Here is a 576716-nt window from a genome sequence, read left to right as displayed (position 1 = left end):
GGTATTTTTAATTTTTGAATCTTCATTGCTAGTATATAGAAACAGTGCTTGTATGTAGATCCTGTATCGGGAAAACTCACTGAGCTCATTTATTGGCTCTCAGGGTTTTTACAGATCTCATCAGATTTTCTACAGAAGGGATCATGTCATTGTGAAAAAAGACAGTTTTACTTTTTCCAATATGGATGCTTTTTATTTATTCTCTTTTGCTTTCTCACAATGGCTAGAATCTTTAATATTGAGAGTAGGCATCCTTGCTTTGTTCCTGATTTTAGGGGAAAATGATTTAGTTTAACATCATTAAGTTTGATGCTAGTTAGGGGATTTTAAGTAAATGTCCTCTGTCAGGGTGAAGAATATTTCCTTCTATTCTTCATTACCAGAGAGTTTTTTTTTTTTTTTAAACCAAGAATAAAAGTTAGAGGGCAGCCCGGGTGGCTCAGCGGTTCAGCGCTGCCTTCAGTCCAGAGTGTGATCCTGGGGTCCCGGAATCAAGTCCCGCCTCAGGCTCGCATGGAGCTTGTTTCTTCCTCTGCCTGTGTCTCTGCCTCTCTCTCTGAGTCTCTCATGAATAAATAAATAAAATCTTAAGAAAAAAAAGAATGGAAGTTAGGTTTTCTCATATGATTGTCCACATCTATGGAGATAATCACATATAATTTATATGTTTATAGATATATATTTTTTAATGTGTCAGCCAGGTAAGTTACATTGATGGATTTTTCTATTCAGATGAATTAGCTGTGTGCCACTGGCCTACACTGGTGGATTTTCAAACGTCAAAACGATCTTGCATTCTTGGGATAAACTTTACTTGGTCAAAATGTATTAATTATCCTTTTCACATACATTGGATTCCATTTGTAAAAATTTTGCTTAGGGTTTTTGTTATCCCTGTTTATTACATAAAAATACTGATCTGCAATTTCTTTGTAATATCTTTGGCTTTGTATCAGAGTTATCTCTGGACTCATGGAATGAGTTGGGACATTTACCCTCGTTTTCAATCTCTGGAAGAGTTTGTGAAGAATTTGTAAATAATTAGAATTCACCAGTGCTGCCCTCTGAGAATGGAGTTGTCTTTGTGGGAAATCTTTCAACTACTAATTCAATTTCTTTAATAGATATAGGGCTATTTGGGTCTTATCGTTCTTCCTCGGCAAGCTCTGGCAGTTTGTATCTTTTAAGAAATTTGTCATTTGATCTAAGTTATCAAATTATCAAATTTATTGGTGTAAATTTGTTCATGATATTATCCTTTTAACACCTATGGAATCTCTAGTAATGTCATTTTTCTCATTCTTGATAATGGTAACTTTTGTACTGCATTCTTTCCTAATCGTTCCAACGGGCTTTAGTTTCATTGATGTTTATCTATTGTTTTAGGTTTTTATTTTCTTAATTTTCATTCTGATTTTTATTGCCCTTCTCCTGCCTACCTTGGAATTAATTTACTCTTTCTCTAACTACTGAAAGTAGAAGCTGAGGTCATTAATTGGAGATCTTGCTTATTTTCTCACTCCTCACTCACCCTCCACCCAATGCCAGCAACTATCAGTTTGTTTTCTGTATTTAAGAGTCCATTTTTTGGCTTCTTTGCTCATTTGTTTTGCTTTTAAGATTTCACATGTAAGTGAAATAATATGGTGTTTATCTTCTTCAGTCTGACTTAAGGTCCATCCTTAAGTGGAAAATGTTAAGTTGTGTAAATGGCATGATCTCATTCTTTTTTATGACTGGGTAACATTTCATTATATATAAATGCCACATCTTCTTTATGCATTCATTTATTGATGGACACTTAGGTTGCTTCCCTATCTTGGCTATTATAAATAATTCTATAAATATTGGGGTGCATATATCTTTTGTGTGTTTTTTTAGATTTTATTTATTTATTCATGAGAGACAGAGAGAGAGAGAGGTAGAGACACAGGCAGAGGGAGAAGCAGGCTCCATGCAGAGAGCCCGATGGTGGGACTTGATTCCGGGTCTCCAGGATCACTCCTCAGGCTGAAGGCGGCGCCAAACCACTGGGTCACCAGGGCTGCCCTGCATATATCTTTTTGAATTGATGTTTTTGCTTTCTCTGGATAAATATCAAATAGTGAGATTACTGGATCATATAGTATTTTTAATTTTCTGAGGAAACTCCAAAAAAGAGTGGCTATGGTGACTATTACCAATTTACATTCCAACAATGTATGAAGGTTCCTTTTTCTCCACATCCTTATGAATGCTTATTATCTTCTTGATTCTAGCCATTCTGACGGGTGTAAGGTGTAGACCTCTCTTTGGTTTGGATTTGCATTTCTCTGATGGTGAGTGATGCTGAGCCCAGTTTCATGTGCTTGTTGGTTAACTATAGGTCTTCTTTGAAAAGTCTGTTGAGGTCCTCTGCCCATTTTTTAATTGGATTGTTTTTGATGTTGAGTTGTAAGAGTTCTTGATATATTTTAGATATTAACTCTTTATCAGATATATTATTTGCAAATATTTTCCCTAATAGGTTGCCTTTTTGCTTTACTGATTTATTTTGGTATAATCTCAAGCAAAAATAAACTATTGTGTTTCCCTTGCCCGAGAAGAGAGAGATCTAGAAAACTGTTGTTAAGGCTGATGTCAAAGAGCTTACTGCCTAGTGTTCTTCTAGGAGGTTTATGGTTAGAGATCTTTCTTATTTTCTAATACGACCATTTATTGCTTATAAATTTCCCAAGTCTTGGTTTGTAGGCATCTACCCAATTTTGATGTTGTGTTTTTTATTTCCATATAATTTCTCATTTCCCTTTTGATTATTTTTTGACTCACATGTTATTTTAAAATATTTTGTTCTGCTTCTATATATTTGGAGACTTTTCCCTTAGATTTTTCTATTTCTAATTTAACTATATTATGGTTAGAGAAGTTACTTTGTATGATTTGAATTAGAAAATTTTATTTTATCACCTTGAATATGGTCTGTCTTGGTACATTTTCCATGTGCACCTGCAAGGAATGTGTATTCTGTTTTTGTTAGATAGGGTGTTTTATTTTTTTATTTTATTTTTTTAAAGATTTTATTTATTCCTAAGAGAGACACAGAGAGAGAGGCAGATACATAGGCAGAGGGAGAAGCAGGTTCCGTGCAGGGAGCCTGATGTGGGACTTGATCCCAGGACTCCAGGATCATACCCTGAGCCAAAAGTAGACGCTCAACCACTGAGCCACCTAGGCGTTCCAAGATAGGGTGTTTTAGAAATGTCAAATAGAACCGGTTGGTTGACAGTGTTGCTTAAGTGCTGAACATCTTTACTCATTTTCTGGTTTAATGTTCTACCAATCAATTAGTGAGAGAAGGGTATTGAACTCTTTTTTTAAAAAATTGACATATGGGACGCCTGGGTGGCTCAGTGGTTGAGCGTCTGCTTTTGGCCCAGGGCGTGATCCTGGAGTCCTGGGATCGAGTCCCATGTCAGGCTCCCTGCATGGAGCCTGCTTCTCCCTCTGCCTGTGTCTCTGTCGCTCTATTTCTCATGAATAAATAAATAAAATGTTTTTTAAAAATTGATATATAATTGACACATAACATTGTATTAGTTTCAGATGTACAATGTAGTAATTGCATACATGTGGGATCCCTGGGTGGCGCAGCGATTTGGCGCCTGCCTTTGGCCCAGGGCACGATCCTGGAGACCGGGGATCAAATCCCACATCGGGCTCCTGGTGCATGGAGCCTGCTTCTCCCTCTACCTATGTCTCTGCCTCTCTCTCTCTCTCTCTCTCTCTCTGTCTGTGACTATCATAAAAAATAAAAAATAAAAAAATGCATACATGCATATACTGCAGAATGATCACCACAATAAATCTAGTCAACATTCATTGCCACTCATAATTACATTTTTTTTTTTCTTGTGATGAGAACTTTTAATACCTACTTTCTTAGGGGGCACCTGGGTGGCTCAGTTGGTTGTTAGCCAACTTTTGATTTCGGCTCAGATCATGATCTCAGAGTCCTGAGATGGAGCCCCACCTTGGGTCCACACTCAGCTCATAGTGGAGTCTGCTTGTCCCCCTCCCTCTGCTCCTACCCTCCCCACCTCTACACTCCCCCCCCCCACCCCAGTTGCATGTGCTTGCTCTCTCTCTGTCTCAAACAAATAAATAAAATATGTAAAACAAAAAAGATTTTACTCTTTTAGCAGTTTTCAAATATACAGTACACTATTATTAACTATAGTCACCACACTATACATTACATTCCTGGTACTTATGTATTCTATAACTGGAAGTTTGTACCTTTGGTCACCTTCACCCATTTTGTCCACACCCCAGCCTCTGCTTATTAGCTGTAATTATATGTTATTTTAGCAATTGCCTTAGGGCTTCTAGACTGTGATGAGGTATTGTTGTATCTTATCTTCAAGTAATATTATACTACTTCTCTATATGTAATATTATTAGAACCTTAAAATAATATGCTTCCATTTCCCACTTTCTGATCTTTATGGTATTGTCCTACATTTTACTTTTTTACATATGATATAAACCCAACACCACATTATTACTATTATTTAAATGGTCAATTATCTTTTAAAGAGATTTAAATAATACTAAATTTTATATATTTTACACATTAAATATTATACATTTTCCCAGGTAGTTACTACTTAATTCTTTTTTTTGTTCATTTTTTTAAAAGATTTTATTTATTTATTCATGAGAGACACAGAGGGAGAGGTAGAGACACAAGCAGAGGGAGAAGCAGGCTCCACGCAGGGACCCCAACATGGGCCTCGATTCCGGGTCTCCAGGATCAGGCCCTGGGCCGAAGCTGGTGCTAAACCACTGAGCCACCCAGGATGCCCCTTGTTCGTCTTTTTTATTCCTTTTATAGATCTGGATTTCTGGGTTTTGTTTGTTTTCTGCTAGAAGGACTTCTGTTAACATTTATTATAGTATTAGTGTGTCTAAACACGTCTTTACTCTGGCTGGCTCAGTCAGAAGGGCATGGGACTCTTGATCTTGGGGGTTGTGAGTTCGAGCTCTACACTGAGTATAGAGCTTGCTAAAATAAATAACTTTATTTTAAAAAATAAGGCTGTCTTTATTTTGCCTTTGTTTTAGAAAGAGATTTTTTTTGTGTGTGTATAGATTTCTAGGCTGGGTTTTTTCTTTCTGTAAATGTGCTGCTCCACTGACTCCTCAGTTGTGTTATATCCATTGAGGAATCTGCTATTAATCTTATCTTTGTTCTTGTTTTATATATCTTTTCCTGTGGATACTTTTAAGTTTTTTCCTGTTTTTTTTTTTTTTGTTGTTGTTGTTTTTTTTTTAGCAATTTCATTATGATGTACTTTGGTACATTTTTGTCACGTTTCTTGTGTTTGGGTTTCTTTAGACTTCTTGGTCCTGTGGGTTTAATATATACTCTTTACAAAATGAGGAAATCCTTAGTTTTTAAATAGTAACAAATATTTAATTGTAACAAATATTTCCATGCTCATCCATGAAATAGAATTATGTATTTTATGGTAAGAAGTATCAATAACCTGAAAATATATCAGCAATTCAGATACTGTTTTATATGTTACTTAACATTTTTGGCTTGTGCATATTTTATATCTTAAAAGCTTTGAATAATTTTAATCTAGGATATATGGCTTCATAACAAATTTTATGAATAGACTAGCTCATATGAGCTAGGTTTTTTTTTTTAATTGTATGCTCCAGTGTACAATATCAGTTTCATAAAATAAGTCCATGTGCAACTGGTAATGTGGGGTGGGGAACAAAAATTTTCTTATTGATTTTTTTAATAGTTGCAAAATATCAACATCATTATATTTTCTGTTTTATGATAGCAGTAACACCAAAATTGATGCCTAGAAATACACTTGATAAGACCTATGCAGTACTTTTGTGAAGAAAACCATAAATCTCCCTGGAATATAGGAAGTGTGATTAAATAGACCTATCTTACTCTTGGATGAGAAGATCTGGTATTATATAAATATCAGTTTTTTAATTGGTAAACTAATACAGTATCAAACGAAATCATAATAGGCTTGTTTTTTAGAATGCCAAAATGATTCTAAAGTCCACCTGGAAATATAAACATAGGGAAACAGAGTGATTCTGAGCAATAAAAGTAGACTACTTACTTCCACAAGGTAAGAAAATACTGTAAATCAAGAGTAATTAAGACAATGTGGCAATAGACTTGTTACATGTGGGAACTTTATTCTTGCGTCATTCTTCTGTCAAAATCAATTACAGACAAAGATTTAAATGTAAAAAAACTATAAAAAGACTGAAGAAAACATGAGTAAGAGTGGGAAAAGCCTTTCTGCAAATGACATAAAGCATAGAATGAAAAATCTGACTAAAGCAAAACCTAAACAGACAGGAACAAATCTTACTTCAACAAAAACAAAAATACACTATAAACAGTAAAAAAAAAAAAAAAATTAAACTATTTGTCCATGATGGAAGTTGCAAATATTTTCCCCAATCTATTTTTTTTGTTTTATGAAATATTTTTATATATTTATGAAATATATTTATAAAAATAGGTATGAAAAAGTCCATAAGATAAATGGGCACAGAAGGAAAAGAGACGATTCAAAGAAAAAATACAAATGACTGCAGAGCAGAAGGGCTCAACCTCACTAACAAGTTCAAATTAGGCAAGAAAAAGAAGGTATTTTATTTTTGCTTTATCGGATTTATGGAAATGACAGATTTGCAGTATCTGATATATAGGAGTATATTAATTATGATAAGGCTACACTGCTGTACCAGAGATCAAACATTAGTAATGTGGCTTAAGACAGATGCTCATTTCTGTTCTATTTAATGCTCCCTCTGTGAATGGTCCAGATCAACGTGGACGGCTTTGCAAGTGGGAACCTTGCCCTGGGCCCCGGGACTCAGCCTCCTTCATGGGCTGAGTCTTACTTGGGTCCTACCTAACTGGGACAGACATTCCCTGTGCAGATGGGGCTGCTTCTCTCACTTGGCATCTGGGCCCCTTGCTTATGCTTCTCTCTCCGGGCAGTGGTGGAAGGCAGGGCGCCCTGCAGAAAAAGAGAGCATGGTCTGCACTTGCTGTGACGATGGCCTAAAGAGCTCAAGCAAAGGCCCTGCTGGAAAACATGTTGTTCTATATTTACGCCATAAAATTCTGAATGGCAAATTTAACCCGCCCGGAAAATGAATTATGGTTCATATTTTCCTGCAAACTCTGGCTAAGACTCGCATTTGTCCTCATCATCCATAAAGCATAGTAACAGTGTTAAAGTTCCTGGAAGTCACTGAATGATGCACTCCCAGGAGTAATAATGTGCCAGCATTAAAATCTGTGGTGGTACTAGAGGACTGCATAGACAAAATAACCTGTATTGTTTCCATACAAATTCCCAGAGCTGTGGGATTTAAAGTAGTAACACTGTCACTACTTCTTTTTCCAGGTGGGATATGCTATTAGCCAGGAAGGATGCATTTGACAATAAAGATGATTTTGGGACTTCAACAGGAAAACATGGCACACTTATTGACCAGTAAACCTTTAAATATTTCCCAATGTTCTAATTTTTCAGCACAAGTCACTATACCTTACATGGGTTGATGAATTTTGTAATATACATTTTAAAATTTAACTGTTACATGTATCAGAAAGAAGTAAAGTGGTTTTTAAAAATATTTTTTAAGACTATTTATTCATGAGCGACACTGAGAGAGAGGCAGAGACACAGGCAGACCAAGAAGCAGGCTCCCTGCAGGAAGCCTGACTCAATCCCAGGACCGGGTTCAGGCCCTGAGCCAAAGGCATATGCTCAACCACTGAGCCACTCAGGTGCCCCCACCTTTTTTTTATTTTTTAGAGACTATGAGGAATTACATCAAAGTTTGACAATCATTGTGTCTAAGTGTTGGCTTCATAAGAGACTTTGTCATATGTTCTATTATGTCACATTAAGTTGGAAAAAAAAAAAACTTGGCCATGTTCACATAGCTAGTTAAGTAGTGGAAACAAATTCTCTGAGTCCAAAGCCCAAACTTTTTATTTTTCTTTTTCTTTTCCTTTTCTTTTCTTTTCTTTTCTTTTCTTTTCTTTTCTTTTCTTTTCTTTTCTTTTCCTTTTTTCTTCTTTTCAGATAAAAGCCTTAAAAAATAAGCAGTGTAAGTTATATGATTCAAAAGCTACAAACAGGACATATGGTGAAAAATAAATCTTCTTTCCAACCCTGTTGCTTTCTGAAGAAGTAACCACCATTTCTTTCTATCCTTAAAGAGATGGAAAATATAATGTGTGTCTGTGTATTTGTTTCTTTGTAAGTGTCCATGGTAAATTCCCTCCCCCTCCCTCCCCCCAGGATTTTGCTGTTTTCCTTAATGCAGCCTGGGGCTCTGATCATATCAGTACATAAAAAGCAGCCTCTTTCTTTCAACAACTGTACAATATTCTTTTATTTTAAAGATTTTTATTTATTCATGAGAGACACAGGCAAAGTGAGAACCAGGCTCTCTGTGAGGAGACCAATGGGGGGACTCGATTTCAGGACCCCAGGATCCGGACCTGAGCTGAAGGCAGATGTTCAACTACTGAGCCACCCAGGTGTCCCACAATATTCTTTTAAGTGGTTGGTTGCATCCTAATTTATTAACCTGTTCTTTTTTTTTTTTAATTTTTTTTTTTTATTTATGATAGTCACAGAGAGAGAGAGAGAGAGAGAGAGAGAGAGGCAGAGACATAGGCAGAGGGAGAAGCAGGCTCCATGCACCGGGAGCCCGACGTGGGATTTGATCCCGGGTCTCCAGGATCGTGCCCTGGGCCAAAGGCAGGCGCCAAACCGCTGCGCCACCCAGGGATCCTTATTAACCTGTTCTTAATCAATGGCTATATCAAGCAGTACTGAGCTTCATGCTCTCGAACAGGCTTGGACCTACAAGTGGAGAATAGGGCAGGATTCGTTCCTGTGGGTGCACCTGCTAGGTCAGAAGGGACCTTCCTCGGAACAGATCTCTACACCGCTCACCACGGAGGCGACACCAGTTTGGCAGGGTCACGGACCGAGCAGGTGCCTCTTTCCCCGCAGGCTTGCCTGCTTCTGGAGCTTGGCCCTTCCCTGTGCTCTGCAGTGGCCACACTGCTGCCCCCACCCCCCCCGCCCCGGTCCCCAGCACTGGCATTGTACTGGGCTCGCAAGTGTAGACAAGTCACTCTAATCTCTCCGAATCCTCTTCTTCGGTGGAGCTCCTATTCATTTTCTGTAGGCTCTATCAAAATTAAAGGAGATCCGTGAAAGACCACGCATTACACAAATGGGAAGCAGAATCAGTATTTTTATATATTCTGTGTATAAATAGCTCTTGTGCTTTACTGTCACTTCTCTGCTACTATTTTTAGCACAGCAACTGTTCAGGCTTTATTATGCATCTACCTGCTTTCTGTGTATCTTTCTCACATGCCCTTGTTTCCTTCCCCCAAATTCGATGGTCAAATGAGTCACCCAGGATTTAAGTTCTCATTGTGTTACTCTCCTGCAATAACCAAAAAAAAAAAAAAAAAGACCATGTAATTAAGAAAATTCTGTGCCTTATTCTGTTATTTAGCCCCACTCTATACCTTGCTAAGCCATTTTCCACCGCTGCCTTTGCCCGCTGTTGCTGTTATATGTAAAATTCCTTTCTTTCAAATGTTCCTGCCTGCACACAGCGATATATCTATCATGTGGGAGGTTATATTGGCACAGCCAATTGGCCTAATCAGTGTGTACTTCAGCATTCTGAACAGAAAGCCCACCCCAGAGAGGCAGCTATCAAAAGTGCATCTACTATCAGTATATTGATTAAAACCAGACAGATGCTTCGTTAATTAGCACAGAGTGTCAAAATTGGGTTTTTATTACATTGATAGCTTGTAATTAACATGATGAATGTTACCATTGGGCCCTCACTGAGGAAGGTATTCAAGATATGTATTAATAGCTTAGCTAAAATGCTCAGATACTCCCAATTATTTCAAGAACCTGGGTATAAGGATCCAGCAAATTCTAGATGTTTTCCTCTAGAGGTGATTCCCAAAGCTTGAATTCCCCCCTCCTCCTCCAACAGACTTATGACTGGCAATCGGTCTAAGGATTTCTTGTTGTTTGTCCATTTAAAGGAATTATTGCCACATCTGATACAAGTGAACCTTTCATGCAAAACATGATCAAATCACCCAAAATGGTAAACAGCTAGATATAACTTCACTATACTTAGAAAACACAAGAATAGTTTTGTGTTTACTTGTACCAAATGCTTAACAAATGTCTATGGAATAACAAAATAATAAAATACTTTCAAATATCTATGATTGGCAGAATTATCTAAGACTTATTTTCATCGTATCCTGTAAACAGGGTTGTGGGGGGGAGTAGCTAACTTTCATCCGTGGTTTTCTTTGTTTGTTTTGTTTTTTTGTGAGTAAACTGATAGAAGTTTATTAAGCAAAGGTATAGAGAAAGCTTTCAGAAGTGAGAAGGGTCCCGACAGGATTGCCCTTTTTAAAAAAAATTTATTTATTTATTCATGAAAGACAGAAAGAGAAAGAGGCAGGGGGCAGGCGGCATGCGGGGAGCCCGACATGGGACTCGATCCCAGGACCCCGGGATCACGACCTGAGCCAAAGGCAGACGCTCAACTGCTGAGCCACCCTGGGGTCCCGTCATCTGTGTTAAATTCAGTTTTTTTTTTCCCAAACAAAATTTGTAAGAGTGATACGTGATCAAATTGTCTTGGATCAGCTGGAAATAACTGGACATATATTTTTAATGACATGAATGTCTCTCCACTTCCATAAACTGCCTGTGATATCTCGCCTGCATGTTCTGCTTGCCCCTCGGGAAGGCCCACTGTCAACATCCAAATTCTGTGTTTTCATGAAGCCTTCCCGTTTCTCAGATCCCATGCCCTCTCAATTCCAATAGTGTTCAATCCACGTGCCATTTACTGCACTGCAAAGTGTCTTTGTGGTACAGTTTTTTAAATTTTTTAAACATTTATCCATTTATGTGACAGCGGGAATGAGAGTGTGTGAGTGGGGGAAGGAGCAGAGGAAGAGAAGCAGATGCCCCAGGAAGCAGAGTCAGATGCAGGGCTTGATCTCAGGACCCTGACACCATGACCCTAGCTGAAATTCAGGGTCAGATGCTTACCAGACTGAGCCACCTGGGCGTCCTTGTGGTACAATTTTTTTTTTTTAAGATTTTTTTTAAGAGAGAGCAGGGCAGAGACACAGGCAGAGGGAGAAGCAGGCTCCCTGCAGGGAGCCCGATGTGGGACTCGATCCCAGGACCCCGGGATCATGCCCTGCGCCCAAGGCAGACGCTCAAATGAGCCACTCAGGCGTCCCACTTTGTGGCACAATTTAAAGCATCTTCATAGACCAAGTTTCTTTTACAATTATTTTCTTATTTATATTTATTTTCAGCTTTTATTTTTTTACCTTTTGACCTCCTTCAACCATTCCTCCCATCCCCTACCCCCCACCTCTAGCTACCACCTGTCCATTCTCTATATCCATGAGGCTGCTTTTTGTTTGTTTAGATTCCACGTGTAAGAGAAATCACATGGTATTTGTCTTTCTTGGTCTTATTTCACTTAGCATAATGCCCTCAAGTTCCATTCATGTTGTTGTAAATGGCAAGATTTTATTCTTTTTAAAGGCTAAATATTCCATTGTGTAGGGATGCCTGGGTGGCTCAGCGGTTGAGCATCTGCCTTTGGCTCAGGGCGTGATCCCAGGGTCCTGGGATTGGGCACCCTGCAGGGAGCCTGCTTCTCCCTCTGCCTGTGTCTCTGCCTCACTCTGTGTGTCTCTCATGAGTAAATAAATCTTTAAAAAAAATTCCATTGTGTATATATACAATTTCTTTATCCATTCATCTATTGATGGACACTGAGGTTGTTTTAATATCTTGGCTATTGTAAACAATCTACCATGAATATGGGGGTAGAGACATCTTTTTGAGTGTTTTCATTTTCTCTGGATAAATACCCAAAAGTGGAATTGTTGGATAATATGGCAGTTCTATTTTTTTTTTTTTTTTGAGAAACAATTCTACATTCCCATCAACCATGCACAAGGGTTCTGTCTTCCATATTCTTGTCAACACTTTAGTATTTCTTGTCTTTTTGATAATAGCTATTTAATAGGTGTGAGGTGATTTCTCATTGGGGTTTTGGTTTGCATTTCCCTGATGATGAATGATGTTTGTCGTATTTTCATATCTATTTACAACTTCAACCCATTTTTTAATCCTATTATTTTGGTGTTGCGTTGAATGAGTTCTATATATCTTTTGGATACTAACCCCTAATCAGATAAATGCTTTGTAAATACTTTTCCCATTCAGTATGCTGCCTTTTCGTTTTACTTATGGTTTGCTACCTAGAGGACTTTTAGTTTGAGGTAGTTATATTTGCTTATTTCTTGTTTTTGCTTTTGGTGTCAAATTCAAAATATCACCACCAACCCTTATGCTTATGTTTTTCGAGGTGTGGGGAGAGTTTTATGGTTTCAGGTTTTTTCATTCAAGTCTTTATTGTGAGTTAATTTTTGTGTATGGTGTAAGAAAGTCCAGTTCCCAGCACCATTTATTGAAGAGACTGTCCTTTCTCCATCATATATTCTTGCCTCTGTCATAAATTGACAGTAGATGAGTGGGCTTACTTCTGAGGTCTCTATTCTGTTCCATTGATTTATATGGGTTTTTTGGTTTTTGGGGTTTTTGTTTGTTTTTGGTCAATGTCCTACTGTTTTTGATTACTATAGCTTTGTGATATAGTTTGAAATCAGGAAGCATGATGTCTTCAACTTTGTGTTTAAGATTGCTCTGGCTACTGAGCATCTTTTGTGGTTCCATAAAGTGTTTTAGGATTGTTCTAATTTTGTAGAAAATGCCGTCGAATTTTGATAGGGATTGCATTGAATAAAGAATGTTTGGGCAGCCCCAGTGGCTCAGCGGTTTAGCGCCGCCTTCAGCCCAGAGTGTGATCCTGGAGACCCGGGATCCAGTCCCACATCAGGCTCCCTGCATGGAGCCTGCTTCTCCCTCTGCCTGTGTCTCTGCCTCTGTGTGTGTGTGTGTGTGTGTGTGTGTGTCTCATGAATAAATAAATAAAATCTTAAAAAAAAAAAAAAAGAATGTTAGGGGTAATAGGGTCATTTTGCAATGCTAATTCTTTTACAATTAACAATGCTAATTCTTCTAACACATGAACATGGAATATTTTCCATTTTTGTATGTGTGTCATCTTCAATTTCTTTCATTAATGTTTCATCATGGTTTTCAGTCTCTTACCTCCTGGGTTAAATTTATTCCTAGATATTTTATTCTTTTTGGAACAATTACGAATGGGATTATTGTCTTACTTTCTCTTTCTGATAGTTCATTAGTAATGTATAAAATACAACAGATTTTTGTGTATTGACTTTATATCCTGCAACTTTACTGAATTTGCAGTTTTTAGGGTTTTATATATATATATATATATATATAATGTCATATGCAAATGGTTAGCTTCTTCCTTTCCAATTTATATGCCTCTGTTCATTTTTCTTGCTTAATTACTCTAGTTAGGACTTCTAGCACCATAATAAAATAAAAGTAAATAAAAGTGGTTAGAGCAGGCATCCCAATCTTGTTCCTGATTTTTACAGAGAAAAGTCAGATTTTCACCATTGAGCATGATGTTAGTTCTAGGCCTGTGTTACATTGAGGTGCGTTCCCTCTATACATGCTTGAGAGTTTTTATCATAAGTGGATGTTGAATTTTGTTAAATGCGTTCTATGCATCTCTTCGGATGATCATATGAGTTTTATCTTTCATTTTGTTAATGTAGTATATGACATCAAGTGATTTGCAGATGCAAAGGTTTGCCAACCTTTCATCTCCGGAATAAACCCCCTTGATCATGGTGTATGATCCTTTTAATGTATTGTTGAATTTGATGTATTAATATTTTTTTAAAGAATTTACTTATTGGAGAGAGCAGAGCGAGCGAGAGAGAGAGCACGTGCATGAGTGGGGGTGAAGGGCAGAGGGAGAGGGAGAAGCAGACTCCCCGCTGAGCAGGGAGCCCAATGTGGGGCTCCTGGGATCATGACCTGAGCTGAAGGAAGATGCTTAAGCAGCTGAGCCACCCAACTCCCCGATGTGTTCATATTTTGTTGAGGGTTTTTGCATCTGTCTTCACAGGGATATTGGCCCATAATTTTCCTTTCTTGTGGTATCCTGGTCTGGTATTGGGATCTGTGTAATCCTAGCCTCCTAAAATGAGTTTGGAAGCAGTCTCTCTGCTATTTTGGGGGGAGAGTTTTTAAAGGATTGGTATGAATTCTTTGAATGTTTGATAGAATTCACTGGGAAATTATTTCATTCTGGACTTCTGTGTGTTAGGTTTTTGATTCCTGATTCAGCTTCCTTACTAGTAATTGGTCTATTCAGATTTTCTATTTGTTCACAATTCATTCTCAGATGTTTTTAGGAACTTAGACATTTGTCCTGTGTTGTCTAATGTTTCTGCAAACATTTGCACATAAAAGTTCCTCATGGTCCTTTGTGCTTCTGTGGTACCAGTTGTAACATTGCTTTCATTTCTGATTTTCTTTTTTTAAAATTACATATAGTTGACATGCAATATAACATTAGTTTTAGGTGTACAACATAGTGATTTGGCAAGTTTATACATTATGCCATGGTCACCAGGAGCATAGCCACCATCTGTCACCACAGAATGCTATCACAGTATCTGACTCTGTTCCTATGCTGTGCCTTTTATCCCTATCACCCCATGACTTATTCCCCCATAACCGGAAGCCTGTATCTCCCACTCCCTTACACACCATTTGTATTTATAGATCTGATTCTGCTTTTTTGTTTGTTCATTTGGTTTGTTTTTTAGATTCCATATATATGAATGAAGTCATATAGTATCTGTGTTTCTCTGTCTTATTTCTCTGTTAGATCCATGTTGTCGCAAATAGCATGATCTCATTCTTTTTTGCAGCTGCACAATATTCCATTGTATGTGCATTTGCTTGCATATGAATATATATATAAAATAATTTTTATCCATTTATCACTGGACATGTAGGTTGCTTCCATATGTTAGCTCTTGTAAATAATGCTGCAATAAATATAGGGGTATGTATGGCTTTGGATTAGTGGGGTTTTTTTCCCTTTGGGTAAATATCCAGTGGTAGAAATTTTTGGATATGTTTTTTAATTTGGATCATATCTATTTTTAATTTGTCGAGAAACTTTCATAGTGTTTTCCACAGTGGCTCTAACCAATTTAGCTTCCCATCAAAAGTATATAAAGATTCCTTTTTCTCCCCTCGTCAGCACTTGTTACTGCTTGTGTTTTATTTTAACCTTTCTGACAGACAGAAGGCAATACCTCGTTGTGGTTTTGATTTGCATTTTCCCGATGATGAGTGATATTGAATATCTTTTCATGTGTTGGTTGGCCTCTGGATGTCTTCTTTGGAGGAATGTCTGCTCAGGTGCTCTGCCCATTTTTAAATTGTATTGTTTGTTGTTTTGGTGTTGTAGAAGATCTTTATATATTTTAGATGTTAATCTTTTATTGGATATAGCACTTGCAAATATTTTTTCCCCATTCAGTAGGTTGCCTTTTTGTTTTGTTAATTGTTTGCTTCACTGTGCAAAAGCCTTTTATTTTGATATGGTCCAAATGGTTTATTTTTACTTTGGTTTCCCTTGCCTTAAGAGATATATCTAGAAAAATGTTGCTATAGCCAATGTCAGAAAAATTACTGCCTGTGTTACCTTGTAGGAGTTTTATAGTCTCAGGTCTTGCATTTAGGTCTTCAATCCATTTTTAGTATATTTTATTGTAGGGTGTCAGAAAGTGGTCCAGTTTCTTTCTATTCTTTTTTCTTTCCTTTCTTTCCTTTCTTCCACATGCAGCTGTCCAGTTTTCCCAGCACTATTTATTGAAGAGACTGTCTTTTCCTCATTGCATATTCTTTCCTCCTTTGGTATAGACTAATTGACCATATAATTGTGGGTTTACTTCTGGGTTCTCTATTCTGGTCCATTGGTCAATGTGTATGTTTTTTTGTGCCAGGACCATACTGTTTTGATGACTACAGTTTTATAGCATATTTGATTGAATTCGTCTGTGATTCCATCTGAGACTTTTTCATTATTGATTCAATTCCATTACTAGTAATCGGTTGTTTTGGATTTTCTATTTCTTCCTGATTCAGTTTTGGAAAATTATGTTGCTAGGACTTTATCCATTTAGTCTAGGTTGTCCAGTTTGTTGGCATATAATCTTTAATGCATTCTTTTATAATCCTATGTATTTGTGATGTCATTTGTTTTGGATTTTATTTATTTGGGTTTTTTTTTTTGATGAGTCAGGCTAAGGGTTTATCAATTTTATTTATCTTTTCAAAGAACCAGCTCTTGGTTTAATTTTTTAAAAAAATTTTTGTCTCTATGTCATTTATGTCATATGCTCTGATATTTGTTATTTTCTTTCTTCTACAAACCTTGGGATTGCTTATTCTTTTTCTAGTTCCTTTAGGTGTAGAGTTAGATGGTGTATTTGAGCTTTTTCTTGTTTCTTGATGTAGGCCTATATTGCTATATATTTCCCTCTTAGAATCACTTTTTCAAATCTTTGAGACCCTTCTGTTTTCATTTGTCTCCGTGTCTTTTTCAATTTCTTCTTTGACTCATTTACCATTGATTACTTAATATCACCTTGTTGAGCTTCCACATATTTGACTTTTTTTAGGTGTGTGTGTGTGTGTGTGTGTGAGAGAGAGAGAGAGAGAGAAAGGGAGGGGAGAGACGGACAGACAGAGACAGAGATTGGTTTCTAGTATCATGCAGTTGTGGTCAGAAAACATGCATGGTATAATTCCATTCTTCTTAAGTTGATTGAGGTTTGTTTAGTGGCCTAACATGTTATCTGTCTGGAGAATATTTAGTGTGCACTTGAAAAGAATATATATTCTGTTGTTTGGGGATGGATGTTTCTGTATATGTCTGTTACATCCATGTGGTCCAATGTGTCATTCAAAGATACTCTTTTTTTTACAGATATTTTTTCTACCTGGATGATCTATCCATTGATGTAAATGGGGTGTTAAAGTCACCTATTATTATTATATTACCATTAATTTTCTCTTTATGTCCGTTTAATATTTGCCTTATCTATTTAGGTGCTGCAGTGTTGAGTGTATAGATATTTATGATTCTTATATCCTCTTGGGTTGATTCATAATTATGTAATATCCTTCTTTGTCTTTTTCTTTGCTCTTTGTTTTAAAGTCAATTTTGTCTGATAAAAGTATTGCTATTCTGGCTTTTGTTTTCCCCCTCACTTAGGTTTGCATTAAATGTTTTCCTCCCTTTACTTTCAGTCTGAATAGCTCTTTAGGTCTGAGGTGAATCTCTTATAAACAGCATTTTTTAAAAATCCATTCTGCCATCCTTTATCTTTCGATTGGAGCATTTAGTCCATTTACATTTAAGGCAATTGATAGGCATGTACTTATTTCCATTTTGTTATTTCATTTATTTCTGCTGTAATCTTTGTATATCCTCTTTTTTTCTAACTTGAAGCTTAATTTTTTCTTTGAGTTCCTTGAGGTATAAAAGTTGTTTATTGGGTCTCCTTATTTCTTAGGTAGGCCTTTATTGCTGTGAACTTCCCTATTAGAACTGTTTTTGCTTCCTGTTTTCATTTGTCTAAAGGTATTTTTTAAATTTCTCTTTCAATTTTTTCTTTATCTCATTTGTTCATTATCATATTGTTTAATCTCTGCATGTTTGTGGATTTTTCTGGTTTTCTTCATGCAATTGATTGCTAGTTTCATAACATTGTGGCAAGAAATGATGCTTGATATTTCAGTCCTCTAAACCTTATTGTTCTGTTTTGTAACACATAATGTATCCTTGGGGGATGGTCCATGTGTACTTGAGAAGATTGTATATTCTCTTGCTTTTGGATGAAATGTTCTGTATATATTTATTAAATCTATTTGATCTAATGTGTTGTTGAAGGTCAATATTTCCTTATTGGTTTCCTATCTGGATGATTTTTACATTGATGTAAGTCAGTACTAAAGTCCCAGGTATTGTATTACTATCTATTTCTCCATCTATCTATCTGCTCCTATGTTGGGTACACAAATATTTACTGATGTTATATTCTCTTGTTGAACTGAGTGTTTAATCATTATGCAATGCCCTTCTTTTTCTTCTTAGTACAGTCTTTTTTTGTTTCAAAGTCTGTTTTTTTCTAATGCAAATACAGCTACCCCAGGTCTTTTTTGTTTCCATTTGCATGGAATATATTTTTCCATTTCTTAACTTCCAGTCTGTGTGTATCTTTACATCTAAAGTGCGTAGTTTGCAGGCAGCATAGAGATGGGTCCTGTTGTTGTTCTTTAATCCATTTGGTCACTCTATCTACTAAGTGTAGAATTTAGTCCACTTATATTTAAAGTAATTAGTGATAGGTATGTACTTATTTCCATTTTGTTATGTTTTCTGGCTCTTTTGTAGTTCCTCTGTTCCTTTCTTCTCTTGTTCTTTTCTTGTGGTGTTGATTAATTTTCTGTAGTGGTATGTTTAGATTCTTTTCTATCTTTTATGTATATATTGTAGATTTTTGCTTTGTGGTTACCTATGGCTTACGTATAACAACCTAAATCTCTATCAGTCTATTTTAAGTTGCTAATGCTTAACTTGGCATACATTCGATGAGCTCTCTCTCCCACATTTTTTTTTTTAAGATTTTATTTATTTATTCATGAGAGACAGAAAGAGGCAGAGACACAGGCAGAGGGAGAAGCAGGCTCCCTTTGGCGAGCCCAATGTGGGACTTGACCTCAGAACTCTGGATCACATCCTGAGTCCAAGGCAGACACTCAACCGCTGAGCCACCTAGGTGTCCCCCACATTTTGTTTTTTAACATCACATTTTATATCTTTTTATCTTGCATATCCCTTAACTAATTATGGTAAGCAGTTATTTTTACTGTTTTTGTCTTAACCTTCATACTAGTTTCAAGTGATGAATTAAACTTTTACTCTATATTTACTTTTCCAGTGAAATTTATTCTTTTATATATTGTTATTAATTAGCACCCTTTCTTTTAGCTTTTAAAGAAGTCCCTTAACATTTCTTGTAAGGCTGATTTAATGGTGATGAAAGCCTTTAGCTTTACTTGTCTGGAAAATTCTCCTTGTCTGGAAAATTCCTTCTCTCTCTTTCAATTCTGAATGATAACTTCGCTGAGTAGTGTATTTTGGGATTTTTTTTTTCCTTTCAGTTTTAAATATATCATGCCACTCTATTCTGGCCTACAAAATTTCTGCTGAAAGAAATCTGCTGATAGTCTTATGAGGGTTTTCCTTGTACAATAACAACTTATTTTTTCTTCTGGTTTTTAAGATTCTCTCATCTTTAACTTTTAGCATCTTAATTATGTGTCTTAGTGTGGGTCTCTTCGAGTTCACCTTATTTGGAACTCTGAGTTTCCTGGATCTGGATGTTTGTTTCCTTCCCCAGGTTAGGGAAATTTCCAGCTATTGTCTTTTCATATAAGACTTCAGCCCCTCTCTCTCTTCTTTCTGGGATTCCTATAATAGGAACATTAATCCATTTGATGTTGCCCTATAAGTCCCTTATGCTATCTTTCCTCTTTTCATTCATTCTTCTTTGTGCTGCTCAGGTTGGGTGAGTTCTGCTTTGTCTTTGAATTCATGTATCCCTTCTTTTGCTTCATGTAATCTATTAAATGCCTCTAGTGTATATTTTAGTTCAGTTATTGTATTCTTCAACTCTGCGACTTCTGTTTGGTGCTTTCTCATGTTGTCCATTCTTTGTTAAAGTTCTCACTGTGTTTATCCATTCTTCCCAGTTTGGGCATTTTACAATCATTACTTTGACCTCTTTAACAGGTAAATTACTTACTGTCATTTCATTGTTTTTTTTTTCTCTGCTGAGTTTTTATCTTGTTCTTTAATTTGCAATATACTTTTTTGCTGCTTCATTTTGCTTGGCTCTCTGTTGGTTTCTATGCATTAGATGAAGCAGCCACCTCTCCTAGTCTTGAAGAAGTGAATTCATGTAGGAGATAAACCCTGTTGTTCAATCCTGCCCTAGCTCTTGTCTTTCAAATATTTGTGCTTGTAAGCAGCCTATTATATTTTTAGTAGCTCCCAGTAGCTGAGTATGTGCCAAGACTTGTGAGTATCCCAGAGAAGAGGCTCTCTCAGCACCTGGATTCAGGCCGATTGGAAGCCAGACCCTCAGGCAGCAGCTTTCAGAAGTGTGCAAATATATAGTGCTCAAGACCACACACATAAGACCCATTGGCCACCAAAGCCAGGCAATTGGGAGGTATTTGCAAAAATGGGGACTCCAGAAATGTGTACAAGCTCTTCTCTGGGAGATCCTGCCAAGCCGAAGTAAGGCAGAAGGAGAGCACCAACATGGCATCTAACAGCATATGTTCCTTGAGAGCAGCTCCATAGGCCACTAGATGTGTGTCAAACCTGAAACCTGCTCCTTAGGCCCAAAGCTCCAGGACAAGCAAAGAGGTCTTCACAGAGACTGGAAGTGTGCCTCAGTCTACTGTCTTTGCAGTATCCTAGGGGGTAGTAGCCTGCCAAAAACTGATTGTTAGTCTCACAGTACCCAAAAACACAAGCTTCCCTGGCTATCAGACTGAAAACCAGGGTACCAGACACATGTAAAGCTCCGTTCTGGGAGACACAGTGCTCTAGAATGCGGCAGAGGGAGAGTGCAAAGAAAGTGCCCACTTTTGCAGGTCTTTGGAAAGGATTACAGCCTCTAGATGCATGTTTTATTAGAAGCCTGTCCCTCACCTGCACCCCGATGTTTATAGCAGCAATGTCCACAATAGCCAAACTGTGGAAGGAGCCTCGGTGTCCATCGAAAGATGAATGGATAAAGATGTGGTTTATGTATACAATGGAATATTACTCAGCCACTAGAAATGACAAATACCCACCATTTGCTTCAAGGTGGATGGAACTGGAGGGTATTATGCTGAGTGAAGTAAGTCAATCGGAGAAGGACAGTGTATGTTCTCATTCATTTGGGGAATATAAATAATAGTGAAAGGGAATATAAGGGAAGGGAGAAGAAATGTGTGGGAAATATCAGAAAGGGAGACAGAACATAAAGACTCCTAACTCTGGGAAACGAACTAGGGGTGGTGGAAGGGGAGGAGGGTGGGGGGTGGGGGTGAATGGGTGACGGGCATTGAGGGGGGGCACTTGACGGGATGAGCACTGGGCGTTATTCTGTATGTTGGCAGATTGAACACCAATAAAAAATAAATTTATTAAAAATAAAGTCTAGGCATAGTCAGTGGTGTCTGAGCTGGGATCTGGGGCAGGTGAGTTCAAGCACACACACCCTTTCAGAGCTATTTCTCAGACTGATAGTCTGGTGGATTTGGGGATTATGAGCCCCATTGGTTTGTAAAACTAGATGGGGACTGGTCTTTTCAGGTGCATGTTTGAAAATTTGGGGCACCTGATGGGTTTGAGTTCTTATCACTAGTGGTGGGCGGCGGGAGGAGGGCCCTCTGGATTTGGAGTGGCGTCTCCTCCTGATTGTGGGTCACTGTGCCTGGGGGGGGGAGGGGTTGACAAGCTTGTGTCCCAACCTGTACTACCTGCATTGATGTGGTTTTCTTCTCGTTTGTCTGTTGGGTTAGGTATCTCTCAGCCAGGCTCAGGTTATTCTACGACACTGTTCCATATGTAGCTGTAGCCACCGTATGTCTGTGGGTAGAGGGGAGTTCAAGATCGTCCTACATCATCTTCTTGAATAAATCCCTACCCTAAATTCTTTCAGAGTGGAATCATACATGGGGCGTATTTTTATTCCTCAAACTACATAAGATAGTGCTTTGCTTGTAATACATGTAAATAAGAATTGAATATACAGGTAATGGAATATGCTCTAATCCATCAGCGTTGGGAGAAAGAGCATTCGTTCATGATACCATTACACTGTGTGTACTAATAAGCACTCTTCTAGGCTCTGGGGTGATAGCACTCAACACAATGAAGCTTCTGCCTTCAGAGAACTCAGGTTCTAGTAGAGAAAAGAAACAAACACAATACACAAGTGGTGAGAAATGCTATGAAGAAAGGAGAGAGCAAGAGAATAGCAGTGGCTTGGGGCTGCTGTTTAGAGGGAGTGGCGTGTAGCCATCTTCAAGGCTGTGGTAACTGGATCTTTAGGTGCGATGGGAAACTTGACAGATCTTTTCTCTGAAAACGCGGTCAATAGGCCATAGGGTTATCTTCTTGGGGTCTGTGGCGACTCCTGCTGGTCTCCCGGTAGTCACTCTCCCCTTTTTTGTTTAACAGAGTGGCTGGAGTTTAGGTAACTCAGGATGACATAGTCAAGTCTCATACAGGCTGTGGCACTCAGTTCAGGACAAGAGTTAAAGTAACTTGGGCCTCTTACGTAACAGTACTTCTAAGGCGGTGGTAGCCATGTCTTCCTCTTTCTTGTCCCTTTCTCTCCTCTTCATCATTTGGATACAAATGTTGGCAAGAGCTGAAGCAGCCATCCTGGCCCATGAGAGAACCCAGTTTGAGAACGGCAGAGCAGCAAAAATATGAACTGGGTGAAGAATCCCAGGGTGTTTAATGCTCTTTTAAGAAAGGAATACATTTCTATCTTACATAAGCTGTATCTGGGTTTTTTTGTGACTGCAGAACTTGTACCCTAATCCAGGGGCATATCAGAACACCAAGTATTAGCCATAACGAAGTAGATTACACAACCAGGAATGTTGATGGTATAGCTTCCACCAATCTAAAAGGCAAGGTATCCTGATTAAAATAGCAGTATGGTATGCCGGGGAAAAATGTTTCTTTATTTCCACCTCTGCTGTTTACTGATAGCACTGTTAAGACTTTCAAGTTTTTACTAAGTTTCTATTAATCGATAGTACAGGGGTTGCTGGGTGGAAACACTTTGAAAGTATAGTACAGCTTATAAACAAATTCTTACTCAACCTAATTTACAAAATAGGTGCTGGCCTCATCACTCAAATGATTCCTTTCATGAATTAAGACAGTGGAAAGAGGAGGCTGATTTAAGCCACTTGGAAGATTGTTTCCAAATTGAACAGCTAATATTTGCAAACGAAGAAAGGAACATATCACAGAGATCACTGGGACTAAATTAAGATTTTAAACAAATTTAAAATTATCCTGTTTCAACCCACTCCTTAAGGAGTATTGGGCATGATAAGAGCAGAGGTTGAGGGACAGGGTAGGGTGCCAAGGGGTCTTGAACCCTTGGGCCTGGACACCGAATGTGTAAGCATGCTCTTGAGAGGCAAAAGAAAATGAACAGATGGATGATCAGAAAGGTAAGGCAGGATTTGCAGCAGAACACCCTTCATGTTTCTGATCTGCCCCCAAACCGCCACCCCACATCTTGTCCGGGTCTCTCAGATGAAGCCGGAGCCCATAGAACCAGAGCCCAGCCTCACCAAATCCTCTTATAGTAGCCCAGCTCATTGTCTTTGGAAGAGTGGGGCTTTTTTTTTTTTTTTTTTTTTTGAGCCAGCTTTTTTAAAAACTCCAATCATCAATAACTTACTTTGGAGCAGTGAGTGAATAGCTCAACAAAAAAATGTCAGAAATATAAATTTCCACTGGGAATAAAAAAGCCCAAATTATCAGTAGAGTCAAATCTCCCAAATTTGCAAACTGTATTGATTACAAGTTTTCCAAAACCTATGGTGTGACTATAAAGAGATGAGCTACTCTAAAGATACTTATACCAATTCATCTAATTAACGAAGTCAAATTTCATGAAGGTGTATGACAATTTTATCTGTTGAGAGGCTCACTCAAAACCTACAGGTGTCTGTCCTTGGAACAATGGACACAAATGAAAAAACTCTAACTTCATTTAAAAGGGAATTCTCATACCTTGATGTATAAAATATAGTATATTACATTTTTTAAATATTTAAAATGCAAGGAGTGCCTGGATGGCACAGTTGGTTATGGTCTGACTCTTGGTTTTAGGTCATGAGCTCATGGTTATAAAACTGAGCACCCCCCCAAGCACAAAGTCATCTTGGGATTCTCTCCTTCTCCCTCCACCCCTTCCCACTTGTGCTCGCTCTTTCTCTCAAATGTAAGAAATTTAAAATACAAAACTGCAATAAAGCTGGAAAAAAAATAAGGACACATTAATAAAGCATCCACTAGGATGCCAGGTGCCCTAGTAAGAGGCCCCTGACCTCCTATGCTCCCTTCCACAACTCTGTAAATGAAGTATTACCCTCATTTTACAATGAGGAAACTGAGGCAAGAGAAGAGCTTACTGTATGAAGACAAAAAGAATACTGTGAATGTTTTTAGCAAAAAATGTCTATATTCATGTTGTAACTTGGCTTCCTCAGATGGCTTCAAACTTTTTCACTGTGTTCAGTGCTGTTAGACTGTACTTCCCTTGCAGGCAAATGTGAAACAAAATTTTCTATGCTTTTGACCACGGGCAGGCTGGCAAGGCACACTGAAGAGAGTTGTTCTTCAGTAAGTGTGAAAACTAGAATGACTCTTAATAATGTTGAAAGTGTAAAAACCATTATTTAAGATAACATACACCAAAAGAATATGAAAATATGCATTTATTACCAACAAAGTAGCATTTCCCACAGATTTTTTTCCCCAGTTACACACACACAGACACACACTATAGCAGGACAAAATTACATTTTTCACATACTAAAGATCCGTACTCCAAAGAAAGTAAGCGAATGTCCAAAAGACAATAAGAAAGCAGCAAAAAAAAAAAAAAAAAAAAAAAAAAAAAAAAAAACTTCAAACACTACAAATCTGAATAGAGACACTCTCCTTAGGCAAATGATGAGGATTTTTCGCATTAAAGATACCTGTCACCTTCAGGTTTTAAATATTTTATTCATCAAATCAGACTTGGTGTTTTTACATTTTTTGTGTAATTAGAAATCAACTTTTGCAGAAAATATATGAAGTTTTAAGTGGCTGAGTATATATAATGTGCTACACTTCTTATTCTCTTATGTTAAAATGATACATAATTTTTCCTTTACAGCTCAAAATCCAATGTAAAACCAAGTATTAACTTTGTCCAGTAGAGAAATATAAAATGCTTACAAACAAGTTATGGAAATAATTACTGCCATATGTAAACGGAAATGTACTTGATCGTTCCCCCCCTCCCCCCCAAACACACTCATCTTCAAGCTCCTTTTTCACACTGATAATCATTTTGCAGAAGTAAGATGACTGGCACTAATTCAGACAAAAAACTAATGACAGTAAGCACATATTAGTAAAGATATTTTGGTGGAAAACAAAGTATTAAACAACAAATATTTGGTAACAAGATCCACCTACTAGTAGGTTACCAAGTTTTTCAACTTTTACGTGAGTTGTTACACTAGTAAAAAATGTTATTTTAAAATATTTTCATAATACATGCATTAGGCTAAGAGTAGAAGGCTCTCTTAAAATTTTCTCAAGAAAAAAAATACCTTTTTAAAGAGAAAATATCCAGGTGAGAGGATATAGACTAGGGTTCATTATTTTTTTAACCTAATAATACAAATTTCCATGGCTAGTGATGAATATACGAAACAAACTGAATGCAATTCTTCAATTTATTCAAGCTACCAACTAAAAAATAATTTTGTCATTACTGGCATTGATCCAATTCAACTGTTCAGAGACATGTTCTTGGATTAGTCCAATGGATTTATTTTTTTAGTTTTGGCACTATTAGTGTAACTCAGAGGAACAAATGATTCTCATCTAATTCATTCTTGCTCCAAAAAAAACCAGTTTAAACTAGACTTTTTAAGACAATTGGGTAGGGTCAACACTGTAAGGAAGGACCTAAAAGTTCAGGTTCTAGAAGTATTGTGTTTTAAAACAAATCAATATTTCCCTCACTCTTGAAATAACACTGAAAAGTTTCAAATATAAATTGTAGAAACCAGTATATGAAATCTTAAGAAAAAATCCTACTAAAAATAATTATAAAAATGCTTTTAGAAATTGAAGATGTAAAATACAATTGACTTTAAATTAAAAAAACTAAACAAAACAAAACACCAAACCCACACACACTTTTCCAGGTTATTCTTTAAAAACCCTTATCACTTGATTTTTTCCTGTCAATCTTTTGGTTGCACATTGCATCATCTAGTGGCCACCTTGTGGCATTTCAAAGACTTTCCCCTACCATTTCTAAAGCCCAGTACATATTTCCCTTGAGATACTGATACAATTATAATGTCGTTTTGTAAAAAAATTTTTTAAAGGCCCATAAAATTCCATTTCCTGGTGAGATAAGGTAATCCTTCTTAATAGGAAGAAATAGATTTGTCATAAATAATTATTATACATTAGTCTAGACATTTCCATATTGATTCTCTTTTTAAATTAAATATTATACTGGGAGGACTTTAGCTGTAGAGTCCTCTTTAGACTCTGAAAGTAATTAAAGTGACTCTGGAATTAAAGCTCGGGATCACCAGGTCACCCACACTTCCTGTGCTGGGTCACCCCTTCCCCTGTACCTGTGATGTGAAACAGTGAATACCTTTTACCATGGGAACCCAATGACTCATAGGCAGAGAGCCAAGAACTTGAGCTCAACAGAAACTGAAGACTTAATTTCTACTGTCAGATGAGGCCCCCATAGAAAGAGTGACTATGGTCTCCATCCATCAACCCATTTGTATTTAACAGCAGGTTTCCAAAAATGACCCATCTCTTAGTCTTAACGAATCTTTTATTCAGGTGAGCCATACTGATAAACAGGATTTAACCAAAAATGCTCCGTTTCTGCTCTTTACTTTTATTGAGAAGGTTGAGTGAATGTGATACGGCGCCGCCGCCTTTGGAAAGCCTTTAAATTCCATCTGTTAGGTTCCAACATATGAGGACCATTGTAGACAAACAATACGGTCATCTTCTCAGAATAAGGAAGATTCTGCAGGAGCTGTAAGTGTTAGAACAGATGGTCCCACAATGCCATACGTTAAGAGACACAGTTTGCCAACCTTACATGTGTCAAGTCAAATGTTATTTCTAGTATGAAGTTCTCAATTCAATAAGATACCTGGCCAGACTACGATCCTTACTTGAGCTAGCACCTGGCCTAAAGAATCATCAACAAATGCCTTGTCAGCATTCCCAGGCCAAGTATGCTTCTACAACTTCTAGGCTGACCCTGGTAGTATGTCCTTCAGAATTTTCCTAGGATCCATACTTTAACTCATTTATCCACATATACTTCACAAGCAACTTGTATGGCCCATGAAAGATTGGTAGCCTGAAAAGTGTGTGACAGAGGGGTGGATTCATACACCAGGGTGTTTGGTAAACAATAGCGTGGTAAACATTCTGACTATTCCAGAGAGTAACAGGAAAAAAACAGATTATTCTATTCTATGAAAATGTGCATTTAAGGTGGGCTCTCCGATGAAATTTTTCATGACTACTTAATTTAAAAGGGAAATCTGATGATAAACACACCTTTGAGTGTATTGGTCTTACAAATTAGTTCTTGCACAAGATGTAACAAAAGAAAATTTCCTGCATAATGGTTCTAGCTTATGGAAAATTCTCCATAAGGATAATTAAGATCTGCCCTGCACCAGGGGACTGCTGTTGGGCAAATACAGAAGGGCAGGGCATCCTTGGGTCTTTGAGGAAATGAGGAGGGCCAGACTTCTAGGGTTATATTCTCCTGCCCCCCCCCCGCCCCTTTTTTAAAGTACTAAAAGAAGAGCCTCTCTAGATAAAAAGTGCCAAAAGCAGGGAGGAAATTTTGGTTCTAGAACATAATTCTATGCCTCCTACGTTTCTTTTTCCAATAATAAGGTTTCTGATTAAGTATGTCACTGGAACTTGTCCCCTTTATATAAATATTACTGAAATATTTTTAGTTCTGTTTTGGGGGAGTGTTTCTGCTCATTTATGGATCGGGCCATAATCTGCTCCATGATTAGACCACAGGGGACTTCTGAGTACAGAGCATGTGCAGATGTCTTATTACCCACCTTTGGTGTAATAAAGAAGTATTGAGATGTATTTTCTTTACAAGCAGTATTTACAACCATTTCAAACACTCTCCGTTCATTGATCGGGTCCATTCCCTAAACAATGACAACAATAATGATTACATTTCAATCTATTATAAGCTACACTAAAGCCCAAGTAAAAGAATAAGCACCACACCTGATTGATTTCATCAACTACTCTAAATGGACATCGATTAAGCTCCTGGAGCGCCATCAAGTACAACATGGTGGAAACACTTCTTTCACCTCCACTCTGATGGTGTGGGGTTAATTCGTGCAGCTGCGTACTGCTGCGAAATTTGACTCGAATTCGAATTCCATATTTATCATAGTCTTCCTGTAGAACAGTAAAAAGTTGTTGAAAGGTTACAGTTTTCTCCAGCAATTTTATAGTATTTGATGATAGACTGAATAAATCCATTAGAAGAGTTAGTTCCTTAAAGATCTCTAACAGCTTCGTAGACAGCAACTACTTCTTTGATACTTTATTTGTAAAAAAGGGAGGATCAGAATACTGCTTTACAGAGTAACTGGGAGGATGAAACGAGATAACGGACTTCTAAGTGCTTCGGCACAGAGCCCAGCACGTGCACAGTATATTATGAATTACATTTGTTACTACACTGTCTCTTAATTGTGTAACAAACCTAAAAAGTCTGTGGATGGCCTCACTATGGCAAAATCTATCTTAATAGAACTGAAAAGTGAAATAATGTTGACTATCCTTATGTCTCACTTCAAGCAGGTGAAGGAGTCATAGGGCAAAGTTCCTAAAGCACTACCTTGCTTTGTATCTATGTACAGAACGTACATGCAAGATTGCACACATGCTTGAAAGAAAATGATCTTTTATGGTCTTCATTTCTATCCTACGGAAAAAAACTTATTAGGGAAAATTTTCAACATACACAAAACTAGACACTAAAATAAGCTCAGTAAAATTACCAACTAGCCTCACTATTTTCCAATGATCTTAAAGCAAAGTCCACATTCACTTTACACATTTCTGATTCAAAATTATCTTACACCTACCATTTTGTAGTGCATTGTTCTAGTTTAAGGAATTAGTAACAAGTTTCCAAATATTTTCATTCCTGTGTACTCTTAAAATCTTGAATAAAAGAGGAAACCACTGATATTATACTGTATTTCAGTTACATTTGCCAATCTCTAAAGGACTCTTCTAATGAGGAGAATGGTAGATTTATATAGCAATTCATTCACAGCTGAATAACCATTACCTATCTGGATATAAAAAAGAATTTTAGTAAGGCTATAGTGACTTGTCTCATGTTGCAAAAAAAACAAAACAAAACAAAACAAAAAAAAACCCTGATGGACTCCCATAGGTGGTGTTTTCCTTCTCAAAGATTGGAGAGAGAGAATGAGCAAAGTAAGAGAGAGCTTAAGAGAGGGAAGGGTAGAGGGGGAGAGAGAAGCAGACTCCCTACTGAGTAGGGAACCCAACACAGGGCTTGATCCCAGAACCCTGGGATCATGACCTGAGCCAAAGGCAGATGCTTAACTGGTTTATTCAGGGTGCCTAGGTGGCTCGATTTTGTAGTTAGCAAATTTTCACAGGTATAACTCTAGAATAAACAAATAATTTACACAGACTTTTAGCATATAATTAAAATTACTTGCCAAGAAACATTTCAAATGCAATATTACCTCATTTTCTGTATGTAGATCAACTTCACCAGCACATTGCATGGAACTGAAAAAATTGCTGAATTTTTCATTAATTTTTTCTACGAGTTCTTTTAAAGGATTAAGCCACCTTTCTTTTACCTGCAAGCAAATCAATTCAACATAAAAGGGCAATTTAAAAGAAGTATTACTACGTTCTGACAGAAAATTGTCCATAAAACAAAGATCAATTTAGTCATGAGACCATACATGGCAGTTGTTCTTAGAAACATGTCATTTCAGTTTGCATTATTCTACATTCCCATATGATAAGCACGTGACAGAAAGAAAAGTTAAAGGTTAATGACCTGTGAAATGTTTTCCCTGTATTTATCCAGTTCAACCTTCTTTATCTTTAGTTCCTCAGTTAATTGCTCTATTTCTTCTTCTCTTTTTGTGTGTTCTTCAACAACCTGGCAGAGAAAAAATTATTTAAGAATCTGCCAAAGGATAACATTACAGGAAATTCTGCATCAATTAAAATACTAACTGAAAATATGCCAATTGTTGCATTGTTTGTACGCAATTTATGTTCTTCTACTAAACGTGTTTTTTTATCCTTGAAAAAATAGACACTGCAGTATTTCAGGTTAGCCCAATGATTCTTTTTATAAAGGAAAGGCACAGAACAGTGTGTTCCTTAGGAAGAGTCTATTTAAAATTCTAATAGATTCAGAATCTGGCATTTAAAGCACATTGTTCCTGCTGTCTGGCTTATTATTACCAAGAGCTCTAGTACAGAGTGGGAGGCGAGTGCTGGAAGGAGGTGTGCGTGCGCGTGCGTGGTGGGTGTGAGGAAGGGGGCAGTGGTGCTTGCGGGAGGCAACAGGGCAAGTAGCATACTGTAGGATTCAGTCCCGTGAAGCAAGAAGCTCTTGATCTTTCTTCAGTTAATAAAGCGTCAATTTCATCCAATGTGTTTGGAAGATCCTGGAAAGCCTAAAGAGGGAAAAAAAAAACAAAGGTCTGTTATTACAAGCAGTCCAGCAGAAGCAGTTCTGTTTGAACAGTTAAGTGTTCTGCTGAGTAAGTATCTACTATGTGTTCAACAGCATGCTAGCATACAAGGAATCAGAGGAATTCAACAGGGGTTTTTGCCTTCAAAAAGCTTCCACTTTATACACTTAGTAACACTGGTAACACCTTAAGGCCGAGTGTTGGTGCTGAGTATTAAAGTTCTATCCTACAGCTACAGGGAGTTACGGGGGAGGAAGGGATACCAGTTCATGCTGGAGAAACTACAGAGAGTTAAGGGAAAGAAGAGGCCTCAATTTCATCTTGGGGCCTGCAAGCAAGTAGCTGGGGAAAAGCGAGGCAGAGGGAGAGGAGTGTGGAGAACAGAAAGAGCGCTGCATACCATGGGGGGTGAGGAGTTGTGTCCATTTGGAATGGTGGGTACTTGCTGAATTGGTAGAATGGGTCCAGAATATGTGGGGCATTGAAAGAGAGCAAGAAGTTAGAACTTTATACTGTACTTATGAAGAACGACAAAAGCATCTTAAGAATCCAATTACTTCGATGGTAGAATTTCACCACAGCATGGCTGACCCTCCAACAACGCAGGGTTAGGGGACCGCCCCCTCGCCCCCACCCGCCGTGTAGTCAGAAATACACATCTAACTCCCAGTAGTCCACTGCTGCCTGCAGGCCTCAGCGATAATATCAACAGTGAGATAACACGTACTTCGTAGGTTACGGGTTTTATATACTGTACACTTATGGTGAACTTGACAAAAGGAAATATTAAGAAAAACACAAGAGAAAATACATTTAGTGCTGTATTTATTGAAAGAAATTGCCCTGTGGTCTGGGGCAATTTCTAGAAGTGGCCCCGTGCAGTTCAGCCCATGTTGTTCGAGGGTCAACCGTACTACCTTCTGAGCCCTGACAGAGAAGTCGGCACAGGCGCTTTCCTGTCTGAGGGGGAACCTGCAACGCTCAGACAAAAGATGCTCATACAAAATGCATCTTGACACTCTGAAAAAGGTCCTGAAGTATTACATTAATCTAATACTTCAATCTTAAGGTCTTTTAACTATTTCTGAAAGCCTAGAGAAGTTGAATTGCTCTCTCTAGTCAGCATCTGCTGCTGCTCTGACGTGACTGCTGAGCTTTCAGCCTGTGCTGCGCACGTGCATGGGTCTTCACAGGCTCCCTAACAGGCGTCTTCAGGTGGAGATGGTCCAACAGAAAGATTCCTGTCACCCACTCTACCCACCAATGGGGGCAAACCTAGTTCTCCTTCAGTCAATGGCAGAACATAGGGGGTGGTTCTCCCTCTTGCCCTTCTCCTGAAATCCATTAGCCAGTCCTGCTGTCACGAAAAGATCCTCAGGTCGGCAAACTTCCCTTTCCAGTGCTCCTACCCTGCTCCATGCCACTTTTCCCTTTGGCCTGGCCCGAAGCAATCCTCTTCTAAATGGCCTCCTTGCTTTCATTCTTGGGTCCCTCCTCGAGTCTCCGCCTGGCAGGCAGAGGGGGCTCCTACATGCCCACACCAGTCCCATCACTCCTCTCTCTGATCTTCTGGTGGGTTCTGTCTCCACGTACAATCCAAACTCCTTCCATGGGCTTAAGGGGCTGCATGATCTGACTCCTGCCTGCCTTTGGGCCTGGATCATAAGGTCTTAGCCAGACTGAGATTGCTTCCTTCATGTGAAACCTGCCCTTGTGTACTTCTACCTCAGGGACTTTGTATGGAGCTGTTTTCTCTGCCTGGAAAACTTTACCCTCCAACTCTTACTTGACTAATTTCTTTTCTGCATTCAGGAATCCTCTATAATAGTATCTTCCCAAAGGAGGCTTCCTGACACTATCCTCTTACCTTGTTTCTTCTTAGCACCTCTTGATAGCCAACATTATCTGCTTTTTAATTCATTTATCTGCTCCACCCTCCAGACTAGAATATAAATTTCAGTAGAGAAGTATGTGTTTTGTTCAATGCCTGATACATCAGTAATGTTTTTAATATGTGAATTATCTTCTAATTTTCTTTCAAAAACAATACAACTTATCAAGAGTAGACTAATCCTACGCGCTGAAAAAAAAATTGGTACAGATCTTGTGCTACTATTTATTTTATGATGATTCCATGTACTCTAGAGAAGTTCTAATATATTTTTAGAAATAGCCACCACTCAGTTCGTCTTTTCTATGTACCTACTACATCCCTATTATGTGCCTAAATAGAACCATTTTCTATGGTGTAGTTGATCTAACAGAGTAAGATCTTTGAGGATTTGAAAATCATAATCCAAATGGTTCCCCCCACCCACCATTTCATTAGGTATTGAAAGAGATGGGACATGAACTACTGAAATAGGGAAATACACATTATCTATTCAAATTAAGATAAAATACCTTATCTAAAAATTCATTTTCTACTTTTAATTTGACATTGTTTTGAGAGTTGGTATGATCCCCACTCGTCAGATAACAGAGCCACGGGGCCACATAATTAGTGGTGGAACGTGGACTAGAGGGCAACAACTCCTTGTACTAACTGAACAATATGTCAGCACAGAAAACAAAGGGAAGGAGGAAAGGCTCTTTTCTCCTTTTCTCACCAGATGTTAGCCCTAAAGATTCAGGTCCCGCTTAAACCTAAATATGTTAACTTCCAGAAAAACCTTTTCAGTTTGCCTTTTTCTAAACATCCCTTCTATTTACTATTTCTTATATGCCAATTACCAATGCTACATTTCCATAAAGAACTACACCCCATCCCCTGACCCTACGTCTTAAAGGGAGTTTGGAGAAAAAAAGCCTCTTATTGGAAGAATGAATGTTACAGAACTGAGAACTATGCAAGGGGATAGCTGTGCTTTAATAACTTTAGGACTAAGCGAAGATGGAGGGATGCCCAGGTTTGAATACAGGAAAGAAAATCCACTATGCACAATGACTTTACATACATATTCAGTTTAAAAATGGGGGGGTGGGATCCCACAATTCCTTATGGCACGTTGTGTTTCTCAGGGCCCATTACAATGCCTAACACACTTGAAGCGGATAAAGAAGGTGCGCAGCATGTGACCTTGCAGCCTTATACACTTGTTATACTTACTGTCTGGTATTCTTGAGGAACTGTCTGCTCTGCACCCAGGTTACATACTTGCCTAGCTCTCTTCATCAGCTCCTTGCATTTCTGCAATAATCTCTGTCGACTTTCATCCAGCTCAATGAAATGTTGCTATTGCAAGAAAAAGAATTGACCATTTTTATGCTATCATTAGATCAGTGAGCTACTTGCTCAAATGAGCAATTCACAAGCATGCTTTGGGGACATTGTGGATTCAGTCCCAGAGTACCTCAATGAAGCAGCCATCACACGAAAGCAAGTCAAATGAATGTTTTAGTTTCCTAGCACATGTAAAAGTTACATTTACCAAAATGTGGTCTAATTGTGCAAGGGCATTATATCTTAAAAAAAAAAAAAAAAGTACATACATTACTTAAAATATACTTTATTGCTAAAAAATGCTGACCACTATGTGAGCTTTCAGCAAAGCGACTCATTGATCACAGGTCACCGTAACTGATACAATAATGATAAAATATACAACATCTGAAGTTTAGTGAAGTGAAGAATACAGAACGAGGTAGGCCTGTAGATCAATGACTGAATACAGGGAAGCAAAAGCATCTAAAAAACCATACCTCAAAAATCATGACAGCTATTATTAGGAAGATTAAGTTTGAACTTAAATTTTAAAATATACCAGCATATCCTATGGCTATGTTCTGCGCCATAGTTCTCTGAAGAGCTCTGAAATTTAAATTTGCTTTTTTCTTCAACAGTTTAAGCTATATATAATTATACTCTAATACAATTTGAAATACACAGTCTGTAGGCTTCCTGTCTGAACACTCAGCATCTGAATGTAAAGAGAACCTGTAAATAGTGTTTGGTAACTGTCCCACTGCCTTTCATATAGTTATCATTTATTCATGGACCCACTCATTCCTTCACCAGATAATTACTGAGAATCCATGGAATGTCAGGATTTTATTAGGCACTCAACACAGAAAGTTGAAAAAGGAGAAAAGACAAAATTATTATCATTAAAGAAACAGCTCTATTTATTGAAAGCTTATGTGCTGTATGCTTCACACAGGACGCCCTTATTTCTCACAATACTGTACAATGCTATTATTCCCCATTTTGCATATTAAAAAAATAAAGCATCTTGTCCAACCTCACAAACTCAGTTGCAGGCTGTCAGGATTCACAACCATGCCTGCTTCTAGAACTCATGCTCTCCTTCTTAAGCACCATGGATGGCCCTTGGACAGGGCTGGACAGATGAAAGCAACGCCTGGTGGGGGAGGGTACAGGAAGGCCAGAGGGGTCACAGAAGCTATGGCAGGTGAATGGTCTTCAAGAACAAGTAAGAAAGAGATTACTAGGGAGGCTACAAGTAGCAGAACAGATTCCCAGCATTAGCATCCTAATTACAAATGTAAGGGCAGGGAAGCCTCCCTGGAGGCTTATTTAGGGAACAAGTAATCTACCATAGTTGGAGGAGAGGTAAGATTGTACAAAATCAGAGTGATAAGGTAGGCAAGAGCCAGATGACAAGTTTCATTTGTAATGAGGAGGGCATCATGGAATGCCTTCTGTGGGCCAAGCTTGTTATATGTTAAGTCCTCTAATCCTCATTGCAATCTTAGAGAAATGTATTATCTTCTTCATACATGGCTTAGAGGTATTAAGAAACTTCCTCAAAGTTATAAAAATACCAAGTGAACAGGTTCCTAAGAAAACAGGTCCAGCTTACTCTTTCCACTAAACCTCAAACTTCAGTCTGCACCAGAGAGGTGCGGGAGGGGATGGTGAAGATGATTAAAACAGTATTGATGCCCAGCCACAAGGCAGATGTATTTACTCATTAAGATCTCCTAGGGCAGAGGCCTGCACATGTGTATTAACAAGATCCTCAGGTGATTTTTATGCATACAAGTTTGATAGCAGGGATCCCTGGGTGGCGCAGTGGTTTGGCGCCTGCCTTTGGCTCAGGGCACGATCCTGGAGACCCGGGATCGAATCCCACGTTGGGCTCCTGGTGCATGGAGCCTGCTTCTCCCTCTGCCTGTGTCTCTGCCTCTCTCTCTCTCTCTCTCTCTATCGTAAATAAAAAAATAAAAGATAAAAAAAAAAAAAAAAACAAGTTTGATAGCAAATGCGCTAAACTAAGAAAAAAGTAAAGGAATTCCTGGACTGAACTGAAAATGCAAAGCCAGCCCAATACTCATCACTTGCTATTATGGTTCTCTAAGCCTGAGACAAATAGAGGAAAATGTTAAAGATTCCCCATCACCTCTGCTTCGCTCTCAGGGCCAATCACACAGAGGCAACTGTAAGGGCCAGAAAGAGACCAGAGGCAACTTTAAGTGCCAGAAAGAGACCACACACTTCTAGACTCTTCCATTTCTGCTTCATACTCCTCTGGGCCTTGCCAAACAAAGCACCAGAATGTTATGGCAAAGAAATACGTGTGGGCCTCTGGGCTTGGGAGGACCTCACTGAACAGTTGCCTTCCAATGAATGGCATCGATCTAATTAAATCTTTATCAGAGAAAACTGTTCTTTCTGTATGTATGTGTTTGTGACACACTTCTTTAAACGGTGCTGGTTTTCTACCTACTCTAAACCATAATTCGTATTATTGAGTCTTTTTGGCCCGGGGTAGGGGAGGGGTGGGTAACGATAGGAAAGAAAGAGAGCCTACCATTACCTAAGATAATGTTCTATAGTCACGCTAATGAAAAAGGCTTTGTTAACAATTCTGCTTAGAGTCTAGCCTTTAACAGTTAACAGACAACAGAAACTCTTCATCTGTGGGAGACCAAGAGAGGAAAAGGCAAACTGACAAACTGTGCCCCACCGACATCTCAGAAAGGACTATTCTATGAGTATATATTCCGAAAGAATAAGTATCCTTTTTTCTGAAATTCTGAGCACATTCAATGGTCCTGAAAGGTGTATAGTGACATTGAACATGGAAAAGCTTCTCTAAGAGGGCCCTCTAGTGATAGAAAGCAGAACTACTCACAGAATTTCTTAATATAATTGCATGTTTTATGTAAAATTAACACAGTAAATATTTAACAATTAGTCAAATGACAATGATTTTCTGTATGAAAGGAATGTGAGCTTTTACTAAAACAGTAGTTGTAAATAAAAGCATTACTTCAATTTTCCTTTAAAACAAGCCTCAAATTTCATACCAATAGATTTCAAGTTCACATGTTAACTTTATTTTAGTACATACACATATTTTAGAAATATGAAAAGTAATCTTTTAATATCAACTTGAAATTTAAAGATAGTGGTCTTGACTTTTTACTATTCAAAATAACAAATTCTAATAGTGAGCCATTAACAAATGGCAAGAATACTGTTTACTTGTTAAATGACCCTCCTTCTCCCCAAATCTATTTCCCTTAAATAAACAAAAGGTTCCTGAAATTGTTTTGCGGGACAGAGGGAAGCAGGCAGCTAGAGAAGAGAACGTTAGATGGAAGCACAGAATTTCTAAATTTAGTGTGAGGATAAACACAAACAATTTCTAATTCTTGTAACTAATGTTAATTCTGATATAAACCTATACTTCTGAAGGAAACCCTGGTTTCATGCTAGGCAGTGCACTAAGCATTCTGATATATATTAAATAGAATTATCACATCACAATACCCATTCTCAGGCAGATAGATGTTTTAATACCTATGACCAGAGATAGACAAGAGACACTGAGTGGGATCAGGAAAGCAGCACACGACTTAAAAACCTCAACCAAGTAACAGGTATATTCATCTGTATCCACCTTTATATTCAGGTTTACATGTTTATTAACTTGTCCTAAAAATACTTCAGGCACAGTTAACAAACTAACACTTACAACTACCTGCCTTTCTCTGAGGATATGTTAGGGGCCTGGAATCCTCTTGCCCTCTTTGCCTTCCAGTCTGAGGACACATCAGAATCCATGGTAGTTAATCATCCTTAAGTTCCCTCATGGATACAACCCCCACTGACACAAGTCAGTCCTCTCTAGTTAACTTGTTTCCATGATCAGCGTCAAGGACAAAAATGGGGAAGTGATAGTAATGGTTCCTTAGTGCAACCTGCCATGTGTTCAAAGGGACAAGTAGGGGGAAAAACACTATTTTTTCCTTGTTTCAAACGAAGTAGGAGAGCAAGAAAGAATAGTAAGAGCATCTGTGGGTAAAGGACAGCAACCAGAAGAAATAAGAACAAAAGAAAGTGAACGATGACAGGTGTATTCTGTATAATTTCATTCGTCCTTGATTATTTCAAAAGTGTAGTTAGGGACGATGGTCAGTCAGCAACAAACACTTACTGAGTACACTGTGCAGGAAATAAAAGAACTTTCCAAAAGGGATGCATAAAACAATTTTCAGATCAACTAGTGAAAAAAAGAAACAGAATGGTACCAAACACTGCTGAGGAAATGCAAAATATAGTCAGGGAGTATCAGGTAAGATCATTATGGGAAAACCTGTCAAGGGCTGTACGCACACAAGTCTTTGCTAGTGGTTAAGAGGCTGAGAAGTGAGTGGCTATTTCCAGGTAACAAAATCTAAAGGGACAAGCAGCTAACCACAGATTATTTCTTTGGACAGTGTAAGGTGGCCGTCTTTATAAAAAATTAGTGATTCAAAAACTGAAAACAAACCTTTCTCCCTTCACTCTGTTCTAATATTCCTGCTGCTACTAACAAAATGGATCACAGGGGAATAGTTGTCAGTTTACACCAAATCTTAGTATGTCTATGTGAACAAAAGCTGCTGGAAGAGCAGCTCTACGTCAAGAGTGGGCTGAAGTTTGGGAGAATATTTACCCCAAAGCCTGTCAACATGCACAAACCTACAGTCTTCTTAAGCTTATTAATGTTTATTCAAAAATACAAGTTCAGGCACAGAGATCCAGTACTGTATCATGTGACTGGACTTACTCCATATAGTACAGGCATGATGGGTCAATTTCTCCATGAACTCTTTTCTGTAATAGCACTTCCTACACTCCATAACCAGGTTCACAGGCTCACTCAGTGACACAACTGTAGCATGGGCTCTATAATTATTCACCAACAAAACACACGAGGGCAAAGGGCTTCACTCACACCCCGTGAAATAAACCCAGATGAGGCCCTCTGGGGAGCTAGCTCTGTACCCAGCCCCCACAGCTCCTATCAGGGCTGTTTCCACTGAAAGATACTACTATAGTTTACTATTACACAACAGGAAAGTTTCTGAAAAGTCAGGTACAATGTGACTCGTGTATAGACCCTGCCAGAGTACAGCAGACTCAGAGAAGAATGGATGACAAAGGGTACAAGGGGACTTCAAATACAGGACAAGCTTTAAAAATATACAATTATGGCCAGATGTTACATTTGTTAGGGGTAAGGACATGTGGAAGCTACATTACTCCTCCTACTCGAATGTACCTTTAAAATTTCATACTTGAAAATACTGCAAAAAAACTTTAGTAAAACAAATGATAAACTCCGAAGTTTTGGGCAGCCCTGGTGGCTCAGCGGTTTAGTGCCACCTTCAGCTCAGGGCGTAATCCTGGAGACCCGGGATCGAGTCCCAGGCCTGCATGGAGCCTGCTTCTCCCTCTGTCCCTCTCTCCCTCTCCCTCTGTCTCTCGTGAATAAATAAAATCTTAGAAAAAAAAAAAAAAACTAAGTTTTTAAAGAGTTTTTTCAGCTTTGCAGTGTAACTGGTGAATAAGCTGCACGTAAAGTATACAACTTGGTAAGTTCTGATGATCTTATACAACAGTGAAACTATCATCCCCAGTGTAACAAACATATCACTTTCAACTCTACATACTCCTCCTTGACCTACCCCACTGTATCCTCCCCCAGGCAACTGCTGATTTATGTCTGTCACTAGGCATTCTACTAGAATTCTAGAATGTCACTCGGCATTCCGTAGAATTTCATATAAAGGGAATCAGAGGGTTTTTTTGGTCTGTCTTCTATCACCAGCATAGCTGAGATCCATCATGCTGTGTGTCTCAGTAATTCATTCCTTTCATTCCTTTTATTGGCTGAGTAATATCCTGTTGTGTGGATATACCATAATTTGTGGCTTAACCACGGCTGGACATTTATTTCCAGTCTCTACCTATTACAATATTGCCACACATTCTGTGCCGGTCTTTCATGGACAGTGAAATGTGCCTTTCATTTGGGTAAATACCAGGAAAGGAATGGCTGGATCAAAATATACAGCAGGCATATTTTTTAGCATTTAAGAATCTCTCTAATGGTTTTCCAAAGTGGTTGCACACTTGAAATCTCTAGTACCAGTATATACGTGAGCTCCAGCTGCTCTACATCCTCACCATCACTTTGGTACAAAGTTTGTCATGCTAGTGGGTCTCTGATAGCTCAATATAACTTTAATTCACACCTCCCTACAATAAAGTTCAGCATCTTTTCATATGCTTATTTGCTGTCTATTGTATTTTCTTTAGTGAAGATCACATTAAAATCTTTTGCCCGTCTTCTGACTGGGTTGTCTTCTTTGTGTCAATAGTTGTTTAAGAGTTCTTTCTGTGGTATCTGTAGGGTCAGCAAACTTTTTCTATACAAGGCCAGCAGGTAAGTATTTTACGTGTGGAGGGCCGCAAACTATCCTGTATTTCTTTTTTAATCCTTTGAAAATGGAAAAAGCATTAGCCTGCAGAGACTTTATACAAGCAGTCGTTAGGCTCGATAAGGGCCCCAGGAAGAGCCCTTCATCTTGATACAAGTCCTTCGTCAGGTGTTAGGTGCTGCAAATATATTGTCCCCGCCAGTCTCCAGCCTGCTTTTTTTTAACAGCATCTATTGAAAAGTTAATTTTGTTGAAGTAAAACTTCTGATTCCTTTTGCCTTATAGTTCATGCTTTTTGTGTTTCAATTTCCCCAAAACCAAGATCACTAAGAATTTCTTATCTTTCCTGCAAAAAGCTTTTAGCTTTAGTTCTTACATTTAAGTCTATGATCCATTTATATATGGTATGAGGTAAGGGTTGTGGCTCATTTTTTGTACACCACTCTTCAATTGTTCTAGCACTATTTGTTAGACTATTCTTTCTCCATTGAATTGCCTCAGCTATCTATGCCAAAAAAACAATTGACTATGTATGTGTGAATCTATTTCTGGGTTCCCTATTCTGTTCCACAGAGCCATATAGGTCTATTTTTACACCAATACAATAATGTCTTCATTACTGCAGCTTTATAATAAGTCTTAAAATTAGGAAGGGTGAGTCATCGAACTTGTTCTTTTTCAAAGTTCTTCTAAGTCTACTGCATTTTCGAATAAGCTTGTCAATTTCTAAAACCCTTGCTGGGAATTTTATTGAATATATATATTTGGGAGAGAACTGACAACAAATCCTGAACCTTTGATCCATGAACATAATCATTGTCTCCATTTATGTAAGTCTTATTTTAATTTCAGTAAAACTTTGTAGTTTCTTATAAATATATCCTTAAGCACTTCCTATTTTTGAAGCTATTGTACATGGCATTTTTTAAAATTTGGTGTGGAGCCAACTCAGGGTTTGCACTCAAGAACCCAAGCTAACGCCTGAGATGAGATTAAGAGTCAGATGCTTAGTAAGGCACCCCGCAGAGTATTTTTAAACTTTCAAATGCCAATTGTTCACTGCTAGTAGACGGAGCCACATCTGATCCTGAAACCTTGCTGAATGCACAGATTCTTTAAGATTTTCCACAGAAATCTGTTGGTCTGAAGTAGACAAGTTTTTGTTTTTTCTTCACTGCACTGGCTAGATACTCTTGTACAATGTGGAACACAACTGATTAGTGAGCATTTTCCTTGTTTCCAATCAGTAGGGGAAAGCTTTCATTCCTTCATCAAGGAGTATATGAGCTAATGGTTTTGGGTAAATGCCTTTTATCAGATGTATAAAATTTCCTTGTATTCCTAGATACACGAAGTTTTTATCATTAAAGGGGTGCTACACTTCAGCAAATGTTTTTCCTCTGTGTATACTTAAGATGATCATCTGATCATCTGGTTTTTCTGTAGTCATTCACATGATTACACTGATGAATTTTCAAACATTAGATCAACCTTTGGGATACACACTGGGATAATAAACTCACTTGGTTAGGATGTTTTACTCTTTTATATAGCACTGGACTTCAGTTACTAACTTTTTAAAAGAACTATGGAAAAAAAAAAAAAGAATTATGAGACATACTGGTCTGTAGAGTTGCTGGTTTGGATATTAGGAATACTAGCCTCATACAATGTGTGAAGAAGTAACCCTCACCCCACCCCCCCACACCTTTTGAAGACTCTAGGTAGAACCTCTATTAATTCTTCCTTTTCAGGCTTGGTGAAATTCACCAGTGAAGCCTCTGGATCTGGAGTTTTCCTTGTGGGAAGGTTTTTAAGTACAAATTTAATTTCTTTAGTAAATATGGGGCTAATCTAATTAGGTCTTCCTTCAGGGACTTTTGATATGTTGTGGCTTTTCAAAAGTGTGCCCATTTCTTCTAAATTGTCAGGTTTACTGCCAGAAAGTTGTTGACCATATTCTCCTAATACTCTTTTACCATGTGTAAGACCTGCAGTGCTATGCTCTATTTCCTACTGGGTTCCTCTTCCCTAAAGTGTGGCCTAAAAACTCTCCTGGCAGTAAGCTAAGGCAATCACAGGGATCACCTTGCACTGTTTTCCCTCTTCTCAAAAATCACCATCCTGTGCTGCCTGTTGTGTCTGAAAATCACTACTTCATATATTTTGTTCCATCTTTTAGTGGCTTAAAGTGAGATAATACTTATGACCCCTATTATTTCATGATGGTCAAGAATGGAAACTTTTTATTTTTTATTATGGAAAACTTCAAACATACACAAAGTAGAATATAATAAACCTTCATGTACCTATCATCTACAATTCTAGATCCTCATGAATAAATAAAATCTTTAAAAAAATTTAAAAACCCATACTACAGCTATTAGAAAATGTTTAGTTACATAACCTGTGTATATGAATTTACTTTTTAACTGTAGGTTTCACCAAAATCAAAATATAATTAAATACTTCTGATGACAATTTATCATCTAAATTGAGATCTAATTATAAAATAGAGTACTCTGAAGACTTGAAACTCGTAGTTTTACAACAGTGGTTCTGAAATGGGAGCAGTCTTGTTCCCCAGGGTACATCTGGCAACATTGTCACAACTGCAGTGGGGAGGGGTATACTGCTGGTATCTAGCAAGTAAAGGCCAGAAATACTGCATTCTACAATGCACAGCACAGCGCCCACAAGAATTCTCCAGTGTAAAATGTTGACAGTGCTGATGTCGACACACCCTTGTTCCAGAGGCTTAATCAGACTGAATTTTTTTCACAAAATAATTTCATGTTATGTCTGTGGGAATACATATAAATATCTGGTTATTTTTTGGTGATGTTAGCAGCTAATGTGATCCACTGATTCATTAGCAGCTGCAAAGTGGTGATATTCTAATACTAAAATTCCCTCTGCATTTATTATCTGAAATGCTCCTGTAAAGAGGAACTTCTCTTATATTTGTTTATCCTAAGTAATAGTTCACATAGGAAATTCTGGATTGTAGAATTCTTTGCCATTTTTCAAAATAATGAGCTCGTTCTCCAATATCCTCCAAAGGTGACCAATATTACTATTTTTAAGTATATTTATAATTCCATAAATATAGAGACTTTTGAATAGGTATTTTGGATTTTTGATTTAAAAAAAAATCCCTTGGGCTTATCATCCTCTTATTTAAACCTTTCTCGATCTCTTCTCTTAGATGTACCCCTCACATTCTGCACCATATTGGAACTTGGAAATAATCTTTTTTTAAAAGATGAGTTACACATCCTTTTATACTTAGTGACAAGATTGATGTTTGGCCTTAGTTGTTTTTTTTTGTTTTGTTTTGTTTTTTTAACATTTTATTCATTCATGAGAGGCAGAGAGACACAGACAGACAGAGACAGAGGGAGAAGTAGGCTCCCTGTGGGGAGCCCAATGTGGGACTCGATCTCAGGACCCTGGGAACACAACTTGAGCCAAAGGCAGATGCTCGACCACTGAGCCACCCAGGTGCCCCAGTTCTGCCATTTTATGTCATATTTATTTTTGTGGCAAATACACATAAGTAAAATAATCTTTAATGATCTGTTTTATCTCCCTCCCCTTTTCTTTGTGTATCTTTTGGTATTTAGGAAAGTTTACACAAATACTTTATATAATGTCCTATGTCCTTTATATTTTATTTGGAATAGTGTCTTTTGGTTCCCACTATAAATATTGAAATTCTCCCTTATTTCTGTCTCCCAAAGCACCCACTCTGAAGTATTATCCTTTTATTTCCTGATAATACCTATCGGACAGTCAGGAAGTATATTCTATTTTACTTCTGTTGTCTCTCTTCTCCCATTTTTAGTGCTGCGTGTTAGCTACAGGGTCAGCCTTCTAACCATGTACTACCAAGTTTACTGTCTCCTTAGTGTACCACACGGTTCTAGTTTCAGTAAGCAGCATTCTTCTGCAAAGTAGTTTAGTCTGGTTCACAGGACCTGGACCACCACAGCACCATCCGGCTTTCTAGGACCTGCAGTCACCTCCCACTTTCAGCTGTTCTCAAACTGATCTGAGCTTTCCACAGTTAGTGGGGCCTCCCTTTAGAGAGGAGAACCTGTTGGTGACCTCCATTTTTGGGTTCTCTGAGCTCTCCCTCTGTTTACCACATACTTACCGATAACACACTAGTTGTACCGCTGTTGCCGCTGACTTAATCTTACCCACTGATATGCTGGAGGTTCATATGTGTCATGTAATAAAGAATTGGGCTTTTGTCCCTGGTTTTTGGGAAGGAAACTCTAAACCCTAGGAATCTTCTGAGTGATAGGAATGTCTATTATTCATGAGCCCGCCCCCTTGGATCATACCTACGTTCAAGCTTAGAAGAGGACCTAAGAGCTTGAGGGGACTCAAGAGACAATGCCAAAAGGCAAATTATGTGATCAGAATGTCGGGGCATTGAGTCCTATGATTATCGTGACTTACTCTTGAGCCTTCAGGGGAGAGGGGGAGAGCCTGAAGGGCAGGCTTGTTGAGTCTGTGCCCTTAACCTGAACAGTCTAATGCTAACACTGGGTGGTCAGTGGGAGAGTATACTGCAGTACAACAACAGGGGAGCTCTGAAACTTAGTTTTGTTGTATACATTATCCATGAGTTTGTGGTCATTATCCTAGTTGCTCTTCTATTTTTAAGAAAGGATTTGGAAGACTTAAAAACTATGCCACTGTCACCACTTCTTTTGCCAGTTCGCCCTTGCGATTTTCGTTAACTTTAGAGCATCCCGTTTCACCCCCTGCACACTATTTTAATATTATTTCACAGATCGATATTAACGGAAGTTTAAACCACCAAAACTGTACACCTAGGTCAGAATTAGTGTTGATTATAACTCATCTGCGGTTTATTTTATGATATGTACAAGCTGCAATAAAAGCTACTAGATGCTACCTGTTAATAGTGTGACTGTAATTTAGATGGGCTAAGGGAACACAGAGGAGACTTTGTCGAGTGACTACATAAGACTCTAATTATTACCATACCTCCCCCATCAAGTAACATAAAATACATAGTACACTGTTTCAAAGATGCTTCCTCATCAGCAAAATGCATTAATTCATAAACTAAAGAGCACATAACAAAATGCATATTCTAAGTGCTAGATACAGGTTTTCAAACCAGGTCTAAGGCTAGAACCACCCTATCATAAAAAATAAAAGCAAAAACCGTACCTCTGTTATACGAAGTTGTGATGAAGCAGCCATGTAATCTGATTCTAATTTGTTCTTCTCAGAGATCACTGTAGTATTTTGAAGAATTAAATCAACTTTTTGTATATGCAAAGAAGTACAAATCTAGGAACAAAAAAGCCCTAAAATTTTAATTTGTTTTACAACTAAGAAAAAGTTTTTTAAAAAAGTATAAACCATGAGAAAAAGGAACATTTTTTTTAATGTGACTGATACCTCAAATAGTTCTTTTTACAACTACTTCTTACAAGAGAATTTTTAAATGTTTTTCTGTGCTTAATTGCATCATCTGGAATAAAATAATTTAGCTTAATGACGGCTTTTTTTTTTTTTTAAAGATTTTTTTTTTAATTTTTATTTATTTATGATAGTCACAGAGAGAGAGAGAGAGAGGCAGAGACACAGGCAGAGGGAGAAGCAGGCTCCATGCACCAGGAGCCCGACGTGGGATTCGATCCCGGGTCTCCAGGATCGCGCCCTGGGCCAAAGGCAGGCGCCAAACCGCTGCGCCACCCAGGGATCCCTTAATGACGGCTTTTAACTAATTTATTAACCTATAAGGAGAAATGTCAAACAAAGCAAGTTAAAATTGATAGTAAAAATCTTAGAAGAGGTTTTTTTTTTTTTTTTTTTTAAATTTATTTATGATAGTCACAGAGAGAGAGAGAGAGACAGGCAGAGACACAGGCAGAGGGAGAAGCAGGCTCCATGCACCGGGAGCCCGACGTGGGATTTGATCCCGGGTCTCCAGGATCGCGCCCTGGGCCAAAGGCAGGCGCCAAACCGCTGCACCACCCAGGGATCCCCTTAGAAGAGTTTTTAAGAAAATGCCTTACCTTTACAAAGTTTGTTAATTCAGTAACAAGTTTTGCTTTTTGAACATTTATTTCTTTGATTTTGGTACTTGCTTTTCGCTCTTCTTCTTCAAGGTTGCAAGTATCCTGTTCCATCAGCTTTAAACTGCATAAAACAATGATGCAGAAATCAGAGTTAACACAGGGACTGAGCAAAAATCCTTAGGTCTCCTGCTATTTCATGGGCTTTCTAGCAATGCTACTTCCCCTACAGGGCTATGATGAAAATTTTAAAAAGGTAAAACATGTAACACACTTGGTACAGTGCCTGGCCCTTAACCAGCTGATGATTAATTACTACCATTGTTGTTAATGTTGTTTACATACAGTCTCTTACTTAAAGTAGTTTAACTGAGGAGATCTGATTAAGATGTAAAATACATACTGAAAAGACAATAAACCCTAAAAACTGACACTCTGCTAGTCAAGGTGAAGAAACTAAGAATCAGAAGTTACTCTAAGATCATGTATAGCATGTGGTTAAGACATGTTTGACATCCAAGTTCTTTCCACTGCACCATGTTACCTCTTTTCCACTGGAAACAATAATAAATAAGTTCAGCAGATGTTGTAGAGAGGGGCCTGACCAGTACATGGAAGAGAGTAGGGGGATGCCAGGGAGGTAAGGCAAAATGGGTCGAGTGAAAGGAGACTGTATAAATTAAAAGTCAATCTCAAGGAATGCAGTGTTGTAACTAGAGGCAATTAATTATAGGTATGAGACAGCAGGCTGGTGATGGGTACGAAAGGCCATCTCACTACAAAAATCCACACTACCTATGAAAAGTTTTTAAGACAGTGGGTCCAGCAGAACAGTTGAACATGAAAGGTTAAGTGACTTGTAGATGATGAAAGAGAGGAATGAGGCCAGAGGTGAAAGTTGAAAAGAGATTTGAGAGACGAAAAACCTCCTGGGCAGCCAGACTAAATACTATCTTGCTTTAAGTAATCAAGGTACACTATTACTTTTTCACTGAGTTAATGGACAACTGTTTGCTTAAAAACAAAACCCCCAAAGCCCCAAACCAACAAACAAAACCAAAACGGCACCAATTCTCTTAACATATTTCAATACAATTCAGTTTACCAATGTGTTTAAAAACATACTACATTAGGGCAAGGTAAACAGATAACCTTAAGGCCATGAGTGGTTATTTATTACCAAAGGTTGACAATGCTATTAATATTTAAATCTTTATAGAAAACAACATAAAAGAAAAAATCACAACAAAAAGGTCTGAGGCCATGAGAAAAACCTTTGAACCGGAAGTCACGTTCCCTGCCCCTAGAATAAACATAAATTTTATCTCCACTTATATATCCCCATTTCTACAAAATATCCAAACGCAATAAAACATATCAGTTCTAAGAATGGTTGCCTACCAGTTTTCCTTTAGGAAAAGACTTAAGACTATTCATGTCCTTGTACAGAATTCTGTGGAATGTGTGAGCATGAAGGCTAAGCAGACATAATTCCAATTTAACAAGGGAGATTACAATTGAGGGAGTGAGTTAAATCCCTAGGTGCCCATTCTCTTTTGTCAAAATCAGCATGTTCTCCTCCTCTCCTATTACTCTCTTTAGAGTCGAGAAGAGAATGCACAGCTTAATGGCTAATAGTCTGGATTGTTCATCTCACTGCCTGTACCCTCTTCTCTCCTCTCCCAGCAATCCAAATTCAGTGGATGTATTATTCTGGATATATGTCTGGGTCAGTGGCTCTCAAGAGGTGTTGCAGAATCCTGTGGGGATCCCTGAAACCATTTCAGGGGAATCATGAACCTTTTTCACTGTCGGAAGAAGACCTCAACTGCCCCATTCACTGAAGTGATGTTTAGCACTAATGGGCAAAAGCAATGGTGAATAAAAACGCTAGTGCTCTGGAATGAATCTAGGTAATGGCACCAAAGGGGACTCAGAGTCATGAGATTCTTCACTGCCATGTACTTAAAAATTTCAAACATACCAAATTCAATTAATATTTTTGATGATAGAAAAATTAACTGTATTAAATCATGAATCTTATTTCATTTTTTACCTAAGTATAATTGACATATTATATTAGTTTCAGGGGCACAACATAATGATTTGGTGGTTGTATCGATCCTGAAATGATCACCACAAAAAATCTAGTTAACATCTGTCACTATACAATTATAAAAGATTTTTCTGGCAAAGAAAACTTTTAAGATCTACTCTCAGCAACTTGCAAATAATGCATTACAGTGTTATTAACTATAGTCATATGCCATACATTACATTCCCATGAGCTTTTATTTTATATTGGAAGTTTGTACTTCTCAATCACCTTCACCTATTTTACCAAACCCCCGACACTCCTCCCTACCCCCAGCAATCACCAACCTGTTCTCTGTATCTATGCATTTCTGTTCCTTTTTCAGATTGCACTAAAAGTGAAATCATACGACATCTGACTTATTTCACTTAGCGTAATACCCTCAAGTTCCATTCATGTTGTCACAAAAGATTTCATCCTTTTTAATGGCTAAATAGTGCAGTGTGTGCACATACATGCGTCCTGTTTCCATGTGTATCTCACTTCTTTCCCCATTCATGGACAACCTAGGATGCTTCCATGACTTGGCTCTTGTAAATAATCCTGCAATGAACATGAGAGCGCAGATATCTTTTCAAATCTGAGCTTTCATTTTCTTTGAATCAATATCCAGAAGTGGAATTACTGGATCTTGTGGTAGTTCTTTTTTTGTTTTTGTTTATTTTTTTTTGAGGAACCTCCATACTGTGTTCTATAGTGGCTACACCAATTTACGTTCCCACTAAGAGTGGAAAGGATTCCCCTGTCTCTGCGTCCTCGCCAACATGTGGTATCTCTTGTCCTGTCCTGTGATAATAGCCATTCTGACAGGTGTGAGGTGGTAGTCTCATTGTTTTTATTTAAATTTCCTTGATAATTAATGATATTGAGCACACTCTCAGGTGCCTACTGACCATCTGTAGGTCTTCTTTGAAAAAAAAAAGTCTTTCAGATCCTCTGCCCATTTGTTAATCAAATGGTCTTTGTTTTGGAGTTTGTTTTATTTGGCTACTGAGCTGTAGTTTTTTACATTTTGGATACTAAACCCTTAACGAATATGTGATTTGCAAATATCTTCTCCCAATCCATAGGTTGCCTTCTTGGTGTGGTGGTTCCCTTTACTGTGTGAAAGCCTTTTAGTTTGATGTAGTCCCATTTGTTTATATCGCCAAGGTCTTTGAAGCCAGTTTCAAAGAAATTACTGCCAATACCCATGTTAAGGAACTTACTGCCTATTTTCTTCCAGGAATTTATTAATTTCTGGTCTTACATTAGTCTTTAATCCATTTTGAGTTGATTTTTCTTGTGGTGTAAGCTAGTGATCCAGTTTTCCCAGAACCATTTATTGAAGAGACTATCCTTTCCTCATTGTTTATTCTTCCCTCTTTTGTCACAAAGTAATTGACCAGAGACGAATACAGGGGTTTATTTAGGGGCTCTCTATTCTGTTCCATTGATGTACACATCTGTTTTTAGGTCAATACTGTTTTAATGAATACAGTTTTGTGATATAGTTTGAAATCAGGGAGCATGATGCCTTCAGCTTTATTGTCCTTTCTCAAGACTGCTTTGGCTATTTGATATCTTTAATGGTCCCCAAATTTTTAGGATTCTTCTAATACTAAAAAATGCCATTGGAATTTGGAAATGGATAGGAATTCCACTGAATCTATAGACTGCCATGGGTAACACACTTTAAAGATATTGGTTCTTCCAATCCATGAGCACAGAAAATCTTTCATTTGGGTCATATTCCATTTCCTTCTCAATGTGTTAGTTTTTGGTATACAGGTCCTTTCACTTCCTTGGTTAAATTTCTTCCTAAGCCTTTTCTTTTTGGTGTGATTGTAAATGGGACTGTTCTCTTGAATTCATCTTGAAAATGCAACAGATTTTTGTGTGCTGATTTTGAACCCTGCAAGTTTCTTCTGGTGGAGTATTCACGGTATTCTATGTAAAATCAGGTCATCCACAAATAGTGCTGGTTTTACTTTTTTTCGATTTAGATGCCTTTTCTTTCTTGCCTAATTGCTCTGGTCAGAAATTCTATTTTCTAATACTGTGCTGAATGAAAGTGGGGAGAATGGGCATCTGGGTCTTGATCCTGATGTTAAAAGAAAGGATTTCACAGCTTTTTACTGTTGAGTATGTTGTGGATTTATCATAAATGGTCTTTATTATATTGAAGTATGTTGCCTCTATGCCCAACTTTGTTTAGAGTTTTTACAAAAAATGGATGTTGTGGGCAGCCCGGGTGGCTCAGCGGTTTAGCGCTGCCATCAGCCCAGGGTGTGATCCTGGAGACCTGGAATTAAGTCCCACGTCAGGCTCCCTGTGTGGAGTCTGCTTCTTCCTCTGCCTGTGTCTGTGGGTCTCTCATGAATAAATAAATAAAATCTTTAAAAAAAAAATGGATGTTGTATTTTGTCAAATGCTTTTTCTGCATTTATTGAGATGCAGTAGGACTTTTATTTTTTGGCTTTCTCTTTTATCCAGACATATACATAGTATTTACAGTATGTGTACATAGAAAATTTGTACCCACACAACATTCTGACAATTACTATTCCATCATCCTCTGAAAAGGAAAGGGGCTCGGGAAGGGGTCTGAGTCTACTAGACTACCCCCATAGCATCACTGCAAGCAAAGCCCTGACAGGACAGTGACATGTCCTGTAATACCTATAAAAAAAGTACAGAACCACTAAGTTACTAATACTGTTAGTGCCTTTCTGATTAGTGACCATGTTTCATAGATAAGCTTACTATCTGGCAATACACTTTTTCCTGTCAAAAAATATTTGGCCACATTCAACACTGTCAAGAGTTGGGTATGGACCCATGACCATCTCCCACTGACTGGTGTTTAATGTATTTCTGTAGTACTAGGCAGCATTTCCCCTAATTCCACAAACTAGAACATTCAGTACTGCTTCTTGTGAAACCACTAGGCCTTCTCCTAGCTTCAGATCATCTGAGCAACTCTTCATGGCCAACCCCTTCCTCCCTCCCTTAAGGCCAGAGGAGGCATATGTGCTACCATGGTTAAACCTTAGAAGAACAGATCAATTTGTCCTGTGCTGACTCAGATGCTGCTGTTGCTGAGGTGGGTGTTGGTGGTGATGGGACTGAAGGATGTGCCCTGCTGTAGTGGAAATGCAGCAGGGGTAAGCTGGTTTCAAGGCTGCTCCATAGAAATCCTTCAAGTCTGTAAAAACTGCTGCAGTAGTTGGGTCAGCGGAGTCTAAGAGGGTTGCTGAATTAAACTAAGCTGCCCTTCCTTGGAACGCTGCTGCTGCTGCGTGATGGACAAAGTCTGTGATTGCTGTTGTTGTGTAGCAAAAGTAGGGCAGGTAGCCGCCACCTAACCCATAAGCATAGTGCTAAATACCACGACCACCCCCAAGCTACAAGAGCAGTTATTAACTTAATCACACAGCACATGCTGCTGACCTTGAAAAGATTCTTCTCTGTCCCAAACCAGTGGGGTGACTGCAGCCCTCTGGGTACGGTTTTGTGGCACTGTTTTGTGGGTGGAATCTGGACCATGTTTTCTGCTATGAAATCATCACAGTGTCATACAGTGGGGCTGTTAGCATGCTCTGTGTCCAACTGGAAAGAGGTGTTTATTGACTCTGCCAGCTCAGTACGTTCTGTTGACTCTGATTTGATGGACTTCGTTGGGTATGCTGTAGTATCATATGTTGAGTGTGCCAATGTGTCCAGTACCATTTCACTTTGATTTTGGTTAGTTTGAACAACTTGGTCCTTAATATTTATAGGATGTTTGATGAATTTCCAGAAGAAACTTGAACAGAATCTAAATTCAACCCAGGGGTAGACTGTTGTAAAAACATCTACAGCCCTCAACCATGGACCATTTAAAGTTGTTCTTGAATTTTTCTTAGTTCTTCTTGTGGCTGATGGATATTTGCCTCTGTCTTCCATGTCTGTTGCTCCAACTGGTCTTTCAGTTGCTGCATGGCTCATAATTGAGCTAAAAATTGAAACTGAGACATGCCTTAAGGAACTTGCATATTTGCAACTTGAGATATCACTGGCCATATCAATGACTGAACAGACTGGGAACTTATGGACTAACTCAACAATGACCCTCTTTGCCATCATCTTTTCATTAAGATGGTATATGCTGCTATCTGGGAGGAGTGCAAGTCTCTGCTGATGTTGAGGGAACGGTCTGAGACTGCCAGGTGAAACGATTTTCTTGAACTCTGGGAGGAAGCAGGAGGAGGTGGGCTGTGATCAAACCCTTCCAATGCTTCCTTGAGGCCTGTTATCTATACAATTATCAGACCGAGAATCTTGGCTTTTGTTAGCAGTTGTCTCAGAGACTCTTCAACGCCAAGTACTCTTCATATTTCAGCCCTAACTTATGCATAATTTAGCATGGTAGGAGTACAAACAATAAACTCTGGCTTGGAATTCCACTAAAGATAAACGATACAATGAGTTTGAAGCCAAATCCACTGTGGTCCTTTAATTAGGAACCTATAATGACGTGATCTGCCTTTCCCATACTGCATTAAGAGCTCATGACATTTTTGCCAAATATTCTAGACCATGCACATGACATTCACACCCTGATGTTCACAGAACTTCAAAGGCAAATGTTCTATCATAGGTAGTTCCTTGTGACCTAGCAATAAAATTGTGAATGATGGCCAGATATCTAGAGCTCATTAAGGTCTTCAACAGTACACATCCTTGATGAACTAAAGTTTAGCTTATCTGACAATAGCTACAATACAATTTCGATCACCTTAAGGCCTCTATGTGCCTTGTATAGTTCCTTCTAAACCATTCTCTAATGATTTGAAATCTCCTATAAATTACACGTATTCATAGATATGTGACTCCTATGGGTCTACTGTTCCTCAAAGCATATGACAACAAGATTCTGATTTTAAATACTCAAGTGTTAATGAATCATTTTTCAGCAGATGGATAGAGAGTATTTTTAAAAACTAGTGAATGTTCCCTCTCTGGGATAAAATACTTTGATCCATGAGATTAAATGGTAAATATTAAGGTAATGAAGTTATATTCTCTCAGATACAAATAATATGCTTCCATCAGTCATGATGGCTTAAAAACAAAAAGCAAAAGCCTTGAACATTGTGTAAATTCTTCATTATTGAGGAATGTAGGGTTTTCCAGTCCTGTCAAATGTCATTGTCATATGACTGATTTGTTTTCAGTAAAAAAAAAAATCAGTGCTCTTCTACAGAACAGATTTCCTCTTACATGGAACTCTCTGGGCTTCCTGGATCTGGATGTCTTTTCCTTCCTGAGATTAGGGAAGTTGTGTTATTTTTCAAGTATGTTTTCTGCTTTCTCTTTCTGTGGTTCATATAATGTGAAAGTTATTTTGCTTGATATTGTCCTGTTGGTCCCTTACGCTATTTTTACTTCTTAAAATTCTGTTTGAGGGGTGCATCAGCGGCTCATTTAGTTAGGTGTCGAACTCTTGATTTTTGGCTCATGATCTCAGGGTTGTGAGACTGAGCCCCACATTGGGCTCTGCACTGATCATGAAGCCAACTTAAGATTCTCTCTCTCCCTCTGTCCTTCACCCCTGCTCGCACACATGCGCTCTTAGTTTTTTTTTCTCTATTGTCTTCCACATTACTGATATTTCTTGTGCCTCATTAGTCTGTTGTTAGAACCCCTCCAGAGTATTTTTCAATTCACTTACTGTATTCTTCAGCTCTGTGAAATCTCTGTGGTACTTTCTTACACTTCTCTTTATTGAAGTTCTTACTAGGTTCATTTCTCTTCCAAGTTCAATTAGCATTTTTATGACCATCAACTCTGATTTCTTAAGTAAATTATCACCATTTCATTAACAGTTCTTTTCTGATTTTTATCTTGTTCTTTCATTTGGAACACATTCTTGTTCATTTTGCTTGACTGTATTGATTTCTAAGCAGCAGATGAAACAAACTTCAGCAAGTCATGAAGTGGCCTCAAAGAGGTGAGCCCTGCTGTTTAAGCCTCTTCTAACTCTTTGTCATCTAAGAAGCCTGATTTATATTCTTGATAGGTCCCAGTTGTTGAGGGAGTGCCAAGTCCTGTGAGTGTTCCAGAGGGAAGGATCTCAGTCTATCCCTAGTTTCAGGCAGAAACTAGAATATAAGCTAGGACCCTCAGGCAGCAGCTTTTAACGTATGCAAATATATAAACAGTCCTACGGGACTCCCATAAACCTCACTGATCTACAGACCAGGCAATCTAGAGATTTAGGACACCTAGGTCGGAAAAAATCAGGGCTCTAGACGAGTGTGTGAGCTTTAGCAAGGACAACAGAGTACAAAGATGGAAACTCCTGGACCATGTTCCCTGAGAACAATTGCATAGCCTCTAGATATGTGGTGATCCTGAAGCCTCTGAGGATGAAGTTTTGGACCAGTAAATAGATCTTTTTCACAGGAAAATGTTTGAGACTGCTGTCTATGCAGTATCCTGGGGAGAGCAGTCTGCTAAGAACTCTGTTTCTCAGAGAGTTTCAGACCCTTGGGTGCCTAGCTCTGTCGAGGATTTCGGGGTGCCATACACCCACTAGTGCTGGCAGGTCAGAGTGAGAGTGCAAAAGTGGTCCCCAACAATGGCCCCTGTCCCAGGAGGGATTCCCATTAGGCTCCTGGCCCTTGGGCAGATACTTTAGGATTAGCAAGAGAATCTCCTCCACATACGGTCTAAGCACTTTTCTACACTGTTGCAGCTAATCAGGGGACAGGAAAACTCACAACAACTTAAGATTCCCCAACCTTTACCCTACAGACCACAATTTTGTTTTGAATACCAGGACTACAATTTGAGGGAAATTATCACAAAACATGTTTGTGGGAACTGCATTGTCATGGCAGGGTCCAGGCACACCTAAGAGATACTGCAGATTTGGTTCCAGACCACTGCAATTAAGTGAGTCCAAAGAATTTTGTGGTTTCCCAGTGCGTCTAAAAGTCGTGTTGACACCATACCATAGCCCATTAAGTATGCCACAGCATTATGTCTGAAAAATACTTCACTGTTAAAAAAAGCTAACCATTATCTGAGCTTTCAGAGTCCTAATCACAGATCACCACACATACACATCGTGAGAATCACTAAAATGTGACACAGAGGCAAAGTGAGCAAATGCTATTCGAAAAATGGTGCCAACAGACTTGACAGAAGGCTGCACAAACCGTTAATCTAAAATAAAAAACGTCTTTGTCACTAATAACATCCTCGTAGTGCTCTGTACCTCCCCACACACCCTTGCCCAAATAGGCTGAATGATACCTTCCTAGTTTGGAACTAATTTTTTGTTCCAGTTGTCTCTTCTTGGTTTTCCTTTCAAGAAGCTCCTTCTTCTTTTGTCTAAGTTCATTGTCTTTGTGTTCTAGATGTTTGTTTCGCTCACATAGGGCAATCAACCCTGCTTCCACTGCTTGCAATTTTCTATTAATTTCCTATGAAATATTAAAGATTGTTATTTTAAAAATAGTTCTAGTTAAAGTATTATAAATCCAGTTAATTTTTTTTTTTAATACTCAAAGTAACTGACCTTCAGCTGTTCTTCCAAGTGTCGTCTTTGCTCTAGATCCACAGTGACTGTGAGAAACTGGGCTACTTTTAGCGATGTGTTACTAGAAATAACTTTGTTCGAATAGAAGGAAGTTTTCACCACATACTTTTCTTCTGCTGTATACATTTGTTTTAACCGGGTTTCTTGTATTACCTGTCATATAAGCCAAACAAGGTCAAACTGTTAGGGTACATCTAATAGTCATTAAAACATTTTTAAAAGGACTAAAACTCTGGAAAATGCAGATCAAGTGAATTTGAAAAGATCAAAACAGATATACCTTTTTTTTTTTTTTTTTTTTAACTTCACCAGTAACATCTCTAAAAAGGTGGGTGATAGATACATCTTAGGGTATTATTTTGGAAAATACTAAGGAAGAGAGAAGGAATAAAACCCAAACAGCTACAGCAAAGGTGGCAATACTTCTACCTGACTATATAATCTCTCTCAAGTAAGTCTACTTTTGGAGTTTTGGTGAATTTACAGTAGAGATGCCAGGAACCAGCTGCCCAGAACACAAAACTGTGGTAGCTCAACTAAGTCATTTATTCTCACCTTCCCTCAGTTATAATTCCTGTATATTTGGAAGAATACCTAATGGACACACTTGAAATTTTTCAAAAAAAAAATTTTTTTTTTTACATTTTTTGGAAAGCTTGTCTCTCAAGAGCTTAATAAACTAAAGCACATCCTAAACACAGTAACATTACTCTATGTATTGCTGCATATTCATGAATAACAGGCTATCGTGATACAGTTTTTTTCCAATCTCTGAAGCTTCACTATCAATACTCTTATGGCTTGTTTCTATCTGGAAGTTTATAGTCAAGTGAAGAGATAAGACACATTTGAGCACACTTAAGTTTAACAGGGTATAACCTGGTATCCACAAATTGCTGAATAATTTGAAATAAAGAGAAAGCTAAAAGGCTACTCAAGTTCTAATAAATTTAAACAGAGATGGCAAGGGCAGGGCACTCGCAGCAAAAAGGTCATCATGGCCTAAGGTGGCAGAACAACCAAAGAGGAGAGTCCTAGAAATTAATGAGAACAATTCCATAAATGTTCCTATATATATAGATGGTCTTGTCCTCTTTTCTAAAGGATAGAAGAGTGGTATACCCACATGGAGAGCCCTAATATTCATTTCCTCAAATGTTCTCCATAATGTAATTTTTATTCAAACACACAGGCAACTTACTAACTTAGTGGTTTATTGTTTTTGTTGTTGTTGTTTGTTTGCAAAATGGGTTGGTAATAAGCCCTCATTTCTATCTTCTGTCCATAAAGTTTAATAAAGAGTCCCTAAGTTACAAATGAATTGTCCCAGGGATACTGGGACACTAGGTATAAGATTTTAAAACACATTTTCTAATGAAATCAATATAATCAATAGTAGTTGGGTCTCTAACTGGGTCCTTAGATGCTTACAAGCAAAAAACACAACCTGGTGTTATGGAGATACTTGTTTTGGATGAAGAGATTTCTTTCCTGCTTCTGCCTGTGATAGAAGCAACAAATGTAATCCGAAGTCTTGGAGATTTATATGAGAAGGTGAAAACTCCAAGCAGAATTAGCAAAATATAAGAACTACAAGTATGTGTGCTATGCTAGCCAAGAAGGGAGATCCTATGAAGGGAGGTCAATCATATAGCAGATAATCTTAAATGGCAGCTTTAAGAAAGGAAGGGCTTATCGAAACAGTTCTGTACACCAGCCTACCACCCTAACGTATAATTTATCTGAAAAATAATCTAGAAGAATTTAAATGATTAAACTTTTTGGAATCCATTCTATAATTTTATGCATGCAACTTTTTATGCAATTACCATATATTCAACAGTCCCTGCCAGCTCCCAAACCAGAAGGAGGGCAATATGGTAAAAGCCAAAAAAAGTAATTAATATAATGTCTGAACATAGGTTTGTCAAGCAAAATAGAATGAGGTAAGAGTGCCAGGTGTGTCTTTTCAGGCTTCAACATTTTATTCAATAAATACAGATATAAAAGCATTTACTCTAGATAACTCCATATCATATGTGCCATAACATAATAGTCAACAGTCACTATTTTGTGTTATATTAAAAATGTAAAATACAAAGAATATCTGTGTGGTTAAAAACAACAGTGACCTACTTCTTTAAATTTCTCATAATTTTTTATTTTTATGCTAAGAAGTTTTAACAAAATGAGATTCTGGTAATGATTTCAGTATTTCTTACCCGTTCAATTCTTTCTCTGGTCCTTTCAGTTCCTACAGGAACTTCATGAATATGATAATGGCAGCAAAGGAAGCTCATGACAGGATCAGGTGCATCAAATAATTCTCGCAAATAAGAGAAAAATCCATATGGTCTGAAACAGAAAGCACTCACTAGATTTTTCTTCTTAAAAGAAAATCATTTACAGAAATCTGATAGTTTTCATGTGGCAAATAAACAAAATATAAATTAATGATGGTATGGCAAAAATTTATATTTTAAAATCAATATTAAGTGATTAATGTTGAGACTTCTTCCCTTGTCAGAAAAGTTTAATATATTTATGATTAAAACTATTAATCTTTTTTGTTTCTTCCATTGCTTTTATATTTAGAATGTTTACTTACACCCAGAATTAAGATATTTATTTATTAACTGTTTTATAATTGCAAATTTTCCATTTAGTCCTTCTGGAGATTACTTCTGCATTATGAAGTGATGACCGGTTTGACTTTCCCAATACCTAACCAACTATCTTAGTATCTTTTATGAAACAGTCCAGTATTATTCCACTGATCTGAAACATCACCAGTAAATATTCCATGGTTTGTCTGTTCCTAGTTTCCTTCTTTTAAACTTAAGCAGAGATCCTAAAAGGGAATGATACAGCCTATAAGATACTTATGTAAGAGAGATATTTAAGAGCTAAATGGTTTTTCAATATTCAAAGTAACAGATTAATTCTAAAAATATTTTTGAGACTTACTTTAGTTCATTCAGAGATCTTGAAGGTGCTTTGTCTGCGTATGAACTCTTGGGAGCAATGACAGCATTTACTCTCAATTTTTTATTGTCACGAATCTGAATATAAGGGAAAAAACATTTTACTTAGCATACACTATCAAAATGATTTTTAAAGTTACATTCCTACTGTATAAGATGATCAACTGTATATTTAATGGTACTTTCGAGAAAATGTTTTAGTGTGATAAGGACATTATAATTACATGTTTGTAGAGAAAGAATTTCAGTGAAAATAGAGCACATTTAAGAGTTAAGGAAGCTCTTCCAAAAAACGAGAGGAAATGCAAGACATTTCCCACATCATTTTATGATTCCAGCATAATCTTGATACCAAAACCTGACAAAAAACACTATCCCTCATTAATACATATGCAGAAGTCCTTTACAAAATATTAGTATACAGAATACAGCAATATGTAAACAGCACACATAACCAAGTAGAGTTTCTCAGAGAAATGCGAGATTGATATATTTCAGAAACCAATCTAGGGCACCTGGGTGGCTCAGTGGTTGAGCATCTGCCTTTGGCTCAAGTCGTGATTCCAGGGTCCTGCAATTAAGTCCCCTCCCAACAGGGAGCCTGCCTCTCTCTCTCTCTCTCTCTCTCTCATGAATAAACAAATAATCTTTAAAAAAATCTAATTTATGTCCACAGAATAGAGTACAAAAGCCAAACAATCATTCCAGTAGATGCGGAAAAATATGATAAATTCTCAGCAAACTAGGAACAGAAGGCAACTTCATCTATGGTAACTATATAGCAGACACAATACTTCTTACACGATAAGATGCTAATGGTATTCTATAGTAGATATTACAGGAGGCAGTTATATACAATAAATTTCACAATGTAAAACGAACAGTCAGACATGTGGGAAGTAGTTTTGGTCCTGAAGCTATGGAAAGTTACTTATCACAGCACACACACAAAAACAAAGGTCAAAATTTCAGGATCTCCTGTCACATTATCCATATAGGATTCAAATCTCTAGCACAGAAGAAGCATGAGTTTTTTACTTAAAAAAAAAAAAAAAAAAAAAGGTACCCAGTGTAGGCTAAGCAGACCATTTCCAACAGAAAGCATCTAACTGCACCTGACTGAATGCCCTCTGCAACATGCCATTTATCAGACTTGTAATGCAAGTAACCTACTTCTTCAGACCAAAAACTCATTGGCTAAGCTTAAATAATCCTAAACTACACAAATGTCTAACTTTCTGGAGTCCATTCTGTAATTTTATACATGCAACTTTATGCAATTACCATATATTCAACATTTCCTGCCAACTCCCAAACCAGAAGGAGGGCAATATGGTAAAAGCCAAAAAAAGTAGGGATTCTTTCCAATCACTAGTGTACCACAGAAACAGAGGACCTCACTTGAGGTGATTCAGAGTCCTGTCCTCATTTACACTTGTTAGCCAAGATTTAAAGCAAAATCTAAACCTAATCTTTAGGGCTTTTAAAAGAAGGTGGCATATGCAAAAGGAAAGAAATCTTACTGATAGTAACAACAGCTAACAATATATATTTTATAGATAATCACATACAATAAAAATAATTGCAAACAAGCACTGTTTTGTATACTTTTTTACTTATTAACAGATTTAATCCTTACAACCACCTTTTGAAGTAGATAATATATCTACATTTTACAGATAAAGAAATTATGGCACAAAACATTTAGGAAACTTGCCCAATTTAGTAGCAAAGCCAGAATTCAAATCTTGGCAGCCTATCTATAGAGTCTGTGCTCTGAACTAAGCCACATTGCCTTTTAGTGGCTTAGATTCTCTGTGGTGTTTCTGTAGCCAGATATAGAATTCTCATTCTTTCTGAAGAGGTTTTATATAAAAGCAACAACATATTGATTCCCATGCTCCCTATCAGGAAATGTATTGGAATGAACTTGGCTTTTCTTTAAGACCAAAGGCCCATCATTATGGGTTTTTTTCCCTCTTAAAACAGTATGAATTATTCTTACTAACTCCAAATAACTTCAAAACATGTTACAGATGTAATTATGAGCTGCTTCTTTTCTTGCAAAACAAATTCATTCCCCAATAATGACATATATAAAAAAGAAATTTGCAAAATTGAATGATTTTACACAAGAGTTACTGCTGGCATAATTAGTTGCTATTTTTTGCTTTAGTTTGAACTTAAAAACTTACGGACCAGAAAATAAGCACTAGGTGAGTCAAAGTATGTTGATTACTTGCCTCTTTGAGGAAAATCTCCATATCTTCTTGACTCTCAAATACAAAAGCTCTCAAGTCATTTGATGAAATATGATTTTCAATATACTTGGCATTTTTATTATCCTTCATATTGATCTAAAAAAAAGAAAATATAAGTTAATTCTCATGAAATTCAAACTGATTACTAGGACATAATTTTACTTTGATTTGTTTAGTCAAATTAAATTTAATACTTGAGGGGAAAAAAAAAATACTTGAGGGGGGAAAAAGATTTTGGTATGAATACTCAACACTTTAAAACCTCTACTAAATTTAGCACCCAGAAACATCTAATAATACATAGTAAAACAAAAGCCAAGACTTGAATAAGTACCTAATGCATATTAATTTTGATTCTAGCTAAAAAAATAACTACAGTCCTTTCTAGTCAACTCATTGAAAATATCTGAAATAGGCTTAGACTGTAATCTAAGGACAAAAATATTAAGTTTGGGGATAGATGAGAAATGTTTATTAATCTTCAAGAGGAAGTCATACTATACCTGGCAATAACAATCAGTACAAAAACACAAACAAAACTTTATGAAACTAATGAAAAGACACTTGGTATGAATTAATTTTAACAGTGGTTTCAAGAGAAATCCTAGGCTTGTACCACTAAAGCATAAGCTTTAGGATTTACCTTTTAAGTATTAACAAACCAGGCACTTCTGCATGTGAGGCTCAATGCTATGGAAAAACACTAAGATAAGTGAAGACAGGTTGTTTTAAGACTCTTTGCAGATAATAAGTATGCTGAAAAGTAGAGCACAATAGAGTTCTATAACAGAAGTGTCTATAAAGTACTGTCTTGTGGAATTTTGGCGGGGAGGGGGGGAGATGGATTTACCTTCAGCACATGGAAATCAGCTTTCTTGAAAAAATAAAGATTTATGAAAGAGAAGGAAGGTATTTGTGTACCATATATATAAAATACAACATATCAGTTTAGAGCTAAAACTCTGGGGTTGGACAGATGTTGCTTCAAATCACGTACCACTTAACTCTCTCAGTTTTAATTCTTTTCCAAAATGGGTACAGTAAAATAGTATCTCAGGAATAAATGTGGATTAAGAGAGTGCACAAAGAAATTTAGTACAGGGACGCCTGGGTGGCTCAGCGGTTGAGCATCTGCCTTTGGCTCAAGGCATGATCCCAGAGTCCTGGGATCCAGTCCCACATCAGGCTCTCCGCGGGGAGCCTGCTTCTCCCTCTGCCTGTGTCTCTGCCTCTCTCTCTGTTGTCTCTCATGAATAAATAAGATCTTAAAAAAAAAAAATTAGTACAATGCCTATCACATAAACATCAGAAACTACTACTACCTATTTAAAAAAAAACCACCACAAAACATCAGCACAAAATATGGGAACAGATACACAAGCAAACAAAACATAAAATACCTGGACATTAAACACTATAGAAATTTAGCTTCTCTCATTTCACAATTTCATTTTGGTACCAAATTTGGTACTTTCATTAGAAGCAGCAGTACAAATTAAAGAAAATGTTAAGTGAGTGTTAGCTACAACTTATAGAAAGAGTAAAGTAACCCCAACGTGACTGCAGGAAGTCACCTTTTTAAAATAGTTGTGGATAAGGCAGCCAAGACTGAGCTCTCATTATCACTCTCCTTTTTCAAAAAGACTCTTTTCTGGGGTCTCAATCTCGTGTAAGTTGGTTACATGGTCATTCAACTCTTCGAAGAATTTCACCTGCTCATTTAGATAATGAATCTGAAAAAAGCCTCAAGAGTAGGGGGTCATTCCTGTCCCTGCCCACTTTGTGCACTTCCAGTAGTAACTGAGTTATTCCCCACCCCACCCCACCCCCCGTAATATGCAAACTGCATTGCACTCAGTCTGGCTTCCTGACATCCTGAAGGAAGGAAGATTTCACCACTTTGCTGGTTCTGCAGCTTCATCAGCTACTTAGCATGCTCTTCCTTGTGAGACTGGTAAAGAAAATATTTGGCAAAGTTCAAGGTCACTTCTTCACAACACAGCAGAGAGGTGGACAGAGGAGACGTAGCACTCCAAGGTGATCAGGCAGTTGATGGCATGCATGGTTCAGTTTTTTAACCAAATCTTTCTATACATCCTATCCTATAACCTATTGTATAATTCATTAATAGGTCATAAATATCCTCTTATATTAAGACCTAGAGTGACATTTTTTTTAAGATTTTATTTATTCATAGAGATGCAGAGAGAGAGAGAGAGAGAGAGAGAGAGAGGCAGGCAGAGACACAGGCAGAGGGAGAAGCAAGCTCCATGCAGAGAGCCTGACTTGGGACTTGATCCCAGGACTCCAGGATCATGCCCTGGGCTGCAGGCGGCACTAAACCGCTGCACCACCGGGGCTGCCCTAGAGTGACATTTTTAATGGCTGCATAGTATTCCATCCAATGAATGTAGAATACTTTATATAACCAATCAATATATTTGGAAATTCTGTTCTTTGCACCCCACTATCATTGTGCTGTTATGAACACTGCTGTGAGGAGCAGAACCATAAACACATCTCTGTACACTTCTCTCATTGTATATTGGAATGGTTAGACATAACTCATGGAAATGGATTGCTAGTTGCCAAGTCATATGGCTAAAATTTTAAGTTTAAAGATTGCTAACTTGCCTACATGGGTGACATTTCAACTAGCTATTGAAAGGTTAGTTAAGTATGTGTGCATCAGGGTAGGGAAGGGGGTGGGAGATGAGGAAACATAGTTGGAAGAAGGTATGAAAGGTAAAGGGTTACCCCAGAAAGGATAAAAAAGCAAGAGTATATATCTTTTTATCTCAAAGATTCAAATGCAATTTGAATGTAAATATACACCAGTTAGTAATCCCTCTCGGTGACAAGCTACTATTAGGAGATCAAATGAAAAAAAGATGGCAAATTCACTTAAGTTGTGAATTAAAATTTTGAGGTTGACATTTTAATTAAAATCTGTTGACAATTACTTGCATTATAATTTATTATGTTAAGGATCAAAATATTTTCTTATATTTTCTTTCAGTCCTTACCAGATTAATCAAAACAATAATGTCTGCATCCAAAATAGATATTCCCTTCTTGATCTGGCAAAAATACTCTACTAATACATACCTGAGCAAGAAGAGAATACAGTATTATGCATATTAATTTTGCTAATATAATCTAAGATATAAAAAAGACAACTACATGAAATGATCTTAAAGAATAACACAAACATGAATTACAGAAAATAGAAGTTTTCACGAATCCTGCAAGGCTCTATAGTACATTCTTTTCTAAAGAAAAAAAAAAAAACACTAAGAACAATCCTTAAGTCATTTCTGGGTAAGTTTTAGGTTTATATTATACCGAAATATATCATTTCCAAGGAATGTGGTTTTTACTTTATTTTCTCTTTCCATGGCCACATTTCATTAAATGATTTATTAAATACAGATTATTTATTAAATACAGCTATTCTTAATGACTTATCAAAAAGAGCCATCTATCAAAGGTTTATAAGGTCAAGAGACTGCTGGTTGCATTCTCAGAATCCTTGGAATGCTCTATTTGTAGGTGATTTTCTCCTCTATCTTCTGTCAATTCCTCCAATCAACACATTTATAGCAGTTCTTAGCTTGTGGGCAGCATTTAATCTCTTGCCTGCTATAACCTAAGAATAACAACTGCCAGAAGGAACTAGCTAAGCAAACTCATTTTATACATGATTCTTGGTCGATAAGCTAACAGTTTCATAATCTTTCTAGACAAAGCTCAAAGATTTATTGGTCAAAAATCAGGTATGGATTCAGCAGCATACCAAGAGCCACAAGTTTGATAATGGAAAACCAGGGTTTTGATAACACTAAGAATTCTTAAAACAACAAAAAACCATGATGACTACAATAATAAAACTAACAGATGCTACCAAGATGAACAAAATTTCTTACCGTGAGCATTATAGGCTCACATACTCTTTGCTTAAATTTGTCCCGGTTATTTCTCAGCCACAAAACAGCATCGTATGTATCACGGTATCTTTGTCTCAACTTATCTTCCTTCTGATTCATAAGATTGTCAAACCGTACAATATTATCACCTACACCTAAAAAAGGAAGACAAAAGTATTATTTCTCTGAAAATTTTAATCAGTTAAATAATTCACTGGTAATATAAAAGGGTGTCTTAGATCTGAAAGTTAGCAACACCCTCAGCAACTACCCCCCACAGTGAGAAAGCAACACCCTGGACAAAAAAATGGTTACCAAATTTCCAAACATTTGAGAGAAAATATGATCTTTAAGTTACAAAAGTAAGCAAGCAGGTCACGTAAAAACCAGTAAGAAAACACTACATTTCCTAACATGAGACAACTGCAATAGGCCGTCAAAATTCTGAGCGAAAAATTATTTTAAACCTAGAGTCATATATACAACAAATCTATGAAACAAGGTATTTTGAGGGATGCAGAGACTCTGAAATTAATCCCCAAACAGCTCTCCTTAGGAGGTTACCCAAAGATGTATAAGGGAGTAATGTAAGAAAAACAAATTATGTATGAAAACATTAATATAACAAACCCCATGGAATTCAGGAATAGCTTTATCCAATGCAGAAAAGTATCTCGACAAATCCCAGATGACAGCCACATATGTGGCTTTGAAAACAATCCATTTAGATGGAAGGAGGGGGAGGGGCAAGGCTCTAAAACTCAAGAGAATGCCTAATCATTTTTTTCTTTTTAAGGAAATGCTAAAGCAAATTTTTTTTTTTTTAAAGGTAAATTAGGGCAGTCTCGGTGGCTCTGCGGTTTAGTGGCGCCTTCAGCCCAGGGTGTGATCCTGGAGACCCGGGATCAAGTCCCATGTCAGGCTCCCTTCATGGAGTCTGCTTCTCCCTCTACCTGTGTCTCTGCCTCTGTCTTTCTCTGTGTCTCTCATGAATACATAAATAAAATCTTTAAAAAAAATGTTTTTAAGTAAATTAAAACATTTGAAGAAAGCTATCAATGAAAGGAAATCAGATCATAATGCACTACCTGGCTCTGCTGTGAACAAGTTACATACACTGCTGTAATAATACTTAATATTTCTAGCTTTTAGAATTAACCCATAAACAGATCATATAAAATTTGAAATGGTTCTCAAAAAAATGCTTTCAGCCTTGAAAATATAAAAGTGAGTACAAATTAGAGGTCTCAGAACGTCTGAAGTATTTTTAGCTTACAAAGTGTGCATTCTAGCAATACCGACACTGTTTTGATGGTCCATAGGAAAGAAAAGCAAAGATGAAATTGGACAGGTTTCAAGAGACAAAAGCTAATGGAAGGGTTTTTTTGTTTTTAAAGATTTTACTTATTTATTCAGGAGAGATGGGGGCAGGGGGAGGGGGCTGGGTAGAGACAGAGAGAGAAGCAAGCTCCTCCAAGGAGCCCAATGTTGGACTCAATCCTAAGACTCCAGGACCATGCCCTGGGCCAAAGGCAGGCGCTCAACTGCTGAACCACCCAGGGGGTCCCATGATAGAAGATTCTGAAGACAAATGAAGAGCTTAAATCTGATCTGATAAATAACAGTGAGTGACTTTGTGAAGAAAATAAAGAAAAGCATTTTTAGAGAATTAAATCAACTATCATAATCTGACACAGCAATGGTTAGCCAGTGCCAAAGCATGGTATATGCTACCTATAGGTGATTAAAGGTGTAACTTGGAAAAACCAAGCTGAGCTTCCTCAACAAAGGGATTTGAGCTGCTAAAGACATGGTACCACGGGAAGAAGAAAGCCCATCAACAGAAATAGATCTCCATTTTATAAACACCTCTTCACTCTAAGTTTCATAAACTTACTCTTTCTCTCCTTCTCTAGGCTTTCCTTCTCTCCTCGCTTATCAATCACCTCGCCTTCACATAATGCCTTTTCATCTTGAACTCGTCTCAAATCATTTGTAATGGCATCGATCTGGGGCTGAAGATTCTCACAGTTTTCTGCAGTCTTCAGTTCATTCTGCAAATCTTCTATCATCTTCCTGGTGTTACTTATCCTCCTTTGCCGATCGTGTTCTTCATTCTGTTTTACCGTTAATGCCTGCTGAAGTTCCTCAATCTGATAAAACAAAGATAGAATGGTATGGAGATTGTTTTTTCTGTTTTGTAAGGCTTTTATAGTTAGTACAGTATCTAAAATACAAACAACCTAAGAACATGGGTGTTTCCCCTCACTAAAAGGTATTGTGCTGTGATTATAGTGTTACTCCTATCAGAACACTTGTTACCTTTGTTTTATTTGTTCATAATATATCCTAAGTACCGAACACAGTGCTTAGCATATAATTAGCACTTATAAAATATTTGCTCGACAAACAAAATGTGTATAAAGCCAATTCGCAGATTTCTCAATACTGACAGTAAGTACATTTATACTATACACCAGAAGACCACAATTAAAATAGCATTTACATGGTAGAGATGACAAAGATTACATACATCACTCCTGAGAGAGTGAGAAAGCGAAAGAACACGAGCAGGGGGAAGACAGAAGCAGGTTCCCCGCTGAGCAGAAAGCCTGATATGGGGCTCAATCCCAGAACCCTGAAATCATGAGCTGAACTGAAGGCAGACACTTAACTGATTAAGTCATCCAGGTGCCCATCAAAACTATTAACAAAATTATTCACTAATACTTGAAATTAATATTTTAAGATTTTAATCCTCTATCTGTATGTTTAGATATGTTGACATTTTCAAAGTAAATTATTTTTAAAAAACCAAGATTATAGAGGTCAGTGGATTTTTACCAAGATCATACAAGGTCTACCTAAGAATTAAGACTTAAAGACACACATGCATACACATGCAAAAATACACATGTATACAACCCTATTTTTTTTACAAAAATAGAATTCTGTAATGGTCCTATCTACTCCCTTTCTCCCTCCCCATTATAAAAGTAGGAACAAATTCATCACAGAAAACATGAAAAATACAAACTTTTAATAAAAATCTATACTGCCCTTAAACATTTATATTTTCATACCTACTTATATCTTTCCATATAGAACGTACATGTTTTACTAAATGGCATCACTAAATATGTATTAAGAGCAGTTTCTCATCTCTCCCATGTTGCAGGCAAAACAAAATTTTGTTATCTATGTAATGTCAAGTAGATGTAACACATTTTGTCCCATTCCTTACTGTTGGACATTTGGGTTGCTATCAATTTTTCCTTTCTAAAAATTTAACTTTGTGTCAAGAAAATGAACTGAAATATCCAAAATCCCCTCTCCTATACCAAACATACAAATGACAGAAATATTTTTAAAATTAAGGTATGTATCTGTGGCTGAAAATTAACAATGTTCAATGGACCTAAAAGAAGGAAGGAGATAAGATGCCACAGCATCCAACCAGGAAACCCTGAAGTCCAAGGCAATGAGAATAAAAAGGTGTAGAATTAAGAATCACCAAACACATGAGGAAGTCTAGCTCCATGAAAAAAGGACAAGAAATTCAGGAAACAAAGCCTGTGCACTCCCAGCAAAACAGAGACCCACCAAGCTACCAAATCTCACTGGGCTACTGACAACTGGGAAGCAGCCCAATGGTCCCTGTCCTTATAGGTTAAGTTTTTCTGAATTCTAATTCATGTGCAGCTCTCATCCAAGAAACTTCCATGACTAATCCCATTTTACTCAGGTTTTAGCTCAAACACTGTAGGTCCAAACTCCTAGATAATCCATCATCTTCAATTTCCATGAGTGTTCTCTCTCATTCTGACACTTAGCTGTTACTGAAAGACACTTCTCCCTAAAGTCTTCTCACGGTGACTTCCTGCCACAATCCTTCAAATAGCTTCAGAACCAAGGGGTGGGGAGGAAGTTAAACTCATTAATCCCTACTTTACTATTTCCTCTATTAACTGAGCCCCCACTTAATTTTCCTTGAAGACCATGGTATAAGGCTTTACCTCTGTTGCTGTGCTAATAACTACATCCCTCAAAATCCTTCCTCACTCTATTCATTGATGATTTTAGCCTGCCACTCATTGTTCTACTCTCCATCATGATGCCCATCATTCTGGGGCTTCAACATATGTCCAGAAAAATCAATCTAATAACTCTTTGGCCTCTGAGCTCCTGGACTACTTCAACCATCTTTTCCTAAACCCCTCCTCAGCTACCTTCTCCTACTGTTATACTTCAGATCACATAAAACACCAAAAATCATATACCTGAAAACCATTTCTATAATCCTATTCTTTCAGTCTCCTTTACTTCCATTTTACTGTGGTATTCAAATTATTCTTGGACTCCAGAGGGTCCTGCAATCCAGTGATTCCACTATCTTTTCACAATCCATCATCCCTCTTCATTTCTTTTTTTTTTCTTTTTAACCTGCTGAAATTCTATACCCCAGCACAAGACTCTGGACCCTCCTCCATTCCTATGTCACATCAGCCAGGAAAGAAAGCAGTCTTTATTAAATCTAACTATATACCTCCTATGTATCTGTATCCAAGCAGCTGAACTAATTGAAGAAACTCTACAAAAACACTTCTTAACTTTGAATTTATGGCCACAAAAACTTAAATAGGAACTCAAAAACTACCAGACAAACCTCTTATATTCTCTACCAAATGTGTGCTCATTCTAAAATGAGTTCACATCTTGGCCTCCTCCTTTCCTCAATCCTTTATTATTACAGGCCCTCTACTCAGCTAATCACTTTGCCTCACACTTCATTAATAGCATAAAATCAGTACTATGATCAAAGGACTTACTCTTCCTGCTTTAAAAGCCATCACCCTTGTCTCCATCTGTACTCACTCCATTTTATCTTGTATAATGTAGGAGAGTCCTTTTAGTGACCTAAATCTAACCAAGGCTACTCCAAGCAGTGTTTCTCTAATCACTAACAGTGAGGGCCATTTTTAAAAAATTCCGAGCCACTCAAAAGTCAACTTTTATCAATCACAATAAATTACTAACAACCATTTTGGAAAATAGCTTGTCAATCCTTCAGAAGTGAAATGTACACCTATGATATTCTACTCCTAGGAAATTATCAAAGAAAAATGAAAGCACATATATATACAAAAACTTATACAAGAACACTCGTAGCAGCTTTACTGGGAATAGCCCCAAACCAGAAACAACCTTAATGTCCATCAATAGGTAAGCAGAAAAACTGTGGTCTCAAAGGAAAAAATACATTAAATAAAAATACAACATATCAAACTTCATGGACATAGCTAAAGCAGTGATGAAAAGATGTACTTTACAGCATTAAATACATACACAATGAGAAAATGGCTCCAATCAATAATCAGATTCCACCACAAGAACCCAGAAAAAGAGAAAAATAAACCCACATCAAGCAGAAAAAAGGAAATAAAGATATGAGCAGACATTAATAAAGCTAAAAAGGGAAAAACAGAAAATCTATGAAACAAAGAGCTGGTTCTTTGAAAAAAGCAAAAAAAAATTAAGCCTCTAGAAAGAGTTGCCCCCCCCCCAACCCAAAAAATAAAAGAGAAGACACAAAGTACCAATATCAGGAATCAAAAGGGATATCATTGTATCACTACAGACAACAAAAGGATAGTAAGAAACTTTATGCATACAATTTGACAACTTAGACTCAAAGGACCAATTCCTCAAAAAACATTATCCCAACTCAATAAATATGATACAGATTATCTGAATAGCTCTCTATAAAATTCATAATTTTAAAACTGCTCAAAAAAAAAAACATTTTTAAAACTGCTCAAAGAAGAAATCTCAAATACCCAGTGTCATTTGAGAATTATTTGGAATACTTCAAGAAAAATTAACATCAATTCTACGCTATCTCTTCCAAAACAAAAAAATTTTGAAGAGGGAATACTTACCAATTCTTTTTATAAAGCTAGTTGGTATTCTGAAACCAGAAAGACAGTACAGAAACAAAACTACAGAACAATATCCCTCACAAATATATATAGGCATGAAAAATTCTTTTGACTATTAACAGAATCCAATGATATAAAAAAAATCAGTCAAGGTAATGCAACATATTAATATGCTAAAGATGAACACAGACACTATCATATCTATAGATGCAAAAAAAGAAAAAAAGAACTTAACAAAATCCAACAATCAATGACACTCTCAGAAACACAGGAATAGAGTGAAACCTCCCAAACTTGATTTAAAAAAATATATACAAAACCTACAGCTAACAACATACTCAACTGCTTTCCTCCTAAGACCAGGAACAAGATAAGAATGTCCACTGTTGCCATTCTTATCCAACATGGTGCTGGAAATTATAGCTAGTACAGCAAGGCGAGAAAGGAAATAAAAGGCATTCAAATCGGAAAAGAAAAAATAAAGCTGTCCTCATTTGTAGATGACATGCTTGCCTATGCAGAAAATCCCAAGGTCTCTGCTTCTTAGAGAGAGGGGGGAAAGCAGGAATACTTAGGTGTAATCTCGCAAAAACACGGAGGACATGTGTGCTGGAAACTACCAAATGCTCACCGAAGAAATAAGATGTAAATATATGGAGACATACCATGTTCAAAGATTGGAAGACTCAATGCAGTAAAGATTTCAATTCTCCCCAAATACACATTTAATGCAATTCCTATTAAAATATCAGAAACATTTTTCTATAGATAAAGAAAATATTTGATGTCATCAAGAAGGGCAAGATCAAACTCTGAAAATCCTCTCTTCCATAAAAGCAATGAAAACACAAATTATCAAAATTAACCTTTTGGGAACTCTGGAATTTAATCAATGGCTTCTAATAATCTGGAGACTATTCAAGAAAAATGTCAATCTAGGTAAAAACAGCAAGCTTTGTGGGATTTTGAACATACCCCATTTCGTTCCTCATTTCCAGGGCAGCCCTGAAAATCAACAGCCCACAATCACACTGAAATCAGCAACCTACTGACCAATGGAGAAGTCAGAACGTTAGAAAGGTTTCTAGTTCTTATTCTAAGAAAACTGCTATTCTGTGATCTGCTTGCTGGAAATACTTACAAGGCTTATCTTTATTTGTTAAGACTCTACAGCTTGTAGCCTTTTCCCTGAAGGCATTTGTCAAAAACAATCAGTGGCAAGTATTTAAAACCACAGCTGTTTCATGAGAATAACAGTTGTGGAGAACAATAAGCTAACCAAAAAAATTTTTAAAGCTGGAGAATGAGATACCTGTAGGAGACCTGGGAAGCTCCTGGGAATCTAGAAGCCTACATGTATGAGTAGACAGTGTACCTGCCTAGGACTGTACACATGCTCAAGACTGGAAGGACCCTGAAGCAATCACAGAGGCTCTGTGCTCACAAAGAATGTTTCACCTTGTGCAAATAGGAAATGAAACCCAAAAGACAGCTGTAAACTAGCACTGATTATTAATCAAAGTTTGTAACAATTCAGAGACCACTTACTGAACCTTGGTACACAGTAAAAACACTACCCTGTGTGAAGGTGTGACCCAACATGCATAAAGATATCCTCAACAAAGACGGGAGATGTCCTCATTGTAGTCATTTAAAGAACTATCTGACCAGTATGCTAACTAAGCAGAGACTTCAGTAGTCACATACAACAAAAAAATACAAATTTCAAACAATTGGTTAGGAAAGTAACTACACAAAAAGCCTGGGGAGGGAAGGACAACCAATTTCAAAATTGCCACATCATGCTACTTACATGGCCACTTTCAACAAAAATTATAACACATTCAACAAAAACAAAGTATGGGTCATACACTGGGGGAAAAAAAGCCAATAAAAAATATCCCTGAGGAAGCTCAGAAATAGACTTACAAAGTAGAGACTTTAAAATAGCTATTTTAAAAATGTTCAACTAAAGAAAACCATGTCTAAAGAACTAAAAGAAAGGAAGAGAGAACAATGTCTCTTTGAACAGAGAATATCAACAGAGGAAGAAATTATAAAAAAGAGCCAACTAGAAATATGGAGTTGAAACATACAATAACCAAAATAAAAGATTCACTAGTGAGGCTAAACAGATTTGAACGCAGAACAAAGGAAACTTGAATATTGGTTACTTGAGATTATCCAGTCTAATGAAAGGGGGGAAAAAATGAACAAAATGTGTATCCAAATATATCACTGTATATAAAACTATACAGAATAGGAGTCTCAGGGGAAGAGATAAGAGGCAGAATCAATATCTGAGAAAATTAATAACCCCAAACTTCCCAACTTTGATCTAAAATATTAATCTGCACATCCCAGAAGCTAAATAACTTTCCAATAGGACAAATTTAAGGAGAGTCATGTTGAAAAACATCATAGTTAACTGTTGAAAGCAAGAAAAAAAACTTATCACATACAAAGGACCCCCAACAAGATAAAAGCTGACTCCTCATCAGAAACCAAGGAGGCAGGATTCCAAGGTGGCTCAGTGGTTTAGCACCTGCCTTCGGCCCAGGGTGTGATCCTGGAGCCCTGGGATCAAGTACCACATCAGGCTCCCTGCATGGAGCCTGCTTCTGCTTCTCCCTCTGCCTTTCTCTTCCTCTCTCTCATGAATAAATAAAATCTTAAAAAAAAAAAAAAGAAAAAGAAAAAGAAACCAAGGAGGTTAGAAGGCAGTGGAATGTCATATTCAAAATGCTGGGAAGAAAAGAAAAAAATTCCCTATCGAGTAAAACTGTCCTTCGATAACTAAAGACATTGCCAGAGAAACAAGAACTAGAAAATTCATCATTAGCAGACCTACCCTACAAGAAATCCTAAAGTAAGTCTTCTTTCATGCCAAAATGAAAGGATGCTAGGCAATAACTTGAAATCTATATAAAGAAAAAAAAGCATATAAAGCATATAAAGAGCATCAGTAAAGGTAGCTACAGAGTTAATAAAAAAAAATCGTAAAATCTCTTTATATCTTTTTTTCTTTTATCAGATTTAAAAGACAACTGTTATGTTATTAATTAAAAAAAAAAAAAAAAAACATGTATTTTCTTAGTCCCTAGTTCTTGGCTTGGAGTTCTTAAAACCCTTGGGATTTCCTGAGTGACAGGAGCATCTTTTGAAATTCATACCAAGCACAGACCACTTTTGACCATGCCTGATTTTGTGCTAGTAAGATGACTCTTGGAAGGGCCCCTAGATAGCTTCAGAATGAATGGAGTCTGGTTGCCAGAAGAATCAACACATGATTAGAGGGCTAGAGCTTTCAGCACCACTCCCTGACCTCAAGGAGAGGAAAAGAACTGGAGACTGAGTTCATTTACCAATGGCCAATAATTTAATCAGCCATGCCTACATAATGAATCTTCAATAAAAAAAATTCTAAATGATAAAGTCCTGGAGCTTCTGGCTTGATGAAGAGGTCAATATCCTGGAAGGGTGATGCACCTAGAAGAGGGAATGAAAGCTCTGAACACTACCCCCTTACCTCATCTTATGCATCTCTTCCATTTGGGTGTTAATGAGTTGCATCCTTTATAATAAACTGGCAATTCTCAAGTATTATATTTTCCTGAGTCCTGCAAATCATTGTAGCAAATATCAAACCTGAAGAGGGGCTATGGGAACCCCTGAATTTGTAGCCAAGCATGCAGAAGTGAGAGGATCAGATCCCACACCAGGCAATCCAGGCAGTGAGGGCCTGCACTGGGAAGATGAATCCCGGTAACATGGCCCTTGACAAATCAGCAAGACTTAAATCTGCAAGAGCCAGATGGCAATAAGAAACTCCGTAGCTGCCCTTAAAGAACAAAAAATTAACTGCACAAGACATGGCATAGAAGCAGCAGTCTGAAAAGCACCTGGGGTATAAGGGAAGGGATTTATTGACTAATCTTAGAATGTGTGAATAATGGGCAGGGATCTTCAGGAGACTTCTCCAGGAACCAAGGTGCTGGCAGATGCCACTTCTCTTCTACTCCACCAGCTTAGCCAGATACTTGCAGAAGCCAGAGCTAATGTCCCACCCCCACCCCATGTATATCCTGCTAGCATTAGGTGCTCCACCCAAGCATTCCCCTGAGGACCTACTCATCCAAACCACTGTTCCTGGCACACCACACCCTGTATGAAGCCCCAGAAGGAACCAGTACCACTTCAAAATGACTCCTGCCCTGGGAGCTGGGAGGGGGGGGGAAGATAACCTCACACACTGGCACACCTATAGTTCAGCAGCCCAGACTCTTGGCGGCTGTGCAGGGAGCAAGCTATGCCCTTTGAGAGGATAACTGCAGACTCCTAGACAGATGGCCAGCCCTGCCCACTAGCAAGCCTGAAGCAACCTCAAACAGGCCTCTCAACAGCAGAGACCACACCCTGCCTAGTGCACCCACAGCACCTATTTTGGTCATTGCAGTCGGCTAAGCTGAAGGCAACAGTGGCTCAGCCACAAGAGCAGGACATATGCAGCCCACACAGGACACCCCTGGAGACCAGAGAGGGCAAGCACTACCGGATACCACAGAATCTCTTCCACAAAAGACCACGACTTTCATAACTAGATGTAGCTGATCGACACAGAAACAAACATAGAGTCAGACAAAATGAGAGGATAATATGTCCCAAATGAAAGAACAATACAAAAATCACAGAAAAGAGCTAAATGAAATGGAAGTAAGCAATATACCTAATAAAGATTCAAATAGAGAAATTGGGACTTCATAAAAGCATAGATGATCTCAATGAAAACTTCAGCAGAGATAGAAAATATAAGAATCAGAGCAGAAGAATTTAATAACAGAAATAAATATACTAAGGGAATCAACAGGAGATTAGAGGATACAGAAGATCTGGAAGATAGGGTAATGGAGAGCAATCAAGCAGAATATCAAAAAGAAAAATATATAAAAAAACAAGAACAGGTTAAGGGAACTCTGCGACATCATCAAGCATAACATTCACATTATGGGGATTCCAGAAAAGGAAGAGAGAGAAGAGGCAGAAAACTTAAAAAAAAAAAGAAAAAAAAAAAAAGAAAAGAAAAGAAAAAGAAAAAGAAAAAGAAAAAGAAAAAGAAAAAGAAAAAAGAAAAAAAAAAACTAGCTGAAAAATGTCCTAATATGGGGAAGGAAACAGACATCCAAGTCTATAAGGCACAGAGAGAGCCTCTAACAAGATGAACCCAAGGACCATACCAAGGTACATAATTTATTTTTATGAGGAGAATTTTTAAAGGAGCAAAAGACAACAGTTATACACTAAAAGAAACTCCATAAGGCTATCAGCTGATTTTTCAGCAAAAACTTTGCAGGCCTAAAGGGAGTGTCACTGATAGATTCAAAGTGCTGAAAAGACAAGACCCACAACCAAGAATACTCTAGCCAACAAGGTAAATCATTTAGAATACAAGACAAAGTGTTTCCCAGGCAAACAAGTTAAATGAGTTCATCACTAAATTTAAAGGAGGTTCTTTAAGTGCAAAGACGAAGCCATAACTAGAAGGAAATTATGAAAGGAAAAAAAAGCTCAAAGGTAAAAGTAACCAGGTATTAAAGGTAGATCAGTCACTTATAAAAGCCAGTTTTTAAAACACAGAAGTAGTAAAATAAATTATACCTACAAAATTTAGTCAAGGGATACACAAAAAGATACAAAGTACGACATCACATACATAAAATGTGGAGGGGGAAGTATAAATGTAGTACTTATTTTAGGATGTGTTCAAACTTAAGCAACTTAATAGAGATTTGCTCCACACATAAGATGTTATATATGAGCCCAGTGGCAACCACAAATCAAAAACCTAAAATAGATAAAAAATAATGCAGAAAGGAATACAGGCATAACACTAAAATCTTTCAACCGCTGGGTAAGAGAGCAAGAGAAGAAAAAAATGAAGAACTACAAAAAAGAACCAGAAAACAAAATGGCAATAAGTACACATCAATAATTACTTCAAATGTAAATGGATTAAATGTTCTAATCAAAAGACTTAGAATGATTAAATGGATTAAAAACCAAAAACAAACCAAGACCCATATATATGATGACTTCAAGAGACTCACCTCAGACCTCAAGATACACAGACTGAAGTGAAGGAATCCTAAAGGATATTCCATGCAATGAAGCAGGAAAACAAAACAAAACAAAAAAACCCAAAAAGAATAGCAATAGATATACAAGACAAAATAAACAACACAATAGACTGAAGCTAGAGACAAAGAAGAGCACTACATGATGATAAAGAGATCAGTCCAACAAGATATATCAACTGTAAATATGGATGTGCCCGACAAAGGAGCACCTAAATTCATAAAGTAAGTATTAACAGACAAAATAAGAACTTGACAATAAAATAATAGAAGACTTTAACACCTCACTTACATCAATGGATAGATCACTCAGACCAAAAGAAAAAAAAAGTTCAAAAAACAGTGGTCTGGATCATTTACAAATGGATCTAACAAACATACACAAAATATTACATCCCCTGGGACGCCTGGGTAGCTCAGTGGTTGAGCGTCTGCCTTCGGCTCAGGGCGTGATCCCAGGGTCTGGGGATCAAGTCCCACATCGGGCTCCCCGCAGGGAGCCTGCTTCTCCCTCTGCCTATGTCTCTGCCACTCTCCCTGTGCCTCTCACAAATAAATACATAGAATCTTAAAAAAAAAAAAAAAAAAATTACATCCCAAAAACAGAAGACACATTCTTCTCAAGTGCACATGGAATATCCTCCAGAATAGATCACATCAGGCCACAAAAGAGGTCTCAACAAGTTTACGAAGACTGAAATCATATCAAGCACCTTCTCTGACCACAATGATATAAAATGATATAAAATTTTCATAAATGAAAATGAAAACACAATGGGCCAAAATCTCTGGAACACAGTAAAAGCAGTTCTAAGAGGGAATTTTATAGAAATACTGGTCTATCCCCACAAATGAAAATCTCAAACCTAACCTTACACTCATAGGAGCTGGAAAAGGAGCAAAGCAAGCCCAAAACTTGCTAAAGGAAGGAAATAATAAAGATTAAAACATAAATAAATGAAATATAGACTGAAAGAAAAAGATAAAAGAAATCAAGAGCTGTTTCTTTGAAAAGATAAACAAAACTGATAAACCTTTAGCCAAACTCAAAGAAAAAAAGGGAGAGGACTCAAATAAATACAATCCAAAATGAAGGAAAAGAAGTAACTGATATTATAGAAATACAAGAGAAAATACTATGAAAAATTATCATCCAACAAATTGGGCAACCTAGGAAAAAATGGATAAATTCCTAGAAAATAGCATCTCCCAAAACTGAATTAGGAAGAAACAAAAAACATAAACAGACCAAATACTAGTGATAAAATTGAATCACTACTCAAAAATCTCCCAACAGGTCCAAGTCCCTGCTCCCCTGTGTCGGGTATACTTGGACCCAAGCTTGAGCATTGGTGTCGGCTCCTTGGTGGTTTCTCCGATTCGCAATCTTGGGCACGACACTTGACAGTATGCTTCTATGATCTCTTCTTTGTTGTATTTTTTTTTATTGAATTAGGTTGCAAGTGACTATTATGGTTCTCTACTTGATTTTAGTGCTTTGTCCCAATTAAGTCTGCCTTGCCTTTTTTTTTTTTTTTTTTTTTTTTTTGAGTATAAGCATCATTCTAATATCCTTTTCTATCATATTGCTTGGCTCAATTTTGGGTAGAGAGAAACTACTTGTTGCTTGGGTCATTGTACTTAGAAGCACTAACAACAACAAAAAAGTCATGTGTATTTGTTTCTTTCTTTGTAAACATGAGATTGCTACTGTTGGGGAAATTACAGACTAGAAAGTTTATACTTGAATGAGAATGCAGAGGAAAATCATAATGATCTCTCAGAGAAAACAACATATAATAAAAATTTCATTTAAACTACACACACACACGGGGCTTCTGGGTGGTTCAGTGGTTGAGCATCTGCCTTCAGCTCAGGTCGTGATTCTGGGTTCCTGGGACTGACTCCTATATTGGGCTCCCCACAGGGAGCCTGCTTATCCCCTTGCCTATATCTGTCTCTCATGAACAAAATCTTTAAAAAAAATAATAATAAAGCACTCACACACACGAGTTTTATATGTAATTTTAAGGGATTCATTATCATCTTGAGGCCCATGCATGATTTTTTATTGGGCCTTGGGTCTCAGAATATAAACAATAGGAATCTGGATTGGACAGACTGCTGTCTCTGACTTGCTAAATGAATATACGCTTACATGGTTTTGTACGTATGAGTGAATTTCTCTTGAAAGACACAGAGGTAGACTTGGGCAAAAGAAAAAAATATTCCCTGTTCTTGGTAAGATGATGCACCATCATGAAGTTTTCAGTATTCCCTAAATTATAATTTTAATTCAAGTCAATAAAAATACCAGCAAATAGTTTATGGATTTGACAAAAAAAAAAAAAAAAAAAATTCTCCCAGCAAACAAGTCCAGGGCCAGATAGCTTCACAGTAATTGTACTAGACATTTAAAGAAAAGGTAATGTCTATTCTTCTCAAACTATTCCAAAAATTGAAACAGAAAATTTCCAAATTCTACAAGACCAGCAATTACAGTAATACCAAAACCAGACAAAAAGACTACCAAAAAACAAAAAAACTACAGGTAAGTATCTGAGGAATATAGATATAAAATCCTCAACAAAGTATTAATCCAAATTCAAGAGTACATTAAAAGGATCATTCACCATGACCAAGTGCAAGTTATTCCAGGGATGCAAGAATGGTTCAATACTCACAATCAACAGGATACATCATATTAACAAGAAGGATAAAAATCCTATCACCATCTCAATACATGCAGAAAAAGCATGTGACAAAATACAACAACCATTCATGTTTAGAGAGAAACACATCTCAACATAATAAAGGCTATATATGAAAATCTCACATCTAACATCTACTCAATGCACTGAAAGCTTTTCCTCTAAGATCAAGAATAAGAAAGACATTCACTATCACCACTTTTATTCAACATAATACTGAAAATCCTCACTGCAGCAATCAGACATGAAAAATAAATAAAAGACAGCCAAACTGGTAAAAGTAGTAAAATTGTCACTATTTGCAGATGGTATGCAATATATGAAAAGCCCTAAAGTCTCCACCAAAAAACTGTTAGAATAAGTGAATTCAGTAAAGTTGCAGAATACAAAATGGATCTAAACAAATCTGTCGCATTTCTACACACTAATAATAAAGTAGCAAAAAAGAGGAATTAAGAAAGCAATGCCATCTATAACTGCACCCTAAAATATAAAATACCTAGGAATAAATTTAACCAAGGAGGTAAAAGCCTTATACTCTGAAAACTACAAGCCATCAATGGAAGAAACCAAAAGTGATATAAACAAATGGGAAGATATACCATCCTCATGGAAGAATATCATTAAAATGTTTATACTATCCCAGTCTAAGATTCAATGCAATCCTTATCAAAATACCAAGAGCATTTTTCACAAAACTAGGATAATCCCAAAATGTGTACAGAAACACACAAGTTAATGAATCATCAAAGAAATTTTGAGAAAGAAAAACAGTGGAGGTATATCAATCCCAGATTTCAGGATATACTCCAAAGCAATAATAATCAAATCAGTATAGTACCAGTCAAAAAATAGGTACATAGATCATTGGAACAGTACAGAGAGCCTGGAAATTAAACCCACACCTATATAGTCAATCTACAACAAAGGAAGCAAGAATATACAAAAAGAAAAAGAATCTTTTCAATAAATGTTGAAAAAACTCAATAGCTACATGCTAAAGAATGAAACTGGACCAGTTTCTATTTCTCCAGCTTAAAATGCACAAAGATAAACTAAAAATGGATTAAAGACCTAAATGTGAGACATAACTCCTACGAGGTAACATAAGCAGTTATGTCTTTGACATTGCCCTTACCAACATATTTATGGCTGTCTCTTCAGCCAAGAGACTAAAGGAAAAAAATAAACTATTGGGCCAACTGGTATACCAAATACAACTACTGGTACACCAACATCAAGTTTTTGCACAGTGAAGGAAGCTGTCAACAAACAAAACAGCAACCTGGTAAATAAAAGAAGATATTTGCAAGTGATAGATAAGAGGTTAATACCCAAAATATATAAAGATCTTATGCAACTCAACACCAAACAAAAGCAAACAAAAAACCCAACATCATTAAAACACAGGCAGAAAATCTAAATAGACATTTTCCCAAAGCAGACATACAGACAGCCAACAGACATAAAAAGATGCTCAGGGTGCCAGGGTGGCTCAGTTGGTTAAGTGTCCAACCCTTGATTTCAGCTCAGGTCATGATCTCAGAGTCAGGAGATCAAGGCCCGCATCAGGCTCCATGCTCAGCACCACATCTGCTGGAGATTCTCTCCCTCTGCCCCCATGTAGATACACATACCTACATAAATACATATATACATGGACTCTTAAGTAAAAAAACAAAGTGGTGGTTGCCAGAGGGAAGGTGGATGGGGGATGGGTTAAATAAAGGGGATTATGAGATCAAAAACTTCCAGTTATAAAATAAACCACAGAAATGAGAAGTACAACATAAGGAAAACAGTCAATAATACTGGAATAACAGTGTGTAATACATGGTGACTATACTTATCATAGTAAGCAATGAATAATGCACAGAATTGAGTCAATGTCATATACCTGAAACTAACATAATGTTGTATGTTAATATTTACTTCAATAAAAAAAGAAAGCCCATGATCCACAAGAAACATTTTAGATTCAAAGACACAAATAGGTTTAAAGTAAAGAATGGAACTTTATAGAGTCAAACAGAACTCGTTTCCACTCTCCTAAGAATCCTCATTTTCAGTAAAAGGTACCACTAATCCATCCAATTGTGAAGTCAAAAGATTAGATGGGATCCTCAATTCTTCCACAATTCCATCTATCTACTCCCCGAGCAAATTTTGTGGTTCAGTTTTCTAAACTTGCCTGTCCACGACTATCATATGAGGAGAAGCAAGCCTTCTCACTTGCCTTGCCTACTTCAGTGGCCTTATAATGGAACTCTCTACTTTTTTGTCCCATACAATTCACTCTCCGTAAGGCAATCCTGAGTGCTTTTAAAACATATGAAGTACTATTTCTCCAGCTTAAAAACTTCAAAAGCTTTCTCTGTCATTGCATTTAGAATCAAATTCAATTTCCTTTCTTTTTTAAGGATCTAATATGGTCTATGCCTAGCTCTCATATCTGCTGCTTTTTAGGAATATAAGACCTCATGGGACACAGAGGAAAGATAGTCAAAGTGTTGGAAAAAAAACAATTTAGAGTTTATAATTTAAGATTCAGCCATATTAACATTCCACAATGAATGCAAAAAACTTATTTTCCAACATACAAGAACTCAGAAAGTTCATCACGCAAAGAGTGTCTCTGAAACATCCTTGCAAAATATCCAGCAAGAAAAAAAAAGTCTACCTCCTAAAGGCAGAAATAAGATAAAACAAGTCATATGATTAAAAAAAAAAAAAAAAGAAAAAAAACAATAGGGCATCCCCGGTGACTCAGCGGTTTAGCGCTGCCTTCGGCCCCGGGTGTGATCCTGGAGACCAGGGATCGAGTCCCAGGTCAGGTTCCCTGCATGGAGCCTGCTTCTCTCTCTGCCTGTGTCTCTGCCTCTCTCTCTCTGTGTCTGTCATGAATAAATAAAATCTTTACAAAAAAAATAATAAAACAAATTAAGTCTAAATAAGCACAGACTGTAAAAAATAACATTTTAAATAACTGGTAAGTATCATTTCTGAGGGTACAGACATGGAATAGAAAAAGAGAAAGTATCTTAACTAAACAGAAGAATAAAAATGCTGACTTTTTAATTTTTTAAAGATTTTTATTTATTCATGAGACACACAAAGAGAGGCAGAGACACAGGCAGAGGGAGAAGTAGGCTCCCCACAGGGAATCCAATGTGGGACTCGATCCCAGGATCGTGGGGTCACACCCTGAGCTAAAGGCAGACACTCAACCACTGAGCCACCCAGCCAACCCCAAAATGCTAACTTTTAAAAAATATGTTATTTAAAACTTTAAAAGTAGTCAGGAGAATAGGTTTAGAATATATAACTCCATGGGAGAAAAATGGAATAAAAAAAAAAAATCTAGGGATCCCTGGGTGGCGCAGCGGTTTGGCGCCTGCCTTTGGCCCAGGGCGCGATCCTGGAGACCCGGGATCGAATCCCACGTCGGGCTCCCAGTGCATGGAGCCTGCTTCTCCCTCTGCCTGTGTCTCTGCCTCTCTCTCTCTCTCTCTCTCTGTGTGTGACTATCATTAAAAAAAAAAAAAAAAAATCTATCAATACCAACAGAAAGGAGAAAGTGGAGCAGGCAGGAGAAATCCAACAAAAAGCATAGTGAGTAGAAACCAACCATAAATGGACTGGTGAAACTCCCTGGATGACAAAGTGTCATAATACCACAATGAGGAAAACTGCAGAACAAAACCCAGTACATACTACTCACAGCAGAAAAAAATTAATCAAAACATGATGCAGAAATAATAAAACAATATAGCTTTAAAACCTAGAAAACGAAACCTAATATAATCATTAGGAAAAATAGACAATTCTATATTCATAGAAGAGGGTATTTCACTTTAAAAATGGATAAAAATGTACATAGGGCATTGACATAAGTATAGTAAACCTGTTGTAACACATATATATTTATACATATAAATAGACTGAATACATTCTTTTTGAATATATACAGAACATGTACAAAACCAAATATAAAAGTCCAAAAAGATCTCAAAATATCTAGAAGTCATAAAGCCCATGTTTATTAACCATATAGGAACAGAATTAGAACTCTACATTAAGGTTTTAAAATTCCATATCCATAGAAATTAAAATAGTAAGAACTTCTATATAAGCTTAAATGAATGAAAATGTTAAATTGAAAATATGAAATCTGAAGTAGAAAAGCAATAAAAGCACTTAACCACATATATGAGATGTAGCCAAATGATAACCAAAAAATTATTTATGCCCTAAAATGTATTTATTAAAAGTTAGGGATATGTAGGTGACTCAGTGGTTTAGTGTCTGCCTCCGGCTCAGGGCGTGAACCTAACTTAATCCCGGGATTAAGTCCGGCATCAGGCTCCCCTTGAGAAGCCTGCTTCTCCCTCTGCCTGTGTCTCTGCCACTGCTCATAAATAAGTATTTTTTTTTTAAGTTAATAAAAGTTAAAAGTGAAATAATTTATAAAGTGACAAGCCCTGGTAAATACACCAAGAACAAAATAGAAAATACTGGTCCAAGTAGTATTAAAGTACTTAAAAAGTCAGCATCACATACTGAAAAACCAGTTAAGGATGAAATAAAAATAAAATTTTAGGCCAATCTCATATGGTGCAAAAAACTGTAAATACAAGATCTTCCAGCTGAATCCAGCAATGTACCTGTAATATCAGGTACGATTTGCAACAGAAACAAAGATGATTCAAATTTACACAACTTAGCAATCCGTATTCATCCCTGTTTAGGATTTTAAAAAGGAAATCTTTATGTCTTTTCCCTCCTAAACTCCAACAAAGTATTAGAAATGGAGTACAAAGCTTCACTCCCATAGGGACAGAAGGAACAAGGGAGGAGACAGCAAGAGCATTCAAAAGAGGAAAGATAGCAGAAGGACCACTGATAATAGTACCCTATTGGAGGAGCCACAGTGTGAAAGGTGATGAGGAGAAAAAGGAAAGAAAGGAGGACTCTTTCAAAACAAAAGAACAATTCTGGAGCCTCTCAACAACCAGGAGATATCAAGGAGAAAAGAACTCATACACAACAGGACTGCCCCCTCCCTGCCTCCCGCCCAGTGCCCCGCACCCCTCCACACAGATGCCCTAAGCACTTCACACTGATGGCTGAGCCTCTGCCATGAGAATCTGAGGTTTATCCTGGAGAAATTAAATCAGAGGTGCCTGGAATCTGAAGATAAGGCTACAGAAAAATGGGTGGGGCTGAAAAACCAGAAGATAAACATAATGCTTCAACCACTGGGAATGTTTCAAGTTATGCGTCTATCCCAAAGACAGGTAAGTCAAACTCAGGTATCTGAACGGTTCTGAAGAACAAAACTCTCTCTACACATGGTTGAGCCCACTTTCCTGCATAGTCATCTTAAAACAATTCTGCCATCAAGCCCCAACCTGCACAAAGAATTTGTTACCAGCTTTTTAATGTCCAACTCTTAACATCAACAGAATAGATCTCTTAAAATTTAATTTCTGAGATAACTAAATCCAATTTTACCATGAGTCCATTAAAAACCTACAGCCACTCAGTTACAAAGATCACAGTGCTATCTAGGAGTTGTGAGAATTCTTCCTCATTACCGTCTGTGCAACTGCTCTACTTCTGAATCTTAGTAGCCCTCACAGACCAAGGAGGGAATGAGGAGGACCTTAGACACTTTCCAAACAAAAGGTTGTCCCATAATTCAGGCCTGAACACAAAAGTAAGGTGAAATTAGCACAATAAAAATTTCAATACAAAAATCTTACCTGTTTATCTTTCCTTTCTATAATATCTTGCTTTTGTTTACATTTTTGAGAGGTCTCCTTAATATCTGTTGCCTAGAAGATCGAACCACAAGGAGGGGAATTTAGTTAAAATCTCAAGCAAGCCAATTATGTGGCCCCACCCATCCAAATTAATTTAATTCACAATGCTTTTTCATTTCTTTCAAACATTTCTTTCAAATTCATGTTAACACCAAAAATCTATAAAAGGTTATTCAATGATATTTAAAAATAGCCATAGGGCAGCCCCAGTGGCTCAGCGGTTTAGCGCTGCTTTCAGCCCAAGGTGTGATCCTGGAGACCCAGGATCGAATCCCACGTTGGGCTCCCTGCATGGAGTCTGCTTCTCCCTCTGCCTGTCTCTCTGCCTCTCTCTGTGTGTGTCTTTCATCAATAAATAAATAAAATCTTTATTTTTTACTTACTTTTATTTTTTTTAATAAATAAAAAGTCATAGCAATATGCACATGTTTATCTCTGCATTTATTAACTCATGATTTTCATCTGATCCTAAAAGCAATCCTACCAGGATAGTAGGGTCCATAGTTTAAACTGTCCTCAAAAATCTTGGTACTCCAAAATCTCCCTAAAGTTAAAAGGCACAACCATAAAAATTTTTGAGTTAAAATTTTTTTTCAAAAGATTTATTTTTTTCATGAGAGACACAAGAGAGAGGCAAAGACATAGAGAAGCAGGCTCCCTACAGGGAACTTGATATGGGACTCGATCCCAGTACCCCGGGATCACGACCTGAGCTGAAGGCAGATGCTCAACCACTGAGCCACCCAACTCAGGAGTCCCTGAGTTTAAAATGTTTAAATATATTTTTTAATAAATGGAATTTTCCATATGCCATTATACCATTTATTCTAAGAAACACCAAGTTTTCTATGATAAATTCACAAAAGATGTTCAATGTTTCTACGAATACTACTCTGAGTCTTCTTGTCATTAAAACAATCACATTTCCATTTTCTCTTTTGTAGGCTGGAGTTTCCACAAAGGAGCTACCCACCAGCAGTGACAGTACCCTGAAAAGCCCTGCAGTGGTAGAATCAAGCTTAAAAAGGAACAAAAGCTTCAAGCAAATCCACAAAATAACAGTAGATCTACAAAATAGTTATTGTACTTGCTCAAATACAGAAGATCCAAAACCGAGCTGGGAAAATACCTTCTCTTTGATTCGAGCCTCCAAAGTGTGCCGCTGCCTCTCAATTTCTTCAATTCGACGTGTCATGGGGATCTGCCCTTCCTTCAGTTTTCTCACCTCTTCCTTCACTCGGTCACGAGCTAGTTTTACTTCTTCATACTCCTGACGAACGTTTTCATATTCCTTGCAATTAATTCAAGAAATAAAAGTTAATGCAGTAGTAGGTGGAACTAATAACCCATACGCTAAAATCAAGGTGCAAACAGAAACCAAATCTATGAAAAGACTGGGCATCCTTTTGGCAAGTCTACTCATGTGAAATCTGCTGCCTGAAATAACTTCAGTAGCAGTGAATACCAACACTGATTTACTAAGAAGCTCAACACTCCCTGAGTATTTACCTCTATTATTGGGCTGGACCCTCACTTCCATCCCTTCCTGGTTCTGAAGCTTGTATACGAATTGCTACTAGTCTCTCTAGTCTCTCAATGAAGAAGGGAGAGCAGAAGGTATAAATAAACTCAGTTACAAAAAAAATAAAATAAAATAAAAAAACTCAGTTATGAAAAGTAAAAATGAACAAAGGAAAAACAGATCAAAGGAAAACAAAAATGCGAGTAAAAATGTCTGTCATGTTACAGGAATTAGTAAATATTTGCTAAAAAAGAAAAGTAAGTGGAGTGCCCAGAGAGCATATAGTTAAGAATGTATGGGCTGAAGAAAAGAAAGATTACAGAGTAAATTTAAAAAATGGGGGAAAAAAAAAAAGATTGAAATCAATCTCAGAAATAAAAGGATAAACAAAAAGACTTAAAGGAAAAACAAAGTAGGTTTAAAAGTAATAACGGGCAAATATAGTCAAAACAAGCTGAAGAAAGCAAAAAGTTTAATATTGGAATTATGGGACAGGATAGGGTGAAGGGGTGAGGAAGAAATGCCATAAATACAGCTACATATTTTTCGAATCAATTAACAATTACCTCCATCCTAACCCTGGAACAAACATCTTAAAACTTCCCGATTTTATTCCACCTGTCATAAAGAAATGCACTGAGGGAACAGACTCTTTAGCCCAAACTGTGGTCATACATAATAACTGTACAGCACAGTGATTAAAAGACATTAGCCTCAATAAACTTAAGAAGCATGAGTAAAGAAGTAGTCCTCAGCCTTCCGCTCCACCTGTACCTGAAGTTATTGGTGGCATAGGCCAAGAAAATTCTCTGTAACTTGAGGGCACTCAAAGATTTCATTTTTATGTGCGAACATTTTTAGATCGCTAATGTCTTACATAATCTGTTGAGGACTCAAATCTGGGAGATTAGGAACACAATCAACTTATCTGTTACACAATAGTAACAGTACACAGCTCTATCATAACACAAATTTTATTATAGTATATAAGGCAAAAATACCGAATTTGAATACAGAGCAATTATTGCCTTCTTTATGGCTTGTCTGCTAGTTAAAGCATCACTATTCTTGCCTCTAATAATTAAGACTTACCACCCATGGCCTTTTAGCTTCAAGCATCTCAATCAAATCTAAATGTCGCTTACGTTCATAGAACCTCTCCACATCTTGTTTGTATCTTTCATTTCTCTGAATCATTTTCTCTAGATATTCAGTTTTCTCTTTGCACGAGGTCTAAAACAAATATTTAACAATCAGTTTAACTGAAGACAAGAGGTCAAATCCTTTAATGATTAAAAAATGTACAATGCTAGCAAAATTTCACCATAAAGAACTTCACAGGAGTTCTTAAGGACTGCATAAAACTAACATGCATATCTGAGCTCTGATCTAGGCTCTGCAATTTATTCATTGTGTGACTGTGAGCAAGACCCCCCATACCTCTGAGCCCAGTCTCTTCCTGCCTCAAGAGAAGACATGTATCTGCCCTACTCACCTGGAGGGTAGAAGAAATGTACCTATTCTAAATGCAAGTTCACCGAAAGCTGTAATGTGACATACAAATGAATAGTTTTATTATGATTCGTATGTCCTGAATGTTCATGACTTAGGGACTTAAAAAGGAGAGGGCAGCTAAAATTTAGCCCTTAGACCACGAGGTACCAATTGCAAAGACGTACTCAGAACCTAGTAGGATAATGTGTTTGTGTTCCTTCAGAGGATGGTAGTAATTTCAGAGTATTTCAGAGTACAGTGGTCCCGTCACCTTATTTGTGGGGAAAGTAATCCAAAACCACAGATATAATGCCATTACACAGATGTAATGCCTGAAACCACAGATAGTACCAAACTCTCTATGATAAAGCTTAATTTATAAATCAGACACAATGAGACTAGCAAAAAACAAAACAATTATAATAAACTGTCATAAGTGTTATGCAAATGCAATCGTTCTCAAAATACATCATCCTACTGTTGTCACCCTTCTTCTTGTGGTGATGTGAAAGGGAAGAATGCCACGTGATAAGATGAAGTGAGGCACCGTGATATAACATCAGACTACTGTTGACCTGGTGACGATACGTCAGGAAGATTATCTGCTTCTGGACCGTGGATGACCATGGGCAATTGAAATGGCAGGTAAATGAAAATGTGAATAAGGGGGAGGACTACTGTATCTGACTGTTCCATGGAGGCAAAGGTAAAACAACTGCCAGAGTATCTAAAGCATGATAAAATAACTACTCCTTTGGTCACAGACTCTGAAAAAGTATAATAAATATTAAATTATAGTAATATGCATATTATTAAGTATGAACAGTTATAATTTAAGAGAAACCATTTGTTTATAACAGATCTTATTACGAAAATTTACTGAATTTATTTTAGTGGTTGACACATGGAAAATGCTTCATTAAACCAAACACCCTTTTAAGTGATAGGCCATAAATGGACATTTTAATGTTTATTAAAGGCGAAAATAAAAACACTGCAACTAAACACAAAGCTCTCTTACAAAGTCTACCCTCCTGCAACTGAAAAAAATATGAGAACTGGTTCAAGAGACACTACATCAAAAGCTACAAGATAACTGCTATACTACTACAAAGCCTTGTACCATCCTGGCACATGGCAGGTGTTTAAGAAACACTGAATAAATAAAGGAATAATACTGAAACTTCCTGCGAAAAATAAATACTTTAAAATATTATTGATTCCTTAGAAATTCAATCAATGACATGTTACTTGATGAAATGGTAGTCAGATTTTTCAAATCAATTTCTCACTTTGTTACCTAGTTTAATTAATGTCAGCAATACAACCCTAGGTGGGAAAAAAAAAAAATCACAAATAGATGAAGTCACCCGATGAATCAAAGCTACTCTTACACTACCACATTGTAAAAGAAAGGAATCAGTGAGGGACAATAAAAATGAGTTGTCTCTTTATAAATACCTCTAGTTGTTTTTCTTTCTCCCTGAAGTTTTTGAGTTCACAATGGTATCTGTGCATTTCTGGAGGACCAATAGACTTCTCAGTAGCTTCAAGGAGTTCAATTTTACTCAGTTTAGCAAATTCTCCAACTTTATCCTAGAGCATAAAACTTAAATATCAGCAACTATTATCATTTTTCTTAAAAATTTGTTTAGACAGAGACAGAGAGGGAGGAGAGAAACTTAAGTCTTAGCTAAGTGCTCAGCAAAGAGACCGACACAGAGCTCAACTTCACAATCCTGAGGATCATGACCTGAGCCAAAACCAAGAGTCGGACACTTAACTGACTGAGCCTCGCAAGTGCCCCACAACTATTATCACTTATAAATATCTTCAAAACCTATTTTCACTCAGTGATCACACTTGTTAAGATGAAACTCATTTAAAAGAAAAAAACTCCTGTAAGATGTGCTAATAGAAACTCTGTCCTTCATATTTTACTCTTTAAAATGGTAAAGATAAACTTAGGGTATGAACTGTCATCTTTCTGAGAACTTTTAAAAAATTTCTATGTCAACATTTCTAGGGTGAAGTGTTTACATACATATAACAGATAGCTTGTGAATAAAATCAGTTCACTGGATTGAATGATCATTATCTACCACACATTAGCTAGAATGTTAGAAGTTAAGAGAAAGGACATTTTTAAACATCTAGTTCTGAAGCTATCAGACAGCTAACAATGCTTCCAAATTTAAAATTTTTATTTAATTTGGACATACGTAATCAAGTCATTGTTTCTGAATTGAAAAAAATGAACTATACTGCAGTCACTAGACAGCACTCAAAAACAAATGTAACATTTAAAGTGCGTTTTCAGGATACTTTTACTAAACAAACTTAAAATATAACAAAGTTTTAGAAGACACACCTATAGATTTAGGAGTTTCAGTATATCAAGCATTTTATTACAAAAAACACGATTAAGAAGTTGTTTATTAACAAAATTTTAAGGGCATACAAATTGTAGACCATGGCCATCCAAGCTACTCTACTCTACTTAAAAACAATACAACTTTATTTCCTTTACAATATTCTGTAGACTTTTTATTAATTAATTGAAATCTTCCAAATTACTATAAGATTATAATATGAGATGAGATGCTCTATTTACAAAGAACTGTTAGAAAGTACTAACATTATAAGGCTTACTTTAAATAGCTTCCTTTACAATACCCCTTGAAAAGTATTTACATTGTCCTACAGCATGAAGAGGAATTTTCCCATCTGTACATTTCATTCTCTCATACCTGAGGTAGAAATTGGCAAAGATTGCCCACTTGAATGTTTAAGGCTGCAACTTGCTCTTCTACTACTTTCTGGGTTGTAGATTTTTTGTTGATGAACCAAGATGACTGATTTTTTGCCACATCAATCTCACGGGTGATTATAAGGTTTCCAGAAGTTCTAAATCTGGTTAAAAAATAATTTTTAAAAATCTTTATATTCAAAGTACACATATTTTAGAAATACAATTTCCAAAATTCTCTTACAACAAAGTTTGCCAGACAGTATTATTATAATTTTTATTCTTTTTGATATTTTGGCCCCTCCAAAGAAGGAAACCTTGATATTTCATTGGTAATGATACATAACTGACCACATGGAAGTTACCACTTATTTAACATCACAATTAAACTGTTAAAATAAAGCAAAACCAATACTAATTTCCAAACACTGACAGAGGATTTACATATCTGGAGTTATTTATCCTTTAATTATTATTCTCCAATCACATGCGTTGACTGCAATTCAAAATGGTTTGGTATATTAAAGCATATAAAATTAAATGCTGAAACTTCCTCTACTTGGAAAATACATGAATGGAAACCAATTCTTGCATAAGCAGTTCCAGACATCATAACTAGCTTGGTCATACAGGTGGCCCATGCCTTCCTTGTCTTGTACTCCACTCTGAACTCAGAGAGGACTAAAACATACAGCCTTAAGGGAACATTAAGCAATACAGAATCCGAAAGAAGGGTATTTACTTATTTCTTGCTTTTAGAAGTACTACTGCTCCACACCTCCCATCCATCTTCTTCACTGGGAATCAGCAGCATGTGGTAGAAAGATAAATTATTGGTATTCAATGGCTAATGACAATGATAATCTATAAATGTTGTGTATATAGACTATAACGTAATCAGTACACTCCAAACATTAAGATTTTAGAACTTAAAGTATTTTTCATTTCCAGAATGACTAATGAACTACCCTTTTTGATCTTCTTGCTGGAAACTACAAATAATGAAATACTGAAATATGTTCATAAATACATTTATGAGTTAACATGAAAGTAAGTAAATCTGGCCTAGATCCTAGGGCAGGTACAGATCCAGAAGTTGAAAAACGAAACCCGCTTTTGCCCTGGAAGCATCTGTTCCACCAAATAACCTGACACATCCATTTTCAGAATCTCCTGGGAGAGGGGTTGCAGACAGGGCCCAAAGCTACCTATGGTAGAGAGTCTAATAAAAACCATCCCCAAAAGACCATACCCTCAATATACGGGTAAACTAGAACTACTCCATCATCACCATCACCACCACCACTACCACCACCAGCACCGACATGTCTCCAACTGCGGCTTGCAATGCAAAACAATTTCTCCTAAAGACAGTTATTAACCACAAGCCAGTTTCAAACACATTAGTATCTTGAAGTTAGTTACATGACATACCTAAGGTTCAAAAATGCACAAACTGAGAACTGTGTATATTTCAATCCTGGATTCAAAGTATCCAATGGTCTGCTGCAGAAGTCAATAAAAATTTCCTCAGCAGAAATCTACCTTTACCCTCAAAGAATTAACACAAAGTTCAAAGAGAAAGGGGCAGCTCACTAGAAATACACATATGAAAACAAACCATCAAGATCAAGAACAGAAATAACAAAAAAGAATCACTCAAATTAATGGGCAAGTACAGAATAAGTATATTCACTATATTTCAAGAAATAGCAGATTCAAAATATTTACTTATTCTGATCTGAAAACGAACCAAAGAGAAATGGATCTTGAATGCAGCACAGACATAAAAAGATGAAAAATATGAAGGATGTTAACAGACATGAATGAATGGGAATCCTTGGGTGGCTCAGCGGTTTTGCGCCTGCCTTTAGCCCAGGGTGTGATCCTGGAGTCCCAGGATCGAGTCCTACATTGGGCTCCCTGCATGGAGTCTGCATCTCACTCTGCCTGTGTCTCTGAGTCTCTCATGAATAAATACAAATCTTAAAAAACAAAAAAAAAAGACATGGATGACTAAAAGATCCTAACATCTGTCTAACAAGAGTTTCAGAAGGGAGGGAGACAGATGGGTCAGTAACAATATAGGAAGAGGTAATAGATAATTTTCCAAACCATAAATTTAAGAAGCTCATTAAATGTCAAACAAAATAAATAAAAAATAAATCAACATCGAAATATATATGAAACTATAAAACACCAAAAACTGAGATGGGATTTCAAAAGCCACTGGAACTACATGAAACTAATTGGGAAAAAAAGTCTTATAAGAAAAAAAAGAATATCAAAGAAACTAAGATTAGATTTACATTTGAAGATTATGGAATTATACTTTGCATCTGTTGAGAAAAGACCTATCAATATAGACTTTTATATCCAGCCAATACATCTTTCTAGATTTAGAGTAGAAGAACATCATTTTCAGACAAAAACTGAGTATGCTACTAGAAGATTCTCATTAAAGAAAACTTTAAAAAATATCTTCTGGCAGAAAGAGATCCTAGAGGAAATAAAAATGCAGCAAAGAATAAAAAGGCAAACCAAAAAAAAAAAAAAAAAAGGGGTAATTCTAAACAAACAATAACAGTATAAATTAATAATAGTTACTGTATCTTAAAGAGTTTAAAAGACAAGGTAAAATTAAAATAGTTCAAAAAGTTATTCAAGGGGTTCCCTGGGTTGCTCAGTGGTTTAGCACCTGCCTTCCGGCCAGGGCGTGATCCTGGAATTCCAGGAGTTCCACATCAGGCTCCCTGCATGGAGCCTGCTTCTCCCTCTGCCTGTCTCTTTGCCTGTCTCTTTCTTTCTCTCATGAATAAATAAAATCTTAAAAAAAAAAAAAAAAGTTATTCAAATAAAAGTACTCTAAGGTCTTTAATCAACAGAAAGATACAGACATTTCAGTCTAGACTCAAATTCAAGTATTTACATTATAAATTCCAACAACCACTAAAACAAAAATGATAATTTCCAAAACAGTAGAGAAAAATTAAAACAAAAATCTAGACAATGGCAAGAGAGAAGAAATACTGAAAAGAAATCCAGGTGAACAAATAAAAAGCACGGAGTAAGACAGTAAAATAAGCCTCAACATGTAAGTCATTCAATAAACATAATGGATCATATGCACTATTTAAAAGGTGATATAAACAAGGCCCAGCTATAATTTTCCAATGAGATACAAAAAGGTATAAAAAATTGGAAATAAATGAATAAAAAAAAGATAACCTGGAAAATACTTTAAAAAGAAAGCTACCAACTACAGTAATAGCAAATTAAAATACATTCTAAGGGAAATGCATCAAAAGATAAAGAAGTCAGTACCTAACAACAGAAAGTTCAACTCACTAGATAGAACAATTTGAATCTTAGCTGCAACTAATAACGTCCTGAGAATACATAAAGCAAAAACTGATAGGACAAGGGTCACTGACAAATCTACAGAGAGGGACATGTAATACACCTTTTGCAATAATTAAAGAATCAATCAAATGGTTGAAATCAGCAAAATAATCAGCTTTAACAATATGATTAATCAGCTTGAACTGAATAGAAAACACTGAACATATAAGAGCAGAATACTCATTCTTTCAACTCAATAGTTAACAATTATGAAAGCTCACTACAAAGAGGATGCCTTGATAAATTTCAAAGGTTTGGTAACATGACTCTCTCTATATATATATCTACTATGTATATAAGTATGTATTATGCTGTATATAATACTATGTATTATACTATATATCACTATAAGGTCATATATAGTAAAACATACAATAATGTACACTGCTATATATTATACTACTTCTCACTAAGGTCATATACACAATAAAATGTACAATATATACAATATATAGTAATATTACACATGGTTCTATATATAATATACATAACACAGTAGTAAACATACTAACATTGTGCAATTTTATATATTCATAATATACGTATTTTTTACCACAGTACTACTAGCAAAGTGGAAATCAATATTAAAATATAACAAGAAAATCACTACAAATTTTGAAACAACTTCTGATTTTGAACTCAAAGAAAATGAAGAAAATAGAATTGAAAAATAGGAAAATGCTATATACCAAAATTTGGGAGACAGACCTAAAGCAATATTGAGAGAGAAATTTTAACCTTAACTGTTTATATTAGGAAAACAAAAGACTAAAAATTTGCACTAAGAAATCCATTTTAAGAAATTAAAGACCATAAAAAAAAAGTTTCACGAAGAATTAGTAAAGTATAGAAAATAATGAAACAGAAAACCATGATATAGCACAGAAACAACAATGCAGAAGTCAATTCACTGAAAAATACTAATAAAAGTGATAAACCAATTTTTTTCACATCAAGGGGAAAACAACCAAGGAGGCTAATAACACTACTACACAAGATAGCTTCTACCACTCCTCTGCTCAAATCCTGATGGGTTCACAGCTTACTCAAAAATTTAAAGTTCTTACACTGGCCTACAAGCCCCTATCAACCAGATCCTTGGTATTTTCAGACCTCATCTCTTATTATTCTCTTGTTCAGTGCAATGGAGTCAACTGGGTAGCATTTCCATCTTAGCATCTGTAGATGCTGAAATGCTGTTTCCCCAAATACCTCCAAGTTCAACACCTTATCTCCTTCAAGTCTTTATTCAAGTATTGACCTCTGAGTGAGAGCTTTCCCGATCACCCTATTTAATACTGTTAACTCCACTCTGGCACGCCCTGCCTATCCTCCTTTCCTACTCAATTTTCTACTTCACTAATCACCATCTAATCTAATATGTATTTTACCTATGTATTTATCTTTCCCTCCCCTCATGCCCCTAACCATAAATTAGAAAGATGCTCTGTCTCTCCTCTCCCTCAAAGAATTCGTACTCAAGAAATATCTGAAAATGATGGCATAAATTTATGCCAGAATTATGTTATCCATTATTCCATTCAACAAATATGTGACCAGTTAACAGATTTATTCAACATCAATAACAATTTCAACTAATGATGAGTCATTCTGTGTTTCATATTCCCAAACAAGTGACCACAGTATTACTAGGCAAACTTCCCCTGTGACAGACCTGGTAACAGAACTCTGGTTCATGGTCACTGGTTAGATTATAACAGCTAGTAGCTATTACACACCAAAAAGTGTACCTCTTTAGATAACTAAGAAAACAACTGGGACTTGGTGATTCCAAGCAGAAAATCAGGAGTGCTAACACCTGCAGCCACCCATACAAGACTATGAAACTTAAATATTAATACTCCCTCTGTGTTTTGTAAATATTCCTGGCTTAGTATATTTGTTTCAGTTGTAAAAGATAAGAAACCACTGTGATCCATCAACGGTAACAAGGCTAACACAGGAGTATCCTTGGCAATTTTTAAAAAATGAGATGTAATTCATATATCATACAAACCCCATCATTTTATATATACCAATTAATGCATTTTTATTATGGTAAAATGTACATGACATAAAATTTACCATTTTAACCATTTTTAGGTATACAGGTGAGGGAATATGTGAATTAATAGTTTTTAGCATACTGACGAGGTTCTGCAACCATCACTACCAGCTAATTCCAAATTATTTTCAGCACCCCAAAAAAAGAGCCCATATCTGTTAAGCAGTCACTCGCCACTCTCTCTTCCCCTCATTCCAAAGCAACCAGTAATCTATTTTCAGTGTCTACGGATTTGCCTATTCTGGACATTCCACAGAAGTGGAATCACACAGTATGCAGTATTTGTGTCTGGCTTCTTTCACAAAGCATGTTTTCCCAGTTCACCCTTGTTGGAGGATCGATCTTCCTTTCTATAGCTGAATCTGATGTCACTATGAACATACCACATTTTCTTTAGCCTTTTATCAGATGATAGACATCTGGAGTGTTTATAATTTCTCGCTATTAAAATTAGGAAAAAGTTAATTATGTGCAAATGAATAAACATTCTCTAAAATAGTAACTGAATCAAAGATTATTTAAAATCTGATATATACTGCCAAATAAGACATACTGCTAACATTCCTACAGCACATGACAGGATTCCCTTCTTTATACCATCACATCACTAAATTTTATTTAAAATTTTTTCTAAACCGGGCAGCCCCAGTAGCTCAGCGATTTAGTGCCACCTTCACCCCGGGGCCGGATCCTGGAGACCCAAGGATCGAGTCTCACGTCAGGCTCCCTGCATGGAGCCTGCTTCTCTCTCTGCCTGTGTGTGTGTGTGTGTGTGTGTGTGTGTGTGTCTCAATCTCTCTGTCATGAATAAATAAATTTAAAAAAAAATTTTTTTAATTTTTTTTCTAAACTAAAAGGAAAAAAAATCCTCATTTTGATTTCCTTCAAAATTGACGAGTTACAACTAATGAGTTGTATCCTTTTTATACATATTGGCAATTTATTTTACTTGGCATTAAAATTCTCTGCTTATTTTCTAAGAGTTGTTTGTAATTTTTGCTGACTTGCATGAGACACTGGTATTTTGGTAATTTTAAGACATGTACATGTTATTTGTGCCGAGAATGTTTTCTCCCGTCTGTTACTCACTCATTTTTAACTATGGTACCATTATTTTCAGCTGGATTTGTAAGTAATCTAAATTTCCTATCTTCCTTTTTATGTTTATTTGGTATCCTATTCTTCTTGGAATAGCCTTTCCTTTTCCTAAGATTTAAAAAATAATATAATTTTCTATTATTTTCAAAGTTACATATATTTTCACTCAGTCATTAACACGTTTAGATATATAAGTAGGATGTTTGATAAAGCTCTAAATGTTCTTTGAAAAATTAATAGCCAATTAGTTTATCTCAATTTGAGTAATTCATAGCCTATGCTTAAACTGCCACCTTTACAATAAATTCTCTTACACGTTTAGATCTCCCTACATTTTCCATTCTGCTCCTCTAATTTTCTGTACTAATACCATTATCAACAGCTTCATAGTAAGTACACTTTAACATCTGGTACACAAACGACTTATTCATGATTCTGCTTTTTCAAAATCTTCTTGGGTTCTCCAGCACATTTATTCTCCCAGATGAACTTTAGAATCAACTTGCAAACTTACCTGTTGATACTCTAGTTGGAACTGTATCAAATTTATACATTAATAAGAAAGGATTGGCATGTTCATAATGACATTAGCTTTATGTTTCCAGGAACAAAGTATGCTTTCCCTGTTATTCAGGTCTCGGTTTTACATCTTTCAGTAAAATAGTACCATATTTTTTTAATAAATTGAGTATAATCTTGTTTTCTTTTACCTCTATGTGTGCCTATTTCTCATCACTACATAAATAAAACGTTCTTCCACAGTTTTTGGGTAGAAAGATCATTTCCCATATCCTATAAAACGAGGAAGCTATCAGATGATCTTTAAAAGCTACGTAAGCTCAAAAATTCCATGACTTTCTATAAACACTCCAAAACACAACGCTCACTAAAAACCAACTAACCAATGAGCATATCTGTGTTTAAAAGACTAACAGTATATATACCAAGGATAGTTAACTGGTTTCATCTTGAATACTCTTACCCATCAGAAATAGCTGCCGAGAGGTAACTTCTTTAAGAATTCTACTGAAAGAAAAGTCTTACAACTTAGGTTTTAATAGAAACATAAGAAAATTACTTGTCTGGATAAAACATTCTTTAAATATTATTTATAATATTCTAATTATAAATATTCATGACATAATGCCACAATATTACTCTTTTCTAAAGTTATCATGAAAGCATGAACATAAGTCATACAGGAAAAAGTGGTTTCAGCACTTTTAACACTTACAATTCAATTTCAACCATTCCCTTGGAACATCCTCTCTTCACAAAAAAGCCAACCTAGAACAAAAAAGACAAAGTGCATGAGTGATGACATTCCCAGGTTATCACAGATTTAGCAAAGTCATTATTATTTGCCAAGTTAAAATTTTTTCAATAACTATTTTTTTCTGTCCACTCCCATCCCTTACCCAGATTTGGGAAATTGTTTCCATTGTTTCCTCCCACAAGTAACAATACTATTAGTTACCATTTACTGAACATTCTCTGTGCCAGATAGCCTCTCATAAAGCTTGCGACAAAGCTGATAAGTGATACAGAGCAAGGAATGACAGAGTAAGTAATGAACCCACATAATACGACTCCAGAGTCTGCATACTTAGCCTCTATACTAAATACTCTCAGTAGAGGCAAAAAAGCCAGGAGGAAAATAGGTTCTATGGATTAATCAAAGCTTTACCAAATCTCCTTATTACCACTGGAGACTTCTTTGGAGTAGCACAGATTAAATATTAACCAGTCTAATACTACCCATCCTGTTACTAATGAGGACATAATTGACATTTTCTTAAAAAGAGGAATACACATAGCAAATACAATTTAAGTACAGTTTACATGATAAGTAGACATATTTAATCTAGTTTGAATATAGACATAAGCATAATCTTGAAGAGACTGTGGACCTAAAACAACAACAACAAAAAACAAAACAGATTGGATCTTCAATCTGGCTAAATAATTCTAAAAAAAAAAAAAAGGCAGAAAATATATCTCATAAATAATAATTTTTTTTTAATCGTGGTAACACCAGTGATGACAACAATTAGAACCACAAAAGGGAACATTTATTAAGCATTACCATATGCTACTGTGCTAAGCAATTTACAAATTTTTAATACTCATGAGCAACTTTCGGAGGTATTATACCCATTTTACAGATGATGAACTGAGGCCCAGAAAGATGACAAAGGAGGTCTGTCCTCATAATTAGAAAGTATAGCTTAATGATTAAGAGTACATGCTTTAACACACACCATCCAGGTTCCAATCTCAACCCTGCCATTAATGTGTAAGTTACTTGTTACCACTGTTTTATAATTTCTTCATAAACAGGAAAAACAATGGCATTTTTGTAGGAGTGCTATTTGCTCATTAGCTTGCATCAATTAAAATACTTTATGTCAAGAAAAAAAATCACAAGGCAGCTCTTATTATGAGGTATACATATGGATGGTAGAGAATATGGTAAATTCTTTTAGGATTTAACCGTAAATACATTAAAACTATTTTTGCTGAGGACTTATGTAGCCCCTAAATCCATCTGGGGATGCCCGAAGGTCTGCCATCTGTCACCTAAGAAACCCTGCATTCCACAGCCTTTAAAAACCTACCACTCAAAAAACAAACAAACAAACAAACAAACAAACCTACCACTCAAGGCACCTGGGTGGCTCAGTGGGTTGAGTATCTGCCTTTGGCTCAGGTTGTGATCCTGGGGTCCTGGGATTGAGTCCCACACTGGGCTCCCTCTCTGCTTATGTCTCTGCCTCTCTTTCTCTGTGTCTCTCATGAATAAATAAAATCTTTAAAAAAAAAAAAAATCCCTTCTACTGAAGGGTAAGATCTGGCGTCTTTGATTGCCAAAAATTAATGGGAAGGTTGGTGGAAATTGTTACACACCAAACCATTCTGACTGTACAGTGTCTGGAGTACAATTCAGCAGACGATTACAGAGAGATAAGGATTTAATAAATGATTTTTGACAATTAAAAAACTATACATCGGGATCCCTGGGTGGCACAGCGGTTTGGCGCCTGCCTTTGGCCCAGGGCGCGATCCTGGAGACCCGGGATCGAATCCCACGTCGGGCTCCCGGTGCATGGAGCCTGCTTCTCCCTCTGCCTGTGTCTCTGCCTCTCTCTCTCTCTCTCTCTCTCTCTCTCTCTCTCTGTGACTATCATAAATAAATAAAAATTAAAAAAAAATAAAAATAAAAAAAATAAAAATAAAAAACTATACATCAATATTTACAAAAACTCATCCTTGGAAGTTATCTACCCCAACTTCCCTATCTTTATAATAAACTGAAGTCCAGACAAATGACTATGGTCACAAGGCTAATTATTAATAGAACAGTATCTAGGAATATTATACCTCATAAATGCCTTCCATATAGCATTAAAAACACACACATATTTTGAATAGGCTTATTTAAAATCTTAAGGGTATATGCTTCAACCTTATAATCCCACATTAAATATAAGCCTGGCTAAGAAACCTATAGCATCATTTTAGTAATACTGCAGTATTTCCCAGTAGTTTTAGAAAAACACAAAGAATCATTTAAACTTTTACAACTATTTTCCAGTTGGATTAACCCAACCCTCAAACTTTCTTTAAAACATAATTTTATGTGAAATATACACCAAACATTATACATAAACTTCATATACTGTTTGAAAGAATACAACAATCAGGCATCTATCACAAATTTAAAGAACTGAACATTAACCATGTATCTGACATTCCACGTATATAACTCACTACTATTGTATCCTCGCTCAGCAAATATAATCTCTAAGCTGACTTGATCATCCTTTTGCTTTTTAGTTTTGCTGTCTCTTTAAATATTAAATGTTTTGTTTTGACCATTCTATAAATTCAAATCTCATGTATTCTTCCAGAATAGCACTTTTCCTTAAAATTATTTGAGATTTAACCAATGAGCTATGGTTTATTTTCACTAATTTGTAATATTCAATTTTACTTCACTATACGAGGATTTATTTTAAAATACTGCTGTAAATATTTTAATAATTTTTGCCTAGTATTAATGTACAAGAGCTGTCTAGAAGAATTTGAGAGATTTGGCATATGCATATGCAGATTCACTAGGTAATGCCCTTTTCCAAGACTTTATAAGTTTATATTCCCACCAAGAGTGCATCAGAGTTCCCATTATTCCATATCCTCGTAAGCACATGGCACTGCCAGAATTTTTGTGACACTGAGGAATATACCTTGCCAGGATTAATGTACATTTCTCTGACCATTATTGAAGTTGAGTATCTTTTCATATATAGTTGGGCCCTGAACAACACAAAGGAGTGCCAACTCCCTGCATAAAACTTTGCATTAACTTCTGACTTCCCCAAAATATAATTATTAATTGCCTACTATTGACCAGAATCCTTACCAATATTGTCAACAGTTAATACATATTTTATATATTATGTGTACAATATATTTTCTTACAACTACAAAAAACAAGTTACTAAGAAAATCATATGGAAAATGTACATTTATACTACCATACTGTATTTACTGAAAAAAAAAAAAAAAAACCCTCATATAGGTAAACTCGCACAGTTCAAACCTATGTTGTTCAAAGATCAACATTTATTGGCTATTTGAGCTGCCTCTTCTGCGCAGTGTCTCAGTACAGCTTTTGTCCATTTTTAATTGTTATTGTTTTGTTACTGAAAAGTTAAAATAGCAATCTTTTGTTATATGGGTTATATATACCTTCCCCCAATTTGTGGCTGGTCTTTTTCTTTATAGTGCTTTATGATAAGAGTTTAACTTTATCAGTATTTTCCTTTTCAATCTATACTTTTACTTGATAAATTTTTATTTAACCCAAAAGATATTCACAAAGCTATTCTCCTCTATACCAGTATCTTCTAAAAACTTTGTCAATCACATTTAGATCTTCAATCGACTTGCAACTGATCTGTGTTCAAGTGTGAGAATACAATTTCTTTTTTCCTATGCAATTGTCTCAGTGCTATTTATCCATCTTTCCCCGTTAAGCTACAATGTCAGTCATCATAAATCAAGAGTCTACTCACCATGGCTTTGTATCTAGGCTCTTTATTCTATCACATTACACTGGTCTGATGTATATTCCACCAATATACCATAGGTGGGTTTTTTTTTTTTTTTTTAGCACAATTAACAATGTTATTAGTTTCAGATATACAACACAATGATTTAAGAAGTCTATACATTACACATGCTCAACAGTCAGTGTAGTCATCATCTGTAACCATGCAAAGTTATTATAATACTATTCACTATATTCCCTATACTGTGTTTTATCCCTTTTAGAGCTGGAAGTCTGTTTCTCAATTTCCTTCAATGTTCACCCAAACGCACCTCTTCTTCCCCTCTGGCAACCACTGGTGTGTTCTGTATTTGAGTCCATTTCTGGGTTTATTAGATTCTCATACAACTAAAATCATACGGTATTTGTGTCTTTATCAGATTTATTTCACTTAGTCTAACACCCTCTAGGCAAACATGTCGCAAACATCAATTTCATTCTTTATATCTGAATAATATTCCATATGATGTTTTAATTTACTATTACCTTGTGTTAAGTTTTGACATCTAATAAGGCAAGTTTTTCCATTTTGTTGAATTTCTTTAGGAGTATTTTAGCTATACTTAGCCCTTTATTCTTTCACCTAAATTTTAGAAACGGCTTGTAATTTGCTACAGACAGCATTAGGATTTTGACTGGAATGATGCTCAATAAGTAAATCAACATGAAGAACGACATTTTTATACAAGGTCTTCCTGTCCATTAATACAGTACAACTGTCCATCTCCTCAAATGCCAATATTTTCAAATAAAATTTTATAGCTTCTAAATATAGCTCTTACATGTCTTATTAGTTTATTGCTATTAACTTGCACTTTTGGTGCTACTGTAAATAGTTATCTATTTTTAATTGCATTTTTCTGTCCACTGTTAATGTATGGAAATATGATTTTTGTTATATAATCTTACATCTAGCAATCCTGATAAATTTCCAAATTAATTCATCAGAAGGCTTATCTGTAGTCTCTTTCACTGCAGATTTTTTATAAACCTGTAAATGACAGTTTTCTTTCTAGCTTGTATCTTTTGTCTTACTTTACTGTTCTAGCTAAAACTTCCAGTACAACATTGAATAGAAGCGCTAGTAGTTAACCCCGACTTGTTCTTGAACTTGTTGTATGTTTTACCTTTTACGTAATTAAAAAAGGTAGGTATCTTCTAATCCTAATTTGCTAAGACTTTATCATAAATTACTGTGAATTTAATGCTTTTCCTCCACTGAGATGATCATCCAGTTCTCTTTAAAATGTTATGTAGGGTGCCTGAGTGGCACATTCGGTTAAGCATCTGCCTTTGGCTCAGGTCGTGATCCCAGAGTCCTGGGATTGAGCCCCGTGTCCGGCTCTTTGCGCAGTAGGAGTCTGGATCTCCCTCTCCCTCTGTGAGCACTCTGTCTCTCAAATAAATAAATCCTTAAAAAAAAAAAAGTGATATGCAAAAAAGATAAAAATAAACATGATATATTAATTTCCTGCTAATGTTCAATCTCTCATTCCTTGATTACATTTGGTCATGATGTATTATGCTTTTTACGTATTACATTCAACAGACTAAAGTTTCTTAAGATTTTTGCTCCCGGGATCCCTGGGTGGCGCAGCAGTTTAGCGCCTGCCTTTGGCCCAGGGTGCGATCCTGGAGACCCCAGGATCGAATCCCACGTCGGGCTCCCGGTGCATGGAGCCTGCTTCTCCCTCTGCCTGTGTCTCTGCCTCTCTCTCTCTCTGTGTGACTATCATAAATAAATAAAATTTAAAAAAAAAAAAAAAAAGATTTTTGCTCCCATGTTCATGAGTAGGACTATCTTTTTAATTTTCTCATTCCATCCTCAACAGATGCTGGTACTGTTATTCTGGTACAGTCATACTCTTTGTGTAAAACACGAAGTGATTGCTTTTAGAGTAGCATATAATGGATAATGGTCTTTGGATAATTGTCTCTGGTGTTCTAAGAAAAAAAATGAATGGCTGACTTTTTTTCTACTGATTTTGATCATTTACATAGTTGTAAAAACCTATACACTCAACTTTATGCTAATAAAGCTTGAATTCTTCATGTTGTTCATAGTAATTTTTGTTTTGTTTTGGGAGGAGATAAACCAACTTTATTATCCACCATTATGTCACACAAAAATCTAGGAACAGACTTGTAGAGAAGTAGTAAATGAATAGTAAACGAGAGAAATGGAAAGAATTTAAATTTGAATTATTTTCCATATTAGGATGAAAACCCTTTCACAATATGTATGTGCCTAGTTTCAGGGTAGATTGTTCCCTGGCCAAAGCCGGCCATAAAAAGAAGGTATTCAAGGTCTTGCCAGCTCTACGAGACCCTGACAAAACCTTTATGATCTTCATGGAAAATGATGTGTTCCTCAAGCTCCGGGGCTATCCTGAGCTCTACCAACTCATCTGCAAAAGTGTCATCCGCCCATCCATCTGCCAGGAAATCCATCACGTGCTCACATAAGGCCCAGTCCAGGGGATCAGTGTTGAGTGTGTAATTCACATCCTTTCAGACTCAACAATGGGCTGAAAGCTCACTTCCATCATAGAGAAAAAGGTCCCTCTTGACCTCTTCTTCGTGCTCAGCCTCATCTTCTGGACAGGGACAGTCCAGCACTGGTGGCTTTCTTGCCACCAGTCTTTCTAACTTCAACCACAAAAGTGAGGGCTGACCATCAATTCAGGCTGTTCTTTTAACATTCTGCCCTTGGTAGGGCTCCTCCTCCCCATGAAATGTTGGCAGGATGTTAATGTTCAAAGTGACAGTGATATTTCCTCCAGCAATACACTTAAAACGACATCCTACACTAGTCTGAAAAATTATAGTGTTACATACTTGGAGAATTCTCTACGTATAAAGTCCAAAATACTTCTAGAAATGGCAATCTCCTCCCGGCAGTCTACCTGCAAACTTCATTCTTTATATTCAAACTCTACATCTTTGTGATACCCAAGGAACTGAGATATAGAAAGTGATTTGTTACTAAAAGCAAGTCAACTCTGATTTTTTTTTTAAGTACTTATATTAACTCACCTTATCTGCTCGTCCCATGAAAGCAGGTTTGCCTGCTAATCCAAGACAAATGGCACACACGATGCTAGACTTCCCTGTTCCATTAGCTCCAATAATCATATTCAGGTGGGGTCCAGGAGACACTTCACAGATATCATACGTTCTGAATTATAAAGAGGTTAAATTATTAAGACATAACAAGTGAAGAATATTTTATTTACAAAAACATTTATTCTTGTTTATATTATCTAAGGGCTTCCTGGAGTTCCTTTAGAAGCCAGCTGACCTTACATTTTAACGTATTTATACATTGTTAATAAACTAGAGAAAAAAGAAAATCAATGGAAGAAATGAGAAAGTGATAATGCAAATCTGAAATAAGATTATCAGTGAGAAAATAAGATTTCATAGGTCCTTTTCAAACATATGTCTGTTGAATAAAGCAAAGTTTGATATTATTTATTCCTCTAATAATTAGAATACATGAGAAAATTTATCAGAGCTAGGATACAAATAATTTTTTTTAATTTTATGTAAGAGGGGCACCTGGGGGGCTCAGTCAGTTAAGTGCCTTTGGCTCAGATCATGACCCCAGGGTCCTGGGAATCAAGCCCCACATCGGGCTCTTCATTCAGAAGGGAATCAGCTTCAGGATCCCTGGGTGGCTCAGCAGTTTGGCACCTGCCTTCAGCCCAGGATGTGATCCTGGAGTCCCAGGATCGAGTCCCACATCAGCCTCATTGCATGGGGTCTGCCTGTGTCTGTCTGTCTGTCTCTCTCTCTCTCTCTCTCTCGCCAGTCTTTGTCTCTCTCATGAATAAATAAAATCTTTAAAAAAAAAAAAAAAGAAAAGAAAAGAAAACGGGAGTCTGCTTCTTCCTCTGCTCCCTTCCATTGCTCATGCTCTCTCAAATAAAATCTCAAAAAAAAAAAATTATGTGAAGAGAAGCCACAGCTCAGCTTAAATCTGTGCATTTTTCACTTCTATTTCTCGAATTAAAATGCTTAATAGCAACTTCTCACATTTTACTACTTGAAACAGTCCAAATTTCTATTCTAATTACAAACTGGAGATATAAACTCAATGGTTTCATTTTATTACAAATTTTTAAAAATCCATTTCTTTTAATATCCTGCCAGAGGTTCACCAAAAGATCCACTGTTAGTCCATATTCAAATAAATGTTATTTCTATGGGAAGAAACAAGAATGCATCATCACCAAGCACTTTTGTAAACTCCCTCAAACCAGAAAGCTGCCTGCTGTCCAGCAGTTTTAATCTTCTATCTCCAACAGAAGCACCTAATCCGTATTAGCCACCAAGGACAACTACAGCAAAATGTGAAACAAATGCACTCCGATAATCTACTTTGTCTCTGAATATCCTAAATTAGAACCTACAAATAATATCCTCTTCCCAAATGGTTTGAGTTAGCTGACAACTACTTCCCCAAGAATAAAAACTTACCCTACTACTAACCTGCTAGGTATATAAGTAATTTAACAAAGTACACTTCCACTTTAGTAATCAAATAATCTGAAATGCCACATAGTAATAAATGTAAATACAGGGAGTAAACAAGTATTTTCTGACAGGTTTCCAACTGTACGTCTCAACACAGCATCTACCTACTTTATCATTTCAAATACTTTGTTCTGTTCCCAGCAGGATCATAAAGAAACCCTTAGTGTCATGGTTAAAATGAAACTAACTTGGGTACCTCAGGCATCTGGAAAATGACCAGCCTTGGAACATCATCACAGAAAAACACTAAGCCCCAATTTCCTGCTGTAAAATCTGTGCCACCATCTTACTAAAACAAGTGATGTAAATGATGTTTAAGATAACAATAAAAACAAGAGGAAAAAGAAAAATTCCTGGCCTATAACATACAGATATTATCAACAAAGTTGCTAAAGAAAAAAAAAAAAAAAACCACACAAACAAAACATTTAAAAAAAAAATTAGTTGGTCTGACTCTGTAATATATTTATCGGGAATTCCCTTTTGGTGAGTTTTCTTTTTTTCTGAGCGCCTTCAGAAAAGAGCTGTCAAAGGCCCATGCTCTTCTCCATCTATGTATTTTGCCAGGTATCTCACATACTCTTCATGACTTCTGGTAGGATCTACATGCTCAAAGTCAACCCATGTAACCTACAGATGCAATTACCACTTCCAGAACTGTCTTTGGATGTTGCACAACAGTCACCTCAAACATCCCACATTCAAAACTAAAACCCATTAGCTTTCCAATCCAAAACCACTCTTGTGGTCTCTTAGTGAATGGTACCATCATTCATCCCACTGCCCAAATCAGAAACCTAGACGTTAAGTTTTTCATCATCTTTGATTCTACCATCTTCTTCACCTCTGCCCCCCATCATCCAGTCACCAAGTCATGCTGGTAGACAAGCAATTCTGAGATCACTCATTAAGAAAAAAGAAAGAAAAAGAAAAAATAGGACTCTTGCATCATCTTTTCCTACTTTCTATCTCCTTCCTTGTTCTCTAATCTGACCTCTAAATTCTACCTACCATGAACTTCTTCCTGACTATCTTACACTTATTTATTCTCCCAAGCCTTTGCACATGCTATTTTCCATCAGCAGAAATCTCTCCCTCCATTCCCAAAGCCCACTGGACTTGGGTTTGCTCCTAGGAATTCTTCTAGGAAGTACTCTTTCGGGCCACTTTGGTTCTCCAGGCCCACCCTTCCTCCCTCATTCTTAAAACTCAGCATCCTCTCATTGTGAGAATCAACAGGCTAGCTCTGCACTTTGCAGCCACCTCTTCCTTCTCCTCTTCATATCCAAGCTTTATTTCCTCACATTCATTCATTCTTCTAGGACTTGCAAAATGTTGCGCTTACCTGGCTTCAAAGGGTAAGAGAATTCCTAATTGCTGAATGCAGTGAGCTCTTTTCAGTTCCACTATCCTGTATCAGATGCCAAAGTAGCAGATGATATTTTTGAAACACTTTTCCCCCTAGGCTCCTGAGAGAATACTCTCCCACGATTCTCCTCTTACCTCCCTGAACAGTTCCTTCTCCATCCAAACAACTCCTCTGCTCACCCTTACGTGTTGGCATTCCTCCAGGACACCACAGTTGGCCTTCTATTCCAATTTATATTTCCTTTTGGGCAACCTCAACTGTTTCTGCAACTTCAAGAATCACCTCTATGCATAATTTCCAAATCTCTCACCTGTTTGCCTTTTCCTGACCCTAAAAATACTGCTCATGGAAGACCTTTTTTAGACACCCCCATGGGAAACTTCAAATCACAGGATCCAGAAAGTAATTATCATTATTCTCCCCAAATTGCTCCGTCTTCTGAAAAGGGCCACATCCGACCAAGAGCCAAGACAGAGACTTGAGAAAAATACTCTTACTCTCTTACCCTCAGGCCTCCCAATCTGCAGCCAGATCCTGCCAAATCGCTTTTCCACTACTTCCCACTGTTACTCCTAGGTTCGAAAACCAATCATGTCTTACCGTTGTAAAAGTCTTCTTTGCTTCCAATCTTGGACCCTTTCTAAATCATCTTTCACACTGCTTCCAGAGTAATATAAATCACATGCCATTCCCAGGTTGCCAACAGGATTATTGGAATTCCTCAGCATAGAGAACAAAGATCCTCAAGAGCTGCCTACCTCGTGAGTATCATCTTTGTCCACATCGTCACTCTCACTCACACCCTACATGCTAACCATACTAGAATACTAGAACTTCCTAAATACAGCTGTTTCAGGCGGTTTCTTCTGAAACAGTGCTCTTCCCTTAAAACTTTCATAACCTCCTGTACAAAGCCCTTTCTCACAGCTATGAATAAAATTAACCACTTCAGCCTCTGTGCCCACACAGCACCCTGATACATACATATATATAAATACATACACGCATTATCGCGGTGGGTAACTCATTTGATTATCTTTCCTGATCTAGATTCATATAGCAATTCAGCTACTTATTGGCAGTATAACATGGGTAAATTAACCTGACATCATCTCATCGGTGGAGATGAAGAGTTGTTAGGAGAGAATCAGAGTATTATGTAAATAAAGCTAGGAGAGAATCAGAGTATTATGTAAATAAAGCATCTACTTCTATACCTGATACATGATAGATACGGGGGCACGGGAACAACAACGTTGGTAGTTACAATTCTGTTATCCTAAGCCCCCATGTGCAAGCTTTAAAAAAAAATAGTGGGAAGTAGGGGGGGTGGGGGGGGTGGGAAGACCTTGCCCAACAAAACTGTAAGGTGCTAGAGAGATACACAGTATCTGTGTTAAAAGATATTTACTAAATTCTCAAACGATTATTACGATTCTTAGTTGCCTGGAGAGAAAGAAAAGGAACGGGGGGGGGGGGAGGGGGGGAGCTGGATGCTGAGGGCTCCAGGGTCTGCTAGGAGGCCCAACAATCCAGAGCGAGGCTTATTAGTTCTCTTGTACGTTCCCACCTCCAGGCGGAACCACCTTCACCATCTTGTCCACCTGGCGACCGCTGACTCCTCACGAGGCGGCCACAGCATCACCGCTGCTCCGATTCCACCGTGGCTTCCTCGGAGTTGCCAGCGCCCCTACTTCAGGGATTCGCACATCACGTCCTCCCCTCCGTAGGCCGTGACTCCGGCCGACAGAAATCCGGGCCCTACCCCGTCCGCTGCCCGCCCCGTGACGCCTTCAGAAAACGCTGGCTGAATGAATAAAATAAATAAATAAAAAAATAAAAAAAAATAAAAACCACCCCGCATCACAGCAGACGCGCGCCGACCGCCCCGACACACGCGTCCACCCGCACGGTAAGCCGCCCGCCTCCCCGCCGCGCCGCGGCCTCCGGACACTCACAAGAAGTTCTCCATCACGATGCGGACGATAGAGCCCTCCACGAAAGGCCTGGACGATGGCAGCGGCGGCGGCGGCGCCGGCGGGGCCGAGCTCTTTCTCTTGCTCGGGACCTCCGACGAGGGATCCCTCGGGAGAGCTCTCTTGGAGGCCACGGTGCTTGGGGTCGACGACTTCCTACTCGGAGTCGCCATCCCGGCGTCCCCGCCGCCCCGCGGGCGCTTCCGTTCCCACCGACCTGCAGCCCCGGCGCCCCGGCGCCCGGCTCCCGCGCGAACTGCCCGGCCCGCGAGCGCGCCCCGCGCCTGCGCAGTCCGGCCCGGCGGCGTCAGCGGGCGGCCCCGCCCCTCGGCGCCGGGCCTCGGGGGCGGGCGGCAGCGAGGACGCGGGCCGGGGCGGCGGCGCCCCCAGCGCGCGGCTACCGGGCCGTCCCCCCGAAGCGTTCGTGCATTTTTCACGGTTCGGCCTTTTTGGCTCAGAAAAAGATGTCAGTTGCATTTAGTACTCGGAAAGCCCCCTGAGCGCTCGGAGGGAGCCGACCCGCGAAGAGGACGGAGGGAGACGTTCGGGGGCCGCGGGCGGACCCTGCCCGAGCGCACCAGGACTCGCCTGCTTTGGGCTCTTCCGCGTCTCACTTTGCTCCCCGCTGGCCTCATGCAGGTCCCCGTGTCCGGAGAAGAAAATCTAGCCGTGGCCCTGCGCCCGCGCCTCCCTCCAGAGCCGCGTGGTGCCAGGTACCCGGGGCGCTCCAACTTGCAAACAGCCTCCCTGCAAGCAGACACTCCGCCCCCTCGCTCCCTCCTTCCCTTTTAAGGCTTCCTGCCCCGAGGTTTCTAGAAACCCGGGAGCTCGAGCGCAGCGGCTTCCGTGGGTGCGTGCTTCCACTTAAACCTGCGCACCTGCCGCTGGTTAGCCTCGTTGAGCAGGAGGCGCACCGAAGCTTCCGCAGCGCCTCCATCACTCAGCTGCTCCTTAAGGTCTAACCCGCCAGGGGCTGGAGCTGCGGCTCTGAGGGACCCCAGCTAAGGATGCGTGCCTGAGCCCCTCCCCGGTGTGGGAGACAGAAAAAGAACCAGTGGAGCAGGTTCAGGATCATTCCAGGCTGTGCTAGGTGCTGTGAAACAGAACTCAGGTGATGGGGGGAGGCACAGAAGGTTGTCAGAAGAGGTGATGTTTGAGTGGAACCCTAAATGCTAAAAAAATAAAAAATAAAAAATAAAAAAAAGCATTCCAGGCAAGGACAAAAGCTCTGGAGTGGGAACAGGGGGACTTCTGAGGAACAAAGGGAAGGCCTGTGTGGCTGCGGTGATGATCACCTGACCATTGCACGGCAGAGCCTTGCCCACCATAGCAGAGCTGATTTTTATTTTTAAGGCTTTGGGAAGCCCATTGGATGGCTTTAAGCAAGAGAGAGACGTGATCTGATTCAAGTTTTTAAATAATCCCTCATTACTGTTTGGAGAGGGTCAAGCCTGGAACCGGGGAAGCCATTTGAAAAACTGGTGCAGTAGAACCCTCATTCCTGACTCGAGGACCAGTGCTCCTTCCCCAGGTGCCTGGCGCTTCCTCTCACACAAGTGGCATCAGTGCTCTCTAAAAGTTATTATCAGAGAAAATAGAATGAGAAGAAAAGCATATGAACTTGTCGTGGTTACTAGAAATAATGATAAATTGCAAATTACAATACAGAAGAATAATTTTAGAACTTTTAGGTCTGGGGGGGTGCTCTATCCTGTCATTCCCCCACAAGGCTAGGACACGTTTTTTTTGAAAAGTAATTTGTAAAAAAAAAAAAAAAAAGTAATTTGTTACCTCATTTCAAGAACCTTAGAAGCGTCAAAGTCTATGAAGAAATGATTTGGGGGAAATCTATCCTCATGAATAAATAAAATTTTTTTTAAAAAAGGAAAATATTATTGCTTTTGCTTTGAGTTACAAAACCAATACATGTTAGGTGTAGAAACCTTGGGAACTCACAGAAATACTGTACAAAGTGAGAAAGTACTCTTGATTCCTCTACCCAGGCTAATCACTGTTAAGGTTTAGGTGTATGTTATATCTTCCTTCCTTTTGTATGTATGATATGCAACTTTTGTTGCCGCCCTCCAAAAAACAAAAACAAAAAACAGGATGATGCCACATGAATTACAGCATTTTTTTTTAAGATTTTATCTATTTATTTATTCATGAGAGACACAGAGAGAGAGAGAGAGAGAGAGGCAGAGACACAGGCAGAGGGAGAAGCAGACTCCACGCAGGGAGCCTGATGTGGGACTTGATCCCGGGACTCCGGGACCACACCCTGGGCTGAAGGCAGACGCCCAACCACTGAGCCACCCAGGCATCCCAAATTACAGCATTTAATACCCCTTTTCTCATGTAATATGAATGTATTTCCATGCCATAAAAATATTTTTCTGTGACATAGTTTTAAGTAGCCATATAGTATTCCATCAAACAAAAACTATAATTGATTTAAACGTTTCTTTTTTGTTAGACTCTGTAACTGGCAGTTAGCAGGAACCAGGGGTGCTCTGGCTGACTATATTAGCTCAGTGCTTCCTAACATTCTTTAATAATTTCATGCACCCATAAAAGTATCTTGCCACACCTGGTTTCTTTAATTCCACTGGTGAAAACTGTTTCAGAAGAGGTGGTGGTAGAGAGGCAGAGGGAGATGGTCTCTGGAAATAGAATATCAATTAATTGGAAACTGATACTAATGAATAAGTGAATGAGCCACAACAGCTAATTCTACATTTCCAGGATCCGAAGTCCACTCATCAGCTGAGTTCATCGGGCCATTTTTCCTAGCGACGGTGGCCGAGCAATTGTATTTAACCTTCTACTCACCGAGGAGTAAGTCACCAGCGGCGATTTTGAGTGATGGCCTTACAGTGCTCCAGAAACTTTAAAACTGCTACAAACAAAAAAACTGGCAGAAAGGGGGCAGGGTTAAGAGTTGTAAGTACATTTCACCTCACCCTGGGAATACCATCTTGTGTGTTGTCTTTCTTGGCTTTACTCCAAACCCTTGATAATGGTGCTAGAATAGCAAGAAGGTGGGGCGAGATACATGTACTGGGACTCTGCGGAGGCCACCGTGGACTAAGATGGTTTACTCGTCTAGTTCTGATAAGACCCTCACAGGATAACAGGGATGATGTCCTCTGGCGTAAATACGGCTTTTTGCTTTTGGCAAATTCATAAAGTGGAAAAGTGAGCCCTGGTGGCTTGAAAAGAAGGGGAAAAGTCAGTTGTTGAAACTGAAGTCCTTAGCACCCATACACAACCTTTCTTTCCTGGTGCCTCCTCACCCACTCTTTCTAATTAATGTTGTTAAAGAACAGTTGGGGAGGCGGCGCCTGGGGGCTCAGTTGGTTAAGCATTTGACTCTTGGTTTCAGCTCAGGTCCTGAGATCAAGCCCGGATTCTGGCTCTGCACTCAGCAGGAGTCTGCTTGAAATTCTCTTCCTCTCCCTTCCCTCTGCACCTCTCCCCACTTGTGCACACACTCTCTCTCTGAAATAAATAAATAAAATCTTTAAAAAAAAAAAAACAGTTGGGGAAGATGTAGGGAGGGATGAGCTGTTCTGAGGAGAATAAGCACCCTTTCTACAGAGGAAGTAACACGCCATAGAGCAAGCTTCTGCTAGGAATAAGGATACCTTATCTCTAACGCTTTTACTTTAAAAAAAATTGTTTCTAACATCATAGAAAAGCTTTAAACAGGGATGCCTGGATGTCTCCGTGGTTGAACGTCTGCCTCCAGCTCAAGGCATGATCCCAGGGTCCTGGGATCAAATGTAGCATTGGCTGCTTCTCCCTCTGCCTATGTCTCTACCTCTCTGTGTGCTTCTCATGAATAAATAAATAAAATATTTAAAAAACAGAAAAACTTTAAACAATCAAAATATCTCCTTCTCCTTACCATGGTGGCAGTAGTCTTGGAACTGGTTAGAGTAATAGCGATGGTATTAGTAGAAGTAGCTGATACTAACAGCATGTACCAATATACCAGCTACTGTTCTAAGTACTTTTTAATAGTTCATTTGAGATCAATATCTCAACAGATTTGCATCTTTCTCAAGTTTCCATCTGTTGGATATGAAAACCAACTGAAAGTTTGAAAAAAATCATTAAGAATTAATATTGGGTTTCAAATGTTCTTTGCAATGTGTCATGATAGAAAATCTATAGCTAAATGTGCCTTCATTTCTTTTGAGGATATGAAATGGGAAAAGAGTTATTAAATTGCTCCAGAAGGAATTTACTGTCAATTTCAGAAAGATCAGGAACAAGGTGCTAAAGCACTTATGAGCAATCATCTCTGCCAATCCTTGCAAAATGAACAGTCCTCTTCACCCAGGCTAGGTCAGAGGTATTTGGGGGGAGAGTGAGTGTTTCCCTTCACACTGTGTTACTACCCAAAAGAAATAAAGCTGGTAATAGTCAAAACCATGCTAAATCTGTTGAAATCAGCTACATAAATTATAAAGTAAACTCTCCCATGAACTCCTTGGGTTTAAGTTTTTACTTCCACAATTTTGATTAGTAGCCATAACATTCTTTTTATAACTGAAATTGTACTTGTGTTTTTGGTATGATTTTGGAATTTTGAAACCCCCCCAAAAAACACAAAACAGGAACCAACAACCATGCATGCATATTCCTACAATCAAGAATTAACAGGAGCATCTGGGTGGCTCAGTTGGTTAAGCTTCCAATTTGTGATTTTGGCTCAGGTCATGATCTCGTGGTCATGGGATTGAATGCTGTGTCAGGCTCTGTGCTTGGTGGGGAGTCTGCTTGAGATTATCTCCCTCTGTCCCATCCCCACTCACGCTTGTTCTCTTTCTCTCTAAAATAAATGAATAAATTTTTAAAAAACAACTAACACTGTTATGGAGGGTCCTCAAAACTTAAAAATAGAATTACCCTATGATCCAGCAATGGCACTACTAAGTATTTACCCAAAGGATACAAAAATACTTATTCACTGGGGTACATGCACTCTGATGTTTATAGCAACATTATCAATAATAGCCAAACTATGGAAAGAGCCCAAATATCCATTGACTGAAGAATGAAATGAATAGATAAAGAAGATGTGGTACACATACACACACACACACACACACACACACAATGGAATATTACTCATCCATCAAAAAGAATGAACCCTTGCCATTTGCAATGCCATGGATAGAGCTAGAGAGTATTATGCTTAGTGAAATAAGACAGAGACAGTCAAGTACCATATGATTTGACTTGTATATGGAATTTAGGAAATAAAACAGATGAACATATGGGAGGGGAAGAAAAGATGAAAGACAGAGGGAAACAAACCATAAGAGACTCTTTAAAGATAGGGATCAAATGAGGATTGGTGGAGGCAAATGAGTAGAGGGATGGGCTAAATGGGTGATGGGCATTAAGGAATGTACTTGTTACGGTGCCCAATGGGTATTGTATATAAGTGATGAATCATGGAATTCTACTTCTGAAACCAATATTGAGTACAGTATGTGAACTTACCAGAATTTAAATAAAAATTTGAAAAGGAAAAAAAGCATAAACCTAAAACAAGAACTAAAATGGCCACAGATATTTGAAAAAATATTCACACAAAGTATTAAAAAGTGCAAATTATTACAAAGCAAATATGAAGTTAGTCTTCCACGTTAGTCAGAAATTGAAAATGATAATCTTTCATCCAATGTTGGTGAAAGATCAATGAAATTGTCATTCTGGCACCAAAGGGAAAATTTGGTAAGGAAATCAGTTCAGCAAGATCTTTGGTATCACGTGGCAGTATAGAGCAGAGCACCAAAATTATTCATGCCTCTTGAGTCAGTAGTTTCCTTTAATAAATTTACCCTAAGTAAATATTCAGAGATGTGAAGATGAAATTGTTCACCAGTGCATGTTTGATTTTAACAAATACTAGAATTAAATATCCAAAAGAGATTGATTAAAAGTATTTTCAAAACATTAAAAGAGGGGCACCTAGGTGGTTCAGTGGTTGAACATCTGCCTTTGCCTCAGGGCACAATCCTGGGGTCCTGGGATCGAGTCCCACATCGGGCTCCCTGCATGGAGCCTGCTTCTCCCTCTGCCTGTGTCTCTGCCTCTCTCTGTATCTCTCATGAATAAATAAATAAAATCTTTTAAAAAAACGTTTTAAAAAAGAATTAACACTGTTAACAATTTGGCATGATCTTATTGTCCTTCTTTCCATTATCTGCTTTTTAAACAAATACACATGATACACATGCATACATCCTCTTAAAAATTAGAACAATACAAGGGTGCCTGCATAGTTCAGTTGGTTAAGTGTTTGACTTTGGCAGGTCATGATCTCAGGGTCCTGGGTTGGAGCCCTGCCCAGTGGCAAGTCTGCTTGTCCTTCTTACTCTCCCTCTACCCTGCCTCTTACTAGTGCTCTCTCTGTCTCTCTCAAATACATAAAATTTTTAAAAAATTAGAACAGTACAGATCAAATTAGTGTGCATTTGATATTTTTTTCCTCAATCTTGTTGCTGTAAACCTTATCCTCACCTATCCACTTGTTCAGTATGTAATGTCTCTTAAGACCATTTAAAAAAAATAGTCTCCATATGCAGCATGGTGCCCAACTCAGGGTTTGAACTCATGACCCTGAGATCAAGACCTGAGCTGAAATCAAGAGTTGGGGGCTTAACTGACTGAGCCACCCAAGCCCCCCCCCCCCATTTTTATGTTTACATGCATTTTATCTACAGAAAATACGTGGTAATATTTTGAGTGTGAATGCATTACATAAGTGTATTACATAAAAATATAATATATTACATGCATACATATAAATATATTAACTTAAAAATATGGTAAGGTTATACAATTTTGTTTTTCATGCAAAAATGTATTTTTGAGAAATATCCATGTTGACACATATAAAACTGTTTCCTTTTTAACTGCTGTAAGATTTTTGTATGATGATATTCTCTTTATCCATTACTCTACTGATTTGACATATAGATGGCTTCCAATTTTTTATTTTTACAAACATTGTTTCAGAGAATACCCTCAAACATGTCTTTATGTACATGTGCTAGCATTTCTCTAGGATCGATACCAAGAATTAAAATTGCTAGACTATATACTACACTAATTACTTCCCTTCAGTTTCTTGACATTGTTGCATGTGGCCAATTTCTTAGTAACTGTGATTGTTTGAAAATTATGTCAAAACAAAATTTCTCTCTTTTTTTCCATCTCTCTCTAGTGTTGACTTTGGCTCAGTAGCTGTTCCCTGTCTGTATCTCTCTCTCTTACACATACATCTCTGTCCTCCACACAATACTCTCTTTTCCCCATGAATCCAGGTTCTGTGGGGGCCCTGAAACTTACCTAAATGTTGAAGCCCTTCTGAAAAAAACACAAAATTACAAATTAGGATAGTGATTATTTATATCAGAATGAGAAGAAACCCCAATCTCAGTATTATTGACATTTTGGGTAGGATAAAATTCTTTTGGAGGAAGAGGAGACAGATGTCTTGTGCATTGTAGGATTGCCAACAGCATCCCTGGTCACTACCCACTGGAAGCCAGTAGTGCCTCCTCAGATTTGACAGCAAAAAATGTCTCCAGACATTGGAAAATGTCCCCTAAAGGGTAAAATTGCTCCCCCCTCCTCTGCCATCCCCAGATTAAGAATCTCCACTCTAATCCTATCCATACTTTGTGAGAATACATGAGTCTAATCATGTAAATCTGCTAGCTTCTTGGAAAATTGATGACAATGAAAATTTCCTATCTTACTCGTGGACATATGCACGAATATATAGCAATGTTCACAAAAATAAATATATCATGACCCAACTGGGTTTGTTATAGGAATCCAAGATCGACTAAATACTAGCAAATCAAATAAATTACTATGATTTTTCATATTAAAATATAGGAGGAAGATCAAAGCAGAAAAAGAAAAGCATTCAAATTGTTTTCAACACAAATTCATGGTCGAAATTTCTAGGAAGATATGAATAGAAAAAAAAAACCAAAACCTCCCTTTAACCAGGAAAAGGTGACTCCAGAACCCTTTAGCAAACTCATGTTCAATGATAGAATGTTTAGAAGTATTCTCTTAAGTTCTGGAACAAGTCAAGGGTGATTCTATTACTCCTATTGAGCAGTACATTAGAGATCTTAACCTGCTAAAGCAGTTAGGAAAATAGGGCACATAGAGGAGTTGTAAGAGGAAAACCAAAACTGGCCTTATTAAGAATTCTGACCTAATAGCAAAAGAAAACTGCCATAGGCAGCATAAAGGCTAACCCAAAAATGCTCACATCATAATCCCTGAGACTTGTGAATAGGTTATAATACATGGCAGGAGGGAATTTGTAGGTGTGATTAAGGTAAGAATCTTGAGATGGGGTGATTATCTTAGATCATCTGGGTGGACCTATATAATCAGAAGGGTCCTTAAAAGAGCAAGGCAGGATGGTCAGGGTCAGAGGAGACGTGAAAATGAAAGCTGATATTAGAGAGAGAACACAGCTGGAAGCGGGCCATGAGCCAAGGAATGTGGGAAGCCTCTAAAACCCAGAAAAGACAAGAAATGGGTTTTCTGTTAGAGCCTCCAGAAGGAACACAGCCCTGCTGAAACCTTAATTTTAGCTCCATGAGGCTCATTTTTAGGACTCTGACTTCCAGAACTATGAGATAATGAATGTGTTGTTTTGTGCCACAAAGAGCATGGTAATTTGTTGCAGCAGCAGTAGGAAATGAATGTAAATATAGAGTCTGTTCTGAGAAAGAGAGCTTAGCAAGTTGGCTGGATAGAATTCCAGAGAAATCAAACAAACAGAATAGACAAAAGTTTACTTTTTTAGAAGAAACCATATGGGAATATCTTTAAAAACACAGGGTAGGGAAGAGTTTCTTAAGACAAAAAAACCCATATAAATCATAAAGAAAAAAATTATGAATTCATACATATTAAAAACTAAGCCTTTCATGAATCAAATTCACAATATGAGTGGGGAGCAGAGAAGCCACATGATAAAATAAAGATATTTGCAACATTTAAAATAAACAGAAGCTTAGTATCTGGGTATTAAGAGATTCCTATGATTCTGTAAGAAAAAGATACACAGCTCACCGGAAAAATGGGCAAAACAAACAGGCATTTGGCCCACCGTGCATGAGTGGTCATAGAACATATGATTTGATGCTCAATTTAATTCATTAGTAGGGAAATGCAAATTAAAACCTCAACGAAAAATAAAAATAAAAAAACCTCAACGAAATGCAATTTCATAAATATCAGATAGGCAAAAATTAAAATCTGACATTAGCATCTTTTGGGCACTCATCTACACTGGTAAATGTTGTGTAGATTAGTGCAGCCAGTTGGGAAGCAGTTTTCCTCACTCAGTAGTATAGTGCACCTATGAGGTCCAAACCAGCAATTCAACATGTTAGATGTGCAACCTAAAGATATTCTTTCACATGGGTACCTGGGCACTTGCACAAGAAGTATTTTAGCAGCATTGCCACAATAGCAAAAAACTAGAACCAACTCAAATATTCATCAATAGGAGAATGAATCAATAAATTGCAGCCTAATCATTTAATGGAATATCATATCACAGTGAAAATGAATTAACTACAGCTAGAAACTCAACATTGCTGAATCTCAAAAACATAATTTTGAGGAAAAAAAGACAAGTTACAATGGATATATATATACAATGATTTCTTCTGTATAATTTTTTTTTTTTTTAGAGAGAAAGAGAGAGAGTGTGAGTGTGTGCCCACATGTGTGTGAGTGGCAGGGAGGGGCAGAGAGACAGAGAGAGAAGAGAGTATCAAGCAGACTCTACCCTCAATGCAGAGCCTGATGTGGGGCTGGATCTCACAACTGAGATCATGACCTCTGCCAAAATCAAGAGTCAAATAAATGCTTAAGTGACCGAGCCACCCAGGCGCCCCACCTCATTTAATTTTGAAAACCAGCAAAGCTAAGTAATATATTGTTAGGATGCATAAATAGGCTTTAGGACTATTAAAAAACAAAACAAAGGAATGCTTAACGTGAGTTTTAGGATAATGGTTACCTCTCTGGACAAGGAATGGACATGTGACTGGGCTGTAGTCCACGGAGTGCTTCTAAATTATCGATAATGTTCTATTTCTCATGCTGTATCAATGGTACATGGGTGCTTATTATTATTCTTAAACATTGACATACATGCTGTATACTTTTTTTTTTACAAACCTTTTTTAAATTAAAGATTATTTATTTATTTATTCATGAGAGATAGAGAGAGAAGCAGAGACACAGGCAGGGGGAGCCCCCTGGGCTCAATCCCCGGGATCACGACCTTAGCCAAAGGCAGACACTCAACCACTGAGCCATCCAGGTGCCCCATGTTGTATACTCTTTTACAGTTAGATTATGCTTTACATAAAAAGTTAGGCATTTCTAAAGGAGAAAAAAAAGTACCTACAATGTATCCATGTAATTCACCATGTTAAATGATTAAAGGGAAAAATCATATTATCTCAACATATGCAAAGAAGCATCTGATAAAGTTCAATGTCTATTTGTAATAAGGTCTTAGAAAACAATGAATGGCACTGAAGTTCCTGAACTTGCTAAATGCTACTTATCAAAAACCTGGACTATACAGGATAATTAATGGAGAAGCTTCCTATTCCTTCTCATTAAGATCCAAAGAAAGATGCGGGGAGCGGGGCAGTAGAGTGCCTGGGTGGCTCAGTCAGGTAAGCGTCTACCTTCCACTGGGATCTTGATCTCAGAGTCCTGGGATCAAGCTCCAGGTTGGGCTCCCTGCTCAGCAGGGAGTCTGCTTGTCCTTCTTCCTCTGCTCTCCCCCTCTGCTTGTGCTCTCTCTCAGTCTCTCAGATAAATAAACAAAATCTTAAAAAAAAAAAAAGATATAGAAAGAAAGATGCCAGGATGCTTAGGTGGCTCAGTTGGTTAAGCATCTGCCTTCAGCTCAGGTCATGATCTCAGGGTCCTGCGATCGAGCCCTGTGTTGGGCTCCTTGTTTATCTGGGAGTCTGCTTTTTTTTTTTTCTCTCTCTCTCTCTCTCTCCCTAGCCCCTGCTGCTAGTTCTCTCTCTCTCTTAAAGAATGAGGCCACAATCCTCACTATTAAAGATTCTAGATAGTGTTTTAAGATGAAATTCATTAAGAGATTTAAAGATTTTGTGTTGTGTCTTTTCTGTTTGCCCCACTATATCCCTTGCTCTGTGGCCTGGGAGATTGATTTCGATGACCTGCATCGTCTAGGCTCATCGTCTTGCCCTCTGACTTTTGATTGGATTCACCAGGGAATTGGAGCATAGCTGCGTTTTAGAGGTGGCTGTGTTCTTCTACCTCTGGCCACAGTCTCTCTTATACAACTTTTCCCCAAGACCACAGCTCTTCCTGGGCTTGGTAACAGCTCCTTTGTTCCTGCAGGCCTACCTGCTGGCTGCTTCCATCTGCCATGTGAAATTAATTAATTAGTTAATTAATTAATTAATTAAAATAAATAAAATGTAAATAAAGAATGAGACATACTGATGGCCTGGTATCTCAACCTATGGCCCAATCTGAGAACATTCATGGAATGTTAAGAGCCTCCACAATAGGCTCTCGAGGTGGGGGGCCCCCTTTGCCTGGGTTTAGGGTCTTTTGGGTTTGTCTTTTAGGCTTAATTTGATCTAATTCTCAAGATGCTTGCATATATTATTAATTCTTTCCCTATTAGATGTTTGTTTTTATTTTATTAATGTATGCTCTTTCTGTTTTCCTTCCTACTTTCTTTAGATTTTCTGTTCTTTTTCTAACTTCTTGAGTTTGCTGCTTGGCTCAAGAATTTCTCTTTTTTCAGTTTTTAAATTAATTATTTAAGGTGACAAGATTCTTTTCATGTGTTAATGTAGCTACATTCCATGAATGTTGATATGTGGTGCTTTAAACTATCATTGATCTAAATATACAGTCTCCGACCTATGATAGTCTGACCCAGGCAACCATTCTGTTTTTCACATTTAGTAGAGTATCAAGGAATTGGATGTGATATTCAACACTTTGTTATAAAATAGGTTTTGTGTTAGATGATTTTGTCCAACTGTAGGCTAATGTGAGAGGTCTGAGCATGTTTAAGGTAAGCTAGACTAAGCTATGATGATCAGTAGGTTAGGTGCATTAAATGCATTTTCAAGTTATGATATTCTCAACTTAACAATGGGTTTGTTGCTACATAACCCCATCGAACGTTGAGGAATATCTGTGTATAAGTATATTCATGCATATCTATACACACATACATATGACAAATATATGATTTCTTCCTTGTTTGTCTGAAAATGTCATGATTTTGTTCTTCTGAATGATACTATTCTCAGGTGATGTGGTTTTCTCTCAACATGTTAAAGGTTTTATCACACTGTCTAAACACCTTCCTCATTATTGAGAAGTTTGATTTTGTTTCATTTTTTTTTCCTTTGTAAGTCATCTGTCTTCTCCTTCTGGTTCCATTTGAAATCTCTCAGCCTTTGGTATTTCACAATGATGGATCTAGGTGTGGATTTATTTTCACTTACATTGCTCAGAATTTGTTAGACTTCCTGATTTTAAACATTTTTATCCATAATCCATTCTGAAATGGTCTCAAATGTTCTCCCTTTGAATCCCGCCCCCCAACCCCTCTCTTACTGTAACAGCCCGGATGCTCTTGTTCTCTGTCTCCTTCATATTTTTCATTTCTTTATCTCTCTGTATTGTATTCACATTTATCTTATATCCTAGTTCACCAGTTCTCTTTTGTTAGATATGTCTAATTAGATATTTGCCTCTTCCACTACATTTTTAATTTTAACGACTGTATTTTTCATGTGCAGATGTTCTAGTTGGTTCCCTTTAAAACCAATCTGCCTGGGCAGCCCCGGTGGTGCAGCCTGCAGCCCAGGGTGTGATCCTGGAGACCCAGGATCGAGTCCCACGTCGAGCTCCCTGCATGGAGCCTGCTTCTCCCTCTGCCTGTGTTTCTGCCTCTCGCTCTATCTGAATAAATAAATAAATCTTAAAAAAAAAATCAATCTGCCTCCTCATTTTTTCACAGTGTATTGCCTTTTATGTGTTTAATGCTTTTATTTTTGTCTCTATTTTTAAAATCGTTATTTTAGGGATCCCTGGGTGGCACAGCGGTTTAGCGCCTGCCTTTGGCCCAGGGCGTGATCCTAGAGACCCGGGATCGAATCCCACGTCGGGCTCCCGGTGCATGGAGCCTGCTTCTCCCTCTGCCTATGTCTCTGCTTCTCTCTGTGTGACTATCATAAATAAATAAAAATTTAATAAAAAAATAAAATCGTTACTTTAAAATGTCTATCAAAAAATTTCAGCCTGTCGGGGCACCTGGGTGACTCCGTGGTTGAGCATCTGCCTTTAGCTCAGGGTGTGACCCCGGGTCCCGGGGTCCTGGGATTGAGTCCCATGTCAGGCTCCCTGTATGGAGCCTGCTTCTCCCTCTGCCTGTGTCTCTGGCTCTATCTCTCTCTGTGTCTCTCATGAATAAAAAAATAAAATTTTAAAAAATTTCATCCTGTGAAGTCTTGGGTATCTAATTCTGCTGTTGACAGCTGACCAAATGTGTTGTAATTTTGGATTGTGAGTCCTTCTTCCAGTTTTACATACGGGAATTGTGTGCAGCCTGGGTTGGGAGTCATGGCCCTCTAAAGAAGGTTTAAAGTTGTTCTTACCAGTTGCCCCAAGTGTCCTCACGGGGCAAGGACACATTTTTCATGTTAAATTTTTAGAGTGTGGATTTCCAGACCATGAAATGTTGATGGATGAAAGAGAATCTTTATAGCCTTTGTGATTCTTGGAATCCACATATATGTTTGTATGAAACTGAAAGTTTTTATTGAGTATTTGTTTATTTAATCCAGAAATATGTGTTGAATATGGTAGGCAGTTGGGGAACAAAATTGGAAATGTGACCATTCTTGAGGAAATGGACGTGAAAACAAGAATTTAGGTTCAGCATGATAACTTTTGCCAGAGTGTATATACAGCCCAGAAGAACCACTAATCACGGCTGGAGTAGGAAGAGCAAGAGGAAGGCACTGCCCAGCTGCTGCTTAAAATGAGCCTAGCATTGTTAGTACAAAAGGAAAACATGATACAATGACAAGATTATATGGTTGCTTTATCCTTAAGATGGCACTATAAACTCACAATTCCTTTGTAGAGAAAGATTACATTAAAAACTGCAATCTAGTAAAAGAATTCTCTCAGACCTTCTAATATAAACTACTATAAACTGGGGTGGCTTTTGTGTGTCAGACACTAAGTGCTTGTAGCTATCACTTTTATTTCATCTTTAAAGCCACCTGAAGACATAGAGACAAGGAGTAGTCACCCCGTTTTGCAGACTAATGATAGAGATCAGAGAGGGTGTGACTTGCCCCTAGTCATGAAGCCACTAAGTGGCAAAGCCAGGATTTTAACCGGGACACCCTGAATCTGGAAACCGTGTACTTAATCACTATGCTGTATCTGTCATTAAAGGAATCCAGATGTTGGGGATGCAACAGGAGAATGATCACTTATCAAAACTGCCCCCGACCCCAGGCCCCAAGTTCTGGTTAAATCACCCTGAGAAACGTGTCCACCACAGGGGAATAAGCAGTCAGAGAACCCGAGTCTCAGCCCTAGGAGTCACAGAACACATCCAGGCACCTGGAAAGCTGCATTTAGTATGTCTCTGTTCTCATTGCTCTGCCCCCACTGCAGCAGGAGGCTGGCCCTGGCTTCCCCTCGCACCTGAGCAGATGACGTCGCTGTACTAAGTGCTCCAAGTTGTGCTGATCCGTTTGGATCCGTCTTCCCCACCTGTGAGCATCTTCATACCCTCCATGCTTGGTATAATGCCTGGAGCACAGATTTCTCACTAAAAAAAATTTTTTTTTTTTTTTTTGAGAGGAGAGCATGTGAGTCAGGGGGGAGAGATGGAGAGGCGGAGAGAGAGAGAATCTCAAACAGACTCCCTGCTGAGCAGGAGCCTTACCCAGTGGGGCTCGACCTCAGGACCCTGAGACCACAACCTGAGCTGAAACCAAGAGTCAGAGACTTAACCGACTGAGCTGCCCAGGCAACCCTGTCACCAGATCTTTGCTGAAGCTTTTCTTTTTCCACATTAAACCAGATATTGCATCGGAGGCCCTATCTTCTCCTTCACTTCCTTCTACACATAAATAATCTCCAACCGAGAGAGCAAATTGTAGGAGAGAAGACGATCTGTGTGGAAAAAGTAGTTTGTCTTTGGAGCATTTGTGTGTTTAAATAAGAGTTAAGTAAATGCAAATACTGTGCTTACTTAAATTATCAAGCAGTACCCAACAGCTAGCACGTCCTCCACTAGGGCATTTCTAAACCTGAGCAACCTGGAAAGAAAGAGAAGCATCCAAAGAGTGAATTCTGCAGAAGGAATGAAAGTGAGGAAGGGTAAATTAATCCACTTACCTTTTACCTTCCTCTGTTCTCCTTTATAAACTACACATTGTTTCGTAATAACAACTGGTAACAATTACCTGTTTCCCTTCTGCCTTAACTTAATGACTAGTTACTAAACCCTACCTTCCCTCCACCCCCCGCAATTCCCAAAGCAGGGATCCCAAGCAGTATTTCTTTTTCTTTTTTTATTTCAAGTTTTTTTTTTCAAGTTTTTGTTTAAATTAGCTAACACATACAGTAAAATTGGCTTCAGGAGTAGAATTTAGTGACTCCTCACTTATACACCATATCCAGTGCTTATCACAAGTGCACTCCTTAATGCCCGTCACCCAGTTACCCCACCTCCCACCCACCTCCCCTCCACCAGCCCTCAGTTTGTTCTCTATTGTTGAGTCTCTTATGGTTTACTTCCCTCTATTTTTTCCCCTCCTCTCCTATGTTCATCTATTGTTTTTTCAATTCCACATACAAGTGAAATCCTGTGATATTTGTCTTTCTCTGACTTATTTTGCCTAGCATGGTATACTCTAACTCAAACCATGTTGTTACAAATGGCAAGATTTCATTCTTTATGTTGGCTGAGTAGTATGAGGTGGAGATATACATATATCATATCATATCATATCTATCTATCTATCTATCTATCTAATCTCCATCCATTCATCAACTGATGGACATTGGGGCTCTCTCCATAGTTTGGCTATTGTTGATAATGCTGCTGTAAATGTTGGGTGCATGTGTCCCTTCGAATTACTATGTATCCTTTGGGTAAATCCCTAGTAGTACAATTTCTGGGTCATAGGGTAGCTCTATTTATTTATTTATTTTATTTGAGGAACCTCCATACTGTTTTCCAAAGTGGTTGCACCAGTACTATTTCTGGTTTGGCAACCTTTGGGACAATTTTTTTTAGCCAATAAATCCTCTGGAGGGAGAGAAACTTGGAACTTTTCCTTACAGTTTAAATTAGTATTAGGGATGGAGTGGGCAGGAGAACTGGCTGGTTCAGGAGGCAGTCCTGCTAGGATCAGAACACAGGCGTGGCAGTGAAACACACCCAGGTTCAAACCTAAGCACTATATCAGCTGCTGAACTTGGACAAATTCAGTTTTTTAACTTATAAAATGGAAATATCACTAGATCTATTTCATAGGTTGTTATCAGGATTAAATGAGTGAATTCATGCAAAGCTCTTTGAATAATGTCTGAAGATAGTTAAGTATTCAATAAATGTTAGCTCTGATTATTATGGTGGATTTATGTAATTCATAAGCAAGGAGGCTGGTGAATGACTTCATTCAGTCACTATTCATAAACTCCTTGCTATGTACAAGGTACGGTGTTAGGTCCTGGAGACACAATTTTCATTTCTTTATTCAGCAAATACAACTAAGCTCTGGACAGGAATAACAGAGTGAGGAAATAATGTCTAGTATACTATTGAGTTGGTTCACATCTTAAAATCTTCTGTTTTCAATGTTTCAACTCTATTTAGGGGATTTGCAAAATTTTTGATTTGCTTCACTATAGAAGTTTACCTCAGGATGTTTATTTTGTAGGGTGAGACAAAAAGTCTCACTTTTTGTTTTCCAACTAATGTGGTCTTCAGGAGGATATACTACTATTTACAGATTAATTTAAGAATTTTGACTTTTTTTTTTTTTTTTTGAGTAATCTCTACACCCAACATGGGACCAAACTCACAACCCCAAGATCAAGAGTCAGATGCTCTATTGACTGAGCCAGCCAGGCACCCAAGGAATTTTGACATTCTTGAATGGGAATACCACCAAACTCTGTGAAAACTATGGGTTTTTGGCCATACAAAACAGGAAGAAGTATAGATTTTGGGGTCAGAGAGACCTGACTCCAAATTCCTCCACTTAACAGCTATGGAATCTTAAATAATTTGTTCAGTCTTCAGAGTCTTGATTTCTTTCTGTGTAAAAAGGGATAATAATATCTCCATTTTGTAGGATGTTGGGAGAGTTAAATTCATCCATCCAACAAGCATTTATATGTTGAACACCTACTAAATACCAGACATTCTTCTGAGGCTACAAAAGTAAACAAAACATGCAAGAATCCCTATCCTCATAGTGTTTATATTCTAACAACACAAAATTTAGTGAAAAATTAAGTTAGCTTATGTAAAATGGAACACTTTAGAAATTTATTATTGTATCAATGTATGCAGTGCTTGTATCAGTAATGGAAGGCTTAAAAAGAATTTAATTGTGGCAGAGTAGAAATTCAAATTAGAATGTGCCGTTGTGTACTGGAGATATTCTGAATAAGAAAAATAATGTAGAAATGAGTTAATTGCTAGTGAAACGATTTTCAAATTACTTTTTATTAGGTAATCTTATAACAGCTGTTTGGATATACAAATATGTATATACAATTTTCTAAACATGTAAATAAAAAGCAGTAGTTTAGTATACCTACTTGAATTCATATTAACTCAAAACCTTACCAAAACATTTATTATAAAAAACAGTAAAATTGCCTGACATATCCCAAACATTTTTGGGTGTGTGTACATAAACATTTTCAAGCTTGCTTTACAAAAAAAGAGTGCAATTTCTAATCCATGTGTTCATAGTGACTTTCAAAAATAGTTCAGAGGGGGAGAAAAGAAAGTAGTACTGCCTTGTAAAACACCATTAATTAATACTGACTTACCCTGGGACATTCATGAAAAGATCCTTTGTTACCACATATGGTAAAAATATTTAAAAATTAATGCTCCAAAAAATCAATACTCCATTTCTATGAATAAAACATAGGAAATAAGATTTTATTTTCTTAGACTAGCTTGTTAACCATGAAAAACTGCATTCATTCTGCAGATATTACTGACACCTCACATTATTACTTTAAAAATAGTTATGATTCTTGAAATTCAAAAAGAAACCCATAAGACTTATTCTCCTCCCAATACATTCACTGAATGCAGATTTAAATGAGCACATCTCATTTTGCTTGTGCCCTTCATTTGCATACTTTAAGATGATTGAAATATATAGTACATTTGTATTTTTAACTGGAACCAAAATTAAGATGAGTGATCTATGCAAAATCAACAGCCTGTACTTTTGTAACAGTTGTCATATGCAAAAAGGAAAAAAAACAAAACAAAACAAAAAGCCCTGAGTCAGTATTTTTTTGCAAAAGAAATGAAAAAAGAGTACTGTGCTGTGGAGTCATTGATAACTTATGAAATGGTTAAGACTGTCCAGTATTCATTTGTTTTGTTTTCATTTTGATTGAAGAGAGGTATGGCTCCTGTTGAGTTTATCCAATCCAGATCATTTCTTAAAACTCAATTTCATTTAAATCCTCAGAATATCCTGATGATTGTTGAGTTAAATCTTCCATTTCTGTCAGGAAAGACAAATCAAAAATAGACAATAGTAATTTTCCCTATTTTTATTGTGGAAAAACACTTAATTTGCCTTCTTATGATTTGAGACTATTGCAAAACCCCTTTTCAAGCATGCTGATATAATTGGGAAAAAGACTGCTACCTGCACAGGGTCCTGCTTGAAATTTAACATCATCAATGGCAATGTCACTTCTTATTGACACTCCCCGAATGGCTTCAAAAATTATCTGAAAAGTAATAGAGTTTGAATTTAGACAGAGTCATCCTGATAAAACAATACTCATAAAAACCACAATGAGATACCACCTCACATCAGTCAGAATGGCTAAAATTAACAATTCACGAAACAACAAATGTTGGCAAGATTTGGAGAAAGGGGAATCCCCATACACTGTCAGTGGGAATGCCGGTTGGTGCAGCCACTCTTAGAAAACTGTCATTCCACAAAAAGTTAAAAATAGAGCTATCCTACAATCCAGCAATTGCACTAGTAGGTATTGATCCAAAGGATACAAATATAGTGATTCAAAGGGGCACATGTACCCCAATGCTTATAGCAGTAATGTCCACAATAGCCAAACAATGGAAAGAGCCCAGATGTCCATTGACAGATGAATGGATAAAGAAGTGGTATATAGATAGATAGATAGATAGATAGATCGATCTATATGTGTGTATATAGACACAGATGTAATATTACTGTCATCAAAAAGAATGAAACCTTGCCATTTGCAACGGAATATTACTCAGCCATCAAAAGGAATGAAATCTGGCCATTTGTAACAAAGTGGATGGAACTAGGGGGTATTATGCTAAGTGAAATAAGTCAGTCAGAGAAAGACAAATACCATATGATTTCACTCATACTTGGAATTTTAAAAAAGATTTTATTTATTTATTTGAGAGCAAGAGAGAGCATGAACAAGGGGTGGGGAGAGGAAGAAGCAGCAGGCTTGCTGCTGAGCATGGTGCCTAACCCAGGGGCTTAATCCCAAATCCCTGGGATCATGACCTGAGCCAAAGGTAGACTGAGCCACTCAGGTGCCCTTCATATATGGAATTTAAGAAACAAAACAGATGAACATAGGGAAAGGGAAGGAAAAATAAAATAAGATGAAAACGAGAGAGAGACAAACCATAAGAGACTCTTAATCATAGGAAACAAATCATAGGAAACAACACCTTCTTGGAAGGGAGGTGGCTAGAAGGATGGGGTAACTGGGTGATGGGCATTAAGGAGGGCACTTGATGTAATGAACAATGAACACTGGGTGTTGTATACACCACAATAGTGGGTATTGTATGCAACTGATAAATCACTAAATTCTACCTCTGAAACTAATAAAACACTATATTTTAACTAAATTGAATTTAAATAAAAATTTTAAAAATAAAAACAAAACAAAACAAAACAATACTTGTCAGGGACAGATCCAGGCTATGTGGGTCTGGAAGCTTAGACTGTTTTTCGAGCTCCTTTAAGGAAAGGAATGCAAAGTCACAAATTCAGACTTAGGTACAAAAGAGAGTACTTATTTGGGATTTTAAAGAAATTCACAAGTTATAAGAGCCTTGGAGATTTAAGTCCCTTTCTTCTGAGATTTCTTTAGACAATTTCCCAGAAATGCTCACTTAGAAAGGCTTCCTGGTAGTGACCTGGTTTCCCCTTCCTCCCTAGAATAGTCTAGGCCCAGTATTCATAAGGCCTATGAAAGCCATGGGCCAGAAGTTTAAGCTTTCTTAGGCTTTCCGTAACTCTACAGTGATACTAGTACTAGGTGGAAGAATTTAACATGGCTGATGAGACTATGTATGAGCAGCAAAGAATAATCATGAAGTTTACCAAAAGGACAATGGTTCACTTATCATGTTAAATACCATAACATCCAAGAACAGCCCAGGAGGAGAGAACCAGCTCCATAACTCTAGATACTGAGAAGAAAATAACTGATCAAATATTCAGGTTCTAGGGAAAACAGGTTACATTACCAGTCCTAAAGCTGCTCCAACAATGGTTAATAAACCACCGAATACTCCAGGGAGGCTCGTGGGTAATGAAAATTATCCAGAAGATACATTTGCTCTACTCACTTTATGAGCAAATGACTCCCCATTGGACTAGTTTATGATTTAAATTAAATCAAAGAATATAAAGTGGATAATTAATAAGTATATGAAACTATCTTGAAATTAATGACTCAAAGAAGCTGTAATGACGGAAATGGGCAAAATAAATAACGTTATTAAAAATTCTAAGGACACAATCCCAAACAAGAATCCAAATAAGTGGTTAAAAGAGGGAAAAAAAATATCCTAACACATCTAGATAGGAGGATATATGAGTGCAGTTAATAAGCATTCTGGTTCTCTGGACATCAATAAAATCTGGTTTTTCACCTCCAACTCTAACAATGGAAATACAAAAAACAAATTACCTGATGGAATTAAATTCAGAATAGTCTGCAGTTGAGCCAAACATTTGATTTCATACAACCTTCTCATTTCAATTTCCTTAATACTTGAGTGGTAACCATTTTATACCATTACGGTTTCCCCCTTGTATTACAGACACACATTCTATTATTAAATAATTTTAGTTATTTAAGAATGAGATAAAACTTTATTTTTTCTTTCAATTTAACTGTATTATTTTTTTCAAATGGCTACAAAGTCATTAGGACACAAATGCTAAGTTGTTTGGGCCCAACTATTTAATAAATGAAACTGTTAGGTATTACTTTTGCTCTAGTGGCACCAGGAAAAGATGAATGAGACTAAGCACACCGTGAACAAGTACATTTGGAAACATGGTGTTAGATGAGTACGCAGCACATAATAATTCCTACTAAATTTTAGGCAGTATAATGAACAATATGAATGACATAAATGTTTCAATGAGCTAAGAATTTGTCTAACGTTTTCTTTCAATAGCATCAAAATAAAAGAACCCGAGAGAGTGGAGGAGGAAAGGTTAAGCAAGGCATTCAAAGGAAATAAAATCATTTTGTGTTTTTGATCAATAGCGAGTCAAGTGTGGCTCAGCACCTTATTAAACCCCAAGGAAAGAGAATGATTAAAATTTTGCTACTTGATGCATTTCTTCTACAAGGAAGATCGGATGATTGGAATGTCATCTGGAGGCCACCCACTTATCTCCCCTCTAGGATGGGTCTCAAATGTCAGCAGTACTACAGCACTCTGAAAGTGATCCACACTTGCCTGCCCCCTCTGATGATTCACACACTGATTTCTCCAGCTTTGTTCTCCCCAGACTCCAGTCTCATATCCTACCACTTACCTGACATCCCCCTGTGGATATCTACCTGATGTGGAAAACTTAGCATGTCTGCAAAACCCCACCTGTTAAATTTCCCTCCTGTGCACACTGCCCTTACACCTCCAGATATGCTCCACCCAAAGCCTTCCCCAGCTCAATAAACAGTAACTCCATTCTAGTGGTTGCTCAGGCCAAAACCTGTGGAGTCATCTTGATGACTCTTTCTCTTGAGCCCCACATGCCACACATAAGAAGTCCTGTGGGCTTCTGATGCGTTTCACCTCTGCTACCCAGCCCTAGCTACCACTCCTTCTGCCAGGACTGCTACAGTAGCCCCAAAGTCTCCTTCACTCCCTACAGTCTACACCCCACATAATAGCTGATCATTTAAAAATATAAATCAGATCGCATTACCTTAGATCCATCTGATGTTTCCTTGTTGCTTCTGGAATAAATTTCAACCTCTACCATGATGATGGCCAAGACCTTCCATGATTATGCCCTGGTACTTCTTTGATCTCATTACCTAATCAGCTTGACCTATTCTTTTTCTCAGCACTTATTATCACCTGATGGTACATTATATATCTTGGTTTACATTTTCTACCTCTTCCCCACGAGAATGTCTACTCTAAAAGATGAGGAGCTTTACATGTTATGTTCATTGCTGTACCCCAGCACTTAGAACAGCAAGTGGTCAATAAATAATGATTAAAATAAGGTATTTTGGCCTCATACTTTAGGAACTCAGTCTGGTTGCCAATGTAACTATTGAGAATACCAGGGTTGCCATGGTGACATGAATTTGAGACCAGAGATATTTGGGAGGGAATGTATTTTTAGAAACAATAACATCTTTTTATACTTTGGGACTTTAAATAAAGTATATTAAACCCTTTCACATACATCATCTCATTTGACCATCTAACTCTGGTGATGTCAGCACGTCAGAAATTACTACCCCATTTTGAAAATATATAAACACTCTGAGAGAGGATGAGATTTCCCCAAGATCACCCAGTGCTTATGACACCCAGGGGAATGAGTTTAGTTTGGAACTTCCATGATAGGAGGGAGTGTAGAATAATGATTTAGGGATACAAACTTTGGGACCAGTTAGATCTGGGATTGAATTCTCTCACTCAGCCACTTACCAGCTGGACACTGTTTCTACATCTGTAATGAGGAGCTAAAAGATCAACTGGAGGGACTTATATTCTGATCCTAGGGCTGTTAAGTGCCTGGCACGGAGAAAATGCCTGATTTATTCGAATGGGTGTGTCTGTGTTTTATCAGACGCTAAAATGTTTTGGAGAAACAAGCTCAGCCTGGTCTCCAGATAGTCATTTGGGATTCCTGAGGGAATCACTAAATCCAGAAGGAAATTCCTCATGGCAGATTCATATCTGTTTCATTGTAAGACAAAGGGAATGGTCTGGAGTCTTCCTTCTAGGTTGTGAGCTAAAAAATCTCTCTGGCTATTCTGTACCCTTTGAACTTGACACCTCAAGATGCTACCCTAGATGCCTAATTACTTTGGGATCAAAAAAACATTTCAAACAACCAGCTACTCAGCAAGTCTAGCATATGCAAGGCATGTACTCAACTCCCTGGGTTTGTTTATTTGTTTAAGATTTTATTTATTTATTCATGAGAGACACACAGAGAGAGGCAGAGACATAGGCAGAGGGAGAAGCAAGCAGGCTCCCTGTGGGAGCCTGATGTGGAACTCGATCCTGGGACCCCGGGATCATGACCTAAGTCAAAGGCAGATGCTCAACCACTGAGCCACCTAGGTGCCCCAACTCCCTGGGTTTAGATGCTAAGAAGCTGGGAAGCCTGGGTGGCTCAATCAGTGAAGCATCTGTCTTTGGCTCCTGGGGTCCTGGGATCAAGCCCCATGCCAGGCTCCTGGCTCAGTGGGGAGCCTGCTTCTCCCTTTCTCTACTGTTCATGGTTTCTCTCTCTTGGTCTCCCTGAAATAAATAAAAATAAAATCTTTAGATGCTGAGAAGCCACCTGTTCTCTTCAACTTAAATCCCAGATTGCATCAGCAACATTTGGGAAATGTAAAAAACATCAGCGCTCAGTCTCCACCTGAGAGACTCAGATTCACTTCCTTGAGGACAGACTCTCCAGCGTTAGTGGGCATCTGAATCACCAGGAGGGCTTGTTAAGACACAGATTTCTGGTCCCCTTTCCCAGACTGGCTGGTTAGTAGTTCCGAGGTGGGGCCTGAGAATGTGCATTTTAGGTACATGTCATTTTAGGTGAACTTGCATTTCAAGCATTGCTGCTGGCCTCAGGACCACACTTTATGAACATCTGAATAAGGTACCAGTATGAGTGTCCTAAATAGCCTAACGAAATTAATCTACCATCGCAGAATGATGATCAATTATCTTAGTAAGTTACTGAATGATCTACGTTCCTTCTATACCAGACATTAAAGCACCACTTAAATCATTCCTGAGGCTGTTGTCTTGACTAAATCTCTCAATGGTTCCATCATGCCAAGATAATGGGCCATCCCTGGATAATGGCTCATATTCCCTCTGTTATTTGTTCTTTAGGAATGCAGCACCCTAGCTGGCCCCGCCACCTGGCCCACCCGAGCTTCTGCAATTCCTTCCCATTAGGATCTGTAAGAAAATTCTACGTGGCTGTACGATGGTATAAAATGAAGCCCTTATTTTAAGTATCTTGGCCCCAGAAGAATTAGGCTTAGCAGAGTGGCCAGTGGTTAAAGCTGAGGGGTGCTGACTCAAGACTGTTCATCGGTTAGAAGCAAGGATGAGAAGGAAGCAGGGTTTTCAGTGGAAGGTCACAGCTGAGAATTCTACAGAGCAATTTCAGGATCAGTCAGGATCCAAGGGATGTCTCCCCAGAGCTTTCTGGAGCTCTGGCTCAGAGGCAGGTGAAGTCAGTGGCTGTCCAGAGGCCCTGGCTCACCTCTAGACTAGACTGGCTGCTCGGCTTCACTGACTGGAATGTGAAAGGCTCCTTCCTGTTGCTGCCCAGATTCGCTCATAGCCAGGATGCTCCTACTGCACACGAGACTCAGGACGTAGGATCAGGACTCTGTTTCTTCCATGTCAAAGCAGACAGAGGCTTCAACTTTCCCCTGGACCACGCACTCTGTTAAATAGAGGCCTGCAACCAAAGCCCTTGCGTGTGGGTAATGATGAGGGGAAGATGTAGCCTGAACAACTAATTGGGTAATATCAAGTTTGGAAGAGAAGGGGACTGCTTTAGGGACGTTGCAGGGCACAGAGGATGCACCTGACACTCAGAATGTGCCAAGACAAAAATAGCTACCCTTTCATCACTGAGTTGCAAAAAGCACTTTACACATAAATACCCAAAGCTTTCTCTCCCCGCCTACTCTCCCATTCACTGCTGAGATTTCATCAATATAGACCAATTATGTTTACTCTGAAACAAGTACTGCCTTTCTCTATGATCCTGAAAAAGAACAAAATGTTCTCTTGGGTCACAAGAGAAAGAAAGAACATCAGGAGCTTATAGGACCACTTTCTATCACTCGGTTCTTGTCTCCTCTGGCCTACCTGGTGTTGCCTCTCACAACTGTATTCAATCAGCGCTCGTAGCCAGGAAATGCTCTGTTCACCTCTTCTTCTCCATAAGAGGGACTCTTCATTCTCACCTTCCCTCTTTAAATAAACACTCAGCAGGCCCGTCCCTGCTCCATACATGTGGTAGAAGAAGGTCAAGCAGTGTTTTCCAGTGACTCCTCTCAGAGGCCAGGACAAGAGCTGTGCTTTTTGTCCATACACCATGTGGGAGGCTTCGATGTACATGTAGTAGCCTGGAGAGCAACGCAAAATCAGGTATTATTAAAAGCATGTGTGCGCACGCGCGCACACACACAGAATATTCTCTTCTTTCTCTTTTGAGTAGTGCTCCTGGAAACAAATTAGAGTAAGTGGATGACTTGACCACCATGCTGATGTAGGATTTTTATCATTTTGGAGAATATCATCCAAGAGGAATAGATAGACATGCTACAAAATTTAGATAATCAAAATAATTTTTTTCACTTACGAATTTAAAATTCAGTTAAATATATAGGATGTAATTGACGTTATTATTATAACACTAGTATTGGGCCACCAATGTGATGATCAGTGCATCAGAATTTGTCCTACTAACTCATGGACAATGTTCTGGAGCTTCCAGACATTGGTTTGGGAGAGCCAGCATGGTTTTTGTAGTCAGATGTGTCTGGGTTCAAGTCTTGACTCTAATATCTGATCTTGGTCTAAGGAATTATCCTCTCTCAAACTACATTCATCATTTTGAATAAGGATTAATACTATCTATCTATCCATATGCTATATAACATTTCCATTTCCTTTATTAATTTCAATTTGTTTTAATTTGCTGGTTTCAGGCAGAAGCAAGATTTGTCTGCACATAAATAAAACAGTGGTTTGCTGGAACCAGCTTCTACTGGCTCTTGAGAGTTAATTGTGTGACTTCTGTTGGTAGGTCCAAATGACGGATATATTTACCCCACAGAAACTAGAAATGGCTACAAATTAGCCTTGGCCCCCCAACCCTGATAGAGCTGGCTAGTGTTAAACAATTACCATCCAGCCACTGAAATAAGCAACAGATGAATAATATGAATACTAACTTCTAGATCAACACACCAGTGATATAATTCTGTAAACTTGAGGGTCATTTTAAAAAAGGCCCTGGATTCCACATCATTCTTAACCCTGGACCTTTTGATAAAAGTTTATGTCTCTTCTACCTGAAAAACTATGCACAAGTGTTTCCATGCATTTTTATTGTCTTCTTGGCCAATATTGATTTTTTTATGTGTATGATGTAAAACATAATCCACAGTGTTATTCCTATTATTATTATTTCATGCAGAAATTAATGGCCAAATTGAGGGTAAAAAGAAAGAGAGCCCACATGCTGCATGCAGATGAAATGGTCTCTAAGGCATCTTTCTTTACAGTTGGACTTTTAATCAATTAGCTCTAGTCATTTCCCCAAATGCAGGGCTTGAAGTATCCAAACCAGAATTGATCAGAAACTCCATCTGTGCTTCTAGAGGACATTCATCCTTTCTCTCACTTCCATAAACACAGACCTGAGAAGTCCCATGGGCAATTCAACAGGTGGGAGAGAGTCCTGCTTAGGTGGGTCTTATCAAATTGTATGCACTGTGTCACCCTCCCCACCCCCACCCCCCTACCACCCCGCCGTGTTCCACTCAATGGAAACTGGGCCAACAGAGTCATGGGATGTGGCCTTCATCAACCAGCCTTCTCCATGATCTCCTTAAAATATTACAAATAATACTGCCAGTATTTCTGGAGTGTTCACCAATGACATGCTCACCATTAAACCAGTGTCAATATTTAGCCTTTGTCATTCTTGGCTCATCTGTGGCATTGAAGAGAATACATCACTTCTGCCTCCTGCAAGTGCTTTCTTAACTTGGTTTGCAGGACGCTATACTCACCTGGTTTTTCTCTACTTCACTGGTCACTCCTTTGCTAGCTTACCCTTTCTTCTCTGACCTTGAGCCTTTGGAGTGCTCCAAGGCCCAGGTCTTAAACTGCTCTATTCTTACTGACTCCAAGAGTAATCTCATCTTGTTTCATGGCTTTTAATTCTTACATGTGTTCTTGTAGCATGAATTTAAATTTTCAACCCTTTTGCTGAAACCCAGATATGTTTGTTCAAACAGCCTAATAGACATCTCCCTTTATTGTCAAATGGACACCTCCAACTGAACACGTCCAAAACTAAATTCCAACAGCCTTACCGTAAAACCTACAGCACCCTTACTGGTTGGCCAGGCCCGAAACCTGGAAGTCCTGTGCCACCCCTTCTCCTCACTCTCACCTCTAGGAATTCCTGACAGGTTGGCTCTACCTTCAAAACATGTCCAGAAGCCAGTCATTTCTCTTCTCACCACCAACCCTGACACCTTTTGGTCTGAGCCACTATTACTTCTCACTTGGATTCATGCAACACTTACTAGTTAGTCTGCCTCTCTGTGCCCTTGTTTCCTCCCATCAATCTCAACATAGTACCCATAGTGAACAAAAGCTAAATCTCACCACCACTCCTCTGCTCAAAACCTTCCATTGGTTCAGCATTTCCCTCAGAGTAAGAGCTGAAGGTCTGAGAATGGCTTTCACAGCCCTGTATCTCCCAACAGTTTTCCTACCTCTGATTTCTACCCCCTTCCTCTCCTACTGCCTTTCTTCTTACTCACTCTGCGTTGGGTGGCCATAGTGGTCCCTGTGCTGTTCCTGGAATGGAGGAAGTATGCTATCAACTCAGAGCCATTGCACGTACTATTCCCTCTGCCTGGAATGGCTTTCCCTCCATATCATCTCAGGCCTCACCCTCTCATTTCTAAGTCTTTGCTCACTTATTTCCTTTTTCATTAGACCAATTCTGACCACAGTATTTTGAATTATAATCCCCCTCTGGCACTCCTCAATTCCCTATACTATTATTTCCATAGCATTTAACTGCTTTATAACATACTATATAATTTCTTTTTAGGTTTGTCTGTCTCCCTTCTCTAGAACACACAATAGCAGAGATATTTTCTTATTTACTTCACTGTTATGCCTCCAGGTCCTAGAACAGTGCCTGGAACATAATAAATACTCAATAAACACTTGTTGAATGAACAAATGAGTGTATTTTCTTCAGCATCTCTAAGCCACAAACCAGTTCGACCAAGGTCACTCCAGTTGTGTGAGGGTTTTGGCAATGAGATATGCACTTGACTGGGATGCTCCAAGGAAAAACTAAGATGAATCCAAGTTTTGAAAAAATTAAAGTCATATAAAATTAAATGTTCTTAAACCAGTACCATGCTATCTGATGCATTGTTTTTTAACCAAACACACAAAAAGATTATTTTTTAATGTTACCTTCACTCTTCCACTGGCAAGAAAATTACTATACAAGGAACACTGGGGTTTTTGTATTTTCACCAATGAAAGGAACTTTTATTATTCTTTTCTTTAACATTTTCTAACTTAAGCTAGGCTGGATATAAAAAATTCAGCCATACATCATCCTAACAGAAGGGTGTATGTATATATGTGTGTATATATATATATATATATATATATATATATATATAATTGATTGAAGAGACAGCCAGAGGTGGGAAGTGGGGAGGGATGGAGGAGGAAGGAGAGAGAAACTCTAAGCAGACTCCATGCTGAGCACAGAACCCAATGCAGGACTTGATCTCAGGATCCTGAGCCGAAACCAAGAGTCAATGTGTGCCACTCAGGTGCCCCAGAAGGGTGTATTCAATTTAATTCTATGGAGAATAAGGTCAAAACATGAAAATTACCATGGTTTATCACTTAACTGTGCACAAAGGTATCCCATGCCATCCTATACATAAATTAGTAGCATAGTGCCCTGAAACCCTACCTTATTGCATGTTAAACCTAAAAAAATTCACCCCCCAAAATAAGGAGAAAATCAGAAAATAACTTTTGTATCTGGCTTTGGGGTTCTCAGAAGGTCCACTTGATCCTAAATAAAGGGTCTTGGCTAAAAATGAACCACTCAGTTAGGGAGGAAAAGCAGGCTCCTCCAAAAGATGCTGTCACTGGAAAAACGGAAAGTAGAGACCATTAGGACTCTGAGATGTGACATCTTTGCAGAATGGAAAGGAAGCAATGGGGATCCATCATAAGTAAGATGCTAAGTGAGGTGCTTCTAGTGATGACAGCGTGCATCCTATTGGTAACAGTATAAGTCCCAGACAGAATTAGTCTGAGATCCTGCAAAAGAAGAAAACCCCTAATCACCCTCAGGATTAAATTAAATTCTTTCTTTTTTGAGTACAATGCACTAACTATTTAGCCTCCAATGGGTGAAGCATTTTTCTGGAAACGCTTTTAGCTCCTGCACCTCTGGGTCTCAAGTATTAGGCTGAAACCATTACCTCAGGTCTCTGGTTCCAGAGATCTTTGTGTTTCAGAAGATAAAGGATGAAAGGAAATCTCCCAGGCTTTTGAGCTGTGTAATTATACCACTTTGGGAAGACAAAGAAAACATCTAGGGGGATGTAAGTACAACTTGTTGTGCTTTTCTGGGACACTGACACCAGTCTACTTTTTTAAAAAATTTCATATTTTTAAATTTAATATACATATGCATATATGTAATATCATAATATTAGGCAGATAGATACTAGTCTATTTTTCTTGAGTAACGTTAAGCTCTCCAAAAATGCTTGATACCATTTCTATTTTAAGCATATATGTATATTCCACTAGGCAATACCAATTGATACCAATCTAGATCAACATCTATACATACAAACAATTTTAACACATTTGTCAACTGATTAGAATTTGTCTCTCTGATGCTCAAACCAATTATTCCTCTTGATTCCAAATGTTTCTCTTTTTGACTTGCATGTGACATTTCCTTTCCCCAGAAAAGATCAGAGCTTCATAGAGAGCCAGTCTGTCTCACATGTGTTTGGAAAGCAGAGAAAAGCCCCATGTGTTGACAAGCTTTGCCACATTCTGACTCCAAATGCTGTCTGTCTCAGCAAACAAAAGCTCTGGATGGGAGCCAGGAAGCCCCAGCACTGAAACCTCAGACCAGCTCACGTGTTCTTGCACATGAAGGATTCCAATCTGTGGAAGGGATTATTAACTGAAATCACTTTCTCTCTGTGGGTCATTGTTTAACATTCAAGATGGGATTCCACTAGGTCTAGTGGGAGATCGGGGTCCCATCTGTTCTTTGTGCAGCAACCATGATGTGTTGAGACACACACCATATTCATAATTTGGAACAGCGAAACAGCTGTTCCTTCAGTCTGATGCCTGCCCCCTTTCACCAGGGCTAGGAAGGAGCTCGAGTGGCCTGTAAGAGCCACGTGAGCCGAACAGCTAAGCTGCATTCATTAAGCCCAAGAGGATTTTTAACAGGGAAAAAAAAGGCATCAGTACTTTGGGCAGAACAACAGCTAAATGTGTCTCTCTACAATTGCTTTTTACCATGCCTTCTAAATGATTTTTAAAGCTTGTCATAAGTAAGTTATTGTTTCATGAGCATGGAGTTTCAGTTTGGGGAAATGTAAAGAGTTCTGGAGATGGGACAGTGGTGATGGTTGCACAACAGTGTGAATGGACTTACTGCCACAGAACTGCAGGCTTACAAGTTATTAAGGTGGTAAATGTTGTGTGATATAGCAATTTTTAACAGAAGCTTGCCACAGAAGCCTTCTGACAATAGCAGATCTGACAATATCAGAAACTAGTGTGAGAAGAGAAATCATACAAGGATTGAAGGACATTGGAGATTTTGATCATCTAGAGCAAATTTCTCAGATGGCTACAGACTAGCTGGGTAGCATCCTTACTTGTCTGCATATCAACAACTACAATTCTTAAAAGACAAGGACTAAAATTTGACTGCTAATAAATTTCAGTTATATAATAAATACATTAAGTATAGTTGCAATTTTCTTTTGTCTGACAGTGTAATTTCATAAATACATATCATTAGTTGGTATTTCAATGCATCCTTAATATTCTATCAAGAGGGAGTGTTCTTAGAAATGAAGACTTACCCCTTAATTATCAGAACTATGGAAGACTTATTGAAACATTAAATAATATCACAAAAGAAACAGATGGTGTCTCTCTCTTTGAAATCATTAAGGAAATGATGAGTAGCTGCTTTTCTAGAATGTAGTTGTGGAGGGGAGAGCCTGGAGGACTTTTAATCTATTGGCTTGTAGACTCAGTCAGCTAGGAAACGTTACAACTAGAGGCATTTTCTAGCTAAACTGGATAGTTATGTACTGATTTATTTATCCCGCTGTCTTTGGTCCACAAAATCCCTGTGAACTCCAGGGCAACTAAAACAAATGTATGGAGGAATTCTGACAGCATGGCAGCATATAAATGTTAATAAAGTTCCAATAACCAGTAAAATTCTGTGAACTTGGGGCGCCTGGGTGGCTCAGTGGGTTGAACGTGCAACTCTTGATTTTGGCTCAGGTCATGATCTCAGGGTAGTGACATCAAGCCCCACGTCAGACTCTGCATTCAGCACAAAAAAGTCTGCTTGAGATTCTCCCTCTTCCTCTGCCCCTTCCCCTGCTCCCACATGCTCTCTCTCTCAAATAAATTAAAAAAACATTAAAACCCTGTGAACTTTAAAACTTGTCTTTACTGTCTTGTAAATAAGTAGCATCTGTGTCAGGAAAGACAAATCCTGCAGAGTCCAACCCTTCTCCATGCAAGTCCAAATTCATCTGTCACAAATCCTTGTATTATCTCATTAATTAAGGAGCCAAATTGTAGTGCAAGAGTTTGGGGGTTTTTTGGTCTTTGTTGTTGTTCTACTAACATGACTTGTCCTACTACATGACTGCCTTAATCCTTGGAAATATTTCCCAAGCTTTAGTCATACAAATACCAACTTCATGATTTTATTTTGTCTGTTCACATACCTGCAGTATTAGTCACTTAATATTCTTCTTCAACTAGATTCTGTTTATTTATTTATTTTTATTTATTTATTCATGAGAAACAAAGAAAGAGAGAGAGGCAGAGACATAGGTAGAGAGAGAAGCAGACTCCCTTTGGGGAGCCCGATGCGGGACTCGATCCCAGGAGCAGATCACGACCTGAGCCGAAGGCAGATGCTCAACCACTGAGCCACCCAGGTGCCCCAGATTCCGTTTTTATTACATAAATATATTTATTCAAATAGGAAACTTCACATTTAACATGAAAATAGAAAAAAGCTATAAATCTGTGAAATAACACTTTTGACGGACTGGTTACGTATTTTTCTTATACATGGATATTAGTATAAAATTAAAAAATATCCATCCACATGCCACTTCAGTTACTCACTGGTTGTTTGGAGAACATTGGTTTAAGGTCTACCAACCATTCTTGTTACTACTAAGTCATTTTACCTGTAGTCATAGGCCATGATTTTCTACTTATAAAAGCACAGATGGTGATACAGAACAATAAATCCAAGAAAATATCCTAGAGATGAACATCATATCTCTTTGTAAAAGTTTATAAGTTTTATAAAAGTTTTTATAAAAGTTTATAAAAGTTTCACTTTTGTTATTATAAAAATAACAGGGGCACCTGGGTGACTCAGTTGTTTAAGTGATTTTGGTTCAGCTCATGATCTCAGGGTCCTGGGATCTAGTCCTGTGTCAAGTTCCCTGCTTAGGGGGCGACTGCTTGTCCCTCTCCCTCACCCTCTGCCCCTCCCTGCCACTTGTGTGCTCATGTTCTCTCTCTCAAACAAATAAATGAAATCTTTTAAAAAATTTTAAAAAATAACAATACAATTCGTTTGACTGGAGCTGATACAGTATTAAGGCTTTTCACAAATATGATCTTAGTTATGATCATCACAGCAACCCTAAGAGATTAACAGGACAGCTGTTGTTAACTTTATTTTACATTTGGAGAAACTGAGGCTCAGAGAACTTATGTGACCATGCCACAGGTTGTATGCAGCAAGTGGCAGAGTCAGTTCACTGCTCATCCATTGGTCTTTCCATTAGATTTTGGGAAGATTTATTGCCTCGCCAGATAATGAGTCAGAAACTAAAGCTCCATTGAAATTGCTATGTATGATGATGTGTTGAGTCTAATAAACACACAATAAACTGGCATGTCCATATGGACATGTGGCTTCTGTGAGCTTTTCTTTTTATTTAATGGGCCTATATTTACTGCCCGTCTAATGCAGTTGTCTGTAAACAGCTTTGTATGCCTTTCCTCTTTCTATTTTCTTGCGTGTGTTCTTCTTCTTCTTCTTTTTTTTTTTTTTAAATTTTATTCATGAGAGACATGGGGAGAGAGGCAGAGACATAGACAGAGGGAGAAGCAGGCTCCCTGCAGGAAGCCGGATGTAAGACTCATCCCAGGACCTCAGGATCACGACCTGAGCCAAAGGCAGATGCTCAACCACTGAGCCACCCAGGTGTCTCTTGTATGTGTTCTTTCAAGAGTAAATTGATAGGTTTTTAGGAACGGAAGCAAAAAGGTAGAATGAAGTCTCCAAATATAGGTAAAGCCTCTGAAGTTCCCAGAATACACTGCGTTCAAAAAGGATTCTGGGGGCAGCCCGGGTGGCTCAGCAGTTTAGCGCTGCCTTCGGCCCAGGGCGTGATCCTGAAGATCCAGGATCGAGTCCCATGTCAGACTCCCTGCATGGAGCCTGTTTCTCCCTCTGCCTCTCTCTGTCTCTCTCTGTCTCTCATGAATAAATAAATAAAATCTTGGAAAAAAAAAAAAGAAAGTGTTTAAAAAAAAAAAAAAGGATCCTGTTATCACCAACATCAAACTAACACCCTCAAGTCATTAGGGAGAAAGATATTGTGTTGCTGCTACAGAGTTTGAATCTATTATTTTACTAATGTATCAGTTAGTAAGTTCTGCCAAATTTGCATACTGCCATTATTTTACTGCCTATAATGTAAAAAGACACACAGAAAATATTGTTAGGACTAAATGCAAAGATAGCAATAAGTCAACAAAGCAGGCAGTAAGAGATTTTTTTGGATGTAATTCCATTATTGATTAAGTCGTACATGTAAATCACAGACACATTTGCTATTGTTGTCCTAGGATCCAAGTAGATAATAATTAAAACTCCCTTGGGTGAGTTTCAGTGTTTTTTTGTTTGTTTGTTTTTGTTTTGTTTTGTTTTGTTTTCCTGCCACAGGTTTATTTGTACAAATAGCACAGGAGGACACCAGGCCCATGCAGACAGAAGCCCAGGGGTCATACCAGTCCTTCCGTCCTCACACTGGCAGGCAGAAGCCTCTACACTGGAGCCTTTGTGGGGGCCTGGGCACCTTTGGGAGCCTGCGCTGCAGGAGTAGAAACAGGAGTAGAAGCAGGAGCCGGAGCCGGAGCTGGGGTTGCAGCTTCAGCCTGGGCCTTGGTTTGATCCTTGGCCTTGGCCTTTGGCCGGCAGAGCCTGAGACCTTTGGCAATGCGGGCACGAGCATGTTTCCTGAGCTTGGGGTGAGCGATGTAGGCAAGTCGATTGAGCTTGCGGCTGCCGCCCTTTGGGATCTTGGGCTTAACCTCCTTGGGCTTGACAAGGGCCTTGATAGCCTCAGCACGCGCAGTCATGGCCTTGGCATTGTTGACCTGCATCTTCTTCAGGCCCTTCTTGTTGTGCTTCTTGGCAAAGTGCATGTTCCTCAGGAACTTGGGGTCTATCCCCTTAAGAGATTCGAATCTTTGTGACCGGGGTTTCTTGATGCCATTTCTGTGCCATTTTCGTGACTGGTTGTGCGTGGTGTGGTTCTTGGACTTGACCATGTCTGTACCAAAGCCCGCGGCTCCCCGAGCAGTTTCAGTGTTTTAATATTTAAAATGACCAGATTGCCTTAGCTGATCTGTAAAATCTTCTCTACCTGTAGCATCCTATAAATCTATGAATTATTATTCATTTATTGAGTCAACTAAAATTTTCTTATTCTTTCAGACTCTATCCCCTGCTGGAGAGAAATTCTGGTGACATTCATCTAAGCAACATTACATTTACTATAAAATTACATTACTATAAAAATATGAGGTGATCGTCAAGTGGTTTTTATGATAATTAAATAAAAGGCATCTGGAGTACTTTATTACTATGTCAATTGTCTCCAATATTTACTACTCAAGACTGAGAGTTATAAAGGGAAAGAAGTAGAAAATCATAATCTCTCAGGCAGTTTATAGCCAAAGGCAGTATAAATGTAAATTTTAATATTTTCCTCCTATTACCCCTTCTCAAAGAACAGAACACCATATGATAACATAATCTCAAATATAGCAAGATCCTGAGTAGAATAGTAGAAATATCAATTAAAGAATACAGTTTAAGGAGACCAGACACACAAAGATCTCGTTCAAAACTCTATGATTGGTGGGTACAGAGGAGAAAAGCAAATGCCTTCAAATTTTGAGTATAATAATTATGTTCTTAGATAAATGATGCCAAAAAAATGAAATACCAGAGACATCCCCTTCTGGCTATGTTGAGTAATTTGTAGCAGACCTACACTTCTGCTGAGAAGAGTTGGAAAAACAATGGATAATATCTATATATTTTAGAAAACACCTGTCTTGGTGCTAGCAGAGAGGAAGCAGGAAGGATTCGAGGGGGCCGAGTTGCCAGGAAAAGGAGGTCAGGAAGGTGAATTCAACATTCTTCAAGCTGTTTTTCCCCACGGGGCATTTGCCTCGTCAGTTTAGAAGTTAAACAGAGAAAGCAGCTAGCAAGAGGCTGAGAAGCCAACAGAATTCAGTGGGTTGGGAAGATAGTAACTGGAGTTCTGGGTTGCCAAGGCAGCCAGGGCTTCAGAGTCAAGTTTTGTGAGAAAAGAGAGGCACAGAAAAGTGAGCGCATCACTTGGCAATCTTCCCTTGAGTCATGTGCCAAAAGCTTAAGCTGTGGAGGGCAAGAGCCAAGAAGTCAAATGCAAAACAGAGTTTTTAGCAATCTCACCAGCTGAAGAGATAAAAATTAGTCTAGGAGATACTAAAGAGGAGGGCCCTCATTAAACGCCAGGGTTTGCTCTCAGAGAATATCCCCCCTAGGTGTAGGAGAGAACAAGATGTTGATCCAGCAAAGCAACACTTGCTCAAGTTGGGCTAGTTCTGATTGGGCTGAGGCGACCTGTTCTACTCAAGCTGGCTATTTGAGAAGAGATTAAATCCTCTCTGGGGAAAAACACATCATCACCAAGGATTCTATAATTTTTCATTCTCAATGTTCAGTAATCAATTAAAACACCAGATATTTCAAGAAACTGGGCCAAAGCGGGGGGAAAAACAGACTACAGGAACAGAAGCACAGGTGACCCAGCTATGGAGCTATCACACTTTTAAGGAGTGTAAAATAATATGCATAATAATTTAATAATACGACCATTTAGTATTATGGCCAAGAACTAGAAGATAAGATAAATTTCATCAAAGAATTTGAATCTCTTAAAGAGAAAGAAGTTGGGGACGAATGTGGAGCTTTGGCAATACCAGAGTAAGTTCCTCTGAAAGTGTTTCTCTATCAAAGCAAGGGGAATATTAAAAAAAAAAAAAAAAACCTGTCAAATCAATTTATTTAGAACTCTGGAAATTAACTAAAGGCATACAACAATCTAAGAGTTTTAATTCAAGAAAAATGATAATCTTGCTAAGAAAGGTAAATTTTTAGCCTGCCCTAATCCCATCTTCATTCTCCTACTCCAAGACAAACTTGAAAACCAGGATCTTTACAACTCAAGTATCTGTAAAAAGCAGTAGCCTACAGCAATTATGCAAGGAGCTGAACTGGTTTGGAGCTACCCCTAATCCTGTCCCCAGAAAATTGTCATTATTTGACCTATTTGACAAAGCATGGGCAACTTCCTTTCTTAAGGCTTCTCTTTATTTAATTTGACTGAGGTAGACCTCACTTTGTAGGAACAGCCTTATCTCAGGGCATTTGTCAAAAGCAATCAGGTAAATAATTGTTTAACACTGCAACTGCCTGAGGTGAAATTAACAATTGAAGCTAACAAAAGACTGACCAAAAATTTTTAAAGAAAAAAAAATAGGTCATGGGATGTGCACGGGTGAGGTTGGGGCGGGGCTTTGCAAAGCCTCAAAATACTCTTGGCAATCTTCATGGCTTCTGCTCTCATAGGATCCAGCAACCAGTTGGACACAACAGTGGCCAAGTTAAATGATGCACCCTTGTATCTATTCTGCCCCCTTCCTTGCTTTGGCTACCTTCAATCCACATTTCTGCTCCTTGGCACCACACCTCCAAAAATACTACCTGTATACAAACTTGTATCCTGGACGTCACTTTCTTGGGAATCCTGCCTGGCAGTTTCCTATACACCCACCAAGTAGAATCGTTTATAGTTCCCTGAAGCTGCCACCTAACTAAGTGGTTCCATACTTTGCATGTGCCATTCCCTTGTTCTGAAATGCTACCTCACCTTGCCATTCTTCTTGGTGAACTCTCACTCATCCTTCAAGATGCTCCCAAGGAGAGCTAGCTGCTTCTCTCTGTGTGGTTCCAACTTCTCTAGAACTTAACCCTTAATACTATACTTATTATAATTTGGGGGCAATTATTTGGTGCATAAGACATAGTAGATGCTCAGAAAATGGGAAATGGGGAATAAATCAAGATCATCTGGATTTGTGACTGCTCCCAGTTCTAAGATGTTTCTTTTTCTTTTTTAAAGATTTTACTTATTTATTCATGAGAGAAACAGAGAGACAGAGGCAGAGACACATGCAGAGGAAGAAGCAGGCTCCCTCCGGGGAGCCTAATGTGGGACTCGATCCCAGGACCCCGGGATCACACCCTGAGCTGAAAGCAGGTGTTCAACTGCATCCCATAAGATGTTTCATCTTATATACACGTAGCGTGTGACACTGATGGCTTGAACAAATAAACAAATGTTTTAAAGGGGCCTTTATTTGCTAATACTTTAATTTTTGAATGGGTGGTGCCTGTCATATTGTAATCTGAGAGCCAATATATCCACCTACTTATGTCTCAAGCCACTGGACTCCAGAGAAAGAAGCCACCCTTTCAGGCCTTAGGAACACACACTAGATGTGCAGGCTGCAGCCCTGGAGCTAAATTTACAACACTGGTTTGCTGCCATCAGAAATAGCTCAGAAAAGAATTTACTTTCTGCTAGATGCATTTCTATAGATGTCTAAAAATACCATCAGTTTGAATATAACCTTTCCAAGAGAAGATACCCTTCTTTGGCTGAAAGGTGTTGGGGTGAGATCATGCTGCTATGTGAAGAACTGGGCCTTTCACATAGAAGCTGTCACAGCTGTTCCAGGTCGTTTGCAGTGTGCTAGTATCACGAAGGCAGGGAAACTCTGGTGAGACAGTGTGGCCAGAATATGGCCAGTAGGGCCTGACATTCCTGAGATTCTGTCCTTACTCTACCTGTTACTACTCTGTGGCCATGGAAAAACACTTAAATTCTCCCAATTTTTGTTTTCTCATGTGAAAAACAGGCACTTCCACTTACTTTACAGATTGTGGTAAGGATGTGTTTACAAACTGAATACCCATGCCTCCCCCTCCCAAATTTATATGTTGAAATCCTATCCCCCAACATGATGATATTAGGAGGGGAGGCCTTGGGAGCTGATTGGGTCACAGAGGTGAACTCTCTTCAATGGGATTAGTACCTTTTAAAAAATTCATTCATTCATTCATTCATTCATTCATTCATTCATGAGAGACACAGAGAGAGGCAGAGACATAGGCAGAGAGAGAAGCAGGTTCCCTGTGGAGAGTCTGATGTGAGACTCGATCACACCCTGAGCTGAAAGCAGGTGTTCAACTGCATCCCATAAGATGTCTGCCATAAGGCACTCAACCACTGAGCCACCCAGGTGTCCTGCATTAGTACCCTTTTAAAAGAGAACCCAGAGAGCTCCTTTGCCCCTTCAGCCATGAGGAGACACAGTGACAAGGTGGCTGTCTATGAACAAGGAAGAAGGCTCTCACAAGACACCCAATCTGTGGGTGCCTTGATCTTGGACTTCCCAACCTCCAGAACTGAGAGAAAAAAATGTTTGTTGTTTACACCATCCAGTCTGTGGTACTTTCATTATAGCAGCTCAAATTGACTAAGACAAGATATAAAGTCCCCAGCATAGTGCCTGCACATGGTAAATGTTCCATAAATGATCACTAGCTAACATTATTTCCCTAGTAAAGCAATTGCTAAAGTAATTCTAAAACCAAATCATCTTTAATCCAATTCCATATATGTAGGTACCCATGGCAAAATTTGCTGCCTCGCCAGCATTACTGTAGATAGGAATAAAAAAGATATAACCTGTAAAAGATTTTCTTTAGTGAGAAAATTGAAAGGTGCCTTGAGAACTTTCTAAAAATTTGCATTGAAACAGGTAAGATAAAGAATGAAGAAGAAGGCAGACCCTGGAAGCAGTGTGCTGAAAAAAAAAAAATCAAAATTCTCTTGATTGTGCATCAGAGGATTTCATTTAATGAATAAAGCATTTACTGGGAGTGAATAGTGGGCACACAAAGATGTTTTTGCATTATCATCTTTGCAGAAACGTCCAACCAGCTGAAACATCCTTCAAAGTTTTCAGAGACAAAGCAAACACTATCATATCATATTTCTTAACACAAAGCCACACCCAGTTAACCAATGCATCCCCCATAAATCAGCAAAAAAGGTAAATAAAGGAGGAAAATTATGAGTAATTGAAGATCTACTGGATGTGCTTTTGCTAGGTTATCACGGATTTTGTGTGTGGAGGGAACGGGGTAGAATGCGGTATGCAAATTAAGCAATTTTGAATTATCTTATTAAAAAGTTGGGAGGGGCAGGACAGGGACCATTTTCTGGAAGAAGAGCTTACCTTGCTCCCTCAGGATTCAGCACACTATGCACTAACTCCAGGGAATTCTGTTATGTGTTGTACTGCATCCTTCTAAAATTCACACACTAAAGCCCTCACTCTGGTACTTCAGAATGTGACTGTATTTGCAGATAGCACTTTTAAAAAGGTAGTTAGGGGGCACCTGGGTGGCTCAGTGGTTGAGCGTCTGCCTTTGGCCCAGGGTGTGATGCTCGGGTCCTGGGATTGAGTCCCTCATTGGGCTCCCCACAGGGAACCTGCTTCTCCTTATGCCTGTGTCTCTGTCTCTCTCTGTGTGTCTCTCATGAATAAATGTTAGGGTGGGTCCTAATCCAATGACTAAAGCTCAGGACACAGACCACAAAGACCGAGGGCCAACCATGTGAGGCCACCACCGAAAGAAGGGCATCTGCAAGCTGAGCAGAGAAGCCTCAGAAACAAACCAATCCTCTCAACACCTTGAGCTTGGATTGGACTTCTAGCCTCCTGGATCATGAGAAAATAAATTTCTGTTGTTTAAGCTGCCCAGCAGTATTTGAGGTATTTTATTAAGGCAGCACTGGCAAGCTCATACTGAGTCCAAATACCCACTTCTGAAGTTATTTATGATCCACTTGGGAAGATAAAAGTGATATATGCATAGAAGGATTAGGTAAGTACCACTAGACTGGCATGAGGGTGACTGAGGTGGCAGCAACAGCCATGGCCACCAGTGAAAAGAGAGCCAAAGAAGGAGAGGTCATGGAGATAAGGAAGGGAGGGGTGGGGACACCTTTGTTGAGTCTCTACTTCCCACAGGCACTGCAGGAGCGGCTCCCGTACAATGTCATCAGTGATACTGGCCACTCTTCTCCGTCTCCTTTGCTGGTTCTTCCTTTTCTGACCTCTGAACTTTGGAGTGCTCCAAGGCTTATCCCTTGGTCCACTTTTGGGTCTACAAGACCTCCCTTGGAGATCTCACCTAGTTATATGGTTTTAAATATCATTCATATGCCAACAACTTCCAGCTTGGCCATTCTCCTGAACGCCCCCCCCCCCCCCCCCCCGGCCCCCGACTGTCCACTCGACACCCCTCCCCCCTTGAATATCTATTAAGAATCTCAAACCTGACATATTTAAAACTGAGCTTCTGATCTTCCCAATAAACTGCTCCACTCAATCTTTTCTATTTAGTTGTCCACAACTCATATTCTAGTTGCTCAGGTCAAAATCGTTGAAATCATTCTTGATTCCTCTCTTTCTCTTATATTTAATCTATCAAGAGATTCTGTTGCCTCTGCTTTCAAAATATATCCAGAATTTCACTCCTTCTTACCACCTGGACTGTCATTGGTAAATCCACCCTCACTTCAAATTCACCATCATCATTAGTTACCTGGATGCCTCGCCTTATCCCAACTGGGCTCTCTGATTTCACTCTTGTCCCATTTCCATTTTTTAGTCTTTTCTCAACAGAGCAGCCACAGTGATTCTCTCAAAATGGGGCCAGGCCACTTCTTCACTAAGCTCAATATTTTCCAGTGTCCTCCCATTTCAGGTAAATTAAAATCCAAAGTCTTTTTAACAAATGAAAAGGCCAGGACCTGGCCCACGATTATTTCTCTGATCTCACTTCCTAGTACTCCCTCCCCAACTCACTCTGTTTAGCAAAACCAGCCTTGTTGTCTGTGGGACACAATGAGCATGCTTTCACTTTAGGGGCTTCCCACTGGCTGCTCCCTCTGCTTGGGACACTTCTTCCCAGATACACACTAGAACAGCTACCCCAACTCTTTCCAGGTGACCTTCTCAATGAGCTCTGTTGTGCCTCTACTATTTAGATAAGCCAACTCCATTCACATCCTCCTCCTAATTTCCAAGCTCCTCTGCCCTACTCTATTTTTTTCTGTAGCAATTTATTACCTTCTAACCTATATAATTTATACTTCAGTATAGTCTTCATTGTCTGTTCTCCACCTGCTAGATTAGAAGGCCCTAGAGGGCAAATGATTGTTTTGTTTTGTTCATCTGTGTTTCCTAAGTATCTAAACTGGACTTGGCACATAGTAGATGCTCAATGAATATTTGTTGAGTGAAAGAACAAATGAATAATAGAGCATTAGAGCATTTATTATATACCAGGTCATATCCTAACTATGTTTTAGATTTTTTTAAAAAGATTTTATTTATTTATTCATGAGAGAGAGAGAGAGAGAGAGAGGGAGGGTGAGAGAGAGAGAGAGAGAGAGAGAGAGAGATAGAGGCAGAAACACAGGCAGAGGGAGGAGCAGGCTCCATGCAGGGAGCCTGACGTAGGACTCAACCCCGGGTCTCCAGAATCAGGCTCTGGGCTGAAGGTGGCACTAAACCACTGAGCCACCCAGGCTGCCCCTTATGTTTTAGATATTGTCTCACATATAACAAATGTCACCACAATCTATGATGTAGGTACTAATTATTCCACATACAGATAAGGAAATGACATTTAGAGATGTTCAAGGTGGAAGTGAGATTTGGACTGTAGCAGCAGTTGAGTCCCAAATCTCTCAATTTTTAAACTTAACCAGCCTATAAAGCAGGTAGATAGACAAGGGGCTATAATTATTCTTATATAATCTTTGAGATGACACAAATGAAATGAAGAGATTTTATGTAACTATCTCATGGCTTCATACATAGTGAGTGGGGTATAATTCCAAAGTTCATTGGTCTGTACCTCGTGGAAGTCTGGTGACCCTCCTTGCCCTTTTCAAAGACCCCTTTCCTCCACTGCTTATTATTTTTGCTTTGTGCTCTCTTCTATGTCCAAGACATTCCACAGCATGTTACCCTGAAAATTCCCCTGTGGCAATCTACCACAGCTTAGCTCTCTTTGAGAGTATCTCTTCTCAGATCTGCTACAACTAGCCTTCTTGGTGTCTCTGAGAAATGGAAGAAAAACTATCAACTCTCCTCCATCCAAGAAAAATGCACATAAATACAACATCGTGATTACAATGGACTCTAACTCAAACTGATTTGTTCCTGACCTTTCTCTACTCCTCTTATAATAAAAAGATACCTCCCTACTTCTAGGGGTTTTGCTAAATAAATGGCTAGTTATTTATATGTGTCAAGGAGGGCTTATAGCTCATTTATTCATTCCAAAGACATTTCTGAGCATCTTTAGTATACAAGGTACAAGATTAAGCCCTATGGGGATTCAAAACCAAGGTTGGTAGTACCTTGCCCTGAAGACATTATCAATCAGAGCCAATGAAACTCACTTTTTAAAATTTTTGTTTGAGTTACCTCTTTCCAGTCCATTTATTTATTTTTAATATTTTATTTATTTATTCATGAGAGACAGAGAGAGAGAGAGAGAGAGAGAGAGAAAGAAAAGGGCAGAGACACAGGCAGAGGGAGAAGCAGGCTCCATGCAGGGAACCTGATGTGGGACTTGATCCCAGGTCTCCAGGATCACACCCTGGGCTGAAGGTGGCACTAAACTGCTGAGCCATCAAGGCCGCCCTTTCCACTAGATTTAATAATGAAAGACCTACAGTTGCTACAGCCGTCTTGCTATCATGAGATGAGAGCCTATCTAAGATTAGAGTCAACCCCAAAAAACCAGAGCAGAGAGGTAGACAGGAGGGAAACTGGCTCCTGATCACACAGTTTTATCCTCTGCATCAAATTGTCCCTAAAGCTAGCCCTAAATGGATTTTGTCTGTTACAAAGGGCAACAAACTATTCCCAACCAAGACAGTATTAACATATAAGTCTTTCAATTATATTTTTAACCCCCTGGTCTTCCAGATACAGTCTCACATACTCTTAGAGACCCCTTAGAATCTTCTACTCAGTGCTGGAAGTGGGAATCTATTCTACTGGACCAATGCTGAATGTCTTTAACATCATGTCTATTGAAGCAACAGTGTTCCAGAATAAGCTCCCGAATGCAGAAGGAAAGAAAGAAAGGACAGTGGTAGAACCAACCTGCACATCTCCTTAATCAGGCAAGAGTGCATTAGTGCCTGAGGTCAAATGGACACTCATGGAAGGTGGATGGAATCAAGAGCTCTTGAAGGGACCCCAATCCAAAACTGCCAGGTAGAACCCAAAGAGAAAGTCTGTGTGAGTTGTAGCTTGCAGAGCAAGCACTAAGGGAAGAGAAGGTGGTCACGGGACATTAGCCAGAAAGTACACTGCCAGATATTGTAAGATGCAGTGCCCCAAAGAGCCAATATTTAGGTATCTGCTGTAACAGAGGATATTCAATAGTCAAGAGAGAATCTGAAATAGCACCCACTATTTTATTATTTTACTTTAAAAAAAAGATTTTGTTTATTTATTCATGAGAGACAGAGAGAGAGAGAGAGAGAGAGAGAGGCAGAGACACAGGCAGAGAGAGAAGCAGGTTCCTGGAGGGGAGCCTGATGTGGGACTCTATCCCAGGATCCCAGGATCACGCCCTGAGCCAAAGGTATCCCTAGCACCCACTATTTTAAAAGTTCTTTTCTTTCCATCTCTCTTCCACTTATCCTGAATAAAGATCATGAAATGAGGGGTGGAAGAGGAAGTCCAACAAAGGAAACAAAGGAATTTTCTTCCCTTTTATAATTCCCAAACTATGAGTTAGACCTCAGCCAAGGGAAAAAGAGTGACTCAATTGAACGAGAAACTGAAGATTCGATTTGGACTGGATTGTGTAACACACAGAAGTAGGTAACTGTTCTAATACCTCAACAGGACTGGGAAACTAAGGGATCGGGGGATGGAGAAAGGAGAATATTTTAGGGTACGTTTCAAGAGAGCGTCCAAAGAAAGAATAAAGCTGTTCCTGATGGTACCCCATCAAGTTTAGCCAAGTCACAAACAGGTTACACTGCAGGGTGCTCTCTGGTGTTATTCCATAGGCTTATCTTGAGGTAGGCCATAAGAAATAGCAGTAGCTAACTCACCTTTGTATTATTTATTTATCTAGAAAGGTTTATGTATTTATTTGAGAAAGAGAGAGAGTGTGTGAGCAGGGGGAGGGCTAGAGGGAGAGGGAAAGAGAGAGAGAGAGAAGGAGGGAGGGAGGGAGGGAGGGAGAGAGAGAGAGAGAGAGAGAGAGAGAAAAGCAGACTCCTTGCTGAGTGTGGAGCCCAATCTGGGGCTTGATCCCAGGACCCGAGATCACGACCTGAGCTGAAATCAACATCCAAAGCCCAACTGACTAAGTCTCCCAGGCGCCCCTCCCTTTGTATTTCCTATTATAATGGCTTCTTTGCTAGGACCCTTGAGAAAATATCTCTGCAAGCTTATGATCAGGCATTGTTCTGCTTCTCTGGACTGAACAGAGTGCACCCAATGGATACACTAAGCGAAATTAAGAGTGTCTGTGAGAAAGCTCTATTCTGTATGGAGTATATTACCACTGACATTGTTTACAACTGCTGCACATGGTGATAATAAATCAACATTTAATGTATTTCATTGTCCTTCATATATTTTCTGCAGAAAATGCACCCCCTTATTTTCTACACCCCTTGGTGGAGTGCTTCTTCACTTCTTTAGCCTAAGGACACAGTAAATCATGTTTTTCATCTTTGTTTCAGCTGCTAGAAAATGTAGAGTCAAGCTCGCACGCTAATGTTCCCTCCCTTGTCTGCCAGCACATTTTCCATTCGAGGCCTCAGTGCTGGCTCCAGCTTAGATCACTACTTTTTTTTTTTTTCCTTCATGCTGTCCCTCTCTCTTTTATTTTTAAACCCACTTCTAATTAAATTATTTTTGTGTGCATATCTTTGTAAGCCCATTTAAATCCTCTTTGCGCAAGATACATAAACAATGTATAAACAGAAAGAACAATCTTGAATGCACAAATTTGACGATCTATCCCAGGGGTGTAAAATCGCATGTGTAGCTCATTCTAGACCCAGGACATAAATTTGCGCCTTCCAAAGTCCAGTAAATGACCCCCTAGAAAGCTCGGTCAGGTTTCCTTAGCAAACAGTACCATGTGGCATAACTCACCTACCCCAGTAGTGTGATCTCCCTTTGGTCCCGTGTAGGAGGTGGGAGTTTCTCCTCTCCTCCTATGCCAGCTGCTCCGGTTTCTTCTCTCCTGAGTAAATGCACATTCATCTTGTTCAAAAGTACACTCTCCAGGTAAGGAAAGCCTCTCTGTAAGGAAACAGTAGGTGTTGTAATTGTTGAGGCCTTTTCAAAGAAAATGCATCCCGTGGCTTAGAAGAAGCCCACCCTGCATGTATGGATGTCACCTGGCCATACGCCTGAGCTTGAGCAGAGGCGGCCTCCCTACCCCCCAACTGGCCACCCACCTATGCCAACCTCTTGCCCCCAGCTAGAGCCTGGATTCTACTGTGGGTTCTGCCATAGCAGTGGAGACAAATCAGAAATCTAGATTCCAAGGTGTCGGGATAACTTCGAGAAAGAAACCTCCTCTGATTGGTGAGTTTATTTGCCTGAAGGAGCTTACAAAGCTCTGAAAATTGGAGGGAAATTGCCTTTATGGAAATATGGAAAATAATAAAATTGCCTAGAATAGGTTTCTTCAGAAATCCAGGATAAGTGAAGGAAATCCTTAGAACAACTCTATAGTTGCCTGGAGGGAAGCAGAGAACATGCAAAGGCTCACTGTGCTTCTGGAGACACAGTTTAACATGCGTGGAGCAAGTGAGCGACTTTCTCTGAGCTTCAGTATTCTCACCTACTTCACGGGACTGTGTTCAGTGAGATGATGCACATAAAATATTTAGAACATGAAGTTCTCAATAAATAGTAGCTAAATAAATATTAGGGCTTGGTGTTGTGTCACCTGGAGCCTTATTTTCCATTTCCAAAAACAAGTATTTATGTCTTTGGATGATGATTCTTAAAATTAGAATGGTGCCACCTCCCACTTACTGGAAACTTCTTTGCCTGAACATGGTTGTACCTTTCTGCATTGAGATTCTTAGCAAATTTCTCTAATCTACCACCTGTTTTTATTACATCTCTTGCATAATAATTATTTTACTCCATTTTATTTAATATACGGTACAAGCTATGCCTCGAGTGTAGAGATTTTTTTTTATCTTTCTTTTCTTTGCGTTATCCTTGCAGTGCCTCACAAATCAAGAGGCTAAAAACAAATTATCTTTTAATTAGATAAACAAGGAGATGATCCTGCAGTGCCACACTGATACCACAATCTGCCTGTTTGTTAGAGAAATAGATACACCTATGGTTTAGGATGCAGTGGTAATCAGTAGATACAGGCTGAGGTATGCACCATTATCTCATTAGACATAGTGTCCGACACATGGCCACCATCTTTATTTTGTCCCTGTCATCCATGCTTGGTCCACTGTTCCACTGTCATTTAATTCACTTAGAAAATATTTCATTTCAGTATCATTTAAAAATTACATGCTTACAGGCTCCACACTGGGTGTGGCACCTGCCTAAGATTCTCTCTCTCCCTCTACCCTGCACTACCTCTCTAAAAAAAAAGGAAAAAGAAAAATAAAGAAAAATTACATTTTAGTATAGTATCTGTATAATAATGATTTCATCAATATCACTTGAAAATCTACATTCACGTAAGACAACATTAAAAATGCCAGGTCCCGCATGCGAGGGCATGTATAGGTATTATTCCCACTGTTCAGGTAGGTATTACTATTACTACTTTTCTTATAGATGAGGACATAGAAGTCAAGTCACATGTACAAAGTCATACATTGTATACAAATCATCATTTCTAAATTCTAAAACTTACTACACAGATCTGGACAGAGGCACTTCTGCAAGAAAACAACAACAACAACAACAAACCCACAAAAGCTAGCCCCAGATTAAATGTATTTCGTGTATTCTTAGAGAAACAGGATGTGCTGGCACAGGCCTGGGAGACAAAAGGCGCTTGAAACCTTGGCTGTCTTACCTGGAGATGAGCAGCTTCCCAATTCTATTGTAATGTCGTCCAGGGCTACCAGTCCACAGTCCCAAAAACTTTTGCATAGGCTCATGAAAACCACCTACAATTCCGAGAAAGAAAACTATGAATTCCGTTAGCTGCAAATTAGAAATTCTTACAACTTGGGATTTACTTAGTCCAAAGCATGCATAAGCAAACCACAGAGCCCTCTTCCTTGTCCACATGAACTATAGGTCCTAGTGGCATGAGTTACAGCAAGTCATTTATACGTGACCCTGAAACTACTTCTATTCTTTTTTTTAAGCACAGTTAAGCTCATAATGATATGCTGTGTATATTAATGCTGGAATTAGTTCACATTCTTCAGAGAATTGAAGGAGGAAGGCAAGAGGTTAACCACCTGGCAGAGGAAAACCTGTCAGGTTTTAAATATTTTCCCCCAGATAATCCACAAAGTGCATACGGGTTGATGGAATGCCAAGCATTTTTACAAAACATTTCCAGTACAAACAGCATTGATTTTTTGGAAATGAATTTCTGGCAATGTGCTTCATTCATATTGTGAACAAAGTCCCAGTGATTTGCCATCTGGAGATTCATGTTCCATTTCCGAAGAAAAGATATATGTCCCTTGATAATATCACTAATAAAAGCCCTAAATGCAGTTATTTTATCAAGCCAAACATTTTTATTCTTCTATGTGAAAGAAAAACAGATCCATACTATAAATTATTAAATTCATTGTGCCATAGAAAGGGGGGTGGGGAGGAAGAGAAGTTTTGCATATCTTTCCAGTAGACTAATTTTATTTTATTTTATTTTTAAGATTTTATTTATTTATTCATGAGAGACACAGAGACACAGGCAGAAGGAGAAGCAGGCTCCATGCAGGGAGCCTGATGCGAAACTCGATCCCAGAACTCTAGAATCACGCCCTGGGCCAAAGGCAGGCGCTAAACCACTGAGCCACCCTGGGATCCCCCCATTAGACCGATTTTAATGTCTCCTTTTCATATACAAGATGAGCAAAGAGTACTTTTCAAAACATTTATATTAGATTTTCACTGTACTTTGTGGTTTATAAAGCTGCTTTGCATGTGTAACCTAAGGTATAATGAGCATGAAGTCATTCAGTTCATGTGCAATCCCTCAAACACAAATATTAATTCAAACAAAGACAAAGAGATATAACAGAAACTAAATCTCAAATTAGGAATAATGAGAATATTTGATTTTTTTTTTTTTAGATTCTAATATTATGTTGTGTCTTCAACCTACCTGTGTTACCAGCAGGATCTATTTGCTCTTTGAGGATGGGAACCATTAGCATACAAAATTTGTTTCAAAAGAAATTTAAAAATGATGTGACAGTTTACCATTATGCAAAGTATAAAATGTCTTAAACCAACATCTTCAGAATAATTACTAATTATAAGATGTGTAAAAGTTTACTTGGACCATATTAGGCTGCTTTAAATTAGAATAGTTTAGAGATGTAACAATATATAACTACACATATATATTTATAAGGGACAAGATAAAGGGGGTATTTTGTTTTATCTCTGTTAATTTTCTAATTTTTAGAGATTATAGAGATTATCAACAGGTTTTTGTTTTTTTTTTTTAAGGTTTTATTTATTTAGGGCAGCCCCGGTGGCTCAGTGGTTTAGCACCGCCTTCAGCCCAGGGTGTGATCCTGGAGACCTGGGATCGGGTCCTGCGTCGGGCTCCCTGCATGGAGCCTGCTTCTGCCTGTGTCTGTGCCTCTCTCTGTGTATGTCTCTCATGAATAAATAAATGAAATCTTAAAAAAAAAGTTTTATTTATTTATTTGAGAGCAAGCATGAGCACAGGGGTGGGGCAGAGGGAGAGAGAGAAGCAGACTCCTCGCTGAGCAGGAAGCCCAAGGCTGGGCTGGATCCCACCAGCCCTCCCGGGATCATGACCTGAGCCAAAGGCAGTTGCTCAACCAACTGAGCCACCCAGGAGTCCCTATCAGCAGGGTGTTCTACTTGCAGGATTTTTGCCTAGGAACTTATTCCCCATTTGCAAACCAAAGCTCTATGTCATCAGCATTGAATGCAGTTGTATTTTATCAGCAATGTTTATTGTTATGGGGGAAGGATTGTAAATCTGTCTCCTAATTTATTGAATAAATCGTGCTGCAGAGAGAAAAAGTCCTGGCTCTCCTTCCTTTTGGTAATTTTCAAGTCTATTTTTCACCTAAATAGTGAAAATGTACTTTTTCCAAAATGAATCTGGGGTGGATTCACCATGTAAACCATTACCTAAATAGGACTCAATCATTTGGCATGTAAATGGATTCTAAGAAGGAGAAATAGTAATGTGCTCTCATGTGTTTACTATAGCATTATTTTATGATGACCATAAAACCAAACGCAAGCAATAAAATAAGCCAGCAAGCCAACAAATGAAACAATCCAAAATTTCACAAAAATACAGGAAGTGAATAAACTACGGTACCACAAATTAAGAAATAGGAAAACATTAACTCTGATTGCTTGTGAATATTATTCAGTAGTATGAAAGTCTATTTCTCTCATAATGAAAAAAAAGCTGGTTATAAAAGATAAAGTTAAACAAAATAAGATAAATTATACTGAACTCATCTAAAAGTACATAGAAAAAAAGCCTTGAAAATTTATCAAATTTGGAACAATTATGTTAGGCCCATGAAATTATATGAGGGTTAAACAGAATTTCCTCCTATTTTCCAACTATTTTTTTTAATTTTGTTATATTTACAACTGAGAAAAAAAAAGAAAAAAGAATCAGGACATCTATAATTAAGATGTGGAATGAGCTAGTGTTTCCTAGATGGGCATTGTTTATTATAGTAGCCACGAGGACATGTGGCTATTTAAGAAGTAAAAATAAAAAATTCATTTCTTCAGGCACACGGGCCACATTTCAAGTGCCCAATAGTTACATATAGTTAGTGGTCAAGTGAATTGGACACAGCAGATATACAGCATTTCCTCATTGCAGAAATTCCAATGCATAGAACTTCCTGGCTCCTTTTGAGAATTCCAAACAATTTGTGAACGGCCACAGTGGGTTAGGTGAAATGCTAAAGCTGTTCTGGACAAGACTAGGCCACTGGGTTGTTCCTATCTTAGAACTCTTTCTGCACTGAGAATACCAGCCAGACCACATGTTGTTCTGTCTTATAAAAGATCCACAGTCAGTTAGCTATGAACTAAGATTCAAACTACGGCCTCAAACCTCAAATCTGTTTGGCACTTGCCTATCAGCATTCCAACACACAAAAGAAACATGACAAGATCAGTTTGTTTGGTGGAACACACAAGATTTTCCACTGTGCTATTAATAATGCTGATAATGTCAGCTCCTATTCTTGGGCCACCATCTTACATTTTGAGGGCTACTTGAAGTGGAAAGGTTACTTTAGGGTAGTTGTGCCTGGGCCAGCTAATGACCAAGCCGGGTTGAGACAGGAAAAAGGGAAAGCCAAACATCCTGGTCTGTTCTTCAGAACCCTGTCCCTAAGTCCAGTTAAGAATGTGACAAGAAGGGAACTGGTCATAGGCTAAATTCTTGAGGGATTAACTTCTTGCTTATTTGTAGATCTTTTTAAAAAGAGTGTTTATTTCATTTTAGGTGGTATTTCAAAGCTAGTGGAATACCTCCATAGACTGGGAAAAAAATTCCTAGGCAACCTGAATATATATTTCACATCTTGCAATGCATCAGAATGTCCTCCACAACAAATGATTATCACTAACAATTATAAACACCAAAATATCAGTAGTGCTGAGATTGGAACACTGTGCTGTAGATAAATGAGCACGTGCAATGCCTCTTTTAAGTATGATAAAATGTTAAGTAATATTGTCGATCCTTACTTGACTGTATTTAAAATTATTTGTTTGCAAATACGTTTACGTAGCTCTCCAGTTACTGCCTATTTGTGCTGCCAAAATTAGTCTAGGTAGGGCTCCTCTGCAAGGAATATTCTCTATCAAAACAAAAATTGCAAAGTATCACAAGCACCTAAGGACTGGGACCTTTAAATACACTGAAACAACGTGATCTATGCAGATCTCATTTGCCCTTAAGTTTTAGGAGATTTGCACAAAAACAGGAGCACCTGTCTAAGGGATATATTATTTCACTTTGTTCCTCGTCATCTCTTCAAATACACTAATATACACTCTCTGATGCATTGCAGGATGTTAAGCAGCAACGCTGGTCTCTACCCACTAGATAACAGTATCACCCCCAAGTTGAGACAATCAAAAATAGATGGAGACATTGCCAAATGTCCCTTGAGGGGCAAAGTTACCTCTCAACCAGAGGTACCTCTACCTATGGTGGGTGGGGGGTGGTAAAACACTGCTGGGTGGATGATAAAACCTCACTTTATTCTTCCCAATCAGCACAGGACAGTTGTTGATGTTTTATAAGCAGACTAGATGGAGTTAGTTTTCTCTTCCTCTCTTTGTCACTGGGAGATGGTTCTAACAAGCAATGAAATATCCTCAAGCTCTGGAAACAAAAGGCAGAGGAGCCAAAAACCCAAGAGAGATGGACGAAAACTCAAGCTACATAATCATCCCCGAGATTTTCAAGGCTCTACTGTTCCAATTTCCTGCATCAGAAAACTGCAAATTTGTCAAAGGGCCATAGAATCTTTTCTTTGTTTACATTTTTCTCCCTTTCCAAAAAGGATCATCTACTCCCTCAAAACAACATAAATATGGGCAGCAGATCATAAAAAGTAACTGAGCAAACTTTCTTCATAGCCTACAATTTTAATTGTCTTCTAAAGTTATTTTAGGGGGGAAGAGGGACAGTGGGGTGGATAGAGGGTCTGTATGGGAATCTAGTCACAAGGCTGTGTTAATCAGAGGAGCTAGACTATCCCTAGGCCTGTAGAAGTCTGTGAAAGTTCCTGGTTAAAGCACCCAGCAAAGAAAAAGTAGATAAACAGATATATTGGGAACTTATGTTCTCAAACTAAACCAGGTTAAACTTTTAAAGGAGTTAGGGTTACTGATTCTAACTTAATGAAGTGTCATAATTTAAGGGCTACCCAACCAACTTCGCTGAGGGAGGGAGGTAATAAAGCTTTCCCGAGAGCTGTGGAATATATAACCACAAACCTTTGTTGTGAAGCTAAAAAGGATTGTTTGTATTAAACAGCTAAACACTGGCTGAATTAACTTGTTTTAAAACTGTCTTTTAAAGTAGGCTCCATGGCCTGCTCACTAGACATAGTTGGCCAGATTGTTGGCTTACCCCACCACCTACTTTACTCATTGAATAGCTCCAATTGGGCCTATAATAAGTATGTGAATGATAGTTTCCAGAAATGGCCTTCTATCCTCACATAGAAACATTTCAGTTGTATGCCAACAATATCATAAATTACCCAGGTTCACAAAATGAACCTAGCTAGGCTCCTGTTAAAAGCAGTGGACCTTGACAATTTAGCAGAGGGCCTGATTCTGAGTTAAATTTAACTTTTCTTCTGATGAGGTTAAACTCCTTTGAAATCATTTGGACACATAAATTTGGGTATGGTGACTTCAGAGTTGGTGGAATAATTATTCATAAAATTACTATAATCCAGTCTGTGAAGTTGCAGAGTCTTTCATTAAGATGCTGTGGACACAACTGCAGGGTATCCTATATAATACAGTTGTATTCATTTAACTGTTTGACAATAAGCTGTAATAAAATTCTAAAAATAAAAGAACTGTAAAGCAAAACTAAACAAAGACTCCAATATTAAGACACTTGGCTAAAGGGGTGGAATTTTCTCAAATCCCTAAAGACAGGCTGAGTGGAGCTTCATCTAGAGACACGAGTATAGGACTAGCATTTTTAGAATCCCAGCCATGTTTTGGGAAATAGTTGCTAAATTGTAACAGCATGCCTCCTGCAGATACTATATTTGGTCTTTAGATCCCACAAATGGCAGGATGACCATGTGTTTTTAAATAAGTCTTTAGCTGACCAACACTTTTTTTTTTCTTAAAAGACTCATCTGTTTTGTTTTTTCTTTTTCAAAAGACCCATCTGATTTAATTCAATTTTTGGCTTTGACAAGCAACAAAGATTGGGCAGCTTCCAGTCTCTCCTTCCGTGAGCCCTTCTGCTCATAGGAGCCTTCCGTTCTGGGGTAAAGGGTGTGGTGTGGTAAACCTGCAGATAAACTGCTGAACTTCTTCATTGCTATTTTCGTGGTGAATATTAAGATCTCTCAGCTCACTGATTTCAGAAATCTGCACTATTTTTGGATCTTTCGGTCACTGGGAAGAGAAGAGAGACTCCAGGAGGCACATTAAAATCAGTCACTTTTTAGAATCTGGGAAGGCCCAGAGACCCTGTGATACAAACTCGAGATCACACAAGTCCAGCTGCAGAGCCAGATGCAAACCATCACGCTCCAAAGATCCGATAGGGCACGTTTCATTATACCCACCAGTCTCTTTTCTCCCTTTTGCTTTAGGTATTCAAAACTGTGATTCTGAATCACAATGTTGTGTACTCGAAACTAATAGAATGTAACATGCTAATGATACCTCAGTTTAAAAAAAATTATTCTGAAGGGTGTGATTTGGAAACTCCTCAGTTCATAGCAGTGGACCAAACGTGTCTTTGACCTCCATTTACAACCAGCTTCCTGTCTGCTTGCCTCATGTCTGTTTATAAGGAGTTTTTCATAACTCGGTACCAGAACCCGGCACCAGAACCCAAATCTTACATGGATGGTGGCTAAATTTAAAAGCTACCAGTCAGTAACCTCTCCTGCCTGCCTTCCCTCACCTCAGCCAACATTCTTCTTTGCCTTAGCTGATGACCCTGCCTCCACTTAGGCGCCTAGGAAAGAATGTTTTCAACTCCCCACAGCCACACCTCCCACCTTAGCTTCATTTGCACTTGTTTTCACTCCCTTCCCTTTGTTTGGGAAGCAAGGTCTGTCTGACTCTTAAATTTCTGGTCTTCCCACTGGGGACACAATGCCTAATCTACACAATTAATATTGAGGATCCAATGGAAAATAAATGTGAGAGGCCTCTGGAAAAATGAACGTTAGACAAAGGTAGATGGTTGATACTAAAAATGATTGTTGGGACACTTGGGTGGCTCAGCCCCTGAGCATTGCTTTCAGCTCAGGTGGTGATCCCAGAGTCCTGGGATCGAGTCCCCCATCAGGCTCACTGCAGAGAGCCTGCTTCTCCCTCTATTTCTCTGCTTCTCTGTGTCTCTCATCAATGAATAAATAACATCTTTAAAAATTTTTTTAAAATAAAAGTGATTGTCAGTGTTTTAGGGTCTGACTCACACCCTAATAAAGAGGACACTGCTCTATATATTTATCCCATAAATCACTCATTATCACTGAAGGGAAATAAGGTGTGAATGCCTTCCTGCTTTTTATATACTCTTGTCAGCAGGCAGGCAGGCTGAACAAAAAAAATGCTGGTTGATCTCTGGCCCCTTCCCTCAGGAAGGACCCTTGGTTGAACCCTTCCCTAACCCACGCAATTTAAGGTAATGGCCAATTTAATGGACATCACACTATGGAGCCACTGTTGTAGTTTATTTGAATGGAGATGTAAAAACGCCAGTTCTACCAGAAGACGCACAGAGTGCAGTCAAGAAACAGCAAACAAGGAAGAATCTAGATCTTTATTCTGACCTTCAACCCTGCTCTGGAACTTCTCCTGGGGTCAGGAGAGGACAGCTGGTACCGTAATACCCAAGCAGGAATATGTCTCATGTCTGAGATAGGGAGACAGTTTTTTGGCCTGATTTTCACTGATTCCCAAGGCAAAGTGTAGATCCATGACTGGATGAAGGGCTGTGGTTTAAAGCTTGCATAACACTAAGCCCTTTGTAGCCTGCCCCAACCTATGTGACCAACTCCTACTGATGGAGAATTGGGCAGTGTCTAATTTCTTAGTATTATACATACTGCTGTGAGGAATATTGGTATCTAAATCTTTGTGCATAACCGTGATTCATTCCTTAGGGTAAATTCCAAGAAGTAGAATTGTTGCGTCAAAAGGTATTCATGTGGGGCACCTGGGTGGCGTGGTCGGTTAAGTGTCTGACTCTTGATTTCAGCTCAGGTCATGATCTCAGGGTTGTACTAGACATGGAGTCTGCTTAAGATTCTCTCTCTCCTTCTCCTTTCTATCCCTCTCCTACCATCCCCCTTCCCTCTCTAAAAACAAAAACAAAACTGTATTCATGTTTGGGGGCTTTCTTTTTGAGACATGTAATTTAATTGTCATCTAGAAATATTATTATCAATGTATCTTCATACTAAAATTTATGAAAATCCTTGTTTCCTTGCATCCTTACCTTTCTGGGGTAATGTGTTTTATTTATATATATATATATTTTAAGTATTCATAGATATGACTCATATATGCATATATATATATTTTGGGTCCAAACTGATTTATTTTTTATTTTAATTTTTAAAAGATTTTATTTATTTATTTATTTATTTATTTATTTATTTGAAAAAGAGAGAACACAAGCAGGGGGACTGGCAGAGAAAGAGGGAGAAGCAGGGAGCCAGACATGGGTCTGCAACCCAGGAACCTGGGATCATGACCTGAGCCAAAGGCAGATGCTTAACTGATTGAGCAAGCCAGGGACCCCAAAAGATTTACTTTTTGATTGACAAGCTGAACAATACAAACAGTATACAGTATGGATATAACTATTATTAGGAACAGCATACACCAGAGTATTATAGTTTTAAAATATTTAAATCTATTTGATAGACAAATGTGCTATTTTATAATTCTTAAAATTTCTCAGACTACAAATGAAGTTGGATAGATTTGTGCATTTATTTTCCAGTAGTATTTTTCTTTTTCTTTTTTAAGATTTTATTTTTAAGTAATCTCTACACCCAATACAGGGCTCAAATTCACAACCCTGAGATCAAGAGTTGTATGTTCCACCAACTGAGCCAGCCAGATGCTCCCCATAGTATTTCTTTTTTTCTGATTTGCCTGTACATATCCATTGCCCACTTCCTTATTACCTTCTGCTTATTGATTTATTAGGGTAAATACATATATCAAATATCCTAAGAGTTTGCCATATATGTTGCAAACTTTTTTTCCTGGCCTGATATTTGCCTTTCACAGACATTCATTAGGCCATCCTTATCTGAGGAATGAAACTAAGAGAGAATTAAATATCTTGGTTTAAAGACTAAGATGAAAAGGGTAGGCCACAATCGTTGTGTGTCCTTGAGTATTTATGGGTACACATGTAACCTGACGTTAGACAGAAAATCAGAGTCACCACTCAATAGCAGTGTGGCAGGGGATGCCATGGGGAAGTAGCTTGGGGACTATCTGGAGTGACTTCTCCTAGAGGTGGGTACTGAAAAGATAGAGCAGAAAATTGCCAGAGAAAGTCACACAAGAGAGGGAGAAAAAGCTGGAGGTATCTTTTCTATGCAAAAGAAAAGATGGTGTTTTTCTCTGGGTAAAAGTTTTATTAACGTATGAATTGTCAATTTCCAAGCAAGTGAATGGAGCTCACAGCTCCCGAAGCCAGCAAATACTTTACCTGATTTAAGAGCTCAGAAAACCAGAGGATCCCTAGAGAATCTCAATGTGAACATCAAAAAATAATGTTGCCTCATAAGAACTTGGGAAAAGTCTCCCTAAAAATGTAGCCATTTCAAGATTTGGAAATATTCACAGGATTAGGAATTTGAAAGTATAGAGGAGGTAGTGCTTTCAGGTTCATAAGCAATCCTTGGAATAAATGATTGCTTCATTAAGTTTGTTAATAAAACCATGGGGAAAGAATGCCTGTGATGTCTTTTCAGATTTCTCCACTGTGCTGGGAGGACAAATGTGGTAATCTAGCAATACCCCAGGAGATTAATTCCTTGGGAAAGTTCTAGAAGAATGCACTGACACAAATGCTACACTCGTGCAAGCTGTGTTGGCAACCAGCAGTTGTGGAAACCAGTCTTCCCAGTAATTCCCCCATAAGTTGACATGAAATGCAGAAGCCTTCAACTAATACCTAAAAGGAGAGAAAAGGAAAGCTCAAGTATCTTAACCCCGTGTTGCTCATAATTAAAGTAATTGAGAATTCCTGGATTGACAACTGACACCAAGTCTAGCTTGAAAAACTCAAGATGAGTCTCCTTTTCCATACTTCGTCTATTTATTCAGTTCCACATTAAAATTTATTCCACTTGACAGTATAATTTTCCTTGCTATGTATATGGAACTACTCTAATCTGTTCTATAATGTGTTGATTATCTTGTCAGTAGTTAATGACCTTGCTACTTCTACTTTGCACTCAGTGGCCCTACTTTAATTATACCAGGACATTAATATCCTAGGGCAGCCATTTCTCCATGTACCCAGACATCAAGAAATGTGATAGGAAATCTATCTCCTTTCATATATCTTGTCTACACATTGGTTTTCTGGTTCCTTAATCCCTTTAGAGCAGGATGTCTTGTTATCCAATGGCCACCTATTTAGAAGTCTCTTCAGAAACTTACTAGACTTGCTCTTCTATTTGAATGAACTTCTAAGTATTGCCTTTAAGACTTTCAGAAGCCAAGATATTTTACATCTAGTTGCATTTTCATCATTAAAGGGCAAAGTTAAAAGGAAGATTTTAAAAGCACAAATCCAAACCACAGACTTAAATTTCGTTGAGATTCTTGCTAAAAGGAGAAGATTATCCCAAGAGGAAATAAGGAGCTGCAGAGAGCTCTCCACAAGGGCTGTGCTACACTGTATGAAAAGACAGTTGCTGACATTAAGATGCCTAAAAATGTAATATGTGGTAGAAGAGATGTGGTGGGTCACCCCAAAACATGTCCTTATTACACAGAGAGGTGATATGACATTCTGAATTACATCGTTAATGCCTGAGTCAAGACTCGAAGCCAAGTCTTCCTATTCTACAAATCTCACGCTAATAAGTAAGACATGAGTTATGATTTATTAAATATTCAGAGGAAGAGGCACTTGAGATGGGACTTTGAGAGAAAGGTAGGGTAGGATCTTCTCAGGCATGATGATTCCTGTAGCACCATCAGTGGGAAATAGTTGTTGTTGATAAATACTTTGTAGGAGGAAGGCACAGGTCAGGTGAGGATTTCAGAAATAAGAACCTGCACAGGAGTACAGACACTAATTGAAGATGTGTTTTCCAAGAAGTTTGAAGACAAAACATGGGATTGGGTGGTAATTTAAATAGATAAAAAAGTAAAAGGAAGGTTGGTTGTTTGTTCATGTGGCCAACATAGTTTGGCAGTGTATAAAGGACTGTGGATACTGAAGGTTTATGAGAAAGAAATAATTTAGGAAATAAGGTCCCACAGGTGACAGGATGGTGAAATCACATGTATGGATAGACTGGTTGGTTTTGACTAAGAACAAGGGTAATACTTCCTGTCACATGTGCCAGGCGACCCATAGAGGCAAAGGAGGATTTGGGGAGAAACAGAATCAAAGGAGTTTGTGTTGAAAGCCTTCATCCTTTTGGGACATGCATCTGTGAGATCACATCCTGAGACTGAGGCAGGGAGAATCAAGTTGGAAAGTTGCAAGTGAAGATGAATCTGAATGTCTGAGGGCAGAGGATGAGGAAGGAAGTCACTGAGAGGAGAGAGGAATAAAAGGAAGGCTCTCCTATTAGTATGGAGGGGACATTGGAGATCCAGTGGTATTTTCTCTAGCTGTGCTGAGAACCCCAGAGAGAGAAAGGAGACGAAAGTAGCTGCTGAACACTCCCAGAAACTGAGGGGACCAAGGTGGGAGAAGCCTGAAGCACTGGGAGCAAAAGTGAGAGCATCATTGACCACACCTGCAGAATGGAGGCTAGAGAAGCTGTGTTGGGGTCCATGGAAGGCATCCAGAAAATCAAGAAGCCCTGTAAAACCTCCCATCAGTCATTGGGAATAGCAAAATGATTCCAGGTAAGGACGGGTAGTTGGTGCCAAGAGAAGAGTCACAGCTTTTGGTTTTAATAAATACCATCATAAAAAGCCCCAAATCAGACTCCATATCTACATGTCTTTGTGTGTCCTTATATCCACTCAAGCAAGCAACTCCTGCCTGTAAGTGGTCACTCCTATTCCTTGCAGGACAGATGGCTCAGGTCCTGGGCTAGAAGTGATCATGGTTTGTATGATCCAAAGGCAGAAACATCTTGCTTCTTCCTTGGACCTCTGTGCTCTTCCTTGCCATCAACCCTATTCATTGACAGTTCAGTTCCACTTTCCAACTATTTGTTGAGTACCCACCCTGTTACAGAATGATGTTCACATTAGAAATTTAGAAACAAATGAGACAAGGCTCTCTGTTCTCTAGAAACTTACGGTCTGATTAATATAGACAGGCAGGTAAGTAGATAATATGCTATGATAGTAGTAGTATAATGATGCTAAGAGGGGCAACAGAAGACAAGAATTCTACGTTAAACACCCTAAAGGAATTCCTCCTTATATGAAGTTCAGCAGGGTTCTTTAGTGTAGGATTTACCAGAGTTTCTAATACGTTACTGCTCATTGTGAATCTTCACATGTGTACAAGGAAGAGAGCTAGTGTGCAAAATTTCCACCCAGCTCATTTGACCACAGAACATTTTTTCAATGAACTACTCAAATGATTTGTACTCTGGGGGTATCCTGAGAAGTGCTGACATAAGTTTCTTGTGGAGTAAAAAATTAAATGTATTTATATTTTCTCAGACTGGCCAGATAGGGGTTCTCTCCAAATCCTTAAGTGACTTTTAAAGTTTATTTGTTTTTTAATTTTATAGCAGAGTAGACTCAGAAGGTTTGACCATTAACCCAAAGATCATTAAGCTGAGCTCAGATGAAACAGAATGGCTGGTCATTCTCTCATTAATGGACCAGTTAACAATTTTTTTTTTTTTCCAAAAGAAATATTTAACCAACACAATCTTGAGTTGCTCCCAGTGCTTCTAATTAACAGACCATTTGAAGATCTTTGTTAAAGAGAAAACTAGCTTCAGGCCAGGAGATATTGCAGGACCTAATATATATGCTACAATGACCAAGAATAATTTTAAACTAAGGATTTGAACACACAAAGGCTAATGTCTGTGCTCTCTCTTTATGGAATTTCTGACAATGACTCCAGTTTCTCCTGACATTTGGTTTTTAGGGAAAGCACTTTGGAGTGAATTGTTCTCTTTCCTTACTAATGTCCCTAGTGTATAAAAGTCTCAAGGGGACTCTTGATAACCTGCCCTCCGTTTAGTAATGTGCTGGGGAAAAACAGATCAGGAAAACCATTTCATGACTCATGCCTTTCAAAATGTTTCAAAGACATTAAAAAATTTATTGTAAGCTGTTCATGACTGTAAACACAGCCGTGTCATTAAGAAAGCTTAGTACTATTAAAATAAAGACTTAATCCTGACTTTATTTTTAGCTTAAAGAATACTGAACAGCAAAAATCAAGAATTATGCAGAATTGTCCACATACTGTAGAGATGCTGCCTATGAAATCTGACAAGGATCAGGACATAGAAAAAATATTCTTTAGTCTCAGGCATTCTCTCCCTCTCCTTCTGTCTCTGTTCAGTTAATTTAATACATGCTGTGCTAAGGGCTTTACTTGACACATTTCATTTGTTCTCCACCATAATCCTTTGAGGTAGGTACTACTCGTATACCCATTTTACATATGAAGAAAAGTGAGGCTCAGCAAGATCACATGACTGGCCCAAATTATGAAGGTGTAAGTGGCAGAGAACCCACTCACGAGAACTCTTAAGCATTACTCTGTATTTCCCTCTACCCCACAGCCCTCCTTTGTCTGTGGTGGCCCACCATAGATTCCGATCCCTTGTAGAAGCTAAAGCTATTTCTAAAATATGACTACTAAAAAAAAAATAAAATAAAAAATAAAATATGACTACTGGGCATTAATGATAAAGCTCTCAAAAAAATTTTTTAAAGATTTTATTTATTCATGAGATAGAGAGAGAGAGAGAGGCAGAGACACAGGCAGAGGGAGAAGCAGGCTCCATGTAGGGAGCCCGACATGGGACTCAATTCTGGGTCTCCAGGATCATGCTCTGGGCTGAAGGTGGCGCTAAATCGCTGAGCCACCCAGGCTGCCCAAAGCTCTCAAAATTTTTACAAATCTTGAGTTAGGTAGGGCTGGGCTCTCTTTCTTGCCGATCCTATGCCTTCAACCAGGAGAGGGCTGAGGGGAATAAAGTCCTGGTATAAAACAACATGGATTCTGAATTCAAAAAGACCTGGATTTACTTCTCATCTCAGCCAGCTCTGTGTGCTACTGAACAATGTCCTTAATACTCTGCCTCAGCTTTCCTCATCTGTTAAGTGGAGCTATACTGCTTCCTTCCTCAGGTGTCACAGTATCAAATGAAGCAACATACATCAAGTGCTCAGTATGGTCCCCGGCACCCAGGGAGCATTTTATGAAGGTTCCCATTGTTGTGGGCAGCTGTGCCAACAGTACACAGAATCTGTCCATACGGCTACTTTGCTAGAATGGCCTCAGGGAAATTGTTGCCATTGCTACCATTTCTTTAAAGAGCTATATATTAGAGTTTCCATCAAACATTAGACCGTCCATGGAAATAGCAGGTAGTTATTAATTGAACCAGCCCATTGTCCTTAAAACAGGCTGGATAAGGACCACTAGGGCAAAGAAAGGAATGGAAGCATCCAGAATAGAAGGCATCTGGGAAAGCACAGATGAGGCAGCGTGTATATATTAGGAGTGACGGAAGAGAAGCATGTAGGGGAAAGGCCAATGGTTTTGTCTTCTTTGAGGCCCGTGCTGCCTCTCACTCAGCTCAGCTCTGGGCTCACATGACTCATTCAAGAAAGCAGGTTATACTAACTAGCAAAGCAAATATAAGGGCTCATTGTCATTATTTTGAATATGCAGCATAGATACTCAAAAATATCTACTCAATGTTTTCTTTTTTTTACGATTTTATTTATTTATTCATGAGAAATCCAGACAGAGAGAGAGAAGCAGACATAGGCAGAGGGAGAAGCAGGCTCCCTGCAGGGAGCCCTATGCGGGACTCAATCCCAGGACCCCGGGATCATGACCTGAGTGAAAGGCAGACGCTGAACCACTGAGCCACCCAGGCGTCCCTCTACCCAACATTTTCACCAGTGAGAATTAGGACCAGGATTAAGCCAGGTGTAGTCAAAATTTTAAAAAGGCTTTTAAGCCAGGACACAGGTATGAAAACATAGCTGTTCACTCTGTGAGTTAGGCCCTGACTACTCACACTTGACCAGCTTTAGGGTGGCGAGGGCATGAAGCAGAGGCTCCTTCCTACAACAGTGCAGTAAGCTCTGAGCTTAGGCATTCACTTCTGCAGAACATGACATTGGATCCATTTGATTCTGCATCTAGGGTAGCCAGGACACTAAAAGGAAATGTCTCACTTCCCTTGCAGGAATGTGGTAAGAATTAAATAAAATAGCAGGAGGTGCCTATGCCCCAAGACACACTAGGGAGTCTTACTTTCTGCAGCTGCTCAAGAATAAGCCTTCTCTGAGACTGAGTAGAAACCTTGAGCATCTAAAGACACCTGTGCCAGGGGTGCTTGGGTGGCCCGGTTGGTTAAGCATCTGACTCCTGGTTTCAGTTCAGTCCCATGATCCTGGAGTCATGGGATTGAGCCCTGCTTTGGGTTCTGCGCTTGGTGCAGAGTCTGCTTTGTATTCTCTCTCTCCCTATCCCCCCAAGCTCCCCTCAAATAAATAAATCTAAAAATAATCTTAAAAACTAATAAAAACCCATGCCAAAGGGCATCCTTCAGAGCTGGATAAACATGGGTAAAATCCTGCTCTGCCACTTACCAGCCTTAGAAAGTCCATTTGTTCCTTTTCTTAAGTCATTTTTCACTGTTCATTATTCATCTACTTACTCATTGTCCACATAGACATCAAACTAAATTTATTGAACAAAATGTTTCTGATGATCTACTTTGCACCTGTCACAGTGTTAGATGCTGTAGATACAGAAATGGACAAGACTGACAAGGCCCTTGTCCTCATGAAGATTATATTTTTATAAGAAGAGAGATGGACAATGAACATTTAAAGTTTCCCAGGTGATTGTGCCAAGGGTCAACAAACACTGCTCAAAAGTCAGGATCTGTGAGTTATCCCACAATTAGTGAACAGTTGTGATCTAAGTAGCTGTTAGGTTTGGGGTTCCAGATGAGAAAAGTAAGGAAGAAACAGGTTTATAAGAATATGAGAATATCATTCAGCCATGAAAAAGAACAAACTCTTGTCATTTATAACAACACAGACCTTGAGAGCACTAATGCTAAGAGAAATAAGAGAAAGGCAAATGTCATGTGATCTCACTTATATGTGGAATCTAAAAAAGAAAAGAAAAGAAACCCAAGTGCATAGACGCAGAGAACAAATCAGTGGTTGCCAGAGGTGAGGGGTAGAGAGTAGGTGAAATGAATGGAAGGAGATCAAAAAGTACAAATTTCCAGTTATAAAATTAATAAGTCCTGGGAATGTAACATACAGCATGGTGACTGTAATTAACAATACTGTATTGCATATTTATTCATTTTTTTTTAAAGATTTTATTTATTTATTCATGAGAGACACAGACAGAGAGAGGGAGGGAGAGGCAGAGACACAGGCAGAGGGAGAAGCAGGCTCCATGGAGGGAGCCTGACATGGGACTCGATCCCTGGTCTCCAGGATCACGCCCTGGGCTGAAGGTGGCGCTAAACCTCGGAGCCACCCGGGCCGCCCTGTATTGCATATTTAAAAGTTGCTAAGAGAAGAGACCTTAAAAGTTTTCATCACCAGGAAAAAATCTGTAACTGTGTGGTGACACGTTACATGTACTGTGGTGATCATTTCACAATATATACAAATATTGACTCATTGTTATACGCCTGAAACTAATATGATGCTATATATCAACTGCACCTCAATTTTAAAAAGTCCTAAGATTGCAAAGCCCATAAAGGGTGGAATTAGGATTTGAAACCAGAGAGACTCCTGTGTCTTTGCTCTTAATCAGTGTGTTATACTGTCTCCAAGATGATGAACAAGAGGCTTAGGATGCCCAGGGAGCCTTAACTATTCTGGGGAGCAGGGCCAAGAGAAGCACTCTCTGTGGAAGTGGGGTTTAAGCCATGATTTATTTAAGAAGAGCCTAGGCAGAGGACACAGGGTGTACAACTATCCAAGGTAGGAGAGAGGCGTGAGTTCCAGGAACTGAACTCGCAGTGTGGTTAGAATAGAGAGAGCAGGAGGTGAAGCTGGGGATGGGGTTGGTGTCAGAGCACACAGAGTCTCTTCCCTAAAAGCAACAGGAAGCCAAAAGGTTACTCCGGGGTGGGGAGGTTTGGAGGGCGTTTTGCTCATAAAAACTCTACTGCCAGGCAGAGCACAGATGGGAGCAGGACAAGAGTGGCCTGCAGGTAAGGTGAGAATATAATTTCAATTTTCAGCATCAACTTATAGACCAATGGTTTTCATCCAAGGATGGTTTGGCACTTCTGGGGCCATTTGGAAATGTGTGGAAATAATCTGGGGTTGCATTAATTGCAGATGTGAAAAACCGAGTATTGTGAGGGACGCCCCTACCCGAAGGCAGAACTGTCATCTTCCAAATGCCAAGGTGGCCCACACTGGATATCCAGCCATGGCAACACTAGAAGGCTTCACTGTAGGAACATAAATATTCTAAGCCATGACAATGTAAAAGCTATTGTATGGCTTAGAGACGGTGACAAGAGAAGGGGCAAGACAGGTGAAGGGAGATGTAGATGTGAAGATTCATTCATCTTACATAGGAAGCTGTTAAGAGACACTATCTAGAGTTTACAGGTCCAAATATAGATGGTTACATGTATTAAAGTTGTAAAGAGCACCAAAAGTGAAAAATACAATATGACCAAAAATTGTGAAGAGAGAAAAAAGGAGAGGGAATAGTATAAGTAAGCTAAAGTCCTTATCTTTCCTCGCAGGGAACACTATTCAAGTTAATGAATCAAGAAATGGATGTGGAAATACAATATTTAAAATTAAAGAGGAAAATATTCCCAAATCAGGAAGAAAACCACCAGAAAAAGAGGTGCAACTGGAGTTTCAATTCAGGAGGATGGAGTAGTAAGGGCAACTCTGACTTTTCATTTTATCCCTTCCCTGAAACGTCATTTGCATCTTACTTCCACCTATATATGTTACATAAGTAAGGGCCCCCATGGTGGCTGCCAAATGGCTCTCTCCCTCTCTGAGGAGCTGGTTCTGTTCAGCAGGGACCTGCCAAGAACTACAGGCCACCTTCAGACGTATGTCGAGTTTTCTGGTGGTGAACTGTACTTTCTCCTCTTGGGTGTTGGGGCCAGATGTATGACTAGTTCCTTCCAAGGCTGAAAGAACTTCCCTGCTCCCACTGGGTCCAGATCCCTTTTTCCTCTTGTGGTCGGAAGGGAACAAAGCAGCTGCTGGGTGGGTCTGGACGGGAGCCCAAAAGACAAACGGCAAGTTGTGCAGGGAGTCCTCACTGGCTGAGGGGCTTGCTCCCATTCCATGGCATCAGGTAAGAGCAGGGACACACTCTAAAGGAGCGGGCAGGTTTCTAGAGGTTATGGGGGGACAGGATGAAGTAGGGTGGGTGGGGGCATGAGCAAGAATTAGAATCCAGACAGCCTGAACCTAACCATCCACTCATCAGGCTGGGTCTCTACTTGTTATTATTTTTTAAATGTCCAATTAGTTGAACTATTCTATTTTTCTCAATGAGACCCTTCCATGAGACAGTGAGATTGGACTGTTGTTAGTTGCTTACGTATCTGTATTTTAGTCTTCTGTTGTCTGTGATCTCCTCCTCAAGGGCAGGGTCTGAGCCTCACTCATCTTTATAACTCCTGCCCTGAGCATGTATCTAATAAATTCTGGTTGAATAAAGGGATAAATGAATGGATGAATGAACAAACAAATGAAAGTCAAATGAATGAGTAAAATCCTTATTATATCCCCCAACTTTCAAAAAAAACATTAGGGGATCCCTGGGTGGCTCAGTGGTTCAGCGCCTGCCTTTGGCCCAGGGTGTCATCTGGGAGCCCTGGGATCGAGTCCCGTGTCAGGCTCCCGGTGTGGAGCGTGCTTCTCCCTCTGCCTGTGTCTCTGTCTGTCTCTCTCTCTCTCTCTTTCTCTCTCTCTCTCTATGTCTATCATGAATAAATAAATGAAATCTTTTTTTTAAAAATTAAAAAAATAAAAAAACATTAGCATACAGGGTATGGAGTATAATGAACATTTCCTTAGTTCCTGGTGTGTCCCTGATTATGTGAATCTGGTGCATGTCTGTTCCTGTGTGTGTGTGTGTGTGTGTGTGTATTACCATACTACTTGCCAGAGTAAATAACTGGTAATGGGAAACAATTTAAGCCTTTGGGATCCCTAAGAGGTGCAGAGAGGCTTGGATACCTCCAGGACTAACAGATCAAAGAGGAAATTCAATGACATTGCAAAGGTCAGATGACATTTATGGAAAGATAGACTCACCCAGGAAATGTTTGGAATTGGCTAGGCAATAAGATTAAAGAGCATGAGTCTAGACTAAGAAGAAATGGGAACCTCACACCAGAAACATCACCTAGCTTCTCCTATCATCCAGGGGGCAAACCAAATATCTCACTCTAACCACCTGATCAATATACAACGGAGTTAAGAAGGGGAGGCCTGAAATAACATTACCTGTTTAATTAGCATAAAAATAAGACAAGTTGTGCCTATGAGACTGTGATAAAACTTGTATGCTTATGTTCTGCTAGAGATACGGTAAATTAGCTCAACCCTTTTTAGAAGTCAGTAAGTCACAGGGCACCTGGGTGGCTCAGTCGATTGAGCATCTGACTCTTGATTTCAGCTCAGGTCATGATCTCAGCATTGTGGGATCAAGCCTTGCGTTGGGCTCCATGCTCAGCAGCCCAGCAGTGAATCTACTGGAGAGTCTCTCCATCTCCTTCTCCCCGACTCATGCACTCTTTCTTAAATAAATAAATAAATCTTAAAAAAAGAAGCCAATTACTGAGACTGCCATGTCATGATAATCACAATTTCTTCTTGCCTAGCCATGGAAAAGAACTTCGTAAAGATTTTCAAAGATCTTTGATTAATCACTGAGAATTTAATCATGCCCTTGTGGGTATTCCAATGCACTAAAAATAAGCAAGCATCACTATGATAGGGATGGTGTCCCAAATTTCATTAGCAGATGGATGAAGTTATGTTCTGTCTGGATGGTTATAACCAGCAAACAAGCCGAAGCCATTAAAGTTTGTGAAGAAGGTTCTACTAATCTTCTAGGTTTGTATCTTTCCCTAGGGAGCCTGGGTAATTCCTGGTTAATAAACGTGATCAATTGATTGGATTCATTCATTTAACAATATATTTTGAGTTCCCATTGTGGGGATTTGAAGAAGGGGATCTCTCATATCTTTTTTTGAGTGCATTCCTGCTCAGAGCAAGTACTTGAAAGACATTTTCTGGTTGAATGATGGGCTGAGACAAAATGAATTTTCCCATACTGGTTTCATATCTGGGTTGTAGTCGACAGAATTTATTACTTCTGTAAAACTTTCTTAAGTTTAGGAGTTGTTAAACTTGGGAGATTATAGTTTTCTTTTATATCCCCCTTGCAGTAAATACTTCTTTGTATTCTCATTGCTATCAGAATCAGCGGCTGATGGTACCCTTACATAAATTCTCTCCATCTGGGCTCGCTCTCATTTTTTACTGAGCGTCTCTACCTTGTAAAAGGTAGAGCTTTAAGCTTTTGAGCTTAAAGCCTCAATAAAATCAGGCTCACTGATTTGACCCTTTAAAGTAATTTAGTATTATAAATTATAATACAGTGATTAGTATTCCTATGTGTGTCATACATGTGTGCATGTGTGTGTGATACACACACACACACACACAGAATTGGGGCTTCAAATTAAAGTTTAGCTGTTGAACTTGGACTATCCATGCATTCACCATCTTTGGTCTATTCTCAGGGAATCTGAGAAATAAACAAGCAAACACTCTCGGTGGCCATGATTCTGAGACAGAAAACTGAAAAGAATTTATAGGTAATACAACTTGTGCATGGCTCAGATAGAGTGTAGCGGTGGGGCTGTCAGAAGAAAAATAAAACATCAACATTTGAAAATAATTAAACAGAAATTCACTAACCCAGCCCAGAAACCAAAGATGAACAAAGGGCAAAGCATTGCACTGGCTCTACTATACCTTGGTAGGCATGGGCTTCTTGAAGGTGATTTCAGCTTGCATCCAAACACCCCTTGGAGACTCCAGCACAGACCAAATTTTCTCTTGAACTACGTGGTTCTCTTCAAAGATATAAACTGCCAGGGTGTCACTCATTTTTAAAAACCCATAGATGGCATAATAAAAACGTAGACAATACTGCAAGTTTCCTGGCAGGGAGGGACCGTAGAGCCTTCCAATGTAGCCAGGCTGAGATGTAAACTTTGTGTTGGCCAGCAAGTAGTACCCTGCAAACAGGACAAAACATTTAGGCTATCAGTGATGAAAAATTTAAGTAATCTAGGCCAAAGTGTCAAGTGGCAAAATTTGGTTAAGAGCAGTAGAATTTGCCAACAGAGACTATTTCCATGGGTCTTAAATGATAGGATGCATTTTGTAATATCTGTGGCTTAAGTGACAGGATATATCCTGTGACTCTATTATCAAAAAAACTTCTTCAATTTCAGTAAACTTCATAAACTAGTATAGATTTCCATCTGCAATATGCTCAGATGCTAGTCATCAGTTAGGATTTGTGCTTCTCATGAAACAAAAGGGATGAAATCATCTTGGAGCTCCAGCTGTCTGGGTCAATCAAGTGACACAGACTGAGTACCTAATACTCGGTCCTAGTGACTGTAAGGTCCAGAGTAGATTTTTCTTTCTTATTCCTGCAGTGATTAGTGGAAACAGATCACAGACTGGTCTGATAGTCCTTCGAAGTTTGATTATTTTACATGAGTATTCTTAGGGACTGATCTGTGTCATCCCCAAAATCGATTTTGTTTCAGCCTGCCATTCAACCAGAAAAGATCTTCAAGTACCTTCTCTGTGCAAGAAAAGGGTCCAAGGAAGAACAATTATTTCCTTTAAATAAAAAAAAAAAAAAGAAACATAAGGTCAAGAATCTCCCCTCCCACCTGCTCCATCACCCCTACAGTAAACTTAAAACAGATCCACGTATTCTAGAAAGCCTGGGTAGAAAAGAAAAAAATAATATCTATTTTTCATTCTTTCCTTTTTCTGCTCCTCCCCTCATCAATTTTCCTTCTATTCCCTTGGTCTTTGTTTTTTTTTTTTTTTTAAGAGAATCTTTTTTTTTTTTTTAATTTTTATTTATTTATGATAGTCACAGAGAGAGAGAGAGAGGCAGAGACACAGGCAGAGGGAGAAGCAGGCTCCATGCACCGGGAACCCGATGTGGGATTCGATCCCGGGTCTCCAGGATCAGGCCCTGGGCCAAAGGCAGGCGCCAAATTGCTGTGCCACCCAGGGATCCCTCCCTTGGTCTTTGTATTTAGTTTGGTTTTATCCAGTGATTTAATTCATCTGACAAAAGGTTCTTGGGTTATCTTACATAAGTAGTGATATGGACAGAGTGATGTCCCCCCACAAATCTATTAGTTGAGATCCTAATTCCCAATGCAACTTTATTTGGAAATTGGGCCTTTAAGGAGATAATTAAATGGGGTTATAAGGGTGAGGCCTTAATCCTACAGAACTGATGTCTTCACAAGAAGAGGAAGAGACACCAGAGACCTCTCTGTCTTTACTGGTATACATAGAGTGAAGGCCATGTGAGGTCACAATGAGAAGGTGCCATTTATCTACAAGGCAGAAAGGGAGATCTTACTAGAGACTAACCCTGATGGCATCTCAATCTTGTGCCTCTAGCCTCCAGAACCGTGAAAAAATATGCTTCTGCTGTTCAGGTCACCCAAGCTGTGGTACTTTGTTATGGCTGCCCGAGTGGACTAATACAGATGGCCATGCACAGCCAGAACAATGTTTTTGAAACCTGAATTGAATTCTACTCTTCTTTTACTTAAAACCTTTAAATGGTTTCTCATTTCCTTTATAAAAAATCCCAAATGCCTGCCATTTGGCCTCTGGCCTGCCACACCCATGGTGTATATGCTAACATCATGTTCCTCCACTCTCCTGCCCATTGCAACCGCTGTAACCCTCTCACTGCTGGGGCTGTCCAGCTCTTTCCATATTCAAGGACTTCACAGATGCTGTTCCCTCTGCCTGGATTCCTCCCACTCTCCCAGCTAATACTCTCTCCTCTCAGGATCTCTCTCCTATTCTCTCTCAGAGCCCACTCTTCATTTCTTCCATAGCACATACCGCAATGTGTAAATTATAAGTTTATTTGTGTATATAATTGTCTAACACTTCTCTTGCTCATTGAGATGATTGCTAGCCAGTGAGAACAGGACCTGATCTGTTCACTAGTGTATCCTCCAGGAGTGAGTCTGGCCAAGGTGACAATAGGTCTTTGTAGTGCCTGTATTTCTATAAGTTAAGCAACCTGTAAGAAAAGAAGTCATGATTACAAGTATAAAATTGTGAGGGCCCCTTTTAAGGCCCTTCCTAGGGCCTGTGTGAGTACGCTACTCTGAAATTGAAGTGTCATCAGAGTGTGGTGAGCACACCCAGTGCCCAGTGTATAAATAGCCACTGAATAAATGAACTAGACACTAACCCTTGAAACAAGCTCTTTGCACCAGTCTCTACAAAAGTGGGCTTCACAGGGGATGCTGTCAAAGTAATTAGGTAGCTAATCCTTACACAGGGGAGCTCAAATTGGTTTTCTTACAGTTCTTTGTAGACATAACCATCAAGTGTCCCTACCCCCAGCCTTTTCCAATAGTTTTTATAGCCTTTAGTGCCGTACAAAATTATTTTTCATTGAGTAAAATACACATAACATACAATTTACCATTGTAACCATTTTAAAGCCTACAATTCAGTGGCATTTAGTACATTCACAATGTTAGGCAACGAGTGCCACTCTCCAGCTCCAAAATATTTTCATCACCCCCAAAGGAAGCTCTTTACCCATTAAACAGTAACTCCCCAGCCCCTTGGCCACCAAGAATTGGCTTTCTGTTTCTAATGATTTGCATTTTCTGGATGTTTTATGTAATTGGAATCTAATAGCTTTTTAAAGTTACTTATTTATCTAAAGGGAAGAGCAAGATAATTTCTAAAGGTTTGGCTGTTTAAAGAACTGGCAGACTGTTGTGCTAGTATAGCAACCTAAATGCCAATTTAAAAAAAAAGGGCTAAACATACGATTACCAATCATTTTTGCTTCTTTATAGCTGCCTTTTCTTGCTTGCTTTTTTTTTTTTTTTTTGGTAAGTCACTGTCTTGATTGGTGTGGAGTAAGAATGGCAGATGGAGCATGAACACCATCTCAACCCCCAGCATCCCCACAAGCACAGACTCCTGATTTACCGATGCCTGATGTGTGGTCTCCGGCCCGATACATGTTTGGTTTTACTTTCACCCGAGTCCAGCCTGGACCTTCTTTATCTTGATAAAAGTTGCAGAGATCTTCCTCAAAATTGCAGCTGGCTTCCATGGCACTGAAAGGAAGCTCTGGACAAAGGAGAACCAAAGTGAAAATGCCAGACCCAACAATCTCAAAGGACTACATCAACTGGTTGATAAATACGTACACATTTGAGCCAGGGAGACCAAATAAAGAAAACACAACAAAATATTTTCACCCTAATGGCATGCTGACAGGTTAGCATCAAACTAACATCTCAGCATGACAGGAAAATTGTTCTTTTCCTCCCCAAGGGGATAGAGGGAAGGAACTCTGTTCATACTCTCTATAAAAAATAAAGAAGTATATCAGACCTCAAAAGAAATTTCCTTTCATAACGTAAAGACTGGGAGCAATTATTCACATATTTCTTCACGATTCAAATTCATTCATAGAAAATTAAAGAGAAAGAAAAAGGTAAAGATTTTAAGGAATTCTTAATTTTTCTCTTAAGACAGGTATTTTAGAAATAATATTTTCCAGAAATAATTCTCCTTTGTTGATCTATCTCGGTGTCACCAGCTCAGCCGCTATTTATAATTGACATTAGTAGTAGGAGCTGATCTGCTTGAAGAAAATCATTGCTTAGTATAAACCTCGCTGTTCCAAAAAGTCACACCAATTTCATCACCCATACCGCTATTATTTTGGCTTTTGCTGAGTTCTGGTATCATTTACCCTGGTCTATAAATACCACCTCATTCCAGATTGCCTGGAGTGAATGGAACATAAAAGATTTCTGCTGTTTTGAGAATAACTTGGTACTGCAACAAGTGATTGTAAATCTCACTGTTCAGATTGTCTGAGTCCAGAGGGGATGTGACTGCCACAGTTTGGGACACATTTAATGTAGCCAACTGTGATCCATTCTGCATGCTGACATACGCTGGCCTAAGTTTTTAGGGCCAGAGAAAGAGAAATGTTCTAGAGAAACATTTGAGTTCTGGGAGCAGTGACATGATGAAACAGGAAGCCGTTTATGGACAGAACCTCACTATACTCTCAATGCTTCAATTTCCAAAGCAAGAAAACCATCAAGTGGGCTGAGGAGCTGGCCCAGATTAAAGGGGATGGAAGAGGCATGACAACCAAATGCTATAAGGGACCCAACATTCAATCTTGGTCCCAGAAAGCAAAGAGTTATAAAAGACAGGATTGAGGGGATCCCTGGGTGGCTCAGCGGTTTAGCGTCTGCCTTCGGCCCAGGGCATGATCCTGGAGTCCTGGGATCAAGTCCCGCATTGGGCTCCCTGCATGGAGCCTGTTTCTCCCTCTGCCTGTGACTCTGCCTCTTTCTCTCTCTCTCTCTCTCTCTCTCTCTCTCTGTCTCTCATGAATAAAAAAATAAAATCTTAAAAAAAAAAAAAAAGACAGGATTGGGACAAATTAGTATGTGGACCATGAGTTAGTTGATAATACTGCATCAGTAGCTAAATTTCCTGAACTTTATAGTTATCTGATGGCAGTTAACTGTGGAAAATGCACTGGGTTTTAGAAAATACACACTGAAGTATTTAGGGGCAAAGGGACATAATGTCTGCAACTTACTCTTAAATGGTCAATAGGGTAAATCTGGTAAAATGGTAACAACTTAGACCTGAGTGAAGCTTATATGAGAGTTCTTTATAGTATTCTTGCAAATTTTGGCTGAGTTTAAAATGACATACAAATAAAGTTTTAAAAGCATGAAAAAAGTGATCACCACCACATTAGAAAAAAGAATAGGAACAAAATGTTCCTACATAATTAGATTCCAATTGTATGTTAGGTGACATGCCCTAGCAAGTGTGCAAAGTGAGCACCCTGAGGAACCAGAGAGGAGAAAAGGAAATGTAGAGCATTCTCAATGCTTTAAGACTGGTGGGTTGGCCACGCATTGCTGGGGCTGGCTCTGTGAGCATCAAGGAGTATCTTTAAGCCACGAAGATAAAGTCTTTGAAAAATGAGAATGATGTCATTCACATGAGTCTCCTTTGACACCAGCCTCCCTATGCAGATCTACAACCAAAGGAAACCCTATATTGGTCTCCAGTCTTAGTCACCCCTCTGCTACCTGGTAATGAAAAAGTAGTTGAAAATGCACCATTGATAGCCGCCTGGCCCAGAAAATGGTATGGCACTCCCAAAAGCCAGGCACACAGAGAATGGCAGGTCAGAAAAATCATTCATTGGGAATACATCCCCAGGAATATTCCCCCGGGCAGCCACAAGAGAACCATAACCCATTTACTATGTGTGCAGGAGAGGTGAGAGGTGGTATTAAAACTTGAAAGTAAGCACAGATCAGTTCTCTCCATGGTGACAAACTGAGCCACTCAGGAAAGATGTTTCTGAGAACATGATTTTATTCCTTTGCTAAATACCTAGCCCTAGAAATGGATTTGTCTGGGGTCCTGAGGAGGCCTGATAAAAAGAAAATCTCAAAAGCATAACTGAAAGCCTAAATCTCTTCCACTCTGAACGCCGCTTCTGCTATGAGACCGCATCTAATTCCCGAAGAGGGGGCCAGAGGGCCTATTTGTGACCTAAAATGAGCACGCCAGAGATCTGGGGTAGGTGGAAAGCTTTTGCTTAAGGCTGGTTTCAGAGCATATGGGCCAAGTGGCCATGACAGTTGAGCGATAATGACCCCTTTGAAGCATACGGAGGAATCAGAGGCAGTTGGCAGCCCTTGAACATCAGTCGATCAGAAAAGAAAAAAAAAAAAAAAAAAAAGGAAGAAGGCCCTTTGAGCAAGGTACCAAAAAGCATCACAATGTAAGATGTAGTTAATTACTTGCTCTCTGACACTTGAGCTTTTTGGAAATGAGAGGTTCTGAAGATCCTCTAATCAGGTGAAGGGTGCTGCTGTTGGAGAAGAATCTTTGGCAGCATTTCCCACCCTGAGGTTCATGGAGATGGACTCCGTACCAGCCTTAGAACTGTAAACGCTCATCAGCAGGCTTTGGGATCCTCAGCCCCTGCAGCGCTCTAGAGATCTGGGTACAGCATGCTCTGTAGGCTGCTAACCTGCCACAGGAGTTTTATTTTAGCCCGAGCCAGCCCGAAAGCAGGCTGAGACAGCTCGAAGTTGGCTGGGAGACAGTGTGAGTAGGACCTGGCGCCAGACTGAGGAATCTTGATGGAGCAGGGGCTGGGGCTGGGCCACTGACCAGGCTGTGGAGATGCTTGAGGTCTGAGCTAAGGCCGCTACAGCTGTAACCAAGGCAACGACCAGAGCCAGGTTTCTAATCAGATATCAAAAGGGCAGTGTGTTGTTGGCAAATGGGCATAAATGGCATTTAGGCCCAGGAAGACATCTTTGAGGGTTATATCCACGAGTATCAAGACCCTTCCAGTCCCTGGCCTGGGGCTAGGGTGGACCCAAGCCCCGAGAGGAGATTGGGCCTATATATGGCAGAGCAGTGGGAGCTCTCAGTTTGGGGCTGAGCATTAAGACAGGATCCCTATAAGTGGAATCACCTGTCAGCCATTCAAGGCTTTACAGTTTAAAATGAGAGCTTATTCCCATGGTCCAGGCGCTAAGCCAAATGTGGTGGATGACAGGGAGGTTGTGGGTGGGAAAGGCTTGGAAAGGGAACTGCCCTAACTCAAGGAGGGGGCGTGGGGAGGTCTCACTGTTCTCTGGCAGCATCTTGGGGGAATACTTGGGGAGCGACATGACACTGGTGTTTAACACCTGTGACTCTGTGATGGGTCCCAGGTCTGGGAGATTGGATTAACACTAAGCCCAACCAGATGGTGGGAACGAGACGCTTCATTTGTTGAAATAATTCCTGTCTCGGCCTACTAAAGGGGATGAGGGAAGAAAATGCTAGATCCAGCTGGGAAAAGCAGAGACAACAAGTCTGGAGCTAACCAAGATAAGGAAAAAAATGTTGGCACCTGTTATGAAACAGAAGGGCATAAACTATTTGTGAAATGTAAGATGAAGTATGAAAAACGGAGGGCTCAGCTTCTAAGACTCAGAATCTGGCCCACAGCTGCTGAAGGAACGGCACAAAGGAGGCTCCAGCTCACCCATTCACCAAAGCGGTGCCCTTTGCTGGTTCTCCTCAGTTTCAATCTGACTCCCTGGTCCCCAGGGAAAGGATGGGCATATTTTGAAAGTTAAGTAAATCACACGAAGCCTCATGGCCAAGCATTTTCTGTTGTGCCATATTCTGCTAAGGCCTTCACAGAAATTAACTCATCATCTTCCCAACTGTGGAGGGCAGATCCTTCTAACCTTGTCCCACAAATGTGGAAACAGAATCTCAGAGAGGTTAATTAACATACTCAAGGTCACACAGTTTGCAAGTGGCAGAGCAGTGATGTGAATCCAAATTCCCGACTTTGGAGCAGAACACCATGATCATGCAATTAAACCAGTTTAAAGCAAAGTTGCCAGGTTGGGAAGTTCTGAAGACCAGTATGGAACCTTGGCTAACCTAATTACATGAAATTGTGAATCGCTGGTGGTCCCCGCAGAGGAAGGGCCTGTATGTGGGCTGAATTTTACAGACTGAGGGGCTATTGGACCTTTTAACAAATAGTCCTTATTTTGCTGGAATCTTTCTTTTCTTTTCACCAGTCGGTGGGAAAGCCCTCACATAGATTCTGTATCTTTTTAAAAGGGAGAGTAATGTTTTCAAACATTACTTGTAAGGTGGTTCAGTAGATACTGTTAACCTCTCACCTGCATCTTCACCCCACCAGCAACCCTGTGTAGATACTGAATAAACACCCCTTTTCCCATATGAATAACTTGGAAATAGAAAAGTTCAATGTAAATAAAATAAAATAAAATAAAAATAAAAATAAAGAAAAGTTCAATGTAAATGTCTGGTGACAAATAGGAGAAACTTTCCAAAAATAATGATAAAGGGGTTATGCGACTACGATAACACCACTGAAATACTAGCTCATGAGAGTAGGGAACTGTCCAACTTCGAGACCCCTTTAATCTTGGGGTTATAGTTTGGATTAAATAATTTTAATGAAAATATGTAAATATGCATATCTAGTCTGGTTCCATTTCGCTAGATCATTTTTAAAATTAGAATTAGTAAAAAAATATTTGGTTTTAACACATCAGAGTATTTCTCTCTAATTTGGAGGTAACACTTTAGCTCAAGTAGAAAACATTATCTTTCTCAGTCCCCTTGCTTGTGAAATGTATCTGGAGCCCTATGAAATTAGACACCAACTCTATCTTAAGTGAAAGTCATACTACAAAGGCCAGGTTCAAAACTTTACTTCATGCTCTAAAGCTCAGAATGAGGGCTCATTAATAAGATGGGAGAATCACTGCCTCCCTGGGGCCTCTCAAAAAAAAAAAAAAACACTAACAGCTAAGGTCAGTTGCATTAATCTGGATTATCATGAATATAGTGTCATCCTTCACATTCTGGAACATTTCTTTTCTTTTTTTTAAGATTTTATCTCTTTATTTGAGAGAGAGAGATAATTAGAGAGAGAATAAGTGGGGGGTGGGGAGAGGGAGAAGTAGGCTCTCTGCCGACAGGGAGCCCGACACAGGGCTCGGACCCAGGACCCCAGGATCATGACCTGAGCTGAAGGCAGATGCTTAACTGACGGAGCCACTCAGGCACCCCTAGAACATTTGTTTTCTAATTTATTTTGAATCGATTTACTTCCCTTTTTTCCAGAAAGTAAAAATTTCCTCTCTTTTCCAAACACTAAGTTTATGGAAATTACAAAATTGGCCGCGATAAAAGAATTTGAGGATTTACTTAGAAAGAGAAATTAAATTAAGTACATACTATAAATATCACAAACTGTCATAGAGATAATGTACACCAAATATTAACATCTTTAAACATGGAGACATTTATAGATCTTGAGTACATAAAATTAGAGTTTTTATAATCCCACTTGAGAGTTTGAGAATTTTTTCCCACCCATTCAGCCACCTGTACATGATCTAAGATATCCTTTAAAGAGAAAGACAAGGGACACCTGGGTGGCTCAGTTGAGTGTCTGCCTTTGGCTCAGGGCGTGATCCCAGGATCTGGGATCCAGTCCCACATCAGGCTCCCTGCATGGAGCCTATTTCTTCCTCTGCCTAAGTCTCTGCCTCTCTCTCAATCTGTGTCTCTCATGAATAAATAAATCTTCTTTTTTTAAAAAAGAGAAAGATGAGGAGGGAATGTGTTTGTATTTAATTTTCATTACCTAGTAGATAGGGACGGTGAAAGCTCCTTAACACATGACAACTGGCCTGTGGTGTCAAAAAAATTAAATTCACTCTGTCAGGGGAAAAAAAAGAGTAATGTAGCATAAAAATGACTATTTGATTAAATAATTTTTTAAAGGAGGAGATAACAGGAGAGGCGAGAAAATTAGAAAGAATTAAATCAAGTCCCAACCACAGGCATCTACCAAGAAAACTCCCTCTGTGAGCCAGAAGAAAAAGAGAATCCTTACCTGTCTGATTCTGGCAGTGAACAGGAGAGAAAGAAATGTCATCGAGAGCCACATATCCTCCTTTAGGACCATTGAAAGCAACTTCAAAAATAACCTGCAGAGGAAGATGATGTATTGCTACAGGTTTACAGATTTTCTGTTAGGCTTCAGAGCTCTCAACCATGATTTACAGATTTTTAAAAAGATTTATTTATTTATTCGAAAGAGAGAGAGAGGCAGAGGGAGAGTGCAAACCCCAAGCAGATTCCATGGAGCCCAACATGGGGCTTGATCTCATGACCCTGAGACCATGACCTGAGCTGAAGTGAAGAGCCAGACCCTCAATGGATGGAGTCATTCAGGGGACCCTCTTAACTATGATTTAAAATAATGTGGCAGGGACACCCAGGTGGCTCAGTGGTTGAGTGTCTGCCTTTGGCTCAGGGCATGATCCCTGGGTCCTGGGATCAAGCCCCGCATTGGGCTCCCTGCAGGAAGCCTGCTTCCTATATCTCTGCCTCTCTCTGTGTCTCTCATGAATAAATAAATAAATAAAATCTTAAAAAAATCATGATGTGCCAGTCAAATCAGGTAGTGACAGGTTAGAGGCAAATGTTAGGAACCATGTTCCTAAATCTCAAGTAGCTCCCGACTTGAGCCACCATTTCTTCTAGGGGAGGGAGTACTGAGCCCTGTGTTGTATTTTATTGGTGGATTTTTCCCCCTTACTTGAGTGTGTATCCCTCTACGACAGAACCACAGAATCGACAATTTGCTAATGACCTACGTCATTACAGAAACAACGAACTACTTGAGGAAAGCAGGCCCGGCTTTCCAACTGCACTTCACAGAGAAGTAAGGCACTGTGGGATTCTTTCCCTTTTCTCACACATGAAATCCTCTGTGAGGGCTCTGGACAAGGATGCAAGATCGAAGACTATTACTTGTCTGCAAAGGCAAAATCAGGCCCCAAATGCTATGTATGGATGTCAGCATTTCAGCATGTCCAGGCACATCCAGATGGTTAGAAGGAACATGAGGTTGTCCATGAGTTCAGCTCTCATTTTTCTCCCTTCTCTGCCACCGGCTTCTACTCTGAGGTCCATCTGCTACCTTCTGCTGGTGCCCCTGGGGATGGGGAGCAGTGCACACAGCGCTGCACAGTGGGGGATGCAGTGGGGAAACCACCCAAGTGTGCAGCCTACTCTGGTGAACTAACACAAGAGGATGCAACGTTGGCAGGGTCTGAAACTCAGGCCAGGCAGGTGACATAAACACATGACATGAGCTTGGTGTGATACAGCAGGATCGGGTGCAGACTGCCCTGAAATGGGGAACCCAACCTCAGTCTATAGGGGCGCCTGCTTCTCAGCTTCCTCAGTTGCTAATGTGTGGCAGTTTGGGCCTGAAGTGTCAGGACCTACCCAATTGTCAAGAGGACCTGGATCTCTAGATTTCTCCTGGGAAATCTTTGGCTATTTCAGTGTTGGCCATTTATTTAAACACTATAACAAACATGGAAAAAAACAGGGGAAGAAACCCAACCCACCACTCTAGAGACCAGCCAGGCAAATAGTTGTAGGCTGGACCTGACCCCTAGGCTTCTAGTTTTCAAACCTCTTCTAAAGAGAAGGGTGTCTTGGAGGCAGACGGACCACAGTTCAAATCCCATTTCTGGTACTAAGTAGGTGACCTTGAATACATTGCGAACCCTCTTAAGGCTTTGCCTTTGTTATTTATAAAATAGGCATAACCCCTACTTTGTGGGACAATCAAGGAGATTAAATGAGATAAGGTATATAAAGCCCCCAGCACAGAGTCAGGTGCATACTGAGCTCTGTACTAAATGCATGCGGATTTCTCCAGGTTGACTTCTCTGGAACTCCTATTCAGGTTTGAGCCTACTTAGCCACCAATGAGCCCCAGCAGGTTCCTTCCTTTCCCTAAGTCTTCGTTTCCCTAGTTTTGAAAGAAAGAGTGTGGACAAGATGGTCCTGTTCAGCTAAAAAATGGTGGTCCTACAGACCCTTGGATTCTGCAAAATCTAAGAGGGGCCCTGGATGTTTGCTGCTGGCAAAGGTGGGGGAGGCTGAGAACACAGGGGACAGACATGGACCAGTGAGAAGGGGCCATGGACTCCACAAACATAGCTCAGGTCCGTGACATTTCAATTTCAGGGTGCCCGCTGATAAAGTGAATGATGGAGCTTGGTCTTACTGAGCAGGTGGGGTGAGAATGCTTCTGATCCAAATTTGCAAATCACAGCCCATGTGCCAGCGTGTTCCCTCTTATTCGGAACGGGTTGGGGAGGTTCTTAGATGTTTGTTTTCCTTTTTAAAATTCATTTGAGAATATGGTGACATTCAATTCACTGATTTCTGCGGAGCAAGTTTCTCTTGCTGGCAATTTCCACTAGCAAACAGTAGCAGCATCATGAGTCAGATTGCTGGAGCAAACGCACATGGGAACCCGAGGGATACATACTGAAGTGTAGTAGTGTCCAGGATTGTGACTTTTCAAGCACGGATGTAAAAGAAAATTCGGCAGAGCCGCACTCACACAAATGTTGCCCAAGGAGTTTATGGTCGGATGGAAGGAGTTTGCAAAAGAAACTGTCGTCACTGTGTGTGTGACTCATTTGACTTTAATAGAAGGAAAACTTTCTGAAACAGTATGTGCATTTCTTTTCCTCCCTATAACTCAAACTTAAAAAATTTTCCACTGGCCTGCAAGAGCAAATCAAGGCCTCGTCAGACTTTGGGAGAGGAAAGAGCACACATCCAGTGTGCTATCTCTGGAGCTGTATGGGGGTGTAGGGCGGGAGCTGAAGGGGGCAAAGGGAGTGGCAGGCCTGTCTTCAGTGGACAGAACATGTCACAAACCCATCCAATCCCAATGCTCTCTGAAGCGCCCCACATCAGGTGAGCAGATGGCATCACCAAAAAGCATGCAAAGAAGAATCCACTTCTTTTGCCTTCTTTTGCACTTTAAAGGGAACTAGAGGAGACCTTACAAAAAGCACAAAGTGAAAAGGAAGGAATATGTATAAATCTGTGGTAACTGAGACTCTACATACAGCCCCAAATCTGCAAGCACAATGTTGCACCCATTGATTCTAGTAGCCCTCTGGAGTCCTCAGACAGGTCTAGGCATCTGCCTTCAGCTCTAGGTCAGAATTTAGTCCAGAATTTTCCTAAGTGCCTGACACTCACCAGCTGTATGACCTAGATAAAAAAGATCAAGTGCTGGGGCTCTCTTTTTTTTTTTCTCCTTTCTTATCTGTAATGTGGGGATAATTTTATCTACTCTGGATTGTCGTAAGTGCTGGAATATAACACAGATACAGGTGTGTATTAATATATGTGCTTAGAAAGAAGGCGCATAATAACAAACACCACAATGTTAGTGTTCTCATCCCTGCAGGGTCAGCCTGGGCCGTTTTAGCATGTTTTGCTTTCCTAAATCTTCTCATTCTTCTGCACTGGATATTTATCACTCATATAACCATAAAAAGTTTTAAAACAAAAGCACCCAGCCCTGATTCAAAGTGGGGCCACAATCATAAATCTCTCATTTTTATGACATTCTTTATATTGTAAAGGTGGAGAGAAGAAAATAAGTTGGCTTTTTTCTTTTTTTCTTTTTTCCTTCTCTCTTTCTCTGGAAAGACTCTTCCCTCCAGCAAGGGAACGCTTCATCCTAGCTCTCAGGAATGGAAGTTCATGAGTGGGTTTCACCTAGAGGGTGTTCATCTCTTTTGCCTCATGACCACAGTATGAGGTTCAGAGGGGATGTGTGCCCATGAAATATAGTAGGCAGCAGGAAGACAGAGGAACAAGAGAAGAAGAGGGGGAAGCAGAGGGGGTCTCAGGGGGTGGAGAGGAAGGAAGATAAAGACTCCCGGGCCTGAGCTGCACCCCTGCAGAGGGGTCCGGCCAGGGCACACCTACCTCCATGGGGTAGGGCGCGCTGAACTCCACCTCAGCCAGATTCCAGGCAGCATTCCCTGGCTGGCCCATCTTCCAGATTTCCTCGTAGAGGCCAGCCCCATCCCGAGTATAGAGGGAGAAGATATTGTCATTCCCCTGCTGGAGCTGGTAGTAAAATGACAGGCAGCCGGACATGGGGGCTGTGGTCATCGGGGAGATGAGCTGTGCTACCTCCTGGAAGTGCTTGACGTAAACCGAGTCCACATACATGTAGTGGCCTGAAAATCACAGGGTGACACATAGCGTAAGGCAGGCTGGCGGGAATTGGGGGGTGGGGTGGGGGGGCTGCTGGTGGTGGTTCAGGGGACACAGTGCGATGATAGGATTTGCTCCAAGGCGATCGGGGGGTGTGTGTGGCAAAGAAGTGGATGAGTTAGGGGCGCACGAAGTCTGGCCATGGGCCGATGGGGGTGCTGGCTGGGAGGGGAGTGCACGGAGCTCCACGTGCTCTGCTAAGTACAAGACCAGAACTGTCCACTCTCTCTCATTGCCCGACTTTGGGTAGAAGCAAAATACACAGCTACAGAGGTAGATGCATCAGCTGCAGAGCACTGGAATTTTCACAAGCTGAACGCAGCTGTGGAAAGAAACCGAACCTGACCCCAGGAGGGCCCTGCTTCTCCCAAGGCTTCTGTGAGTTACAAGACTTCTAAGAACATACTCAGCATACCATCTGTTCCTAAAGGGGCACAGAGGGACCCTCCTGCTCATCTTTACAATACACACAAAATGTGGACGAGTCTTTTTTTTTTTTTTAAGATTTTATTTGTTTATTCATGAGAGACAGAGACAGAGAGAGAGAGAAAGAGAGAGAGAGAGAAAGGCAGAGACACAGGCAGAGGGAGAAGCAGGCTCCATGCAGGGAGCCTGAAGCGGGACTCGATCCCAGGTCTCCAGGATCAGGCCCTGGACCAAAGGTGGAGCTAAACCGCTGAGCCACCCGGGCTGCCCAAGTCTTTTTTTTTTTTTTTTTTTTTTTTTTTTTTAGTGAAACTAACATGTTGACTTCAAACTAGGTTACAAGTTTTGCCTCTTTAACAGAATATGCAGACAGGGTTGGGATTCGGGAGGTTGGACTTGGGACATCACCCTTGGCAAGGCCTTCGTGGGCTCTGGGCCCACAGGTCGACTACCTGACCTCTGTTAGAGGCATTTTGGTGCAAGAGAGTAACCAGGAAGCAGGAAGGGGAAGGAGAGCCTGGATTGGGTCCTAGCAGGGCTTGACCTCAGGCAAGTTACTGGACATCTCCGGACTTCAATGTCCTGATCTCTAGAGGGAGAACCAAATGCTTCCCTCGCAGGGCTGGTCCAAGCATTACATGAGATTACGCATGTGGAGTGCTCACCGTGGGCCTGGCACATTGTGACTGGCTAATACAATTACAATGAAATAAAGGAATGTCATTAATGATTCTGGTACCATGCCTTCCCCATTGTCTGTTTTGTGCAAAGGCTGGTCGTCATTATTAGCAACGTAAGCTGCGGCAATGGAGGAACGTGATGCATTGTAGCTTCACGACAATGACCTTTCTATTTATAAGTTCAGAACAATTACAGCTTAATATTTTGTTTTATTATGCAGTGCCTGATTAACAACAATCCGCTTTATACTCAGCACAATAGCAACAAGGGTATTAGGAAGGAGATATGCCTTCCTGCACCGGACACTTGCTTTGCTTCTAACACACCACCTGGTGTGCAATAGGCCCTTGACAAATGGTTATTCAAAGCACAGATACAGTCTCAGAAAGGTCCTCACCTCAACATGGCAGAGGAGAGAGGTGAATAAATCAAGGCTTGCTTTCTCCTGGCGGCAAATTGTTCAACCCCCTGAACCATCTCCCTTGTTTAACTATAATTTCTCTTAGCATCTTGCCAAGACATGCAACTGTGAGTAAATAAAGATCACAGGCTCAGATGACCAGAGGGCCAGCCGGATCAAGTATACCACTGAAGTGGAGTGGGTCCAGGGGAAAAGTCGAGTGATCGATTCATTGCCAACATTTGAAATCATATTTCATCAGCAATGAGAAATAGAAAACAAGCTTCTCTGTGAAACTCAGAGAATCAGATGGCACTGAGCCCATATTCTCACACGGCTGGGCAAGAGTGGCAGCCCCTGCATGGGTTAGGTTCTCTGGCCCAACACTGAATGCATCCATCCCTCTGCTCCCAGCTGGTGCCCCGACATCCAGCCCAGTGCTGTAGGCTTTTCCCACTGAAGCTCAAAATATAAATTTTCATAGCACATCTATCCATTTAAAAAAGATACCCCCTGTCTGAGTCTGCTAGCGTTGCTATAATGAAGTATCACAAACAACAGAAATGGATTTTTTTCCCCAGCGCAGGAGGCTGGAAGTTCCAGATCAAAGTGTCAGCAGGATTGGTTTCTTCTGAGGGCGGTCAAGGTAAATTGGTTCCAAGGCTCTCTCCTGGAATCTGGTGGCTGGCTGGCAACTTTGGCCTTTCTTGGCTAAGAGATCTTCACCTTCATGTTCATGTGGTATTCTCTCTCTGCACATGTCTCTCTGTGTCTAAATCCACCCCCACCCTCCCAACGACTTTTACAAAGACACCAGTCATGCTGGATTAGGGACCTACTTCAGTATGACCTCATGTTAACTAATTACATCTGCAACAACCCTACCACCAAATAAGGTCACATTCTGAAGTACTGGGGGAGGTGGTGGTGGTTGTAGCGGTGAGGACTTGGGCATATGGTTTTGAGGAAATACAATTCAACTGGTAACACCCACCACCGCAACTTTTTAAAAATTCTGTATATGCCAAATAAGCATATCTGCAGGCTGGAAACAGCTGACGGACTCCCACTTTGCTGACTCTGGGAAGGGATGTTAAACAAAGACACATAACGTCAGGGGGCACCTGGGTGGTTCAGTGGTTGAGCATCTGCCTTCGGCTCAGGGTGTGATCTCGGGGTCCTGGGATCGAGTCCCACATCGGGCTCCCCAAAAGGAGCCTGCTTCTCCCTCTCCCTGTGTCTCTGCCTCTTCTCATGAATAAATAAATAAAATCTTTAAAAAAAAAAAAAAAAGGAATCAATGTCAGACTGAATCAAATCAGAGGACCTCTGAACTGGAAGGAAGGGCAGGCCTCCCCACTAAGCTCCCCACGCCCAGGCTGTGGGGGCCCGGCCTCCCCAAGAATACTTTGCTAATAGAGAACACATGCACCCAGTGAGCCTCCGTAACACACCTGTGCTCACTGGGCGCTCCTGTGTCAAAGGCAGGGAGGAGGAATCCCTGGGTGGCGCAGCGGTTTAGCACCTGCCTTTGGCCCAGGGCGCGATCCTGGAGACCTGGGATCGAATCCCACGTCGGGCTCCCGGTGCATGGAGCCTGCTTCTCCCTCTGCCTATGTCTCTGCCTCTCTCTCTCTCTCTCTCTCTCTCATAAATAAATAAAAATTAAAAAAAAAAAAAAACAAAGGCAGGGAGGAAGTATTGACTGCTCTTTGTAATGAAACAGAGTCTCTTGCCAAGATATGCGGGGAGGGGGAGCAATGGGAGGGGACTGGGTGCAGAGCCCTTATTTTGTTTCCTTGGTACTTCCTGGTGGGGGCTGTGGAGGTGGGCTGCTCATGCCGCCTTTGGGTGAACTTGCTGCAGGGACCATATCTCACTGACAGCCTCCAGCTGCCTCACCTCTGGGTCCCTCAGGCGCCTGTGCCAAGGCCACGTACACCGGGCTGGTCTCAGCTGGTGCCTAAGGGTAGCAGGATGCTGGGGAGGGGTCATTTCCGCCTGACCTGGGCTCCTCAGTAACTCCCCATTGGCCTGGCCTTCCCCTCCCCGGTATCAGCCTTCTCTGCTGTCCCAAAGGCCCTCCCCAGCCGGGCCGCGTTCTGACTTTCGAGAGCCCTGGGCACTTTGGCCGGAGTGGATCTGCTCCTCCTTAGAACATATTAAAGATTCTATTTTAGTATAAAGATGAACACAATTTAGGCGGGGCTGATGATTTTATTCGTTATTATCACATTCATTATTTTCTTCTGATTTTGTTTTAAAGATTTATTTATTTATTTTAGGAGAGAAAGAAAGAGAGAGAATGAGTAGGAGGAGCAGAGGGAGAGGGAGAGAGAATCTCAGGCAGACTCCATGCTGAGCACACAGCCTGATGCAGGGCTCGATCTCATGACTCTGAGATCAGGACCTGAGTTGAAACTAAGAGTTGGACACTGACCCAGGCACCTCATTTTCTACTGATTTTAGAATAAATAAAATGAAAACATTCTCATGGACCCCTAAAAATGTCATGGCTCCTAGGCATGGGAGCTACTATGCCTAACAGACCTGTTGACCTGGGCCCCAGTCACTCCAGCTCTCTCCTTACCCTTCACAGCCAATAAATCTCTTTCCCACCTAATCCAAGCTTAGGGTCTTCCTCTTGGAGGACCCAAACTGACACAGCGATGACAAGGGAAATCATTCCCCAGAGGGTGAGGAGTACCTCCAAGGCCTCTGGGAGACTTGGTGATCCCAGGAGACCTCACAATCCACTAGGAGGTATTCATTCTACTTGTGGGGTACACAGTAACTGGGCTTACAGAAATGTCTCACACCCCATCCCATTACGAATCCATCTTCCTCACCATTGACAGATATCTGACAGTCTTCTCTAAAGGCTAGTTAGTCACCTGCTGTGGGGACAACATATTAATCCATGAATCTGCCGTTAAAGTGCTTCATTAACAACTCATGTACAAGACACTCAGCCAAGTGAGCCACAGTCATTTCTGATCCAAAAGCCATCCAGCAAACACAATGTGATGTGCCCACAGTGAGTCAGACAGGCTGCTGGTGCTGAGACCAGGACTGCTGACACCAAGTCTCGCATGGAGCCACTAGACTAGACCGCATTCTGTTGCCCTCCCTGCCCCGCCTCCCCATCATTCAATTGTTGCCAAAGTTGCGTACTATTTACTGAAAATCTGAGTAAGAGTGTTTCTCACTGGAAAACAAAAGGTAGCTGGCTCATCTCAGTTGAAGCGGGGCGGATGATTCACAAATCACCAGGTGTCTGCCACAGGAGGCCAGGCTGGAGGGCTAACTACCAGCCCAGGCTCAGTGTGTGTCATCGGGTACAACCTACCCCGAGGAAGAAGAGCAAATGTTTGGAGGAATGCAGGCACCATTTTGTGCACCTTTCCAAGGGGAATGAAGAAGGTAGCTTGGAATTCTTGGGGAATTACATCTCTAGTGTTTGGTATTATGAGAATTTTCCTGCCCAATTCAGTGAGGCCAATCCTTCTAACTGGTGCAGGGTGCTAGGGCCTTTAGAATAGCTGGGAGAGGCAATTTGTCTGACCCTTTAAGTTTGAGTAGGACGAAACTAGGTCTAAATGGACCTTAGATGTACACATCCTATAAGGAAACAAATGTTAAGGGATCCTGCAGGCCACAAAGATGTCTAAGTAATCAAACTTCAACTGGAAATGAAAGAGTCTATGACGGGGCCATGAGTTCTCCATACAACTAAAAATTGGGAAGTGCAGTGTCACCCATCCCCCCACCCAAAGCCATTGCTGCTTTACCATGCTCAGACTTAGAGCTAGTCTATCCTTCCCTAATTCTAGATTATACAGGGAGACTACAGCTCCTAGGGGGAAAAAAAAAACAAAAAAAAAATTCCAATTGTATCAAAATATCAAAATCTTGGTGATGTCAGCTAAAGGCCCCTTCTGGGCATGTACACTTGCTTCCCTGTATGCAGTAACATGTCCCCATGTTAGCTCAACGGTTCATGTGCAACCAGTGGCCCCTTTTAGGTAGCCATTTTCCCCTTGAATTAGGGAAAAAAAAACTTTGAGGGCAGTTCCTGAAATTTTATTTTCAAACAGTCTGGCTAACCAGCATTCCACAAAAATTGCCCTCGGCTTGGCTCCAATGCTAAGGCATCCTCTGACTCAGCTGTGATTTGGCCTTGTTGGCCACATTTGTGCTCCAGTTGTGAGACGTCTATATCCGTGTCATGTTGTCTGGACAAGCTGTCTCCTGGGGAAGGGGGAAAGCATGGTCTGAGGAAGCATATGCCAGCTGGGAAAACCCACTGGTCTGCTACCACTGTGAGGAGACAGCACCTAAATACGGGAGGTCACCATGCCTGTTCTTCCTGTCTACGAATCTAACACTGATCTTCATGGATCTTTAGTTCTAAGAGTTTGGGTAAGTTTAGTATAATAGAGTCAGGCTCTAGTCTTTTTAGATAGCTTTCAGAGATGACATAAATGTAATAAATGAACATGAACTGGGATGTCTTCTAGTCTCTGCTAAGTCCTCAGTGCCAAGAACGATGCGTGACAAGTACCTCCATTCTGTGGTCTGGTACCAGACTATCCCTGTAGGATATGCTACATTGTGGCTGCCTTGGCATCTAAGCTGGCATCACCAGATGTATTCCATCTCTCCCTTCCAGCCTGAGGATATGAGAAGGATCAGAGACATCGTAGACAGTCTCTTTGAAGACTGGTGTTCCGGAGCTAACCTGCAATGTGTTTTCTTTTGACCTCCCAAGGAAAAGGAAAGGGATTGCTTCCCCTTTCTTATCTTGATCCAAGAGAAGAGGCTTAATGGAACCACTCATAGAGAGAGTGGAACCTCCATGAGAGGGAAATCACCATCCAACCTCCCCCTGACCCATGCTTGCAGAAATCCCTGAGTTCTTCAATTGCCCTAGGCCTCAAGAGGAGGGTGCTCAGAGTTCTCTGGAGAACTTGATCAGTGATAACTGGGGTTTGTGGGGGCACAGAAGGCAGTTCCTGACTCTTGACCATATACATCTAGAGAAAAGACGTCCATAGGGACCCTGGGGGTAGAATGGAGAGAAAGGATTCCGTTGCCAGTGAGCTGTACCTCCCAGTTTGGCACGGGCAAAGATCTGAGATTTTCCTTAGCCTAAGTGGCCAGCTCAGAAGGTAGGTAGGCTAGAATGTCTTGAAAGGACTTTTCTCAAAAGGACCACATGCAGTATAAAGGCCATGAACTCCAGCTTCCATGGGACTGGTCACATAAAATCTGTTGTCCCCATCCCTTCCTTTTCTATTCCACTGTCACACCTCCTCCTACCCTGGAGGAGCCAGAGCAGCAGAGTGAGTCGGAGAACATGAAGGGAAAAGCAAAAGAAGTATGAAGAAAAAAGGCCAATGGCTTTCTCTTTATGGCTCTACCGTGTTTTAGTCTGGGGGGACATTTGAATCAGATGAGATGCTGGAGTTTTGACAGGGCTGAACCAAACCCTTGAGAAGGAGGCTGTTAGTTCATACTTCAAAGTGTCCAGAAAGATAAGGTAAGTCATCCAAGGACAGGGAAAGGTGAACGAGCAGAGCCTGTGTAAAGGTAACGGTGAGAAAATTAATAAAACTGCTTCCCCGCTGAGAGCGTATGCAAGGAACCAAGTGGATCAATGCAGAGAGTAAATGCACAGCACTGTTAAGAGGATGCCTGAGCTCTGTCTGAACCGAAAGGAGAAAAGGTGGCCATGAATTATAGAAAGATGCTCCATCCATCTCAGGATCTTGGAGGGAATAAAATCACTCTGACCTTAATTTAGGTTTTGAAACCTTGCTCAGCTCTCAGAGTGGCACCCTACGTGCATACGATTTTTAAAATCTCAGCAAAGAAACAGATTTCCCTCATTATTTGCCCAGTAATTACCTTCTTTTTTTGCCAAGGCAGGTAGGAAACAGTAATGATCTGAGCTACCAATAGGCTACCTCCTGAAAGATTTTGTTTCACTTCATAAAATATTAACAAAGAAAAAAAATCCATTCATGATGAATCGGAATTGAATGACAAAAAAGCAGGATAATATCCCATCCCCTCCAACATTCCCAAGATGTCTCACGAGGGTTCTGACTGCATTATTTTAGCCATTTCCACCCTGAGACAGACATTCGGAGACCAAGTGCCCATTTGAAAGATCGGACTCACGGTTTGGGGCTGTTAAAAATGCATGGTCAAATGAGGAAAACTCATATATGTGTCACATTTTTCAGATACCACATTCACTCTTCTTTCTTCTACAACACAAAGGCCAGAGCCCTCCTGAAGGTGTCCCTCAACCCCTGGAAGTGTCTAAGCGGACACACAGCTTCGCTTGCCCCCATTGTTCACTTCTCTGGTTTTTCTCTGAAAGCATAAGCTGCTTCCAGTAAATGAATGAACATGAGATGAGTTTTTTTGAGCAAAATCTGCTGCTGTGGGCAGATATCTGAACCATTTAATCTTTACTTTGCCACCCAAATTGATAGAGCTCAGGAAAAATCAATACACCCAGTAGATGGCAAATGTACTTAGAAAGGCAACCCCCCCTCTCTTAATTTAAAGCACTGGGAGGTTATTATTATTATTATTATTTGTTCTCCCAATAGTGATTCTGGCCAAAACTCTGAGTCCAATGGGCAGAGAGCTTTTCAAGGAAAATATCAGAGAATCTTTAGAACTCATCTGTTTTAGCCTCACTGTATATAGGAAAAAGTCTTATATGGGAGCCCATGTGTGAGGGGTCTGAATGTGTGTGTGTGTGTGTGTGTGTGTGTGTGTGTGTGTATTTTAGGTGAGGAGACAGCTGTCTGGCCACAACTGATCATCAGTGTAGAAGTTCAAGAGAAACAGCAGAGAGTCAGGGGAAAATGAGTAGAACGTAGGCACCCAGGCTGCGGACTTGTCATGAGCAGGAGCATAACTGAGGTCTGGGTGTTACTCTGCCATCACCTCATATCCCAGAACTTTCAAATGCTCTCCAATCACTGAATAAAGTATCCACTCTCATGCCTGTACGCCTCTGCATATGCTGTGCTTCTTATCCATCTAGCCAAATTCCAGTTCTGAGATGACTTCTTCTAGAAAGCTTTCCCTGAACCCCCAAAACCAAGGCAATCTTTCACTTTTCTGTGGTCCCATATCATTTATTTCACAGCTCTGTTAGTCATGCATCATTGTGCATGCTTACAGAGTATTTTGGTATTTGAATAATTTGAGAAATGCCATAATACCCATTAACACAGAACTGTATTAAAGGCACCAAGAAGTCCTAAAACAAAGAAGTCTGTGTAGCTTTCTTCAGCTCAGGGTTTCCCTAGTTTATTTTTCCCCCTGGTTACGATGAGTGGTGAATTTGGAGATTTGGATGTACAGCATTAGGACTAAAATACTAGAACTCAAAGCTATCTTAGAGATTATGGAATTCAAATTCTTCATTTGAAAATAAGCCAATGGAGACCTTGAGAAGATGAAGGACTGCTTAAAGCAATCCAGCACTCGGAGAACTGGGTCTGGAGCATAAGTGTTGAACTCCTAGCCTGGTCCTCTTTCTCTGTTCCTTATTGACACTGCTGAGGTCGGAATGTTCCATGGTCACAAATGAGAGTGAGGAAAGTCTAGGGATGATGCACTCCTCAGAGGATGGATGACACTCAAGTGACAAAGTCAAATGGATGACCTGATAGTAGGATACAGATCCGTTGCAGTAAGTGATCTCTCTTGTCTCTGAATACCCCGCACTTTCCTTTTATGAGAGAAGTGGGGGGACCACTCTTAGAACACTTGACACATGCTACCTTGTCTTACATCCATGTACGATAGAAATCTTTTTCCTTTTTTTTAAAGATTTCATTTATATAAGAGACACACACACACACACACAGAGAGAGAGAGAGAGAGAGAGGCAGAGACAAAGGCAGAGGGAGAAGCAGGCTCCATGCAGGGAACCCGACGTGGGACTCGATCCCAGGACTCCGGGATCATGCCCTGAGCTAAAGAGAGATGCTCAACCACCGAGCCACCCAGGCATCCCTCTTTTTCCCTTTCTTGAACGTATATTCTTTGAAACTGGGCAAGGACCATAGGGAATGTGTCATTTTATTGTCGTTTTTCCAATCAGACCCAATACAGAGTCAAATGAATGAAAATGCTAGATCCAATGTTGAATTTGTCTTAAACAAGTGATCCTAGGAGATTCCAACCTTTTAATATATGATTACTTAAGAAGCCTGGGCATGTTGAAAAGAGAAAAGGAACAGATAAAATAAAGTTTGCAAAATAGAAGTTGACTAACTGGGCCTGACCTGAAGTTGTGTTTTTTTGGCCCATGCTGTGTTTTTAAAGAAAATATTTACCAGGGCACCTGGGTGGTTCAGTCGATTAAGCGTCTGCCTTTGGCTCAGGTCATGATCTTAGGGTTCTGGGATTGAGCCCCATGTCAGGCTCTCTGCTCAGTGGGGAGCCTACTTCTTCCTCTTCCTTTGTCCATCCCCCTGCTCAAGCTTTCTCTCTCAAATAAATAAATAACATCTTTTAAAAAAAAGAAAATATTTACCAATTTCAAAAAATTGGGGAAATTTCACATAAAATACTTGCCTTCCTGGTGATCTTATGAAATAAAAAGATCTGCCCTTTGGACCCGCATTCTCACATGGTAGCAACTAATTAGAGCTGAGTACCCTTTGTACAGGATCTGTGCTTCCTAATTTGCCACAATCCTCACCCAGCCCACATGTCACTCACTTTATAACATCTGCCTGGCTCCTTTAGGAAACTGAGTGTGAGAGTCTGGCTATAAAGGAGACAGAAGAGGTAGGAGCAGTCTCAGAATGGAGACTGTCCAGAGCCAAGATAAGCTACAGGATGGGCACTTAAAAAAAAGTTAGAGACCAGGTTACAAGTATTCACATGAAAAGAAACTACCATGAATGAGAATCAATGTAAAGAACCATAAAAATTTGTCATGTCTTCAGGCATGGGGACACACTGTCATTGTCAGCAATTTATTAAGACTGAGCAGGTGACCTCAGTATCTACACTGCAGCAGATCAAACTAGAAAAAAAAGGACTGTTTGCAGCAGAACCAAAATTCCTATTCTTGATCTTGATGAAAAGTCGGTCATGAGAATCTTTTCTCTAGTCAACAAGCCTTTAGGGTTGAGGACTGTAAGATCTTGTAATTGTGGGGATACCTTGACTTTCATGAAGCCTCCCAGGGTCCAGGTGAGGGCTGTCACAATCCTTAGGAGGTAAGCCCTTGGCCACGTCTCCCATCTGTGGAGATGGTCTCCTCAAAGACAACTTATCCCCAAGAACCTCTCCTCTCCATTTTCCTGCACAGTCCAGCCCACTTGGCCACTAGGTGGCCCTGTTGCTTTCAGGATTCATCACTGGGAATTGAGACTCACCTCAGGGCCACTTGGGAAGTTCATAAGGACTTGTTCCCATCACTCAATCTATTTTTAGTGAAAAACAATCTAGGATTATTCCAGACTTGCCTTTAGGGATAAGAAACATAGAACAACAAGTAGATAAGAAAGTAAACTATAATAGGGAAATGTGTAAAGAGCAAGGCCAGGTCACAGGTGAAGAAAAGCCTTTAACCGGGAGGCCTTTCCCTTAGTTACAGAGCTCCCGTCCACAGGTTGTCTCAATCTCACAGCCCACTTTTCCTGCTCTTCCACCAGGACTCCTGGCCCCTCCTCCCTTCTCCTTTTTCTGTGGACAGGGCCACAGTTAGGTCAATGTAGGGACGAAAACATTTCTCCTGGGAAAAGGACACCATCTGTCGCCAGCTCACCCAGTTCACTCTTGAAAGTGTGATCCTGCGGGAGAATGGAAGGGGAGTTCCGAATGTTTCCTCCTCCGACAAACCAGTTCACGTTGGGGTTCCAGCGGTTCACAAAGCCACAGAGATGATTTTCTTCAAAGTCGCATTCTGGCAGAAGAGAAAAAGAAACACATTTTGTGGAGACATGGTCACCCCTCGGTATACCCTGACCCACTACAGAGTTTGCTCTTCCAAATTCAGATATGTTTCTCATTCCCTTTGATCACTGGAAGCTTTGTACCAGGATCCCTGGACAATAATGGAAATTTTAAGTCATTGTTGCTTCTTTGTATTATGGCCCTTCCACTTACCAGCCACATGGCTTGTAGCATGACCTCTCTCAGCTTCTGTTCCTTCATTTGTGAAATGAGGGGAACACTCCCACCACACAGGATGGTTGTAAGTGTGGCCACTCCCAACACAGTGCTGGGCATGTGGTTAGTGCTTGGTGTATCAGCCCCCTCTGCTTTAAAGCCCTATTTGGGACTATCCGCTTAGCTCCAGAAATTGTATCTGCCACCCTTCTGGTAGCATACTTCCCCATCCCCTTCTCTCCTGATGGTAGACAAGATACCCAGGGCAAAAGGACATGTTTCTTAGGTGTTAAAAGCCCCTGCTTTTCTTATTAACAACAAACAGTCAGAAAGGCAGGGCAGGCATATCCTAGGCTCTGGGTTCTTCTGCAGCGACTGAGTGGAGAAGAGAAAATAGAGACACTTCACCTACCTCCCCCGCCCATACACACACTTTTAGTTGCACTGACATGTTTGCACAGATAAATTTTTCTCAGGCTTGTTTAGTGGGAATAAGAAGCTCACAAACCAAGGACCCCCATACTCATCAACTAAAAATATGAAGTATGATTGCCCTCGTCATCTCCCATTACCCCCTTCAGACCCCACCTCCACCTTTTCTCACCCTGCTCTGCCCTCCAGAGGTAGACTTATATGGACTGTACCAATGGTCTCCCCTGCCTTTTGCCTTCCTGTTGGATTTGACCAATGGAAAGTAAGAGAAGAATGAGGCTGGTGGTGTTCATTTCTCTAGTTCCCTCCCTGTCAGGCTGCCATGGGTTGGCTGTGTCCCTCTTCCAAGGACACAGTCCTATCAAGTAGCCCTCACCACACAGCCACTGGCTCCAGGCTCCGGTAGTATCCCCCAACCCCACCCGCCCTGCCTTGCCCTAAAGTCTGACAAATCACCACTCTTACCAGTTCTGAATTGCCACATAAGCTTTTGCTGGTTTCCTTTACCTACCGTCACCTCTGTAGCCCCTAATGAGTCTTCTTCAAATTAGGTGGGATGCACCCTGTTTCCACTTTCCTGCCCGGACCCTGATTGATATAGCTATCAATGGGTTTTTACATTAGCAATCACTGAAAAATGTTAAGATTTTTATCTGCAACTTTTTCACTGCAGCGTCTGCCAAGCAATACCCAACATTCCGTGCCCAGGGCTGCTGAAGAATAAAATAGAAAGCAAAACAGTCCTTAATATGCCAGGTTCTATTCTAAGCACTTTAACTGAATTAACTTATTTAATCCTCAAAACAGTCCCATGAGGTAGGTACTATTATTAACCTCATTTTACAGATGAGCAAACAAGCAGAGAGTGCACAGAAAGAAACGGGAAGGGATTATGGGATCAGGCTACTCAACAAGATGATAGTATTGGCACTCCTTTTGCTTTTTATTTTTATTTTTTTTTTCCTTTAAAAAAAAAAAAAAACAGAAGCCATTGAGTGATTTGAAGAGAGGAAATTTACATTTTTAAAGTGCCCGGCACCGTGCCAGTCACCTTTAGACCTATGATCCCAACAGCTCCCATGTTATTCCTATGAGGGAAGCATTTTATATCTATTTTGCAAGTGGAGAAAGAGAGGCTGCAGGGCGCAGGGAGCTGAGGGCCAGCAGGTGCTGCTGCACCAGGGGTGTCCATCTGGTGAGTGTACTCTGGGATCCACACCAGCCCCCAGGAGGTGAGCGAGGGCACTACCAGGGGGCGCAGCGGTCTAACCCCACTGTACCTTCAGAACATGGTCACATTCCCATGTTTTCTTCCACTTGCCTTAGTATCTTGGAAGGCCAAAACATAGAGTTGGAAGGCCAAAACACAGAGTTGAGAGGGGATCAGCAAAGGCTCTTTTTTATTCAGAATTCTCTGACTCTCCCTTCCTCTTCCTCTCCACAGCTGGTCAAACTCCAAGGGCTGTCACTGTTGAAAAATCTCTCAAATCTCCCACCTTTTCCCCATTCAGGCCCTGTTTATAAGGTTACAACCACTTCCTGGGGGATTTCCTCTACGGTGTATTTTCTTGTTTCTTAGTCATTTGCCACAGGGCCCCCAGAGTCACCATGTAAGGATGCAGGCAGGGGCCCATCCTCTGCTGACCTGGAGCACTTGCTGACCACAGAACCATCCACACTCCACAGCCCAGCTGGGATCCAGGGACTTCCCTAGGACTCCCTTGGCGGTCCTGATTCACACTTCAAACACCCTCCTGGCTTCTGGCCTGTGGGTGAGCAAGCTCTGGGCCTCCTCCACACTGGGGACATCCCACAGAGAGCACCTCCCCTCTTCCCCTGAACCTGCACTTCACTGAATCCCGCTCCTTCCTGAAACCCTAGCTCAAAGGCATCTCTGATGTTCAGGCCTGTCTGATCTCCTGTCTTCCTCCCCCTACACCCCCACTGCCTGGTCTGGCCTCCTCCATGGGGGCCCGTCTTCGTTTTCTAAGGAAATAGTGCCAATGGCAGACAAATAGAAGGTGAGCGGCCGGCATGGAAGAGGCATCCAGGCAGCCCTGCTCCAGGGGCATCCAAGCCACGCTGGGGACACAAAGACGGGGTAAAGGTATGTAGGAGAGAAATGGAGTGCAATGAGGAAGAAAGGCAATATGATGCTTGCTTTTCTGGCAGAAGCTGAGCTCACAGCAAGCCGGAAATTATTTTTATCAGAATGTGTTGAGGTTCAGGCAGCAAGTCAGGTTACAGTTGCTGCATCTACTTTCCCTTCGTTAATGCAGCCAGTCCAGGCAGATCCCGGCGAGCCTTCATCCGCCGCCCACAGGAGTGACGGGACACCATTCAAGTGAAGCAGCATCTAAGCTACTCTGCATTATGCACTGACTGCTATAAAACAGCTTGCCCTTTAGGATTGATTCGATTCCCTCTGGCAACAGATTTTAGAAGAAGATTCACAATTCACCTTCTGGTACAATGAAAATGAAACCCACTTACCAATACAGTAGCCAGTTGTCATCTTGATTTCAAAGAGCGCGATGCTGGCCGTGCTTCCCTGTCCTAGCACACCTTCTATTAAAATCTGCACGACACATGAGGAAAAAGGGAGTTAGGCTTCCAGCACCGTTGTTCCTTGGCTCAGTATTTCAGAGACTGGTCAGGAGCTGTTCGACAATTCAAGGCAGAGCGAGATTGCTTGTCTCAGCTAATTGCTACTGGGTACCAATCTCACAGTGGGTTTTATTAAAAGAATGTGTGTATGTGTGTGTGTGTACAAGGTGAGTGAGGTGTCCAGTAAAAGCTTAGAGTAAACTGTTTTCTACTGTTATCCCAACCACCCCCTTCTCTAGTGCTTGTTGGTAGCACCATGTGGCTGTGGATGGAGAGGACAGCCAGTGCCCTTGGGGAAATCCATTCTGAGAACGGTGAGGGACTCAGGGCAGAGTCTTCAGCAGGGAAAGCTGTTGGAGGAAGGGAAGAGGCAGGGAGCATAATATGACCAGCAGTGGGAAGTTCCCCATGAGATGTAAGAGGCTCATAAATTAATTTGTAGTATCTGCATTGTTTAAAAAAAAAACATGAAAATTTTGCATAAGGAACAGAGAGGAGCATGACAATTTGTGAGATGAAGTTCAGCCACTGTTGTGGTTCACTCTGGGTCCCATTTCTGAAAGTATTTGCTCTTCTTTCTGTGACTTCAGCTCAATCTTTGGCAACGACACTGGTAGACTTAGGATGTGGCCTATGGCTGGGCAGACTGAGTAAACTAGAGAGCTCAGACCTCACTGCTCCTTCCTTCAATCATCTGTCCTACCTGATGTGAGGGGCTGCAAGTGGCAGTGGGAGAGGAGAAGACAGCATTTCAACACTTTCTGAGGGAGAGAGATGGGATAGGGAGTTGAAAAGGGAATTAGGAATGGAGAAAGTTTTCATGAAGGCCCTATCCTGTCCTCTACAGCACAGTCTCACTGAATATCACACTTCATGTCTGGCCAAGTGAGTCGGGATCCCATCCTCCTTGCCTGCTCCAAACAACACTCAGCTTTATGTCACATTGTCTATCTTCCTTTTCCAACACTTCAGATGGAACAACCTTCACCTTTGAAAAGGAATCCGAACATATCCTTCACATATCTTTCCCTCTTCAAAGTATCTTCGTTTTTCCTTTAACCATACTAAATGATTTGTTCAAAATTTGTAGCAAACAAAACATTAGGAAGATACCACACACACATGAGAAAGATGAAACAAAACGACTAGAAATGAAAATGCTCCCTAAAGCCCATTAGAAACTAAATTTCCATCGAGGAGGTTGGTTTAGATTCTCACAGAAGTCCCGCTTAAACAGACAAGAACAGAATCTGGGAAGAAGCCTTTCTAAAGAATAAACAAAATATTAACTTACTAATCATTGATTACTAATATTCTTCTGGGACACATCTCTTGTAAAGCAGCACCTCCTAACATAGAAGATAACTACCTTCAGTGGCAGAAATGTTCATCCAACCTCAGAGTAGCATAAAGCTACGTGATAAGCTGGTCACCTAAATTCTACCTACCTTGAATTTCTTGGAACTGTTTTGTAAATCCAAGCTGGCTATGAGCCAGCTGTCTGAAGGTTCCTTCGCTGACCAAAGCAAGCGATCAAAGCTTTCATCTTCAAATCTCACATAGAGGTTCAGCCGGCTGGTGTCTGATGGAGACCTTGAAGATGCAGTTATCTGGTAGACCAGCCGGAGGCAGCTCCATTCCTCAGCCTGTAGATCAGAGCTTAGCAGCACGGCTTTTTCCCCCTGCTTGGCAAAGGAGGTGTCCACATAAATGTAGTGGCCTGGAAAGAGAAAGGAGCACCAGGAAAAGATTGATGGGCTGTTCGAAACTCAAGGAAATACACAACAGTGGTCCAGGGAAGCAAAGGGCAGATTCAGCCTGCAGATGCATTTCAATGGCCTACTGAATGTTGCCTGAACACGGGATCTCTGCCCTCTTGCAAAAAATTAGAAGGTCCCACCACACTGAGACCATGGTCGCACAATACAGGACAATAATAGGCTGCAGCTAAGGAGTGCTGCCTCTTCAGAGGGTGGCATGGGGCTCCATTTTGCCATCGTCCCCACTACTCCCTGTTACCCCCTGACACTGAAGCCAAGTGTCTGTTGCCTATTATCATCTCATGCCAGGCCCATTTAGCTTGCTGCATTTATCTTCCCCATCCCCACAGGTGTGAGAGCTTGAGAACTTCGGAACCCAGAGGAGCAGCATGCCTCTGCTGGAATTAGAATACCTTGGTGGACTCAATCTTCTTCCACAGCTCCCCTCATGCCCAATGATTTGATCTGCATCCAATTTGCATCATTATAGTAGATTGAATTTATTTGGTTGCCTCGGATCTTGGGGCCTATGCAGACAAAGTTCACTGTCAGCTGATTTTTAAAATTAGGAGTAAGAGTCTCCTTCCCTAGACTCTTCCACAAGGAAATTCCATAGTCCTGATAACTAAATGGAAAAAGTACATGCAACACATGGAGGACAGGCCGCTCATCACTTCCCTCTGCTCTACACCCCCCCTTCCTCTGTTTCCCTCTCCTTCCTTTTCCCCCAATCTCCCCCACCCCCTCCTCCTCCTTTCCTTGCTCTTTTTGCTCCTCTTTCCTCCTCCTGACAACAACCACCCCCCCTAGTTTTTCCTGACACTGATACGTGGTGCTCTGCTGGCTGCACCAGGATGTTAAAAAAAAAAAAATGGCTATGAAAAACCGGAAAAAAATGGATTACAAACAAGAACTGTAACCTGAGCCTTCCAAATCTGACTCTGGTCAGTGGCTTCCTGTGGCAGTGACCTGATCTGCCTGGGACCTGCATTCTCATGCCATGCTCAGAGGTTCCCACATTTGTGGCTGCCATCTCACCTGCTGCTTCCATCCTAGGACCACCTCCCCACCCCTTGCATTTTAGGCTCCCCTCAACACCAAACTTCTACTAGAAGGGCTCCGAAATTCCTCTTTGCTTTGCTTGATCTTCCTCAGCCCCTCCTTCCATGTTCATTGCCCTAAACATCAACCCCAGTCAGGACGCTGGGCTTTGCAATGAGTATGGATGGGTCAATGGAGGCTCAGCTGATGACCAGCTTCACAGTTAGGGCGCTGTCTTCAGGGAGCCTCACTGGCCCGCGAGGGGTTTTGAGATTGACATCTGTCTCCACGGGCAGGCTTTCAATATAGCGACCACCCATCCAGGCTTCTAGATGCCAACCCAGGCACCCCTGGGGGGTGTCATGGCCACCAACACCATTACTCCCTGCACAGAGTGAACTCCCATTGTGAACCAGGTGCTGTTCTAAGCACTTCACATGGATTTCACTAGCTGGATTTTGAAGCACAAGAAATTGGCTCTTGAGGCCAACTCTTTTTTAAACAGAAATGGCAGCTTCTCTGTGACATGAGGGAATGTGTAAGTGCCATCTTCATTTCCCGTTCTCCACTACTGTCCCCAAAGAAGTGACTCTAAGCAGGCTGGTAGTGGGTTGGGCATGGCGACTAAGGGAGCTCCTGAGACCACTTCAAACCCTTTTTGAGGAAGTAGAGTTGGCACGTGGGGTAACCAAAGGAAAGAAACAAACTCCTCACTGTGTCTGGTGGAGTTTCACATCCCATGCCAACCTGCTACCCTACAGCCTCAATTCTCCCACTCTCCACTTCTTTTCCGAGTTCTAGAAGGAAACAGAAGGGCTCTCAAACTTGAGCCCATAGGGACCTGGAGGGCCTGTTCAAACAGATTGCTGGGGCCACCCTTGAGCTGCCATCATGTAGGTCTGGGTGATGCTGCATTCTTAACAGACTGCAATTCTCAGAAGTTTTGGGTGATGCTGATGCTGCTGGTCTGGGGACCACATTTGAGAAGCAAATATTTACAATATCTGCCAGAGAAACAGGACTCATTATTTAGATACCTATTTTTTAAAAGACTTATTTACTTATTTTAGAGAGGGGGGAGGGACTGAAGAAGAGGGGGAGAGAATCTCAAGCAGGCTGAGCCCCAAGCCTGATGTGAGGCTTGATCCCATGACCCGGAGATCATGACCTGAGCCAAAATCAAGATTTGGATGTTTAACTGACTGAGCCACCCAGGTGCTCCCCTTAGATACCTATCTATCAAAGGAAGGGCTGGCTACTGTAGCATATAAAGGAGGGAGGAGTCAGTTCCACTTGGAGGTAAAACTCAAAATTAAGTAAAATGTGTGCTGCAGCAGGCTCAGAGAGTCCATCTATTGGTGATTATCTTGATTTTTCTGTGAATGCCATCGAAAAATCTCCCTTGGAGCTAGAGAGTATCATGCTAAATGAAATAAATCAGAGAAAGACAAACACATGATTGCACTCAATGCAGAATTTAAGAAACCAAACAAATGAGCAAAGGGGAAAAAGGAGGCAAAAAAAAAAAAAAAAAAAGGACTCTTAACTACAGAGAACACACTGAGGGTTACCAGAGAGGAGGTGCCTGGGGAGAATGGGGGAAATAGGTGAAGGGGATGAAGGAGGGCACTTGCTGTGATGAGCACTGGCTGATGTATGGAAGTGTTGAATCACTCTGTTGTACATGTGACACTAACATTGCACTGTAGGTCAACTAACTGGAATTTAAATAAAAACTTAAAAAAATCTCTCTTGACATAATCTCTCACTATATCAGATTCGATTATAAGCATATGCTAATACTGTCATATTAATAAGAACCTTAGAGAGCGGGGATCCCTGGGTGGCTCAGCGGTTTAGCGCCTGCCTTTGGCCCAGGGCCTGATCCTGGAGTCCCAGGATCGAGTCCTACGTCGGGCTCCCGGCATGGAGCCTGCTTCTCCCTCTGCCTGTGTCTCTGCCTCTTTCTCTCTCTCTCTCTCTCGATGTCTATCATGAATAAATAAATCTTTAAAAAAAAAAAAAGAAAGAACCTTGGAGAGCCCATACTATAAAAATGTCTTACTTAAAATATCTCCATAGTATATGGTATGAAAGTTGGTGCTATTTATTGAGAGATCTTGATACCTCAGCCATAAGTGTTGGCTATTTCAAAATATTGGGATTTTTCACATAAACTGAAGACTTCAAATTTATTTTCAGGTCATGCTGTGTGAGTGTGCCTATTAGCTGCATTATAATCCATCCAGATTTAGCTCCCTGATTTTGCAGAATAATACATTTTCCCAGATCAAAGAACTAGCCCAAGCGCTGCCCACCTCCACTAACACTGTCAAGCTCAAGGCAGATTTTCTTAATTAATTACTACTTTTTTTCCTGCCTTGTCTGAATATAGCCTCAGAATTCTTCTAAACAGTGTTCCATGTAGCCACTACCAATCAATTTGAGTTAGAACTTGAGTTGAAACTATTTGTTTTAGCCTTGCTTGTGGCTTCAGTATCAGAGTATATTCCGCAGTTATGTTAGAGCTAAATTGGACTAGAAGGAACGTGGTAAGTTTTGAAGAAGTTTTAGAAAATGAAGAAATAATGAGGTAGATATTAATTATCAGGGATGGTGCCCCTCCCTGAACTATCACTAATAAAATTGCTATTCTAGAACAAATTGATAATGTTTTTGTTTCTTCTTAGTTTATTAAAAAAAGAATCAGGGCAGCCCTGGCGGTGCAGCAGTTTAGCGCCGCCTGCAGCCTGGAGCATGATCCTGGAGACCCTGGATCAAGTCCCACATCATCTCTGTATGATGCCTGCTTCTCCCTCTGCCTGTGTCTCTGCCTCTCTCTCTCTCTCTCTCTCTCTCTCTCTCTGTCTCTATGAATAAATAAATAAAATCTTTAAAAAATAAAAATAAAAAATAAAAAAATAATAAAAAGAATCATTTTACTACTGAGTTAACAAGGTCTTCTTTGTGTGGTAAATATTTCATTTATTCTACACTTTATCGTAGCCAAAGGGCTGAGAATATATGTCATTTAATCTATCTGAAAGACATTGGCATCTGGAACATAATTTATAAACAATGAAATTCACCTTTTTAATACAATTCAGTAGTTTTTAGTGTACTCACAAAATTCTGCAACCATCACCACTATCTCCAGAATCTTTTCATCACTTGAAAGAGAAATCCCATCTCCATTTTTTCCCTTCTGCTAGCCTCTGGGAACCACAGATCCACTTTCTGTCTACTCCCCTTTTCTGGAAATTTCAGACAAACGGAATCATATAACATGTGGCCTTTTGTGACACTTCTTTCACTTAGCATAATGTTGTTGAAGTTCACCACATTGTAGCATTTATTAAAATTTCATTCTTTTTTGAGGCTGAATAATATTCCATTTTATGGAATATTATTTTATGGATATACCACAATTTATCCACTCATCACTTGATGGACATGTGAGTTTTTTCTACTTGTTGGCTATTTTGAATAATGCTACTATGAACAGTATTGTACAACTTTTTATGTAATGTAAGTTTCAATTCTTCTAGGTATATAGGAGGGGAACTACCAGGTCACATAATAATTCTAGGTTATCTTTGTGAGGAACTGCCAAGCTGTTTTCTAAAACGGCAACACCATTTACACGTCCACTAGGGAAGAATGACATTTCTCCACATGTTCACCATTTGTCACTGTCCATCTTTTGTTTTTACAGCCATCTTAGTAGATGTGAAGTAGTATCTAATTGTGCTTTTGATTTGCCTTGCTCTAATGATGAATGATGCAGAGCATCCTTTCATGTGCTTATTGGCCATTTACACATTATCTTTTTTTTTTTAAGAGTGGTTCAGGGGGAGAGGGAGAGAGAGAATCTCAAGCAGACTGCATGCCCAGTACAGAGCTGGGTATGGGGCTTGATCTTACAACCCTGAGATCATGACCTGAGCTGAAATCAAGAGTTGGATGCTTAACCGACTGAGCCACCCAGGTACCCCAGCACATCATCTTTGAAGAAACGTCTGTTCAAGTCCTTTGCTCATTAAAAAAAATTAGGTTATTTCTCTTTCTATTGTTAAAATATAAGAGATTGTATATCCTAGATCTTATCAGATACATGATTTGCAAATATTTTTCCCCATTCCATGGGCTGGCTGTCTTTTCACTTTCTTGATGGTATCTTTTGAAAAACAAGTCTTTAATTTTGATCAAGTCCAATTTCCTATTTTTGCTTTGGTTGTATGTGCTTTTGATGTCATAGCTAAGAAACTCTTGTCTAATTTAAGGTCATAAAGGTTTATAGCTATGTTTTCTTGTAAGAGTTTTATAGTTTTAGCTATTACATTTAGGTCTTTGATCTATTTTGAGTTCATGTTTGCCCATTAACTTGTCTTGGCATCTTTGTTGAAAATCAATAGAGCATAGACACAGGATTTATTTCTCAATTTTCAATTCTATTCCATTGATCCATGTAATATATAAACTCCCAATGTTGCAAGTCTTTGAGTGATTTCCAGTTCTTAAAAAGTTGATTTTCACAACTGTTGACTGTTTTCATGGCTTTTACAGTGACAGGATTGTCTGAAGTCCTTATTCTACCATTCTTGCTAACATCATTCCCTTTCTTCATCTTTTAAAACAATGTTCTGAAGATATTAAAGCAGACACAAACAAGAGGCAAAGAATGGCAGAGATCACATACAGACTGGGATGTTGACTGATGCATCAGGCCAAGGGGCTGGGGAGGGATTTATTGGCCACAGGGTTGGAGATATGATGACAGGAGGGAAGTAAAGGATACTCTTCCAATACTGCTGCTTAGGCAATTGAACTAATTTATAAGTTGTTTATTAGAAATAATCAAATCTTTATGATGGGTCAGAAAAGGGCCATCAAATTCCAAATGGGTATTTTTTTTAAAGTTAGTAATGAAAACCAAAAATTAAACTATCCTGCCAAAAAAGTCAGGTTGCATGAACCTCAGAGTCTGAAAATCTTCTAGTCTCAAGTACACATCAGAAAACAATAGAAAAAAATCCATTCTGTTTCAGCGAAGGCAAATAGAATGGAGTTCTGATGTCACATTCAATTGCTAAACACATCTGCATAGCTAGAGCTCAATGTACTAATGACTTCCAATAGCCGAGGCACAGTGTTTCTGGGATTTAAATCCCAGGCCATCATTACGGCATTATGGCAGAGTATGAATCATGGGGGACTTCTTGGTATCCCTGAAATTCTGTTTGCTGATGAATGTCTGTCCTTCAAGTGTGATGGTCATGCTGAGGTGACCGTGTGGTGCAGTGGACCCCACCTAGGATTTGTAAAGCTAAAATTTGTTTAAAGCTTTATCATGCAAAGGCTTACTGTGTCATCAGTTTCTTTATCTGCAAAATGGGAATAACAAAACAGTGGAGTCTTATTACATATACATTCAATATTTGGGAAAGCACTCAATGTACTCAGAAGAAAAAAAAACACCAACTGAAAATGACCCAGCCACTGTAATATATACATACACACACGAAATGATTTTATACAAATCGCCACGAAATATAATCTATTTATATATTTCAACACTAAAAGGAAAACTGGGCATGTTGGGGGCACCTGGGTGGCTCAGTAGTTGAGCGTCTGCCTTCGGCTCAGGGCATGATCCTGGGGTCCTGGGATGGAATCCTTCATCAGGCTCCCCGCAGGGAGCCTGCTTCTCCCTCTGCCTATGTCTCTGCCTCTCCCTCTGTGTTTCTCATGAATAAATAAATAAAATCTTTTTTTAAAAAAACTGGCTGTGTTGTACATAGAGATAGTATAATACATGGAAAGCCACGTACACTGTACTCTGTAATTTAAGCAAGGTTCAAGGGCAATTGTGACGGTAACGGATTTTCACCTGTGCTGGCTTTAGAACATAAATTCAAGCTCCAGTGTGATATGACTTCCCATCTACAGACTCACTGTAAGAACCTGATGAAAATGATGTGTATAAAAATGCTTTGTACACTGTAATGTTAATTGTTAGTTATTTCTCTTATCAAACAGGTCCTTTACCTGTTTCAGAGACAGGGAGAAACTTAGATTGCCTCCTTTTTGTCCAGTATGGTGCAGAGCCAATATCTGTTCAGGTAGCAGACCTTTTCAATGCTGGTATGACAACAGTCTTCGCTCAATTCACCTTAGTTGACCCTTCCACATTGACATGTATGCCTCTGTGCTCTTTAGTGCTGGGCCTCTCCTGGCTGTCCGCTGTGGCTGCCCGTCCTCACAGCTAAGCCCCCTGGGCTCTCACCCAGGATTCCTTACCATCCACAGTGGAGTTCAGCACATTTACTCCAGTAGGATCCTGGATGAAACCTCATGACCCAGGTCTGAAAATGACGCCTATGTCTTTATTCTGCTAGCTCTTAGCACCACACACGTCTGATGCAAGGACATGGCCTTCTTTTTGGCAACTTCCTTCCTGGGGCTGAAGTCCAGCCCTTGAACTCAGGTGATGGCCTTCTCATCAGATTTCCTGAATGCCATGCTGCTGCCTCCCTGAATGGGGTCGTGCCTGCCTGTAGAAGCGCATGGCAGAGTTGCTAAGCAGTTCCTGTTCCTGTCTGACACTGATTCAAATCCCAATCACAGCACTTACAAATCATGTCATTTTGAGGCAGTTATTCACGTTATCTGACACTCACTTCCTTCACTGGTCACTCTGCAAATACCAACTTTGCAGAGTTTTAAAGAAGATTAAGGTAATGTAAGTAAAGCTCTAAGCACTGTGCCAAGGGTTGTGGTCAACTCTTGATAAACATTAGTTCTTATTTTCCCCCGATATCTGATCAGCATTCTTTCCCTAATGGTTAACCCATTTCACCATCTCCTGGTGGACCTCAATGATGCCAACTGCCACTTGTTCTCCCTGTTACTCCTGTGCTTCCGACATCAACTTCTGCCCACTGCATGGGAGATCCATGTGCAGATGTATCTACTCTCCCTCGAGCCTGTGGGTACACCTCAGCACCCCCCAGGCTGTCCCATCCCACCACCCAGCTGTGTTCCTTGCTATAACAATCATCTCTGGGATCTAGCAGCTGATCAGAGCAGCCCAGACAACGATGCATGCGAAGCACCGAGCAGACATTCATGAGTTTTTTTTTGCCTATTGTGGAGAGAGGATGCCTCCATGAACTGCATCTTCAATTATGTATAAGCCATCAGCTTACATTTGAAGGGGTCTTGCTTTCTTTGCACATCAAAGATTTTCAAAAATTACAAAGTCAAATGTATACAAAATGCAATGGGCATAGGGGTTCCTAAAAACTATTGACTATGTTGCTGGAAAAGAAAGAATTTAGCGTTTCTCAAATGTAAAAAAATCTGTATTAAATATTCAGGATTGTGAATATTTGCTTTTTCCTCAGCCAGACTCACAATTATTAATAAATCTATGGATTACCTCTGATAGGAGAATGTTCCGTTCTGAAAGTATCTAAGAAAAAAATCACAAACTTCTATGGTCTGCATTAAGTGTTCTCACCTTCTATTTCCATATTTAGCAGTATCCTCTGTGGTTTACTAAATCAATTTATGAATATATATGGATAAGAGACAAGGATTCAAAGGGAATTGACATTTGTTGTGTTGCAGGCATGAAATTCTTGACGTGTGCTCTTCCCTCTTAATCCTGATGCATGGTCCTATCAGGCAGAATTTCTACACAACAAGGGAGGAAACAAATTCACGAAGGTTACTGCAGCAGCCACCCGTGGTCCCAGTTAGTCAATCAAGGTTGGACTCCAAGTCTATGCTTTCCCGCCTGCTCCATGCTGCCTCTGAATATATCCTTGTCTGTCTCTTCATTAATTTATCTTTTCATAATTGTATTCATCTTCTTAGAGCACGAGAGCAACGTTTTCTTCCTTTCCCTCACTGTGGAATCCTGGAGGGACTGCTGATGTTTCTATGTGGAAGCCCACAGAGGCTTTTCTACACATACTCTTCATATTGATAACACAATAACCAGATTAATTTTTCCTATCATATTGCCTTGAATGTAAAAGGTTGTTAAACACGTAGAGCTTTATAAAATTAGGCTATGCCTTATAAGTGATCTAGGGTAGTACACCTTCCCACCATCCACAAAGGATGTTAACCAACCAAAGGTAAGAATCAACGCGCGCAGAATAAGACATTTGCACCTGCACTTGGATTAGTGACAGCGGACGGAGACTCCACAATGTTGGGCTCGGAGGACCCCAGCCATTATCCCCTGTAGATACTGCTGGGGTCCTCCGAGCCCAACACTGGGGGGGAGGCGGTTGGCTGGGGCGGGAAGGAACCGCTCAGGATGACGGCAAACACTGGCAGGGATTCATAAGCACAAGGCACGGCCCAGTTTCAGCTTAGTGTCCTACTAGTGTCCTAAATACCTAATGAGTATTTACTCATTTGTATTGAGCAGGAGGCACTGTGTGTGCATCTTATGGGTAATTGACTTCTGCTGGATTGGACGCCTCGGAGTCAGACAGGAGGGTCTCTGTGCTACCCAACATAAGCAAGTCTGCCAGATTTCCAATCTCCCCGGGTCCCTCTACAGAATTTCACAAGGCACATCTCTTCTCAGTAAACGTTTTTGATGGGAATGGCTTCTCTTCTACCCTCTCCTTGCCATACAAGGTTCCCAGTGACGACGGAATTCCAAGAGACTTTTCACTCCCAGTCAAGAGAATTGCTCCAAACCCCTGATTTTTAGTTAGCTTCATGCACAAAGAGACAAATGAGCTCTGAAAGGTATGCACTTAAATCTAAATCCCACCACGAGCCAATGCACTGAGGAGGGCTGATTTGTCGTGTGACTTTATATGCCGGTGGGACCCCCTTCTGAAATGTAATGGCTGAAATGATCTATAATTGAGAAGAAGGGACTGGCATGTGCAGTCCTATTTGGGTCCCCAAAGGGTAAGAAACCCCTCCCAGAGTGAAACCTCTGGTACAGCAGAATGTCGGGGAAGGTTGCAGAGACCGCCTTGCTTGAGGAGGAGGGAAACCCTGCCTTTAAACAGTGGCTTCAAATGCCACGTGGGCTCAGGACCAACCCTGCACACAGGGCCGTGGGCGGGGGGAACGCTTTTCCTGCTCTGGAAATGGACTGTTCAGCCTTCCCAGTATCCATTTCCAAGGAAGAATTTCTGATTCTCACCAGGGGAGCCAGAGCCATGGCCCGGACCACACAGCTTCAGAAACCTGAGTGATGTGGGGGTGCTGGAGGGTGCTGAGGAAGCTGAGCCCCTCGGCCGCCACTTCGCGTGAACCTGGAAGACAACAGGGAGGCCCAGGGCAGACTCGTGGTCCAGAGTGTGACCATCAGTTGCCAGCATGGGCCTTGGTCCTGGGAGGAGGCCATGGGGGCAGCTGGGGTCTCGCTGCTTCGTCTCAGCAGTTCAGCAACCTCTCCCATGTCGGGGGGTTTGGCCTTTGGGGAAGGAGGGGAATTTCTGCAGGAAGTGCTGTCACATTTTTCACCTTATAGGTGGCTTGGCTCCCGAAATCATGGGGGAGCCGCATTAACCTCTCTGCCTCCCTCACTCACCAAATGCTTCTTTCCTCTGGGTTCCTTGATACCCTCTCTCCCGTTTTGCTCCTGCCTTCCACCTGTTCTTCTCAGATTTCTCCTTGGGATCTTCTCATCCTCGCTTGTCTCTTAAATTGTTGGTATTAAGTGGATGTGGGTCTGGTTTCTGTACTCCGATGAGTCTTTATCCCTGTAGCAGGGACTGTTAACTGGCTCCCCAACATCCATCCTCCTCTGCTGCCTCTGAAGCAGCCGAGCTTGATCAGGGCAGGGACTATACGGAGCCAGGCGACGGCCACTGCCAGGCCACCCCTGCATGTAGAGGTGGGTGGCCACAGTTCCAGGCAGGGATGCTGGATGGGGTTTCCAGGGAAGTTCCTTTAAAGATGGGCCTGATGCATTTGGCTTGCCTTCCCGTCTGAGCCGTGGATGCAGGGGGCTGGAGTTGCAGCGGCCACGTTAAAGCTGGGAGGTCACTGTGGTGACCAACTCATCCCAGCTAGTCTGGGACTTTCCTGCTTTGAGAACAAAAAGGCCCCTCTCCTGGGAACGCCCTGGGTCCAAGGCATATGGACACAGTTGACCACTCTAGCAGTTGACCTGAGGATGGGGGTCAGTGCTGGGCCTGGGTTCCGGCCCATGACGTGGAGTCTTCTAACCAGTTTGGACTTCTTGCCTCTGCACATTTCATTATGATGGAGAAAAGCAAGAGCAAATTTAAACCAGTTATTCAGTGGTTTCTGCTACAGGTTTTTCAAACACCTGCCTGATTCACACTCCCTGACTTTCAACTTCTGAATCTGTATCATCAGCCTGATGCCTCATTACCTTCTAGACCCATGTGTCCAACTTCCTGGTGGGCATCTCCTCTTGGACACAAACCCATTCTCTTTCCCCCACATCCTGCTCTTCCTCCAAGTATGAAATCTGAGTGACTGGAGGCCTTGACTACCCAGTGAGCAATCAAGAAATCTTAGCATCTTCACTGGTTCCTCCATCTCCCTCTTTCTCCAAAATTCTATCAGTCTTGATGACTTAATTTCCTAAAATCTACTCTAAGCCATCCATTCCACCTGGTCCCCTGTCCTGCTCCAGTTTAGAACACCATCTTCTGCCTGGAGTGTTGCAGTAGACTCCCTGCATCTGCACGGAGACTTGCTTCATTCTAATCTGATCTCCATATGGTAGCTATGACGTTTGTATCACTTTTTGGCCTAAAAATACTTGAGAGAATCGCCACTGACCTTGATTTACACGGCCCTGATGTTCTGGCTGTCATAGTTGACCACCACATCCTTGTCACAGTCTATACAGCAGCACAGAATTTCTTTTAGTTCCCTAAGCTAAGGTGGCACATTCTCTCTTGCTTCCAGGCCTGCTCACATGGTATTTCCTTTACCTAGGATACTTTTTCACCTCCCATCCTTCATACATTCTACTCTACTACCTCTTGCCTCCTTTCCTAGCTTACTCCTAACTTCACTCAGGTCTTAACTCAAGAGAACCACTATGTACAGATGTGCAGTGCACAACCTGGTCAACTATATGTGGTGATCCTGTTTAGATACTGCTTTTTCTGGACAATATACTCATCTGTATTCCTCACTAGGTTTTAAACAGGGCATATCTACCTGCCTCCTGGTAGGTGTTCTCTATGTTTTTAAATAAATGAGTAAACTCCTTCCTGATGATAGATTTCTTTGGTTATGTTTACATATAAAGGATACATTAAAAGTCATTTTTGTCATGGAGATTTCTCATTAGGTTTGAGTTTCAATTCAATTTACTCTAGGAAATGTGGCATTTAATGTGAGCTGTAATTTCAATGGCAACCCACACTACACTTAATATTTTCATGTATGCTCCCACTGTTAACTTCCCGAAACTCAAATTCTCATTATGTCAAGATACACAAAGGATTGTTAAAATACACAATTCTTTGCCTTTCTGGAATGCAGAATTTATGGGAGGCATTCAGAAAATGTTTCAGTGTGTGACATTTCTAGATTAAAGAAAGCTATAGTTTTATCAGCTTCAAATTTTGAGGAGTTCCAAAGTGCAGAGATCAGCGATACATCGGGAACTGATGAGGTCAGCATTGCTTAGACTTTTTGAATGCCATTTTCGTTCCCCCTGACAACGGGGAAATTATTCTTATATCCTGGCTAACACTGCAAAAGTAGTCTTAAAAGATTACAAAGCGTTAAGCCTGGCAAAAGTAAAAACAAATACCAGCAGACAATCTCCAGTGTAAACAATCTACCAACATTTGAAACCACTACCACAGATGTTGGTTCCACCCTCCTTTGTAGGGTCTGGGAAGGGTGCAGATTTAAACCCTGCTGGCCCCAGTGGCAGTTTAAGAAGAGAAGTTTACCTTAGCAACCATCAACAGAAAACCAAATGATGAACCCACAGTGAAAGGTCATGGGATATTTGGAAAGGGAGCTTCGCTTGATACGATGTTTAACAAATAAATATGAAAATGTAAGAAAAGGCTGCATTATCGGATAGTGTTTTTTTTCTACCAAAAAAAAATCAGTTCTCAGAACACATTTTCCACTACATGACTTGCCAGGTGGGGAAGATATTCGTTGTAAAATTAGAAAGGTCCTTTTATTTAAGATAAAGGAAATGCAGAGGGTAATGACCTCAGGAGATCACAGGTAACCAATTGCACTCTGGTACACCTAAAAGACAAAAAGGATTCTCCTTCTAAGGAATATGTGTTCATTTACAAGGAAATTTTCTTATTTTAACTTATAAAAGACTCTAACCCCCTATCTTAACAGTTTTTCCAATAACACTGCTGAGAGCCAAGGTGGTTGTTTTTGCTCATGAATTATGCAAGGCAATTTTGTCAAACAAAAGGAGTTATATGAATTTCAGCTTCATCCGAACCACAATAAGATAGGAGTGCCTATGAAAATTTCACCACAGTACAGGTAAATAAATAAATCTGAATTTAAATATATTTTAAATATACATTTTTACATAAAAGATATATATATATATACACATTTACTTTTATTCGCACTTTCTCATTTCATATTCAGCATTTTATGCCTATTATAAAGTATAAAAGCAAGTAGGAACAAAAATATTCAACATAAAAGGAAAATATAGCTATAAAGGTGAACACATTTATTTTTGTTGCATTACAGATAAGATACAACTTGGCATGGTGGAACATAATGATAGAAAGAAGGGTTTAAATGAAAGTAAACCCCAGAATATTGTTTTTATAAGATAATGATAGCTAACACACACACATATATATATACTTTAAAAGATTTTATTTATTTATTCATGAGAGACACAGAGAGAGAGGCAGAGACCCAGGCAGAGAGAGAAGCAGGCTCCATGCAGGGAGCCTGACGCAGGACTTGATCCCGGGTCTCCAGGATCATACCCTGGACTGAAGGCAGTGCTAAACCACTGAGCCAGCCGGGCTGCCCCTCCAGAATATTTTTTTAAATGAGTGATCTGATTTAAATCCATGGCCTTAAACCTTGTTATTTTTCAAACATAATTGAACACAGAATTGCATCTACTAACAGAGAAAAGAAGAGTGTCTAGGGTTGCCAGGCAGGCTAAAAAGTTTTAGACTCTCCTTTGTCGTCTGGGGTAATTTTGCCTCTGAGATCTGTTCCCTCCCAATTAATCTCTTTTCCAGGGGCCCTGTGGCTTGTTCTGTGGGACTTGGAGACTCCTGACTTGGGCAGCCCTAAGTCTCTCCGACATACCAACCAGAGCCACCACCTCCCCTGTCCACTCTGGGCCGGACTCCTGCTCCCTCCAAGTCTGTTTCACCGGCTGAGCTGGGTGCCGGCCCTGATACATGAACGCGCTCTCTCCCTGTCTGGGGCGGTAACCACATTCACACGGGCTGAGAAATCCTCATCTGCCAAATAGTCTTTACTCACTGAGGTCAGGCGCCAACATGCTGTACATTCCTTCTAATCCAGCAGTTCTCAATGTTGGATGCACCTTGGAATCACCAAGGGAGGTCTAGGTATCAGTCCACATCTGGGCAGACGGGGATGGTTAGTTAGCCTCCTAGAAACAATTCGTAGAATCCTCGCAGGTGGCTCTAAAGTTAAACAAGGCTTGAGAAGCACTATTCTCATCTGTTTTTTCTTTTCCTTTGGTTCTATCTCTGTTGAATCTCAGTCTCACCATGTACGCAATGATGGCAGGGTCTGTGTCTATTTTACTCAACCCTTTAATCCCAATGCCTGGTGTGTACTACATGTTTAATAAATACAGTCTAAATGAGTTAAGTAGGACGTCCTGCCATTCATTCACCTACAGTAAAGATGGTTTAAAATAAAGGCAACGCCTTTAAAGCCAATAACAATAAACACTGGGAATGAAGACCTTGTAAATATATTTCAGAAACCCTCCTTAAATATGAAAATAAATGTATGACTATGTGCGCAAGGCATATAAAAAATCACAGCAAAGTTGGCAGAAAAACAAGGCAGTGGGTTTCAATGAGTTGTTTGCTTTGGAGACTAAGGTTTTTTGGGACAAGAATACTGAGAGCAACTGTGTTTATTCCTTATAGTTTTAGAGCACCTAACTATTCCCAAAGCACAGGGGTCTTTTTCGGACTCACAGTAACCTCATGATATGGCTGGAGACTTGTTATCCTTTATCTCACAGATTAGGAAAGCCAAGCTCAGAGAAGACATGCTGCCTGAGGAGCAGCTGGGTTCTGGATCCCACTTGGATAGCCAGATTCAGCAATCCAAAGTACTTAAGTATGCCCCCAATACTGCATGGGACATACTTACACTAAAAAAAAAAAATTGTCATTTATCTGAAATTCAAATGGAATGTGGCTTCCTCTATTTTACCTGGCAACCCTAGGCTCCAGGCCAGTTCTTCTGTGAAAAGAGATGATCTGATTTAAGGATCACTGTGGACCATACAAGATAAAGGGCTGAAAGGTGGTCCCTTCTCCTTTCTAACCTCTGTGATGAGGCCATTCAGAAGGTTCTGCACATGCTAGCCTGTGGATGTGCACTGTTCTCTGGCACAGCAGTGGTTCAAACGGAGTCAGGAGAGGGGTGGTGAAAGGAGACATGAGTGATATCTCTCAGGGCTCCAGGACCACCCTCTCCATGTGGACTCGACTTTTTAAAAATGCGTTATTATTATTAGTTTTGAATACAGAACACTAAATAATTGAAAATAAGAAAGTGAAGGTTCTGCACAGCAAAGGAAAGTGTCAACACAATGAAAAGGCAAACTATCAAGTGGGAGAAGATATTTGCAAATCATATATTAGATAAGAGATTAATATCTAAGTCATATAGGAACTCACACAACTCAATAGCAAATAAATAATCTGATTAAAAAATGGGCAGAGGATCTGAATAGCCATTTTCCCAAGGAGACATGCAGATGGCCAACAGATACACGAAAAAATGCTCAATATCACTCATCATCAGGGATATGCAAAACAAAACCACAATGAGGTATCACCTCACACCTGTTAGAATGGCTAGTCTCAAAGACAAGAAATAACAAGTGTTGGCAAGGATGTGGAGAAAAGGGAGCCCTTGTGCACTGGGAATGTAAATTAGTAATGGTGGGAATGTAAATTAGTGCAGCCACTATGGAGAAATGGGGCATTACGCCAAGTGAAATAAGGCAGAGAAAGACAAAAGCCATATGATCTCATTTATATGTGGAATCTAAAAAATAACCCCAAGCTTATACCAACAGAGAACAGATTGGTGGCTGACAGAGGTGGCAGGGGCCAGGGCAGTGGGGGGTGGTGCGAAATGGGTGAAAGAGGTCAAAAGGTACAAACTTCCAGTTACAAAATGAATAAGTCATGGGAATGTAATGTACAGAATGATAACTATAGTTAATAATACTGTGTTGAAAATTTGAAAGTTGCTAAGAGAGTAGATCTTAAAAGTTCTCATCATAGGAAAAACATTGTATTAACTATATATGGTAACACATGTTAACTAGACTTACTCTGGTGATCATTCCACAGTATACACAAATATTGAATGATTATGTTTTTGCCTCTCTGTTAGCCATGAGCCCTGGAGGGATAGTGCAGCTGGTGGAAAGAACATAGTTTTAAAACCAGGTAGTTCTTACTTTAAAAATTTAATAATCTCACTCATGGGAAGTCCCCGGTACAGCAATTGGTGTAGTATAGGTTCTCAGTAAAGCATGGTCTCAGATTCCCTGTCAAATCATTATTATACTACTCTATCAAAAAAATGTTTTTATATTGAGGTCATATATATCAGAGTTTTCTCAAATTCTATAATTTATGTACCACCCTTGGGGTTTTGCTTTAGCTATGTAGCAATTATTTAATGTTTTTCTTTAACCATATTCATCTTTAAAAATATAATATTTATTTTACCTGGTTCCTTAGCAATGCTATCCATGAAATTTGGGAGTTGCTATGCTGATTAGTCTAGTACATTAAAAAATACATAAAACATGTTATATATTATTATATCTCAAAAAACCTGGGAAAATATACATAATTATTTTTACAAATATGGCATGCTCCACCTAAAATAGTCCTATGAGCTACCATGGTGTGCATAGTACACTTTGGGGAACACTGATTTATGTAAAAGTCAGTTATAATGTCAAACTTTAGTTTTCAAGACTTAGAAACTAAGGCCTATAAGGGGTGAGAAATTAGACCAAAGTCAACCAGACAATCTATTGTAGAACTGAAATAGAACAAGTTTCTGGATTTCCAGGTCCACATTTTCATTAGCCAGTCTCCTAAAATACCTCTAGTTGAAGCCTAAGTTAAATCCTGCTGCAAAATCATAGGATGAACACTGTGATACCTTAAACCAATCTCACTCTTTCACCACTGTCTATATTATTTCTTCACCTAGGAAACCTAAAGGCAGCCTTGCCCTCCCAGAACATGCCTGATAGCACACACCTGAGCTGACCCAGTCATGCGCCTTGCTCACTTCATATCCTTGCTTGGCATGTACAAACACACTGCCCCGGGGGAAATGAAATGCAAGACAGCAGAGCAATCTGGTGATGTCAAAACTGTGTGCTGTTTAGAGACTTTTCTGGAAGTTTTCTGACCTTGTTTCATCCACTCCCAATTACACGCTCTCAAATGTATCAAGTTGTGTCAAATCCTCTAATGGAACACTTCTACCAATTGCCTCCAAAAATATAGGGCATGTTTAAATTCTGTGCTTGTTAAGAATTTTAAAATCCCTTTACATTCCCAAATTGAGCAATAATACCATGAAAGGGTCTGTGATAGAGAGGAGTCTGAGGTCTTCCTACAGAAGCAGCAACAAAGCAGGCAACTCTGTGGTCAGGCTTCTTACCTCAGTTTCCAAGGAAGAGTCTCAAAGGCCAACAAAGAATAGAGGCTGTTGCATGAGATGTGTATCATTTTTACCTTCAGGCATTCATTCCCTCACAGTTCTGGCTAACAGTAGGTTGTTTTTTCCTTGCAGCATCTACCTTTCCTTAGTTTCAGCCCAAATGGTTTGTGTGGCACTGACCCCAACTCCTCCCTCCAGGAGTGGTCACATGACTCAGGTCTGACCAATCAGGTCATTCAAGCCCTCTGGCCACAGAGGTTGCTTCAGCAGTGAGCACATGGACCTACTCAGGTAAATGAGCCTCAATCATGAGAATTTTGTTAGGAAAAGCCTTATTTCCTTAGCAACCATTAACTGTAAGAATGTGGGATGATGGGCAGCCCAGGTGGCTCAGCGGTTTAGCACAGGACGTGATCCTGGAGACCCGGGATGGAGTCCCACATCAGGCTCCCTGCATGGGGCCTGCTTCTCCCTCTGCCTGTGTCTCTGCCTCTGTGTGTGTGTGTGTGTGTGTGTGTGTCTCATGCATAAACAATAAATAAAATCCTTAAAAAAAAAGAATGTGGGATGCCTCTACCTGTCAGAGTCCATGAGGAAGGCCCCCTGAAAATGCAGCCAGCCGAGCAGAAGCCAGGACCAAGAGAAATGAAAAGAAAGAGACTGAACAGGATAGCATTTTTAAAAGCCACGTGTTGCACCTGAAGCCAGATACTGCTGAATTTTTCATTTACATTAGGTGATGAAGTCCTTTAGTTTAAGGCAGTCTGAATTAGAGTACGTTTTAGTTGGTGGCAGGGGAGCCCTGTCGGTACAGAAGTCAGAGTGAGTGCACTATAAGTGCCTTTCAACCATGAGGAAATGGGGAGGGGAGAGGAGGCAGGAGTTGTGAACTCCAAGGGTGTTTTCTGACAGCAGAAGGCGGCCACAGACCAGTCTCTTGTCTTAATGTTACCCATGCCCCGTTGTGTGGTCCCGAACAGTGAGTTAACCTCTCCAAGCCTCGGCAAAGGAATTGGACAATCAGTAATTCTCAAACAGTCCTCTGTGGAGCCTCAAAGTCCCTCAGGCAATGGAAGGGTTATGGGGACCAGGTTCCCAGACTTCCATCTTGCAACTTACTTCCTTCTTATCTATATTATTTGTCAGGCTCTCTTATAAGGTTTTGTTGGAAGGTGGGTTCTACTGCTAAAACATATTCATCAGCTGTTCTAGTTCTGTTGATGCTTAAGTCTAAATTGAGTCAAGACTCATCTGGGGCCAGTAAAAACATGGTGGCTCTACGCAAAGAGTTGGTCAGAAGCCAAGGTCAAGAGCTCAATCTCTGGAGGGTTTGTTAGCTTAACACAGACATTAAAAAAAAAAAAAAAGAATTATTAATGGCAATGATCTTCATCCCTAATCTCGAGAATGGTCTTAGAGATGTGGGTCAGTGGTCATACAAAGGACTGGGAAAAAGAACAGGGATGGGTCCATACAGTCATAGCTCTGCCCTAAATGCCAGTGTAAACACCACTGGTAACACTCAAGGCAGGCAATCTCTTCTTCATAGCTAGAGAACAGAGGGTGGTATGCTTGGAAGTTTGTTTGTTTTTTTCTTTTTTTTAAGACAGTGGGATCATAGTAGAAGAAGCTGAAATAACAGAGAGCACTTGCTGTTACACAATCAATTGCACAATATCTGATGGGTATCCACAGTGCTCTAAATTCATGTGGATTTGCTTTTTCTTATAGACAACATACACATTGGAGTGGAAGTCAGATGAAACAAAAATTTCAATGAAAGTATATAAAAGCATTTCTGTGGGAACATCAATTACTATGATTACTTAAAATATATTAACTTGCAGGCAAGTTTTGACACTGTATGCAAATTTGGAGTGCTCCAAATCTTTAAAAAAATGTATCTTAAAAAGTACATTTTAACATCAGTTTCCAGAATGGATCATCCACTACCATAGTCAAAACAATTTTCTTTGCTTTATTTCAGGTAAAAATTGCAAGTATGACTAAAATTTGTATAACAAATATACATTCCAAAAATAATATTGATCTTGCCAACACTATATGAATATTTAATTTACTTTAACAAACACTCTGAAAGATAATAAATGAAAATTATTTTTCTATTTGTCTTTCTAGTCTCTGTATAACTAATGGTTTTCTCATTAGAAAACTTGTTTTTTGATAGGATATGACTTAGGCAGTTTATATTAATACAAAAATAAAATCATATATATATTGAGATTTAATTTTTCTCGTTGATTAACTCCTGATTTCTATCACATATGCTAAAGATACACAAAACCCAGGTGGGGGATGGGGTGAGAGAAGATAAGAATTAAGTCAGACTAAGCAGAGTCAAGACAAGATGCAGGCAAAGGGTCAGATGAGGGCAAGCTATGAATGCCTCACAACACATCTCAGGATTTGGAAGCAAGTAGCGGTCAGGAAAAATTAAAATTGGGAAAGACAGATGGTTTTGGCATTAGACAAATGCAAAAGGGTGAGGCTCAAGACAGGCAGAAATATATGTCAATGCTTGGGACAAAATGGACAGGGAGTTTCAGACAGCACCTTGGATAGCTCCCCCGGCAAGAGGTGCTCTGACAAAGCCAGGACCCTAACAAATGAAGGATCTTATCTTCTACACCCTAGAATTCCCAGTCGGTACCACTCTGATGAAATGAACTTGGTCCCTGAAGCCTGGGGCAACCAGCTGCAATATTCCACTGGAAGGTTTAACTTAAACCCCTAGGGATGATGTCTATGCCTCGCTGTAACAGACTCCTTGGTGATGGGGTGGGGAGTACAAAAAGTAATTGTCCTCCTAAACTTCAGATAATTTGCTTTCCAAAAGCCTATCCCATTTAATTTGGGAACAAAAGTTCATCCCAGGACCAACACTGCTGTGAACAATAAGTAGCCCTGTAGTGCAGTTTTCATGCGTTAATGTTTACCTCTGATTTCATATTGTCCCTTTAGAGTACCTATATTGTAGATTAGAGAAAGTGGGATATAGTGAGTTATATATTTATTAGATGTGATAAAGTCCTATAGTAAAGCAAGTTTAATTTTCCTATTACTACCACTTCAAATAGAGTTCATGGTAATAAAAATCCCTGGGTATGACTTTCATGCAGGCATCTGTTGCCAGACTTTATTCCCCTCTGACCCAGTACTATTAATAGTGGAAGAAAGTTTGCTTAGTTGACTCCTCATTAGTAGAAACCAAAGTCTCTTGGATTCAAAGACAAGCATTATCATTTATCTCATAGTTCTTTGGCTGTTTTTATCTTATGGTATTAGTAGATCATAACAATAATTGGAAAACCAAACTAATTTCAAATGGATTATTCACTAAATGAAACATGACATTAAGATTATTAATCTAGGGGCTTCTGGGTGGCTCAGTCAGTTAAGTATCTGACTCTTAATTTTAGTTCAGGTCATGATCTTGGGGTCATGAGACTGAGCTCTGCATCTGGTCCAAGCTCAACATGAGAGTCTGCTTGAGCTTCCCTCTTCCTTCCCCCAAACCCCCCACTCTTTCTCTCACTCTCAAATAAATAAAATCTTTTTAAAAAGATTATTAATCTAGTGAATAGGAAATTTTTATAGATTAGCAAAAAAAATCAGGTAGAAGAAAAAAAATACAAACAAAGCTTTAAGTGAGTAATGGTTGGGGATGGAAAGAAGTGGTAACAGAATAACTATTGCCACCTATCCAACATGTGATTGTGACTATGGGGAGACCAAGACATGATGATGTGGTGCCAGCCCTGAGATCCAAAATATTTACTGAGCATCTACTCCATACCAGGCAGTTCTCCAATACCTTGGAGGTAGAGCTAGAAACAAAAAAGATGTTCATGGCATTATTTACTCCTTTTTGGTGATCTTAAGTCAGGTCCACCATGACTGAGACCTGTCAGCATGAACTCTTCAAAGACTATGACCAAGATACAATACAAGTAGGTGGCCAAATAGGAGGTGGGGAGGTCACACCTAGCAGTGTGGGGAGCATGATAGACCTGGGTAAGAGGATTAGGGGTTGTAAGTCCCCCACCTCGCAAAACTAACCTCACATTATATAAGTTAAGAGTATGCTAGGAGAAGAGAAGAAGGTTCTAGTCAGTATTTTTGAAGCCAAGGAGAACTTGATATATTAGAGGAGAGCTGGTTCCTTTATTTTATTTTATTTTTTTGATATCACAAAATATTAACATTAGAAAAGACCTGAGAAGTCTGAGTGCAACCTCTTCTCTCCACTCTTCCTAAGCCTCTTAGCTGACTAGCGGGAAGGCCAGAACATGCTCAGCTGTCCTGAAATGGAAGCAAGATGTTTCTCTGTGTGACTTCCACATTCAAATTTGTCTGGCTAAAGAATCTCTCTAATAACAACAGATAACTGATTTCACATCAATAAATATAAATTGGAGGGACTACAGGGCAGTCATCCCAGTGGTTTCCTCAAGTCCCTGAAAGGCTGGGTGTTGGCTTGTGATGAGGGGTAGAAGACAGAGGAAATCGTGAGTAAGGAGGAAAGAGGAACAAAGCCAAGGAAATGGAATGCAAGACTTGACCTAGAGCTTGCTGGCCCCTTTCATTGAGAAATACCACCCTCCTCTTCAGTTACAACTCCCTTCTGGCCTGCTGATTTTTATTGCTCTTCAATACAACAGACTGTCCTAAGTAATCAATCAGTCAGGACTAGCTTGGGTTCAGAAGACATTACAGCCATTGCAGGAACATTTTTACTGAATGATGGAGCCCTTTGTTGCTTTGATTATAAAACACGCAAGATTTTGTAAAAGCCCTGAAATGTACACTGTTTTCCAAAAATTAGGCACAAAACAGTATAATTTTGTGAAACTAGAATTATAGAATGCCTTAGATACACATTTTAAAATGAAAATACTGAATTATATTCTTTACTGGTAAACCATCAATGGTACAAAATGAATATATATAGAGAGGAGGGCAATAATGGACAAACCACCCATTCATATCTGAAAATTGTTCTCATTCTTGGAGAAAGACAATTGCAGCCACTGCTCACTTCCATGGTTTTCAAAACGTGCTCACATTGGCTATTCTGGATTCTGACTTTACTAATAAAATAAAATGCCCTATTTCCTGTTTTCTTCACTTACTCCTTGGTGGGAGATGCTAAGAGTTAAGATGAACATGCTTCAAAATGTTAGTGGTAATAATTAGTGGCTCCTGGAATATCCCTATTATGGCTTTTTAAACTATATATATACTTTTTGCCATTTTCAACATTCCTCTGGTGAAGGGAGGTTGGCATTTATTAAAAAGTTCCAATTTGCTGGTGGCGCTGTATGAAGTGCCAAGAGTGAACCAGGTAGAGGAAATTGCTTTTTAAGCTTGCAGGTCTGAAAGGGAATTGTCTCTCTTCAATGAAAAATAACTTCTGTGATTGGCACTGTTCTCCAGCCAGCCCGCCAAGCAGGCTCTTTAGATATAAGACTGCAAGAGTTCTTGACTTGCCTTTCAGATAAGGAACAGCCCAGTCAGCCATCAATCTAAACTCTTGGATTAAAGGACAGAACATATATGCTAAAAAAAAAAAAACACAAAAAAACAGTGACATGAGATGAGATAACAAACTTCCCCCAACTTTTCTATTGTATGAATTATAGACTTAACTTCCATGAGAAAACTGCAGAAGACTAAAGCTAGGCTTTGTAAGAAAGCTATTCTCCTAGGTTTTTTTTGCCTAATGTTTGCATTCCAAACAAGTAATAATTCTTTTTGTTTTGTTTTGTTTTAAAAATGTATTTATTTATTTGAGAAAGAGAGAGATAGCACGTGCATGTATGAGCAGGGGAAGGGACAGTGGGGGAGGGAGAGAATCTCAAGCAGACTCTTGCTAAGTGCAGAGCCCAATCCTATGACCAAGGAAATCATGACCTAATCCAAAATCAAAAGGCAGCTGTTCAACTCCACTGAGTCACCCTGGCGGCCCCAAGTAATAATTCTAATTTATAGAGCTTTCTGTAGTTTCACTCATATGTGGAATTTGAGAAACAAAACAGGTGAATGCTGGGTGGAGAAGGGGGTTAGGGAAGATAGGCAAACCAGGAAACAGACTCTTAACTATAGAAAACAAACTAAGGGTTACTGGAGGGGAAGTGGGCAGGAGGATGGGTTAAATAGGTGATGGGGATTAAGAGGGGCACTGGTGATGTATGGAAGTGATGAATCATTAAATTCTGTGCCTGAAACTATTATTACACTGTATGTTAAAAGGAATTTAAAAACAACTTGAAAAAGAATCATACTACAGACAACTGACAATATGAAGAATTGGAGTCTTATTTTTATTGTTTTGAATATTCTTCAGTGCATAGAAACCTGGCAGGATGACTACAAAAAATAAGGTATAACAACCTCAACCCATGCAAAGGGCAGGAAAGGACAGTCCCTCCCAGGTCATCAATCACAATGACACATAAAAAGCCAAAGTCAGCTTCTCCATTCACCAATTTGGCCATTCCCTTACAAGGATCAGAAAGGATCTTGTGGTTTTCCTTTGCTCTCAAGCCCAAGATAAACACCCTCAAGATCTGATTTAGCATCTATCACTAGAGCAAACCGCATTACCTCATTTTCCTGGTCCCCTCCTACTCCTGAACTGATATGCCTGCCAGAACTTCCCCTACTCTGTGTCACCTCTTTTGCAGCAAACAAATGTGAGAGTCCTTCTTCAGTAAAACTCTTATAAACAAAGCTACTTTTTGGCCCTATATAAACTCGTGGGCATGCTCAACATTTACTGAGCACATACTTTCTGCCAAGCATGGTACAAAAGTACATAAAGAGGCCTCCTTCAGCGAGCTAACAGTCTCGTGCTAAAGTACTCAGGCAAAGGAAGGCCTGAACATCAGGGTACCTATCAAACCAGTGACCACAAAACTCTCTATATTCAACACCAAGTAAAACATACTCTCATTTCTTGTGTGCACTCAAGTAAACACTCTCGAAAGAAGTCTTTAAAATTAGGTGTTTCCACACTCTTTATCACAAAACAGAAACTAGACCTGTCTTGGAATTAAAACCTTCTGACCATTTAGAAACTTCGCAAGATTTTCCATTCCTCGACGTTCATTTGGTGTTTGGCCACAAGACACAGTGTAGGAAGAGCTGTTTGGCTGGCGAGTCACATAGATTGGCAACGACACATGGAAACCTAGGAAACTGGCCGTGTAAACAAACAATATTCCCAAATACTCATGCAACCAGACCAACTACCCCAGCAGCCCCACCAATGTAGAGCAAGGCATTTTTCTCTTCCCTTTTTCAAAATAAAGGACCTTTAAAATGCATACACTTTTTTAAAAGTCATGTTATGTGGGGCCACCTGGATGGCTCAGTGGTTGAGCATTTGGCTCAGGACAGGATCCTGGAGTCCTGGAATCGAGTCCTGCATCAGGCTCCTTGCAGGGATCCTGCTTCTCCCTCTGCCTGTGTGTCTCTGCCTCTCTCTCTGTGTGTCTCTCATGAATAAATAAATAAAATCTTTTAAAAATAAATAAATAAATAAATAAATAAATAAATAAATAAATAAAATCTTTTTTAAAAAGTCATGTTATATGAAGGACAAAATACCTAATTAGGGGTAACTTAAAAGACAGTGAAGGTTAACATTAAGCATATGAGAAAAAAAAAATTAAGCCAAAGCAACAACCTTTGTTGTTGTTTTTATCCGTTAAGAACAGAGGAAAAACTGCAGTGGCCAGCAATGGGGAAATGATTAAATAGATTCTAGTCCACATTATGGACTGTTAGGCAACTATTGAAAAGAATGATGTATCTCTATATTGACTTGGAGATACATCATATGTATGTGTGTACATATATGCATATGGAAGGCATATCTGTGCTTTCATAAATTACAAAAATAAGAATTTATGTTTCTAGATGCATAGAGGAATTGTGGAAAAAAGTTCATGCAGTGCATTACACCAATAACATTGGTTCCCGCAAGGAGATGGGATAAGGAGATGAGGAAGACTTGATTAGTAATTTGTATATTTCTATATGATGCGAAGTATTACAACAGCATGAATGTTTTGATCATTTAGCAAAATCCATAGTGTATTAAAGCAAAAACAGGAGACTAGGAAAATATTCTCTGTCCTACCAAATGCATGATAAATTTTAAATGTTTCAACATAAAAAGTAAGAATATTTAGCAATAACATTTGTAATTGCATAACATCTGACAACCAAGAAGGTCTTTTTGCAGACAAATGTTCATGGGTTTAATCTTCTGCAGCTGTATATGTTCCCACTCAGCCAGATAAAGGGAAGGTGTGTTTTATTTGTGTTAGGGGGAAGCCAAAAGCACACCTGTCGAAGACTTCCTTGAGGTCCTGCAGTGGGCTGCGGAATAAGAGGAGGGCCTCTGAATCTCCCCCCACAAGCAATTCACATGACCATGCTGGGGTCCTGAGTGAGAAAGGGCAGATGTACTATGGCATCTGAGAATAAACAAGTAGCCATTTTTCTGTCAAAAAACCAAAAAGTGGCCATTAAATGTGCAGTGTAGGAGCAATTACTCAAGTGCTCACAAATAACACGCAGAGGCTGACCAGAGAACAAAACCCCTTGGCTTTGATTCATCACCTCCCAGCAGACCACCCACACTGCATGCTCCAGGGTCACGTGTGCGCATCAACAAAACAATAAGATCTAAAATTCTGGGGCTGTTTATATTCATGGCACTTGGCTGGGTGGCTTGTTTGGTAAGAGAGGAAGTAGTTCATGCCATTCTCACAGCAGCTTGTAATACGTTATAAATTTGTTCTTGAATAAGCCCTTTGGAGAGCTTCTGTGTCCCAAAGTCACAACTTCTCTTAGATACATAAGTTGTACATAGCAGTCTATGCCAAGGGGAGTCACTCTCAGGAGTTCTGCTAACAATGGAGGGCAAGTGGGCTAATAACCACCAGTTTACAGCATTTCAGAGCTTCTCTATACAGGAAAAGGAAAGCATGATTTATTACCAATGGGCATGCATCAGAAGCCAAGAGACGGTGACCCAGATCTTGGCCTTGACTACAAAGCACACTAGCTAAGTGGAGGCTGGAGTGAAGACTAGTTCTGTAAGGTGGCTCCCTCTGTGCTACCTTAGAGGTCTTGAGATTCCCAGAAGGACAGTCTTAGAGGAAAAGATCAGCTGGAGCTGAAGACTTGACCCAGGCTGGGTTTACTCTGGGCCATCCCAACCTCCCACTTTCTAAGAACCCAGAATTCCTAAGGAAAGGAGGACAAGATCCATCTCTTAGAAATTCTGGAGATATCTTAGGCCTAGAGATAGGAGTGTGTGGGGGTTGGAGATGAGGATTTAGTGGGACCTGGTGGGTTGTATGATGGGAAACTCAACTATACATTGTTTCTTAATCAACAGCATGAAAATTATTAGGTAGGGGGTGATTTGAAAAATACCACCGAAAGGACTAAGTTAAAACATAAACACTCTGGAGACAGAAACAGGAAGTAGAGGAGGGTTATCAGACTGATTTGAGGTTAGCAGGATACACGGGTCAAACACTGTTTGCTCCTACAAAGCCATCTTGGATATTTATACTGTACATGAGGCTGTTTCTTAACATTAATTATCCCCTGGTTGTCACAAACCCACAAAGTACAGCAACTAGTTCTTTTCTATTTTCTGGTTAAAAAAAAAAAAATATATATATATATATATATATGTATGTATATATATAAAATCAAGAATTGTGGAGTTGGGTTGTCTGTGAGTAAAGAAATAGACACAAATAAAGTTTCCTCAGTTGTGAATATCAGGTACAGTGTTGTGAATTCACAACTTTTGCTATCTGAGCAGACTCCATGTTATTCTCCCTCTATTCAGGGATTGAATCCCTGGTTTGGATCTTGTAAATGGACCAACAGAGTCAAAGAATAGCTTGGCATTGACATCTTTGGCTCATGGAATCTCGTAAGGAAGTCTGGATGGCCCATACCTCTCAGAATACCCAAAGGGGAGGCCTGGGTCCATTCTATCTGTTGTAGAAGATGGAACTTTAATGCAAACAGCATTAACATGACATTACCATCATCTTCATTTGACATAAAGACAGAGTTCAGGAATTATAATCTTGACTTCCATTCAAGTGTGGAGCTGTGCTGTCCAAATGGCAGCTGACAGCCATTTAAATGTGACTACTTAAAATTAAACCACTTGAAATACATTAAAAATGTAGCTCCTCAATCACTAGCTATATTTCAACTGCTTAACAGCCATATCTGGCCAGTGGCTGTTAAGTACAGGCACACATCATTTCCATCATTACAGAGAGTTCTGTTGGACATCACTGGTCCAGATTAACCTTGGATACAGCCTTGGGCCTTTGTGACAAGAGTCATCTACGAAGCGAGAGCAATTAAAGCACCAAGATGAGGCCCGAGGGGGTGGAGAAGCTCTACTGTCTGTCAACTATCCCTTTATTCTTTGACACAATCCATTTATACCTCTTCGATCTTACACAAAAGGTCATGGAGATGCAGCTTCAAGCCCTCCCACTCCACATTCTGGAACCACCATTGACCAAGACAGAACCCAGAATAAATTAATCGAGGCCCAGACCACAGGAAATGATGGAATTTTGACTGGACTGTGCTAATGGATCATCTATTATTTAATCTACTTCCTGATACTGTTTTTTAATCCTTATTTTTTCACTAAAGCAAAACAAATTGACCTGGCATTTGGGTTTCTCTCCTCCAACTCATGAAGAATTCCAAAGTCTGCCTTCCTGGGCTTTCACAGCCATATAAGACAATCTCCAAGGGAACAGTCTGTGCTGCTTTTGCTCTAACAAACTGCCCTGCTAACTCTGAGCCTTGACACCTAGTTTAATGCAAAAGGCTGAAGGGACTATTTTTAGAGAACAATCTGTTTCTGAAATTCCCTCATGTTTCCACTCAAGAGTGTAAGCATTCCGTTAGGTATGAAAGAAAGCATCCTACCAGGAGTGGGCCATCCAAATTCAAGAGGAGAGAGGTATCATATGGAGCTGGAAGCTGGGCAGCAATTATCCAAATGCACTTAAAATATAAATACATAAAATTCGCCCCCCAAATCTAGCCCAGGACTGAGGCAGCGGGCTTTTCACCTGGAAATGCTGAGAAAATGAATGCATCTCACCATGATCCTACATTTGAGAGCCAGGTTTACCGTTTCCAAAGAGATGTTATAAGGATGTTTTCTTTTGCCATAGAATTGGTGAACAGGACCCAAAGCCAAGGTGCAGGGGCACTAAGTACCTCCATTAATTCTGAAGACAGTGGTCTTGAAGTCTGCAACAACCTAGGGTGCATGGCAAAGAGCCAGAGCTGATTCTGCTGCTCCTGCCAGCCAGGCCAGCCTTGAGAGTACAAGTTCAGAGGAACACGCTATTCCTAGTGAGAGGTCCTTCTCACGCCTGCCTCTACTATGCACATGGTTAGCACTGTGCTTTCTTCACCTCCCAACATGTCCTGGAGATTTCTCTACATTAGTGATCTGCTTTGTTTTTCTGGACACACAGCATAGTGTGCCATTCCCCACAGCTGGATGCCTGGGTCACTTCCAACATTTTGCTAGTATCAACAATGCCGCTGTGAATGATCTGGTATGTGTGCCATTTCACCCATGTGCAGGTCTATCTGTAGGATAAATTTCCGGGATCTCTGCATCACAGGGCCAAAGCATCTGTAATCCTGATAGATACTGTCAAATTCCCCTTCACTGGGCTGTAACCTTGTGCCTTCCCGCAACCAAGGCATCATATTATGAGTATCTCCTTCCTCGCAACTTCTCACACAACATTCATCTCAGGGAGTTAATGGTACTCCAAAACTTCTGAGCAACATTTCTTAAAGTCCCTAAGAATCACCTGAAGCAATTTGTGTAAGACGAAGATTCTTGTGATCCACTCTCGGATATTCTGATTCAGTGGGCTGGCTTAGAGCTTTGGAAGCTACCTTTCAAACAAATCCTGTAGCAATTCCCAAACAGGTAAACCTGTGACCTAACTTTTCGCTGCCTTAGAGAACCAGCATATCTCTGCTGAGGCATAGATGCAGGTTTATGCAGTTTGAGCTGCAAAGGTGCTGAGCCCCAGGCAGGGATGACCTTGCACTTAAAATCCAGACTGCCCAGTTTAGAGTCCTGGCTTCCTCCCTTGACAGATGTGTGTTTGGGGCCAGGTGATTTCACATGTGTGCTGCTGTTTTTCTGTAAGCTGGGGTGAACAGTACTACTGTTTTTAGGACTAAATGAGCTAAAAGCTGTGAACGCTTTCAATAACGTTTAGTCTTTGAGCAAATTATTTTTAAATTGTCATCATATATGATAGGCCCTGCTAGCTATCTATCCTGATTTCCATTGTCCCCATCTTCCATGGTAAGAGAAATCCCAACATGGGGCTGGCTGGGCATAGTCACCCAGGAAAAAAAAAGTCTCTTTTGCAGCTGTTTGTGGCTGGCCAAGGAGACACAAAAGGACCAAGTACATAATTTGTAGGGTTTGGCACAAAATGAGAATGCAGAGCCTCTTATTGAAAAAGCAGGGAAAAGGTGCTATTAGAGGTATTAGATATAAAGCTTTTTCATTTCATCCAGGATTTCTCTCTTGACCTGTCACGATGATGTTTATTTGCTGTTTGCAGGTGCTCCCTTGGGGACACAGATACTCGAGAGTGAGTGAGGACACAAGCACCAGGAGGCCAGCCAGTGGGGCTACTGAGCATCCCCTTCTGCCAAATATCAGATTTGTGTGCAGTGCCCCTCTAGGGGCTGGGCAGTCAAGCCAGCCAGCTCCTCTTTCCCCAGTCCCACTGCCTCAGTCCACTGCAGATGGGCAAACCCCAGGGGTATGGCCACATCCGCATGCTAGGACAGTCTAGGTATCTATATTGAAGGTGAGTTGCTTGCTCCGACTGTGTTGCCTGCTTTGTGTATTGTGACATTGGCAGCTCAGGGTGCGGACCACTGTTGTCATGCCCCGACACCAGCTCTTCCTAAGGAGAGGAGCCAGCAGTGGACACCTAGTCCTGGGAAAGTAACAGGAGGTGGGGTGGGATCCCACAGGAGCTGAGGCCTCAAGCCCCTAGCACATTCTCCACTGTTCCATTAAACTTCACTTTCCAACAGGAGTTTGTTAAGAATTTTAAGATGGTGACTACAGAGCAATAAACCCAAAGCAAAAGGTCCTGTGTATCCATATTGGTCTCAAGCCTGTGCGACCAATCCTGCACTTAAGTGTAAGTTTTTCATGCAACTTTTGGGAGACACCCTTAAAAAATGATCTTTTCATCACACTGTCCTGCTTGAAATGCATTTAAAATGGGTGGAACATGAGCCACTGTCTGAGACCATAAGGGCCATACATGGGATAGCAAAGTGAACCAGAAAGACACTAGATCCCAAACAACAGCCTTTGATGTAAAGCTGTTGGGACCAGGGTTCTTACCTTGGGGGAGATGGCTTCAAAAGTTCATGACTGTAGACAAACCAATATATGTCTGAATATTTCGCTAGGAGAGCATCCACGCTTTCAGTGTGGATTTTTAAAGGGCCCACCACCCTAACAGTTTAAGGACCAAGCTTTGAGCAACTGCAGATATTCTCTTTTGTTGTTTACATGTAATCATAGGCATAGCCAGAGCAATAGAAGATATAGAAGTGTGTGCCACACGGGTAAGACACCGACAGAACTAGAGCCATTAATCGCAGGGATGGTGGCCTGGCCAGGAAAGAGATTTTTAACCCCCTCACTTTCAGCACTGTCTCATGAGATGAGATTCATGTTTTATACCAGAAATAGAAAGGACTTACACTTGGTCATGATTTGAGAGCTGCTAGGGCTCTGTCTATAATTCACTATTTGAAAGCTGCTGCATAACGTCTGTAAATCACTATAAAGTAGTGGTTCTTTCCAACTAGTCGTCTAAGTATCCTTGGCCGAAGGATAGTACCTTTAAGAAGGATCTGCACACTGACCTTGGAGTTGCCAGCAAGCATCTGGACAAGACCAACTCAGTCATCCACGCCCCGCAAGAACTTTCTGTTGCCTGGATGGAACTCTTCCCTTTGAGAGGAATCAGCCCTCTTACACCTCTCTTGGTTTTATTTTGGGTCTAAACCAACTAGAACACTTTGTTACAAATATGCAGCACTCCTCAGGTACAAGATGTACAAGTACTACAAATTGAAACAAACTTGGCTTGTCAGAAGTGACCATATTTTTGCAGTTACTTAAGCTTGGAAATGAGAGGTTTGCTCTTTCTTTCTTCCTTTCTTTTTCTTTCTTTTTTTAAGATTTGTTTATTAGAGAGAGTGTATGTGTGTGTGAGAGTGGAGGTGGGGGCAGAAGGAGAGAGGGAGAGAGAGAATCTCAAGCTGACTCCATACTGAGCACAGAGCCCCATTCAGGGGCTGTATCCTAGGACCTCGAGATTCAGGGGCTGTATCCTAGGACCTCGAGATCATGATGTGAACTGAAACCAAGAGTCAGACGCTTAAGCAATGGAGCCACCGAGGTGCTCTGAAAGCTTAACTCTTCTGCAGACAATTTGTTTATTTCCTTACAGAAATCTCTGTGGCATCTTAAATAGAAGTAGTAAAAAAAAAACACGTTTACATCTTTCCTCTTCGAATGTACCTCTCTCACCTTTAATTTTTTGTGGACACTTTTATCTCAGACTTTTCTTTTTTAATATGGAAGAGATAGAGACAAATAGCTATTGATCTTCCAATATTTCAGAAGTTTGGGAATGCAAGTATTTAGAGAGACAATATAAGAACCCAGATTGCCTAGATTCAAATCCAATTCAGGATCATCTGGCCAAGTTACTTAACTTCTTCACTGAATTTCCTCATCTATAACGTGGGGATAATAGTAGCATCAGCATCCAGCTCACAGATTTTTTGTGAAGATTAAATGACTTATGGCTGCTAGGTAGAAAATATTTGAGAAGTATGAGGCTGCCTCTATTATTCTTGCATACACAGTATATTTCTAAAATCAAGAAAATTTATAGTCTACTCTGGAAGGAACTAGAATTCAAGGTCATGTATTGAGTACTGGTCCCAAGGAAAAGGGGGGCTTCAGCTAAACCCAGACATTTACCCCCTGGGAACTAGGGTTCCAGCAGACTAGTCACACAGTGATGGGCCAGTGTAACTGTGAATCATATTTCCTGGAGACTGGTTTTATATGGGGATGTTGCTGCTGGGCAGAAAAAGTGGATACCTTGTTCTTTTCAAAAGAATTAAAATGAAATAAAATCAACTAGATGAGGTCAGCATTTTCTGCTCTCCCCAACTTGCTATAATACTAAACACTTCCTAAAAATAAATGATTGTTAAATTATTATTATCAGTCATAATACTGGTGGCACCTAGCTAACAGGCAGCCAACCTTTAATAAACACCAGGAGGTTTTAATCCTGAACAGTTCCTAAAATAGTCAAAACAAGGGCTCTTTTAAATATTCCACATTAATTTTGTTCTATTCAGCCACCCCGTGTACCTACCTCTTTCAGTTGCATAAGCTCAACTTTGGAATGTGTTCCCGGGAACTTTTTGGTAAATTAAAGAAAGACAGAGATCTCAGTTCAGTCTCTCTCTCTTTCTCTCTCTCTCTCTCTCTCTCTTTTTAAGGTTTATTTATTTGAGAGTGTGCTTGCACAGTCAGGAGGGGAAGAGAATCTCAAGCCAAGATTTTCTGCTGAGCGTGGAACCTGACAGGGGCTCTATCTCAGGACCCTGAGAACATGACCTGAGCTGAAATCAAGAGTCAGATGCTTAACCAACTGAGCCATCCAGGCACTCCTTCTTCATTCTCTTTCTTCATCAGCTTAGAACCAATCTTCTGCAAGCCCAGGTGCTCCCCCTCTGCTCCTCCTGACTCTTGATTCTCTCCCCGCATCTGCAGCACCTCCCCAAATGGAAATGCTTTCAACCAGCCCTGAAGCAAAAGATTACCCAACAACTGCATGTTGCCTATTCTATCTTTGGCTTCATCTTATTCAGTAAGATTAAAAATAACAATACCTTAAGTGTGCGTAGAATATTAAGGTTTATAAAACGTTTTATATTTCCACCGTCTCCATTGACCTCACAATAATCCTGGAAGATAGGAAGGGTAGATGACAATTCAGCTCAGAGAAATTAAATAAGCAGATATTTTGATCGCATGAAAGAAAGAACACTTTCACCAAAACCTCTAGACCTATGGACTCATGTTAGGTTCCTCAGTTAATTATTTCTACTTGGATGGAAAGAAAATTAGACTAGTCTCTTAATTCTGGAACCCCTGGGATGTGGCACAGCCCCATCAAGGAATTTTCTGCTTCATGAAGATAAACGATGACATCTGAGGTAAATCAAGCACTGCTTTCAAGTTTTCTTTTGTCTCACAGTTGGTCTCCTTTGCAAGGAAAAATGGGTCAAAGTGTTCAGTAAAACACATGCTATTAACCCTACATAACCCGAGTTAATTCTCTCAAAACTAGTGCCAATAAGTTTGGCACTACCTCCCACTCTGGTAGACCAGTGATGTCCTTCTACTATTTATACATCTATTTATTTATTAATATTTAAAATCAGTTTAATTAACATATTGTGTATTATTAGTTTCAGAGGTAGAGTTTAGTGATTCATCACTTACATACAACACCCAGTGCTCATTCCATCAAGTGCTCTCCTTCATGCCCATCCCCCAGTTACCCCATCCTCCACGCTCCCCCCCCCCCCCCCCCCCGTGATCTCCTTTCTCATCCTCTGAGAAGTACTGTTTATTGAAGAATTTCACTAGTTTCTTTTTATTTCCTGCAGTTTACAGAGTTCTGGATTCGAGATATTTGGTGTTAAAAGGCTAATAGGAATGACCATTGATATTCACATATTTAATTCGTCATGATTTTTTGAATGCCTTGCAAATAGCAACTCTGTTTATTGAAATATTTTTTCATCGACCTGATACATTAAATCACAGAATATTTACTATGAAAAGTAGGGAGGGGACAATAGAGTGTCAAGCACTAGTCCAGTGTTTGAATATAATTTACTACTCAAGTTCGGGGCCAGAAGACCACATCGTATGTGAAATATGTTGTTATAAGACCTTGTTTCTCAAATCAGCCAGACGTTCAGTCACTAGGAAGTTGCTGAGCATCTATGACATGATCAGCCCTGTACTTCCAGTGACTCAAGTCCTGGATATTGCTCAACATGTAGAGCTATTCATACAACACTAGCTGTTTGAGGTTTTTTTTTGTTTTTTTGTTTTTTTTTTTTTTAGAGCTGAAGGCTCAACCTCCCTACTCTTACCTTACTTATTACAAAGAGTGAATTAAAATTAAGAGAGAAAAACTCTACTCTTAAAAAAAAAAGTAGGCAACTTCTCAAATGGATAATAATAACTGGGCCACACCTTTTATTTTTCACAGTCCATAAGCCCATATGGGGTTAGTCTTTCTTCCCTTTCTTGATGTGCCTATAGTGGTAAAGGTCCAGGCCCCCTCTTCCATAGGATGAGACTAGATGTTGGTTTCTCTCATCCCCAGAAGCAGCCCTCCCCGTGCCCACTTTGGGCATGTACACTTCTCAGGAACCTCAAGAAACTGAGGGCTCACCCGTCAGGAAAGGATTTGGGTGTTGGTGGATCTCCTAAATAGAATCCCTTTCTCTAGCGATGCATAATGAAAATACAAGCTGCCAGCAGCCCTCACACACCCTACAACTCTTTCCAAATCTTTTGAAATCCACCTCTCCCAGGGAGGGGTACCAGAGCAGTTGGACAAGGCTTCCAAAAGGCACACATTAAGAATGTCGTTCTTAGGGGCACCTGGGTGGTTCAGTTAGTTAAGCATCTTTGGCTCAGGTCTTGATTCCAGGGTCCTGGGATCAAGTACTACATTGGGCTTTAGCAGGGAGTCCGCTTCTCTCTCTCCCTCCTTCTGCTCTTCCCCACTGCTCATTCTCTGTCTCTCTCAAATAAATAAATAATTTTTTTTTAAAGTTCTTAGTTGAGGAAAATGTGAAGAGGGATAAATTTTCCTTCAGCCAAGATCATGCTGACATGAAAACGGTGACCTAGGAAAGAAGGGGAGAGCAACCAAAAGAACAAATGTTTCTGGCTGAAATTCCCCTCCAACTTTTCCTGTAATCGTTCAGGAACAAGAAGTTCCAGAAAGCAAAGCAGCTAGCTCCCTTCCAGGTGCCACAGTGTGAAGCGGGGTTAATGCTAAATACTCACGATCATCTTTAAAAAACTCTCCATCTCTGGGAGTTGGAAACCATCACAATTTTCTCCCTTGAAACACAGCTTTGGATGTATTTTTAGCCTGTTAGCCACCAAGGAGCAAAGTAGCTTTCAATTTTAAAACTTGACAGGCGTCCTATTCTAAACAAATTATCAGAAGGCTGTGTAAATTCACAATTTGCTTCTGACCTCATCATCTATGAAATGTTTACAAGGACAAACCCTGGCTATTTGATCCACAAGAGTATTAAGGATCCTAGGCTAAGGATCTTAGCCTACATGAGCCAAGAAAACAGGCCAGGGTAATAGCTGCACAAGAAAGTTGTGCTGTGATTGGAAAAACATTGGAAATGCCTGTGGGCATAATAAATAGAATTACTTCCAGTAATTATATGGGTCTTTAACTTGACCAATAAAATAACAATGGCAGTAACAGGGGGAAGAAAAACACACACACGCACAGAGGAACAACAAGAATAAAGGTTCTTCAGTGTGGAAATGAAATGCCAGGCAGGAGATGGAACATCTGTGAAAAAAGAGAAAGCCATATCCAGGAGACAAAAACCAAAGGCTAGACCTAAGGTTTACTTCAGCTTGTCTCTCTTTCTCACACACAATCTTTCTATCATGTGCCCTGCCCCTTCCAAAAAGTTGTCCTACCCATTCTGTCTGTAGATGTCTCTAGAAGGCCCCCTCTGCATCCTGGTTCCACGGGCTCCTCCAAAATTATTTCCCCAGCAGATCTGGGTGAGAGCCCCAGCACTGGTCCTGGGTATCTTTGGCTCAGATCTGAAACTGCCCTACTCTTCCTTCCTCTGTGCTGTATTGCAGGGGGGTGCATTTCCTAAGTGGGGCTGAACCAAATGGAGGCGCTGGAGGGAGGAGCCTGGAGCTGGGTCCTCCACTACCTTCCCTGAAGTCACCTGTATAGCTCCAGGATGGTTCCCTGGCTCCAGGGCAGTTCCAGCTTTTGCCAGTGACCTTAACAACTGGGCTCCAACAAGACTTCTTCCCTTTGTCTCTCCAGCCAGGAGGAGAAGCGGATTCCTGGGCTGCCTCGATATACCCATTCTACCTCCTCAGTTCTTCTATCATCTATGTAACCTATACATTTTATTTTGTTCACCAAATCCCCCTCCTGTAAAGATTGAACCAATTCAACCAATATTCCTTGGTTGAATATTGACAGATACAGCCCACTAAAACGAGACTCCACATATCTCACTGCTGGCCCCTCTAATCCATCCTAAATGTTGAGAAAGAATTAATTTTCCTAAAGAGTAGATCTGAACATGCCTCCTGTTTTCAGCAATCTTCATTGTTTTCCATTGCCCATCCAGAGCTGCCTCCAACATTAGGCATTCAAGGGCTACCTTCACAGATTTTGACAAATCTTTATAACAACTGTACTGGGTTATTTTTCTTTAATAAATTTACTTAACTTAGGGCACCTGGGTGGCTCAGTGGTTGAGCATCTGCCTTTGGCTCATGGCACAATCTCAGGGTCCTGAGATTGAGTCTCACATCGGGCTCCCTGCGGGGATCCTGCTTCTCCCTCTGCCTGTGCCTCTGCCTCTCTCTCTCTCTGTGTGTCTCATGAATAAATAAAATCTTAAGAAAAAATTTACTTGACACAGTTTAAAATTTTTCTTTAATTTGGCACACTTGTAAAAATACAGCGGGCATAAGTAAAAATGTCCATGATCAAAGTTTTGATGCTAAGTATAGATTTTTTCCAATACATATTAAATCAAATACATAACTTAAAAAATTGGTGATCAGTGGATTATCTGAAATATCTATATATTTCAGACTCTTGAATGACAGGGTTTGAGTTCAACTTCCTGCCTCAGCCACTTACTAACTAGGTGACTTTGGACAATTGACTCAATCTGTCTGTGCCCTGCTTTGTCATCCATAAAATTACATCAATAACATCTCTCTCATTATGATGATAATTTTATGATATCATGATGATAAATATTTGATGATAGTTATTATAACAATCATTATGATAATTACCCGAGGAAATACCCTTAATGTATTTAGGACAGTGCTTGATATGCAGTAAGCACGCAGTAAGTGTTGGTTATGATCATTCTTCCAAGTTGACCTTTGCTCCAATAACACAGGACCACTCTTACAGGAACAAACTAGACCTAACCTACCTTTGCACCTTTGCCTTGCACCTGGGGCTTGTCTTACCCCACTTTCAGATTCCTACCTATCGACTGCAGCAAATTGTAAATTCTGCTTCTTTAAGAAACCTCTTGGGGTGCCTGGGTAGGCTCAGTTGGTTAAGCATCTGACTTTGGCTCAGGTCTCTGATCAGGCCCCACATCAGGCTCTCTGCTCAACGAGGAGTCTGCTTCTCCCTCTGCCCCTCCCCCTGCTCGTGTGCTCTCTCAAATAATACCTTAAAAAAAAAAAAAGAAAGAAAGAAAGAAAGAAACCTTTTCTATTACCTTCCCTTCCCAAACAAAACTCCCCTATTCTTTGGACTTTACAAGATCTTTGTATCTCTCCTATTACAAACATCACATTCTGTCCTGGGATTTGGATGTTTGCCTCCTGCTTCCTATTGGTTTGTAATCTTTTGAGAGATAGGATCTTGCCTTCATCATGGCTGAACTCTATCTGGCCCATCTCCTGCACTCTGATAGCAGAGATCCACAATAAATCCTGTTTTTTTGATCCCCCACCCCCACCCCCGCCACCACCACCACAAGGCCTTGGCATACACAGTGCTCTAGACGCAGACTCATTATTGTGCCTTTTTGGAAGTAGAATGTGTGCCTTGACTATTCATAAAACAGTCCTTTGCCTAATTCACAAGTTAACTAAAATAAATATTTTCCTTACATTTATAGTCTCTCATAATTTTTTAAAAATTTATTTATTTGGGCAGCCTGGGTGGCTCAGCGGTTTGGCACTGCCTTCAGTCCAGGGTGTGATCCTGGAGACCCGGGATCGAGTCCCATGTCAGGCTCCCTGCATGGAGCCTGCTTCTCCCTCTGCCTGTGTCTCTGCCTTTCTCTCTCTCTCTCTCTCTCTCTCTCTCTCTCTGTGTCTCTCATGAGTAAGTAAATAAAATCTTTAAAAAAAAATAAATAAAAGCCTCTGTTTTAAAAATAATAAAATGAAACTAAATTTTATTTATTTATTTAAGAGAGAGAGAAAGAGAGAGAGAGAGAGAGAATGTGTGCACACAGAGGGAGAGAGAAAATCTCAAGGAGACTCCCTACTGAGCACAGAGCCCAACTCAGAGCGAAATCTCACCACTCTAAGATCATGACCAGAGCCAAAATCAAGTTGGCTTAACCAGCTGAGCTGCCAAGTGTCCCTGTAAGTCTCTCGTATTTTTAAGATTGCAAGCTGTCAGGCTCAACTTGGCTCTTGATTCTCTTTGTAAGTGTTCTAATAGCACAATCGTATAGTGCTTTACAGTTTATAATGCACACCCAACCAGCTCATGTGAACTTCACAGTGTTCTTTACAGGACTTTTCCTCATTTTGAAGAAGTTTAAAATAAGATTTAGGAACAATGTCTTGTATAAGACCACTTGTGTCTGCTCAGCACATGCAGAGTCTGGGTGTGTGATAAGTTGAGATCTGGTTCTCTGATCCAGCTCCTTGGCAAGGAGCTGTGGCTACGGTGACACCACACCAGTGAGCCATATGGCCATGCAGGCCTATTACAGCCACTGTGAGCAAAGTGATTTTCTTAAGCTATCTGAAACAGCTGCATCTCCCATTTGACTTTCCCACTTTCTTTTGTCACCAAACTGAAAGATTCTATCTACATTTTTTTTGTAAGTGGGTTTTTTTTTTTTCAGGTGTACAACTCAGTGATTTGACAAGCTCATACATAATGCTATGCTCACAAGTATAGCTACCATCTGTCCCATTACATCACTATTACGGTATCATTGACTGTGTTCCTTTTACTCTGCTTTTTATTCCCGTGACTTGTTTACTGGAGGCCTGTATCTCCTACTTCCCTTTACCCATTTTGCCCATCTCTCCATTCTGCTCCCCTCTGGCAACCATCAGTTTGTTCTCTGTCTTTATTCTTCCTTTATTTTATTCATTTTTAAAGATTCCATTTATGAGTGGAGTTATATGGCATTTGTCTTTCTCAGTCTGACTTATTTCATTTAACATAACACCCTCTAGGTCCATTCGCATTGTCTCAAAGGGCACAATCTCATCCTTTTTATGGCTGTGTAATATTCCATTGTGTGTGTGTGTGTGTGTGTGTGTGTGTGTGTATCACATTTTCCTTACTCATTCATCTACTGATGCAAAGGATCCTATTATTAGATAATAAACTCATATAAAGACCATACCAGCCAATGACTGGCCCTTAGGGCCACCTGAGCACCTTGTCAGATCAAAACACCTCTGAATCTACTAGTCTTTTGCTTTATGTACAGTTTTTGCTCTTGTGCCCTCTAAGCTTGCTCAGGCTAGGGGCATGGACAACTTCGTCCTCAAGTACATAAAGCAAATAGGTTTCATTGCACAGCCATGGCAGTGAGTTTTGGCAGCTGCCTGGAAGCCACAGTGGTGCTTATGCCATAGATGCAGGGCATGGAGTGTTTTTCAGACTTTCATCAATAGTGTCTTCTGTAGTATCCTAAAAAATGACCTAACAGATGAAGCTGATTCTATATTACAAGTATAGACTCAGATTAGAAGCAGTCTAGGAAGTAGAATTCCTTTATTTCTAGCTGTTTGGGATCATACTCCTAATCTTCTTCAGTTGGGAGCATCTGGGGAAAATAGGATGAATTATATGCGTCAGAAAGCCTAAATGTGACATAGTTAAAAGATTTCTGGGTTCTAGTCTGCCTCTGTTATTTTACTTTTCCAGGCTTCTGTTTCTTCATTCATAAAATAAAAAAAATAAAATGACCAAGGTCCTCTATCTGGGCTATTCTGTATTTCCAAATATCTCCAAAGCAACAGGCCAAAAAAATAAATAAATAAAAGAGGCAATAGACACAAGTGAAGAAATGGACTCTGGTTTCTTCTTCAATGAAACAGAGGATACCAAAAACTTTGGTTAATTCTATGTCAGAGAATGTAGCCATTTTCACTCTGCTCAGCAGTGGAGAGAGATCGGTACATTTCTCTGTGCTTCAAGAGATAAAAATTTACAAATGACTTCACAAAAAGGTTGGGGAACTTCACTTTCTTGGCCAAAGGGGAACTGTTCAAAAGTGCTATTCTCTATTCTACTTGATCTGCCCTTGCCAAAGTCATCAAAAACCTTCAAGTTGGCAAATCCAATGGTTTCTTTTTGTCTTCATCTTCTCAGCTGCATTCAATACAGTTGGACACTCCTGCCTGAAAACACTCTCTTCCTTTGGCTTCTAAGGCATTCCTTCATCTTGACTTACCTTCTATGCCTGGCCACCTCTTCTCAGTCCTCCTGGTTGGCATCTTCTCTATGTCTCCACCCTAAATCCCGGGATATCCCTAGGGCTTGGTCCTCTATCCTCCTTCTCTTATTTTTTAATATTATCCCCCTAGCTTATCAGCCAATCCTGGGCATTAAATACTAGTTGCATGCTGATAATTCCAAATTCATGGCTCACCCCCAGATCTCTACTCTGAACTCTAGATACCCATGTCAAATTTGTCTACTGGACATTTGCATTTAAAACTTCATAAAAGGGCGCACCTGAGTGGCTCAGTAGTTGAGCATCTGTCTTTGGCTCAGGTTGTGATTCCAAGGTCCTGGGATCAGGTGCCACATCAGGCTTCCCAGTAGGGAGCCTGTTTCTTCTTCTGCCTATGTCCCTGCCTTTCTCTCATAAATAAATAACAAAATAAAAAAATAAAAACTTCATAAAACACCTCAAATGTAACACATCAACATAAGAACTCTTGATTCCCCTACCACCATTATCACCTTCCCTCATCTGTTTCTCTCCCACTCTTCTTCATCTCTATAAATGGCATGCCATCCATCCTCTTGCTTGAGCCAATTACCTAGAAACCATTCTTGATTCCCTTGTCTTCCCACATCCATTGTGTTAATGAATCCTATTGGTTTACCTCCAAAATATATCTCAAATCCATTCTCTCACAACCTCTACCAGAATCAAAACCACAGTTTTCTCTCACCTACATTACTACCAAGGCTGAGCTCCTAGCATTCATTCTTACTACACATTTATTCCTCACAAAGCAGCAGAGTGATTCTTTTGAAATAGAATTCATACTCAAATCCCCTCAATGGCTGCCCACTTCAACTAGATTAAAATCCAGATTCTTCATCATAGCCTGAATGTGTCTCTAAGGTCTGGCCCTGCAACCTCTCAACCTCTGCCCTTATCTCACTGTGCTCTGGCCACACTGGCCTTCTTGGGGTTCTTCTACTTCATGTAGCTCACCCCTACCACAGGGCCTTTGCAATGATGACCATCTACCTTGTATACTGCCTGCCCACCCTCACTGTGCATGGCTGCTCTTCTTCCTCACTCTAGTCTCAGTCCAATGCCACCTCTCCAGAGAACCTCTTCCAACCATTCACTGCAGCACGCAGTCCAATTCCTCCTGCTTTCCCATCATCCTCTTTCATTTTATTCATAATATACCTGAATTGACTTTATTTCTTTGTTTCTGCGCCCATCACCAAAATTCCCCCACCAAATTACAAGCTCTACAAAAGCAGGGTTATGCCTGGTTTCTAGATTCCCAAAATCAAAGCTCTAGCCCTTCTCCATGCAGAAGTCAGAGTAACCTTTACAAAACAAAACTCGTATAAGCTCATTACTTGCTCAAAGCCTCCAGAGGCTTCCCATCTCTCTCAGAGTAAAGTCCGAAGTCCTGGCCATGGCCTGCACTAGACTGATGTGGTCTGGCCCCCAGGGTTCCTGGGAGACCTCACCCCCTCTCCCTCACCTGGCTGCAGCCACACGGACCTCCCAGCTGGGCCCCAAACACACCATGTGCTGCATTCACTCCCTCTCATTCCAGCCTTGGGTCAAACATCTCCTTTCCAGAAATGCCCTTCCTGCCCACCTGAGCCAAGAGAGCTGCCCTTACTCTGTCCATTTCTCACCATAAAACTTAGACCATCTGCCATATTATACTTGCTTCTGCTCACTGCTGAATCTCCAGGACCTGGTGGATATAGGTCCTCAGTAGATTCTTGTCGAATTAATGAAAACTCCAATCTTGCTGAAAACTCCTAAGTCTTTCTAAGTCATGCCTGTCTGTGTTGATTATATGCAAGCAGTGGGAAGGTTTGTTCTGATGGAAATTGCTCCTTCTTTTCGAAAGTACAGGTCCAGAGCAGCAATTTCTGTGCTCTAGTTAAAAAGGTCACACCTCGGGCCCCTGAGTGGCTCATTGGGTTGACTCTTGGTTTTGGCTCTGGTCATGATCTCAGGGTCATGAGCCCTGCTCAGCATGGAGTCGACTTCGAATTTTTCCTCCTCCTTCTCCCTCCCCGTCTACTCCTTCCCCTGCACACGCCCTATCTCTCTCTCACTCTCTCTCTCTCCCTAAAAATAAATAGATAAATAAAATCTTGAAGAAGAAGAAGGAGGAGGAGGAAAAGAAGAAGAAGAGGAGGAAGAAGAGGAAGAAGAAGGCAGCCATGCTGGTAGGAAAGAAGAGGGACTCTTCTCCCCAATCCCTCACTGGCATGGCACCTAAGGGCATTCCTGTCCTCTGAAGGTTCAGTTTCTAGCCTGACCATTTGTGGACCTGAAACTCGTTTTCAACATTTTGATTCTGTTGACTTTGGGGAGACATGTCTTTGAGGAGAGACGAAAGTTCCCATGGAAGTGGTCACTTAATTGAGCCTGTCAGCTGAGAGAAGAAGCTGCTCAGTGTGCACTTAGACCCTGAACTCCCATCTCATTGTTAGTATGGACAACAGTATGACTGCAGATTCCTCATTTGGCTAAGTCTTCAATGTCCCAAACAGACAGTGAAAACAGCATGGAGAAACAGGCTGAAATGAAATGAAAGTAAATCTGACCTGCTGATCTTTTTGTTGGGTATAAAGCTTTTTGCTCGCTGTGACACATAACAGTGACTTCAGATATAAACATAGTATGCTCAAAATCAAACCCTTCTTTCTCCTACGGTCCATCTCCTAGGATCCAAATAATAGATTCACAAATATTTACTCTGCTTCTTGTTATCTACCTCACCCTGGTGGAGGGGTGGGAACAGCCAAGAGATATCTACCTATCTATCTATACACAAATGCAAGTATTTATATATCTCATAGTCTGTCCTTTCAAAACAACTATTCTGATTTCTGGAAATAACAAGACTAAGGGAGGGAGAGAAAATAACAAAATGAAAGAGCAATTCCAGGAACTTCAGACTCTTAGACAACCAAAGGCAGTTTTTAATTTAGAGCTGAGCTTCTAAGAAAACTCTCCCTGGTGGGTCGACCGCTGCTAAGGCTAGAAGGGAAGCTGGACTCTGGTGGCCCTTCCAGGCTTGGGTGGGAGTGACCAGCACAGCTGAACCAACATCTTCATGGACAGACTGACAGCAAGAAAGGACAAGAACTTTAGTCCATCTGATTCATCAATGAGCTTTGTTTTTTTTTTTTAAAGATTTTTATTTTATTTATTCATAGAGACAGAGAGAGAGAGGCAGAGACACAGGCAGAGGGAGAAGCAGGTACCACACAGAGAGCCTGATGTGGGACTCGATTCCGGGTCTCCAGGATCATGCCCTGCGCTGCAGGCGGCGCTAAACCGCTGCGCCACCGGGGCTGCCCCATCAATGAGCTTTGAATGGTAATGTTTCACTGGATTGTTAATGGCAGATTTAGCTCACATGAGCCAGACACCAAGTCTACAATTCATTTGTTCAGCATGTTTTAAGTGTTCCTATCGGGCTGGGGACCAGGCAAGAAAGGCCAAGTGCAGGGTGAAGACCATCTTTATTTAAAATTTTAGTATTTTATCCATAGTGGAATTTTTGCATTACTTTTATATTTTTGTTAAATAGGCAATTTCCTAAAGAAGATGTACAGATAGCCAACAGGTATAGAAAAGCTCCTCAGTGTTATTAATCATCAGGGAAATACAAATCAAAACCACAATGAGGTATCACCTCACACCTGTCAGAACAGCTACTCTTAAGGAGACAAGAAATAGCATGTGTTGGCAAGGACGTGGAGCAAAGGGAACCCTTGTGCATTGTTGGTGGGAATCTATACTGGCACAGCCACTGTGGAAAACAGTATGGAGTTCCTCAAAAAAATTAAAAATAGAAATGCCATATGATCCAGTATTTCTACTTCTTGGTATTTATCCAAAGACAGCAAAAATACTAACTCAAAATGATATCTGTACCCCTATGTTTATTGCAGCATTATTTACAATAGCCAAGATACAGAAAAAACTAACTATCCAACAATTGATGAATAAATAAAGAAATTATGGTGTATGCATATATATAATGAAATATATATGTACATATGTGTGAATATATATACACAAATGACAGTATGTATATACATATACAATGAAATATTATTCAGCCATAAAAGAGAATGAAATCTTGTCATTTGCAACAACATGGATGGAATTCAAGCAGTTAAGTGAAACAGGTCAGACAGAGAAAGACAAATACCATGTGATTTCACTTTAAAAAAAGAACCAAAAAACAAGACCACAGATACAGAGAACAAGATTCATGGTTGCCAGAGGCAGGGAGTAAGGAGTGGAGGTTGTGAGGGAGGGGGTCAAAAAGTTAAAAAAAATTTTTTTAAATAAAATAATAAACAACAACAAATATTATGTATCTTGATGAGTGGCTTTATACGGTGTCTTCTTTACTTGTGCACACAAGATGAAGGCCTTGCATGCCTCAGCCTGGTCCCAGGCCCTCATTGATTATGTGCAGAGCATTGTGCAAAGGCATATAGTGGATTCAGAGAAGGAAGAAAGGTGGATGCTAACATCTAGAATCATAGCATAATAGGAGGGAAAACATGTTCTAGAATAAGGCCAATAAAGCAAAAGAGCAATAAATGTTTTAAGAGATGTTCCAAAATAATGACAGCACTTCAAGAGAGATGAGGCAGGACAGACACCACGCTAAGCCTCTTGCCCTCGCTTTGCCACTTCCAGCTGGGTGACACCAGGCAGACCACTTGACCATGAGAGACTACCATCTCCTCATCCGTGACCTGGAGAGAATGTCCCCACCTCAGAAGGTGATTGTGTGGTAAGACAAAGTAATGTGTGTAACACAGGTGGACTCAAAATAAATGACAGCAATGGGGCCTAAGCAGGCCTGGGGAACACAGATTTAAAGTCTCAGTCATGACACTGGCCATCACATAGCTCCCTAGGGAGAAGGCAACAGAAATGCAACAAGTTATGCACATTTTCCCAAGAATGCATGAGGACTATAGCCAGACATCCCCATCCACTATTTGGCCATTTCTTTTTTTTTTTTTTTAAGATGTTATTTGTTTATTCATGAGAGACACACAGAGAGAGAAAGAGAGGCAGAGACACAGGCAGAGGGAGAAGCAGCCCCTCCACGCAGGGAGCCCGATGCGGGACTCGATCCAGGGACCCCAGGACCATGCCCTGGGCTGAAGGCAGGCGCCCAACTGCTGAGCCACCCAGGCAACCCCCTTGGCCACTGCTTTTCAAACTGCTTCAAGAGCTCCACACTGGGTTCTGTGTCATTGGCATCATAAAAGAAAAATCTGTGAGAAGGGAGAATATTTTCCATGTGATCTGGAGTATGAGCACCATGATGGATTTCAGGTATCAGCTTGGCTTATCTTAGGGAAAGAGAAGAAGATTGAGACAAGTGTTTGAATAATCCACACAAAACCAATAGTGGGAGGAACTAGTCAGTTTTCAGAAAAATCGCTCTCGGATCACAGACTAATGAATGATTTATGCTTCACACACACACACTCACACCTTCTTACTCATGTTTGGGCAGCATCTTAGAATTTCGTTTCTAAATGTTCTCTATCTTCTCTTTGTTGCAGGAACTGCTTTCTACATTTGTCCAAAGAAGAAAATACTATCCTGTGTCTGGTAATACATCTCTGTTCTCCCAGTAGACACTCACTCAAAGCAGCAGACAAAGGGAGAGCCAGTGGCACCATCACAGCAGAACCAAAGCGTAACTGAAAAATTCACCTTTTCTGTCTGATGTGCCTGCCTAAACACATCCTTGAGGAAAACATATCACTTATGGAGAACATCTCTGTGATGCCTGGCCTCATCTGGTATTTCTTTCCACTTACCAATTCTTCATACATTCGGCCTTCATACATTTCTAAGGCAGCATCTTCACAGTGACTAGGACTTGTTCATCCACTCGTCAAATATTTATCCAGTGTCTTTCAGGTGGCAGACACTGTGCTGAGCATGGGAGAACCCAGAGGGACACATATGAGACAGGTTCCTCGCTCTCCACAAAGTGGGCAGTTCAGCAGAGTTGGCAGGCAATATATATGCAACAAAATCAACATGAAAAATATCAGAGAGCTACTGTGCTCTAATGCTCATTAAAATCGGGCGATGTGGTAGTGACTGTGAGGAGGTCACACTTGAGATACGGTGCTCAGGGAAGGAGGCAACATTCCTGCTGAGGCTGAGAGGACAAGAAAGAGACAGCTACATGAAGGTCTAGGAGAGAGGGCCCCAGACACAGGACATGACGCTACCACACATCCTCACCTACTTCATTTACCAGTGAATCAAGCATGTACTGAGCTCCAGTAATTGCATCTTGAGAGCTGGGTACCGGGTGGGGCGGTGCAGGCTTCGCGGGGACATGGCCTTGATCTTAGCCTCATTAGCATGTCTTCCAGATAATGGAGCTGTGAACCATCACATGGTTCCTGAAATGAAGAAATCTATCCTTTAAGTTTCGAGGACCTAAGGAACTGAATATAAGCTCTCTCTTCATTTCTACTTTATGGAAGCTGGCTTAGGAAGTGAGACACAGCATCAGTTTTGTGATAAAGGCACTCAGTTCCCTGAATGAATGAGGAACGGACTTGGAAAAGCAAGTCGTGAAGGACTGAGAACCTGCATGAAAAGGAAAGAAGGGGATGGCACGTAGGATGAGCTAAACAGGAAGAGAGGGGGGATGATGAGAGGAGTAGAGTTCAATAAGCCTTTACTAAATGCCTATCATGATGAGGCCAGGTGCTGGGGACACAAGGCAATCCCCAGCCTCAAGGGAGTTTGGGAGAGATGTCTCACATGGATGATGGCAAAGGTGAGCAGCCTCTGGCAAAGACAAAGAGGTGAAGAGGCTGGTTTGGGAAAAATATTTGTCAAAATAGTCAACCCATGAGAGGTTGGAATTCTATCCACTTCTGGAGGGCACCCAGTGGGACAGGGATGCATGGGCTTTGAAATACACAGACCTGGATCCAACCAATCCTTGCTCTGGCTGTGTACCCTGGGGTAAACTGAATAACCTCGCTGGTTATCAACTGCTGCCTCTTTACAATGGAGTTAGCCCGGGACACCTGGGTGGCTCAGTGGTTGAGCATCTGCCTTTGGCTCAGGGCATGGTCCTGGACTTCCAGGACTGAGTTCCACATCAGGCTCCCCTCGAGGAGTCTGCTCCTACCTCTGCCTATGTCTCTGCCTCTCTCTCTCTCTGTCTCTGTGTGTGTCTCTTATGAATAAATAAATAAAATCTTAAAAAAAAAACAATGGAGTTAGCCTCAGAAACCACATACAAAATTATAATGAGGTTTTAGAGATGATATGCAGGTGGTGTCTGTGACATAGTAACTAATAGTCATTATTCCTATAAAATGACCAAGGTTCTGACTGATAATTTTCAAAACATACTTATGGCTCTGCAGAAGTAAGTGATCATTTAAGAGATGAATACTGACCCTCTCAGCATAGTGTCTCTTGGGTCCCTGCATTTTAGTAGACAGATACAGAATCACTGGCCAAGGGCTATGCTTTTACTGCTGGCTACTCACGGACCTATTTTTATATAGTCAAAACTCAAGACCAGAAAGCATGCCTTTCTTTAGCTAGGCTAGAAAGTTTTATCAAGGGTTCAGTTATTGCCCAAAGTGCCAGGTTGCAGAGTCCAGAAAGTTGTGATGGTGACTGATCAGTGCTCTCTTCAGCCTACAGGAAACCATTTGTAACCTCCTCTTACCTACACAGTGCCATCCTTGCTAGTTCTCACTAATCTCCGAATTCCTAGAATCATTTACCTATTCCTTGCCATGCCCTAGTCTCAGTGAAAGATGAGATAGTTAGTGTTCATATATCTTATTTCTTCTAATAGATCGGCAAGTACCCTGAGGGCCAGCATCTTTATTAGTCCTTGGCTAGCACAGGCAGGCACATGTCAAATGAATAAAATTAAGCTAAAGTATTCACTCTTAATAATAAGCCACAGACTCTCATTATCCCATTGTACCTTAAAACACATGTTCACATCCCACAGAATAGACTTTTGAAAGGTTAAAACAAACTCTCTGACCCACAGTGTCTTCACTTGCTAAGAGTACCTTCACCATTGGGTCATGGTTGGAAATAAATGAGGCATGTTCACATCCCTTGGGTCAGCAGACATCACCCATTATGGAAGGAAAAGACAGAGAGAGATGAGTTCACCATCTGCCTTTATCCCATGGGTTTCATTGTCCTTCAGCTTATATGGTATCTCCTGCTTATATCTCTACCAGTATGGCTCTCTAAGGTCTTTTTCCATACCCCAAGCAGGCAAATACTGCGTTTTTCTTTTCTTCTCTCTCTTTTTTTTTTCTTTTTGCATGAGATATTTGACTCGTTTTCAAAATAAGACCAATAAGGTTATCAAGAAACACAAGTTCTGCTGGAATTTGTCCAGAGAATGCAGGGCAGTCGTGGGGTTGCTGCAAATGTGAGACTCTCATAGGAGTTCCCAAAGTATTCTCATTTAGAACTTGGAACCAGGCAGGAATTCTGTTGTACCAGGGTCCTGTGCCAAGGGAAAGTGCTAAATCTTTTCCCTGTGCTAAAGGAAAAGATTAATTTTGTATTTCCTCAAATTAGAATTTATTTGGTGGTAGGGCCCTGGTGTATGGAAGAATCTAGAAGAAATAATGCTCTTACTTGGTTCTCTTCATCATTTATATCAGAACTCAAGTGGAAAAGTTTCTTCCCTCAAAGTGTAGAGAAAACAAAGGAATATTATAACTGCTGTCTTCTTCACAAAACATAGATAGGAACCAGAAAACCTGTTTAAAAAAAAAAAAAACAGCCCTGCCACCCAGGAACTCTGCAACTTGCAAGTTATGTTACTTCCGTGTGCCTAGCTCTCCTCAGCCCTAAAATGAGGATGAAGATAAGGCTCAACTCACAGGTGTTGAGAGAATTAAATCAGTGAATAACATCAAACATACAGAACAGTAAATAAATGAGAGAGATTATTCCATAAGCATTAGTTATTACTATAACTACTATTATTTTTATCTCAAAGATCCTTTAAGACATCATGCTAAGGGAGAATGGGAAAAGAAAAGTAAAATAGCTGAGTGGTTATTTTCTTAGTCTTTGGAGACAAATGGAGGTTAACATCCAGATTCCACCAATTACTTGTTCCATGACTTTGAGAATGTTAAAAAAACAACAAACAAACCTACAAATCCCACTTTCTTCATCTGTAATGACTTGTCTTCCTCATTAGGTCATTGTGAAAATTCAGTGAGATTATACATGCAAGGCTTCCAGCACAGTGCTTGGCATATAGTGATTGCTCAATAAATGTTACATGAAAATAATTGTTACTATTCATTTTTCTACTAGAATTTTTGACCAACATAATCACTCAGTGCTCAGTAAATGCTTGCAAATACCACTTTGGTCTTTCAGTTTTGTTTTGTTTTGTTTTGTTTTTTAACAATTCTGAAATGAGATCTAAGAATAATCCTAAAATATGATCACTGAGGTGTCCATTCTCCAAATATTTAAATAAAATGTGGCAGGCTCCCAGCTAAGGGTAGTACCTTGATGGCAAGTCATTCTGGAATGCACCCAGGAGCTGATGATGGAGAGACTCAAAGGAGATTGGAACTCTGAATCCTTGCAGTTCACTCTTCAGCCTTTTCCTTTGTCAAATGTCTCCAAGGAAAAGTTCCTAAATCATTTGAAGCTCAAATGCAGTGTCTTTTTTGCATGACTATGATTCAACTGCACATTTCAACAGAATGACAGTGGATATTGTCTATTTTTCCAAGACCCATTAATTTTCCAAGAATTCTTAGACTCCTAGGCTCATATTATGCTCAGCAAGAGATCTCTCATAAATGTGTCCAAACTTAAATTTTATGACAGAGACATAGTCACAGAATTATGAATGACTTCCTGATAACCAAAACAACAAATGAATGGAGTCCATTAAAAATACAAACCATTTTACACCCTGTTCCATCTTCCAGCAATTTTTATAGTAAGTAGCTGAGCTTCAGGAAAGGCAGAGGCTTGATGGATATTCAAAGGGACAGAGAAACTTTCTTAGCAACTGTGCTGTCTACTCTCAGCTGTTACACAAAGAGGTCACCTTCATCCTGTCTCAAAAGATGCTTAACTGTGTACTTGACAGACAAGAGGGCCACTTGGCTCAAAGCTGAACATGACGTTGTTGGTAATTATTGATATTCTCTTTAAATGGGGGTGGTGCTCTAAAAGCCTGGGGTTTATGCTCTACAACTGCCAGAGTTTCCTTTAAATTTACCACCTTTAAAGAAGAAAAGAAGTCCTAGTCCACAAGCGCAAGACTAAAACCGAATCATACTTCACGTCAATACTATACATCTTTAAATAGGTTATCTCCAACATCATTTCTCTTTAATTATAAAGCATTCAGTAGAGAACGATGTCTAAGCAGTTTGTTGACTTCTTATGTTGACAACAGAGATGAAAATCTGCAGAGCTAATATATAACCTAGGATATATTGGGACCCCCCCAGTTATTCCTAAATATCAAATATGAGCTCAAAAGGGTCTGCTCTTCAGTGTTGATTCTTTATATTATTTCTTTTTGAAGATTTATTTATTTATTTATGATAGACATAGGGAGAGAGAGAGAGGCAGAGACACAGGCAGAGGGAGAAGCAGGCTCCATGCCAGGAGCCTGACGTGGGACTCGATCCCGGGACTCCAGGATCGTGCCCTGGGCCAGAGGCAGGCGCTAAACCGCTGAGCCACCCAGGGATCCCCCAGTGTTGATTCTTTAAACACACACACACACACTTGGGGCTCTTGGGTGGCTTAGTGGTTGAGCATCTGCCTTCAGCTTAGGTCATGATCCCAGGGTCCTGGGATCGAGTCCCGCATTGGGCTCCCTGCAAGAAGCCTGCTTCTCCTTCTGTCTATGTCTCTGCCTGTCTCTTTGGGTCTCTCATGAATAAATAAATAAAATCTTTAAAATATATATATTAAGAAAAAAGACAATAATGTTTAATTCAGATTGTCCTCATCAGAATTTGTGGAAAAGAGAAACTGTCTTCAGGGACAACAGTGTGATTTCAAATTCAGGATTTGTAATGGAAAAACAAAGGGTTTCTGTGAAGCTTATATTTTAAAATGGACTAATGCATGGTCATAACACCCTTCGAAAGAAAATTCTCTGGTCTATTATCCATTTTTAATAAAGCCACAAATATAGGGGAAACCTGTAGAACCTTAAAAAAGAAATCTGCTTAAGTTATAGTTTCAGACAAGAGGATCTTAGTCATAAAATATTAGTAAGCAAAGAAGGTAGCTTCTCGGTGAAGTTAAAGCATATTAAAGTCATCTTCATTATAAGCATGGCCCCAAATAACACTTTACTTCTGCTTGGCAGTGAAGCAAAAGTTTTTCAAATAAGGAATGGAAATTTTTCGAAGCATAGAGCTAAGTTCTCTGTTGCACTGCTATATAGCAACACTGCGATTCTGTTAAGAGTTACAGAGCAAATACGTACCAAACTGCTTGTCCAGCAGGGCAACTGGCTTACAAAAACACATTTATCTGTGTACTCTTTTGATTCTCACTCTAGGAATGGATGAATCCAAAGTTTAGGAGTACTCCTTATGATGGCCAAAGTATTTTAGGTCAAGCTATAAATTTTTCCTGAAGTTCTCTGCCAAGATTATGCTGAGGACTGAGTAGAGAATCCTTAAAATGGTTCCCAAAGTAAACTTTCATCTGTTATGGAAAAAAGAAGTAAAATCACATTTTCCTATCTTTGCCTGATGCCTCCTTGATTCCAAAGGCTCACCACTGCATGGCAGGTGCACAAGATATAGCTGGGGCCTGCGCCCCCAGGGCTGGAATGTTGGGACATTGTCAATATTTTGCAGAGGTTTTCTACTATCTCTAGAAAAGCATACATCTTGAAGGTCTGTCCTCCTTGGCATTGACCTCTGCAAGTACAAAGGCATCACCACCATTAGGAGGGAGTCTAGGGCCAAGTGAAGCTCAACTCTTTGGAGCCAGGTGGGCTGGGGTCAATATCCTAACTCTCTAACTATGTTGCCCTGGGCCTGTTACCTTCATTTTTCTGTTCCTCCCTCTTTCTCATCTGCAAAATGTGGTAATAATGGATCATAACTACCTCAGGATTATTGCGGAGGTTAGAGATAAGGCCAACAAATGTACTTGGCAGGTGCCGTGAAATGCCACCTGCAGATCACAGAGCAGGGCTACGTGGGAAGCCACTGTGTAACTATCCCATTAGGTTTCACTCCACACTACTCACTGGGAACCACTCTTACAACAGAAGTTGAATACGTGATGCCATTAAAATCCCAATACCCAAAGATTCCCCTATCGCTTTTAAAAGGTTTGCTTTTGTTTTTTAAGAAGTAGATTCCAGGATGCCTCATAAGCCCCACAGATTCAGCCCAATCTCCTACATCCTCTGCATTTACAGTAGGAATAAAATTTCACATATTTTGAAGTTGACACTCAAGTGTTACTGATCCATTGGGTGGAGGGCTCTTGAGCTGCATGGGTCTGAGATCTGGATGTTCCTGACATTTCTGAATTGTCGAAGTTGGAACTGGGTCTAATTCGTAACTTGTGAGGCTGCTCCCCCTCTCTCCAGAAACTCCTTTCTTACTGGTCCTTTCCCCTCACTCCATAAGCAAACTCAAGGTCTTGCTTAAAATACAAAGTGAGACAAAATAAGAACAAAAACCTTTCAAATCATGTTTCTTGGTAAATCTGGCTGAACCTCCCTGCAAGAAAGGGAGAACACCCAAATTTCTTGCTGAGATTTCTCTGCTCTCTGCATTTTCCCTTCATTCTTCCCCGGAGGTTCTGGTCTGTCCTCCTCATTCCATGGAAACTGCACCAATTGTCAATCAACAGACAAGGCTGTTGCAGAGGTTGCCCTGCCCTGGGCCCTGTTGGTCACATGCCCTTTCTGAAACTCCGAACTGCTTTGGCCTTTGTGACCTGCACTTCCCTAATTCTCTTCAAATGTGCCTGGTTCCTCCTGGGCCTCTCACTCCACCACCCCCTTACCATGTCTAGTCTGCACAGTGACTCTAGGCTCTGCCCTCAGCCTCCTGCTCTTAACCACTTTGTATTTTCTCCCCGGGGAATCTTATCCCTGCTCAAGATTTCAACCACTGTCTTCACACTGAGGATTCCCACGGCCATAGTCCTGCCCAGACTGTACCTGACCTTCCAATTCTTGCATCAAAGGCCCACCTGTTTGTTTCCCACGCAACTCAGAATGGCACACCTCTTCCACCCTTACCAGGAGGCTGCTCTTGAAATCCCTCAACTGTAGGCACTGCCAAACAGCTGTCCAACTAGAAACCAGGGAGTCATTCTCCCTCTGACTCATCATTCCCACCCCATCAATCATCAAGCCCTGCCAATTTCGTCTCCTTTTTGGTGTTTTATTTACTTCCTTTCACTCCTATTACCCCTGTCCCACTTCAAGCTCTCATCATCTCTCAGCTGGACCAGTGGATTGCTCCCTAACTAGCTTCCCCATTGCCAGGCTTATCTCCCTCAAATCGACCCTCCTCACAGCTACTAGACTGGATAGCAGGCCACATCAATACTCACAGTCTCAAGGAAAATTACATGTCCAGCAGGACAGTAACAAAGTCACACAAATGGTTCCTCCAAAAGAGTCTCACCTACACTTTGTATCTCTTTATTCTTGCCCAAACATAGCTCTCTAGACTTTTTGTTGATTCTAAAAGCTCATGCCTTTCTAATAAACTCCTTTTCCTGCTTAAATAGCCAACTTATGCTGTTTACAATGAAGATCCTTGACTAGTGTATGATTCCATTTGCTTCTGTACCATAATTTCTAGATTTGTGTCTCCTATTGGTCTATGGCTGCCAAGGGCAGGGACCATGACCATGTATATACTCCCTGTCCTCTATGTACTCCAACTATGAATATAATGCCTGATGGAGAGTAGGCACTCAAATGCACATTGGTAGAATGAATATTCTTAGATGCTTTTTCTGTGAAATGTATGATTCATTCATGATACTATGAAGTTATGGTACATTTGTTTGGTTTTATTATCTTATTCTTAGCCTCAGAATCCTCCAAAACACAAATGACTTTCTCACAAAGTAGAGAAGGCAAATATTCTGACACATGTCACTGAATCACGAACCCAATCCTTAGGTTTTCTCAATAGCCATACCTATATGCAAGGGCTTCTTCCAAGAGCAGACAAATATCTAACTGCTTTAATCCATCAGAGTGGCTACTGCTGCTGTCTTACACTTGCCCTTAGAAAAAAACAGCTCTCAAAAGCTAGCTCACTGTCTGATAATCTTTGGCTAAAAATACTTTATAGACCAAGCAGTGTCACTCTCAATGTTGCATTGTGATTGTTTGTGATGGCAGAGGATCAAGGGACTCAGGTAGCCTTGATGAGTCAATAAACCAAGGGCTATCAGTCCCTTGGTATGTCCTAGACGGAATAGACCACCTGTGGGTCAGACAAGCTGAGACACTGCTTCCCTGTTATACTTGGAAATTACAACACTAGCTTCCAAAAGTCCTTGAAGTCCTATAGTAGGAAGGATTATTTAACACAACCTCTCTTACTATAAGGGGAGATATCAAAGATTCCCCCCCCCCTTTTTTTTTCCTATCAATCTCAATAAGGGCTTTACAGACTGATTAATTTCGAAGCATTTGCTGACACCACATGCTGTTTGTTGGGTGTTGCGGGGGGAGGATGTGATCCCTGTTCTCAAAGATGTAACACTCTGGGCCTCTGGGCAGGTGAAGGGGTGGGGATCCAGACACCTGGTGGAAAGTGAAGAGGGCCAGGGGAAGCGAGGGGAGAGAGATGTTCATCTACCAAGGAAACTCAGGGAATGCTTCAAGAAAGAGCTGGAACCCCTGGCATGGGTAGGGGTGGCATGGATAGGGGTAGGATTTCAATAGGCCAGAATGGAGCAAAGGAATAAAAAGCAGAATACAGATGTGCAGAACAGTGCAAATAGAGCAAAAGGCAAGAAAGTAAAAGGCACGTTGATGAACAGCACATTGGGGAGTGACAGGAGGGTTAGAGCAGATTTATAATTTGGAGCAAATCATGAGGGGCTTTGAGTGCCACGCTGGGCAGTCTGTACTTTCTCCTGGGCAACTCATAATCAAAGGATTCTTAACAAGAGGGTCTTTCTTCTTTCTTACATCTGGAAGGGGTGAGCAGTTGGCAGTAATTCCAATACACTGTCCTCAACCCTGGCCACATATGACATTCACCTAGGGAGTTTGTTCATTTGTTAGCATTTATTAACAATGCCAACTCTGGCCCTATTTTTGGCCAAATAAATCAGAATCTCTTGGGGTAGACTTTGACATGAACATCTCCCTAGGTTCGGAGTTTTTAGGTGATTTTAACATCCAGCCAGGGTTGAGAACCACTAACCTAATACATAGGTATGAGAATTTCTCTATAAATTCTTAGTTTTTGTTGGGAATGCTTTGCCCACAGAGGTAAGGCATTATGTTTAACTAGGTACAGCCCGATGGGTACACCAGAAATTTCTGATATATTATGCAAAGTTCCTTGCTTTTAAATAACTTCTTCATTTATCACTAGTAATATGTTCATCTGTGTTAAGCACTATCTTCTTCCTATAGGTATTTCATATATATATCATTGGTAATTATTGATATGTTCATATACATGATATAATATATACAGATCTATCTGAAAAGATATATATACAGATATGATATATAGATATATATTTGACATTTGATATGTATACATATATATAAAATTGGCAGATGTGAAAATCAGGGTTGTCCAACCAAGATGCCAAGACATATATAACTCCCTAGCGGCCTTATTTATCAAGGTATCACTTATATCGACATAATGGAGTTTCACTTAAATTCATAAAAATAAAAAAAATTATTCAATAAGAGATAGAAGTAGGTCTACTGCTGGGGTGACCTAGCAAGGAGTTTCTGCTACTTTAAGAACAAGAGTATTTTATAAATATTATATAGCAAGATGCAAGTCACAAAACATGCTAACCGTATGCCAGGGGATTTGAAGGTGGCAATGAAAGCAGAAAGTCCTAAGACAAGGAATTATTTTTTTCTGCCAACATATGGTGACCACAGCTGACTTATACAATTATAAGAAGGGAAGCATCCTAAAACTCCTTAGGTGCCTTGTGGGAGCTGGGTAGCTACTTCCCATCGGGTAACTCTAATTTGAGAAGAGAAAAATCCAGATGGGGTGTTGGCCTTGAAAAGAAGGGGGTTGGGCAGACAGCCTATGTCCAAAGAAGTCAATCAAGGGAGGGAGGAGCAGTTGGATATAACCAGTCCAGGCAGGTTAAATCCCAAGTGGCGGGGCCAGTTAAGAGAACCCAAGAACCCAGACTGATTGGCAAGGAGGCCAAGGGATAGGGCTCTGCCCAAGAGCTTAGGGTAAGAGAGATTAGTTTGGCTCGGGCTCTCATTAAGATTTTATGCCATCAATCAGACAGATAATTACCTTTGAAGGGGCATAATGAAACAAGAACACACATGAAAATGCCTAAGGACTTTTTAATTATCCAATACTGGGTTTATTCATACAGCAAATTCATCCATTCAACAAATATTTATTGAGCATCTACTATGTGCAAGGCCCTTTCCTATACGCTGAAGATTGCAGGCAGGTGGGAGATCTACCCATCTAAAAGAGTGAATCATTGTACAGTATGGCATAAAACATAGTGGTTTATGGGTATGGTGGGCCCGAAGCACTGTACCTTTGGAATTCATATTCTTCCATATGTATGAAATATAATTAATTCTATGATGAAGACTTTCCAACATTCTATCATCAATACACCAAAGCTTCAAGGTCCAGGACTCCTGGAGACAGGGCTGTTAGGAGAGGGGCAGCAAGAGTAAGTGGAGAGCCAAGAAACAAGGCCCTGCCCCCAGGTTGCACTTCCCTGGTTCATGACCATGACTGCTAGCCTGTCTGCACCCCAGTGTGCTCCTCTGGAAAATGAGGAGGTTGCACTAGATGATTTCTAAAGCCCAGTTTTTGGATCTAGGATCCCAGGCAGGGCCAGGGCCAAGCCAAACTGGGCTCGGGCACAACACATGATAGCCATGATTAACCTGACAGCAGCAACAGCCAGGGCAGCCCCCAGGAGTGGCATGGGATGCTGCAGGAGTATCCCAAGCCATTTGCTGGGGTTGAGAGTCTCTTCAAGAGACATCCAAGGAACACCCCAGACTTCTCTGCTCTCCAGTCTCTACACAACATGGGGGTATGTTTCTCCTTACAGAGCACCAGGAGACCAATACGCAGAGGCAATGTAGTCTAAGCAGGCCCGTGGGGGTGGGAACTGCCTTATGAACTTGTGATGTCAGGGTGGGGTGCTGTGTCGATCTTCTAGAGTCAGGAACAGAGCTGTAATTCACAAGGGAGGACTGTTCCCCCTCTTCCAGGAAGGCCACTTGGGATCCTAGCCAGACTTTTGGCTCTAGCTTAAATATCAGTTTCATGACAGAGCATAGAATCAAAACTCAGGTGGCCCAGTAACTGAAAGTGTCTTCAAGAGAGAAGGGACGGGTATGGATAAAGAAAGCAGGTGTCAGAAAGACATACACATGTGATTTCAGTGCACTCTATCTACCATGTCCCCCATGTCACCTCTTGGTTGTGCCAAACCTCGTAGCCAGCCTTCCTGCCTCAGATAGCATCACTTGCTCCGAGGTACAAATACCATCTGAACTCTTCTGTATTAGGCAATATCTCAAACCCCAGCCCCCACTGTGGTACAAAAACCATTCCCTACAACAAGAGCTTTGAAATGCCTCGTTGACCGCCCATTCACCTGACACATTTCTGTATTTACCTTCCTCTTCCAGGTGGCTTAGTGTGCCAAGCTTCCAATTAAGGAGCAGTACCTGGGTCAGGTTTTTACCTCTCTCCCTTCCTCAGTTCCTCCAACGGCTTCCTTATTGAGCTAGGTTAAAGGTGCTAAGCCAAGGTGTCCAGAGTGGAGCCAAAATTCACCCGATGACTCATTTGATTGTGACTCTTCCAGTGTGAGGCCAACTTAATGGGCTCCAAGAATCCTCAGCCGAAGGGCTTCTGCCCCCACAGCTGGCATTAGGGAAATGCAATCAACTGTCTCGATTTTACCCGAGGACCACCGTCCTAAGAGCTTCCAATAGTCTCTGAACTGCGAATGAATAAATGTGTTGTGTGGGTTTTTTTTTGTTTTTTTTTTTTTGAGGATGAATGAAGGACTAAGGGAGATTTTTATAGGATTCAATAGATCTCTTGTTTCCTGGATTTAATTCAAACCTAAAATTGAGAAGCGAATTCAAATTCAAGTCTAACATAATCTCACTCCCCTTGAAAAATTGGAGGAAATAAAAATATTCAATCAAGCCACTGTTGGCAAATCTAGAAAGTAGAAGAGGCTGGGCTGCTGCGCCCAGTCCCCTGCACAGGTGCCACCCCCTGTTTCTGGGGGCACTTTCCACTGTGGTACACAACCCAAGCAGACACCACTAGGTGAAACTCAGCGTGCCCAGCGGAGATCAAGCATATTTCAAGACGGCTACAAACTAGAGACAGTGGAATTGCAATCAGAGACTCTTAGAGACCTAATACTCTAAAGAAATCAAAAGGGTGGACCTCAAATACAATTTGGGGCAGCTGAGGAGGCATTTCAAGAAGAGGACTTATGCAATTACCCCAGATCTGATTTTCCTGTGATGAAATTCTAATTTGCAGATTTGTTTCCCTACATAGTTCCCTGCACTGGGCCTTAGCGTAGTTCTCTCCACAGTGTGTTAACCTACTGACCAAGGACATATAGAAACCACCATCTGTATTCCAAATACCTGCGGGCAAAAGTCTCTGAAACCTATAACTTTCTATCTAGGGTGGCTCAGACGCACAGAGGTTGATGGAAACCAGTTTCCGAAGGTTTCTGCCGCAAGATGGAGTACATTTGTAGAGAGGCTTGGGAACAGCTTGCCAAAATGCCACCTGTGACAATTTTATCATCCTTAATTTACCGACCTAGAAATGGGCTTATCACAGAACTTCTTAGTGTTGCCCTCTCAGTAAGCAGCTATCGGAGCTGGCACACACATCACTGCCCCTCTGGAGTGCACTCGGTTATGTCCAAGTTCTGGCCTTTGAAAAACATTGCCCTAGAAGGATGGAGACCTACCCTGCCTCTTCTGCCTGAAGAGAATGAATGAACTTTCCCCAGCCAAGCCAGTAGTCCTGATCCTGAGCCAGAAGGCAGTGGCCGTTAGAAGCTCAAAAGTAGCAAAAAAGAAAGCAACAGTGCTTCCATTATACTATTAAACCAAAATCACCTTTTCCTATAATCATCTTCCTGTTTTCCCAGAAGGGGCACTGTTTAACGGCCACTTTGGTGCAGAGGTGCCAGCCCAGCGCTTCCCGTGGGTCTGGAAGGTGGAGGAACTCAGCAAGCTGTGGCATGTCCACTGACCCCAGAGCAGCTGAGAGAGGCCCCCATGCTGGGAGTGGGAGCTCAGACTCTGAGGCTCCTCGATTAAGGGGTGAGGCTGATTTCCTTTCCTTGGGTCCAAGACTGGGGTGAGACAGGAGAGATGATTAGGGCACAAGATGTAAGGAGGTTTTCACTCTCAGGATCATGCAAGTGGCCCTTTCTTCCCAATCCCTGCCCTGTGCAGGGCCGCTAGCACTGGGGGATGTGTGTGACAGTATGTGTGCATATGTGTCTGTAAACTCACTTTGGTCAGCAGCTCTCAAAGCATGGTCTCCAGACCAGCAGCAACACCTGGGAACTTGTCTGAAATGTGAACTCTCAGGCCCCACCACAGACAGGAACTTGGGAAACTCAGGTGGTGGGACCCAGCAATTTGTGTCTTATTGCACACATCAGATAACTCCCGAGCAGCTCAAGTCTGAGAAGCACAGTGCCAGAGGATAATGCTCTCCAAAGCCTGTTATATGGTCCATGGCAGGTGGTTTCTCAAAATGCTTCAGCCACAGCAGGAGCAGAGAAAAGGTGGGTTGACGAGAGGACAGAGACCTTCCCAAGGCCATTGGCAGGGGAGGATCCCTCCGATAATGAATCAGGAACTGCTTTTCCCCCAGCTATCCCCAAGTAAACTGTAGTAGACAAGACCTGGCAACTGTTGGCAATAAATAAAGATTGCTACTGAGCGAGTCCGGTTCTGTTTCTTCCCCTTAATCACGCAGCTCAGGGCCAGCTGCTGAGTGACGCTTTGTGTCAGGAGTCAGCCAATTGAACCTCCTGAGACTGTGATGCCCTCCTTTGTAAAGGGGGCTCCCATCACCCCCCTGTGAAGGTCTGAGAAACTTAATGCATATGCAGCCCAGCAGAAGCGTGGGGGCAGAGCCTGGGTTCTGGGCTCCACCCTCCTCCAGGGAGCCAGCTGGGATGCCCTGAGGGCAGCTTAGAGGGGAAGGAAGTTAACTGAGCTCCTTTACACTGCAGCGTTTTTAAAAGGAGGCTATGCCCCAGTCCAAATGACCTGGGGCACCAAGCTTCTAAAAGAAAAAAAAAAAAAAAAAAAAGCAGGCTTACAGAGTAGGGGAAAGGAAAAGAGAAGGGTCACCCAGGGCCTGCTGCTGGGCGCTGAGAACTACTTGTTTTTTGACCATATAATGAAGGGTAAGAAGAAACATCTGAAGACCCACATTTAAACTGTCACCAGAACCCAAACAGTATGTAGTGGTGAGACAGTGACCAACGCCCGCCAGCCCGGTGACCTCAGGCACACAAGTCATGGACTTGGTGTCCTTTCTGCCAAGTGCTGGATATTACAGATAGGAGGGAAGTAGGAGGATAAAGTCATACAACAGCACACTTAGGCACAACATAAACACGAGGGCTTAGCGCTCAGGCGGCTCCACAGAATCAGGGAACCCCTTCTGCAGTATGGGAAGAGAACTAGACCCCATGCGACTTTCCCAGCTCATAAAGGTGTCTACCGCGGCCCGGAGGGGCTGAAGACCTGCGGAGGGCACGCGGCAGGTGGGCGACCGTCATGACCTTGCAAGCCTGGGGAGAGGCAGGCCAGGTAAACAAAGGACCCCCCCCCCCATGTCTTCCCGGGGCTCTGCGTGCAGCGGAGCTGAGGTTGATCCATGACTCACACTTTTCCTCCCAAGGGGATTTAGCTCCAAGATAACATTGCCCTTGAGAAAAGGCCAACCAGCAAGGAGGGGAGTTCACTTCGCGGCCTCCCCTCCCCACCCCCCGAGCTCTGGAGCCCCCTTACCTTCCTCGTTTAAAATCCAGGGCAGGTACGTGAACACCGAGTCAAAGCCACAGGTGTTTTCCTCAAAGGCGCAGGAGCCGGCGGGCAGGTCCAGGGCACCCGCGAGCTGCGGGGCTGCGGGCACAAAACGAATTTCGGTTCGGGCGAGGGCTGGGAGCGTCTGCACCAACCTGGGGCGCCCCGGGGTGGGGGCGGGGAGCTAGGGGGATGCACTAGGACACCCTCCCCCGCCCCCAGCGCTTCCCAGGCACAGCCCGACGCCCTCCCGCATCGCGCCCCAGGCTGGGGAGGCGGGGATGGCCGTGGAGAAGGACCCGGAGGCCCCCGCGGATGGCCGGGCTCGGGACACCGGCTCCGCGGCGGGGACGGGCGGGGGCTGCGGGAGCGGTCCCGAGGGCGCCCCCCGGGGGTCCCCCGGGGCCCTGCACTTACCCAGCACGGCCAGGAGGACGCCCCTTAGCAGCATGGTCGCGCTTCGGGGAGGGAGGCCGACCGGAAAGGGGTGCGGGCTGCCGGCCCGCTGGGGGCCGCCGGGGACCCGGGGAGGGAGAAGCCGAGCGGCTGAGCGTGCGCTTGGGGCTGCCCAACTTTGCGGAGCGGCTCGGGGAGCTGAGCGGGAAGCTGAGGGTGCCGGGGTGCCGGGGTGCCGGGGTGCTGAGCGCCGCTCGCCCGGCTGCAGCCGCGGGGCGGACCGCGTCCCCAGGGAGGCCGGCCGGGCGCGCAGCGGCCCCGGGCGAGGACTGCGCTGGGCGGGAAGGAGACACTGCACACTTTTGCAAGGCCGGCTAGGGCCGGCCGGCAGAGGAGAGGGCGGGATGCAGCGCCTCGGCTCACGGCTTTAAAGCTTGGGACCGGACCCCTTGCAGACACTCGGAGGGGGCCGGCCTTCCAGCAGCCCCTCCGCTGGGCCGGGACTGGAGGCGCGCCCCGCCCATCCGCGGTGGGAACCAGCTTATTTCTGGGGACAGCTTCCCCGCATCTGGCACACCAGCACTGCAGGGCTGGCCCTAATTTTAACTTCTTCTCCCCAGAATGGAAAAGGGTGGAATTCTCCGTGGAAAACCTAGAGGAGAACTTGGAAACTGCTTGGTGACATAAGCTTTGTGTCTCAGGAGCTGTGTGTTCGGGGCCCAGTAACGCTGAGCCTAGAGTACCAACCCCCCCCCCCCCTTTTTTAGCAGTGGAATGTCTGGCATGCCTGGTGCTCAGCATTCCCTCTGTCCGGTAAAATGGGGGCATTCCTCCTCTCCAAAGAGCCATTAGTAGTTTTCTAAATTGGCATGTGAGGGGTGGGGGTGCTGATGTCAGGAAGGGTGTGAGTGCTTTGAGCATTAAGTGGGTCTTTAAAAATATTCTCTTCCGAGAAAGAATGTGGTGGGGATCTTCTTCTTCTTTCTTCTTCTTCTTCTTCTGCTTTCTTCTTCTTTCTTCTTCTTTCTTCTTCTTCTTCACGGTCTTTATAATTTTGTGCAGGCAGTTTTGTGCCCAGGGCAGTGGTTCTGGAACTTGAGGATGCTTCTGAACCCCCTGGAGGGCCCTGCCATCAGAGTTTCTGCTCTGGTAGATCTGGGTTGGGGCCCAAAGGTTATGCACATTCTTATCAGGTTTCTGGATGCTGTTGCTGATGCTGCTAGTCTGGGACCACACTTGGAGGAGCCCTGGCCTAACAAACTCCTGTTCAACCGTCAAAGCCCTGTTCATGTACCTTCACCTGGTTTCTGGCCTCTCCTGGCTTTCCTGGCCCTTCACTGGCAGCTCCTTCTCCATATCCTCTGCTGTCTCTTTTTGTCTACCCCCTAAACACTGGAGTGCTTCCAAGCTCTGGCCTTTTATCTCCTCCCTCCCTCAGTAATTTCATCCAGCTTCCTAGTTTGGAACTACCTACCAACTAGATAGCCTGATGACTCCCAAATTTACATTTCTAGCCCAGACTGCTTACTGACTCCAGGCTCTTCTCCCTCACTGCCACCTCACATTTCACAGGTCACAACATGAACCTGGGAGTCCCTCCCAAGCCTGCCTCCTCCTGCATTTTTATCTCAGTTAAAGGAACCTTTCTCCCCCACTTGCTCAGGAAAAAATACATCACATCGAGGTATCCCCGACTCTTCTCTTTCTCTCAAGACAGTACCCAATTCTGTCCATTCCGGTCAAAACACAGCAGATGCTGAGCATGCTCTGTGCCCCCAGTGGCTGCCCTGATCTAAATCGCCATTGTTGGCAGGGGGAGACTACAGGACCTCCGAAGGGCAGTGTCCCCGCCTCTCCTGCTTTGCCCACCTCCACTCCATTCCTAACGCAGCCATCAGGGCATCCGTTTAGGACAGAAGTCAGGCCATGTGGCAGGTCATTGCTTAGCTTCAGATTTGCAACAGACTCTCAAACCAGCAAATCAAAACCCAGTCTTTGGGGGCTCCTGGGTGGCTCAGTGGGTTAAGCATCTGACTCTTGATTTTGGCTCAGGTCCTGATCTCAGGGTCATGAGATGGAGCCTTGTGTTAAGCTCCACGATGAGCATGGACCTGCTTAAGATTCTCTCTCTCCCTCTGCCCCTACCCCCTGCTCATGTGCATGCACACACACTCTCTCTCTAAAACAAAGAAACTTTTTTGTCTTCACAAAGAAGTCCTTCACAAAGGACCAACCAGATCCTACAAGACCTGCCCCACCCCCCTTACATCTCTGACCTCATTTGCCCTGCTTACACCTCTCCAGCCACATCGACCTCTTGGCTGGTCCTCAGATACAAGGTGCCTGTCTTTCCAGAACTTTGCACTGGCCATTCCCTCAGCTTGAAATCCTCTTCCTTGGAGATCCACATGACTCCCACCCACCCACCCACACTACCTTCATGTCATTATTCCCTTGTCACCTTCAGTATTAGAAATCTACTAGCCTTCTTTCTAATAAGAAAAAAGCCCCCGGATCCTTTTAAAATAAGCTTGGACAAATTCTCATGAGTTTTCTGTAAGCAATAACCCAAAGGACCTAAAATTTGTTTAGTCATGTGTGTGTTTATATGCTTTGCTTCAGGTGGTATCTGATAATGAAGAACATTTATTGTGCTTAATATCATAAATATTTTATATCGAAAATCTTAATTTTTGCAAGGACTCTATGAGGTCAATATCATAATTTTCCCACTTAATATATGGGGAGACTGAGGTGCAGAGTCCAGTGAATAGCAAGAGTCAGAGAGAAGACTTAAAACTACATCTGCTTTCTTCTAAAAGCCTATTCTCTCAACTGGTAATCTGTCTCCTTTGTTTTATATTCTTTTTTTTATTTCTTGTTCATAGATGGAAGCCCAGAATGGGAGGAGAAGGTCCCGCTTGGATGAAGCTGCGTGGTACCTGGATTCAGATGACTCATCCTCCTTGGGATCTCCTTCTACACCCCCGATGCTCAATGGTAACCCCCCGCGGCCGAGGGGGAGCCCGGAGCCTGAGGAGCCTCGGCGCCCAGGCCTGTCGGAGCGCGGGAGCGGCTCCCGGACGCCCAAGCTGATCCAGCGCGCCCTGCTGCGCGGCACCGCCCTGCTCGCCTCCCTGGGCCTGGGCCGAGACCTGCAGCCCCCCGGGGGCCCGGGCCGGGAGCGCGGGGACACCCCGCCAACGCCCCGCGTACTGCCCTCCGTGTCCCCTGCCGAGCCGCCCCCGTCCCAGCTCCTCCGCTTCTCCCCCAAGACGCCTGACGCCCCCGCCTCCCCGCTGAGCCCCGATGCCCCAGGCCCGCCGGCCCCCGCGCCCCTGCTGCTGGAGCTGGGGGTCCCTGTGGGCCAGCAGTCAGCCAAGAGCCCCCGGCGTGAGGAAGAGAGGCGTGGAAGTACTGTCTCACCCCCACCCGGGATATCGCGCTCGGCTCCTGGCACCCCAGGCACCCCACGCTCACCACCCCTGGGCCTCATCAGCCGACCACGGCCTTCACCCCTTCGCAGCCGCATCGACCCGTGGAGCTTTGTGTCAGCTGGGCCCCGGCCTTCACCTTTGTCTTCGCCACAACCTGCGCCCCGCCGGGCACCCTGGACCTTGTTTCCAGACTCAGACCCCTTCTGGGACTCTCCACCCGCCAACCCCTTCCGGGGGGGCCCTCAGGACTGCAGGGCACAGACCAAAGACATAGGTGCCCAGGCCCCGTGGGCGCCAGAGGCAGGGCCGTGAGTGGGCCGGGCTGCTCCCCCACGCTCCAGCTGCCCTAGAGGAGCCACAGTATACACTGGAACAGGAGCCGGGCAAGCCTCTGTAGCTGCCTTGGTTTCCCCCAGGGACCCCACCCCTTCTGGGGGTCAGGAACACTACACTGCACAGGAAGCCTTCACACTGGATGAGGGGCCTACGTCCCCCGACACACCTGAAACCTGTGGGTCCCCCAACTTACCTGCCCCATTGGGGCCCAACACTGTACCCAGCTGGTTGGGAGGACCAGAGCCTGTCTCAGGGAATTGCCCCCAGGGTTGGTGCAGGAAGGAGGGGATGTGCCTGGAAGAGGGGCCAGCCTCAGCTGTCACCAGCACTTTTGACCAGGCCCTGCTACTATAGCCCCTGCCCCAGGGCTCAGTGCCTGGGCACCCCACCCACCCACCCACCCTCACCTTGCCCTGGGGTCATTTGGGGCTAGGACTCTCTGGGTGCCTTCCTGCTGCCCCGGCCAGGGTTGGGGCCTCGGCCTCAGGATCCAATGAAGCCAAATAAACTCTCCAAGCTGTCAAAAAAAAAAAAAAAAAAAAAAATCTGATGAATTTCATCCAATTACTCAATTAAAAATTCAAAGACAGATATGAATCCACTTGAAACTTCAAATCACTATTTCCAGCCAAGCAAGCTTCCAGCAACTCTCAAACTGGGGCTCCCTTCTCCAGGTACCTGCAGAATATTTCAGTTTCAGGATTGCCTTAGATTCATTTGCATGTTCCAAGTCTTAAGAAAATGAAAAACTTCTGAGCCATAAAGAGATATTAAAAAAATTTTAAAGACGAGTTAAAACTTTCAGGCAACATCATTTATTGCCACCTATGGGCAACTGAATCCTTACACATAAGCACAGAGTTAGTGGGAGTAAAATTTCGATTTCACATATAATTGCATGATCTGAAGAACAGATGATCCTTGGACACTGGTGTAGGATGGCATCTCTGGGAAGCAGACTCTGATTTGGAGGTGAGGTGCTTGGGCTCTGCACGTGTGGAAGGGAGGAGAAGGAGACAGACCCGGGCTGAGGGAGAGGTGACATTGCAATGCAAGCCCTGCAAAGCATCTCCTGACCCCACTGGCTACTCTGGAGTTAAAATGGCCCATGCAGTTTATCCCATATGAGGCAGATATGGCCAGGTTCCTTGTATTGCTCCTTCCATGCCACAGCGGATGTGGTCCACACAACGATGGGTGATCCCCAACAAGAGGCCGACCCAAGGGGGCTGATGGCTGAAGGCTGTCTGGTGACAACAATCCCACCAGCTGAGATGACAGAGTCCTTCCCAGAAGGAGGATCTGGGCAGCACACTGGTGTCCACCACAGACATTTTGCAGAGAAGGGAGGGAATATTGCACATGGAGAGAGCCAAGGAGGAAATCCAGAACATCTAGAACTTATGCACATCAACCCACTTCCTCCAGTCACTGACCTTGGAGCCCTGTGGCCGTGCACTTCCTCAACCCCTGGAAAACCACCTCCCCAGGGGAGGACTACCCAGGACTCTCTCCTCTAAGATTTAGTGTAACGGAATGATTAAATAACACAGGTAAAGTTCTGATTTAGAGAAAGCACCTAATAGACATGAGGTATTGTGGTGGGTTGAATGGTAGCCCCCCAAAAAAGATAGGCTATGAATATGACCTTGTTTAGAAAAGGCGCCATGCAGATGTAGTTAAATCAGGGATTGAAATGGGCCCCACATCAAGGCCAAATGCCCTTCCATGAGACAGAGGCCAGTAACAGACACAGGTAAGGAGGAAGAGATGCCTGGAGCCCCTAGAAGGCCAGATGAGGAGGTCCTGTCCCACAGCCCCCAGAGGAGCGTGGCCCTGGCCCCTCGGACTCCTTGATTTCAGACTTCTGGCCTCCAGATTGATGGGAGAAGAACTTTCCATTGTTTTAAGTCCCCTGGTTTGTCCTGGCAGCTGCAGGACACTAACACAGAAGTGTTAAGCATCCAGCAAACATGGGCCAGGCACTTTCCATGCGTCATCTCCTTCAATCCTGCTGCATCCCTGTGAGATGGAGACTTGTTATCTCCATCTCACAGGCGGGAAAACAGGCCCAGAAGGGTCAAGTAACTTGTTCTGTGTCACAGGTCAAGCTACACCACCCCTAAGAAATTTCCTCTTTACAGAGGCCTGTCTCCCCAGACAAGGGTTGCTGACACACTGACACCACATGCAGGGAAAGGGGCCTGCTATCTCTGGAGCACACACAAGCCCTCTCACAGAAGCTGGCATATGCTTGTGCCCTTGGCTGCTTTGCTCCCTGCTCCCCCCGGGGGGGCCACAACCAGGGATTGGCTTTTTGCTATGTCACTCTTGGGCTGAAGACCTAGCTTGGTCTTATGGCCAGTTTTCTGGGCACAACAGAAGAGGGTGAAACTCTTGGGCAGGAGCCCATATCACCCTCTGCCCAGCCACTGAGGCATCAGGAGGGAAGAGGCTCATCTGCGGGAGGAAAGAAAGAAATGAGTGCTTATGATGCACCCCTGTGTGCACCACTGATGCAGAGCCAGATGGGGAGGCTCTTTGCCACGCACCTTCCCTTCCCTTTGCCTCTCTCCCTTCTTGGAGTTCACATGTGGTGCCATGTAATGGTCACTTCCACAAACACCTCCTGAGCACCTACTATGTGCCAGGCACAGTGCTCAGGACTGGAGACCCAGGGCTGAACAAGACACAATCTTGACTTCACAGACAGCAGACTGACCCACAAAAAGACCATTTCAATAAAATATGCTGGTGAAGTAGAGCAAAGACAGCAAACAGAAATTCCAGGGGCTAGAGAAGTAACAGACATGAATGAACTGAGCCGGAAGTAGGGGGACTTACGGAGGGATTGTGGTGTGAGCATGCCCAACCACAGGGCATCACTGATGGTGGCACAGGGCTCTAGCCATGCCTATTTTGCCCAGGTTTTTCAAAAGAAGCCCAATGTCCAGATACAGATGTAATAGCCTGTATTTTCCAATACTGGCAATGAATTAAAACAGAACATATTTAAATCTCTGTGGGCGTAGACTAAAACCTATATTCAATTCTTGAACTGCCATTTATAGCACCAAGATAGAACCATGGAGACAGAGAATGGGATGCTCACCACCACCCTTCCAGAAGGGGTGGCCAGACACAGGTAACCAGTCCCAGTCTAGAGAAAATAGAGAAAAAAAAGAGTCTAACTGACCTTTCTCCAAGGTCACATGTCTCTAAGTGGTAGGGACAAGATGGGAAGTCATAAGCTCACTTCCTCACTGGCCAGGATTTGGGTCCACAGATAGGACTTTGTATGCTTTAGGTCTTGTGCAAATAATAAGGCTATTCATAATATCCTTCATAGTAATTATAATTTGCTTTCTATTACATACTATATGTTTTAAAATTATATATATAAATATATATGTATGTATATATATATTTTTTTTTCTTTCTCCCTTTCTTGCTTCCTGGGTCCCCTCTGATCTACACCAAGACATTGTCTCTGCTCTGGAGTTTTGTCTCTTTTTGCTTATTTCCATCTTTCTTTGTCCCTGTCTGTCTGTCTGTGTGTCTCTCTCTGGATCTCTGTGATGCCCTCTGGGGCTCCCCTCTGCCTCTTACTCAGCATTTTCTCTCTTGCTTTCATGCTCTCTTTGTCTCTCCACACATAGACTTCGATGTGCCCCCACTCATTGCATGCTATCAGGTTGAAAATGAGCTGGTAAAACAATTCCAGGCTCTATGGCTTATCCTGTCAGTGACCTTCATTGCATTCCTGCAGGAGGTGTCTGGGGGCTCTGCCCTAAGGCTGGCTGGCAGTGTCCCTTGGTTCCTGACCAGCACCAGCTGCCTCTTACCCCTTGGGGACAGTCACGTGCCTGCTGCAAGTCTGACTCATCCACCATGAGGGACCAAGGCCCAGGGTTAACCAGTTCTTAACAGATCTCCTGCTGTTACAAAATCTATGCCCTGCTATTCAAATTGCCACACTCAAATGAACTGGTAAAGTAGATATTTCCTTTACAGTGGGCATTTAAAAGGGAATAGATCACAGGGAACATTAATCTTTGTTCCATCAGTTTACTCTGAACCATAGTTTGGAGTCAGATATCCTTCACTATGGTTTGATGGCAATCTTTTAAATTTTTTTAAGTCAAAGTTTGCAGGGCTGAGTCATCACAGTGAAAACACTACCACTTTTTATTTAGTGTTTGTGATATGCCAGGTGGTTTCATGGTCAATTTAGGGGAAGAAACTAGACCTAAAGAGTTTAAGTGACCTACGGGGCAGGGCTGTGAACCCTGCTCTAGCTACCACCAAAGCTCTCTTGACTTGTCAAGGTTTGGGCAACCACTACGCCATGTCCTGTTCTCAGACCCCACACCTAGGGCCATACCCCTAGGCTGGCCCAAGGCCAAGAGGGTGAATTTCTCTCTGTACCAGTGAAGTATCTATAACCAGAGTTCTGCAGAAAAAGCCCTTTGTGATCATAGTGGAGCCTACCTTTCTTTCCCAAGCTCATCACACCCCTACCACCTATTCCCCACCAGCCACATGCAGGTTCCTGACTGTGTCCTCTGGGCCACTCCTCATGTGTTCTTACATGCCCCCTTCTTTTTGTTCAGAATCAGAATGCCTTTTTCCCCTTCTCCCATTGGTAAGGGGAGGAAGGCATTCTGATGGGTCAGTTCCTTGTAATGAATTGAATTCTGCTCCCTTAACCCTCCAAAAGTCACATATTGAAGTCTTATCCACTAGCACCCCAGAAAGTGACTTTATTTGGAAATAAGGTCATTGCCATTACAATTGGTTAAAATGGGGTCACTCTGGAGCAATGTGGGCCCCTAGCCCAATATGACTGGTGTCCTTATAAAAGGGTGAAATTTAGACATAAATGCTCACAAGGAGAGCACCCTTGAAGACCAGGTGGAGGTCACGGCAATGGAGGTCACGGCAATGGAGGTCCCAGGGCTGTGCAAGATCACCTGCAAACCAGCAGAAGCTGGAGAGGCTGGGGAACTGGTTCTCCCTCCCAGCTTTCAGAGGGAACCCCCCCCCCCCCACCACTGACATTTTCAGATTTCTGGCCTCCAGCACTAAAATGTCTATTGTTTAAGTGACCCAGTATATCATACTTTGCATGCAGGCCTAGGAAGCAAATGTGCTGTGTTTTGTGTGGGTCGAACCTAGGAGAATGACACTACCAGCTAGAAATGCCTGGACACACTTACCACAGCCCCAGTGAATATCCCACAGACCTCTCTTCTTTCCAAATCGTCGTTACAACTGGACCGACCCTCATAGTTCTTATGATGACCGCAGAAGGCCTTTCAACAAGAATGATCAGCAAACTTTAGGGGGAAAAATAAAGGTTTATTACTTACAAGACCTGGAAACTACACAGCACACTTGGGGCCCCTGCAAGGTTTGTAGGTAGAGAGACACAGTGCCCTTGGGCCTGGGTTCTGCTGCTATCAAGGTTGAGGTGAGGACCTAGGGTTTTGTGGGCTCACTATTGATGAATTCAAAATGTAAGAGCGGGAATTTAAAGCAAGGGAGGAGAAAAGACAAGTGGCCCAAGTGGCCACTCATTGAAATCAACCGAGATCTTTAAGACAAAGGGGACTCAGTGAGGAAAGGTGGCCTGGCTCTTTAATCGAGATGATGTGGCCGGCAAAGTGTTTGTTCAAGAGAGCTATTCAAGATAGTGATTCCAGCCTTTGAAATGGATGCCCTCAGCCATCAAAGCCTAGGTCGGGCCCTTGCTACACAAGGAAAGAAACAGTCCATTTACACTACCCATCTCATTCATTTCTAAAGACTCAGTCAAGGGTCCTCTCTTCCTCTCAGGGTTACCTGTCCTCTTAAAGTACAGCGTATATTACGAGGCTGTATTATGATAACTTTGTTTATGTCTCTGTTATCTGCAAGGGAAGCTGATACTTCAAGGGCTGAGCAGTCTGCTTCACTCTCATTTCTGCTCCCCTGTCATCTGTGTGCCTGGCTAATTGTAGGCACTCAATACATGTTCTGAAGGACAGGCTACGGGATGGCACATCCTCACTGGTATACACTGTCCAGAGGCCTGCCTCAGCTGCAGCCCTACCATTAGAAGGGAAATAACTGAATCTAAGCTCTAGGTCACCCAGGAGGGTATTTATGGAAACAAATGAACTGCACAGATGTGCTTGGAGAGCCCAGAGCCACTGCGAAGAGGAGCAGTAGCCTGAGCAGAAGTGTGGGCTTTCTGGGCAGAGCAGCATACCCAATACACTCTGTGAGGAGAGGGAAGGTGAGGGAGGCTCTCAGGACCCACTGCAAGAAAGGCAAGGGGGCCGCAGGGAGAGGACTCTGCCACTGGATGAAGGCACCAGGTCTTGGGGGTTGGAGGAAGACAGAGATCATGAAACCACCCACATTCTGCCATCTGAGCCTGTCCCAGCCCAGCCCTGTGGATTCCTGTCTGGGTCCAGGAGAAAGGCTGGGCTTCGGGGAACCCAGAAAAGTCTATTCCCATAAATCTCACATGGGGCTGCAAACATCTCCATAACCCCTGGGGCAGTATTAAGAAGAGCAGGTGAGCAGTATCTTGTCTTACCTTGCTGCAGACTTTGCGGGCATTTCAAAGTTAACTGCAGGGAGAATTGGCAGCATGTGGCTGTGCGGCAGGGTGGGTGGGTGTGTAGGCTGGCTTATGCACACGCATGTTCTCCCCAGGACATCCCCTCCAATCCTGGGAGTTAAGGCTCTGTGTCACCTGCTGGGGCTAAGAGTGAGCTGAAGGGACATTGGAATTCAACATAATTACAGTTAATGGCAGCTCCAGGGGTAGGGGGCACGAAGCAGGGCCAGGAAGCCGTTTGTACTACCTAGGCTAAACCCAAATAGTATGCTTCTCCCTCTTCAAGTTCTGTTTCCTTAGCAAGGCCTGGAAAAAAGGAAGAATAAAGAATTTTGCAGCCTAAAACATTCCCCAAAAAGAGCCATGAAACCCCGGCTTAGCTTCTGATTTACAGTCTCTGACCTTATTAATGTGTTAGATTGAGCAGCATATTATTAATTATTAATGTGTTATTATTAATGTGTTAGATTGAGGATCTACACTCTGTGATTTGATCTAAATGGAACAGAGACAGTGATACAACTACTCAGAGGCAGAATGGACACCATCTGGGAGGGGGACAGATGACAAATATCAGCTCTGAACAGGCGAATGAGGTGTGTGTGTGGGGTGGGGGGTGTGCATGCTTATACATGTATGTGGTGTGCAAAGAGCCATTACTGATGAGACATCAAGCTACACCATCACCACTAATCTGAAAGCCTGAAATTCTGGCTATTTAAAGATGGTAAATGACACCAATTCCTTCAGATTTTCAAAGTGCCAGAGGCCTGGGTGACTGGTGATAATGAAGAAACTCTACCCTGAGGCATTGCAAGATGCCTCCATGAACCAATCCAGCCAATATGATTCCTGCTGTATATTACCAACACCTGGGGAATTTGCTCTTTTTAATACAAAGGTTGGATCCCAGCAGACCGATCAAATCATCATTTCTGGGATAGGACCAAATCTCTGGTACTTCCTTAAAGCTCTCCAAGGTGATTCTACTAAGCCATGGTTAAGAATGTTCTGGCTTGGGGATCCCTGGGTGGCTCAGCAGTTTAGCATTTGCCTTCAGCCCAGAGCGTGATCCTGGGGTCCTGGGATCTAGTCCCACATCAGGCTCCTGCATGGTGCCTGCTTCTCCCTCTGCCTATGTCTCTGCCTCTCTCTGTCTCTCATGAATAAATAAATAAAATCTTAAAAAAAAAAAAGAATGTTCTGGCTTAATATTTTCATCATCAAAAAAAGTAAGTACTATTACTGTTAATTTTTTAAGCTGTTTGAAAAGAATAAGAAAATGTTATATCAGAACAGGGACTGTAATTTTTTAAAAGATTTTATTATTTATTTATTTATTTATTTATTTATTTATTTATTTATTCATGAGAGACAGAGAGATAGGCAGAGACATAGGCAGAGGGAGAAGTAGGCTCCCCAAGGGGAGCCCGATGCGGGACTCAATCCCAGGACCTCAGGATCATGCCCTGAGCTGAAGGCAGATGCTCAACCACTGAGCCACCCAGCCACCCCCAGGGAGTATAATTTTGTCATTGAGACCATGGACCCTGGAGTCAGATCGTTCTGCTGGAGTTTAACCTGGAGCTCTGCCACTCACTACCTGTGTGCATTGTTCAGTACCTCTGCGCCTTACATTCTTCTTTAATATTCATTTTCTATCAACTCAAGTTTTTCTCAGGTCAGGCTTGTAGTTGAGACTGATTATGGAGTCTATGCATCAAAATAGCCTTTCATACACTGTCCTGCCTTTGCAGGGTGGGAGGCAGAAACTAGAAATGTTAATTGGACAATCAGCAAATTGTAGCTTTAATGTCTTATCAGAGTAGAAGAAAAATCTAAACTATTGAGTGGATGCCATTGTAAGTACCAACAACAAAGACATTAAAAATAGTAATGTAGAAAATAGTCTCAGGATTAAAATAGAACCTTCATTTGAGGATACTTGAGGTGGAGCAAACAAGATGGAGTAGAAGATATGAAGAGACTTCTTACAGGATTATGTCTTTAAAGGCTAAAGGAAATTATCTTGGTCCCTGGTTATAGCCCGAAGGGCAGGTTTGTCTGTGTCCAATAAAAATGTCTTCGGGAAAAAAAAAAAAACACCAAAACCCAGAGAGAAACTTTTAAATGAGACATCTTGTTTCCAAACTGCTGGAAGCCCCAAAACCCCTCCCAAACTGAAAAGGTTGCTTTTCTCATTACACATTTTACAACTTCATATACACATTTATTCTATATTTATTTTGTTATAGGGAAGCTTTGTTTATTCACTCATATGGGGAAGCAGGCTCAAATTAGACTTCTGAATATCCAACTCATTGGACTTAGAAATTTTCTCTTATTTGGTGGGATGGGGATGTTCCATGAGAAACTGGTTCTCTTACTTCTAGGCTTCTTTCCAAAATCAGGGAATAGGAATGAAATGACTTCTTCCACTCTAGGTGTGGAAATGTCTTACGGTGGGGGCTGCCTTCTGTGTCTCTGCTAGGTTTTTATACTGGGTCAAAGACATCGCCACATCCCTCCAGAAGGGAATAGCATCCCTGCTGGTGGCATCTGACTGGGTACCCAGCAGGTTCCTGAGTCCTATTAATTCTTGCATTCCACTTTTGTCCTTCAACGTTCAATTTCCTTCTTTTTGAAATATATCTTTTTGTCAGCTAAGATCTAGAAGAGGTCAATTCTCCCAGTTTTTGAAAGCATCGATCAAAAAATTAGTTAAGTTGGATGTAGGCTTCTGGATTACAGTTCTGAGTGAGTTGAACATGCTATATGAGCATCTCTTGCACAATCAAGTTGACACATTAAACCAACCATCATACCACCCTAGCAAAAGATGGATGTTTATTCTCTAGAAAGGACAGAAAGGAGGTAGGCTGGACTCAAAGAGCACAGACTGGGTTAAGAGTGAATGTACCACACTGAAACCAGGGTAAATAAATGAATGTGTAAATACTGAACACGGAGACCCTACTTTTAAGCTCTGTTTACCAACTTGGCTTCCAGAATGGTTATGACCAAACTTTTTCTCTCTAGGTAGAATGATAATGGAAGGGTCATCTCCAAGGAATCTGACCAGATATAGAGGAAAAATGTAAACATAGTGATATTAAGGTTTCCCCCAACAGACAGGCCAGCCACATCACCCTCCAATGAAACTCATTCAGGTCTTCTAATCGGCCTCTTACTGATGTGTCTGCTCAGTTAAACATGAGCAGACACCTAAAAATCAGCAGAGGACTGAAGAATGTCTTTAATATACAAGATAAAGATCAAACAAATAAGGCACTAACAAAGAAAACAACTTGGAGGAAAAATAAACTACAAAAATGAAAAGAAAGCTTCAAAATAAAACAATTTTTAAAATCCTCAGAGAGATAAGCCATGGTTCTGAATCCCAGAAACAAGTTAAGAATACTGTTTAAAACAGAACATTCAGACAACATAAAAGATCCCTTACAAATTAAAAACATGAGAGCAAAACTGAAGCACTCAATAGGAAATGTTACAGGTTCAAGTGAAGCAATCTCCCAAAAAGTAGAGCATAAAGCAAAGAAAATAGGAGAAAAACATATAAAATATCACAAAATATCATATACATTTATACTCCTTTTTTTTTAAGAGAGAGAGAGAGATTGCAAGAAGTGAGAGGCAGAGAGAGGAGAGAGAGAAAATTTTAAGCAGGCTTTATGTTCAGCATGAAGCCTGATGGGGGGCTTGATCTCAATCCTAAGATCACGACCTGAGCTGAAATCAAGAGTTCGACACATAACCAACTGAGCCACCCAGGAGTGCCCTAAATTTATATTTATATATAAATATTTTGAATGGAAAACATGAAAGCTTAAATTTTATCATAAAACATTGTACCAAATAGTCTAGGAAGGCCAACATCTGAATAATGGGAGTTTCAGGGGGACCTGGCTGGCTTGGTTGGTAGAACATGTGTCTCTTGATCTTGGCATTGTGAGTTTGAACCCCACATTGGGCATAGAGATTACTTAAAAGAAAAGAAGAGGAAAATAAGAAAACATGAATAATGGGAGTTTTAAAAGAATAGAGAAAATGAATGAGAAAAAAAATCAAAGAAATAATTAATGGAAATTTCCTAGACTCAAATACATGAGTTTCTAGCTTGAAAGGCTCATTATATGCACATAAAAATGGATGCACACCAAGGTGTATCACTGAACTATCAAAACTATGGAGAGAACAGAAACTCATTAAATACTTTCAGAGTGTTTCAAGTCACATACATTCAAAACCCATAATAATACAAACACTGAAGATTGATCTAAACAAAAATATACTATTACTGTATTAAAAGGATGAGTATCTGGGAAATAAACAAGTATATGGTGGAAAAGAAAAACAATTCCTATCTTCCAATGTGGAAGGAATTATTTCATTATCCTCTGGCCTCTATTGATGTTGAGAATTTTACTGACACTATAGTTGCTCCTTCGTAGGTCATCTCTATTCTCTGGCTACTTTTAGGTTTTACTCCTTGTCTTTGGTGTCCTGTAGTGTCTCTGGGATTTCTAACAATCCCAGTGAAGATTTGATGGCTTCTTCTGGGATCCTTTAGGAATCAATGTACAGTACTATGATTGTCTGTGGGGCTAGTTAATATCCCTGAACACAAAAATTATATCCATAAAGATAAACCACTGGAGACATAGAAGAGTCTTTGGCTGAAATGCAAATATGTAACTTTCTGAAAGGAGACTATGGGTTTTGCCCAGGAAAAATATCTAGAGAATGATTGCCGAGTAGAACATGAGCTATTGCCCGGAGATAAAAGATGAGATAAATATGCCCTAGATTTTCCAGAAAAATAAAACCAGTTGGGCCCAGGGAATTCTTCCAGGAATTATTAAGAAGCAGCTGAATGAGCTCTGTAACCCCTATTATCACCTCAACCTCTGCCCCATACTCCCTTCCATGTCCAGTCTCCAGGTTAGGGAGACAATCCTTCCTATAATTTGGGTGTTGCTGGGGAAGGATGAGTATTGTGACTTTTCCCTCTTCTTTCCCTGGGAGAGAAAAGGGATGTGGCTGTTTTTCCAAATCTCACTAATGTGAAATGGGATCCAAACATTATTCTCAAAGATTCAGAGCATCTTATCAACAGTTTATTCCTTAGTTTGCTTTTGTTTATACAGTGGGCTTGCTGATCTGTGCCCTGTTCCTATATGTGCAGGGGGAAAATAAATGGAAAGAGATGACAGGGCAGAGAGAATGCAGATCTGTACTCTCACTACTTGGTGGGGCAAAGCTGTATAAGTTGCCTATGAGTCCACATGTATCCAGGCTTGAGCTGACTTGCTAATACCCCACCCAAGAGGGTAACCAATCAATCAAGGACTGTAGCAGCAGGAGGCTTTGGGGTGTTTCACTGTGGACCAAAGCAGGGGGCAGATGTAAAGGCCAAGTCTGAATGGATATCCCAGGTCAGGAGATGGGTCTAGACTCCCATATAAAAACAGGGCCCTTGAACAGCTATACCTTTAGTAACCAGCATGGTAGACAACCTCAGTTCAGAGAGATATGAATGTGAATGTGTTCAATGTTTGTCCACTTGCTGCCTTCAACCATTCTTTTTTTGAACCTCCCTTGGCTATTCTTTAGTGACATCTTATGTAGATTCTATTCTGGTCACTTGCACATATAGAAAAGTACATCACCAGACAGCTAGTATTTAGACATGTGCCACAGAAAGGGGAATGCTATCTGAGAGGAGACTACAGTGGTACCAGTTAGGTGAACATTCCTTCTTTTCTTCATCCATCTTCCCTACCCCTGCTATGCAAGAACTAAAACTAGAGGAAAAAGAGAGAAGAAAGAGTGAATGTGTAGACTATGCCCTTTCCCCACTCCAAAACCCCCAGGCAGAAGCTTCACTGGTGGCATGGGGCATGAACACAAGAATTCAACTGGATATGCAATTGAATTGGATGGGACTTTTTGGTTGTAGAAATAGGCTTGGGGATGAGCTTCCAGGAACAACACGCACAATCATACCACAGAAACGACTTGCTGAGGAAATGCCATCTTCGGCCTACACATTGGGAACTTGACTGCATTAGACCTATTGCAATTGTTAATGCCTCCCCAAAGCCAGATTCCACTGCCAACACCCAAGCCAATAGAACCAAAGCACTGAAGAGAGCTTATCACTGCTGTTGGTCTTGCAGGAATTAAAATCTTGCATAGATGCATCTGATTAGTTGAGTCTGGGTCACATGATTTTATTCTTGGTGAAAAGAAGGTGGGAATTTGAGTTCTGAGTTCTGTAATGGAGAGGAAGAACATATAACATGGAAATTCTCTATATTCAGAAAAGCTTTTTCAGAATAGAAGTCACTGCAAATGTAACACACGTCCACCATAGCTAATACTGTTTAAAATATAATTGATTAACCACTCACGCCTATTAGAATGGCTACTATGAAAAAATTTTTTTAAAGTGTTGGCAAAGATATGGAAAAACTAACACTTGTGCATTGTTGGTGGGAATAAAAAAAAAGTATAGCTACTAAGAGAAACAGTATGGCAGTTCTTCTAAATGGAAACAGAATTACCATATGTTTCAGCAACTCTACTTCAAACTATACATGCAGAAGAGTTGAAAGGAGGGACTCAAGGAGATACTTGCACATCAGTGTTTCCAGAAACATTATTCACCAAAGCCAAAAAGTAGAAACAGCCCAAATGTCCACCAATAGATAAATGAAGAAATAAAATGTGTTATGTACACAAAATGGAATATTTTATAGAATATTTATTTTATTCTATACAAAATAGAATATTCTGTAGAATAAACTAGCTTCAAAAAGAAATGAAATTCTGCTACATGCTACCATGGAAATAAAGAATGACTTCTCTTGTGTCTTTGGTGTGAGACCTCTCATTCAGCAACAGGTAGGCTGTACCAATATTATGTGTGAGAACTGAGTGTTCAGACTTCATTGCCTAAGAAGCAAGGTAATAAAATGATACTCTTGCAGTCAGTGGTCAGTGCAGCATATATATTGAAAAACTGGTCCACTTAACCCTCATCTCTCATCAAGTGTCCCCGTTTGGATGGAAGTCTGCAACTCTAAAAGTCCTTGAGCAATGAGAAAAAAGATTTAAAATCAAGAATAGCAGAATGTGCATGTATTAACCGCAAAAATAACAAAAGCTAGTTTTCTTTTGCAAATGGTTTGCCGACTTTTCTCAAGCTTTAAAGAAAAACCAATTATTAACAAATGCATAAATCAAGGAGAGAGCAACCAAATAATAATTAGCCCAGGAAGCTGGATCCAAATATTCCCTGATCTCCGATTGGCCTTGAGCAAATCACTTAAGCTCTCTACTCTACAGCTTCCCTGACTCTGGGAGGATAATCAGAGCTTCTCCACAGAGGGGTTGGGAAATTCTCTGAATTCACTGTTGTCAAGTAAATCCATGGCATGCAGATACCCAGGGAAGCCATTTTGTTCCTTTCAAATTTATAGAAATTCTATAAAACAGTATATTGAGCAAGAATCATCAAGTGTTCGTTTGGGGAACATAAAGTGCTCCAAATAAAATAGAAACTTTATGTATAACTGGAGTTTTCTTTGTTATGGCTTTAAGAAGTCAAAACACATTGGTTGCCAGTTGCAATCCAATTTCACATTGTCCCTTGCCTCTTGTTGTCCTGGTGACTTGCTGTATCAAATGCTGAGGAGAGGAAGTAGTTGAGCAAAGGGGCAAGAGGGCCAGTCTTTTCCTGTCTTGCTAGAGCTCTTGTTTTGTTTCCTGATCTTGCTCATCCTTGTGCAATTAAGTTGCAATGCTGAATCCAAATATATGCTCCTTGAGAACCTCTCATGTGCATGATTTATAAAGATTGCTCTGGAGTTGAAGCAAGCTATCTGGACTCTTTAGATACCTTACAATAAAAGGAAAATAATAAATTTATCAGAAGGACTTTTAGGATTAAATACTTTTTCAAGGATCCAAAGCTAATTAAGAGGACAATATACAAAAGAAGATGACCTTTTCCATGTAAGCTAAAAATACACCATCATTAATGATTGTGTAATTAATGATTGTGTTGTAGGCAAGAAAAGACAGTGAGCAATTCTAGTTAAGGTCAGCATTTCACTTAAGATCATGGAATGGGAGACGGTGTAGTTCATGTTTTAAGTAGTTAAAATATTTTTACAAAGACATTCTTTAAAAACAAACATGAACATTAAAAATAAATGAATATGCTCTAAAGCAATAAGCTTTCACTTAGACTTTGGAGTCATATTACAGATTTATCTTGCCTATGGCAGCTAAAGATAATTTGAAAATATTTGTCAGAGAGAAAGAATTATAGTGCTGACTACATCTAACTTACTACATCCCCTCTCTCTAGTAGTTAGGTGGCTTTTTATTATATTACCCTGTTTATGTTGATGACAAACCAAAACAAACTCAGCCTTTGTGGTGGTGGGGGGGCGGCGGGGAATGCTATTTTTCTTGAGCAAAATTATATTATAATAATGTGCTGACAAATTAAAAACAACTATTCTGAGTAGTGAATGCATAAGGAGACTCTAGACCAAAGGATTTGGAACAGTAATGACATAAAGGAAATATTCTGATCTCTTTTTCCTAAAAACTCAGCTAAAGTTCCAAGTAGTTTTCATTCAACAGTTCCAAATACCTTTCAACAATGTCACTCCAAAAATGAAATGAGGGAAAACAAAGAGACATCTGAATGCCCAGTCTGACTCCATTAGAAACGCATGGGTAATTTGTGTGATTAACAAGTCCTTGTTCATTAAGCCCAAGTGCTTCTGGCCCTGCCTGATGGTCGAGGTGTGAACTCTGTTCCAGGAGCTGCGGTGGTAAAACTCCTCTACTACAGTGTCAAGAGCATGGGGTTCAGTGTCTGACGGCCTGGGTTCAAATCTTAGCTCTGCCACCCAGCAGCTCTGTAACTTGAGACAAGTTCCTTAATGTCTCTGAACCTCAATTTCTTCTGTAAATGAGGGAAAGTAACAGTTACTGTCTCCTAGGATGAAACAAGATGAGCATCTGAAGCATACAGAGCAGTCCCAACACATAATAAGCATTCAATGAATTTTAACTATCTTCTGATTTTTGCTACAAGCTTGGATGGTTTAGCAACATTAAGTGTGTAACTCAACTCATTATTTAAAGATTATTTAGGCAGAGGGATGCCCTTATTTATAAGCAAATGAAAAATTTAGTAGAATTTAAGGATTTCTTTTAGGTGCCCAGACGACTTTCTTATATAAATTAGAATCACAGGGAACCCCAAAATTCCAAAAGAAGAAGGAGAAGAAACCATGATGTGATCCTTAGCCCTGGCAAAGCAGTTTCACAGAGGGAGAGAACATGGGAGGGTCCATAGTGCATCAGTCCTCGAATCAGAAAGTACATGGATTTGGTTCCTTTCTTGGTCACTATGGTGGGTTGCATGCTGGCCCCCCAAAACATATGCCTAATTCTTAAGCCTCAGTACTCATGGATGTGAGCTTACTTGGAAATAAGGTCTTTGCAGATGTAATTAAATTAAGGCTCTTGAGATGAGATCATCGTATAGGTAATGGTAGGCCCTAAATTCAATGATGAGTATCCTTATGAAAGAAAAGGAGAAGACAGACACACCCAGAGGGGAAGCCCACAGGAAGATGGAGGCAGAGATTGGAGTGATGTGTCTATAAGACCAGGAGTGCCAAGAAATGTGACTGGCCACCAGGCACTAGGAGACAGGCATGGACACAGAATGGGTTTTCTTTCAGAGCCTCAAGAATGAATCAACTCTATTAACCTTGATTTTGGACTTCTGGTCTCCATCAAGAGTGCAAGAATAAATTCCTGTTGTTTTAACTCATTCTTTTATAGGAATTTATTACAGCAGACCAATATAGTCAGGAAGTTGGAGAGTTAGTGCACCCATCTGAGGACTAATGACATCAAGTATATAGAGGCACCAGGACATCACAGGTGCTCCACAAATGTTAGTTGAAAACATTCTCTCTCTTTATCTTCACAACAAGCCAGTTTTGTTTTGTAAGTTAAGTATTATCTTCATTTTCTGCTGAGGAAACCGGTTCTTTTAAAAGTTGACCAAACAGCCCCAGGCTAGGTGAGTAAATGGCAAGTTTTCTGGCTCCAATGCTTACACCTTCTCAAACACACCAGTTTGTCCTCTTTCTTGCCTACATAATTTTGTCATAATTCTCTGTTACTTACTGCACATGTCACCGTGAGTGAACTGCCATGTATACTGTGTATCCATAAAATAAAATATCATCTGAGGACGTAAGAGAGGAGACCGTAAAAGTGGAGCGTAAGAAGGAAGTCTAAAGAAAGTATACAAAATCAAAAAGGCAGATCACTTATTAAGAAGTTTACTAAGTTAAAGTGTTTTGTTCTAAGTTATAAATCCTTTGGGCTCATTAAGCATCCCTGTAATAGTGTTGAACTGTTCGATGTAGTTAAGTAGCCGGAGATTGAGTCAGAATTACTATGCTAAGGTAGCTAGTAAGTGCATTCAAATAAGTTAATTATATCTAAAAAAGCTCTTCATCTATCTACTGCCCACGGTTGTTTTGAGATTTACTACGCTATCAAAAGTGGGACTCAAGCAACCTAATGAAATCCACTATTTATGCCTGTAATCACAGCAGTGGTATTTCAAGGCCATCTCATTAGTGGAAATATTTGCAGTCAACCTATTTGGGATGCCCTTGGAAGAGAAATGCACCAAGCATATCAAAAGGGCATAATTCTCTTTCAGAACAGGGCTTTATTTATCAATATATTGGAGTAAGTACCAACACTAGATTACTGTAACTGCTTCATTTTCCACCACCACTCCCCACCCCACCTCATCCCCCACCCCGCCACCCCACTGAAAACCACAGAGATGTCAGGTCATTTAAGAATCTCCTGAGTTCAGAGTGAAATAACACAAACTTGTAAATTGTGCTTTGTGTTGTGAGAGAATAAACAATACAGGGAAAATTAGAAACGAAGATTATCGTCTCTCCTTTTCTAATTGGTAGCTTTCTTTTTTTTTTTTTTTAATATATATTTTTTATTATTTATTTATGATAGTCACAGAGAGAGAGAGAGAGAGGCAGGGACACAGGCAGAGGGAGAAGCAGGCTCCATGCACCGGGAGCCCGACGTGGGACTCGATCCCGGGTCTCCAGGATCGCGCCCCGGGACAAAGGCAGGCGCCAAACCGCTGCGCCACCCAGGGAGCCCTAATTGGTAGCTTTCAATTAGTTAATACAGTTACCATCCACAAAACTGTTTAGCTGTATTACCGAATTTTGACTTAAGAAATGAGGATTTATAAAGTACTTGCCCCTAGGGATGTCCCAGGACTTCTGGAGGTAATGCTCAGAGGCTGTTTCCTGGGACTGTGTTCCTGAATTCAGATGAAGGTTCTGATAAACACTACATCTTTTGTTTATCCTGTGACTAAACCCTCTTTTCCTGCGACACGACCCCTACCCACTAAACCCTCTTTTCCTGTGACATAATCCACTAACAAGTTCAGCATCTCCCATGCCCAAGACTGGCTGGCTGGCTCACCTCATTGGAACACTGAGACTTGGTCTTCATTCTAGTGTCCTGGTTGAGAGCATGGGCTTCAGTTCTCTCTTCCACTGTTTACTTCCAGGAAACAGCCAGTCATTCTTTAGGTCATCCTTTCTTCATCTGTGAAATGGGAGAATAATGGCAACTGTCTCTCGGAGCTGTTAAAGGAAAGCCACATAAACCACTTAGAACTCTGGCTGGCACACAACATTCGCTCCCTTCGTGGCCAACATCAGCCATAGAGGTGGTGTGCTGGGCACCAGTATCCAGGGATGGATGTGACACCCTCCCTGGGGATCTCACAGTCCAGCTGAGGGGCAGAGATGAGAGTAACTCACTACAACGCTCTGACTGAGACCTACAAATGTAAAGCACATAGAAGGCCCTGTCTAATTTGCTGTGTGTTCTGCTGGGAGTCCTGAAATGCCCCAGAACTTCACAGGATAGCGAGAACTCTGGCAGGCTCTCGAAAGATACATGAAACTTCCCCTTCAGTTGAATGATCTAACATCACACACATCCAGTAATTTAGTATTGTTATCAGTGACACTACATAGCATAATTCTGCTACACGGAAGAGCCGGGGCATGCTCACCTTACCCTCTCTAGTGCTGTGCTGCTCATGTGCAGGCATAGGAGATTAAAAATTATAGCTTTATTCTGTCTACGTGTATGTGACAAGTGCCACATTGTTTTTTTTTTTTTTTTCACATTGTTTTTCTCAGCCCAGGTCAGCTGACAAACTGTCCCAAAGGTTTTGAGTTGTCAATCAATTCACATCAGATTAGCACTTTGAGAGCTGTCATGGCTTTCCTTCGGGAAGGGTCACAGAGAATTCCCTTTTGGCTTGAGAAAATGTTAGCATGGGTATAATATTACCAAAGTGCATCTCTAAAAACTGAGAGAGTTTCCCTCTTTGCTTTGGTTACTGGGAAGCCGGGAGACAAACTGACTGACAATAGTAACCATATAGAGCCATGTGCTACTCTTTTCTCATGTTTCAAATTTTTAACTGTATCTGACATCTTTGTGATTTATTTAATTTAGATGGCATGCACTTTTGAAGCAAGTTCAGATCCTCTCTGGATGAAAAGAAAAAGAATATATTTTTAGAATGCTCAAATTATGCCTAAGTAATAGAGTGGTACCCTCAAAGAGTTAACCCCCTTCCAAAGGGCTTTGTTTACTCCCAGATAGATTACTCATTGGCAGATGAAGCATGAAGTTCCCAACTGTCAAACACCAGAGGGATATGTTTCTGCAGGGGGAAAAAAAAGAGCACCTTAGTAAAACTTTCTCTTGAAAGAAAAAAAGAGCATTCAGATGTATTTTCTAGAGCAAACTGCCCATCTAGTGCTAAACTAGCTAAGGACATATTTGAAGGATGGTGGCTGTGAGAGGCCAACGGAAATTCTGAAATCAGTGAGCTGGAGCAGCTCCACCAGCTGGTCCAACTGGACAGCCACCAGGACCACTTCTAACAGAGGCTCACAGAAGACAAACTGTGACAGTGGAAAGAACTGGCAAATTAGGAGAGATGTACATGCACATGTGCATGTGTGCACGTGCACACACTCAACACAAACCAATAACCCCATAGTGTTTGTACAAGAAGGCTACTTTTAGGAGTGTTTTTCATTTTTTAGAGAGAGAGAGAGAGAGAGCAGTGGGGAGGGGTAGTGGGAGAGAAAGAATCTCTTGTAGGCTCCACCCTCAGCATGGAGCTGGACCTGGGGATGAATCTCATGACCCTGAGATCATGACCTGAGTTGAAATCAAGAGTCGGGTGCTTCACTGACTGAGCCACCCAGGTGCTTCATGAATATTTTTTAAATGGACAGTTTACTCCAGAATTACTACTGGGATAAACATGAAATTCTAGTTGATTCCTGTGATCAGGGAAAGTTATTTATATCATGACTCACCAAAATGAGGAGGCCATGAGGGGAGAGAGATTGATGTAGATCTCTCCAGACACAGGTTACATACCACTTCTATAGCTCTTTTCACACACATCCCATGCACGTAACTGTACTTCTGCTAGTATGTTACGTATATTAACTCCTTTGGCCCTCCTAAGAAACAGGTTCTAGGTTTTTTCACTTCTGCTGTCAGGAGCTAGAGAAGTTAACTAACTTACTCAGTATACACAAGTGTCAATGGTAGCTGGGCTTCCATCCCAGCTCTGGGTAACTCCTTTGTAGATTATGCAATGTCTATGCAGCTATATGAGTCAGGGAGCAGTAGGTAGAAGGAAGACCTAGGAGGCCAACGAGGAAAAATATATTTGGGAAAGCATGCTTTGCTGGCACAAAAGAGATCAATCCTACACCATCTTCCCCTATTAATAAAACTACTTGTAGCCTTGATGAAAATGTCATATGATCTAGGTCGGATGCTAGCCTGGAAAGATGTCTTTGTCTGCTTACTTAGAAAATGGTAGGTTTCAACAGAGACAATTTTAATGCCTGTGCACTGAGGGGTCCTATTCTTGACTTGCACGAGTTACAGGCCACACCTGCAGGATACCACATCAGGATGAAAAGCTAACAATTCACTCAGGAACAGGAATTTAGCTTCATGATCAAAACTTCTGAGTTTTGGAAACATCTGGATGTCTGATATTGACAGACACAGCCTCAGCCACACTTGCTATTTTGCTTGGTACATGCCCCTGCATGAATCATACCAGAGCTAAAAACAGGGAGCAATAGAAGACAAAGCAACACAAGCCTGAGTAAAGCCAAAGTCTTTCCACCATCAATTACAACAGGGGTGGAGCTCTGTGGGCTTCAGCTGGGACCCACAGTTTGGGGCTGAGACCAAAGGGATGGTGGAAGCCAGAGGTGCCACTAAAAGAGATGATCAGAGAGGGGAGATGAATGCTATCCCAAAGGAGCAGATGTGGGAGGAGAGTGCAGAATTCAGAGCCAAGAAACAGATAAGAAGCAAAAGCAGGCTGGAATGTAAGGTGGGAGGGCTGGATCCTGAGAACTCTCTCTGAAGGCCTGCTCTGGCTGGACATGGCTGGAGAAGGCACTGTCTGTGACTTAGTGAGGTGCTGCATGGTGAATTTCATTCATTCAGGTTGAGGGGCAAAGAGGCTTAAGCACATATGTTACTCATACTATAAAATGTTCTTGCTAAAAAGTGATATCAGTAATCAGCTTTCCTTCTGGCTTTTGCTTTTCAGTGGGAACAGGGAATGAACCAAATATGGTCCATATAACATGAACAAAGGGCTGCGAATAGGATTTTCTCTCATTTATAATTAATAACTTAAGATCAACAACAGTAACAGCAGCTAACATTTATGGGAACGTGTCAGGCATTATATGGATGATTTCATTCCATTCTTGCAATAACCCCAAGAGGTAGATGTTATCATCCCCATTTCACAGATCAAGAAACTGAGACTAGGAGAGGTTGAATAGCTTGCCCACCACCCACAGCCAGGGCCCTTTCTGAGAAAGAGAATTCTGCACTCTTAGGCAGTAGTGTCTCTGACACTGGCCACAGCAACCATTTTCTAGATATGTCTCCTGAAGCAAAGGAAACAAATCAAAAATAAATGCCTGGGACTATATCAAAATAAAAAGCTTCTTCACAGTGAAGGAAACAATCAATAAAACTAAAAGTCAACCTACTAAATGGGAGAAGATACTTGCAAATGACATAAAGGGTTAGTATCCAAAGTATATAAAGAACTTATACAACTCAACACCCAAAAACCAAGTAATCCAAATAAAAAATGAGCAGAAGACATAAAGAGACATCCAGATGGTTGACAGACACATGGATGATGATCACTCATCATCAAGGACATGCAAATCAAAACCACAATGAGGTTATCACCTCACATCTGTCAGGACAGCTAAATCAAAAACACAAGAAACAACAAATGCTGATGAGGATGTGAAGAAAAAGGAACCTTTTGCACTATTGGTAGGAATGTGAGCTGGTGTAGCCACTGTGGAGAACAGCATGGAGGTTCCTTATAAAGTTAAATATAGAACTACCATATGATTCAGTAATCCCACTGCTGGGTATTTACCCCCAAAATACAAAAACACTAATTCAAAGACATACATGTACCCCTATGTTTATACCAGCATTATTTTCAACAGCCAAATTATGGAAGCAGCCCAAATGTCCATTGATAAATGAATGGATAAAGATGTGGCATGTATATGTGTGTGTGTGTGTGTGTGTGTATGTGTGTGTATATACACACAATGGAATAGTACTCAGCCATAAAAAGAATGAAATTTTGTCATTTGCAACAACACAGATAGAGCTAGAGAATATCATGCTAATTGAAATGTCAATCAGAGAAAGACAAATACCATGTGATTTCATTCATAGGTGGAATTTAAGAAACAAAACAAATAAGCAAAGGGGAAGAGAGTGAAAGGGAGAGAAAGGGGCAAACCAAGAATCAGATTCTTAACTAGAGAGAACAAAATGGTGGTTACCAAAGGGGAGTAGGTGGGCAAATGGGTGAAATGGGTGATGGGGATGAAGGGGGGCACTTACTGTGATGAGTACTGGATGTTGTATGAAGTGTTGAATCACTATAATGTACACCTGACACTATATATTAAGTATACTGGAATTAAAATTTATTTAGAAAAAAAATCCCGTACTCTTAAATCACTGTGTTCATGATCTCTAGGTTGTGATATCAAAGCCCTTTCAATTACAGTATCATATTTGGTCTTTTCAACAGCTCTGGAAGCAGGCCTGGTTTCCAACCTCAGCTTAGTTCCTGCCTAGCTGTGCTACCTTAGTTCTCTTAAACACTCTAAACTAAGTTTTTACCAGCTGGAAAGGGAGGATAATGATGGCATTCAACCACCCACAGGGCCGTTGTGAGGAACGGATGCACCAAGGGATGTGCAGCTGTGCCCAGCCCAGAGTGGAAGCTATGGAAATGCCCACTCTGTTGATGAGCAGAGCAGGGACTTCCATGCCAAGTTACAGGTAAGCAGAGGGAAGCTCAGGGAGGTGAAGGGGCTCACTTAAGAAGACCCCATGTCGGGCAAGGGCAGAATAGGGAGCTAAACCCACATCATGTGGTGAGAAGTCCAGCATCCTTTCCCCTGAAGCTTCTTGGCCCCATGTTGTTCATGACACCACTTCATGGCAGTAAGTGTGTCTTGCTTTCCCAGGGGATCCTGGCAGCTGCTGTAACAAGCAACTCTGGTGCAGGTGCACTTTAGCTCAGTAAAGACATCTGGATGCCCTTCATGGCAGCTTTGAAAGGAAATTTTCCCTGTTCTGTTGGCACGACTGTACAACAGGTTTGGAAAACTGCAATTCAGAGCACTTCTGCTGCTGATTCCCCTAAACAGAGACATGTGTTTGGCATGTTGCCCGAGGACCCAGTGGTGTCTATTGAACTATAGGCTATGTTGTGGTTCAGATGATGAGGATTTAACTGATGATCCTCACCCCAAAGATATATGGGGGATACATTTCTATCCAGTGTAATGTTTTGGGGGAGGGAGAGGTTGTGGGAAGGAAACAACTCTCAGATAAAGAAACGCAAGGCCCAATTTCTTCCAAAGAATTTATAATGAGCCGGTTTATGAGTCATCTGCATCTGAAAATGAGCACATTTCCTTCATGATGGAATCCCGTGGCACCAGCCTTAAACAAAATTGTGAAATAGGCACCGTTTGCTACTTATATCAACCTTTGCACTCTTGTTCTGCCCTCTAAAGCCCCTTTCCCTGTCCTCACTTACACAGCGGGGCCAGCCTCCCAGCCTACCTCTGGGACAGGATCCTCTTTTCCTATGCCTTATTCTCCATCCTAATGTAACTGCTTGCAACTCAGGGCCAGGAGGAAAGCAAACTGAGTGGGATTTGTTCACACTCAGTTGTTAGTAAGGGACGGCCTTCCCAAGGTACTCACAGCTGATGAACTGTTAACGTTGCACGTGGTAAATTGTAGAAAAGTTTTCATCAGGCTCTGAACCAGTTTATCTTTGCAAGAATGAATCATGACATTGATTTCAAAATCCCAACCTCAATACATATTTAATCACCGACCCACTGAAAAAATATTTGACTATCCACAATATGACAGATGCTGTGCTGGGGATTAACTGGTGAGTGAGAAGGAATCCATGCTCATAGGACAACCTACAGCTTCCACTAGGGGCATAAACTCCTTACCTGGGCTGCACTTGGTCTGCAGCTCTGGAAATGTCAGAGGAAAAGAAGGAAGGAGACAGGGAGGAGGAGAAGGAGGAGAAGGAGGAAGAGAAAGAGGATTCCAAGGCCAATAAGGCAAAGGCTTCAACTCCAGTTTGTCAGAAGCCTCTCCATTCCCACTGGTTTTATCCCCCATTACCTGCCTGTCCCCAGAGGACCTGGAGTTTACTAACCTGTTCTAGGAAGATAGTCTTATTATCTTATAATACATATCAGTACCAATATTATTTTATAATATTGAAAATGTTTATTAAGATAGCAAATTTAGTGACAAAACTTGAAAATGCAAAATTGGGAAATGGGCTTCCTTAGAACAGAAAGTTAACAAAAAGGTAGCTATGTTTGGTCCATTTGTCCCATCTTTGATCCCTGCTAAAATACATAGGCTATAAATTAGGAGACCTAGATTCTAGCTCTCCCTCTGTGTTACTTATAAGCTGTTACCTCAGACAAGTTATTTCACCTCTCTGAGCCTGTTTCCTTAACTATAAAAAGACAGGATCGGATTTGATAATTTTTAAAGTCTCTTTTTGGTCAAATACTGTTCAAATGCTTTGATTCTTCCCTGATCTTACAGACTTCAGTGAGATTTTAATACAGGAATTTGGCAAAGTTAACTGGTTACATGAGTCAGGAAGCCATCTCAAAGAAACACAAAATAAAGGTTGTCAGAGAAAGCAGCAGACTTTCATTTCCTGGGTAAAATGCTTCCTTTAGAACCAAAGAACGTCCATGCATTAATTCCTGTGACAAAGAAGGGAATTATAGAAGAGTAAATATCAATGAAAAGCTATAGTGGATGATACATAGGACACTTCTATAGGTAAAGATTTATAGGTGGTTGATGTTTTTTGGAACCAAAAGTGAAACTAAAGTTCAGAAGTATTTTAAAAGTTATCCTTTATGTTTCAGATCTCAGGATTGCCAAATAAAAATATGGCTTGCTTTATCAGGCTGCAATAGCAGCTCTCCAAGAGGACTATTCCCTTTTTGTGGCTTAGGACAGAGGTTCAGTCTCGGGTGCTGAGCATGGAAAGGAGGAATCAGTGTACCACTCTATGCCTTGCCAGAGGGTTGGCAAGGCTATGGCTAGGGAGAGAGACTTGGAAGTTTCTTCAAGTGAGTGGCTGTTTCGAGGGAAATAAGAATGATAAGCATGCTCAGTGAAGTTTACAGGTGACATGTCCCAACTGGTGAAACAACAGTACAAGATACCACAGCTGGTGAACTGGTTGTAAAGGGACCAATGCTTAACCCCCAGGTGTTGGCCGGCTCATTGTCCACTACCTCTCCACACACTGCCATCAGCGGCACCATGTATGGAGGAAAGAGAGTGAAAGGAATAATTAGTTTCCTTAAACACTAGTTACTAGGGATTGCAGAAGTTACTACCAGGGCAGGAAGGGTACTTTTGTCATGGCCAGGGGTCAACTGGTTGAGAGGACAGAACTGAGGAATCCCTAACCTGATTCTGAGACCAATAAGATGTGCCACTGATGTGGAGAGCAAAGGCAAAGGCAAAAAATTAAATTTCCTTACAACTTACAGCCCATTGAAAAGTCCTTGAAAAAAAATAAAAAATAAAATAAAAAAGAATAGTCCTTGAGACTATCCTCTAGGATCTCACTGCCTCAATATTAATATTTTAGCTTAACATTAGCCCAACCTCCAGGATCCTGTAAGTCTCCTTTACCATATAAAAACTTTCTTGGAAACTTCCTTTATCTCTACCCACCAAGATATATGTTAGCAATCACTCTCTAAGCACATCGCGCTGATAGACATCTGAAGGGTCTCATGACTAAAGTTTTATTAGTAGTAAATGATATTTTCCCAACAATACCAGCCTCGTCAAGGTCCTGGAAATCTTGCTTCTGAATTCCTTAGGCACTTATGCTATTCCCTCATCCCTTTCCAATTCGAAAGTATATAATCAGCCACCCCTCAGACCCCAGAGCAGCTCTTTCTGCCCATGGGTTCTGTCCCCGTGCTTTAGTAAAACTACTCTTTTTTTTGCACCAAAGACACCTCAAGAATTCTTTCTTGACTTAACTCCCAAACCCCAACATTTTCACATCAGCTACTAGTTTAGGTCTCAATCAATTCCTAAGTGTCCCTGGGTCCCAGTTGATGGAAATCCCAACAGTCCAAGCTGCTAGAATGACATTAGCTATGACTATGAGGAAATTCAATTCTACATAGATAAATACTCACCCTCCCTTTCTCCCTACCTTCTTATTGCTGCCCATCCCCACCTCCCAAATCTCTCTGCCCTGACGAATAGATTGTCCCTATTTGTAGTAGAAACAAAGGAGGACTCTATCATATGACAAGAGGTCCACATCAGATTTTGCTACCTGACCCAGTTTGACCAGTTATGTCCCATCTGAGTCCTAGCTCTCATTGTACTGTTGCATGTTCTGAGACAAATCAATCTTGGGAGCAGGGGGTGCTCAGGTTCCTCATCTACAAAATGGATTAGCTACCTCCAGATCCCTAACTACAAAATTTCCAGGATGTAGGCACATATTTTTGATCTTACAAGCAGCCAGAAGCTTCCAAAGACACTTGTCACTGTTTATTAGCTGTATATACAAGACAGTAAACAAAATGAAAGGTAAAGTTACATGCTTTTAAAATGTTAATTCTGTTCTTGCAATATATCCTAAACATTTCACTTTATTCTGCCCTCACTATCAATTACAGATGTGAGGACACGGGAAACATCAGAAGTCCTGGTCGATAACCAGAAAAGAACAAAATCGGCCACAGAGGGAAATCAATGCCGGGTTCACCAGCAATCAGCAAATGTAGCTGCTTCTACATTGACAAAACTGGAATGGAACCAAAACCAGGATGGGCCAGTTTTGCAACACAGAACAAGCCATGGGCCAGCCATGGATATCAGAGGTTGCTATTTTGACCCTTCACCCATTTTTCTATCTATTCATCTTTCTATTCATTTTCTTCTTTCCTTGACAACCTAAAGTAGCTTATCTAAATTATAAAGCAAGCTCACAAAATGTTCAAACATGTCTCTGCTATTAAGGCAGGTTACTAAGGGATACAAGTAGCAGTGAAAAACATTGCAACACCAGACGTGATATTCTTTCTTTTTGGACAGTCCCACATTAGTCCACATTTGGAACGCCAGCCACACATAGTCAAAATCAAGATGAGGGAAATGCCCATAAAGAACCAGTTACAAGGAAAAATACTGATGAAAGTAGTCATGTGTGCATGGATAGATACTGATTCCCCTTTCTAGAGAAGAAGAAGAGAGAGAAAAAAAAAACAGAAAGAGCCATTAAGTATCCTCCTAGTATATTCCTTAAGTCTCTCATCAGAAATGCTAGTTCAATGTTTACTATTTGTCTTATGTACAAACTGATACATCATTCTGTGGATTTGAGAAATTAAAAAATATATGGGCTAGAAAACCCCTTAGGCCCAGATTCCCATTTGGGCACAGATGTAAAGCTTAAAGAACTGAGTGGCCAGGGGTTGTGCATTTCATATGCACAGAGAATGGCCAACCTTGTCCCCTTGCCAGGGTCAATGGTCCAACTTTTCCCCCAGGTACTGCATCTATCTCAGACACATGAGCAAAAGGGAAAATCCACACAGAAGTTATTTGTTCCACAAGGAGCAGCAGATGTGATACAACTTTATAATTGTAATGATTTTGCCACAGCCCTGGACTTCTGGCCAGAAGAGGCAGTCTTAGAAATGCTGTTGCCTCCCTGCTTTGGCAAAGAACCTAAAATCACCACCCCCACCTCCCATGCACACTGTTAAAGATGGGGCACCTCTAGATGAGCCATTCTAATTCTGCAGCTTGCTAACTGGAAGGATACAGCCCTTTCCCCATCCTTGCAGTTCTCAGCTATACTGGTACCTACACCAGCTCCTTGTGCCAAGTTCAGAGTTATTGCATGCTCATTGAATAATTACTATGTGTCTAGCTTGATAGCTTAGCCACCTGCCAGCCCTAACTGCACATTACAACCACCTGGGAAGCTTTACAAAAAAAGAGAACATGCCAGCATCCAGTCTCTGAGAGATTCTGACTTGATTGGTCTGGAGTGGGACTCCGGCAGCAGTATTGTTAAGGGCTCTCCTGGTGTTTGTAATGTGCAACCAGGGCTGAGACACCCCTGAGCTAGGTATTGGAAATCCAGAAATGAACGTGGCACGGTCTCTTCCCGCTAATAGAGCGTGCATCTTTGGTTTATTTGTAACTGGCACTAACATTCCTCCTTGGGTAAAGCAATCACCAGCTTGGGCTTTGTCGACACTGTTTGTACAGGACAGAAATCATTCTGGTGAGAAGTATGTACTCTCCGCTAGCCAAATAAATGGCCCCGCGTGGTTATTTTAGAATTTCTCAGATTTGTTTCACTGAGTGTTTCTTACAGTTTCCTCTCACAACAGAGGTGGTGCAGGAGACGCTGGTGGCCGTTCCCTCCTAACCAAAGCTCTCCCGGTGCTTAGAGCTAGTGCAAGCAACTGACACGAAGACACATGCCATCAATCTTGACTCAGCCCAAGTAACCCAGCAGAACCGATCACAAACAGAACATAAATTTTGTCACAGGAGACATGCCTAGTGAGGTGCTAGGACTCAACTGTTTATAAAACATTACTTCAAATACTATTCTTAATCACATGGGAGAGATTAAAAATATCCCCTATTATGCTTTTGCCCCTTACACCTTTCTCTGAGCAGGAGTCAGTGATATTTTCCACCAGCTCAGAGTCTGGCTAGTCAAGACCAGTGTAGGAAACATCCCAGGTGTGTTGGCACAACTGGCCAGAGGGAGCCTATATCCAAGGGGTGCTGGTGTACCTTTGGGATGCCCAGAGGGCAGATAGGGTGGGCATTTCCTGTCTATTTCCCCCTCTGTCCCAACCACCTTCATTACGGCCTCCGACTTTGTCTACGTGAACCGATGGCTGCCTCAGTGGCCTTGTTTGCATTTAAGTTCTCTGCTGGTTAGAATCCCACCCCTAAGCCCCACCTGCTTGCCCTCAGCCTCTACCCTAGGACCACTGGCTAGTGAAAGCAAACCCCAGATTGGAGCCCAAATTAGCAATTTGGGGACAAAGGTTCTTAATCAGTCTTCCTATACTCCCCCTACCCCAACCGCCCACTCGGGACCGAACTCATACAAAGAGATCCACCTGCAACTGGGGAAGAGATTTTGTCTCCATCCCTCTCATGGAGACTCACCCCTAATGTTCATGTGGTCCAGAGCAGCAAAACAACTGATACTCTCACACTGTAAGTGCAACTATTTAAAAGTTACCAGTAATGATGTATTAACTGTTAAATAGAATACATTCTATCCTCCTGACTTGACAAATACATACTTTCATACTGAAATGTTTATTCTTTCCTCTTCAGCTATTTAACTGAACTCCATTTGTAGCATTTTTCTACCTTTATCATTATTTCAACCTGGACTCATTCTCAATGGCATAAAATATTAAAATAATTTATGCCAAGTACACAAATCTTGGATATATTTTTATCAAAAATTTAAGTTACATTAAAAAAATAAATTTGTTCATGCTTTTGAAAGTTTATTTCTTCTCACATGTTCAAAAAGTTCTGTTAAGATTTAAGGTAAAATAAAAATTATAACTAATGAATGGCAAAATGAGGCATTAAATAATGCTGAAATTACAAAATTTGCTCTTTTGAATCCTTCTCTAAATCTTAATAAATATTTTAACAAAATTTAAAAAGCCCACATATTCAATATTCTAGGATTCAATATCAATATCAATCTAGTTGGTGAGGTAAAGAATCAGTACCATACTTCACACATGTGATGCTTCTACTTACATACATATAAATTTAACAGATATAGTAATTTTTTTTTTTACTATTTCCAATCATTCAACTGCCATGTGCAACTGTTGCAAATACTATAGTAATTTGTGACTATCTCTGGCACAACACAAAGAAAAGCAAGAAAACGAACATTTGGCACTACTGGCAAATGATAAATAAGAATTTATTGTATTCAGGCTGTCTGAGAGGAAGCATCTGACAAGTTAATTTTTCTTTTCTTTCACTAAGTGCTTCTGCCATTCAAATTCTCTCAAAACAATAAATAAAGCAGTGTCTGCCTCTGAAATCCTCAGTGGCACATGCTACAAATCTTCATGGCACTCAACTGTAGTAGCATTTTGTGACATTTTGATCCAAGAACATAGCATAAGTCAGGGAGTATGTTTTGGTTATAGATCCTTCGTATCAGTGCTGAACATCAGGTCTCAACTGACAGAGACACTGTTGCCCATGTGCTCCTGAAGACATTTATTTGTGTGTTTGTATGTGTGTGTTCCTTTCAAGTGTGTGGTTCAGGACAGAGACCTCCCTGGCCTAGTGTCTTACCAATTACCAAAGGGGTTGAGCTAGAGAATAAATAAGCTTCAACCACAGCTGGAGGGATTACATAATTTCAAAATATTTGATATTGTAAAATCTACTTCCAACCATGATGAAGTAATTGGAACTAGATTTATATTCCTACTATAATTTGTAAACCTAGCAAAATAAGCCAAATAACTGTGTGGGGCTTTTGTTTTGTTTTGTTTTGTTTTGTTTTTAGGTATTGGACAACAGGCAGCACAGGACTGTGATTTTTTAGGAAAAGGAAACAAAGGAGGTGAGTCTTATGATTGCCCTGGCTTTCTATCTAGAGTCACTATCAGGAAAGCAGTGCAGGGAGGTGGATCCTAAGCAACTATAATAGGATCATTGAGTTGAAGACACAGAGATTGAAGTTCAGGGAAGCAAAGGCCTTTGGCATCTATGTGGTAGAGAAAAAGCTCCAGAAATTGCACAGCGTTCCTCTTGAGTCTATCACTAACATTAAGTTATGAGTGCACAAGGCAAAATTTCTCTAAGAGAACCAAAGAATCATTGGGAACTGTAAACAATTCTCAGAGCTCAAATGGGACTGGGGGATGTTGAAGTTCTGATCAGTCGAAGTGGAGAATACTCAGGGAACTCAGTAGAAACTCCAGGAGGGTCACACCTTGACAATAAGATAAACGAGGCTGAGATTAAAGTTATTCCAAACCTGGGGATCCCTGGGTGGCTCAGCGATTTGGTGCCTGCCTTTGGCCCAGGGCGCGATCCTGGAGTCCCAGCATCCAGTCCCGCGTTGGGCTCCCGGCATGGGGCCTGCTTCTCCCTCTGCTTGTGTCTCTACCCCCTCTCTCTCTGTCTATCGTGAATAGATAAATAAATAAAAAATCTTTGAAAAAATAAAGTTATTCCAAACCTGCCCTATCAGAACTTTTAAAACAGCCTTCAAAAAATAAAGTTGATAAGCCAGTATTACTACCTACCAAAACAAAGTCTAACACCCCTTAGAGAAGAAAAAAAAGAAAAAAAAACACAATCCAGTATTCACAATACTCACCACTTAGTAAAAAATTGCTAAGCATGAAAAGCAGCAGCAAGATGCAACCCATAACTGAGGGGGAAATCAGTCAGTCAATAGAAATGGACCCCAAAATGACAGAAATAATGGAATTACTAGAAAAGCATATTAAAATAGCTATTGTAAATATGTTCAAGTATATTAAGGGAAACATAATGAGAAGAGAAATTGAAAGCACAAAGAAAAGTCAACAGGAAATCTTTAGGTGGAAGTATTCAATGTATGGGGCAAAAAAAACTAGATGGGATGCTATGCTATTATAGCACAGTGAATACTGCAATACTGCTTAAGAAAAGATCAGTGAACTTGAAGATAAAGCAACTGAAACTATTTAAACAGAAATCTAAAAACAAAAAGGATGGAAACAATGAACACGCATTCTGTAATTTGTGGAAACAATCAAGTACTCTAATAGGCATGTAATTGTATTGCCAGAATAATAGAGAGATATGAAAATATTTGAAGACTAAGAGAATGAAAACACAAGCCACAGACTGGGAAAAAATATGGGCAAAAAATACACTTGATAAAGCATTGTTATCCAAAATATATGAAGAGCTCTTAAAACTCAACAATAAGACAAACAACCTGATTAAAAAGTGGGCCAAAGATAGCATCACCCTGATACCCAAACCAGATAAACACCCTGCAAAAAGAGAACAGGCCAATGTCCCTGATGAACACAGATGCAAAACTCGTCACCAAGATGCTAGCAAACTGAATCCAATGATGTATTTTAAAAAATCATTAACCACAATTAAGTGGGATTTATTCCTGGGATACAAGTATGGTTTAGTTTCACATATCAATCAATGTGATACATCATATCAGCAAGAGCAAGGATAAAAACCCATATGATCATTTCAAAAGATGCATAAAAAGCATTTGACAAAGCACAACATCCACTTATGATATAAAAAAAACACATTAGGTTTAGAGGGAATGCACCTCGACATAATAAAGGCCCATGTATGAAAAGCCCACAGAGAACAACGCTTTCAATGGTGAAAAACTAAAAGCTTTTCCCCTGAAATCAGGAACGAGATGAGGATGTTCACTCTTACCTCTTACTCAAAACAGTACTGGAAGTCCTACATACAGCAATCAGAAAAGAAAAAGAAATAAAAGACATCCAAATTGGAAAAGGAAAAGTAAAACTTCCACTATTTGCAGATGACATGATACTATATGTATACATGTATATAACCCTAAGAACTCCACCAAAAAACTGCTAAAACTGACAAATGAATTCAGTAAAGTCACAGGATACTATGTATGTACAATGTATCAAAAATGATAAAATACCTGGGAATAAGCTTAACCAAAGAGATGAAAGACCTACACTCTAAAAACTATAAACTATTAATGAAAGAAATTGAAAACAACACAAAAAATTGGAAAGATATTACATGCTTGTGGATTGAGAGAACAAATATTGTTAAAATGTCTATACTACTCAAAGCAATCTACAGATTTAATGCAATCCCAATCAAAATATCAACAGCATTTTTTACAGTACTAGAACAAATAATCCTAAAGTTTGTACAGACACACAAAAGACCCCCAAAAGCCAAAGTAATTTCGAAAAAGAAAAACAAACCTAGAAGTACCACAATCCCAGATTTAAAGATCTATTACAAACCTGTAGTAATCAAAACAGTATGATATTGGCACAAAAACAGACACATAGATCAATGGAATAGAAATTCCAGAAATAAACCCATGATTTATGGTCAAATAATCTTCAGCAAAAGAGGCAAGAACATGCCATGGGGAAAAGAGTCTTTTCAACAAATGATTTTGGGAAAACTGGACAGCCACATGCAAAACAATGAAACTGAACCACTTTCTCACACCATACACAAGAATAAACTCAAAATGGGTTAATCATCTAAATGTGAGACCCAAAACAATAGAAATCCTAGAAGACAGCATAGGTAGTAATTTCTCTGACATTAACCATAACAATATTTTTCTAGATATATCACCTGATGCAAGGGAAACAAAAGCAAGAATAAACTATTGGGACTACTTCAAAATATAAAGCTTCTGCACAGTGGAAGAAACAATCAACAAACTAAAAAACAACCTCCTGAATAGGAGAAGATATGTGCCAATGACATATCTGATAAGGGGTTAGTATCTAAAGAACTTATACATGCAACTCAACACCCAAAAAACAAATAACTCAATTAAAAATGAGAAGACATGAACAGACATTTGTCCAAAGAAGACATACAGATGGCCAATAGACACATGGAAAGATGTTCAATATCATTAATCATCAGGGACATGCAAATCAAAATCACGAGATGTCACCTCACACATGTCAGAATGGCTAAAATAGACACTAAGCATTAGTGAGGTTGTAGAGTAAAAGGAACCCTTGTGCACTGTTGGTGGGAATGCAAACTGGCACAACCACTGTGTAAAACAGTACGGATGTTGCTCAAAAAATTAAAAATAGGACTACCATATGATCCAGTAATTCCACTACTGGGTATTTACCCAAAGAATACAAAGACACTAATTTGAAAAGATAAATGCACTCCCATGTTTATTGCAGCATTATTTACAACAGCCAAATTATGGAAAGAGCCCAAGTGTCCATCAACAGATGAATGGATAAAGATATAGTGTGTAAACACACACACACACACACACACACACTGGAAAATTACTCAGCCATAAAAATAGTGAAATATTATCATTTGCAACAATACAGATGGATGCAGAGAGTATAATGCTAAGTGAAATAAATCAGAGAAAGAAAAGAACCATATGACTTCACTCACTTGTGGAATTTAAGAAACAAAACAAATGAGCAAAGAAAAAAAAAGACAAACTGAAAAACAGACACTTAAATATTGAGAACAAACTGATAGTTACCAGAGGGGAGGCAAGTGGAGGGGGATGGATGAAATAGGTGAAGGGGATTAAGAGTACACTTATCATGATGAGTATGAGTAATGTACAGAATCGTTGAATCACTATATTCTACATCTAATATAACTAATACACACTGTACAATAATTATACTGGAATTTTAAAAAAATGGGTCAAAACTTTAACAGATGTCTCACCAAAAAAGATATACAGGTGGCAAATAAGTTTAGGAAAAGATGCTTTACATTTACATTACATTCCTAATGACATATAGGAAACTGCAAATTAAAACAATATTGTGATACTACTACACACCTATTACAGTGACTAAAATCCAGAAAAAATGACAATATCAAATGCTAGTGAGGATGTGAAGCAATAGGAACTTTCATTCATTACTGGTGGCAATGAAGAATAGGACTACCACTTTGGAAGACAGGCAGTTTCTTACAAAACTAATCAGTCTTTCCATATAATTCAGCAATCATGCTCCTAGGGATTTACTCAAATGATGTGAAAACTTATGTCCAAGCAAAAACCTACCTAGATGTTTATAGCAGCTTTAGTCATAATTTCCAATAACTGGAAGAAACCACAATGTTCTTCAAAAGGCAAATGGACAAATGAACTGTGGTATATCTATACAATCAAACTGAACAATTTCAGCAATAAAAAATGAGCTACCAAGCTACTAAAAGATATGGAGGTACCTTAAATACATATTGCACTATAAAGGAAGTCAGGCCATATCATGTATAATTCCAAGTATATGACATTCTGGGAGTAGCAAAACTATAGTGAAAGTAAAAAGATCAGTAGTTGCTGGGGCTTGGGGGTGAAGGGGAGGATGGGTAAATAGGTGGAGCATAGGGGATTTTTATGAGAGTGAAATTACTCTGCATGATACCATAATGGAAGATACAGGACATTATATATTTGTCAAAACCATAGTGTTGTACAACTCAGGATGAATCATAAGTTATATTATGGACTTTAGTTAATTGTAATATATCAATATTGATAATCAATCATAATAAATGCACTACATTAATGCAAATTGTTAATAATGGAAAACTGAGTTAAGGGAGGGGGGGTATATGAGAACTCTCTGTATTATCTGCTCAGTTTTCTGTAAACATAAAACTGTTCTATAAAAAGTCCACTAATTAAAAATTTTAAAAACCATCAACCTCAGTAAGAGTTGTCTAGTGCTGCATAGTTGGTTGGTGTCATGGTCTAAGGTACAATTCTGATATCTTGACTCCAATTTCAGGCCAAATCCACTCATTTCTGGGGGGAGAGGACAAATAGAGGGGGAATGGGGAAAGAATCTTCCTCTATATCAGGGCTGTCTCCCAAGTTACAAATGGAGGCTATACAAAGCAACTTTACTTTCACAACTAGGGTGACCATACAGCCATTTTGCCTGGAATGAGTGTGGCTTATATTTGTGGCCAGCATAAGTATTGATACTGCCTTCTTTCAATCTCAAACTTGATCATTTTTGTACTATTCATTATAAGCCACCCTATTTGAAGCAGACATTCTTGGGGAGCATATCTTAGGTGTCAAACACTCTGCTAAGACAACTCAGTGCATTATCTTCCATAGTAAGCTTATAAAATAGATACTATCATTATTCCTATTTCATGGGTGAGAAACTGAGGCAATAAAAAATATTGAAGATATGACAGCCAAAAAAATGCTTAAATTTGATGAAAACCATAAACTTCATAAGCCCACAGATCCAAGAAGCTCAATGAATCCCAAGTAGTATCAATACATACACACCCCCCACCACCAAAGCATGTCAGTCAAATTGCTCAAATCAATGTGAGAAAATCTTTTAAGCAACTAGAGAAGAAAAACAAAGTTCACAGAAACAAAGATAAGAATTATTCCAGAAATTATCAGAAATTACACAAGTGGAATAATGGAAGACCATCTTTAAAGTGTTGGGCAACAACAAAAAACCCTATAACCTAGAATTTTCTATCTAGAGGAGATATCCTTTAATGTTCTGTATGTTTCCATCTATACGAAATTCTAGAAAAGGACATACTAATCTATTGTGACAGAAAGTAGTTCAGTGGCTGCCTCATATGAGGAATGGTTGGTGGAAACTGACTATAACATGCATGAAGGAATTCGGAGATGATGGAAATGTTATCTTGATCATGATAATGGTTGCACAACTGTATATCTGTCAAAAAACTACTGAACTATACACTAAAAAGATATATTTAATTAAACTTAATTTGTACCTCAACTAAGTTGACTTTTTTTAAGAAATTATTTTTAATAACTGCAGTGCTATCTGAATTTCAAGATTCCTTGGCAAATCCTTGGTTGTTCCACCCTGATTAAAACTCGTCCGTAAGTCCAGCAGCTGAATAAAAACTTGTGAATGATTTGGAGCTTCATCTTTGAAAGCTGCATGGCAGTCATCCACTTGTCTACCAATAAGCTGCTATGTTCTCTGATAAATGGCCCTTCAACACTCCACCCTAGATCCAAAACAATATCCAGAACCATCCAAGATGAGGTCAGAGTTGTCTGCTTTCAAAAGTCTAGTTGGATTTCAACAGCCTCCATCCCACCCACTGACAACCAGCTGAAGTCCTAACATGATCCACAACAAGAATAAATGCAGTGTCTACACTATCTTCATCACAAATAATAATGTTGCCTCAATTACATATAGCAATTGGTTCAAGAGCCAATTCAGAAACACTTATCATTTTTTCTCTTTAATACATTCCCCAGATTCTGAGGAAGACATTCTCAGGCTTGAGTGGCCATAAGACTCTCTGGAGCAGCTCCCTCCTCTCCTCCACCTGTAGAGTAGGGCTGGAGTAGAACCTGTTATCTGTATATTATTTTATTTTTTGAAAGATTTTATTTATTTATTCATGAGAGACAGAGAGAGAGGCAGAGATATAGGCAGAGGGAGAGGCAGGCTCCCTGCAGGAAGCTTGATGCAGAACTCCATCCCAGGACTCCCGGATCATAACCTGAGCCAAAAGCAGATGCTCAACCACTGAGCCACCCAGGTGCCCCTGTTATCTATATTTTAAACAAGCACTGGGTTCAGGCAGGCTGAGGACCAAATTTTGAGAAATACTGGTCAGAACATTCTATGTGGAGTGGAGGAAATATGTATAAGACCATCAGGACAGAATTGGGATAAAGGCTCATAGAAAAGTCATTTGGAAGCAGGAGCCCAAGAAACTCCTGGTAGTCCCTGAAGGTAGGAAAGGGGAAAGGGTTTGAAGGTTTATCAGAAAGAAGACTAAAAGCTCTAGGAGGAAAGGTTCAGACGTGATTACCCTAAGCTAGTGACCAATTCAGGCTTCACACATTGTCCTTTCACTCTTGGGCGAGTATAAGACTGGTGGGCTCTTGCTGGTTGGGATGTGATTTTTCTATGTCTTTACAGATCATGTAATATTTAGTTATCACACTGTCCCTAGCAGCAGATACTGAGATGGAGATTAGCAGGTAGGAAATTTTATTAGAGTACTCTTGGGATCAACAGTCACAGAGAGAAGAGATGGAAGCAGGACAGGGCAGGCAGGAAAGCTGGGCTGTGATACAGCTGGACTTGCCAGTCCCACAGGAAGCTCCGAATAGGAATGAATGTTCCCGCAGTGTCTCAAGTTGGGGCACTTCTTGCAGGCGCCCCCCTCCCCCAAAGGACGAGACCCTAAACAAGGGTACTGTTTTCAGATGAGTCTTCCTGGAGAAGCAGGCTCGCTGGGGACCATGTCAGCATCCCCCTCAGTAACAGGAGGAATAAATCCATAAGGTACAAGTGGGATCTGGGTGGTACATCATTAAAACCACTGCAACTCCCGACGTTTTTTGCTGATGCTTATAAAGAATAATATTAATGTTTTATTTAATTTTTTAAATATTAATGTTTTAGATTAACATTTTCACCAGAATAAGTTTCCCAATCTTCTTGGTTATTGTTGCATATACTGATGTTCCCTTTTCCTGTCCTAGTCCACCTGGCAAACTCCTACTCACCCTTCAATCACCAGTCTAGATATGGACTCCTCTGTGAAGGCTTTCAGGCTTTCCATCTTCTGTGTTCTCAGGGACCTCCAGCTATCTCAGCAAAGAGCTGGTCCGTGGTATTGTTCATGTCTGACTCATAATTACAATGTGAGATCCTGTAGGAGGGGACTGGGTCAATGTTATTTGTGTAGCTGCCAGCATTCTGGCACTGGCATCGCATCGATATGTGCCAAATTATATCCATTGATATAATTTGATCCAGTGGCAATGGGTCCATGATCTTGGTAAAATCTGCCTCTCCTAAGAGTTCTGGGCATCTGAGATGAACTAATGATTTAGCATTCTGTCGACTATTATTTTTTTTCACTTTTGTTATTTTGTAGGAATAGAGAGAATTGGAATTTTGAAGTGTTTGCTTTCAAAAACAAATTTAACTACAGATAGATTTTCTAGTGGCTGAAACACAACCTCTAAAAACTCTAACTCTAAAGAAAGTGAGTAATTGTCTCTAAAAACTCTAAGAAGACGTCATCCCTCCGTCTGTATTTTTTGTCCTCTCTTCTTAAATTCTCTGTGAATTTAAAACGTAGTGTGCTTGGGGGCATTTTGAAGAAATTAAAATTTGGAGAATTCAATAAATCGCTTACTCTTGGCTAACATGCTGTGCCATGCATTCTTTATTTTCAGGTATTTTATGTGGACTGTCAACTTTCAATTGTCTGTGCACAAATAAGGAGCTGTATGAAACCTGGATTGTCTAGCTCTGATTTCTCATTTATCCTAGTGATGTGTTAGTGCTGTTTATACTCTGGCAGCTGAGGCAACACCTCGCCAGCCCTCCTCCTAACTAGGCTGTGTTGTGCTTCAGTTTCCTTGTCCATAAAATTAGGAAAGTTCTCCAGAAATCCTAGCATCTCTTAGAGCTTTAGCATTCTTTAATCCTATGGTTCTGTCTATATCGAAGCACAGGATGGGTATTTATGTTTTATTTGATATTTCACATACAAGGTAAAATTTAGACAATGGTGCTATCATAGAACATGATTTCTATTTAAAGGCCAGTTTGATTTAAGATTTCTCTTTTTCATCTTTTTGTGTGTGTGCAACCCAACTCAACATGTTGCTACATGAAAAACTTCATATGAATGCGTAATGATCTAAAGCATTTTTAGCAAGAAATGTGTGTGCTAGATAAGGAGGAAAGAGATTAAAATGCGAAGAGGTGATGGAAGGCTGCTACTTAGGAATAAGATAATTTTAAAATCCTAAGATTAAAATGGGACCCCTTATGACCCTCTGTGGATCATCTCCACAGTGCTTTGCAGAGACTATAAAAGTGGTGCTTGAAAATGGCATTAATCACTTTCTCTCTCTCTCTCTCTCTCTCTCTCTCTCTGAATTCTCATGTAATGCACTTTCTGCAGTTACAAATAAAGGGTTCGTTTCTGGGGAACCAGAGATATGTGTGGAATCTCTGAGAAGACATGACAAGAAGTGGAGTTAAGTGGCATGCACAGAAGAGTAAGCTGGAACAAAATGACGTGTTTTTGGAGATGTATGGCATCTTTGAAAACATCACACTTGTGGTTTCCTGGTATCTGTGAAACTTGGACCAATTTAAAGTGCCATATTTGATATATTCTGGCAGAAGTGAAGGGAAACTGGATTGGTGCTTTTTAAAGCTTTATTGCTTTCTGGAAGATGAATTTCTTCTTTTAACATTATCCATCTCCTTCTATAAGATATATTACTATACTCCCTGGCCATTTGGGAGCCAATAACAGTTATTTCTTTTTTTTGGCTGCCTCCTGATCTTACAACGAACCCTTTGAGGTAACAGTCTTAAAAAATAAGAGATGTAAGGATGATATAGAATCACAGAATTTTGGAGTATGTAGTTGCACGGTGGCTTTATGTAGGCAGTAAGCCATCAGTTCAAGGGAGATGCAGAGAGTGAGATTGAGTGGGAAGCAGGAGTACTGGGTTCTAATTCTCATTTCTCAGCCAGCCAGCTAAGGACCATAAATGAATCACTTAAACGTTTGGTTAGCCTTGAGGGAAGCATTTTATCTTCAGTCTTCTCATCTGGAGAAGGGAGCTGAACTTAAGAATTACCAGAGCCTCCTTCAGCTGGGAACATTCTTTCTGGATGCCATATCCACAGCTAAAAGAATGTATAATTCTCTCACAGCTGCTGGATTCAGTTGCCCATTGCTCTGAGAAAACTCAATATACATAAAACCTTAATTTTCTTTTTTTTTTAAAGATTTTATTTATTTATTCATGAAAGAGAGAGAGAGAGAGAGAGAGAGAGAGGCAGAGACACAGGCAGAGGGAGAAGCAGGTTCCATCCAAGGAGCCTGATGCGGGACTTGATCCCAGGACTCCAGGATCACTCCCTGGACAAAAGGCAGGCGCCAAACCTTAACTTTCAAAGAGGTAAGTTAGGGGGTTGGTATTTGTTTTACAAAAGTACCCTTTCCTTTACAGACATAAACTTCCTTTATTTTTTTAAGATTTTATCTCTTTGTTTTGAGAGAGAGAGAGAGCAAGCATGCAAGCAGGATGAGGGGCAGACAGAAAAGGAGAGAGAATCTCAAGCAGACTCACGCTGAGCACAGAGCCCATGCAGGGCTTGACTCCACAACTGTGAGATCACAACCAGGGCCAAAACTGAGAGCCCAGAAAGTTTTGTCCCTGGGCCAAAACCAGCTGAGCCAAGCCACCCTGGTGCCTCCATAAATTTCCTTTAAGTAGCTACCTATTGAACGTGTTTTTTACTGCATGACAATGAGGTTTGCACACAACTTTCCAGGAATGGGTGTCTGATGGAAAAGTCAGAGTATTGCTTACTAATCACCACCTTCAATTATCTGTGTCTCTTCCCCTCTGACCCCATGTTTATGGTCGTATCTTGCCATATCTTTCATGCCCATAATTCCTTCTGCCCTCTACCCTCAGGCCTTCTGTGTGGCACAGCTCAGCACCCTGCTTTCTCACACTGACTGAGTCCTCTTCTCACCCCTCATTTTTTTCCTCTGCTTCTCCTGTGTCACCTGGCCCTTGTCACACTAATCCTGGTGTAGTTCTCAAATACCTGGTTCAAGCTCAATATCAAAACAGGCCTTCCTCCTTACATCTGCACTACTGTGGTGGTGGTTGTTTTGGAACTCAAGTGGGGTTTCCTTTCACAATTTACCACTGAAGCTCAACCCACTCCCTGCTTCTCCCTAAGCTTCAATGAGTGAAATCAACTCCATGGTCGGTAGGTTACACATATTTTTACATGATCACTTGAGACAAATCAAATTAGGATTTGTTTTTTTGAACAAAATAATAGGTTTTTCCTACTTGAATATAGTCATTTTTTCCAAGAGGTGCCATAAACCCATAGGATGTTATTGTCAATTTGGTGGTGAAAAGGGAAGCAATGCTGCTAATAAACTTCTCAAAAAATGTGCAGCATTACTAAAAAAGAAAAGAGATTCGTTTTCCATAAGATGTCTTAATAGTTCAAAAACTCTGCTTGAAATATAGCTCTTGATCCTAAATCTTTTAATGAAGTATATTCTGCATTTTGTCATATGCATTATGAACCTCAAGAATTTTCACATCTATGATCTGTGGGGTTTGAGTTTTACATGCCTACATCAAACTGTTAATCAATGATCAGGCCATTTTCCTGACAGAAATTCCACCTTAAGGGACACCTGTGTGGCTCAGTGGTTGAGCATCTGCCTTTGGCTCAGGTTGTGATCCCGTGGTCCTGGGATTGAGTCCCACATCGGGCTCCCTGCGGGGAGCCTGCTTCTCCCTCTGCCTGTGTCTCTGCCTCTCTCTCTGTGTCTGGGTCTCTCATGAATAAATAAATTAAATCTTAAAAAAAAAAAAAAAAGAAATCTCACCTAAGACAGGAAGCTGATTCAATATAGAAACAAAACGCATCATTTTCCCCCCAAAGAGTAAACATCTACTTCCAGAATTCACTAGGCTGGAATCTGTAGTGTCATTCCTAGTAGGACTTTTGGTATTTTCTTAAAGTTACTAAGACTTAATTTTTATAAAATATTAATTCCATGCCCAGCAAAATTTCAGAGAGCTTGAGTGATTTGCCTAAATGGACGCAGTGAGCTGATGACAGGAAAGACAGACCATCTGATTTTTTGATATGGCTTTAAAATCATACAGACAAAACAGGAAAAACACATGTTCTCATTTTCTGTTTACTTTCTATCATTTTGGTCATGGCTACCATTTTAGCCAAAACTAATCTGCAAGTTCAAATCTCCTGTTAGTTATTTTTCTGTTTCCCTTTTCTCAATTTCAATTTTTAAAGGAAGTTTTAAGGGACTCACTGATATACATTCTTTGATAACTTCAAGGTTGTAAAGTTACATCTATTTTTTTTTTTATATTTATAATTTTGTTTTTTTTGTTTGTTTTTTGTTTTGTTTTGTTTTTAATTAATTTTTATTGGTGTTCAATTTACCAACATACAGAAAAACACCCAGTGCTCATCCCGTCAAGTGTCCACCTCAGTGCCCGTCACCCATTCCCCTCGAACACCTGCCCTCCTCCCCTTCCACCACCCCTAGTTCGGTTTTTAATTTGCTCCGCTGTTTTCAATTACATTAAAGCCAACATCGTCTCTCTTTTTAAATTTAGAACGACAATTTGCTTATTCTTTTACTAAGTTCACACATGGGTAATATAATTATTCTATCTAGTTTAGCACCTCTAAAAATCATTACAAAAATGCTGTTTTAATTGTTCATGGAAATCAATTTACAGGCAAACAACTTAAAATCTATTTTTGTTCCCTACAATTTGCATTTTTATATTTCAGATTGGCTTGTGCAGCAATAAGATGTGAAGTCTGATTGCTAATTGCTTAAACACATAAGGTAGTTTGAAGAGGCACAGAGCTAAAGACAACTTGCCTAGAACAAGCATGGATCAGAAGGAACCTGTTCTGTGAATATAAGGTGTGCAGAGTGGGCCAGTGCTGGATTTAAAGGCCACTAGTGCTGGATGATGAATGGGTGGCTTATTGCCATGATTCATTCTTTTCATTCAATTCCACCAGTGACTCATAGTTATTATTTTGTTACAAGTATATGTATAAAAACTAAATAAGAGGGTGATATGAAAAATTGTATTTATTCTCTTCACTTCTTACCATGAGAATGCAATTTCAGAATAGCTCCTGGAGGTGAGCTCTTTCTGGTAGACTTGATGATGCACTGAGCAGTAATCAGTGTGCAGTTCTGATGCCTTGTACCAGCTTTCAAACTTAGGAGCACAGACTGACTACAGGGCTGGGAGCCCCTAAGAAATGATCCAATAATGCGTGCACATTGCATAGATGAGAAAGCTAAGGACCAGAGAGACTAAATGGCATGCCCAGTGTCACACAGAGAGTAACAAAGGTAAGAAGAGAACCCAGGTGTCCAGATTTCTGGACCAGTGCTTCCTCCCCCAATTCCTCTCCAGGATTCTATTTAGTCTCAGTGATACTTTATATGTAGTCAGTTTAAGGCTTCTTGTATTCTCATACAGCAACAGAGCAGAGTAAAGGTTAAGAGTTTAAAGGGGCAACACCCTGAAATAAGGCCAAGTGTGATGAGTTAAATCTTTGACGTTCAGGATTCTTTCTGTTCATCTGTCACCATTATCAAGTACTTCAGCCTCACGGAGCTGAAAAGTAGAAAAGTAAGGGGAAGATCAATGGATCAGTGTAGGTAGAAGCAGCTGACAGACATGTAATGGTGTTCAATGATAATTGTCCAATCTGGATTGGATAACTCAGGCACCCACGTATATGGCAGCGTTGGACTCATAAAATCATTCTAAACCTGATTCTTTGTTTGGACAAATTATTCCAATGTACCCATCAGTCAGGCAATTATTTACTGAGCACCTACTATGTGCCAGCCAAATGTTGTGCTAGGTACAAGGCATGAAATGGTAACATAAAGACATGGTATCTACTCCCAGCAGTTTTACAGACCAATGGAGGAGGCAGAAAGTAGACAGGCAATGACCCTCCCTGATGACACAGTGCAGAGGAAGGGACCTTAATGTAGGCCAAGGAGATTCAAGAAGCCCCTCCAGGGGAAGCAACTTGTGAGCTGAGACCTGGCAAATAAGTAGGAGTTGCCCAGACAGAGAGGAAGAGCTGGAGTGTTCCAGGAAGGAAAAACACACTGTGAAGATGTAGAGATAAAAAAGTTGGGTGCTCAAGAGGAATTGGAAGAGACAGATTCTGCTCCGGTTAGAGTGAAAGGCTTGTGGCCTCAGAAGAATCAGGGGCCTGATGGGCTGGATGAACAGACTAGTCTTATGTACTTATCCTAAGAACTATAAAGAACATTCAATCAACAAAGAATAACAACCACATAAATGGCTCTGTTGATGAGGAAATAAGATTTTTTTTTAACTTTGAGATTTTTTTTTCAGCAGCATAAATATATCTAGGTATGTTTATTTCCATATTTACATAACATCCTTTTTGCTCATTAATCCATATATACCATCATTTAAATTATAGCCACCCCCATTAGACCCTCCTCTCTGAAAAAAAATTACTCAGGCAAATTGATTAATTTTACTCAAATGATAGCAGGATCCACAATCACAAGTAACCAATTAGGATGAAAAAATATTCATGGAATAAAAACACGCATAGCAAAATTGTACTTAAAATTTCCAGCATTTGAATTTAGGAGAGACGACAGGAACAACTAGAGTAAGAAACCAGAGTAAATAGATGAAAGGAAATGTGAAAACGTTATACTTTCAACTGTGAGCCTATTAACATCACCACACCCAGCCTAGTTGCTAGATGCAGGCAGCTCTGGAAAACTGGAGCACCATGAACTAGCTTTGCCAGACAATCCAGGTCATGCCAAGCAAACTGGGGCCTCAGTGGAAAACAGATATACTCTGTCTGCTAGAAGCAAGGCCACGACCAAGAAACTTTTCCTGAATCTCAGCCTAGAACTTGGCTCCGCCAATGCACCCAATGGCTGAGGTTCTGGGCTCAGGGCTGGTGAGACAAAACCCATCTCCTGTACTCCTTTGGGAGCCAGAAAGGGCACCATGCTTTTATAGAGAAACCCTCTTATAAATTGGGACACTCTTGCTGTCAAGGGGACCCTAAATTCTGAGGGTTTTGTTTGCCATTATAAAATCCATGAGCTACTTTCAAGCCAGCTTTATACAAACATCTTCTATGCACTTAAGAACTACAAAGCAAGTAGAGACAGCAATTATTTGCATTTACAGAATATCTTTCCTTCTAAATGCCCAAAGCTTCTGAACACAATGTTCAGAATTTGAACACAATGTTCTTTGAGAAAAGCACTTCCCTAAAGCAGAAGACTGTATTTTACCAAACAAAGGGATTTATGGGCCACAAACCAGGGGGATGGTAGCAGATGGAAGGGAAAAAGTTCAAAATCAAGAGGCCTTCAGGTGGAATCATGAAAAATAACAGCCACCATAGAAAGGGGCCTTCAGAGTTAGAAATGTGACAGCTGTCTAGGAGATGGGCATAAGGAAAACAGACTCTTTCCAATTCCTGTTAATTTCTAACTTTAGCACTTGGTTGTTTAATTGCAAACATAATGTACAACTTTTTAAACATGATGTATAAAGTTTATTCCTTCCAAATATGGAAAATACAAATAAAAAACGGGTAAAGAGATTTCAGGGCCGAAAATACAATCACTTAAATACTTGGGTATCTGTGTTTCCAGATGTCTGTTGCTCTAGCTTGCTCACTTTCTCTTTATATGTAACTATACACACATGATGTCCTTTTTATAACATATAGATTTATATATTCACATGTATATTAAAAACAGACATGCTGTATATACTATTTCAGAATCTTTTTTATTCTTAATTATTATGAACATCACCCCTGGTATATATAAACTCCATGAGGCTGGAAACTTTGCCTGTTTACTACTGTTTCCTTAGCATCTAGAACAGTACCTTCAGGTAGGCATTCAATAAATATCTATTGACTGATTAGTAAGTGAATAGCATTCAAGTCAATCAAGTATAGATACTTATTCATGCAGCATATTAATATGTAATATATATATAATTAACATATACAATTAACATCCTGCAGGCCATCTGTATGTCCTAGCCCTATCCACCCCAGATCAAATGCTACCCCTCTATCAAACCTCCTCAGCCTCCCTCTCCTCCCAGTTCTTCCTCCTCTGACTACCACAGAATATTCTTTACCTCTTTTGGCACTTAGCATTTTCCATCTTGTTTAATTAATAGATATTTCAACATCTCATAGAAACCATGCATGATAAAAGTGCCATGTTTCTACCTCTCAACGTAGTGCAGCTTTTTAGAATGGCATTTATGTTTAGTTTACCTTTGTAGCAAAAATAGCAAAATTCTCTTGTATTAATCATTTTATGTGCATCAGGGACTATAGTAAATATTAACTCATGTGTAGATCACATGAATTAACATTCTTATCAACCTCATAAAGTAGGTGTATTAGTTTGGTAGGGCTGCCATGATGAAATGGCTCTGGGGCCATTCTCCTTGGCTTGCCCTTTTCCTGCTTCTTCACATTGTTGTTTCTCTGTGCACACATACCCCTGCTGTCTCTATGACACCAGTCATATAGGATTAAGACCCCATTCCAATGGCCTAATTTTAACTTAATTACTTAATACTTTTTAAAGATCTACAAATATGAGGTACTAGGGGGTAGGACTTCAACATATGAATTTGGGGGGACTATAATTCTTCCCATAACAAACGTATTATGATTATTCTCATTTTACAGATGAGTTATCTGAGTCTCAGAAAGGCAAGGTGACTAGCTCAAGGCTGAAATGAGGCTTTCACTCATGCCCATCTGATTCCAGGATCTTTTCCCTGGAGTCTCCGCCCTCCCTGCATTCTCGCCTCTCACCTCCTACTTCCAGATCACTTGCAGTGGTGCCTCATGAACATTTTAGATGCTCAGTGAATTCTTGTTGGATGAATAAATTAAACATGCATAAAAGTGAAGAATTATTTGGTTAATGATGAAAAGCTAAATCCTGAGATTGGGAATGTATGAGTAGCTGGGTCTGGGGGCTGAGAGGACAATGGAGGGAAAGATTTAGGGACAGAGTCCAAAGTGGCCCATCTAATCTTTTATTCAGTAGCCACGAGACAGGAGCACAATGAGCATTTCTTCAGACAAAATTAAAGACAACATTCAAAGGGATACAGTGTGTAACATCTCCCAGATTATTTGTACATTAGACTCTTGACAGGCAAGCAATCCACATAGCTCATAGAAACACTACCTCCCAAACAACCCACTGGCACCCAAGGTCCATTCTTGGTCTCCTTATTTATCCCCATCTCCTACCATGCTTTTCTGTTGTCATCTGCCCCCAACTGCTGCCAGGTTTCAACACAAAAGCATTCCTCAGAGTTTCCCAAATACATCAGGCCCATTCATGCCTCTGGGCCTTTGTGCAGGCTGCTTCTCTACCTACAGTACTAGCTCTTACTTTTTCACCTGGACAATTCCTCTTGATTGATTTTTCCAGACACACCCAGAGATAACTTCCTATGGACAAGCTTCTCCAGAAACCCACATCTCATAATAAAATACACACAGAATAAAATTTAGCTTCTCAACTATTTTTAAATGTATAGTTCAGTAGTGTTAAGTCCATTTCACAATACTGGGCAACCAATCTTGAACATTCTTTCATCTTTCACAAACTTTAATAAACTGTGTACCCATTAAACAATAACTGCTCATTCCTTCTTCCCCTCAGCCGCTGGCAACCACCATTCTACTTTCTGTCTCTGAATTTGACTACTCTAGGTACCTTGCACAAATGGAATTATACAGTGTTTATCTTTTTGTCATTGGCTTATTTTGGTTAGTATACCGTCTTCAAGTTTCACCCATATTGTAGCATGTGATGGAATTTCTTTCCTTTTTAAGGCTGAATAATATTCCACTGTGTGTGTGTGTGTACACACACACACACATATACACACACACCACATTCTGTGTATCTATTCATTTGTCAATGGACACTTGAGTTGCTTCCATCTTGTTGGCAGCTGTGAATAATGTGGCTATGAACATGAGTGCACAACTATCTTTTTAAGACCTTGCTTTTAATTCATTTGGGTGTATTTGATGATTCTATTTTGAGCACACCAAAATTTTAACACTCTCCTTTATGATCAGAAAGATACTAAGTAATAATCTAAACTTTCTCTTGGTAGCTATCACAAGAAACATAAAATCAGCAATATGCTAAAGAAAAATGTTGTGCCAATTAAGAGTCCCTGATAACCTGTGACAGAAACCAACTCTTGCCAGTCTGCATGCTCCATTTTTTTTTCTCACTGACTCCACCTGCTAGAAAAAATGATACCCAGTTCCCCTCACTTTTACATCTGTGGTTCCAGCCCCTATAAAGAGACTAGTCTAACTAGCTTTTAGTCTCAAATCCAAAATGCCAAGGAAGAGTGTTTTTGTTAAGTTCCCATCTCACTGGTGAAGAAAGGCTGGGAAGGCATAGTCAGATTGTATAAAATGGCTGCTCCCAGTGTAATGATGTGAATATATGTGTTGAAGGATAGACAGCTGCCAAAATGTCATAGGTCCAGAATGGCCATAAACCTGCTAACACCTTAGCAGATGGGCTGCAGAGCGAAAGGCAGTAGGCTGAGGGAATGTTCAACCACTCTCATCCTTGATGAATGCTCTCGTGGGCTCAAGGAAAAGAGACTGTGCAGGGAGCAGGGAGCTCAGGAGTGGAAACACACGTTAATCAAAAGCCTGTCTCATCAACCAAATGAATCCATGGATAATGAGGCAGGGTAAGAGTCTACTATCCTTGAGAGCTCTTTAGACGAGTTTTTGTGTCATAGGGCAATTCTAGCAAGGGACTAGTGAGAACAAAGAGAAAAATGGGGTTTCTGCAACATCAAGTGAGTCCAGAGGCCTTTTATTATTAAAAGGAAATAATAACACCCAGAGAGATCCTGGACCATAACATTTCCTGGAGAGAATGCTGAAGTTCAGGTACCTCCAAGGCATCTTATTTGATAATTAGGCAGAGAAATGCAGCTGGCCACAGGGGGTGAAAGGAAGAGTATAAAACTATTGCTAAGAATCAAAGTTAAACCCCACATCACTTGTGGCCTATTTCTGGTAAAATGTTTCTCCTGTTTGTTCATTGATTCTGAATGTTAAATTAGTCTTTCCAGCAGTGGTTCCAGGATGCTGGAGCAATGCATCTCAGACAGGAGTTGAAAAATGAGGGCTGCAAAGTTCAGGGAATAATGGAAAATTAGATCTTAACTGAGCCGCTGTAAATATCACAGCCAGAAAACAGCACATCAGCACACCATGCTGGCAGTGAGGGTAATGAATTCCTCCCCTCCATACAAAATTATCAGTGGTGGGGAATAGGGTAGTCTGAGATGTGGGTGAGGAGAGGCAGAGGAAGGAAAACAAGTGGTGTTTATAAATTAAAATCTCTCTTGAGTAAGAAGCACATTTTCTCTGCCAAAGCCAACAATCCAGTTCAAATACCCTCTTGCAGTAATTCACCTAATGCAAACTTCCACAGGCCATTAGCTGTAGCTCTTTCAGGGCACTCATCATTTTAGAGTATGTGGAGTTACTCGTGGGCACATCTTATCTCTGCAAGGAGATTATAAACCCCTGGAAGGCAAGAGAGGACTTGTTTCCTTTGTTCATCTTTGGATGCCACACAATGTTCAGAAGAACTGATATTTATTCACTGCCTCCTAGGTGTGGCACCCTTTTGTCACGTTGTATCCTAGAGGGTGCTCCAACACACCCTGCCAGTATGTATCACCAAAGAAGAGAATGAAGATTTGAGCAGGACCTTGCTTAAACTCACATCACCACAGAGCTGAGATTGGAACCCACATCCACCTAATTCCATAGCCTATGCTCTTCCCTTCTTGCCACAATGCCCTCTTGGCAAGTAGCAATTATACTACTCAATAATCATGATGGTAACACTAATAGCTACTTTCATCAAGAACTTTCTCAGAGCCAGGTCTTGGTTAGATGCTTTATATGTATCATTATAATTAATCATTGTTATAGCCTGAGAGTTTGGAATTATTATTTTCCTACTTAATAGATAAGAAAACTCAGACACAGAGAGGTTAATAAAATTGCCTATATCTTATACTTATGGTAAGTATCATTATTACCATTATTCTATATCGATTTCAAAATATAAAAATAAACACACATATACATAACTAGTTCAACATGTTTTGAGCAACTCTGGACCAGGCTCTGCACATTTTCTAATTTAATCCTCATTACAACTCACAGGGCAAAGCAAGTATTAATTATATTATGGAATGAGTGAACAAAGGTAAAAAAAACAGAGCTACAACTATTGCCCATTGCTAACGGAAGACAAATCTAGAAACTCCTCTGTGTTTGCATGGGCAACACCAGAGGTCCCAAACTATGGAAGGCCAGCAAAAATGAGGGAGTATTAGGAATATAAGAGCAATTTAGACAGTAGAAAGAAAGATTTATGGGTAAAAATGAGTGTTGTAAAAAAATCTGGTATAAAAGGGCCTCCTTTGTTGTGATAGCATCTTAAATGAACTGTGCCAGAAAAATCAGCATTTACAATAAGACAAACAGAAGCCTCTGACTTAGTTTCAATTTTATTTTATTTTATTTATTTTAAAGATTTTACTTATTTATTCATGATAGACAGAGAGAGAGAGGCAGAGACACAGGCAGAGGGAGAAGCAGACTCCATGCAGGGATCCTGATGTGGGACTCGATCCCGGGACTCCAGTGTCATGCCCTGGGCCAAAGGCAGGCGCTCAACCGCTGAGCCACCCAGGGATCCCCTAGTTTCAATTTTAAATAAAAAATACGGCCCTCCTAAACTAATGACAAATCTATTGGATCTCTCCAGATGAATTAGATTATGATATTGGAGCCTCAGAAGGGTTAGAGAGCACTAGACAAAAATAAAAATGCCTTGGTTCTGCTTGTGGCTTTTTCAGCTTTCTTGGTCACTTTTGCTGCCCACCAAATGCTTCTCTGTCACCTTTGAGATTAGGCATATTATAGGACTGTCTTTGGCCAATGAAATGTGACCAGCACTGATGGCAAATTAAATCTTAATGGGAAACTAAATTTAATTTAATGGTAAATTAAATCTTTTCAGACAAAAGCATTAGAATCATGCAAGGTTTGTAATGCCCTCTCTTCTTATGTCATGATGACAGATGATATTCTAGAAGGCATTTTCTATCATCCTGCATCCCTAAGTAAAAATGACATGGAGTAGAATACCTAGCTAACCCATAGTGGAAATACAGCATGAATGAGAAATAAACATGTTGTCTCAAGCCATGAAATGTTGCTGTTTGTTACTGTGGTATAACTTAGCCCAATCTGATTGAGATACCAACTAATACGCTGATACCAACCTTGGGTCAGTCCTTTTACCTGCCTGGGTATCAGCTTCCCTATCTATAACTAAACCTATCTGTATCTAAACCTAAAGGATTAGCCTAGAACAGAAAGATTTACTCTGGGAGCTATAAATGAGCTTCAAGATGACAATGAACCCCCAAAATTATAAGTAATATTTTGTGTGCATGTATGTGTGTGTGTGTATGAGGGAGACAGAAAATTCATATTTTTCTTCAGAAAGAGCTTATAACATTTTCAAAATTTAAGGTCTCTGTTACTCAAATTGAGATTAAGAACCTGAATTATCTCTAAAGCCATTTCCAGCTCTAGTGTGTTTTTTAGCATCTAGAGTAAGAAAAAAATAGCTAATTAGGTTCCTCTCTGATCTGGTATATCAGGACTTGCCTTGAGTCAGATTTTATTAAGGTTGTTTTCAAATAATTAAGTTTAAGAGTTCAACTTAATAGGATTGCAAATATCAAAATCTCAGGAGGTATTCTTGAGTGAAAAGAGGGGATTCAGAACAATTCTTTCTAACCCAAAGAAGGAAATATTCTTCAAAAATTGAAAATGAGGTCCCAGATCCCCTTTGGCGGGTGGAACAGAATGGACGCATAGGAAGATATGAAAATTAAAGGGTCACTCTTCCAAAGCCACATCCTCAAATAAGATTTAATACCTGAAAGGCCAGAGTGTGATACTTTAGCAGAAGTCAATGAGCTGTCTTAGATATGGACATGGCTGGGTGGACTACACGATAGAGAGAGCCTGAGCTTTATAGATGGACAACCTGGGTTCCACATGCTCTTTTTGGGGCCACTGTTTTCTCATCTATAAGATAAAGACAATAGTACTCTGTGGTAACGGGGAGGGTACCAGCAGCAAATAGGTAATAGACTCAAACGGGGTAATGAAGGAGGGTTGAATGAGGATGATTTACAAAGATCAAGTCGGAGTTCAAAGAAGCCAGCAAGGCATGTGGAAGCACTCTGAGAAGGGTTAAAGCAGGGAACCCTTTGTCACTCCGAAATCTGAAGGGACAAGGAGAGAGGGCAGTTACCACAAAAAGGAGAGCTTAGCTGTAGCTGGTGTAGCTATAGCTGTAGGAAAGGTCTACACAGCAGGAGCTGTGGCTTTCCAAGGGAAGGCCAGCAGGGAGGGAGCCAGCTTACCCTCCCGCAGAAAGAAGGAATGAGAACAGCGGAGAGAAGATATGGAAGGCAAATGAGCATCTTGGGTCATTAGCTAATAATGTTATGCTCTATTTTATATATATATATATATATATATATAATTTATATATTTATATGTATTATAAATTATATAATTATATATTATATATAATAATGTATGTTATTTATATATAACATTTATGTTATAATATAGCATAATAATGCTAATAATATGTTTTATTAGCTGTTATTTGCTTTTTTTGTGAATAAATACCTCACATCCATTGCTAAAAAAAGAATTGATAGGGTTTATAGGCAATGAGTCCATAGTCCCTGAGAGACTGGTGAGAGGACATGTGGACAGGGATTCTGGCCTCAGAATGAAGCCACTGTGCTTAGGGAGGTGGGCTGGGGCTTGGAGAGCTGTTTCTGAGTGCTTTGACTCAGGATGAACTGGTATATTTTGCTGCAAAGACAGAGTATCTGAGACGGCTACTCCCTAGAGTGCCAAGATGCCAAGCACTTCTGTGACTCTTCACGCTGCAGTCCCAAGCAGTTCTAGTCCTCTGGCTGCTTAGGAGATATCTTTCTAAGCAACAAGATCTAGTCTTGACTTAGTTTCATATGCAAGTATCAGGAGGTATATTTCCTGATGTGTATGTAGATGCCAAAATACAGACTTCCCATCCAAAATGCAGCCTGGCAATGTTTGGACTGTGTGGTACGCAGTAGGAGTTGTCATGTTAAATTACATCAAAGCTCATTCACTCTACTAATAGGCATAGAGGTACTTAGTGCAAGAGTGACATGCAAAATGTGGACAGGATTTGGTTGATCATTTTCTCACTGTACTCCTCAAAAGCAGCCTTCCCCAGAGAAAGAGCACTGAACTATAATATCAGGAGATAGTAACTTTTCTACTGAAGAGTCCTAACCAGAAGAGAGACAGCCCATGTTTTGGCCTACTCAGTTTCCCCTCTTCCTTCTCCTTGGAGAAAATGCCCTTCCTTTATTGGATGGGGTCTGGGAGGGACTGTGAACATGTGACCTGAACTGGACCAGATTCTTCCTAGAATGTGAAGTTTCAGGAGAGTGACCCAAGTTTGGAAAAAACATTGAAACTAATCAATCCCATTGGTGGCACTCCAAAAGACAGCTCATTTATTCCTGCCTCCTACAGATCTCCAAAGAAGTCCAGATTCCCATCTATTGAGGTCTGCTTGTTTAGCATCTCCATTCATCTCCTAAACTACCCTGTATCTTTTTAATTAATTACTCTTTGGTTTTAGTTAGCTAGGCTGGACTACATAAGAATCGTCCAAGTTTCAGGACTAACAAGAATGATGACTTAGAGGAGATTTTATCATGCTTTCACTTCTGTTTACCCCAAACCAGCCATTAAGCAGTGCAAATGGTATATGCCAGGAAAGGATACAGTTGAGTGAGTGGGTTCTAGTTCTTCACAAAAGGCGTGGCTGAGGTTCAGAGGACAGAGCATCCCACGTGAAGTGAGAATCCTACCTTTTATACTTTTAGATAGGAAGAAGGACCAGCTCTTCATTCAAGAGTCTAACTAGGGCCATATAAAATAAATAAATAAATAAATAAATAAATAAATAAATAAATAAATAAATACTTTGTTTCTCCATAGTGCTATAATTCCTACAGGCTTTCATTGAGCGTCTGTCATGCCATATCACTGCTGGTCAAAATCCACCTCTCTTCCTTGTGACCAAACATCTTGGTAGGCACAGCTCATGAATTCTAGTTCCTCCATCATCTCAGTCTGATTTCCTTTCTGTCTTCTTACCTACTATTCTCTTTCACTACTCAATAGGATTACTATGGAGAAAACACATTTATGTACATTATCACTAATCCTCTTAATATATCACCAAGGTAAGTATTATTTTACCATTTTACAGATGAAGGAATGAATACTCAGATAAGAGATCAGGGCTTTCTGCAGCACAGGAATTCAAACCCAAGCTTCTTTGACTTCAGTGTCCATACTCCCACCCATCCTATCCTGCTCAGTTTCTGATTCCAATTCTGATTCTAATTATAATGTGTTCTTGGATAAGTCACTCACTTTTCTTCCACTCCCTTGTGGGTAAGCATATAATCATTTCTTTCCACAAGGCTGCTTGGCAAAATGGATAGCAAATAGATGAGCATATTAGGTTAGGTGAGAGAGTGGTTTCTGAGGGCTTCAACTATGTATGCTTCTATTCTTGTTGCATCTTGTAATGGCTACTTAAAAAAAAAAGACAAATATTCTATCTTTGGTTTGGAACTGGAAATTCCCCTAACCACTCTAAGCCAATGAAAATCCCCAGCTGGAGCCATATCTAGCCATCTTCTCTCAGTATGAATGTATGTATTTCTTTGTACATTTGCTCCCCAAGTCTTGTTAGAAGGTCTCAGTGGCAGCTTCTATTTTCAAATTACAGGCAGAGCTCAGAGTTATTGAAGGTTTGGCTCCAGACCACCAGAAAAGTGTTGAATGAATTTTTTGATTTCCCAGTGTCTCTAAAAGCTATGTTTACAATTTACTCTGGTCTATTAAGTGTGCAGTATGTCTTTAAAAATGTACATATGTTGGGGATCCCTGGGTGGCTCAGGGGTTTGGCACCTGCCTTCGGCCCAGCATGTGATCCTGGAGTCCTGGGATCGAGTCCCACATCAGACTCCCAGCATGGAGCTTGCTTCTCCCTCTGCCTATGTCTCTGCCTCTCTCTCTGTGTCTCTCATGAATAAATAAATAAAATCTTTAAAAAAAAAGTACATTTGTTAATTTTAAAATATTCTATTAACAGAGACACAATGTGAGAATTTACTGTTGGAGAAATAGAGCCAATAAAATCGCTTGAAGCATGGTTGCCACAATTGTCAATTTGTAAAAAAAAAAAAAAAAAAAAAAAAGCAAAACAAAGCAAAACACCATATCTGTGAAGCACAATAAAACAAGGTATGCCTGTGTTCCCTAAATATCTCCTAGACTGAGAGTAAGTTGCTGGATTCACCATCATGATTAGCCTAGGGTACTTAATGCTGTTTTAATCACTTATCCTAAACCCTTACAGTAGCCAGAAACTTAGACTAGGGGGTTCTTTTGTCCTGTTTCCTGGATGCCAAGGGTATTCAGGTGACCAGCATCAAGCAGGAGAAAAAGCCGAGTTTCTGTGACCAGGATCCAAGCTGCAACACAGAACCTGTTCTTTACGGAACAAAATCTGAAATCAAGCAACCCTGCAAGAGAAGCCCTTCCCCCACCACCTAAGTATTGGTTTTCATCTCAGGCAAAGGAAATAATTGGATTTCTGCACTGAGCTCTGTGATCTACTGCTGCCAACTACATGGCCATAAAAATATTAACTCCTTGCAGGACACTTTGTCTCTGCAGGAGGAAGTAAAAAGGAAAAACACATCACACAGGGCCAAGGGAAAGGGAAGCACTTAAGTGATGCAATGTAAATTCTACTCACATGGTATTCATCTCAACTGTCTTGAAATTATGGCCAACATTTAGAGATAAAAGCCAGAGAACTTGGAATAGAACAGATTTCCGCATTCAAGAGCAAACCCATACATTACATTACCTATCAGCTGCAGAGAAAGAGTGGAATTCCACCAGGTGGAAAACGAAGCCAGCCTCTCCACTTCCTCTGCTTACATTTGTTCTCCACTTAATGAGGCTTTAAATGTTCATGAGATCTTCCTGGGTCAATGTGAATCAAGCCTACCGCAGACAAGGTAGGGGTGGAAAAAATGCAAAGGCAGGTACAATGTAGCCTGTGCCCCTGGAAGCCTCCAATATAGCACCTTGAATTAGTTCATTAGAAGAGTTACAGGGAAGTAGAAAATACTGAATTGATAAACAGGGGTAAATAGAATGTATCCCTGTCCACAAGACTGTGTAAGGACCCTCACCAGGCGCCTCATCACTGTTATTTATAATTTTCTTACATATGAATACAAGGCTCAATAAAAATGAATTCTTCTGTTTAATGATTTGTAAGGCCCGGTCAGACTTGAGGTTGATGAGAAAACTTCCAAGGGTGTGACTAGTTATAGTATCACTCCAAATTTTTTGAAGGCTCCCCTATGCAATACGTGCTTGAGTTTGTGGAGGATGGGACTTCTCTCTCATTAGGCAATAACAAAACAAAAGTCAAAGTTTGAGCAAAATAACTAAAGTTTTAAAAGTACCTTTGAGAGTCTCCCATTCTTCTGATGCAAACTTTTCTGCATATTCCTTTAAATTTAGAAACAGCATCTTGTCACTTGTTTCAAACATAATTTTTCAACCACTTTTGGTTAAAACAATTGAGGTTAGCACCTCTGTTTGAACAGCTGCTCACCATTAGCAGAGGAACTATTTCTCTCTGCACCTGAGGGGATTCTGCAAAACAGACTCACATCCCTGCTTCCCTTCAATCAGAATTAGTTGACCTTGGCCTTGTACCCTTCTGCTCTACTCTTCTTTCTAACCTTCTAAAAGAATTTTCAAAACAGATTTCCTTAGGGAGATGTTCACAAGGAACATGGGTTTGCCTTGCCACCCTCTTGGAGTTCTAATATTTGAATTTTAGGAATTTTGGAGGAAGGGGCTTATAAATAGGAAAATCACTTGGAAGCCAGCCTCCAAATGACTGTTCCATATTATGTTAGTGAGTCCCAGTCACCATTAGGGATTTTTCATAATCACTATGAAAAGAAAGAACCACAAAAGTCGAATGTCAGCCAGGAAATAAGTAGGTTACATTTGGGCAGATGGTTAATATTAGGGGAAGGATGTCCAGATTCATGATTTTCTTTTTCCTTAACAGCAATAGCAACAAAACAAGGCAACCCTTTTCGGGCATTTGAGGTGATGAACTCATGGTGTTCATATTTAGGCTTAGCGCATGGCTAATTTCTATCAGTCAAGCGCTGTTTATTGACCATTGCCGCATGGCTAGATTGTTTTTATCATGAGACACGTTTTCTGCTTAATGATTGTTTTATTCAAATGCTGGCTTCCACATTCAACAAGGTTGTTAAAATTATTTCTTGAGTCTAGCAAAATGAAGCATTCTCTTGGGTTTGCGCTTTTCTCTCCAAAGCTAATTAATGTTTTTAAAATGTCCCCTCTGGGTTATAACCATGAATAGTTAAATACAGTGTTAGGCTGATAGTATTCTTCTGATCTCAGTCTACTAATCTGCTGGTTGATGCAATAGCTCACATCTGCTGAAGGAGTAAAGAGCAGTTCCATAATATTCTTTGCTTTCTCCCCTCTGTGGGTATTTGGGGTAATATAGAAAGTGGAGGCCTCACTCTGCAAGAAGGGAGGGAAAAACCTTTCCCCTCCACCTCTGCACTGACTTCCAAGCCTTCCAAGCCAAACCATACTGAAAGGTATTTTCAATGCTATTTGTTTCTTTAGATTTGCCAAATGATAGACAATTTCTCCCAAAAGTTGCATTAAAAGGTTATCATCCAGGAGGCTATGAAGCATTAAAGCACTCAGTTAAATTCATTAGATACCTCTACCTGGATGCCACATAATTACAATAGAATCCAATCGTATATGCTGTGAATACCCATATCCACACTATCCACTTTGGAGAAATGCAAACAGCACCCTTACCACTACCCAAAAAAGCATCATTTTTGGTGCAGCATGTCCTTCAGAGGCCAACATCTTTATCTGTGTTCAACTTAAGGGAGACTGATGAATTCTAATGCAATTGAAATCACCTACAGAGAGACATTGAGATTTAAGGGATCTAAATGATAATTTTGCTACACTAGATTTCTTCCCTAGTGCCTTTGGAACCTCATCCCAAGAAACTTGCAACTTCACTATACCTCAACACCGAATGCATTGTCTTCTGAGGCTAATTGACTTTCCCACTGTGTTTTGCTCCCATACCATGGGCGCTACCATTTCCCTCATAACAAATGCTCGGAAACTTGGAATTATCATTAACTTAACCTACTCCTTTATCAACAGTATGCAGTTTTGGAGAATGTGTACATGCAAGAGACTGTACCAGATGTTGGGGGGATAAAAAAGAAATATGGAAAACAGCCCCTGACCTCAACAAGCTGAAAGTGAGCTCAGTGAGACATGTGTACAAATGAAAAGGTAAATTAAGGAAATACAATGTAAGAGCAAAATAGTTATGGAAATCACTCTGGGCATGGGTGAAGGAAGACCTCAGGCAGCAACGCATCCTAGGTGAGCAGACGCAGGCCCACAACCACGATGGAAGCCAAGGGTGGAACTCACAAGAGAGGAGAGGTAAGAACCAGTTTGAGTTCAGGTAAGCAACAAAGTCTCTGGATTTTGCCTTCAAACTCCAAGCTTCATGCTTCCTTTCAAGAGTTTATATTGTCCCCATATTCCAGGTTTGGACTATACCAGTAGTTACTTGTTAGGACTTGTTGAGAGTCACTGTATGCCAAGGACTGTTCTCGTACTTCATACATTTTAATTATTTAATACTCAACTTTATAAAGTAAATACTATTTTTATCCATGCCCTACAAATGAGGAAACAGGAACAGAGAGGTAAAGAATCTTACCTAAAGTTAAATGTCCAGTAAACTGAAGTCCAGAATTCCATGCCAGTCCTATTTTGCCATCACATTGTCTCTGTGTCATTTAAAATACCAGACCTAGGGGGCACCTGGGTGGCTCAGTCGGTTAAGCCTCTGGTTTCAGCTCAGGTCATGATCTCAGGGGGGTGGGTTTGAGCCCCACCTCAGACTCCCTGCTCGATAAGTGGTCTCCTAGGGGTTCTCTCCCTCTGTCCTTCCCCCCACTCTCTTTCTCTCTCTAAAATAAATTCAGAAAATTTATTTCAGCAAAGGGAGAGGTAGAGGTAGAGGGAGAGAGCTCAAGTAGGCTCCATGCTGCGCAGGGAGCCCAACATGGGCTGAGACCAAGAGTTGAATACTTAACCAACTGAGCCACCCAGTTGCCCCAATAAACAAATCTTTAAAAAATATATCAGATATAACCTGGAAAACACAACTTTCACCTGCCCTCTCCCACTTAAGAAAATATTTAGAACATCCTTATTGCCTAAAAGAGAAGGCTCAGCATTATTAAGCTGCAAATTCAAGAGTTCAGTCTCTACAATCGCTTACCCTGTCCTGCCAATGTGATTTTTCTCATACCATCTGTCACAAGAACCCTCCACTTTAACCAAGCTGGCCCACTCATTGGCCCCCAGAGACACATTGCAAATTTAGATCTTCAGGACTTGCGATTATAGAAATGGCTTCCAGAGCCCTTCATGTTACACCTTGGTGGAGTGGTGAACTAACCCAGTACCTACTCTAGCAGCAGTCACACCAAGGCAGACCTGAAAGCCTAACTTCCAAAACTGTACCCAAGATTAAATTGTAGTTAGACCATAGTCCTCTTTTTTTTAAGATTTTATTTTTTTACTCATGAGACACACAGAGAGAGGCAGAGACATAGGCAGAGGGAAAAGCAGGCTCCCTTTGAGGAGCCCAATGTGGGACTCGATCCCAGGACCCTGGGATCGTGACCTGAGCCAAAGGCGGATGCTCAACCACTGAGCCACCCAGGCATTCCTAGATCATACTCTTCTTGATTCAAAGTCCATACATTATCAACTAAAATTACCAAGTAGTGTTTCATTCTGAAAGAATTTCTGCCACTCTGGATCTCTCCTACACTGTAATTTTGCACATTTTTAAAATCTGATGCCAGATTTTACATACATTCTTTTTTTATTTTATCCTATTAACTTCTATTTTTTCCAACTTGGAAAGATTTTTTAAAAACTAATTCTTTCAACCCATTTATTGGCCTTGCCTTATCTACCAATCTAAAAAGTATACATTTACATAGTTACATTGCTGATTTAAAAAGTTTTAATAGCATTTGGTCAAAGAAAGCAGGAAATATTTTCTTTTTGTCCAAATTGGCTTTGATCCATTAAAATCAACATACTTTGGGTACATTTGTTGGGTCAACTCTGAATCCATCTAAATTTATTGTGGTCCAGTCTTTACTTATTTATCTTGTTGGCATAATTATCATTGGATACCTTATCAAAAGCCTTGCTGAGTCTTTCTTTTATTCCATACAAACATATCTCTAATAAAAGCCTAATAACTTTAAAATCTCAGTCACTTTATTTGGTAATAACTGATTCTTAGTTTATGTATATTTGCCCCTGATGAATACCTACTTCTCTAAGTGCTTGCAAATTACTTGTTTAGGAATCCAATTCAAAATCTTACCAATAATTAATATCAAGCTTGTGTTCACTAGAATGTCCTTTATCAAACTGGAATATGTCTACCTCATCATTTGGTAAATTTTCTTTTTGTAATGTTTTTCCAAGCATGAGGTAGTGATCTTATATTTAGGTTCCTATTGCTGCTGTAACAAATTACCATAGACTTATTGGCTTAAAACAACACAGATGTGTTATAGTCTGGAGTTCAGAAGTCTGAAAGCAGTGTCACTAGCCTAAAATCAAGGTATTGAGAGGGCTGCATTCCTTCCGGAGTATATGAAGCAGAAGCCATTCCCTACACTTTCCAGCTTTCAGAGGCCACCCACATTCTATGGCTCATGGCCAGGAGCCAGCAGTCACATCACTGACCTTTGTTTCCATGGCCACATCATCTGTTCCTTCTCTGGCTTTCCTGCATCCCTCATAAGGATCCTTGTGATTACATTTGGCCCACCCAGATAACCAGATAATTTTCCTATCTCAAGATATTTCATCACATCAGCAAAATTCTTCTTTGCCTTGTAAGGTAGCATATTCACAGGCTTTAGGGCATCATTCTGCCTACTACAAATCCCAAGATCATCACCTAAGCAAGTTGCTTTAATATCTTCAGATATAATTCATTTGGCTTGGTTACTGAAATGCATTTTAATGGACTAATATTCTTGCTATCATCTTAATTCTCTTGAACAGTAGTTCTCTGTGACTTTCTATGTTAAGAAAACCTTTCCAGGAGTCATTGGTTCAGTTGGTTAAGCACCTGTCTTTGGCTTAGGTCATGATCCCAGAGTCCTGGGATCAAGTTCCATATCTGGCTCCCTGCTCAGCAGAGAGCCTGCTTCTTCCTCTCCCTCTGCCATTTCCCTTGCTTGTGCTCTCTGGCTCTCTCTCTCTCTGTAAAATAAATAATTTAAAAAAAAAGAAAAAAATCTTCCCATAAGAGGGGGTAGGCCCGCAAAAACAGCAGTGGAAAGGTTCTGCTTTTCCTGTCATTTAACTTGACACCATCTTCCTCAAACAATTATCAATGATCTCTCCCTTCTTTCCTTTAAAAAAAATAAGTTGAGGGGCACGTGGGTGGCTCAGTCAGTTGAGATCTGACTCTTGGTTCCAATGCAGGTCATGATCTCAGGGTCGTGGGATTGAGCCCCACATTAGGCTCTGTGCTCAATGGGGTGCCTGCTTGCAATTCTCTTCTTCTGCCCCCACTTATGTGCTCTCTCTCTCTCTCAAATGAATAAATAAATTTAAAAAAAATAAAAATAAATTAAACCCCCCCCCCAAACTTTTTGGTTTTTAACGTTTTCTCATCTCAACATATTCACAGTGAGCCTTCAGGATTTTTCATTTGCACAGATTTGTGCCACATCCATGGTTTCATATGAATCCTTGATCGTGTGCCTTGCCTTTGAGATTCTGGTTTTGTTCTTTCTAAATCTAGGCATGGATTGTTCCTTGATCATGTTCTATTTCTTTAATGTCTCCTCAGCATCCTTCTCGTTAGGATAACCCAAGATTACAGAGTAAGCATTTCTTTTTTTAAAGCTACTTATTCTTCTTAAGCGATAGTCTCTTGTAGAAACTGTGGACTCATTTTACCTTTCTCTGATTAAAAAAGAAAAAAAAATCCAATGGATGTGTCTGAACATGCCCATTTGTTCCCTTTTTCTGCCATTATGATTTCCAGGGTGACTCAGTCACTTCCTCTCCTGTTTCTCATACCTTCTTTTTTACCAAATGGCTTTTCCTTTCTGGTCAGAATTCAGTGGAAGTGCTAGTCATTCTCTCCTCTAATCAGCTGTTCCACTTTTAGCAATAGGCGCCTCCCCGCAGATGTTCAGGGAGTTCAAGTCATGATATCACTACATTACTATTACAGGGCTGAGTGGTCCTTATCCCTCACCCCTTCTCTGCATCTTTCACCTCTGCCTGCAGGCTTCCAAACATGGTTCTGGAGTCTTCCACATGGTAACTTGTTAACATTCAGTGCTCTGACTTGAGTGGAAGGACCGGGTCTGAGAAAGGATAGATACCAACTAGACATAAGTGTAGGGTGGTAAGTGAAGTCCAAACCAATCTGCATGTCCTACAAGTAAATGAGTAAAGGACAAACATGCTGGTTTAGTTGAAGGGAGTCATTGGCTTCAGGAAAAAAAAAAAATCTCCACTCCAGCCTCAGGAGTAGAGCAGGTGACTGAGGCTATGGCAATCATTACATGTCACTCTGTAACCACAGTGATTAGAGGTGAGCACAGGCAGGTCAGGGAGCTGCTTGTAGCCATCTTGGGACTACAAGAAGAGCTAATTTTAAACAAGGTTGACACCATAGAAGAGGAAACAAACAAAATGAAAGAAATCAGTTACTCGATGACACCACTGAGCCATAAAACCAAAGCTTCCCCTCCTTGGTATTTTCAGTTCCTTTTAATGTCAAGCCCATATGAGTTGGATTTCTATTCAAAATGTATCCTTCTATTCCTAACCTAAAGTTCTATTCCACCAAATTTCACCAATAACCATGAGACTGGGTTAAAATATTAAGTTTATTTTGCTTACTTTTATTAATTACCAGCATTTCTGTGTATTAAATCTGGACACAAAGAAATGGTTTTTTTGTAAATTGGAAAGTGTCAGTGAGAAGGGACAAAATATACAGATATCCAGAATTATGAAAGGGATAGGTGTCAGGAATTTGTCTTGCTAGGGGGCATCGTAGAATTTTGGCTGAGATGAAATTTTGTTTTTTAAGAGGTCTTAAAAGAAATACAAGTGGTGGGGCACCTGGGTGGCATAGTTAGTGTCCAACTTTTGATTTTCACTCGGGTTGTGATCTCAAGGTTGTGAGATCAAACCCCGTGTTAGGCTCCACACTCAGTGGAGAGTCTGCTTAAGACATTCTCTCCCTCTACCCCTTTTCCCCATTCCCTCTCTCTCTCTCAAATAAATAAATAAACATATCTCTTAAAATATGTTTTTTAAAAAAAGAAGATATAGATGAGTTCCCAGGGGACAAGTCCCGAGAGTCAGGGAGATTGAAAGATCTCTCACTGGTGTAGAGGATAGGGTAGTACGTCCAAGATTAGGCAACTAATCTGAGGATTGTTGGGGGTGGAGTGACAACTGACTAGGAGTTCAGAGTTTATAGGGCACATGTGGAGTCAAAAGAGGATTGAAGTACTAAAAGAACAAAGACTGAGGTGTGTGAGGTGATGTGGAAAGAGAAGGTGAGTCGGCAGGAATGAAGGAGTAGCCAGTTGGAAGGGACAGCACGTGGTCAGTGAGTCAGCTCTGAGTTCTATCCATGTAAGGGCATAATTGTCTTCTCTGCCTTCCCTCATGCTACAGGAAATATAAGAATTGTTCTCACAGAATGCTGTTTTACGCCTTTTGTTTCTGTGGTCTCGGTTTCTGTCTTAAGCACCAACCTGTCATATGTGGGCAGTGGTGGCAGCAGCTAGATCACTTAGTCAGTACTGATGATACATGTGAAATTCTACTCCTCCTTCCCCCACCCTAGAGCCGCATATATAAAAATCCCCCAATTTTACAAACATCAGAAGAATAAACCTACAAACATCTCTTTTCAGATGCCAGTAGTGGCCCTGAATCAGAGGATTCAGTTTTGCTAATAAGCTTTATAGTTCTATTCCCAAGACTTTTCTCCTTTTCTAAAGCACTTCCATTTTCCACTATGATAGGAAAAACAACTTGTAGAAACCTTAAGCAGCCATAGAGATCATTGAATCTACCTCCCTCCATTTTGAAACCTGGGAAATTGGTGCCCAGAAAAATTATGTCCTTTTGATATACAAAACTTTTTTAAATTTGAGGAAGTCCAATTTATTATTATTATTATTATTATTATTATTATTATTATTTTCTTTCACTGCTTGTGCTTTTAGTCCATTACATCTTTAAACACCAGCCCTCACTACTCACTAGGTATTGTTTTCCTTGCTTTACTTACTTTTTTTTAAAAAAAGATTTTATTTATTTATTTATTCATGAGAGACACAGAGAGAGAGGCAGAGACATAGGCAGAGGGAGAAGCAGACTCCCTGCGGGGAGCCCCACTCAATTCCTGGACCCAGGATCACGCCCTGAGGCTAAGGCAGATGCTCAACCACTGAGCCACCCAGACATCCCCCTTACTTCACTTTCTAGAGAACAAATCTGATGATTGCCTGCTAGTCAATGATTGGCTCCTCCAACGGCACATGAAAAGATTTGAGGAACAGGAATAATGGAGGGAACAGGAATCACATGGAGGAATATGACCACCAGGTGTACGCTTTCGGCAATGGTAGGGTAAAGGGGGGTCCAAAGGAAAAAAGGTCACACCCTAAGAAAACTGTAGCTGATCTACCTACCATCTGGCAGCTGACTGCCACCCAGTGATGGAATTGGGCAAGGCTTGGGGGTACTAGTTTACAATTACTAGTTAAGTTGCTACACGAACATTTTGCCTGAAATTAGGCCACTCTTTGGGATAGATGGGTTTGGCTTTGGAGTTGTTTGCTGCTTAAGTGAGTTGGAGTGAAAGGCAGGCTGGTCTTCCCATATCTGAAACTGCCAACCCCCAAGTGCGGCTTCCATAAAGCAGGGCGCTACATTCCAGTAGGAAGGCATCACTGTCTTGGGTAGAGCAGTTGCTTGGTGACCCACTTGTGCTCCAGTTATATGCCATTTCTACTTTTTATGGATTTCCAGTCTGCCAACAGTAGGCCCCTTAATTTGGGGTGATTTTCCAGCAGTGAGAGGTCTGTTAGGATTATAGCTGCAGCTGTGAATCAGAGCAGACACAACCCCTTAGTCTTACATTTGACCTCTTTACTCTAAACTCTAAACGATCAAAACAAGGAACCATTAATCTGAGAGGAGAGAGGAGGAAACAGGCTTGATGGACTAATCATTTAAAAGTTATAACCCAGTAAAAACACCTCCAAGGTATCCTATACCCCAATTCCAGTCAACTTTTCATTTGCTGGTGACATAAATCCATCTTAAATGAGTTTAAGCAAGAGTGGGAATTCATAATAATGATTCTGGAGGTACATCATGTAATCAAAGGCAGGTTGGATAACCAAGTTATGAATGGATAATATGTGTTGCAGGCCTTCGTGGAGAGTGGGAACCTAAATCCGGTGTTAAACCCTCTGTCTCTGTCTCTATGCTTCAGTCTGTGTTGGCTTTATTCTGTCTCACAGCAAAGGAGCATTCCTTCATAGCAGGAAACATAGCCATTGAAAGCTCCCCTATTCCATGCTGCAGGTCCTACTAGGCAGCATCTGTACCGGTCAGGGTCCAGTTGAAGATGACAGAAATCTCTCCTGCAAGTTTAAGCACATCTCTCAGGGGCATCTGCTTGGTGTTCCTTAGGTCATATGAAAAACCCAGCTATGAAAGAGTCTGAGTAAGAACATGGAGAAATTGGAACCCTTGTGTCCTGTTGGGGAGAGCGTAAAATGGTGCAGCCACTATGAAAAATATGGAGGTTCCTCCAAAAATTAAAAATAAAACTACCATATGATCCAGTATTCCCACTTCTGGGCATTTATCCAAAAGAACTGCAAATAGGATCTCAAAGAGATTCTTGCACACCCAGGTTCATTGCATCATTATTCACAGCAGCCAAAAGGTGGAAGCAACCTAAGTGTCCACTGATGGGTGAATGGATAAAAAAAGAAGTGTAGTGTAGACAGAGTGGAATATTAGTTTTTAAAAGAGGTAGATCCTGTCATATGCTACAACATGCATAAACCTTGTGGACATTATGCTGAGTGAAGTAGGCCAGTCACAAAAAGACAAATACTGCATGATTCCACTTATAGGAGTACTCAGAATAGCCAAAATCAGAGAGACAGAAAGTAGCATGGTGTTAGTCAGGGACTGGGGAGAAGAAAAAATGGGGACTTGTTTTTTAATGAGTATAGTTTTAGTCTCGCAAATTGAGAAAGTTCCAGAGATCTGTTGCAGAACAATGTGCATATAGTTAGTTAACACTAAAAGAAGTGGTTAAGAAAGTAACTTTTATGGGGTGACTGGGTGGCTGTCAGTTGAGCGTCTCACTCTTGATTTTCATTTGGGTCATGATCTCATGGTGGTGGATTGAACCTGGTGTCGCTAAGTGCAGAGGTAGGTTGTATGTTATATGTTTTTTACTACACACAAAAAAAGTCTGTATAATGACTACAAGGATATTGGAATAGAGCAAGAGAGTAGAACAATAACAGGAACAGATCCTGACTCCCCCCGCATTCCACCTACCCCCACTGTTTCAATTTTAAAACTCTATGGAAGAACTCCATTTGAGCTAGATTTGGTCCCACATCTATCTCTAACAAATGGTGGCTAGTGGGGAGGCACACAATTGGATAGGAGTGAGAAAGAAACACTTTGGAACTGAGAGACTCCTCCAAAACCATGCAATTGGATGGGAGTTAGTGAAAGTCCTTATGATGGCCTTCAAAACCCCACGTGCTCAGGCCCCTGTTTACTCACTGACCTCATCTCCTATTCCTCTCCCACCTGCTCACCCTGCTCTGCCTTAAATACGCCAAGCCCATTCTCACCCCAGCCTTTGTACAAGTTGTTCTCTCTGCCTAGAACATCCTCCCCTGAGATATTTGTAGAACTTCACTTCCTTACCTCATTCAAATCTTTGTTTGAATATCACTTTCTCAGCAAGGGCCACCCTGATCACCTGTTTAAATTCAAAATCTGTTTCCCTCCCCTGACACTCATAGTCTTTATCCTGTTTTATAGTCTTCCTTCTGCAATGCACATGTAATTTTCGAAAATCTTTAATTTACTTATGCTTATTGGCTCCCAATAGGGAGAGGAGTTTCTGCATGCTTGTTCTTTGGTGGATTTCCAGACACCTAGAGCTGTGCTTGGTTCTAGGCACCCAATAAATTAAATGCATGGATGGATGGATGGATGGATGGATGAGTGGATGGGTGGATGGGCAGATGGGCTGGTTACCAAATGAAAGGGGAAGTAATACTGGCAGACAAAGGGAAAGATTCTGGGAAGAAAAAAAAGAGTTGTCTACTACATCCAACATTTATTGAGTACCTACCACATACCACAAAAGGCACTGTGAAAACTTAGATGTGTAAGACATGGCGCAGGCACTCAGAGACATCCTAAACATGTCTCATAGAAAGGAAGAAAGGGAGAAATCATGAAAATATTTAATGACTAAATGAGAAATGGTATTATTATTTATTTTTAAAGATTTTATTTATTTATTCATAGACAGAGAGAGAGAGAGAGAGGGAGAAGCAGGCTTCATGCAGGGAGCCCGACATGGGACTGGATCCCAGGACTCCAGGATCACGCCCTGGGCTGAAGGCAGGTGCTAAACCACTGTGCCACCAGGGCTGCCCGAGAAGTGGTATCTTTAAAAGGAATTGTGGCTCAAAGGGAGTGTTTCATTTGTTCTTGGGTAAACACAGAAGGCTATATGGGGAGGAGCCCAGGTCTGGGTTGGGCCCTGTAAGCATGAATGATTCTGGTAGATGGTGAGAAGAATCGAGGATATTCCAGGCAGGGGCAGCTGCATGAATAAAAACAGCCCATGAACAAAGTGGAGAAAAATACTTTCCATTTTACAAAACAAGGAAAATGAGCTACAAAGGAGGAGCTGGTACATTGAAATCTCCCCCTTACTGGCACCCCTATTATCATATGTGCTTATGTTTGGTATGTTGCCACACTGAAACTGTCAAGGCCACATGGGTGGGGGTAGGGGGCCCCCTGGGCTCCAGAACAGGAAGTAAGGAGGAATCCCTATGTACTCCCTAAGGCAAAGGAAGCTCTCCAGGCCCTCTTCAACATAGATTCCACGTGCAGCCTAACACAAGAAGGTCGAAATCCATGTCCTCATTCCTGAAAAATCACAAAAAGGAGGAAATTGTGAAATTTCAGTCACATTGTAGAGTCTAAATTAGAGATTCATTAGTTTGGGTGTGTAAATGGGTTGCAAGTGTCCATGCTAAATATTAGGTGTTTGTGCATATGTGCAGTTTCCCAAAGTCCCTGTTACTTTATTATTTGGAGCACTTTTCTTCTTCTGAACTTTTCCCATCCTACCCAAGCCTGGAAAAGCCTTGCTTATCATAGCCAAAAAGGCCTATTATGACCACCATAGTGTTTCCTTACTACATGAAAAAACTACTATTTTTCTAAATCTACTATGGAGCAGAATCATACCTCCTTGGAAAGCAGAAGAAGTTTCAGTAATTTTTTAAAGATGTTATTTATTCATTTAGAGAGGAGAGAGAGAGAGAGAGAGAAAGCACCTACAGGAGCTGGGGGTTGGGGGTGGGGAGGAGCAGAGGGAGAAGGAGAGAAAAATCTCAGGCAGACTTCCTGGTGATCATGACCTGAGCTGAAATCAAGAGTTGAATGATTACCTGACTGTGCTACCAGGCGCCCAGAATTTTGTACTTCTCATCAAAAATAGCTTGCACAGGGGTACCTAGGTGGATCAGTGGTGGAGCGTCTGCCTTTGGCTCAGTTTGTGATCCTGGGATCCTGGGATCGAGTCCTGTATCGGACTTCCTGCAGGGAGCCTGCCTCTCCCTCTGCATGTGTCTCTGCTCCTCTGTTTCTCATGAATAAATAAATAAAATCTTTAAAAAAAATAGCTTGCACAACCACTCCAAAGATGTCTATGTCCTAATCCCCAGAAGCTAAGAAATGTTATTTTACATGCCAAGAGAGATTGTGCAGATGGGATTAAATTGAGGCTCTTCAGATTAGACATTCATTCTGCATTATCGAGGAGAACCTTTCCCAGCTGTGGTCAGAGGGAAACATGACCACACAAGGGTCAGAAAAGTGGAATCCATTGCTGGCTTTGAAGATTGAAGGAAGAGTCACAAGCAAGAAGGTGGCCTCTAGAAGGTAGTAAAGGTAAAAAAACAAAATAAAACAAAAACACATATTTTCCCCCTGGAGCCTCCAGAGAGGAACACAGCCCTGTTAACCCCTTGATTTTAGCCCAGTGGGACCTGTGTCGGACTTCTGACCTCCAGGACTGTAAGATACTAAATTGGTGCTTTTAAGCCACTAAGTTTGGTGGCAGTATGTTCCAGCAGCAATAGACTAAAGTGACACAAAAGTGAATTTGCAGAGTTTTGCAGAGCAGATTTAAAAGACCACATGATGACAGAAACCATGTGGGTGAGGCAGGGGTACTTTACCCTGCTATTCTCTGGCTTCTCTGGTGGCAAGTTTTTTCCCCCATGGGCTCGTAACACTTGTGAGTGGAGGGAACTCACAGTGCTCTTTTGTATATGCTCCGCACCCTCCTCAGTACTGTGAAAAGCAAAGACAGAGATACAAAATAGAAATAAATGGAGAGCACGCTCATCCAAGTGTTCATAAGGGGTGGCTGTATTTTGTAAGTTATATTATCTCATTTCTCTTGACATTTAGTAAAGTCTTGCTTGACTATGCCACTCTTGTCATTGTTGAGCTTTGGAGTGTCAGGGCAAGTCTGTAGCTTACATTTGAGAAGAAATACTAAAAATCAAGCAGGTCACATGCACCTTAGACAGAATAATGGTAACAGTGGAAAAGGACAGGGGATTCTCAAAGAAAAGATCATAATAGAGACAAGAGTTTAGGCCAGACCTTGGTCTTGGGAGAAGAATCGCTATCCTTCAAGTCAGCCATGGAGCACATCTGAGTCTCTTTAATATTGGAACAATATTTGTACCTTAACACTGAAGGCTTTGGGGGCTTTGAATTGGGCTTTGGAAAAGCGTATAATTCTTTTCCCACAACTGTTTTTCTTTTTTTTTTAATTTTCTTTTTCTGTTTTTCTTTCTTAAGTTCTGCATCAAAAGATAAAATTTTTCTCATGAGATGACATGGAAGGTTATAGGAAACAAACACAATACATCACCTTGTGAGAGGTGTGACCCCAGTTACAGGCTCAGCCTGTCTGATTAGACCAACCATTCTACAACCAATTGCTTGTATATTTCCTGGAAAATCCCAAGGAGTCTTTCACAGTGGAATATACTTTCCCAAGCCAATGCATGTAGGGTGGATATCCTCCCACACAGCCAAAGCCATGGAGCTCTACGCAGCCTCCCTATACCATGGCAACAGTTGGTTGGTCTGAGAGTGGACAGTTCACCTGGATTGGTAAGTCAGAGTCTCTTCTCTAAGAATTTTATTTATTTCTTTAAGTAGCTCCACACCCAACATGGAGCCCGAGGCAACACTTGAACTCACAACCCTGAGGTCAAGACCTGAGCTGAGACTGACAGTCAGACACTTAACCAACTAAGCCACCCAGGTGCCCCACCTGTCTAAGAATTTTAGAACTGGAGAAAGAGCAAAAGGAGGAATGAGCGGCAAAGGACAATATAGAGAAAAATGTTTCTGGAGAGTCACAATTATAACAATTACACTCAAAAGCTGTTGGAAAACTTTTTCCCATCAGATGACACTCTTAACTGTTTCTGATCCTGGTTCCCATTCTGCTCTTGGCTTAGCTGAATCCCTGACCTGGAGCACTCTAAACTACCTTTCTGCCATTTTAATAGATTCTTTTTTTTGCTTAAGCTGATCTGAGTGGGTTTCATTCAACCAGTGAATCATGATAAATAAGACCCAGGGCTGTGGAGAGAGTATGTGATGTGACAAGATGGCTTTAGGGGGACATGGCCTTGACAGCGCACTCTTACCCACCACTGTTAGTGCCTCATTTCTGTCAGCAAATATGCAAGAACTAACCAGAAAATAAGCCTGTATTTTCAATACCTCTTTTAAAAGGTACAGAGGAGGGTCAGAGATCCCTTTGCTAGTCTCAAATATAGCCCTCTATTTCATTCTACTTTCTCCCACATGCATCTCAGGAGAAGGGATAAACCAAGGAGACACTTACAAAAATGGCTACAATCAGAGTAGGTGAAAGCAGAAACTCTTACTAGTGGGCTCAATGACAGAAAGGGCTGCCACAGACCAGAATCCATGTGACAATGAAGTAGTGCATTGTGTCTTTGAAAATTAAAATGTGCATGTTCTCCCTGCTCCACCAAACACACAGAATCTGTCTCTCTGTCTCTCCATGTCACACACACACTCCTCGTTCACTCTTAATGTCTTATGTCCCACTCTGTCAATTCAAGGGTGGAAGACAGACTCTCCTGAGATCATGTGGCTGTCAGACCCAATAAAATACCAGATCTGACCTGAGCTAATATGGGCATAAAGCCCTAGCATGCCTTATTAACTGCTGGCTTTTGGCACTGTCCCAGGTAGAAAACCCTCCCTGGGCATGTGCAGCATCTCTACTAACTTTGGTCAGCTCTCTTAAGCCACAAAACTGAATCCTAAATATTTACTTTAATCATCCTCCCTATTCCCCTGCACAATTTCAATAACATGCTGTATTTTTAATAAAAAAATTAAATGAATATAATTTTAGAAAAACATGTTAGGAATATTTACTCTGTAGAGAAACCGAAGATTATAGATCCCAAATCTAAAATTATGTGCTCTTTACTACACAAACAGGAAAAGATTTATATGAGTAAAGGGAACATAACCGCAGATTTGATATTTATGCAAAAATATTCAAAATTGAAATGGTATAGGTCAAGCCATATGAAAATGCCTATACATTCCTTCCATGAGGCTTACAAGTATGGAATTTGGAGTCAGGTGGTATTCACTTCCCACACAAGCTGCCCTACTTACCAGCTGTGCACAATTTCTTAAGCTCTGTGGGTTCCAGTTTCAACATGTGTACAGTGGGGGAGAGATTATCAACCTCACTGGGTTGCTGCAAGCAGATGCTCTAGCAGGTGCTCCAGCAGGTGTAAGACACAACTGCCAGTCCCAGTAAAGGGTAACAAGAAGGTTCAGGCATTCTAGGAACCGAAGGGTCCTTCTTTTCTTCTCTCTTCTCAGAGGTTTTCTAGGTTCTCTTTTCTATAATTAAGCCTAAAGAACTACCCCAAGCCAAGAGGAATAGAAAGTCATTACTCAGGGATCTTCAAAAGGGAAGATAAATAAATCTATGCACAAGATAATTTCTTCAACCCAAACTTATCTGCAATGTAGAATATTTTCTCTCTTTCTCTTTCCTGGCATTCACAAAAATAAGAATAAGGAATATTTCACATTTGTCTCCCAAGACAAAACAAAAGCCCTGTTCAGCTGTTCCTTATTCAGTCTAGATTTGCAGACTTGCATGGCTCACAAAACCTGTGTTTAAATTCTTATTCTCACCTCCACTTCTGTCCCTCACCTAGCCTAACTCTATCTCTGTGAACCCCCACCCCTCATGATGATCATTCGGAACATGCCATGTGGATCCTTCCAGAGGCTAAGTCAGCCCAGCCTGGCTTTGTGTAGACACATTCATCTAGGTGACCAGTGATTTACGTCAGGAGGGAGGAGGTGTGCATGTCTCCAGCCTTATGTAATCTTCATAAAGACCTTCCACAGAAGTTAAAATTTTACTCACTTTACAGATAAAGGACCTGTCACAAAGCAAGATGGAATAGCTTTCCCAAGGCCCCAAGTTCTGACTTCAGAACACCTTGTAGCCTGAGTAGTCCTTACAGAGAATAATTCACATTATGCCACTCCTCTGCTAAAGACTTTCCAATGGTTTCACATTACACTTTCAGTAAAGTCCAGATCTGGCCCCCAACTTCTCCAAAACAGCTAGGTGTTGGCAATCAGGAATGCTGACATAAATTTGCTAGTAGGAGTAAATCTGGTTAATATATCATGTAATAAAGTATAATGTTTGGGATGATTTTTCTCTGCAGGGCAGAAATCAGTTGTTTCTATTTTCTTGCTATAGACCAGAATCATTTGCATTGTTATCTGTTTTCCACAACATAATTTCTATCCCTACAAAGGGGTACAATATCCATCAATATAAATACTACCAAACATGTCACTCTATGTAATCAGATAATCCCCAAAGTGTCCACTAGACAGTGCCCAGCACTCCACTGAAAGGACATTCAGTAATCTCTCTTGCATATGTCCAAGACTTGGACAATTTTCCCTGACAGTAAGTAACTTTGCTGTACCTTGGCTTTCCATGCAGTTGGCAGAAGATTAGTTCAGGTCCTGCTTTCTTTGGAAGTGGTTCAGGCTAGAGGAAGGATATTGTAGGTTCTACTGATTTGGGCAGAGATGACATTTTCCAAATTCATAGCTCTGAACAATGCATGGACATGACAGGCATTCAATGACTACTTGTGGAATATATGAATAAAGGAACACAGAGTTAAGGGGGGTTTGAATCCCAGCTCCATCATTTATCAGCTGGGTGACGTTGGACAACTTAATTATCAGAATCTCGGTTTCTACACTTTTGAGATGGAAAGAGTGACACATACCCTGGTAGGGTTTTTGTGAAGATTCAAAATAGTGTTTATGAAGTACCATACAGGGTATCTAGCATATGATAGGCCTTCAGTATGCAACAGTTATTGCTTTAAATGTGGGTGATCACTTCTCTACCCATATAGAAATCACGTATCTCCTGCAAAAATCTGGTGGGCAAATTTTTGGCTATGAATTCTTCCTTGTTATACTAATCATACCCAAGGATAGAAAACCAAATCAGCAAATTCTTACCATCTAAAGAATCAACTATTTTCTTAAAAAACTTTTTAGTGGAGAATGTTAGCAATATACCAAAGTAGACATCATTAGTCCCAACAAACAGCAGCCCATGACTAATTCTTTCCTACCCACTCTCCTCTTTCACATTATTTTGAAGAAAATCCTGGATTAAAATTACAAGAGGAGGAAAATTTTTCTTCACCCTCTCAGTTAGAGTGGCCAGGGGACTTGTGAATTAAGTTGACAAAAGACAGCTTGGCAGGAGAGAAGGCATATACATTTATTTTAATTTTATGTGTACAGAGACAACACAGGAGGTGAATACCCAAAGGAGTTGTGAAATTTGGAGTTAATGTACCATCTTAATAGTGGGGGAATGGAGAAGGGAAACAGAGGGATACTTCTGGGAGAACAAGTGAGTCCTTAGAAATTGTGAGGGGGAGGGCATTTATGGAAACATGATGACTTTTTGGAAAGATAAATGGGTCTTTGAGGAATAGATGGGAGATAATTTGTGTTAATGTCCATCTGGGTGTGGAGTCAATTTCTCCTCTCCCAGAAGAGAAGGTTAGAGTTGCTCCCAAGGAGGGGACCTATGCAGTTGAGTTCTTTTGGGAGGCACTGCTTTTAGGCAGATTTCAGGAACTCCCAGATTTCTGGAACTTAGATGCCTTCAACTGAAAATAATTCTTAGGCCAAAGTGCCATATTGAGGTGGCATATTTGATCCCCATCATATCATCCATCTGTAGATGAAATCAGCTGTTTTAAAAAGCAACTCTGTATGTAAAAGGGACATTCAGAGGACAAGAATTGTCTAAAGGAGAACTGGATGAGAGGCATTTTCAGGAGATGCATTCTAATGTCAGAAAATGCAGTTCATGGTAAGTGATGGGGTTCAAAACATGCTACCTGGAAACATGGCACCTTGACATCTTGAACGTTGAAAGCTGAAGGAGTCTGAGAAAACAGCAGGAACAGGAAGGTCTCTCTGACCTTCCCCCTCCATTCTCCTTGAAGCAGGTCATAAAATACTGCATGAGAAGTGCCCTCCCTACACCCAGAGAAAAGGAGTACCCTTATCTCCAAGAGAGGGGCCCAGAGAGGAATCTGAATGAACAAGTCTAGCTAAACTCCCCCTAGTTGACCAGAGCTACCTCATACTTCCTAACCTATCACATCTCTCCACAACTGTGCATTGGCCTTCAAACCTATCATAAAAATACTCAGGTGTAACAGTTTCTTTGGGTCTTCATCTCCTATCAATCCTCCTGTGTCATGTAAAACTTATAATAAATACATCTGTATGCTTTTCTCTTGTTCACATGTCTTTGTCAGTTGAATTTTCAGATGCAGCCAGGGACCTTAAGAGCATTGAGGGAAACTTTTTCCTCCCCTACATAAGCCTGGGAGTCTAGTGAGACATGATCTATATCAAGCACAGGCAATCAATTAAGTGTTTTCTCTGGTTATTTAAAACTGGAAGATAGATTTAAGTCTGACAAGCTGCTTTTATCTTTCTCCTGATTCTTCCTGGAGCCCAGCCTCTTCCAGAAACTATAATCTGAGTGGAGGCAGGGCCCTCTGAAAGATGTTCATTTCGGAGGTAATCCAGTATAGCCTCCAGAGTAAATGAAATGTAAATCCAGTCCAAGAGAAGCTAATGATTCTCCTAGTGTTGTTCCTAAGAAAAGGAAGTAGACTCAGAGACTTGTGTCTCAGAGCAGTAGCCTCTTTGGGGAGAACAGAGAGATGAGAGAAGTGAAATCCTAGGGGGAGTGATACAGCAAGAACTTTTTAGGAAATTGGTGGCCCTGGGGCGGTCAGGAGGTGCTGAGCCCACAAGCTGGGTGTATAGAGAAGAGTAGGCCAAGCTCAATGTAACCCCGAAAAGTCAGTTTTTAGGCAGTGTAAGAGGCAAATAAAAATAAAAAATAAGAGGCTTAATTTTTCCTACTGAAAATCAGGGAAGAGATTTTCTCCTCCTCCCCTCTGTTTTCTTTCAATTTTCTTTCTCTATCCTTTCAAATGCATGTAAATTTTTTTTAATGGTTAAATAAGTCTCTTGCCAGTCTCCCAACTCAGGAAAATTTCCCGAAGGACTCAGCAGCCATCTCTCCAGAATGTAATCATGAAGAAAAAAGAAGGCCCATCCCCCATTTCTTTTCTTTTTTTTCCATCCCCCATTTCAAAGGAAATTAGAAAATACCATGAGACCTGGAAGCAGATGGATGTAACTTGTCACCTAACTGCAAATTGCAAAACCTATATTCATTACATAATATATTAAAGAAAGAGATTTCCTTGTCTTTGTAATCCCTTCAGTGGGTTGCCAGTGACATACATCACATTTTGGTTTAATGCTTGATATTAAAAGCATTTGTATATGCTTTTATACATAATATAATGTAATTGTATGTAATATGTATACATATGTATACATATGTAATGTAATATAATGCTTGATATTAAAAGCATTGATATAAAAACCTTTGTGGAGAGGTTTTCTGGGTTGGGAGATTTTATTTCTATAGTTTCCCAACAGTTGCTTGAAACCCAGAGAACAAGGAGAACTTGGGGTTCAAGTGTCTTCTCAAAGGCCAGGGAAAATGGGAACAATTAGCTCAGACTTTGACTGGAAAGTAAAAACAAACCTGGTAATAGCGAGGGAAAACACTAGCACGGTTGTTAAATTAACATACCCTTAGGTTCAAGATCTAGTTTTATCACTTACTAGATAGGCAAGTTACATTCTCTGAATCTCTGCTTTCACCTGTAAAAATAGCATAAAGAGCACCTACCATAGAGAGATCTCATGAGGGTAAGATAATTTAATTAGAGCACTTAGTCCATGCCTTCCCTATGGGTGAACTCACTCATTCTTAACTATTCCTAATGTGTAATCTTAGCTATTTGTAATAACTTGTAAATGTTATTATAATAATCCAAATTACATTTAAATGAGCACTGAACTTTTAATTAACTAGTTAATTAATTAAATGAGAGAGAGTGCTCACATGCATGTGGCATGAGCCGGGGGAGGGGCAGCGGGAGAAGGGTAGAGAGAATCCCAAGCAGGCTCCACGCTCAGTGCAGAGCCCAACAGCTGGATTTCATGACCCTGAGATCACAACCCAAGATCCCAAGATGAAATCAAGAGTCAGATGCTTAACTGACTGAGCCACCCAAATGCCCCACACTGAACTACTGTTAGAAAAAAAAATAGCTGTTGAACAGTAACCCGATGATTTATACTTGGTTTCAAGGTTCCCTGGCTCTGCAATAAATCACAACGGCTGTGATAGACAAAGTAGAAGAGGTTTAGGTGAGATCCAGAGGATTATGGACTGGGATTTTGACAGAATCACTTTGGGACATTTTTTTAAAACTTGATTGATTCCCTAGATGGGAGCTGTAGAAAAATCCATTGTTGTGAAATCTGCGCACGTGCGCGGGCACACACACACACACAGCCAGTGTGCAAGTGACAATGGTCTCAGGCTTGTTACATCCCCATATTAGGGAGGAGAAAAATCTCCTTTTCTCCTCCTTCCAGTGTTCCAGTTTCTAACTAGGGCATGTTATGAAAGACAGATTAACACAATGAAATGTATTAGAAACTCAGGGATGAGTAAACTCAAAGAATTGGCTAAAACATGAGCTTAAATATCATCTTCAGCTAAAACAAAGGAAGAAGGATGTAAAGGGGGCCAGTTATGGGCAAATGACCAGGAAAAGTACAATAAACAAGGGTAAGTAAAGTTATGCAGATTTAAGTGCCTTCTACATTAATAAGAGTCTCTTAGGATTTAAGAGTCATCTTCCTCCTCCTAGTACAGAGAATGAGACACCTTTACAAGTGGTGATTTCCTTTATAAATGTAAATATCCTTACAAAAGGGTAACTACTCTGTTTTCAGAGCTTCTCCACTGTCTGCAATCCTTAAGCCAAAAAGGTACGTTTAAGGTGGCAAATTCTGGTCTCCTAAACCTAATTTTCCAAGATCATCTGACAGACTGCATGATCACTTTGATCCTGGACTCTGGTGTGGTGGGTATCATTCCGCCCTCCGCCCGCCCCCCTCCCTGGGACCATCTCCATTAGTAAGTATGAACCTCTTACTGGGGGTGGAGGGAGGGAGGGGGGTTGTACTCTAGAAGTTGCCAGTATCAGGAGACATCTCTATGCCATTCCTAAATACAACTGAGGTTCCTAATCATTTCTGAAATAATAAGTTGGGTTTTTTGTTTGTTTTTCATGAAAAAACAGACATTATTTCTCTGAGCTCTCTCCTAACTGCTCCAAAGTCAGTATTGGAAAATGTTGACTGTGGAGCCATAGAAACCTCATTAGGAAGTCAGGGCACCTGGTGAAAATGCTCGGGACATTTGTCAGAGCTCCCAGAGCTGATGAAAGAAACTTCATGCTCTGGTGGGTTTCTTCATGGTCAAGAAACCCCCTTACAAAGCTGTCTTTGTAAGAAGGCCATAGCTCTGGGTTTGAGCCTGGCAGGCTGACTTCCAGGCTCAAAAGTGAATCCCATGCCTGACCCCAGCTGGAAAAGTAGAATGTGCTACAGGAAAAATCTAGGAGGAAGAAAAAGGCAACTCATTAAATTGCCTGCCACAGAAAACACAGATAGCTTTAGAGATAAGGAGGAAGCATAGTTTCTCAGATCTAGAAATAGTGTTTTCAAGTATGTTCATCATAAGGAATCTGTTCCAAAGTTGGAGCGCTGATCCTCCTCTCTCAAGAATTCTGCAGGGAACATATGTGCACAGATGCCACACACATCTGTTCTGAACTAAAGTAACATGTTCAGTGGGGGAATGAAATTTTAAGGCCTCAAAAATAGCACCAGTGGATGAGAGAGCTATTCAAAGGGGAATTTTTAAATGCCTGGGGTTGGAATTCTAAACTGTGGGCTAAAAGAGGATCCAGGGTTTACTACACATCTCTGTCTGTGGTGAGCAATGAATCTTAATGGAATTCAATTTGATGATCAATAGCTACAAGTTATTTTATACGTCACGTTAGCCACACTCAAAAATAATCATTATTTTAGTCATATATGATGCAACTGATAAAAAAGCACTTCACTTAAAGATGTTCTTGTAGAGCCTAATGTTAAAAAAATAACTAAAGAAGACAACTTAGGTCATACAAACAAACTTCATTTAACACTTCATGAAATGGACAGTCCTTTCAAAGAACTGCAAAATGGGGCAAAGACAACAAGATTCTATAGGATAAAGAATAAAGAACAAGGAAGAGAGAATTAGAAAACATCTGATTGGCTACAGCCACATGGTCAACCTTATTTGTGGGGGAGAAGGCCCAAAATTGGTTTGGTGCTTTGGGATTGGGTTACTGAATATAGGGACATGAAAATTACCCAAATTTGGGTTTGCTGACATGACATGCTCTGAAAGAGTGGCTCCATCTAGGGTCTATGTACTGATTTCGACTCTAGGTAAGTGCTGTCCATAACACTGGATTTGAAGATATGTTACAGGGGCACCTGGCTGGCTCAATGGTTGAGCATCTGCCTTCGGCTCAAGTCATGATCCCGGGTCCTGGGATCGAGTCCCACATCAGGCTCCCCAAAGGGAGCCTGCTTCTTCTTCTGCCTATGTCTCTGCCTCTCTGTGTCTCTCTTGAATAAATAAACAAAATATTTTTTTAAAAAGAAGGTATTTTATAATTGATGGCAAAATTTACTAACTATAACCTGGAGTTATTATACTTATGACATGTTTTTTTTTTTCTGCAACAGAATATAAATACACAAATTCTGGTGAGCATGAAGTGGCTTTTTCTATATTCTGGGTAAGTGCCTAACCATCACATCCATTACAATATGTCCAAGTGCTAATTCTTCTTCTTGCTCATTATCAGATGTTTTTTTCTGATGGATATAATGACATGAACCCACAAAGCACAAAACTAGCACTGTTAGAGGTGCCAAGGCTCTGCAAACTTTTTTGAAAGGCCACACAGGGCCTCTCACTGCAGGAGGAGCAATAACAAACCAACAACAGTGAGAATGTTGATGCTGGCATTTAAGTTGCTGTTCAAGGAGATTATTATTATTATTATTAAAATCCTACTCTCACCCTGCTTTCCTTTAATCATATTAATGCCCTTTCTTTTACTTGGTGAAAAGAGGTTTCCACTGGATTTTTCCATAAATCATCCCCTAGGCTTTAAGCCTTTCAAGAAGTTTCCTGAACACAGGAGTGCTGAGTTCTGTCTTCAGGCTCCTTGGTAGAAGGAGTAGAAATTAATGAAATTTCAAAGAGGTATCCCACTCATTCTATTTATTTGGAGCCATAGGACCCTTTCTTTTATAAGTATTTTGGCTTTTAGTATTTTGCTCAGAGCACAAGGCATCACTGTTTAGCAAGCATTTGAAACTACTACTTTACATCATTGCATTTTAAATGCCAGAAAGATGATAGACACACTTAAGAGGAATTACTAAAGCAATAACTCAGAATAGAAAGCTGTCCAGTTTAGCTGGAGCTTACAGGAGATATGGGGAAGTTGCAATAAGAAATAGGGCTAGAAGGAGATTTTCAGAGGATAATTCAAGAGTTGAAAATCAGACTGAGATATCTATACCTGATTCTGAGGGCAATGAGGGGATGCTGAGGATTTTAAAGTAGGGACCTTGCATGATTCTAGCCAGGCTTCAGAAAGATTAATAGAGCAGTGGCTGTAGAAGAGAAGAGAATTAGGAGAGAGGAGGGCATAGGAGGCAGGACTGGATTCAAGGGGTCCTCTTAAAGCCGTAACAACATTTCTATTTGGATGGCCCCAGCTCTCTTAAACCTAGGATCACCAAGACAGAACTCATCAGTTTTTCCCACCAACTATACTTCCCCCTTAATCTTCTCCATCCCAATAAATGGTACCACCACCCACCAATTCCTCCAGTCAGAAACTGGAAGTCACATTTGAATTTCTCTCCATCAGGAAGTCTTCACAGCACTACCCCCAAAGAACTTCTCTTATCCAACCACTCCTCTCCATGTTCCCTGCCAAAATCTGAGTCTAGGGCACCATGAACTTCACCTGGACAACTGCAACATCCTGAATGATGTCCCTCTGTTCACATTCTGCAAATGGTGCCCAGAGAGATTTGCTCCGAGTATAAATCAGACAGGATCACTCTGCTGTTGACAACCCTCCAGTGGTCATTGATGCGTTTAGAATAAAATTTTAACTTTTTATCTTAGCCTAAAATGTCCTACCTATTCTGTCCTCTGCTTAACCCTCAGATTTAATCTTTCTCCTCCTCTTATTCATGACATGTTAGCCTTCCTTGTCGCCTGTGCTCACAAGGCTCCTTCTCACCTCAGGCTCCTTTTAGTTTCTCAGTACCAGTAGTAGAACTCTGAAAACAAAGGCTAGTTGGAATAGCAGAGAGGCCTCATTCTCTCATCTTGAATTTTTCCCAGGCAGGGGTGATCTCTTGCTCATTAAATCTATACATAGCTTTTCAATGGCCACATGTAAAGATTTTTGGTTTGTGGTTGCAGCAGTTACTATAGACACTGTAATAAACAGGGTCATCTTGTGGAGAGCCCCTAAATGGAAGACTCTCCTGGCTCATTTCCTCCTCTTTGTCTCTCTAGGGTAATATCTGGTTGACAGAAACCAGAATTTCAAAGGTGGCAGTGGGAAGGGAAGGGGTGGTGGTGAAATTTCTGCTGGAAGGTTTGCCTGAGGCTGCAGGGGCCCCTCCCACCTCCAACTCCAACACTATTCCCTTTGCCAAGTCAGTTTCTCTAAAGGGCGCCTGGTTCATTCATGTGTGCAAAGCTTCTATTACTTTATGTTATTGGAAAAGAATATATGCCCATATACATCTTCCTTCCCAGTCACATCCCCAACTAAACTCATCCTTAAGATTTTGGGATATATATATTCAAAATATTTTCTGTGAATATAGGCATCGGTTAGTAATATAAAAGTATCTCCAAACTTTGTGGCATATATTTATATTCAGAGATCCTATAGGTCAGGACTCTACGCTTCTAGGGCATAATGAGGGCGCTTGTTCACCTTCATGATATCTTGGGCTCAGCTACTTAATCAGGCTAATCTGACTTGATATTGGAGATTGAAACCATCTGAAGGTTCATCCACTCACACTTGGGAGCCTGAGATGACTTGAAAATTAGAGCTGCTGACTGGACTGCTCCATCTGTTGGGAAAAAACAGGCTAACACAGGAGGAAGAAAGATGGGGGACATATACCAGACAGAAGGAAAAGCATCTGCACATTAAGGTTCCCTGGTGGGAGGGAAGACAATGCATTAGAAGTAAAAGAAAGAGAGCCAGTAAGGGTAGATACATACACACACACACACACAATACACAATAACAAAGAGAGAGAGAGGAGTCCCAGGCAGGAGGTCAGATACCACATGTCCTTATAGAGCCCAGTTTTAACTTTTGTGTTTTACTTTAAGAACAAGGAGGAGCCAGTTAGAATCTTAACTGTGAGGTTGAGGCGCTGGGGATTAGGACTCCAGCATCTTTCTGGAGTTGACACAACTCAACCCATAACATGCCAATAGTGTTACACTGCTGCTAGTCTTCTGGTGCTCCACCACCTTAGCCACCTGTAGGTTAGCCTGAGTTTTCTCACACGTATATAAATGGTCTCTTCACGAAATTCTCTTAGGTTAAACCCTTTAAGTGTGCTAGGGTTGCTCTGGGACCCTGACTCATACATCCATTTTTGAGACCTATTTAATAAATAAACTGTACAGGGCTTGGCAATGGGTGAGGAGTGGAGATGAGGCAAAGGGTCAAATGTAATCCCCAATTTTCTGTCTGGTGTAATTGATGGGTGTGGTACCCTTCACTGAGATCAGGCATGCATAGAAGAATCACTGCAAAGAAGATAATGATATGTCTTGAGACATATAATGAATGTATGAGCCACACACACACACGAATCCTGAATGTCTGCGCATTATTGAGTTTATATGACATATAAAGTCAGCATAGATTCAAATCCTGGCTCTGCTACTTACTAGTTAAGTCACCTAGGACAAAAGATTTCACCTTTTTCTTCCTTATTATTCATAAAATGGACATCACAAAACCTGTCTTACAGTGTTGCAGTGAGGATTAATGAGATGAGCCATAGAAAGCACTTAGCAAAGTGTTTGACATTTACTAAGAGAGTAATAAATGCCAGTATTAGCCAGTATTACTCTTACATACTTACTTTCCATCTGGAGAAAGTATCACCAACAGCAAAGGTCTTGAAATGATCCACCTGAACATGGTCTCAGTCCTATTTTCCACTGTAAATTTAAAACTATTTTAAATGCAGTGCAGGATGGAAATAAAGTTGCTAGCAGACTCATACTTCTAAAGCTTTCTCTTTTCTATTTGGTTTTGAACTTGGGGGTGAGTGGGTGGCTCAGTCTTAAGCATCTGCTTTCGGCTTAGGTCATGATCTCAGGGTCCTGGGATCAAGCCCCACATCGGGCTCCCTGGATTCAGTGGGGAGCCTGCTTCTCTCTCTCCCTCTCTCTGCTGCTCCCCCTGCTTGTGCTCTCTCTCTGTCAAATAAATAAAACCTCAAAAAAAAAAAAAACCTCAGTAAGCTCACTTAAAACAGTTTCTAACTGTTGGAGATGCTGGATATCAGTTGGAGATGTGGCTACATTTCAAAGCAATGTAGATATTTTAGGATGTAAAGAGGGCTTTGGGAAATTATATTGTCTGACCTCTAATTTTCGGATGAGGAAATGAAGACCTGAGAGGGTAAATGACTCATCTCAGGCCACACAACTACAGGCATAGTTGGGGCTAGAATCCAATCCTCATGACTCAGATGCTGGCCTTTTCATCTCCAACATGGCAGCCTCTAGCAAAACAGTCCGGAAAAATGTTTATTGCATGGAGTTTTAAATTTATATAATGAACACAACGCTGCTCTAAAAGAAAATACAGGCTGAAATGAGGGACGAGGGACCAAAGTAGGAGTTCAAACCATTACCAGTTGTTTTTTTTTTAATATATAAATCCACAGAAACAATTCTTTCTGAAAAACAGATGAATAATTTAACTAGCATTTTAAACTTTCATAAATGTATGCTGTTAACAAGGGGTCTGACTACTTTTGCACATGGGAATAGACTTTTCTCACACTCTGAAACTATGAGTTGCCACTTTTCAAATTTATTTTGAAGACTTGGTGATTTTTTTTTCCCTCTGTGACAATAAAGTAACTGAACTGTGTTCAACTGTCTATCCTAAAGACATTCTATTATAAAGAATTCTGACTCAATGAACTAACGGTATTTTGAGGAGATCACTATATATATTTTTATAATCAACCTGGTTTCTGAACATTAAGTTAAAAAAATATAAACATCACACCTGCGTCAATCATGTTGTGATGTTTGAGTTTGATTATGTGGAACCACATAGATCAGTTTTCTTGCTTAGACAGGAGGAAAGCCAGAGATAGAATTTATCTTTCCATATCATCTTTTCTAGTATAGGAAAAAAGAGATATAGAAAAAAAGAAAACCTTCAAGGCAAAATTGGGAAAAAAATTTAAATATCATACTTCCTGATGTTAGGAGAAAGGAATATAATTTTTTGTATTGAAAAAAAAAAGACTGTGTTTGGTAGACATAGTATTCAAGAAAAAAGCTAATCTAACTGAAATGGATTATGTTAAAAAGAATTCTATTACCTCAAAGACTTGGTATCCATAGCAACTGAGACATCTCTATACTTACTCTTTCCATCCATAATGGGGGAAATAAACAGCCAAAGAGCTTGCCATTTCCCGATATCACTATATCATAGCTAATAAGTTATTATTTGACTGAGACATCTTAACAAACCCTACTGCTATTATACTTTTGAAACAGGAACATTTCCCTCCCCCCCCCAAAAAAAAGAAGAAATAAGAACATGCTACCCAAATTCAGGAATGAAAAATCAGCTTACAAAGGAGAGTTGTGAGGCACATCCAAGGAGGGAAGGAGTTCCTCTCTAAACTTGGCTCCTAGCTAATGTCCAAGGTAGAAAAGCATTTTTCTGGGCTTCTGCCAAGCCACAGGTCACCTGGTCCTCCATCCATGCAAACCCTGTCATTTGAAAGGGAGTCCAGACCTACGCAGACCACTCTCAAAAGCCTAAAGATGTTCAAAACAGAATGCTCAACGAGTGGCAAATGTGTGCCTTTTGCATATATCACTGTTGTTATAAGATAGTAACTTTTTATTCATTCATTAAACGTTTGCTGCATATCTAAATGTGCGAGTCACTGTGTAAAGTTCTGAGGATGTTAGATGTGAATGAGAGAGTCCCAGCTATCCAGAAGTTCACATCTAGTATGAATCAAGATACATCAAATGTCCTATTAATATTAGAAAAGGATCATTAACATCCACTTACAATGGGCACATTGTTAGATAATTCCCTTAGAATTCAGAACAGTTTCTGGCAAACAACTGACACAAAGTAAATGTTGACTAAATATGACAACTTAAGGGAATGATCATGATGATGCTAAGAAAAAGCATGAAAATTATATGTAGCAGGGAGGTCTTCAAAACACAAAACCTCAAGTTCTAATTGATGAAATTTTATGCAATTTACAAATCATTATAAATAAAGATAAATATGATTAAGAGTTTCAGAAATAATTAAGCAGTGAAGCCAGGACTTGAATCCATGCAGTCTGGGTCTAAAGATTTTTGTGCTAAACCACTATACCATGTTGTCATTTAGGGCAAAGTAGAACAGGAAAGGAGTGAAATTCTTTCTACAACCATGGTGATCTCAAAAAAAAGAAAGAAAGAAAGAAAGAAAGAAAGAAAGAAAGAAAGAAAGAAAGAAAGAAAAAGAAGGGAAGAGAAAAGAACAGAGCCCAAACAGTGCAAAAGTGCAAACTGCAAACCTTGAGAAGCCAAACATACAAGTTGAACTGCATCTATCTTATTCATTTTATTCAATATTCTTTGTGTCTCCCTGAGTCAGGTGTCTTGGGCACTGGGATTTTCATGTGAAAACACATTAAGCCATTGTTCTAATGGTCCATTTTCTCCACAGGACTGGCCACCTTCAAATATACCCTATGCTTTACTTATTTGTTAAGGTTATTGATTATTGTCTATCCTGTTCTAACAATATAAATTCTACAAGGACATGAATTTTGTGTTTTGTTCCCTGAGGAAAACTGTACCTAGAACACTGGTTGGAATACTATTTAGTTGAAACTTCTGAAGTCAGCAAGTGTGTGTCCTTTTACTCTGCTCTTCATTTTCAGGATTGTTTTGGCTATTTTTGGTCCCTTCAGTTCCATATGAATGTTAGGATCAGCTTGCCAATTTCTACAAAGAAATCAGCTCAGTTTCTGACAGGAATTGTGTTGAATCTGTAAATCAATCTGGCAAGTACTGCCATCTTAATTTTTCCAATCTATAAACATGGGATGGTTTTCCATTTATTTATATCTCCTTTAACTTCTATGAACAATGTTTTATAGTTTTCAGAGTATAGTCCTGCCCTTCTTTCATTAAATTTGTTCCTAAGATTTTATTATTTTTGATGCTACTGTGAAAATGATTGTTTCATTAGTTTTGTTTCATTAGTTTTGTTTTTGGATTATTTATTGTAAAATGTATAAAAATACAACTGATCTGTATTCTGCAAACTTGTTTAGGAGCTCTAATAGTTTTTAGTGGATTCTTTTGGGTTTTTTGTATACAAGATTATGTTACCTGCAAATAGAGATAGTTTTACTTCTTCCTTTCCTATATGAATGCCTTTTGTATTATTATTATTATTTTTCTGTCTAATTGCCCTGGCTGGACTCTCCAGTACAAGTTGAACAGAAGTGGTAAAAACAGACATCCTTGTCTTGTTCCTGATCTTAAGTAGTCTTAAGTAGAAAATATCCACTCTTTCACCATAAGTATGATGCCAGCTGTGAGGTTTTTGTAGATGCCCTATTTCAGGTTGAGGAATTGTCCTTCTTTATCTTATTTGTTGAATGTTTTTATCATGAAACGGTCAACTGTTTTTCTGTATCAATTGGGATGGTTGTGTGATTTCCGTTTTTAAAATTCTGTTAATATAATACACGACATTGATTTTCAGGTGCTGATCCAATCTTATATCACTGGGATTGTAATATTGAGAATTTTTTGCATCTATAGTCATAAAAAATTGATCTGTGGTTTTCTGGTGATGTCTTTGCCTGGTTTTGATATCAGGGTAATAGTGGCCTCATAAAATGAACTAGTTCTCTCTGTTCTTTGGCTTGCCTAATCTCTATTTATGTTATCAAGTTTGCTAATTCTTTCTTCTACCAGTTGAAATTTATTGTTGAGCACCTCTAGTGAGGTTTTTAATTTCAGTTATGGAACTTCTCAACTTCAGAATTTCCATTTTGTTATATATATATATAGTTCATATATATAGTTACTATCTTTCATATATATAGTTACTATCTTTTTATCGATACTCTCTATCTGATTCAACATTGTCATAGCTTCCTTTACTTCTTTTATCATGCTTTTGTGTAGCTCTGTGAACATATTTCTAATGGATGTTTTAAAGCATTTTTCTGTGAAACTTCACATCTGGTCGCTTTCATAGGCAGTATGCGATGTCTCCTTTTTTTCCCCCATGCAGAGGTCATACTTTCCTGTTTCTTTGCATGCCTCATAAATTTGTTGGAAATGGATATTTTAGATGGTCTATTGTAGCAGTTCTGGGCACTAGATTCCCCTCTTTGAGGCTACTGTTATTGGTTATTTTTTTCTTTATTACCTTGCTGGATTATTTTATTGAAATCTATTTCTTTCTCCTTCCATAGTGTTAAACCTTGAATGTTACTCCTTAACAAAGCATGCCTTTGAGTATGCTCTCAGTAACCCAGAGATGGTGGTTCTATCGGTAGGGCTCTCCTTTCTTTCCCCTAACTACAACTCAGCTGTTAAGCTCTATTAACTGTCAGCTAATGACTGTTTTTTTTTTTTAACAATTCCTGGGTCATAAATAGCTCTACAAATTACTCCAATCAGACTGTGGTTCCTTTGAGAGTGATTTCTGATGTCATGTTAGATATTTGTTCTCACCCCTAGGAGGGCTCCTCCCAACTGCATTATTCTGGTTCTCTCCTGCAAAGTAGTCAACCTACAATGTAGGCTCTATCTTCATTAAATCCACCAATTTTCCTCCAAATTTCATTTTAACCCTAGCCCCACTAATCTCAAGGGTGTCCTTTGGCTTGTACTTCTCCAAGGTCTGTTGCAAATGAAGTCAGTACTCTTGGGAAGAGATTGAGAGCTATCGGTTTATGGCTGCTTTTCCCTCAGGCAGTTTCTGAACCAGGGTTTTGGAGCTGGAGATGGGGACAAAGGTAAATTTCTCTCAGAATGACACCTGTGCTCTAGGAGTTGAGGGCTTAGGTAGATGGGGGAGGCAGAAGCGTGAGCTTGCCTCCCCTGGCATGGAGCCATGACTTCATGAGCTGGGGTACTCCAGGACACTCAGCATGTCATGCCCAAGGTAGAGTCTCCATTTCATGAGTGAGGCTGAGGGAAGGGACACCCTTATTTATTGATTGCATTCACTCAGAACTTAGCCTCAGCAACAGATAGCTGGGGATGGAATGAGAAACACTGAAGTCCTGTACCTCCTGGCAAGAAAGCTCTTCCACTGGGAGCTGGAAGAAGAGAAGGAGAGAGTAGTCTTTGTTCAGATACCACAGACTCTCATATTTCTTTCCAAATTTATGTGAATTTTCTGGAATAGATGGTTTTTCATTTTCTGTTTGCCCTTAGAACCATTCCAAGGGGCTTTACATTTTTGAAAACTACTTTCCCAAGTTTCTCTGTGAATTGAGTCAGCAAAACTCCTTACACTAACACAGGAAGTGCAGCAACCATTCATTTTAATGCAGTCATTCATTGCTAACTTACAGCAGAATGGCTGTGGAATATATGCTGTCCACTTATTATTACGTTTGCAGCAACTAGTGACATGGTTTGAGATCCCTAATGAATAGTGACAAGGTGTTTATGGGGAACCATGCTTTGCTCTGGTGAGATCACAAGCACAAAGAGAAAACAGCTCATGGAAGATGCCGGTTTGTCAGTGATTGGATAAATGCTATACAGTAACACGAATGATTAAACATCTAAAGCTCAACCTGTTGGATGGGCTTTGAAGAGGCTACAAACCAATTAGTCTTTTTATCTTTCAGGAACAGCCTGGAAAACAGGATCTTAATTCAAGCTCAGCTTGATTTCTGGGCTATGGAGAATAAAAGATGTCAGTGACATAAAACAGGAAACAATCGATTAAGTCTTATCTGAGTTTTAAAGGCTGAATGCTGCGAAAAGCTCTAGTCATTTGCAATAATCACATTTACATCAACCTTGATGAAAATGAGGTGCCGCTAAGCCTCAGAATGATTCTCAGCTCTGGAAAGTATTTCATATTGTCTCAAGTCTTCAGAGAGGTGCTGAGCAAGAAGCACCTGCTGTTACATTGTGACTATTAAGAACACAGAGTCCTTCTGTTGCAGTTACCTTTTCTTTGATGCTAACACCTATCACCCAAGAACTACCAATGAGGTTGAAATACAAGAACCCATGTTTTCTAAAGATGTTTCATCAGGAAAAGAGATAGGGTATGCTCAAATACACTCTGTTTGACTTTTGCCTCTAAGGGGTTTTTCCCTTTGTCTATGGACTTAAAAAATAATTTCCACAATGCTTTTATATCTTCTAAACATAAAATATGGGAACAGCAGGGGATTGACATTTAGTTCATTAGGTTGGAACTGAGATTTCTCATCCCGGTGCCTATGGTTACTGAAGAGATTCACTCTCCCAGAGAATAACTTCTTGTACATCTGTGTACCCAGAGCCATCATAAATGGTATTTATTTAGTTGGGTCTTATTTTGTAAATCATCTTCTGAATCCTTTCTTAGAATTTATAAACACCATGTTAGCTTTCTATGCACATAACTCAAGTAATAATAATGTAAACAAACACATATACGTGCTCACTATGTACCAGGATCTGCTCTAATGGCATCATGTATATTAACTCATTAATCATCACAACAACCTCATGAAGCATGTAAGGCACAAAGAGGTTAAATAGTTTTTCCAATGTGACACAGCCAAATAGAACCAGATACGCAAATGTGCTTTCCCAGGAATCAATAAACTTATGGAAATTCTGACATTTCCATGCAAAAGCAACTTTAGATCATTCACTAGGATAATCCAATGTCATTTTCTATGTTAACAACAAAACCAAAAATTTTTAATTTCACTTCAACACAAATATATCCCTCCTCCATTAAAGTTACTAATTTCCAGTTCAGAAAGCCAGTCAAACCCCAAAGCTAGTTGTACAGGAATCAACACCTAATCAAGGAATTAACTGGCTATGCAAAAAAACTATCAATCATCTGTAGGAATTGGTGCTTTTTTAACTAAAAGGTTTATTTAATTGGCCATTTGGATTTGCAAACCTGACAACTGTGTCTAACCTGGAATCAGCACTGATAAAATTTAATTAACTATAAGTTCTTTTAGGAGCAAAAATCATGTCTCTTACATCTTTGCACATATCTTTTGGTGTCTGACATACAGAAGGCAATCAAGAAATATTTATTAATTTGATTTGATGCACTAGTCATTATAAAAAGTTAGAGAAGTGCATCATATGTAAGCTGTCATATATGCACATTGCGGTTGCCCTAGCTGTATGACTTTAGGAAATCACCTCATCTCTCTGCATCTATACTTTCCTATCAGGAAAATGAATAGTAGAATTGGGCTCCTTCCAAGCTCTGAAAACCTAAACCAACAGCGTATGACCCAAGAAGGGAAGATTAAGTGTCAGGGGCATCTTCTCATTTGCTTTAGGCCCTAAATTAAACATTAGTTCTGTTTTTTTTTTATTTTATTTTATTTTTTTTTTTATTTTTTATTTTTTTTTTTTTTACATTAGTTCTGTTTGAAATGGAGAGTGGGGGATAGTTGGTGGCTGATTCATAAACAGTGAAATTTACAAGTTTTTCTCCATTATAAACTACAAGTTGGTCAATGAGACAATTGTCATATATGCATGAAGATCAGAAAACCCTGAGCTGAGAACTCCATCCTGTACAAGCTTAGATGCAGATTAAAAGGAGAGGAGGTATCATGTCTTCCAGTAGAGGGAGCCAGATTTTAAGCGTTAACCAGACCTCAATTTATTCCATGGCACTATTTACTGATCTAGAAAGAGAGAAGTATTTTGATTCGAAATCCTCCTTTCTGGGCCTCACATACAACATTAAAAACTGTATCACAGAGACCAACACTAATTTTCCAAAAGACAAGATTTTTCCTAGTAATAAATGTTTCTTCTTCTTAAAAAAAAAAAAACAACAAATTATCTATTAGTTTTATCAGAAGTCGTAGGATTTTTACAAATATTTATTGAGCCTGTGGATATCTGAGTTTAAATTCAAATAAAATTTATAGATCTACAAAGGAGTCACTACAGCTTGGTCATTTCCTTTAAGTGGAGACTTGTTTATAGGTAAAGGGAAAAGTTGTTTTCTTTTTTATCAAGATATAATTGATATATAACACTATTAATTTTAATATACAACATAAGGATTTGATATACACACATACTGCAAAAATGGTTACCTCATTAATTTAGTTAACATCCATCATCTGACACAGTTACATTTTTTTTCTTGTGATGACAAGTTTTAAGATTTACATTTTCACAACTTTCAAATATACAATAGTACTGTTAACTATAGTCACCATGCTGTATACTAGCTCCCTGGAAATTACTCATCTTATAACTAGAAATTTGTATCCTTTAACAACACCTCCGTATATCCCACACCCCTCAGCTCCTGGCAACCATCATTCTACTATGATTTCATCTTTTTAAAAATGATCTCACATATAAATGTGAGGGCTTGTTTCACTTAACATAATGTCCTCAAGGTCTATTCATGTTATCACAAATGGTAGGATTTCCTTTTTATGGCTGAATAATATTCTATTGCATATATACATACCATATTCTCTGGATGCATTCATCCATTGACAGGCTTAGGTTGTTTCCACATCTTGGATATTATAATTTTGGAATTAACATGGGGGTGCAGATATCTCTGAGATAGTGATTTCATTTTTTTATATATATATAAATACCCAGAAGTGGGATGCTGGAAAATATGGTAGCTTTTTTTGGAACCTCCATGCTGTTTTCCATAGTGGCTGCACAAATTTACATCCCTACCTATAGTACAGAAGGGTTCTCTTCTCCACATCTTTATCAACACTTGTTATTTCTTGCCTTAAAAAAAAAAAGATTTATTTATTTGAGAAAGAGAGCACGTGAGTGCTGGGGGGAGGCACAGAGGACGAGGAAGAGAGAATCCCAAGTAGATTCCATGCTGAGCATGGAGCCCAATACAGGGCTCAGTCTGACAACCCTGACATCATGACTCAAATCAATCTGACAGAGTCTCCTCTTTTTTTTTCATTTATTTTAAATCTTCCTGATATGTTGAATAAATTGGGCCAATAGTCCTACAGTGTCCTATCTTCTAGATTAGTCTGGTTATTTCCTCATTATGACACTTAGCTTGCTCTTCTAGTCTTTGTACTTCCTATAAAATAAGAGAATTAATAGCTTAATGTATTCAAAGTTAAACATTTAATTAGACTACATAGGTGGTATTACCTATTCAGTATCAAACATTTCTAACTGGTGGTCTGATGAAATCTTCAAAATAGAATGTGCTGACTTGAATATAATATAGACATTTATACATTATAGAAATTCATTTTCTCTAAAGCAGGAAACAATAAAGATCTTTTCTGATTATGATCATATCCCAGGAAATAGAAACCTTCCAACTATAACTATTAATTTGCTTGCTACAAAGGAATGTATGAGACATGAACTCTTAATTAAACACAAATCAGACATCTATTCAAATTTTCTAAGAATTTCAACAGACTTCCTTGATCTCATCCAATTCTACTTCAGTAACCTCCCCTCATCTGTTCAACAAACATTTACTGAGCACCCATCACAACCCATATTCTTCCCTGACTACTGGGGATACAGAGGTGAAATGCTCCTGCCCTCATGGAACTTATATTCTATTCATACCGTAGAACTATCTCAGCCTGAAAAGTTTTAACTCCAGTGCTGTGCTCTCTTACCACAAGCTCGTATCCTTCCCATATTCTCATTCTGTCACTACTCCAAATCTCACAATTTCACTTCATAAGACGTCCAGTCTCCTAGCCACTCCACACACCTACACCTGACCACACTTTCCTTCTTGAATTCAGACCCATGCCAGGTGGAGCACTTCAGAGACTCTCTAACAGCCCAATTCCTAGCTACACACTATTATCTGGGATGATTTACTTAATCTTTGTAAGTGAACTTGGACTTTCCCTAGTTTCAATTACTAATTACATATTCACTGTAGAAAACCCTCTTAACTCCAAACTATTCTTCTGGGCCCCATTCCCATTATATCCAACCACCTGCTAAATGTCTGTACCTGGGTGTCCCAAGTTCAACATATCCCAGACAGAAGTCATTTTTCTCCACATTCTCACTTTCCCCTTAATGTTCTCTATCTTCATTAATGGCACCACTGATGTCACCTTGGACTCTACATGTCCTCCTCCCCATCTAATTAATCACTAAGACCTGCCAACTCTAAATTTTCAACTTTTCTGCCTGCAGCTCTCCACACAGACATCATCTCTCTTGTGGTAACATCTTTACTGGTCCTTCTGCTTCTAGTTATTGCCCTCCAAGTATTCCTTAACGCTGCCTTTGAGTTATCCTTCTAATTTTATTTCTTATCATATTACTCACCATTTAAAGTTCATCACCTCCTGGATAAAATCTTTTCTTCTGCATGACATACATGGCCTTTTATGATCTGACTCCTGTTTTCTTCTATTGCTTCAGTGTCTTAGTTTTGGCTACTATAACAAAATATCACTTAGATATGGGTGGCTTAAACAATAAACATTTATTTCTCACAGTTCTGGAAACTGGAAATCCAGAATCAAGATTCAGTGTCTGGTGAGAGCACTGTTCCTGGCTTACAAGCAGCCATTTTATTATGATCTTCACAGAGTGGAGAGAGAAAGCCAGCTCTTTGGTCTCTTCTTCATGGGGTCCTAATTGCATCAGAAGGACCCCATTGTCATTACCACATTTAAATCTAATCACCTCCCAAAGGCCACACCTCCTAGTATCACTACCACTTGGGGGTGAGGACTTCAACTTATGAATTTTAGGAGGATACAAACATTCAATCATTAACACTCAGTTGCTGCCACTTCCTGCCATTCGTCCAAACTATAGAAATTTTCCAAAATTCATCCTGCCTCCGTGACCTTTCCCCAGCGTTATGTCCACTTAAAATTCTCTCTTTATCTCATTTTGTTTCATGAAATGACACCTACTTCCTTTTAGGCAAATGTGTACTCTTTCATCATGTACCAATTCACATGTCCCTCCATATTGCCAAGCCACCTCTGACTTCCTCTGATACACAAAAGAACATCTCTAGAATCCCATTACACTTGTACACATATGCATTATTGCAATTATCATATTACTGTCTGTTTATAGGTCTACTTCCCATATAATCTATGGTTTTAGAGACAAGACGGTCCTAGGTGTTTAAGAAATATATGTAGAATGAGTGAATAAGTAAGTGGACAACATAAATTTCTAACAACAACAGCACTATTAGGTCTTCCACTTTGAAAGAAGAGTTTCTGAATAGAAACTATTTACAGTTCTATTTAAATAGATATCAAAAACAAGTTGGCAAACTTCTCAAGATTAACTGTTTTATTTAACAAACATTTTTATTGAAATATACATATTGAAAATAAATATACAAAACTTATAACCCAATGAATTTTCACAATATAAATATTGTACTACTACCTACTCAAGAAAAGGAACATCTGCTCCTGGAAGTAGTCCTCATGTCCCTTATAGTCATACCCCCACGATAATCACTATTTCAGTTTCTAACATTCTAGATCAATTTTCCCCTAATTATATATTTTAAACTTTTTTTGTTTTAAAGGTTTTATTTATTTGAAAGAGAGACAGAGTGTGAGTGGAGGGAGGGGTAAAAAGAGAGAGAGGGAATCTTTAGCAGACTCTGCACTGAGTGTGGAGCCCGATGGGGCATAATCTCTCACCCTGAGATTATGATCTGAGCCAAAACCAAGAGCCGGGCACTTAACTGACTGAGCCACCCAGATGCCTCATGTATTTTGAATTTTTTATGAATAAAATTATGCAGTACTTTTTTGTATCAGTGGACCCAACTTTCTTTCTTTCTTTCCTTCTTTCTTTCTTTCTTTCTTTCTTTCTTTCTTTCTTTCTTCTTCTTTCTTTCTTTCTTTCTTTCTTTCTTTCTTTCTTTCTTTCCCTTTCTTTCTTTCTTTCTTTCTTTCTTTCTTTCTTTCTTTCTTTCTTCTTTCTTTCTTTCTTTTTCTTTCTTTCTTTTGCCTACCAGACCTTTTTGGAACTAGTTTTTAAAGTTTTATTTATTTATTTTAGAGAGAGAGAGGGTGAGAGAGCAATGGTGGGGGAGGGACAGAGGGAGAGGGAAAATCTCAAGCAGATACCCTGTCAAAAGAATGGAGCCCAACTCAGGGCTCAATCCCACAACCATGAGATCAGAAACTGAGGTGAAATCAAAAGTTGGACTCTCAACCAACTGAACCTCTCAGGCATCCTTGGAACTAGTTTTGTTGAGTTGGTATAGAAATATTTTGACCATTTAAAAATAAGGTATTTAATACAAGCAAATGAATTTAGGGAAAAAACAAGTTTAACATCTCAAGGCTTGGCTATCAAATATCAAATATCACATCCCATTAACAATTTCTTAGCCAACATATATTCAGGTGCCAGTATTCATCAAAAATACTTTTTTAAATGTTGAAATAAAAATTTCATTTTAGAATAGTTTTAGATTTACAGAAAAATTGTGAGCATAGTACAAAGAGTTTTCATATACAATTCACTCAGTTTTCCCTATTATTAGCATTAGTATAGTACATTTACCACAATTAAACAATGTGGATACAATCTTGTTAACTAACGTCCATACTTTATTCAAATCTCTTTGGAGTGTAACCTAATGTCCTTTTTTTTTTTTCCTGTTCCATGATCTCATGCAGGATGTTACACATTTAGTAATCATTTGTCCTTAGTTCTCCGTTTCCCAGGCTTTCCTTATTTGTGATGACCTTGAAAGTTTTGATGAATACTGGTCAGATATTTTGTAGAATGTCCTTCATTGGGGATTTATCTGATGCTTTTCTCATAGTTAGACTGGAGTTATGGGGTTTTAGAGGAAGACCACAAAGATCAAGTACCATTTTCATCACATCAATTGAGCATACATACTATCAACATCACTTATCACTGCTGATGGTGACACTGGTCTGGCTGAGGTAATGTTTATCATGATTCTCCACTACAATTATTCATATTTCCCCATTTCCATATGATATAATTTGGAAGAAAGTCACTGCAAAGCCCACACTTAACAAATTGGAAGTTATGCTCATGACCTCAAAGGATAGAACATCTACGTAAATTGTTTGGTATTCTCCTGTGACGGAGATTTCTCTATTCTTTTTTTTTTTTTTTAAGATTTTATTCATTTATTCATGAGAGAGAGAGAGAGAGAGAGGCAGAGATGCAGGCAGAGGGAGAAGCAGGCTCCATGGAGAGAGCCTGACGTGGGACTCGATCCTGGGACTCCAGGATCAGGCCCTGGGCTGAAGGCGGCGCTAACCACTGAGCAACTCGGGCTGCCCCAGATTTCTCTATTCTTATTTATTTAACACTTTGGTTTATAATCCAATATAATTTTATTTCTTGTGTTGCTTTTAAATTATGTTCCAGTTATGACCATTTGGAGTTCTTTCAGTTGATTCCTATCTCCTTTTGACATATCTTTATCATTGCATGTATTTGTGTGTGTGTGTGTGTGTGTGTGTGTGTGTGTGTGTGTTTAATACTTTCTTACTTTCTGGAACTTCAAAATGCTCCAGACTTCTCTTGTATCAATCAAGGAGTCCTAGTGCCACACAAATGTCACCTCAAGCTAAGTAGCAAATGTACATTTTCTATTTTTTTGCAAATGTACATATTCTACTATTTAGTCCTAAAAGTTTAGAAATGCTTAAGATTTTCATCATTGATAATATTTTTCCATGAATAATCATCACTTGCTCCTTGCACTAGCTGCATTTGAAAGCTAAGACAATCCACTTATCCTCTCCTCAAAAAACCTCATTCCATTACTCCAGGACTTCAATTGAGGCAAACCTATCTTCAGAGAGATCCAAGATTCTTTAACATGCCATCTGTTTGGCAATCTCTTGAGATAATTTTCTCTGCCTGATTTCTCTGAAGTGAGAGGCATTACATTTGCCTCCATACCCATTTCATCTGTTTTTTTTTTTAACGTCTTATCATGACACTCAACTACCCATTTCCTTGAGCTTTTTCTTCTCTTTCAAAGCCACTGTTTTGCAGTTATTCAATAAAATCAGAAATGCCAAGAGCTTCTTTTTCTATTTTCCCCTATTATGAAAGAGCTTTTAGCACACTCCACTGGACTTTAAACTGCTTATGAGAAAAAGGCATCCTGAAAAGAAATGCTCTTCATTTTATGATTTTCCTATGTTCTTTTCTTCAGCTAGCTTGAACAGAAGAAAAGCATTTTCTGATTCCTGTATTTGCCTGAGTATTTTCAAAATATTTCTTTGCTTGATGTACCTCAACTTTTAAAAAGCCACTAAGTACACTGTACAGTTTGTTTTTTTTAAATCACAACTCAGGGCTTTTCTCTGGAAAACTCTTGGGTCTCGTTAACAACAACAACAAAGTCCAACAACTCTGCCAGTATTATATCTATCTTATCAGTATAATACCTGAATTCAATCTACTGGGAGTTTGTATAAATTTTTAATAAAAATGTGAGTTAAATGCAGTAAAACACAATATTGAAAAATACTCTACCTTTAATTCATTCTTTATCTCTCCCCATTTACAACTCGAATTTCTCCTCTCCCAAATATTGCCAAATTTGCTTGAGATTATCACTTTCAATCTATTTTCCTACTTGGGGATTCTACTCATTTATATAAACTTAAGTTTATTAATTAAAATGCAAATTCTTTTCTGATAGTTCTTGAGGGTAGGCTAAGAATCTATAGAATCTTACATTCTCATAAATGAACACTTATTAGGCACTTATATGAATTCAGTGCATTAAGGTAAAAAGACACATTAAGTCCTTAGTCTAGTGGTATAATATAGAATAAAAGAATTATAACCTCAATTCCACCTTTATTAAGGTGATTATTGAAGCCACAGACCACACATTCTATTGGTATTTAGTGAAAATGGGTGAAATGTGGCATAAATAGTTTTGAGACTATAAAGCAGGACTTTGGGGAATGTATCAAAAAGATGGCTGCTGATTGACCCATAAACTGGACTCAGGCACTCAGAGGCTTCTCAATCCCTCTCCTGCCCTTGGAATGTGGGTTCTGCTTGCCTTTCCCACTCCCAGAGGCTGCTCCATCGCCTTGAGGATGGTGATATGGTGTTGAGAATACCTGCATGGTATATGTAACTGAGCCCAGATAGGGTGTCTTTATAAATGTTTAAGATTTGGAGGGTGGGTGTGGAGATCCATTGCTGCCATCCAAGACAAGCTTGTATTCAAGTTCCATTTGCTGTTAATAAAACTGTCATCTACCAAACTGGAGTGGCCTGCCTCTTTGGTCTAACCCTGCCCTCTGCTTTTTTCCAGGCCAGCTTCATATTACACCAGGGAAGCTCCCGGGAGGATTATGAACCAACAAAGGAATTAGCCATCACCCTTTGTTTAGAAAAATGAGGGAGGGGCACCTGGGTGGCTCAGTTGGTTAAGCAGCTGCCTTCAGCTCAGGTCATGGTCCCAGGGTCCTGGGATGAAGCCCCAGGTAAGGCTCCCTGCTCTGCTTCTCCCTCTATCCCTCCCCCTTTTCATGCTCTCTCTCTCAAATAAATCAATATATTTTTTTAAATGAGGGGAAAAATGTAAAACATGTACATACAAATTACCATAACATTTAATGTACATCTATACTTTATTTCATCATGAAGTTGGATTTCTGGCTAAGTTTGTTCACTAAAAGAAGTACTTGGGCTTTTCCCCCTTATTATTAGCATTGCGATATAATAAAAAATCTGCTTCACCTACATGAAGTATATGGTACTTACTAAGTACTAAATAAATATTAACTTTGTCCCTCATTTTTATTTAAAAATTACTTAGATCAATGTTTTCCTTTCTTTTTTTCCGTAAAATAGTAATATCCCACAATATATGAAGAGATACTCCCTGCAAAAATGATTCTGTGATGAAATAAGTCTGGGAAATGCCAGATTAAACAGGGCTTAACTTCCTTCTGCTCTACAGAATTTGGCAGGGTCTTTAATATTTGAATGTGCATCATAATGCACTAAAGTAAGGATATGGTATATACCACATTCCCCAAAGACATTTGAGTACAGAACACTTTCTTGCTTAACTTATTTTCCTTATCTTATTATTATTGAAGTATAACTGACCTACAATATTATATTAGTTCCAGGCGCACAACATATTGATTTGACAATTCTAGACATTACTCAATGTTCATTCACCAGGGTAAGTGTAGTCACCATGTGTCACCATATGGTATTACTATGTTATTGACTACATACTCTATGCTGTACTTTTCGTCCTTGTGACTTATTTACTTATTAAAGATTTTATTTATTTACTCATTTATTTAGAGAGAATGCGTGTGAACACGAGGAGGGAAGGGGCAGAGGGAGAGGGAGGATCTCAAGCAGATTCTGCTCTGTGCACAGAGCCCCAAGTGGGGCTCAAAGTCATGACCCTGACATCATGACCTGAGCTGAAATCAGGAATCACATGCTTAACTGACTGCACCACCCACACACCCCTCGTGACTTATTTTATAACGGGATTTTGTACCTCTTAGTCCTCTTCCTCCACTTTGCCCATCCCTCTACCCTCCTCCTTTCTGGCAATCACCAGTTTGTTCTCTGTATTTATGAGTCTGTTTCTCAATGTTTTAATGTTGTTGTTTGTACCACTTTCTTCAAGGGATCCAATACTCCCAGACCAGTTTCGGGAAATGCTACATTAATCTGAAGAGCAGGGGAGAAAGAAATTTAAAACGAGTGTTTGGCAGGATGATGGTGCTGTTAATAGCACTAGGAAACAGGAGAGACAAGTGTGCAATGAAGATTCATTCTGAACAGAGTGAGGTTCCTTCACTGTCTGGCAGAGACGAGCAGTATATATGAGAGTCAAGCTCAGGAGAAAGGTCAGGGCTGTGGTTATGGATTATTATCAGTTAAAATTCCTCCACTACACAGTCTTAGCACTCTGATACATTCCAATCACTTGTGAGATCAATCACAAGTAGCCTTTTACTAATGTTAGTTAAAACACCAACTCTACAAAAGATTTACACTTTCAAAGAAAATGAAGAGTCTTAAAGACTTTTCTGTATGTAATAATGTAAAGACAATTTATTTTCTCAGCAATTGGGTGAGTAAGTGAATATTCTGATACATCTGATGGTGGAGACTGGGCATCCAGTTCCTCAAATCAACAGTAGTAGGCAGACCTTTCCTCACATGTGAGTGTGAGTTTAATTCCTCAAATATAAAAGGGGAGAGAAGCCTCATGAGGTCTGGGTAAAAGGAAGGACACAGAAACGGGGGAAGAGGAAGAGATGTGAGAGCAGGGACACTGAAGATTTTCAAGTATAGTGTCACATACTGTATAATATAATTCGTCCTCATGCCCCAGTAACTGAAATAAGTTAAAAACAATTTGCTCAATGTAGTTTGATTTTTTTTAAAGAAACTAATTTTTCTTTGGCAGAGTACCAAGACAACATCTATTTGTATGAAAAGAAAAGGGCCAGTCAAGGTCCAGGTGACTCCATTGGTGGACTTTGTTGGCTACCTGCCTAACATCTGTTTCCCTCCTTCTGGCTGCCTGACAGGACCCTGCTTTGTCTCATGTAACCAAACAACAGGCTCCAGAAGAAGCTAACCCCATTTGCATGCAGCCCAGGAGGAGGTTCTGGTTTGTCTAATCCAGTCATGGCATTCCCCTTGCCAGGTTTTAGGAATGTACATGTGATCCAATTCTGGCCACTGAGACTGCATGATGGAGACTTTTGGGGAAGTTTTCCCAACTCCTGAAAAATGCACTCAAGAAGAGAGAATCATTTTCTCCTGGACACTTCCATATCTGGACATGACAGTTATAACAGCTTCAACCATAATGCAGCCAGTCTGAGGAAGGCAGAGGCAAGCTATCTGCAGAGCCTGGGCATTGGTAGACTAAGGGCCTGCCCTACTCCTGCTGTCATGTGATATCATAAATGTGCTTATTGTTTAAAGCAGTTTAAGAATTTTGTTTCTGGCAGGCAAAACTTATGTGAACTAATGTATGCTTATAATAACATCAGTCTAATTTCAGTCTGAAAAAGCTTTCCCAAGTAGGAGAGAGAGCAGTGCAGTTAAACCCAGCCAGACCTAAATAGTTCATAATCTGCAGCCATCTAATCTATGTCATACACTTTTTAAAAATGCTTTTGTAACTGCTATGTCCACCCTCTGTCCCCCTCCGAAAGCATTCTATGCACTGTTGTATCACTCAATATTCTTCAGAAAAACAGAACCAATAGTATGTGTGTGCATGTGTAGATACATAGAAGAATGATAGATTTATTTTAAGGAATTATCTCATGTGATTATGGAGGTTGGCAAGTCCAAAATCTGCAGGGTAAAGATCTAGGGAAGAGCTGACATTACAGTTGAAGTCTGAAGGAAGCCTACTGAAATATTCCTTCTTGCTTGGGAGAGGTCGGCATTTTTGTTCCATCCAGGCCTTCAACTGACTGGATGAGGTTCACTCACGTTATGATGTAGGGCAATTTGTTTACTCAAAGTCCGCTGATTTAAATGTAAATCTCATTTAAAAACATCCCCACAGAACACATGCAGAATAATGTTTGACAAAATAATAGGGGACCACAGCCCAGCTGAGTTGACAAATAAAATTCAATATCACAACTATCATTTTAGTTCCTAACCAGTTTCTTGGGACTTCATCACACTCTGGGCATATTCAAGGCATTATGTCATACAGATGAATGCAGAAGCCAGACAGGAAGGAGTGGATGGGCAGAAAGTGCAAATAAGCATAGTCCACTGCTTTAGAAGGCAACAGGAGTTTGAAAGAATAGTGGGATTAAGGGGTGAGGTGAATCACTGACATGGCTAAATCCAGACGGGATTACTCAAGAGCACGTTTAGAAAGACCAGACCCTCTTCCTCCCAACTTGTGGGTTGCTTTGATGCTTCCTTTCCAATATAAGTAATCTATTTTTCTCTAGACAGCACCCTGGATGTTCTCCAGAAAGCACTCAAGAGGGATAAAGATCTAGGAAATTAAATTTGTAGACAGGCAATACTTTTGAGATTTCATATGTAAGTTTTAACCAGATTGCTCATTAGTATTAATGAACTCAGGAGACCAGAATGACCCACCTTCTCTCTAGAATCTTCAGAGTTGAATTATCATTTTTTTCTATAAATACACCTCTTCCTTGCATTGCTATACACTGAGACTGCAGACTGCATACCTTTTCTGTTAAAATTTCACTATTTGGCCAGCTTCTGTATTTTCTAAGATCTTGGTATTATTAACATAAATGAAGCTTTCATAAAGAGAATATGAATTTTAATATAACCATTTTGCCTGGAGGATGGGAATTGGTACCTATCATTACTTGCAACTCTGTAGAGTACCTACTTCCATGGTTAATTCTTGGTTATCCATGTGCTGTAAGTAGGTACGCCATGAAGCCAAATGTGAATGTCATTCCTGCACCCCATTTTCATTATTTATTGCAGCTTTTTGGCAGGAGAGAGCTTGTTTTACTTCACTGAGACAGCTGCTGTCCATTCCCAGTCTGTGATATAAAAGTGACTTGTAAGAATCATGTGGAGTTTGGGCAGCCCGGGTGGTTCAACGGTTTAGCGCCACCTTCAGCCCAGGGCGTGATCCTGGAGACCCGGGATCGAGACCCACGTCGAGCCTGCTTCTCCCTCTGCCTCTGTCTCTCTCTCTCTCTGTGTCTCTCATGAATAAATAAATAAAATCTTTAAAAAAAAGAATCATGTGGAGTTTGTATTCAGAGGACTACAAAAATGACAAAATTCTGTCATTTATTGATAAATATTTTTCAAGTCCATAAAATAAAAAGAAGGCACCATGAGCAGGGGTATAATGAGTTATCACCACTGACCGTCAGAGAACTTATAGAACAAATTCATTTTCCATAATAAGAAATTTGAGGAGGGCTTGAAACAAACACAAAGAGGCAATTATACCACTTTAAATATTTAGCCTCAAACATCCAATTCAGCACCATTTTTCTCCAAGTTTATAGCTTCCGTGGGCAGTTCGGCTTTAGGTAAGCCAAATATGTACAATTGCTGTGGACCTGAAAAAGGCAGTGTGCACTGCTTTATCTTTGATGCAGCATTTCCTCAAAAGAATCTTCCTCTCAGCCCTTCATCCATGCCATCTTTTCAGTCATCAGGCTCACCAGCGGCCTAGATAGATCACACCTGTTATGCTGTAGCATTCAACTCTGACCTAGGGCAGGAGCTGCATTTGTCCTGATTGGTGCTCTGGCTTGCAAGCAAACATTATTTTACTGTAAGGATGATTTCAGTCAGATGGATGGAAGCTCTAGTAAACCGTCCTGCCATATAGTACATAAAATGTTCATAGGTCAATTTTGCCAGCTCTTCCATTTCCCAAGACTATCACTGAAGCTCTTGGTAATACAAACATGCTAATTATCTGCATATTTTTAACCAAAGCCATTCTGATTCTATGGATTACAATGATCAATTACCTATGCACTCATTCATAACAGCAGATGGTCACAAACAGAGGTCTTTATGCTAATTCCTTCAGCATTTCTTGAGTATCCACTGTGTTTTAGGTGGCCCCTAAAATAATCCTTGCTCTCCAAGAACTCCTGTGAAATGCCTATGAGACAAATAGGTGAGTGTCATAAAAGATACATACTGGAAGCAATTGATTCCAGACTTGAGAGAATTAGGGACTATTTTACTGAGGATGGAGAATATTTCTCAAAACAGTAAAAAATGGTCACATTTTATGTTTTGAGAGTTTTTGAATCCATAAGATGCTTACATCTTTCAGACTTTAACTCTGGGTCATAAAAACAATAGCCAATAAATAACAAGGGAAAACAAGGCTTCCACATACAAATAACATCAAACAGAAAGTGGGATATGGGAGAAGTACAGAGCTGACATTCTATTGGGAGAACCAGTGGGACACAGATTGTGTGACCACCTGGCAAACTGCCCACAATGTGGAGCACTGAAAAGCCATAGGCTAAACAGACAGTATCTCCTTCATCACTAAGAGTTGAATCATACTTGTCTTAACAGTGAGGATATATAGGGGCACCTGGGTGGCTCAGTTGGTCAAGCATCTGCCTATGGCTCAGGTTGTGGTCCCAGGGTCCTGGGAATGAGTCCCATGTCAGGCTCTCTGCTCAGTGGAGGAACTTGCTTCTCCCTCTCCTTCTGCTTCTCCCTGATGCTCTCTCTCTTTCTCTCTCTCAAATAAATAAAATCTTAAAAAAACAACAACAACAACAACAAAAAAACAATGAGGAGATAAAGAAAGTTCTGGGCTTATTTTCAGGGCTCTTGGTTCTAATTCCAACAGTCACTTCACTAATTGGAGGCTTAAATGCCAAAGAGAGGTAATAATAATCACACACACACACACACAAATGTATGCACCAGAACACATTTACAATATCCATTAAGTTGTTGTGATGATAGAACATTGTAATAAACTAAAAGCACTGGCACATGCTAGTCCTCTGCTCTGTTAGCTGACTCTAGACCTGGAAACTTTATACTCTGGCCCCTAACCTTAATCTCTAGAAAACACAGGGCAGGGTCCTCACCCATGTAATGTTGCCTCCTCCAACTTCCAACCCTGAATGACTTGGCTTCAGAGTGTCTCTAAAACTCAAAAGGTATGCTGCATTTTGGGTGGATAGTACTATCCTACAATGTACCGACTGCATTGATCCTTCAACTGCAATGAGATAGTTCTAGGACAGCCAGTGATAGAAGTCAACAGGTTATTTTTTCTTGATACTTTATTCTCTGTTTGTACTATTTCCAGCTTTCTATGAAAGAAAGGATTTCAAAATTCTCAGCTATCCAGGTTCCCTGTGTGGAGGAGTCCCAGAGGAACTATCCCAATCCATAACTACACTCCATGAGGATGGTCAATGACAGGAGCAAGGGCTTGAAGTGACAAGGAAAAAAAAAGGACCAAATTATGTTATTAATGTTACTAATATAAGACAAATGGAGGGATGCCTGGGTGGCTCAGCGGTTGAGCATCTGCCTTTGACTCAGGGCGTGATCCTGGAGTCCCTGAATCAAGTCCCACATCGGGCTCCCTGCATGGAGCCTGCTTCTCCCTCTGCCTGTGTCTCTGCCTCTCTCTGTGTCTCTCATGAATAAATAAAATCTTAAAAAAAAAAAACAAATGGAAAAGGTCTCTTTGTATTCTCTAACAGAAATACTACACAGGAAGAGGCATAATTTCTGTACAAAAACGGGGCTTCTCATAAGTGTGCAACAGTACTATGGTAGACTATAAAAATGAACACAAACCATCCCCTCCTTCTATTCATATTCTTTGGTAGAACCAACCTACAACTCGGTTGGCCCAATACTTGCTCCAGCTGGGCTTTAGTAAATGTGACACAGGCAGATGTTTGCCAAGCCCTTGTGCACAGAGGCTCCTCCACACTTGCTGCTCTTAGGAACCTTGCCACAACCATGTGAACAAACCCAGAACAATTCTGCTACATAATGAACAATTTGCAGGGCATCCTCCAGCTGACTTTGAGCCAAGTGCCAACCAGGTGAGACCAACCCAAACCACCAGCCGCAGTAGATGCAGCCCAGACAAGAGAAACCACCCAGTAGACCATAGAACAATGAGAAATAACACTTGTTGTTTTAAGTCAGTATGTTTTCAGGTAGTTAGCAAAAGCTAACTGATAAAATTACATATTCTTTTTTTTGTTTCCCTAATATAAATACATTTTGTGTGTGTGTGTGTGTGTCCATGTATATACTTTGTCTTCCAGAAATGAGCACATAGACCTTAATATTAACTGGATAAATATTCACAGTTTATTTCATCATCTTCCAAGGGAAGGAAAACTTTATTACTCGGTGATGTCAGAGTGTTTCCCAATGTTCTTCTCTTCACAGAAATATTTGTAACTTTTCCAGGGTAAAAGGTCTACATTTCATTAGACTGCCAAAAGTGCTCATGAACACAACAGGTTAAGATCTATTGCTTAAAGGCTAGATTTTAGTATGATGGAAGAATTTTGGAAAATGAGATGAGTTTGACTTCTAGAGAACATGCCTAAGTTACTATCCTGATGGATGGAAAGTGGAACTATGTGGGGAAAATTAAAGACTACATTTCCCCGGCATTTCATGAATAATCTCATTATTACTTTGACTTACTATATCAAGCTTATAAAAAAATTGATGAAAGACACATGTGTGCATTCTGAATTTTCACATGACAGTGGCTGCCTCCAAAATTTTCCAGGATTTTCTTCATTTTCTAATACTGTTGCTTTGTAACAGAAATTCCAATATTTGATTCTAAATGAGATCTTCCAGGCTGCTTCTCAAGTCCAGAACAAAAATTTTTTTTCTTTTTAGATTATGTGTCCCAATGTTTTAAAAAATTGCGTTCCAAAGGTTATGATCTTGAAATACAAATAACCCAATTGAAAATGGAAAATGGATCTGAATAAAGATTTCTCCAAAGAAGATATACAATAGCCAATAAGAACATGGAAAGATATTCAACAGCTTTAATCATTAGGGAAATACAAATGAAAACCACAATGAGACACCACTCACACCCACTAGGATGGCTATAATAAAAACAATGGAAAATAACAGATGTTGGCAAGGATATGAGAAATTAGAACCCTCATGCATTGCTAATGAAAATGTAAAATGGTGAAGCTACTCTAGAAAATAATTTGGCAGTTCCTCAAAAGGTTAAACACAGAGTTACCATATGATCCAGCAGTTCCACTCCAAGGTATATATACCCATGAGAAATGAAAACATACAGTCACCCAAAAACTCATACATGAATATTCATAGCAACATTATTCATAACAGCTAAAAGGTAGAAATAACCCAATGTCTATCAACTCATGAATGGATAAATTGTAGTATATCTATACTATACTGGGATTATTCAGCCAAAAAAAAAAATTAAGTACTGTCACTTAATTCAACGTGGATGAAGCTTGAAAACATCATGTTAAGTGAAAGAAATCAGTCACAAAAGACCACAGAGAATACAACTCCACTTATATAAAATACCCAGAATGGGCAAATCTGGATAGATTGTACTAGAAAAGAAAGTAGATTAGTTACTTAGGACTGAGAAATTGGGAAGGAGTGGGGAATGACAGCTAATAGATATGAAATTTCTTTTAGGTGTGATGAACATGTCTAAAATTGATTGTGGTGATGGTAGCACAACTCTTTGAAAATACTAAAAAGCACTGAATCATACAATTTAAAAGGGTGAGGTTAATAGTGGCAATCATATCTCAATAAAGCTGTTAAAAATTTATTAAGTTTATGATCTTAATTAGGAACACTAATTAATTAGGTGAGATTTTGAGTTTCCACTTTTTGAGTTTTCCATATACAATGGTTGCTTTGTGTTTGCCCTGCCTCAACTATTTGGGAGTGGGCTTCCAGCTATTGGCAAATTGTCCTGCCACTTATCATTGTCCTGCCATTTATCATTGAAATAAAGTTAACTGCTGATCAGCATAGCTTTAAGAAAGAATTATTCTACTGCTCTATTCTTGATGGTGGCGATGCTAGGCGCTTCTGTGGCCTCTCCCAGGCCACCACCTATGCTAGGTCCCACAAGAAGGATTTTACCATTCCTACCTAGGGTCTTAGTGAATCTGGAGCTTCTATATTCTTCTGGAACACTGGTATTCAGTGCTTTCCTTTGTAAACAAACCAGTAAGCTGGCTAGGCCTTGCTTATCTTCATCTGCCAGCTTCATATCCTGGGGTTTGGGTCAAGTATGCTTACTTCCTCCCTCATCACCAAATGGATTTCTAGTATAATCCAATGGGCCTGATTTTTCTATACTTCAAAAGTGAAGCCCCTGGCCCATTCTTCCTCTCTATTTTCTTTGTCACATACCCTGGGCTCTTGACTTCTACTTCTTGACTTCTACTGAACTCAACCAGATTTGCTATGTCCCTGCTACTGGGATTCAGTCTCCACCTTTACTATTCTAATCTTAAGTCACCAAGAAGCTGCTCATTTTGCCACTTTTCTACCACCCATTCTCCTCCACACACAATTTATTATTTCATGTTTGTCCCCCCTCTCCTTAGGTAAAAGGTCACAAGGCCTCGAAAAATGAGTGAAGTATACCAGGTAAGAATGCAGCAAAATGATAATCTCAGCTGCCACTTGAAGAGAGCTTTACCCCTGTTGATTGCTACTGTATCAAAAGAAGGCCTATTTTTTGCCAGATCTGCTAGCTTGTCAAGGATACAGAAATCCAGATATTTAAGTAAAATGTTCTAATTTAGAAAACATGGCTGAATTTCATTTGTTATTTATTTATTTATATTTAAATTAAAGTTAGTTAACATATAGTGTAGTGTTGGTTTTAGGAGTAGAATCTAGTGATTTATCACTTACATACGATACTTACACATTGAAATATTTTTCCATAAAAGAGAATGAGATCTTGCCACTTATAACAATATGGATGGACCTAGTGGGTATTATGCTCATCCCAACAAGTGCTCTCCTTAATGCCCATTACCTATTTATCCCATCTCCCCCACCACCTCTCCAGCAACACTGTTTGTTTTCTATAGTTAATTAATGAAAAAAACACTGTGAAGACCACATACAATGTATCTGTAGGCCAAATTTAATGCAAGAACCACCATTGTGATAGATCTACTTAGGATCTTTCTAACCAGTGTCCCATTTTCCCAATAGCAGTCTGCATTCTGCCACAGTGGGCTTACACCAACAGTTTTGACAAAATGGTTCACAAAGGCCAAAAGAAATACATGGAACAAATTTGTATAGATATAAATATATAGAATGCTAATTTTATAACATACAAGAGATAGTGTTATTTTGGTGTCTCAGGTGAAATCCTATAAAGTATATATGTGGACCCCATAAGAAGGGTGCAAGGTCACTTCCTAAAGAAGTCATTCTTTTCTTTAGGAAGTGAATGATAAAATGATGAATCATGAAATCAAAGTTACAATTTTTGTTTGAGATGGTCTTTGACACTGATAAGATGAACCACTGAAACAGTTATCTAAATAAATCCAAAGCAATACAAAATACTTACAGCTAAAAGGTCTAGGTTTCAGAGTAATATTGTAGAGTTCATTCAATCCAACATTCACCCATTCACTAATAAATGGCAACTGAATACTTGGAATGGGCTAAATCTCTGCTGTAATCTTTATTTCAATGTACCATTTTACTTGACTAGTTCAAATACAATCTCTTTTTTTCACTCTCCTTCTAAACCAAACCAAAGTGGATTTCTAAGTTGATTCTTCATGGCACACCCAGGTCAATTATGCAAAATGTAATGTTACTCATTATGATGAGTAACTTGCCATTAAGGTTTGCATACTTCAAACAGCTGTATACTCTAGATATGTTACTGAGTGTTAGGGATGATTAAACTTGAATTTACAGTTTGTAGAAGGAAAGGTAATCCTAGGTAGGTATCCACAAGAATAGGCAATATTATATAAAGATTTAACATTATAATACCGAAGAGTGAAATTGGACCACTTTAGTACACCATACACAACAATAAACTCAAAATGGATTAAGGATTTACATGTAAGACCTGAAACCATAATACTGCTAAAAGAAAACACAGGTATATGTAAACCGCTAGACAACAACCCTAGTAATATTTTTCTGATTCTGTCTTCTCAGATCAGGGAAACAAAATAAATAAATAAACATTTGAGATTATGTCAGACTATAAAAGCTTTTGTACAATGAAACCATCAACAAAACAAAAAGGCAGTCTAGTAAATCAGAGAAGATACTTGCAAATGGTATATCCAATAAGGGATTAGCATCAAAAATAAATAAAGATCTTATACAACTCCTATAAAAAGAAACAATCTGATTGCAAAATGGGCAGAGAAGCTGAATACACATTTTTCCAAAGGAAGATAAACAGATGGCAAACAGAAACATGGAAAGATGCTCAACATCACTAATCATCAAGGAAATGCAAAGCAAATCCACAGGTATTTATTACCTCACACTGGTCAGAATGGCATCAAAAAATAAGAAATAATAAGTGTTGATGAGGATGTGGAGAAAGGGAACTCTTGTGTACTGTTAGTGGGAATGGAAATTGGTACAACTGCTATGGAAAAGAGCGTTGAGGATCCTCAAAAAATTAAAATAAAAATATTAGAATTACTATATAATCCAGTAGTCCTACTTCTGGGTATTTACCTAAAGAAAATGAAAACACCAATTCAAAAAGATATATGCACCCCTCTGTGTATTGCAATATTATTGATAATAGCCAAGACATGGAAGCAACCTAAGTGTCCACTGATAGATGAATGGATAAAGAAGATGTGGCGCACACACACACACACACACACACACACACACACACACTGAAATATTACTCAGCCATAAAAGAGAATGAAATCTTGCCACTTGTAACAATATGGATGGACCTAGTGGGTATTATGCTAAGTGAAATAAGACAGAGAAAAGCAAATACTGTATGATTTTACTTATATGTGGAAACTAGAAAACAAAACAAATGAATAAACAAACAGAAAAAGACTCATAAATACAGAGAACAAACTGGTGGTTACCAGAGGGGAGGAGATAAAGACTAGGTGGAGTCATGGAGACAAGGTGAAGCTGGTGAAGGAGATTAAGAGGTACAAACTTCCAGCTATAAAATAAATCAGATATGGGAATGACAAGTGCAACATGGGCAAGACAGCCAAAAATACTGTAGTAACTCTTTATTTTGACAGATGGTAACTACACTTATCATGGTGAGCATATAGTAATCTATGTAATTGTCAGATGACTATGTTGTAGACTTGAAATTAATATAATATTGTATGTCAACCATAATTTAATTAAAATAAGAAATAATTAACATATATAATATACATACTTATGCATATATATGTATAGTGTGTGTGTATATGCAGACATACTTTAAAGCAGCAAGAAACTACAGTCAAACTCTGCTGGTGAATGCTTACCTGGAATATCCACAATTTCTTTATTAATCATCATTTCTCCACTCACATGGCTTATGGTCCTTACCATATTTTGCTGGAGTTGGAGACAATACTAAATTAGCATTTATTATGAAATGTTATTTTATGAATTTATTTTTTAAAGAAAAATAATAAGAGTAAATTTAAGCCTAGGCTGACCAAATAATTAAACTCATCCTCAAAATAAATGAAACATCAGGGTGCCTGGGTGGCACAGTTGATTGACTATCTGATTCTTGGTTTTGGCTGAGGTCATGATCTTGGGGCCATGGGATCGAGCCCTGTGTGAAGACGGAGTCTGCTAGGGATTTTCTCTCCCTCTCCCTCTGTCCTGACCCACCCCCTCAAAAAACTAAATAAATCTCTAAAAAAAAGAAATAAAAGGTCAAATGCACTTCAAAGATCATCTAGAATTGGCTGCTTATGTAAGAGGAAGGCCTACTTAAACATCTATAGGTTTCTGTTTGCTCATCTGTAAAGTGGGATGGTAGTGAGTCCAAACAACTGCTAAGATTTCTTCTAAATCTAACATTAGATGACTGAGTTTTCCCATCAAACCGTAATGTTTCACTAAGATTCTGTCTACATCTCCCCTATCCCATGAACTCAAAAAATACTATCTTAAATAAGGAAAAACACTATGCTAAATAAATAATCTATGCTGCATTTCGCTACTACAGATAAATCAAAGTCTGTAAATAGGCACATTCCTCACTCTATTACATGTACCCCTCCCCCACCTACCTCTCTCTCCTTCCCAACATGACCATAGGGCCAGTGTTGCCCAAACTTCAGTCATTTGAGTTTCATGTCAAATCTGAGAACCACCTATATTTTTATTCATTTAAAAATTGAATTTAAGTTAGCTTATGTTTTTAAAAATTAGCCACATACTAAGCAATCATAAGCTTGATTGTTCTAGCTTTATGCATATTTCTAATAAAACTTGAAATAAATACATATTCTATAAATAAAAGAAAATTCCACCAAGTTCCACCTCAAATTCTGTTGTACACCCTAGGTAGTATACATAGTAAACTTTGGAAAATACCAGAGCAGCCTATGAAAAGAAGGACATATATATGCTGGCCTAGAATATGTAAGATTTTGTTTCTAAAGGAACCTATGATAGTAACATTCCCATTGCATTTATTAGCATAGAAAATCAACTGTTATATCCATTATTCTTTCATTAGCTTAGAGAATCTGATTCCATAGATTATTTTTAAAAGGGGACCATAGGACCACCAGTTAATGGGTAGAGTTTTTGTTTTACATATAAATTAGCATAAATCCCACTCTCGTCATGCCAAGTGTTGATGCCAAATCTTTTGGAACCATCTAGATCAGTGAACTGAGAACGGCATTTTCTGTGGACTATTGAATAATCATCTTGACAAGGATAATCCTATTGGGGAGGGGAGAAAAAGAAATAATATTGAGTGACCAAAATATATAAAAATATATAAAAATATATTGAATAATATTATAATAATATTGAGTGACCAAAATATATAAAAATATATAAAAACCAAAAATATATAAAAACAAGATATATATAAAAACAATATATAAAAAATATATAAAAACAAGAGATTTTTTTAAAAGATCTTCAATATATTAATCCTATTTGATCCAAGTTTAATTTTCACACAATTAATTTAATTTATCAAATTACAAATGCCTCAATGAAAAAATGGCTATTGCATTTATAAATACTTTAATTCTAAAAGAAACCACTAGTTCATAGTTGTTTTTTTTATAAAACTAAAAAGATAAATTGTTTCACATTTAAAATTTTTGTAAACCATAAATATATGACACAAAGAACAATTTAAATGTTATGATCACCTACATTAAGACCAAAACACTTATAATTTAATAGTCATTCAACACCTTTTAAAAGTTAATACAAATTATAATCATTCCAAAGAATAATATGTTGGGCTGTATCATTAGTTGCAATCAATAGTTGCTATCAAGTCATAAATGCTGAACTCAAAGATTCATTCTTCTGAGAAATTTACCCCAGGATAACTCAGAATAATGTTTAAGGTATTTATCCTTTAAAGCACTTCACAGAAGCTTCTGTTGATAAAACAAGATATTCTCATTGACCATTTCCCAAAGAAAATATTGATTCTCTCAGATTACATCAAGAGTAATGGTAGACAAGGAACATTAAAGCCCTTGAGCTGATTATCTAATTTCTGCTTCAGATTGGTACTAATTTTAAAGTACTAACACAATATTGAAATCAAATCACCAGAGCTATAAAACAGTTCTAATCTTAGATTGGCCTTATTGAAAATAATTGAAATTTTTAACCATATATTCAACCACAACAATAATTATAGAGGCAATGGATTTACTGAGTGTCTATTATGGGTTGGGCACAGTAGTTGAGTGTTTATATTTGTTAATCCATAGCAGAACTCCACCATAGGAATTATTACTCCCACTTTGAATATAAGAAAAGACAATTTGCTTAAAATCTCAGAAAAAGAGGATTTAAAGAATGTCAATATTAAGCAACTCAGCCAGGACTTCCAACTAACTAATTGTAAGATCCATTATCCCTCCAGGACCCTCATCAAATTTTCAATAATTAAGAGATGAAAAGACATAGAAATGACAAAATCCTACAAATATGTTATATCCATGTAACTATCTATAGTTTGGGATTTTATTTTTCATAGTCAGGGTCTCATTTCTTTAGGGCTCGTCTGTTGAGTTTTGGTCCAGTAGAGGCTCTTTCAATGAGATTTGAGCGTTACTGGCCAAACCCGCCTGTTCACAGGGAGGCAGGATCTGCCCATTCCTAAACCAGCTTCCATCAAAATGAAGGGAGCTTCAAATGCAGGGTTGGTGTGTTCCTCTAGCATCTCCTAAGCAGACAGGATGATTTATTTTGATCAGGTGAGTGACAAGATTAAATGTGATGTTTTTTAAGAAAAGGATTCTGGCAGAAAGAAGGTACTGAAGACAGAGGTGGAAAGGATTGGATTCCTAACTCTGATTAGAATTAGAATAATAACTCACATGTCATCAAATAATGTGGATAAACAAAATGTGGTCTATCCTCACAGTGAAATATTATTCGGCAACACAAGGAATAAAATACTGACAGATGCTGTAGCATAGATGAACCACGAAAATGTGCTAAGTGAAAGAAACTAAACAGAGACACACATTGTGCTATTCTTTCTATAGAATGTCCAAAATAGGTGCATCCACAGACACAGAAAGTAACTTTGCAGGAGACTAGGGGGAGGAGGAAAACAAGGAGAGCCTGTTAATGGGTACAGTGGCCAATTTTATGTGTCAAGTTGACTAGATCACGGCTAAATCATCAACCATTTGGCTAAACATTATTTCTGAGTTATGTCTAGTGTGTCCAGATGAAATTAGCATTTGAGGCCGTGGACTCAGTAAAGCAGTTTGCTCTCCCCAATGTAGGTAGATGGGTACCTTCCAATCCATTGAGGGCCTGAATGGAAGAAAAAGGCAGAGGAAATAAGAACTCAGTCCCTTCCTGCCTGATTGCTTGAGCTCCAACATTAATCTTATCCTATTCTCATGTTTCTCAGGCCTTCAGACAGGGACTGAATTCCACCACCAGCTTTCCTGGGTTTCCAGCTTATAGACAGCAGATTGTGGAACTTCTCAGCCTCCATATTGCATTAGCCAATTCCTTATAATAAATCTCTCTCTCTCTCTCTCTATATATATATATGTATATATACAAAATATATATATTTTATAATCTTATAAAATTATTATAAAATTTATTATATAATATATTATGTTATTATAATATATTATATTATATATTTATAATATTATAAATTATTATAAAATTTATTATGAAATTTATAAATTTTATAATTTAATAATATGTATATAATTTATAGTATATATAAATATATCTCTCTATATATACAAAAATGTATTTCTTTTATAATTCTTAAAGGAAATAATTTATTTCTAATTAACTTTGTATGAAATCTTATACAATATTCAGACATTTTACAGATACTTTGATGAAAAACAACTGCCTGTTTCTACAGGTTTTTCATGAATTGGGAAAAGTAAACTAGTTTTCCTAACCTTTATCACTTACTGATATCATTCTTAGATCATTCTGGAAAAAAAAAAAAGAGGCAGGTTTGGCTTGTTTTACTGAATTAAAATAAATAAAGACAAAGAAAGTATGAAAGGCAGAAGTATGTGCTACCTTGTCCTAATTACAGTTTCTGAGAGGATGGTGTCTGTGTTTACTTTCTGGTTTACTGTATCAATTAATTTGATCTGAATTTCTGACCTGTGTGATTTGCCTTCTCTCTCAAGAACTTCTTTTAATATTTCCCGCAAGATAGGTGTACTGGTGACAAATTCCTTCATTTTTTGTTTATCTGAGAAAGTCTTTCTCCTTTACTTCTGAAGGATAACTTTACAGGATATCAAATTCTAGGTTGATGTCCCAAATTTTAGTCTGACATTCAAAGTGCTCCAAAATTCTCTTCTACTTTTCTTTTCAGACTTCTTCCTATCTACTCTATCAAAATGTTTTATTCTAGCCAAATGGAAATATATAGTGTTTTTTAAAAGTGCCCTCACACTTTTCACTTTGCATTATTGCTCACATTGTTGCCTTCACTTGGAACGCTCTTTTTCTTTCCCTCCACACCCCCTACCACCACCCTTCAAGATCCAGACAAATTCAGACAAGATCCAGATATTTCTTTCTGTAGAGAAACTTTATTAATACATACGGGGTTTCTTTGTAGGGGTGATGAAAATGTGAAATTGTGCTGATGATTGTGACTATGGATATACAAATATCACTGAATTGTACACTTTAAAATGATGAATTTTATGGCATGTGAATTATCTCAGTAAAGTTGTTACTTTTAAAAAGTAGATAGCAGAGGTGAACAATCCTGAAAACTAGTTAAGAGACTGTTTCCTATTAATACACAGAAAATTGAAACTGTCCCATTATCAGAGGTGCATTGGTAAACCACCAATGGGTAAAATATCCCATACAATTTATTTGCAATATTTGCCAATTTCTGTGGTGGAAATATGGTTGACTTCAAGCTACCAAAGTGAGGTCAGTGAACAGAGTTGGGAAGACATGAACATAATCAGCACATGCAAACTTTAAGACATGACTCCAAACCACCCTAAATTTAATTCTCCCTTTTCTCATTGTGTGACAGCCATGTAATTTGGGTAGACTGAACTCATTCCAAACTGTAGGGACAGAATCTAACTGACCTATGACAATCACAATAATCCCACTCCTTCGTCAGTGACAGTGATTGACACAGTGTTGGGCATGTGTTTTGAGTTTGTCCAAACAAAGTAAAGCTCAAGACTTGTTCAGTTATTTGGAGGAAAGAAACTCTTTTTCCATTATTGGACACAAATGAGGAAGTATGTAGCCCAGATTGTTATTGGCGACCCTCTTACAACCAGTTTAGCATGAAACCAACACCATAAAAAGCAGATTTGAGAGTTGGTAAGAAGCATGATGACATTTGCTGTATCAATCCTTTCCTGAAACCTGCCTTTTCAAAAAACATGAACCAATAAATTGCTTTTATTGTCCAGCCTGACTTGAGTTGGGTTTTGTACAACCTACTAAAAGTATCCCAACTAATGCATACTTTAATAATCTGCAATGTTGGAACACTGAGGCACTAAGAATCAGAGAAAAAGAAAATGGGTCAAAACTAGGAAGCAGGACAAATATATATAGCAGGAATAAAGGGAAAACAATATATTTGTGACTAATCATATAATCAGGAATTAGGACACAAATATGAGATAGATGAACAAACAAAACAGGACAATGTCTAACTAATAGGAACCTGAAAGGCATAATTATTATAAGAAGCAGAGCAAGTATGTTTTTCAAAGTTTAATACAAATGGCACAAAATAGAATAAAACAGTTACTCCATGATTCGCCTTCAAGGACCTTAATATTGACTGCAGCTCAGACCCAAGGCCAAATTGAGATGGTGGGAGTCTTGAAAAGGTAAGTAATTTGGTGTGCCACTCAAACCAAGTATACAGGGGGTAATCATTTCAAAATGATAAGTAGTTTTGCCCTTTCTGTGTGTAACCATTCATTTGCCCAAAGTGAGATCACAGTTTCTTTCAAAAAGAAAAAAAAAAAGACAACAAGAAAGCATCGTAATATTAGCTTCTAACATGCAAAATAGGATTTTTCAGCAAAATAATACCTTGCAATCCAACTCACATCTTGAGGACTTTAGAATATCAATGTCCAACTGAAAGACCTCAGATCATAGAGTTCTTCCAATATGGAGGAAAAATATCCTCTGTATTAAGGCTTAGCCAAAAGTTGGAATGGATAGTGATAATACAAAGAGCCTTTTAGGGGAATTAGAGGAATGAGAAAATAAGGGAAAAGGGAAAAGGGAAAAGCAGAACAGCAAAAAGAGCCAACATATTTCCCAATTTTCCCTTTTTAAGACTTTAGTCTTTCGGAGTCCCTCTGACCTGGCCAGAGAGAAGTGCATGAGATAAATGAGAGTAAAGTGGAAAGGCATAAGAAGTCCCCATCCCTCATGAGAACTCGAAATTAAGCATCTCAGGCTGCCCTTTCATTTGCCTGGAGTACAATCATACCCAGGCTGGTGGGGCAGCATCCTCAGGCAGAGGGAGACTCTGGGTCACTTTTGGCATCCTGTGGCAAGTTTGCAAGGGGGTTACTAACAGGAGCTTCAAAGCCGAACACTGGAACTGGGACTGGATGGGAGCCACAGAAATCTTCTGTGGGGTCTACAATATCTATAGGAGTAGAAACAAGGCTGTTATCCCAAGCAAGCCATCTAGGCTTCAATCTAATCCAGAGAAAAAGAGGAAAATAGAAAAAGACCTACAGTTCAATGTCGACAGACTATAGCCACCAATACTAACAAGGAAAAGAGCAGTCAGGTAAACTAGGGACATCATTCTAGAGACCAGAAGAAGCAGACAACAGCACACTCAAAAATCCTAACCTTGCCCTTTGGCATCAGAATGCTATGTCACATCCCCCTTTCCATATACCTGGACGTCATCTTAGAGAGAGTCATAGTTATTATTACTGTGTAACAGGTCAACTTATGGAGAGCAGTATAAAACAATACCCATATTAGATTTTGGGTCAGGAATTTGGAATGGTATAACAAAGACAGCATCCCTCTGCTGAACATTGAGGCTTCAGTGGAGAAGACTTGAAAGCTGTTAGTGACTTGAGGGTTGGGGTTAAAAACATCCTTCACTCCTGTTGGTGGTTAATATCAGCTGTCTGCTGAGACCTCGGTGGGGCTGTTGACTGGAACAACTATATAGGTCCCCTCCGTGGGCCTGCTTGGGCTTTCTCACATCATGGTGACTGGGTTCTGAGAATAATGATGGCACAGAGAGAACCAGGAGGAAGCTACACTGCTTTTTATCACCTGGCCTCTGAAGTCACATAGCATACTTCTACTACAGTCCCAGTTCACCCAGCTCTAATGGAGATGATAAGGACTCTGCCTCTCAATGAGAAGAGTTTCAAAATAACATTGCAAAAGCATGTGGGATGATCACACATGCTGTACCCATTTGGGGAAAACATCAATCTGCCACATGAAGGCAGGCTGTGTTGGGGTTCTTAAGACTACCACTAGATTCAGTGATTTGCTAGGTGGACTCACAGAATTCAACATATAGTTGTATTTGTGGCTCTGATTTACTACAGCAATGAATACTAAGCAAAATCAGCAAAGAGAAAAGGCATATGGGCTAAAGTCCAGAGGAAACCAGGTGCAAACTTCCAAGAGTCCTCTCCCAGTGAGTCACACAGAATGCACTAAAATTCTCCAGCAAAGAACTGTGAAATGCTGTTTACTGGGGAACCTCATTAGAACCTCAGTGGCCAAGGTTTATCTTGGGGGCTGGTCTCAGAGGCACTTGCAATATCCAGACTCCCAGAAGTTTAAATGAACCATATTGTTTGCACAAATGGTTTAGGTACAGTGAGCCACTCTCCCTAATGAGAGTGACTCCCTAAAACTAAAAGTCTCATTCCTCTAGTTCCCCAAAAGTCAAGTTTCTAGATGCCAGCCAAGGGCCAACTTTGCTAGCAGACTTTTTAACAGGTAACAGTTTCAGTTCTACTATAAATTTAAATTATGGAATCAGACTAAGCTGTAAATGGATGGAGGGGTTAGTGTTTTTCTGCTGCTGATAGGCTCAGGAAGAAGGCCAGTTATCAGACAATTTTCCTCTGCATACATGAGTTGCAGACAGTTGTTGTATTCTCATACCCTAACATAATATTTACATGTCTGTTCAATATTTATTTAGTGGGAGTGGGATGAAATGTTTGCAAATTGTCTATAGAAACAGATGTGTAAATCACCACATGTTGTTGGCTAGCTTACTGTTCTGGTACTACACAGACCCTGAGTGCTGACAACCTTTATTTAAGATAGAATAATCACTATGAGCTTTCCCTGAGCCATTCAGGTAGATGAGGATCACAGGAAAAAAAATTGTCTGAGGTGTGGAATGGGTGGGTATCAGTATACAATGGCTTACGTAGAGCCAGACTGAAAGAGACATTTCACAGGAAGAACTTTGAGTACTGAGCAGGCCAACTGGGGATAAAGAAGCAAAGATGATCCACAGTTCAAATCTGGATGGCTGGGAGACTTCTAAAACCACAAAAAGGAATAAGACATGGAGATGGGAGAGGATTTGTTTTAGAAGAGAAATGATGAGCACATTTTAGACATTTTTAATGTGAGATGACATCAGTACAAAATTATTATTTGTAAGGTGGTACTGTGGTATAGATGATCTGGAGAGAGGTCAGTGCTCTTTGCACAATGGTAGTCATTAACAGGGGAAAAATATCTATAAAGAACAGTATTGGCGTTTCACTGCATATGTATCATTGGGATAAATCCCCAGCGGTGCAATTGCTGGGTCATAGGGCAGATCTATTTTTAACTCTTTGAGGAACCTCCACACAGTTTTCCAGAGTGGCCGTATCAGTTCACATTCCCACCAACAGTGTAAGAGGGTTCCCCTTTCTCCACATCCTCTCCAACATTTGTTGTTTCCTGTCTTGTTAATTTTCACCATTCTCACTGGTATGAGGCGGTATCTCATTGTGGTTTTGATTTGTATTTCCCTGATGGCCAGTGATGCGGAGCATTTTCTCATGTGCTTGTTGGCCATGCCTGCACCCCAATGTTTATAGCAGCAATGACCACAATAGCCAAAATGTGGAAGGGGCCTCGGTGTCCATCGAAAGATGAATGGATAAAGAAGCTGTGGTCTATGTATACAATGGAATATTACTCAGCCATTAGAAATGACAAATACCCACCATTTGCTTCGATGTGGATGGAACTGGAGGGTACTATGCTGAGTGAAATAAGTCAATCAGAGAAGGACAAACATTATATGGTCTCATTCATTTGGGGAATATAAAAAATAGTGAAAGGGAATAAAGGGGAAAGGAGAAAAAATAAGTGGGAAATATCAGAAAAGGAGACAGAACATGAGAGACTCCTAACTCTGGGAAATGAACAAGGGGTGGTGGAAAGGGAGGTGGGGGGGGGGGGGTGACTGGGTGACGCGCACTGAGCGGGGCACTTGATGGGATGAGCACTGGGTGTTATGCTATATGTTAGCAAATTGAGCTCCAATTAAAAAATAATGTCAAAAAAAAAAAGAACAGTATTGGCATCATGGATGATATTTGAATACAAACTGTGAATTATAAAATTATACTGCCTCAATTATACCTAAGGTTGAAAACATTACCATAGCTACGTATCCTTGTTCTTAGGAAATACACACTGAATTGTTTATAGGCAAAGGGGCTCAATGTCTCAAGCCTACTCTCAAATGGTAAACAATTTGTGACTCTGGGTAAAGATTATATGGGAGCTCCTTGTGCCATTCTTGCAACTTTCTTGTAAGTTTGAAATTACATAAAATAAGTTACCCTCAAAAGTTGATGGTTGAGGAGCCATGGGAGTGGATGAATTCTCAGAGATTGCATAAAAAAGGAAGCAGAGAGGGATCCCTGGGTGGCGCAGCGGTTTGGAGCCTGCCTTTGGACCAGGGCGCGATCTTGGAGACCCGGGATCGAATCCCACATCAGGCTCCCGGTGCATGGAGCCTGCTTCTCCCTCCGCCTGTGTCTCTGCCTCTCTCTCTCTCTGTGACTATCATAAATAAATAAAATTTTAAAAAAAGGAAGCAGAGAGTTCTGGATCCTAAGTCTTGTGGACACTCATAGTTGGGTCCATAAAGAAGCCATGGAGGACAGAGAAGGAGAGATACGAAGTGGGCAATGTCATAGATTCTGAAGGTAGAGGGACAAGGAGGAATGCAGAGGTAGCCAACAAGTGTCCACTTCCAGAGAAACATCATAGAGGGCAAGAACTCATAAAACACAAACAATAATGCTGTTTCAGAGAAACATAGAGGAAGTTGAATGAAACATCCTGCTAAAGATAGAAAAAGAGTGTCAGAGAAAGATACGCTGAGGGAAAACAGGCCCTGTAGAAATATGAAGCACTGAAGATGCAGCAAGAGAATCACCATGGGAAAAAATCTGCCTTAAGATGAAGAAAGCTTTCTTTCTTTTCTTCTTTTTTCTTTCTTCTTTAAAAACAAATCATGGAAAGACATGTTCAGGATGTTACAGGAAGGTCCTCTTGGTGACTGGGGCCCCCCTCCCACTTGACCTTCTCTCATTATGGAAGGACAAACAGCATGTGGTTTTGCCACCTAGATCAATAAAAGCTATCAGCATATCTTTAAGAAGCAGATATCTTATTCCTAGACCCCAATCCCCTCCCCACCCCCATCACCCCCTGAGTACTATATTCTTACTCTGAGCACTCTTATCTCCAGAACTTTCTTTGGAATAAAATAGCATTACTGTTTCTTAGTCAACTGGATACTCAGTCCTCACCCAGCTTTGGTTATACTTAGTCTTATTTGATTTCATCTAATTTCTTTGGGATCTTTTGTTCTTTATAGTTTTATTTTTCAAGGTCATTTTCAGTTTTCAGCCTGCTTTCTGGAACATCAGTAACTCTGCCTAATTTAATATCATATAATAATTTGAAAGCATCATCTCAATTTCTTCATCCAGATCATCCATAAAAATGCATAATGTGTTATGTTTCCTGGCCAGATCAGTCACTGTGAACTAACCTTGTGTCCATTATTATAGATAACTATTAGCCACCTGGCATTTATACAGCAAAGACCATTCTTCCCTAGCATGGCTGTAAGTAGCTCATTTGGGATACTCCATATAGTCTTAAAAAGGTATATGAGGCAGCAAAGCTTATTTATGTGAATGTCACATTGGATGGAGTAGAAGTAAATAAATATAGAGGTAGATTACTGTGATATTTCATTATTTTCTGTATACATAATGTATAAAATTCTTTAGCTGTAACATGCACTTGACTGAAGACCTGTCATCTCCTAATAAGGCTGCCTCTCATACACACATGCAGAATGATGTGGGAGGAAAAGAACAATTTCTATACAGCCAAATCTACTTTACCAACCCTAGGGATCATGGAGGATAGGCATCTCAGACATTCACTTCCTCCCTACTTTAAAAATGATTTCATTTCTATTAGATATTTTCTTCTCTCAGTGATTGCATTACAGACTTAAGAGTAACTGGCAAATGTAGCTATAACAAACATATTACTAGTGGGATATATTTTTGTTATGTATCTACAAAACATTTACACTCCCTTTTTATTTGATAAAATTTTACAAAGGAAAAGTATTTGTAACCAGTAGAGGTATTCAACTAAAGAAACATAGTCATAGGAAGTAACAAGGAAGGTTAGGCTGTGGGTATAAATATAAATATATACCATTAATATGTTTGGTCATCATAAAGAAAAATATGGAGATGTATATGAATAACCATATCACAAACCAAGCTGAATTTAAACAATATCAGACAAACTACACAATACAGTATTAAACTTTAGCTACCGAAAATTTTTTCTTTTTTATACATGAATTTTGATTGGTCCTATCACTTTAATCATAGAAAAAATAAATATCATTTTTCTTATTCCTTAGTCTACATTATGCAAGGGCAATTGCCCCTATTTCATACTTATAATGGTATTGTTAGTTATAAATTTGAGGCCCAATGTTCTCAATTTTTACATTTTTTTCTTCTCTACAGAAGTCATATATGTTCGCTGTAGAAGTTAAACCTAATTAAAAGAAAGAAATTAGAACTAAGCTTTTATGGCTTGACCCAGAAACAAAAGAAAATCAGTTACTTAGCTTCAGAAGGCAATATAAAATGAAAGCATAGTTTTAGAGAAAACAGAGTGCTTTCTACTAAAAGGACACAACACAGAACAATACTTGAAAATCTGAGTTTCCTAAGAATTAAGATCACAATTTCTCAACTGTTGGTGATATATGAGGTTATCAGGAGTTAAAATACACTCCCTAATTTTTGAGTAGATTCAAATTAAATGTTTGCTAAAGTCCTTCATCAAAAACATTATGCAATCATAAATAAATACTAGTAGGATGGGACAGGATCAATGAGAAAGAATCAAATCACCTCAAATACTTAATAGTAAAATCTGAGAGCCACAATGCTCATAAAGATGATTATTTCTATATTGTTGAGAGTTCTCCAGAGAGACAGAGCCAATAGGAGATAGATAGACAAATGGATACATGGGATACATGAATAGATAGATAGATAGATGATAGATAGATAGATAGATAGATAGATAGATAGATAGATAGATAGATAGATAGAGACGCTTGAGTGGCTCAGTGGTTGAGCATCTGTCTTTGGCTCAGGGCGTGATCCCAGGGTCCTGGGATTGAGACCCACATCAGGCTTCCCACTGAGAGCCTGCTTCTCCCTCTGCCTGTGTCTCTGCCTCTCTCAGAAATAAATAAATAAAATCTTAAAAAAAAGATAGAGAGATACATACATACATACATACATACAAAGAATATCTACTTATCTATCTATCATATCTATCTCCTATTCTATTTTCTATATGTTTGGGACAAGAGTTGACCCTTGAACAATATGGGTCTGAACTGTGCAGGTCTATTTATAGACAGATTTTTAAAAAATAAATATAGTACAGTACTGTAAATATATTTTCTCTTCCTTATGATTTTCTTAATTACATTCTCTTTTTTCTAGCTTACTTTATTATAATAATACAGTATATAATACACATAACAAAATGTGTGTCAATCAACTGTTTATGTTATCATTGAGGCTTCTGTTCAACAGTAGTAGTTAAATTTTAGGTGAGTCAAAAATTGTATGTGGATTTTTGACTGCGTGGGGGGGGTGGTCAGTGCCCCTAATTCCCACATTATTCAAGGATGAACTCTGTATATATGAGTATGTGTGTGTGTGTGTGTGTGTGTGTGTGTGTGTGTGTGTTGACAGAGAGAAAGAGATCCTTCCTTCCTTCCTTCCTTCCTTCCTTCCTTCCTTCCTTCCTTCCTTCCTTTTCTCTTACCTACTAGCAACTATATATTCCCCTCAATAAGCAAATGCTCTTGTATCCCAACCTGTGGGATGTGAGAAGCTGTGAAGCCCTGTGGAGCTATATAAGCAAATGCCAGCATGTCCTAAAATTGCCATTGGGGCCTAGGAAATGTAGTCCCTTAATGATGGCAGAACACCATAAGACTCAGAACCAGAACTGTTTTGCCCATAAGGTACAAAATCATTCTATGTGTATATGTATAAAGTCAGCACACACATATAACACAAAATGCAATCTTTCAGGCCTTGTTTTAAATTGAAGAAAGCCACCATTTCTTTCTGAGCCCAAGTAATAGAGGGCTTTTCCTGTGGTTGGCTAACAGCTATATATTAGAACACCCTGACATAAACCAAAAAAATATTAGGGAGAGCCCCATGAGCCCTTCTCTCTTCTCTAAATTCACCTCCCATCCCTACTTCATTTGCAGAATAATCTAAAACTCTTTCTTATTTTGGTCAACAGTCAATATAATAAGATAAACAAGGATATTCAGCAAATGGCCATTATTCTTTGTTCAGTAGATACTGAATTAGAAACATTAATAGGACAAAAAAGAGAAAATTAAACAATAGATATGTTAAGATTCAAGGCAAATTCTAAAATAAAAGTCATAAAAAACACATCATTGAACCTGGGACATTATCTAGTTAAAACACTACACTCTTGTTCTGGACTAAATGCTTATATGAGATTATTCCATGTGGCCAATTTAGATGGTACAGCTTTGCAAGTTATTATTATTTTGTTGTTGTTGTTGTTGTTGTTGTTGTTGTTGTTGTTGTTATGTTTTTAAAAGAGAACCTGAAAAAGAAAAGGACTGTATACGGAGTGAAATTATGGAAGATCATGGGGGTACAGAATGGAGCAAAGATACAAAGAGAAGATTTTGAAAAGAAGAGGGAACCAAAGCTAATTCAGTTCAGAGAAGTGATACTTCCTACAGAACCCCCAAACTGTTTTATTTTTATTTTTTTTAATTTTATTTTTTGTAATAATAAATTTATTTTTTATTGGTGTTCAATTTGCCAACATACAGAATAACACCCAGTGCTCATCCCGTCAAATGCCCCCCTCAGTGCCCACCACCCAGTCACCCCCACCCTCCTCCCCTTCCACCATCCCTAGTTCCCAACCTGTTTTAGATTCACTTTCTGTCTCAGTTTTGGGATGTTTTCAGCAAGTCATTCTTTCTCTCCTCTTCTTTTTAAGGGCCCTGGTCGACATCCCTTCCCAGGAAGCAAAAAACTAAAGGCAATTCCAGCCTTTGGGATATTCCTGCATGTGAATGAGCCTAACTGAACAATAAAAGGCTCTTAAAGATGCTGTCCACCTCTGACTCCTAGCCAAGGTGCATTCTGGTCTTGAATGATATTCAAAGTATTTACCAATCAGTACAGTCACTCAGACTGAGGAACTCCTAGAGGCAACTTATCAGGCAAGTATTAAACTTCCAGAAGGTCCAGATTGGGCCCACTCAACCATGAAGCACAGGAAGCCTAGGGCATAGAGCCCACAGTACTTTTGGGGACTCACAAAAATGCTTTCATTTCTTTTAAAATCAGAATTTTCAGGATGCATCTAGTGTAAAAGTACTTAGTGCCACTAAATTCTACACTAAACAAAGGTTGAATTGTAAATTTTATATTATGTATATTTAACCATAATAAAAAATGCAGATGCTGTTTTGAAAAACTAACTCTATTAAATGGTAGCAACTCATAGCTAAGCCAGGAAATGTTGTGAGCCATTTAATATTCATAGACATCTTAGGGCAGGAACTGATGGCAGCTATTATACAGAAAGTTTTGCTTAAAATAAGGTACATACAAAACTCCAAAAGTACTTCCCAGAAAAAAAAAATGAGTATTGTATGCTTTAATTTTGTGTAATAACACCCATTATTGAATACTACATCTGAAACGAATGAAATACTCTATGTTGGCTAATTGAATTTAAATAAAATTTTTAAAAACACCCATTCGTACATTGATAATAATTTCAAGAGGGTTAATAATAACATGGTCATAGAACACGGCCATAAAATACAATAATATAGTAATAAATAGGCAAGAAAACAAATGGCCTAAGAAATATATTTCTTTAATACACTTTTAAGTCCACCCCCTGCCACCAAAAGTAAATATGATCCAACTTGGATTATATTGGTCTTTTGACCAATGCAGTTGTACAACCTATATGTTTTGTTTTAATGGAAGAAGGAGCCCATGATGGCAAAAATCCCAGGGTCCAGGAAGTCACAATGCAGTCCTGGGTCCTAGGAGACCAGGCAAGGGGCCAGGGCCACTCAGGAAGTAGGATTCTGGGGAACTCAAAGTGAGAGAAAATTTCCCATCAGCACAGAAATATAGTATTTTAAAAATACTATAACTGTACCAGTGCATTGAGCCCCAGTGCTAGGACAGGTCAATCCTGCTTTTGCAGAGAATAATGTTAAATACATACAGCCCCTCATCATACCTACTGTGCAACATTCCTCAAAGTTAGTTTGGAATGCATGCCAACTTTAAAACATAATTCTCTATTAAAAACTTCCTCAGCTTTCTGTCTCTGAGTGAACTAAGATACAGAACATTCTGGGGGTTCAAGCTACCCCTATGTCTGGAAAGATAATTCAACAGGCTGCTCTACATAGGAAAATAAAATGGTACCTCACTCTTGATAATGACCAATCAGATGTACCCAAATGGCAGCTGCATGACTGGGAAGAGCTGTTAAACTCCAAAATGCTCCCACTGAGAGCTTGGTCATTTGATTGATTCAGTCCTTGGCATTACCTTTCTTTCCTGCTGTCCTGTAGGTTGATTTCCAACAGCCTTATTTACAGTACAGCCAACACTCTGGCTTACCATTTTTTTCATCCTCTCAAGTCAATGGCTTTGATTCCATTATAGAAATTCAGTCCCATGTCCACATCCTGGGTTCTATCATTCCCCAGAATTGTTCTACATCTGAAATTCCAATAAATTCCCATATATCTCCTTTGCTCATTACGTCTAATTCTTCCAGCTCTCACACCTCTTTACTATTGCCATGCTTGGGTTGTTTTTTTTTTTTTCTCAACATTCTCATACCTTTGACTCTTCAACTTCCTGAGTTTGCTTTCTGCCTGAATTAATTCTTTTCCTTACTCATCCTGAGTGTGTCAGTCAAGCCTCCATCATTAAACTCAGCTCACTTGTCCCTTCTCCCAAAAGTTTATGTATCCTTTAAACAGGCAGCCTTGGACCAATTGTCTAATGTACCCTCTCTCTAACTTTTCCTCATTTTGGTTATTTGAGATAAGGATGGGGAAGCTTTTAAGAGAAGGTATCTTGAGGAGGGGCAAGACGGCGGAAGAGTAGGGTCCCCAAATCACCTGTCCCCAACAAATTACCTAGATAACCTTCAAATCATCCTGAAAATCTACGAATTTGGCCTGAGATTTAAAGAGAGACCAGCTGGAATGCTACAGTGAGAAGAGTTCGCGCTTCTATCAGGTAGGAAGACGGGGAAAAAGAAATAAAGAAACAAAAGGCCTCCAAGGGGGAGGGGCCCCACGAGGAGCTGGGCTGAGGCCGGGGCGAGTGTCCCCAGGACAGGAGAGCCCCGTCCCGGAGGAGCAGGAGCTGCACCATCTTCCCGGGCGGAAAGGGGCCTGCAGGGAGTTGGAGCAGGACCCAGGAGGGCGGGGATGCCCTCGGGCTCCCTGGGACAGTAACAGGCACCTGCGCCCTGGGGAGATGTGCCGAGCTCCCTAAGGGCTGCAGCGCTCGGCGGGACCCGGAGCAGCTCGGAGGGGCTCGGGCGGCGGCTCCGCGGAGGGGGCTGCGGGGCCGGAGCGCGAATTCAACAGCGCAGGCCCCGGAGCACAGGGCGCCGGGACACAGCCCAGGATCCGGCCTCCCCGGGGACAGGCAGAGGCCGGGGGGTGCCAGGACAGCGAGGACACTCCTGCCCCGAGCTGAGCAGATCAGCGGCCCCGCCCCGGAGCCTCCAGGCCCTGCAGACGGAGAGCCCCGGAGCTACTGCGGGAGCTGACTCCAGGGTCCCAGAGCTGCCCCCGCCACTGCGGTTGTTCCTCCTGGAGCCTCACGGGGTCAACAACCCCCACTGAGCCCTGCACCAGGCAGGGGCAGAGCAGCTCCCCCAAGTGCTAACACCTGAAAATCAGCACAGCAGGCCCCTCCCCCAGAAGACCAGCAAGACGGACCAGTTCCCGGGAAAGTCAAGGGACTTAAAGTGTACAGAATCGGAAGATACTCCTCCGTGGGGTTTTTGTTGTTGTTGTTGTTGTTGCTGTTTTTTTTTTTTTTTTTTTTTTTTTGCTTTTTGATTTGTTTCCTTCCCCCACCCTTTTTTTCCCTTTCTTTTTCTTCTCTTTTTTCTTTTTTTCTTCCGTTTTTCTTTTTTTTTCTCTTTTCTTTCCTTCTTTCTCTCCTCTCTTTTTCTCCTTTTCCCAATACAACTTGCTTTTGGCCACTCTGCACTGAACAAAATGACTAGAAGGAAAACCTCACCTCAAAAGAAAGAATCAGAAACAGTCCTCTCTCCCACAGAGTTACAAAATCTGGATTACAATTCAATGTCAGAAAGCCAATTCAGAAACACTATTATACAGCTACTGGTGGCTCTAGAAAAAAGCATAAAGGACTCAAGAGACTTCATGACTGCAGAATTTAGAGCTAATCAGGAAGAAATTAAAAGTCAATTGAATGAGATGCAATCCAAACTAGAAGTCCTAACGACGAGGCTTAACGAGGTGGAAGAACGAGTGAGTGACATAGAAGACAAGTTGATGGCCAATAGGGAAACTGAGGAAAAAAGAGACAAACAATTAAAAGACCATGAAGATAGATTAAGGGAAATAAACGACAGCCTGAGGAAGAAAAACCTACGTTTAATTGGGGTTGCCGAGGGTGCAGAAAGGGACAGAGGGCGCCCTCTGTATTTGAACAAATCCTAGCTAAAAACTTTCCTAATATGGGAATGGAAACAGGCATTCAGATCCAGGAAATAGAGAGATCCCCCCCTAAAATCAATAAAAACCGTTCAACACCTCGACATTTAATAGTTAAGCTTGCAAAATCCAAAGATAAAGAGAAGATCCTTAAAGCAGCAAGAGACAAGAAATCCCTGACTTTTATGGGGAGGAGTATTAGAGTAACAGCAGACCTCTCCACAGGGACCTGGCAGGCCATAAAGGGCTGGCAGGATATATTCAGGGTCCTAAATGAGAAGAACATGCAACCAAGTATACTTTATCCAGCAAGGCTCTCGTTCAAAATGGAAGGAGAGATAAAGAGCTTCCAAGACAGGCAGGAACTGAAAGAATATGTGACCACCAAACCAGCTCTGCAAGAAATTTTAAGGGGGACTCTTAAAATTCCCCTTTAAGAAGAAGTTCAGTGGAACAATCCACAAAAACAAGGACTGAATAGATATCATGGTGACACTAAACTCATATCTCTCAATAGTAACTCTGAACATGAACGTGCTTAATGACCCCATCAAAAGGCGCAGAGTTTCAGACTGGATAAAAAAGCAGGACCCATCTATTTGCTGTCTACAAGAAACTCATTTTAGACAGAAGGACACCTACAGCCTGAAAATAAAAGGTTGGAGAACCATTTACCATTCAAATGGTCCTCAAAAGAAAGCTGGGGTAGCCATCATATCAGATAAATTAAAATTTACCCCGAAGACTGTAGTGAGAAATGAAGAGGGACACTATCTCATACTTAAAGGATCTATTCAACAAGAGGACTTAACAATCCTCAATATATATGCCCCGAATGTGAGAGCTGCCAAATATATCAATCAATTAATAACCAAAGTGAAGAAATACTTAGATAATAATACACTTATACTTGGTGACTTCAATATAGCTTTTTCTATACTCGATAGGTCTTCTAAGCACAACATCTCCAAAGAAACGAGAGCTTTAAATGATACACTGGACCAGATGGATTTCACAGATATTTACAGAACTTTACATCCGAACACAACCGAATACACATTATGCTCAAGTGCACATGGAACTTTCTCCAGAATAGACCACATACTGGGTCACTAATCGGGTCTGAACCGATACCAAAAGATTGGGATCGTCCCCTGCATATTCTCAGACCATAATGCCTTGAAATTAGAACTAAATCACAACAAGAAGTTTGGAAGGACCTCAAACACGTGGAGGTTAAGGACCATCCTGCTAAAAGATGAAAGGGTTAACCAGGAAATTAAAGAAGAATTAAAAAGATTCATGGAAACTAATGAGAATGAAGATACAACCGTTCAAAATCTTTGGGATGCAGCAAAAGCAGTCCTAAGGGGAAATACATCGCAATACAAGCATCCATTCAAAAACTGGAAAGAACTCAAATACAAAAGCTAACCTTACACATAAAGGAGCTAGAGAAAAAACAGCAAATAGATCCTACACCCAGCAGAAGAAGAGAGTTAATAAAGATTCGAGCAGAATTCAACGAAATCGAGACCAGAAGAACTGTGAAACAGATCAACAGAACCAGGAGTTGGTTCTTTGAAAGAATTAATAAGATAGATAAACCATTAGCCAGCCTTATTAAAAAGAAGAGAGAGAAGACTCAAATTAATAAAATCATGAATGAGAAAGGAGAGATCACTACCAACACCAAGGAAATACAAACGCTTTTAAAAACATATTATGAACAGCTATACGCCAATAAATTAGGCAATCTAGAAGAAATGGACACATTCCTGGAAAGCCACAAACTACCAAAACTGGAACAGGAAGAAATATAAAACCTGAACAGGCCAATAACCAGGGAGGAAATTGAAGCAGTCATCAAAAACCTTCCAAGACACAAGAGTCCAGGGCCAGATGGCTTCCCAGGGGAATTCTATCAAACGTTTAAAGAAGAAACCATACCTATTCTACTAAAGCTGTTTGGAAAGATAGAAAGAGACGGAGTACTTCCAAATTCGTTCTATGAGGCCAGCATCACCTTAATTCCAAAACCAGACAAAGACCCCACCAAAAAGGAGAATTACAGACCAATATCCCTGATGAACATGGATGCAAAAATTCTCAACAAGATACTAGCCAATAGGATCCAACAATACATTAAGAAAATTATTCACCATGACCAAGTAGGATTTATCCCCAGGACACAAGGCTGGTTCAACACTCGTAAAACAATCAATGTGATTCATCATATCAGCAAGAGAAAAACCAAGAACCATATGATCCTCTCATTAGATGCAGAGAAAGCATTTGACAAAATACAGCATCCATTCCTGATCAAAACGCTTCAGAGTGTAGGGATAGAGGGAACATTCCTCAACATCTTAAAAGCCATCTACAAAAAGCCCACAGCAAATATCATTCTCAATGGGGAAGCACTGGGAGCCTTTCCCCTAAGATCAGAAACAAGACAGGGATGTCCACTCTTACCACTGCTATTCAACATGGTACTGGAAGTCCTAGCCTCAGCAATCAGACAACAAAAAGACATTAAAGGCATTCAAATTGGCAAAGAAGAAGTCAAACTCTCCCTCTTCGCCGATGACATGATACTCTACATAGAAAACCCAAAAGTCTCCCCCCCCCAAGATTTCTAGAACTCATACAGCAATTTGGTAGCATGGCAGGATACAAAATCAATGCCCAGAAGTCAGTGGCATTTCTATACACTAACAATGAGACTGAAGAAAGAGAAATTAAGGAGTCAATCCCATTTACAATTGCACCCAAAAGCATAAGATACCTAGGAATAAACCTAACCAAAGAGGTAAAGGATCTATACCCTAAAAACTATAGAACACTTTTGAAAGAAATTAAGAAAGACACAAAGAGATGGAAAAATATTCTATGCTCATGGATTGGCAGAATTAATATTGTGAAAATGTCAATGCTACCCAGGGCAATTTACACATTCAGTGCAATCCCTATCAAAATACCATGGACTTTCTTCAGAGAGTTGGAACAAATCATCTTAAGATTTGTGTGGAATAAAAAAAAAAAGATTTGTGTGGAATCAGAAAAGACCCTGAATAGCCAGGGGAATATTGAAAAAGAAAACCAAAAAAAAAAAAAAAAAAAAAAAAGAAAGAAAACCAGAGCTGGGGGCATCACAATGCCGGATTTCAGGTTGTACTACAAAGCTGTGGTCGTCAAGACAGTATGATACTGGCACAAAAATAGACACATAGATCAATGGAACAGAATAGAGAACCCAGAAGTGGACCCTGAACTTTATGGTCAACTAATATTCTATAAAGGAGGAAAGACTATCCATTGGAAGAAAGACAGTCTCTTCAATAAATGGTGCTGGGAAAATTGGACATCCACATGCAGAAGAATGAAACTAGACCACTCTCTTTCACCATACACCATACACAAAGATAAACTCAAAATGGATGAAAGATCTAAATGTGAGACAAGAGTCCATCAAAATCCTAGAGGAGAACACAGGCAACACCCTTTTTGAACTCAGCCACAGTAACTTCTTGCAAGATATATCCACGAAGGCAAAAGAAACAAAAGCAAAAATGAACTATTGGGACTTCATCAAGATAAGAAGCTTTTGCACAGCAAAGGATACAGTCAACAAAACCAGAAGACAACCTATAGAATGGGAGAAGATATTTGCAAATGACATATCAGATAAAGGGCTAGTTTCCAAGATCTATAAAGAACTTCTTAAACTCAACACCAAAGAAACAAACAATCCAATCATGAAATGGGCAAAAGACATGAAGAGAAATCTCACAGAGGAAGACATAGACATGGCCAACATGCACATGAGAAAATGCTCTGCATCACTTGCCATCAGGGAAATAAAAATCAAAACCACAATGAGATACCACCTCACACCAGTGAGAATGGGGAAAATTAACAAGGCAGGAAACCACAAATGTTGGAGAGGATGCGGAGAAAAGGGAACCCTCTTACACTGTTGGTGGGAATGTGAACTGGTGCAGCCACTCTGGAAAACTGTGTGGAGGTTCCTCAAAGAGTTAAAAATAGACCTGCCCTACGACCCAGCAATTGCACTGTTGGGGATTTACCCCAAAGATACAGATGCAATGAAACGCCGGGACACCTGCACCCCGATATTTCTATCAGCAATGTCCACAATAGCCAAACTGTGGAAGGAGCCTCGGTGTCCATCGAAAGATGAATGGATAAAGATGTGGTTTATGTATACAATGGAATATTACTCAGCCACTAGAAATGACAAATACCCACCATTTGCTTCAACGTGGATGGAACTGGAGGGTATTATGCTGAGTTAAGTAAGTCAATCGGAGAAGGACAAACAGTGTATGTTCTCATTCATTTGGGGAATATAAATAATAGTGAAAGGGAATATAAGGGAAGGGAGAAGAAATGTGTGGGAAATATCAGAAAGGGAGACAGAACATAAAGACTCCTAACTCTGGGAAACGAACTAGGGGTGGTGGAAGGGGAGGAGGGCGGGGGGGGGGGTGAATGGGTGATGGGCACTGGGGAGGGCACATGACAGGATGAGCACTGGGTGTTATTCTGTATGTTGGTAAATTGAACACCAATAAAAATAAATTTATTAAAAAAAAAAAGAGAGAAGGTATCTTGCTGAAATTGAGGTGAGCCATAATAAATATCCAACTTAAGAGGTGGAGTTTCAAGGAAATAGCTTGTAATTCTCTTTCATTTCTCTCCTTAAAAATGATACCATAGCTTTCTAATACTCTGTATTTATTTAGTCATGTCTAGAGCTATGGGATGATAACTTGCATTCACTTTAGAATTCCTATAACGCTATCCCACTTCGTGCAAATATTAATTTAAAAATATTAAAAATGATAATATAAAAATTAATAGTTTCAATTCATGCAAAATATTTGAAATATGAGCCCAAATATTTTGAGATTTCTTCAGGAACTGCATAATTGCAAACATGATAGCCTGAAAATGGTGTACTGTATTTATGCTAAGTCCACACGGTGAAGTCTCTAGCAAGAAAAAAATATTCTCTTTCTTTTGTCAGTATTTTATGAATCATACACTTATTTACGTGCACAGTAACTTTTATGTCAGAGTTCAGTCACTATTCTACTATTATTTAACCATTTGCTGTTACTATGATTTGATTTTTTTGGTATCCTCTAACAATGTAACAACATAAGCATTCATTGAATGGGGGCGCTAGGAACAGTGCTAAAAACATGCCTCAATATCAATTACTTTGGCAAAGAACTTGAAGGTGAATGAACAAAACTCTAAATAAAGCCAAATAACTGCCATGGTGTGTTGTGCTATTAATGTGGAAACAAGCAACATGAGAAACGTTAGAAGTATTGCTAAAAAAATTAAAAGGATGAATATACAACACAATGGCCAAAGATTTATGCACCTTGAGAATATATCTCACATTCTTTGCCTTTACGTCTGTGGAGAAATTAGTCCTTTGACATATTGTGGGTTTTTAATTATGTGTCTTGCAACTACCTTTTGCTTAGGGATGCAGCCAGATCCCATGTATGTAAGGAAATGGGCCTGAATTGCATTTTTAAAAAATATATTTGTTTCCTTGTGGTTTTTCAGAATATAAGCAATCATGCTTGTTGTATTGGAAAATTCTAAAATGTGTAAAGATGAAGAAATCATCTAGAATTTCACCATCCATTGGCCAACCTTACTAGCATTTGACAGTTTCTTCAGGTTTTTTTCCTCTATATTTTTACCTAGTTTATATATATATGATATTTATATATTATACTAATGCATTTTATATGTATACAATTTTGTATCCTAATGTTTTTCTTAACCTTAAATCAGGATTTATCATAACACATCAATGAACATTATAAAGGCTACAAAATATCTCATCATGCAATTATAACATATTTAATAGTACTACTGCTAATGCTAAAACATTAGATACTTTCCAAGTTTTGCCATTACAAATAATTCAGTGATGAATATCCTTGGATATAAATTGTATTCATAGTTATTTTTCTCTGAGGAAGTCTCTTAGAAGGAAAATTAGATCAAATAGTATCTTGATACGTATTGCCAGATTCCTTTCCAGAAGGATTAAAGCAATTTACAGTCTTCCTGGCAACAAATAAAAGTACTCATTTCATCCCATCTTTACTCTTTAAATAATATTATTTTTAAAAATATTGCCAATTTTATTAGCAGAAAATTTTTTATTGTTTTAATTCACATTTTTTATTAATTTGTCAGTTGGGGTTTTCCCTATATTTATTAGCTAGTTACTTACATTTCTTATTTTGTAAATTATCTATATATTGTCCTTTGCTCTTTCTCTAGTGTCTTAACAATTTTCCTGCCAATATGTATAAATTCTTTACCTATCAGGCATTAATCCATAATTTATCATATTTGCTTTCTTTATGGTTTAAATGTTCTTTTTTAATGAGAAAAAATAAATAAGAACACAAAATTTAGTATAGTGTCATGAATCTTATACTTCACTAAGTTGGTTTTATGATGATTTCAAAAACTTTTGATTACTCTCAACAGTTTATTCTTTCAAGTAACTCTTATAATTAGAGTTCTAATAGAAAACAAAATCCATTGGGATTTTTAATATAATTACATTTATGAATTTAATTCATAATTAATTTAGTTTTCCAGTCTTCTAAAATGTTATTTCCTTGCAGTCAAGATTTCTGTCTCAGTTATCTTTGAGAGGACATTTTTAAAAATAAACTTAATGGCTTCAAACAAGAATATATTGTTATCTTCTTGGAATCTCTCATGGGTTGTGGTCAGATAGCAGCTGGAGCTGTAGTTCAGGCTCATCGAGGCTGGATGTTCAAGGCTTCCTCATTCATGAACCAAGCTCATCAGTGTTCCTCCTCATGGCCTCTCCTCCCAGTAGAGTAGCCTGGATTTCTTACATGGTAGCTCAGGGCTCCAAGACATGGAAGCAGTCTTCTTCAATCTAGCCTAGACCTGCCATAGTGTCACTATTGTCATGTTCTATTGATCAAATCAGTTACCTGACAGCTCAGATTCAAAAGGTGGAGCTTCAGTCACCTTGTCCCGGGGAAGGGGCTTGTGGAAAGGCCATCATCTTTGGAGACAAACTACCACATCTTCTTCATTGATCTTTATTTTAGAATTTTCTTCACAAAAGTATTTGAAATTTCTGTTGTTATAGTAATTCGTGTTTTTTTCTTTTATAATTTACTAAACAGTGCGATAGGAAGCAAAGATTGTTTTTGATATACTTATTTTGTATTCAATTGCCTAACTAAATGGTCTTATTTCTTCTAATTACTTCTCAGTTTAAGAGTCTCATGCTCTACTCTACTGACTGAGCTAGCCGTGCTACTTCTCAGTTTAATATCTTAGTTCTCCTAGGAAGATAATCATATGCTCTTAAAATAAAGATGACTATTTCCTCCTCTTTTTCAATAGTTAAATCTCTTACCCATTGTACCAGTCGAGATTAAGAGGAAGCAGCCTTATTTTGTTTCTGTTGTATAATTTTTTTAAGTACAAGTGAAATGAAGTTATAAACTGGACATATTTTATCAACACATGCATCTCCCAGAGCTAAATTAAACCACTTACTTTTATGTGTCAGTGCAATACAAACGACTAGAAAGGTAGGGTTTTATTCCACATAAATTGAATTCAAGGAAAGGGAGAATAAAACAAGATGAGGAAGAAAACAACATATTCTGGACACTGCAATATTTCCTTTCTGAAATCTATAAACTTCCAAAAATAAATCATAACCATAAAACATTCCATTGACTCCCACAAATAGCTAATATCTCTAAATAAATATAAAATATCATAAATCTCAGCAATTTGTCCTTTCTTCCCAAGCTCGACTATTGTACCAGTCTTTACACTAGATGTAAAGAATCATTTTAAGTACATAAGTAAGTATCAGAATAAGGCTTTTCAGCCATTTTATACTCACAAGTGGCTGATAGGCATATGGTGGAGCATATTCTTCAGCATATGTTGTCAATGCATACCTATGAAGGATAAGTCAATATTTGAGAGAAGAATGACACTTAATATGTTTAGTCTTATATACTTTACATGAAATAAAAAAAATTTCAAGGACAATTGGCCCTAATAAGCATATTCTTCAGCATATGTTGTCAATGCATACCTATGAAGGATAAGTCAATATTTGAGAGAAGAATGACACTTAATATGTTTAGTCTTATATACTTTACATGAAATAAAAAAAATTTCAAGGACAATTGGCCCTAATAAGCATATTCTTCAGCATATGTTGTCAATGCATACCTATGAAGGATAAGTCAATATTTGAGAGAAGAATGACACTTAATATGTTTAGTCTTATATACTTTACATGAAATAAAAAAAATTTCAAGGACAATTGGCCCTAATAAAATTCTTAAAACCTGCAATGTCCCAGACCTTGTTCATAGCATTACCTACTACCACAGGATGCCCATCCTTCAATTACTTCCAATTCAGTACCACTCACTACTCTGCTTACTAATGATATACTACCAATGCCAAGTCCCTGAGAGTAAGTGCATTCCAGACTTTTGGGATTCTCTTTACCTTCTACTTTCTGTCCTTCAAATCTTTTTGACTCTATGCTCCATGTTCTCTGCTAGATGACATATGAAAAAGATAACAGAAGATCACCAGGTAGACTGAGATTATTTGTCTTTCCCAACTTCCACCCCATTAAACACATAGCAGTACTGAATAAATAAATCCTCCCTCACCCAAGTCTACAAGCACAGCTAAGCTCCAAAGGGAAACCCTAACGTACTAGAAATGAAGAGAATACTCACTAGAATGGGAAGCCATAGATGATGTGCCAAAGTGAGAAGCTAGAGTTTGAACTGCATATGAAGGGCTAGAGACATAGCCTTGGTTTCACAGAAGACAAAGAACTACTACTTACAGCCAGAAGCCTATAAAGTCTGTACTCTCAAACAGAAGAAACCAAAGAAACTCCAGCTACCAATCTAGAGAAACTTGCAAGAAAGCTTCTCTGTTTGGAACTCAGGGTGGGAGAGAAATTGTTTTCTATGAGAAATAATTAAACAAAATAAATACAGCTCTGTTTCTGGCAATATTATGGGACAATCAAAGAAATTTGTCTGAGAACTGCACACCTAAAAATATTGGGCACAAGGAAATTTAAATATTTTAATTCATGGCTATGCTACTGGGAAAGAGAATTCAGCAAGTAAAAGAATTCCAAAATAACAAGGAAGTCAAATTCATTGGGTACAGGTGCTAATATTTTACTTAGTGGTAACCACTGTTCCTGTTAAGCTTTTGAAGTGTGGTTTCCAGAGTAATAGTATTAGCATTACCTGGAAACTTGTTAGTAATACAAACAACTGGGACCTACCCTCAATCTGCTGAATTAGAAAACTGGGGGTAGGGCCCAGGAGTCTGTGTTTTAACAAGACCACTAGGTGATCCTGATGTAGACTCAAGTTTAAGCACCAGCTACTCAGAGATCCCTGGGTGGCTCAGTGGGTTTAGCATCTGTCTTTGGCTGGGGGTGTGATCCTGGAGTCCTGGGATTGAGCCTTACATCAGGCTCCCTGCGTGGAGCCTGCTTCTGTCTCTCATGAATGAAGAAGGTCTTTTCAAAAAAAAAGTAAGCACTGGGTACTAGGAGAACAAAAGTTAGAAGTGTAATTTTCAAACTAGCAAATATTTTTTGAAGGATCAATCTAATAAAAAAAAGGAAAGGAGAATAAAAGGAAGAAAGAAAAATAATTTCTGCTCATAAGACAAAATCATAAAATAAAAAATTTGCAATCACAATGAAAGTAAAGGGGTTAAACTCATCAGTGAAAGTATTTCTCAGACTTAAACTGAATGTCAATATGTATTATATAGTACAATTCTATGCTTCTATACCTAGAATAAAATTATTTTCAAAGGAAGTTTGAAAGTAGAAGCATATAAAAAGACATATCCAGAAAATATTAACCCAAATTAAGTTAGTGTTCTTATATTAATATCATGTGTAATTGACTTTGAGTCAAAAGTTATTAGTTATAAAGATTACCTACTACTGATTAAAGGAACAAGTATCAGTCAATAAACCTAACAACATGTAGCATATATGTTTAAAAATGTCAGAATCACAAAGATAAAATGATAAATCCATAATCAGGACAAGATGCTATACATTCCTAGGTCCTTTGGTTCCTTTAACCCATACCTACATATATCCTCCCAAACCATATAGATCAACAGCAAAAGCAAATAAAAATCATATAATGTCCATGCCCAGAGTATGACAGAGGCTAGAGAAGACTACAAATTTCAGTTTATATGTAGGTGAGAGAACAATTCAGAATCAGTAGCACCTGATCCAGAGCTCATTCTGGAGCAAAATCAGGTGGGGATTACACGAGAGAGAAGGTGGCAAGTTCATAATGGGGATGGAACACAGAAGTGCATCACCCCCAGAAAGCAAGACATCCTTCCCTGATGAGACAATACCAAGAGAAGTTTGAGACTAGAGGATCTGAAGGTTGGCTTTTCAAGAAAGAGGCCTGGATAGTATTCAAGATCACAGTGGCAGTCTTGAAAGGTGCTGTCCCTGGGAATTTGGGAGGCAATTAGCAAAGTAAAGAAAAATAAAAACTCAAGTTCCAAAATTAAGGGTCCTAGAAGCATCACACTTTCAAAAAAGATACCGTTAATAAAATAAAGTTCACTTCACTGTTCCAACAGTAGAGGGCACTCTTGAACTAAGAGTTTGAGAAAACTGCTTAAACATCTCATTGCCCCTCCTCAGAATTACCTGATTGCTGCTAGTCCAGGAAAATTCAACATACTTAAAATGAACAGAGAAGTGCAACATTACTATAAGAAGAAAACAGTAAATGAGAATCAAAACTAAGCTGATGAAAACCATCTCCAGAAAACATTCCCAAATAATCACAGAAATCCTTCATCAGTGTTTCTAGTCAATGAACTGGATTCTATTCTATATACTGGAGATTTGAGAAAATGTAGTAAAACAAGAAGGAGAAGCATAAGTGTAATAACTGGAATGGAAGAAATAAAATTTTCATCTTCCACAGATGATAAGATTGTCTATATTAAAAATAATCCAAGAGAATCTACAAATCATAGCAACAGGCAAGTTTCATGAAGGTTGTTGGATACAAGATCAATATACAAAAATAGCATACCCAAATACCAGCAACAAGAAATTAGAAAGTATAATTAAAGTGAAATGTCCCATTTATAACTGCAATAAAATCTCTAATGTTCCTGTAGGAATACGTCTAATAGAAGATTTAAAAGATATTTATGACAAAAATTATGATATTTGCTGAAGGATATAAAATAGCCTTTTATTTATGGATGACAACTCAATATATGCTACATATACATACATGTGTGTATATGTATAATTTCTAAAAGGTTTACGATCTGAGTTTTATGTATGACTGTTGATTAAATTACAATTTAAAATTTCTGTTGATCAAAAGACACCATAAACAGTGTTACAAGAGAAGTCATAGACAAAAAGAAGATATTTATTATAAAATTAAGTGAAATAATATTAGTATCCAAAATAAACAAAAAATTCTTAGAAATCAATAAAAGCCTATGGGAAAATGGCCTAAGGCTATAGTCAGTTCACAGTAGAAGAAAATGAAATGGCCATCAAATACTTGAAAGCAAATTCAGTCTGAAAATTGTCTTAAATTCGGTAGAAAATGCAAAGTTAAACAAGGTACCATTTTATATCCATTTGGTGAAAATTAAAAATCTCTACAATGTTTATAAGGGTATGAAAGCATAAGCATATTCATACACCACTCATGGCAATATCTTACAAAATTGAAGGTGCATATATCTTAATAACCAGCAATTATATTTCTGTGTATTAAGAAATCCTTGTATATATACTTAAGGAGATATATAAAGATATTCAAGTAGCTTTATTGGTAACAGTGAAAAATTGGTAGTTAATGTCCATCAATATGGTGGATATATTGGATGACTCTGTAAGTCATCATAAATTGTCTTTCTAAAAAAAATAAGCAAATATGGTAAAATATTAACTTACATTATAATTGGGTAATAAGTAGATGGATGTCTGAAGAGTATTTTATATGGAAATATCCCATAATCTTAAAATGTTTGTGTTAATAGGTGACAGTGAACTTGTTTCCCTACCCTATTCTCCTCCAAAGTTATGACTCAGATGGTATAATTATCATTATACCCGTCAAATAGAGTGTTGCTCTGGGCAGGCAAATTTGCAAGGTGGCATTGGGCATCTCTCAATGCACTTAAAGCAGGCAGAAACCCATTCTACCCAAGCTCAAGCCATTCTCCCTCTCTTTATTATCACCTCCCAGCACAGAGTCTGATACAAGGAAGGCCCTGAGAAATTAATCAAATGCATAAAGCAATAAAAATAAAATCAGAATATAAAAATATATAGATTTAATACAAGAACTCAAAGTAAATAAAGGTGGAAGGTTAAAATATTTAGTGATCTTTCTGAAAATGCAATGTAGTTCAACAAAATGGAAACTTTTGCAATACTGAATGACAGTCAGTTATAAACCATTTGTAATCACCCCTCCCACTTCCACTTTTTAATCTGAATAATAATTCAGACTAAATCTAAATAAGATTAAATTCAGATGGCAAAAATCTTTTTTTTTTTTTAAAGATTTTACTTGAGAGAGAGAGAGCGCACAAGCAGAGGGAAGGGCAACAAGAGAGGGAGAAGCAGACTTCCCTGGTGAGCAGGGAGCCCCCTACTCAAAGCAGGGCTTGATCCCAGGGACCTGGGATCAGGACCCGAGCCAAAGGTAGATGGTTACCCAACTGAACCACCCAGGCACCCCAGGGCAAAAATCTTTAAGTGATATATTTCATCCAATTTGAAACAAGATGGTCTTTTGAAAATAAAGCTATGGAAAATCAACATAGGTATCTTCCTTTTAGATATCAGCTGAAGGCTATATAATGAAAGAATAAGTTCATTAGAAGAGAAATGGCCTTCAGAGAAACTCATGAAAGCCAGAGATGAGAAAATTAAGGAAGGTATGGTATAGGTTCTAGGCATGAGGAAGAAGTGTTCTGGCTCATAAACAGACCCCTCTGGGAGATTCTGGGAGCAGAGCAGCAATATACCAAAGTCAGTGTTCCAATCAGATTTACGAGAGCCAACTATTACGTTAGCTCATTGTATGAAATCATCTTCTTTTTAAGATTTTATTTATTTATTCATGAGAGACACAGAGAGAGAGAGAGAGAGAGGCAGAGACACAGGCAGAGGGAGAAGCAGGCCCCATGCAGGGAGCCCGACATGGGACTCGATCCTGGGTCTCCAGGATCACACCTCGGGCTGAAGGCGGCACTAAACCACTGAGCCACCAGGGCTGCCCTGTCTGAAATCATCTTAAACAAGCCTGTGCCAAATGTCCATACCCTGCTGTACCACTCCATCACTACCCACAGCTGATAGGTCCAGCTCAGATTCCATCAGGGTTCTACCATGGAATTTCTTACTACAGTTAGATGAGAAAGGGTCAGTCATTGTCTTGTGTTAAGAACCCTGGGATGTAAAGTCCCTCTCCTCAAAGGGAGAAAAGAAAGCCAAAGGAAAGAGAATCCTGGTCCCAATTCCAGTAGTTTCCAAAGTTCAATTCTTCCAGGGACTTTTCCAGAGTTCCATGTGGTAATTCAAACTCTTTTAATATGGGCAGCCCTGGTGGCTCAGCAGTTTAGCGCTGCTTCAGCCCAGGGCCTAATCCTGGAGACCTAGGATGGAGTCCCATGTCAGGCTCCCTGTGTAGAACCTGCTTCTCCTCCCTCTGCCTGTGTCTCTGCCTCTCCCTCTGTGTCTCTCATTAATAAATAAAATATTTTTTAAAAAAAACAAATTCTTTTAATAAAACCTCCTTTTGGCTCAAAATTTTAATTGTACATTTTTTACTTAACTGAAAGAGTCCTATTATCAGGTAATCAGAGTCTAAGGCCATCGATCATTGTAATCTTATAACTCACCTTGTTCTGATTCCAAACACTCTGAACAACATTCTGATTATAATTTGCCTTCTTTTTACCAAGCAAGAATGCTTTTGTTAGGCTGATATAACTGGTGTGCTTGAACATTTTATTTCTCATTATAAATTAACTAATTAGAATATTGGCTTTTCTTGTGAGTTTAATGAGTGAAAGTCAATCTCCATGACTCAGATTAATTCTGTAGCACAGATAAAACTGTCTTTCCGGAAATGTAAAACTGAAGACCAGATGCTGGTAAATTTACCAGTATAATGCTATGCTGTAAGAAAGCTTGGAAGGTGGACAGTTGGCTTTTGCCCAGCACCAGTCACAGTTTGCCACATATGCCCTCTTCCACCTTTAATGGTTGTAAGTTAGAAAATAACTAATGGTGTTCTGCAAGATGAAAAAGGAAAAGAAGTCTGAATTTGAAGTTATTATTAAAGCCATGGTATTAGTTAAAATGTCTACAACTGCACTAACCCCTGTGGTAACGTGTGGATCTGTGACAAAATGACACGCCAAAACCCATGGAATCACAGTTTCTTAGACTTGGAAAAACTTTAAAGGTCAACTGCTTCTTTTCTGTGTTGTCTGAAGGAGGTGCAGCTATTTTCTTACCCAGCTTCCCAGCAACAAGAACAAGGGCATGTGACATATACTCAGCAAATCAGATGGCCCTCCTAAGAGTCTGAATCTGAGTAAGTGATGCAAAGACTCAAAAAAGCAAAGAGTTAATTTGGAATGAATCCCATTGCTGGCAGCAGGGGAGGCAGCACCCATTATTTAGGATGGGCATAGCCCCTATGGCTATGGATCCTATTTGACTGTGTGGTAAGGGGAAAGAGGAGCTTACAACCTCTCTGGGAAATTCTGTCTCATTCTTAACAGAAATCATCATTCTTTTTAAATCTCATATTGAGCGGAGATTCCTCTTCCTTCTACCTACAGAATGAAGCCACACAGAGCAAATCTGATAGTTGAACATCTTCTGAATGCCAGAACTTTTTTAATGTACCACTAATCTACCCTCAAACTTCCCTAGCTGTGTAATTCTCATCTCAATATATTCAGTTAATTTTACTTCTTGAGAAAATTTCTCTTGGAGACTTCTGCTCTGGTCTCAAGAGATTGCTCTCCCAACCTGCTGCACAACAGGCACATTGGGAAGCCTTAGTCCTGGGGATAACTTCCCCTGCTCTCCTAAGAAGGATTTTCTATTCTTCTTAGGATAAGGGAGGGTCTCTTATCTTTATCTTTGTTTACTCCTTCATTTTTAAAAAATAATAACATACAGTGTTAGATTAGTTTCAAGTGTACAATACAATGATACAACTCTGTAATGGTTCAGTGCTCATCAAGTGTACTCTTCATCCCTTTTATCTATTTCACTCATCCTCCCACCTACCTCTCTGCTATGGCAACCACTAGCTTGTTCTCTGTGTTTAAGAGTCTGGCTTTTTACTTGTCTCTTGTTTTCTTTGTTCATTTGTTTTGTTTCTGAAATTCTGCATATGAATGAAATCATACCATATTTGTCCTTCTCTGACTGACTTATTTCACTTAGCATTAGGTCCTTGATGTCCATCCTAAAAATCAACCTTAAGGAGACTAGGGGGCAAGAGGTGGACAATTTGAGTCTGTTTTTAGTCCTGATCCAAGCCAAGCCCTTGCTAAGTTCTCCAGAAGTTTGAGAGTAATTCTCCCCTTCCCTCAAGAACACAGACCTGGAAACCCAGAGGTTCTGGTCTAGTCTCTGCTGTTATGGTTAAGTGGTCAGGGAGCCTTGAGTAAGTCATTTAAACCCTTTACACTTTAATTACCCTCATCAGTATCTCTACCATAAATACTTACAGACTAGATGGGTAGATTAATTAATGAGAAATTGGAATCTTTGATTATCTCTGTGTTTTGATTTCCTTGCCTATACAATTACAAAGATACCTATTCATATGACCTTGTATAAATGTTAGGAGGAAATAGATAGTAGATCATGCATTGTAAGAGTACTTTGAAGGGATGGAGCACTCTACACATTTAAGCATGAAAGATAATGTATTATAGTGATTAACAACACAAGCTCTGCAGTCAAACCAGACATGAGTTTAAAACCCAGCTCTGGTGCTTAAAGGTAAGGAACTTTTTGGGAAGTTACCTTACCTCGCCGAGTCCCTTTTTAATGGAGATAGCTGTAGTGTCTATCTCAAAGAAAGAGAATTAAATGAAATACATCACGTAAAGCCCTTGGCTCAATACCAGACACATAATATGTGCTCATTAACACATGAAGAAAAAATAATATTGCGGGCATCCCGGGTGGCTCAGCAGTTTAGCGCCGCCTTCAGCCCAGGTCGTGATCCTGGAGACCCGGGATCGAGTCCCATGTCGGGCTCCCTGCATGGAGTCTGCTTCTCCCTCTGCCTGTCTCTGCCTCTCTCTCTCAATCCTCTCTGTGTGTTCTCATGAATAAATAAATAAAATCTTAATAATAATAATAATAATAATATTGCAATGAAACTAATTAAACAGTGGAAGAACTTCATTGTCTTTGCATTTTAATTGAAATATTCAAGGGGCAGTGTGGTGAATGGATTGAAAGGGACAAGCCTGGAGGCAGAGGAACTAGTTAGGACATATATTAGCAATTGGATCTGGGTCAGTGACCCTGCTCATACTCAAGTCTCAACTATCCACCTGTTATCTGGCATTTTCTCCTCCTCTTACCTTCATTGCCTCAATGAATGGCCCCATTAACCCTCCGGTGCCTAAACCAGAAGCCTTGGAATCAATGTTAAACCTTCCCTATCCTTAAGATGAATCAGTTATCAAGTAAATGTCTATTCTTCTCTCTTAAAATATCTAAAATATGAAACCTTTTCCTCTACACCGCCATCACTAAAGATGTCTTGATTAGTTCAACAGCCTTCTGACTGCAATTCCAGTCACCTACCAATCTGCCTTCTGCTTTTTTTTTTTAAGATTTTATTTATTCATGAGAGACACACAGAGCGAGAGAGACAGAGACCTAGGCAGAGAGAAAAGCAGGCTCCATGCAGGGAGCCTGATGTGGGACTCAATCCCAGGACCCTGGGATCACACCCTGAGCCAAAGGCAGACGCTCAACCACTGAGCCACCCAGGTGTCCCTGCCTTCTACTTTCTAAACACAATCTGATTGTTCTATCCCATACTTGAAAAACATTCAAAACATTCACTCTTGCCTTCATGATAAAGTCCAAACTCCTTAATATAGCTTTTAGGCCCTGCCTGCTTTGTCCTAAACATCTCCCTCCAACTTTAGCTGCTATCACTGAACACTTGTACTTTGTGAACCAGGAATGCCAAACATGGGTGCCACCTTCCCCTGCCTTCATATGTCCAATATTAATCCTATCTTGGGTGTCCTTCTCTCCTGCTGATTTGGTTAACTCCCACTCCAATCTCGTCACTCAGCTAAGGTTTCACATCTATTTGGAATTCATTCCCAACCTTCCAAATCTGAGTTATGTGCTTTTCTTGTATCTTCTGTTCATCATAGCATGCAGGGTGTAGGCTGGCTCATTCAACATCTGTTCCAATCTTCCTTCTCCCTCACCTTTCTCTACGTCTTCACTATCTCACTTCTTCCCTCATAGAACAGACTGATGTTAGGATGCATAGCAACCCTCTTGACATTATGAGAATTAAAGTTACTAGTAAAATTTGCAGGGAAAAGAGACAAGAAGACACTGCATTTTTGATGACATCAGTAGGTGCCACACCAATCTTGACTCCTTTACATTTCATGCCAGCTGAACAAATTTCTTAATTATTCAAGTTGCTATTAGGTAGGTTTCCTGTTACTTTTAGCCAAGTGTATTTCTTACTGATATGTATTGACTAGTTATTTTTCTGCTCAGGTGTTGGACAATGAGCTACTTCAGGAATGAGGTGTCTTATCTCTATGTTCCGAATACCTAACTGTTCCTAATTCACAGGAGGCACTCATTATGTTGAAAGAATACATTCAGATATAGGGGACAAACATAATTTTCTCAGGCCTAATAACTATTGCAAGCCATTTGGATGAACAATATAAGGTTTATACATTAAGGTAATAATTTAACTATATAAGTGCCAAATACAGAATCAAATTAAATACAGATAGCAGCAAAGATTTTATAATGCTAGAAAGTTCCTATTACTGTGAAACCATTTCTATAGCTCAACAATGCATAGTATAGCACTATCCACTGAGACCTGCTGAAGATTTTAGTAATTATAACATTATAACAATCACATAATCTTCCAACATCATAAAGAGTAATATTAGTAACACAGGCTCATCATTAGTATACATGGAATAAAAGGAAGTGTCAGGATCAAATAGAAATTCCATGATATTGACATTTTGAAAATCTTTGCCACTCACTTGTTATATTAGCTCTCATCAGTCCCAAAAGTTTGAACTGCTTATATCCCCAGTGGAGTAACAATGACAAAAATTCACCCATAGGCCAAATAATGGTAGAATTAGTCATATAATCTCTGTTGTTAGAGTCATGAAGGTTGCTTCAATTATCTATTGCTGCTGTGTAAAACTTACTTGCTTAAAATAACAACCATTTTATTATCTCTGGTTATTCTGTGGGATGACTGGACTCAGCTGGGTAGGGTTTTTTGCTCCATGTGATGTCAATTAGAGCTACAGTCATCCAGGTGCTTGACTAGTCTAGAATACCCAAGATTACTCATTTTCATGGCAGGAAGTCGGTTTTGTCTGTAGTGTGGGAGCTCAGTTGGAGCTGTCAAACACAATGCCTTGGTTCTCCTCCATGTATCTTGGGCTTCTCATAGCATGTTGGCTAGATTCCAATATTCAGAAAATAGGAACTACTAGTCTCATAAGGTCTGTACTCATATGTCCCAGAGCATCACTTCTGCTATTCTATTGATCAAAATGAGTCACATGGCCAGTCCAGATTTATAAGACAGGCAGATAACCTCTGCCTCTTCATGGGAGCTGTGGAATGCGTGTACAGAGAAAGAAAGGATAGTTGATGGCTACTTCTGGAGACTAGAAACCAAATAAGTAAGTTGAATAAAGCTATCTTCATAATTTTAACTTGAGCACTGAGCACACCTGAATATGCAAATAAATCTGAACTTCAGTTTTGTGGGTGTAACTTGAAAGGCTATTCTAAATAGGTATTATGATGACACTAAATTCATATCTTTCAATAGTAACTCTGAACATAAATGGGCTTAATGATCCCATCAAAAGATGCAGAGTTTCAGACTGGATAAAAAAATAAGACCCATCTATTTGCTGTCTACAAGAGACTCATTTTAGACCTAAGGATGCCAACAGACTGAAAATAAAAGGTTGGAGAACCATTTACCATTCAAATGGTCCTCAAAAGAAAGCTGGGGTAGCAATCCTCATATCAGACAAATTAAAGTTTATCCCAAAGACTGTAGTAAGAGATGCAGAGGGACACTATATCATACTTAAAGGATCTATCCAACAAGAAGACCTAATAATCATGAATATTTATGCCCCGAATGTGGGAGCTGCCAAGCATATCAATCAACTAATAACCAAAGTTAAGACATACTTAGATAATAATACACTTATACTGGGAGACTTGAACACGGTGCTTTATGCAAATGACAGATATTCTAAGCACAGCATCTCCAAAGAAACAAGAGCTTTAAAGATACACTGGACCAGATGGGTTTCACAGATATTTACAGAACTTTACATCCGAACACAACCAAATACACATTATGCTCAAGTGCCCATGGAACTTTCTCCAGAATAGACCACATACTGGGTCACAAATCAGGTCTTAACTGATACCAAAAGATTGGGATTGTACCCTGCGTATTTTCATACCATAACGCTTTGAAACTGGAACTCAATCACAAGAAGGAATTTGGAAGAAATTCAAACACATGGAGGTTGAAGATCATCCTGCTAAAAGATGAATGAGTCAACCAGGAAATTGGAGAAGAATTAAAAAGATTCATGGAAACTAATGAGAATGAAGATCCCAAAATCTTTGGGATATGGCAAAAGCAGTCCTGAAAGGGAAATACATCGCAATACAAGCATCCCTCAAAAAACTGGAAAAAAACTCAAATACACAAGCTAATCTTGCACCTAAAGGAACTGGAGAAAGAACAGCAGTGAAGCCTACATCCAGCAAAAGAAGAGAGGTAATAAAGATCCAAGCAGAACTCAATGAAATAGAGACCAGAAGAACTGTAGAACAGATCAACAAAACCAGGAGTTGGTTCTTTGAAAGAATCAAGATAGATAAACCATTAGCCAGCCTTATTAAAAACAAAAGAGAAAAGACTCTAATTAATAAAATCATGAATGAAAAAGGAGAGCTCACAACCAATACCAAGGAAATACAAACAATTTAAAAAATATATTATGAGCAACTATATGCCAATAAGTCAGAAATTAGGCAATCTAGAAGAAATGGACGCATTTCTGGAAAACCACAAACTACCAAATTTGGAACAGGAGGAAATAGAAAACCTGAACAGGCCAATACCCAGGAAGGAAATTGAAGCAGTCGTCAAAAACCTCCCAAGACACAAAAGTCCAGGGCCAGATGGCTTCCCAGACAAATTCTATCAAACATTTAAAGATGAAACAATACCTACTCTACTCAAGCTGTTCGAAAGATAGAAAGGGATGGAATACTTCCAAACTCATTCTATGAGGCCAGCATCACCTTAATTCCAAAACCAGACAAAAACCCCACCAAAAAGGAGAATTATAGACCAATCTCCCTGATGAACACAGATGCAAAACTTCTCAACAAGATACTAGCCAATAGGATCCAACAATACATTAAGAAGATTATTCACCATGACCAAGTGGGATTTATCCCTGGGATGCAAGGCTGGTTCAACACTCATGAAGCAATCAACATGATAGATCATATTAACAAGAGAAAAAACAAGAACCATATGATCCGCTCAATAGATGCAGAGAAAGGATTTGACAAAATACAGCATCCATTCCTGATCAAAACTCTTCAGAGTGTAGGGATAGATGGAACATTCCTCAGCATCTTAAAAGCCATCTACGAAAAGCCCACAGCAAATATCATTCTCAATGGGGAAACACTGGGAGCCTTTCCCCTAAGATCAGGAACACGACAGGGAGGTCCAGTCTCACCACTGCTAGAAGTCCTAGAACATTGTACTAGAAGTCCTAGGCTCAGCAATCAGGCAAGAAAAAGAAATAAAAGGCATTCAAATTGGCAAAGAAGAAGTCAAACTCTCCCTCTTTGCAGATGACATGATACCGTACATAGAAAACCCAAAAGACTCCACCCCAAGATTGCTAGAACTCATACAGCAATTCAGCAGTGTGGCAGGATACAAAATTAATGCCCAGAAGTCAGTGGCATTTCTGTACACTAACAATGAGACTGGAGAAAAAGAAATTAAGGAGTCAATTCCATTTACAATTGCACCCAAAAGCATAAGATACCTAGGAATAAACCTAACCAAAGAGGTAAAGGATCTATACCCTAAAAACTATAGAACACTTCTGAAAGAAATTGAGGAAGACACAAAGAGATGGAAAACGATTCCGTGCTCATGGATTGGAAGAATTAATATTGTGAAAATGTCAACGCTACCCAGGGCAATTTACACATTCAGTGCAATCCCTATCAAAATACCATGGACTTTCTTCAGAGGGTTGGAACAAATCATCTTAAGATTTGTGTAGAATCAGAAAAGACCCTGAATAGCCAGGGGAATATTAAAGAAGAAAACCAGAGCCGGGGGCATCACAATGCCATATTTCAGGTTGTACTATAAAGTTGTGATCGTCAGGACAGGGTGGTGTTAGTGGTACAAAAACAGACACATAGATCAATGGAACAGAATAGAGAACTCAGAAATGGGCCCTCAACTCTATGGGCAACTAATATTCGACAAAGCAGGAAAGACCATCCACTGGAAAAAGGACAGTCTCTTCAATAAATGGTGCTGGAAAAATTCTTCTGCCACATGCAGAAGAATGAAACTATATCATTCTCTTACACCAGACACAAAGATTAACTCAAAATGGATGAAAGATCTAAATGTGAGACAAGAATCCATCAAAATCCTAGAGGAGAACATAGGCAACATCCTTTTTAAACATGGCCACAGCAACTTCTTGCAAGATACATCCATGAAGGCAAGGGAAACAAAAGCAAAAATGAACTATTGGGACTTCATCAAGATAAAAAGCTTCTGCACATCAAAAGAAACCATCAACAAAACTAAAAGACAACCTACAGAACCGGAGAAGATATTTGCAAATGACATATCACATAAAGGGCTAGTTTCCAAGATCTATAAAGAACTTCTTAAACTCAACAGCAAAGAAACAAACAATCCAATCATGAAATGGGCAAAAAACATGAACAGAAATTTCACCAAAGAAAACCTAGACATGGCCAACAAGCACATGAGAAAATGCTCTGCATCACTTGCCATCAGGGAAATACAAATCAAAACCACAGTGAGATACCACCTCACACCAGTGACAATGGTGAAAATTAACAAGACAGGAAACAACAAATGTTGGAGAGGATGTGGAGAAAGGGGAACCCTCTTGCACTGTTGGTGGGAATGTGAACTGATACGGCCACTCTGGAAAACTATGTGGAGGTTCCTCAAAGAGGTAAAAATAGAACTGCCTTATGGCCCAGCAGTTGCACTGCTGGAGAATTACCCTGAAGATTCAGATGCAGTGAAACGCCGGGACACCTGCACCCGAATGTTTATAGCAGCAATGTCCACAATAGCCAAACTGTGGAAGGAGCCTCGGTGTCCATCGAAAGATGAATGGCTAAAGAAGCTGTGGTCTATGTATACAATGGAATATTACTCAGCCATTAGAAAGGACAAATACCCACATTTTGCTTCAACATGGATGGAACTAGAGGGTATTATGCTAAGTGAAATTCGTCAATTGGAGAAGGACAAACATTATATGGTCTCATTCATTTGGGGAATATAAAAAAATAGTGAAAGGGAATAAAGGAGAAAGGAGAGAAAATGAGTGGGAAATATCAGTGAGGGTGACAGAACATGAGAGACACCTAACTCTGGGAAAGGAAGAAGGGGTGGTGGAATGGGAGGTGGACAGGGCATTGGGGTGACTGGGCGATGGGCACTGAGGGGGTAACTTGATGGGATGAGCACTGGGTGTTATGCTGTATGTTGGCAAATTAAACTCCAATAAAAAAGGACTATTCTAATAAAATTAGAGTCTATAAAGACTTATAGGGATGGTCTAAAGTCAGCCATTAATCTACCATGATGCCAAAACTCTAATAAATACTATACCAAGTACTTTCACATAAAGTTTTGTATCAAATTACTTGAGTTACTTTGCAAGGATAGCAATAAAATAGGTTATTGTTACCCACCATTAAAACACTCCTGTGCCAAGGCACACAAGCCAAGTAGGATCTGAGCCATACCCCCAAATATTAACAAATGGAAAGCATCCTACCTATTTCGCCATTTGGTTTCAATGTACATCAGCTAAAGGAAGAAACCTTAAATGCAGGAATTCTGCAAAAAGTAATAGCACTTAGGTTGACTTTGAAATCATTTCAGCAAATATGGCCAACTAGAAAAGCCAGCATCACTCAGCACCAACCAAGCCACTCAGTCTAGGGAGTCCAGGCAAGGTGACATGCACTCAGACAGGATTCCTGCCTCACAGGGGAAAAGTACCAAGCCAAGACCAAGGCATGTCTTAGGAACCAGCAGCCACATTATTTGAAAAATGGAAATTTTTAATTCAAATATTCCAAGAGAAGAACCAGTACTTCCTTTAATGGCTTGGTGCTCAAGGCCTGGCCTGCCTAAATGCAGCAATTAACATCTCCATGTTCAGAGTTCTCTTCGTTAGCTTATCATTCAGACATGCAGCATAGAAGAGTGGGTAAAACCATGAGCCTTGGCTTTAGACAATCTCAGTCCAAAACCTGGCTCCTCCATTACCTGCTCTGAGTTCAAGCATGTTACTTGACTACTCTATGCTTTTGTTTTTCCCACCATAGAATGTAGATAATGAAGATGGAACAAAGTCACAGAGTTTTGTAGGAAATAAATGAGTTAGCACCCTTAGAATGGTGCTTGGCATATGATACATACCATAGAAGTATTTTCTATTATTAATATTAAAGTTATAAGTTACAGAACCCAAACTCAATTAAGAAAAAAAAAGAGGGAAATTAATAGCACATATAATAAAAATACCATCAGAGCTTTTTCCATACCTCTGCTTAGCTTCATTTATAGATAGATGATCCCCCAGCAGAAAGATGCCCTCTGTAACTTGCCACCTGGAAAATGTTAGGGCATCTTGCCCCAAACTTCAATGTCTATTCTAGAATGGTTTCTGAGTGGCTTGGCCTGGGACCTATGGCTCACATGTGGGCTTGTGGGAGGTGAGAGTGAGGAGAATCAGCCCATTAGCGTACAGCCTAGCAAAACTACACTGAATGGGAAACAAAAGGTCCTACAATGAGTAAGATGGGGAATCAAGCATGGGATTCTGGTCTGTCTCACTCCTGGTATTTTCACCCTATCACTCTCCACTTCACATTTTCTTTGTTGTTATCTTCATCACCATCATCATAGGGCATTTTTAAAAAACTTTTTTCCTTCTAGAAAAATGTTCAACATCTTGATGATATCTACCAAGAGACAGGCCCCACCACATAAGTGCCTGACTAGAAAAGAAAGCAAATGCCTTGAACTGTACTTTAAGAGAAAAAAAGAAAAGAAAAAAAAAAAAAAACCACCTCTTACTATTCATATTAAGTTCCTTTCTTCGAAGAATGCCAAAGGTTTTACAGATGCTAAATGCCCCAGTGAGAGAAATAAATTGAAAGAGTTTAAGCTACGGCCTGAGCTCACTATGGCTACTGTGAAGTATTCACTCCACACACATATGGATAAGTGCTCTATGCCAACAATGAAAACTTAACTGCCTGAACTACTTTTTGGCCTCATTTAACTTGTCCATTTATGTGACTACAGATGCTTTTCTCCTTAGAACCATAACATTTTAGAGCAGGAAAGGACTTTACAGATCATTTGGTTCAATCCCCTCATTTTGCAGATGGAAACAACTGGAACTCAGAGAGGTTTATTAGCCAGCACAAGGTCACATAGCAGGTTTAGTGCAGGTCTAGAAGTAGAACACATCTCCTATTTTCCCATACCAGGCCTTTTCTGAAAAACCACACTAAATCCAATAGCTACCCAGTGGTCCAAAACACTATTAATTTCTTTCTTCTCCAGTCATGTGAATCACATAAACATTTGGATAACTTCTGGAAACAAGACACATTTATTATAAAATTTTGACAGTATACGCTAATCACTACCACCGGGAGACAATGAAATTTGGTAAAAATGATAAGACACAGTAGTTGCAGCTGTCTTTGTAAGAGGTCTACTTTTCATACTTCTCCATCCTCCAGTAGGTAGTCAGTATTTCTTGGCTGCCCTCAAACTGACACAGGCTCCTATGGGCATGCTTCTCACGCAGCGTGTATTCTATGCCAGAGTTGGCCTTTCCCTGTCAAAAAAAAAAAACTAGCTTTTCCTATGAACCATTATTCCAGGACCATGCATGGTTACATATGCATATTTAAATAAGGGCTTCTGAGGAATAAGGTCTTAAAATTATATTTATACTAAATCTCATTTGCAATATTGGATCTGCTTGATACAGCTTTTGTCGTTGTTTCGTTTGTCTGTTTTGTTGTTTTGGTTTCTGGTTGGTTGGTTGTTTAATGGTCACAGATGCAGTCCAAACATTATATATGGAAAACTTTGCTCCTTAGAATGATGCAGCTACAACTGTCTGTTCCTATGGGCAACCATAAGATGATTTTGTATAAGATAATCAGGGAACTAGCCTTCTGTAAAGAGCTTCCAAATTAAATGAGTTGCTTCAGAATTCTTGAGAACAAAATAGGAGCACAAAAAAGGCCTCTTAACTAATTATATTCATGTTTTTATCCATATTTTCTATGTGCCTTAAAGGAAATGTGTCTCTCATTACGTTTCTGTGCTTTTAATATCTCCACCCATGTAATAAAAGAAGTGTATGTCAGAAACACTCTACACATACAACTGTCCCCATCTGAGACCAGAAGAACACTGTTGATGGCTGAGGTCTTCAAACCTTCCTGACTCTCACCTCTTCCATCCCTGGTCGGTGTAAATTCCCTGGAAACTTACTGAGAGAAATGTAACCAACTCTCAAGAGTAACAACAACTCTAGTTCTAGACAAGTTCAATCTACCCTCAATGTATATACATCTCATTTTTAAGGTTATGTCATTGATACCACTTTTAGTCTCGACCTTATTGCTCTCTATACTATAATTTTAAAAAATTTCTCATTTGGGGTGCCTGGGTAGCTCAGTATGTTTAAGTGTCTGACTCTTGATTTTGGATCAGGTCATTGTCTCAGAATTGTGGAATTGGGCCCCGTGTCACACTCCGTGTGCTAGGCATGGAGCCTGTTTTGGAATCTCTCTCTTCCTCTCTCCCTGACCCTCGGAGGTCCCCCTTCCCTCACAATTTGCACTCTTTCTCTTTGTCTCTCTAAAAGAAAAAAAAATATCTCAGTCTGTGACATAGAAGGATAAATCCACAGAGTCCTTTTTTCTAGTTAAGGTCAGGAGTGGTGTCCAAACATTCTAGTTCTTCTGATTTTCAGTATGTTCCAGAGATGTTTGCTGGCAATTTAAGGAGGAAAGGTGTGTGTCTTCTTCACACTGGTCCAAAATAAAGTGGGCTGGCTATCAGTTGAGTTACGAGAAAAGAAACAGACTGTCATATGCCATCACAATATAATAGATGTTATCTAAAACCTAAGATAAATGCATCTGACTAATGTCTCCTTAACAAAGCTATTCCTATATTCTGATTTTTTTGTTAAGAGGTAACTAGAAGTTTAAATTTACATTATGATTACAGCCTTTCTTTTATAAGTTGAAGCACATTACTTTGGTCCATTAAGCAAACTCATTCTTATTCATTGCCTTTTAAAGTTGACATTTAACTTCCACAGCTGTACAGTTGGCAAGAAGCAAAAGAATATTTAATATTAAAGAGAGAAGATTCTAAAACATAACAGCATTCTATGGTATGGAACACCCTGCAATTAGTGTATGTTAACTTAAAGGAGAAATTACATATGGAATTAGTGAAGGACAGTTGAAGGTGCTCATGTATTTATTTCCTTGATAATAATCAAATAAGGCAAACAGGTAATTTAGCAATTCAAACTAATAAGGACTGATTTTCTAAAAGATTATGTCTTCTAATGCATTTATCAGAATAGAACTGGAACAACTTTTGGTTCTACAGGCCTCGAAGCCCTAAATCAAATAAGATAAGAAACAGCAATACCTCTCTTCATTAGAATTTTCTGTTCAACATCAGAAATAATTTATTCATTCAAGAAATGATTACTGTGCAGTGGCTATAGGTCAAGTTCTCTGTGAGGCACTGAAGATAGAGCTGTGACAGCCTTGCCCTTTAGAGCATTGAGTTTAGCAAGAAAGGTAAACAGGAATGCAAGTAATTGCAATCAAGATGAACAGTGTTAGGATGAAAGGAGCACAGAGTGTTATGGACACCCACAAGGGACCTACCAAATCGTGGGGGCTGGAAGTGGCAGTAGGAAGGGAAGGTCCTCTGGAGGAGATGACATTTCAGATGAGACTTGACAACTTCAGAGTTAAGATTAAATGTACACATTGCATTTTGCTTCTTCAAAAAGCTCCACTAAAACCATATCAAAGAGGCTTTAAAAAATAAACCTATAAGAATAAGGAAAACAGGAAAAGGGACAAGAGAACCACATTTTAGAAGCTTAAGAGAAAATGAACAAGTAGTCTCTGACTTAGCAGAAACCAAAATAAATCCTAAACCAGGAAGGAAGGATTGGGTTAGCACTACTTGAGAAGCAGTTAGAGCTCCAGGCCCCTCTGCCATTCCCCACTGCTGGGTAACTGACCCTCCTCTCTTCCAGCAAAAAGCTAGAAATTTATTCACTAGAAAGGGTAAAAGAGAAAGTCATTGATCAACAACATGGTTCAGTGCCCATACATAATGAAAGATGAATAGCGATGTTCCAGCAAAATACCTTGCTAGCTCCAAGACTTTTACCTGTCAGATGGTCAAGTAAGGGCGCTTCCTCTGGGAAATTTGATCAGCACAAGAGGGAAGACTACTGACATCAGGGGTTCTGGTAGGGAAAAAAAAAAAAAGACTCATCTAGATCACTCCAGTAAAGCTCCAAGTCAGTAAGCTTCACTCTCAGGCTCTTAATCATGAGCAGAAAAGGCAAAAATTATCAGACATCTCAAGAAAGCCTATAGCATGGAAGATAGATACCATACAATAAAAAAAAAAAACAGAAACAACAAATCATTTTAGAGGAAATAGAGACTATACATGGAGAAAAAATTTAAGAAAAACAAGCTATCATTAACATTCCTAGATAGATGATATTACAGCCATGAAATTTAAAAAATGATTCTATAAAAACAAAACCAAAAATACTCAACAGTAGGGTTGAAGAAACAGAGAGTAGATAGTAGAAGCCAAAAATAAGACAGACAAGAAAATTAGAAGACCAGGCCAAGCAATTCAACATCCAAACAAAGGATTTCCAAAAACAAAGAATAGCGAAAATAGAAGGTATAAATTATCAATGAAATAAATTAAGAAGACTTTGTTGAATTGATAGGGGTTTCTAGACTGAATGAGTTTGCCAAGTGTCCAGCCTGGCCAACTTGCACAGCACTTAACATGTATACATCAATTACTGTTTTAATTATCTTATGCATATTAACTTACTTAGTCATCATGGCAACCCCCAGAACATGGACACCTTTATAATTTTTATTTTACAAATGAAGAAACTGAGGTACAAAATGGCTAGGAAACTTGCCCAAGATCACACAGCTGGTAAGTGGCAGGGCCAAGATTTGAAGGCAGGTAACACAGCCCTGGAACCCACTACACAATACTCCCATGCAGGAGGCACCACCATTGGAAAATTTCAGAATACACTGCAGACAGTTCTATATGATTTTTTAAAACCAGAGTTAGCTATTATTTCCATAGTGCATACAGAGCCTCATCCTTGACCAAGAAACCTGAGGGGAGAGCCCATGTAGACTCCTGTTCCCACCTCCATACACAACTTTCTTCCTTCCAATACCCTGGCCTATGAATTTGAGTCACATCAGAAGCTCTAAATTCCTATTCCTCCTTCCCAGATCCACAAGAATACTGCTTTATACTTGAGGTCACCTCCCTGCAGCAAAGTTGAAAGATGTGTCCTTGGAGAGTAAGTCAGTGGAGAATGAGAGGCTCCTCTCTCGCTCAAGGAGCACAGAGCCACACAGTTGCTACCCAACACATGACAACCATTGCCTACTACTTTTTATGGGTTCTATAGTTATGCATGGCAGGAGAGTAAGTCTGAAACCAGTCCTTGTGTGCCTGAAGATACCTTTATTTGACCCTCCCATTTAAATAGTTCTAGGTTCAAAATTCTTTTCCTTCAACACTTCAATGTTAGGCTCTTGCATCCAGTGTTGATGCTGGAAAATGGACATCAACTTGATTTTTATTATTTTCCTTACTTTTGCCAACCTTTTCCTTTATTCCCCCCAAATAATACAGCTTTAAATTCCTGTTCCATTTGTTGCATCAGGTCTGCTTCCTCTGGGATAGGGTGCCCATAGGCACCTTGTTCTTCATGATACTTTTATTCTTTAGGTGTGTCATGATATTTTTTAACTGGGACTTCATCTGTTAAGACCATCGGCTGCCTCTACTTTGATGACTACAAAAGTGGCCCATTAATAAGAGAGGCTCAGCTGGTATCTTCACTGTGAGGGAGGGAGAGAGGAGTTAAGCTCCTCTACTGCAGGTCTCGGGGCTTAACTGCACTTGTTTTCCCTGGCATTTCTTTTTCTGTTAATGCACTGCCTAGTTCCTCCATATCCAAGGCTGCTTTCTCAAATTGGAGTTGGGAGAGACAACTCAGGGCCTCGTTGGCCATCTGTGGCTGGCATTACATATTTCAGTGCTGAGATCAGTTTCAGGGAGGTAGACTACTAGCATCAAATCATCTACTAGGCAAAACCCTAGTGTCTTATTTTCTGTCCTGGACTGAAACCAACAGGCAAAGTCAATTCAGAAATATCCAACCAGAGCATATACTCCAAGTTTGCAAACACCATAGACAAGGCTTATTCAGCTCCTGTGTAAGCCTGGTAGACTGAGATCACAGTTCCCACTCTGGACTAGCCCAAGGCTCCATCCAGAGGCCAATTTTTGCCTTCTCTCTTCTCCCTTCCCGTCTCCCAGCCCTCTCCTCCTCTAAGCCTATCATTTTCTTTAGAGTTTCTCAAAGTATTGACTCAGTTTTCAAGTCTGCCTCCGGATTCATTCTGCCTTTCCATGTCTTTGCTGGAATTTCCAGATTTCAGTGCAGGGAAGGGAACCAGCAGAATGTTTACACCTTCATGAAAGCCAGAAGTCCACCATCCTCAGAGATCATCCTGGGGATACTCAGTATGGACCTTCCAGTCCACTTAAGTATGCTACAGCAGGTTGTGGAAGACATAGGCCAGGCCAGCCTCACAGAGGAGTCAAGGTTAGGACCTGCACTGTTAAAACACCAGGCCTGAATTACAAGTGATCAGTGAAATGGGGTGGGGCATTATCATTTAGGACACCTCCCACCCTAACCCCAGGCAGACTGCAAAGTAGCTTCATTCTAATGCTAGACATTTTTCAAAGGAAGCAAAGACATTCAAATTTCTGGTAATGATGACATGTACTCATATCTACATAATGCACAACTTAATACTTAGAATTTCATCATGCTTGTAAGTACCTATATTTCTGTGTCAAGTATCTATCTATAACATCATTATAGAAATTACGAAAGTTTGTCTGCTTTAGGAAAATGAGTGGAAGACAAATTTTTCTATAGTAACAAGTCATGCTGCCCCAAAATAAATATATATTTTACCAGTAAAAAAAATAGCAGTCTATTGCTATATAGTCAATTCTCATTATTCATAGTAATGTTCTATAAAGTTGCTGCAAACACTGAATTAGCAAATACTGAGCCATTGTTCTTAGGGAAAACATGGGGTTAAGGTTCCTGAGAGCCTCTGGTCACAATATTTGGTTTTAAGTGTGTTTCTGATTAAAGACATTTTATTTAATATATACTGTTATTCATTAACAATGAACATGGCCAACAGCATTATAATTCAGGCCTGAAGTAAGTTTATCTAACACATGTATTTTCTCCATAAGTCACATCACAGTCTTCTTGTGCTTGAGACATTAGACAGTGCTTTAACCTCATACTCACAAGCCATTTCAAACAACAAAATCACCAACAAAAACCACACACAAAAATGCAAAAATCATGGTACTAAATAGACTGTGAAAAGGACACATGTATATAGTAGGAGAGCTGAACCAAGAAGGCAGAGTTGTGCTTTGCTACATCTTGGCTGGAAATGTGCACATGAGGTGGCTCATTTTTCACCACTCAGTGTGTATCCATGAATGACACTGTGAGTACTGATTTGGGGGGGGGGGGTTACAACTAAATTTTAGCAAGTAGGAGAACTTGCAAATATGGAATTCATTGAGTAATGAGGATTGATGATATTGTTAGTGCTTGCATTCTGATGGGGAAAAAACTCTAGTTATTAAAGGAGTTTGTAAAATGCCACATTACAGGGTATTTTGTTGACCCTGGTATACCCCTCATCCTCTCACCTCCACAGACAAATCTCTTGATTAATTAAGAGACATTTTGTGCGGGAGAACATGGCAGAGGAGCAGGGGTCCTCAACTCACCTGCCCCACCAACTTACCTAGATAACTTTCAAACCATCCTGAAAACCTACAAATTCGACCTGAGATTTAAAGAGAGAACAGCTAGAACACTACAGAGAGAAGGGTTTTCACTTCCCCTTCAAGGTAGGAAAGGGGCGGGGGATAAAAAAGAATCGAGTGGGGGCGGGGGATAAAAAAGAATCGAGTGGGGAAGGGGCCCCACGAGGAGTTGTGCTAAGGCCAGGCAGAAAGTCTCGGTTACAGGAAAGCCCAGCCCCGGAGAAGCAGGAACTTAAAAAATCTGCACTGGATTCTTCCCAGATGGAAAGGCGCTCAGCAGGGAAACTGGACAGAATCACAGGAGGGCAGTGAAGCCTCCATTCTGCCGGGGTCACTAATAGAGGAAGTGCGCCAGGGGGAGAGAGCATGCCACAGACTGTGGGCCGAGCTCCGTAAACGGCTGGAGTGCAGGCCCAGCGGTGCCTCAGGGAGAAGCTGGTGGGTCAGGCGGTGGCTCCAGGGGGAGGGCACTGCACCCTGCTGCCTTTGGGAGCCGCAGCCTGGGAGCACGATTCCAGCAGCACAGGCCTCGGATCCCAGGGTGCTGGGGAACACGGCCCAGGATCATGCACTCCCCCCGGGGACAGGCAGAGGCAGGGAGGGCATAGGACAGCGAGGACTCTCCTGCTGTGCAGGTCAGTGCCCCCACCCCCGGAGCATCCAGGCCAGTGCGGACTGGGAGACTGCGGTAGTTACTGGGTGAGCTGACTCCAGAGCTGGAGAGCTGGCTGCCGCCAGTGTTGTTATTCTTCCTTGTGTCACCCTGTGCCTGGGAGGGGTGGGGCCGCCAGGGGACAGAGACCTCACAGGACAAACAGCTCCCACTGAGCCGTGCACCTGGCAGGGTGCGGGGCAGCGCCCCCAGGTGCACACACCTGAGAATCAGCACAGCAGGCCCCTCCCCCAGAAGACCAGCTGGAAGGACAGGGGAAGAGCAAGTTCTTGACCAAGCAGCGCTGGAAAGCTCCAGGGAAAGTCGAGGGATTTACAGTATATAGAACGAGAGGATACCCCTCCTATTTTTTTCTCTTCCTTTTTCCAGTAAGACTCGTTTTTCTATCAGACTGTAAATTTCCAATTTTTTTTCTCCTTTCCCACCTTAACTATAATATTTTACCATCTCTTCGTTTTTAAGATTCTTCCTTTTTGACTTTCATATTTCTACAATTACAGGTCCTAGATATATTTTCCACTTCTAGATTCCCTTCAACATACTCAACTTAATTTTGGGAGATATCAAGATATGTTTTTGTTTGTTTTCTGTTTTTGTTTTCTCTGTCTCATTTTGTTCTACAATGGCAGAAGTTAATACCTTCTAAAACATGACCAGCATGCACCCAGAACCAAGTGGTATACTGTGCTGGTTCATTCTCTGAGATTCCTTATTCCCATTCTGTCCCCCTCTTTTATCTCATTTATGCTTTGGTGGTCAATCTTGGGGCCTTCTACAAGTATTTCTGGTTTATATAATTTGGGACTGAGCATCTTTTAACATACAGAACTTAATGTACTCAGAAACAAGAGGATCACCCTCTAGAGCCCCTCAGGTAGAGTATAGTCTCCCTCCACTACAACTTCATCACCACCACCATCTCCCAGATGCCCCCTTTTATTTTCTTCTCCTTTGTTTTCTTTTTTTTTTTTTTTCTCTTCTCCTTTGGGATTTTGGCCCTTTATTTTTTATTACTTTGTTTTAAAATTTGTTTTTCACTTTAGTGGTCCTTTTTTGTATATCGTTTTGATCTTTGTTTTCAATTTCTGGTCTCTGACCTCAGCAGAATCATCTAGGGTGAAAATTACTTAGGTTGTGGTTGATATTCTTGACTGAGCCCCCTCATACAGCCTGAGCAAAATGACTAGAAAGAAGAACTCACCACAAAAGAAAGATTCAGAAACAGTACTCTCTGCCACAGAGTTACAGAATTTGGATTACAATTTGATGTCAGAAAGCCAATTCAGAAGCGCAATTATAAAGCTACTGGTGGCTCTGGAAAAAAGCATAAAGGAATCAAAAGACTTCATGACTGCAGAATTCAGATCTAATCAGGCCTAAATTAAAAAACAATTAAATGAGATGCAATCCAAACTGGAGGTCCTAACAACGACAGTTAATGAGGTAGAAGAAAGAGTGAGTGACATAGAAGACACGTTGATAGAAAGGAAGGAAGCTGAGGAAAAAAGCGAAAAACAATTAAAAGGCCACGAGGAAAGGTTAAGGGAAATAAATGACAGCCTCAAAAGGAAAAATCTACATATAATTGGGGTTCCAGAGAGTGCTGAGAGGGAGAGAGGGCCAGAAAGCATATTTGAATAAAACATAGCTGAGAACTTCCCTAATTTGGAGAGGGAAAGAGGCATTCAGATCCAGGAGATAGAGAGGTTCTCCCCCCAAAAATCAATAAAAACCATTCAACATCTCAACATTTAATAGTGAAACTTGAAAATTCCAAAGATAAAGAGAAAATCCTTAAAGTAGCGAGAGACATGAGATCCCTAACTTATATGGGGAGAAATATTAGGTTAACAGCAGACCTCTCCAAAGAGACCTGGCAGGCCAGAAAGAGCTGCCAGGATATATTCAGGGTACTAAATGAGAAGAGCATGCAGCCAAGAATACTTTATCCAGAAAGGCTCTCATTCAAATAGACGAGAGATAAAGAGCTTCCAAGATAGGCAGAAATGAAAGAATATGTGCCCACCAAACCAGCTCTGCAAGAAATATTAAGGAAGATTCCGTAAAAGAAAGAGGAAGCCTAAAGAAATAATCCACAAAAACAGGGATGGAATAGGTATTACAATGACACTAAATTCATATCATTCAATAGTAACTCTGAACATGAATGGGCTTAATGATCCCATCAAAAGACGCAAGGTTTCAGCCCTAATAAAAAAGAAAGACCCACCGATTTGCTGTCTACAAGAGACTCATTTTATTTTATTTTATTTTATTTTATTTTATTTTATTTTATAAATTTTTATTTATTTATGATAGTCACACAGAGAGAGAGAGAGAGAGAGAGGCAGAGACACAGGCAGAGGGAGAGGGAGAAGCAGGCTCCATACACCGGGAGCCCAATGTGGGATTTGATCCCGGGTCTCCAGGATCACGCCCTGGGCCAAATGCAGGCGCCAAACCACTGCACCACCCAGGGATCCCAAGAGACTCATTTTAGACCTAAGGATGCTTACAGCCATAAAAGGTTGGAGAACCATATACCATTCAAATGGTCCTCAAAGAAAGCTGGGGTAGGAATGCTCATATAAGATAAATTAAAGTTTATCCCAAAGACTGTAGTAAAAGATGAAGAGGGACACTATATCATACTTAAAGGGTCTATCCAACAAGAGGACCTAATAATCATGAATATTTATGCCCCGAATGTGGGAGCTGCCAAGTATATCAATCAACTAATAACCAAAGTTAAAACATACTTAGAGAATAATACACTTATACTGGGAGACTTGAACACGGTGCTTTCTGCAAATGACAGATATTCTAAGCACAACATCTCCAAAGAAACAAGAGCTTTAAAAGATACACTGGACCAGATGGGTTTCACAGATATTTACAGAACTTTACATCCGAACACAACCGAATACATATTATGCTCAAGTGCACATGGAACTTTCTCCAGAATAGACCACATACTGAGTCACAAATCAGGTCTTAACTGATACCAAAAGATTGGGATTGTACCCTGCATATTTTCATACCATAACGCTTTGAAACTGGAACTCAATCACAAGAAGAAATTTGGAAGAAATTCAAACACATGGAGGTTGAAGACCATCCTTCTAAAAGATGAATGGGCCAACCAGGAAATTGGAGAAGAATTAAAAAGATTCATGGAAACTAATGAAAATGAGATACAAATGAAGATACAACTGTTCAAAATCTTTGGGATACAACAAAAGCAGTCCTAGGGGGGAAATACATCGCAATACAAGCATCCCTCAAAAAATTGAAAAAAACTTAACTATACAAGCTAACCTCACACCTAAAGGAACTGGAGAAAGAATAGCAAATGAAACCTACATCCAGCAGAAGAGAGTTAATAATGATCTGAGCAGAACTCAAGAAATAGAGACCAGAAGAACTGTAGAACAGATTAACAAAACCAAGAGTTGGTTCTTTGAAAGAATTAATAAGATAGATAAACCATTAGCCAGCCTTATTAAAAACAAAAGAGAAAAGACTCTAATTAATAAAATCATGAATGAAAAAAGGAGAGCTCACAACCAATACCAAGGAAATACAAAAATTTAAAAAACATATTATGAGCAGCTATATGCCAATAAGTTAGAAATTAGGCAATCTAGAAGAAATGGACGCATTTCTGGAAAACCACAAACTACCAAATTTGGAACAGGAAGAAATAGAAAACCTGAACAGGCCGATACCCAGGGAGGAAATTGAAGCAGTCATCAAAAACCTCCCAAGACACAAAAGTCCAGGGCCAGATGGCTTCCCAGACAAATTCTATCAAACATTTAAAGATGAAACAATACCTACTCTACTCAAGCTGTTCGAAAAGATAGAAAGGGATGGAATACTTCCAAACTCATTCTATGAGGCCAGCATCACCTTAATTCCAAAACCAGACAAAGACCCCACCAAAAAAGAGAATTATAGACCAATCTCCCTGATGAACACAGATGCAAAACTTCTCAATAAGATACTAGCCAATAGGATCCAACAATACATTAAGAAGATTATTCACCATGACCAAGTGGGATTTATTCCTAGGATGCAAGGCTGGTTCAACACTCATGAAGCAATCAACATGATAGATCACATCAACAAGAGAAAAAACAAAACCATATGATCCTCTCAATAGATACAGAGAAAGGATTTGACAAAATTCAGCATCCATTCCTGATCAAAACTCTTCAGAGTGTAGGGGTAGAGGGAACATTCCTCAGCATCTTAAAAACCATCTACGAAAAGCCCACAGCAAATATCATTCTCAATGGGGAAACACTGGGAGCCTTTCCCCTAAGATCAGGAACACGACAGGGAGGTCCAGTCTCACCACTGCTATTCAACATCGTACTAGAAGTCCTAGGCTCAGCAATCAGGCAAGAAAAAGAAATAAAAGGCATTCAAGTTGGCAAAGAAGAAGTCAAACTCTCCCTCTTTGCAGATGACATGATACCTTACATAGAAAACCCAAAAGACTCCCCCCCAAGATTGCTAGAACTCATACAGCAATTCGGCAGTGTGGCAGGATACAAAATCAATGCCCAGAAGTCAGTGGCATTTCCATACACTAACAATGAGACTGGAGAAAAAGAAATTAAGGAGTCAATTCCATTTACAATTGCATCCAAAAGCATAAGATATCAAGGAATAAACCTAACCAAAGAGGTAAAGGATCTATACCCTAAAAACTATAGAACACTTCTGAAAGAAATTGAGGAAGACGCAAAGAGATGGAAAAAGATTCCATGCTCATGAATTGGAAGAATTAATATTGTGAAAATGTCAATGCTACCCAGGGCAATTTACACATTCAGTGCAATCCCTATCAAAATACCATGGACTTTCTTCAGAGAGTTGGAACAAATCATCTTAAGATTTGTGTGGACATTGGGCTCCCTGCATGGAGCCTGCTTCTCCCTCTGCCTATGTCTCTGCCTCTGTGTGTGTGTGTGTGTGTGTGTCTCTTATGAATAAATAAAATAAAATCTTTAAAAAAAAAAGATTTGTGTGGAATCAGAAAAGACCCTGATTGGCCAGGGGAATATTATAAAAGAAAACCAGAGCTAGGCTCATCACAATGCCAGATTTCAGGTTGTACTACAAAGCTGTGATCATCAAGACAGTGTGGTGGTAGTGGCACAAAAACAGACACATAGATCAATGGATCAGAATAGAGAACCCAGAAATGGGCCCTCAACTCTATGGGCAACTAATATTTGACAAAGCAGGAAAGACCATCCACTGGAAAAAGGACAGTCTCTTCAATATATGGTGCTGGAAAAATTCTTCTGCCACATGCAGAAGAATGAAACTAGACCATTCTCCTAAACTCAAAATGGATGAAAGATCTAAAAGATCTAAATTTTGATGAAACATCAAAATCCTAGAGGAGAATACAGACAACACCCTTTTTGAACTTGGCCACAGCAACTTCTTGCAAGTACATCTATGAAGGCAAGGGAAACAAAAGCAAAAATGAACTATTGGGACTTCATCAAGATAAAAAGCTTCTGCACAGCAAAAGAAACCATCAAGAAAACTAAAAGACAACCTACAGAATGGGAGAAGATATTTGCAAATGACATCAGATGAAGAGATGGTATCCAAGATCTATAAAGAACTTCTTAAACTCAACAGCAAAGAAACAAACAATCCAATCATGAAATGGGCATAAAACATGAACAGAAATTTCACCAAAGAAAACCTAGACATGGCCAACAAGCACATGAGAAAATGCTCTGCATCACTTGCCATCAGGGAAATACAAATCAAAACCACAATGAGATACCACCTCACACCAGTGAGAATGGTGAAAATTAACAAGACAGGAAACAACAAATGTTGGAGAGGATGTGAAGAAAGGGAAACCCTCTTGCACATTGGTGGGAATGTGAATGGTACAGCCACTCTGGAAAACTGTGTGGAGGTTCCTCAAAGAGGTAAAAATAGAGCTACCCTATGACCCAACAATTGCACTCCTGGGAATTTACCCCAAAGATTCAGATGCAGTTAAACGCCGGGACACCTGCACCCCGATGTTTCTATCAGCAATGTCCACAATAGCCAAACTGTGGAAGGAGCCTCGGTGTCCATCGAAAGATGAATGGCTAAAGAAGCTGTGGTCTATGTATACAATGGAATATTGCTCAGCCATTAGAAACGACAAATACCCACCATTTGCTTCAATGTGGATGGAACTGGAGAGTATTATGCTGAGTGAAGTAAGTCAATTGGAGAACAAACACTATATGGTTTCATTCATTCGGGGAATATAAAAAATATTGAAAGGGAATAAAGGGTAAAGGAGAGAAAATAAGTGGAAAATATCAGAGAGGGTGACAGAACATGAGAGTCTCCTAACTCTGGGAAACGAACAAGGGGTGGTGGAAAGGGAGGTGGGCGGGGGGTCACTTGGTGACAGACACTGAGGGGGCACTTGACGGGATGAGCACTGGGTGTTATACTATATGTTGGCAAATCGAACTCCAATAAAAAAAAGGTACAAAAAATTATTTTCTCAGGATAAAGGAAAAAATAAAAAGAAACGTTTTGTGCAGTCTGCAGTAGTTTAGGATCTACTAACATTTTGTACTGATCCGGTGGATGTCTAGTAAAGAGAGCTCCAAAGCCTGTAGCAGGCAATCCAGTGTCCCTGGAAACAAGACAGAAATTTTTAGAAAATATGTCAGGTGACATTATAAACCTTCAAAGCCATGTAAAACTAATTTGGGCTTGAAATTCTTCATTCTTTTTAAAAATTTTTTTTATTTTTGATTTTAATTCCAGTATAGTTAACATACAGCGTCATATTAGTTTCAGGTACACAATATAGTGATTAAATAGTTCTGTACAAAGAAAGTACTATTTAGATTGTAGTTGGCTCATAATCTTGTTGTTCAGGCTGCTAAGACAGGGAGTGACAGTAGTCATATATGGCTTTAGGTTGGACTGATCAAACAAATGATGGCACTTGGTATTGGGAAATAGCTTGTGGTTTTATATTAATAATTGCAGTAATAAAATTGATAGTACCTATAATTGAGGATATATCTGCTAAATGTAGGGGAAAAAATAGGTCAACAGAGCTCCTGCATGAACTAGATTACTGGCTGGAGGTGGGTACAATTCAAATTGTTCCAGCAGTAACAAGTCAAGTACTTACTTCAACTGTTGATTATGTGAGTAAGAATAACCATGAAGGTGGGAGTAGTCAGAAACTTATTTACTTGAGAAGATGCTATCAGGAGCAACAGTTATTAATGGGATTGGTCAGTTTCTGAATCCTCCCTCCAATTGCAACTTGTATAACCATGAAGAAAATTATTACAAATGCATGGGTGATTACAGCTGGGGCTGAATTTTTATGATAATTTTTTAAAGGACATTCATGTTTGCAACTTTCATGCACTTTGCAAAATAAAATGTCCCAATAGTAAATGAAAAATTCAGCATTTCTTCATTGTTTTGACTGCATTTTCCAACAATTATACCATAAGACAAAAATTTATGGAAAGACTTTTCCATGGAATTGCGGGGCACCATGCTGCAGGACTACAGATAGGAGTAAGAAAGAGTTCCTACTCTCACAGAACTATTTTGGAGGAAACACACATACATATAAATAATTAGAATGTAGTCCAACTGTTATGTAGAACATAAACAAAATGCTCAGAGGGCAAGAATATAAGAGCAATTTCTCTTGAACAATGACAGCTTACCTAATTCTTACTGCTTATTAAGTAATATTTCTATGTGCATTTCATAGTTCTTTTCACCTAAACTTCAGAACAACCTATGAAGCAGATACTTTTATAATTCCCATTCTATAAGCTGACAAACTGAATACTGTAGACACTATTTCACAAGAAAATTGTGAAGTTGGAGTTCAAACCTAAATAGAACACTGACCAGAAAAAAATGCATAAAGAGGAAGTAACATTTTAGCTGGATCCAGAATAGATAATGCTGATTGGCAAATAATTGAGGGAAAGGGAATTCCAGACAGAAGAAATGGCATGAACAGAAAGCATGGAAGCTTGAGATATGTTCATTTTGATCAATGGGTTCCTCCCATGTGTATCTGGGGCCACTATGCATCCTCACTACTCACTCATACAAATCCTTTCCTGCGTGTATATGTTCTGTTAGCAAAGGAACGTATCAACGATACCTTTCAATAATCCCAGAGCTCATTGTTTCATCATTCAATAAAGCCTTTTTCTTTATGTTAGCCAATTCTCTGTTTAAATAAACTTGTGCCATTTGTTCGTATGTTTCTGATATCCAAACCTGGAAAAATAGAAATGACATTATGAGAAAAACAAATATATTGCCCCAAAAATGGTCAGTTACTGAAATATTTTTGTTGAAGTACATTCTGATTATAATTATTGATGCTGTTGACATTAAAAAAAAATAAGCACTCTCTCATAGCAGTTCAACTATTCCATCATAAATATGTGAAAATGGCCATTCCTTACTATGCGTTATTGGAAAATAAAAAAATCAAATCGGTTGTTTCTATGAAATGCATTCAACTAAATACTAACTCTGTGATTTTTACTTTTTTCTCAAGGTTAGTATATTTTAACTTCCCTAAGTAAGAAATCTTTGTAGCAATCACTTTGTGAATCACATCGGACTCAGATACCAGCACCACCACTATCTACATCATCCAATCTCTATCGGAGAATTACTCAATAAATTATCAAGTGATTATTACTATGAGAAAGACCTACAAATTCTAAGATATACTCAAACCAATTGAAGAAGCCTCATGAGTACTATCTTGGAAATCTTATGACTAAAAATGGATGCTGTGGATTCAATATTTTTCCCATTCTAAACTCTAGAAGATCATAAGTGTGGAGGTTCACAGCAGAGAAGCAGAACTCACCACCACCAAGACAACCCATTCCTTCCCCAAACCTGAAGACTAACTTCCCTAAGACATCCAATGAAGCCCTAGATCATATTAATCCCATCAGATTTTGTTTAAAAAGAGAGAGAAATCTCTGTTTAGATATTTGAAAACTTCAGCTGTAAGAGTATCATAGCTGTAGTCAAACACCTTTGGTCCACTTTGGGTTGGTATAATAAAGTTCTGCTACAACTAGGAAACTACCCTATTCAAAGCAATTTTAACTATAGTCTCTGGCCCTGGTTCCCTGGTCTACTCCATGGCTCTAAAGATCCTTGGCTTCTCTAACAACTGCTCTCTAAGACCTCAGCCTCTTGAATCATCAGCCACCCAACCCAATTCCCCAGCTTTGACTCCTATACCCTCTGCTCAACTACTCTTTCTCATAGATTCCCAGGTTCACAAGTCAATGGTAAGGGACACTGTATTAAGATTCATATTATATACTTTAATTAAAAATAAGACATTTCTTTTGGAAAAAAATTACTAGGCACCATTTTGTTTTAATGTGTAAGATTGACTGAAAAATTAACCTGAGATAATGTTCCAATCATTTCAGCAGTAAAATATTTTAATAATCAATTAACATCTTTGAAAAGTATATGAATCAAAGATATTTTCAAATGGTATAATGAGGAGTTAGAAAAACAGATAATAGCATTAATGGATTTAAATTTATCAGACACTGTATTGAGCACTTTATATGCATTATTTCATTAAATACTTAAAGCAACCCTATGAGTGTTGTGTATATCAATTATGGTTACAGAAAGAAAAGAACAATCAAATGAGGAACCAAGTAGGGTTTAATGAAGGATCTATTTATAAAAGTGTTCTCAGCATTCAGAAAATCAACAATGTTGAAGCACCTCGAGGGTAGCAATTGTGGAGAGCCATAGGGTAGAGTAGCTACTGGAACCTAGAAAGGCCTATAACTGTAACAAGAAGGTCACTTGGAGTTTCAGAACAGACACATAGTATCTTAGTCCATTTGGATTGCCCTTACAAATGCCATAGACTGAGTGACTTATAAACAACAAAAAATTTATTTCTCACAGTTCTGGAGGCTGGGAGGTCCAAGACCAAGGCCTCAGCAGTGCCTGGTGAGAGCCTGTTTCCTGGTTGAGGGACAGCCATCATCTGCCCTCACATGGCAGAAGGTCAGAGGAAACTCTCTGGGGTCTCTTCGATAAGGGCACTAATACCATTTCTGAGGACTCCACCCTCATGACCTAATCATCCCCCAAATGCCTACTTTCTAATTTCATCATCCTAAGGGTTAGGATTTCAACATTTGAATTTGGGGGGGGGTTACAAACATTCAGTCTATAGCATATAACCAGTGCCAAACTATGGCCCTGTAGAGAGAAAACCACAGGAATAAATGTCCAAACTAACTCTCCTACCACCTCTGCTCACCTGGCAGTACCTTTTACAGACTAATCCCAACCAAAAGGCAGAAGGCAAGGAAGCTCACTGAAGCTGTCCATAAAGGTCAGCCTCCATGGTACAGAGCAGAGTTGAGAAGGGGGTAAAGTAGATCTGAAGGGAGAAAGAAAAAAAAAAACACTTGGAATAGTTCATCTTCATTTTAAGGAAGGAAAAACTGAGGCTGAAACAAAATAAGCTAGACCCAGCTAGACCAGTGAGAAAGGAGATGTTCCACGATTCAAAACATCCAAGTCTGACTCCTTCATTCATCGATCCGTATCTATGAAGTGTCAGGCTAATGTTGTAAACAAACTCCAGAGGCTTGACTGACCATAGCTCAGTGAGTTGCTGTAACTCATTGGATAATGGTCATAACAACAGCGCATGGCTAGACACTATTCCAAATGTCTTCATACCAAATGTTCATGAAAATTCTATTATTCCCACTTCACACCTGAGGAAATAAAGACATGGAAAGTTTCAGACTCTTGATCAAAATTGCAACCTGGTGAGTGGTAGAGCCAAGAATCAGAGAAGCCATCTGTCTCCAGGACCCACTCTTAACCTGTTTCCTGTGCCAGGGGCAAATGCTGTCCCTCAATATTGGATCTCCCATCTTCATCAGTAATAGAACCCCAAAATTTTAGCTGGGCACCTGGTGTTTCAGACATTTTCTAGTCTCTTTTACTTAAAAAAACAATTTAAGTTTTTATTTAAATTCCAGTTAGTTGGGCAGCCCTGGTGGCTCGGCAGTTTAGCACCACATTCAGCCCAAGGCCTGATCCTGGAGACCCGGGATCAAGTCCCGAGTCGGGCTCCTTGTCTGGAGCCTGCTTCTCCCTCTGCCCGTGTCTCTGCCTCTCTTTCTCTCTCCGTGTGTCATGAATAAATGAATAAAATCTTTTTAAAAAAATTCCGGTTAGTTAACATACAGCATACTATTAGCTTCAGGTGTACAATATAGTGACTCAATACTTGCGCATGACACCTGGTGCTTATCACAGCAAGTGCACGTCTAGTCTCCTTTATACTTAAATATGACCAGTGACTGATTCTGAACAATGAGCATAAATAGAAGTAATTTATACAACCTCTAGGAAAGGTCTTGCTTCTGTTTTTCTTTTTCCTGCTGCATGAAATGTGGACATAGACAAGTATCTGGCAGCCATCTTGGGCTCTGCACAGGGATGGCAGGATAGAGAGCTGGAAGGAGCAGGTTTCTGACAAACTTTCATACTAGTCCCTGACCTACTATCATCCAGACTTTTTACATGAAAGAATAAAACCTTATGTGAAGAACCACTGTTGATTTGTGGTTCCTGTTGCATGTGGGCAAACCTAATCCTACACCATTTTAATGTGAAAAATCACTTTGGTCTAGAAATGTTCATAACCTGACATAAGGGTGGATAATTTATAAAAGCACTGCCATATGTTTAAAAGTCTTTGGGGCTTTATATATATACGTGTGTGTACATATATATACATATATGTGTATATTTTTATCACAAACTGGAGATTGGCAATGTGGTTTGTGAGATAGCTAAATTAACATAGCACAAACTCCCAGGATAACCACTAAAACTTCCATTAAATTTGCATAATAAGATCTAGCTTGGCTCAAATGGTAATATAAAAAAAGTCTAATGTGTGTTTAGGAAGTTCACCTCATAACATCATTCTTATTCCCCATTTTCCTAAGTACCAATTTTTCTTAAAGTTCCAACTTCTAATCTTTCAATATGAACTCTTCCTCTCTGTGTGGCATTTGAGAAATCCCAGTAGTGGAATAGTGACTGGTGCAGGAAAAGAGAAATTTATAATTCCCCCTCAAGTTCCACATTTGAGGGTAACCAGACTCTGCTGAGGATAACTTACCTCTAGAGGATTCATTTTAATTGATCACTAATTAATATTTATTTTTTTAAAAAAGGTTTTATTTATTTATTCATGAGAGACACAGAGAGAGAGAGGCAGAGACATAGGCAATGGGAGAAGCAGGCTCCGTGCAGGGAGCCCAATGTGAGACTCAATCTCAAGACTCCAGAATCATCCCTTGGGCCAAAGGCAGGCGCTCAACCACTGAGTCACCCAGGTGTCCCACTAATTAACATTTCTTTCTGGTGTTGCTTATAGGACCCCTAGAAAGCAGACTCCTCTGTTGCATACTGAAGGAAGTACAGATATGTTCTGGGTCAAGTTCCCTCTGTGATGCCACAGGGCTGCTTCAGGAGTAATCAGACCTCAGTCAACCATGTTCCCCAACTTCAGGGTAATACTCATACTCCCTGCCCAATATCCTCAAGGCCCCAACTACAGCAGGAAATAGCTTATCCCCTGGGGAAAGGGAGTGGAGCTCAGCATGGAAATTCTCTCCAAATAACTCCTCCAAATTCCAAATACTCTCAGCCAGGTCTCTTCAATTTCAACCTTTTCTTTCTTTTATTCATCTTCAAGGTGGATGACAGACCAAGAGGCTTGGAATCAGTTACTGCCCAAATGCTTTGCCTGTTCTATGTGACAGATTTAGCATCTCACTTTGGAATAAAGAAGTTGGCATCTATTATATTAGATCTTCAGTCACAACTGAAGAGTTTTATTTTACCGTGTTAAATAGCACTTCCTCTACCAACTGTAGCTTTTTTGTGCCCTTGCCAAAAGGTCATAATCATCAACAAGTAATATACAGACTTATAGAAAGTCTATCTTTAAAAAAGGATGATTGTTATTTCTCAGCAGCAGTTTTGCTCTTGGAAATTCTGGTTCTGTTTTCATGTCTAGGAGAACTCAGTAGTAGTTCCATATAGAGATTATTTAAAGGACCTCAGAGAATCAGTTCAGTTCCCTCTCTATCATTATTTTGAACAACTGGAACTCATAGGGTATGATCAGAAAAATGATTTCATTCTGTTTTTTTTATCTTTTCTTATAATCATCTCAGATATCAAAACTCTCTTTTAACCAAAACAGTCTCAGTTAACTAATGAATACTAGTAGAATAATCACAAGATGGCCTTTTAGTTGTCTTATTATCTGAAGGAAGGAAAGAACAGAGCAAGTGAAGAACTAGAAAACCAGCCAACCCTCCCCACACAGACACACTTCCCTCTACAGACTTCCCTAGCCTGGAGCAGACTAGCTGAGAAAGAGAAAATCTTTCACCTTAAGTGAAATTCATCATTTTGATGAGATACTTTAATTATTGAAATGGGACCAATAAACTTGTTATGATCAGAGAGTGACCATAAAAATTATAAAATCTGGGATCCCTGGGTGGCGCAGCGGTTTAGCGCCTGCCTTTGGCCCAGGGTGCGATCCTGGAGACCCGGGATCGAGTCCCACGTCGGGCTCCCGGTGCATGGAGCCTGCTTCTCGCTCTGCCTGTGTCTCTGCCTCTGTGTGTGTGTGTGTGTGTGTGTGACTATCATAAAAAAAAATTATAAAATCTGCACAACATTTTATCCAGAGGTACAAAAAAGAACTCACTCTACAAAGTAGGGTGAATAGATAGTGGAGACAAAGAATACAGGTGTGTGTGCGTCTGTGTGATTCCGTCTTTTGAGTGCCATTTGTTCAACATAACAGTGAACATGCTTCAGCAAACTGATATACTGAAAAATTAAAATCTAGTTTCTCTAAGAGTTAAATGAGGCATGACTATTCTATAGAAAAAGAATTGTGAAGGAAAGTGATCGGATCAAAATGGCAGATGCCTACTTTCATTCCTGTCCCAGATCCCTAGAAATGACAGAGCAGATACACGCTTGAATCAATAAGCCCATGGCTGCATCAAGAGACACAAAGTACACTCAATTGGCCTAAATTTATACAGAATTCCCAAAACATAAAGGCAGATGCACTTGTGCTCATGTTGGAAAAGATGATTCAAGTAGATCCTTGAAAGGATGTTGGGATCAGTGGCATCATCAACTCCAAGCTCAGAGATTATGGAAACCATAAGCAAGAGGAGGCCCTGACTCCACTACGCACAAGCCCCAAACATCTTCCTTTTTCTGGTTTAAGTGGTTCTCCTCCAGTGGCATTTAGAATTATTCCATTTACAAAAATGTGATCCATATGTCTCTTTCAGGTACTTAGATCTGAACGCAAGAAGCATCTGTAACTACAGTCTTATGGCCAAAACACTATTCTACTATGTGTCAATCAAAGAAAAAAAACCTGAACCAATTAAGTAAATGATAATTGAATTTCTCAGATCTGGTATAATTATATCCCTTTATATCCCTTTTAGGGTCATTAATTTTTAAATGTCATATTTTCATCCACTAAAAAGCTCATATTTGAAACCTACTTGGCTATTCTTTATCAACTCATTAAAAAAATGTAAGCGTACTTTTGTACTGTTCATTTATTTACCATTTTAAAGTCCAAAATGACTGTAATGCTATTAATACTAATCTTAGCCTAATTTGCTCCTCCACATTCTGCTGTTAGTTCCAAAAATGCCTTGGCACTGATCCATTGACTGTATAAGAAAAATCTGTTTGGTAAAACCACTCATGGTTTTCCTTGTTGCTTTATGTCTGACAAGTTCTCATCTTCTATGACATAGTATCAAATGTACCCTGTACATAATTCTTCTCAGTTTTGAGGAAGTTTCCTTCCTCAATAGCAGCCTTAAATGCCAATTGGGACAGAGCCTTTGGTAGTGTTATGAGGACCCTTCAGTGAGGGACTTTACAAATGAAGGAACATAGAAGTGCTCCTGAACATTTTAGTTTGCATGGGACTCACTCTGGTGTAGTTAAGCAGTGTCTGAATAAAGTTTAAACAAAATACCAAGACAAAATACTATAGTTTAACATACTATTTCCTGTAATTGCTTAGACTAGTAAAACAATCAGAGAAAGTCAGTAGTTTGAATGACTGCTCGTTTGTGAAACTGCATGCACACAGCCCCATGTGGTCTCCTAAAGCCTTAAGGACCACAGGGGTAGGAATTCAATTATGCCACTACTGAAACCTGACTGGTATGTTTTCAGATTCCATGGAGGATGGTTCCTTTAGACTCAGCTGGAGAGCTTTGCTGTGGCTGCTGTGGCCACCTCCACTAGGAAGCCATCCCTGATCCTTCCCTCAACCCATTCCAGTTCAGGTGCCCCTCTCAGCATCTTGATCTTCTTCTTTCTATCATATCATCCATCATACACTGTCACTGTGGTTGTACACTTGCACTTTTTCCACAAGCCTGTGAGTTCCTAATGTTCAGTGACCTTGTTCTGAATTATGTTTCTTACCCCAGCACTTAACAAAATAACGGGGCCTCAATATATATTTGTGGAATATAGTCATTCTTCCTTCCCTTCTCCTTTCATCTTTTCTTCCCTTCCTTCCTTCTTGCCTTTTCTTCTTTGTCTTTTTCCTTCTTTCTTTCCTTCATTCTTCTTTCCTTCCACAAGTATTTATTGAGGACCTGCTCTGTGCCAGGCACCATTCTAGGAAGTGGAAATACAGCAGAGAACAAAACAAAGTCCCTCCTCTCATGGAGCTTGCATTCTAGCCAAGGGATGCAGACAATTCACAACTAGGAAGTCTTAAATCTATCCAGTGATTTAAACAGCATGAAGAAAACTAAATTAAGGGAAGTGGACAGGTAGGGATGGAGGGAATGGACTGCTCTTTTATATACAAATGGAAGTAGCTCACTGAACAAGTGAGGCTTGTAAGGAGGTACAATCAGAAAACCTATTCTTCCTCCATCATTGCCCAGCCATAGACATTTGGAGAGGCAAATTCTTTCTTATGCTCCTTGATAAAACCTAGGACAACTACCAGGATTTCTGTGGCCATTCTCAGGTAATATAAAACACTTTCTGGTTACTTCTGTCCTAAGAGGAGTCTTATTGAAGTAAGTAAAATACCCAGTACCATATACTAGTCAAAACTGTATTTGAAATGAGACTCTTTCTTGTAGTTTGGGTCAGCATTGGCCTGGCGTACCTCAGTAGGGAAGCAGGAGGCACAGTTGGCTTTGTCTCAATTGTCCCCTTTAAACTTTTTTCCAACTCCTCTGGCTTCTTGAGGGTTTAAGATGTGAGTGTGGGGATATGAGAAAGGAGAGAGGTAACTACAAGAAAGGTGGAAGTATAATCTTGTTTTGGTTTCCTCTGGGCATGTCTGATGTCTGATCCTCTCTGGAACTGATGGATATTCAAAGTTCACTATCTTAGGGTATTCTGTAGACCTTGAGATCCCTTCTGAAAACCTTCATTGGTTATGTTCCATGACACAGGATGCCACTGTCTATACTTAACCATCCTACCTCAGCCCCTGGGAATCCAGTCAATGTCCTTCCCATCCCTATATGAGGGGCTCTTGGGCAGGTTCTAAAATGGCTGTCATCTTTCTCTTCTACATAGCCCACATCCAATCCCCAAAAGCCACATCTGGGCCTGAGTATTCAATTATCCTTGTCCCACCAATGTAGCTAGTTCTCCTCTTTCTGCTCTGCTACTTTGGACAGATCACCAGAGCTTTATATCTATAACTTCACCAGGCAGGTGAGACTCACAGTATACCTTTTCGAAACCCTGTTTCTACTCTCAAACTCTTCTTTTGGTTTCTTGGATTTCAATCCTTTCAGGTGAGTACTGGCCTAAGGACACCATCTTTGAGGGTTTTGCCTAAGTGGCCTAATATTTCACTTTGGAACATGGGACTATGGATTTGTTTGTGGCCTTTTGGAGTCTCAGCCAGAATGCAGACAAAGAAAGGCCTGTTTAAAATCCTGTTACAAATAAACAATGCTCACGGTAGCCACAGTAGCAGCATTTAAGGGCTTCTGGAGAACTACAGACAGTGAAATGGAAATGCTAGTGGACAAAAACAAACAAACAAACAAAAAATAACCACTCAGCAGCAATATTGCAAAATGTCAAAAAATGCTCAAAAGACATGTAGGAGAGGACACAGATGGGAATGGAGCTAGCTAGCATGTGTGCTGACATAATCCAGGAAATAGAACAGAGGTGATAGATAAAAGATACCCATGCCCCAACACATATGCATGCCCAAGCCAGAGCAAAAAAAATAATGAGGTTCATTTTCTGCAAAGAGGATGCATGCTGGGGGGTAAAAAGGCCTCTGGGCTGGGAGTGAAATAATTTGCACTCCAAGAGACAATTTGAGAAGTATTTAAGATGTTAGACTCTGGAACCAGAGGGGGAAAATAGATTTTAATTTTTCTTACACTTTCTTGCTGTTTGACTTTGAACAAGAGATCAAGCATCACCAGGCCTGGGTTTCCCCATTTATACAGTGTGGTCACTTACAGTGCTAGCTTGAAGAATTGTCCAGAGGATGAAATGAGGCAGTGTTCATGCAACCATCTTATTGAATTGATCCTATTACATTAGTAGGATGTAATCATGAAGCAACTTCATTTTTAATCAAGCTGCCTCTTCCATTCCACATGGATGGCTAGTTCTTTCCTTTTGCTTAATGGGAATTTTAGGCAAGTCCCATAACTTTTCTAGGCCCCTCAATCTTGAGAAGGATCTCATTTTAGTTATGAAATTTTCCAGTCCAGTGAAATAATAAAAACTGCTAACTGCATTAGATTTAAGCTTCTCACCTTCCCAGCTGGGTGCTGCTTTAGGCATGGAATCCTGCAGCAGATGGGCCTTGCTGTTTCACATGTGTCATACACTGGACTCTATGTCCTCTAAGTTCCAGGACATACCTCTTAATCTCTTTAATAACGAACAACTACTACTTTACGACAAAAACAAAGGTCTTCAAATCAAAGAACTAGACTCAAACTCTCACTCTTCCACTCCCTATGTGACTTTGAGTAACCTCTAGGAGTTTTGCCTCCTCTGTAAAACAGAGATAATACCACCTACTTTACAGGGTTATTGAAGGTTAAAGGAAACATTGAACAAAATGCTGTGGCTGCAGCAATACCATCAAAACAGCACAAATAACTTACTGAGCACTTGCCATGTGCCAAGCACTGAGTTAACCATTTTATTTGCTTTATTTCATTTAATTTCTCCAATAACTTTATGACGTGCACATTTTACAGGTAAAGTCACTGAAGCACGCAGTGACTAAGTAACCTGCCTTAAGTACCCAACACAGCATATGAGGGTTGGCACCAAAATGACGCTCCTCCCTTTATTTTTCCACATTTCACCAGAAGGAAGATTCCAGATCTAAAGAAATCAGTAGCAACTACTTACAGGGGGTTCGTCAGTTCCAAGTCGACAGTATGTTGAATTACACAGCTTTTTTATTTCCTCAGGACCCTCTATATCATAATCTTTTGGATCAGCTTCTCTGTTATGGTGCCTTAAAAAATAAATTAGGATCTGTTAAGGGATGAAGCTTATTTATCATGTATTGCATTTTAAAATTTTTTTAAATTATCCAATGAAAATCTACTATATTTGTGACATTGTTTTAATTATAAATTCACTAGATGTGGGATATATAAAGTATTTTTCATCTCTTTTCATGTAACACTGAGGCTAATTCCTAAAAACAATTTAGCACATGTGATAAAACTATCACAAGAACAATACTTATCCAACACAGCAATTACTCAGTGACTCCAATGAAGTGAACTTTATTTAATAATGTAGATTAGTTACCAAAAGTAAATTCTAAAATAAGACATGGTAATAAATTAGAAAGACAACTTGCCTTTAGTAATTTTTTCTACCATGAATTTTAATTAAAATTTTTTTTTCAAAATGAGAAAGAGCAAAGTATCTGCTCATATGGATTTATGACATGTGCTTCCTGCTTCTAAAGAAGATTTAGGGACACCTGGATGGCTTAGTGGTTGAGTGTATGCCTTTGGCTCAGGTCATGATCCTGGGGTCCTGGGATCGAGTCCTGCACTGGGTTCCTCACAGGGAGTCTGCTTCTCCCTCTGCCTATGTCTCTGCCTCTCTCTCTGTCTCTCATGAATAAATAAATAAATCTTTTTTTTTAAGAAGGTTTAAAGGAAGCTGAAAGTTAAACATAAGCTGGAAAAACAAGTAAATAGAAGAGGGAAAAATATTCCAAATGTCTTGACTAAAAGAGTGTATAGAAATAATAATAAAGGAGAGATTTGGGAAGAGGGAAGGAAAAAGGAAGTGGAGTGGCCTGCAGCAGAAGTAGCTATTTTTAACAAAGCTTTCTTGGGTGAGATAAAGGAAGCTGAACTCAAACATCCCTCAGAAGGGGCCTTGCTATAAAGGAAAACAGGGCTTGGATTGTGTAAAGGATATTGGGGTACCCCCAAGTTCATTCATCCATCCATCTAGCCACCTATCCAACTGTCCATTCATTCAGCAAATATTTCAAGTACCTACTACATGGCAGGCAGGGAATGCAATGGAGACCAAGCCTGATGCAGTCCCTTCCCTCAGCTCACACGCTAGTGAGAGATACAAACAAAATAGAAAATTCTACAATGTGGACACAAGGTCATGGAAGCAGAACAGCATCCAGTCACCTTGGATGGGTCACTCTACTCTAAGTCAGGAGGCCCTTTAGGGCCTGACCCTCCACCTCACCTTACTGTACTGGGGCCGGGCTCCTGCTCTGCATTCAAGCTACATCCTTGCCTCTCCACCTCTGAGATGAGAGCAAAACACTGCATAGAACACAGCAGCAAAGGAGTCCAGGGTGGAGCTGCAGAGCTCAGGCATATGAACCCTCTACCCTCCCCACATCTGAGCATTAAATTGCAAAACACTAAAAGCATTTTGGTATCATAACAGCATTCTTTGAGAGCCTCAAAGGAAGCTCTCACTTAAGTCCTTAAGGGAATACTGACCAACATCAAGAACCAGGAGTGATAGAGCAAATGAGGCCGTGGGTTTAAGTCATTGCTCATGTCCTAGCTGTGTAACTTTGAGCAAGTCACTTAACCTTTCTGCACTTCCATTTCCACATGTGTAAAATGAGGACAAAAAAAAATACCAATAAGACTTTTGCAAAATGAAAAAAAAAAGCAGAAAGTCTTCCAAATAGTGTAAAGTATCACAATGTATAGTGAACACTAATCCAGCTTTTAAAAACTCTGGTGTACAAAATTACAACTTTATTTTTTCCAAAACTGTACTTAATTTTTTTCCCAAGTGCTCATATTGCCAAGATGGAAAAACTTTAATCTTGGGTCAGTTCTGATCTCTTCCAACTCTCAAGGGACTGTATGGTGCCACAATGTCAAGAATCCATCTTTGTTGTCATGATCTCTCCCTATGGACATTGATGGAAACCTCCTCATCCTCCTTATGGATCCATGCAAATCTCTGCTACACCCTTCTGATCCTGCCACACAGACTCTTGCCTAGACTGGCACTCTGCCACAAGCGTGCCATTATCTAGGCCACCAAGAACTTTCATTTGTCCCTCTCCACTCAGGCTTCCTGAAAACAGATGTCATCCTTGAGCTGTTTGGCCCATCAAGGTTTCATGTCCCTACCACATTGGGCTTGGGGGACACAGAGAAACCCCACTGTTCAAAACCATTACCCTGGGAATGGAGGGCTAGGCAGTGATAGGTCCCATTTGCTTGAGAATTTCTAAAGCCTTCATTCCAATTTGGGGTCCCAGACAAACCCACACATTCTCAACTTCTCTGGTGCCTTCCATGAACTCTTCATCTACCATGGGACAAGGTAAACCTGCCCTTCATCTATTCTTCCAAATCTATGGTATCATCCTAAGACCCAAGCTTTTGAACCTTAAAGTCAAGAATTTTATGTTTTTGTTGACTGCTGGGTCTTTCTTTTCTGAGCCAATAAAACCAGACTATCTCCCTGGGAGCATAAGAATGATGAGGAAAAGCACAGTTAACATTTCAATGTGTGATCCTAGTGCTCACTTTTTTACTATTCACCATGGGCACACCGCCAGGGTACACAGAGTGTTTTAACTATTTTTTAATCAGCAAATAAAGAATATAATTCATCTTAGATTGTATCCATCTTTATGTCAAAGTAACTGTAAACTATCTTTTTTTTTTTTTTACTTTTCTTTTAATGGAGGAAGGATCCCATGAAAGCAAAGATAATTAGTGTCCATGAAAGTCAGAATGTACTATTTTAAGTTGTATTATAACTAGATTATTACAAAAGATGCAGATACGTTCCTTTACTTATAGCAATATCAGTACTAAAAGTCCAGCACTGAAAACATGAATCTATAATGAAAGACCTTCTGTGGAGAACTGAACTAATACAACTGGCATCTCCTAATGCCTGCCAGTTGCCCATAAATGTGCCCACGGTCTGCAGGTTCTGAGAGGTACCTGCCCCAACTTCTATGAGGTTGCCCCCTACTTCTAAGAGGTTGCCAGCCTAGCAAAGAGAAGTATACATGTTTAAAAATTATAAGATATATAAAATATAATGTAAAATGTAAAAATAAATATTTATTACATACTAAACTCATGTTTAATATGTATAAAAATATAGTAAAAGTGATTAGGGTATTATAAAGAAAATGAGAGACTTAAGATTCTATTATGTCAGGTGAACATTGGCTTGTGCCTCAGTTTCCCTGAGATGAACTGAGAATCATACAGTGAAGAAACAAATGAATCAATGGATTGAGAGTCTCAAGTGAAAAGTGACATGTAAATGCAAAATATTAAGTGCAATAATATTGTGTCTATCTACTGTATACTTAGTTGGGTGTTCTTCAATATTTTTTTAAGATTTTATTTGTTTATCCATAAGAGACACACAGAGAGAGAGAGGCAGAGACACAGGCAGAGGGAGAAGCAGGCTCCATACAGGGAGCCTGATGTGGGACTCAATCCCATGTCTCCAGGATCACGCTCTGGGCTGAAGGCAGAGGCTCAACCGCTGAGCCACCCAGACATCCCTCTTCAATATTTTTTAATGTCAATTAAACACTACAGCATCTTTATGAGACATATATCAAGGTATTATATAATGAAGTAAAAAATATATTTTTTTTATATTTTATACATATATATATATACATATACTTTATATAGCCTTGTTCTCCTTGCTACCTGAATTTATTAATGGTCACCATACAACTGGCAATAATCTGTCATCTATTGCAATAGAAATCCATTATGAGAAAATATTAAAATAAAATAAATAAAATTTACAATGTCTCTGGAGCAGTAACTTTCAAACTTTTTGAGCACAGCCCCCAACCCAGCCCACCCCAACCCATCTTGAGACATCGGCCAATGTCTCAAGATATTTTTAGTTGTTGTATCAGGGTGGGGTGGGTTGTTACTGGTATCCAGTGGATAGAGGCCAGTGATGCTGCTAAACATCCCACCACGTACAGAATAATCCTCCCCCCAATAACAAAGACAGATCTGGCTCAAAATATCAAAACCATCAAGGTTAAGAAAGCTCCAGGGAGCAGGTGTATACCAGACTCTTAGATCAGTGGTTCTCAAACCTCTTTCACGAAGTAGCAAAACATTCCCCCAAGATTTGTGGAACCAACATAAAATCGACAACTTTGTTTTGACAGAAACACTAAAAATAAAATAATCATCTACTGCCTTTAATAGGAAGACCTCTAACACCAAAGATAAGTAAAAACAACCTCAGAGTCCTTTAAACCAAGTAAATTTAGTGGTACCAAAAACTTGTTACACTGTCTTTACAGTTAGTCTTATCACCTTGGATTAGTAATATGGTCATTGTTGACCAGCACTGGTCTAGTCTACTGACTGGCTTCTGCAGATACTAATTTGTCCAGACATAAATTTGACAGTAGCTGGTCAGCAGTCAGTTCAAGGTCAAATCTGCTTGAATACAGGTATTCCGTGCTGCTGACTGAACAAAGAACTGTGTCTTCCATGCCAAGCATGCAGGTACTGGCTGACCTTCTTGCTGGGAGAAGGGTCCACAGGGCTCTCTGCCATCAATACCAGAATCTTCCTTGACAAACAACCTTGCTTCTGCTTAGTATCTTCATCTATCAAGGCCAGAGCTGAGTGCTGTGACTATTTCTTTATGTAAGAAATCTTTATGTAAGAAATCCTCAATTACAACAGAGGAAACTTGCATTCTCTACCCTGTTGTGGGAGAGATACTATGAATATGAATAGAATTGGGAATGGGGAAAGACTGACTGGACAGGATCAGAGTTGCCAACTGTATAAAAAGGAGTTAGGAACTATGACACTATTGTCAAAAATGCCAGTTAGACTGCTTCAGAGGGGACTGAAGTCAATAGAATCTAGTAGGTCAAAGATAGCATGAGCAGGGCCCATTCTAGACAAATGCTTGATATACACAGCTGGTATATAACTTCCTGCCACCAACTCTACAACCACCTGAACCCTCAAGATACTGCTCTTCCTATCTTTTTAGGCCTAATGTAGTTCCAAGTAATGCCTTGTCGAAAGAACTTTCTGAATCTGTTTCTGGAGTCCTTTGGGAGCTTGGGTTTCCTATCATAAGAGTTGGATGATTTCACAACAAATTGGATCTGCAAGCCCCCCCCCCGCCTTGAGAAAACACATATGAATCCTCAAGTGAGTTGCAGAACTAAACAAACTCGAGTCCAGAGCAGCCTCAGGCAAGGACCTGCTTCCCTTGGTTGCCCCAAGCCACAGTGGTCCAACTCCCCGTGGAGGACAGGGTGGGATAGGCCATAGGATTCTCCTTGCAGGAAAGGGGACCAAGGTGTTCTCTAGTGGACCAAGTGACACTCAAGTTACACTAAAGTTTACCCTCACTTTCTGTGGTCCCACATCTATGTGAGAGAAATGAAGTAGGGGTTTGCAATAAAACCTATTCGCTGCTCCACTTTTCACATTTTTTCTTTATAATTATGTATTAATGAATTTGCCTTCTCCTTACACTAGGAGTATATTAGATACAGGAACTATTCTTTATTCATCTTTGTGATCCCAATGCCTAGCTTAGTCTAACACATAAATGCTCATTGAATCTTAAATGATTGATTGATTGAATGTTCTTACATTGTGTTACTGTCACCTTAATGTAAATGTTGAAAGCAGAGGCTTTCAACTGTGTCCATAAAAATAAAGAGCATCCTAGGCTCACTCTGCAAAAGCACATATGAAGAAGGAGTGATTATGCATATAGAGATGCTAGTCCTTTGCAACAAAAACTTGTCTCCAGAGGAATTATAAATCTACTTGCTGAATGGGAAAGCTCTCAACATACATATGCATTACACTGATTGCAATGGGGGTGTGAATCAGAGCAATATCTGACATGAGAACAATGAAAATCCCAGCCCTTCTAGCTTCTAGTTACTTGACAAGAGACACATTTTCTTTGCAGATTTCAAAGATGTTGAAAATGTTTAGTTAAGACTCCAGATGGAAGAATATATTAATTTTAAATTTTAGAATTATCAAAGTAGTTCACTACTCTGTCAGTTATTGTATTTTCTGATATAAATCTAACCCACATGAGAAGAGAAAGATAACTTTTCTATTAGGTTTTATAAACATCTGCTATCTAGAACTTTAAAAGAAAATTACCCCAGAGAGTCAGCTATATTTCCTGACACCTCAGAAGCATAAAACGAATAGAATCAAAAACTGCAAAGAAACACTTGACAATGCTCTTTAAAGATTTCATGGGAAAATGATTTACATGCCAAGCTAATGTTATTTAGTGGCACATTCATCAAACTGACAAATGAAGACTTTTAGACATATTTGCAGAGTCATAAAGAAAATCCTATGTCCTTGGGAGAAATGGTGACATTTCAAACTTATGAAGAGGGACTTTCATTTTCAATGTCTCATGCCATATATGATTTGTGCATCTATAACCCAAAACCATAGAATTTGAAGCCTCAAAAGAAAATCATTTGACAAAAGATAAGTGAAGTCATTTTCTTCACTGGACATATATTGAGGGGCATGTAAATAAGACCCATCATTATTATGGATTTTCATCATAGAAAATCTTCAGAAATAGGAGGCCCTACAGAGAATATTGGGAGGAAACAAAAAATATTATTATAGTGGGAGCCTGTGTCTAAACAGTTTAAATGTTAAATATATATTTTCAGTCTGAGTAACTGCCAAACACATGATTTTGTTTTTGGTTTTGTTTTTTGGTTTTTGTTTTCTGTTTTTTTTAAAGATTTTATTTACTTATTCATGAGAAAGAGAGAGAAAGAGGCAGAAACACAGGCAGAGGGAGAAGCAGGCTCCATGCCGGGAGCCTGACGTGGGACTTGATCCTGGGTCTCCAGGATCACACCCTGGGCCGAAGGCAGGCGCTAAACTGCTGAGCCACCCAGGCTGCCCCAAACACATGATTTTGAAAACAGCTGAAGGAACATGTATTAGACAGAGTGACACTATAATTGATTACTCTACCTGGAACACTTTCAGAGGGAAATGAGGTACTAAGTACCCTGGGAGTGGTGAAAACCAGGACTGTGCTGGTCAAACCAGGATCAGGATGTTCCGTTACTCCATGTTTCTACAACTGGACCTCAATGATCTTAAAATCTTACAATGTTTCTCAGGGTTTCTTTGATCCTCCCCTCCAGAATCAACTTATATCAACTGGCCAAAGACACTCTGGGACGTGGAAGAGTAAGACGAAAGACAGAGTTTTTTAAGTGTATTCTACATTAGTAATTACAGTAGTCCAAAGAAAACCTTGACCATATATCTCACATGAATGGCATGAAGACCAGTTTGCCCCTCTGCAAAACAAAAAGCAAACACCTGATTACATGTATGAGCTCCTTTCCTAGAGTCATAATATTTAATAATTGGTTTACATAATTTCAATTAACCATTCTAGAATAACATCAAAACACTTTATTACATGAGCTAAAGGCCCATTTTAATGTACACTTCTGTGAACTCATGAGCAATGCATATTGACTAGATATTACAAGGTTTTCTGGTTTCAAAGTAATTCATTTCATTCACATTTGAAACAAATGAACAAGCCTTTTTTCACAAATAGAATCTAAAGTTTAAGTATTCTTCCATTATGAACATAGTTATACAAATGAGCATTTTCCCCATGCCTTCCTAGAAATCCTTCAAAATGCAACAAAGAAAATGGAAAAATTAAAAGCAAACTAAAATTTTGGCAAAGTCAGAAGTTCTAATCCCCAGATCACATCATGTGCAAGGGAAATGAGAGAGTCCCAAAATTTGGGGCCTGAAATCTTAGAAGAGCCAGCAACTTTTAGATCTCAAACAGTAAGAGAGAAAACTCAAGAAAATCTTTTTCAGAAAAAGTTCTATCAAAGCTGAGCCTAAGGGCACCTGGGTGGTTCAGTGGTTAAGCATCTGCCTTTGGCTCAGGTCATGATCCTGGGATCCTAGGATCCCAGGATCCCAGGATCGGGTCCGCATCGGGGTCCCCGCCCCTCTGCCCATGTCTCTGCCCCTCTCTGTGTGTCTCTCATAAATAAATAAATACAATCAAAAAAAAAAAAAAAAAGCTGAGCCTTGCAGCAAAGTTCATCCCATTGTTAGATGCTCCCAATGCATTAAGTAGCATTCAAGCAAATGTCTGCCTAAGGAGATAGTCAAACAGAAATTCCCAGGGTTTCTGATTTCTGTAACTATAGCAGTCTCAAAGTGATATTCAAGGTATTTATTAAAGGAGAAAAAAATAAAGAAATCTAGCAGAATTTTGTCTATGATGAATTGAAAGTGAAGTTATTTATCAGTTGGAACTAACTGGATTCAAACAAACTTACAAAGTTCTTAAAAACTGTTCTTCCAAATAAGCCAGGAGTCTGCATTTAAAATCCTTTAACTGGGACACCTGGGTGGCTCTGTGGTTGAGCATCTGCCTTTGGCTCAGGTCATGACCCTGGGGTCCTAGGATCAAGTCCCGCATCATGTTCCTCATGCGGACCAATTCCACATCAGGAACCTGCTTTTCCCTCTGCCTGTGTCTCTGCCTCTCTCTCTGTCTCTCTCATGATAAATAAAATCTTTTAAATGAATAAATAAATAAATAAATAAATAAATAAATAAATAAATTCCATCCTTTAACTGTTCAATATTTAAAACATTCTTTGGGAAATGCCGGGTGGCTCTGTCAGTTAAGCATGCAACTCTTGGCTTGGCTTAGGTCATGATCTCATGGGTTGTGGCACCGAGCCCTGTGTCAAGCTCTGCACTAAGTGGGGGGTCTGCTTGACATTCTGCTCTCTCCTTCTGCTCCTCCCCCTTCGTGCTGTCTCTCCATCTAAAATAAATAAATAAATCTTCCAAATAAATATATTCTTTGGCCCCCAAACTTTTGGAAACAGGAAATGAACTGAGAGAGCCAAACAGTTCATAGGAGAGCATAGTCGACAACATCCATTGCATATGTGGCCAAGGAGAAGAATAGAAAAGATCACACACAAGGCACAGCCAAGGACCACAGAGAACAATGGGAAAGGGAAGCTACTTCCAGAAAACAGAATTGGGGTCCAACCAAGAACATTCCTGACACCAGTGGAGGGCTCACTAACAATGTGTACCTGACAGGACTTCAGAATGAATGTGGACAAATGACAGCCCTGTCACTTCCATCCTTCCTTTTTCTGAGCAAGAGTGCTTATTACAGTTATCCTGTCCCCATCCCATCATTGTGTATTCAGAGCAGAAAATTTTTTTCTTTTCCTTTATGGTTTTTTGAATCAAGTAGAGCACCACTAGACTTAGTAGAGAGAGACAATAGCTTAACATGTGGAGACCTTGAAATTTTGACCAGTGAGTGGTTAGAATTGGGTCATCATCCCTGGATAAATAGGTAAACATACTGCACATGAAGTGTGAAGCCAGTATTTGGTGACCTGCCTAAATACAATTTGAAGGGCACATGGAACTTTTATAAAAATTAAGAAAAATATTTTTAATATGTTTGAAAGATATGACAATTCAATAAAACTGAAAACTTATTAACACGTTTTTAAAGATATCCTTCTTCAATCTGAACATACTTAAATACTTCAAAGATCAAAAATAAATACAAACTTAAATTGTTGAATTTCTAAAAAATACCAATAAATTGAAATATCACTTACAGGAGTCCATAGAATATAGCTATAGTAGTACCCAGAAAAAAATTCTAAGCTTTAAGTACTTATAGCAATAAAAATGAAACAATGAAAATAAGTATAACATCTAAAAGAACAAGCAAGCCAAAAGAATCCAGAACAATACAGCAATTCAAGATAGAAGAGCAGCTAAATGCAGAGTTAAATAAGATAGAAAACAGAATAACTGAATAAGAAAGCAAAATAGATACATCTAAAAAAATCAAGAAAAGGAGCAGGAGAGATATAAACAGAGTCAAGAGATATAATATCCACACTGTGGAATATCATTAGGCAATAACAAGAAATAAAGTACTGATACTTGCTACAGTATGGGTGAAACTTGAAAACATTATGCCAAGTGAAAGAAGCCAGACACATAGGAACATAATATTATTATATTCCATTCATATGAAATGTCCAGAATAGGCAAATTCACGGAGACAGAAACTGGGTCAGTGGTTCTTAGAGCTTGAGGGTTGAGGGGATTTAGGATTAACAACTAAAAGGAAAAGGATTTCTTCTGTTGTTAATTAAAATGTTCTAAAATCAACTGTGTTGATAGGCATACAACTTGGTCAATATACCGAAAGCCATTTAATTATATACCTTTAAATGATGATATGTAGAGTGAGTTATATCTTAATAAGGTTAAGAACAGGAATAACCAAAATAGAAAAAAAAAAATTTCAAAGCATTAAAGGCTACTTTCCATAACTCTATGCAAATATATTTGGAAAGCTAGGTAACACACATAACTTTCTATGAAAAGCAATTTACCCAAAATTGTCCTCGGTAGAGACAGAAAGTCTAAATAAACAATGTCCAAAGAAGAAACAGAGAAAGGTGTCAAAGAATAAAAGAGGTTATCCGTCAAACAGTATCATGCCCAGATGATTTTGGTGTGGAAGGAGATTTCTTATTTGCACCTTGATGTCTAGCAGGATGTTCGACATGCCTTGAATTACTCAGATGTCAGAGGTAGAAGGGCATGGATAGGGTCATAAGATCTAGAGTGAATCTCGTTACATTCACTGCACTCATTTCAATGTAAGTGTAAAAAACCACAAGCAGCTTTTCCAAAGTATTTATATTTATTATAAGGTTATTTAACAGATAGGGGAGCCTGAGTGGCTTAGTCAGTTAAGCAACTGACTCTTGATTTCAGCTCATGATCTCAGGGTCACAAAATCGAGCGTCACATCAGTCTCCATGCTTAGTGAGGAGTTGCTTGAGATTCTCTTTCTCTCTCTCCCTCTGTCCCTCCCCTTGCTCTCTCTCTCATATAAATCAGTAAATCTTAAAAAAAAAAGGATTGTTTAACATATATAACAATTAAAAAAACATACAATCTATCCAGACTAGATTTCTCTAATAAATCACATAATATATATATATACTTCTTTTGAGGTCTAGATAGGCCACAATATGTTAACCAATAGGAAACTGCCTTCAATGAAATTTTGGTTGCTTTGTTGGTATGCACCTCTACAATGATAACAGGTGCCACTAAGCTCTGAAAGCTCAGAAATATTATACAACAATAAATAGAGAATTCCTTTTCTGTGATGATCTATTAGTTTTCCTTTTTATACCCTTCCTATGAATGACCATATGTAAATTAGTCAACCTGAATGTGTTGGCTTTAGATACATATTAGCTCTGTTGTCTCCATCCATCTGGCTATAGGTTTATGGATACATAACTTAAGTATTATCTGGACAGATGGTAAAATGCTATTAAGATAATGTGATCCTCCCTAGAACTAAAAGTCACAATTCTTGTAATCACATACTTGACATCACTAGGGACTGGTAATTATGCAATCAAAAATGGCCGCACCTATTACCAAACACTCCTGTGGAAGGGCTAGTAATGCTTTCACTTGACAACTAACTAATGTGCCCCTTTTAGTAGGCCTAAGTACTCCTCTTGGATGTTCCCAGGACATCCTGTTTACCCTAATCCTGCCATGTAACACAGTGCATGGTATTTGCCTGGTCAGAACTTCACCACTCTGATCTGATAAGTAATCTTGACCTCACTGTCAAATCCCAGACTTAGTAGAGTGCCTGCAACATAGCAGTGGTTTAATAACAAATATATATTTATAAACAAATGCTATTCAAAAAAAGAGCTATTTAGAAATAAAGATATTTTTAGGTCATTTTTTTAAAAAGCTGATTTAATGCTTCTGGCTCCTGCTTGAGTATCTCAGTATTTTTCCAAGTGTTTAAAAAAATCTGACGAGTCATTCATACATTTTAATTTCAAAATATTCTTCCTACCACTTTCTTTTTTTTAATTTAATGTGTTTTTTTAAAGATTTTATTTATTCATTTGGCTGAGAGAGAGAGTGAAAGAGCACCAGCAGTGGGGAGGGGCAGTGGGAGAGGGAGAAGCAAGCTCCCCACTAAGCAGGGAGCTGGATACAGGGCTCTATTCTAGGACTCCGGGATCATGACTTGTGCCAAAGGCAGATCCCTTCTTCCTACCATTTTCAATAAAAGAAAGCTAAATTCTTTGTTCTTTGCAATAAATAAATAATATGTTAATTCTTCCATTTGATTGAACCTACAACAATCTGATTGGGGATCTAGCATCTTACTAAAGAAACATATATTTCTTCTGCCAATTAATGGTTAATACATCAAAACTTAGTTAAGTTAAAATAAAGAAAATACAGTATGACTAATAACAATTAAAATGTAATTGTATTTAAAATGAAATAAGATAAACAGTAGTAAAAGATTAGTGTCTAGCAAAAACAGTAATACAATATTCAAATCTACTCAGAACTTTTTCAAAGCATTGTAAAAATATATTTAATGTCAACAGAGATTTATATTTTCTGTCCATTATACCATAGATCAATTTTTTAAAGTGCATTGTGTTAAGTGCTAGTTGGGTGGAGTGGTGAAAGTTTAAAGTCAAAATAACAGCCAATGCAGGAAATCCTTAATATATTAATGTGTATATTCTAAACTTTTGCTATAAAATTGGGTGTTTGGAACATGGAATTCATTCTCCATGAAGTAGCAATCTATAGGATATAGCAGATACATATCTTTAGGATAGAATGGAATATAGTAGATACCTATAGGATTTTGAGTTCAGCACTACTTTCTCCTGGGTATAACTATCTTATCCCATGGTTGCTGGAGAGTTGACATATTTCCACCTAACCTTGACTCTTTGGATGACCCCAAATAGATACCTGGCCCAAGAATGCACATCTAACCTGAAATTTTGAATGCAGAACTGAAAATATCTTAAAACCAACCTTTTTCTTTTTTTTGTAGGATAAAGATATGATACAAATACCAGAACTGCAGCAACCATGTTTTCCATAGTTTTCAATGACAAGTTGAAGCAAACACACAAAGAGGAGGAGAGAGGAGAAATTAAACAAGACCTGGTTGCATTAGCATTTTTTATTCCAGTTATTCCTAAGGTGTAGCTGCACCCTTATCTTCCTTCTCATCTCATAATCAACCATTCTATGAATATAATGAGCTGATTCATTCTCTTCCTTCCTCAGGCTAGTGCAAGGTAAGTATCTGTGACTTGGAATCAAAAAAAGAGTCTGACCAGTACACACAGACAATAGTACCAATAGGTGGCTTCCCTGGCCAATTCAGAGTAGTTTATCTAATAATATTAGGTGTAGTGCTTTAAAAAACTTGAACCCATGGCATCTGGATGGCCCAGTTGGCTAAGTGACCAATTCTTGATCTCAGCTCAGGTCTTGATCTCAGGGTGGTGAGTTCAAGCCCCATGCTGACCTCCACACTGGGCAGGGAGCTTATGTAACAACAGCAGCAACAACAACAACAACAACAACAACAAAAGCTTGATCCCTGAGCCTAGGTATCACAGTGTCCACAGACTGAACCTCATCTTATCAAAATGTCAGTAGGCCCCACAATCTTCTTATCTTCTCCCCCATGCCCCACACCCTTACCTATGATGTGATCTTTGGTGGCTTCTATGGCCCAGGTGGACATGGTCCCAAGAGTAAGTAGAGGGTAGGCTCAGGCAGAGGTACTTGTATACTGCAATGATCTTTCCTAACCCAAGTGCATGCACATGTGGAAACATCTGTCCCATAATACTCTACCTTACAAGGGTTCATCTTGCAAGCAAAACTTGCAAGATGTTTTATTTTGGCCATCAGTTAAGTTAAGCAAAACTTCACATAGAGGTCAAGGCACAAGAATTCTATAACCACTAGTTTTCAGGAAGAGAATTTGATGGGAATTTCATAAAGGAGAATAGCACTGAAAGAAAAATTCAGTCAGCGCAAAAGGATGCAGTGTGTCCTGGATTTCATCTTAAAAATAGAAAATAAGGTGCTTTCCCCAAAACTACTACATTCAAAATCATTTGTGGGTATGTGCGTATGTTGAGGAACAAGAATGTAGGGCTAGATTAAAAATAACTGTGGCATAGAAGCTACCATTATAGAACAGAGACAAGAATGAAAGGGTGGTTAATCCGAATGAATGTGAATAACATCATCCTTTTTACCCAATATAAAACTAGCAATTAAAAAGATATTTTAAAAAGACTCATAATAAACCATGAAGAGTGACTCAGACTCTAAAAGAGATGAAGCACTGTGTCTACATTCCGATCATTTAGAGAATGTTTGCTTCAGGGGAAGAGCTGTAGCAAATGACATCAAATTTTTAAAAGTAACTTTACTTTATTCCTATTATGAGGATAATACATGTTCATTATAGAGAATGTAGAAATGGCAAAGAGGAAAAAAGAAAAGATAAATAATGCACAAATGTACGTATGGAGTAATAAATATTTTGTGTTATATGGTGAATGTCCTTTCAATCACTTTTCAGTGCATATGAATATATACCTTTAATAAAGGAATTCATTAAATCCTGGTTCTTTTTTTTACTTAGAGTGAGATTGAATTGGCAAATATTCATCTTTTCAGTTTTCTTTGCTTAACTCTGTAAAATAACCTTTGCTCTAATAAATCAGAGGCATCCACATCTGTCTTGGAAGGATTTAGGATTGTTTTGACAGGAATATGAAGGGAAATAAAGCATGGCTGATTAACTTCTGACTAATAAAATGGAATTTCCAAGTACTAAGTGAGATCTTTTTCTTGAAAGTCATTGTGGAGAAATAAAAGGTCTAAATTTCTTCCTATTCACAAGACCCAAAAGCTTCCAAACATAGCTCAGATAGGGTGACCTTACAATTTATCTTTATGAGCAAATCACTTTAGAAAGTGAAAGAAATGGCTCTAGATAATTCCCAGGCCAATGGGAGTAAACTCTCTTGGGCAAACCACAGTGTGACACACTCTGCATAGGCTATTTGATGGAACCTGTGAGAGTGCCAGCTACAGGGCTGGTGTGTTGAGGAATGAGGGGCCCCTACCACAGTGGCTACAGGGTGACGAGCCTAAGTCAGGAACATGGGGAGGATAAGCATGACGTGGGGATCCATAGGGCTAGCAAGAGCCAAAGTGGAACTAAGTCTATAAGCAGTTCATCCTCAACAAAGTGGATTAGTCATGAATTCGCCAGAAGCAGGTCCAAGACATTGGACAAAGGATTAGGTGAGCAAGAACAAGAACCCACACATAACCTGGGGGCTTCACTCCCCACCACCAAAATAACATAAATCTCAGTTCCTCACACACACACACAACACAGATGCTGCTGGGGAAAGGAGAGTGTAGAGGACAAACGACTCAGAAATAGTGGGCGCCATTCTGAAAGAGACTATTTTAAATTAAAACAAGCTGTTAAAACTTGAAGAGACAGATACCCTTTCATTGGCAAGTTTGAATTTTTTCCTGGTAACTAACAACTGAAAATCCATGGGGATCAATTTTAGAAAATAAATTTTATATATGCATCTGAGTTGTGTGCAAATTTCTAATTCTGCTAACTACTTGATGGTGAATATATTTGCATGTCATTGGTCTACTATTACATCACCTCAAATGGTCACATGATATTATAATTTAGAACTGTTTTTTTAAGCATGAGTTAAGAAATAAAAATACCTCTTTAAAGTATAAATTCATTTGTCCCTATATAAACTCAAAATCTTCTTAGTATCTGTCAGTCCTTGGTAAGTTATGTACTGCAAGTAGAAAGAGGACAAGTTTAGCTCCCAATTTTAAATTCTTCACCATTCAGATCTGAAGAGTACATTATACGCCCTCTAAGTTCACTTATACAGAGGTGAGCAAACATGCTTCCATGTCGTCCTGTTACATCAGGGTCATGGCTGTGAGAATCGACTCTGGTTTTACTATGAATTTATGCTATCTTGTAGACTTTTACTCTGGGCCTTTTTAAAGTATTAAACAGAGGGTCTATCCCTTTTGGGTTTCTGTGTGTGTTTGTTCTATCTGCTCATTTGTTCATTTCTCTGATGAACATTAATTGAGTACCCACTGTGTTCTTACCCCTTGCCCTGAGGCTTGCTCTTCTTATTTCTCATTATTAACCAAAAAAAGCCTCTTTAAGGGCTCTTCTCTCTTCTCTCCAAAGTTTATGTTGTGTGCATGGAAACCACATAACCAAACTTATTTAAAATGTACATAAAATAGGAGTTAATAAGCATTCGGTTGAGGGCCTGAGCTGTTGAAAGTAGGCAGATGGTGGCTTAGTGGCAGGGAAGCATTTATGGATTTCAAAAAAGAGGCAGGCTGCACTATGTGGTTACTAAAGGTTTTCCGGTTTACCTTTTTGTCCTGTTTTGTGAGTGTGTATTGGAGATATGAGGAGAAGGATGATGGCTAGAGAAGGTCTGTGTCACTCTAGCACAGGGCCTGGAGTCATGTGAAGGACTCCAAATACTGCCAGGTTAGTCCCTGAGAAAGTTTCTGATTAAATTCAGGAAGAATGATACAGCAAATTGGAAAACGCATCTCTATTTTCTTTGTAAGTACACTAATGTTATTTTGTGGCCTTGGAAGCGGGTTCTCCTGTGACTGTGGAGTCTAAATACAATAGAGTGTAAGTCTGAAGAGCATCACAGAAAGCTCTTTAATTTCTTTCTCCAACCCAAATGTTTTCCTGTAGAAATCTGTAAAACTGAACTTCCCTGCCCCACGATTAACACTGCATTTTATTTTTCTTCCTTTCTTCCTTTCTCCTGTTTTCTTATTAAAGGGAAGGGGGTGAGGAAAGGAAGAGTAAAATGCCCAGGCTCTTTAATTAGGGCTTAGATAGTGGAGAAAAGTAATTGAAATATACATAAAATTAACCTGCGCTCTTAAAACTCTAGGTGTCACCATGGAGACCAGAGCATGAACTGTCTCCATGGAGACTTGAATGAATTTTTGGGCTTCAAGTTATCATCATTTATTACCTGATGTTGATTTGGGCAATGAAGAGATGAGTTAAAATACATACATTAAAAATATAAGAAGTAGCCTCACATCAGAAAATTTATTAAGGGCAAATCTAGTTGTTCCGGTTCTTAGTATTCCGTTATTCCAATGAATGGGAAGATATCCCAAGAGATTCCCCCAAACTCAAAATTTCTCATGAAACCATCTAATAACATAGCTCCGTAAATGCTATAGGAATGAACAGAGAAAAATAATTTCTAGAAAAGGCCTCTCTCACTCAAAAGCATCAGTGTGATGCAGATGATATGGCTGTGTCTATCACTCCAGCTGCAAGGAAGATATGGTGGCTAGGCAATGTCTAGTAATGAGCCAGAGATACTTTTAACAACCATTCTGGGCATATCACTTTATCAGGTCTCTTGTATATACAACTGTTTTATTATGTGAAGTCAGACAGACTTGTATTACCTGCAACATAAAGAGAAACACAGAAATCATACAAATGTTTAAACTCTATAAGCAGAGGTTAAATCAGAATTTTTCCCAGTTACATATTCTACTTCGCAAACCTAGAGGTACAGTCACTTAATTGATCAAAATACTCAGCTGAGAGGCCACTCGAATGGTATATCATAGATAGTAAGTATTCATCAGTTAAATAAAAATCGCTCATAAAAGATTAAAATTTAGTAAGAGTTTTAATATATAATAAGTCAATAGAAAACAAACAATTATGACCAGAATACATAAAAACAAAATAGTTGACCAGATTATTCATTTGGAAATGTATATAATTGAACTTTATGTAGTTTTTTTTTTTAAGACAGATCTTGGTGACTGGTTGGATATGGAAGGGAAGCAAGGATGCCAACGGTACAGCCCGCTCAAAGAAATACAAGTATTTCTCATTGTTTAAGTTGTTATGTCCTATAAAATTGTCACAAATAACTAGCAAATACTGAACCATTGCTCCTAGGAGAAATAAAAGAGTAGGTTCCTGTAGCTTCTGTTCACATTTTCATCAACCAATCAATATATAGCCCGGTTTTATGTATGTTTCTGTTTAAATATGTTATTTAATATCTTCTGCTGATTCATTCACATTGAAGTCACAGCCAACAGCACTGTAACTCGTAACTACTGAATGAAGCTTGTGTGACACATATTTTCTCCACAAGGCACATCACAGCCTTCTTGTGCAGAACACTAGATAGCACTCCAGCAGTATAAGGGCTATATTAACAATGAAATCACCAACAAAAAGAATAAAAATGCTAAATAGATCATGGGGGGGAAACACTTGTTACAGTATGAGAGCTGAAATAAGAAGGCAGAGTTGTCACTTCATCTGATCTCAACTAGGAGTGTTGCGGGAGGTGTGAGGGTGAGGAGTGACTAAAAAACTTTGCCTCTCTGCAAATATCCATAAATGACCATTAAATTGCCTGAGTATTGATTTGGGGTTATAAATACATTTTAGCAAGTAGGCAAATTCACAAATACAGAATCTGCAAATAATGAGGATCAACTATAATCACAGACTCTAGAGAACTATTTCTATTTCCCTATGAGTTTGCTTCTTACTATGCCATTGCACTTCCCTATGAGGGAAATGTTCTCTTTTGTTCATCTATGGAGCTCCTATTCTTCCTCCTAAACCCTGCTCAGGAAACCATACACATACACAAACCTCCTCTTGATGCTACCTTTGCTTCTTATACTCATCTCTGTTTTGCACAAATCAAATTACACTGAATTTACTGGCATTCTCCTTTACAGATCTATGAAATTCCTTGAGGTCCATGACCATGTCCTAATACATCTACATAACCTTTATTGTGCTTACTATGTGCCAGGCTTCACATACAATGCCGTGTTTAATCTTACGATAATCCTATCATCTCCATTTTACAGTTGCAGAAACAGAAGCCTAGAGCAGTTATGTGACTTGCCATATCACATGCTGCAGAATTGATATTCAAACCTAGAGTCCAAATGTTTAACCATTATATTATCCTAAAAAATTAATATTAGCCACCATACATTATTGACTGTGTACTATGTCCAGACATGCTGTTAAATGCTTTGGATAAATTAATTCATTGAGTCCACTTTATCTGTCTCTGTGTCTCCAACACATAGCAAAGTGCATGACACATGAATGTTTGTTGAATCGAATTTATTTCCTCCTATTCCCAAACGTTCTTTCTAAAACCAACACCATAAGAACTATCTACATTTTCATCAATGACCAGAATAACTTTCTGTGTTAGACCACACTTCTCCCCCACCAAATTCCTTATCTCCTTCTCATGCATGTTCTTCTGTGATCTTGTTATTGACGTCAACGATGTCCAAAAGTCATGGTAGGGCAGAAGAGAGCAGAAACATTGCCCACTTGAAAAAGGTTTTTGTCTTCAACAGTAATTTCTAATAGCAATTTATATTATGACCTACATCTTTATAGAGTAACAAAGTCATGGAAAAGCTAAGTGTTTTGCTTGAGGTCTATGCGGTAACCCCTGTATGAGGATAAAAGAGGATTTTCTACTTCCCAATCTATCTAGCCTCTCATTTTGAGTTCAAAATAGGCACAGAGTCAGTTTCAGAGATGAGAAGTAAAAGTAGGGGGAGGGGGCTTGTAGGAAAGTGGGTAGGCTGTAGAAAGTTTGCAAGACAGAAACTGTAGGGTTCACATATACTACATAAATGAATGGGATCAAGGAGGATTTAGACAAATCAACTCATCTCCCTCCTGCTGTTCCCTAATGGACCCTTCCTTTTATGAGTTATCTCAGAAATGTGGTTTCCAGGCCTCTCCCAACGCTCTCAACTCCATCCTCCACGTGGGTGCTCTATGACCGCTGGTGGACAGGTAGTTGGCTGTAGCAGGTCGCAGTGCATCTGGGGCGCTGCTCTTGGAGGCTTTTCTAGCTCTTCCTCACTCCCACCCTCTTTATCTCTCCTTTGAAGATCTTTCCCTTTTTTTTCTCTCCCTTGTCTCCTCTCCCAGTTCTCTCACTTGGCTCATCTTTTTTTCTCACCTCTTCCTTTTTCCTTTCTCCACTCTTCTCTTCCTCTCCTTTCACTGTCTTCTCTGTTTATTCCATCCTCTCCACCTTACTCCCTATTACTCTCCTTTCCTCTCCTCCCCCATTCCTTCCCCCCAGCAGCCAGGAACTGCAAAGAGCTCGCTCACCAAGAATACACCAACACGGGTTTCGAGTACTTCTTGTGATGGGAGCGGAGGCTGAGGGAGCCCTTGCGCTCCAGCAAGTCCGTGGGTCCGAGTTCAAACCAGTGTTGCCTACTGCTGCACCAGTCTGGGCAGGAGCTGTCAAAACCCTCCATCGAGGCCGGCCACATTCAGACCTCGGAGGATTTCTTTGTGAACCTATTCTGCTCCCCACGCCAACACTCACCAGGATTCGGCGTCTCTCATCTCCTGAGCAACCTGGGGCGGGGTCAATGGAGGGGGCGGGGCCCGCAGGGGGGCGGATCCCTCAAACCTAACTGCCCGGGTTGCCAAGACAAATTAGAAACTACACTTCCCAGAATGCAACGAGGAGACCGACCCGCCTACAGAGAGGTTGGGAGGGACGTCCTCGGCCTCCAGGGATCTGGACTTCTTCGCCCGCCCACCAGCCTCATCCTCCCAGGGGCCGGCGGGTCAGTTAAGGGCTAAGGGGACCAGCCCACAGCAGGTCTGCCCCCGCTGTCCTTGCAGAAGTTCTTTTTACCTTCCATCACCTGTTGCCACCACACCTTCTACATACAAGCATATACATTTAACCAAAAGGGAGCAAGAGAAGATCCTTCCAACCCCAAATGTAGATTTTCTGATGAGGAGGAACAGAATCCTTCAGCAAATGAGCCAAAAAACCTGGGGATGAAGAAGCCCTTACTGGTCCTGGTTTCAGCTACTTTCTCAACCTTTGTGAACACGAGTTTCTTCCTGAAAAAAACAAAGTAGAGGATGGGAGGGACCGAGGAGGGGGCAAGGTAGATATAAGAATCTGAGGTGCCTTCAGACTGTAACACTGAGAGACCCAACCTCCAGGTACAGCTCAAGGCTCCAGGGCATTCAGCAACCAGAGACCTTCGGGTTCTCATTTTCACATTTGACATTTTATGACAACACCAATTCATCACATAATTAGGTTGTTGTTTAATATGCGACAAGGAGATTTCAAAAAGATCACCTCTGGCACTGCCTTCAAGAAATGATTGGATAGCTGCCTTGTAGAAGGAAGGCGGTTATTTCATCTTTGACTTTCCAAGAGAGGAATACTTGACGCATCAGAATTCTCCTTCCCAACTGAGTTGATGATCACCCAACTGAGGGCATTAGTGGACTTCATCACAGCCATTCCTCTGACCTGGCTTAGTACGTGGCATCATTTCCAAGTGCTGAAGGAACAAATGAATATTACATTTGAGTACTTTACATTTACCTGGACTTCCGTAAATTCCAGAAGTGTCTTACTTTATGAAGACCACATGTACGTAAAAACTCAAAAACACAAATTAAGAAACATTTCATGTTACAAATGGCTTCTATAGTTTGCAAAAGATTTATTATAGCACTCCTATAAATAATGAAGTACTCTTCTGGATCAGTTTTCACAAATTTGATTACACACAACTACTAAGTGCTTCTTTGTGGCCTGTGGTAGCCAGTGTGGGCGTCTGTGGTATGCTAAGGCCCCTACTTTACTGACAGCCACAGTTAAGCCATGTTATATAAAATAAAATAAATAGTCCACTGTCCCCCAGCAAAGTGCTAGTACAGTACTGAGTACGATTTTAGACTTTTTCTTCTTGAAGAAATGAAAAATAAAAATAGAAATTAATTTCAAAAGGCTAAATAAGATCCAAGTTAAGCTCAATTCTGCCCAAAGCAAAGCATATTGCTGTCACTTCAAAAATATTGCCATCATTACTCTCATCTGTTATTTCTAATTTTATTTTTCTTACACTTTATTTTATTTTGCTTATATTTAAAGTGATGGCCACATATTTGTGACTCAGATGTAAGGTTTCTGCATCCAATTTGACTCAGACAGAAGCTGCCCAGAGCCAAGCCCTTTCTGCAGTACATGGATACTACTGAGATTTAAAAGCATTTCAGCACACCAAGTAGCAGTAAGTTAAGAAAACAAAGCAAATTATTACTTGCTATTTTTTATAAAAACAAAGCATATTATTTTAGAGTTCCTTAAACCAAGCTGATAGTGTAGTTTAGTCTATGGATATGCTTTTTTTGTTATACTCTTTCCCCCTTTATACCAACTTTACCAGCTTCATTGTTTTCTGTGTCTACTAAACATTTTCAACCTCCTGTGTTGGGATATATGAGATCGACTTTCTGATACCCTCAAGTTCAGATTCATTCCATTCTCTTTGTATACACCACTGCATTCTGTGGAATTTTTGCATTGCTGATTTCTTATCAATGAAATAGTAAGAGAATAGAAGGGTTTTGTGAGAACTGAAAGCAAGTGGAGCAGTGCCTAATGCCTTAGCCCTCGATTAAATTTCAACTACTACTGCTATCGTTACATCCTAACTTTGTCCTTATCACTTGGGAAGAGTACCCTAAAATGTGCTTCTTGTTTGTATAGAGTTTCCTAAGTCGGCTCTCTGTTTTTCAAGCTTTGTCGGTTTACAAATTCTTTTGGATGAATATCTTTTTATTACATCTTAATATGAAATTTAACAGTCTGAATCAGAAAAACACTGGCAAGATATTTGGATCTGTTACCAGTGATAATGATGGTTTTGTATTGCTAGGGAATCTTTTCTCTTCAAGATCATTAATAAGCTTATGCTTTTTAAATGTGAAGTCACTGATCCTCAACACACTTGAGTTATTCCTGTTTTCCTCAAACTCCATCAAACCAATGAAGTGTAGGGATTAAAGCAATGCCTTCTATTTATATTAATCTCTTTTCCCCATAATATCCTTGGGGTAAGAAAATTATAGTTCAAGGGGTTGAAGTGGGACTTTTCTGTAGGAAAGTGCAGGCAGACCAACTCAGGAAGTGGGAATCCCTGTCATGTGAGTCTACTCTAATATATTTATCAGTTTTATCAGATTACTGAAGAAGTTGCCAAGAAGACCTGACCAGAACAGTAAACCTAAAACAGATGTAAACCAGCCAAATGTAGATGGCCATAGAATCAAACCTCTTCAGCATCTCCTTTCTTTCTCTTCCTGTCTTAAAAGTCATTTGCTCGACTCCAGAAAAGCACCTGCCTAGAACCTTCCAAAGTCACTATCAGCATGTTCTCCACCCAGCATTAAACTTTTGTCTACCAAATGTCATGCAATTAATCTGAGAAAACAAAAATTTAATTCTGTAAGAAAATTAAGTTGTGCTAGGCTCCATTTTGAAACATTTGAATCTACTAAAGATTTGTATTTAAATTATATAATACTCAGAAGTTTAAGTATTTCTGTCCTGATCAAAGTTTGATTGCATAGTATTTTTTAATTCTCTAGGAATAGGGAACTCCTGTCACCTACTATATATACATCTAGGGGTTCACTTGAGAATTTTTTTTAAGATTTTATTTATTCATGAGACACACACACACACACACACACACACACACACAGAGAGAGAGAGAATGAGGCAGAGACACAGGCAGAAGCAGGCTCCATGCAGGGAGCCCGATGTGGGACTTGATCCAGGGTCTCCAGGATCATGCCCTGGGCTGAAGGAGGCGCTAAACCATTGAGCCACCTGGGCTGCCCAGAGAGAATATTTTATACAAAAGTTTGAGTCCACCTCCTGTGTCAAGATGAATGAGATGTCTGATCTTCCTTACTCCCTCCATGCCCCTGCTTCCATCTTTTCCTCCTCCCTCTCCTTTCTTCTTTTCCTTTTCCCACATTTCCTCCATTTATCCCTTCCTTTTCTGTGCTGTACTCCTTTTCTTCTTCTTCCTTCCCTTTCTTTCTCTCCTCCTTCCCTCTCTCCCTCTTTCTTCCTCTTTGTCTTCTTCCTCCTTTGAGAAGTGGTATGGATTTCAGAGTCAGAATCCATTGCTGAGCACCCAAGAGAATCTGGTACAATTCAGTTATGTGAAGAATATTAAAGAAAAATAATAAGATTCAGATATCAGGGCTAAAATTTATGAGTAAGCTCCTGTTTAATGACACAGGAACTCTCAAAAAAAGTCAACTCTGGCCAAAGCTCTAATCTTCTTTCCTTTCCTTTGAGTATTCATAACTACCAATGGTCTTTTTTTTAAGAACAAATTTAACCTCAAGTTTGATTTCTCTGTATTCTAATTTGGGTCATAAACCTATTAGGCATTGACTTGCTCTCAAGCAATTATTATTAATTAGTATGTTAACTAGTGCTATCATGCAACAGGCATGATTTCTAGATTTCCTACTATCAGCATGGTAGATTAATTTATTAAATATTCCAAGTATAGTAGTCTATAATTCAGCATTTCCCTTATTTTGATAGCCTATAGGTGAGGTTCTTTGGCAGAATTGTCCGTAACAATTACAATGAAATTTTAATGTGTTGGATTAGTAATGACATGCTCTAACATAAATGTAGATTAGGGATTTCTTTAACATTCTACAGATTAGATATATTTAATTATTCAAAGACTGAATATCATTTTCACAAATGATCTAAACCCTTGGTTTCTTCCTTTATCCCCCTGTGCTGCTTTGATTTCTTGGTGCCTTTACTGTTTGTGAGCAACAAGAATGAGACCATGTAGCTACCAGTTAACCAGTCTTAGGAAAGGAGTAGTACTTGAAATTAAGTTCATTATTATTGTGGCTTTCTATGTTCCTCATGCTCTTTAATCTGCATAAAAGAACATCCTCCCAGGAAGAAGCTCAGAGAAAAGAAACTGGATTTAGACTTCTTTGGCTCCTGGTGGTGGTGCACATTTTCTAACGTCCCCACAAGGCTCACCCCCAGCTGCATGGTGAGCAGGCTGGTAAGAAATCCACTGAAAGGCTTCCCCTGTAGGATCAGGTATGTGCAGGAGGTTTCTGGTTGTTGAGTACACCAAACACACAGCCGATAATGCATGTCACCAGTCTAGGGCAGAGGTTGGGAGCTCAGGGAAGAGGCTGGAGAACTTTCTGAACCTTGAAGGATTTCTGAATTTTGCATGATCTTGAGTTTCTTTATGTTCAGCTGGCATATGTCAGATTTGTGGTGCCATTTCATCTGTTAATTAAATCTCTTTCTACAGCATCATGTTTAGGTTGCTTTAAACTACAAAGGCTTTCAGTCTATTTCAGGAGAAGAATCATTTTCTAAAAGGCCAGGGTAGGACTAAAAGTAAGCACGATAACATCAAAAAATAATAATAAAGGAATCAGACTTAGAGTAAGGATTTTCAAGACCAAACGATCATTTCTCCATTTTTTATCACCTATTCTATGACCAATTAGTATAGTCGACCCTTAAACAACTCAGGTTTCAACTGCACATGCCCACTTATGTGAGGAATTTTTTCAATTAATATATTGGAAAAGTTTTTGGAGATTTGTGACAATCTGAAAAAAACTCGCCAACTGTGTAACCTAGAAATATAAAAAAATAATTAAGAAAACAGTAGGTATAACATGAATGCTTAAGATGTATATATGTAGACACTGGTTTCTTTTATCATTTACTACCATGGAACATACATAAATCTGTTTAGGAAAAGCTAAAATTTACAAAGTTTATGCACACACTTACAGACCATATATGGCACCATTTGCAGTTAAGAAAAACTAAACAAATGTAAAGATGCTACATTAAGTCATAACTGCAGAAAATTAACTGTAGTACATACTGTACTATGGTAACAATTTGGTAGCCACCTCCTATTGCTACTGCAGGGAGCCCAAGTGTTGTCAGCATCCTCTTGAAATGCCCTGTGATGCTAATCATCTTCACTTGAGCAGTTTGGCTCTCCAGTAAATTGTGCGTCACAGTAAAAAGCAATCTCTCGTGGTTCTCACACATTTTTCATCATGTTTAGTGCAACATCATAAACCTTGAATAACACCATGAGACCTATAAAAAGTGCCAGTGGTGATTCTGGAAGTGCTTCCAAGAATCCCAGGAAGTCATGACATTACAAGAGAAAGATGGTTTGCTTGATATGTGCCATAGATTGAGGTCTGCAGCTGCAATTGCCCACCATTTCAAGATAATTGAGTCCAGCATAAGGACAATTGTTAAAAAAAAAAAAAAAAAAGGATATTTGTAAAGCTGTTACAGCAGCTTTGCCAGCAGGCATGAAAACCCTGCACTTTCTGTGAAATACCTTTTTATTTTTTTTATTTTTTATTTATGATAGTCACAGAGAGAAGAGAGAGACAGGCAGAGACACAGGCAGAGGGAGAAGCAGGCTCCATGCACCGGGAGCCCGATGTGGGATTCGATCCCGGGTCTCCAGGATCGCGCCCTGGGCCAAAGGCAGGCGCCAAACCGCTGCGCCATCCAGGGATCCCTGTGAAATACCTTTTTATATCATGTTGAAAATACAGTTTTCATGTGGGTACAGGATTGCTTTAAGAAGTCATCCTTACTGACTCAAAACAAAGTCATAATATGACAACTAGGGCAAAAGGAAGGTGAAGGATCTAAAGCCGGAGAAATTAATGCCAGCAAAGGATGGTTTGATAATTTTAAGAAGGTTTGGCTTTAAGGGTGCCTGGCTGGCTCGGTAGGTGGAACATGTGACTCTTGGTTTCAAGTTTGTAAGTTCAAGCCCACACTGGGTGTAGAGATCACTTAAAAAATAAAATCTTTAGGGAAAAAAAGGCTTGGCATTAATAAATATCAAGACACCAGGAGGGGCAGCTTTTACCAACCAAGAAGCAGCAAATTCCCAGATGGAAAGAAAATCATTGAGGAGAAAGGATATCTGCCTGAACAGATTGTTAATGCAGAAGAGAAAGGGCCCTATTCTGAAGGGAAAAAATACCATAAAAATGTATTAGTAAGGGGGGGCACCTGGGTGGCTCAGTTGGTTAAGCATCTGCCTTCGGCTCAGGTCATGATCCTGGGGTCCTGAGTTAGAGAGCCCTATGGCGGTGGGGGGTGGGGGGTCCCTACTCAGTGGGGAGCTGATTTCTGATTCTTCCTCTGCCCCTCCCCTCCGCTCCTGCTCTCTCTCTCACTCTCTCTCTCTCTCAAATAACATCTTTTAAAAAAATGTATTAGTAAAGAAGAAAAGCTAACACCAAGATTTAAGGCAGAAAGAATAGGCTAACTCTACTCTTTTGTGCAAATGCAGTCTGGTTTATGATCAGAACTGCCCTCATCCATAAGGCTGCTAACCCCTGAGCCTTGAAGAGAAAAGATAAATACCAGCTTTCAGTCTTTTGGGTGTACAACAAGAAGGCCTGGACAACATGAACCCTTTTTTTCTGGGCTGGTTTCATTGTGACGCTTTGTCCCTGAAGTCAGGAAATAACGTTCTTTTAGTATTGGATGATGCCTCGGCCACCCAGATTCCCATGAGTCCAACACTGATAGTATCAAAGTACCTGCCCCCAAATGCAGTGTCTCTGATCACTGTAAACCAGGGTGTCCTAAGGACCTTTAAGGCTCAGTATACATAGTACTCTATGGGAATGACTGTCAGTGCTATGAAGGAGAACTCCAATATCAAGGACATCAAGAAGTCTAAAAAGATTACACCACTGAAGATGCCATTGTTAAGAAAAAAGCCATCAAGCCCTAAACAATAATTTCCTGCTGTAGAGAACTGTCCAAATGTTGTGCATGACTTCATAAGACCCATGACAGAGCCAATCATGGAAGTCTAATCCCAACCTCTCCATTGTATAAGGGGCAACTGTAATTACTTTAGTATACATTAGGTATAGAGATTTTCCAAGTAAAACTAATAATTTCTAGTTAAGGTTTCCCTAATCACAGTGACTCAAATAGTACAGTTTTGAATGACAAATGACAGAAAGTCAAATCCAACTAGTTAGGATAGAAATAAGAATTTATGGACTCATATAACTGGCAATTCCAGGCTTCAAGCATATCTGAATCCCAGGAGTTGATAATGTCTCAGGATGCTAATTCACTATTTCCTGTTTCTGTTTTCCTTCTTGAGTTAGTTTATTCTCAGGCAAGTTCTCCTCAGATGGCTACCAACTTACATGGCTTCCTCATTCTCTCATAATATAAAATGTTCCTCTTTCCTCTAGCTCCAATAAAAGTCCTGGACACTGATTGGCCTGGCCTGACTATGACTGTTCTGAAAAAAATTTCTAGGGCAAGGCCTGGGGTCGATGCGGTACATTCCCCAGCTTAATCTGTGTCATGATCTCCCCTCCAAGGGGAGGTTTCCCTTTCGGACTAGTCTAGACAGATTAGTATGGGATTAGACTAAAGGGAAAAACAGATTGTGATTCCCAAAATAATGGGATAGCATGCCTGATGGGCAAAAACAACAGATACCCACTGTAGACATTAATAATAAGACATCTGATCCATATATCACTTTATAAAATATTTTTACATATACTCTCTTACTTGGCCCTTGCAAAAATAATGTGGGGTGCATACTGGCATTTCTATTTCTAAAATGAGTAAACTGAATCATACATCTAGAGGCAAAGCCAGTCTTATGTTCTTATCTTTAGGCTCCAAGAAAGGTTCTCATTCTAATTCTACTACAGACACGACATATGTATATAAATTCTTCCATTTGTAGGAGCCTGGGGTCTAATAGGACTACAGGATTATGTCCTCAGCTAGCCTTTACTTCTGTAAATTTTGTCTCCTCTGGGTATGTCATGACTTTTCAACCTAAGGCATTAAGTTCTTGAATGTTGAGTTAGCAGTAGGTTTCTAAAATTCTCTCCTTGTTAATTTCCTCTGAAATTATACAATTCCATACTCCTAAAACTTTCATAAAGTATAGTCAAATACTTTGGGTCTCTCATTCCTTTGCCTGTCACTTGGGATCAAATTTTATTTTTGTCCTGAAGAATATCTGGCTCACATTTGCCTTGTCAAAGGCAGACACTTAATACACTGAGCCACCCTGGCTCCCCCTCCCCCTTATCCATTTCTATCATGAATTACAATTTTAATATTAAAGGAAACTACCCTGAAATGTACTTTAAATGTAACTATATAGCTTATGCTGTGTCATCTCTTCTCATTTACCAGGGTCTATTCTATTTAGTTTAAGAGGAACTAAATTTCTATTTCTGACTGAACCTTACTATTACTGAAAAATGCATCATATTTTCTCCCAGTGTGGATATACATGAGGAGAATATTTTGTGTAAAAATTAATTGCCTTTTTTTCTTGGCACATTACAAGGAGGACTATTTTGGAAATAAAAAACATTAATGATTACTCTGATTTACCAATTGGAAAAGTTTCTTCAATACTGTGATACAAAATTTCCTTCCATTATAGTCAGAATGTGGCATAAGTGTTTTTTATCTTCCAGATGGCTATAATTTCTTGCTTTCTTTTTTTTAAAGACTTATTTATTTATTTATTTATTTATTTATTTATTTATTTATTTATTCATGATAGGCATAGACAGAGAGAGAGAGAGAGGCAGAGACACAGGCAGAGGGAGAAGCAGGCTCCATGCTGGGAGCCCCACGCGGGACTCTATCCCAGGACTCTAGGATCGCGCCCTGGGCCAAAGGCAGGCGCCAAACCACTGAGCCATCCAGGCTGCCCAATTTCTTACTTTCTATCTAAATTTTAAGAGTCACAGAATAAACAAACCTAGAATCTGAGCTCACTGGGAGAGTGAAGGTTATTTGGTATAGCATCTTAGCCAAAGGAGAAGTGTACTTCTGGCCTTAAAATACTCTAAGTAGACTTATCCTACCACCACATTAGCCCAGAGGAGAGAGCACACAATCACAAAGGCAGCCCCGTTCCATTTCATACAAGTATAATCATAAGATCCATCTTATGTTGAGCTAACATGAGCCTTCTTGCTAGATGCACTTGTTGGTTCTGCTTCTGGAAGATAAAAGATAAGCTTTATTTTTCTCTTGTGAAAGATTCTTTCAGATATCTGAAGAGAGTTAACAGGTCTTTTCTTTTCCCAGGTAAACAAAGCAAACAAACTTACATATTTTTCATAATTATTTTGGCTGAACCTCTGGTTCACTTTGTGATCCCCTTAAAAAGTGATTCTCAGCAAAGAGTACAATGTTTTACTCGGACCAATGCCAAATAAAGTAGGACACTGTGTCCCATACATATAATTCTTTGCATTTACTAGCACAAGCTAAGCATGGGAGAAAGGAAGTAAGAAAGTATAAGAGACAGGAAGGAAGAGAGGTAAGGGAGGAAGAAAGAAAACAGATGAATTTAAACAAGATCAGGGAGAAAGAAACAAATATATATATTTTCTATGTATGCCCTGAGGCTAATACTAGGATCAGAACTACAAACTAGTAACTAAGCTTTGGATCTCTGGCAAGGTTGGAAAGCTCTTTATTAAGCCTCCTGCATTAAGGCTGGAGCCTTTGAACAACTGAAGGGGCCTATGAAAATACAACTCCTCTGGGGTGTCTGGATGGTTCAGTTGGTTGGACATCTGCCTTTGGCTCAGGTCACAACCCCGGGGATCCTGGGATTTGAGCTCTGTGTCCAGTCCCACATTAAGTTCCCTGCTGAGTGGGGAGCCTGCTTCTCCCTCTCCCTCTGCTCCTTCCCCAACTAGTTCTCTCTCTCTCTCAAATAAATAAATGAAATCTTAAAAAAAAAAAAAAAGAATACTAATCCTCCCCAAAGCAAGTATCCCCAATTTACACTCTCAGGATTCCCCCAGATAAATTCAACAAATGTGAGCTCACAAAATGCTATTGCTATTGGTAAACACAGAAGGAAATAAGCTGAGCAAAAACAACAATGAACAGATTTAGGCCTCCCACTACCAATAGCTCCCACTCCAATTCAAATGCTTGAATAATTAGATGCAGCATGTTAGATAATCTGAATAGAAATTCCAAAGAAACAAATCTTGGCATCATAAAACAACCTGATCAAGAGACAAATCACCATCAAAAATAATCAGAGAAACTTTTAACACGAACATGGATACATTAGTCAGTAGTTTCCTCTTCTCACCATGGAAATCTGAGAGCCAAAAAAATGTGGAAAATAAAAATTCAAATTTTGGTAAAATTAAGAGATTCCAAAATAGTAGTAAAGCCTGCTGAGCCTTTAGAATTCACGTGGCAGGGGCAGCCTGGGTGGCTCAGTGGTTTAGCACCTCCTTCAGCCCAGGGCGTGATCCTGGAGACCTGGGATGGAGTCCCATGTTGGGCTCTCTGCTTGGAGCCTGCTTCTCCCTCTGCCTGTGTCTCTCATCAATAAATAAATAAAATCTTAAAAAAAAAAAAAAAAGAATTCACGTGGCAGTAAGTGAAGAGAAGCCTACGAGCAACGCGGTAGGCAGAATCCTAAATCCTTGCCCTCCAAGATTTCCTGCCCTAATATGAGGGAGTATGAATATGATGAATGCACTATTACACCTATGATCATGTTACATGACAAATGAGAGTTTGCAGATACAATTAGGAGTACTAGTCAGTTGATTTTTAGTGAATCAAAAGGGAAATTATCTGGGTGGACCTAATCTAATCACACAAGCTCCTCTGAAAGCAGAGTTTTCTGTCTGATGACAGAAGAGAAAGAAAGATCTAAAACAGAAGGAGTCCTGAAACTAATATAACACTGTATGTTAACTAACTGGAATTAAAACAAAAACATAAAATGTGAAAAAACAAAACAAAACAAACCCAGAAGGATACCAGGTCTGCTGCTAGTTTTGAAGATGGATGGCCACATGAAGGGAGAGTGGCCTCTAGGAGCTCTAAGAGTTGCATGCAGCTGATAGCTAGCAGTTCTACAATTGCAGGGAAATGAACTCTGCCACAACCAGAATGAGCTTTGAAGTGATTTCTTCCCTAGAGATTTCAGATAAGCGCCCAGTCCAGCTGATACCTTGATCTTACCCTTGTGAGATTCTAATTAGAGAACCCAATGAAGCCTGCCCCATTTCTGACCTATAGAACAGTGAGCTAATAAGTGCTGTTTTAAGCCATTAAATTTGTGGTAATTTGTAATGCAGCAACAGAAAACTAAAATAAGTGATATTTCAGAAAGTATTAGTTTTATTTTATTTATTTTTAAGTTTTCAAGTTTTTATTTAAGTTCCAGTAAGTTAACATACAGTGCAGTGTTATTTTTCAGGTGTAGAATTTAGTGATTCAACATACAACACCCAGTGCTCATCACAAGTGCCCTCCTTAATCCCCATGACCTATTTAACGCATCCCCCCATCAACCTAATTTTGATAGGGATTTCATTAAATGTGTAGATTGCTTTGGGAATATAGGCATTTTAGCAATATTTGTTTTTCCCAATCCATGAGCATGGGATGTCTTTCCATTTCTTTGTGTCATCTTCAATTTCTTTCACCAGTGTTTTATTGTTTTCAAAAAACAGATTTTTTTAAAGACTTTTTTTAAAGATTTATTTATTTATTCATGAGAGACACGAGAGAGAGGCAGAGACATAGGCAGAGGGAGAAGCAGTCTCCCCACAGGGAGCCCGATGCAGGAATCAATCCCAGGACCCCAGGATCACACCTGAGCCAAAGGCAGATGCTCAATCACTGAGCCACCCAGGTGTCCCTCAAAGTACAGATCTTTTACGTCTCTGTTTAGGTTTATTCCTAAGTATCTTAGGGGTTTTGGTGCAATTATAAATGAGGTTAATTCCTTGATTTCCCTGCTGTTTCATTTTTAGTGTATAGAAATACAACAGATTTCTGTATGTAGATTTTGTATCCTGCAACTTTCCTGAATTCATGTATCAGATCTAGCATTTTTTTTAGTGGGGTCTTTCAGGTCTTCTATATAGAGTATCGTGTCTTCTGCAAATAGTCAAAGTTTGACTTCTTCCTTACTGATTTGAAGGCCTTTTATTTCTTTGTGTATCTGATTGCTGTGGCTGGGACTTCTTGTACCATGTTAAAGAACAGTGGTGAGAGTGGACACTCCTGTCTTGTTCCTGACCATAGAGGAAAAGCTCTGTTTTTCCTCATTGAGGATGATATTAGTTTTTGGGTTACTTTGTTGAGAGTTTTTACCATGAATGGGTGTTGTACTTTGTCAAATGCTTTTTCTGCATCTACTGAAAGAATCATATGGTTCTTATCCTTTCTTTTTTTTTTTTTTTAAGAAAGTTCTTTTTTTTTTTTTTTAATTTATGATAGTCACACAGAGAGAGCGAGAGAGGCAGAGACACAGGCAGAGGGAGAAGCAGGCTCCATGCACCGGGAGCCCGACGTGGGATTTGATCCCGGGTCTCCAGGATCGCGCCCTGGGCCAAAGGCAGGCGCTAAACCACTGCGCCACCCAGGGATCCCGGTTCTTATCCTTTCTTTTATTAATGTGGTGTATCATGTCAATTGATTTGTGAATATTGAACTATGTTTGCAGCCCAGGAATAAATCCTACTTGATTGTGGTGAATGATTCTTTTAATGTAGTGTTGGATTCAGTTTGCTAGTATTTTACTGAGAACAATTAACAATATCCCATGTTCATCAGCGATATTGGCCTGCAGTTTTCTTTTTAAATGAGTCTTTATCTAGTTTTGGTATCAGGGTAATGCTGGAATCATAGAATGGATTTGGAAGTTTTTCTTCCATTTTTATCTTTTGGAATAGTTTGAAAAGAATAGGTATTAACTCTTTTTTAAATGTATGGTAGAACTCACCTGTGAAGCCATCTGACCCTGGACTTTTGTTTTTTGGGAGATTTTCAATAACTGATTCAATTTCTTTGCTGATTATCAGTCTGTTCAAGTTTTCTATTTCAGTTTTGGTAGTGTATATGTTTAGGAGTTTATCCATTTCTTCCAGGTTGTCCAATTCGTTGGCATATAGTTTTTCATAATATTCTAATTGTTTATATTTCTGTGGTGGTGGTGGTGGTGGTGGTGGTGGTGATTTCTCTTCTCTCATTTGTGATTTTATTTCTTTGGGTCCTTTTTCTTTTCTTTGTGATGTCTGGCTAGGATTTTAGCAACTTTATTAATTTTTTCAAAGAACCATCTCCTGGTTTCATTGATCTAGTCTATTGTGTTTTTTGTTTGTTTTTAATTAAAGATGTTATTTACATATATTTATTTATATATTCATGAGAGACACAGAGAAAGAGGCAGAGACTTAGAGGAATAAGCAGGCTCCTCTCAGGGAGCCCAATGTGGGACTCATCCCTGAACCTGCGATCACAACCTGAGCCAAAGGCAGATGCTCAACTGTTGAGCCACCCAGGCATCCCTAGTCTATTGTTTTTAGTTTCTATATCATTTATTTCTTCTCTAATCTTTATCATTTCCCTTCTTCTGCTGGTTTATTTTATTTTTTTTTTTCTTCTGCTGGTTTAGCTTCACTTGTTGTTCTTTTTCTAGCTCCTTTAAGTGTGAGGTTAGGTTGTTTGAGACTTTTCTTGCTTCTTGAGGCCTGTATTGTGGTATCCTTTCATCCTTTCCTTATAAGACAGTTTGTTCTGCATCCCAAAGGTTTTGAACCATTGTGTTTTCATTTTCATTTGTTTCCATGCATTTTTAAATTTCTTCTTTGATTTCCTGGTTGGCCCATTCATTGTTTTGTAGCCACTAATGTTGTTTAACCTCCATGTATTTGTGATCTTTCCAAATTTTTTATTGTGGTTGACATCAAGTTTCATAGAGGTGTGGTAAAAAAATATGCATGGTATGATCTCAATCTTTTTGTGCTTGTTGAGGCCTGATTTGTGACCTAGTATGTGTCTATTCTGGAGAAGGTCCCATGTGACTTGAAAAGAATGTGTATTCTACTGCTTTAGGATGGAATGTTCTGAATCTATCTGGTCCAGTGTGTCATTCAAAGACATTGTTTCCTTGTTGATTTTCTGCTTAGATGATCTGTCCATTGATGTAAGTGGGGTGTTAAAGTCCCCTGCTATTATTGTATTACTATCAATGAGTTCCTTTATGTTTATTATTGTTTTACATATTTGCATGCTCCCATGTTGGGTGTATAAATACTTATAATTGCTAGATCTTCTTGTTGGATAGTTCCCCTTTATTCTGATTTAGTGCCCTTCTTCATCTGTTGGTTTAAAATCTAGTTTGTCTAATGAAAGTATTGCTACTCTGGCTTTCTTTTGATATCAATTTGTATGATAAATGTTTCTTCACCTTCTTTCAATTTGGAGGTGGCTTTGGGTCTAAAATGAGTCTTGTAGGGAACCCTGGGTGGCGCAGCAGTTTGGCGCCTGCCTTTGGCCCAGGGCGCGATCCTGGAGACCCGGGATCGAATCCCACGTTGGGCTCCCGGTGCATGGAGCCTGCTTCTCCTCCCTCTGCCTGTGTCTCTGCCTCTCTCTCTCTCTCTGTGACTATCATAAACAAATTAAAATAAAATTCTTTTAAAAAAATAAAAAATAAAAAATAAAATGAGTCTTGTATAGGCAGCATATAGATGAGTCTTGTTTTTTATCCATTTTGACACCCTTTGTCTTTTGATTAGAGCATGTAGTGTGCATACATTCAGAACAGTTATTGACAGATATACATTTAGTGCCATTTTATTACTTGTTGTGCTGTTGTTTCTGGAGATTTTCTCTTTCTTTCTTGTCTTTGTCACTTTTGGTCTTTTCTTTTCATGCAAAGGAATATTTCTTTAATGTTTCTTGCAAGGCTGGTTTAGTGGTCATGAACTCCTTCCTTTAGTTTTTGTTTGTCTGTGAAAGTTTTTAGCTCTCCTTCTATCAAAAAGTACTATTTAAAAAAATTCCTAAAAAAGAACACATCTTGAAGTACAAAAAGTAACTCTGATGAGCAGCTAATGGGTTGGGAAGAAGGTGAGATGAATGGTATCAGATGCCCCCACTTATGAATGACATAAGAGGAGAGCAGAAAAAAAGGCTGCTGGTTTATAATGTCCAGTGAGCCTAGTTCTTACAATTTTGCTAACAGAGAACATTTTGATTGCTCTTTTCAATGTAAAATTATGTCCTTTGTTTCATTTTACTTCTTTTGACTTTGAATCATACTTATTTGATATTAATATTGCAACATATACTCTTTGGTTATTTGTATTTTCCTGGTGCATCTTGGCTTATGTTTTTATTCTTAGCCATCTAGCATTATTTAGGAAGCTGTTCATTTGGAGATAAAATATAATTAATCTTTGTTTTTCTTCTTTAAAAAAAAAGATTTATTTGAGAGAGAGAGAAAAAAAAAATGAGCAGGAAGGGCAGAGGGAGAGAGACTCTCAAGCAGGGCTCCATTCCAGTACCCTAAGATCACAACCTGAGCCAAAACCAAGAGTCAGATGCTTAACTGACTGCACCACCCAGGTGCCCCAATATTTGTTCTTCAAAAAAGAAGTTTAAGCCATTTTCTCTGGTTGTCATAACTTTTCTGTCTAGTTACGCTATCTTTTTCTTTCTTTTCAATGGCTCCTTGTTTTCCTTTCATTTCTGTCTACTCTATGGACAACACTTCATTTGCTATTATTTCTATTGACTTCAAAAGGATTTATTCAATTTTTTCCACTGGGTGCTCCAAAATTATATATTATATTTTTAATTTTTCTAGCAGTTTTTTTGAAGTTTTTCTAACATATTCTTTAATTTGTAACTTCCCTGTTTTTCAAGATCAGGAAGGAATGTCACCTTTTAACATTATGTGAGATGACACTGCTGAGAACAAGGTATGCCATCAACAAATGCTTATTTAATTAGACTGAATTGAAATTAGTTTGTTCTTTAAGCCCATTTGAAATTACTTGAAACATAAGAATGGCACAGCAGCTCAGGCAGCTGGGGGTGGGGAAAGTTTAAACACTACAGCCTCTGGTAATGCAAGTGAAAATGTTTCTAAATGAATGGTAACATAGCATGGCAAAAGTTTCCTTATTATTATTTACTACTCATTGTTGAGAGGCACCGAAGCACTATGTTTTGAAATGTATGTATAAAAATCAGTTCAGTCATTAATAATCAGTCTCTATTCCTGTTCAAATGAAACCCAAGGGAGAATGTTTCATTTATTTACCTTTCAGCATCTTTTGCTTCCTTATCTAAACTCTCATGCTGGGGTGTAGCAGTACTTCCACATTTTCCAGAGTCTCTGATTTCCTGCATGTGGCATCCTGTCCAAGGGCAATTTAACTGTCAGGATATATCATCATCAAGTCCCTCAGCAAGTTGCCCAAATTACCATTATGGCACCATGAATAGTTTTATTGGGATGGCATAGTCTTAAATCACTTAAATCCATGAAAAAGTAATGGAGAACTGTTTCAAGGGCTCACACAGCAGTTGCATTAAAGTGTGTGGGTAAAACACAATAGCCATGAAGGTATTTTGTGAGAAAAGCCAGTCATCATTTTGATTTGCCTTCCATTTCCTGCCCACATTATTTTTCTAATTGCAGGATCACATCTTTATAGCTGATCTAAGGATTTGTTAGCATGGCTCCCAGAGGCTTCTGGGAAAGTGACCCTCTCTTGGCTCTGCAATTCTAAGTTTAAAAATATACTTGGATCAGGATGCAGCAGGCTGCTTGCACCAAGAATGATGAATGAGAACTATTCATGCTTAGGTTTACTGTATTGTGTTGTACTGCCTCCTATATTATATTCAGTGTTGTACTGAGAGATTGAATATACAAATAACAATGATCAGACTATATATAAAAACAGAACTCTGACCTACAACTGCAACAACCTGCGCACGAAATCAACCAACCCAAGAAAGCAGACTGCTATAAGTCAGACCTGCAGGAAGTCAAACTGCTATATCCAGTGATGGTCTAGGAAGCCAGACAATAACCCCAGTAACAATTGGACCCAAAACACCAGGATTTAATTAATGACAGACAGATTTCCTAATATTTGTCCTCAGCCTGCCTACAGTTTCCTCATGTCCACAGCTTCCAATCAGGGCATACCTGAAGCCTTATCTTTCTTCCACTCATCTGCCTGTCTGTATCTGCCAAGAGGCAAGTGACAGTGGCTGGCTCCCTTGCTGTAGAAGCTCTGAATAAATAGCCTCTGCTTGTTCTCAGTTGTGTTTATTTCCAGTACAAAGCTGAGTTTAAGAAGTTGCTTAAACTGTCAAAGAAGTGGTCCCTAGTGCATCCCCAGGCTACTCTACTGAGAGAACTGATCCAGTCTTATGTATTTAACTCTAGATGTAAAGAGGAAGACTTAACTCTCCAGAAAGACTGATATGATTCTCACCTGGGTCTTATCATTTGTAACTATGTATCTAGTGGTGAGGATTTCAGAAGCTGGAATCTCCACCTGGCCTGAATGATGTTGCTGACCTCTGTGATAGTATCATGACTGTGCTGACTTCCTTTAGATAATTAAACCCTGCTTGATCTACACAAGGTGCATGTGTCTGAGCTTACAACTGACTTTGTCAATACAATGATCATGCACCCCCTACATCTCAGATTGGGTAGGTAACAGTTACATATTTTGGAAGTGAGTATAAAGATTTTTGTTTTCTGTCCAGGCTAGCATTTATAAATAAATGACTGCTTATGGTAGTATTTCTTAACCTGAAGCCAGGTACCAGGTAGGGAAGAAAGGGATACAGGCAGAGACAGCAGCATAAGAAAGGCTAGGAACAGGAACATAGCAATGCTGTGAATCTCTTAGGCCTCCCAAATTTGCCATATGGTTTACATCTAACTTCAAATGCACAGTTGTGGCTTCTACAAGCAAAGGGATAAGTGGAAGGAAAAACTGAAGCAAACACCTTTGCCTTGAGGGAAGTCCTTTTAAGACCATTGATTTCTGAGTTCTCTTGAACTAAGGTGACAAACAAATCTAAGCAGACTCCTCTGAGCTCCTGAGATCTCCCCATCTGAATGCTGTTCTCCTTCATTCCCACTGCACAAGGACCACAGTCACATTTGTGGAACCCTGACACAGTCCAGACATCCATTTTCAATCATTTGAGACCTAAATATGTCAACAAATATTTTCAGAAGGAACATTAGGTAAAGCAATCATTTGCTAAATATGAAAGTCTAATTCCCTCTTTACATTGCCAACTCCATATTTGTTATTAATCACTATTGCTAATATTTATGTCACCATCTACAACAGGGCTCCCAATCTGTCAATTTGTGATACATCATTTAAGTAGCAGCAATTCTTTTTTTAACTTTAAGATTTTTCTATCTCATATCCATATGCACTGTAGAGAATGACAGAGAAAAAGAGGGAAGGAAGGGAAGAAAGAAAGGAGGAAAGAAGGGAGGTCACAATTAATACCAACACCACTATCAGTATTTCCGTATAAAGAATTCCAATCTTACTGATGTTGTTATGTAATCACAACATACATTCCATTCCATATCTTTTTTTACTCGATAACATGTTAACATTTTTCTACTTCATTAAACACCCCACAATGTCAAAGTTAATGACAGGAGAGTATTTTAAAGTCTGGATAGTCCATACAATGTCTCCTACTGTTAATAACTCATTGTTGCCTATCTTACATTATTATAAGGAATGCTGCCATTAACATCCTGTAACTAAATCTTTCCCTGCATGATTTCTACATGAAAAAGAAAAGTAGAAATTGAAGTTATGGATCAAGAATCTAAATACATCTTTATGACTTTTGATCTCTGTATCAAAAAACCCTCTAGAAAGGTTGTAAGAATTTATACTCCCTCTAGCAGTGCATGAATGTGTTCATTTTCCCACATCCTCTCTGTATGAATACTATACTTAAGGAGGTCATTTTCCCCTTTGTCCCTTCTTGACTTTCTTCCTCTTGCCAACTGTTAACACAATAATGCACCAGAGTTTTGCTAAAAGAAGGGTTTGTCTTATGCACATTTCACCATAATGCATCCCAAGGACCCGTGATACATAGAATCTGAAGAATGTGACTCAGCCTTTCAAGGACAGATCAGGTACCTTGGGGGAAAAGCTGAGTAAAAAAAAAAAGAAAGCCAGAAAAAAAGCCTGGGGCCTGGGCTGGGGGTGGGGGTAACAATGAGAAAAATGAAAATGGATCCTTTTGTGTTTATCTGGGAAAGACTCTAAGTAGGGTGGTAGGTGATTAAATGAGAAAAGTAAATTAGTGTTTTGTACCATCCTCTGGATGCAATGTCCAGCCTCAACTTTATCCCTGAACTCCTCACTTACATATTTAACAGTCTATGTTAAATAGACTTTAAGATGTGCACTTGTTTTTCTATTTCTCTCATAACCACTACCACCAACATATACTACATTATGGAAAAACCTATGTACCTACCTCCAAAATGTATCTTGATTTGGTCCATTTTTTTCCATATTACTGCCAGTATTGCCATTTCTCATATGACTATAGATTCTTTTTTTTTTTTTTAAAGATTTTATTTGAGAGAAAGCACATGAGCAAGGGGAGGAGCAGAGAGAGGGAGACATGCTGACTCCCCGTCAAGACCTGAGCCAAAGGCAGACGCTTAGCAGACAGAGCCACACAGGCGTCCCCTAGCCACACTTTAAATACTTCGTTGTCAAGGGCCATTTCTATCACTGCAGAAAGTTCTATCAGACGGTGCTATGTGAGATCTGACAGGAGGGGGAATTCAGTACTTCACAAATCAGGACACAACAGCAGCTCAGCTGAAAGGTCTCACATTTATTACTGAACCAACCTACTGGTATAGAGGCATAGTAACAGAGAAAATCATTCCCTTGATAAGACATGTCTATTGGCCAGGTAGGAAGGATGTTTCCATATTGATAGGATAGGAACATGTGATCTCCATGTGGCTTAAATATGTGTACCAATTATGTTTGCTATTTCATGATGTGCGATGCTTCCTCACAGACCCAGCTTGGTTCTTCTCCAGTGTCTCCTCTTGGAGTTGTACCTGATTTTATTACCAGTTTTCATCCGAATCCACTGGGGAATAGGACGATTCTGCTTTTGCTTCTTGGCCAGGAATCGCTTGATTCTGAAAGTCTTGTGAGAAGACATGGCAATCACAGTCAACGACACGCAACCAGGATGGCGGCGGAAAGGAGAGAGAGCTATGACTATAGATTCTTAATTGTTCTCCCCTGTTCCTACAATCCATTCTGTACACAGCAGCCAGGGAGTGATACTCACATCATGTCATCTTCCAAACTAAAATAATTTAATGGCTTTCTATGACTTTTAGGATAAGATCACAAACCTTTATGTAACTTACAAGCCTTAATATACAACTATTTAATTTCTTACTAAAGTGGTTTTTCTAGATCAAAATCTTTTATGTTTCATGAAATTTTCCTCTGAAAATATTAAACCAATCGATTCTCTCTCAGCAATGAACTAAATTTCTTATGTTCATATAGTAAATTGCATTCAGCCAAAAGGAACAGAAAGCCTCATGAAAACTAGTTAATATGAGAAAATATTTCATTTGACGAAGGACCAATGATAGAGCAGTTTTCAGGATTGCCTGATTAAATGTCTTAATGTCATTCTTCTCTCTACTTTGCCCTCAGGCAGACTCCCCTCAGGATTATAAAACATCTGAAGCAATTCTAAGTTAAACATCCCAGCAAGACCACAACCAGAGGTAAAAATGGGTCCTATCCCCTGGTGTCTCCTACCTAGAATGAGGAAATCTTTCCCAGAAGCCCAATAGTAAACTGCCTTCAGTTCTCATTGGCTGGAAATGGGTGACATGCCCTCTCCGAAACAAGTCACTGATAAGGAGAATGGAACTATCAGGAAGAGTAATATTAACAGCTAAGTCTTAAACCAATTTGGATTCTGTCCTAAAGTATACATGAGGGTTCTGCCAGTAAGGAAGAAGTTGAAGTGGGGTGGCTCTCTGGAGGCAATCAATAGTAAATGATAATACTGAATATTAACATTAAAAAAAACTTTGACAATTTGTTTGAAGAAGAGCTATTATTTAACACTGCATTTACTTGACTACCAACTGCATTAACATTTTCTCTTATGTTCTGTTCTCTATTGTTTTAACTCCTTTGGGAAGTCTCAGTCCTTTTTGGTAGCAGCAAAAAATAACAGCAGTAATAATAATAATGATAATGATGATGATGAAGAAAAAGAAAGTAAAGGCTGACTGGCTGATATCATTACCAGAATCTCAAATTAGTTTACAAAACCCACTCTTTTTTTTTTTTTTTTAAGATTTTATTTGTTTATTCATGAGAGACTCAGAGAGAGAGAGAGGCAGAGACCCAGGCAGAGGGAAAAGCAGGCTCCATGCAGGGAGCCTGACATAGGACTCAATCCCAGGTCTCCAGGATCAAGCCCTGGGCTGAAGGTGGCGCTAAACCGCTGAGCCACCCAGGTTGCCCTACAAAACCGACTTCTTCAGGAGAATTTCCTCTATAATATCAAGTCTGTAAATTTCATTTGAGTACAGTGACTACTCAGTAGAACAGGGGAGACCACATTAATCCACAAAATATTCATTATTTGCACTAACCACATCAACATAAGCAGGAGAATCAATAGGGCTGCAGGTCTCAAGAAGATTCTTAAATTTTACCTACAACCCAAGACTACTTCCTTATAATTTTGCATTATAATCTGTGTTCCAGAACTCTCCAAACTTGTCCCCAGACCTTCCTTTAAGGCGGAACAAGTTGGATCACACCTAGCTTCAACTCCAGTTACTCTCTGACTTGTTTTCTTATGGGTTTTCTATATCATTAACTTAAAGAATAACTGATGCCACTGAGGGGGAACTTATACAGTTTATTGTAGTTGGACCATCGGCTCCATTAACTTGAACTCTAACAATAAATGCTCTGAATGCTCTGCAATCTCTCTCATCTTTACTCATTTTGGTCCAACATTTCAATTTTAGTTACTAATTACATTTTAACTAAATAATACTTTTCCTTCTTTTAAACAGTATTTCCCTTTGAACAATATTCATTGGATAGTTATTGGATTGCTCAGCATCTCCTTATTGATATATGGGATATTTACATATTAAAAATATTATGTGTCATATAGATTCCCAATCCTTTTAATTTTTTAATTTTTCAAACTTGATTAATGTATTATCTCTATATCTATAATCTAACAATCTTATTTATTCATATTTTCTGCTTTGGGTGATATGATTAGAAAGACTTCTCAATCAGTGGTAAGGTATATCATTCCTTTCAAGGAGCCATGCCTTTTGATTTCATAGTAACTGTCAGACTTTATTTATGTATACAATTATATATTTAGCTAATGAAAACCTTTCAAATGCCAACAAGAAAATTATTTGGGGCAATGCATTAAAGTTGACATGATAAATGAGGTCTTTCATGCAGGACACTGTCCTATTAATGACATTCTTCTCTTTCATTTGTATTCACTCTCCCTGGATGACATCATCCTCAGGCACAGGCACTACATCCACACCCATAAGCACCCAAATCCAGATTTCTGGCCAACATGTAAAGAAATTCTCCCAGCCCATTAGAAGTAAGAGAAAATCAGTCAGAAGGAAAGAACTGAAGTGTGGGGCAAAAGTACTAAAGGAGAAAGGTGAATGTTGTGAATGTTATGCTGGCTCTATTGTTCAGAAGCAAGGGGTCAGCTCCATTTCACTGATCTCCAATTTGCTCTGGCCAAGGTCAAAGCCATTCCAGCTATAATCTTCCATGGTGTGGCAAAAACATGTATACTATTTAGAACTGGAAATAAAGAACAGTGTGGGAGACTGATAAAGGAAAATATACATGGCTTTTTCTAAAATGTGCATTGGTAAGGAAATCAGGAACCAAGGCTCTCATAACAGCTAAAGAGTTACACCTACTTACTGGTCACAATTACAACTCATATGTTGAAAGGGAGGGAAAGGTGTTCAAGAATCACTTCCCTCTGAGTATGTCTTAAATATCCACTTTTTACATAAAGAGATTGGTACACTGCTGCCCTTTAAAGAAAAACTATCCTCTATTTGAAATCAAAACCTGAAAATCAGTAATAGATCAGATGGGCTTGATTTTCCAGAGGCAAATCAATGAACTCCTTAAAATATTCTTACACATTACTCTGAGTGTTTTCATAGAAATCAATTTAAAGTGAGAGAATTCAGGACACAGGTGTTTAGGGTTTTTTTTGCTTGTTTTTACTGAATTATTGACTAAACTGATTGGTTTAATGTTCCATGTGTTCTGAGGGAAGGCACAGGGGAAACGGTCACTGGTTACTGAAGGTTAAGAAAACAGATACCTCAAACCAGTTGAAAAGGCTTGATGAAGCACACACAGCTAGAAAGGGGCAGAATTAGAACTGAACATCAGACTTTCAGATTTTCATTTTGGCATTGCTTCTACTCTCTACTGCTCCTTTTACTATCAACTTCTTGTTTTCTGGGATTTTATATTAAAGCTAAATGGTAATAGATGTAAAAAATTTCAGTGGATTGCTAATATGTGAGCATGAAGAAGATAAGGTTGAGGAAATGAGGTGAATCACAGAAGGAACAAGTTGTCATCATTCCATTTCACTTAATCAGTATGGCTTTGAGCCAAAGAGAGAAGAGGAGGGCCCCTGTAAAAAGTTGATATGTGACACTCAACATTCTAGAAATAGCTATCCCAGATTTTAAGAAGACTTTTAACCATTCTCTTAGAGGAAGGCATGCAGTGGATTGTGAATCTCAATAGAACATGGGCTCTGTCCAGAAGCTGACCTGGGTTCAAGACCCAGCTCTGCCAGTGACTCTTTGGGCTAGGCCACTTATTTCATTCAGATAATGGAGAAAAATAAAGCAGTCACTTCATGGGGTTGCCAAAGATTAAATATAGTAATATATATATAAAGCATTTAGCATAGTGCTGGGCACAAGGTAAACACAGTAATGATCCCTTGCTCTGCTTTTATCATAATAAGGAGCACAGAGAGTTCCAAGAGGCTGCTTCATGGTGGCATAGGAGACCTCATTCTACAATCTGGAATCCTACTTTTATCCACTTCCTTGATCTGGGATCAGAGAGTAAACCCTGAGGTTCTATCCATGGTGATCACAGAATTTGGAGGCAGAAGGAGGTCTGACTCAAATCTGCTGTGTAATCTTGAATCAGCAATTTCATTTCTTTGAGTTTCATTCCTTACCTGTGCATTGAAGATACCAATACGGTTTTAGCAAGTTGTTTTGAGGGCTAAATAGATGAGAAAGTGATGGTATCTTTGCATAAAATGTCTTTGTAGACTCAAAAACCCCATATAATATGGGTTATAATTATTCATCTCACCTGCAGATGTTGGAGTGTTATTACTATCAGCAGAGCTAATAATAGGAAAAATTAATAGGAAAAGGATTTCCTATTTTTCAAGGCTCATTTTGCTGACACCTAACTCCTCTTCCCAGGGCAATTCTAGGCTTCCCCATTTTGACCAAATCATGTTTGTTCACTGAACATAAATTATGTAGGATTCTGAAATGCCATGGTGGTTCCCGCTTTATGCACTAACCAGACCAGAACACCTGCTGAGCTAAGCATCAGTTCACAATCCATGAACTAACTATTCAAGATTATAAGATCCACTTCTCATTTCCTTTTGCAATCCTGGTACAGTCTAACATTGGGAACTAAGTCTAGAAATGGTAGGTTGGGTCAAGTTATAGAAACCCTCTGTAATGAGCAAGATCTGGATTTTTCTTTAGTGGTTGATAAAGAGTAACTGAAAGCTGTTAAGCATAGAAATGACAGTCATTTTGTGTACTAGAAAAATCACTTTGGAAGCTGTGTAGAGGTTAGCAGGAGGCTTGCCTAGAGGTATGATCTGTGTAATCAACATCATCAAGAAAAGGGGAAATATGCTAAGAATTCCACCTAATACACAAAGCAAGTATTAAAAATAACCTTTCAAATATTTCCATCAATATCCTTAACATTTCAACTTAATTATGTTCAATTATATAATACCTAAACATTATTGAAATATTAGAGAACATAGGGTAAAGGAAAAAATTAATTACTCTACACTACCAGAAATAAATGCTATTAACATTTTGGTGTAAATGTCTCTTTTCAGACTTTTAATTTGTGTGTTATATGTGTGGAAAGGGAGAAGGAGAGAGAGGAGAAACCTGACACAAAAAGACATAAAAACACTGTAATATATCAGGAAGAGGATGAGCCAGAGATGAAGATAATATATATGAGGAAGCATTATTATGGGGGGAGAGGCCAACAGACACAGTTTAAAGTTGATACATATGTGGAGTTGGCTTCACAATGGAAGTGGAATATGTGGTAGTCTTTATTTTTGTTTGCTTTGTGTACTTTTTTTTTCTGGCTTTACTGAGACATCACTCACATATAACATTGGGTACGTTTAAGATATACAATGTAATGATTTATATAGACCAGAAAATGATTACCATAATATAGTTAACATGTCCACAACCCGTATAGTTACAATGTGTATGTGTGTGTAGTGACAACTTTTAGAATCTACTCTTAAATTTAACTATAGTCACCATATATGCTACATGTTATCCCTCCAGAACTTATGTATCTTAGAACTGAAACTCTTTGACCACCTTTAACCATTTCCTTCACCCCTAGTAACCATCAGTCTATTCTGTTTTGGATATATATATATATATATATATATATATATATATATCTCCATATTTTATTCATTCATCCATCAATGGACATGACTTAGGTTGTTTCTGTATCTTGCCTATTGTAAATAATGTTGCAATAAACATAGGGCTGCAGATGTCTCTGAGAAAGTGAGTTCATTTTGTTTGGATATATACCCAGAAATGGAATTTCTGGGTCATATAGTAGTTCCATTTTAAATTTTTTGATGAACATTCATACTGTTTTCCATAGTGGCTATACCAATTTACATTCCCACCAACAGTATACAAGAGTTCCCTTTTCTCCACATCATCTTAATACTTACTTATCTCTTGTCTTTTTAATAACAGCCATTCTAATAGGCGAGAGGTGGTATCTCACTGTGATCTTGATTTGCATTTCCCCAATAATTACTGACGCTGAGTACCTTTTCATGTACCTCTTGAATACCTTCTTTTGGAAAAATGTCTGTTCAGGTCCTTTGCCCATTTTAAAAATGGATTTCTTTTTTTGCTATTAAATTGTATGAGTTCCTTATATATTTTGGATATTAAACCCTTATCAGATATGTGGTTTGCAAATATTTTCTCCTATTCTGTTGTCTTTTTCTTTTGTTGATTATTTCCTTTTTAGTCTATTAGTTTATTTTTGCTTTTTTAACTTGTGCTTTGGATGTCATATCTAGAAAGGCACTGCCAAGACAAATGTCAGTGAGCTTTTCCCCTATATTTTCTTCTAGAAGTTAAAAAAACAAAGCCCACAGGGAAATTATTAGTAATTCCATAGACTACAAAAGGACCCATCACAGGCTGTTTTTAGTTCTCCCAGAGTATATTTAAGATGTTTTTCATCAGGACCCCTAGGTGGCTCAGTGGTTGAGTGTCTGCCTTTGGCTCAGGGCTGATCCTGGAGTCTGGGGATCAAGTCCCACATCAGGCACCCTGCAAGGAGCCTGCTTCTCCCTCTGCCTCTCTCTCTGTCTTTCATGAATAAATAAATAAAATCTTTTTTAAAAAGAGTTTTTTTTCATGTAAAAGCTAAGTCATATGCAAACTGACTTTTCAGAGATAGTCTGTTATATAAAACAAGATACCCTGGAATTTGTACAGCTATTTTTTTTTTTTTTTTCAAAATACAACACTAGAAAGGTAATCTACCTTTTCCCAGAGCCACAGGGAGAGCCATCATTAGGCATACTATTTCTTAACCCCTCAGAATGGAGGGATATTCACAGATAATAAAAGCTTTCCCAATGTAGCAATTTGGAGCCAGAATGTTTATATTTAGCAATTCTGTGTTTGTGTTCTTTATTAATACATATTGTTCCTATTAAGACTTCCCTTTTACTAGAACTATTCCAGACTGAAGAATAAGCTGCTTGTTCATTCATGATTCTCCATATGGCATAAAGAACTATGTTCAAGGGGTAAAATTAAGCCATCTGTGGTGGTGTTTATATTCTTCTTTTAAACTGGTCCTTTTAGTGGTAAATCATTCAAATAAATAAATATATTTCACCTTCTCTGGATTTCTTCATCACACCCAAAAGTGTGTGTAACCTGCACTAGATGCATAGTCCTTCCTATTTTTTACTTGTTGATGAATTTTGATGACCACACAGTTACTTCTCCTTCAAAAGCAAAATGCAATAATAGTAAATAGTAATATAAATTCTACATTTATCTGTTTCCACAAGAAAGCTGGAAATGCCATTGCAGGCTTTTACATGTTTTTTCTTCCAAATGGTTTCTGTTAAATCCTGGAAATGAACAACAAAAGATCAAATTATTAATCCCTCATTCATCACCAAAGTAATGAAGTTGTCACTACTGGGAAATACTTTAGGGAACATAATGCACACAAGGCCATGTAATTAAATAAAGACACTCAGAGAACTGACACAAAGTAGATATTTAATAAAAATACATGTTTAATGAATGAATGAATGGATAATCAAATGAAGTAGAACTGAACCTAGCTTCTGATTTCTTTTATCCTTGAGAAAAAGTGTTTTTTGGATATTTCAAAATGTTGGAATGTTATAGTGGATCTGTGGGATGATTACGATTACAAAAAAAGATTCACATGATAGAAATACCAGAAAGGGGAAAAAGAATGAAAGGAACAACAGAAGATACGTTTAAAGTAATGATGGCTGAGAATTTTTCAAAATTAATGACAGACACCAAACCATAAATCCAGGAGGCTTAGAGAACACTAAGCAAGATAAAAAAAAATCTTCATCTTGGTATATCATATTCAAACTGTAGAAAATCAAAGACAATGACAAAGTCCTGAAAGAGGCTAGAGCATAAAACCCATTATACCTGTAGAGGACCAAGGATAAAAACTACATTGGACTACTCTTTGGAAACAATGCAAGAAAGATGAGAATAGAATGAAGTATTTAGTGTTGAAAAAAAACCCCACCAATCTAGAATTCTGTATTCATTGAAATTATCCTTCAAAAGTGAAGGAGAAATAAAGACTTTCTTAGATAAATAGCTACTGAGGGAATTTGTCAAGTTAAAAGAATTTCCTGAGAGAAGAAAAATGATACAGGTTAGAAACCTAGATCTACATAAAGTAGTACCCTTACAAAAGTAATAAAGGAGAGTAAAATCTTTTATCTTTCTTATTATTTTATCTAACAGATAACAGTTTGTTCAATAAGAAAATAGCAGCAGTGCATTCATTAGGTGATTATCACAGGTAAGTGAAATGAATAACAGCAATGTTATAGGATAAGAGGAAACAATTGGGAATACATTGTTATGAAGTATTTGAAGCAGTATAAAAACAGAATTACCTACCATATAATAAATAATAAAGGGAGTCCTTAAGGCTGAAATGAAAAAACACTAGAAAGTAACTCAAATTCACATGAAGAAATAAAGAGCACTAGTAAAGACAACTAAAGGTAAAAACAGTATAGGTAAATGTAAAATCAATATAAATGTATTTTAAACTGGAACTTTTTTTTTAATATCTCCTATCTGATTTTAAAAACAACTGCATAGAGGAATGATTATAATCAATGCTGATGGGCATATAATATATAAAGATATAATATGTATGACAGTAATGGCACAAAGGAGGAAGGAGGAGTGAAAATATTTAAGAGCAAAGTTTTTATAGTAACTGTAAATTAGGTTGCTTTTACTTTGAACTATATGGTTTTAAGGCAAAATTTTAGTTGTAAACTCTAGGAAACCCAACAATAATAAAACTCAAAAAACAAATACATTTAAAAAATAACAGATAATTAAAATGGTAAATTATATCTATTTAATATAAAATAAGGTGATAATGGAGGAATAGGGAACAAAAGGACATAAATAAGATATACAGAAAAAATTTAAAAATGCAGGTATAAATCATTGCTTATCAATAATTAATGTAAACAAATTAGTATCTCTAACTAAAAGTCAGAGAGAGATTAGAAGAATGGATTTTATTTTTAAAAAGCATAATCCAATCCTATACTCTCTACATACAAGACACACATATTAGATTCAAAGATATAAATAACTTGAAAAGGATGGGAAATGATACACCACACAAATGGTGTGTGAAAAAGAACTGGAGTGGCTATACTAATGTCAGGAAAAAATACACTTTAAGACAAAATGTGTTACTAGAGACAAAGAAGGATATTTTATAATGATAAAAGGATTGATCCATCAAAAAGATGTAAGAATTATAAACTTTTATGCACCAATCAACAAAGCTCTAAAATACATAAGGCAAAGACTGACAGAATTCAAAGAAAATGACAATATGGTTGAAAAAAGACATCCCTTTTTTTTTTAAGATTTATTTATTTGAGAGAGAGAGCACGCATGTGTGAGTTGGGGAGAAGCAGGCGGAGAGGGAGACAATCTTAAGCAGACTCTGGGCTGAGCACAGAGCCTGGTGCAGTGCTGCATCTCACAATCCTGAAGCCAAGCTGAAGCCAAGAGACAGATGCTTAATCCAGGTGCCCCCAATATCCCACTTTAAATAATTAAAAGAACAACTAAAGGGGTGCCTGGCTGGCTCAGTTGGTGAAGCATGTGACTCATAATCTTGATGTTGTAAGTTTCAGCCCCAGGTTGGGTGTAGAGATTACTTAAAAAATAAAATCTTAAAAAAAAAAAAAGAATACCTAGAAAGATCAACAAAGAAACAGAACACTTGAATTATCACTATAAACCAACTAGACCCAGTAGATATCTATAGAACACTCTATCTAATGGCAGCACAATACATATTTTCCTCAAGAGTACAAACAGTCTCTGGAATAGACCATTATGTTAAGCCATAAAAAGAAGCCTCAATAAAGTTGACAATTTGAAAATTAACAAAGTATGTTCTCTGACCAAAATGTAATAAGACCTAAGTAACAGAAACTAGAAAAATCCACAAATATATGGAAGTTAAACAATACACTCTTTTTTTTTAAGATTTTTTAAAATTTATTTATGATAGTCACAGAGAGAGAGAGGCAGAGACACAGGCAGAGGAAGAAGCAGGCCCCATGCACCAGGAGCCGGACGTGGGACTCGATCCCGGGTCTCCAGGATCGCGCCCTGGGCCAAAGGCAGGCGCCAAACCGCTGCGCCACCCAGGGATCCCAAACAATACACTCTTAAATAATCAACAGATCAAAGAAAGGGGAAATTAGAAAATACCTTGAGATGAATGAAAATGAAAATACAACATACAGAAAACTTATGAGATTCAGCTAAAACAGTGCCTAGAAGAAAAAGTATAGCAGTAAATACCCATGTATGTGTGTGTGTGTGTGTGTGTGTGTGTATCACCGATAACCTAACCTTCCATGTTAAAGTCCAAAAAGTGGTGAAAATTAAATAAAAATAAGCAGAAAGAAGTAAATAGTAAAGCTTAGAGCAAAATAAATAAATAAATAAATAAATAAATAAATAAATAAATAAATAAAGCTTAGAGCAGAAATAGGTGAAATAACAGAAAAACAATACATAGATTCCCATTCATTTGTGTATTGCCTTTGGCTATTTTCAGGCTACACCAAACAGTAGAGCTGAGTAACTGGAACAGAGACCATACAATCCCACAAAGTCTAAATATGTTCTACTTAGCATTTTAATAAAAAGTGTGGAAGACATCTGGTCTCAGCTCTAACATATAATGAGTTTGGAAGTCTTCACTCCCATCTTTACAACAAGATGAAAGGTAAACAAACTGAAAACAACATGCCTTTTCTTAGACCATCAGGGAATTAAGATCACAGGACAAACTGTCACTTAGAAATTTTAAGAGGCAGCCAAATCCACAGAAGCACAGCTGAGATCAGCTTACCTGGAGCAACAGATGCTGGAGTCTTTAACTGTTACGAATATTTCAGTGATAAACTTGACAAATGGCTGAAGGCTGAATGTAACTGAGAAACTCCTTTGGGATCCAATCTTAGGGGAACCCAAATATTCTTATGAATTTTACCTCAAGGAACTCCACCAGGTCCTCATGGTAATGATCCCCCAAAATACCTGCCCATTTTAGTCACAGGGAGGGGTTAAGTAACCATTTTGAAATACACCCAAAACATTCTCTGTAATGAAGGCCAATGGTTCAAGTAAAATGCTGTTCTAGACCCTTTTATGACCTAGAGAAGGGCAATTAGTCAACTCCAGCCTCTCTTGAAATCCTCCCTATTGAACCTAAGAAGAAAAAAGAAAAAAGCTAAGGAGTATTTCTGAAAGTCACAGCCCAAGTGCTCAGGTTCACTAAAAGGGTGTTATTCATAAAATTACAGAATAATTCCTCTCCCACAACACCTTAGCGCCACATCAGCAAAGGTGCAGTATAATTATAAGTGGATTATAACCGAAAGAGTGGGAAGACACCAATTCTATTTAAGAAGGAATTCTTAGGGAAATCTCAAACAGGGGAGAAAAAATAAAAAATACACCTAAGGAAACTGAATCCTGTGGCACCTAACAGCTGTAGCTACAGCTATAACATGACAGACAGCCTAGCTCTTAATCACATCAACACAAAACCTTCTACTTAAGGCCCATTTCCCTCTGTTTCAATTATCCCATATATCATGTCTAGTTTTCAAAAAATATTACAAAGCATGCTAAAAAGAAAGAAAACAAACACACAAAATCCCCCAGTATCTGAAGTGACAAATCTAACACCAGAACCAGATTCAGTAGCAGGTGATGAAGATGTTCTGCATTACACAGTGGTGATGGTTGTATGACCTTGTAACTATATTTTTAAAAAAACTACATTTTACACTTTAAAAGGGTGAACTTCATGGTATTTGATTATCTGTTAAAAATGATTTTAAAAGGGATGCCTGGGTGGCTCAGTGGTTGAGCATCTGCCTTTGGCTCAGGTTGTGATCTCGGATCCAGGGATCAAGTCCTGCATCGGGCTTCTTGCAGGAAGCGTGCTTCTCCCTCTATGTCTCTGTCTCTCTTTCTGTGTCTCTCTCATGAATAAATAGATAAAATCTAAAAAAAAAAAAAAGATTTTTTAAAAGACTTACATGATTTATAACTTTTTCCAAAACAAGTTTTCCTATCCCATCCACATCTACTCAATTTGTGAAAATAACATTATAGACTAAAATAAATCTATGGAAATTATGACAACTGAATTATAAATTTTAAGTTATTATTTTCATTGCATAATTCTTTGCTATCCATAACATTAACAACAAAAGAGTAGACATATTTTCTTTTTCCATTCAATAAATAAATACTTAATGTCTGCCTCATATAAAAAACTGTACTCTTGTTGGGATACAAAAGTGAAGTTGAGAATCCCATAAAACAAGACTATCTAGGAAAAGCAAAGACTACCCAGAGTACAATGGAGTTGAGTTTAAGAAGGTAGAAGAGCATTTCTAGCTGCCTGATCAAAGAAGGCTTCATAGCAGAGGCAGCATTTTAATCGGGCCTTTGTTTATTCATTTAACCAATCTCGAAGGGCTTATTATGTTCATGTAATATGCTAGTCCTAAGAAAACAAAATTTAAAATGCAATGGATCCTCTCATTGTATCACAAGATAAAACTCAAAATATGCATGTACAAATATGTGTGCTTATTTACATAGGTATGGATAACTAAACCAAGTATAGAGTAATGAGAGTACTTGTGAAGAATGAGTGGATGTCAACAAAGAAGCATAAACCCTTTCAATGGCTCCCTGTGGCTTTTCGGAGAAACTACCACTGCTAAAATATGGCCTCAGGTTTCCTCATTATTAAGCCTCTGATTAAATTCCTATGTAACTTCCTCCACTGCTTCTTTATTGTATCTGTACTCTGTATTGGCTATTCTGTCCTCTACTACTTTTCCCCATCCTTCTATCCATTCATTTAAGTACTAGTAGGGAGCCCACTATATCCAAGACAAGGTACAAGGGCTGCTGCACCACACAGGATGAACAGGGTTCTAGCCCTTATGAAGTTAACATTCTGTAGAAGGATAAAGATAAATAAGACACTATTACATTTGATATATAAAACAAGAAAAAAATATAAAAGTCTATGAATATACAATGACAGAGTCCTTTCCTCTGAGGTATTTGACTTCATGTTTAGTGAGTAGTAAATATTCTAATTCCTTGATAAAAACAGATGACAGAGCATAGAAGATAAACCCTTAAAACTGACATCATAGTGAAGTTGCTCAGAGTTCAGTCATCTGGGGCAAGTCACAATATTTCTATTAGGGTGAAGGGCAAGTTGCTTCATCTTGTACACTCCACCACTGAGAAAGAGACACATGGGTCACTTTGGATTTAGGAGGCAACATATCCTCTATTGAAATTTTCTAGTTTGAGTAATTTAATGAGTAACTCATAGTTTTGAATGGATCCCAGAGCTTCCAGGCATGCTGACCTTAGGCCATATGACCCAGAAGATCCAATGGTAGGGAGAAGAATCATGGCAATACCTTAGGGTTTGGGGAAAAAAGCCTATTCCTCTCGTTCTGATAAATATTATCCTTCTGAGAAATAGTTCTAGGCTTGTTTACTGGGCTCCCAAGACTAAATATCTGACCCATGGGATACCAGATAACCATGTGATGTGAGCTGTCCATGGTGATCTGCTCAGTGTAGCACAATAAAAAACACAAAAGATATAGAAAGAAAAACTGGAGCTAGGCAATCATGCTCATAGTTGACATTCAGATGACAGCAAGACTGAACCTGAAATCACTTTACAGACACTGTTAGGTCAGTAAAAGTTATTAGTTTGGCCTTCTTTCAATTCCTGAGACACTTATGCAGGCTCTTTTCTTCTTAGAGCCTTCACACACATTGTTTCCGCTGCTGGTGAGGCTCTTTCCCTGCTTTTCCTTCTCATCTTTCATGTCTCAGCTTAAATGTCACCACCCAGAACAGACTTCCCTGGCCACACTGTCTAAAGCTATGCACTTACCTCTACACCATTACATCGATCACATGTATCACGGTACTTTGCTGTTCCTTTTTGTGCCACATGTTACAATTTGCTGTTATATATTTGCGTGTTTATTTGAATGTTGTATATCTCTTCTATCAGACTGATTCCCACAAGAAGGCAAGAATAATGTCTGCTTTTCCACCACTGTATATCCAACAGTTGGCACAATACAAAGCAACACTCACTAAAATTTGTGGAATAAATAAGAACAACTGCTTGGACTCTCATCCTCTCAGGAATGGTATTTGGCCTTCTCCTTCTATAAACCCAGTATTCCATCTTTTGCACGGTCCTTTTTGCACATCACTGAGGATTTGGGAGACCTACCAGAGAAATTAAAATGCCTAAAGTCAGAAGATATTAGGGAGTTATTCCTTGGCATTCCTTCTTAAAACTTGGACTACAGGACTCTACTTCTCTATAAATGTTATACTGCAAGTTAGAGCATCAAGTTAGAGCATAATTCAATATTTAACAAAGTTCAGTATCTTCTATGGGTGATTTTGACCTAATGCTAATTTTGATCAGTCTCAGCACTGGCTTAAAACATGGAAATAGGAAGAAAAGGAGAAATAAGGTATGTTTTTGTGATAAAATATCTGAGCTGAAAAATTCACGTAAGTGAGATGAAAGAAGGGGAGGTACAGCTTTGCCTTACTTTTAGGCAATTACTGAAGAAGTCTCAGACTGAACTATTTCTGTAATCAAAATGAAAGTTTTACTAACTTTCTAAATGTTTAGTTATGATTTTTTAACCTAACTCTGTAGTTTTTATTATTATAATATTTATACTAAAAAATAAAATATAAAGCAGAAAAGAGCCCTAAGAATGTACTCATAATTGGGAACTTCTTTCATTTCACCATCCAATAAAAGGCACATTACTAAGAAAAGTCCCACAATTTGACATCTTCGATACATAAGAAACATTCATTGGAGCATGGAAACGTACCTATCTAGCTGTTTCCACATGCAGGTCTTGGACTGGCTCCACGTGCAGGTCTTGGACTGGTTCTTTTTCTTGTTTCTCTCAGACATTTTCTTCTCTTCTTTCCTGAAGATTACATCATCAGTCTGCTGGGCCTCTGTGGTACGAAGAAGAGGGCAAAGCGAAAGGTTGACATTTTCAAACTATCAAATGTCAAGAAAAATAAAACATCACTTACTCAGCAACAAAAGCCTTATTATGCAACTAGTATCCTCACAGATTCTGATATCAGCTTAATTAATTGGACATTTAAGGTCATTTTCATCATTAGCGTCTAGATAACGTTTACCAACTTTGTCAGGTTAAAAAAACTTCATGTGTTAAGTAGCAGGTTAATTACGATCGCAGTATAATAATTTCCCTTGAAAATGTTAAACAACAGAGTTTCACACTGAAAGTTAGTATTCAGAGTTGTTTTGGTTTACTATTGTGTTTAATACTGATTTACTCATAATGAAGCTTTCTTTATTCACAGAAATAAGTAATAATTTATAAAGTGCTTCACAGTTTAAAGATGATATATGCATTTTACCATCTTTTTCTCAACAATTAGAATAATGAAGGGATAGCAATATCAACTAAGTATAATAGATGGCATTCATATTCATGGTTTTGTGACTTAAAAAAAAAAGTACCTAATTGTCTATGAAATTTTGTCTGGGGAAAATAAACCCACACACCATGGCAAAGGGTATACCAAAACCCTCCTAAGTTTAATGAACATGTTATTTAAAATTTATTAATTTCTATTCCTTTTCTTGGTCTTTAAAAAAACTTCAAAAATGATTACTACTCTTGTTGACTTTTCATAAGAATTCATAAAAAGACACTGATATTATAGCTTTTCAACTAGCATTATTATTTCTCTTCTATTTGTTAGTAAGTTCTTGGATTTTAAATGTTAGGATAGTGATAACGTTGAAATTTGGCATATTATATATAGTTATAATGGTAATATCATAAAGCATTTAAAATTGAACATTTACTTTTTCTTAGTGGTGGAAAGAATTTTATTGTTTTTGTAAATAGTAGCACATGGTAAGAATATGTTTAGTACTACTTACACTCTATGTTGTGTAACATTACCATGGGGAAAGGACTTCAAATAAACAGAGTAAATAAACAACATTACCATGGGGAAAGGACTTCAAATAAACAACATTACCATGGGGAAAGGACTTCAAATAAACAGAGTAAATAAACAGAGTAAATAAACAACAGAGTGATAGAAGTAGAATAATAGAGTGAAGATGGAAACATTAGAAATTTCTTCATGGCTCTTCACAAAAGTAATTACTGGGCTTGTCATTAAAGTCACCTTGCTGTCCTCTTTTCTACCAGGGCCCTCAATATATACATTAGGTTTTTCACTGTAGAAAGTTTGGAACATACTAAACATAAAGTATGTATACAGGTCTTAATTATCTCCAGTAATTCTATTGTACAGAACTGTTAACATTTAAGTTTATAATCCCCCCTAGTCTATTATACTATGTATATACATGTGATTACATTGATATAATTTGTTTTGTTTTTTTAAGATTGTATTTATTTATTCATGAGACAGAGAGAGAGGCAGAAACATAGGCAGAGGGAGGACTCAATCCTAGGACCCCGGGATCATGCCCCAAGCAAAAGGCAGATGCTCAACCACTGAGCCACCCAGGTGCCCCTATAATTTGTTTTTTATATATAATTAGGGTTGTCTTGTATGCTGTTTCGGTATTTCTTTTTGTCATCAGATATCTACTTTATCTACTTTTTCCTCGTCATCAAATATTCTAAAATATGAAAAGCCTGGTGGAGGTGGAGGTTGTCAAAATATACTTACAGATACATGAATGATAATCAAAGGTCACTTAAAGTCACTTAAAAATCAATACGTCTCTAAGAAAATATGCATGAGATAGCTAACGAGTATGTTTTTATTAACACTTTAAAAAAATTCTTCTTAAATTACAAAAATTGTACTTTGTTGTGTCACTCAGAAAGTGAAAATCCTCCATAAATGTATCTCCCACTAAGAGTTTGGTATACATTCTTCTAGCTTCAATGTGCTTTTAAATGACTAGTATTTCAACTTACAAAGTTACTGTAATTTACTTAATTCTCAATGTTGGGCATTTAAGCTATTGACAGTGTTTAATAGTAAATATATTTTGCAGATGCCTAAATATATATCTTTGAGTCCTTCAACAAATCATGCTAAATTTATCATATCCTTTTCTTACATATATACAGATCATAATAAAGTCTCATGAACTTCAATTCTGAACTTCTTTGAATCTACTTCCTTATATGCAAAATTTGTGTTAGATCACAATTCTAAAAGGCTGCAGTTCTAAAAAAAAAAATTGAGTTCTAACATAGCTCCTTAATAATTGATAGACTCTTAGAAAAAAAACGAGACATATAATTCATGCCTTCCAAATGAGTACAAAGAGGATATATGTACATGTACGTGGTATATGCATGAGGGGAGGGCATAAAGAGAACCATAGAGAGGAATTATCTTTCTCGAACATCAGTCGGCTTCAGGATATAAGAATAAACTATAGGTTTCTTCACTGTAAAATCTATGAGAGTGAAATTTTATTTTATTTTATTTTTTTTGAGAGTGAAATTTTAAAATCTCACTAATTTCTAAGATAAAAATAGTCTTTGAAAAAAATTTTATATTTTTGAGGGTGATGCCCCCAAAAGTCAGGATTTATATTCCACTTTTATTAGGAAAGGATGTAAACCTAGAAGTGAAGAGGGAGAAGACTTACCAGTTGTAACACAAACCATTTGAGAATTGGTATCACGTTCTTAAGAGTTATTGGGATATTTGACCTAATCCTTGGCCTGGGAATCTAAACACCCATTCAGTCGCTTCAGCCTCATGCCAGAACTTGTCAATAGGTTAAGGTTTGTTTGATTTTACTAATTCAAACTTGTCCCATCTTGCTTTCATACAATTTCATGAAACTTCTATTTCATTTCTTTTAAAACAAAAAGGCCAGTGTCCATACAGCAGTGTCTAACCTTTACAAACATACCCCCAGGGAGTACTGTCCACTACATACACCCATAAATATCATTCCTATTTCTCATTCGATGCTTTATGAATCTTGCAATCAATGTATGGTTTTTACTTTCACAATCATCATCCCTACTTCAAATGTACTGCATTATTTCACATTAAAAAGACTATGAGCTTGCTCTAAAAAAGTTTCTAGAGATGCCTGGGTGGGTCAGCGGTTGAACATCTGCTTTGGCTCAGGTCGTCATCCTGAGGCCCTGCGATGAGTCCTGCATCCAGCTCCCTACAACTGAGCCTGCTTCTCCCTCTGCCTGTGTCTCTGCCTCTCTCTCTCTCTGTCTCTCATGAATAAATAAAATCTTTAAAAAAATATAAAAGTCTTTTTTATAAAAAAGATTCAGATCTCAAGGATTAAGTAAAAAGAACTGAAATCATAGGCACCTAGATTTTCCTATCACAGAAGAGGGAAGAAGGGAGATCTAATCTACAAAAATTATGGCATTTCAAAACCCAAATGAACTACGAAGCTAGCTCTCCTCACAAAAATTATTCGTTAGCAAGGTTAAGGGCCACTTAAAGAGCAAACTTCAAGGTCTTGGTTTTCTCACTTTGAATAGGCTAAAACTGACATGCAACATGCAAAGCGCGCCAAATGATGGACAAAATGAAGTCCACTCAATGCAGAAAAATCTAAGAAAGACTTCTGTATGTTCTGCTCCTTGTAGCCAGGTGGCAAGTGACTTAAATTTTCCGTTTTCTTCCTTTAATGCATGCATTACATTTTTTATTTTTTATTTTTTAGAAAATGGCTTGAAGGGGCCGGAGCTGACGCCCGGGTGCAGAGGTCACCGGCACGGTCTCACCACCGCGAGGAGGACTCCCCCCCGGGAGGGCCTGCCCCCAGTTGCACCGTGCAGCGTTAGCTCGCGGGACTGGCCGGTTCCCGCAACGGGAGAGCGACCGGGAGGCCGGGAAGGGGGAGGGCGTAGGCTTCAGGCTTGAGCACCCGTCCGTCTTCGGCCCCGAGTGAGCCAGGAATTACAATGAAATGTGCAACACAGCGACCTCAACTAACTTTGCCAGGGAACCTGCCGCATCTTCCCGGACGCTTCTCAGAACCTCCGCTACCAGCGAAAGCCCGGGACCCGCCGGGGGAGGGGAGCCGCAGCCCTGCAGGGACGGCGGGCGCCACGCCCCGGCCGCCGGCGGCGTGACCCGGAAGTGCTCGGCGGCGGCGGCGGTGGCGGCGGCGGCTGCGGCGGCGGGGGCGGGGGCGGGGGCCGGGACGGGGGCCGGGGCGGGGGCGCGGCCAAACCGGCGCACACGCGCGCGCTCCCCGCACAAGTCCCGCCGGCCGCCCGGCGCGCTCCCGGAGGCGCGCCCGAGCCGCCGCGGCCGCCGCCAACATGGCCGAGACGAGCGAGGAGGTGGCGGTGCTGGTGCAGCGGGTGGTGAAGGACATCACCAACGCCTTCAGGAGGAATCCGCACATGTGAGTCGCTGCCCGGCGGGGGTCGGCGGGGCGGGGGCGGGGCCGGGCCTCGAGCGGGCCGGCGGGGGGCACGTCCCGGCCCGCGCGCCCCTCGCGGGAGGGGGCCGGAGGGGGCCGGGGCGGGCCGGGGCGGGCCGGAGGGGGCCGGGGCGGGCCGGGGCGGGCCGGGGCCCCGCTGCGCTCCGCTCGGCCGCCGCAGGGCCCGCTCTCCGCTGCCGGAAAGTGACCTCGGAAGACCGGCGGCGGGCGACTTTTTTCGCTCGCGCTCCCACCCGTCCGCTAGACTTCACGCAACTCGGAGCACTTGACGCGTGGGTCCGCCCGCAGCCCCCGTCCGTGGAAGGTGCCGGGCGCGCGCGGGGTGGGTGTGGGTCTGCCGCGGCTTTGTGGCCGCACCGCTTGAGGTTCATCCCGGGCCGATGGGCCCGCGGCGCGGGGGGCGGCGGTCGCCCACCGCCCGTGCGTCCCCGGCGGGGCCAGCTTCCTAGCCAGCGGTAGTTTGCGGCGCCTTTTTTTTTTTTCTTTTTTTTTTTTTTTTGGACTTTCGCCTCGCTTGTCCCAAGACCGTGGAGGGACTCGCGTGAAACATTCCGCTTGGAAGGTGAGCGGAGAGCATTCTCAGGAGTGTCGCTTCTGGGGGCGCCTGGGTGGCTCAGCGGTTGAGCATCTGCCTCGGGGTCAGGTCGTGACCCCGGGGTCGCCATCGGGCTCCCCGCGAGGAGCCTGCTTCTCCCTCTGCCTGTGTCTCTGCCCCTCGGTGTGTGTGTCTCATGAATAAATAAGTAAAATCTTTAAAAAGAGCGAGAGAAAGTAGCTTCTGGGGGCGGCTGGGTGGCTCAGTGGGTTAAGCGTCTGCTTGGCTCAGGTCAGTACATCCCGGGGTCCTGGGAGGCATGGAATGGGTCTGTTGGATAGCCCACGAAGCCTTGACACTTTTTGTCATTTTAGCATTATCCGATTCATAGTTACAGGGAGCATTTTAACTCTTGTCCTATCCAGACACTGCTGCCCTCTCTTAAGTAGGACACCACAGCACTGACACGCTTATCCCTCCCTCCTTCCTTTTCACGGTGCTTGGAGTACTCCCGGAAGGTACCAGAGGAGACCGTATTCTTTCTGACACTTATGCTTTAATGTAAGGAGTGAAAAGAAAAACTATTAAAAGCTCTGTCTACGGTATACAAAAGAAGATGGAGAAGCAGAAGCAACAGTGTTTAATTGTTGCTCCCCCCCCCCTCCCCGCAAAAAGAAACATGGAATCCAATTTTACATTACCGTATTTCCACTTTTTCTCATTGTTCGTGAAGTTTTTTTTTTTATATATATATATTTTAAACTGGAACACATGAATTATTCTCTTTATGCATTTTAAACTGTTTTAAACCCCTCAGCTTCTCGCCCTAAAGGAGGTACCAAACCTACATCTAAATGAAGTGTTCTTTTCCTTCAAAGTGATGCTTAAAAAATTAAGCCCTCAGATGTCTCACTCCCTTGTGGCACACAATTGGAGACCTGTAATAGTGCTTCATTAAAAACAGAACGCTGCTGGTCTCAAAACACACCTGCCACCTCTGACAGTGTCCACTTCCTTTCCCCTTGTGACTGCTGCCTTTTTTAAAAATGAATGTTTGGAATGATTTCCTGGCAGTAACCATAGTGGGTACTGGGTCTTTTAAAGAATGCTTTGATGCCTTGTATATCAGTCTTTCAGTCTTTTTTTTTGAGAATGAAAACTTGTGTAAATAAGAGACAACCTCAAAAAAAAAAAAAAAAACAGTTGGATAAGTGAAGGGCCTATTTTTCTCATCATTGATGTTGTTTTTCTTGAAGAAATTATAGCAGAGATCGGAAAGAAGCCTAATAAGTACAGTAATCATAGTTTCTCTTTGAGATAGATTGAAAAAGCCCATCAGCAGTGCCTGGGTGGCTCAGTGCCTTAAGCCTCTGACTCTTGGTTTCAGCTCAGGTCATGATCTCTCCATCTCTCCAGTTCCTGAGATTGAGCCCTGCCCCTGCAACAGGCTCCCTGCTTAGCGCTCTGCCTCCCCTCACTTTTGAACCCTCTACCCTCTCTTTGTCTAAAACAAATGTTTTGTTAGTTTGTTTTTAAATCAGTGTTTTCTATTTGAAGAAACTGAGCTTGATTGGTTGAGTGCACTTTGGAACACATCTCTGTTTTCTGGATCATATTTATTGAAACTCATAAAGGACTTTAATGCCCCCCAATCATATTTTTCATGGTGAAAGCTCCCTAATATGCTATCGATGCAAAATTTAAGATTGTTAATAAACATTTGGGCCGTTTAAGATTTAAAAGATTGAAATAGGGGCACGTGGGGTGGTTCAATGGTTGAGCATCTGCCTTTGGCTCAGGTTGTGATCCCGGAGTCCTGGGATCAAGTCTTGTGTCCAGCTCCCTCCAGGGAGCCTGCTTCCCTGCCTTTGTCTCTGCCTATGTCTCCCTCTGCCTATGTCTCTGCCTCTCTCTTTGTCTCTCATGAGTAAATAAGTAAAGTCATTAAAAAAATAAATAAAACTTTGAAATAGGTTGAACATTTGAAATGATTTAAAATGATTCATAATATAGGCCTGAAGAATTTAAATAGCTTAACTCACTGTTAAATAGTAATTTTTAGCCATATTGCAGTATATATGTCCTACAATAACAATATCTTCAGTAATATCACCACACAGCATCTTTAAAAATGTCTTCTGGTTTGGATTTTTTAAGATTGCCTATACTTCTTACCTTAATCTAACCCTCTTCTAAATATTTCTATTAAAAGAAAAAAATGCATTGTTTATCTCAAAAATTAGTTACCTAATAACACTTTTTAGCACTATACAAAGAAGTTTTTCATTCTTTTTGTTTTCCTTTATTCTTCAAACACAAGATAGACAACTAATTTTATTAGACAATATTCACTCCATTAAACATATTGACTTTGTTTCTATAAAAATGCTTCGCCAGGAGTTGTCGAACACACATTGGTTAAGATGTGGATTTTGTTACTGGTAGATATGCATAGGTTACCCTCTGTCAGCCTCTTTTTCCTCTTGCTCTATTGAGGTTGATGAAAACACAGGTAAATCTCCTCACACAATATCTGGCACTTAGCTGCCACTAAGTAAATATTAGATTTAACCTGAATTTCTGTATTCCTCAGAAAACCATACCAGCCAACTGAATAACTGAATGTGAAGTACTTCATAAATTGAAAAATACCATACAAATGTTGTTTGTATGGTTGACTCTTGGAAAATACCATTGGAACAACAGCTGAAGGCTTGACCCAGGGACCAGCAATAGCTTAATGTATAGACCCATGCTAATGTGGAAGACAGCTGTTTATGGTGTTATTAGGGTCATGTCAAAGGTCTCTTACCCACCAAGGGTTTTTTGTTGTTGTTGTTGTTATTACTGTTTAAAATGTTTATTGAACCCTCACTGTTTATGAGATGATGTAGGTACTTACCCTCACAGTATAGGATACGAAGAAGTATGAAATACAGTTCTTATACTCACGGCACAGAAATATCTGTGATGGTGGAATTATCCTATGTCTGTGCTGCCTAGTATGGTAGTCACTAGCTATATTTAGCTATTAAGTGCTTGAAATATGGCTAATGTGAATGAACAACTGAATTAAAAAAATTTTTAATGTGAATTGACTTATACATAGTGGCCATATATGCCTGGTAACCACTGTATTGCACAGGGTAGCTTTAGATGGAGAGGTGAGACCCACTTGCATGAGCAGTAAATTAACCTTGCAAAGCAGGTGGTGATAAAGGCTGGACTAGCAGCGTGGTGAGCAAGTGCTGTGTGAGTGTGTTAGGCATGGGAGGAAGGCTTTGTATGGCTAGGCCAGGACCCTTAGGGGAGGTGGGTTTTTAGCTGAACATTGAATGCTGGGTAGGATTTAGAGTTTCAGAGGGAGAGCCATAGACCTCTACATGAAACTATAAATTAACCCAGAGTAGCAAAATGTGATTGAAATGGTAGTCAAATTATGGAAGTCCTAGACTATGTGGCTTAATTTCTTTGCACCTGTATTTGACAGAATTCTAGTCTCTGGGTATGCAGGCTAGAAGTGGGGTAAAGATTGGTAAACATACCACACCTGGTCCCTGGCCCATTGGAACAAATCTACACACAGAATATAAAAAGAACCTGAAAGAATAAGGATACTTTGAAGGAATAGTAACAGAGGGGCCTAATATATCGGAGAAGCTCAAAACAAGTCTTTTGAGGAAATTGCAATTAAATTGGGACATGAGGGATGGATAAGAGTTGGCTCAGGGAAAATAGACTTCCTAGGGAGTGCAAAGGCCCCACTGGAAATTTTGGAGTAAAGGAGTAGTAAGGAAAGGCACATCTTTAAGTGGGAGTGAAGAATAAGAAACCCCAAGGCTTAATTGTCTCCTTACACTTGATTTTTTAATCTATTTAAATAAGAGTATTGTTGTAAAAGTTTGGATTTAGAATCTGACAGTCCTGGATTTGAATCCAGGCTTGTCAGTTAGGGACTGGTAGTTAAGACTCTTTCTTCATCTATAAAATGGGTTAAAATTCCTACTTTGTAAGATTGTGTGAAATAAATGAATAAATGAAATACAGAGTACTGCACATAACACTCAATAGGCAGTAGCAATTTTTGTGGCTGTTTTTAAAATAAGCCAGCTATATATAATTTCAGCGATACACCGTTAGTACTCTTCAGAATTGAGAAAGCCTGTGGTTTCTGAAATACCTTAATTTAATCACCATCAAAGTTTTAATTATCAATATGAAAGGATCAGTTCCTTTAGGTATTTTGCTAACTTTCTGTTTAGTCATTCTGGAAAGAATTCCATTTTAATGGGAAAACAAACTTATTTTAATAGATTTTTATTTATGTATTGAGAGAGAGCAAGAACATGAGTGGGGAAGGGCAGAGAGAGAGGGAGAGAATCTCAAGCAGACTCCAAGCTGAGCATAGAACCCGACTTGAGTCATGACATGAGCTGAAATCAAGAGTGGGATGCTTAATCACCTGAGCCACCCTGGTACTCCCGAAATAACTATTAGATTAAGAAGATTTGTACCTGAATCCTTGGGCTGTGTTTTCTATGCAGTCATCCACATTACAGGTTCAGTTTAGTATTTGGGGGCCATTCTTCCCTCCTAAAAGGGAAACTGGGTGATACTACTTTTGAAAATAATATGTGAGCCTACTGTAATTGATGATGTTTCTGAAAAGTGCTGACAAGGGAAGCTGTCTAAACTTGAAGAACAAAGTCAGGATCAGTGTTACATGAACTTTGAACTTCATTTGGAAGTCAGTGGATCCCCACTGTGAAGCACTCAGAAAGCTGTACCATGCATGCTGTGTATGATCTTTTTAAGTTAATGTGTTGGTTCATTCCATTTTGCTGTGTTTTTGGAGCAGCCTTCAAAAGTAACCTAAAAAAGCAAGCCTCATAGTGTCTCCTTGAGAATATTAGAACTTTTTCATCATCCCAGACCTTCGTGTCTTTAAAAATCCTATGACGTTGTTACTGCAGGTAGTTATTTGAGTGTCCTTGTTAAATATCAGGAATCTAAATTGCCCGAAACCTAAAAATATAAAAGACTGTGTTTTGGTGGTAGCAAAAGAGTCAGAAATTTCTCTTGTAACATTATTTCACAAGGAAATGGGAGATGTATTTGGTATTTATAGAACACTCCTTGCAGCCATTAAAAATATAAAAATTAATTATGTAGGAAGATGTTTAATGTGAATTGTTAGTTTTTAAAAAGGGTGGTAAGATTGCAACAATGTATATGGAACTAGAGTGTATTATGCTAAGCGAAATAAGTCAGTCAGGAAAAGACAAATGTCCTGTGATTTCACTCATGTGGAATTTAAGAAACAAAACAAATGAACATAGGGGAAGGAGAGGAGAAATAAAATAAGATAAAAACAGAGGGAGGCAAATCATAAGAGATTCTTAAATACAGAGAACAAACGGTGGGTTCCTGGAGGGGTGGTCGGAGGGGGGATGGGGTAACTGGATGATGGGCATTAAGGAAGGCACCTGATGTAATGAGCACTGGGTGTTGTATGTAAATGATGAATCACTAAATTTTACTCTTAAAACCAATACTTCACTCTGTTGTGCCCAAGATTGCGAATCCGAGAAACCACCAAGGAGCCGACACCGATGCAAACACACGAGGGTTTTATTTACAAGCTTGAGCTTGGGTCCAAGTATACCCGACACCGCGGAGCAGGGACTTGGACCCCGAGACTAAGAGGCATAGCAGCTTTATAGGGGCCAGTGGCCAATGGGATTGTAACATAGGCAGAAAGTTGCAGTCATGTTGGTCCACAGGCAGGTGGCCGATTGAATTACATTTTACCCTATAGTATCCATTTGAGCTGGCCTATTATTTTGCTCAGAAACCATCGGGCGCAGCGCAGTTTTGGTGGGCACAAGGTGGGCACAAGGCGGGGTTACATTGTTATGAGCCGATTTCTGATTAGGGTGTGCCCAGCGGCTTGACTAGGGTGGGGCAGCACCTTAAGCAATAATGTCTTGTGGGGGTCATACAGGAGGTGGCGGGTGCAGCACAAAATGGAGTTAGTCCTGCTCTGCTTGTCCAGGGGTAGGGGATTTTTGTTAAATTTCCTGGGTCCCACATACTCTAGTAAACTAACTTGAATTTAAATATAAATAAATGAGAGGGTGAAAGGATTGTAGTGGAGTGTATGTCTACTGTAATTCCACTTTTGTAAAACATTTAGAAAGAAAGGATGCATATCCAAACAGTGGTGTAGAAGGACAAAAAGACTGTTTTTTCTCTTGAGTCTTTTAATGTTTCTTGCCTATGAAATTAGAATTTCAATAGCTAGAAATGTAGAAGGAATTAATTTAAATAAATCCTGCTTGCTTTCACTCATGTTTTTATCTTTAGTGTCATGGGTTTTGGGCTTACTATTAAGAGATCCAGATTTTTAACTTAACATTAGCAATGTAACCTTGGATAATCATCATAACCCCAGTGGACCTTAGTTTCCTTGGCTGATAAAATGCGATACTGGGGGAATGAGGTTCCTTCCAATTTTAAAATGATTCTGGAATCCTATTCTAAGTTGTCTGAAAAAAAGTGGACTATGACCTGAGGGACTCAGCTTAGGAGAAATCTGAAGTCAAATACTCTGTTATTTGGAAGCTTACTGACCTACCTATCTTTATATAGTATAGGCTGTATTTTTAGGAAGCAGCAAAGTGTTGTATTTTAGGGTCGAATCGCTTGACAAAAGCTTAACTTTTTTGCTTCACCCTCCCACCTGTTAATCAAATAACTTTTCTGGTTGGCCTCAGGCTCTTAACTGATTTTTAAATAATACACTTCATCTTTGCCTGTCACTTCATAGCTTTCCACATTCTTACCTTGTACCATTTGCTCTTCCTAACAGGCATTATTCCTGTATTTCAGATAAGGATACTGATGACAGGTGACTTTGCCACATTCCCATTTGTCAGTGGTGAGGAGGCTAGCTAGGACCCTGGATCTTGGAAGACGTAGCACTTTAGCCTATATCCTGCTACCTCTCTTTTCATGCTTTGTTTTCCCTAGTGCTTTACATTCCCTGATATGGCCACTGTCATTCTCCCTCCATGAGAATAACTGTCAGGTTTCTCAGTCAGAATTAAAAAGCTGGAGGAGACCTAGCAGTCCATTTTCCTTATTTAATGATGTAATACAATTCCACCATTTTACAAATGATGAAATTAAGGTCTGTAGACACCAAATGAAATAAATATATATATCATAATAATGACAAAATAAATGGCAAAATATGTATATGTAAATATATAATATATAAAATAAGTATATAAAATACATACATATGTATATACATTTACAAAATATGTATATGTAAATATACAATATGTAAAATAATGACAGCTAGGGCTTGGACCCACTGCATTAGAAGGAAATCAGAGATAATGTTCCTTTAGAGATTCAAGAAGTGATACTCCTTGACAGTGATTTATTTGAATATTATCATTGAAAGCTTGATAATCAGCCTTTCAGGAGCAGTTCTTGAGCATCTGCTCTTTCAAGGCATTCTTGTTTTTTAAAATTAGTTCTCAGAAGAATGGTACCCAACTAAAGAAGTGTGTTTTTTATTTGTGCAGATGGCTCTGTCCTTTCATTTAGGTACTGAATTATTAACAGGACATTTTATTTTTGTCGTAAATAATGAACAAGGCAGATTTTTACATTATGATTTTAAGTTGCTGCTTCCCACCCCCACCCCCACCCCCGCCCATGGACTGTACCCAAAGGTAGGATCTTTGATTCTTGTTTATTCTTGTTACTCTAGCATTCATACTGTTGACTTAGGCAGTTCTTTGAGGTGTTGTAAGTGGTTATTAGATCTCAGACAACAGGCTCTCAAAATAATTATGCCGAGTTGTTGTTGTTTTTCCTGTAATTCTAGTTTAACTTTTAAATGTTCTATTTCATATAGTAAAACCTGAATACCAGAAAATACCAGAGATTCAAGACCCGTGTTAGAGATAGCTCTGTATGTGGCTGGTTGTCCTGATGGTGAATTAGGTAGACTTCACATTAACCAAATACAATTGCAAAAACATTTTGAAATACTGGATGTTGAGCTCAAGTGGGCTCTCAGCATTGATTCATGCTTCCTACAAAACTTTATTTATATGACTGGAATGGCAAAGTAGTAACATTTTATTATAGATATTGATACAATTTTCATCAAAACTGTCAGCACTTTGAAGCTTGGCACCACCTTGTTTTATTCATTTTTGCATTTTCAGAACCTCACACATTTCCCGGTACATTGTGTTATTCAGAAAATGCTTAGATAGTCCTGATGTGGTATAATCAAAACACCTCTGAATCATTTGAGCCAGTTGTCAGGACAAAAAGTCTTGGGTCTCAAAATCTACTTCAAGTGAAATCAGCTTGAAAGAATGGTTAGTGACCTAACCCCTAGAGTACCCATTTATTGATGTATCTGTGTGTCATTAATGATCAGTAGAAAGTAGGTTACCTCTGAGCTGTCTAGTGTAGAGTTTCCAGGAGAGATTCTATTTTAATTTCAGAGCCTCCCACCAATTTGTAATGGTGGCCTAACAAAAAAAGAGGGCTTTTCTTATAACCTAAAATTGTACCTGTTTCCCCTTCTTATATCTACCAAAGTACTGTGTTCTTGGTTGGGGAATCCCAGGGATGTAAAGGGTAGTGTCATACATAAACTCCTCTAGTTACCAGTTTTTTAATTTTTTTTTTAAGCAGGCAGTTATCAAAAAATATCTTTGTATTTGAAAGGTGTATGCAGGTTTTGCAAAACCATTTTTATGTTTGTTGGTTCCTTTACTGTGTAAGTCAGCTGCTGTACATATTGTTAAATCTCTGCCTCAAATGTAAATTTTCAATTTAAGTTGAGGCAGATTGAAGGACATAGATGCCACCTTAAAGGTAAATGACCTAAATTCTGAAATATATTTTGTATTTTAACAGCACTTACCAGCATGTTTATTTTTTTAATTCAATGAAGTATAAAAAAGATTATACAGAAGAAAAAATGGACCACAATCTCATTGACCAGATAACTTTTGTTATCTGTTACACATACATTACTAGGCAAGCCTAAGTACATTTGTTGACATTTTTTACAGATAGAAATAATATATACATATGATCAGAAAATTTAAACTGTATGAAAAAATTTGTTGTCTCCTCTAAAATTTCTTGGAAACCTTTTTTTAAAAAAATTATACAATATGCTTTATGCCATACACTGGTATTTTGCTCTTTTTCTGGTTTTATATATCTTGGCATCTTTTCCATACCAGCATTTGCAGATCTGCCTCATTTTTGTATACCTCTACCACATGGATTAGCCATATTTATTATACCAATCTTATATCCATATATATTTAGATTGTTTCCAGTTTTGTTGCAGTGTTGCAGTGAACATCCTATTGACTATTTTGGCATGGGATAATTTCTGAACAGTGGAACTGCTGAGGCTCTGAATATATGCAATTTAAAAATTTGAAAGACATTTTCAAATCCATCCAAAGATTAGACCAATTTTCATTTTAGTCCAGAGGAAGTCAGCATACTAATTTTCCTGTACTCCTGTGTATATTGAAAAACTTAAAAAAAAAAATTTCTACTAACCCAGCACATGAGCTAAATAATATTTTTAAGAAAGAGAAATATGGAGGCACCTAGGTGGCTCAGTTGGTTAAATGTCCAACTGTTGTTTTTGGCTCAAGCCATGATCTCAGAGTCCTGGGATTGAACCCCACATCAGGCTCCATGGCTCAGCAGGGAATCTGCTTGAGGAATCTCTACCTCTGCCCCTCCCCCCCCACCAATAAATAAATAAATCTTTACAAAAAAGAAAGAAAGGGAAATATGTTACTTTTCTTTTTAATATTCTGTAGTATTGGAAAAATGTTGAAAAAACTAGTAGTCTTATTCTTAATTCTTCCTTTTGTTTTACTATTTAAGAGATGAAATTGGCCTGATCCCATGTCCTGAAGCTAGGTATAACCGGAGTCCCATAGTCCTGGTTGAAAACAAACTTGGTGTGGAGAGCTGGTGTGTCAAGTTCCTCTTACCATATGTCCACAACAAGCTCCTTTTGTACAGAACGAGAAAGCAATGGCTAAACAAAGACGGTAAGTATGAACTCTGTTCTCTTCCTTTGTTTTCTAGAAACAGCATGGACTGTGCGGAGAAGAACTTTCTCTGGGTATTAGCATTGCTAGATTTCAGTCCAGGCTCTTTCATTCACTGCCTGGGTGGCAGCTTAACCTCTCTGTCAAATGAGTTTGGACCTGTCAGTAGTTTTCAAATTTTGCATCCATAGTGATACAGGATTCCAGGGTACCTACTGCAGCCGGGACAGTAAATCAGAGCAGTTCTGATTTTACTTTTTTTTTTTTTTTTTTTAACTTTCTTATATATTAGGGTTGTTTATACAATTTTATTTGAAGAAGACATCCATCCTATGGCTATAAAAGAAAGTTTGAAAAATACACAGATGATGACTCCAATCTCTAAAAGCTCAGATTTCTCTGGTTTCTTATCCTTTAGGAATTCTATAAGCAATAAAACTCATTCTGGTAGCAGACCAAATGGGATAACTGAGGCATAATGATGGAAGTTACACTATGAACCAGCTCAGTGATTTATGGGAGGTACTATTGTGCTGTGAATCCCAATTGAGCTTCCACCCTCTGGGTCCTCTTCCTATGCTGATATAAACGTAAGAAAACCGTCCGAGCATTCACTTCTTTTGCTCTTCTGAGACAGTTCTTTGCTGAATGGGGCAGTCTCAGTTCATCTTACCCAGTCTCTTTTCTTAGCTTTTCCCCATATGTGTTATTAAGTCTCCATGTACACAAATTCCCTTTACTTTTTAGATTTAAAACAACAAAAAAAAGTAGAGTACTCCTCCAAAACTGGGTTCTTAATGGTTTTTGTAAAGCTGCCCCTTCCCACATACAGCCGGTACCTTCCGAAGTGCTCAGTATGCCTGGAGGCTAATTTGAATAAGAACTTTGTTTCCTAGAGAATTTTAATTACCAGTTTGGTAGCCATTACCATGAGCCTACTCATACCAGAAGTGTTCTAAGTACTGTGGGGATAAAAAGATGAATAATACATGTTGTCTTTACTCAAGAAGCTTACAGTTGGGTGAAAAACAATCTCTTTGTGGAGTGTTGCCAAAGCCATGACATACTGATTTCCTTGTATTCTTCTTATCATTGTCCTAACATACTGTCATAATAACACTTTTCCCTGTCTAGACCAATAGAAAAGGGCTCTGACTTGAAGATTTAGTGTGAAATAATTTCTGTTTTCTTTGTGTTTCATTCAATTAGTCCTCTGATACATATTTCTTATAAAGCTATGCTTAAGTTTATGGCATAGCTTAAGTTTGTGGTATAAACCCAAAGGTATAAGTTTAGCCATAAATTTAAAGGTAAGAATATTTATCCGTTGTTAGGCCCTCTTTCATTCTCCCTTCCAACCCCCTAAAGTAGATAGTTTGATTATGAAATCTACGGTAAGTTTCAGTAACATTAAGGTACAAAATAACACCATATGAATCCCATCAAATGTTTTTGTTTTTGTTTTGTTTTGTTTTATTTTTTTTGCCAAACACAGATATATTGTGTGTGTTCTGGTGCACAAAAATGTATAATTGAGCCAGTACATAACAAGCTTAGGGAGGTGGGGAGACAGAATGATGATGCTCTTGTAGTAGAGAAGAAACAGTACGAATTTTAAAATGTCAAAGGCTACTGTTAATGTTGTTTCAGATCATTATTTTTTACGCATTCATGCGTGTTAGCCCAGCTGCCCTCTCCCTGTAGCCTTCTAGTTTTTTCTATTTCCCTGTGTCTTGTTTCTCTGGACACTGTACTGCAGGCTTTGCTGAGTCTTCTCATCACTAAGTTTTAATCTTGTTAGGCCCAAGAAGACCCAGGAAGAAGATCAACCTATATACTTGTGCAAACACTTTTTTATTTCACTTTTTCAGTAGGTGGTTATAGCATAGTTCGGTGTAGTATCACATACTACTCAGGTTGTGTATTAACAGTAAAAATATGGAAGTGAATTTCTTCCGTGAAGAAATGACAAAAAAAAAAAAAAAAGATACCTGAAAACGCTGACTAACATAAGAAAATTCTACCAAACTTGTGAACTGAAGTAGTTATCACACAGAGGTAAATATTGCTAAGAAAAAAAAAATATTAGGAAAAAGCAGTCGTGAAAATGCTGTACCTTTAAAGCTGTTTTTGTAGAAAACATATAAGAAGAGCAAATGAAGAAAGCTCTCAGTGTAGGTATTTCAGAAATGTCAGTGTCTATGTGATTGATTATCCCCAAATCGTAGGTATCACCTAGGAATGTATTCTGTAACTGAAGGTGACTTTTATTCTTAGGATGGATTTTTTTTTTCTTTTTTAACCAAACTGAGTTCATGCTTCATGCTGAATTCCTTAGATGTTTGGAAGCCGTCTGTAGTGGTTAGAGTTCTCCAGAGAAACCACTAGAAAACTTTTTGTATAAAGAGATTTATTATGACAAATTGGCTGACATAATTATGAAGGCTGAGAAGTCCCACAGTCTGCTTTCTTCAAGCTGGAGACCCAAGACACCCAGTGATAAAATTTAGTTTGAGTCTGAAGACCTCAGACTCAGGGGAGCCAAAGGTTTAAATCCCAGTCCAAAAGGCCAAAAAGGATTAGAAGAGATGTCCCAAGTCAAGCAGACAGACAGGAAGCAAAAAAGAGGCAAGGACCTGCTTCCTCCTTTCGTCGTATACAGGTCCTCAACAGATTGGATGATGCCCACCTACATTGGGGAGGGCAGTCTCCTTCATGGAGTCTACTGACTTAAATGCTAATCTCATCTGGAAATACCCTCACAGACACACTCAGAAGTAATGTTTAATAATGTTTAATCTGGACACCCTGTAGTCAGTCAGGTATAACCATAACACCAGAGTTAACCTTCACAGCATCCCTGTTAGTTACTTAGAGACTGATATTTTTTAACTCTGCTACAGTAGTAACCATATTTGGTTTGGGAGAGAAATGATACTATAATTCTGATTTTTGAGAATCCATGACAAAAACAAGCAGCAGAAGTTCACAGCATTAGAGTCCTGACCAAGTACAGCTCTGTTCCACACTTAGACTGGCTCCAAGTATGCCATCCCATCATTTTCCCTCACTACTCCCTTCTCACAGCCTCTGCCAACTGTGCTCTCTCTTTAACAGCTGTCTTCTGCTCTTCATGTCTTCTTTCTCAGCTGGGCAAATGTGATTACCTCATAGCTGGTCTACCCTGTTTTCAGACTCTTCCATAATTCATGTCCATCGTGCCACTAGCCAGTCATTTCAAACAACACTTTCCAGGGACACTTCTTGCAAACATAGTTTGAGAGATGCTTTTCTGAAATACATATCTGTGCAGCTTATTTCATGATGCCTGCTGGGTCCAGGGAGAGTTCAAACACCTTGGCATGGTATTTGATGGCCTTCACAATCTGTACCCAGCCTTCATCACCAGCTTTTTCCTCTGTTCTGCTTTCAGCATCAAAGGTTGTGTATTCTCAGCACCAGGCTGACATAGGCCCACAGATAGGTTTTGTTTGGGCTTATGTAATGTTTCTTAAACTTTTTCATAAGTTGGATAAACATTTAAAATTCGGATGAACTTGGGCAGCCCCGGTGGCCCAGCGGTTTAGTGCCACCTTCAGCCCAGGGTGTGATCCTGGAGTCCTGGGATGGAGTCCTGTGTCAGGCTCCCTGCATGGAGCCTGCTTCTCCCTCTGCCTGTGTCTCTGCCTCTCTCTCTCTATGTCTGTCATAAATAAATAAATAAAATCTTTAAAAAAATTTTAAAATCAGGATGAACTTTTAAAATTAGGATGGAAATCTGAACTTGTCTCCACTTGAAAAATCAGAAGTGCTGGGTACACAAATTTCTGTACAGCAGCTAGTGGAGGCTTTTAGCCTCTGCTTTTCTTGACTAGGTACACCTGTTCCAGTGTGCTACAACCTCCTTATGTTCTTCAGACACTAAGGCACGGTGTCATTTGCTCCGTATCATCAGGTTAGTTTTGCTACTTTTTTTGACATTCATTTGAACTGTAGAAGCATTAGAGTCTGTAACATTTGATATACCTTCCAGCCGCAACATATGCGGTTCCATTCTTGGACTTTGCTGTGTACTACTACTTTATTTCTATGTCTTTGCTGAAGCTAGGTTCATGTCTTACGTTGTCACCATTGTTGTGATTACCAGCACACACACATACAGAAATACATGAAGGCGGTTTGACTGCTTCAGGAAGCAATAATTCTCTTCATTCCTACAGGAGTGTTTTATTCAGACTGCTTGCATAGTAGCACTTACCACACTTTATTGTAGTTGATCACTTACACATTTTCCCCTGGTAGATTATGATTTGTTAGAAAGAGGGATTATGGCTTGTCTTTCATTATGTCCTCAGCTCCTTCTGTTTTCAATAGAGTTTGTCAAATAAGTAGCAAGAGTTTGATAAGCAGGAGGTTTTAGCTTAGTCTGGCTATCGGTTCAGTGACTGTATTCTGTAGTAAAAGGGCCTTGGTGTTTGCCACATAGCTTTATACCAAGCCTCTCTTCCTGTAGTAACCAGAACATATTTTGGATAAAGAGATTAATAACATCCCAGTTGACCTTGGATTTATTTCTAGATGCATGAAACATATCTCTGTCAGAGACAGTTGGCAGATGCAGTGCTCATTACCAGGTGACTGCTGGCTTTGGGCCATTTCTGGAATCCCATTGCAGCAAAGAAAAAATATTGATTTTTCTGACTTTTCTAGCTTCCTTTTGTCCTCTCTTTGTCACAGTTGGAATTTTGCTACTTTCCTGTGTATGATATGCCCTGATTCATTTTCTCCTTGTGATGTGATAATGAGTTAGTCATATATTTGAGTGTGTTTTAACAAAGGAACATTCATTTGCTGGGTATATTCTGGTATTTTCAGCGAGAGCTGTTTAATTCCAAGAGACCACAAAGATATCAGTATCTCACATCTTCTAGGTAACAAAGAACATGCATATGGTTGATAAAATGTAGAAGTAAAAGAGTTACTGTCAACTGTTGATCATACATGTTTATCTTTAGATCTTGGTTCAGTCCTGACTTGAAGAGGACAAAGTAATTGTAGAGTGTGCCAGAGTAGAAAGAACATCTGATTTGAAGGAAAACATCTGGATGTAGACTCAGTTTATCAGCATGCTGACGTTACTTAGCAGTGACTTTAGGCAAACTATTTAACCTCTTCCTATTCCTTCACCAAAAGAAGGGAATTGTAAAAGGTCTCAGAGGATTGTTGAGAGGATCACATGAGTTAGTGTGTATAAAACACCTAGGACAGTGCCTGGCATATAGTAGGCTCTCAAGAAACACTAGTTTCCTTTCTCTGATTTAACCAGAACCACTGGGGAAGAAAAACAGAAAAATACACATAATTCTTTAATTATGTCCAATATTTCTAAGCTGGTTACTTCTCTCTCTTTGGCCCTTTCTAGTTTCTGACATTTCACTTCACCCTAACCTCTTGGATCAGATCGCAGTGCTTCCTGAAGAAGGTCCTATCTGAACTTGAGTCCTGAGTGAGGAGGAATTGGCAATTTGTCAGAGAGAGTGGGAAAGAGCCTGTGGCTGTATGTGTTACAAGGCACCACTGATATTTGGTTGAGGCTCTTGATGTTTTAAATCCTGAGATTCTCAGAAGTTGAGAAATAACCTGCTCAGCAGTCACTGCTTAGCCAGCTTAGGAGATTGTTTTCTTCCCTCTGGTAGTATCCAATCCCAGTATAGCTTGTGGAACTGGGCTAGGAGATATAGGCTTTGAAACTGGAATTATCATTGAGTGCTTCCTGTGTATCAGGTTTTGTCCTAACACTTGGTGAGTATGAAACATTTATTTATTTATTTATTTATTATTTTATTTTATTTTATTTTATTTATTTTATTTTATTTTATTTTATTTTATTTATTTTATTTTATTTTTATTTTATTTTATTTTATTTTTATTTTATTTTTATTTTATTTTATTTTATTTTATTTTATTTTATTTTATTTTATTTATTTTATTTTATTTTATTTTTTATGATAGTCACAGAGAGAGAGAGAGAGGCAGAGACACAGGTGGAGGGAGAAGCAGGCTCCATGCACCGGGAGCCCGATGTGGGATTCGATCCCGGGTCTCCAGGATCGCGCCCTGGGCCAAAGGCAGGCGCCAAACCGCTGCGCCACCCAGGGATCCCAGTATGAAACATTTAATAGTCAATGAGGTAGTACTATTATTAGCTCCATTTTACATACAAGGAGGACAGAGAGATTAAGTAACTTGCCCAGGAACTTTCCGGTAAGTGGTAGAGTAGAGCTGGACTGTGAGTCCAGTAGTTGCTATCGCCCTACTAGGTAGGGTGAGCCCCTCTTGTAGAGGAAGTCTTACTTTGATTAGCTTTCCTTTTCACACAGCCACAGAATGAAAATTAGCAACTCAGGTATTTTCTGTGCGTATTGGTGTCTGCCTTGTCCTGCTATATGGAGGTATCTCTGTGGTGGAAGATTGAACTTGTCTTCAATTATGAGTGGGGAAGGAGAGTTGTTTTAGAAGTACAGTTGACCCTTCAGCAATGTAAGGATAGGGGCACTGGACTCACCCTGCCTAGTCCATTCAGAAATCTGCATATAACTTTTGATTCCCCCAAAACTTAACTAGTTATAGCCTACTTTTGACCAGAAACCTTACCAATAACATAAACAGTCAACACCTCTGTTGTATGTTACATATATTATTTGCTGTATACTTATAATGAGGTAAGCTAGAGAAAAGAAAATGTTAAGAAAATCATAAGGAAAATACATTTATAGTGCTATACTGTATTTATTGAAAAAAATTAGCATACAGATGGACTTGTGCAGCACAAACCTGTGTTCAAGGGTCAGCTGTAGAAACAAATGGCAACTACCATTGGTCACACACATTTCTTCTTAATCCCAAAAGGGAAAGTCACTAAGTACCAGTTTATGTAGTTAATATAATGGATTTTGGAAAACTATAGACTTTAAAAGAAATTTAAGAAGTCTTCCCATTATGCAGAAACATTTCCAAATAGCTACTTAACACGGATTTTTTTCATTCCTTATTTTATAAGTTTAGAAATTTCGATAGTTTCACTGTAAGAACACTGACCTCATTTCTGATTTCTTTGATTAATGCTGTGAAAGTATTCATTTCTTGGTTGGTAAGTAGCAGTGGTGTTTCATTGAACAAATATTTGGTTTGGTTGAGCATTCACTGTGTCAGATAACTGGAGAAATGGAAAGAATCTCATTGGCTCACAATAGAGATTGATGTTCTCATCTCACAGATGAGGAAACTGAAGTTCAAAAACATGAAGTTACATACACAATTAAGTGGAGAAGCTGAGATTCAAACCCATGGTAGCCTGGCTTTAAGGCCTTATAACTTCTCTATGTGGGTACACATGGAACTTCTTTTGGATAGGGGCCCCAGTCTTCTTATCTTTGTTGAGTGAACAAGTAATCTGGAGATGAATTAGAGGCTGGGTGGCTTAGTGGTTGGGCGTCTGCCTTCGGCTTAGGGCGTGATCCTGGAGTCCCGGGATCAAGTCCTGCATCAGGCTCCCTGCGTGGAGCCTGCTTCTCCCTTTGCCCGTGTCTCTGTGTCTCTCCCTCTCCCTCTCCCTCTGTGTGTGTGTGTCTCTCATGAATAAGTAAATAAAGTCTTTAAGAAAAAAAATAAAGATGTAGTAGATGGGACCTCCAAAAAACATAGTATCTCATCAAGAAGAGATTATTTATACCATATCAGTAACAAAATAAGATACAGGACATAGTAATTGCTTCCAGGTAGGTAGGTCAGGAGAGACTTTATGAACAAAGATTTTTTTTTTGATATTCAGTAAATATTATATTTCTAGCAGAGAAAAGAGCAAGCAGGTAAATCCGAAATACCCAGAGAAGGTAGACAGATAGGAGTTGTGTTTAGAGAATGGTGGGATTTGGTTCAGGTGGTGTATAGCACATCAAGGGCAGGTAATAGAAGGGCATGCTGACAAGGAGATTGTGGGTTTTTCTTTTTTGACCAGGTTATACTTAACCTGGTACATTTCCCCAGTGTCCTGTGCTCTAGTACCTATAATCTCTTGGAGAGAACCCTGTGTGAATTTCCATGCCTTTTTATCCTTGCTCATACTTTTTTTCCAGTCTACAGTGGTCTTTACCATTTTATTCATTTATCACCTTCCCTGGGTACTCCAGTAAGAATTAATTTTGACTGCTTTGGTGATTCCTAAAATATGGTCTATTTTCCAGTTCATTATTTCATTTTGTCTTATATAATTGTTTATATGTTCTCTCCAACTAAAGGGTAGCCCTCTAGAAGGCAAAATCAGGTCTTATTTATCATTATATCAATTCTGTCCTAACGGCCCAGTTTAATATTTGCACATAATCAATATTTGGTATATTGTAGAAATAAATAGTGGTACAGAAAATTATAGTTATTTTTCTTAGTAAATATTAAATTAGTGCCAAAAGCTTCTAAAAGTAAAAAAATGAAGAGGTTAGATTATTCTTTATAGACATATTGTGTTTATGGATACAATGACTTGTAATGAGGAAGACAGAGGTAAAAAAAACTTGTGCTAATCCTATCTCTGCTTTATTGAATGTTATAGTAATGAAATCATAGGCTCACAATAAGTGTTAATTTCTTTTATTAAGATGGTTGAAAATGAAATAATTGATTTTTTTGTTCACTTAGAATATTTTGAAATGACCATAGTGATATATTTATGCATATTCTTATGTTTTAAAAAGTTTATTAAACACTGAGAATGTCCCAGTTATTTATTATAGACAGATATTTTAATTGCTGTGTAATTTGAGTTATTAAAAACAGTCAGATGCTGACTTTGCCACATACTGATTGGGGGCTCAGGGGCAAATTATTTAAACTTTCTAAATGTCAATTTCCTTATCTGTGAAGCAAAACAAGAATATTTTGAACTGTAATCATGAGAACTCAAGGAAATAAGTAAATTAAGGACTTTTAATGATTCCTGTTACACACCAATGCTAAATTACTATTTTTATTATTTTATTTTACTTAGTGTTTACTATGAGCTTGGTAGAGGTTACCTTAATTTCATGCTCCGACATTGATCATCTTAATCCTGAAATTCTCTTTTCAGTTTTAGTAAAATGAAGACAATATGTCTAAATATATTACTATAAACAAACAGGAAACAGCCTAAAGAATGATAAAGGTAAATGATGGTATATTACACTAGGGATTGTTATGCAGCTGTTAAAAATGCATGTCAAATAATATTGAATGAAAAAAGAGAACAAAATGGTGCATTTATCATTGCTATGGCTATGTAAAAATGTGGTTAAGAAAGGATAATCTTTTCAGGAGAATGTGAATGAATTATGTTAAATGATTGTGAGTGGGTTGTTTTCCCCCTTTTGAAGATTTGCACATAGTCAATTGTTGAAATATTTGTGGAGTTAAAAGAATAATGGTTAGAAATTGTATTTCTTTTCCTTGGTCAATATTAAATTTGACCCAGACCATTTAAAGAATGAGTGAATATTCTTTGCACACACATTGTATTGTAAAGTTGTTTCAGTGTCATCTTTTAAGAGCTACATTTATCATAAGGTAGAAAAAGGTCTTGAGGATAATCTTTGTATTTCTGGCAGCTTAGAACAGGATATCTACCATTAAAATGACTATGACATGGTTTATTTATCAGTATATCATCAGATACAGATCTACAGGGCCTTGAAAGAAAGAGAAGACAAGCTTCAAGGGTGGGACTATTTTTAATGTAATTTCTCTTCATTTTAGAACTGATAGATGTCACATGCACCTTGCTGCTTCTAAACCCAGACTTTACCACTGCATGGAACGTAAGGTACGTCATTCTCATCGGCGATAAAATGAAATTGTCCGGGATCCCTGGGTGGCGCAGGGGTTTGGCGCCTGCCTTTGGCCCGGGGCGCGATCCTGGAGACCCGGGATCGAATCCCACGTCGGGCTCCCGGTGCATGGAGCCTGCTTCTCCCTCTGCCTATGTCTCTGCTTCTCTCTCTCTCACTGTGTGCCTATCATAAATAAATAAAATTAAAAAAAATTTAAAAAAAAAAATGAAATTGTCCAAATTTCTGAAGATCTGTAAGTCCCATGAGTTGTTGGCTTTTGAAAAATGAAATATAAACCATGTACCTATGGCATTTTATGTTTATTTTTTCTACCCAATATTTATAATATCTCAGTGAGAATTCTAAGTTACACTTTGCTCCTTTGTGCATGTTTCTGTCTTTCTCCATAAACTTTCCTGTCTGAAATATAAACTATCATTGCAAATTACAGCACATCATTTGCTTTTATTTTCCTTCATTTTTAGGGGAGTATAGGCCAACCAGCATAATTGGTTGGTTTGTAAGGAGTTTGTTTATATACTTTTGGAGTGTAGTGGAAAGTATGTAGGATGAGGATTCAAGGCCATGACCTTTAGGTCTCAGTTTAGTCACTAACATTGTGACCTCTGTGGGCCAATTCCTTGAAGTCTCTGGCACTCAATATTTTGGTAAGGGGCCTCATTTCATTAATATCTTAGTTCCTTAATCCGATTGTTTTAGTTTTAAACACAAAATACTTTATAGAAAGACCAGGTTCATTTTGTTTTCATTGAAATTTTTCCAGTTAAACTATATATATATATATATATATATATATATATATATATATATATATATATAGTTTATATATATATATATATATATATATATTTTTTTTTTTTTTTTAATGGTGGTCTCTTAGACTAACACAAAATTCTCTTAGAGGAAAGCAGGATACAAGTTCTGGATGAGTAAAAGTGAAGTCCTGTTGAACACTGTGAATTCATTTTAAGTTTTCCTAAAGGAGGGAAACAGATTATAGCTCTTTATCTTCAGAGATGACTTAAGCAGTACTTTATTTAATTTTCTGTGTATCTTAAGCAGGGTTACCTTCTGAGTTAGTGTTCCGTGATACCTACCGAATTTTGTATCTACCTACTGACTTTTTAAAAATTAGGTATCTTCTATTTGTTTTTTTAAATTGCCTTTTGAATAATTAATGATCAGATATTTAGCATAAGGAATAAGAAAAGTATAGAATGAGATATAAGGCTTTAACATTTACATAATTTTAGAATTCTGATTTTCTTTTATGGAAAGCACCACCACAGGTAAGGACAAGACTAGTTCATGAGTGGCTGCTGTATTATAGGGACATACTACAGCTCTATCCACAATCTCATTTGATCTACACTGTACTTGACAGCATTTCTCCAGTTATCACATAATTACTGATAGCCATATGCTGAGTTCTAGGCACTGGGGATAGAACTATGAACAAAATGAACGAAACCCTGTCCTTGTGGAATTTTTATTTTAATAGGGAAAGAAAAGAAAGAAAGACATTACTAAATAAAATACACATTAGCTCAAGGGGTGGTTAAATCCTGTGGAGTAAAAGTGGGCCGAGAAAGTAGGGAAGACCAGTAAAAGGGTGGGAAGAATAGTACTACAGTTTTAAATAGGGGGCATATGAGCAAAGACGGGCCTGATTTGGGGATCAATCTGTGGGTTCTGGGGTAAGAGCATTCCAAGCTGGGAAGGCTCTCCATGGTGCTGAAAGTATTTCTCGTGTTCTGGGAGAGCAGGGTCACCAGTGTTGCTGGAGTAGCATGAATGAGGGAGAGGAACGGGCCAGATGGCTTTGTAGATATTTGTACACTGCTGTAGGAACTTGGACTTTGACTTGGGGTGAGATAGAAAGCCATTAAAGCTGAGAAGGGACAATATTTCTTAGGTTTAAAAACTCTAGTTCCTGTGGAAAGCCTACCGTAGGAGTGCAGGGATGGGTTAGAAAGTTAGATAGTGGTTGTGGTATTTAGGTGAGAGGTGCTTGTGACTTGAGGCAGAACTTAGCAGTAGAAAAGGTGAGAAGTATTAAGATTCTCACTGTAGTTTATGAACTATATAAGCTTTGACTATATTTAATAAGCCGATTCTAAAGATAGGTGATGAACTGGATGCAAGGAAGATAAAGAAGAGGGTGAAGGTTGTCTCTGGTTTTTGGCCTGAGCAACTAAAAGGATGAAGTTGCCCTTTACAGAAATATAGTAAGTCCTCTGTCTAGAAGAGGAGCAGATTTCGGTGCAGAGAGCCAGGTAGAAGTCAAGAGTTCAGTTTGGGACGTGGTAGTTTTGTGTGCAGGTAGCTGTATATCTAAAATCTAAAGTTCAGGCAGGAGTTCTAAACCAGATACAAATTTGAGAGTCACTACAAAATGAGTGGTATTTAAGGCCATGAGATTGTTTGAGGAACCAATGTAGCTGTTAGAAAATTTTAAATTACATGCCTGCCCCCAATGGTGATTTATATTTCTGTTGGACAGCATTGTTCTAGAGTTTGCTCCATGAGAAGGAATCGGCAAGGGAAACTTTGAGGATGGTGCTATAAACTTAGAACTGAGAGCTTTCTTAAGGGTAGGGACCATGTCTTTTTGTTTTCCTTTGTTTTCCTAGCATCTAGCACTCCAGTGCCTGGCACATATTCAGTTTGCAGACTGGGCACTGGAAATGATTAAATTCTGTGAAAAAGAAATGAAAGTACTAAAGAAGTGGGAGTATCATTGTTATTCATGTTCTCCAATTCCTCATTATTTCAGAGGACTTGAAAATCCTTCAAGAAAAGATTCTTAGTAGCCTAACACATACATACATAGTCATATGTACATACATATATACACACACGTATAAAATTTATTGTATATTTTATAGGGCGTTTCAGTGTAGGAGAAAGAACCTAGTCTTAAGATATGTGGGTCCTAGTCCTGTTTCATTAATTAACTTCACCTTTAACTTCACAATAATTTTAGTTTCTATATCTGTGAAATAAAAGGTTTGAACTAGATAATTTTTTTAGGATTCCTTTCAAACTTTTTTGATTTTGTGGGGTTTGGTTGTGTTAAGGGAAAATAGCTTCATAAATCTAACTTCAGTGATATTCACAGCAGTTGGTTTTGAAAATTATTCTAGTAAGATGATTAATAAAGTTTTGTGCTCAATGAATAAAATGGAAACCTTGATGTTTAAAAAGATCCGTTTTGGATATACATTCTAGTAAGTTTTAATTTACTTTTTGTACACTGCTGTAGGAACTTGGACTTTGACTTGGGGTGAGATAGAAAGCCATTAAAGCTGAGAAGGGACAATATTTCTTAGGTAAAAGAAAAGTTCTTTAGTAAAACTGATAAACATGAAGAGGTAGAATCAGGAGTACATTTTCTGCAAAAACCACCAGCTTTGGAAATAAACTGGTCTATATTGTCTCTTGCAAATCAAATACTCAACACTTTGTGTTTAATTGTTGGTATTATTTCTTCTGTAGTAACTGGGAAGCATTGAGTGATTTTAGCTGTATTTTTTAAACTGCTAAAAGATAACATCAGTACATTAGTCATTTTATAGGTGCAGTAGTCTTAGGGAAAAAAAAACATGCAAGAATAGGTTTTTGAGCTGATTTCCTGTAGTTACAGTGAAATCCACCTGGTTATAGGAAAAATATGGTACTTTTTTTGCTTTGAAGTTCAGTGAATTATTTCATGAAAGAGCTTGACTTCATAAGAGTTTCCTATTTTCTACCTCAGTTTATGCAAAACCTCTGAGTAACTAAAATAGCTAGCACCAACTTTCAGTGATCATGTCCTTTACTCATAGCCTATTAAAATTGATGACTTTATTTTATGCAGATACGTTTGGTTTTGGCACTTTGAGTTCACGAACCTTGAGTATAAGTTACAAATTCTTCCCCAGCTTCATTTTTCTCATCAGTAAAACTGAGATAATACTAGGTTGTGCCATAAGAAATTGTTGTTTTTATAAAACAAATAGTTCAACCTAAGCATCCAGATCCTAGTGTCTAACACTATTCTGTAATAAAAGGAAATAGGCTTTTAAAGAAATGTCTGATTCTAGGACCAGGGCAAGAAGTCTATAAGATTCATTTGGAACATTGCAAAGAGGCAGAAAGTAAAGAAGTGCTCAAAAAGCAAAATAATGTAAATGTGACATAGGGCTTCTAGTGGCCAAAGCTGGAACACTTCGAGCAATAAAATAACATAATTTTGGGTTACACACTAAAGTGTAAAATGAATATTCATACTAATGTAAAGAATTGAATAAACAAATAATAGACAACAGACAAATCTCCCACATAGAAGGATTCCAAATAATTTATCTAGGCAACCCCCTTTAAGGAGTTGGGAGTCCAGCTCCCTTACTTAAGTATAACTTTCTTCCAAAAACTACAGTGGAGAAAATGAACACAGGCCACCTTAGCCAGGTAATCAAGGTCTGCATCAGCAGTGACAAGTCATGCTGGTATTTTGTGCCGTGGATATGATAAAGATGGCACTTTTCCGTTGTGATCTCTTCCTCCTCAAAACCCTGGTCTAGCCATAAGAAAAACATACAAAATACCTGATTAGTACTCATAAAAACTGGCACGCTATATCTGAGGAGTTTATAAGAGACATAGCCAAATAGAATGTGATATCCTAGATAGGATGCTGGACTAGAGAAAGATGATAAAAACTAAGGAATTCTGAATAAAGTATGGACTTCCAATAGTAATTTACTGGTAATGATTCATCAGTTGTGACAAATGTACCATAGTAATAATTATTAATAAGGGAAAGTGGGTACAGGGTATACAACAAGAGTTCTCAGTACTATCCTTAAAATTTTTTCTGTAAATTTAAAACAATTCTAATATGTAAGTAATCTCTACACCCAATGTGGGGCTTGAACTTACAACATGAGATGAAGAGTCTCGTGCTGTGCCAACTGAGCCTGCCAGGTGCCCCAAAAGTTTATTTAATGGATATGAAGGAGGGCACATGATGTAATTAGCACTGGGTATTATATAAGACTATGAATCACTGAACTCTACCTCTGAAATCAGTAATACATTATATGTTAATTAATCGAATATAAATAAAAAACAATTGAGTATCGACAATTTCTTATATTTCAACATAACACAGGACTGTTGAAGATTACATTAGATAATATAGGTAAATCCCTTAACACAGTGCCTGATATGGGCGAAGAATTCAGTAAATTGTAATTTTTATGAGGATGACTTATTATTATTGTACCTTCAGACAGAATAACTAAAGATTAAGGGGGGAAAAGGTGGCATTTGTTTTTTTAGTCATACTCTGCCAAGTGCTGAGCAAGTGAGTGGAGATTTAGCTTTGGACAAGACACACATAGCCCCTGGTTTCCTACAAATTTTAAATCAAGTGACAGCAGAGAGAAACCATAATTAATAGCTTGCGATAGAAGACAGAAAAACTTTTTAAAAAGATAAATTTGTAGAACTAGAAAAGCCCTCGTGTACTATCATTTCATGACAAAGTTGCACAAATGGCACAGCCCTGCTCCCTACACCCCTGCTCTTTATAACATAACACTCAGGGCCTTTTCCTTTCCTGCATGCTCTTCATACTCTTCCCCCACATGTATTTGACCACCTCTTTATTCATCTGTCCTGTTGCAGTGGATCATCTAAGGTTTTCAGTAAGGATGAATCTCAAAGCCCAGCTTAGTCAATGTGCCTGAAAATACAACACCTCAAATTTAAGGGTAGTGCTCCATTTCCTCAATAAAAAAAGTCCAAAAATAACCTTTTTAGGCTAATATCAGTATGTAAACTTAAAGGTATATGTATATGCATGGAATAAGCAAATTTCTTAATGTGATATTTTAAAATTTTAGTTATATACCTTTAAAATAATATGTTATGTGAAGTATTTGAACTTATGAATTCATCATTTTCCTCTCACATCTCATCAGTTTAGTTCAGATATCTCACATGGCTTATTGACATCAGTGACTTTGTCGTCACGAGATATCTTTTTCAACTTATTTAGCCATTTTACAGAGCACATCATGCTTGCATATATCTCTCTTGTTTGCGATACATACAGCACTTTTTGAACCCATGTGTGACTGAAATTTTTCTCAAGGTGGATCCCTCCTTGAATGCATTCAAGCAGTTGATTTTCTTTCATTATATGTCTTTGTTAAGTAATAGCTATAACTTAATCACTTACTCCTTTTTCAAGTGACCTTTAAAAATTTTGTATATGATAATATTTAACATCTACAGGGTTCAGCCCTGTCCCCAGGAAATTTACTATATTGATATTTAGGTTTTTCTTCCTTTTTTATGATTCAGTTGATCTTTTCAAGCATCCATATATACCATTGGTTGGGGTTATTGCAGGCTAAGGTATCTTCCCAAATATGTTATGCAAAGTAAATTAAGAGAGGTCCCTTAGGGGCATCTGGGTGGCTCTGGGTTGAGCATCTGACTCTTGATTTCGGCTCAGGTCCTGATCTCAGGATTGTGAGATCAAGGCCTTGTGTCAGTCTCTGCACTCAGTGTGTGTCTGATTGAGATTTTTTTCTCTCCCACTGCACCTCCCCCTCTGCTTGCTCTCTCTTTTTCTCTCTTTCTCTCTCAAAACGAATAAACAAAATCTTTTAAGAAAAAGAAAAAAGAGCTCAGGGGCATCTGCGTGGCTCAGTTGGTTAAGCAATCTGGCTTTGGCTCAGGTCATGATCTCAGGGTTCTGAGATTGAGCCCCGCATCAGGCTCCCTGCTCAATGGACAACCTGTTTCTCCCTCTCTATTACTTGTACTCTCTCAAGTATACTCTCTCTCTCCCTCAAATAAATAAATAAAATCTTAAAAATAAAAGAACCCTAATTTAAGAAACTTTTTGAAGATTCACATATAAAGTGACTCCTCTTTTCTGAAGAAAATTTTGACACTATTTCCTCATAGGTATATCTGGGTGTATATAGGTAGGCAGTTGTAAATAAGGAGAGGTTTTAAACTTAGTAAATGGAAATTAGGCTTGTTAGAGTAAATTATGGAGACGCCTGGGTGGCTCAGCAGTTGAGCCACCTGCCTTTGGCTCAGGGCATGATCCCGGGTTCAAGTCCCACATCATGCTCCCTGCGAGGAACCTGCTTCTCCCTCTGCCTATATCTCTGCCTCTCTCTGTGTGTCTCTCATGAATAAATAAATAAAATCTTTTTTAGAAAAATGGAGTAAATTCTGTACCATAGTGGTTTTTAAGCTTTGGTGTATATCACCTGGTACACTTGTTCAAATACATTGCTTTGTCACTAGTTTTTGATTCAGCAGGTCTGGGATGAGGCCTGAGAATCTGTATTTCTTTTAAGTTCCAGATGAATATGATGTCGTAGATAAGGACCTTACTTTGAGAAACACTTCATTACAAAGAAGTTAAAATTACATAGAATAATATTTTGCCTCCTTTTATAGTATATGTATCTTGACTTACCGTATAAAGAAACATTTCTGATTTGAGAAGAAAAAGGATGCAGGACTGCAAAAGTAATTGGCTGTTGCATTAAATATTCTTTCAATGACACACAGACTTCCTGTACATTAAAAGAAAAATAGTCTCAATAAACCCATTTGTTAAAGTATCCATAAACCTTCTCAGTATCACTTCATATTATATTCTGGAGTGAAATGCCTGACCTAAAAATGATTATAAAATACAAATATTTGTCATCACTGTTTAATATTTTCATTTAAAAGGAAGTTATTTTTCTTATCAAATAAAACTTTAGAAATAGCACATTACTGTTAGAAAGAAAATATATTGTGGTAATTAGGAACTAAATTCATCTGAATAGGTGAGGTATATGATTCGGGCTCTGGTCTTCTTAGAATTAAAGTTCTAAATAATAAATAATAAATGAAGTATCAAACCCTACCACAGGAAGGACTTTTTAAGAATAATAAGTTTTAGTAAATGAACTAATTTTATTATAATAGACACATTTAAAATTGAGAATATGAGTAATATCAGAGTTTATTATCAAAAACATATCTGAGAAATTAAATCAAAACCTAAATTGTATTTACTTGAGAAATAGGTGGAGAGCTCTTTCATGACATGCTTCGTAATTGCATGGGAGCTTTGAACGCTTTTATTTTTTATTTTTTAAAGATTTACTTATTTATTTATCATAGAGAGAGAGGCAGAGACACAGGAGGAGGGAGAAGCAGGCTCCATGCCAGGAGCCCGACGTGGGACTTGATCCCCGGACTCCAGGGTCGTGCCCCGGGCCAAAGGCAGGCGCTAAACCGCTGGGCCACCCAGGGATCCCCACTTTGAACGCTTTTAAAACAACACCAAAAACCTCACATGGCTCTAATTTCTACATGAATTTCAAAAAGGAATGGTCTAGTATATCAAGGGCCATGCAGATAGTTTACCTGTTAACATCTTTTGGGAACTTATCCTTAGTAGTAGTGAAATGAAAGGTGTCTTAAGCACAAGGCTCTGTTTCAGAAAAGCAAAAACTTGGAAGCAACCTAGATGTCTAACCAAAGAGAAAAAGGTCATTAAATCCTAGCACAGACACTCAGTGAAAACTATTTGACCATTTTAAATGTTCGCTTTAAAGATGATATAGAACCATGTAATTCTTAAGCTATAAAGCAGAATATAAAATTATATGTTGAAATGTATATGCATATAAGGAAAGACTGGATTGGGACTCCTGGGTGGCTCAGCAGTTGAGCGTCCAGCTTTGGCTCAGGGCGTGATCCCAGAGTCCCAGGATCGAGTCCCACATTGGGTTTCCTGGGTAGAGCCTGCTTCTCTCTCTGCCTATGTCTCTAACTCTCTCTCTCTCTCTTTCTCTCTGTCTTTCATGAATAAATAAAATCTTTTTTTTTTTTTTTTAAAGAATGGAGGGAAAATTAGAAAATAAAAATAGTAATTTTGTTAGGGTAGTGATTGAATAAATAATTTTTTCCTTACATCTTAACCATACTATGTATGTTGTTCTGTGTGTATTTTTTGGTAATGAGCCATCTCGAGTCCAGTTTAGGAAGCTAGAGCTATTCTTGACTAGTATTGCATCTGCCCTACAGATACTGTGTCAGGCCTTGTACATTTTGGAAATAAGACAAGCCAGAAAACCTCTTTGCCCTCTCTCAAATAGGTAACTAAAGTTCCACGGATGATTTAAGAGCTTTTGTTTCTGATTATTAATCCTGTTTCGAGATTACAAGAATATATTCTTCGTTACCATGTGTGATATTTATGAAAGTTTCATGTTTTCTTATTTTTTTCCTTGGAAATTCACTTCCCAATGAGGTTATGTTAATAGCCATGCAGTATGTTTGGATGGAAAGGTAATGATTCTTTTCATTTTTCTTTTACAGAAAAGAGCTGATCCTCTCTGGCACTTTAAATCCAATTAAGGACTTATATCTGGGAAAACTGGCCTTAACTAAATTTCCAAAGAGTCCAGAAACGTGGATTCACAGGTGTGGTTAATTTACACTATAGGATTCTTAGGATTCAGAATGGCTGGAAAAACAACAAACAGGGTCACATATTGGTTCAGAGTATGAATTATAAAGTCAAGGTACCTACGTTTAACTCCAGATGCCATCATTTGCTCCCTATGTGAGCTTCAGAAATTATTTAAGCCCTTTAAGCCTCAGTTTTCTCATTTGTAAAATGGAAATAATAAATACACCTATTGCAGAGTTAATGGTCAGCTTTACATGAAATAATGTATGTTAACACTAACAGTGCCTGGCACATACTACTCAGTAAATTTTAGCTATTATTTATTATGAACTATCTGAGCAGTCATAGAAATGGCATTTAGATAGTCAGCTATAAATGAGCAACTCAGGGTTTTATAATTCATTTGGGTGTGTTTCTGGTACAGATGATCATGGTGATGGTTGTGGTTATTAAAATTAACAAAATAAGATAAGGGCAGCTGAGGTGAATGGTGTATAGGCTGCACTGAAGTTGCTAAGACTGTAAATGCAGAGACTATTTTTAGGTTAAAGGCCTGAGTCCCAAAATGCACATGAAAGTTCTCTTCACCATCCTGGTGCTCTGGGGTGTCTTCCTCTTGGACTCCATGGGACTACTCAGTTTTGACTAAAATGAAATGGTGTGGACTGGTTTCTTGGGGTCGGGGAAATTCTCTAAAGTCTGTTTGAGTTTACTAAACCACTTAAAACTTTTCTTAAATCCTGAGCATTTTCAGGATCTTCAACAGTTCAAGGTATCTTCGCTGTAATCTTGCCTTTGGCTAGTATTGCAAATCAGCTCCTTCCACACTGGTTGTTTTCTCTTAGTAGGAATTGGGGTGGCACTTCAGAGAGGCCTGTGGATGTGTGTGTGGAGATTTGGAAAGGAGTGGTGGTGGGGGGGATAGTATTGAATATGCATTCACCAATTTATAGCCTTGTCAAATATTTTACAAAGCAAGCTTTTGTTGTTAATGAAAAAAACTTCTATTTGAAAATGACAAAATGAATTTTCTTACTCAATTTCTAGTAACCTTAGGGTTGGAAATTTTTAGTCTAAAAGAATGCTTCTTATGAGAAAATATTTGTAAAAACTAGAGACATTAGTGGTTAGAGATGCTTTTTTAGTGCTCTTCATTTAAATGTCTGCTAATGAAAATCTTAAGTAGACAAGGGGAAAATCTGTGGATAAGTATATTTTAAAACCTCCTTGATGGTTTAACTAATGATATTGTATTTGTGTCCTTCCAGATTCTATGCTATAACATAGAAATTCAGCTTAATGAAAACAGTCATAATGCAGCTTCTTGTCTGCAAACAAATACACAGAGGGTGAGGCCTGCACATGTAATTGAAGATGTGAGAACCATGATTCCTCTTCTGGGACCAGGCATTAATTAATATACCCTCCACTACCACCACCACAACCTCCCCTACACACACACACACAGACACACACACACACACACACACAGACACACACCTTGTCTTTGTATTTTCTGACCAAATGGAGTTTTTGAGTTGTCATATTGGAACTGAGGCATTCTCTTTCTGACACATTTTAATGTTTTAGAAAAGTTTCTCTTTCCTCTTTGTGCTTTCTTCCCCCTCCTCCCCATCCATGGTGCTGAAGTTAATTACATCCTTAAGAACAAAACAGCAGAATAATCCTATTCCCCCTAAAATTGGGCCCATGGACCGGGATTATTTTGCATTGTATGAATGGAGATTAAGACCAAAGAAAACTAATTGTTTTCCTCTCTGCTTTATGTTCTTTCCTCTTTCTCATTCCCACGGGTACCTTAACAGGCGATGGGTGCTACAGCAGCTAATTCAGGAAACCTCTTTGCCTTCCTTTATGATGAAAGGAAACTTGGGGACGATTCCTGCAGAAAGGACACAGAGACTAATACGAGAAGAGCTGGAGGTCTGTGGTGAAGCGGCAGGGAGATACCCAAGCAACTATAATGCCTGGTCCCATCGCATCTGGGTCCTACAGCACCTGGCCAAGCTAGATGTCAAGGTAAGGCCACTTTTTATCTCCCTAGGCACACTCCCTGTCTGCCCTTTCAGTCTTCTGGTAGGAGCTCTTCCTCAGAGGAGCTTTTAAGGAGGAAAGCAGAAGAATTAATGGCCTAGCAGCTGATACCTCCAAGGAAACCCTGGCAATTAAAAGAAAGTGTGCATTCCCCACCAGCACAGTTTCCAGCACTGTTGAGGTTAGGACATTGGTAGAGAACAAAAGCAAGTTTAAGCAGTAAGAAGACTGAGCATAATTCATTTTGCCCTGAAAAGGAAGGGATTATTAGGTCTTATACAATTGGAGATGTTCTTTCTTGGTGGTCTCTTATATGACCTAATGTACTGAATCAGCTGGCTGCCTTCTCACCCTCTCCTCTCCTGGGGAAGGAAGAGAAGAGCTCATCTGGTGTTCCCAAACCTCCCTGCATCTGTAAATTACCCTAGGATTTCTGAGTCCCACTCCAGGCCTGCTAAATCCAGGAGAGGGTAGGATTCAAGATCAGTACTTCTCATGGGGCTCAGAGGGTTATCTGGATGCAGAGCCATGTAGGAGGCTGTTATAGCCTAGTCCCTTTATTTTATTTTTTAATTTTTAAAATATATTTATGATAGTCACACAGAGAGAGAGAGAGAGGTAGAGACACAGGCAGAGGGAGAAGCAGGCTCCATGCACCGGGAGCCCGACGTGGGATTCGATCCCGGGTCTCCAGGATCGCGCCCTGGGCCAAAGGCAGGCGCCAAACTGCTGCGCCACCCAGGGATCCCCGCCTAGTCCCTTTAGTTCAGAAATATAGAGACTGAAGTTTCCAGAGAATTTTAATGGCTTAGACTTAGCCACGTTTGCATCACTTATTATGCATCAGTATGAGAACCAGGTATCCTTTTGCTCCTTCTTATACTATAGCTCCTCTGTGTTTTTCTTCACTCCTTATGTTTTGGTGCTAGTAGGAATGTATGGTATCCCTCTGAAAGCCACTCCAGCTTCAGACAAATTAAAGGGGCCAAAATACCTCAAGTGGTACTTTCAGATTAATTAGTAGGGAAGCATTTTCTTAGTTTTGCTCCCCAGCCCCTTCCAGGCCCCTTTCTAGGCTCTCTCCCGTCCTCTGTGTCCTAGCCAGAGATTCCTCCAGGATAAATAGGAGTTTTCATTTCTAGGGAATTTGAAGCCAATTGTCCTGGAAAAGTAGCCTTCCTTTCCAGTTTACATTAGCTTTGTGTTTCAGGAGGGGAGGCCCCTGGAAAGAGCAAAGACAATCCTACTGACCTGGCTTCAGAGTTTGGCCCTACTAGCTTTATGTGGAAAGAAAGGTTTTAAATGTTTTATCTGGGAACTACCAGTTCTGCCTGCCGCAGTGGATTCTCATGCGAATGATTTGAGCTTATGTATGTGAAGTCCTGGGCACCTAATAGAGGCTCACTGAATTTTCATTCCTTTCTCTGTTCTTCCTAGATAGGAGATTTAGGTGAAACTGGCTCCTAGTTTGCTAGATCAACTGAGAATAATTTATTCATGAAAAAGTACCAAAACTCTTTGATTCCCAGACTCTGCCCTATATTCTGGGTGTGGCACAATGATAAAAAGATCGCTCTCAACAAATTGAAAATCTAGTTCAGGAAACAGATTACTAACACTTTCAAAGCAGCTTGTTGCTTGCAGGAGCTGAGGGAAGCACACAGAAATGGCTTCTCATCGAGGCTGGACTCAATGGAAGGCTTTGAGGAAGTTTGTTAGATTGTCTGGAGTCCAGAAGAACAAGTACAAGTCATCTGGTGGGATGTGGGAGATAGGGAGTCCCTGTGGAGTTTGGTCATCTCGGCTCCACAACTTGATAGTGTGTAGGGGATAGGGAAGGGCATGAGGAGCGTTGAGGACAAAGAGAAAGGCAGAGTCCAGGTGGTCTGAGAGGTCTTCAGAAACTTGTAGCTTTGATGTGGACTTTTAAAAGTGGCATTCCCATAAAATCAGGAACATAGGGCCATGGTGAAATTCTTAGTTTCTTGAGACTATTCAATGTTGAAGATGACAATTCATTAGTGGTGTGTTGACTCAGCTGCATGGGTCTACTCCTAGGCTTACATAGTGATGTTGTTCACCTGCTATGCTCTGCCCTTGGTTGAACGCCATGCACTTCCTGTCCCCACTGCTATTGCAGCTCTCTCAGTGAAGAGTACTGAAATTGCAAAATCCCCTTTCTGTTCTTAGAAGCCCCTGGGCCCAGTTAGGAGATTGTGCCCTACTACGCTGTGTCTATTAGAGAAAGTAATCACAGAAGTACCACTGGTCTAAAGCAGAGGGAGAGGGACAAGCAGACTCCCCACTAAGCAGGGAGCCTGACCTGGGGCTCGATCCCAGGACCCCAAGATCATGACCTGAGCCAAAGGCAGACACTCAACTCGCTGAGCCACCCAGGTGCCCCCAAAATTATTTTTTTAAAGTCCTGGTATCCAGCATTGATAAGGGAATGAAAACCAGCATTGTAGAAATCGGTGTAATCTTACTGAAGGGCAACATGGCAGCACTTCTCAGGCTTCACCCAGAAAAGGTGTGTTTGTTGTAATCTAGCTGTACTGCCTATAGGGATTCATCCTAAAGAAAAGCCAGGGGATATACAGTACAATGGTGTAGTAATTGAAGGCTCCATTCACTGGTCAGACATACCTAATGTGAATTCTGACTGTACCACCAATTTGGTTTGTGGCCTTGGAGAAGTTTCTTAGTCTCACTAACCTTCAGTTTCCTCATGTGTAAAATGGGGATGGTGATAATTCTTACCTCGGTGAGTGATATGAATTAAATGGGAAAATCCACGTAACGTGGCTATCATAAAGTGGCTATCTCAAGTGCTCATACTAAGTATTCAATAAACACAGCTATTAAACATAAAAGTTTGATACGTAAAAATACTGTTTACAATAGTGGAAAACTAGAAACCCTCTACCCCCCTCCCCATAATAACAGATGAGTTACATTGCAGTTCATCATGAATTTGAGTATTTTGTTGCTACTAAAAATTATATTTTGGAAGATAATTTAAAGAAAAATGTTCACTATAGGATAATGATCTATAAAACTAACTGTGATATGGTCCTAATATAATTTTTAAATATATTATTAGCTCTAAATGAGATTTTAAAGTTTTTGGAACAGTGCTTGGCATATTTTAACTACTCAACATATATATAAACACACAGTGCTGTTACTAGTATTTTCCATAATGAGGATGTATGCGTTTTCTAGTCAGAAAACAAAACAAAACAAAACTGTGAACAGTGCTAAAGGATGGAATTAATGAATTTTCATTTTTTGTTTTGTTTTCTCTGATGATTGTGTGTTTTAAGTAGACATTTAAGTAAATTTTAAAGTAGTCTCATTTGAGAGGGTTGAGGTGAGGATAGATTCACAGTTGAACAGAGTTTATTACTACTAGCCAATTAAAAGTTGATATGGCATGTCACCTGAGAAAGCACATAGGGTCATTTTTGCAAAAAAAAAAAAAAAAAAAAGACATACAGATGACCAATAAAGACATGAAAAGATGTTCAACTTCAGGGAAATGCAAATCAGTGAGATAGCATTTCATACCAAGTAGGATGGCTGAAATGAAAAACAAGTTAAAAGTGCTGACAAGGATGTAGTGAAATTGGAGCGCTTATACGTGGCTGGTAGAAATGTGAAAGTGGGCAGGCACTGTGGAAAACAGTTTGACATTTACTCAAAAAATTAAACGTAGAATTACCACATATGACCCTACAGTTCCACACTTAGGCACATATATAAACCTCCAAAGAATGGAAAACTTGTTACAGCAAGTTTTTTTTTTTTTTTTTTTGTACATTTTTTATTGGAGTTCAATTTGCCAACATATAGCATAACACCCAGGGCTCATCCCATCAAGTGCCCCCCTCAGTGCCCGTCACCCAGTCACCCCAACCCCCTGCCCACCTCCCATTCCGCCACCCCTTGTTCCTTTCCCAGAGTTAGGTGTCTCTCATGTTCCATCACCCTCACTGATATTTTCCACTCATTTTCTCTCCTTTCCCCTTTAATCTCTCACTATTTTTTATATTCCCCGAATGAATGAAACCATATAATGTTTGTCTTTCTCCGATTAAACGCAGCATAATACCCTCCAGTTCCATCCACGTCGAAGCAAATGGTGGGTATTTGTCATTTCCAATGGCTGAGCAATATTCCATTGTATACATATACCACATCTTCTTTATCCATTCATCTTTTGATGGACACCGAGGCTCCTTCCACAGTTTGGCTGTTGTGGACATTGCTGCTGTAAACATTGGGATGCAGGTGTCTTGGTTTTTCACTGCATCTGTATCTCTGGGGTAAATTTCCAGTAGTGCAATTGCTGGTTTGTAGGCCAGTTCTATTTTTAACTCTTTGAGGAACCTCCACACAGTTTTCCAGAGTGGCTGTACAGTTCACATTCCCACCAACAGTGCAAGAGGGTACCCCTTTCTCCACATCCTCTCCAATATTTGTTGTTTCCTGTCTTGTTAATTTTCACCATTGTCACAGGTGTGAGGTGGTATCTCATTGTGGTTTTGATTTGTATTTCCCTGATGGCAAGTGATGCAGAGCATTTTCTCATATGCTTGTTGGCAATGTCTATGTCGTCTTTGATGAAATTTCTGCTCATGTCTTTTGCCCATTTCATGATTGGATTGTTTGTTTCTTTGCTATTGAGTTTAAGAAGTTCTTTATAGATCTTGGATACTAGCCCTTTATCTGATAGGTCATTTGCAAATATCTTCTCCCATTCTATATTTGTCTTTTAGTTTTGTTTTTTATCTTGATGAAGTCCCAATAGTTCATTTTTGCTTTTGTTTCCCTTGCCTTCATAGATGTATCTTACAAGAAGTTGCTGTGGCCAAGTTTAAAAAGGGTGTTGCCTGTGTTCTCCTCTAGGATTTTGATGGATTCTTGTCTCACATTTAGATCTTTCATCCATTTTGAGTTTATCTTTGTGCCTGGTATAAGAGAATGGTCTAGTTTCATTCTTTTTTGCATGTGGCAGAATTTTTCCAGCACCATTTATTGAAGAGACTATCCTTTTTCCAGTGGATGGTCTTTCCTGCTTTGTTGAATATTAGTTGCCCATAGAGTTGAGGGCCCATTTCTGGGTTCTCTATTCTGTTCCATTGATCTATGTGTCTGTTTTTGTGCCACTACCACCACACTGTCTTGATGATCACAGCTTTGTAGTACAACCTGAAATCCGGCATTGTGATGCCCCCGGCTCTGGTTTTCTTTTTCAATATTCCCCTGGCTATTCAGGGTCTTTTCTGATTCCACACAAATCTTTTTTTTTTTTTTCTTTTATTCCACACAAATCTTAAGATGATTTGTTCCAACTCTCTGAAGAAAGTCCATGGTATTTTGATAGGGATTGCACTGAATGTGTAAATTGCCCTGGGTAGCATTGACATTTTCACAATATTAATTCTTTGAATCCATGAGCATAGAATATTTTTCCATCTCTTTGTGTCTTTCTTAATTTCTTTCAGAAGTGTTCTATAGTTTTTAGGGTATAGATCCTTTACCTCTTTGGTTAAGTTTATTCCTCAGTATCTTATGCTTTTGGGTGCAATTGTAAATGGGATCAACTCCTTAATTTTTCTTTCTTTAGTTTCATTGTTAGTGTATAGAAATGCCACTGATTTTGGGGCATTGATTTTGTATCCTGCCACACTGCTGAATTGCTGTATGAGTTCTAGCAATCTTGGGGTGGAGACTTTTGGGTTTTCTATGTACAGTATCATGTCATCTGCAAAGAGGGAGAGTTTGACTTCTTCTTTGCCAATTTGAATGCCTTTTATTTCTTTTTGTTGCCTGATTGCTGAGCCTAGGACTTCTAGTACAATGTTGAGAGATGGTGAGACTGGACCTCCTTGTCGTGTTCCTGATCTTAGGGGAAAGGCTCCCAGTGTTTCCCCATCGAGAATGATATTTGCTGTGGCCTTTTCGTAGATGGTTTTTAAGATGCTGAGAATGTTCCCTCTATCCCTACACTCTGAAGAGGTTTGATCAGGAATGGATGCTGTATTTTGTCAAATGCTTTCTCTGCATCTATTGAGAGGATCATATGGTTCTTATTTTTTCTCTTGTTGATATGATCTGTCATGTTGATTGCTTCATGAGTGATGAACCAGCCTTGCATCCCAGGGATAAATCCCACTTGGTCATGCTGAATAATCTTCTTAATGTACTGTACATTAAGTACTTAATGTACTTAATGTGGATCCTATTGGCTAGTATCTTGTTGAGAATTTTTGCATCTGTGTTCATCAGGGAGCTTGGTGTATAATTCTCCTTTTTGGTGGGGTCTTTGTCTGGTTTTGGAATTAAGGTGATGCTGACCTCATAGAACGAGTTTGGAAGTATTCCATCCCTTTCTATCTTTTCGAACAGCTTTAGTAGAATAGGTATTGTTTCATCTTTAAATGTTTGATAGAATTTGTCTGGGAAGCCATCTGGCCCTGGACTTTTGTGTCTTGGGAGGTTTTTGATGACTGCTTCATTTCCTCCCTGGTTATTGGCTACAGCAATGTTTACAGCAATATATTTTATAATAGCCAAAAAAAAAAAAAAAGCCTCAGACATCCAATATCCCAAGAGTAGATAAATACAATGTGGTATATCCATACAATGGAATACTATTTGGCCATAAAAGAGGAATGAACGGGGAAATCCCTGAGTGGCTCAGTGGTTCAGCGCCTGCCTTTGGCCCAAGGCGTGATCCTGGGGTTCCAGGATCGAGTCCCATGTCGGGCTCCCGTCATGGAGCCTGCTTCTCCTTCTGCCTCTCTTTCTCTGTCTCTGTCTCTGTCTCTCTCTCTCTGTCATGAATAAATAAATAAAATCTTTAAAAAATAAAAGGAATGAAGTCCTGATACAAGGATGAACCTTGAAAACATACTGATGGAAAGAAGTCCACATATCCTATAATTCCATTTATATGACATTCAGAATAGGCAGAATGGATTAGTGTGTGCCAGAGGCTGGCAGGGATGGAGATTTAGGGGACTCCTAGTAGGAATAAGAGTTGTTTCATCTGAAATTAGACAGCAGTGATGGCTACATAAGTCTGTGAATATACTAAAAACCACCAGTTTATTTTTCAACTTCAAAATTAACCAATTTCTAAAGAATATTAGAATAAATTTTAAGAGTAGCTAATAGATTGTTGGAAAAAATTAAAATGAGGAATATTATATGCCAGTATATATCTAAATGTTTATAAAGACAGTCATCTGTGGCACTGGCTCAAAAATAAAAATAGTAATGGAAAATCTGAAGCCCAGAAGCAAATCCGCAATACATAATGTGTACAGATTTCATTGATGATAAATACGGCATTTCCCATAATTGGAGAAAGGATTCTTTGTTCAATTTGTGATGCTGATAAGATTGAGTAACCTTTTAGAAAATAATTGTTAGGTTTTAATCTTCTATATCAAACTGAACTCTAAATGGAATAAAAACATACCTGAAGAGAAAAACGGAATTTAAAAATTAATTGTAGTAATATATTGAGAAAAATATTTGCAACATAGGGGCTTAATATCTTTATAAAGATCTCTTACAGATCCATAAGAGAAATTAATGACTATCACAAATAGTAAATTAGGCAGTTACAAAAGAAGAGCACTAGGCAAAATAGGCATTTGTATAAGAAGAAACAGGAAAAATAAGAGAATAAGAAAAGTTATTTAGCTTTAATGATAAAAGAAATGCAAATTACAATGACATGATTTTCCATTTATTAAATTAGTGAAGATTAAGGTACTAAGGAATTTAGGAAATGTTGAACATGTAGGAATAGGAATATAAATTATACAGCCCTTCTGAAGGGCTCTTTGACAATATGCATCAAGAACTTTACAAAATATTTTTCAGCATTCCAGTTAATAAACTTTTAGAAATTTTTCCTAAATAAATAAGCTGTGCACATTGACTTTACATATGTGCATTCATGAGTGTTACTTATACAAAAGTAGAAACCAAATGAATGGTTAAATAGTGATAATCTTTGGGATGAAATATACAAAAGTTTAAAGTTATAGAGTAATATTAATGATATGGGTACGTGCACATAATTTAAGTGAATAAAATGAGTATAAAAGAGTATCCCAAATTTGTGCTACAAGTAAACTGCACACGTGCATGCATAGAAAAAAGCTGAAAGATTGGCAGTTGGCCAAAATGTTAAGAGTAGTTCTCTCTGGCCTTTGGATAATGGGTCATTCTTTTTGCTTTTCGGTATTCTGTATTTTGGGAATTTTCTCAAATGATCATTTTATATTCTTTTCATAATCAAAATAACTGATTTTTTTTAATTTATAGGAAGGATGACATACAGACAGGAATGAGCATTTTCAGTAGTGTTTAATTTTAACCTGTTATCCTTCTGTGGATAGCCCTGCTTCTGTAGTTTTCTTGTACTTATTCACTTATTTCATTTTTTTACATGGAGTGTTAAAAAAGAATGATGGTATATAAGTTATATGTAGGTCATTGATTCTGTCAGTACATTATATAAGATCACTTTAAAAGTAATTGCAGTCTTTTTTAAAAAAATCATTGTTTGTATCTCTGTACCTTTTGATTCTAATAAAAAATGCCCTGAATTCCTGTTGAAGTTTCTTTTCTCATTTAGTATGCCTTTTAAATATATCAAAGGCTAAGAATACAATGAATTTTTCCTCCTAAAAAGTCTGAGGAAAATTTTTAAAGGAATTTTTTTTTTAAGATTTATTTATTTATTTATTTTTGATAGAGAGAGAGGCAGAGACACAGGAGGAGGGAGAAGTAAGCTCCATGCCGGGAGCCTGATGCGGGACTCAATCCCAAGATTCCAGGATCGTGCCCTGGGCCAAAGGCAGGCGCTAAACCGCTGAGCCACCCAGGGATCCCCAATTTTTAAAGGAATTAAATTGAGGTTGTTGAAAATCTATATATGTGCTAATACATATAGTATATGTATAATACAAAGACTTGATTCACTGCAGAATTTTGTCTCATCTACTTAAAAATCATTTATCATTGATGTTGAGTGTGAGATGAATCATGAAAAATCATGTGCTCTTGAAAATCCCTGTTATTCATGCATCTTTTTTGTACTAAATCCTTAGAATTAGGTAGTGAACAAAACTGTCATGGTCTCTGCCCTCATGGCACTTATAGTGAAGAACAAATAATTACAGTGAGTTGATTGTTTCACAAATAATAAGTTAGGTATTGTTTTTTAAATGTTAAAGTTTACATTAAAGTAACCTCTGAATTTAAATTTATATTTAATCTTCCACATCAGCATTCTTGTAAATAGACACCCTGATGTTCACCATTATTTTGAAATTTGGTTTTCTGTGTGTGTGCCAATCAGAATGTGATTGATCAAGGTTCAGGGAAAGAATGACAAATAAGTCCTTAAATTCTGTGGTATATATAAATATATATATAACCTCTTATTATTTTCAGGGAAAGGGGAAACTAGCCTTTACCGGGCTTCCACTAAGTAACAGCACTGTGTTGGACATTGTATACAAAATATTGGTAGGAACAGTGTTACCAGGAGAAAAAAAAAAAAAAGGAACAAATCAAAGAGAAATCCAAGGTATTAATGAATGGAGAAGGAAATTCTTTGGCAGTTCCTCTTCTCACTTACCCTTTTTTCTTCCTACAAGATTCTTCTTGATGAACTGTCTTCTACTAAACACTGGGCATCCATGCATGTTTCAGACCACAGCGGATTTCACTACCGCCAGTTTTTGTTAAAGTCTTTGATTAGCCAAACTGTGATAGATGGTTCTGTATTGGAGCAAGGCCCTTTGAGAAGTGACCCAGCTCTAGTTCACCCAAAAGATGAAGAAGAAGCAGCTTCAACAGAGGAAGCAAGGATAAATCTTCCCCATCTTCTAGAAGAAGAAGTTGAATTCAGCACTGATCTTATTGATTCCTACCCAGGACATGAAACCCTTTGGTGTCATAGGTAAGAGGAGGGAAAATCCATTTTCTGCATGGAACTCCATGATTTTATGAGAGTTGTAGAAGGTCTTACATCTTAACGACTGCCCGCTCAGGTAAATGTGGTAATCTGATTGTGGAGCTTTGCCAGAGTTCAGAGGAGTTTCTGTATCCTCCTCCTAATGATCTTCAATATGAGGTTGCTCACGCAGATCTTTGCCTAATACTTTGGTTGATGGTATTCAATTTGACTGTCCAGCAGAATAGCCTATGTTACTTCCAAACTGAAAACAAAAGTTTCTAGACTCCCTTGTTGGAGATTCTGATATTTATAGTATATCTGGGCTGGAGCACTGCCATCTGGTCTTTATAAAATAATGAAAAGGCTTAACAAGTAAATTTGATACAGAGTCGACCATTGATCAGACCATCGATTAGACCTTGAGAAAAGTTAAGCTTATTGATGGACTGCAAATTAACTTTCCTTAAGTATAAGCTCTTGACACTTTTTGTTTTTTTTAAAGTGTGCATTTGGGAGCAAGACAGAATTATTAGGAAAGAGTGAAAGAAATTAGCAACCTCATAACCTGAGTTCTGAGTACATTTCACAACAAAGTAAGTGTCCTGTTGGAATTAAGTCCAGGTATGGGAACCCCCTGATTGGTTCTTTTTTGAGGCTCCTCCATCTCTATAAATATGGATTCCACTTCAGATTTTAGGATTCTGTTTGTAAACAAAGGACTTGCCTGTGCCAAGCAGGAGCTAGACATTTTAAATGTTTATATATTTTTAAAGTTGTTGAGATTTGTCCACTTTTGCCAGTCTAGTCTTTGTTGTAGGCTGTTTGAGGAGCTATGTTCAGCTGCTATTCTGTGCTACATATACTTAGAAGATGAAGACTATCTCCCCTCTTTGGCACCTTCATAAAAAAATTTCTCTTTCTCGTAAAAATAAGACACTCTTATTCCACATTTTCTAGAGAGAAGATAGATCTTAACTTCCATGTTGTTTTAGTGTTACAGATTTTTGTTGCTATTCTGTATTTAGGTACATCAGTAGCAAGGCTGAGGAATTTTTAAAATTATATTTGTGTTTAAGAGAGACCTAGGTTAACAGAGTAGAAGCTTTGTATAAAGATTAATTGAAGTTTGGGTTGGGGTATGGGGAAAAGCAACAGTTGGGATGACCTATGTATTATATTATACAGGCCAGTTTTCTACTATTGAGTCATTGCCCTTCGTACCTTATCTGTCTTTTAAGTTTTATCCTCTATAAAATGAGTAAATTATATGAAAATGAACAGAATTATCTTTCAGGGGCTTAGAGTTGCTAATACGAATAATGAGAAAGAACAGCCTAAAATATATGTAGTTTACCAATTGTGTACAGTAGATGTGCACCCCACAGAGTCAAAATTTTTGGAAATTAGGCACCTCAATCTTCATTCTTAACAAGTAACTCTAGATGAGTCGAAGGACAGGAAAACTCTCCTTAGAGGAAGGACAAGAGCTATGTCTTTTAAATGCTTTGCTCAGAGCCCAGCACATTCCTACTGCATGTAGATATTTAATGAGACTCTAGTGAGGGTTTTTGGGGGAAAGTTCAGATAATACCTGTTCTTATTAAAGAAAATGCTCGATAGAGGCTATGGACTAAGCCTTTCATGGAACTGTTTAATTCCTTTGTTCCTGAGTCACTTCTGGTTTAGGGTATCAGTGAAGTTAATTTTGGTTCTGTTTTGGTTTTTTATAGCAGAAATTGGGCTAAGAACTATTTATAATTTTATATTGTAGCTACAAAAAAATAACAATTCTAAGTGATTGTCATCATCTCAGTTAATGGTATTAAAAAACCTTTGGAGTCATATGTAGTGTTCTTTCTCACAAACAGTCCAGTAACCTGAGCTCATAAGACTCTGATCTGAATATGTAGAGACTTCAGCATAATTGTTCCTCCTCCCCATTCCAGGTAACTCTGGTCACCAAGCAGGGGCAGCATCCTGAGTACTTTATGTTTTGAAATTGTCAACTTACTGTTGCTTTCCCTGAAAAGCTTGACTTCCTGATACCATTTTTCTTCTCTGTGTTCTCTTCTTCTCCTTCCTCTTTCACAGGCGGCACGTTTTCTACCTTCAGCACCACTTAAGTGGCAGGTTTCCTCATAGCGTGACCCAGCTATCACCTGCAGACGGCCCTGGGGGGACTCTGAGTGACTCACACCTCACTCCAACAGGCACACACGTGTCTCAGGCCATGGAGGTGGATGGGCTGAATGACTGTAGCAAGCAAGGCCATTCCCAGGAAACTAAACGTCTGAAGCGGACCCCAGCTCCAGACTCCTGCGGCCTGGAAATGGAGCACAGGTTCATCGATCAAGTATTGTCCACCTGCCGGAATGTAGAACAGGCCAGGTTTGCCAATGCATACAGGAAGTGGCTGGTTACGTTGAGTCAGTGAAAGAGGTGGATTAGTCCTGTGAGGTTCCCCTTTTTAGTGCAATATTGCTTTCCTTTCTTCCTTAGATAGTTGCATGAACTGTTTGCTATTATGTGGTCATCTTTAGGTTAAAAGTCCATAGTAAATCTTTCATTTTATTTATTTTGTTAAGAACTGGCATTCCTTTGAGGATAAAATAACTGTGTAGTTTCTTCCTGCTAAACAGTGAGTCTTATTTTTTTTTCTTATCCTTTATATTTCTATATGTGAAGCTTCTTACTCGGCTCGCCTAACTGGTTCACAAACATGTCTACCCATCTCTATGCAATTGCTGCATAGGCTAGTGGTTTTGTTTTTATTTTTTAATTTATGTTGTTGTTCAGCTTTAGAATAATACGAGCTCAAAATTACTCCATCTAATTATTTGAGAATCAAATGGCCAGATAGATGGATTTGTGAAAATATAAATCATTTCTCTTTTTTGACTCAAGTTATTGACCAGTATAACCAAAGTCAGAAATATTGGAATTTATATAAAAAACATGCTTCCAATGTGTAATCCATTTTAAAATGGTTATTTTAAAAGAAAAATGAATTTTAAGGGTTTATGCAATTACTGGGAAATTATTTTTGTTACTAGTTTTGATAGATTCTCTTTACCTCAAATTTGGTATAGGCCAAAAACACTCAAGTTAGCCCCTATAAAAATCATTTGTTTTTAAACCTGGAATGCCATTTTTAGTTATTACTATTTTTCTTTTAAATTCACCATGAAAAGTGGGGAAAATATGCATGAAGATATATCCATAAAAATCTTTCTTTTTAAAAATTTAAGTTCTTGATATATTTAAACTACAGAATTTTTATGAAGTGATTATTAAAAGTTTGCTGGCAAATGCCAGAGGAAAGAATAGCTTTTGAAGGTTAGTTCTTCACCCTTTATTTTAAGAAATAAAACAACTTAAAGACTTTGATATTAAGCTTATCAGGGATGAGGTACCAAAGTAGCCACCTCACAGCTGTATCTTATCTTTTCAATAATAAGGGCTGGGTTTTTCAGGTCTGTGAGGCGGGGTGGGAAGAGGGCCTGGTAATGTTTACTTTCTTAATATATTTTCCCCTTTGTAAGTGGCCTGTGTTTGTTCTTTCCTTTCCATGTACCTTTTCTTTATTTTCCCAATCTACCCCATATTTTTTGATACTTTCACTTTTGTATGTTTTTCTTTGTCTTTAGGATGTATATTAATGATATAATCTGTCCTCTTTCCTGTGAATTTCATACCCCATTAAACACACACACACATACACACACACACACAAAATGTTAATATGAACTGCCCCTCTAAAGGTTCCCCTAATGATGGAAACTGCCTATTGTTCTATGTGCGTGAAGAATGTAATAGTGGCCAAAGTAAGTGACTGCCAGACTTTTCTTGTTTTCCTTTTTACTTGCTGGGTCACCTGTAGGGTGAGGGGACAGACAGAGAAAGGCAGACCTCTCCTATCTTCTATTATGGAAACCTTGGGCTTGAGTTAGGCACACTGCCTTAAGCTTTGGGGTAGAATAAGTTCCTTTTGTGCACCATAATTTTAAGTAGTAAATTGTCAGGTGAGACTCAAGAACACCAGAAAAATTTTTCAGCCCCACTCTTGTAGACAGAAGTTGCTCTTCTCTCTTGGGGCAGAATTAACCTATAATTTTTTAGTTTTCTTAGAATTTAGGTAAGAAAACAATTGCCATTATGAACATAATACCATGGCCCTTTGTGTACAAAGCATATTTTGAATCAAATACCTCAAGGTCTACCTAGACCTCTATGGATAAAACCATTAGTTTGTGATTTTCAGCACCTGCAGGGGATGGTGGGGAGGACTACACACAGAGGACATGAGAGAATCAGCCCATTCCACTGAATACATGTTGCCAAATCCTGACCTCACTCAGTATTACCTTTTTTCCACACACCATTCTAAGTATCCCAAGTAATAGGGCTGCTTATGCTTTGATGTGAGAGTGTCAGGACAGGAATATAGACAATACCCTGTGAAACATCAGCTCAATTTGATAGTGCTCCACACTTTTTTATAGCCTCCACCTTTGATATTATCTGTCTTCATATGTTTTAAGGCCGTTAATCGCCCCTTTATGAAGCCATCAGTCCTATAAGATATCTTGGTCTCTTGTCTTCCTAATAGAGTTTTGAATAGGGAGTAAAAATACAAATATCTAAAGGATATTTACTGTTTGTGACTTTTGTGTGATACTTTATTTCTAAAATCTGCATTTTTCAAGTATTCATTAGCTATAGCGCCATACCATCTCTTTGACTGAGTTCATGCAGTGGAAAGGATGTGTCTGTTTTCAGGGACTTGTTAGTCTTTTTTTTTTTTTTTCTATAAATATGTCATTGTTGAAAAAATACGTTAGATTGACACACATTTCATCAAACTTTCATTGTAAGAATAGTAGGCCATCATCCCATCCTGTGGATCAAGAATACTACTGACAAACCAAAAGCAATAAGATCTGTAAATACCTCCACCAGTACCTTCCTCCCCCACTCCTTCTTTTTTTAAGTATACCTATTTTGGTAATACGGTGTTCCCACATTATACCGTGTGCCTTGCACATTGTGAGGACTCATTAAATATTTATCAGATTAATACATGATTAACTGAAGAAGGGAAAGATTGATCATGAGTAATGGACAGAATGAGTTATGATTGAGAAATTGATGGATTAGAGCAATGGATTGTGAATAAATGATGTATTCTAGCTTCATGATCCTTCAGGTGAAGTGAACTATTACATATAGAATAAGTTAATTTAGATTGTTTTTTTCTTCATTTAACTACCTTGTTTAAACTTAAGTCCCAGCCAAGAAATGCAGCTCTATAATTATGAATTAACTATACTTTAAATATATATTAAAAATTCATAGAACAAAGCTCGTTTGCATAAGAACACTACTTTCTGTTCGGTTATGATATTGGAGGACAGATCTTGCCAATAGAGCCAGATACACTTTGGGGCATTTGAAGAAGTTCTTGGATTTCAAAAACTTGTTGATCTGTATTTGTGACTGGATAGTCATGTTAAGCTTCTCCTTTTCTCCTCCCCAGCTTGAACTGTGGACCTTTTAGGTATTTCTTAAAACTATGTGAGTTTTTTTTTTTTTTTAAGGATTAGTTACTTATTAACATCCCCTTTTTCTTTTCTAGGTTTTTTTTTTTTTTTTTTTTTTTTCCTTTTCTTTTCTAGGTTTTAACATTTTCTTACCTCTTTGGAAACTCTGGGCCCAGGCTCTCAGACATATCCCCTAGTCCTGTGGTACAGTTTTAATTAAATGAAAGACTTCATTATTAACAGGATTAAATCTCTACAGGTTTTCACTAAAAACCATTTAAATCTTCAGATGAGGGTTTATGTGACACCAGATTTGAAAACAAAAGTTCCTGGACTTGATGTAGCAGCTTTTAGGAAAGCATACATGGTAGACTTTGTGTGATTTCAATATATTCAGGTCATGTCAATTCATGCTTATTATATAAAGAGAACTTTTAATATTGTTGAGAACAAATCAACAGTAATAATTTTCTGTAGCACAAGATGGTATCTGCCATGGGCTAAATATAATTTAGGAGTACAACTGCCTCTTGCTGTACAACAGTGTAATCTCTATCTTAGTCCCTCTTAATTACACAAGATACTAAAGATTTAGTTATAAAAGGAAGTAACATATATTCCCTTTTTTTTGGAGAAAGTTTTTGTAAGCTTACAGTTATTTTGTTACTAGAAAATTATATTTTAAAACTTTAAAATGTTTAAAATACTCTAGAAAATCTGAACAGCATTATTTACAACTTTTGTCTTCTGAGTAACTCTCAAATAGAACTGTGCAAACCCTGGTACTTGACTTGCTGCCATCTCCCCATGCCTAGACAATATTCTTAATATGCTCCTGTTTAACAGAGATGTACATTGAGGCACAGGAAAGTATAGACAAATTCAGTGGCATGAAGGCAGTGAGCAGGAAAAAAAATCAACCCTGAAAATTCTCCTTGTCACACAGTGTCTTTAAAAAAAAAAAAGCTAAACATACTGTGTTAATTTGAGTGCCTTTCTTCCTTCTAGAGGGAGCAAGATTATATTTAATGTTTAAGTAGAAAACAAAGGATGGAAGTTCTATCAAACAGTTGATTGTAACTCATTGTATTGACAGTTGCTAGGCCTGGTCCCATGGAGTTTGTATGCTTTCATGAGATACTGATATGAGTAGGTAGGATGCTTTGGTTTGTATTTCTTAGTTAGCATTGTTAAGCACCCTATCAAGAAGAATTCGTTCTTTCCCTGTGGCAACTAACTTTTTTGGGTGTCGGAGGCATTATATTTAGAAGAGAACGTGTGCATAATTAGAAATCAATGTGAAGCCTGGGCAGCCCAAGGTCAAGGGAAACAGTGCGCTGTGCCCTACAAGAAAGGCCATATGATTGTTCCAAATGAATCCTTTGCCTCACTTGAAGGACTTAAAGAATTCCCTCCCAAATTCCATGTTGAAGGAAAAGAAGTAAATACGGAGATGAAATTTAAAATGTGGCATTTTATATATATGAGTATGGAGAAGGGAGGGACCTAAGGTCCTTATTTCAAGAAAGCAAATAACTTGTCATTGTAATTTCATAAAACTATAAGCTAAAGATTCCAAAGTGCTTTCCAGAGGACTATTGAATAGTATATTCCTAAATGGCAGCAATATGTCATAGTTCATAGTGGAGACAGAAAACCCTTATGTCAGTTGTAGATCTAGGGGGTATGTATGTGTGTGTGTGTGTGTGTGTGTGTGTGTTGGTGTGTTGCAGGGGATGCCTCTGGCTCTCACCTTGGGACATCATATTCTGGTTAGGCCATGTTAACACTGTAAAACCAAACTCTTCACTAAAAAACAAATAAAGAGCAGTAGCTTAGTCTGCAGATGAAACTTTATGCTTCCAAGAATATTAGCTCTCTAGAGGTTGTGCTTTTTTGGACAATACTCTGGTCCACAAAGCTAACCCTGGCATTTCTTTTATTAATCTGTTATTCCTCAGGGTGTAGAAGATTTAGTGAATTTAGGACAAAATTTTATATGCAGTGGCAAAAAAAGAAAAGGCAAAAATATGCTAAATATATTGCTAGCTCTTAAAATTTTAGTATAGACAGTATTTTTGATAAACCGCTACCAGTGCAGTAGCTCATAGATGCCCTGTGACTGCCTCATCGCTCATCTCGCTGCTTCAGTCCCCATAGCCCTATTATGAATGTTCTCTTATACAGGTCTTCTGTGGAAACAATTTCTGGAATATATTGTTTCCCACGTTTGGCAGAGGTGGCATTTTAGCTGACATCAGTCTGTTTGTGGAAATCCTGTTCAGAAAATGATTACTATTGGTGCTCAGACTGACAGCTATTTCGCTTCTTAAAACTTCAGTTCCCCTGAAAGAGACCCTGTATGTGTTCAGCACACTGCATAATGCCTTGTACCTCGTAGGGATCCCACAGGTCAGAATTGTTCAAGGCTAGGGAGTTAAAACTAGCTTACCACTATCTCATCACCATTGCCCACATTCTTAGCTTCAGGAGAAACACGGTATTGTGCTTAAGATATACAATTCGATTCAAATATGCCAGGCAAGAGATACAACTGCACACCTCAAGTGAAATTCAGATACTCTTAAGACGTGTGTGTGCATATTCACATATCTATATGTATATACATCTAAATGAGATTTGGAACTTGAATTTATATAGTGATTTTAGAGAATTTTACTTAAAGGGTTTTTATTTTCGTATATGCTTAAAGTGCTCCTATTTCAAGACCGTTTTCTTTATTAAATCAGCCCCCTCGAGCAAAGTTGGAAACCTAATGCTAGTGCCATTTGCCCAAATTAACCAGATATTTGTGTAAACTATTTACTTTGTCTTTGGATGCTTATGAACCATGACATTCTGACTTTTCTTCCATACCTTTAGGGAATCAGCCTTAATTTCCTGTATGGCTATCGCTTTCCTCAAAGTACTATGCAGCATACTTCAAATGTTTATCTTTATAAAGTGATTAGTAATAAATCTGAGGTGTTTTCATGTCCTAGGGATGAATAATTCCACACACTCAGATACTGACTCACACAGCATTCTATTAGAAGTGCTCATATAGTACCCTCCCTCACCAGTGTCATCTTGCATTTGAAGCAGGTATTTTTTCCTTATCAGTTAAAGAATGAGTGTAGACTGGGTACAGTCCTAGTAGGTGCTCAATAAATATTTAGCTGATTATTGATCTGACATCAAACTAACAGTTGTCTTTTCACAGAGGAGTCTATTTTTAGAGTAATATATGTTTGAAACTGAAAAATTCTATCATTTGAATGACGAGGCTCATTTAGGCTGGAGTTTAGTAACATGCAATAACAATACTATTTGTGTAGAACATTCTCTGAAGATAGGAGATGGGAAAAATTTAAGCAGTATCTTTTTGTGCAAGGCACATTAATAAAGTGAGTAAGTAAATGTCTTAATAGGCTGCTGGACTCGAGAGAGAACTGCTGTAGACTTCTGTGATCAGTTTCTGTGTTGGTAAACCTAGTATCACCTGTCTTAGGTTCTGTTCAGTTCTCCCCAACTCTCGATTGCTTTCCAGTGTCTTAAAAGTAGTTGTGGTAAAATGTGAAGTTATATTAAATAACCTATACTTGTTTTCTCAGAACATCTTTAATATGAGAGAGAAATTTCTATGAATGATAACAGTAGTTTCAGAATCTGTTAATTTGTGGCTTTTAGATCATTTTTGACAGGGCTTGCCCAATGTGAACAGATTTAAATAGTTTAAAAACAAACATTCCAACCTGAGCTGTGAGGAACAGAGTGTCGAGTACCCGTGTAACTGGGCATGGCCTCCTGGCGAGGTTCTTGATCCCTGACTGTGATACTGATTTCTGACTGTGAAGACCACCGTCAGTATTCTAGTTTGACGTGTGTTGTTCCTTGAAGATGATGAAATGAGTGCTAGATTAACTTGTATTTGAGATGGACAGGATAAAAAATGATGTGGTATAAATATGCCAGATATTTATACACACTACTACAAAAACTAAAAAAAGGAGGAGGGAAGAAAATGATAAAAGGTCAGTGTTTTGGTTTGTTTTTTTATAGCCTCTAAAAAAATTTCTTTTTAGATCCAAGTCCCTTGGACACTAAGCAGTTGCTTACTTTATTTAACACTGTGGGACTTTAAGGGTTAGTTTCTCAGATACCATCAATAGTCTGCTATTGGAATTGACCATGTGTGTGAACTTTACATTGCTTGAAGATTTTCCAGAAGTGGAGTATTTAAGTTGCAGTTGTAGTTGTTTAAGATTTCTCGTAGGTTGTGGTTAAATGGACAAGTTACATATATGATCTGTGGTGCAAGGTCAGATCCTGGGCATTAAAGATAAGTTTGGCTAACTTGTTTTACTGAAGATACTAGTTGTCTTCCCTCTGTACTGCTGTTTTTCTTAAACTCGTTTCTTTCCGTGTAACAGTCTGCATTGAAAGTTCTTTTAGCTCTCACAATGTACTAATTCACATTTTTTAAGGATTAAATATTTTATGAATTCTTTTTACATTTAAAATGTATACCTTGGAGAGGGATAAAAATAAATTTTGCGGTAAAGTCTGTGCAGAGGGTGCTATGGTGTCCTGGGAGTGAGTTCTCCAGAGCGCTTAAAGTATGATGCTAAATTTGAAGGCTAATATAATGACTATAGATTATTTGTATTAGCACTGTCCAATAGAAACAAATGGGAGCCATATAGGTAATTCTTAATTTTCTAGCAGGCGCATTAAAAAAGAAACCAGTGACATTATTTTAATTAACTCAATATATTAAAAATATCGTTTTAGTATGTAATCAATATACATAATTATGGAGATATTTTGCCTTTTTTTTTTTTTTTTTTTTGCCCTGATGGTAGGTTTTTAAAATTCACTGTGTATTTTGCACTCACAGTGCATATCAGTTCTGGTGAGCTAGAAGTGCTCAAATAGCCATGTGGCTAAGGGCTGCTATATTGGACAGTGCAGGTTCATAGGTTACAGAGTAGGACTTTATTTTAAATTGGGAGATGGTGTGGTCAGGTAGGCATGAAATTATGGTACTTTAAAAATTACTTTGTATACTTAGAAAAGTATCTAATAGAATTATCCACATTGTCTTCATTTTAAATTTGCTGTAGAACTAGCTCAATCTGTTCCAACTTGCCAAGCATTATTAAGGAGGAAGAAATTCCATGCCATGTAAAATACCATGATATGCTCATTATAACAACACATAATTAACACATTTTTCAATGTGTTCACTAAATTCTGTCCTGTTTCTTCAAAGTAATAGCTTAAATTGCATGTTAATTGTATATCTGTACTTGTTTTGTTTTTATATTATTATTATAATAATGTCTATTAACAAACAGCCCTAGGATTCTAATATTCCTGTGCATCTGTCTTCCAGTACTTACTGGTACACTTATTAAGTTGTTGTAAGTGGCAGAAAAGTAGAATGAACCATTGGTTTTTTCCATTAGATTGTTTTTATCATGTGATCATGTACCAAGCCAGCTATAAATTATTATATTTCTGTAGACTATGGAAAATAGTGTTTATGTCTTATCTTTACTAAATGTTTGCAATTTCTAAGTAAACTTTTCATCTCCTAAGACAGGTGTAAGATGTGGTTTTATTTTTGTTTGTTTTGGTGTTTGAACCACAGCTCCAGTCGGCCAGGAGGTCCTGTTTAATTGCTATGATGGTGGTAGTGGGGTGAATGTGTGAGCTGTTGTCTCACTGAAACCAACTGATTTGATTACTTACAGTTGTAGAAAGAATTAAAAATGTCATTTGTGTCCAGGACATTTAAAAAATGTCAAAAACAAAGAAATTGTCACACTTGTCTTTAGAGTTTATTAACAATGACTAATTGACTTAATGAAAGTCATTATAACAGGGGCACCTTGGTGGCTCAGTTGGTAAAGCAGTCTGCCTTCTGCTCAGGTGATCCCCAGGTCCTGCATTGAGCCCCAAAGTCTGGCTCCCTGCTCATTGAGATGCCTTTTTCCTCTCTCTATTCTCAAATAAATAAAATATTTTTTTAAAAAAGTCATTATAACTAGATTTGCTTTTTCTCATGGATTTTAAATGAAGGCATACAGCAGGGAATTACTTGATAATTTCAGTGTTATATCCATGTTTTCTTAGCCTTGAGCCTCACCTCACTTCAGATGTTTTAAGCTGGATACAGCATTCACAGTTATTTAAATTGTTTTAATACATAAGTATACTCTAATACATAAGTATGTTTTAATACATAAGTATGTATTTAAATTGTTTTAATACAAAAGTATTCGATGAAGTGGACACTTTCTTAGATTTCAAATACTCAAAAGGCTATTTTGTGAGAAAGGCCTTTATTACTTTGTCCCATGACTCTTCAGGATTGTACTTTAAATAACACAGTATTATCTGTGCCTATTTTTGGTAGCAAACAGGATATAGAATTTATTTGCATCATGCAAAAGTACCACAAACAGTATTTAAAATCACAGGATTAGGAATCCCTGGGTGGCTCAGTGGTTTAGCACCTGCCTTCGCTCCAGGACATGATC

The 576716-nt window shown here is 39.4% G+C and overlaps 5 protein-coding genes, 2 long non-coding RNA genes and 2 pseudogenes across 14 annotated transcripts; 2 read left to right on the top strand and 7 right to left on the bottom strand.

The window, feature by feature from the left end:
- Positions 1-24704: 24704 nt before the first annotated feature.
- SMC5 (structural maintenance of chromosomes 5) lies at positions 24705-111592 on the bottom strand. Of its 3 annotated transcripts, XM_072762407.1 has the most exons (26): positions 111310-111589; positions 106480-106621; positions 99565-99617; positions 92508-92562; positions 91767-91929; positions 90478-90612; positions 88615-88755; positions 87130-87291; positions 85941-86012; positions 67292-67547; positions 65395-65549; positions 61451-61564; positions 59191-59285; positions 58446-58578; positions 56203-56376; positions 55938-56107; positions 46559-46682; positions 45705-45827; positions 33922-34047; positions 31213-31257; positions 30699-30794; positions 30164-30268; positions 29838-29957; positions 28324-28503; positions 28146-28241; positions 24705-27082 (listed from the first exon to the last, which is right to left on the bottom strand). In XM_072762407.1, exons 4-26 carry the CDS (start codon positions 92552-92554, stop codon positions 26939-26941), a joined length of 2976 nt encoding a protein of 991 aa, XP_072618508.1. In that variant the 5' UTR covers positions 92555-92562; positions 99565-99617; positions 106480-106621; positions 111310-111589; the 3' UTR covers positions 24705-26938. The 3 variants fall into 3 exon arrangements, with proteins under 3 accessions (XP_072618508.1, XP_025857347.2, XP_025857348.2); XM_026001562.2 differs by lacking the exon at positions 92508-92562 and having other exon boundaries at positions 111310-111592; XM_026001563.2 differs by lacking the exons at positions 31213-31257; positions 92508-92562 and having other exon boundaries at positions 111310-111592.
- On the bottom strand, positions 51621-54459 carry LOC112922055 (circadian locomoter output cycles protein kaput pseudogene; annotated as a pseudogene).
- Positions 111593-129162: 17570 nt separating the features above from the next.
- Positions 129163-275475, bottom strand: MAMDC2 (MAM domain containing 2). Of its 2 annotated transcripts, none has more exons than XR_012002319.1 (14): positions 275073-275336; positions 274641-274754; positions 211322-211593; positions 209760-209844; positions 206491-206628; positions 194873-195129; positions 190944-191037; positions 184418-184561; positions 181154-181419; positions 159846-159939; positions 157935-158080; positions 137063-137322; positions 130359-130443; positions 129163-130211 (listed from the first exon to the last, which is right to left on the bottom strand). XR_012002319.1 is itself a non-coding variant. In XM_072762360.1 (14 exons), the coding sequence occupies exons 1-14, from the start codon at positions 275104-275106 to the stop codon at positions 130147-130149; spliced, it is 2058 nt and encodes a 685-aa protein (XP_072618461.1). In that variant the 5' UTR covers positions 275107-275475; the 3' UTR covers positions 129163-130146. The 2 variants fall into 2 exon arrangements, 1 of the variants encoding a protein (XP_072618461.1); XM_072762360.1 differs by having other exon boundaries at positions 157931-158080; positions 275073-275475.
- LOC112922117 (large ribosomal subunit protein eL29 pseudogene) lies at positions 146208-150949 on the bottom strand (annotated as a pseudogene).
- LOC140599426 (uncharacterized) lies at positions 274213-308833 on the top strand. The gene is made up of 3 exons (XR_012002327.1): positions 274213-274439; positions 301906-302024; positions 305969-308833. It is a non-coding gene; the product is annotated as an uncharacterized lncRNA (long non-coding RNA).
- Positions 297097-482360, bottom strand: CFAP95 (cilia and flagella associated protein 95). Of its 3 annotated transcripts, none has more exons than XM_072762383.1 (6): positions 482113-482360; positions 461758-461866; positions 451373-451491; positions 449786-449854; positions 418424-418481; positions 297097-297199 (listed from the first exon to the last, which is right to left on the bottom strand). In XM_072762383.1, the coding sequence occupies exons 1-6, from the start codon at positions 482277-482279 to the stop codon at positions 297158-297160; spliced, it is 564 nt and encodes a 187-aa protein (XP_072618484.1). In that variant the 5' UTR covers positions 482280-482360; the 3' UTR covers positions 297097-297157. The 3 variants fall into 3 exon arrangements, with proteins under 3 accessions (XP_072618484.1, XP_025857267.2, XP_072618491.1); XM_026001482.2 differs by lacking the exon at positions 297097-297199 and adding an exon at positions 390028-393287; XM_072762390.1 differs by lacking the exons at positions 297097-297199; positions 418424-418481 and adding exons at positions 438336-438376; positions 438726-438804.
- Positions 482361-502358: 19998 nt separating this feature from the next.
- On the bottom strand, positions 502359-503012 carry LOC112922044 (large ribosomal subunit protein eL39). The gene has a single exon (XM_026001474.2). It carries the CDS (start codon positions 502964-502966, stop codon positions 502811-502813), a length of 156 nt encoding a protein of 51 aa, XP_025857259.1. The 5' UTR covers positions 502967-503012; the 3' UTR covers positions 502359-502810.
- A 9978-nt stretch (positions 503013-512990) lies between these two features.
- LOC140595326 (uncharacterized) lies at positions 512991-522230 on the bottom strand. Of its 2 annotated transcripts, none has more exons than XR_011996845.1 (4): positions 522084-522230; positions 517958-518090; positions 516982-517328; positions 512991-515042 (listed from the first exon to the last, which is right to left on the bottom strand). It is a non-coding gene; the product is annotated as an uncharacterized lncRNA (long non-coding RNA). The 2 variants fall into 2 exon arrangements; XR_011996857.1 differs by having other exon boundaries at positions 522094-522225.
- A 62-nt stretch (positions 522231-522292) lies between these two features.
- PTAR1 (protein prenyltransferase alpha subunit repeat containing 1) lies at positions 522293-575771 on the top strand. 2 transcript variants are annotated; one of them, XR_012002315.1, is made up of 8 exons: positions 522304-522510; positions 533042-533211; positions 542998-543064; positions 552489-552593; positions 554409-554622; positions 564327-564631; positions 566720-568310; positions 571850-575771. XR_012002315.1 is itself a non-coding variant. In XM_072762352.1 (7 exons), the coding sequence occupies exons 1-7, from the start codon at positions 522425-522427 to the stop codon at positions 567060-567062; spliced, it is 1290 nt and encodes a 429-aa protein (XP_072618453.1). In that variant the 5' UTR covers positions 522293-522424; the 3' UTR covers positions 567063-571606. The 2 variants fall into 2 exon arrangements, 1 of the variants encoding a protein (XP_072618453.1); XM_072762352.1 differs by lacking the exon at positions 571850-575771 and having other exon boundaries at positions 522293-522510; positions 566720-571606.
- The last annotated feature ends 945 nt before the right edge of the window (positions 575772-576716 follow it).

Source organism: Vulpes vulpes, chromosome 1 (genome assembly GCF_048418805.1).
Source record: "Vulpes vulpes isolate BD-2025 chromosome 1, VulVul3, whole genome shotgun sequence".
NCBI lineage: Eukaryota > Metazoa > Chordata > Mammalia > Carnivora > Canidae > Vulpes > Vulpes vulpes.
The sequence above is the reverse complement of the archived record's forward strand: the minus strand, read 5'-3'. Positions and strand labels throughout refer to the sequence as shown.

Excerpts from the sequence above, each read along its gene's own strand:
- SMC5 (XM_026001562.2), bottom strand. The coding sequence starts at position 111,500 with ATGGCGACTCCGAGTAGGAAGTCGTCGACCCCAAGCACCGTGGCCTCC. Across the intron at positions 88,756-90,477 it reads AGAAAGAAAAACAACTAGAG|ACCTCGTGCAAAGAGAAAAC; the intron begins GTATTTATAAAG and ends TATTTGTTTTAG. Across the intron at positions 30,269-30,698 it reads TCACGGGACTGAATCCTACA|GTTGTTGAAGAACACACAAA; the intron begins GTATGCTACTTG and ends TTTCTCTGCCAG.
- MAMDC2 (XM_072762360.1), bottom strand. The coding sequence starts at position 275,106 with ATGCTGCTAAGGGGCGTCCTCCTGGCCGTGCTGG. Across the intron at positions 209,845-211,321 it reads ACAGTTCCAAGAAATTCAAG|ATTTTAATAGAAGGTGTGCT; the intron begins GTAGGTAGAATT and ends TGTGTCGTGCAG. Across the intron at positions 130,444-137,062 it reads GTTGTGAGAGGCAACACCAG|ATAATTTTTGAAGCCATTCG; the intron begins GTAGGCCAGAGG and ends ATTACTTTTCAG.
- CFAP95 (XM_026001482.2), bottom strand. The coding sequence starts at position 482,279 with ATGTGGCCGGCCTCGATGGAGGGTTTTGACAGCTCCTGCCCAGACTGG. Across the intron at positions 461,867-482,112 it reads CCCGTGTTGGTGTATTCTTG|GCACCATAACAGAGAAGCTG; the intron begins GTGAGCGAGCTC and ends TTATTTTTTAAG. Across the intron at positions 449,855-451,372 it reads AGCTCTGGGATTATTGAAAG|GGACACTGGATTGCCTGCTA; the intron begins GTATCGTTGATA and ends TCTTGTTTCCAG.
- LOC112922044 (XM_026001474.2), bottom strand. The coding sequence starts at position 502,966 with ATGTCTTCTCACAAGACTTTCAGAATCAAGCGATTCCTGGCCAAGAAG.
- PTAR1 (XM_072762352.1), top strand. The coding sequence starts at position 522,425 with ATGGCCGAGACGAGCGAGGAGGTGGCGGTGCTGGTGCAGCGGGTGGTG. Across the intron at positions 554,623-564,326 it reads TGGCCAAGCTAGATGTCAAG|ATTCTTCTTGATGAACTGTC; the intron begins GTAAGGCCACTT and ends TCTTCCTACAAG. Across the intron at positions 564,632-566,719 it reads GAAACCCTTTGGTGTCATAG|GCGGCACGTTTTCTACCTTC; the intron begins GTAAGAGGAGGG and ends CCTCTTTCACAG.